The sequence below is a fragment of the Thermobia domestica genome, chromosome 1 (genome assembly GCF_964235325.1).
Source record: "Thermobia domestica chromosome 1, izTheDome1.hap1.1, whole genome shotgun sequence".
Lineage (NCBI taxonomy): Eukaryota > Metazoa > Arthropoda > Insecta > Zygentoma > Lepismatidae > Thermobia > Thermobia domestica.
The window spans coordinates 251,991,307-252,521,989 of NC_137454.1; the positions used below are offsets into that span (position 1 = coordinate 251,991,307).

The following is a 530,683-nucleotide window of genomic DNA, read 5'->3' on the forward strand; positions in this document are numbered from 1 at the left end:
GCGGAGGCTCAGTGGTAGAGCGTTCACCTCCGGTGCTTGTGGTCCCTGGTTCGATCCCAGCTCGCGCCGTGTGGACTTTGTGGTGGACAAACACCGTGCTCGTGGGTTTTCTCGGGGTTCTCCCGTTTCTTCCCACTTTCTTCATTCCACCATTTCACTCTTCTCTCATCATCACCGTCTCCTTTAGCCTAAGCGGCATAATCGTGGGACTTAAAACTTAAAGATTTCATTTCATTTTCATTTTATACTGTAGATTTTTGCAAAATGTAGTCTGCATAAACTTGACCAGCACTGTTATTTCTTACGGTAGGTAATTTTAAACTTAGCCTGCACAAAACGTATGGTGCAAATTTACAATAGATCGTCATTATATATTAATTTTACGGTTAAAATAAGTGAGAATCTATGAAAAAAGACTGTATCAGATATTGATTTCCACCGGCAGAGTATTTCTACACAATATAGAGAACTTATATGTCATGTTTACAAGTGTAGAGTTGCTATTGAGATAGGAATTGTACATCACAAGTTCTCGAATCACTGTTAAACTACCTTAATGTGCTTGTAAATACAACATGCAAGCATTATCTTACCCTACTATACTCTTCTTGGCATATTTTTGGGTATGGGGGATCAGAATTTATTTAGTTAAAATTTCTTACTTTCTTGGTATATTTTCTGTTGGTTCAGGTTAGGTTAGGTTAAGTTAGATTAGGATAAGTTAGGTTACTTTCGGTAGATTAGGTTAACTTCGTATTGGCCCCCCAGTTCCAAAACTATAACATAACTAATATCCTTCCATGTCGGATAGTCAATTTTACTCTTCAATGTTCTAATTTTGATACCTTAAACTTGACCTCCACAATTTTAAGAGCTCAAAACTCAACAAAATAATTCTGCTGATATAAGTTAATAGTTAATGACAACTCTTGAGCTTTATAAGGTGCATTAAATCAAATTAAAAGAGAAAATTATTACTTTTAAGATATGAGTAGTTTAAGCACACAGTTAATTTTAATTTACTTTTAAAGTTTTACTTTTATAAACTATCTAATTTATTATAATTGTCTTTACTTTTTCCGAGAAAGAATTGTTAGCTTTATAATGATATTTTTAAATTAATATTTGAATATTGAACTTAATTCTGCCTACTAAGCACTGGCAACAATTCTTACGTAATCTCTCAATATATTTTTCATTTGTAGAATCAGATTTAATAAGTATGAATGAAATGATTTATACCATAATTCGCCCAATTTTTTTTTCTGATATTCACGTTTAATTTATTTAAGTTTTGTTCCAATTTCAATGTCACCATATTACTTGGCAAGTGCGGATTTGGGCATGACTTACAATACAGAAACACATAGTTTTAAAAGTTACAGGACAATGTGGAGAGATCAATGTGCAAGTAATAGAAATATATATCGATCTTACCTGTGAGATGTGTAGTTACGGATGAATACAGGACAAGAAATAGAGTAATTGAAGCAGTCACTCCTCCATAAGTAATCCATTATGCAAGGTATGCAAAGGTGTAGTTTACGGGTAAAGTAATTTAGCGTAATCATTAAAGTGTCACTGAAGCAAGTACGTGTACACTGAAAGATTATTTATTATGTTGATGCGAATTGTTAGTAATGGCCAAATTTCAAATATTGTCTGCAAATGTAGTAAATCTGCAAAGTAATACAAGGTAGTAGTAGTTTTCTTCTTGTAATTTGTAAATGAAAGTGTAAATGAAAACACGTAGGGCATATGTTTTTAAGGCAAATGAAGTGTTTTTTCTACTATCATAATTTATTCATATACCAACTGTCGGTGATGCGACTGCTTTTTATGGTCATGCTACCACGTAGGCCCCTCGCTGCGCTTCTTGTCTGAGTCATTTTGATAGCATTTTTGCTGTTAGTAGCCACCAACAACTAGTAGGTTAGTATTTTTTCCGTTATCCTTGTTTATGCATATGTACCCCTTCGATGACGCGCCTGCTTTCTGCTTCTCGCACTTTCGGGCGGTCCACTACTGCTCTCCTGCCATGAGTGGTTTAGATAGCATCTTTGGTTTTAATGGCCACCTAATTCAAGTAGGTTAATGATTCTTTTCCATTATCCTTGTTAGTTAATGTTTTTTCCACTACAATTTTTTATGGCATAGTTCAAACGTTGTATTTATACCTACAATGCATAAATCCAAATAAAGTGAATGTGAACCGAGGAAAGCAACTCCACCCACAAGAAATGATTAAGGTATAGAGAGTAAATTTAATCAAAAGATGTAAATATGGAATGAATGCATATGATGGGTTCCTGTTGTAAATTTGCACCCAGATTTGTCCGTTTTTCTATTTGTGCCCAATGTCTATATTCTGCAATTAGTTATTTGTATCTCAATCGAAAATGTCTTTTCGGTACTTAACATTTCTGGATTGAAGTTCTTTTTCTTTAAAAGAATCTACTCTTATATTGGCAAAATGTATCCTCTTCTTGTCGCAACTGCTAAGTGTAATTTAATTTTGTTTTATTTATTTTTACTCTACTTTCTCGTAATTTTTGATATACCGGTAGAATATAATCGAACATGCTTTTAATACTCAAAGTGTTGAAAATTCATTTGATATGAATTCTCTCTAATACTGTTCACCATGTTCATGCTAATGGATTAGTTTAGGACGGTTTCATTAGTTTTTACTACTGAAAATTGCAGTTTGATTAATAAGATGCCATAAAAGACAAAATTATTATTATTATTATTATTATTATTATTATTATTATTATTATTATTATTATTATTATTATTATTATTATTATTATTATTATTTTTGATGCAGTCCTATTTTAAGATAAGGGTCTATCATACAACTATGAATTCTGTAGTTCTTTATTCAGGAAATGCACTCTTGTACCTTATGAATTGTTTCCTATGGGAGGGGTTCCATTCCTAGGTGCAGAGTCAGTTTAAGAGGGCTTAATCGTTATGTCTATAAATACGTAAAATACACAAATGGTGCAAAAACAACAACCAAACTGTACTAGGTGGCCACTAAAAAACACAAGTGTGCGTAAGGGGAGGGCGATGCTGGTGGGCCCGCATAATAGTGCAGAAGTGCGTTCGTATAGCAACGGTGGGTATGGTTCGAAGCGATGATAGTTTAAACACACTGTGTTCATCATGTTCTTTGATGCCTTAGCTGTCGGACAGCTTTATCGTTACGGATTATGAAAAGTTTTACATTTACATGCAACATTAACAGTAATTCAGTTCATTATAGCTTATTCATGGGCTATTACATGGTTAAGTGCATAACTTGAATTAGTTTTTTTTTTTTAAATACGATTAGTGGTATCACAAGTAAAATCCCCATATATGTTGATTAATTATAGATTATATTCCTCTTTTGAAATAACATTAGATATTTGTTCTCTAAATTGTACAAATTGTTGATGCTTTAAACAAGGATAGGACATTATTATTATTAATATGCAAGCACGATGGCTTAGTGGTAGAGTGCAAACTTCTGCTGCAAAGGATCCCTGGTTCAGTATCATCCCATCTGACGTCGTGATGGACAACATCACTCCCATGAGTTTTCTCGAGGTTTTTCCGTTTCACTAGTTACTAATTCTTTCAAAATCGCTCATTATTTATCTGTCTCTTCATTATGCTAAAGAGCATAAGCGTAGGAAGTTAAATTAAAAAGGAAACGGTGAAACTTATCATTTTTTAAAATCTAATTTCTATACTATTCAAATTCTGGTGGGATTCAGAATCAATTTTGTTTTGCATTAACTTGTGTTAAGCTGTATTTTAAAACAAATATTGCAAGGAAAGAGAAGTTATTGAAACTCAACGAAATATCTAACCTGATAACAGCTACTCAAATGTTTGTATATTTTTTCTTTCATGATTTATTTAAAATAAAGTTAGAAATAAACTGTATATAACAATTCAAACATACTATAGTTATCGTAAGCAATGTATATTGTATAAATGTAGTTATAAGAATCTAGTGGCACAAAAAGATAAAATTGGCTTGTGCAGTAATAAGATAAAATTAGACAGGAACAAATATTATGAAAGATAACCCCCTTTAATTCCGTTGTTTGTTCTTAAGAAAATATGCTAGTTGTTTCAATTGATAAAGATGTACGATTGAGTAAACACTTATAATGTGCCGGTGTCAGCTCGTGGTGAGTATATAAAGAAATTACCAGTAATTGTGTGCAGATTTCTAAGTATATCATAAATATGATAACGAAAGAAAGAGTGGGGCCGTGGTGGCTCAGTAGTAGAGCGCTCGGTTATAGTCCGTGGGATTTCCAGTTCAATCCTAGCTGGTGCCCAGTGGGCTTTGTAATGGACAAAAGCCGTATGCATGGGTTTTCTAAGTTCTTCTGTTTCCCCCCATTTTCTTCATCCCACTATTTTATAATTATTATCACCGTCTCCCTTAATCTCGGTGCATAATCATAACCTAAAAAGAAAAGGGTTTGAACTGGAATGCATTGACTATAGACATATCAAACACCAAGTTTAGTATCTAAAAAAAAAGAAAAAGAAAAAGAAAAGAAAGAAAAAGAAAGACTTTTATCTGAAGCAGAAACTCTCTTCGAGCTATAGAAGTTACATAGTGTCAAAGTATAAGTAGTCACATCACTTAGATTTGAGTGTATGAATTCGATGACCTAATTATTACTGACCATATAATAAAGAAGAAATAGTTCATCACAATTTTGAGATATTAGTTATTAGAAAATGAAAGTAACAATTTATATAACTTCTATATTTTCCATTCAAGACTGACATATACCTCTTGTTCGAGGTCAAAATTTAAAATAATGGATATGGGTCATTCTAGTCCCCCAGATTCTAAATTGAATCATGAACATGTCGTACAAAGATTGACAAATGAATAATTATTAAATATGAACAAAATAATTTTACTGAATTATTTGAAAAACTAGTTAAAAAGATTATGAAATAAATTAAAACAATGAAACTCACACTATGAACTATTCCTGTGTAGAATGTTAATGAAATGTTTAGAGCCATTTTCGAAAAAAATTATTACACTATATTTTAGAGTTAATAATAAATTATAATAATAAATTATAATAAATTATTATTATTATTATTATTATTATTATTATTATTATTATTATTATTATTATTATTATTATTATTATTATTATTATTGAAAATCATTGTTCAGAAATAATCACGCTCTAGGTTAAGGTACTCTTTCAGAATTATTTCGAAATAAATAAATTACGGCGATTAACAGCATGATTGAGAATATATATATATATTTTTAGAAAATGTACGAAAAGATAATCCATGGCGTTTCCAAGAAACTAATCTCTCTCAAAATACTTACATTATATGTAAAATACCCACTTCTGAGTTTTCCTAAGGGAAACGAATTATACATATTGAGTTACTCTAAATGGAATATGTTTATGAAATATGAATTCAATTGCGGGACCCGTTCGTGATCAAATCGCCTAAAGGAACTAATCTAACCCGCGAAATTCTCTTTGCGGATCTTTTTCTTATCCTCATTTCACATTGTAAGGTTGTTAATAAAATATTTGTAGAAAGTAGAATTATTTATGGAATTAAACTTACTATCATGACTATAATTGTACAGTCTGCAACAAAAGTCAATATTCTGTGCGCAGTTTCCTTTCAGAAAAGCTTTGGAATAAAATGATTAGTTCAAGTATCATATAATGTAACCTGATGATAATTTTATTTGTTATTATTAAATACATTCTAGAAACTGTGTTACTATGGTGACAAGAATACTCATATTATACTGAATTCTGTCCAGATCTTACTAAATTCTGTGATATTGTAAAAATAAACTATAGATTAACTTTGGCAAAATAACAGGTTTTAAAAGTATGACTCAAAAGAGTCAAATATTGTTATTACTGAATTGAGTGCTTTTATTACAATAAAGAATAAAAGTCTTAGGGTGTATAACAAAGTGCTCGTATAATAATTTCAAAGTTATTGTGAAAAAATATTAAGTTGGCAATTGGAAGGAGGAAATAAGCCAAACTCAAATCGAGTTTTACTCTGGATGTATTTCCTTTTACGCCTTAAAAAAACATATATATATATTTAACTGCGTTATTTAGAAATCTAGTCTTTATCGCACAATGTGGTTTCCAAATCTCAATTGTGTCACAAAGTTTCAGAAATGTTCATAAAGTGACAAAAGAAAAATGTTCAGAACAAAATTCGATTTTAAGTTCCACCTGTCGATTATATATTGTTTATAAATGTTTCTGATGACTACCATACATTACCTTGTAGTTATGTACTGTGATAATATTGAAAGAAATTTAAGAGTCGAATTTAATAATCAGTTTCTATGTCTTCTTTATAATTAATGCGTTGAGTTCAAACTTTCGTGGAGCATTTTCTTTATAGATATTGGAATAATACTGACATGTGAGCATGAACACACTTAAAATGTAATCTCTCTTGTATTGTCATCGTATGCTCAGACAACACACAAACGCACACACACTTTGACATAACATTTCACATGCAGGAGATAAATTGATTCTTGATGACCTTATTCTCAAAAAGAATAATAAAAAAAATCCTTAAATTAAAATATAAGAGTAGAATGAATTTTGAGATTCACAGTAGCGAAGTTGTGACCATTATTCAGATAGAAAGAAGACACTGAAATACAACATGTCACTAACTTAGTACTGTAGTAGTATCACGAGCCACAAATATATATTACTACAACGTAGTTTTCATGTTTGATCAATTCACTGTGAGCAGCACATGTACTTAACACATCCTATAGATAGAGCAATTGTAACATGCTTCACCGTGATTATTCGTGTAACTTAAATATTTCTTGGGTGCCAATAGAAACTACGGTAGACGTGTTTATCAAGTTAAATATGATAAATTGATTAATGAGATAAAAAAAGATATGCTTATCTTTTCAATAACAGTCTTGTATCTAACTGACTTAATTTCTTTTGCAGACGATACTTCATGTTTGCACACGGCTCGCAAGTAAACGTTTGCACTTTCAATTGAAGGCGGGAAGAACTGTTGTATATTCAGCCGTGAGAACGACAATTTTTAGTACAGAATTAGTGCTTCAGCAGAAGAGGCTTCGAATACAAGAAGTGAAGGTTAGGAAGCAATATCTACATCAAACCTACAGCAGTCATCATGGCGGTTAGTGAGAACTCTTCAGTTTCAGACGTCACTACTGCGAAAGTGGCGTCTATGTTCATACTTTGCGTTATTCCTTTCATTCTTGGAATTATTCCGATTAAGCTTGCATCATGGTTTGGGTGGAAGAAACACGAAATAAGAAGCAAACTTTCCAATCTTTTACTCTCGTTCCTTCTTTGCTTTGGTGGTGGCGTTTTATTGTGCACTAGTTTTATGCATTTACAACCTGAAGTAAGAGAAATGGTTGATAGTTTGGTAAATAGTGGTGCATTGCCTGAAACAAACGTACATCTGGCAGAACTTACGATTTGCTCCGGATTCTTTTTCGTTTATATTGCCGAAGAAGCTGTTCATCTTTTATTACATTTTCATAATCATAGTCATCATCATCATCATGGAGATCAGAGAGTCATTCATAGAACAATGAGCATCCGAAAGTGCTCACAATCCAAACAGGATGATTGCAAAAGAAACGAAAGTGATGTTCATGCCTCCACACCTCCAGAAGAAACGCCGCCCCCTTCAGAAGAATCTGGTTCAGATGTTCAATTACAAATGGGTCATAGTCATTTACCCCCTATGACAGGTGAAACCGTACTAATGTCAATACGTTCTTTGATCACTGTAATAGCGCTATCATTTCACGAACTTTTTGAAGGTCTTGCGGTTGGACTACAGAGCACAGCTGTAGATGTGTGGTTCTTGTGTGGAGCTGTAGCCGCTCATAAGTTTATTATATCGTTTTGTGTTGGTCTTGAACTGATTAGTACAAGGACAAAACACTTATTAATATTTCTCTACATGGCAACTTTTGCTTTAGTTACACCTCTTGGCATTGGTATTGGACTGGCTGTTACCTCTGATCCGCAAGAAGAGGCGAGTGCGGGTGTAGCTACAGCTGTTCTTCAAGGTATGGCAGCCGGTACTCTAGTTTATGTCGTCTGCTTCGAAATTTTACAAAGAGAGCGTACCAAGGAAGTGGGAATTCTGCAAGTGCTAGCGATAGTCGCTGGGTTTGGAGTGATGCTTGGTCTTCTCCAGAGCGGTAAGTACAATGATTTTATTGGAATTATATTGCTTTGATAATATAGAATTTAATTTTAAACTGATATAAAGTAAGTTATTTTTAATCCATTTTCTAAAAATGGAAGTTCTTAGTTTGACTTGTATGTGTGTACGTACGTATGTATGCTTGTAGGGATGGACGGGCTTTTATCGAGAACCGTTGGTCATATTTCGATGCAGTTTTTACTAATCGAATGAGTAATTCCCAAGGAAGGCTTATACCGTGTAAGTGTTTCAAAATAATAATGATTTAATTATTTTTTAAAATAATTAAATAGTTCGGCAACACCTGGGGAAAATATGCTGCAACCAGAAGCTCAACAAAGTATGACAGATTGTTTACAATCAAGGGCTAATAATCATTTTAGCCAGCTTTCCCCAAATGATTTAACACTGGTGATGGTGGATCTTTAAGTCATTAGCAATGTCCTTACTGTTTACTGGTCTTGCTCAACTTTTGCCAGAATATCATCCACTTTTTCTGTGATTAGTCGCCTGCTGCAAGGAGTATCTTGAACATACAAATTTCCGGAAAGATTTACTCATTTATTTTACTCATTTTTGTATCTCTGCCCCCTGTTTGAATTGCCTACATATCTGCAGCTTACTAACAACGAATCTATAGGGAGTCAGTATTGCCCATTGGTAGGGCGCTTATGTTTGGTTTCATGGGTCGAAAGTTTGATCTCAAACCACATGCATTGTGTCGGACGACTTAAAGGGAGAAGGGAGACAGATTCAAATATTAGGACAGAGAGGGATACATTCACATAGACAAAGTTTGAATTGAAGAAACAAATGATCGATCAGCATCCATATCAGAAAATTGTGATTTATGAATTATAAGAATGAAAGTTTCTCGGTCGAACCTGTGAACATCGACCTTGCACTTTCGAGTTAAGGTAGAGAAATTTTTTGAAGCATCATACGAATGCACAGAGAGAGAAAGATCTTAACATTTGGAGAATGGAAAATTAAAGAACTCGGAGAAAATGGAATAGGTGACTAGTTTTCGATACCTGAATAGTATTATTAATGATGATATGGAATGTTGGACGTGAAATAAAAGCAAGGATAGGAATGGTGAAACAAGCCTTTAGGAACAAGAGAAGTCTTTATAGTGGGACCTTCAATAAAGAGATGAAAGAGAATTATAAAATGTTTTGTGTGGGCTTTTGTTTTATATATATGGGAGAGAAACATCAATATTACGGACAAGTGATAAAATACAACTGGAAACTTTCGAAATATGGCTGTGGAGAAGAATGATTAGAATTATTTGGGTCAAGCGGAAAACGAATGAGAGAGTGTTAGAAGTGGTAAGGGAGAAAAAAATAATTTTTGATATTATTAAAATGAAGAAGAAGAACTGGTTGGGACATTGGCCAAGAAGGAACTATATCTTGAGGGCTGTATTAGAGGGTATGGTGGCAGGAAAGAGAGGGAGAGGGCGAAGGAAGGTACAATTGATAGACGGTATCAACACAGAAAAATTGTAGGTGAAGACAAAAAGGTAGCTGAAGTCCGTGGATAATGGGAGCTTCTCATTTGCGGCAAGTAATCTGCCGATAATGGCAGAATACCTATGATGAAGATAGTGCAACGAAAATTGGCTGCGTTAGAATCAGACCTTAATCTTTAGGTATTCCAGCAGCTGCAGGATCTTCAAATTGTGTGAGGTTTTGGGGCTTGTGGTGCAACCCACCAGAAAATTCCGATATATATATATATATATATATATATATATATATATATATATATATACAGGTTGTCTCAAAACAACATCGGCAACGTTTGGGAGGTGATTCCTGACACTAAGATAAGACAAAAAATATAGACCAACTTGGGTGCACAAATGCTTCGTTTCGGAGTTATAAGCTGCCGAAAACCTGAAAAAATGAATTTTAAAGATCCATAGCTCCAAAACTATGGGCCCTACCAAAACTATAGTCGGATCAAGAATGAGGTAGTTGGAGAGTACTTCAAATTATGTGCTCGTAGCCAAACTCCCTTTATAGATATTGGTTCATGAGTACCTTAGGATTCTGAAACATGCAATTTTGGATAGCGCACATAATTATTCCTGAGTGAAGTCTTGACCGAACTACAGTAGCTCCCATAGTTTTGGAGCTATGTACCTTTAAAGTCCATTTTTCAGTTTTTCGGTAGCGTATAACTCCGAAAGAAAGCATTTTGAAACACCCTATATATATAACGAATCTTGTTGACAAAATAGTGTTCGCAATTTTTTTAGTATTAAGATGATACATTGCATATGCATTTGTTTGATAGAGTACTTGTTTTCATTTATTGGACAGTGTACCCATCATCTTGATTCTAAATAACAGCCGTTTGAAAATAGAAAAGATTCGTAACTTCCTTAATATTAACACTAGAAAAATCAAAAACGTTTCTTAATTCTCGTAATTATCTCTACACGCAAAAAAAAGAAAGGTTACTAGTAAACAAGAAAAAGGTGGACAGTAACCAAGTTAGTTTGTCAATATATAGACAACAGAGACGTGTGTCCCAGCAGCCAAGCCAAAAAGGTTAACGAGAGAAGGTGATCGTAACCTTGCGTTACAGGTTAACATTGCTAGGTTACAGTGTAATAACTCACAGGGGTACGCTAACCGATCACGTAGTTAACACTATCAATCATAGCCTGTAACCGGTAACCTTGTTAGTATGTTCATGTTGGAATAACCGACTGCTCGGTTAACGAAACAGGGTGCGACAACTTTCTAACCGTGTATTTTGATTAGTATAACTTATTTAATAAATAACAGTAACAGATATTCACTCAGCCACGAGCACATCAAAAAATACAATACTAAAATAGATAATAACTACCTAAATTTATTTTCATTTCTAGTATCTATGTACTTTTTTTTTTTTTTTTTTTTTGTCGTCATCCCGTTTAAAGGGTAACACCCTACCCTTATAAGCCAGCAATATCACAAGTATTTAACAACTAACAGTGAGAATTTGTTTGGGTGATACTCTTCTCTATAAGCAAAGATGTAAAAGGATTTTGATATTTGTACCGTAAAGCAACGTAAAACGCATTATGTTTCCTGAACACATTACAAAATTATTGTTACGAGTGTGTGAATTATTTGACGACAATTACACAACTAGTAGTGCTACCATCTAGTGTGGATATTTGTACTAGAAACATGTCACATAACATTTTATTCATTTAAATCTCAGAATATGCATAAACCTCCGTAAATAAACTTCCTTCACATTTCTCTATTAATTTATGTACAATCCATATTTTAATAACTGTTTTCCTATTCCTTCGGAATTATTCATAATTCTTAAAACTTTTCGTTCTTAAAATTGCAAATGGCGACCTTGCTGCTTGTACTTCTAGTAATGCAGTGCTACCAGTAAACAAGTTTCGGAGGGTTAAATTTGCCTTGTGTGAAAATCGGTTGATAACAACACAGTGTTTTAAATTAAATTAACCTTCTTGAATTGGTTACCTTCTTCTAACCTATTTTATAGGTTAATAGCAACCAAACACTGGATTGTTTCTACACATTTTCTAGTAACCTTTCTTGATTGATTACCGGCGACCTCGTAAAATTAACCTTTTTTGTCTCAGAAGGGTTGTTACAAATTATTAACTGGTTCTAGCAGCTAAATTGTCCATTAACCCCCACTAGGTTACCACTTATTTTTCTCAGTGTACAACTTTTGTTTAGATACTTTTTTCGATACGCCACCTCGTTTCAAAATAGCAGCCGTTTTAAACTTTAAAACACCCATAAGTTCCTTACTATTAATCTAGAGAAAAATGAAAAAAAAAAAAAATATATTTCAACAAAAAGTAGAAATGGTGGCAAAACAAGAAAGAAAAGAGAACGCGGGGCTAGGCTGTAGGTGGAGCATCGCGGCAGCCTAGGATCGAGTTTTCTAGCTAGCTGAAGTTAATTTTGTATATGAAACTAAAATTTGTTTACACCGTATACAAATGAACACCATTAGCTTGGCATATCTATGTTTTCTAGTTAAATATATCGAAGAGACTGTAGGCTATTAAGATGTTTTATGGTATCCTAAGACAGTGGTTCCCAACTTATTTTGACTGACGACACACTTTATTAAACGCCAGCATATCACGACACACTTGTTTGATTTTTAATAATAATAATAATAATAATAATAATAATAATAATAATAATAATAATAATAATAATAATAATAATAGAATAGAATAAGTCTGTAAGTTTCTATAAAGTGACTTTATATAATACTGACCATTGTTGCTGCCACTGGAGGCATTGACTGGTAGTCTGCTTGAAAATTGATTTTACTAATTATTAAGTACTTCGTGATTTTGAAAATTCTAAAACTTCGTGACACACTCTATAGGACTGCTCGGCACACCTGTTGGACACCATTGTCCTAAGGAGTAGGATTGTAGAGAAAACAGGATTTTAAATTTTAAAAAATGGTTTATTTGGTTTAATTTTTTTAAAAAATAAGTTTTTTGGTTTATTTTAAAAACTAGCTTTGAAGTGTAGTATTTATATAAGGATCGAAAATAGAGTTCTTCTATATAAAGGAATAATAGGTAATGTAGTGGTACTTTCATACTATTCACCAAACTTCTTGTATTGTAAATTAAAAACTAAATCAATATGCTAATTAATGTCTGTAATTTTAATAACAGAAGAAAAAGCAATACTTCACATGCTCAGATTTCAACACAAACAAGTGTATTTGAAGGGTAAGGGGAAAAAAGAAGGAATGTCACAAAACTTCATTTTCGAGAAAACGACGTTTTTATATTTTAAACTGCGTAAAAAAGAATAGGGTAGTCAAACCTTTTGCCCCTTTTTACATGGATATTTCGACATCTACTTATTCATGGCATATACTGTCAAATAGTACCAAGAGTCACCAAAAGATAGCACAAAGCACCTGATAAATTACACATATGGACATTCCTTGTTTTTTCCCCTTACCATTCATTTGATGAAAGAATAAAAAAGAAACACGGATTTTCATTTCAAATTCTCTGCATAGATTAATAAATTCTATTATTGCTATCTTGAGAACTCTTCATAAATTGTTATGACACTCAGCATTAGAAACATATGTATATATCCCGGGGCGGATCCAGGATATGATCAAGGGAGGGGCTAAACCATATTTTGCCGTTTTATCCAGTGTAAAGCAGGATTGAAGTCCATTTTATCCCGTGTATACCCGAGCGTCAAGGGGGGGGGGCTATAGCCCATATAGCCCCACTTGGATCCGCCACTGTATATATATCTATAATTTACTTATTATTGTTATATCCTACACATGATCCATATTTGTAAACAAAACCATGTCTTTTTATCAACTACTATGAGCAAGCAGACCCTCATCATCATCAACAGGATACGTGACCGAAGAGGAATACTAGCACCACCATCGTCCATGAAGAGGGTATAAAACATGTCGTAGGACCTCCAACAGCATCAGTTTCGACTAGTCAATTTCCCTCTTTCAGCTTGTCTGGACCTCTGAGAGATTTACTTAACGCAACCATCTTAGCTTGCCTTGAATGCTGAGGTTCCTTGCCACTTAACTTGTCTGGAGCTCTGTGGGACCTAACTCTTCCCTTTGATTGCCTGAACACTGGGAGATCCTAACCGCATCATTTACCTTGCTTTGATATATGTGGTTTCCTAACTGCACTCCTTGGCTTACCTGGACCTTTGGAATATCCTTCCCTTGGCTGCCTGGGTCAAGGGACCATCCATTTACCAAATAAGAATCTACACAGAGAACACGGTGTTGGTCTTCGGACTTCAATGATGCTGATTTTTGTTATATTTGTATATAACAGGATTTTTGTAATAAAAGATTGTGGGAGAAAGTCCAAAATCCCAGGTAAATCCGCATCGTAAATGGGAAAAGAGGTTTTAATTTTTCACAAAAAAATAACGGCTTCACCGTCTAAAATATTTTTTAAATAGCATTTCATTCGAGCTGAGTGTTTTTCGTTTCGCTTCAATTCAAATTCGGATTGTAATTACATTCCAATATAGCTTCAAGTATTTTCCATAAACCTATTCCGCCTATGCAATGTCGGGTATTTCTGCTAGTACGATCAAATATCGATGGCTTCTTTATTATTATTATTATTATTATTATTATTATTATTATTATTATTATTATTATTATTATTATTATTATTATTATTATTATTATTATTATTATTATTAAGGATATTTTAATTGCAGGATAAGTAGATGCTTATACATAATATACGCATATGATCTTTATCGATCCTACAAATATATACTTTTGGTCTTTCGTTATACAGCACTTTCTGTTGGATACACCAATGACCATTGGTCGTATAATGCATGATTGATAGTTTAATGAGGTTCCATTCCTCCCACCAAGTAGATTTGTGGTGGACAAACATCGTGTGTGTGAGTTTTCTTGGGTTCTCCAATTTCCTACCACTTTCGTCATTCCACCGTTATCATTCATCTCTTCATCACCGTCCCACTTAGCCGCGGTGCATAATCGTGAGACATTAACAAAAAACAAAAGAAATGAAAGAAAGAAAAGAAACTCTCCCATGGCGTAGATGATGTAGGAAAGTGCGCAGATATACGACGTGTGTTCAAAAAGTATCGAACCTGATTTTTTCCCCAGCGTAAACCAATGAAGCGTGCGAGACTTTCTTCATTGTAGATGTACAGAAGACACTCATGCGCAGTCATGATTTTTTCCCGTCCACAGAAAGCGTCAGTTGCTTGCAGTCGACCAACGAGTGAAGACGCGTAGTGAACGGTCGTCGAATTTCAGTTTTTGGAAATATGACAGAAAAATTTGAGCAGCAATATTGCATCAAATGTTGCCAAAGCTTGACGATACCCAAGCGGAAACCATTCAATCGGATCGATACGTTCAACTTTGAACGAGAATTTGTGCATGAGAAGAGTATTCGTGAAGTTTCATTTAGGCTTTCATCACCAAACCAGGGTCGCCATTTCAGACTTCGCTTGAGGAAGGCAAGAGCACTACTGACGTAAGACTTTCACGTTTTGTACTAGTATATTACTAGACAATCGATTAAAGTATATGTATTCCTCAAACTCATGGAGGGGGCAATTGCCCCCTCCTGCCCTCCCTAAATGACGCTCCTGCACCAAACAATATTCTATGTGCCGCCAGGTTCCCTACTCACCCGACATAGCTCCATGTGACTTCTGGTTATTTCCCAAGCTGAAAATGTCACTAACAATAACCCTATTTGAGTCAAGACATCATGCAGAACGGGACGGCACGGTTGCTCACTATTCCAGAAACCGTGTTCCAGAAGTGTTTCTAACAATGGTGGAAGCGTTGGGAGAAATGTGTGTATTACCAAGGAGACTACTTTGAAGGGGATCACTGTTTCGGATTTCCAAATTAATAAATGTATTTTTGTCAACCAAAAGTTCAATACTTTTTAAATACACTTCATATTATTATGTTAATATTTTACTGTGATTATATTTCCTTGCGTTGAGCAAGGTTGAAAAGGTTAAAAACAAATATTTGGGAGTTCTTATATCGGAGAATACGAATACATTATTCCCCTGCACAAATTCAATATGGCTGACAGGGAAGAAGAGGAGATTTTTCGAGCAGTTCGATGTACAACATAGAATGCGAATAACCAGTGCTGGATTTACTACTAGGCTCGATCCTAGAATCGCAAGTTGGACGAAAACTTAATAAGTAAGACGGAAAATTTCAAATGTTGAATAATAGTTACAATAATATAATTAAATTAACTAAAAAATTTTCTTATTAAGTTTCATAATGTCCCTTTCTCTTGTTTCATTTATTTTTATGAATTCGTGAATAAAAAACGAAAATGGTTTTATTTCTTGCAATCACAATAATTATTTTGTATCACAATAGAAACGTAAATTTTCAAAAACCAAAACAATTATTCCTTTTAGTGATATTATTAGTGTTTGAATATTCACACTATTACAGTCGAAAATTTCAAACGAATTTATTTTTATTATTGCTTTAGTACATATTGTAATAATAAAACAAGTCATTCTCTGTAACTCTATTTTGGAAACGTAAATTGGCAACAATTCTCAGTATATTCAAAATGAAAATACAGTACATTAACATTTATAAGAAAACATTGAAATAAAGCTATGCATAATGTAAGTTTATTTTAAAGGAGTTTTGTTATTTACTCTCTCCATCCGTTCGTCTGGGAGACAGAAAGCTCTAGAACTATTTGATGGATCAGCACCAAACTTGGCGAGGATGTAGAATCGAGTGCGTTGTTAGATACGATATTTAAACCGGAAGTAGTAGAAGTTAACTATTTCCGTTTTTCACGTTGGTCACTATAGAACAAATACTTGCAGTAGTAAACTAAATATTAAATTCGGCCTTGAGAATACGTTGCTCATTTGCACGTATTTTTTAAGGTCCACTGTAAAGGGATTATGATACTCTATCCCAATGAGTGGGATGGGAAGGAAAATATTTAAACTCATTATATATTTATCCGAACCGCTGAACATACACTTAATTTGTTAGTGGGTGTTTTGATCCATAAAGTGCAAAATTTCATTCACTTTCAATAATATTCATATTGTAAGCCTGAAATTTTAACTATAATTAGACGTTCCTTTTGAAGCGTTCGATATTAAGATACAAAATTTAGTATAGAGCTTGTTATACACAAATAGGACTATTTGGACAGGTTAAAATGAGAGTGGTGTAAGTTACATTTTCTATGTTTTTCAGAAATTAACGCAAAAAATACTAGTGTGTGCATTTGAAACTATAGCGTGCACTGTCATCAGTTGGCAGTTGAATGAAGGTCGGATTTAGGTTTTCTGTTAACCAACTGACATATCTGGATCTGGTTTGTGACTCTTTATTTTTGTTAAAAGGAGCTTACACCTCTGTAACTTTAACCGATTCATTTCGTTAATTTGTACGAATTAAATAATGTCTTCAGCAAATCATGAGGCAGTATAGTTAAATTAATTTAAATCTATCAACTGTATGACTGATTATAATCAGTTCTGAATACCATTCTCTACTTCGTATATTTTTCATGTCTTTATATGCATGTAGTAAGTCATTTATGATTTTTAAATTATATACATGTTTCTATTCTATGCTTATTTCACGTTGAATTCGTATAATTTCATCTTCCGTGTATGATGATATACTACCTATAAACATTTGGCTTCGACTCAGCATATTTAGAAATAGTGGTTAAAAATGAAGAAATTTGTTTCAAATTTGACTGTTTTTTTTTCAATTGGAAACAAATTTATTGTTTTCTCACCATAAGCATGTCACTTATTAATCAAAACCAAACGAAGAGCTTTTCTCTCAATCTTTGAACCACGCACAAATTGCATTTATGTGTACAAACATTTTAGCATTAACCACATTAACTACAAAATGATGTATGAATATTTAATAGCTAGCAGAAAATTTTGTATGCCTCCTGCATTCTATGTGATAAGATTTTTTTACACTCATGAATAACTTCACTATCATAATAATTATGTTATTAAATACACTCAGTTTTGTAAATCGAGTTACCAGCACTCAGTCCCCTGCTAGACTTTTCGTCTTGACACAGAGTTGTCCCTTTTAATATTTTTACCACTTGCAGTCTTCTGTCTATTCCTCATTTTCCTTCACTCAGTTTCCGTTATAACTCCCAGAATAAATTTTCTTCTGAAGCGTTGACCTAACAAACTTTTTCTTCCTCTTTAATTATTTGAAGCATTGTTATTTTCTCCTTTACTTTTTCCAACATTTCTTCATTGACTTTTCGTTCTAACCCGCTAATTTTCATCCTGCAATTAATTTGTCTAAAAATCAATTAATCCTTTCACTCTCTTTGTATACATATACATTCATCCACACACACACACACACACTGCATAAAAAGTGTTCTATTTGGAAGTTATATTTTAATACCTGGGTTTGGAATATGTAATAACTTGATGTATTGCCATTTGAAACAATACAACTTTATAACGGGTTGGAAACACTGTTAATCTGGTTGTATTGTAGTGTGTGTAAAAAAAAACAATGTCACCTTATCGATATGTATATGCTACGAAGTTTCAGCGTTTGTATCTATTAGTTCAAAAATTATAAGGGGTATCGAAATAAATTATCCACAGGGTAAATCATATATTGAAAGCAGTTTTGTGTTTTTGCATAAACGAATGAAGATTGAGTGTGTTTGACATCGTATGTACACTTGGAAGTGACGTGGAAGTAGAATTGATCTATTCAATTGAGTAACCTGACTGATCTTTTCAATTGAGTACGTCAGCAAACAAAATTCTATGTATGGACATGCCACTCCATGAATGCACCAACAAGGAACTGCATGCCGCAGTGCGCTTTCTGTAGTCAGACGTTCACTATTAGCTGCTAGTGCAGTATGGAGCGAACACAAACCTCAACGAAAGATGCATGAGTTGGTGGACGTACAAGTGTAAGTCGAGGTAGCTGCTCAAAGACATTCGCACAGAACTAAATGTCCAACGGATTGATACCATTATCAGGAATGATCGGAGAATCACAATATCCTAAGCGGCGGAACTCTTGAAGATAAATTTCGGATCAGCATCATGATAAATTACGATACATAAGCTTTGTGCAAGTTGGGTATCCAAAGAACTCACAGCTGAGCACCAGCAGGAGGGCATCGTAAGGAGTTTGCGATTTCTCCAACACTATGAAGCCGATTCCAGTATCTTGGAAAGAATCGTAACAGCCGACTAATAGAATGAATGGAATGGAAACATTCGTCATCCCCTGTGCGTAGAAAATTCAAACACCAGTCATTCTGGAGGCAAGCGATAATAACGATGTTCTGGGATATGAAGGGAATATTTCTGACAGAGTTTTGTCTACATGGAGAAACCGTAAATGATACAACTTATTATACGGTTCTGCAAGACAAGCCGAAAACAGCAAATTCATTAAAAGTGACGAGAACTGCTGTACGTGTTATGACAGTATTAGGGTTCGAGTCCTGGTACGTTCCCGTGAGAGAAAACCATATATTACAGTCCTGGGTTCGATTCTCGTCTATCCCTGTCTGTTTTCCATATATAACAGTACTGGGTTCGATCCAGATACGTCTCACATAGGGATTAACCATACACTAGAGTATCGAGTTCAATTCTACTCACTCCCTTTCGGGATGAACCCTTTGTCACTGTACGTGGTTCGTGTCCTACGGTCCCAAAGTGGGCTTACGCTTTTACTATGGTCTGAGGTTCGATTCTTTACCGTTCGAATGTCATCTTTAGCATTTACTATCGGGTTGGATCGACCATTAAAACTGACCATATAGCCGTCGGACAACAGGTTCAGAGTTCGGTCAGAACGTTACGGGAAACCGGCACAAAGCTAACTCTAATTGCATTCTTTAGCGCTGATGCAATTTATTAATGTATGAATTACTAAGTTGCATGGGCGCTGTTCACTCGTGCTGTAAAGAAAAATAAATTAGGTTGTTCCTTAAAATTAACACATGTAAATTTAAATTATTATTATTTTGAAAGGATACTCAACTTTTGGATTTTTCTTTAATTAACACTTGAACTTCATGCATAAAAATTACATAAGCGGTAGCACTTCACTTTATATAACCAATATTTTAAGCCCATATAATACGTAAGACGCGGATGTCGCGGTTGACACGAATTATTCGTTACATTTCGTCACATGGTCGATTTTTATTATTCACAAGCACTCTTTACTCACTGTGACACCTGAAGAGAAATTGTTATTGGCGGCTCCAGAGGGTCTGTCCAGAAGGTTGTGGGTTGGTTTCTTCTCGTCTTCTTTAAGGCGAATTGAATTACATGCCGTTCTCCAATTCCGTACTGCCAAAATCACTTTATTTGTACTTGTTAACAATATTATTCAGCGTCGCTTGTTCTAGTTTCTAAGTAGAAGTTTACTAAATGTATGTAACAAATACTTCATTTTTGTTGTATGTTTGTACCAGCTAATTCGTTCGTGGTTGCTTCCCCGTGTACGTAAGTCAGACTAAAGCACCTTTTCTTTCCGTCTCGTCTGGTTGCTAGGCAAAAGAATCGGTTTGCTACGCAGTTTGGTGATGTCAAGAGCTAAAAATAGCTATGACAAGCCGTACATTGGAATTTTTAGAGACGACGTTTGTCCATTGTGCTGAATTCTAGTTCCTTATTTGGGAAGGAGAGGGGAATTCTGCGATTTCCGTCGCAGTCAAAACCCACATACATATATGCACATTCGTTTGCTGGCTGAGAGAAAAATTCTTGAGAGTGCTTTTATGCGAGGTTCATTTAAAAAGTTAAAATTTTCTTCGTAAAATTGACTGAGCTGAACCGTATGGTTATAGTGTATAGGGGTACTTGTACTCCACGATAATGCCAGACCTCATACAGAAGGGCTACAGTCGATACTATGCAACGGCTTGGCTTCGAGTTGCTTCCCCATCTTTCGTACAGTCCTAAACTAGCGACGGCAAATTACCTCATTTTCGGCCTTTTTGAAGAAGGCGCTGAATGGTCTTCGGCTCAGAACAGATGACGATGTCTAGTAAACGGTTCACATGTAGCTCCGTGAACAACCAAAAGTTTTCTAGAGTGGAATACAGAAACTGATTGCATGATACCAAAGATAAATTGTTGCGTTGGTGCATATGTGGAATAATGATATGTGCAGTTCTTCGTTTGTGGTAATAATGATGTTATTTAGCAATCGTCTTTACTTTCCGATTTTCCTCGTATAATTCACCCTATCTGTACCCATATTGGCATGAAGATAATTTTGATTTGGTTAGTATGCGTGTGAAACGTATTCTTGTATAGACTTAATTTCCGAGTTCTGATCCATTCAAGTTTTGGTTTAGGCTTAGTGAAATGTTTTCCAAAAAATTCACCAGTTGTTATTTTGTAGTTATAGTAAAGATTTCTTAAAATCAATGAAGGGCTTTTTTAAATAGAGAAACTTACTAATCGTCATTCTTTACCTATATTTCGAAGATTTCTATTACTAATTCGATAGGAAACATTTAAAACAGCAGACTTTACTGTACAGAGACTATGATCTCTAGATTTTTCCTTCGTAGATTGCAGTACATCATCAACAATTTTGCAGCAAAGATAAACTTTGATGTATCTAATTATGATAAGAATGATTTGAGTTCAAAAGATTTTCTTTTGCACGTGTGTTATTCTCCAACATTACGTACTTTGCTCCATTGTGATTGAACTTTGAAATTTACTTCTGTACTTGAAGACCTATAATAAAAAAGGAAAATTGTCTACCTTAAATTGATGCTTCTTATATATCTATACTCGGATCAAAATAAGAAACGAATTAACATTGGAGGAGAACGTGTTGCCCTATTGCCACATCGTGAGTATTCAGCTGATGCATCCATTGTGCTCCTTCTACCTCAGTTTACAAGCACTTCTGAACGTGTGTTATAAGGCGGGTGCACTGTTGTACCTCTCTACAGAAACCTTTCACTTGTAATTATCACCTCGACTTTTAAGATTGATCCCTCTTTCGGTGACCTTATTGACCCCGTGACGTAGCTTGTAGTCTCAACACAAATTTCCAGATACTTTTGAACTATCAATCGTTCCTAATTTTGTTTCATGTATCGGTATACAAACTATTTTATCTTTATAGAAGTTCTCGATATTTATGTGATTTTGCTTTAAGAAATGAACTTCAAAATTGATGAGTTAATTATTCTTCATCCTCATTCGTAGATAAGATTATTATTATTATTATCATACTCAATCGTTAGTACACTGAAATTGAATCAGTTATAATACATGATCTCGAGACTTTGAAACCTTATGAAGGAAATGTTCAACGAAAGCTCTTTCGTTTCAGAATTATTGTTTTTAGTTTAAATATATTAACTAACTAACCCTATGGCCTATGGAACTCGGAGGTTCAATGCCGCATTCTGTAAAGCTCTCCATTCATTTCTGTCCTTAGCCAACTGGAAATAGTTTCTACTTTGTATTCCTATTTCTGCGAGATCCATCTTAATACTGTCCCCCTATTTGTGCCTAGGCCTTTCTAATGGCCGTTTTTCGATTGGACTTCCAGTTAAAACTTTGAAAGCGTTCCTACTTTCTTCCATTCTGACTACATGACCTGTCTACCTGAGCCTTCTAAATTTGATGACCCAAATAATGTTTGGTAAACGGTATAAATTATGTAGTACCTCGTTATAAAGTTTCCTCCATTTCCTATTCCCGTTCCTCTTCTGTCGGAATATTCTTCTTAGGATCTTCTTATCAAATACTTTCAATTTACGTTCTTCCCTCAGAATAAGTGACCATGTTTCGCAACAAGTACGAATATGCTCGGCCATTGACATAAAACGATGTGACTAGAGCGGAACAGAACAGTAAACAGTAGTGCACAATAGATCAGTGATAGAACGAACACATGTAGCGATAGGGGTTTCTGGTTCGATCCCAAATCATGTGAGTTTGTAGCGAACAACCTCATATCCGTATGTTTTCTCGAAGTTCTCCCATTTTCTTGCACCTTTTCGTTAACCAATTCTCCCATTTCTTTCCATATTTTCATTCCACTTATTCTTTCACAATCATTCACTTCCATTAATCATTTGTACCTTTTAGCCTAAAGGGGCATAACAAGGGGACGTAAAACAAGAAATGTATCATATTAACGGTGAACACAAGCGAAATAACAGGAGAACACGTTAAAATGTTACTTCGTAAAACGCAATGCTTTTTGGTTACATAAAAGATTGAATCCAGAAAACTTATTTAAAGATACAGAAAAAATACCTCTTCATTATTTCTTCATCTGAAATAAGTTTTCGCGCTTATTAATATTGGCACTTTGTGCGTTGTTGTTACATAAATGCATGGCTTAATGAACCGTGTACTTGAATGATGCGTGTTTTCTCAATAATTTGATATTGCTGAGCTTCATACTCTTAGCATCATTAAGTGCTATGTTTAGAATCAAAAAGAAAAAAATAGTTGCCATGACTTTTACAATAACCCTCGTATATTATCGGAATTACCTTTATCTTTTTCTAAGCCAGGAAAAGAACATAAGCTGTTATCTTAATCTTATAGCATCCTTCATTCTGTCGCTTTTCTTTTACGCGTGTTGCTATATTTACAGAGTAATGATTGAGATTGTGAGGGTATAAATTCCTAAATGATATTTAAGATTTTAGGGAACGATAAAGGTTGGTATGTTTCGCAGATTAATAGTTTTATCAGTTTATAAAATAATTCTATTAAAGATAATCATAATCCTAGTGCAATCTTGCACTTTTTAAAATGTTTATTCTTGCATAAAAGTTCGTATTTTAATCCGTGGTAATCATAAAATATTTTTAACTGGAATTTTGTTTCGCGAACTAGTATCTAGTTACTCTTTAGCAATCACGTCTTTAAGTAGAGTTAGAGCTATTAATATGGAGCCAAAACCATAAGAAGTCGTTTTAAGTGTTCAATTTGCAAAATATATTTGCGGATAAAAAATTGATGAACATATATTGTGGAAAATTGTCTAAAATAAGGTGCAATTCGCAGCACTATTTTGTTTGTATTAGATGAACTACATGATCTTGCATTGGTGTAGGTGTATTTCGTTTGAAAGAAGTTTCCGCAATATGGAGCACATTTCCTATTAATTCCAGCCTGACATGAAATAATTGGTTCAAGAGTTTAACCAAATGAGTCGTTCTGTGCATCTATGAGTGAATATTGTGTTACATTCAACACAAAAGACTATAATTCTGATGCGGTAAATCATGTTGATTTAAAATTGTGTCACAATGTGAGAAAAATCATTTGCTTGTTGTTGCGCCAGTAGTGTTTCATCAAAAACATCAGATTGTAGAAAAATAATGACTATCAGTTTGAGTTCATTGTCTAGAAAATTGCCCACCTTATTTGGCATAAAATAACAAACACATCGAACAGATTTTATGCACCAAAATATATTTATTGAGATACTAGTTACATATAAATTCCTAATTTTGATGTAATTAATTAATGCGTTTGTTACACATTGAAAGGTAACACATGAAAGGTAAGCAAAGAAAAGATGAGGGTGTAGTTCTAAAGTCCACAGCCAAAAAAGGTGAGGGTGTTGTCTTCTCCACAGGAACCCTACCCCAAAAAAGTGACCAGGCTCAAGACAGACTAATGCCGGTAAATCCAGTGCTATACTTTTCATACAAAAATGGTTGTTTTCGATTACTTGTTGTGCTATTTCTCTTTGATCCACGTGATGGTATATTAACACTTGGTATGTCGTCTATTGTTGGTGATGATTATCACGTTGGGGATATTACAAAATTGATTAATAGAAGAATACTTTTAATAATAACAAACACAGCCACACACAAAAACATAAAAGTTCTGTGTGCCGAACCCCAGGGTATGGATTCTATGTAGTTTGTTACACAGAATTCAAATTTCAAAACTACAGGACAATTGACCACGTCAGTTTTTTTGTTATGGACACGTAACACAGCTATACAAAAAAAAGTTCTGTGCAGCGATCCGAATTAGTCCCAGAAGCGACAGTCCTATTAGCGACAGGAACTATTATCTGTCCTATGAGCGACCGATTCATTTACATTGAGATGATGGAAGATGATATGATTCCATCTCGTAAAATATGTTTGCCTCTGGCGTTATTAGCGCCCGAACAATCTTGATATTAAATATGTACGTGCCAATGATACTGTTCGTCAAATATATTTTTCCTCTACTGTGAGTGCAAATAAAACTTATTTTAATTTTGAGTTAGGTTTGACATAAAACATATCAAGTAACTTAACGAGACAACATTGATATTTCCATGAAAAGTATATTCCTATGTAATTATTGAAACTCCACTTGTAATATCCCCTTTCTTCAAAAGCTCTGTTTTCTGTACTTAATTTGATTCAAATCTAACTACTCACTAAGCCCAGTAATATATTTTATTTTGAAAAACTTAAACGTGTAACAGTTTCGCCGTGAATAAAATTAAAAAAAATGTCAATGACAAAAGACAGCTTTTAAGATCCCTTACATCTGATTGGCTATTCTTAACCAATCCCACCAATTACAATGTAGTTCACTCTAAACAATCCAAAAGGTAAACAAACTCTTTAAACTACCTTCTTCCCTATTCTAAGCTACTAAAACGTAAACTAATTGCTTAATTTGCCTTCCTCCCTTGTTTTAACTTATACATAAAAGCTTGTCGTGTAGCAATCTGAAATAGTACCTTATAACTAGACGAACTGTTAAGTCCTGCGAGAGATTTTGTAACTTGTGTAATAATTTCTTCGAATACACCGTGTGTTTAGATTTCTTTGATATCCTCAAGTGGTGAACACCCTCTTTCCATGGGCGCCCGATGGGAAGACAGGGGTTGCCCCCCTGGCTCACAAAAATTTATACGTAATATAGCAAACTACATTTATAAATATCAGATATATCAGACGTGATACAGCAACCATGGAGATGCCCTTCCCTAGAAAATTTTCTTCGGGCGCCCCTACCTCTTTCTGATTTCTTTCTTATGCCATAAACATATTCAATCTAAACTTATGCTCCGTATAATTTTAACATGAAATTTTTAATTATATTAGAATCATAGACAAAGGCGAAGCTACTCTAAGTATCTAGTTAGTTTTCTCCTTGATATAGTCAATGTATTCATGGAAATTAAATCAAAAATATAATATTAGGAAAAACGTATAAAAGATTGTTAATATAATGAGAACATTCTCACGTATTAAATTCCGGTAGAGCGAAATTTTTCATAGTACATTTTGTTAGGTTCTAAATCGCATTAGCATGAAACAAGTTAAAGAATAGAGAACCTTATCTTCTTCTATTATATTAGTATGAACGAATCGGTGACTCATAGGGCAGTTAACAGATCGAATCGGTCGCTCATAGGAGAGTTAACAGTTCCTGTCGCTAATAGGACTGTCGCAAATGGGAAGACACCCAGCGATCCTAGGATATGGATATGAAGTATTTTGTTACACAGAATCCAAATTTCAAAACCCCAGGACGGTTGACCGTGCTAATTTTTTATGGGCGGAAAACGTGAGTCCTTCCTATCCAAAATCGCTCGAACTTTTAGTCCATAAAAAAAATTGACACGGTCAATCGTCCTTGGGTGTTGAAATTTCTATTCTGTGTAACAAAATACATCGAATCTATACACTGGGGTCCAGTGCACAGAATTTTTATTTGTGTGTGTGTGTGTGTGTGTGTGTGTGTGTGTGTGTGTGTGTGTGTGTGGCTGTGTAATCGATGACCATCAAGAATAGAATATTTTATAGTAATACAAACGCATATTTGAATTTGTTCCTATGTATAATCTTTACCTTATTATATTGTATAATCTACTCTATATATCTATCTATATATATAAAAGAGAACGTACAAATCCTTTGTTCCCTCATCACGCTAATACGGCTGAACCAATTTCTTTCATTTTTGGGGGGTTATTAGGATTTGGACCCTAGATTGTTTTTATCATATCACTTTAATTTTTAATTACCAGTGTCTTGAGATAATTGACCATTCAAGTGTCCATAACGTACAAATCCTTTGTTAGTTCATCATAGGTAAAAATAAACGTATTTATATGCAACCCGCATGACCGTGTCACTCGGCGGGTTAACATAAATGACAGGCGATATAATGTTAACATTTACTGCAAGCATATTTCACGGGTATTAAACACATGAGATATGGAGTTGCGCATTTAAATTTTCATTTCAACCCAGCGAAGCGGGTAATATATGCTAGTAATTTATATATGTAGGAGATTCTCAACTATAGTTTGTAGTACGCAATTTATTTGATTATTTCCGTCTTTATTGAATTGATGCTACGTTTAAGAGGGTCATAAAGACTTACCTCCCATATCACAGTTTGAGAAACAATGTCCAAATAATATATGAACATTTTGGGAAACAAAACATGGGTCGCATGTACATTAGTATAATAATTGTAGCTAAAATTGCCCTCAAGTCAAAAAAGAGTTCTCAAAACTAAATACTGTGTGTTTGGTGAATAGAAGTGTACCATTTTTTAAAAAAGATGAGAAGGGAATTTTGCCATTTTTAAATTTATTTATTGCAGGTTAGCTGGTTTATTTATTGGCTGGAGTGTTTGAAAAAACAATTGGTTTAAACCAAAATAAATGAATAAACAAATTTAAGAGCAAAAATGCCACAAATCTTGTGGACTTTATGGTAAAAATTCTTCAAGGAAGATCATCTGTTCTTTTCTTACATTACAAACTCAGAAAACAAGAATGTAAATGCTCCATTAAATCCAAATTATTTTCTGCGTATGTATATGGGTAATTGATTGAGAGCCAGAGTGAACTTAAATTATTATCTTTATTCACTTCTTTTTTTTATTGATATACAATTTGGATTAAATCGCTTCATTTCTGACTGACTGAACTAACTCGGACTAAATTAGATCTTTTGTACTCTGTAGTCTTTTCAAGTTGTCCATTTTCTTTAACAACATGTATAATTCTGTGCAGTGGTTTTGCCTGTAAAGTTATGTATCTTTTTGTTCTTCGGAAGTTTCTCTTAAAGTATTCACAAATATGCAAGATCAGTTTAACATATTTCCATCAGATGTTTTCCGTAGATAGGTTGCTGGACTCGTCGCCTTTGTAATCATTGGACCCAACGTTCGAGTTCAGATGGAGGATCATTTCTCTCGGATGGTTCGGATCCCACTTTCAGCTCAGGAGTGTCAGATTTTTCCGGGAGTAAAAGGAAGATCTTGCGATTTTTAGTCTCACTTTTAAAAATATATTGAAAATATATTGGATCTTTTGACCCAAAAACGGAAGAAATCGTTTTAGGGAAATATAGAAACGTATAACGTGCCAGGAAAACGAAAAATTTACGGGAAAAGGTAAGATCTGACAGCAGTATTTAAGCTGTAGGTTCCGTTTTTCATAACCTCACTGCCGCGTAAGGACGTGAAGACCAAACAAACCTTTTCTATCTATAGCCTATGTAATTTAAATAAATAAGGCAAAGCCATATAAATAATAAAAAAACATAGTTTAAGAAAACAAACGGATTTAAACTTAAAAAAAAAATTTAACATGCTTTTCGCCAATCTTGATTTATTGAAAAAAATGTGACTCTGGGTAAAGAACCATACACGTTTCACAAACGTTAAGAAATTGGTGAAATAAAATTCAGTGGCATTTTCACCAATCATTTTAATATACATTTCTCTTGTTCACAAACGAGAAAAGAGAGAGCGAATAAACAAACTTTTAATGTTTGTACTGTAAACATTAATCTTTCTGTAAATTCGGAAGTAGCGTTGTTTTATAGCCATAATTATTAATTTATTATTCATAGCACACTCTGGCGTACCAGAAATCAAGGAGCCTCCTTGTACCTTTTCCTTCAGTGAATTAGCTATGGGAGTATCACTCTTTCTAATGGAGGTGTGTGAACCCTTATGATTAAAATATCAATAATAGCGAAGCTGAACAGACATCAAAACCCTTTTCTAGTGAAATATTTATTTATTTATAATTTTCAGTACCTCAAAACATCCTTTCACGCAAATTTATAAAAAGAAAAATTTCACATGTATTGTAACATTATACCTAATTTTCAAAATGTCCTCAACGGAATAACTGGAGCGTGCTAGAGTTTAGCGGTTGAGTAGTGGTTTTATATTTGTCATTACGTAATTTCTTCAAAACCATTTTCTTTCTTTCTTTTTCTCTTTGATATTGCATAATCGCTACACATACCTTAAAAAACTTAATTTAAATATAATACTTTTCCCGAAAGACAGTTTATCACGAATTAAGAAGTGGACAGTGTGCAGCAATAAACTGTTCATAAAGCTTTAGCTTTCCACATGAGTAACTAAGTGATTATTACGATGCTTCTGCTGCTGGTAGTCGCGTTCGAATCCCGGAAAATTTAAGACGTCAGTCCTATATATATAATATATATATATATACTATTACTATTATTATATATATACTATTACTTCCATATTTTAAATTATTTTCGATATAACATTTTGCATCTGGTACCAAATTCGAGGTAAGTGTAGATAATTCAGCACTGGCCCTGCTTTGTAAAGACAAATCCGAAGATACGAGATGATAAAAGAAAAAAATGGAAATGAAATATTTCAGTTTAACTTTCCACGAGTATGTCTTTTAGGCTAAGGAAGACGATGATTAAGGCAAGTGAATGATAATGGAAGAATTGGTGGAATAAGAAAGTGAAAGGAAACGGGAATATTACGAGAAAACCCAAGTAAGTATGTACCAAAATTCATTCAGTTTTGAGCTTTTCCCGTAATAAGATCACAAACAACAGACAACATCGCTTTCAATTCGAAAAAAGAAACAACAACATAATAATAGAAAATGTTTGTTTCCTCTTAAAATGGGGATTTTAAAAAATGCTGGGACACGTGTCAGCTTATTTGTAATGAGGAATTTACATGCAAAGTTTCATCTTTCTAACATCACGGATTTGTATGGTACTCTATTCTGGGCAAAATGGTTTAATCCCCTTTACTCCTCTTAGCAATATATTAAAAAATAATTATTCACTGCTCTTGTAACAATGGTAGTTTTCTATTCAAATCTCACGTTTCTAGATATATTAACATTGTATAAATTTTCATTCTTCCATATAATCATACATATTGCCTCTACCGCTTCCATGAGCGGAATTTTCGAAAACGCTGCAATATGTTTTTCTCCTTATTTTTGACTAGAATTTATATAACCAACTTCCTACTTCCAACTTAACCAAATCCTTACGTTAAGCATCTTTTGAATAAATAATGGGAAATCTTAATATTATAGAAATTGCCCTATTGCCCTCTTTAGAAGCGGAATTAGTGCAGACAATGAAATACGTATTACACTATTTTTATTTAAGAGTTTTTATACCGATCTTTATATCTCCAGCAAATTCTCATAATTAGCATTTTCTCAATAAAGAAAGAAAAAATTTGATATTATAGTAATGATTACCTTTCCTCTCCTACGAAGCGGAAATTTCCAAAATGCTGAAATACGTGTCTCATTATTTGTATTTAAGAGTTTATATTCCCAATTTCGGTCTCTAACTTTAAGAATTCGCCACAAATGGAACTCTGTGAAATAATAAAGGGAATTTGCAATATTGTTGAAATATTATTTCCCTCTTTCCCTCTTGGAAGCAAAATTTTCCAAACTGTTGAAACATGCATTCTCTTATTTTGTTAGAGAAACCGAATTTTATACCTACAGCTTAAGTGAATACTTATATTTGACATTTTTCGAAAGAAGAAAGTGAAATTTGGATGTTACAGAATCGACCTCAGTTTTCTCTCTTAGGAGCAGAATTTTCAAAAGCGCTGAAATATGTGCTCCTTTGTTTTTATATAAGGGTTTACGTACAGAATTTCTCAGAATCTCCAAATCAGGTGTCTTGGGAACAATTGAAGGACATTTCAATGTTAGCTATAGAAATTGGCCCTCTCCCCTCCCTTACGAGTAGTATTTCGAAAATACTGAAACAGTATTTCTTCATTCTAAATGGAAAGTTTATAAACCGAATTTCATATCTTAAACTTCAGCGAATCCCCACATTCGTCACCCTGTGAATAAATAAAGGGAATTTTCAATATTAAAGAAATTGCCCCACTTTACCTCCTTAGAAGTGGAATTTCGAAACGCTAAAGCATATATCCTCTTGCTTTATTATGTTTATATACCAAATTCCACATCGTCAATTTAAGCGAATCCTCTCATTCAGAACTTTCTGATTAAACAAAGGGAAATTTGTATATTTTATAAATGTCCCTCTTTCGCCCCTTTGGAGACGAATTTTTGATAACGCTAAAACACGTATTCTCTTATTTACAATGAAGAGTTCATATGCCGGATTCTTAAAATACAATGTTCTTAGGGGAAATTCGGAATATCCCTTTACCATCCTTAGAATGTGTATTTCAAAAATCTTTCCTCATACCTTACCTTCGTGACAAAACGAGCATTTTCTCCAAATTTACGTTAATGCCTGTAGTAGTATAGCCTGGGGGATGATCAGTCACTCCTTCTACTCTTTTATCTGCCAATTATGTGGATGTAAAAATTGATTACTGCGACACAGAGAATTAACAGAAACTGAAGGTTTCCCAAAACAAGTTTTAAGAAAGTTATTTAAAATATTTGACACAATAGAGAAGGGAAGACGGTTGAATTTAGAGTGGCAATTCAGTGCTTCATGATAGATATGCGAACGATAAAACCGAAGCGTCTAAGATGGTCGGAATACGTTGCTTACAAAGGAATATCTCGGCTACGTAGAATCCAAGTTAGGAAGCCTGGAGAAAGATCTTTGAAAACCCAAAAAGAAGATGAAAAAATAGTATAAGGCAAATGCTTCAAGGGATGATAATATTATAATAATACAAACTGGATAGAATCCAATTTGGAGGTATTGTGAAATGAAATTTTTCAGTTCAAGTCCCACGATTATGACCTTTAGGTTAAGGGAGACGATGATTGAGGCAAGTGAATTATAATGGAAGAATTGGTGGAATGAGAATGTAGGAGGAAACGGGAATAACCCTAGAAAACCCACGGTCACGGTATTGTCCACCACAAACTTACTTGGCCGGGAATCAAACCAAGGACTCCACGCTATCTGTAGTAAGAGGTTAAGTGTGCTACCACTCAGCCACCGTGACCCTCTGGGAGATGTTGTATCTCCGGTGTTGAACCGTAGATGTGGCATTAGTTACTTAGCTAGTGTAATGGAATAGAAGAATGTTTGCGTAGTTGATAGAAGAGATAGTGGGAATTCTTAAATAGTATGTTGTTGGCAATCGTTTAATTGTAACCCATAGATATTAGTTTTCAAAGATAATATCAAGATCTATAGTTATTTGAGCTTTGTTTTATTTATTTCATCAACTAAAATCGTCACAAATTTCATTCTATTTAAAACACGTAATTTTTCACTTCTCCATGGTAACTGTTTTATTTCTGTTGCATTACAGTGTGTAAATTTTGTTTATTGAAGTTTACCATTGTCTCCAATACCTTAATTCCAAATTATATCTTAAGATCATATGTAATCGCGGATACCTCAAACGTTCTTTGAGTGGTAATTTTTATAAGTGTGGGAAAATAAATGGATAAATCTGTAAACTGGAATCAGGAAGAAGCCTGATGGTGTGATGGCCTTAAGTGACGTAGTCGCTAACGATCTCGCCTTGGGTGCGAATGGTCTCGGGTTCTATTTTCGGTGGGGACACTCGGTTGGAAAGGTGTAAAAACCTTTTCAAGCCAACCATCCTAAGTTTTCCTCATTCACACAAAGCAAATGCTTGGATGATACCAAACATATAAGGTCACAGGCCGCTTCCTTCTTTCCCCATTCCTTTCTTTCTTCCCCATTTACTCGGGTAGTGTTATCGCCGAAGAACGTCATCCCTATACGTGACGGGCTAAAATGGCCACAGCTGCCAAAAGCCCAGAAATATAATTCCCAATCCTAATCCCAGACACTACTGGTTTTCTCAATACGAAAAAAAATGAATTTAAGAACTAACAGTTTGAATTTGAATTGTAAATTCCATTTATTATGTATGTTTTTATAAAATCCTGTTATAGTGAAATAACCTCTATTAATTGCAAATTACAATACCGTTCAGGTGCAATTTATGGGTACTTATGAAGTCACGTTTTAGTATCAAATATGGATTACAAAACAGAAAATTAGAGAAAGTAAGTTGTAAGTATATTTTGTATCTGGATAAATCAGTATGTACTAAGATATAAGTATTCATATACAACAGTCACTAGAAATATTGTGTGCCAACGACCTATTATAAGAACCGTTCTCGCTTTTGATCCTCGTATTATTACATTGACTGATGGATAGCGTGACCATTTACAGGGCAATAAGAACAATTGAAGTTCAAATGTTTTCTTCCTGTACCGGTATATAGTAATGGTTCACAGAGTTTTAGCTTGACGGTCAAATGTTTTGCATGTTATTTGCAAATTGACAAGACTCAAACTATACATAATACAGCTTCTCCCAGAACTGACATTAGAAAGATATTTACACAATTATACTAGCACATTTATTTACACAGAAACTCAAGAGCTGTGTATGAATGCATCGTATTTTTTAAAGATTGTGATTTCTAAACTGTAAAGAGAATCATGAATGACTAAAAACTGATTAAACTAATATTTTCGTTTAAATATAAAAGTAACGAAATATCACTTCTTATTTACACAGTAATTCTGAAAGGGCAATACTCAATGCTACATAAGTACGCTAAAACATTATATAAATATAACAAAGATTGAGTATCTTCACTTTGACAAGAGAGAGAGAGAAAAAATAATACACCGCCTACAGATAATGGCAGAAATCTCATGACATTTCCTGTGCAGTCTCAGTAAAGCCTCGTTCTCCTCCTTCTCGAAGGCAGGTTATAGCCCGCTTACCTAATAATATAATTAGGTAAGGTCAGTAGCCAGTTAAGCAGGAGTAGTTAAGGTAGTTTTCTTCCTCCTGTGGCTCAAAAAGGAATGCGGCAAACTGGTAATGGAAACTGTTAAGAATTATGATTAGATGCCAATCCATGATCTGGAATGACCTGGTGACCCGGTAGGACACGGAGATGAAACGTCGTTATAAGGTCATTGCGTCGAATATGCGCCCCCTAAGGACAAAATTAGCTTTTAGGCACAGATGAAAGAAAGGAATCCGAAAATCAGTATGTAGTTGGAAAGTTTAATACCTCCATAAATAAATCCACTAGCAAGCGTGAAGAAAAATGTTTACAGAAAGGCATCATACACCAAAATATGCCAAAGGGTGGTAAGGGCGCATATTTCCCGATGCTGGGGTAATATGCGCACCGTATGTAATCACGTTTTCAAACCAAAATATAAAACTACTGACGAGCATCTAATATCTGACACCTTAGTACAGAACCACATTATGAAATTATACAATGAAGCAATACTGCAAACTTACATGGTGAAAATATCAAGAAATTATGGGGAAACTTTCATGAAAAGAAACGTAAATTGATTTTTTTCTCTTTGTAACACAAAAACGAGCTTTTGTTACCATTCAAGTACTTTCCCTGTATTAATAAATCATAAACGTTCAAAACTCTTCTTTCAAGTATTATAACTTCTAACATAAGAGTGGAGCATCTGAACTGTCTACAAACTCTTGTGTTGGTATAACATGAATTGAACAGTTACAAACAAAACACTATCGCAAGAAATAAAATCTTATTTGTAGCACTAATCACAGACGAAGGAGATCATGTCTTGGGCAGATACGCACGAAACATGATACCACAGTGCGTATTTGATACACTGTGTTCACTCTTGTCCGTTTTCTTCAGTTACAAACACATTAGGTTCAGTTTGAGGCAATGGTGCATTCTCATTATCACATTTCGTACAAGCTGGCTCTCCTGATGGCATTGGTGACTGTCTTCTGTTGTAGATCGTAAATCAAATCCGCAGATCAACTGTAAAAATATGCAGGAACAGCATCTGTATTTAACGGAAAAGTACCGGTCGCACGAAAAGCGCCGAGTGTCTTACCAACAGTTGTAGATTCATCCCCGCGACTATACTCACAAGAAAGTAAACAAATCCCTTTCGGCCAAGCCTACAGGCTGAGGTATATTCCGGCATTTGTATACTGAAAATTATTTGAGTGCTACTCACGTTATGCAACCCATTTTGAGGTCTAGGAAGATCTAGGTACCACGGAACGAAAAGTTACGTAGGAATTTTCCGGAAGTCTTAACATAGTAACGACTGTATAAGGTAGCATTTCTTTTGAAACCTACCTTAAAAGACAATAGTGGATTTTTAAAGGTTAATTCCTCCCATCGATTTGCTTACAAATGTAGTCGTTTTGCAGTTCCATAGGAAATTGTACTCATCTTATTGTTCTGCAGGGTGCACATTTTCCCCCAAAGTAGCAGGGTGCATATTTAACCAAACTCCGTACACACAATTATATGTCGCCCTGCAGCGAGACTAGCATGCTACTTCGAAAATTACCAACTCTGAGTGTAAGCCATAAATTGCTTTCACGGTAGCTACCGCAGTCCGGAGTCGCAATCTTCTTTGCTTTGTTTTTCTTCTAAAGCATAATACACAAACACTTAATGTTAGATCTGGCACTTTTTTGATGCCACACATACACATTCATTAAATAAATTGTCAACAATATAGCTGTAGTTGGGAGCGAAATTGTTCTTTTTGTGCACCAACATATAGCAGCGGTATGAAAGTCCTCCTATCAGATAAGAACAAAAACTTAACACAGCAGCTTCTGCGACATCCTGTCCATTTTCTTACCAGGTGCGCATTTTCCCCCGGGGCGCATATTCGACGCAATGACCTCATACATAGTTACTACTTGTGAGGTTACTAATGTAGTTTTAACAAACATAATTCTTTCCTCTCTCATTGCCTTTTCACTAAATACAATTTTCTTTCTAGCTTGTTGTTTGTGTCTGTGCATGCCAGTCATTGTACTGAAAGATAAAATAACTACAAGATTCATCAGAGTTCAAACGCGTCAGAATTAGAAAAAGTAAGCTACATGTTTCTCTTATGAGGGATCGCGAAGGTTTAATTGATCTCTAAAACTTGTCGTTTAGAATATAGAAGATAATTCTGAACTCAAACAGTGTTTTGTTACTTGATTTTGTATAGGGTTTCCGTATCACCGGCTGAGATCGGGTCTGAGAAGCGAGACTCAGATTCGGATAACCCTTACAAAAGTCGTGATTAAAGTGATCCAAGTGACCATTCCGTCACTGGATGTAAGGGAGAAGATTTTACTGGATATATTGGAGGCGAATTTTGTCGCACGAATACTTAATGCAAACAGGTGGGTAGCCAGGATTCGGTAAAGAGTATACTATTAAAATCCGTGTGCCACTTGTCCAAAATAAATCAAGTGTCGTAAGTGCTGTTATATTGAGTATGAACTAGAACCTCAAGGATGTTATAGAACCTATAGCTTCCCTCTTGAATATTCATCTGAAAATGATTAAATCTTTACCTGTATAATGTAAAGTGTACTTTGGAGGAAAGAAGGGTGAACTGTACTATTATTACGTGTCTCTTCTAAACCGCTGAACATAAAGGTATGTTGCTGACCAGGGTCTTTGGTTCAGAGCAGCATTTCTCAAACTGTGGCCTTATAGCTGTGGACTTGTAGACTTCTTAGGTTGAACATTGGTCCAAAATAAATTGGAGATTAAATTAAAGTTGCGTATCTTACACTATAGTTCAGAATCTGAAATAAAGTTTCGAAATCACATAAGCAATCATCTTTCAATTTCTCAAGATTGACATTTTATGAAAATTTTAGTACTCAATCAATAAATAATATACATGAACTAACTCATTGACATTATATAACAGGTACTTCCGGTTGACATGGAAAGTTGAAATTTGGCATAATTTCGGGACTAACTCACAGGAAAATTGCCAAAAGTTTTTTTAAATTTTTTTTTAAATTTTTAGAGTGTCTAAAGGGAGGATGAATAAATTTCCCATGTTATTTAAATAGACCTTTTTTGGACTTATAATCTCATGTTTTAGGTACTAAACTTAAAATTCGATATACTTGTACTTTTTCGTTAGCATTATCCAAGTAAATCACCAAAAATAAAAGTTTACAATTTTTTGTCGTTTTATGAGGAACTGAAAAATCTTTCCCATGTTTTTTATATGGGACATCTTCTACACCCCAAAATGTTTAGGCACTTCCAGCAGGATTAGAATGATGAAATTTGGCATGATTGTAACCTTCCGGGACTAACCTACAGGAAAATTACCAAAAGCGAATACTTTTAGTTTTTAAGGAGTCTAAAGGGGGGGGGGATGAAGAAATTACCTTATTTAAAAGAAATTTTCTTCGGATACAAAATCTTATCTTTTAGATAGTTGAAATAGGAAAAGAAAATTGAAATTTGGTAAAATTGTGGGTTTGAGAGGTGCGAGGCCGTAGGCCAAGTAAACGTGGGGGGTTGGGGGCAGCAAACCAAAGGCTAGTCTACTCTATAAAATATTCTTAATAGCCTTGATTTAGTAAAAGGAAATGTTATATATATATATATATATATATTGGAAAATTTTGCAATTTTATATATTCTATAAATTACCAATAACAATTTTAGAAAATTTTAATTAATACTACTTGAGAAATATAAATATGTTGATATTAATGTACACTAAATAGAAATTTAAAATATAAATTTCTTTTCGAAAGGCACAAAATATTGTAATCTACAAAACATTTTAACTAATAAAGGTGGCCCTCATTTCAGAGAAGTTTAAGAAACGCTGGCTTAGAGAATACGCGTTTGTCACTTTATTGTTTGACTTCAATTTGGAGGGAGCGCAGGAGGAGTGGAAGAAAACATTTTCTGCAATAACTATTCATTTAAACCAAAGTTTGAATAAATTATGTTTATTCTTAAATAATAAATTAAGTTATAGCCATTTACATTACTAGGAATACAACATCCTATTCATTACCTGAAAAATACAATCCATTTTTTTCTCAAGAAAAAGGAGATAACATTCCAGTCAAAGAGAAAGGTTTCATCTGCACAAGTAAATAATAATTTTAAAAAGTACATGACGTTTATTTGACTCAAAAGTCACTGTATTTTTCCTTTTCATTCCTTTCAAATACCTTTTTAAGCACAGCATTTATAGACTTCCTTCGTCCCAGCATTTCCACGTTCTTATGAGGTTGAACGGAGCCTTCAACTTCTGTGACATTGTTCTTATTCTAAATAGGTTTATTGTCTCTTACCTTCTCATCGTTAATCCTTCCATTTAATTACTTCTCTGGGAAAATTTAATTTATAATTTAGAATGTTAAAAAACATATTTAAAAAACTCTCCTCCAGTCTGTTCTCTCTTAAATACTACTTACGAAAGAACAACTAATCCTGGTTAGTTCTATGACTTTGAATGAATAACACAAAAGCATTATTCACTTTGACAGATCTTCCACAGTTGATAAATTATAGAAATATTTGTTTATGTTTATTATATGCCTATGCAAAAGTCAATTGAACGGTGAAAGTGGCATCTGCTGCATCTTTTTGTTCGAAAGTGAAACGTCGTGTCAAAGGCTTATGAAGAACTTCTTTCTTTCTATGGCCTTATTAGGAAAGCACACGACAGCAGAAGAACAACTCGTCTATTAGCTTTTTTTTTTTTTTTTTTAATTGCATATGGAAAAATTCATATAGGAAAGGTTGTGCTGTATGCTGTATGTGAAAATTTGTACACTAAATATTCAGTCTAGTTGAAATCGGTAGAAATATTGAAATGAAGTACAAGATTTTAGTATGATTATTCACAGTGCCACCGGTTATATTGTAAAACTATCACCTGTATCCAAAATATCACCTGTATATAAAACTACGCTATGACTCAATGAGTAACCTGACTCCCTCGATTCGATTCCCGGATGAGTTCATGTGATTCAGATTCTACGTTCAGCTTTATGGCTACGTCTCATATGGCTACAATGCTGAAAAGAAATTTTAAAACAAACGAGCAAACCATCTGTAAAGTACGAAAATGAGATCAGAAGCCCCTTGCAATAAGAATAGTCCACCAGTATAAGTACTCAGGTGAGATCAAAACTAATGAAATAAGAATCATGCAAATAAAAGGAGAGAAAATGTATTGAAATAAGAGTCATGAAGAGAAGTTTTAAAATGAGATTGAAGTCATTATGATATTAAACACATATATTAAAAATATATAGATTATGTTAAAATGGGATTAAACACACGTGCTATAAAGAATCATACATTAAAGCATTAAATGTATCAAAGTGACATTAAATATTGCAAGATAAATCACTTGCAATAAGAAACATTCGAATAAGCCAAATTCAAATGCTATAAAGATCATTGACGATTAGGGCTATAAAGTGAACATGAGACATACGTAGAGAAAATACGAGAAGAAAAATCCGTGAGAGTATTAAAGTGAGATCAAAGTGGCATGAGATGAGAATCGTTTACAATGAGATATAATTACAAAATGGAATCAACAGGTTATCTGAACAAGAATTATATAAAAGATTGAAAATTAATTAGTCTTGCTTTACGTTCATATGGTCACTAAGGTTATGAAAAACAATACTTTGAAGAACGATATTCTATCTACCAATTTCAAGAGACAAGAACAAGATAACGAAAAATTGTAACAACTTCTTTGATCCATTAGCCATGAAATAAAATACTACATATTCGCATTTAATATAGCACAACATAAATCCTTCTGTGTTTTGGAACAAACATCCACAAAGTATCTTATGCTCACATGCACTGGCGTTTCTGTCATATACAATTTGGGAGGGGGGACACCAAAGAAAGTTATTTAAATGGTACTACCTAGCCCTACCTGTTTATTATCTTCAATTCCAGTCGTTACCTTTCTGCTTACCTTCACGGACCCCGTGAGGTATATCAAGAACTCTGTTATAATCGTTTCACAGCCTGAATATTATATGACAAATAAATTAAACTATTATTATTTATATGTTATTCTGTCGTTAGTAAATAAATTAAATTAGAATAAAATATTGAATATTTTGTAGAGAAAATATTGGGGGGACGCGCACCCCGCCAGAGACACCCGTGCTCACATGGATGCACTGTTACGTACGGTAAGGAAAAGTGTTCATGGCTTCCAGCACCCTATCCTTGCGTCCATTTGAGAACAAGTTGATGACGTGTTCAATTTGTTCATGTCCATGTGGAAACAATGGGCAAAGAATATGAAAGTAAAAAGATGTTCCAATATTCGTTTCTCGGAAACTATTCAAACAATTACCTAGGTATTTGTTATTTCAGTAAACTGTTTAAATAATTATAAGAATTATTGCTTTATTCGAGTACGCTAATAAGGAATTCTTGAGGAATATATGTTGCTCATATATTAGAATTATAGAATTTATATCATTAGTATTAGAATGAAAAGATCAGACGAGAATAATCAAATAAAACCAATGAGACAATAAGTTTCGATACTGAAAAAACAAAAGTACAATTTAGATACATGAAGAGTAACGATTTGAAAGAGTAAACATCGACTTTCTTAATTTAAATTGGAAGAAATTTAGAGAGAAAACAAAATCGAACTGATACAGGGGTATAAGGTTACCTCCTAAATTTTGATGAAGAGGTATTGTGCCCCTTTGAATCTGTCTATTATATTAATTTCTTCTTTTGGTACATTACATACTGTCAACTATAAAGAACAGTTAGGACTTGTTCATACGAAAAGGCTCTTAGTTCTAAGGCTGATATGATTAATACTTAATTAGAATTATTCATCTAACAACGTTTATATATTTTGTTTTATAGTACTCAATAAAAATTTGCACCATTGGTAGATCTTTCTCGCTCTACATTATCGAATGGTGTGTTTACCAAGCTGTAGAAAAGTCGGTTTGAAATGGGATCAAATAAGCACTTGAGTGTTGGCGAGATATAATCAAGTGTCAAGTGTTAATGTTAAACTTTGCAGTATTAATTACTGTTAAAAGTATTAACTTTAAATTTAACAAGATCTACATCTGAAAGACAGAACAGGCTGGAAAGACAGAACATGATGTGGAACTGGCTAGAGTCAGGTCCTTTATACTGTCAGGGAATATGCATTTCATTTTCTGTTATGTAGTTTCTTACAACTTGCTTTGCTTTGTACTTCAATTCCACCCTCTCTTTAATTAACAATGTTCATTTGTCCTTCAATTTAGATAGAAATTGTGAAACATGAATTTAAATCTAGACATGCAAACTGAAAGCAGAAGATTCGTTAAGCGCAATATTCGCTTCATAATTGACAAATCTCTAGTTTGATCCAGTGTTGAATTCCAATATACATAGTTAGGGAGATGTGAAGATTGCATAAAATGGTGTTTCATGTTTTATAAAATTATATAGTTAGGATCAGATAATGCGTTATCATGTTGTATCAAAATTATGTGCACTATTTGAACCTCATACTATATACTATCTTAAAGAGAATTTTAAATGCAGCGTTCCTTCAGTCAAAGATGCCTTATGTAAAACAGTAAAACCCCTCTAATCCGTCACCTTTGGGACTGGGGGTATGGTCGGAACGCGAAAAGGTCGGATTATCATAAAATACAGAAAAATACGGATTTATAGTAAAATAAACAATCCCCGAACTAAAAAATGACTCTATTGTTCTCTACAATTAAAACTAACGAACAGTAAGTACTAAAAACTGCACAATACAGTAAAGAAAACACGCACAACTAAAGAAACGATACAAGAGATGACGGAGCACTAAAGCAGATATACGATAACAACAAGTAAACAACAGTGCCGCGATGGCAGTAAAACGACAATGCGCCTCGTGAGTCACTGACGAGTCTGGACTAGTGCTGTTGAATTTTTGTGACATTTGCGGTTTTCGGTTTTTGAGAAAACCGATTTTATGAAAACCGAAAACCGCAAATGCGGTTTTCAAAACCGAAACCGCAAAACCGGTTTTGGAAACCGAAACCACAAAAGCGGTTTTGGAAACCGAAACCGCAAAAGCGGTTTTCAAAACCGAAACCGCAAAAGCGGTTTTCAAAACCGAAACCACAGATGCGGTTTTCAAAACCGAGACTAGTTCCTCACATGTCTGTTCGGCTCAATTGCTACCTGAAGATCCTCATTTTGTACATGTGTTGGTCTTCCGGCAAGTGTGGTGCGTCTTTCGTGAGTGTTTCGTCACCGTTCTTAAACTTGCTAAACCACCCTTGCACTGTCTGCGTAATCACGACACCCTCACCAAAGGCCTGAGGTATCTTCCGCCCCGCTACAGTGGCGTTTGATCCAAGTTGGAACTCGTACAGCATACACGCCCCCATGACGCTCTATGGAGGTTCCATATTCACTCCGTCCTTACATACGTTTACGTTGTAACTGAACTTCCACAACCAGGTAGAATGTCGGATATACCCACACCAACAACTGACCTTCGCCTTATCTCCATTCGCATTCAACTCACGGTATGAGGGTCAATTTTACACAGAACTCCACAAAAAGCGACAGAACTTTCTTGGTTACCTTTATATATCTCACAGGACATAATATGTTTCGTATAGAGAATATTGTGTTTTTTTCATATAGCGTCTATATTAAACTTTAAGTTTTAATATCTCGAGTTCCGGAGGTCGGAATGTCAAAACTCCTTCAGATTCGTGTTCCTCGTGATCTAGTTTACAAACTATATAAAAATCAGGGGAGGTCCAAGTTGCTTCCCTGCATCCTACTTTTCAAACGAAACAGTTTTCCAGAGTGTACATTTTGCTTCAAACTGAGTTCTGCCCTGGCTAAGAAACGTAAATTCGCTTCTATAAGAGTCTTTAAAGTTACACTTGAAATTGTCGTTCGGCATTCTTGTAGCTTGTGAAAGCATTAATAATTCAAGTATGTTTGTTACAACATCTACAAACGAATATTCATTCGTATAGAACCTCCAATACATTACATAGAAAACACATGAACTATACAAAGAAAATCATTGTGCATTAGAGCAGATCTCTTATTAGCAAATGATTCTGCACACGCGCACTGCTCAGACAGCCCAGAGCCTGAGCCTGAGCGTGAGTCCAAATTTAACTCAATCGCGATTGAGATTGTCAAAGGTGTACCGGTTTACGGGGAATATATCATACCAACACTTTATCAACTAAGTTTTCTTAGATTTTTCTCCAATCCCAAAAAGCGGGTGGTTTTTCGTGATTAAGATATGTTTAAGCGGGGGACGAATATATAACCTTAAAATCAGGTGGTACCCGCTAAAATAGGGTAATAAGCCAACACTCAATAGAAATAAGGTATATCCCTATTTAAGATCACTACATATGCAACTCATGAAATTCAATTTGAAATATCATCCACTTAGACTGACATCTTTTATATTATTATTACTCTTTCCCCATATTTTTAAAAATAGTACTGCCACTCTTTCTTTTGTTAACAAAAAGGCACCACCTCCCTTTCTTAATATAAAGAAAGAGAAAAGAAAGAAAGAAAATCTCTATCGCAATACACAATTTTATTGTTGAGTTGTTGCCACTCCGATAAATGTGAATGTTGTGGTTTTGCATGTGTCGACTGGCTTCTTATCGCAAGTCCCAGACACCTGCAATAGTTTATACTAGACGGAAACACCGATCATATTGTATTCTGTATCTTTTTACTTTCCAATAACGATAGCCGTGCCTCTTTGAGAAATTGCAACTTTTTTTTTTTTTTTTTTTTTATTCTGCCAATTGTAAAAGTATACAATTTCCCTACACTTTAGGACATTTTAAGAAAAAATACCTTCTTTTCCTTCTGCAAATTTTGATCATTTTTCCCTACGCCGCCGAGGGAAATTTCCCTCCATCTGGCAACTGTGAGCCGGTGTGGGGAAAGATTCTTTGCTGTTTTCTCGTCGTTACTTGATATTAGTGCTGTAGAATTTTTGTGACATTTTCGGTTTTTCAGAAAACCGATTTTCTGAAAACGGTTTTCAAAACCGAAACCGCAAATGCGGTTTTCAAAACCGAAACCGCAAATGCGGTTTTATGAAATTTCACTTTTTTTCAAAAACCGGTTTTCGGTTTTTTCAAAAACCGATTTCGACAGCACTAGTCTGGACAAGTTCTGCTAAAGCAGCGTTGGATAAACCGGAGTGGCGGACGAGAGGAGTTCTACTGTATTTGTTTTCACCTTCTTTCAGTCATTCTTGACTAATTTCAAGAGTTTGCTTCCAGGACATTCCGTCTTCATTCCTAATTCGTAATCTTATATACAATATCTAATACTTCACAAAAAAGTAAATACCTAATGACATATCTCAGTTAGAAATACTTCATGCATCCTGATATTTATTCTTCTCACAAACAGAAGCAAGTGGTTCTTCTTCTGAGAAACATTATTTAGTGTTAAGAGTACTATTATCTTCATGTAAGTTCCTTAGCAACTCAATATTTTATTGTACCTTCTGTGGAAATCAACCTTGCGATCTTTGATAGCTATGATAGCTGTATTGACATCATATTGAGATTCAAACAAAGGTTAAGTATGATTCGCATTTAGTTAAATTTAAACAGAAAAACACAGCACTTATAGATAAGATTACAAACCTACATATGTCTCAAATATTACATACGTTCAAGGATACTGTTAGATACACATGAGTTTCTAATGATCAAAGTTTTTACACTTTATCTAATTGTAATTCCAGAAATACAACATTTGTAGAACAATGTTATGTATCTTAAAACGTACTCGTAGCTTTTAAATCAATGCTTCTCAGCCGGTGTGCCGCTTTCAAGGCAATGTGACAGTGAAGGTGGTAAATTAATAAAAGTAATGTAATTCAATACACATTTGAAGGAAAGGAAAAAGAAAGATGCTCGAAATGTCTAAAAATATTTAATTTAGGGAGGGGATCAAGAATGAACACTAATTACAAGGCTTATCAGAAATGTAAAGATACAAACACATTTGCACGTTATAGGAAATATATGTACTAAAGTTGGCAACACTGATAGTTGCCTTACTCCATGTATTCCATACGACTTGAATTAACCCAGAAAAGATATGGTTCTATATCGGACTAATTAAGCTGAATTTCTGAGTATCGATATTTCAACTTAAGCCCTAAAACATACTAAAAGTTCCCATCGATCCCACGCCGGCTTCATTTTCAAAATGGCGCCTAGAGATAGCGGCACAAGAATTTGTTACTCATATTTGTTCCTATATCTTTAACAAATATTCATGGATTTTTATCTTCTAAACGTTTCTTTCACTTTCATTTTCGTTTCTTAATTTTAAAGTCTACACTCTAACTTTTTAAAAAAGTCTCACTTCAAGGAAAGAAGAGATTTCTTGATTTTTTCGATTAATGATAACACTGAAATATCTTTAATGTTTTCTTCTTATTCTTTCTTCTCGGGTACGTTGCAATAAGTAAAAAAAAAAAAAAAAAAAAAAAGTCAAATAAAAGGGAGTTAGGTATTGTTGCGTAAACTTTGTTTAAAAACTTAGCCCTTGCACCGCCATACCATCGTGCCAATTGTCTTAGTTTGCGTTCGTTCCGCGTGTAACTGAGACGTGTGCTGTTTAGTGATTTGAGCATGAAATTGAAGCACCATTAAATTCTGCATTATTGCTACAGCTGGAGGTGTTGACTGGTACAATTTGTCTGAAAATTGATTTTAACTAATCATTATATGCTTCATGATTTTTAAATTCTAAAATTGTATGAAACTGTGCGATACACCAGTGTCGCGACACACCGGTTGAGAACCAGTGATCTAGACAACTAATAGATATTTTGACTAGTCTTGGAATAAGTATCCCATATCAAGAGATAAATCGATACGAATATTCAAGAATAAATGCATAGGAGTCAGGAGAAAGTAACGTCAGTCCGCATAGTATGCAGATTTTAATTGGGAAGAATAAAAATATGCTCACCTCCAGAAATAGTTGAAAGAACTGAAATTTCCAGAGTTACTGAAGTTCCCAAATCTGGTCATGCTGTTAGTCTTTGCAAAGGAACTATCAAAATATACAAAAAATACCAACTGATGTGAGAATCATGAATTTGATAATGAAGAATGTATTTTCAGGGACATATGATAAACTTGATGTTAAAAAGCTAGAGTTTCTGGACAATAAATGATTAAGCTCTCATTTCTTAATTAAGTCTCCAACCCTTCTGTTGAGAAGTTTTATGCATATCTTGACAGCAAACTCTCCTCCTGGTGATAAAAGCCAAGTGAAAGCACTTCCTTTTATAAATTTTAATGCTTCAAGTGGAAATACAATATACACAGCTCTGCTCTTTGCTGTTGACGAGTGTGAGAGACATAGACAAAACTCGTACATTTTGACTTTTGATCAGCCTTTATACTATAAAGCAATGGATGTGGTAGTTTCGTCTGCTTGTAATGGTGATTTAGCTTCGGTAATAGTAAGATTAGGTGGTTTCCACTTACTGATGTTCTTGTATGGGAACGGTTGGCTATTATGTCGGGAAGTGGTATTGAGGAACTGTAGGCACAAGTGTATGCAAAAGCATTGACAGTTCATATGTTAAGTGGGCTCTTAGAGGTCATCTTTTGACATACTTACCACTGAATATAAATTTGTGGCATAAAAATGAAATGTGCATTCCGACTGAATTTGAAGGTGCTGTAGAGGAAAAACTACATCAGCTGTTGAAAGGAGAAGCTGAAGTTGATGAACTAAGAGACGTTCAAGATACCAAATGCTTTTATCTAAACATGAAGAGAACCTGCAATAGGCACTGAACCTGAATCGCACTGCTAGGTTATGAATACAGTATATACATCAAGTAAAACTAATGTTGATGTTCATACAAGCAGAAAGAACAGGGAACTGGCTTCTTCACTTGTATGCTGTCCAAAATATGTTTTCATACTTTCATGCCGCAGCTCATTCAAACTATACAAAATCAGCCCATATTTATCTTCAACAAATGCAGTCTCTGGAAGATACCATGGACCCTGAAGACTTTTCAAAATTTACGACAAATGGGTATTTTATAGTCCACAAAGTCGATAAATTTGAGAGTCGTATCTGGACTGACATTGTCATCAAGCAGAGGTTGATGCTTTTGATTAAGACATCTATAGGCTTAACACGAGGAAGAGGAATCTCAGAAAGTACACTAGCCCGTCGGATTCGGCTGCTCCTTTATGCATGGACGTAAAAGACATTTTTGAAAGATTCTGTGGATTGCATTTAGGTTCAAGTGAATATGTTGAATTACCAGATTGAAGACAAATTCGCAATGATAAAAACTTGAAGATGTTTTTGAATTGGCTAGATGCTCATTTTCCATTTAAGATACAACATACTTCTGATCTTCATATCATAGCTATGGATTTAATTGCTGAAAAAGTACAAATTGTGACCAAGCAGAAGAAACATTGAAATTGTATATAAAGAATATAATTGGGAATATAATAAATATTCTTTATAAATATATAAAGCATATAATATAATATAATATAGTTACCTTCACAGCTATTGCAACATGTGAAAACACGTTTTGCCAATTTTCGAACTGTCGGAGTTCCCTTTTCCTACTTCACGGCTTCGTAACATGATTTTACGTTTCAAGTATTTACTACAACTCTGTACAAGTATTTATCTAATTCTGATAAAGCACCACAATAGCATCGGTTATTACACCAATTTCAGCTTCTGCAAACAATCTCCGAACACAAATACAAACGAAGCAATACTCATTTTCTGTAATAAAGCTGCCCTTTGTGAGTATATGCATTTTGAAAAATATCCGCGAAACTACTACTCCAACTCTTTGACAAGTATTCATCAGACTACCTAACCTTCAGATTGGAAAGATTTGACAAATTTCTTGTGTGCCACCGGTGACACACGTCGGACCGCGCTTATGGTATAATAAATGCGGGCCGCCGTGAGCCACCGGTGGCCCACGAATTTAAATACGTGAAAGTTTCAGAAAAGTAGTATTTTATGTCTAAAGAGGCACCTAAGAATGTATTGCTTCATAGAAACCCCAAAATTCCCTAAAATTTAAATGTCTTTTTTTTTTTTTTTTTTTTTTTTTTTTTTTTTTTGAGGAGGTAACGCTTTTCCCACTGCGTTACTTGACTTATGTTACGCATATTTTATAGAATGTGTTATTATCACTGTATTGCTCTCCAAATCCTTTCTGTTATGCAACCACAAATGTTCGGAAGCTGTCTTGTACAGTATAATATCCAAGGATCTTCATGAATTACATTTCAGATTGTGAAATTACGATAGACGTCATTTACTGATTAAATGTGAAAACATCTTATCACAAAATGTGAAGAACAATAAGTGTAATAAATAATATAAATAGTGCTTTTATACAACGCACAAAATGGATATTCCTTTGTGGATAAAATGAAGAAATGGGTCTAAGACTATAAAAGCATTGGGCGTGTTTGGTTATAATGGATTATAGTGAATCCATTGTCCTAATGCTTTTTAGATTTTCAAAATATGCTATGCATAAATATCTGAAGTCTTATAGAATGTTTTGTCCGTCCGTCCGTTCTCTGTCGACAGGTATCAGAGCAAAAACGATAAGAGATATCGAGATGTGGTTTTTGCAATCGATTCAGCGCCCAAAGAATAGGCTTGGTTACCTTCGATAACTCTCTATTCAAACCGGAAGTGGTTCAAATTAATCTTCTCCGGTTTCAACGTTTATCGCCATAAAACGAAAATCTTAAAAAAGATAGCGAGAAGCTGTTTTATCTTCAAGCGATTTAGTCTCTCAAGGCAACGTACCATGACTATCCTGAACACTACAAAACCCGGAACTGGTTCAAATTTAATATTACTTCCGGCTTTAATACTGCTTTTTATAGGGCAAGAACGGTAAGAAATATCAATATCCGGTTTTCTATAATCGATTCAGCGCTCCCAGAAATAGGTTTATCTCCTTCATTAACCTTCTATTCAAACCGGAAGTGGACCAAAAGCTTGAACTCCCCAACAACAATTTCTGGGTGCGTGCCTGAATCACGGTGATATAAACACTGGTAAATCACGGTAAATACAACAAATAAATATATTAGAAAAAATTGAATAGTGGTATACTTAATATTTACCTTAATAAGAGACAAAATTGATCAAATTCTAACCAGATTGGATATGAGCTGGAAAACTTCTTTTGATGAGAGATCAGATGTTAATTTTATAGAACTCTACATTTGAAAAAATCAACAACAGTATTCTCTTATCTAAAATGTGAAAAACAACATAACAAATCCATACATGACATTATACCAGTTCATTATTAGGATATTTCGAAACGTTATTTTAAGAAAACTTTCATTTAATTTTTCTTGTTTCTTTTGTAATTATTATTGAGTGCATTTATTTGAGAAATTAAGTTTAGGAAATGTTCATTATCTTATTCAACTAGATCATTATGTTTAATTGATGGTATTATAAAACTACAGAGCTCTCTTGTGACTATATTCTTAGCGTATGCGTCTTCGGTGTGAGAGATCCGAGTTCGATTCCCGATGGGACTAATAGGGTTCGGATTCCCGTTAAGCACTAAGTCCATGTCATATATAACCTCGCTACTGAAAGGAATGCTAAACGCTAATCCAAGCAACCAATATATCATTGCAATAGAGATAGGGGGTCTATCTGAAAATAGTATTTAGAACTCCTCTCTGGTTAAATACTTAGCATGCTTGCCTTTGGTATAAGACATTTGCTTGATCTCTAATGTGGAAGATGTAGTTCGGATCTCGTTAAACTACAGATTCACTCTTACATACCTCTGTACAGAAAATGGAGGTTAAACTCTAAAATAAAATAATAAAATTAACTGGACCAACAACGTATTTAGTGCGTTATTGTATATCATTGAAGAAAAAAGTACAATATTGTACAGTATTTTAATTTAAGAATGTTTTAAATAAGGAAAGTTTTAAATAATTAAAGATCGCGAAAAGATATAGAAAGACTTCCGTAAATACGAGGAGGAAACTACTATTAACCTATCAAATGATTTCCTTACAATTTAGTGAAATGGAGTCTAATGGCTTCCTACTCCCTACAGCAAAATTCTTATATATTAATGTATATGTACGCACAAATTTATAATTAAATTATATTCTTAACGCATTCTCGTCCACGATTCTTGAAATTAATAATGCTGCAATAAATATTTGCATGTCGAGAAAAGGAAAGAGAAAGAGATAAATGATTGATAGCTGTCATAATATTATTCAGATCATATACTTTCGCTTCATCGGAAGTATTTTATTTTAGTAATGTACTAAAAGCATACATGAAGATATATTGGTAAATCTTTGGCAATTTAACGAAATATACCTAAGTAAATTATTTTTAAAAATCCTCAAGAATATTGATTTACTATAAGGAATTGTTTCTCGCACGTGAGGAACATTGTTTATGGAAAACCTTCCTTCGCACGTGAAGAATATTGTTTACGCAAAACCTTTGAAAGTAAAGAAATATCTCAAATATATAAAGATGTTCAATGTCTTTAGCAGCACCCATATTGAGTTTCGGGCCAGGTGACATGCCGGTTCTTCACACAGAAAGAATAACATTAATGCAAAAGAATTCAAAGATCTGAAAGTAGTAGCGTACGCAGGAATTTATTTCGGGGGCTCCAAACTCAATATGAGGTTATTTTATATTAAAATTCCTAAACTGCCCCCTAAAATTAGGCTAAATTTACACAAAAGTCGAAATTTCGGTGGGGGGTCCGGACTCCCAGGACACCCACTCCCTGCGTACGTCCCTGTCCGAAAGTATGCAACCTGGAACACACGAATAGCAAGTGGGTTGCCTGCCTTACTTACACTGTGGTTCACTGTACCTATACGAATTTTATTTTAAATTTTGTCTCCCCACCAATACCCCGTCGAGTTAAAAATAGAAAAAAGATGCCTTTGTATGGACTAGATAAGGAGAAGATCTATTGTGAACAAACTTTGGTGGCTCTAGGTGACTTTTGACTAAGGGGAAAATCTGATGTCACTAACAACACACAGACAAACATATTACTGTATATAAAATAAACATAAACATAATATATAAAATACTAATATAGATTATATTGTTGGATTTCTTTCTGAAATAGATCAAATTTGAGTAAGTTATGTGAAATTGATGTAGAAGTGGATGGTCGAATTGTAATGTTTTCCAAATTATGTGTCAAGTATCTTTTATCTACGCCTATATATTAAAATGCTATATTTATATGTTCGTGCCCAATTCCCTTCGACTATGAGATCTCGGAAATCACAAGCTCTAGAAACGTACCGTTTACCTGATTAATACCAATATTTGTGTAGATTTGCCAGTTCTCATTGAAATTTTCAAAACAGAAAAAAGTTATTTTTCTATTCAATCGTTTTAGGGGTCGTTTTCAACCCATATTATTAACATTCTCATTAGAGCATCGTTAAGGTTGAAATCCTTGGGTAAGCAGTCAATAAAAGAGCTACATATAGCAGGTTCATGGGTATTGCAGACGTTTTGATTTAATCTCAGAGGCAAAATACATTGCGTGTTGGCAACTTCAAAGACCTGTAGAGATTCAAGAAACCGTGCTCGGATCTGGATTTATAAGAAACATTGCCATTGGACTTCACGTATAACTTTTCCAAGTTTGCTGCAAATTCATCCCAACATGTATATATTAAATATTACGTTTATATTTTTGTCTATTCATTCCTTTTATAAATTCTCCCGTCCTTTACTTGTGTTTGTAAAGGAAGATGTATAGATATAGTGAGGAAGTAGGAAGGAGATTATTGGTCATATCAGAATGGTGCGTTGTGTAGACAGCGTAGGTTCTTCTAGTTTAAATAAATCTGCTTATTTATAACAAATTAATTTTATTAGTATTTATTTTTCTGAACATCTGCGCTGTGAGCTAATTTTAACGAAGTTAATCTGAATTATTGTATAATATGTTTTTGATTTTGAACAATTTGTTTTATTTTTAAAAAACATACTTTTACCGAGGAGTTTAGATTGAGATACTTAGATATGTATATTTAATACGTTAAAGTGAAAACTCGTAATTTTTACTTCCGAGAGATGATGGGAGAGAATAACGTACGGTAATCATGAAAAAAGAATGAAATTCGAATTTTTTAGCACATTAACACGTTTCGTAGCCCCTACATGACGAATAAGTTATTTTTGAATATCTTTCCGTGAATTCATCTAGATATATGTACACTTGTTTGGAAGCCACACCATTCAATGTACCTAAGCACTAAATTTTAAACGATATTTATAAGACTCTCCATTGTGATTTTTCGAATTTTCGTACTATTTTCCAAAACAAGAGTAGTTTACTGAAGGGTAAAAATTGAAAAAAAAATGCAGTTTTCCCGAGAAAGGTTCCAACGATTTTATTTATATTTCGTACATCACTATCTCATTAATAATCCTATACTCTGGCATAAGAACATAATTTCTCTGAGAAAAATCTAGAAGGGATAGTTTACTCTAGGAGATGGGTTCTTTTCGGACGACTTTCTGAAAAGCTACTCAGGAGCATTTTGTTCATATTTCATAAATTAACGTTTCGATAATAGCCCTACAATGTTGTGTAAATAACTTCTGAAAATATACACAAGAGGTAGTTTATTTTTGGGGTATTTTCTTCGGAAGAAGTTATCCAAAAACGTTTTGTAATTTCGTTTGGACTTCACAAATAAATATTGCAGTCATATCTGCAGTATAATATAAACTAATTTAAGGGATTGAAGGGAGGAAGTTGAGAATGATGGCCTGTACTTTTTCATACTTGACGTTATTTTATTAAGGCATGTGGGTATTCAATGTTTCAGTATAAACTAAAGATATAAATGAGATGATATCATTATTTTCTCGCCATTATCCTCTTTAAATTACCAGGTGCATATTACGCGAACGATTATGAAAGATTCGGAGGAATGACAATGTGAGAGAAAAAGAGACAATTCAGAGGAAATCCACGTCCCGAAACGGTACTAAAATTTAAAGAGAAACCGTTATAACGATGATGATGATGATAACTCCTCCCTAGAGCAGTGACAAAATATCACCCTAGAAATCAAACAACAGTATTATTCGGAGATTTAGCTTAAATTATTTTGAACTTTTGCGGAAATAAGATAAAAGCTATTTTTAAACTTTGATTTACCTTCAATATTAAATTAAATTTTATACTCATGTTATTATCAAATTTTATGCATTTACCTCAAAGTTTAAAGTAAACATGTAAGTAAGTAGACTTTCATTCATCCCTCTTCGGATTGGAAGTTCCAGAAAATTGAAATGGTAGAAAATCTTGCTTAATTGATGGCTTGATAGGAAATAATAATAATAATAATAATAATAATAATAATAATAATAATAATAATAATAATAATAATAATAATAATAATAATAGGTTCATATAGTAGTTTTTGCATGATGATGCATTTATATGCATACTATGCATACTTGTAATCCCTTCCCTCTCTTTGTATTATTCCTGTTGAATTCGTGTTGATGAATAAGATATAGCCTTAAATATTAAAAAGCTTTCCTGTACTAATTGTCATGCCTGTACGTCCAGTAACTAAAAAGATAAAAAAAAAGAATCTACATTCCCTCTGGATCAATAATATTACATTCGTGCTAGTTAATGACATGTTTTTATTCTGTAAACCAACCTCCGGCACTCCAGTAAATAATATATAAATAATATTTTCAAACTACTGGTAAATTATATCGAAAATCATAATATTGTTCGTGATATTTGCAATATTTTCTTTAAAAAAATAGAAAAGTGATATAAAATGTTTGGTCAAAGAACAACCTTAACTTTTATTTTTTTAGATTTTCAGACTATCTATGTTATGCAGAAATGAATCAGATAACGCAAAAAAAAGGGGGGGGGGCTTCAGTCAAATAAACTTAGTTTTGAGACAAAAAATGCAGTTTCAAAACTGTAAAATCAAAATGAACCATTTTTTCATATAGGTAAATACATGAATCGAACGCTGTATAGGAAAACCAGTTTTTTTAAATTATTATTTTGCTCATTGCTATGGTAACAAAAATGTTTTCCGCTGTAGGTTGAAGCCCTCCTTGCACGGAAATTGTAGACGAAGCCCTGTATGCATGTATTTTTTTACTATTCTGTTGCTCTTTTTTAAAAAAACTATGTTAAGACGTTTTTTGCTCAGTTAAAAATTATAGTACGTATAAAAAACGTAACTCCAAATGAAAAAATGATATGTTTATTGACTACATTAATTTGCCAAACACAATGTATTGAATATTGTGTTAAAGCTTGTTCTTCCCAAATAAAAGAAAACACTATCAATTGTTCTATCGTTTCCTCTATTGTAATACGTGGTTATGGAAGTACTGTTTCAAGTTTAAGTATTGAATTCTCAAAGTTTGGAAGTGTACTGTAGTTTCACACTGAAATGAAATTAACTTTTTTTTTATGTATAGGCCTAATCGTCTTCAATAAACATGATAACCTGTTACAAAATGTCTTTGAGCATCTTCAGTGTAATTACAAGAACTTACAGAGAACAGCATTTTACGCAAACCAGGAAAGAACTTCACTCGAATCTGTCATCTGATTACAAAGTTCCTAGCAAAATAAATTGTGTTAGGAAATTTCCAACTTTGCAGACTTCATTATAAATATACATAAGAAACTTCTGGACTAATACTTAAATTGTTTATAAATGCTGTACGATATAACATACACTGAAGAGTTAATAACCATTTTATTAATGTCGGAAAAGTATTTAAATCTTGTTATTTCAGCCTAAAAGACCAGAAAGTTAAACTCAAAATTGCCTCTAAAAGCACTAAATTCTTAATTATCATTCCTTTAAGTTTCCGTTCGCTTCAAAATACGAACACGTAAGTTTCTTCAAAAATCTATACACTTGGAATACTTTTTTAAACTATAACATTTCAAATGCTATTGAAATGATCGATTGATTTATTGGCTTTCTCGCCGCTCGTCTAGTGGTGAGCGCGTATGCATGTGGTCCCAGTTTCGATTGTCGTTGGGAGAACACAAACAAAATAATTTCATAGTCATCAACTTTTGTTAATCATCCATTTTCTTTTATCTTAAAGAGAATAAACGTAGAAAGTTAAATTAAAAAGTCATTTAATTTTTAATTCGATTAATTTGTTAATAAATTTGTAAATTTTCTTACCCAATTTTAGTGTATATTTTCTTAATTTTTAGCTACATTATTATTGGCTGAGTCAAATGTAAATGACAAACGAGTTATATTTTATTTAAGCAAATACTTTTTTGTATATTGAATGAAAAAAAAAACAAAGATTAATTAGATTTAATGTGTAAACTTACATCATCCAGCCCTTCACATGAGAAATGAAAATTGTAATGAAATTCGTGATTCGTGACTCGAAAGCAGTCAGTGATCCTATATTCGATTTCCGGCTGGCAACATTAACAATTATAAGGCATGCAGTGGTTCGGATTCCACCTTAAATGTAGGTCTACGTCTCATATAGCCTTGTTGCTGAAATGGGAGGCTAAACTTCAACAAACAAACAACCTAAATATCGAGGAAAATGTTGTAAGTATATTTACTTAAATTTAATTAAATCATTAATTCTTTAGGAGTTTGAATCAAAAGTCCTCATATCAAAAGAACAGCGCATGGAACATTTAATTATGGTCATTATTTTCTTTATTTGAAAACTCAGCTCAACAGCACACACAGCAATTAGATATTTTTACTAAACTGTTCAGTAGCATCTGTACTTATAGTTTGTAATTTTATTATTTGGTTTCCTGTATGAGCTCAGTTTAGCCATTAAGTTACCAAATAGTTGCGCAATTATCACATTTTGGAAAGTTGCTTGCTAGCCATTTCCTCTGATGTTCAACAAATCATCTCATTTTTAAAAAAAGTCTAATGTAAAATCTAAAAATTGGGCAGCTGCCAAAGCTAATTCGTATTGATTTTTGTGCTTGAATAATTTCATTCTGATTTTAGTTTCGTAGTTCAACTTTAAGATGACTCAACTGAGTCCTCTATACTGTAGTTCTTCCTTTGAATTTGATAAACTAAGTATGACCCCTAGTAGCAAGAAAGCTTTCGGCCAGTTGACGCGTGCTTGGCTTTTGGTTTTCTACACTTGCACTTGAAACGCATGCTTTGATACTACCTGCTTTTTGTTGTACTTGCAAGCGATGCTTTAGACCCTTCGCAGAGCGTCATAGCATCACTGGCAGTTCATTGGCTATTCACTTGACTTGACTTGTAAAACGCTTGCGTTGATATTCAATGAAACACTAAATGCAAGGTTGTCCCCATGTAATTTCGTTACTGGAATCCAGCTTGTGGCATGCTTGCACGTTTTCCAATCAAGCTGGATGCAAGCTTGGCCGACTTGCAATTCAAGCTTACAGCAAGCGGTTTGTAACTGTCTCTGCTACTAGGGACATATAGACCTCCAAAATTGAAATATTCTAGGAGAGAAATGTTGTAACGTATAGTAACCACTATCTAAAATGTAACTATTATAGCTTATTATTATTGTTATTTTACACGTTACATTCCAGCCCACAGTTCGTGTAAATTTTTAAATTATGTCAACACGATTGAATGATATAAAATCAGACACACCACATAGAATTACAATTACCTTTTATTCTCAAAACTCCATTAATTATACTTTTCCTTTTCGGTTGTCATAGCAACGTTTTACACAAACAATTATCTGCTGTTTTTGGTAACTAAGACTACCAATTATACATATAAAATCAACATATATTTTCAACTACTAAGATTAAATCTTATTTTTTATATTTTGAATGAAGAACATCTAAATGCTTTTTTCTTCTTCTTCTACACAACAGATTGTGTACTTTTAAGCACCATTGCCCAAAACCAAGATATAAAAATAGAAGAAATTTTAGAAAATAGATATACAGTATCGTTGTATATATGACTCCCGGACGATGACTTCTTGAATTGGTTACAATTTAAGAAAGAATCCTGGACTGTTACCTATTTTTACATATATACTTACATTACTTTTCGAATAGCCCTTTCATTTTATACCATTCTTATATTCATTTAACAATTAATTCCATTTTAATTCTATAAGCTTATCAACAAAGAGGACTTACTCAAAACGTGATTAACTTATTTAATTATTCAGGTCCTAAGGCATATTCTTTAGTTCAATATTATGGGAGCTCATTGACGAATCAACTCAGTATTAGTTGACATACTATATAACTTATTTCTTCCAGTTGGGCAAAAGTACAATACTGATAAACAATATTTTTATCAAGGCATAGATGTATATTGCTTAGAATTCAGAAGAAATACGAATTACAAAAAAATCATAACAATATTCAAAATGAAACAAAATAATCAATGTTATAACAAGGATTAATACAAGAAATTATTATATCAAGAACTAGCAAAGTTTATGTAGGTTAGAATACAATATAACATGTTTTATTTATTCGAACATATTTATCGTAACTTTGATAGGCAATATTCGTATTCATACTACAACGATTTTTTTTTATTTTTATAAATTAAAATTCTTGTTGATATGGATTAGTTAATTTCTGTGTAGAATTCAACAAATGAAATCATTACGGTATTTAAAGTGAAATAAAACAAAAATCAATTGAATATATTTTCTCGGACGCCACAAACAATAGTTCAAGTTATATTACCAAAGAATTCGGTTAAGTTACATTGCACGCCACAATCTTGTGTACAGTCCTGCCTATTATTTACTTCAACGGTACCTTGGTTTCTATTTTGAGAATTTCTGCCACATATAAATCTATTATGAAATCCACTTCGTGGAAAATTAAACTTATTGTTCGCTTGATTCCTAAATGTATTACGATTATTGTTCCTGTTTGTCCTAAAATTAGATTCAGTTCTATTACCGGTAAAATTAGGTTCAGTTCTATTCTCGTTACAATGGAATCTATTATTATTTCTAGCATTAAGATCACCTTCTTCCCTGACATTAATGTTGCGAACAAGTACATAACTAACTTGATTACGATTAGTATTGGCTTGATTATGATTATTATTAGCCTGTAACAGATTGACTTTCAAAATTTTGCACTATCATAATAAGGTAATTGAAATTAACGCATTGTGCAGAAATCAACATTTGTTGCAACTTAGAAGGTAACAAGATTCGGATTGATGCTATTACTCTTGATTTCTGTTGGTATGGATTAATTAATTTCAATTAATTATATACGGATATCACAAAATCAGTGAGACTCTTGTCCAGTTTTGGGTTATAATGTCTATTTCGAACTAAGGCGTCTCTATTGGCCAACATGAAATCGTTTTCAAAATTAGAAAGTAAGGCATTTTTAAAATCTAGATAATTACGTAAATTATTTCGGATTGCTTTGAACCATACGGGACATTTTGGTAATAAAATATGAAGTAGAATTTTCAAAAATTTAGTTTTGTCTACTCCAATCAAATCGCATTCTTCCTCGAACTTTTCTAGGAAAGTGCTAGCCGGGATATCATATCATCTTCCACTAAATTTTGTTAGGGATCTAATTTCACTAAACCGAAAATGATTACCTTTACTAGTATGCTTACGATGTTTGAAATTTACGTAGATGTTTTTCCGGCGGTGAGATGAGTGATTTCTTCTCCCGTTTCTCTCTATGCTAGCTTCACTATTGTCATTTTTAGAATATCCTTCAGATGAATTACTATCTTTCGCTACTAATCTGGATTCACATGGTATAGGTTCAACGTTGACATCCGGAACTCGATCACCATTTGCAGTACTAAATTTCTCTTTGATTGCATTCACTTCTTCCTGCAATTCCCGGATCTGACTAGTATGCTCATTAGTTAAAGTTTCTACCACCTCTACCGAATTTTGTACGTCATTACATCGATGTAAAATCTGTTCCATCTTATAATCAGTTTGTTCTAATTTTGAATGTATTTGTTGGTTTATTTGTTCAAACTTATCATCCATCTGTTGTGCTAGTCGTTGCGACATTTGCTCCAGCTTGGTATCCATTTTTTGTTATTGCTGCGTTATATGTGCACCTATTTTGATTATTTTTTTCTTTTCTATGAAAGAGTAGTCTTTTCTTGAGATTCCGTGTAAATTTCATACGAATCTAACCATAGTCTTCGAAGCTACACTATGAAACTTCTCAATGACTTCACAATTATTAATTATTTGTGTATGATCACTCATAAGTTCAACAAAGGCCCACCGATTTTAATTATATTTTCTGTTTTTAAAAGTTGATTCTTTTCTTGTGACCCACTCTTTCCTTCATAAGAATCTAACGATAGTCTTCGAAGCTAAACTATGAAGCTCCTGAATGGCTAAAGTTTTAATACCATAATTGTATGTATGATCACGCATAACTTCGACATAGATGCACCGATTTTGATTATTCTTTTTTGTTTGAAAGAATTCTATGGTCACGCATGTTTCTTGGCCTGACTCACTTTATAGGAAGTTAGTGCCTGACGTTTAGTTTAGGTAAATTAAATTACTGGCGCAACGAAAAAGTGGAAAACTTGATGTTAAATGAATTTAAAAGAAAAACGACCGATTTCGGAAGCGCACTAAAAACCAGAAAATAAAAAAAAACAATATTAACAGACTTAAGAAAAAACGCAGAAAAATAGGAAATAATAAAAGCTGTAAAAAGCAGGAAATAATTAATTATATTATCTATAAAAATATCTGTGCCAAGCCAAACAAATTAATAGGTAATATAAAATTAGTTTCGATGTTAAGTTTTTGAGCCATTAATTCGTTTGGCTTGGCACAGACTTCAAATTATATATATTTTCTAGTGCTTTTGTTGAAACCGGTTAGTATTATTTTTTAAAATTGATTTTATTATAATTCAACAAAATATTAACAACTATATTCCACCCAAGTTCAAGTTCCAAAGAAAGTGTAAATGACTGACAGTTTTCCATCAAATTTAGGCAGGAAACAACTAGCGGTTACACACTGACAGCTACTCCACGAAGGGAAAATTTAGATACGGATGACCTGTACTTCTTGTGAAGGAATTCCTGTATATGGGATAATTTGATTTGGAACGAAATTCATGCAACGATGTTTCATTAATAATGCGTTAAAAAAGTAATGTTTGAAATGACGGTTTAAAACTTAGTTTAGACCAAACTGATTTAAGCGAATCAATCCTGCAGGAAACTAGTAATCCAGAATAACTTGTATCAGGAAAAGAAAATATCAGGTAGAAATTAAAGTAACAACCGAATACTTCCACTCAACCAGCGAGATTGCCTTTTCGATATTCTTTGTTTCTTTTTGTGTATTTTATACTGTATGTATTTAAAGTTAAATGTAGCCTCTTTATATTGTATACGACTGGAGCAGATGCATCATTCCAAAAGCGAATACACCTTAACGGAGTGACATGATGGCTCAGTGGTAGAGCGCTCACTTCTGATGCAACCGTGAAAGGATCATTGGTTCAATCACAGGGCATGTGTGTTTGTGGCGGACATCATGTTCGTGGATTTTCACGAGATTTCACCACCATCTTCTTTAGACAACAAGACATAATCGTAGACCGTACAACTAAGATTTTGCTTTTGTTAACGATCCTTATCCTTTAGCCTACAGGACATAGTCCAGCAATTTCCAAATAGTGCGTCGCGTAGTCCATAGGATGGATCGCATTATTTTAAAATTAAAAAAAATATATATATGAATCTTTTAATAATCAGTTAAAATAGAGTTTTAGACAGGTAGTACCAGTCAACTTCTCCAGCTGTAGCAACAATGCTCAGTACTTCATAGAGTCACTACTTCATAGAAATTTATAGATTCACACTATTATAATTTTTATTATTAATAATAAATTAAACAAGGGTGTCACTACGCCGTGGGCATTCAGTAATGTGTGTCGTCAGTCAAGAAAAGATTGAGAACCACTTGCTTAACCGTGCAACGTAAAGATAAAGGTATTTTCTTTCTTGTTTATTTTTTATTTCATTTCTATTGACTTTTATGTCTGCATATAAAATGATAAAAAAAGATAGTAAACTTTAGTGCTGTCAAGCACCATTAATAGTTTTTTTTTTTTAAATACAAAAATAGATTCCTTAAAGTTGTCACATGGGAAAAAATAGTTACGGAGAGTTTCGAACTAAGGATGTCGTAAATGCGTGATCATGAACCTTTCAATGACTCCTTTGTAACTTAGGAGGATATAAGTAGGTTGCTAATTCGTAGAAGTTATTACAGCGTACTTCCCCTCCTCTTGTATTGCCGATTGTTTTGATTTACTTCTTAGTTCAAACATTCTTTGTAGTTGTCACTGGGGAACACCGTAATGTCGTCGGAGAAGATGAATCATATAGGATGGAAATATTAGTTAAGATGATTAGAAGTGTGTATGTTTCTGCTGTTACCTGAGCTAGCCAACCAGGTACGGCAACAGCGCATGACCGTGACGTCACACTTTCCAATTCAATATGTCAGAATCCTCCAAGACGAAGTGGATGGCGGCTTCGTTCGAAGGCTCAGTTGCGTTACGTACTCCGAATAGTACATATAGAGGCGGGAACTGCTTTTCGCCCTGCCGTAGCGCGTGTTCCCCCTCTTCTCTTTTATTTTTTTAACTATTCGTATTACGAAGCTTTTTTTTTTCTAGTCTCAACTCTTAGAACTAAGAGAATCCAATCCAAGAATGTCTCAATGATTCCATATCGTATATAGGACTGTTTTTGATAATTTGTTTTCTCTTTAATTTTTGTGAATATAATTCTGAAATTTCAAAAACAGAAATAAAAAATGACTCAGGAACATTCGGAAGATCACCAAATGCAGGACAACACCGCAGACTTAATTGCGGCTAAAGTAGTGTCAATGTTTGTGCTTGGTTTAGTGTCTTTTGTTTTGGGTATTTTACCTGTCAAATTAGCCACGTGGTTGAAGTGGAATCGTAGTGGTATTGAAAGCAAAAATACTCGTCTTGTGTTGTCGCTCTTATTGTGTTTTGGAGGTGGTGTTCTCTTGTATACTACTTTTTTGCATTTGCAACCAGAAGTGCGGGAAGCTATGTCCGCATTGGTGCGAAAAGGTGACATTGCTGATTCTAGTATACATCTCAGTGAATTAATTTTCTGTTGTGGATTTTTCTTTGTGTATCTCGTAGAGGAAATTGTGCATCTTTTCTTAGACTCAAGCCACGAAGAGGAAGAAGAAGCTGTGCTTCATAGAACAATGAGTATTAGGAAATGCACAAAACCACCCTCCGGCACTTTAATTCCCAGAGTAAGTCTTAGTTCCCGTGGGGAAATAAGTAGTGTCTCCACTCAAGGTTTGTTTAACTCAACATCAACCCTTGGAGGCAAAGCATCTCCCTTGGATATTGAACATGGATTATCTCCTGGGCCATTTTTTATGAATGGCCACCTTACCAATAACAGTGACAGTGGAAGAGATAGTGCAAGCAGTAGTTACAATGGGCCTTTACATAATGGACATTCTCATGCTGTTCCATACGGGAGCATGAAGAGTGACTCTTTAGCAGCTTCTTTGCGAGGTCTTCTTGCGGTGCTTGCCCTCTCATTCCACGCTGTCTTCGAAGGACTTGCTGTAGGTCTGGAAACCCAGGTTGCTAATGTGTGGTACTTGTTTGCGGCCATTGCCACCCATAAATTTGTTATTGCGTTTTGTGTGGGGATCGAATTAGTGACTTCAAGAACAAGAATGTGTTTACTTATGATTTATGTGGCCACATTTGCTGCTGTATCACCTCTTGGGATTGGAATTGGCATTGCTGTTACCAATAATTCTGATGCCGAAGGAGCATCTTCAATGCTTGTCACTGTAGTGCTGCAGGGGATGGCTGCTGGAACTCTTATTTATGTTGTTTTCTTCGAAGTTCTGCAAAGAGAAAGAGCGAAAACCCAATCTGGATTCTTCCAGCTCCTTGCTATTATGGTTGGATTTGGTATTATGTTTGGACTACAGTTTATCAGTAAGTACATAATACTATTTTTTTTCCATTTTTGTGGTTAGAAATACAATAGTGGCATGCACTGTATAATAGTCGTTTGATAAAAGTTCTTGACACCAACCGTAAAGTGTGTTGACAAAACTGAAAAATACAAGAAAGTTAAGATATTCTGAAAAGGAAGTTTCTATTTTTGTTTTTACTAAAAAATGGAAAATTCGGACTCAACTGAAGTTCACATGGGCGATATTTACAAAAAAATCGTGAAACAAAATTTTCATTTTCTTATTTATTGTTACTACCAATTTTCCATTCATTATATGAATCTGTACTGGAAGTCAAAAAGAATATCGTCTCTATTATGGTACTTTCTAAGTACTCGACGGCTATAAGCCTATACTTCGATACTGTACCATACGTCTCCATTGTCTAAAGAAAAAACTGCAAATCAACTAAGACTGACTTTTAAGATCAAGATAGAGATGAATAATTTGTATTTTGGTGATGTAAGAAAGTAAGGTCAGCACGTCTCAAATCTTTTACGTTATCATTATCATTTCTAGATTTTAGAGCCGCGTTTTCCTTCGTATTGGCACAATCAATCCCGCAATTAACTACTAAGTTCTAATCGAGTGTGCGAACCAGTTCGTTATAGTGAGTCGATTTCCGGTAAAGATTCAATGTCCATTGGTCTGTGAGAGTGCTCATGGCATGTAAGAAAGCAATTAAATATACAAGCAATTCCTCCACTGGAACTGAAACATTTATTCTTTAGTATGGACAGCAAATTCCTGTTGATACATTGAATGGGAAAGGGGGAGGTTATGATCAATATTTGTGCGTGTGTCACGCACATACGTTGCTCTTATATATTACCACAGATTGTGAATACCTGATATTATTACTATGCATTTGAAAATACATATATTGTTGGAACTTCTTCCTTTTTTCTATTATTCTATCAAATACTATTAATCGAAAATAGTATCGCAATTTTAGAGATAAATAGTGATCTATGCTTCTGAATTGTTCCATAACAGTTTTTTTTCTCTTATTGAAAGAAAGGTGAATGCACGATTTCAATTTCATATCGACAATACATAGTAAGTTATGGCTGCAATACACATTAACGTGAAACAGACGCCAATAGTGTTCTTCTCGGACCTGAACGCTTGTTTAGGTGCATTAACATTCAATACTAGAAGTATAAAACTTCAATTAGAAAAAGGATACCATCGTAGTACTAGAATCTTTCCTTCATAACCAAGCTGTTTTACAAGGACGTAAAATAACAACTACAGTTCTCACCACAAGGCTGAAATGGAAAGTAGTTTTACTCATGAGTATACACCGTACAATGTACTACTTTTAAATTGCCAGCAATATTGTATGCCACACTTAACGAATCTTTCAGAGATCTCAACTTTCAGCTAATACCCTTTAGAAATGAATAAACGCATGATTTTCAATAAATTGCAATGAATTATTAACAAACGTCCTACAATATCTTAGTTGTAAGTTACATTTAGACGTAACATGATTGAATTCGATTGATTTAAAGTACCGAGGTTATGTGAGAAAATGAAATCTTTCAGTTTAATGTCCCACAATTATGTTCGTTAGGCTAAGGGTCACGGATGATTAAGGGAAGTGAATAATGCTGGAAGCATTAGTGGAATGAGAATTTGAGAGAAAATGGGAGTACCCTAGGAAACCCACGGACAATATACTGTCCACTATAACCCAGGTTATATGATATGGAATCTATTGTTTAAAATATGATCCGAACTACTGGAAGAGCTCCCTTGTGCTAAGAGCTTAGCGTACGCACTTTTGGCGTAAGTGACCCGGGTTCGATTCCCGGTGGAAGCTCATGTGGTTCGAGTTCAACGTTAGGCTGTAAATCAACGTCTCATATAACCTCGCTGCTGAAAGGGACGCTAAATTAAAAATCGTTTCATCATCATTAAACTACTCGAGTTTGTATCCAAACCAAACACCCCCACCGGAAATCGAACTCATGACCATGCGCGTTAGCCATTCGGCCCCGAGAAGACGCACAAGTATAATACAAGAAGTATAGTTAATACTAAACAATGATTGATAGTTTTTGGATCAAAAGATTGATTTTGGATCTCAATCAAAAATTTTCTTGCGGACCTTATATCTGGAGAGCTACATATAATGTAGCCAAACCCAAACTACCACTTATCTCAGTAAGATGTGCTTATTCCGTTAAAAAAAAAAAAAAAAAAAAAAAACGAAAACTCGATTTAGGGGCCGTTCAGAAAGTAATGATTGGCCAAGATCGCAATGTTCTGATTCATTTTTTTGATCATTCCTAAAATTGTTGGCCAAGATCGCAATCTTTTAATCCATTTTTTAGATCATTTCTAAAATTCTTGTTATTGTGTATTACTTTTTATACTAAACTTCGAAGTGTAGAGTCTATCTAAGAAAAAAAAATCAGTATTAAAAATTTGTCTTCTGCGTAATGTACCGTTATTCTTACGGCCATGTAAATATTATGTCATGAAAATCATAGTAATTTCCTATACTATTTCATACATAGTAAGTTACATACAGATCAAATGTAGGTTTCGTTAAAAAAGTTTCGAAGCAATTCCTTCCAATAATACCGTGTTCTTCCACATATTCTACAAGAATACTAGTAAGCAGCCAAGTTCGAATAACCTCGAACGATGGAGGAGAAACAGAAATGACTTCGTCTAATCAATATCTTGAGGGGTCATTGAATTCATGGCAGTGGTCTCTAACAACAGCACATCTTCCTCTTTTACACAGAAGTCCATTTATTTCCCACAGTTATGAGTAATCTGAATATACATATACTGTAGCAATTGTGTAATAAGTTGGGTTACTGTAAGAATAGTGGATAAATCTGACTTAAGCTGTTCGGGAAAGAAAGATATATATTTCATTTCTGTGACAATTGCATAAAGAACGATTGGTAAAATTCAAATGCGAAATTAAAGAAATAAAAAATAATTTACGTGTTATGTACTCGTAATTAAAGAACATGCATAATATTACGGAGAACATATTTTTTAATATGATACTTTTATTAGCCATGTAGTTGTTAGTAATTTTCTCATTATTTTCAACTCTGAGGCTACATAAGACGTTGACCAATAGTTTACGACGAAATTCGTCCTCTTTAAACTTCCACCGAGAATCGAACCTGGGTTTCCCATTCAAAACAAAAGGACGGTCCATTCAGCAAGGAGAGGGCTATACCTGTTACTGTTGTAGCATCGATTTAGGTAACCATAGCTATGCTAGACTGAAAACTATTGAAAAATGTGAAACGAATCAATAAAGTGAAAAATATGTTTCAGGATGACAAAAGAAAATCAAATAAGAAACATGCCCTTCATTTGATTTTGATTTTACGCATAACTTAGGAACCAAAGGTATCTCACAAGCTTGTATAGTAGACCAAGGTTACAACCATGTCAAATTTGATTCAGATCGAATGAAAGATGAAAATGTTGAACAATATTTAATTTTTTAACCATTAGATATTCATATGCCATACATTATAACCAGATTACATTGATATATTGTAAGCGTGAATATATTGAATATATTTTAGATATGAATATATACTAAAACCAAATTAGGTGCATTGAGTCTGTTTGTTTCAATTAACCTTGAGATATATATATATATATGGAAGCTATTTAAGAACGTAGCTTCATAGGCTAGAAGATATTGAAACCACAATGACTTGTACCGGGAATCAAACTAAAACCTCTCACATTAAAGGAGAAAACGCTAATGATTTAGCCAAGAGTGAGCAAAATTTAGGATCAAGTAATACACATAGAAAAACCACAGGTAGTTAATTTTCTGAAATATTTACATGTAAATGCGGAAATCTCTGTCCAAGGTTGAGTTTGACAAGTGGATAACCACTGAAAAAGTAAAGTTCCTAGGTATTAGATTGGTTGTGGTTTTATGCTAGTAGAGAAAGTACACCAACAATACACTATTTTGAGATTACATTTGAACATTGTGATCAGCAAGATTAAAGCAGAAAATCATGAATTTTCAGGCCTTTCTGTTTATCGCAAGTTATATGAAACTAAGGAAAAGTAAGTTCTAATTCAACTTGATGCAGTAACTTCTGATTTTCTACTAATGAACAAGATTGCTGTTGATTTAATTTTGGTAATTGTAAATATACGTAAGTAACTTTTGGTAGTAATGAAATCCTGGAACGTTTGCGTAGGAACTTTAAATTTACTTCTTATAATTGTACGATCAATGACGATATTTTCTATAAAGAAATCATATAATCTTTTGATTCAAATATTATTTTGTGTATACAGTTCCTTTAATTCATATACGACAATTTGGATACAACAGGAAAGAGAAAAATCCACTGTAGTTTGACCCTAAATACAAACAATTGAATTTCTAAAATTTGTTAGCTGAACTGTTAAAATATCCTTTCTTTTGCCATTAACAACATCAAGAAAAAAACAATAGGATCAGATATATCCTTCGCTAGCCTCTCTCTCTCTCTGCCTTGAAAATTGAGATGTACTCTTCGTACAAGAATGAAATTTTATTTTACTGAAAAGCAAAATTTAAAAGCGTCAATGAATTCTTTCTTCTCCTCAAAATCCATGTTATGAACACCATAATAGAGGAAAATTCTTCAGAAAAGAGGTAAATAAACAGTGTTATTCCCTTATTGAAATATATCTACAGACACAATCAAGTCTAAATTTTTCTACGGTTCTACAAACCAACTTATTTGGTAATATAAAATCCAATAATTTGCAGCGAAAATTGCAAGAAACTAAGTTATGTAAATGGAAAGCTTTCGCGAATGTCAAAATATAAAAGAATATGTTTCAGTTATACGAAATCAATATAGCAAACGCATGTGAGAGGAAGATTTTAGTTCTCTTTTCTTTCTTTACTCGGCATGGGTGTCAGCAGAATTTTTCGCGAAAAGAAAAAAATGATTTAGGTTGTGGCAAATAAGGTTCAATTCAGTATAGGGGTAGGATAGAACGTGAAAGGAGTAACCCAAGGCCTGATTTCTATGGCACCATCCTCGTATTCACGGAATAGTTTCAGCAAAAATTCAAAAGGTTTTGAATTTTGTTGAAAGCCTAGAATAATATAACAAATATTTTTACAACAGAACTTGCAAATAAAAAGAAATGAAGAAAATGTTGGACAATTAAATTTAGAAAACATTTCTCGTACTGTAAACTTAATTCAATTTACTAATTCACTTATAATTCCATGAAGGGATCACAATCTCATCTTGCTCTCCCTTGCGAACGTCTGCGCTATTCGGCGAACGAGTGAGAAGGAGTGAGTGTCACCGTGGACTCTGGTGAAAGCAAAAGCTTTACAACTTTACCAGAGTTGTGCCACATGGTGTCGCTACTGTCAGTATTAAACTTACAGTTCTAGTTTAATTGCAATAGAGGTGATGTTATATACCCTAATAACAATAGATAAATTAGTTAGGAGTAGGTTGGAATTGAGACATTTGTTGAGGAATTATATCTTAAATATTACATTCATCATCAATAATTTTAGAATCGAGGAAGAGTTATATTTAACTCTTATTGGAGATAGACTCAAAATTTACTACATGAAATTCTATTTTTATATAGAAATATGAATTAATAATAAACTCCCTCGTGGCTATTTGGTTAGCATATGCGCCTTAATCACGATAGAACTGGGTTGATTCACATTGAGAACTCATGCAGTTCGAATCTTACTTTAAATTGTATGATGTACAAATGACTGGTGTAATCGAAAACGCTCCATCACTTTAGATTGAAAATAACATATTTCCAACAACTTTCCTCTCTTTTAATTTTTTTTTTCATGTCTTACAACAAAGATACCCTATGGGCCCCGACTTTTGTTACACCTAGTTTATAAAAATGAAATGTAAAGTGTTTGACGACTAACTCTTCGTAGATAGCTGAACTGATTTTGGTGATTTTTGGCATATGAGTGGAACATAGCGTGACTTAGATATTTATCATATCAGTTTTTCCGAAGGGCTTATTCTAAGACGGTAGGAGGCCAAAATGTATACCAAAAATACAATTTCTCATGTGTGTATAAACTCATTAAAATTAAGGTGTTTGAAAATTTCCATTTTAAGGGGGCGCTATCTATGTAAATAAAAATGATTGTAACATGTTTGACGGCCAACTCCTGCTAGACTACTGCGCCGAATTTGACTATTTTTGGTATATGAGTGAATCTTTGTAAAGCTTGTATTACATTATTGGTATGGGAAGGGGTGATTTGAAAATAATCGAAAACGACCGATATTGTTGTGCAACCCATAGTTTTCTGGGTCGCTAAGATATATAGTGACACTCCGATGCCGTTTAAGTCCAAATTCATCCCCATCGATATTGGTTGAGGAGTGGGATGAGATGTAAATAATGATAATGACCGATATTGGTATGCAATCCATAGTTTTCTAAGTAGCTGATATAAATAATGACACCCCCAATGCATTTAAGTTCAAATTCATCTCGCATCAGTATGTAGGTGGGAAAGGAATAACATTTAGAAATAATCAAAAACTACCTATATTGATGTCGAAAATCCATCTTTTCCGGGGTCGTTGAGATGAATAGTGACACTTCCAATGACGTTCACCCTACATCGATATGGGCGGTGAGAATGTTTGAGGAATGAGGTGGGAAAGGGTGACATTACGAATTTTTATTATTACAATTTCATTGAAACGTGTAGACTAAGGAGGATGGGCTTCAAATATTCTTCATAAACATATTCTCCGCTTGGGAAGAATGGGCGAGCCATTAAGTAATATTTCTCAGATATTGAGTTGAGTTGAGTTGATTTTGGGTTTAACGTCCCCTTCAGCAGCGAGGCTATATAAGACGTGGACCTACTGATTAACATGGAATCCGAACCACATGAGCTCCCGCCGGGAATCGAACCCGGGCCTCCCACGCCAAAGGCGCGTACGCTAACCACTTAGCCACGGAGGAGCTCTTTCTCAGATATTGACATTATCAATGTCAATAGAATTGTTCCCCTATAGAAATCATTTGAAGCCGAAATAATAATAATGATATGAAATATTTGCAGTTTAACGTCCGACGATTATGTCCATTAGGCTAAGGGAGACGGATGATTAAGACAAGGGAATGATGATGGAAGAATTGATGGAATGAAATGTGAATGGAAATGTGAGTACTCCGAGAAAACTCACAGTCACGATGTTCTCCACCACAAACTTACTTCGCCAAGGATCGAACCAGGGACCCTACACGCCAGAGGTAAGCACTCTAGCACTGAGCCACCGTGTCTCAAGCTGAAATAGAACTAGAGTGAAGGTTGGTGCTTAAAATAACTTTTTGACCGTATCTTATCCGAGCAAAGCTAGAGGGAAACAACGTATAAAAGCTAGAGTGTTTTGTATATAAATCAAACAATACACATTTTATATATATGTGTGTGTTAAACCTATTGACTACAGTATGTAGATAGAAAAGGGATAATTTGAAACGAGCATGTTTAAATTTGCCTCAAGTTCAATAGGAGTTAAAATTATACAGATTATGTGTGTATTATGTACATACGCATCATTCTTCCTTCAAGTCGTTTCAGAAGGACTTACTGTCAACTTGGATTAAACTGCCAATTTCTTCAAAGTTTGAACACTGGGATAATTACTGATTTTAAAGTTATCTGTAGCTTTTGAAGATTAATACTAAAACAAGCAATGTATGTAGCTGTTGCAAGAGCCAGTATAATACAAATGCTAATTATTAAAAGATCTCACCTCTCCTTGATTAAGTGCAATAAACTTAACGAGTTGTTGACAACGACATTTCAAGTACAATATAAAGGCGTGAAGCGATATGTTTGCATGTAGTTCAGAAGTACATTGATGTTTATGTTGCTTGTTCATATCTCAGTTATGCAAGGCAATACGACTCATGAAATTCATTAAATGCAAATGGAAAATTGTAAAATGCCGGTTGTAATATTGTTGTATCAACAAACAAAACAATTTAATTTTTATTACTTTTCCTTTCAGTCTGGTTTTAATTTAAGTCTCTCGTTGTAACTTGAAGAGGAAATATTTTACTATTCAATTCAAATGTTTTGTATCTTTGCTATAAATATACGTTGATTTTTTGTTTTTATTATTATATGGTGACAAAAAAGTTACTCCCCTTTACGCACAGTCATATTCACAGAACTATTAACTTGTCTTTGAAAAGCCCTCTATTCATATCTATCATCATCATCATAGGCATTCTACCATTATTGGGAGGTCACTTGCGGCAACTGAGAAGTTTCTGTGCTCCACGATCTTCCGCTAACCTTTTCGTCTTCACCCACGATTTTTCTATTTTGATATCGTCCATCAATTGCAACCTCCTTGGTCCGGTTCCTGTCTTTCCTGCCACCATACCCTCTAGCACGTCCTTCATGATACAGTTCCTTCTTAGCCAATGTCTCAACCAGTTTCTCTCCCTCTTATCAATAATATATAAAACAGTTCTTTTCTCTCCCACCGTTTCTAACACCCTCTCATTCGTTTTTCGCACAACTGAACGAATTCTCTGCATTCTTCTCCACACTCATATTTCGAAAACTTTCAGTCACTTTTTGTCTTTTGTGCGCAATGTCCTTGTTTCTGACCTATATAATACAATAAACCACACGAAGATTTTTGTTAGTCTTTTTCTCAACTCTTTATTCAAGATCCCACAAAACAGATTTTTCTTTTTGCTAAATCTTATGTAGCCATTCCTATCCTTGCTTTTATTCGACGTTTACACTTCATATCATCACTAATAATACTATCGCAGGTATCGAAAACTAGTCACCTGTTCTATTTTATCCCCTACTACTACTACATTTGACACCGACCGCTTCGTTCCAATCACCATGGCTTTAGTCTCTCTAACATTTATTTTCATCACATGTTCTTCGCAGCTCTTCCTCAAGTTTTCTAACATCTTATTGATTATCTTTTCCGATTCCGCAACAAGCGCCATATCATCTACAACCCGTGTACACCTAATAATTCTATCTCGTACCGAAATGCCGTCTTCCTTGTGTACGTTATTTTTCACTATCTCTTCTAGATAGATATTAAATAATGTTGGCGAGAAATAGCAACCCTATCAAACTTCCCTTCCAATTGTACTCCCCTCTGTCATTTTCTCGCGTATTCTAATACTTACTTGTTGGTTCATATATAAGTTTCTTATGATTTGTCCACTCCAATCCCAGCTTTCTCTAGAACTTCCAACACTGTCCTAATACTGTACTAGACGCGTGATAACTCAACATAGAAAATGCTTAAAATTATTTTTCACTAGGTTTTATTCCATGTAGTCTTGTTCAAAAAATCGTAGCTATCCACCTATCTTTGAAAACTTTGTACTCTAACCAACAGTTTGAATTAAATCAAACAAGTATTGTTTTTCTTATGCAAATTGAGATCTTTATCTATAACCAATGTACCGGGATTTCCTACATGCTATTGCTGGGTGGCGACGTTTTTTCGAACACTGTACACAATACACTGCAAAATTGAAAGGAGTTAAAATGACAACTGTATGGAATAACTTAGAGAAATAGTATCATAGGGAAGAAAGTAATCTATATGTACTGACAAGTCCGATCATAATTCACCAGTGCAATAAAAAACAATCACAAAACAAGTTGTATTTGCGTTTTTGCATTTGCATACTTGTAGGTATGCTGATTTCATCTTACATGTATTTTCTTTTGTACAATATGTTGATACCGCAAATAAGATACGCCACATGTTAAAGAAATGATATCAAGTGAAAACAGGTTGAGACTACAACACAATGATGTTAGACTTATTGTGTGTACGAGTTCTAAATTCTTGAGCTAGTTTTCTTTTCCGCAGCTTTGGGATATAAACAAAGCATGACAAATAGGAGTACTAATTAGCACGATCGCACGTGCTTTCAAAGATTACAAACATGTTGTTGGCGGTCAAAAAGATTGGAGCAACACTTACTATTCATCCGGTCGAGTCGAGTCTTGCTGAAATCGGGCAACGACATTGAGAGTTACCTGAGGGTTCATAGCCATGACTTGTCCAAGGTAATTCTTCGAGTCTGAGGCAAGACCGTAATCATGGATGAAATATCGTATTTAATATACAGTTTTGTTGTTGCTTCTTGATGAACCAGAAGTCAAGGTTGTGTGAGATGTGGAGCCACAATTCAATGTGGAATATGAACCAACGTAAATACACTTATTTCACCTCACCCTGGAATCGAACACGAGATCATGAACGTGTTAAACGAAGAGCTGAATAACATAATATGCAGTCTTATTCTGACTATTCAGACGCTTGTCATTATCTTCAGGAGATATTGTAACTTGCTACGGTTGCAGTTTCAACTCTTGCGTATCTGACGTTGTAAAATGAAATGAAATGAAATCTTTTACGTTAGCGTTCCACGAGTTTGTACGTTAGACTAAGGGATGTGGATAATTAAGGCTAGGAGTGAATGATAATGGAAGAGTTGGTGGAATAAGAATGTAGAAGGAAACGAGAGTATTCCAAGAAAACCCACGGACACGATGTTGTCCACCACAAAATTACTTGGCCATGAATCGAACCTAAAACCCCACGTACCAAAGGTAAGCGCTCTACCACTGAGTCATCGTGCCCTAACCTGACGATGTAGTTGGCAATACCTAACCCATTTATTTTTCTTCAAATATTACCATTTTCTTACATTTTCACGAATTTTTCTTTTTCATAATCATTCATTTGGAGTCATTACTCGTTTCTTTTAGCCTACAAAACATTATCATTTACGTTAAATTGAAGATTTCGATTATTTTATTTTGTTGAAACTATTTATTTAAAAAGATAAAAAACAATGTAGTTTCAAACAAATTTGAATCAAACATGAACATGAGCTAATGTAAACTTTGAATTATCCAAATATAAAAGTTTTTTTTTTTTAATTTGAAGAAAAAGTGTTAACCTCTGGCTCTTTTTCAAAAAGAAAACGTGCTGAACTTGTCCCTAATCAGCTTGAAGTCTAATTGAGAATATGCTCACATTTGAATAAACATTTCTAACAATGTTGAAAGCACTTAATTCTTCCCTTTCTTATTGAAAAAAACAAATCCTAAAATTCTACTCAAATTCGCATAATTGTGAGCATTCTAAAATAATTTCAATTTCCTAACTTACGAATACAGTGATTAAGAGTTCATAAGCTGCACCTCTTCGTTATCATACAACTTTCCTACAGTACAATATTTATAAAATAAAGATAGACATTGGTATTTCTTTGCGTAAGACTTTACCTTCACCTGCTATGGTATGTTTTCATAATGTAGAATCTAGTTCATTCATATGACTAATAACGTACTTTTCTGATGACATAAAAAGAAACGAATGACGCTTTAATACGAATTACAAACATTTATGTCTCTAAGTCATAACCATAAGTATCACATGGCTGTGAAAAATGCTATAGTCAGTAGCTTCGTCATACATTTCTAAAGCTTTTAATGTCCAAACAATAGGATGCATAAAGTACATTTTGAAAACATGTAATCAAGAATGGGAACGCGAGATTCCATTCAGTTTCTTACTATTCAAAATTTCCTGCTCGTTATCTATGTACTATATGGACATGCTCACAAGCCGAAGAAAGAAATGCTAACGAAGGAACAGGGATTGTTAATCCTGTTAATCCTCTTCCTGAATAATCAGAGTTTCCTATCAATCTTTGGTCCTAATTTTTAGTAGCAAACGAGATAAATATATTAACCTTTATGAAATTATAATGGTTTGTAATTGAGAATAAAATGTTACCTTTGTGCTCTTAAGTATTATGTTGGTACAAATGAAATGTAAGTCCAGGTGTGCCATTTCAAAAGGCAAATAAGATGAAGACTAGAATACCTTGGTTAATCAAAATAGTCGCCATTTGCAACAGGGTTGGCTGGTTTAAACCAAGGTTTAAACCAGCTGTTTAAAAAAAAAAAAAAAAAAAAAAAAAAACAACTGGTTTAAACTAAAAAACGAAAAATGTTCGTAAAAGTGTAAGTGTTTGTAAAATCTTGATGAACACACATTTGTGGGTTATCACGTTTCACTCCCGTATATTATTCGTATTATATTGAGACCTAAATTTCCCATTCATTACTCAAAAAGATTATACTACAAAAGCAACTTTTTTTTTAAGTTTATAAATGTTTGTTTCGTGATTTTTTTGTAGTTGTTATTATTGTTATGTAATTGCAATCAAAGAACAATTCTAAATATTGTTTCGTTTCAATGTTTACTATTGATAAATTACATCGAAATGCCGTACTTTGTGTGTGTGTGGGGGGGGTCATACAGACCCCACGAGAGGCATTTAGTGAAATGATAAGTAGTTTTGGTATCTATTTATGTATAGATAAGTCTGAGCCAAAGTGGACTCAAATAATTCGTATCTTTATTCACTTTTCTTACTGATATGCAAATTAAATCGTTGTATTTCTTTAATTTGGACTAATAAAGGTTGTAGTGAACTAACTTGGACTAAATTAGTCCTTCTGTACTCCGTAGTACTTTGAAATTGTTCATATGTAATTCTGTATAATAGTTTCACTTGTGCAACTGTTTATCTTTTTGTCCTGAAATTACTCTTGACAGTCATATTAAGAAGCATGTAAAGATCAGTACAACGTATTTTTATCAGGATTCCTTTGTGAGTGAGTCGGCAGACGTATCGCATTTGTGGCCAATTAGTCCTGGTTCCGAGTTCAAATGGAGGACAATTTCTCTCGGATGTAACTCGAGAAGCGGTTTTTATTCAGCTTTAAGCTTATATGACCCCTTCCAGCATAACCCGGTTGTTGCATAATAACATCAAGGCGAAACAAACTTATTTCTGTCCATATATGATATGAATATATAGAGCAAATTATTTAAACCAAACAAACCTGGTTTAAACAAAAAAAAAAAAACTTTATTTTTGGTTTTTTCAATAAAAACCATGGTTTTTGCCAACCCTGGTTTGCAACCACACACTTTTACCATCGCTCAGCCAACAATTGAAATCCGGGTGAAAGAAATCTTGAGTCTGCGATCCGAACCAGACCTCCACCGCACGTTACTCCGCCGAAACCCCATGAAAAATTTTGCCTTACATGAAGTGATTGAATCTATTGTAGGATGGAAAGACATCAGAAGAATACGGAGGGATGTGTGTGAAGAACGGTTTCATATTGCAAAATATGGGCTTAAATTGCTGTGCAACATGAGAACACGATGTCTGTCATACAAGAGCGCCGATCCTGGGGGGCAGGTGGGCCCAGGCCCCGCCAAAGCTGATTTGAATGCAATTTGTCTTAAAATCCTCATATATATACCTTCTGCATCTGAATGCCCCCTCCCCAAATTTACAGAGAAATCGGCGCCCTTGCTGTCATATTTGGAAAGAGGAAATAATTGGACGGAGACAGATCTGCTGAATGTGGTAGGTGGAATTGTCACACAAAAGTGAACGTTTCCACTGCTCGCTGTCGATGCATCTTCCGCAAGCAGCAACACATCTTTCGAGATGCCTCTTTCTTTGATAGCATTCCGTAACTTTTCAGAATGTTTCTGTAATGTGTTCCCGTGACTTTAGCCCCATTTTTATAAGTAAAAGGTCAAATTCACATTACCCGTAGCCACACGTACTTCATTCCACCATTTCATTAGAATTATCGTGATCTCCCTTATCCTCTGTGCCTAAACGTGGGACGTTAAACGAGAAATTTCATTTCGTTTCCAAATCTTAACTTCGATCTTTTACATCTGTTAGTATTGTTCTATAATATACTGTAAAAATCATTCTGTACTGCTTACTCGTCAAAATTTTAATTAACATCTTCAATTTTAAAATATATAATCGAATATTTGGTCAATATAAAGTCCTTAGAAACATAGGTAAGAGCAAGTATGTACGTTATCAACTTTGCCCACTACAGAAACTTAGAATATCAGAGCTTACTGTGTTCTCTCCAATCTCTTCCGAAATTTAGCATAAAATAATAATACTTGTACACTGTTCGATTCAATTATCAAGTCATTTAAATACGTACATTCATTCATAGCCAAATGCTTAGCGTACGTGCTGCTGAAGCATATACAGGGTGTTTCAAAACAACACCGACAACGTTTAGGAGATGATTCCTGACACCAAGATAAGATAAAAAGTATAGATCAACCTGGGTGCACAAATGCTTCCTTTCGGAGTTATAGGCTGCCGAAAACTTGAAAAAATGAACTTTAAAGGTCCGTAGCTCCAATACTATGGGACCTACCATAATCAGGTCAAGACTTCACATAGGAACTACAGTGAAACCTGTCTATGTTGGCCACCATCCGTTCCATTGAAAAGTGGCCAACTTACAGAAAATAAGTGTGATTGGTGTATTTTTAGAATAGAATTTCTAGTATTATTTGATTGTAAAATTTTAATAAGCAATACCACGACATCTACTTTTAAATAATGTATATTGAGTAATCATAACAATATACAGTACGAAAAAAAATACTACAGTATATTTAATATATGTACCTTTTTCTTCCTGAAAACTAGTCTGGTACACTGAATTATTCGGATGGAAAACACAATCACACAAACAACTATAAAATCGAAACATATTGATAGGTAGTTTATTGAATAGCACACTGAATTATTCAGATTGAAAACAAGAAAAGCAAAGTTATAAATTCAATGCAGTTTATATGTTGTTGTTTTTTCGGCAGTGACAAATATTTTCTGCAGATACCTTTCGAAAAGTAGCAGATCAGTTATTAATAACGAATTTATTCATTGTGGTTCATTCTAGACGTATGTCTTTTATTCTTTTTTGCACATATGAACATTATAATTTTGTAGTAACTATCTCTTCTTAATGAGCTACAAGTGTTTCTCTAGGAGCGAAAGACGTTTTGAGAAAGTCTTAAGGGAATTCATATCTCAAAACTTCCGCTACCTTTCGACAAGCAGTCACGTGCCAGTAAATGACAGTTGAGATGGTTAGCTTTAACCCTGAGAATTTTTCGGAATTACTAAAGCTCCCCACTGATGAAAGAAGCCGATATAGCTAATGGTTTTACCAAAACAGACAGGTTGAATAAATACGTACAACCATTTCCTGAATTCCTGTACGTGCTTTTTCTTATTCGCATCTTCCTTCAACACTCCTTTGTCAGGGTAGTATACGCTAGTGAAGAAAACGTCATTTCCGCTTCCTGTTCAGCTAGCTGGTTACAAACAAACCAGCTTTGAGCGGGTTTTATGAAGAAGTTTACATGGTACTCGCCTCTGAAAATTTGTTTCGTTTCCGGATATAACCATAACAGTTTTAGAGGTACATGAAATGCCCCCCCCCCCTAAGAATGAAATTAGAAATATTGTACTATATAATATATTAAAGAGAAACAATAACAAAGCCGCACGTACAACAAGGGATATAATGATTAATTATTTATTGGGCGAACAGATGTATCGCAATCTTTTTGAAGGATAATTTCTCTCCTCGCATATTCTGACAGAAAGAAATTAAAATACACATATTTTTTAGCAAAAGCTCCCTTGCTATTTTGTTTGTTTGTTTGTGACATTTTAAAGCTAATATATATTAATACTCAGAATACTGTAAAATCGTTTCTAAGTAAATTGATAATTGAATCACACATTTAAAGGTATACTATAATCTTCGAACAATGCCTGACCCAGCATGGAGTATGATTCTCGCCTACCTCCGCCCTTTCCGATCCTCATCAGCGTAAGTTTGATAACAATTTTACCCTTGTAGTTACATATACTATATCTCATATGTGTAAAAATTTGAAACTCTTGATACAATTGAGATTTGTAGGCAATGCATGATTTTAAAATGGGCAAATCGGCGTTACACATATATGTAGACAACCGCATTTAAGTAAACACAAGCTAACCCAATCTACCTTACCGCATATGAATGTTGATAAGAGTATAGTACAGGAAATATAGCAAAGTTTAAACCGGACTTGTTAATTTGTCTCATCTCGTTTGACAAACTATAATTTCTCCATCCTATCGATCTACGCTAAGTACGTATGAAAAATACGGGATATTTTTTTTTATATTTATGTCTAATCTACGAAAACAGTTCTGTACAAGAAAATTATTTATGTAGAGGGAGAACATAGAAACAGCGTTAAAAATGTGTCATGCTTACTAAGAAATTGAAATGCAAATCCATTTGTAGTGATCACTAGCCTAGGCTAGTGTACGCTTTTCGTGCCTGTCTTTCTTTCCACGCATACCCACCTTCACTGATCAGCCTGCTCCCTCCAGATAAATCCTTACATGCGCTCGAGTTTCAAGCTACCCTTAATCATCATAGATGTAGTGTTAACGTGAAGTGACCACCGAGCGTAAGTTTGTACGTGTTTTCCCTATGACTTTTAATACATGTATGTGCTCGCATGTTACAAATCTGTACGCCGTTTGTGGCAGACACAAAGAAAATAATTCAGATAACATTAGGATATTATATAGGATAGTTAGAGAGTTAAATCTTTTAAATAATTATTTCTGGTGACGCATTTCAACTTTACCAGTGCCAAGCAGGGAATGGACACCCGCTAACAAAAGAATGAAGAATAAATTAAGAAATTATTTCCACGAAGAGATGATAAGTTTTTAAGATCAAGTATTCGTAATTGTATGTTCTAAAATGCATTCATTATTTTAGCACTGTACTCCTTTGCTCGAAATATGTGATCACTAATTTTAAATAAAATCAAGTTTTTCTTCCATAATAAACAATTCCACTGAAGCTTAAAAAAAAAAAAGAATTTTTCAAAAGTATATAGCATAACTATTTTCAATAATTTTAATTAAACTCAATCTAAAATTATTACTAAGGGGTGCTCATATACGTGCTTTGGATTCTCACTCACTTGTGTCCAGCAAGTTATTAGCGGTCGCAGTAATTAAAATGTAATTTTATTTCATATTATGATAAATATAGGCCTCCTATACTCATAGAGTAAATATATTCACTGCTATTCGTGAAAAATGTCGCCTTTTTTTCATAATTTTAAGTTCGTCTTTCACAAGACTCACAAATGATACATACAACGCCATTGAAATTACCTTAGACACCACCCTAGCAACAGATTGTTTGTAACCAATATGGCTGCGCCCGGTAAAATTCACAGCAGACGACTTCACTAGCGTATTCTGGCCATTGACCTCCAAGAACAAATCGTGGGAATCTATGCTTCTCTGTCTCCAGTAACAAATACAGAACATTTGGCTCTCATACGGGAATACGAAAGAGTTTTTAAAAAAATAACAAAACGTATTCGCGTGGCCAAGATACGCAGGTAAATTTATCATTATCAACATAGGATAAATATTGCTTTAATGCGGCCAACTTCCAAGATAGACAGGTGGCCAACTTACAGAGTAACAAGCAACGAATGTCTTGCAGGGGAAAATGCAGGTTCAAGACGAACCAGGCCAATATAAGCAGGCCAGGCAACCTATAACTCCGAAAGCAAGCATTTGTGCACCCAGGTTGGTCTATATTTTTGTCTTATTTTGGTGTTAGGAATCACCTCACAAACGTTGTCAGTGTTGTTTCGAAACACCCTGTAGTTCCGGGTTTGATTCTCCACGGGGCACAAACATTTCGTGTTAATTCAGTGAAACAACTGGGGATCTACCTGAAGTAAGAGATGGCAGACAGTAGTCAAGAAACCAGAAATAGTATTCGATTAGGAAGTTAATTCTTTAACTACAGTATCCACCACGCAATTGAACATACATCATTTGACTATCATCACCAGAAACTTTATTATTATTATTATTATTATTATTATTATTATTATTATTATTATTATTATTATTATTTCATTTGCAATTCATTAGCGTTGCAAATATTCCTAACAAATTATTTCGCCAGAAGCATTAGCAATATTAAAACTATGAAAAACATAAATTATAATATACATTACTAGATAAGGAATGTTGTTTTAATATGCAACACACACTCATAATTAGGTCAAAATCATCCTCATCTATCTCAACCATGTCCTGAGGCTTCTTGCTTTCATATTTTGTTCATCTGTTTATCTGGGAAATTACTACAACGAACAGCGAAGAGAGAATACCGAGATTGTTATCGGACAGGTTCGAATGAAAAGATATTTTAAAAGAGATCTATCTGTCTGTTTTGCCATTTGCCGCGATGAACGTTTTAATTATGAGAGTTTGCATACATATTTTTTCTTCCTGCCTTCCATTGCCCAAGGACAATACAGGAGAAATGGTAAATGAAAAGTGAAAAAATTCTATGTAATTATCTGTAGTTCAGGTTCTCTGAGAGATTTTGATCTGCATTGTTCTTGAGTATTGAATTGAATGGGCCAAATAAAATTGCTGGATCTAGTATTTCACGTGCGAAGCTATAAATTTCACTTCGAATTTTAAATACAATATGCTTTTTCAAGGGTATTGAAAAAGCAGGAAGAACGCTGGCGGAATGAGTAGAAAAAACTGTGATATGAAATTACAGCCATGACTCGATATAGGCCTATATGGTTTCATATAACTGGGCTGAACAAAGTGCAATTCGGTTTGGTTTCTTGCATCTCCTTCAGTCTACTTAAGACTTCTTAACTGTTTTCCTTCATAAACTGCGGATGCAAGAAAGAATATTAGTAATACGAGGCATCTAGTGTTTGTTAAATGCTATTAAATTATAAAATAATATTCCTGCCCTTTTCTTGGGTATATCAGATATTTCTAGGAGCAGTTAGTTTTTGTCATCACAATTATTTTGGTCTTGTTTCTCACCATATGACACATTGAAAACAAATCTTGATTCGTTCAATAGCTTTCTATAAGCTATAAATTATTTATAAAGTGGACTGTGGACTTTGTGCTGAACAAACACTTGTGCGTTGGTTTTCTCGGGGTTCTCCCGTTTCCGCCCACTTTCTTCGTTCGACCATTTTGTTCATTATCACAATCACTATGTGCTCCCACGTAGCGTAGTCGCTAAGGCTCTCGCCTTTGATGAGAGCGTTCACGACTTCGATTCCCAGTGAGGACAGTTGGTCGACGATGCCTAACAGCTTTTTCAGGCTAGCCATCCTGAATGAAATTTTTCTAAGGGTTCCTCTTTCACACCAGACAAATGCCAAGATGGTACTAACATACAGGTCCTAGACCGCTTCCTTCCTTCCCCATTGCCCCTTCCCTGGATAGTGTGCTCTCCGAGGGATGTGATCTCCCATACGTAAAGGACTTAGGCCGTAGATGCTGAAAATGCCTAGAAATATGTATAAAATGAATAAATCATAATCACCGTCTCCCTTAGCTCAGAGTATAATCGTGGGACGATAATAATAATAAAAATGACTGATTTTCCAAAATTGCCATATTATTCATTGCCGTTGTTTTATTAATATATGTATATGTAATAGACTAGATATAAAGAGATGGTTATTATTAAGAATATTAGTTGATAATAGTTTTAATATTCACTGAAATATACCCACCAGATTTCTTGTATTTATGAAGAGCCAATGTAAAATGAAAAAAAGAAAGTTTTTCACATTTAAGACTTCAAATTCTTAATTTAGGTAGAAGAATAAGCCTTTTTTTTTCTTGTTGAATGTAGAAAAGTAGTTGCTGTGATAGTAATTTTCGTATTAGATTCAGAGGTGGAGAACATTATGGGCCTATTAGGCAAAGAGAAGGCAGATGCTCGAAGTCATTTTTTCTAAGAGATGATCATTTTAGAATTTGGACTAACTCAGCTCACGTGGGCTCAGGTTCATTATCCACAACGGTGATCGCGCCCGGTAATATCAATTAGGCTCACATTAACTCAGTCTCGCACTCGCTCGAGCTCGTTATCTTCAATGAGACTGGCGTAAGCTCGATCTTATGCTCATTAGCCTCATTGGGCTCTCGTTAGCTCAGGTCCGGACTTTAGGTCACTGTCCACTTACAAGACTCGGCCCCATGCAGGCTCGTGGTCATTTATTGAGCCTAAGAACCTGATTCCCGAGTTTGGACTGGTTCGTGATTTTATTCCTTAACGTGATTTGAAATACCTGTGACGATTTGAAGAGTTAGATGAATATTTCAAAGAAAAATACCAATGGTCCATGAATAACTATGTAGGTAGCACGAAACCAATAACGGTAAAATTTAGTGCAAATTCTGCGTCAAAGTATAAAATATATACAAGGTGTGATCAAAAAATACGGTGAATGATTTTTTCAAAAGCAGCAACTGCTGACGCTACAACCATTTAATGTAATTTGCCCGATAGCCTGATCCCTTGAGACAGGCAGCGTCAAGTTGGAACACGTTCTGACTTGTCAGTCAGCGCCCAGAGCCGCTAGAGTGAAGCTGTGTTTACCGTGTCTGTCGCGCATCATGGATTTCGAACAATCCGCGAACATTAAGTTCTGTTTCAATTGTAATAAAGCGCCAAAGAAACTCATGAAATGTTGAAATTGGTGTATGGTGATAAGCTGTGATAAGCTGTAACTCTGAAGGCTGTTTACAAGTAGTATGAGCGATTTAAAAGCGGAAATTACTCGGTAGAAGACGAGCAACATTCGAGATGTTCTTAACCTCAAAAACAGAAGAAAACGTACATAAAGTGGCAAAAATTGTTCGTTCAAATATTCGAATAACTATTTGAGAACTTTCCAAAGAACTAAACATCTCGAACGGGGCCTTACAAAGCATTATTTAAACCACCGATTTGGAAATGAGAAGAGTGAGTGCGAAATTCCTTCCCCGACTTTTGACTGACAAACAGGAGTTTTGGGACAAAAAAAAAAGTATATCTGTCTGTCCGCATCCACCGTTCTCTCCAGATATAATTGACGTGACTTCTGGCTCTTCCCCAAAATTAAAACTGTGCTTGAAGGAAAATGTTTGGATACCATTCCTGACATTGAGATGACCACGACAGAGCAGCTGAAGGCCCTTCCAAAAGAAGGCTTTCAGGAATGCTTCCAGTTATGGATTCAACTTTAGGATAAGTACACTGCTAGCCAAGGATAGTACTCTGAAGGAGATTAAATCAAATTCCATGTAAGCTTATTACTTTGTTCCTAATAAATTATTCACAGCATTTTTTGATGACACCTCTTATATTTTAAATTCAAGTTTTAAATCGGATCGTTACGACAATATGTGGAAAGACAAATCAATCCAGTTGATGGAAAGTACCCAGGTCACCATGATTTCAAAGATTAATACCCTAATGAAGGGCATAGCTATTCTGGGAGATTTGTGTTTCAACTACTTTGGTAGCAGTCACATAATTAGATATTTCTTTCCAAACATGAAATAGAACTTAAGCTTTTTAATTATGTTGCTTGAATGGGCTATTTTGTAAAATGTTGATTGAAACAAACAGGAATATGCAACTGCGCGAAGATTGCTTTCTTTATTTCTAAAGGCAAAAGATGAAACGATATTTTTGATTGAATCAAGGTTACGTCCTTGCCATAGCTTTCCCACAAGAGATTGTATACAGAAAAATAGGCACACACCACGCGCGCGAAAAGACGTATTTAATTAAAACAAGCGTAAGCAAGCATCTTCATTCGGTTCTATACACATTTCTCCATTTGTCTATTTTGCGACAACTTTTGTGTACTGAATTTGGCTTGTACTTTCCTTAAATTTCAGAAAATTGGCCGGTTACTTCGGTTGAAATCCATCAGGTAAGCTTAGCTCCCATTTGCAAGTTTGCGCATTCAGATTATATAATAAAAATCTTCAGGAAAATTTTGGTACGAATGATTCGGTTTTAATTTAAGTTTAACTTTAAGAGTTTTCAATCATTTTAATTTTTTGCAGTTAAACTTGGTCCAAAATAAAGAAGTTGAAAAAAAAAAGATTAAATTTAACCTGAACTTGAAAATTTCGATGACTAACCATTTTACATAATAACTTGTATTAAAATTATTTGATTTTGATGGATAAGGAAAATATCTTTTATTTAGGTTTCGAAGCTAAACACGTGGGATAAAGTTGGATTCACTACGTCAGATTAAAGTCTGTTATGAATAAGGGGCTAAAGGGATCCATAAGGTGTCTGGGCGACAACAACGGATTTTGATGAAACTTGGTAGACTAAAAGGACACCTTGCAAAACTAATGTAATTAGCAGGAATTTGTCGAAAAAGCTGTAGTTTATGAGATACAGTCGATTCATTGAAAATGACATTTGTCGTGATATCTCGAGAACGGATCCACCGAGATCAAGCAAACTTTGCAAGCCATAGTAGATACATAATAGCTTTAAAACGAAATTAAAACGAATTGTCTGCACCTGCGCAGAATGCGCAAATAAATTTGCGCATGCGCATATCTCGAAAACGTGAAGACTACGATATATTATTATCTTGCTTAGTTTGAACTACATGACGAGTATAACATAATGCGAGAAAAAAAACTACACTCAAAGGTAAGCGTTTTCAAGCAATTGAGGTGAGAAGATGTTGGGGTGGTACGCCCCCGGACACCCGCCTCTAGTTACGCACTCTGTCTGGCTTCCCAGTCATACATTTCCATTACACTTGTGTAGAAGTCACATAGTAAACGTTAATAGTCGCCATATTCGGGTCGTAGTGATATCAAGTACTGTAAGTCATCAATGTTGCACAACAGTAACACAGTATTAAGAGAGCGTAAGGATAAACTATCAGGCCTATTGTCGCAGTCTATTGGAACACGTCAGTGTGATGCAGGCATCTATGCCTCAAAGAAACTTGCAAAATTATAGGCCATAAGGTTAGCTATATATAGTAGTGTGGCCATGAGATGAGACCGTTGGGGTTGTCTGATCTCGTCGCGTGAAACTGTCTCGTCACAAAAAGTATAGCCTGGTTCCAATTAGAGATGGGCAAAACCTGTTTTTATAAAAACCGGAAACCGGTTCCTAGAAAAACCGAAATCCGAAAAACCGTAATTTCGGTTTTCTCCAAAAATCGGTCCAGTTTTCACCGAAACCGGTTTCATTTCCTCCAAAACCGGTTCGTTTCTCCACCGAAACCGGGTTCGTTTTCTCCAACACCAGTTCAGTTTTTTCACCGAAACCTGTTTCGGTTTTGTCCAAAAACTGGTTCGGTTTCTCACCAAAACTGATTTCAGTGAAAACTTTTAGAAAACATAAAACTATTTCTGTGGAAACGAAATCGATTTCCGGAGAACAACGGATACTATTCTGGTGAGAAATAGAATCAATTAAAAAAAAAAACGGAACCGGGTTTGAAGAAAACCGAAACCGGATCCGGTGAAAAACTGAACCTGCTTTGGAGAAAACGGATAACCGGTTTCGGTGAAAACCGAACCGATTTCGGTTTTCCTATAAACCGAAAACCGGAAAAACTGTTTTTGTGCCTACCACTAGTTTCAATAGATCGCGACTATAGGTCTGATAGTTTATCCTTACGCTCTCTTAATACTGTGTTACTGCTGTGCACATTGATGACTTACAGTACTTGATATCACTACGACCCGAATATGGCGACTATTAACGTTAACTATATGACTTCTACATAGGTGTAATGGAAATGTATGACTGAGAAGCCAGACAGAGTGCGTAACTAGAGGCGGGTGTCCGGGGGCAGATCATCCCAACATCTTCCCACCTCAATTGCTTGAAAACGCTTACCTTTGAGTGTAGTTTTTTTTTCTTGCATTATGTTATACTCGTCATGTAGTTCAAACTAAGCAAGATAATAATATATCGTAGTCTTCACGTTTTCGAGATATGCGCATGCGCAAATTTATTTACGCATTCTGCGCATTTCTGCGCAGGTTCAGACAATTCATTTTAATTTCGTTTTAAAGCTATCATGTATCTACTATGGCTTGCAAAGTTTACTTGATCTCGGTGGATCCGTTCTCGAGATATCACGACAAATGTCATCTTCAATGAATCAACTGTATCTCAGAAACTACAGCTTTTTCGACAAATTCCTGCTAATTACATTAGTTTTGCAAGTGTCCTATTAGTCTACCAAGTTTCATCATAATCCGTTGTTGTGGCCCAGACACCTTATGGATGTGTCACATGTCTTATCATGAAAAACATCTTGCATAAGTTTTATACAAATTTAAACATGTTTTCTCTGGGACAAGAATAATCGTTATTGTTTGCAGTTGAAATAAGTGACAAGCAAAGATGTGAATTCATCCATCTGAAAATAAATATGTTAAAAGGTAACTTATCCTAAACACCGAACTGTGACTGGCATTTTCAGCCTAACGCTCACACTATGCCAACCAGCATATGTTAATATGGCGTCTTCAAATGTGTCATGCTCAAACATTTCTACATTCTCATGAACTATGTCATCCTTCTTGTTTGAGGCTTAAATGATTGCACCTATTTCTTAGTTTGTGCGGAATTGTGGTCGGTCAAGGGCAAAGAGACATTTTTTTTTTTTTTAAAGAAAACATTCCTTTGTCACTTCTAGTGTGCACGTTACCCTAACTTAACAACAAGGACTACTTGCATTTGAAATCATCTCTAACCACAAAGAAAGAGGAATGACAATATGTTGGGAAGAGTTGAACTAGTAATGCAGAAGTAATATTTTTTAAATTTACGTGGTTAACTACATTTATTAAGATTATTGTATTTTAGATTTACCTTAGGGATTTCCTACTCAATAAATGGTTACCGTTCTCGCGTTCGACGAAATAACCGAGTTCGATTCACGATTAACTACTTATGTCTTGAATCCAGCGTTTAATTCTCTTCTCAGTTCCTCTGCTAAAAAAGTAAGCTAAACGCTTTGAAAAGAAACAACATGCAAAATTCAACAACAGAGATACGAGGGCCATTGCAAAAGTCATGGCAACTATTTTTTCTCGAATATGGTAACGAATTAAAACAAATTCTGAAATATGCAAATGGAAGGTTAGTTCATATGAAAACATTACATATAAGGAGATGGATGAACACACACATCACCATAAAGATATAGCACGAGGAAAAAAGACGAAAAAAATTTTGTCGTTCCAAAAGTGTTTATTTTAATTGCAACTGTATACAATAGCACATTACAAAACTACATGCATTCCATGGCATCAGGAGTCTCCCTAATAATCCACAAGATGGCAAGGACTCTAAGATATTAGAGGTACGTTTGCCTATCCTGTACTGTTGTGTACTGTTGCAATTGACAGTAAAACACTTTGAAACGATAAAATTTTTTCCGTCTTTTTTCTCATACTGTATCTTGAAGGTAGTGGGTATGTTCACCCATCTCCCTACATATAATGTTTATATATGAACTAACCTTCCATTTGCATATTTCAATTTTTTTTTTAATTCTTTACCATTTTCGAGAAAAAAATTAGTTATCATAACTTTTGCAATGGCCCTCGTATACAAATTCAATCATATATAGTTTAAAACTAAAATAACCTGACTGACAGCGTTTAATCATAGTTAAGGTTTAGAATCTTCTGATATCTTTTAAATACAAAGTTATTACTTGCTGTGCAAAACAATATATTTCTACATCAAAAACTAAATACTTGTGACAATTTCGGCAATGAACTCTGGCTTCATCAGATACTATGAGATGCAGGAATAATGTACAACCTCTTATACATACAACCGCTGAGACATTTTGCTTCTGATTGGTTTTTAACAGCAGCCAATCTCCTTGAAGTCTGATGAAGCCAGATTCAATTGGCGAAACTGTCACAAGTATTTAGTTTTTGATGTAAAAATACATTGTTTTGCTCAGCAAATAATAATTTTGTATTTAGTTATATACAAAGCAAAGCTTCTGTTTATGATTTCTTTTTTAAATGAAATATTCCTAAAAGTATTATTGAAATACCACCTTGGATGTAAGCAGTGTAAAAAAGCAAATTATATGTATAAAGTTCAAATTGAAACGAAACTTGCTGTTTGGCTCGATTCAGTTTTTTATTCATTTATATTGTACGAATAACCCTTGAGCCTCTCTTATTATTCTGTTTCGTTATTATTTTGTAGATATACCTCAGCCAGTAGCGTAGTCAGGATCTATGTTTGATGTGTAGGAGAGGAAGGAGGCTGACAATAGAACATACGTTACATCTTCAAGAAAGTTATTTTAATAATCAGGAATTGTACTACTACATCTTGCCCCTTCCCCCGATGATCTGCTGGTTAGCACGCGTCTTTAGTCACCGGGTCTGGGTTCGATTCCCGGTAGGAGGGTTAAAATATAAACGTATTATGGTGGTTCTGATTCCATCCTAAATTGTAAATTCATATCTCATACAGCCTCGATGCTAAAAAGATACTTAAACGAAAACCAAATACTATTACGTTGGGTTTAGGAAAGGGAACTGAGACTCCTGTTTACGCCACTGCTCTTAGATATATAGAATGAAATGGAGTTTTCGAAAATGCTTTAATGTACTCTTGGATTTATATTAACGCTTCGAAAGCTTTATGATATTGAATAATATCTGTACTCAAGCAGCTTCCATTCTAATTTTGAGAAGCTGTCTCTAACATTAAAAGAGTAACACAAATAGTTGTTTCTTGTCCCATCCCGCAAATGTTGGACAGTAATGGAGTTGTAAATGAATATTAACTTCAGCCCAAGCGGTGTGAGACTGATGCAAGCTATCAACCAAGGGGGACAGACTACAAAGAAACTAATTTGCTAAGAGATTAGTCACGGCGTATCGCTTTAGAATTGTATATAATAAAATATGTATTAAAACCGTGAAATAGCAACAATATAAATTACTTATTCTTCGTGCTAATTTGACCTATTTTAAATAAGGAGAAGTGTCATTCTACTGGGAAGTTGAATGAGAAATGTTTTACATTACAATTTTTAACTTTAAAAAATAGTTCTTCAGGGTCAACATGTAAATTGTCAGCAATGAATTACTAATTCTTAGTATCTCCACCCATCAGCGATTTTTCCCACACCATCTAGCATATTTACGTGACTCTTACACCGCTAAAACAAAACGTCTCAGTAGCACATGCTGATATTACAAATTTGTTTTCATTATGTTGCACGATTACTCATATCAGAAGATGCGCTAAAGACTGTGATTCATCGTAATAATAACCGCTATTTCCTCGTTTCGCATTTATTGGTGCAACTCCTGTGTAGTATAATTCTAAGACTTTTCTTCTTTTTTTTTAATTGCTTCTGATGATTCTGATAGACAAACTCCTAAGAAAGAAGAATTCTCTCACACCTTCAACGCAATACATCACAAGATGTCACTGAGGTTTTCTCTTGTGTGTTAATGCCTGTCTAAAGATTGCTCATCAATCATTTTCAATCTCCTTCCCTGGATCAGAAGTTAAAGTGCATTTCATAGGCTGGTAGACTTTTTTCATTTTATGCCTTTGTGGCAACTCCTATCTGCAAATATTATTACGAATATACATCCACATGCTATTCAAATTTTCGAATAAGTATTGGTCATACGAAAAAAATGGTCGAAAATAATTTGAATATTCTATTGTAATTTTTACCAATATGTCTCAATGAGATGAATTACGATTATAGCATCTAATGGACGAGTCTACCAGAAGTAGAGCTTTGAACTTTGTCTCATACATCAAACTACCATTATTATCATCATTAACAGCAGCAGCATAAGCATTCTGGTATTGATAGAGATCACTTTTCGCACAAATTGAGAAGCCTCCATGCATTTCGAGTTGCAGTCATTTCGAAAGTTGTTTCTTATCGCTTTCATTAGTCCATATTCTTGTTTCGTATCCTGTAAAATGCATACAAGAAACATCTCTGAATCTGTTGTTGAATTTGTTATTCAAAGATCCTCAAATAATTGCTTCCTTTTTCTTAAAGGCATCTTTCACCATTCTTATAACCCTATTTGGTTTTGTTTCCTTTCCGTACTTAATATATCTAGCTATATAATTTATCTTGCTTTTTGTAGGTCATTGAAAACTAGCCACGTACTCCATGTTTTGTTTTACCTCTATAGTTGATACAGATCGCTTCGCCTTAATCAATCTTATTTCCGTGAACATTTCTAATTTCATTTTAAATAAGTAAAAATATCCATAATAGAGTTCTGCGATCAAATATCTTAATTTGGTGTTTGATAAATGACAAGTGACTACCAGACTCTCTGATTTGGCCACTGGATTCAGACATGAAATTCTGTGTTGTGAATCATATACTCTCATTGGACAAAGGGAGAAAATTATACGTCGAGAAGCCAGGAAGCATGAGGGAAAAATACACATTTATTTTTCGCTGCTCTATTTTTTTTTTCAAAATTGTAATTTTTCATGATTTACAATTTTACTAACATCAAGAACGCTTAAACTCTTCTCTGTCTCTTTACTTTCTTATTCGCCTGCTCTACGTGCCTCTTGCTTCACTTTGCTGGCCTCAGAAAGCTTCATAACACACGACTCCTCGAATTGCTACCCATTCAGCATGATCAGAGATATTTTCCAAGAAACCACAGCTCGCATACTCACCTTTGTTCCTATACTGGTTGGCAGGTAATACTAAATCTTCTGCTTTCAATGGCTCCAACAGGTCATATTATGTCACTGTCTTGACGTACGGTACAGCATTCTGCCGTAATTTTTCATATAAACTTATGGACTGTGAGCTGTCCCTCCCTACTCCTTGCTCGGTTGTTACATGAATTGTTGCACCAATGATTTGTTTTTAGTCAAAACCTCCCTGCTCTGGAATCACAGAAGAAAGACCTCTTCTAGATCTTTACCAGTGGATAATGTTCCCATAATAGCCAACACGTTCCCACGTTGAATGGCCATGCTAATGCGTTGAATCAGGAAATATTTTGCTCGAGTATCTCCTGATTTAATGGATAGACGGTGGCCGATTTCATTTATAAATTTGAGGCCGCCTTCTTCCCAAGAACCGCTACACTCAATTGCCGTTGCAACAAAGCAATAGTTATCGAGTAGATTACTATATTTATTCTTTTTTCTTTTGCTCTTCGAACAGCTAAGAATCCAGCTTGTACTGAGGAATATTGAAGGTTGGAGGGGGCATAAGTATCTGAATATGTGAAATCCCAAATCAATTCATTTCCTTTCTTCCATGTACTAATGTCATACCATCAGGTCTTTCTCCGTCTGAACGGCTACATCCATTCGGTTCCCTCTAGAGCATAACATGACCTGTTGGAGCCAATGAAAGCATAAGATTTAGTAGTACCTGCCAAACAGTATGGGAACAAAGGTGTGTATGCGTGCTGTGGTTTCTTGGAAAATATCTCCGATCATGCTGAACGGGTAGCAATTCGAGGATTCATGTATGTTAGGAAGCTTTCTGAGGCCAGCAAAGCGAAACAAGAGGCGCGTAGAACAGTAAGAAAGGCGAATAAGAAAGTAAAGAGACAGAGAAGAGTTTAAGCGTTCTTGATGTTAGTAAAATTGTAAATCATGAAATATTACAATTTTGAAAAAAAAAAGAGAAGCGAAAAATAAATTATTTCTAGTTTAAAATTAACCTTGAAGATAATGTGTAAAGTGCATGTTAGTATTAAAATCGAATTAAAACAATCAAAGTAGATATGATTTAAGCTGTTGCTTATATGTTGCTATTACTCATGAACGAAAATCAGGGGACGTGGGAGGACGGCGTCCTCTTAGTAAAAGTTCAAGAAAGAAGAAAAGAAACTTATCAAGCCCGATCAAACTGTGGCTATTATTTACTGACTGTCCTCTTAGTTCTGGAATTCTATTTCTATCCCTGGTCATACTGGAGATTATAGAAACTAACATTTATTAACTGGTATCTCACACCGAAAATTGACACAAATATATTACTAATAGAAAGAAATCCTGTAAAATGAATTGTTTTATTATTATTTATAGTTAATATGGTTAATCTATAAAACAGGAGCGACACAGAGGTAGCCCATTGTGGAAGTCACGTCGCTAAAAATCAAAGTTTTATCGCCTCGAACTAAGGAAAGCAAAGTTATCTGGTGGACTAATAGTTTCATACAAGAGTTAGTGTGTTAGGTAAGTTCTCCGCCCCCCTACTTTCAAATAACAAAACTAATTTTTACCGATGTGACTTCTTTCACGAGCCACCTCTGGGTGGACCATTTTGACGCGCCGCTGCAACTTTTAAACAAAAAAGATTGAAATGTTGAGTTGATTTTGAGTTTAACGTCCCTTTTCAGCAGCGAGGCTATATGAGACGTGGACCTACTGATTAACGTGGAATCCGAACCACATGAGCTCCCGCCGGGAATCGAACCCGGGTCTCCCGCGCCAAAGGCGCGTACGCTAACCGCTTAGCCACGGAGGAGCTCAAGATTGAAATGTTGTACGATGCTATAAAGGAGACAGTGATGATGAGAAATGAATGAAATGGTGGAATGAAGAAAGTGGGAGGGAAACGGGAGAACCTCGAGAAAACCCACATGGTATTTTTCCACCACAAAGTTCACTTGGCGCGAGCTGGAATCGAACCAAAGATCCCATGCACAAGAGAGGAACGCTCTACCACTGAGCCATCGCGGCCCAGTTGTAATAATCTGATGTAGTGCCATTTGACAACTACTTTATGTTGGATTGGCAACACTATAAATCTGGATGATGTTACACAGAGTGTCAAACAATTACCGCTCTCGATATTTGCACAGTACAAAATTGGAGCGATTTTATTTATGAATTTAAAGGTTCAACGAATGTGTATATTGATACGTTAACATAGGTACAGTATGGTTAAAAGTGTTGTATGTGTGTGATGACTTTCACTTATCGCTGACTACTCCTCTGAAACTTTTAAGGCTGCTGCATTTTCATATGAACTCAACGATGCACTATTGTAACGAGCGCGTCAAAGGTGAATTATCTCGCGTTATGCAACAAGTATCGAATAAACATTTCAAGCAGAAACAAGACTTCTCCTTGTTCGTTTTGTTTGTTTATTGAAGTTTAGCGTTTTTTTTTTTTTTTTTTTTTTTTTTAGCACCGAGGCTACATGGCGGGTGGATATATAGTTTGGGGTGGAATCAGTAACGTGTTCAATGCTCTGCACCGGGAAACGAACCCGCGACCACATACACTAGCCACTTGACTAGCAGGGAGATCATTATTAGTAAAATTTCCCTCGTGAACTAACGTCAAATGAAGCAGTGTAGGGAAACAAAACGTTGTTCAACTATAGTTGAGTAAGTAACGAAGGTATGAAATTGTTGTGTGTAAAAAAATTTACACAGACAAAATCTTGCGTATAGAAACTTACTTTGGATTTTACTGTATGAAAACATTTTTTTTAAGTTATTTACATGTGATTAGAATTTTCCGAATGCAAAAAAGTTCTTTTCCTTTTATTTGGATTCAGTCTGAATGATATTATTGAAATCGACAAAGTAAGAATGGCTAGGGGTCTTCCAATTACGAAATGAACTTACCAATACTATTCAAATTTTTTTAGCAAAATATGATTAACTATATTATAACAATTAAAGAAACGAATATTAATTGATATTAAAACATTAATTGCTTTCTCACAGCATCTTTCAAACATTTAATAGCCAGTTTCCTGTAAATTATTGCTGAATGTATTTACCATTTAGAAAAAAGAGCCATATAATAGTACCAGAGCACTTAAATAAAGGCATAAAATTGACCTACTGCAGATATTATTGGCAGTTTGAATGATGTGAGAAGTCTTCCGCATTCTCAATATTCTTTCTAATGGTATATTTTTGTTTTGGGTTGGATAATATATTTCATACTTCAAATTGTTAGCAAATAAGAATTATATAGCATGAAGTTAACAGAGGCATTGTATCGAAACAGTGAAAGTTGTTTTTATGTATTCTTTGTACTCCAATTTAAGTTTTCATGTGTATGTGTTTTATAAGATGATTGACACAGAGACTTAAATTTGAGAGTTTCAAACAAAGCTAGTAGACTTACATCTCCAAATTTTCTTAAATTTAAAATCGTTTAGATACTGTTATTCATTTTCTTATTGAAACAACAGAAGGTAACAAGAAGCTTGTATGTAGTCAATCGAGTTTTCTAAGTTTTTTCTCTCTCTAACATCGAGATATCATTCAAGATGGCAAAATTAAAAAACAAAATATCAGAAGGCCCTCTGATCTTGCTTTATAGTTTCACAAACAACAGAGCGAAGACAATAATTTTTTTCGTAAATATGTTATTATTTATCGATTTCTACAGTATGATTGGGACGGGAAATTGTACAGAATATTATTAATGGTAATGTAACGCCTGTCAAGGAAGTTGATTGATTACAAGTTTTTCATATATTTTGTTGCTGTTGTATTCCAGAAACATGTTGATAAATATGACCAACGGACAAACATATTTAACTGTGAAGCGTGAACATTCTGCTTTGTTATCATTAACGGGAGATCCAGTTTTCTTTCTTCTTTTCTTGACATACTAGTCCATTGGTATAAAGAATGAAGGAGAGTTTAGCAGGGTTCGATATTACTTGACCTACTTACTCTATTCATATACTACAGTTTCTTTTATCAATTTTATTTCATACCATCAATAACAATTTAAAAGGGTCTAACACAACAATAACTTATTCGTAATTTTTGTTTAAAACTAAACAATAATCCCTTTATATGGAGTATGTATAATATGCAGAATGATCAGATGGAAATGTTGGTTCGAAAATGTTCTCAATTTTATTGACATGTTTTTACTTACAAAATACGGAGACTTCATGAAAAATAAATCTCCTCATAATGAATTATTTTATGTAATTCTATAAACATCACAGTTTGCCCTTCAACCTAAAGCACTCAGACTGTAAATTGAATTTGATTTATTTAATAATTATAATATATTCAAAAGATATCTGAATTGTTTTTTACGGGGAGGAGGATAAATCGTTCTTCTGGAGATTTTAAACCCTCTGTCAGCAGTATACCATTTTGGAGAGCATTTTATGATGGTAGGAATGAGCTGCAGCTGGGCCTTCACTTCTGGAAAACTCTTCTCGTAAGTAAAATAGGATCCCTTTAAACTTGGGAACAGCCAAAAATCAGAAGTCAGATTGGAAAACTGGGAACTTAGCGAATCAGAACAACGATGTGTGTGGCTAAGAATCTTGGATAAAACATTATGGTGTTTTGATGCAAGTACCAAGGTTCCACTGACCACAAATTCATTTGTTTGCATCATAGAGCACGAAAAAGACGATTTTTTGGTAAAGCTTTGGCCTTGTGATGAGAACTCGTATTGCATTATGCTCATACCCACGGAAGTTAAAGAAAATGGCCAACATGATTTTGTTGGGTATATATCGTGATTTTTTTCGTGATCGTCGCTGGAAAGAAGCTGAATGTTCAGAAATTTTGTGGAAAATGTGATTTGAGAAACGGTTTCTTACCTGTGCACCCTGACAATATTTTCTTAGAAATGAGATTTGGTAATTCCCATTCATAAGGAAAGTAACAGTATATTCTCTCGTTCCGCTTTATACACCCTCATCTACTTTTCTTCATTTCTCAATAATGAGAGTTTCAAACTCTAGTTTCTAAGAAAAGATATTCTTGGTGCACAGATAAGAAGTGGTTTCTCATATTTAAGAAAGTATTTTTAACAGTGTAATTTCGTGACAAATGAAAATCTGATGAGACCAGTTTGTAGCCAGAATACTAAGACAAGGGGAGAGAGAATTTTTGGGAAGCTAACTTGAGTCCACTTCACAGTCATGACTGCTTTTTAAAAAGATGTATTGATCTAAAAAGGAATTTAAAGTTTCTGGGGAGTTAGCCTCTCTCGCTGGCAAGCTAGTAGCTATGAGCCCTGGATAAAACAAACATATCCTATACACTTGATGTTAGTCTATTACAAAACTATCGTGGTGTGACTAAAATTGTAGTTCTGGTATATGCTCCAGAATGGAACTTCATACCAGCAAATCATCGCTAACGAACATGTATATTTCGTGATCAGACTAGACGTACGTAGTTTCTCAAAATAGTGTTAAGACTGTAATATTTCTTATTAGTAGGCTAAGTTATCGTTGACTTTTCATTTCCATTTCCGTAGATCTATGTACTTCACAGTATCAAAAAAATTCGATTCTGAGTTTAATTAATCAAATAAAACAAATCTAAAACCATATTAACGAGATTTAATAAAGAAACAAAAATAATTAGATTTATTTCTTAAATCAGGATATGTAACAAACTCGGGAATAAAGAAAGTGATTTGGTCACTTGATCATATATATTAACGTATACGCTTCCATTAGTCACATCGTATACATCAATTCTATTAGTTTAAATTCACAATACAACTTGGAATTTCATCCAATTTGAAAACTGACTACAATTGATTTCAAATCATGTACAACTGGCTTGCTACTAACACGAGACGGGAAAAAATGTTACTTTATGATTTTAAGTTAATCAAATTAAGGTCTGAGAATTGGGAAACCTATTGGATGTTGGAAATATTTTGCAGTTGTATTCCAAGCGATAATCAAATCCACATTTATCAAACCATCATTGCTAGCTACATTGGTATTGTGAGGCTAAAGCAGATTTGTTCATACATATGAGCTGCACAACCACTACGTATTTTGATTCCAAGTATATTTTTCATATTAATAATTAGAATTGCAATTTTTTCAAGATAATAGCCACACTCTCACTTTATGCTGACATTTAAATTAGCTTCGCACTTATTTAGTACTATCTGATATGTTGCATTGCACAGCTTTGATCCCAGAAGCTTTATAACGATTCGTAAACTGCGAACTGATTTTCCTATGCTCTTGAATTGGCACCAATATCTACAGTAACTACAATTTTCTTTTTAGTTAAATAGGAACAACTTGAGCTGCAGCTGCAGTAAGTCTGATTATATCCAAGATATATATAAATATTTCAATAGTGTTTTAGATAATTATGTAACACAAATTCGATTTCTCACTAACAGAGCATGGTGTCCCTAGTGCGTGGGGTATTTCTGGTATCGTTAGTGCGTGGAGTCCCTGGTTTCATACCAGCTCCCGCTAAATGGGTTTTGTGGTGGACAAATACCATATGTGTGAGTTTTCTAGGTCTTTCGATTTTCTCCCGCTTTTTAAATTCCACCATCTCGTTCATTATTGTCACCATCTTCCTTACGCTTGGAGAATCGTGTGGTGTTATGGAAAATAAATCTATTTTTTGAAACTAAAAGATATGAGATAAGGAGAAACTGAATTTATTATTTGTAATGTTGAATAATGTGATTGTATAGGGAAATAATAAGTTTGAATGAGGATTTCAAGTACTGACCATTGCCAGTATACATGTTTATCTGTATTGTAGATTCACAATTATTTTCTGCAATACAAAAAATATTTTGGCATTATCTACAGACTTTCCTTTATTATTAGCAAATACATCGTTACCATATTTACAATCGTACCGAAAGTTAAAATAAGAACTTTCGTGTGAAAACAACAACCACATTTCGTTTTCTGTTTGACAAGGGCTTGTCTCTTGAAAGGTTAATTGATAGCTTTTGGAGCTTAGCCTAATAAAGACTTTTTACTGGTCAACTGGCTCACGTTCAACTCGGTGACACATGGTCAGCGCATCAACTCGTAGTATCATCATTTCTAGCTTTCTAGACTGGATTATCTACATCTGTACTCAGGCAACTTTGCAATTGGTACACAATGCAAAGTCAACAGTGCCCCTTCGTGGCCCAATGGGTAATGCGCGTGGTTTCGGGTTAGATCCCCAGTGTGATACTTACTTCGGATAAATAATCCCAAGTAATAGTTCGGATTCCACTGTAAGTAGTAGTCCCCGTCTCTTATAGCTAAGGTACTGAAAAAAAGACGCTACTCTTCAGTCAACCAATCAAAAGACTAAAATCACTTAACCGAACATAGAATCCGAGAAGATAAACACGTAATGCGCACGTGCTAACGACTTGGCTAAAGAATGAAAAGGAACTCGTGAAAGACCGGTTGCTGCAAGAAAAGGCAAACTCCGTTGAGTGAAGGCTGATTTACGGTGTTCAGTAATTATAAAATGTTACACCTATCTTCTTATTTGTCTATGTGACTTGACGTGTTGATTCTTGAATTCTATAGAAAGTGATCCGTTCACTGAATATTTTGATTGGACATAGTGTTAAGTGCTTAAAATAGTGAACTATTAATAACTAACTCTATGGCCTATGGAACCCGGAGGTTCAGTGCCGCGTTCACAAAAGCTCTCCACTGACTTCTATCCTTAGATAATTGTATCCAGTTTCTACTTTGTATTCCTATCTCTGCGAGATCCATCTTAATATTGTCCTCCCATCTGCGCCTAGGTCTTCCTAATGGTCGTTTTCCTATGGGTCTACCAGCCAAGACTTTGAAAGCGTTTCTACTTTCTTCCATTCTAGCTACATGACCTGCCCACCTAAGCCTCCTAGACTTGACGACCCTAACAATGTTGGGTAAACCGTATAAACTATGTAGTTCCTCGTTATGAAGCTTCCGCCATTCCCCATTCTCGTTCCTCTTGGGTCCGAATATTCTTCTCAGGATCCTGTTCTCAAATACTTTCAGTCTATGTTCTTCCCTCAGAGTAAGCGACCATGTTTCACAACCATACAGAACAACAGGCATGATTATCGTTTTATATATTTTAAGCTTCAAATTCCTCGACAGAATTCGCGACGACAAGAGATTTTGAACCGAATAGTAACACGAATTCCCTGCTTTTAGTCGACATTTAATTTCTTCGTGAATATGATTTTCGTCTGTTAATATTGATCCTAAATATTTGAAAGTATCCACTTTATCAAAAGTATTATTTAATATTTTAACGGCTCCACAATTTGCCGTATTACGGTCCCGACGCACTTCCATGTATTTAGTTTTCTCTGCATTTACTTCTAAACCCATGTCCCTGCAAGCGTTTAATAAGATCTCTGCATTTATTTCTACTGTTCTTCTATCATAACCTATTAAATTTACATCATCAGCATATGCCATAACCTGGTGAATGCCGTTCAACTCTAGGCCCTGGTTGCTATCTTTGATTTTCCTTTTGGCGTATTCCAGCACAAAGTTGAATAATAATGGCGACAACGCATCTCCTTGTTTCAGGCCATTTTCGACGTGGAAGCTCGTGGACAAAAATTTTCCTACCCGGACTTTACTTTGGGATTCACTTAAACATATCTTAATTAATCTAATTAGCTTTCTCGGTATTCCAAGTTCTGTAAGAACGTTGTATAATGTTTCTCTCCTAACCGAGTCGTAAGCCTTTCTAAAATCAATAAATAGTTGATGTACCGGGGTATTGTATTCCCACTTCTTTTCGAGTATTTGGCGAATGGTAAATATTTGGTCGATAGTTGATCGATTTCGTCTAAATCCGCACTGATAATCTCCAATAATTTCATCTGCGTATGGGGTCAATCTTGCTAACAGAATATTTGAAAGGGTTTTATAGGATGTTGACAGAAGAGAAATGCCTCGATAATTATTACAGTCCGTTTTGTCGCCTTTCTTGTGAATTGGAACAATGATTGACTCTTTCCACTCTTGTGTCAATTCTTCCTTGTTCCAGATAAGGAGAATGAGTTTGTGTATCTTGTTCCACAATTTTTCGCCTCCAGCTAAAATTAACTCAGCCGGAATTTCATCTACACCCGGAGATTTGTGTTTCTTCAATTTCTTTATAGCGGCTTCCACTTCTATTCGATTGGGTTCTGGAATATACCGTTCTGCGGTGTGTATCTCCTTTTCTCCACGCACATTAGTTTTTGGCTGCGTGTTCAGCAAATCGTCAAAGAAATATTTCCATCTATTTAAGAGGCTATCCGTATCGGTGAGAACTGTTCCGTCAGATTTCTTTAATATATAAGCACGAGGTTGATAGCCTTTCTTAAATTCGCTGATCCCCTTATACATGTCCTGAATATTTTTATTTTTACTATTATCTTCAAGTTCCTTAATTTTAGCTTCCAAAAAATCCCGTTTCTTTGTTCTAAAAGTTTTGGAAGTTTCCCGCCTGATATCTGCGAAATTTTGTGTAGTTGTTTCATTCGGATTTTGTAGCCACCGTAATTTTGCCTGTTTTCTCTTCTCTGCTAGTTTAATGCATTCTTGGTCGAACCATGGTTTGTTCCTACGTATTTCCGCGTGTCCCAATTTTTCTATTGCTGAACTTTTAATGCTATCTCTAATTTCAATCCAAGTATCCTCAACACTAGTGCACTCCGAGTCTTCTAAAACCGCGAATCTATTCGAAACTTCAATCTGGTATTCCTCTCTTACCTGGCTCTCTTCTATTTTCTTTAGATTAAATCTCTCCGTTTTCGGACATTGAATATTACCTTTATTCAACGATAATCTCTCCCGTATTATCGCTACTACCAGGTAGTGATCAGTGTCACAATCAGCCCCTCTAAACGACCGGACGTCAATTATGCTAGATTTTCTTCTTCTATCTACTAAAACGTGATCAATTTGATTATGTGTTTTTCCGTCTGGTGATGTCCAAGTGTATTTATGAACGTCGCGATGTGGGAATTTTGTACTCTTCACGATTAGGTTTTTGGATGTTGCAATGTTCACGAGTCTAACACCGTTGTCATTACTTTCCTTATGCAAACTTTCGTTCCCTGTAATCGGTTTGAAAATATCCTCTCGTCCTACCTTCGCATTGAAATCCCCTAATAGAATCTTCATATGGTATCGCGGGAGTTGGTCAAATATCCGTTCCACTTCTTCGTAAAAACTATCTTTTATATCGTCACCCTTATCTTCAGTTGGAGCATGTACATTTAAAACAATAATATCACACCACCGTCCCTTAAGAGTAATAAAAGAAAGTCTGTCAGTAACAAATTCAACCCGTTTAATTGCTGGTAATATTCGTTTGTGAACGAAAAACCCTGTTCCTAACTGGTGATTTTTATTTCCTTCCCCGTAAAAGAACGTAAAATTTCCGGAATTCTCAGATCCATTTCCTTCCCACCTAACTTCCTGAACTCCTACTAAGTCCATCCTGTATTTCTCTAACTCACTCGTTACCGATTTTAACGCGCCTGCCCTATAAAGACTTCTAATATTCCATGTTCCAAATCTCATGTCCATTTTCTTTTGCTGATGTCGTGCCAAGTTATCAGTCCTTGTCCGAGGCTTTTGTGAATGTTTCTGAACAAGTACCTTTTTTTACAGGATGAGGGTGTTAGCCTTACCCAAACCCCCAAGCTGGAGGATCACTCCTAGTCGTCTGTCCGCGACTGCTTATTCAGTATATTCGCAGCTAACCTCTATATCTAGAGGCCTTCTCCTCGATCCGCAACCTGAGGACGCGCCATGCCGTGGTGACAGGAACCCACGTTCCACGGGAACTATTAATATACATTTATAAATATGTTTAGTGTATTTATAGTAACTTATTTTGAGATTTCAATTAAATCGTAAGTCTTTTGCTTGTGCTGTAAATTAAACACACTATCTACCTCTTACAAAAAATGTAAACGCCTATTCACAATATTCTTATCACAAGGAAATAAACTATAAGTATACAATCGTTGCCAAATCAAAATAAAATAAACTCTGGTAAGGCAATAAAGAGGACTAAGGTTAGAAGTGTCAAATTCGTCCGGAAAATGTCAATCACAGGAGGATGTTTGCTGCCATTTAACAACGTGACGTAAGAAATTCAATTCCATCCAGTACAGTCCACTGCTGTTTGCTGCTATTTAACAGCGCCATATGCGAAATTTCAATTTTGTCCAGTAAAGTCAACCATTGGAGGATGTTTGCTGCCATTTAATAGCGCGATGTAGAACTTCTAGCAATTTACAGTTATACACCTTGGTTTGAATGGTAAAAAACACTGATAAAGTAAGCGTTATCCGTGAAGACATTAATGGATTAACTCCCTTAACAAACTTGGCGATCGTGATAATCGCTGTAGCTATCCATTGCAAGAAACCGAACGTAAGAAAACGATTTCGTTCAAGAGATATCGTGTGGAGTAACGGGCGGACGGACGGACTACTAATACAATTTTATAAGGCCCAATAACGTGATGCTAATAAAGATGTCTCTCTGTAAAAACTTTAAAAATAAAAGGTACATATAACATAAAATACGAAAAAGTCGAAATAACAGATCATTAAAAAGAACGCTAAAATTTAATATTCTACAATAAAATCTTTAGTGTAATTAACACCAAAGATATTCAAATCTTCATCTAAACGTTGATGACGACTAGTGTTTTTCCTTTTAACTAAATTACAATTAGTTTTTTTTAATTGATTCAAACTCCATTATCACTTCTATATACAACATTACTGCTTTTGTTTATTCAAATTGCATTCCTAATTTTCATTAAAATCATAAGAGTAGTTTGAAAATAACAATGAATCTAATACTCAATCTTTCATTTCCATTTAAAATTTAAATAATATATGTATGTTCAACTGACTTCTAAAACATCTGTAACATATGTGGTCTCATGAAAAATGAGAAATTAATATTGAATCCGTGTTATATAAAGATATCAGTTACAGATACCTCCCAGATATTTTACTACAAAATACGGAATTATATATATATATATATATATATATATATATATATATATATATATATATATATATATATATATATATATATATATATATATATATATATATATATATATATATATATATATATATATTTAAAGTTGATCTACAGATATTTAGACTTTCAACGTGATAAGGACAATAGCAAATATTTATTGATGATGACAATCATAACGCATTTTTACTTACTACAATTAATGAATTGAAAACGTTTGATATTCACACTACTCACGTTTCACATAGTTCAAATTTAGGGAGTGTGGTACTAAGAGTATTGAAGATGAGAAGAAATTACACGTTAATATTTTCTGTAGAATCGCCATGGAGTTTTACATACGGTTACAGTTAAACTACAATGATCAAAGGTTATTCACTTGCTTTTGGAGAAGATTAATTGCAAGTTCAGTACCGCGTAGCATATGCTTTACGATAGGGCAACAACATGTATGTTAGTTTCCTCGTACATTTTCCATACGTTATACCAGTTATCTATCACCATTCATTCACATATTTCAATACCATTAGAAGGTCACTGACACCCTAACATTGTTTTGTTAGATAAATAAGCTTGTAAAACTTCTTTTAAAGTGCAGAAAATGGCTACACAACTATATCAATAACGATAATTGTTAAAAATAAATATTGAGGGGAAAATCCCAGTGTGATTTACGTTATCCTTATTGTCAAATGCAAACTTGCGAAATTAACCTTGAAACTTTTTCTAGTTCACTTCTTGTTTCATAATTGTCAGTTGGGCTTATATATACTGACTGAATCTTCTGAAGAAACCTAATATTCTCTCAATGACCAATTGATTGTGCAATGACATCTTGAGATACGATTATTTAGTTCAAAGTAATTCTTTTATTATTTATTTAGTAAAAATTTAGGCTTCCAAACTATATTATGCGTAAGCATGAGAAGTCTTGACCGATTATAACCGTCTGTCCGTTTGTCCGCCGATATCAAGAAACAGTTTTCTGATATGGATTTAATGTCCCAAGATTACATTCCATGTCCACATTTAAAATGGTGGAAATATATAGTATCCCGTTTCAATCTTGACTACAATAATGTGAAAACGGGAAGATTTTTTTAAAAATGTAATTCATCTAACCAAAAATAGATTCTCTCTCCGTTCTTATCACTCTTCTACTAACACTGGAAGTGTAGAAATCTACTCTTTCTTCAGTTTTCAATATTGATCTCCAAAAAGAAAAAAAGAAAAACTAATTCACCAATAAAAGCGCAACACCAAGAAAGAGATAAGATAACAACACCAAAGTTGGCAGGCTGATGATACAAGTAATAAATGATTGAACTTCACACTGTGTCCAATACATGACAACTTTGCAATAGCTTAGCAAAACTGGCGACTGGCAGTAACCTATGGGCTCACTATGTGTGAACAGAGCGGCTGCAACGCGGCGATGTATCGAGACGAGCTCTTGGATGTCCTTCTGCAGTACGACAAGCAATGAATCTTCAACACAATGCCACAGTTGGCTGAGTTCACAAAATGTTGTACAACCATCAATCAGATATATCCAATAGGGAAACACTTTGGCCAAGAAAGCAGACGAACATTGTGTCTGACTAGGAAATGTAGGACAGTACGTGTAACATGAGAGCGTGCGTTATTCTATCCAAGTGTAGTTCCCGTTAGGGCCTCCACTACAGAAAACATAACCGAGTCCAACACCTCGTCAACGTTCCGTTGGGTGGTCAAATGCGTAGGAGGACTTACGGACACAGAATCTAATGGCACTCCACACTATAACGCCCGGTGCCGGACTAAACATGACGATGCAAAATACAGGTATTGTCAAGTCTAATGCCACAATAGTACCAGATCGGATACCGCTATCATGATACTTCAAGCAGAAGCAGGATTAATCTGAAAACAGGTTGTTTTGTCATAGTCTCTCCATGCTCGATCTTTGTGATCTCAGTGTAGTCTCTCATTCGTATCCTGTGCAATCAGTGGAAGTCGCAGCAATGGGTGCCTGCAAACATGTGCCGCTCTGCCAGACGACGTAGAACTGTTCGTAGGAATACTGGGCACTGTCCAACAGGCTGCAGTGTTTGCACTTGTGTGAAAGATGAGGGCATCTCATCCCCCAGAACCATTCGCATAAACTGCCCGTCCTCGTGCCCCTTGATATGGTACGGCCCTTTGGATCCGGGTGCGTTGAACCGTCGAGACAGATTTCAATATTTTATCTCCGTAGAGCAAGAACGTCCAGAGACAACAAAAGATGCTTTGTGATCAGGATTCAACGCCCTAAGATTAATTTTCATCTTCCTCTTGAAACAGTTTCACTTCCAGTATAATATGGAACCCTATAGCTTGGGAGTCTACCGTAGTTCCACAAAGTGAAGCGAAATTAACTTGTTTTATTAATAACATTTTTCTCCTATCTCTTCCTTCTACTAATCTAGTTAAAATCAAATTAAGCTTCACGAGGCGGGTGCTGTAAACAACTCATGTGTGTAATTTCGAAATTAAGAGACAAGTCGATAAAAATTTATCCTGGAAGCGCTTTCTACGAATATATATACGGAGAGGAAATAAGGAAATAGTTGTTAGGTTGAGTTGCATTCTTACTTTTCAATTGTATACACTAATTTACATAGCAAGGACCCTCATGTTATACCATGTCTTTTCAATACGCTTCTGTTAGATGGCGTACTTGAAGCGGAATAGCATTCCGTAATGAAAGAATGAAAAGGTGAATTCTTGAAGAAGCAAATGAAATTCACTTTCACCTTTTATGCTTGAATCTTCTTTACTCTCGTCTTGTTTTTTATACTTTAGCTTTTGCATGTCTTTGTGGGTGTATGAATACGTTACAGAGGAGAAATAGGCAATAAAAAAGAAGTTTCTTTTTAAATGTAATCTATTCTAGCTTACGTAACATAATCTTAATTTTAAAATTTCTTAATAGCCTATATCCTCCTTAATCAGTCGGTAATATAAAACGGCTTGTTCTTTAGACACAATAAACTTCAAAATAAATTAAGAACACTAATTTCCGTTTCTCGGATATAAGTTTTGAACTAAATTTTATTCGAGTAACTTTTTATTTGGGAACACTTCTGCCCACAAGTTTGTGCGCATTTCTTACTGATTTTATACTATTTAAGAACTAGTATAAAGCCATCACTTATTGCAAGAACATGGACTTAGAATAACGAAATGCTTGGATATTTGCCTTTAATATATACAGAGTATTCGAAACAACTAACAACTTTGATAAATTAATCCTTACACGAACATATGAAAAAAAAATGCCAGATCAACATGGATGCACAATTGCATCACTTCGGAGCTAATGTAGTTAGTCGGAACGACAAAATAAAGGATCATAGCTCCAGAACAGAATGTTGGATCAAGATCGCTTAGAAGAACATAATTATAATTTTTAAGCTTAGATTCCATTAATGCACCAGTGTATGTAGAGCAAGGGCAACGATAGGGTTAGCCTCAAAGTATAGTAGGAAACACACATGGTCTTCTACAAAGGAAAAATGATACATTTGGAATTGCAAACTAACGCACTTTCCATATCCAATGGTATATTAATGAAATTTAGGCTGAAAATAATCATTATGTTCTTTTACCCGACCTCCATCCGACATTTCGCTCTTAAATGACTCGTATATAATTTATAATTTCTCTGAGTTGTAATTCCGATGTTACGAATTTATGATGCTCTGTTATATTTCACCTCTTCATTGTTTCACCTCATTCTTATTTCATATTGTTTTTTTTTTTTTTTAATCTTTAATGTAACCCTGAACTTAATTCAAAATGCAACTAAACTTAGTGATACTCTTGTGCAAGATGTTGCAAACTAGTGTGAGTTTTTGTAAGTTTCTGGCAAGCTACGTGATGTCTGTGGTCTTTCATTCCACCAACTATTCAATTGCCATCCAATTCCTTCAGTCTATAGGAAAGAAGGATAGTTAGTAAAAGTAAAGAATTATTTCATTTTATTTTAGTGATGATATTTATTTTAAAGAAATGTAACCCTTAGTTTATTAAAATTATTTTGCACATTCTGTTTTCTATGTTTAAATCATCTGTAAAAGCTTAAAAATGGCGGTAAAACAATATTGTCTCGATTCCTAGAGAGATTTTCGGCAAAAATCGAGTGACAATAATAGTGGGCTTAGTAATTAGTTTATTGGTGAGGCAAGACAGAATTTACTTATAAATAATGTTAATCACACCAAATAATAATAATAACTGCGATGGTACAATCGGTTTGAAAGGTAATTTTCTTGAGTTTCTGCACCTATACCTGTATGTAGCAATCTTCATTTTTCTTAGCTTTTCCCTCCCAGGTGGGGTCACTGTTTTTGTTAAGGATTCGTCATAGTGATCTATTTAAAGCCATTTCGACCGTCAGTCCTTTTTTCTCAGATCCTTCTATTCTTCAGTATATACTGCCATCTTCCTTCGGGTCTGTCTTCATTTCCATGACTTTTCTCCTGACGTTCTTCACCTTCTCTCAGTATATGTCCAAACCATCTAAACCTTGATTCCTGCACACCCATGTCCAGATTCACTGATCTCCTGATGTATTTACTCCTGATATGATCCTTCCTTGTTATCCCACACATCTAGCTGAGGATGTTCATTTCTTCCACCTCCATCTTAGCTATATTCTTCTTCTTGAACATCGCTTCTTCGAGTGAGTACCTCATAATCAGTCTCTCTACTGTCTTATATACTTCTCTCTTGATATGACAAATTGTACGACTACGTGTCCCTTACTAAGGCCAACTTCCACCATTTATTAGAATTGGGATCGGCACTGTTGTGACTGGATTGTTACCTCAACGGCTTGTTTTGTTACTCATATCAAACTATCCCTATATATCTTTATGTAAGATAAATAAAATGGTTCTAAGTCTCAACAGAAAATACAATGGTTAATCATACCAAATTCTGTAGGTAATAGTTTCTTTAATTTGGAAGAGTGGCAATGCTTCTTCAAAATGCTTATTCAAGACTATATCAAGTAATATGCGTAGGCTTGATGCAACCAATATGGATTCCATCAAACTCCTTGCATATTATAACTTTTTTAACCTTTTCTCGCGTAATTTCTAAGTGGACTTCATAGTTTAACATGCAATTACGAGAAAACCACTCGTAAACAAAAGCATTTTGACTTTTATGCTTGGCGCCTAAACGGAATCTTTTTCATTCAACTAAAAGTACGTATTCCAAGCACTTATTTCACTTAACGCCGAAGAGGTTAAATAAGTCTAATTTTGGGGTTTCAACGTTAAGTTTACTAAATTTGTCTCAACCATCGTTCACCCCACTATCATTAGGGAAATTAGTTACATATATTTTTAATGTTAAAACGTGTTTCTCTAAAGACGCTGACGAAATATCTAGTAAAATGATGATCGGAATTAAGATCATTTAATTGAACTCTAAAATATATTAATTATTTGAAATAGTTGGTAACAATCCAGCTTACAGTTAAAACAATATAAAATAGCCTGTTTAGAAAAAATGGTAAATAAGTTTAAACAAATTCATTTCACTCGAAACTTGAGAAAGAGTCAGGGTTAGACAAATGTAGAGACCCCCAAATTTTCAATATGGAGTCACAAAAGCTAATTTTATGTTTTGCGCTCCTTTTGATTAAGTCAATTCAGCCACTAGTGATTATATGAAGTTATTTTACTACACACAAATAACAGCAAAATTTATTTTAAAACAACTATAAACAGTATGTAGTATTTCAAACACTTAAAATAATTATTAACAATTGTAGACCATTCCAACAGAAGATAAATCACTTGCAAAAATAATATATCAAACATAATCTGTGCTATATAAACATTCACTTTGAATTTACAATATATTATTCATTATCTGTGATATTACGCATAGAATTAAAAATGTGAGTAGCATATATACATATAGCAAAGATAATAAGTACCATGTACTGTATTTTAAGGAAATGGTTGTAAACGATAGATGTTGAAAAAATGATAACGATTTAGCTTACATATTTGAAATACTGTTTTGTCTACAGTTTAATCGTAATCAATACAGATAAAAAGAACAGTTTAAACAACCAATGCTCTGAATAAACTTCTGTATTGGATGGTAAATGTGTGTGATATTTGACTATAAAAATCAAATAAAAGTAACCTTGGATACCATGTAAACAAAGCAAGGAGGTGGAGGGTGTTTAGCTAAAAACACATATAGAGGAAGAAAACTTTAATACGGTAATATGTACTCTTTCTTTACGCGGAATGTAATGAACAAGAAGGTTAATTAATACATATTCACAAGACATGTATGTGAAGCATAATATTTATAAACATACGTTAGAATGCATACGTGCATGTATGGTTTACTTAAGTACCTTCGACTTGTGAAACCAGGGTTCGATTTCTGGTGGAAACTCATGTGCTTCGAATACTATGTTAAGCTGTAGGTAAACGTGTTGTATAGTTTTGGTTGTAAATCAGTCAACCAACTTTAGAATCAGTAAATATAAACCAATGACAAGCTAAAAGTTATGTTTATGTGCAGGTTTACATCTATGTGAATGAATGAGTGTAGACTGTTTCTTGTGTAGGTTCAAATTGAATACTAAAGAAAACCTTATGAGGAACAATTTATAGAATAAGAAAAGATATGCCTTTTTAATCGTACATATTTATTATTTTAAAAATCTGGATAAATAAGTTGAATGGCAGGAGTGCTAATCCCATTTTTTTGAAATACATCGGCGTGCAAACTGAATTTCCGATTTTCAAGTTGACGAATTTATATAAATCGATTTAAAATCTTTCAATCGGGAAACCGTATCTTCCTTGCCAATCATTTAGTCTATAAAATTTAGCCATAAATATTGCTTTAGAAATGTTTGTGTTCTCTTAGGAAGATAAATGATAAACGAAGCTACGTTCCTCTTGTTATGTTATTTATTACAAGCCTAAGTTTTAAAACTTCGTTACACTTGCAAATACGTAAGTGGAAGTCAATAGACTTGGGTAGCTAGGGTTATTGGTACTTACTTAGAGACAATGTGTTATCTGATTATGTCTGGAATGCTGATTGAGCCTAAGTTAAGAAATCTTTATTTCTTCGGTAAATAAATCAAACTCCGTTTAATTGTTATGATGCAGTCCAAAATGGATAATACCAAAGAATTTTCTCTTCTCTTTGCGATACAAAAATTTGGATTATTGGTAAATAGTAAATTATAACTAAAAATGCTAAGTCTTGACTAACGGAAAGAGAGAATAAATGTTTTTTTTATTTCCTTATTTTAACAATTTACATTAAAATATTGAAACATCTTTCACTTTATTCTTAAGCGGAAATAATTTTCTGAAAACTCTATCGTGATTGAGACAAATATCCTGGCGCTGATGTTAGAATTATCGTATACCTTTACTTAATCTAAAAACTAAATTGTTTGTCTAATATGGTATTCAAAGCTGTATAAATTGGTATTCCGTGTATCAAGTCTTTTAAATCATATATCTATCATTTGCACACTCTTCTTCCCTCTCTTTAAATATTACATATAAATTTCCTTTTTCATTTCTCGTTTTGTGATCAAAGTTTTTACTTTAAATTAATATAGCTCCAAGAAACAATTACACATATTTACTTTGTGATCAAAGAAATATATTTGAATTTCTATGAATCTAAGTCTTCATAACTGATTAATAAAATCCAGTCTTGATATCTTTTTATGTTTCGGATTTTCAAACTTCTGGCACTGAACCAAAGAATTTTGGAGTGAGACACGTTTCATATTTACGCTCCAGATAATACTGAGTGTTTTTTAGTAAATTGAAATAAAAAGAGAATAGAAATGTTACTCTTCCTTGGAGACCAATATTTCTCTGGAAAAATAAAACATAATTTCTGTTTCTTTAATTAGTACTCGTATTGGATAAATGATACTTTATATATATATATATATATATATATATATATATATATATATATATATATATATATATATATATATATATATATATATTTATATATAACACTTGTAAATAGATGCACAGCAAACTATCTTTTAACGGTTTGTCTTCTACGAATATTTTTGTGTGTATGGTAGCTTAGTGGAAGAGTATTCACTTCTGGTGTCATACGGTCCTTACTTCGATTCCAGGCCATGCAGGTTTGTGGTGAGCAGCATCGTGATCTTGGGTTACTTAAGGGTTCTCCTACTTTCTTCCACATTCTCATTCCATGTATTCTTTCGTAATATTTCAGTTTCATTAATCATTCCTTTCCTGTAGATTAAAGGATATAACCATGGGATATTAAATTTTAAAAAAATCACCAGCAAAACTGCCTACTCACCTGATAATATACTCTGTTAATACTTTTAAAATAAATGAATTATAGTTTCGGTAAATTATACTAACTACTGTTGCTTATTGTAACTATAAAATGTGTGATATGTAATATATAAAAGTAGGTCTAATATGAAAATCTAGATCTTCTTTAAAATATTATTCCTATTAAGCTTAGAAACTTCTAGAAAATTGTTTTTAGATTTTATTTTATTTTTTGAATTTATCGTCCCTTTCAGCAGCGAGGCTATGTGACACGTGGACATACAGTGACCTACGTGGGATCCGAACCACACGAGCTCCCACTGGGAATCGAACTCGGCCCAAAGACGCTTGCACTAACCGCTTAGCCACGAAGGAGCTTCTAGGATAGAAACTGTAGAGTGAACGATTTTTTCTATCCAGTGTTCTTTTTTGTCCTTTCGTATCTAAGTAGCTAACATACGTATTTTCTGTGGACATAGTTTCGGGTTCGATGCCCGGTATAATTGCTTGCCTTGGGTAAAAACTGGAGTAGTAATTACGATTCCATCTTGAGCAATAGATTCCGTTTCATATAATTTCGATCTTGAAATGAGTTCAACTCCTACAAATAATCGAATTGAACATGGCTTTGTATTCAACCAAAACCATGTACACTGACAATAATAATGAAGAATTACCGGCAAAGAGGATTTTTTTTGGAAGAAAGTGCTCGAGGTTCCATAAAAACAATCCTTTCTTTCATTCGGTTGAAGTAGAAAATAAGGTAAACTGTTAAAATCAAATTAAACTTCCTTATCGCGTGACTCAAACACGGGATCTCTCGAATACAAAGCAAGAACTTTACCTACAAGTACTTGACATTTTTATGGCATTACTCTACTGGTATGAACAAGTAATTTTTACTTTTTACAACTATTTAACTCCGATCTCTGTTAAGTAACACTTGCTTCTATTATTTACCTTAACTTTGATTAAAATTCAATTTGCACTCTTGCTGATAAATGATTAGCATGCTCGCCTTCAGCCCGTAATCCTTGAGTTCGATTCCCGGAGAGAGATCGTGTTGTTCGATCTAACGTTAAACTATGATGAAATTATACATGCTTTTGTGTTCAAATGATATTATGTAACGTACCAGTTTCCAAAATTTTGTAGGGTTATGATCTGCAAATTTGTAATCCATACTATGAAAGTCTTGCAAACAAAAATATTGTTTTCACTAGTTATTTAAATGAATTAGTTGAGAACAGAATTTCTGTTTAATTCTTAATCTAGCCTATTAAATATGAAGCATGCGGAAGTACCTCGATATTGAAAGAAGAGTAACGTATTACATATTGCTACGACACCAGATTTTAATTCAAATTATTTAACAATACTACCTAGGTAGATTTTCTTGGTTTATATTGAGATATTAGTGGACAATTTTTCTATATGGATTTACGAGTACTAGTTATTGAATGCATTATATAGCGCTATTCATCTGTGTCTTATCAATAATATTCTTGGTATTATCCTGGCAACAAACATAACTTCGTTTATCTTATAGGTATAATATTGAGTTTACAACAATTTGTGGCGAAATTTACCAACGTTCTTAATTTTATATCCCATTTATTTGTAAAATGAACATGCTTCATAATGCTGAAAAAATCAATTATGCTATAGTTAATTGCTGTGGCTCAATTAATTTAAAAACCTGTCATCAAGGTGAAACATCATGAGGCTGTAGCATCATTATATCGTAGGTCGGTATCCGTATTTTTTGACGAAATTTCCCGTCACTTTGATTAGCTGAAATGTCCTAACTTGAACCCTTCGCTTTGTACTACTAAAGATACCAATGTTGAGATATCTTCATAGTTTAATCTCCAGCAGAAGTAGCAATCCACCTACAGGATTTCTTTCGTCAATAACTTTGAAACGAAAACAACTTTTTGAGTGTATACTATGTATAGCTATATACGTAAAATTTTACAATATGAATTGAGAAAAATATCTCTATTGCTTTAGAAAGCGGCTTACTTTTGATTTCATAACTTTCTTATTTAAACATAATGTGCAATTTTGTTGCAGGTTTTAATAGATGCTACTGTGCTAAAGAAGTTTCAATAATATTGAGTATCTAAATATTATTCGAAAAAGGGACAGTATTCTTAAAGTTTCAAGTATATACTGCAATATATTATACAAGAAACCAAATTTAGCCTTTCACTGTATGTTTGAACTAACGTCATACTTTCCATTTCTACAATGGAGTATGTGGGTCTTTCATTTTAAAGAGTCAAATTGCTGTCTATAGAACAATATGTAGCAACTGAGGGAAAGTATTTCAAGATTTTCTTCTCCCTTAGACCGTATGAACTACAACATTTTCACTTGTGTCAATACTGAAAGACCATTTTCCCAGCATGTGCTATATTGACAGTTGCATTCATGACTCTCCATTGCACTATTAAAACTTACTGTGTTAATACACGAGAAATCATGTTTTGCGCACTGAGCGTTTACGATTCTAGTACAGAAGTCTTTTATTTATAAATGGTGACAAAGCTTTTACAACACACTACAATAACTGAAGGTTTTTAAACTTGGAGCTATATTTATTACATCGGAGTTGAGTAAATCAATACGTTCTGCTGTTAATTCAATATTTCAGAAAGATTTATTTTTACCTTTTATGTGAGAGAATATAAAATCGTTAATCAACTTTGAAATTAAACGGTTGGAAGCGAAAAATTGACAAGTCACGATTTTGATCGATAGTTTAAAAGTGCTTGACTTGTTCCATAATTCATACTTGTGCCTGAATAGACTCTCAGTCTCAATGCCTAGCATCATAAGATCTTTTACTTCCTTTAATTTTCAAAAGTTATCTTATCGTGACAAGTAAGAGTTCAGAAGTCATCCAATAAATCAGAACCCCTCTCTCTTTGATTCTTTTGATATTCCCATGCGAATACATATATTATTCTCAATGAAAAGTAGACACGGCAGCTTAAAATAGTCTCAAAGACAATAATGGCCACACTAGTAAGAAACTTAAAAAAAAAAATTAGTGACACATCCATCCGAATATATTATTTAAGAAAAGGTGTACGAAACTGTATCAGAATAAAACAGTATTTATGGTCCATTTTGTCCTAGAAAAGAAACGATTTCTACCTACGTATTAATATTTATTTTTTAATGTATTAGAAGTACATAATTATCTTTATTATTGCTTTTTTAGGTTTCTTCTGAATAAGTCTCAATGTGTGTTTGTTTTCCGAATATTACAAGTAGCTCGTCGATGTTATTAATAGTAAAACAAGACATCACAATATATTACACAGAAAATGCATAGTAAGGCACATATTATTGTTTCAAATTTTGTTTGTTATAGTACGCTGTCTATCTTGCTTATTATATTGATACAAACCAGATAATTTGATTCTAAAAGTTGTGTCCAATCCTTTGATAATAATTCTTCTCTTTCTGTCTAACATAGGATCACTTTATAAGTTTTTTTTAATCGTTTTTCGTCTGATTTTATTTACTTTTTCTCTTTGGTAATCCCAGGTTCGATTCCCGGTGGATATTTGGATGAAAAACTTTAAAAGCTTTTCAAGGTAAGCCATCTGAGTTTGGGTTTCCTCATTCATAGCAGGCAATAGCCGAGATTGTCCCTAATGTACAGATCCCAACCAATGAGATAATCAAGTACTTGTAGTGATACTTGACATCCATTGCTATTTCATTAAAGATGGCATTGAGTATAAAAGTAAAATAGCTCTTCAGACTTTTTTCTCATAACATTAGAATTTCTATATCAAATGTCGGAATAGTTCTTTTGTTATTAATATCGATTAACGTCATAAATTAGCTGAACCGTATGAAATGCAACCCAGTGTCGATGCTATCAATGTTATATACTTACATGTGTTTCATTCCTTAGAATTTTGTATACATTAGTAAGAATTTACTTCTTGTTCATAAGCTTTTTAACGTTTTTCCTGTTATTCTATTCCTAAAACAAGTACGCATAGTAACTACTGTGTATTTCGACGACAATTAACTCGAATGTTCACCAACATAAAGTATCCGAATTAGTTTCCTAACATATATATATATATATATATATATATATATATATATATATATATATATATATATATATATATATATATATATATATATATATAGATAGATAGATAGATAGATAGATAGATAGATAGATAGATAGATAGATATACCTGTTAGAGTTACCTTCCTGCTCTTGCATTATGATAGGAAAATATTTTATAATTCACCGAATACATCACAAAAAACGAAATTATAACTTATCAATATTGTTCTTTGAATTTAAATCACTAGAATATATGAAGTCTTCTGAAAGCGCCAGATAAAAATATAGGCACGACTAAAAGAATCATTACAACCAAGGAATAAGTTAAATTAGTACTAGATGAAAAAATATCTACGTATCTGCATTTTAACGGTTGTGTTACATGTACTTCTGGTAAATTTTTACCACACATTATCCGATATCCATTAAATGGTCATTATGGACGTTCTCTATAACCTGATTCAATTATTATTAATGAATGAGTAATGTAATTTAAGACAGGAAAATAACTTTAGGCAGCTTCAGAAGTTCGGTAGATAATTTTCCGTCGCACACCCACACCCACTCACCCACCCATATTATATATATAAACAAAATTGATCACCGTCAGCTTGTTAGCGGGCTCATGGCATATATTGCTTGGTAGTTTGGACCTTAAATATTCTTTTTGTTATGCTTTCTTATTTTTTATTGAAATGACAACAAAAAAGTGTTCGGTTCAGAATATTTAAACAATGGATAAATAAACTGATCCAAGTAGCATTTGATGACAATTTGAATATTAGTATTTGGTGACAAATAAGAAATTGAGTTTTGTCCTAAAAATGAAGTCACTTCGTAGGCTGCGTAATGCCAATTAACTACTCTTGAGACGTTTCGATTCAACAATTAATAAAAGTCTCAATGTAGACACATTCAAATCTGCATACAATTTTGACAATTTGTAGAATGAAAAAATGTAATTTTAAGCAATATAAAAACAAAACATATATAGCCTATGTAAAATAATGAACATTAACCACTCTTTTACATCATAAAAAAACTGAAACAAAGATAGAGGAAAGATAATGTCAATTTATGTTTGTACTTTTTGTAATGTCTAGAAAGTTTATTTTTATTATTTCATATCCACAAAAAAATAATACAGTTTAAAATAAAATAATAATATTGTAATAGTTATTTTCTTTCGCTGCCGGAAATGCTATAGAAAACATAAATTGCTATTCAAATTAAATTCTCTTTAGCTGCTTGCAACACAAAAAGTAAAATTAAAAACTCTAAATGTTCAAACCTTCGTAACTCATATCAAAAACAAATCATAGATCGATCTTGTAGTTTATAAACAATGTCAAGGAAACACCTTCTGCTTCTATTTAAATAATAAGAGGGACAAAGGATAAAATGTGTATGCTTCCACTTGAGATGCATATAACTATCTTGAAATGATGAAAAGGTCAATAGCAAAGTACTGGACATAAATAAAGGACTAAAATTGTCGTTGTACCTTATTATTATATTTATGAATAATTATTGTCTACTGTACCATGATTTTACTTCCGCATTTGAAAGAACACACGCATATTTATATAACAATGCACATACAATATATTTATATTATTAAGCCGCCGCCTTTGTGTATAAGCACGACGGAGATAAAACAAAGAAAAAAAATGTCCACTGCGGTAACCTTTTCTGTTTGCTGATTTATCTTCAGATTGTCCCGTGCCATATTGACCAACTTCCTTAGACTCAGAGCGTATACGTGTGCGAGCTAATACACTATGATAATCATACCTGTGGGAAGCATTAGGTCGGAACCCAAAGGAAATATTGCCTTGGGATCCTCTGACGGCCTTGAGAGAAAGAAAGAAAAAGGAAAAAATATATATAATCCGAGGAAAGTGTTTCATACTTGAAACTTTGAGGATGAAAGCTTCTTCTTGAAACACTTTTCTAAATTGGAGAAAGTTTTTGTATTATTCTCCTGTGGACATGTAGGCAATCTTGTTACGTAGGAAGAAGGATTAAATTTTCATATCTCACATGGCAGTATATAAGAACTGCTTTCAATCCTTTTTCACCAAGTAAATATTCATAAAGTATTTGCTATAAACTTCGCAAGATAGAATCTTTGCACGTAGACAGCACATTAGTTCTGAGATTCAAAAGAGTAAAGTTTGTGAAGACTTTTGCTTGTTGTCAATAAGTTTTTGTAACATCTTTCCTTGGATTATATATATGTTACAATTTCCTCACGAATGCTATCGCCTAATGTTGAATTTCAAGATTATATACAATTTTAATACTGCAGTCTGAGCATTTTACTACACAGATAAATTATGATTTCAATTTAAGATTCGATTTCGAGTATAAGCATGCTTAAGGGAACTTATCTATCTTCTTCTTTTTCTAAGCAATCTAAGTACCATATTACTTTATTTACACTAGGATGAATTTTATGATGTAGACATACGTAACAGTAACCCAAAAGAAACAAAGAACAATGCCAATCGTTGCAAAACCTCGGTCATCTTATTGTTGGATTGGCGTTTAATGGAACTATGGTCTTCCCCTTAGCAGACGGAAAATCACTGAGCTTCAAGCGATAGGGATAATTGTTCGTGTTGGAAATATTCTTCAAGCAAGAACGAAATTGGGAAAAGAGGGTAAAGATTGGAAAATAGAATTTTGTTTGGCCAAGGTGCTGCTGCTTCCCTTTCACCTTAGATGTTCCTGACTTTTGTCCAGGGACATTTTTGTTACAGCCCAAATGCCATCTCAAAATTGCAAGTAGTTTGTACAACACTGTTAGGAGCTTATACATCACTGTTAGGACTATGTGTGTCACTGTGAGGAGTGTGTGTGTCACCATTAGAAGTGAAACCATTCACTACATATGATTTATTGCTTAACAATATGTTTTTTATGTGCAGAACACAAACCCTAAATAAATGAAAAATTCTATCAGGTAAAATAAGCTGATAATAAGTCTATCAGGAGAACAAAAACTATCAGGTATTATTGGCAACTAGCGACATATTTTTTAGCGCCATAAAAATTTGTTATTCTTCATTTTCTCGAAAACTATGCATGAAAATTCAACCTTAACCATCTAATTTTGTTTACCTGAATGCAATGTATCGATTAGTGTTTGAAGAATGTTATACCTAGGTAAATGACCAAACATTGAAATATCAGATTTAAAGTTAATTTTGGGTTATATCTTATTAACCATAATGGGTACTGCCGTCGTCAGTGTCATAATGAAAAGCCTGATAAAGGTATATTTCAATGTCAGTTTCATATTAGTAGGTGGCATGATTTTCGTACAACAATCAACTTTTAGGTTTAGAAAATAATAGTTTTTCACGATTTTCTCGAAAACTACGCATGAGGATTTACACTCACTCATATTTTGTTCAACTTAATGACATTTGTCGATTAATACATGTCTCATCTTTGGTCAATTTTTCCAATAAACTGTAATAATACAGTGCATTCCACGAATAACACTAAGGCCCATCTCTTGAAGAAACCAAGGCAGATAGAAACATGAAGTCTTTCGTTTCCTTGAAGGGACATAAAATACAACATTAAGCTGATATGGAGAACCTCCATGAGGTGCACTCAATGGGGTTACGGGGGGTAACTATACATTTTTAAATAGCAACCCTCATCGTGTGGTACCTCGTTTGAAAGCTAATGACGTATTGAGACCAGTTCTGAAAACTGCTTGTCGCTATCGTGTCTCTGTCTATCATGGCAGCCCTCCATAAGTACGATCGAAGTACTCGTAGTACCCCTCATAACCCTCTTAGGCTCCCTCATGGGGGATTTTCCTTATCAGCATAATGTTGTATTTTACGTCCTTAAATATTACTTTATTGTGAGTGTTAAAATAATTCCAAATTTTTTCCGCCCCCTAAATTCTGCCGCCCTGTGCTCGAGCACAAAATAGCACTTACCTAAATACGGGTCTGTATAGATGTAATCCATTATTCAGTGTAATTTGTACGTTATTTCATTATCACATAGTAATAGAGCGTTTTCCCAACATCATTCTCTACATTATTATTGTGTGAAAACGAAACAATTAAAAAAGAAGAGAGAAACTAAGAAACGTTACGTTTATGAGTGAAGGTGTAAGGGTTCTAAACTATAGGTAGGATGAATTGTACGATTGCTCAATACCCCACTCTTGAATAACATGACCCTCTCAACGTCATCTCATTTTGAGAACTTCTTTGTACATTAACAACTATGCTGCGTGTTTGACCTTCTTACTCATTAAGAAAATAAACTGAGAAAGAATGCTTGATACTAATATAATCAACATCTTAGGGTGTTCATATCAGGGTTTTGCTCGTGAGAAAAAAACTGAAAAAATAGATTTTTATTATCTTTACAGGAATAACATAATAGGGTATTAAGCATTAAATTCGTTGGACTCAAATTTCCATTACTGTAAACTACCTTTGCAACTCAGGTAGCATGTTAATAGTGAAAAGGTCACGTAAGAGAGATCGCGAAAGCAAAAATTATTATATGCATTGTCTTCATCATTTGATGTAGTTTACAGGTTCTTTATTACGATTGTTATTCAAAACGACATTAAAATGCATGGAAACTGTAATTTAATGTTTGTAAATTTGCCTATCATATGAAAGGAAATGGATAATGAATACAAATGAGTAATGAGCTTAGAATCGGTGGAATATAAGGTAAAGGAAAATGAAAGGTCTATGTGTATGCATATGTTGTATTATCAAGAAATTTACTCCAAAGCAGAAATTTATTTGTAGGTGGGACACCAGAGGATTTATCTTTCTAGACGTTTCCTTCTTTACTTTTACGTTTAGTACCTCCTTTTTACCGTGAGAAAATCTTTTTTGTGTCCTCAAATCAATTTTATGAATTCTCTTTCAATTTCCACCAATAAAACCAAAATTATTTTTGACGTTTACCTAAATTTTCGTACTAGTTCTGTTTCAGTATTTTTGTCCATTGTTTCCGCAAGTTACCAGATGTATAGGTAGTCAAATGACTCCGCCTTACGAGAGAAGAAAAGTCGTATACATCTAGGTATTCCAAAATAAGCAAATCATAAACCCTTATTTTTTGTGAAAGCGTGTAGCACAAACTGATAAAAGGAACGGAGTGAGAGAAAATTCTCTAGTATTTAAATGTCTCCTTCCAAATTATTAACTTTAAAAAATGTGATGAATTTAGAGTATACTTACTATTGAAAACCGAAAGAAAATTCCATTAGCTGAAATAGTTGGTTCTGTATTCGAATCTAATTTTGTTCTGTTTTCTTTGCAATGTTGAGTTTGCAAATGTGAGATCTACTAATCCAAGTGGTTCGCAGGCAACTAAAAATTGTTTAAAATATTTTCTCCATCATATTCTTTTGACAAACGGTTGCCATCACAATCTTATCCGAAAACTTTCATATTCAGGCTGCATTAAACCCATCAGGAGAAATATTCTAAATTTTCAATTTTGTCAGAGCCATGACACTTACTCCTGAAACATCCTTGCGTGTTCCTCCGTAAATAATAATAATAATAATAATAATAATAATAATAATAATAATAATAATAATAATAATAATAATAATAATAATAATAATAATAATAATAATGCATTCTTACTTGCATCTAATATTTCAACTGATTTCTTTTCGACCCTTCCTATAATTTTTAGTGATATGCTTTGCGTTACAAGACCTATTCTAATGTCAACACATTTATGTTAATGAATACCTTAGAAACTACAAATAATGCTTTTTTTTTTTTCATTTCCAATAGCTGGATTTTAGATTTGATTTGAGTTTAGCTACCCTTTCAGCAGCAAAGTTGTAACAAACAGAGTAGACGTAATGAAAAGGATACATTCAACGTGTGATCCGAATCACATTAACTCTTGGAAAAATCAATAGTCTGTAGGAGTAATCAATCTACAGTATACCACGTGTTACTTTGTACTTTCATTTAATTATCTTTCTCCGCTCCTTGACAATGTTGCGCCTGACTCTTGTGGAACACGTGCTTCAAGTCTCATTTACGCAACTATAAGATGTCTTTCATTATAAGAATTCGTCAGAATAGAATAGTAGTTGGATTACACTTTTAAATTTTACTTTGTTTAACGTAAAATATATGTCATAAACAGTACACAATAAAAATAAATTACGTACTGTATCGCAAAGATGTATCTTTTCCTTATACACAAAGGTATTAGTTGAATAGAAGTTATTAAATGTTATTAATGACTGTGTTTCAACAAGGTTTGATCCCGAATTATACACAATTAATCTTTCAGTGCAAAGCTTAATAATCACTCGCTACCCTAGATACCTCTTGAAAAGAATAGGCAATTTCACTGTGATTTACAAATAAAAATTCTTGCATCAAAATCATCTCTACCAAGTTTCTGGCATTTATTGCACAATACGATAATCTTGGTAGTTGTGCACATTTCTTTCGGCGCTGTAAATTCCCGAATGCCCATGAATGCGAATTTACGGATTTCTAAATGTCTAGCACATGCTTTTGTGATTTTTGCTTTACCATGTAAACAGCATGTCTCGCTGATTTCTTGAGTAAACCAAGGCGCCACCCCCCCCCAAAAAAAAATATATATATATATATATATATATATCAGTGGTACGACCCGGTATTTTTGTCACCAGAAGCATGGAAAATTTTAAGTAACAATTGAAAATGTTAACTTAAAAGACTTACTAATTAAATTGAAGTAATTAAAATGTCAGGAAATCGACAAAGTAGGCTCAGCCAATAGGTCTTAGAGCAAACTCCAACACTTCTTATAGGATTCCTAACACAGAATTCCTGATTTTGCTTTGGAAGTTAACGTCAAATTCAGGGAAAAAATATTTTATCACATTTGTTTGTTATGAAAAAGGGTTTACTGGTTTGAGTTTGCGGTATAATATACATGTGTTAAAGGTCTTTACTACAGCGAAATTAAACTATCGCTAATTTTAGAGTTTTTCTGTAACAACTTCAAAACAAATAAACATATTCGAAAAGCAGAAACCTAGTGAACCAGACAATACGATTTTGTATGTGATACCGTTATCACCACTCTTCTATCTGCTTTCGATTTGCAACTGTACATAGATTTAGCATTTTAATATTTTTTGCGGGTTCTGTAAATAGCTCCATACAGAAAGCAGATAGGTGAATTGTGATAAAGATATCACATGCAAAATCGTATTGTTTAGTACACTATGTTTCTCCTTTTCGAATATGTTTTATTCGTTTTGAAGATATTACAGAAAAACTCTAAAATTAGCGATAGTTTAACTTCGCGGTAGTAAGACCCTTAATGTAAGTAGTTTTTCTGGTAAAATGAATATTTCAGTTTTACGTCTTATGGTTATACCGTGTAGGCTAAGGAGACTAATGATTAATGAAAGTGCATAATTATAAAATAATTGGTAGAATGAGACTGTGGGAGAACGCCATTGTCAATTATAAACTCGCATGGTCTGGAATCGAACTAGAGATCTCTCATACAGGAGGTGAGCGTTCTACTAGTTTTTCAAACGTTTCCCCAGTTACTTATTTTCTTAATTACTTTAAAAAAAAACTTTTTTCACTTTGAACCATTAACCTCAAAGATAGGGATACGAACATAGAAATGTCGAGGACATTTAAAATTCCAAAGGCAATCAAACCCGTGACCACATACATCAAAGGCACATGCGCTAACAACAGAACCAACTGAGAGGGTACCAGTGAGCCACCATGCTCCCCTAAAGTATCTTGTGTCTTAATAAATCATTTTAACACTGAGGACAAAAAAGCGGAAGTTTTGCCTTAAAATTAATATAAAGTGGCAAATTTTAAAAGTTTTATATTTTGTATCTTTTTGCGCTTTAAATGTTTTTCTGGCTTTCATTTGTCTGATTGATTTTATATAAAACCAGTGCAGAAGAAACTTCACAGGGAGTGAAGAGTTGTTATTTTTACCTATAAAAGAATGGAAAACAGAATAAAGAAAGAAAGGGAGAACTACAATCACATTTTATTCTGGTAACAATGAGATCTTAAGGGCCACCCTGCAAAATATATAGCAAGGATTATATTATGTCTCAGTAAGTAATAAAGAGTGAAATATGAAGAATGAAAACTTGTAAAAGCTGACCGGGAAATTTAGTTTATGACTGCTGACTAAAGTGGAAGTGGACTCTGAAGGAATGTAAACGATTGATAGATATATTACACCTTTTCTTTTATGATAACTTCGCTGTTCTGAAGTGAGTTATATATTACAATACAGAGAGATATGTGTAAACGTTAGTGCTTTTCCTTGGTCCGATTGTCAGATTCAGATTAATAGCTTTGTTGTAAAATTCTCGTTCTTTAGTAAGCTATGAGATTTCTCCAAAATTTGGCATTTTTACTGTATTATTATTCTGAAATGTTAATTACTATTTTATTAGCACGAATCCCATAATGCTGACCTTCTGACTACTAATACCGTTTACAGTGATGACTGGCTCAATCATTTCCAAATATTAGGCATATTCTTCAATTTTCTGGCAACTATCGATTACTAAAGAACGTTAATTACAAACTTACAAAGAATAGTAAAGCTGAAATTACAAGTTAAAATTAATCAAGCTGTGTAGTTACCATTCAAACCATATTCTTTTCAATGATAATAGTAATACAATACATATTACAATACTTTTGGATCGTAAGAATCGCGGAATAGGATTATTCTCAATGGAATTCCTTCTATTTTCACCGTTTTTAAGGATCCTGTATTTTCTTGGAAAATCTGTAAAATGGTTGTTCTCAAGCAATTTGATTCACCCAGTATATGAAAGTTGATTTGGATAAGGGCTCATGTACAAATTTTGAATTTTGCAGAAGTGTTTTTCTTTTAAATTGCGAACAGGACGAACAAACATCACAAATAGCTTAGCCTATACTTCGTATAGCTTTTTGCTTATAAGAAGTATGAACTGTGTAAACCCGTCAAAATCTGGAATTTGATTTTATTTCCACGATGTCATACCTTCTTTTCTCTTTGATTGTTGCTCGAAAGTGAAAATGCTGCAAACTCCTTATCCAAATAAACCCTTTATATCTGCTGTCCGCCTCTGAAACCAGAAATGACATCTAATTCCACTATATCTGTTATACGTTTTCTTTCTTTATTCTTGTTCGTATTGCAAACACTCCAGTTGATATTCCTACCCTGACAGTTCAAGGATAGGTTTATGTGTATTTTTTCACAAGGCAAACAATAAGTCATAATTCTTGGTTTCTCAGAACTCATCATATATATATATATATATATATATATATATATATATATATATATATATATATATATATATATATATATATATATATATATATATGTATTTCTCCTTCTGACTGGCTGACGCCTCTCCCACATTAGGATTATTGGCACCTTCTTCCATATAAATCAAAAGAGAACTGTAAAAACAAGCAATAATTAATGTAGTAAGTGAAATTAGTGGTGGTAGGAAACAAAAACAGCTGGAAAACCTCCAAACTTGATTATGTTCACCACAAGTTCACACGAAATAAGTTCGATCCAGAAATCTGGACTAAGAGCTCTCTACCACTGAACTACTTTACCCATATTAATATAATTTCATTACATGTTAGAAATGTTGAAGGTAGACCCCATCAGATACATTTAAGAGTTGGGTTTGTCAATATCATTTCTGTCAATCGACACCTTGGATAATTATACAATATAATTTGATTTTCCTTCATATGAGCAGTTTTGGCTGCACTACTATATTTTGATAATAATGATCAAATAAATTGTAATTACTCTCGTACCTACTTGTAAGTGGAAGTCCTTTCTTTGTACTATTCTAAATCTCTGAAAAAAATCGTCCCGCACTTGATCTCCAATAGAACTTAATTTTCGGTGTTAACTCGAGACTGTAACATAACTGGAAAGCTACTTTAATTACGACGTAGTTATTAATAATACGTTCGTAGCCAATGAACTCATTACCACTCAGTTGGACATGTGTGCGTCAGCTGGATGGCCACAGCTTTTCGTAGAATTCAGTGACATTAAGTTTACTTTTTTCTTATGTTTTTCAAGTTCATTAAGAAAGCATACAAAGTGCACAGTATGCTACGAGTGTAACATGAATCAAGTGGTCTTCCGTTGTTTCTAAATTGTTAATCAATTCCTATAATCATCTAACTTTTTGTCTTATGAGAACTTGTGGAATAGAAGAAACAATCTTCTCTACTGAATCCTGTCTAAATTTTTACCTGCCATGTTCCTAAGATTAATGCTTTACTCGGGTATTCAGAGCACAAGGGAATCAAATCCAGTTACCGAAGTTATGAGAAAAATAGATACAAAGTTTGTATGGTACACTGTTTTTTCTAACATTATAAGAGTCATTTACAATATCTGAGGATGAAACTTTTGAGCTCTAAAAGGAGATTCAGCTACTGATTTTAAAGATGAAATATTTCAAAATGGCGAAATAGTAAACTTGGTTTCCTCGTGCATTGAGCGCGTCATATTAGCTTACCTCCTTCTAGTTCTTCAATATTCAAGATATACAAATAAAAAATTAAAATGAAAACCTACTGTGATCCACAGGAATTTCAAATGACTCTAACTCTCGTATATAGGGCGATTCAGATTTTCTATTACATATTTTGGGGGAGTGTGAAGAGGATCTGGTAGAGACAATTTTGATCAAGATCCCATGTTCAAAAACGTCCCATTTTTTGTACTACGCAGATGACAAAATCACATAATGTTACATCTTCCGCATCACGGTAGAAAAGCAACAGTGATAGAGGGCGACCTCATGTCATGAGTACTGCTGTGTGTGCAATCCAGTGTGCCTCAATCATCATGTAAGTTGCTCGGAGCCATGGCGGAAGTTTACAACAGTCTGAACAACTACGGTTGGGATGACAAAAATCCATGTACCATACAGTCTAATGTATTTCAACAGCACTTTTTCATTAATGTGTGTGTGCTACCGGTGTCATCAGTAGTCGTCTGGTTGGTCCGTACCTTCTTCCGAACCCTCTAACGGGTCTCAGATATTTGACCTTCCTGCAAGATATATTGACGCAATTCTTGGATCATGTGCCGTTGCACATTCTGCAGTACATATGCTTTCAACACGATGTTGCACCAGCATACTTTTTCAGGAACGTCCGAGAAAATCTCAATCACATATAAGGGGACAAATGAATCGCTGTGAAATAACACAACCAACTATGATTGCTGAATCTTAACCTCTCTTCACGTTTTCGTATGAGGCCCACGTGAAGTCTTGTTTATGAGACTATTGTCGTGTCGGAGCAAGAGCTGGTTGCACGAGTTCTGGTAGCAGCAGACACGATTCAGCACACATCATATGATTTTGAGCATATGTATGCAAATATTCTTCGAAGGTATACTGTCAGCTATGAACTTCAGGGGCCACACATCGAGCAGGTCTTGTAGTGACGCAAGTAAAGTGGGAGATATGTAATTCATAGCTCTGGTCATCTGTGTTGTACAAAAACGCAATAGCAAGAGATGTAACATTATGTGGACTTTTTACCTGTTTAGTACCAAAACAGTACGTTTCCGGACATAATGTTCTTATCAAAACTTGACCTACTATCTCCCCTTCACAACTTCTCGAACTGTGTAATAGGAATTTTTAATCATCCTGTATATGAAATACTCTTTCTGCAACACCTTCTTAGTATCTTATAATGGAAATAAATGTCGTGATGACATTGATGGATGAATATTAGATGTAATTTAAATCGTGTTTGAGTCTTGATTACAATGTAGTTGAAAAGACGTTAATTTAGTGAACAGACAAACTGGTTCGGTTGTGACTAGCAATAAAAGTTGCTGGACTCCGAAGTATCTCTTAGTGTGACAGACATGAATGGAAAGAGAACTTCTATGCAAAGTACGAGTTTGCTCTTTGAGTGAGACAGAACGTTGTAACGGAAATCTAAGATAAATATAGATTCAACTCACTCCCAAACTAGATAAATATCAGCATGGAGAATTCTGAAGATAGAATCCATTGAAATAGAAGGAGGAATTCTATGGATGAAATATAGAGGAAACTCAGGAAATTGATACAATGAACATGAAAAGAAGTAAAATGCAGACGGAATGAAAAAGAAGAGGGGAAGATGAAAGATCAGTTGAATTTGTGCATATTGAAAAAACAATTACAAGTGAACTTATACTTTAATGTGGGATCCGAATTACATGCTCCCACCAGAGATTGAATAACGACTACAAGCTCTTGATTAAAAATAATTAAGTCATGGTTAAAAGCATTTGTAAATATATCACTGTAAGTTACCGAAAATAGTCAATGTGACTTTCAATGCAATAGATCAACGTTAAGCCAAATTTGCTAATCTGGTAGACATTAGAGAAGAGAGAGGAAATATGGCGATACAGTTTGCCAACTACTTTGCCAACTACTCATAAATTTAAAGAATGTGTATGATTACAAGAAAGAGAAAGTCAACCAGGATAATTGATATTATTTCCTCTTTAAAAAAATACATAAAGTATAGAGGTTTAGCAATAGAGAGATCATTTCTGATGAGATGTTCTCATGTTCGATCCCAGGTGATGCAAGCTGAACAATATTATAGTCTCTGTCTTATCAAAATTCTCCGTTTCCTTTTGCTTTATATTCAATTAATTATTTTACTAACGTTCATATGCATTTGTTATATTTTATTTATTCTAATGGTATGCATATAATTATTGTACGTTGAACTATAGATACTCGTGTACCGTTATCTTATTTTCATGTAAGAAATGCGTGGAAAACAACGTTGAGCATTGGTATCAAGGAAGTCTTAGGAGACACCTAGTTAAAAGAATGTAAATTTATTACAAAAGAATCTCACACCTTTATGGCTAACACAATGACGAGGGGTGTATGTTGAAGACACGGGACATCACATGATTCGGGATCTTCTTTACAAAGCACCATATAATCTTCCTTCTAAAAATTTCCACTCCTAAAGTCTAAGATCTTCCTCTCACCTTATTCATATAACTTGTACAAGATACTCAACAGCTACATTGTGAATGTTTTTGCATAAATGACAGTGCACGTTCAAATGAAAGAGAAATGAAGAGCGGGAAAGGATACTAAAACACGGTGATGATTTCTTACTTAATCAAGGCATGACGTAATGTAAAGAAATGCTTTCCAGTCAAGTTGTTTAAGACAGAAATACCTCGACAAGCTTGCTGAATACACATTATGGCAAAACATGCAACAATGAACATATACTGTATCTATGCACCGCTATATTATTATGTGATTTCCTAACGGCATAATAACTACCGGTATCTGTACGGACATTTTATTAGAGATTTATATAGGGAAATGATTGATAAAAATATTGTGCATTTTTGTTATTTTGAAATATATGGATCTATATGTATTGAATGATGATATCTCAATAGAGAAAGCTGAAGTTAGGCGCTATCAATTTGGAAATTTATGTAATGTAAACAGTAAATTGCAAATTGTATTTAGCTATTCGAGAGTACTATTTTCAGCAAACATATAATTATCATGGAAATTATTAGCAAATACTAAAAAAGATTTTAAAAATATTTTCATTGAAATTACATGCTTCAGAAAATATTCAGGGATCAAATCAGAGATCCAATAGAAAGAAAGCACTTTGTCGCTTCATAATGTTGAATTTTGATGAATATTCAGGACAGGCCATATTTGAGGCGTTGGGTGGCAAAGTGGAGTCACTCAGTTTTGAGATATTGTGAGATATTGAGACTTTTATTAGAATAGATATGGAAAAAGCGAACAAAATCGGTTCTTTGTGCTGCCATCTTTTGGCCTATGGCGTGATCTTTTACCTCTGAGATACGCAACTGTGCCGTCCAACAGTTCATGGTTTCAAGTTCATGGAAATGACTTAATCTCATTTTTTAAAAAATAAGAATGAGTTACGCCACAGTCTCATTAAAAAAAAAAGAATTAGTTACGCCGCTTTGTCATCCAACGCCTCATTTCACATTAGGCATGCTAACAAAATATTCATTCTCATGCACTTCATTAGACCATGTCATTTATCAATGCATTTAGATGTTTGATTTTGAGACTTTCAAATCCTTTTCTTTTAGTCCAGAAGAATGTTTTCTATCATCAAAACTAAGAGACAACACTTCGTTTAGTACAACATTTACTCCATGGTAAACGCTTGTTTAATAACAGTTAATTGAAATGTATCTTAGCTAATATTGATTATAGGCCTATATTTGTGAAACTTGAACAACTTTATAACTTATACTTGTTAGACATATTGGTGTTGTGATTCTTTCATTGGTTTGTTAGGTTGAAGTTTAACGTTCTTTTCAACTCGAAGTTATATGAGAGGTGTGGATTCCACCTAAGTTTAATGTGGAATCCGAACCACATGAGCTCTAACAGGAAATTGTAATAGTGTCTCCCGTTCCAAAGGTTCGTATGATAATCATAAAGCTACGAAGAATTCGTTTTCCTTTCGTGTTTCTTGTTAATGGGATATGTATATGTAGACGTTAAAAATCGCTCAAGGAAGATTTAGGATTTAGGAATTAGATTTCTGGGCTTTCAGCATCTATAGCCATGTTAGCCCGTCACGTATGAGGGATGACATCCCTCGGCAATCTCACTATCCGAGGAAAGGGAAGGAAGAAATGATTGGGGAAGGAAGGAAGCGGACTGGGACCTATATGTTAGGTACCATCTCAGGCATTTGCCTGGTGTGAATGAAGAAAACACATGAAAACCTCACTTAGGATGGCTGGTCTGAAAAAGCTTGTACACTTTCTCGACCGAGTGTCTACACCAGGAATCGAACCCGGGACCTCTCGCACCAAAGACAAGAGCGTTTGCAACTACACTACGCAAGGCCAGAAGACACGAGGAAGAAATTATTCCTTTGTTAGACAGTGAATCAATAAACCATGAACATTTTTGTATGCATTAATATCAAGCATTGAGGAAATTGAAGTTTATTTTGTTGACCTTATACTTTATTGACCCCAACTTCTCAACGAGGCATTGAATTCTCTGTACAAGGCTTTAATTCCTTTAGAGTCGTCATACCAAATTTATTCCTTTGTTTAAGTGTCATTTAGTACGAAGACTGACACAGACATCAAAGAACAACATACTTTAAAAGACATAAACAAATCAACTTGAAAATATGCTTCTCAAGGACACCTTGCTGTGGTTGTTTGTGCATACATATTTTCTTTTCCATTATAGAAAGCATTTTTTTTCTTACGCTTAAATATTTAATAATGCTTTCTAGATATTTATATAAACTCCTGTTTAAAAATGAAACGATTCTTTTAAGAGACACCGTTGTGTATTTTATTTGTTCGTAGCGTTCAATTCACTGTTTTCTTTTCTCAGGGGTATCTTAACACATCAAGCTCTCAATCCTTACAAACTACAAGAAACACTGAGGTACTTTTGTATTAACATATTCTTAGTATGAGAATGTTAGCAATAAAACTAAAGAAGCGTTCATCGGGGTCAAATAACGATTAATAAGAAATATATTATGCAAAGACCCAAACAATTTTTCTTTTTTTTTTCTTTTGGATAATACCTAGATATATTAATGCAAGTAAGCCACAAATAATTGGCTGGCTCGGAGGAAGACATAGGTAAGCGCTACTTCGGTGAAATTGAGTTATTAGATGGAACGGGTTGGATCGGACCACAAAAAAGTATTAGGTTGTTTCAAAAACATATCTGCAAATAGCAGAAGAAGCTTGTTTGGTAATACATTTGTCATTACATTGCATTGCATGGAAATGTTTAACTTTCCTTTTCAGTCTATTCAGAAGTTAGAAAATATGACATACCATTCTTTCCCCGAGCCACTTAATTATAGAAATATTTGCGGATATTCATTTATTTTTGAAAATCATTAACTCTCAAGCATTTAGCTACTTCCTCAGTCACAATAGTTATTGTTCTATAACTTAAGCTGTGACTGAGGAAATCACTGAGACCTCGATTGCTAATGAGTTTTAAACACGGTTGAATTCCTCCGATTACTTCCATAACTTCATTCGCCAAGAAAACGCCAATTTCTTCATTAAACCTTATATAACTTTTCGTGAATGAAACGGTATGTATTGTCTAACACGCTCATTCTGCTTTATTAATATATTTTGAATTTGATCAAAAAATGGAGTTTTCGAAATATCAGAACTATGTTGCTTATAATATTATTGATGTTGTTACTAATAACATAAATATTATTATATTTTCGAAATCATATCTCGAGAATGACTAAATTGAGTTGCCGAGAAAATAAATGGTTCGGTTTCTTCAAATCGCGATAGTGGGTTCAATTTCAGTAACCTTCTTACTATACAGGTCATAAGGCCTAATCTAAGCAAACAACTGAACAAACAATGGTGAAATTGCTCGGAGCATAAATAAACTTATAAAAATAATTTGAAAAGCGGACAAAACTTCTGGACAGGGCCGCCCTTAGGCCGATTGGACCAATTGCTCTCAATCGGGCCCCGCGCCTAACGGTGCCCCGCGCTAGTGCTCTCTATTGTACTGTCCAGTCTAATCTACTCTCCAGTGCCATTTTAACAGCATATTAAGCCCCAGAGCAAGCTAGTGTGTTGTGGTTCCTATGGCTAAATTTTGCTCTTAATACATGTAATTAATACATGTTATTCTGCTCGCGCGACCCCGACCAAGTGCCTATGGTACCGATCGCTCCGCTACTCTCGGTTCTCAAGTACACACAACAGCCTATTGCAATATAGGTACATCCATGGACTCCACAAAGTTTCCGGGCATAAATAAATATTTTCTGAATTTAATGCTGCAATAGTTTATTTATTTTTTACGTTTACAACTTCTGTTTTAATAATATATATTATGTCCAGGGAGTATTCTCCACACCTCAACACCCCAATTACTCCCCCAAATATCCTTACCTATACCTCTGAGCGTAAAAATATGGTATTCTTTGAGTTTGTGTAAAAATGTATATCATTATTTTGGGTGCACTCCCTCTTTTATTTTGAACTCTCCACTAAGTGAAAGTTCCTGGCGTTCTTACTGATTATGTCTGTGATACTATCTTAAATACCCAGATGGTATCAAATTAATCGGCCTCAGTGCGACTTCTTTACATATCGTTTCTCTTATTATAACTACATTAAAAATACAAAAACAGTGGACAAACTATGCCCTCTCCTGTGAAAAATTCCGTGGACTTTTTTTTAAAATCAAGTCAGGAAAATGGAATGCATAGTAGTGCGTATTGAGTAGGTGACTACTTATGAAGATTTGTCTTCTGACACAGCTAATCAAATGGAAAATATGTCGTCCATCTTCCATCAGTTCCTTAAAGTTTGTGATCGTCTCATCATTATTTCATTTTGTCTGCAGTCGATAACGATTGCAAGCTGATTATGCCTTTCATGCTACCTACGATGTTCTCACTAGCGTACATTAGGTTTTCCTGACTTGAATTCTTTTCGAAAAGATACAGCTGTTTATAAATCTTTGAACCTACGAATTCATATCAATGAGCATTTCATTGTGTTACAAATATAAACTTATGGAAATAGACTTCACCATTGTATTTCTCGTAAAATTCTAGCCTAATTTGATATTTTACATGACCCTTTCCTATTTGAAAAAGTCAAGCGAGATACAAGATGGCCAACTTCAAGATGGTGGCCATGATAAGAATACCCTCAAATAGATGTCTACTTTCTCCCGGTGTCGGTTAGTGTGTTCTTGTTTTTCATCCCTTCACCCGTTTTACAAATAAAATGAAATTTTCAAATTTAAAACACATTGTTATGGCTTATTCTGATCAACCAGGATTTTGACCACTGCGGCCGCCTTTATGGAATGAAGCACTTTAAACTTTGCTTAGGTTTGTTTCTTGATATTCCACACTTCTCTGCCAAGTTTGGTCAAGAAATTAGATTTCGACATCAATATGTTTACTTGTAAGAGAAGAGAACTATGAAATACTGAAACAAAACCTTCTTGAAAGATTGCGAGGCGCATCATTCACTATCTACATTTCCATTTGAGTTATTTCTCTGAAAAATTAGCAGCTAAAAGCAATGAACAGGGTGAGCGTTTTACCAGAATATTCTGTAGATGGAAAAACGTTATAAAGAGAAACGGGTATGTCTACTAGACCAGTAGGGAGGGAGAGCGTAGAGTAATATATATTGATTCTTCAGACTTTGGTGAAAAAATAGTTGTAAACCTGGGCCCTGCAAAAGGCCCCAATCGGGCCCCGCACCGCCCAAGGCCGACCCTGCTTCTGGAAGAAATTTTTGTAATAGAAACTTTATGTCTTCGATACAAGATCTTGAATCTGATTTAAGTCTAATAATGATATCTTGCAGGCTGCATTTATTCCATCTTCAAAATATTTGTCAAATTTTATATCCATATTTAGAAATTAAATATCAGCTGAAAGCAGGAAATTATTGTTATTATTCAGTTCAAAATCTTTTGCCATCGCGAGGAATTTGAAGCTTAAAATATATAAAACGATAATCATGCCCTTCTGTGGTGCATGGTTGCGAAGCATGGTCACTTATTCTGATGAAAGATTGCAGACGGCAAATATTTCAGACTAAATTCCTGAGGCGAATATTCAGACCCAAGAGGACCGGGAATAGAGAATGGCGGGAACTTCATAACAAAGAACTGCTAAATTTGTACCGTTTACCAAACATTGTAAGGGTCATCAAGTATAGGACGCTCAAGTGAGTAAATCATGTAGCCAAATAGAAAAAATTAGGAACGCTTTCAAAGTTTTGACTGGAAATCCAATCGGAAAACGACCATTAGGAAGACCTAGGTGCAGATGGGAAGACAATACTAAGATGTGTCTCGCAGAACTAGAAATATAAAGTAGAAACTGAGTCCAGATGGATAAACACAGAAGTCAATGGAGAGCTTTTGTGAATGCGGCATTGAACATTCCATAGGCTACAAGTTAGTTACATCTATATTCATGGTAAATTATATACTGTACATACCTACATTACATTACATACTCACACTGTCGTAACCTGTACTCTTGAGTTAGTATTTCTTTGTTTTTTTTTTTAAGTTTTTAATATGATAATAAAAGCAAACTGATGACGAAGTCACTATTTACTTTGCGTCAGAGAAAACAGTGCGCAAATTGGGATTAGTTTTCAAAAGAACATTTTAAAAAATAGGTTGTAGTTTAATGTTTTACGATTGTGCAATTTAGCTGTAGGAGATGGATAATATAGAATGATTAAGGAAGTAATTGGTTATGGAATTATTTGTGAAATAATAATGTGGAAGGAAACGGATGACTTCGAAGACAACCTATGGACACGATGTTGAATTATGAGTATACGTATTAACTCATTCCGTAGAATGAAAAGGGGGATAGGGATGCGTTCGAGTCGAGTCGAGACAGAATTTTCCTGACAAAATTCGAGTCGAGACACAGCTCTTCCAATAGAAAAATATATATTTTTCGAGTCGAGACATCACTTTTACAGCACATTTTCGAGACGAGACAGTCTTAAATCTTGTCTCGTGCGCATCCCTAAAGGGGGACATTTTCTATATTGTTCATTATACTGTATTTCATTTATGCGTTTTTGTAAGTGGCTTAGGAAAGAACACTGTCAATACGGAACAACTCTCATCTAAAAAAAAAAAAATGTTATTTTCAATACATGTTTTTTTTTTAAATCCGTTTTTGTGTCAGTTCTAATTTCTCCTTTCTTCTTCTTCTTTGTAGTCGATTTCTTTCAGCACAGCTATAAATTTGTCCTAGATCTGTATATTGTGATGGTAGCTATTTATACTTTGATTAAACATTTTGGTGATGAATCACAAAAATGAGAAAATAGTTTGTAGCAGATTAATTCCTCTAATTGAATCTTCAACGGTCTAAGCGTAAGATATTATTAGAATCATGCAAGTCTGCCTTATAAGATTGTAGTATTAATACCTCCGTTACTCCACACGATAACTCTTGAACGAAAGCGAGTTTCTAAACTGAAATATTTCAGTTTAACGTCCCACAATTATGCTAAACGAGACGATGATGGAAGAATTGGTGGAATGAGAGTGTGGGAGGAAACAGGAGTACCCCGAGAAAACCCACAGTCACGTTGGTGTCCACAACAAACTTACTTGGCTAAGGGTCGGACCAGGGACTCCACGCATCAGAGGTAAGCGCTCTACTACTGACCTACCGTCCTTTGAAAGTGTGTTTTTAAATTCTGATTCTTGCAATATAGAGCCAGAGCGATTATCTCGGTCCTGTTCATTAATAGACATGTTCAATCCGTTAACATATTCACCGGTAACGGTGGCTATCCATTGAGGTTAAAAATTTAGAGGTTAACAGATCTTTTTGGTTAATCCTCAAGAAACATTGACGAGATTAAAACCTGATATACTTGGTGTATGAGAGGGTATATTAAGCCTAGATTATTATTGTAGTTTAAATTGCTGCTAAACAGGTGCATTTCTCAAAAATGAAAAGATTTTGGGTGGAGTTAACTTAACCTCAAAAATATTGGTGAAGTTAAAATCTCACGTATTTGGAGTATGTAGTCCTACGTACTTGCAGTGTACGAAGGTATATAAAGCCTAGAATATTATTGTTTGGCTTGTATATATATAGTTCATACGGACCTGTGCTCAAAAGTGGATAGTTTCGGAGTTATAGTGTGCCGAAAACGTGAAACAAGTGAACTTTAAAATTTCATAGCTCTACTTGTATGAAACCTATCGTAATCAAGACAGCACCGAGGAACTGGTTTGTGAGCTATCCAAATATCCATGTTTAAGAATACTCCAGTACCCAATTTTACACCAATTTTTAGAGAGGTAGGCGGAGAGTGATCAAGTACTCCGAAATAATTTCTCTAAAAATGATTGTGCAAGTAGGGAAAGCTCTGAAAGATGGATATTTAGATGAATATATATATATATATATATATATATGTGTGTGTGTGTGTGTGTGTGTGTGTGTGTGTGGGTGTGTGTATTAATTAAACCTTAGAATATATTGGTGATATTAAAATGTTGAGTTGAACTTAGTTTAGCGTCCCTTTTAGCAGCGAGGCTATATGAGACGTGGACCTACTGATTAACGTGGAATCCGAACCACATGAGCTCCCGCCGGGAATCGAACCCGGGTCTCCCACGTGAAAGGCGCGTACGCTAACCGCTTAGCCACGGAGGAGCTCTGATATTAAAATGTCATACTTGGGGACGAGAGGATGTGTAGAGCCAAGAGGAGTGAGTATTAGCCACAAGTGATCTTCCATCTACTGGCATATATTCATTCTAAATGTAAGCTTCACGTAATCCTCTTTACTGTCTTTTCCAAAATTGATTTTCGTATTATGTTTCTCTCAACTTGTAAAGAATTGGAACATTTTTATAAGAATTTTTATTATCTTCTTTTTTACAGTGAGACACACATCAGGTTCTTGACATTTTCTTAGGTCAAGTATATTTCATTTCTCTTCGCAGTTCTTCTGTTCTGCCTTCTTTCCTCTCGCTGCTTCTTTGCTCAATCAAGAGTTGAGCCAGTAACCTTCCATAACAGAAATTGATCTTTCAGTTCCACTCGGCGACGTCGTAGCAGATTGCTGTCCGTTCCACAAAATCGTAACTCACTCCCCACAATGCTTCAAACACAAAACCAACATAAAAAAAAGGAGTAGCAGCAGTTTTTGCCTACAAAGTACACAGCACGCTACCATTACCTTTATAGCACAGTGACCTTGTCTCTTGCCAAAAAGTATTTACGTCATTAAATGCCACATGGGAAGGTCACGGGCGAATAAAGATAGTCGTGATTTACATTTTGACAATTTTTATGTCTTTATTCTTGTGATTTTTTATAACTAAAAGCTTGAAGTTTGCGAATTATCTGCGATGTGAATCTTTTTGAAAGAATGCGGCGGAAATGTTTAACTAAGGCATATAGTTGCTTCTGCACGCAGGCAAGTAATGTATTGATCTGCCAGGTAGAAACAATAGGTTTCTCACATTATGCAGAGTATTGACACGGGTTTCAAAGAAAAAGAGGGAATATTAATTTAAAGCAAGTTTTTAAAAATGAACTCTTTGGTATTGTATACATTACTTTTATGTCAAAATTCACTTTATAGTCACATAACAAAACGTGTTATTGTCTTTCTTTGCTAAAATTGAAAGAAAATTAAACTATAATTTAATTCTCCACTCCTCCCTGCTATACACAAAAAGAACTGAGGAATCTCAATCATTCCAATCTGCAGTTCCGACAGTTTTTGTTTTTCTTAGCACACGTTCTACTAGGCAATACTGTATTGATTTGGATCAAATTTAATGTCCCTTACAGATCCAGGCTATATGGGACGTGGACAAACTTAACGTGAGATCCAATCCACATGTACCCCGCTGGGAATCGAACTCGGGTCTCCCACGTCAAAGGCGCGTGCGCTATCCACACAGCCTCAGGGGAGCTCTCTACTATGTAATATAATGTGACTTCAGGTATGATTTACTGTATACATAGATTGTTTGTCGACGAATGCTTTAGCTGCATAAATAAACAAGAAGCGAATCAATGAAGAATATTATGTAAAGCAGAACTTCAGAATATGTATACTCGTCACCGATCATATGTGAATAACAAGATCGACGTAGGCCTATCTTAACTTTGGGAAAGAGCTTGTTGAATAGATTGGACTAATAAGATATTGAGAAGATAATGCTAAGCAGGATTTTAGAGAGGTGGGTAAGAGGAATTAGACTGGATTGGCTTCGCACAATATAGTGCTTAATAAGAAGCAGTGTTTACAGAGATTATGTGAATGTGTTCTTGAATATCTTGACTATTACTACACTACCATTACAAGATTTAGTGTATGGAATATTTAAAGTGTCACTCAGAAAGTTACTGACACACAATTGGAGAATAACTGAAAGAAACTCGACTACTTCAGATTGTCGTTAACAAGTACATGTATTATGTTTGACAATTAGATCGCGTCGAATAAATCTTTCAGAGTTAATGTGACGACATTAGCGTATATAGTCACTAGTAAAAGTGCATTTCCGCTTACTATGTGTTCTTTTGAAATAGCTTTGAAATAACAAGATATGAATAGATATGATATGATGTTCGGAAGATATGAATAGAAAGTTCATAATTCTTTGCACGTCACCAAACGCAATATTCAAATTACGAATAGTTGTTTCATTCCGAAGTTATTAGGAAAATAAATTTAGAAGAAGGAGAGCACTTTTACTGGTGCGTGCGTGTGAAGACAGTTAAGCCTATAATTTACTCCACGTTTATTTTCAAATTCTCAATAGGAAAATAAAGAAGTATTATTTTTGCTTTGCAGTTATCTAATTCTTATAGTGTCTTTCTGTTGTTGAAGAAGTCGTAACCTACGAACTAGTCCGGGAGAGAGTAAGAAGCATTTTACTTGTTTATGTTTTAACAAACTAGCACATTTAGTTTTATTGAATTACATGCTATATGATAAGAAACAAATTAATATACACTTCACTAAATGAACATAACTTGCACCGTTTCAAAGACAGAACTAAACGTTAATGTCTGCAAATGTGCTTTTTAAACCTAGTGTCCTTCTAAAAATGAGACCTAAACAACAATCATGCAACCATTAAAGATTTTTTCTCATTGTATCTAATCACTTCGACCAGCTTCCTGACAATTGGCACATGTTTAGTTTCTAATTAATAGAGTTAGATATGTTTTATGTATTATATATCAGAAATCATAAATGAAAATGCATATATTATTGATAATGACTTGGATGGCGAAACCTGAAATATGAGAAGGTAAAGGATTTGAAAACGAAAACTAAACTATAAACTAAATTCTATTCTACTAAGGTATGTTGAAGGTAGTTAGGGAGAATATGTACTTTTACGTTCCACACCACAATATATTCTTATCTTCTTTCCAGTTCATCCATTTAACTGATTAGCTATAGGAGAAAATGTGTGCGTTTCTGACTTTCCAATGAACAGTGTTGATGCAATAGCTATTTCACTGCGAGTCTACGGTTTTCTTCATACTAATAGGGCTAATGGGCCCCAGGGACTTTCTCCGTTGTCCATGGCACCTAATTTTTTGAGCATGACCATATCTTTGTTATGTTTATCGAATGGACTAGGTTTGATTCGGAAGTCCTGATGATACGTTCATGTTAAAAGTGAATGTAATGTATTAGCTTGAAAAATTAAAATACTTATCCCAAATATGACTCAATGAAACTTTCCGTTACTGAAAATTTATTCGAATAGTAAATGTGGTAAATGAATTGTACTTGTTTCTTTGTAATGAGCTTGTTTAAGAAAAAATAAGGAAATAATTGGCCTTGATAGTACGGGAATCTTACGGTGAATGCAACTGTCACGCAACCTTGTTAGTTTCCTTAGTTATTTGCAGAACTTTTGCTTTCCACGGAGTTGGTGATTCTCTTGTTATGTTTATATTCACGCAATAATAGCTACAGTATTTACGGATATTGATCATATACTGTGTCCGGATCTATAGTCAAATTATATAAGAGTTTGTGAAGCTTTTCTGACTAAATGGATCAATCAATGTACTATTTCCCAGTCATTAACAAAAGATTGGAATAAAGATTGCGTGACAAATGGTAATAGGTTTGATGGAGCTCAGAAAAGTAAGTGTTCTTTTATAACACGTACACAAGTTTCATAAAATATACATGTGTTGCTATTTTTGTTCCTATCATCATTGACTAAGGAGGTCATTGTCCACGCAACTGTTCTTTTCCCAGATGACATGAATAAGTAAAACATTCACTTAGACGGTATTCGTGAATCAAATGCATTTAAAAAACGAAGCAGAAATTTGTAAATTTAATTTTACTTATCATATATCACCTGTTCATAGAAGCAAACAAATTTGTAAAATCAATCTTATTAGATACGTATCATTTATTTAAACAAACAATATATTCGATGTTTCAACTGAAAATTATCAATCTTGATCATGTAGTGAAATGAGGTTTCTGAAGATCGAGGGGAGAACAACAGGGTTGCTGTTTTACTGTTTGCAACCGTAGAATATACCTAGGTATAACAAAGAAATGGAAGAATAAAGTTTTTTTCTATTCGCATTCAATTCATAAATAAAGTAGCTTATGATAGTATGAAGTGTTCCCTGTTGAATTTCTCAGTCTATGTTAGATTGTGGCAAACATTGCATAAGTAGGTTGATTACATTGAATAAATGTACAGCTTTTTTCTATTCCAAGCTTTCATTGAGTAACCTGTTAAATTACCCTATTTATATAGAGCTCCCTGATACTAATATGCTTATCGTACACACCTTTGGTATTAGAGGTCCAGGTTCGATTTCCGGTGGAGCTAATATGGTTTAAGGTGTCACGTTAAGCTGGAGATTCACGTCTCATATAACCTCATTGTTAAAATGGATGCTAAACTCCGATCCATCCAACCAACCAAGCTTGTTTATAGATGCAAGTAGAACATTTCTAAAACAAAGTGCTAAGCCATATTGAAATCCAATAAATACGCAAGAAATATAAAATGTTATTTATAATTATGCAATTCAAACTTCAGCAAATGTACAGTCGTGTTTAAGATATGAGCACCTACTCCTCTTTCGTATGCTACATATGACCTTATTTCTACATAGAATTTTGTGGCAAATACTGTATACACTGGGTGTATATTTTTTGTCTGTTTGCAGTCCGCGTTTGCTCAAAACGATGTAGCAAAATATGCACCAACGGTGCGAGTACAAATATCTATGCAGATAAATATTCAAAAACGGTGCAGATCAGTGGCGGCGATTGGACGTTAAAAGTGGGGGGAGGGGCAAGATATGATCTGAATATTTGTATATCAATGTTAGTTTTCCTGGTTGTTTCTAACACGTTGTTCGACGAAAGGTTGTATAACTAATAGGACTATCTTTTTCAGTTAAAATACCGTATATCGTGTTTCATATTTAATTAAGTAAATTGACAAGAGCAACGCACATTAGGTACTTACCCTTGATTCCTTGCTCGTGAACATCTTAAAATTCTGTCTGGAAAATTGTGTGATCAGATTATTTAATAACATATTTGCAAAACAAATAAATAGAAAGGATATTATTAATCATACTAATGAATAATGAGGCTCGTTTTGTAGAAGTTATATTGAAACTGGGGGTTAATAAACAACTTACATTTCTAATTCCACACTTGCCATTAAATGTATGTTATTACTCTTAGAAAATGAAAGACAGTAAATAATACAAACATATGCTACGACGCAATTGTAATATTAATTCCTTTGAATTGCAATTCCTGTAGCTGTCTTAACTCCATGAGAAGACAAATAACCAATACCCACTTACGCAACGACAAATATTATATGCTAACATTTTTTTCTATGAATCAGTAATATATGTAAAAACTTTACATTTCCAAATGAAACTATATACATTAACCATTTTAAATTATGTCTTTTTAAAGATAAATTATTGAATTTCAGTCAATCAACTGCATCATCATCCTTATTTATCCTAGGATCATGGTGAGTACCTCATTCTCTTCAGAATAGAACAAACTTTCAAACGGTTCCATTTACGTTGTCTTATCATGTCCCTAAGGTGGGAAATTTTGAGGGAAATCTGGATTATTTTCTGATTTTTTCAAACGTTGATCCCCTCTGGGCTCCCTATGTTAACGCACAGATCTCAAAATCAACTGAAAAATATGAAGGGGTGTACTAAATGTGTATAAAAAAATTCAAGCTTCTATCCTGAAAACTAAGTGCGAGAAAATGTTTACGAATGAGCTAAGAACATTCTCACAATGCCCCAGATGCCCCAGATGCTCCAACTGCCCCCTCTTGCCCCCCTAATCGCCGCCCATGGTGCAGATAATATATATGGAATAATTTTCGATGCAAAATATTCAGAATGCTATTATCACATTCTATTACCATCAGTACTGTCACAAAATAATCAATAAACGAGCACAATGTGGTGAGAGATATTGTAATATCTGAATAACATGTCATATTGTAATACAATGCGAACAGGAAACCCCAATTATTGCTCAAAATTGCCACCTTTTGCACACACGGAAATTTTAAGTTTTTGTTACCACGCAGCAATTGCATTGCACATTGTTTCTAAAGGAAAATCCGCTAATGGCTGTATAAGAGTGCTCTTCAAACTGTGAATGTCCTTGTGTCGCTTCTTTTAGACCATCTCCTGCAGTACAGCACATTTGGTAAATCAGAGAACTGAGATCTAGATTACCATAAGGCCAATAAGGAAGGTGACACACCCCTAGTATCTTAGAGGGTGGTATACAAAAATAATCGAAAATAGCCTATATTGGTGTCAAATCCATAATTCCCAGGATCTCTGAGATAAACCGTAACACTCTCGACACTATTTAAGTCTCAGTTCAGCACCCATCGGCAAGGAAGGAGTAGTGAGAGTGGGTGAAAAATAAAATGTTCAAAATGTTCGAGTTAGTGCCGAATTCGGAGCTTTTGAGGTTGCTAAACTTATTCGAGACGGTCTCTATGGCATTTAAGCACATGTTTAGTTAAAAATAGATATAACAGCTGGCCTGGAAATTGACAGACCAACGCCAAAGACGTTGCTTTTCATTATTTATTAGGCAAATTTAGGCTAGAAGAGGCATATCAGTTGTTCCTAGGAGTTGCTCTTCATTATTTATTTAACTCATTTCTTTGTATTCAAATTGCATAAATCTTATTCTTTCCGTACATGTCATCTAGCCTGAGAATGGAAGTGGATGGCAATGCCGAAGACATTTCCTTTCGTTATTTACATTTACACCCAAGTTTAGGCGAGGAGATTCATATCAGTATGTTGCATATATATTATTTTCCCCGTGCGAAGAACGGACATTTCAGCTAGTGAGAATACAGAAGCTTGTCTATAGATAAAAGTGTGTCCAAGCAATTAGGTAATTAGGTTCTTTGGTGGAAATTAGAATATATTTTTTAAAAATTGTTAACTCGTACAAAAGAAAGTCTTTTTAAAAGAAAGACGGAGTTTCGAAAATTATTGCTATTTCTGGTTACTTATTATCTTTTCTTGGAGGTAATTAAGAGCCTCTTTTATCTTCCAACAACCTAAATAATAATAAAAAAAAACTACCATGAATTTTATCCAGATATAAACAAAATAATTATTTGATGTTTTTATAGATAAAATTTTAAAAATAAGCTTTTAGTTTTGGAAACACAGGAAACAAGACACATTGGAATACGTCAGATATAGTCAAATCTAATTATATTTAATCACAATTACTCACAATCCTGATAGCTGTACGCAAAATCATTAAAATCGTGAAATAACACAATGCACTGTACCTACCGTGCGGTGCCATTTGTTTCGTTCATAATATACAATATATCTTAGACTATTTTATTTGCATTATAAACGAAAGAGCAACCCACGCTTAAATTCTGATTTTAGGGCAGGACTTGTAGTATCGATTGCTGTTTTTCCTTTACGTGGTATGTACGTAAATCAATTGCGTGCTACCGACGCCTCGCGTCTAGCGCTGAAATCCTCTTATATCGTTTTTCCAGCTAGTAAATTTACGTGTGTGCTACTTTACAATAAAGTGACGTAAACTACCTACCTGCAGTATTAATTAGGAAAAAAAATCTTTCAGTTTTGTAATCAAGCAAACATTACTAGTACAAAACATTTTACTCACTATATTCTTCCGCAAGTATTAATGATTAGTATTAACTATGAAACTACTTACAGTATTTGATAAAATGAAAGGGAATCGAACTTTCAGTTCTACCTCTCACTGTTATGCCTTTTAGGCTGAAGAAGTCGGGTGATTAATGAAAATAAATTATGAAAGAATTGGTAAAATGAGAATATGAGAGGAAAGGGAGAACCTCAAGAAAATTCACGAACACAATATTATTCACAACAAACTCATATGCCCTGAGATCGAACCAGGGTTCCCTCGCACCAGAGGGGAGATCTATACCACTGAATCACCGTGCTTCCTAAATTTTAAGTGTGATAATCAAAATTGGCGAGTAAAATAAAATATCATGTTAATGTTAGTTTTCAAACTTTACATCTTTAAGACTTCATTGGCTCCTTTTGGGTATATTATCATATTTCACTAATAGTTATTCATATTGATAATGAAAATGAGCTCTGTCCTTTAATCAAACATAGGTGACAAAGAACGACATACAAATTATGTTGAAGTACTTTCACGGGAAAATATAGGAAAGGAAATCCAAAGACAAATTAACATAGTTGTTACAAGTGTCGTTGAAGGGGAGGGGGATAAATCGTCAGAATTGGAAAATATTTTAATATTTTGGTCTAAATCACATTCAGCAGAAGTCTAGTTTAAAAGATTAAAAAGTTTTATATGCCATTTCGAAAATTAATAGGAGGGTAAAACTTTCTCTTGTTATTCTTCTAAATGCTCTTAAATCTTGGTCCCTACGACCTTTGCATGGCGCAAATTTACATCTAATTCTTGGTTCTAGTTTGAAGAGGATTGATGAACTATATGTAAACAGTCATGCTTTCTATTGTTATACTTTTTTTTTTTTACACATCTTAAGGCCAACAATTTTCTATAATTAATTATGGTAGAAACATAAATCTACCACATAGCCTTAATTGAAGAATATATAAGATTTTAATTTGAGCATATACGTAACTGCATATTTGTATAATACGCAAATCAACTGAGACAATTTATAATATTCTGTTCTTAAGTCACTGGGATTAATATTGTTCTTTTAAATTCAATCACGGACGCTTGGATATAATTATTCCCTAGGGCAGCTAAATTGTGTTTGTATTTTCCATCTCTTTCATAAGTACATATATTTTAATAGAATGTGCTCTTTATTATTGCTTTGGAGGTTTACATCTCAGACATCTTCGGAACAAGGTACACAGAATATGGCTTTCCATCAGGGATGTCCATCCCCTTATGGTCCATGGTGCATCTTCAAAATTACTCTGGCATTTTCCCCTCGAAAGTAATATCTGCTTTAGTTCTGACGCCTAATATCTTCCCCATTGTATATGGCAAGAAAAGATAATTAGCTGGTGCCATACTGAAAGATGTCAAATTCATAACGATATTAAATTAGTGAATATATGAATTCAGTGAATACTGAATTATATATGATAATTGCCCAATAAATGTGTAGAAATATAGATTGTCGTTGTTGGTGAACAGTAGTACTTGTGACGTGACTTTAAGGTCGTATTTACGAAGAATAAGTAGATTTCAAGCTAGAGGACAGTTTAGCACAAGTAATGTTTGGTAAACTATATCATGAACTTCAAGGTTAGTTATTCTTGTATAAATTACAATAGAATTTTTAAAATAGAAAATTCGTGCGTGGTTTTAAAACAGAATTTTAGTTATTAATTAGTTGAAATGTTGTAACTATTTCTTTCTCGGTGTCCTGCTGTCTTAATCAGTTTCTTTGCGTCAAAGAGCCATTCTTTGGACAACCCTACTTTCCATTACGTCTTTAAAATTTTTACATTTACTTGCTCTATCATTGCATTTTCTTCTTGTTTCACAAATGGAATATCTTAGTTTTTTCATTAGGTTTCTTGTCACATCATAGTAACTAACCTGATGTATAATTAAGCACTGTAATTTTTACTTCAATTGCTGAAAAAGGATTCATATTTATTATATCAAATTAAGACTAATTCAATTTGTCATTTATCGATATTGATTAAATAATGGTAAGTTTCAGTTTATTTTTTAATTCTTCATTGGTGCGAAAAGATGCATGATAATTACACATATTATGAGTAATATATTAGTAATTTTAGTTGACAGTTACCAACGATAAACAACGACGTAAGTACCAGCTCATTAAAACTGAATCAATTTCAGTTATAAAACAGATAACTAAACTGCCTAATCTACTAACATTCTACACCGAAAGACTTTTTTTGTTTATGCGCGTGTGTGTTTATCCGTATGTCTGTATGTGCGAGTGTCTGTGAGTATGATAACGACTTGTAATTTTCATGCAGCCAGCTTAGTCAGAAAGCATGCGGACGAATTCAAATATTTATATTACATTCTAGTCTTGTTCGAAAACAGAAGTGTAGGGGCACTTTGGGGGAGGGGAAACATATCGAGTAGTTGACAATGGGAACAGAGCCAAACAAGAGGATTGCATATATCCGTTTAGAGAATGATATAGATTTATAGATTGTATAAACATGGTACGGAATACAAAATCAAATCCACCAATTAATATCAAGAGTTAAATGTTAAAGAGCTTTCCATCAAAACTAATACAAGTAATTACAGTATGAATTCCATAGACGATTTTAGATAATTTCTGAAGGTCACATTTATTGTTAACTTGAGAGACAAAAGCCTTGGCGAGACCAAATTGAAATTCTGAATCTTTCAAGTGCTGACTGGAAAATAACTGGAAAATATACTCGTCTGTGGCGCGTGGTCCCGCGTTTAATACTCGGTGGAGGTCATAGTCTACAAAAGTTTACGGGGCATATGCATATGAGCTCCAATACTTAGCTGCAAAAAGAAAAAAGAAAAGATATTCTCAACTAACGGATTTTTTCATCATATTTACTGGCTTTTTGACCTTTGCGTCCTTATGCAATGCCGAGCTCATGAAGAACGGAATATGCTATTAACGTGGGCCCCAAACCATGATCGGGACTTGAATCCCGCGCAGTTGGTGGGAGCACAGACCATCACGCAAGAACAACTCTCATAGTATAGACCATATCTCTCTATATTTTCTCACATCCAAGAAAACTCAATACAGAATCACACCACTGGTCACGGTTTCAAATTTACTAAGCGTCTTAGCCATTTACAGCATCCAATCTTCACTATTAGAACTTTAAATGAATTTATCTATGCTCTATAATTATACATAAATAATCTTTTCGCATAGAAAGAAGTCACCTAGAGCCACCAAATTTTGCACACAGGTAGATCTTTACCACGCACATGAAGCTATTTTTTTTTTTACTCGAGAGGGCCTTCAGGGGTCAAAATCAACTGCAAACGAAAAGTGAGAATCGAATAACTTATCCTACAATAGGTGGCAACCAAAATATCAACAAAGTAAGATGGGTTGACTATAACTAAGGGATTAAGAACATTTTGTCCATGTAATGGGGCGTTTACACTTGGTCGATTTAGTCGCACGACTAAATCGACTCGCTGCATTTGCCACTAAATCGAAGCAACTAGGCCGAATCAGATCGATGGATGTGTTCAATTATTTCAACCACAGAAAATAGAACGTCTTTCAATTCAGTTGCCAGTCGATTAGTCGCCTTCGATCAACAAGCGATTAAGTTGAAGTCCCGTTTACACGGTCGATTAAGTTGAAAGTGACGTCAATTCAACTGAATCGAACGCAAATCGACTAAGTGTAAACGCCCCATAAAGTAGAAAGATGAAACTCACGTATACCAGAGTTTAAAAAAATATATATGTTAAAGGAGTAAAGGGGTGGGAGGGTAGGAGTGTGTAATATGCAAAAATTATCGATAATGACAGATATTAGTGTTAAATCCATAGATTTCGGAGTCACTGGGTCGCTGAAATGAGTATTGACACTCCCAATGACACTTAAGCTGAAGTTGAGACAAGAACAGGCAGCTGAACCGAGAATAAATAGTCAACGCCGAAGGCGTTGATCGTTGTTACTTATTTACTTATTTATATCACTTATATGGATAAGAGCTATGCCGAAAGCGTTGCTCTTCGATGTCTATTTTCTTCATTAATACTGATAAGTAGAAACCGGATGTTTAGGACCGGATGTGGAAACCTATGCACATATTTTTATGTTATGTAGACCTGTATTCTCACTGAAGTCTTATTTTGAAGAAAATGCATAGAATATGCAACATTAGGAACTGAAGCATTTATTTAGGCAATAAGGAGCGAAATAGGCGAAATAAAATTAGCTTAAATTGATACTTGATTCAGATATTCCCCATAAACCTTATTCTCCCCCCGTGCGTTGAACGGACATTTCACTTAGTTCAAAATAAAATTTATATAAGTTAATGTTACTTCGCGCTAAATACGTTGTTTATGAATGATCAACATTGATACCTTAGGTAAACAAGTGCTTTTGTATTTTTAGTATTCTTCAATGCATTCACAACGTTTTCCTATTATACCTCTCTCGCAGCAGAGATATTACCTGAAACCAATTCCACAGTAGTCAGTTTGTTCACTGCAACAAATGTTTTCGTAAGCCAAAAATGCGAATTAAAATTTCATATAAAAGTATCCTGTGACCAACGTATGCATATGGAGGAAAATGCCGTAAGATTTTTCCCCGTAATATTCAGTACACTTTTTCGTACGAGTAGCTATTCGTTACAAATGTGTTTCCAAGACCAGTCGTACATCCAAATAGAATGACCTCTCATCACATGTTGTGAACGATATCTCAATATAAAGAAATTGTGTAGCATGTCATTGAGTGAAATTGATACTGTGAATTATTTGCTGGTTTCAGAAGAGTTATTGCAACGTTTGCATTACTTCGTGATTGACAATGCACGATTTAATCTGAGTGGGCATCGGATAAACAGTCATAACAGTCAGCGGATAAACAGTCATATACATCAGAGATTTCCGAAGAAATCCTCATGTGATTATCAAAGGATGGCTGTATTATCTAAAGTTATAGTTAGACTCACGGATTGTGCACCCAATATTTTTTGATACATCCGTTACATCTTCAGCGTCTCTGGACACTATTATTGAACAGATTTGTGCAGTACTCACACGTGAAGACCAAGAGTTAATATTCTTTTAAGATGGAATTATATGCTATACATCGAGGACGTCTCTCACCAGGATTTAAGATGTAATCGAGGTAGCTACGCGTTCTTCGACCTTAAGTGATTGTGATTTTTATCTCTGGCTCATTTTAAGAAAGATGTACGCCAGCAATCTGCATCAATAAGTACATATATTTGAATTTCCCTTGCATTATTCCACATTTCTAGTCCATATGACACGAAACGATGGGAACGGGTGTTCTATTGTTTATTTGCTCACGTTTAGCGCCCCTTTTCAATAGCAAGTCTCTGTATGTAACGTAAACCTATTGTTTTTGATGAATCCGAACCACTATATTGTGTTCATTTTTTAAAATGTTCTCTCCCCAAGAATCGAATTCGGGACTACGTGTACCGAGGTCGTGCGCAGTAGCCATTATACCAGCAATGAAATATAGATCTATCTGGCAGGACATTTCTACGAGAACAATTTTAATTATTGGTAACAAAATTTATCTAAATAATCTCACTTTGTTTATTTGTGCAAAGCTCTTGTTTGAATATAATTGCATGTAAACACGGAAATTGCCTGTTAGTATATTGTATCCCTATATTTTTTTAAAAAAAAAAAAAAACTACTTATATAGTTATAGTGTGAGTTTGGATCACATTATTGTGATGTTTACAAATAGTTGCGTCATTTCAGATTTTGTGAGGGATGTGTACAAGATCCTCCACCAACGCAAGAATTTCACGTTTTTATTACAATATTAGTGTACATACAATCGATTAAAAAGTACAGACTTCTCAAACTCAGGGAGAGGCAATTGCCCTCCACACGCCCTTCCCAATGTATACCCTTCCCAAATCATAGTAATCGTCATAATTGCTCAGTATTTCACAGATTTAGAGCAATAACGAAAGAAAATGGTTTCTTTGCACTCACATGCAAGGATCTTTTCCATGACAAATGATGAAGTGCTTTAATGTGGGACGATCCGGTTGGATTCTCACTTGGGACTCGTGAAGTTCGAATCTCCCGTTAAGCTGTAGATTCACGTCTTATATAGCAACTGTACTGAAAGAGTTCGTTAAACTACAAATATAGCAAACTAAAACACACTCGTATTATAACATATTCTGTGGTTTATCTTCAACAACTTGCAATCGCTGTTTTGATAATGTTCTTGTTCTCTCACCACAGCCTCTTTGTTCTTTCAGACTTGTTCATATACATCTATATAATTAAAGTTTTGTTTATGATACATTAAACTGGTCTTTTTCTGCTGAGTTTTTATTTACTATTTCGTTATTTGCATGATGGTTACTGTATTAACTTACTGTTTTTCGGATGACTTATCGGATTGCTCGTAGTAATAAATTTAATTACACACAAAAAAAATTGAATGACAAATTTGGACTTCACTAGAAAACATACGAGTATAGGGCAATGAATGTTTGTCTTTCACTTTGCTTTTATTTTATTTTTTTATTAACAGTGCTTTATAAATATATTTAGCTATCCCTTACGGACCGGTATGCCGCCCTCAATATTTTCCTGAAATAATCTTCCAAAAGCTAAGCTCTATCTAATCTAAACCTAATAAGTAATTCTGACAGCCAAAGTTACTCCTCCCACTGCGTACGAGAAGTGTTGTATTGTATAAAGTATACAATTGTATACAAATATTTGGTTGATAAATTGTTTAAACATTTTAATTAATTTGTTCTCGACTCCTTGCCCCCAAATTTTAATGATTTCGCAGTTGTATAGTATATAAAATCCAAATCAGGATAAAATGACTGTATTTTGTTAAGATCCTGTTCTATATTCTTCAGTTTGTTTCTAAAGTGTTTCAAGTCTTAGCTGTTTACGTTTTAGGTGGATGTCTTGTTCTTTCTGTTTCTGTTTTAATGCACATTCAGTTTTTTCGTTGTAAACATTGACGTTGGTATTATGATGTAAATTCCCAAGTACGTACTGCTGTGTTTGAATAACAGATGATTCTGCGAGTTGTCTGCGTTTTGCGCTGACGCAAGAGAACATGACAAGGTATATTTTGACACTTGCTTATTATTATTCTACATTTTGTGATGACAAGACTGCAAGTAATGAATATCTAATTTAGCATTAACATAAAATATTTTCATAGTTTAAACTTATGTAGCTTGTTTAATTAGGATTTATCTTGAATGCATGTGTGTGTGATAAAATAATACAAATTTCTATAATATTGCAACGTATTTTTGCACAAGGTAGTATGGAAAAACAATTGAAGAGAAACAGTTTGAATTTAGGAGATGAGAACAGAAGTTCAAAGTGCAAAGCAAGCTGCTGTTTATAAATCTGAAAGCGGTTTAAAAGTTTTTTTTTTTTCCATGACAAATTTGGTATGGATGGTGTAGGAAAGTAGAAGTAAATTGGAGAATTGGAGCCCATCAGAAACATGTCTAAATTAACTAGTAAAGAGTTTTAATAGAAGAAGTAGTGAGTGACAAAGGAAATTGTAATTGAAAAATTGTGATGTTGCATCTCACTACCATTATTTACTTTCTCTTTATGAGACATAGTAAAAGGCCTATATAATAAGACGATATTTAATAGAAGATATAATTAAAAATATACCATTTCCAGTTAAATTGCTCTTAGTGTTGAATCTGAATCAAAAATTAACATTGTACTACAAAGCTTAACAAAGAACTCTGAAAAATGGTGAAGAAAAGAAATGTTAAAAGCCAAAAGCAGCGTGATTGAAACAAAGCGATCCATCAACTACAGAAGTTTGAGGGAAAATGTAGAACAGGCGGCTAACTTCCAGCTGCTAAGTAGTATTCCTACTGAAAACATGGTGTATGAAGTGAAATAAAACCAAAGATAGGATCCGTGAATAGGGAAGAAGAAAAGCATATATTATGAAATTTCGAATAAACAACCCCTTCCCGCTGGTCTGGAGGCTAGCGTGCCCCTTTGGTGCATATGGTCTCGGGTTCTGTTCCTTGTGGGAGAGAGAGCATTGAAATTTGAACGCGTAGCACGATGAACGTCTCATATAACCTCCGTGTTGGAAAGGGATGCTAAATTTCAATAAACTAACTCGAAGGTTCTATGCCGCATTCACAGAAGCCACTGACTTCTGTCCTTTGCCAACTGGATCCAGCTTCTACTTTGTATTCCTTTTTCTGCAAGATTCATCTTCATTTTGTACTTCCATCTGCACCTAGGTCCTCCCAATCGCCTTTTTCCTATTGGCTATTCAGCTAAAAGTTTTGTAAGCTTTCTTACTTTCTATGTAACCTGCCCACCTGAGCTTCCTAGACTTAATGACCCTGACAATATTAAGTAAACACTATAAATTATGTAGTTTCTCGTTACGAACTTTCCGCCATTCCGCATTCCCGTTCCTTTTGGATCCGCATATTCCCCTCATGATTTTATTTCAAATACTTCCAGTATGCGTTCTTCCCTCAAAGTAAGAGACCATGTTTCGCAACCATACAGCACAACAGGCATAAATATCTCTCTAACCTCAGTAAAAGAAAAAGTACTGAGTGACTGACTTATCAACGCCCAAGTTAAACTGCTTAAGCTAGAAAGTTGAAATTTTGGCAGTACATATGTAGTTCAAGTAATATAGAGTATGGGGTGCTACTAAGGAAGGATTCAGGAAAATTTGACCGGTTCCAGTTGTTATAATAAAATGCCTATATATCTGAATTCTTAATGTTAAAGACATGAAATTTGATATTTTGACTTTTCATTTAATACAATTAAAAATGTGTTTCAAAGTTGTTGTTTTTTTTTTTATTTTACGTAGAAGGGAAGAAAAGGGATGTAGGTTGCAATTGTTAAAATTAGATAGCTATATCTCGAAATTCCTTAAGGATAGAGACACAAAATTTGGTACTCAGATTTTAATTTTTTAAAAAAAGTATTTCAACATTACTAAAAATTCCGCTCCCAAAGTGAGAAAGGGAGCGTTTTCAATAAAATTGAAATATCCCTGTATTTATTTACAAAGTGCTGAATATGAGGATTAGTTTAAGTTGAAGATGTGAAATTCGATTTATAAAGTCGTAAGTAAAAATTACAGAATACATATTTCAGCGTTATCGAAAATACCGCTCCTGATGGTATAAAGGGGGGGGGTCATTTCTTTAATATTCAAATTTCCCTTTCCTTAGTGAGGAATAACTCAATGTGAGAATTAGCTTAAGGAGGTGGGAGGTCTTGAATGTTCTAAATTTTTTTTATTCGAATTATAGAATATGTTTTCAGTGAAATTGGGTATTATTTTAATTATAGTCATACAAATTTTTACTCGTTTAGGAGAACGCCACTTGGTGCTGGTTTGAAGATCTGAAATTCAGAATAGAAACTTTTAAATAAAAATAACAGAATACGTATTTCAGCTTTTCCACTTACCCGTTTGAAATGAATTTTAGAATATAGTTAGTACCTAGCTCAAGGGCTTTTTATCATGTCACATGGACTAACGAGCATATCATAAGGAGTAGGAGTTCAAAATTTGGGAGAAAAGAGAATAGCATATTTTTTATATAATTCAGCTTCATTAAAATGTGTATCCAAACGGGAGAAGTAGATTTAAATATTTTCCATAAATTTGTTCTCCCCGTGCGAAGAACGGATATTGCAGCTAGTCGTTTTATATATTTCAACTTTAAATTCTTCTAGCGAATTCGTTAAGACAAAAGAATTTGTACTTAACAATAGCACGTCAGTCCAGATAAACTTTATAAACAAATAACAAAACTAATCCGAACACATCTAAGGAAAAGAATCAAGTAATTCGTACGGAGCAAAAGCAAGAACATTAAACTACTGTGACGATAGATGAGTATCTTTTGAAATATGAATGTGGAGAAGACTATATATACGATTAATCAAATTGGGCAAAAACTAATAAGATGGAAACTAACAATGTTTGATCTAATAAAAAGAAGAAGAAGAAGAATATAATTTTGTCAGTAAAATTGTATTCTGAAATTTATGTTAGAAAACATGACAGAAGGAACAAGGAAGAGTAGTAGAAAATAGCTACAATTAATGGACGATATTTTAACAGTTAATGGTACACGAGGGCGAAGACATTCGTACAAGTAGAAGGAATCATAATGCTTGGAAATTACTCAATTTGCAAAAAGTGATAAATGTGATAACGGAATGTTTATGATGATGATGATGATGATGGTGATGATGATGTGTGGAGATAAAATTTATCATTCACAAAATGAAAGTATTGAAATTTACAAAATAAATGCGAGAATAAAATAAAATAGATATTATTTTATGAAAAAGGTCGATCTTAAAGTCATAACGAGGGATTCATATATTACGTTAAGGTTGTGTTTTATTTATGGAGTAAAACTATTGCTCAACTATCTTTGAAACCTTAAAGTTAGTAATACAGAATACATTCTCAAATATAGAGTAGTTTGTTTATCTGTAGTTCTACATAGGGCAAGGTTGTTAACATTATGGAAGTCAGAATGACTTATATCAGAAACAATAATAATTATTAATTGAGCTGTGCAAGTGGTGGCTATGTAATGAACTCCATAATATTACTCTATTCAGTTCTTGTATACGATAGCCCTCAACGCTGATCTATTGGCTACCGCGTGTGCCTTTACATGTACTTGACCCCAAGTGCAATTCCCGGTAAGAGAGCACAAACACTTTAATTTATTATCATTTATTTTCACTAATCGTCCGTCTTCTTTAGCCTAAAGAGCATAACCATGGAATTTTAAACTAAAAAAAATAAAAATAAAAATCATTTAACTTTTGTTCTTGTATACGTTATATTCGTAAGCGTATCTTTCAATTTATTCTTTCACTCCAGCTCCCTAATTCCAGTTGTTCTTAAGCCGTTATGTGGCGTCAGTAAAAGAAACTAGTCATGCTGCCCCTGCATAGTGGCCTCGTCTCACCTATTAGGTAAATGAGCTAGAACTATTTTGCGGGCAGAATGCTCAGACAAACCAGGTAGCTTATTAGGCGTCTCGTGTAGTCGAGTAGTTGACGCCCTTGTCCTTAGAGCTTACGATGTTAGGTTTGATCCCCGGTTGGTCCAGCACCGTTGCGTTTTTGATCTACTGTCTAGAAAGCCAGAAAAAATGGCAATGTGCTAACCCTTTTAAAGGGTTTACTGAGAAGAACGTCAAAATAAAAATGTGATAGAATGAAAGCTAGAAGCGATAGTTATGTTCTTTATTTGTATTACTTTTTACATATAGGATATTGTCGTTCAAATCTCTTGTCTTGCTTCAGTGGGGGGAATGAATTCTGAAGTCCAATTTTGCATCAATTTTGCAGATATATTGCACAGGAAATTCGGAATGGAACATTCAATGTTTCCTTTCATTTCATGAATAGACATGAGACTCGAAATAACCCCATAGAAAATAATTAAGGGGGAGATATCATTTGATGTGGGCGGCCAGTTCACATTACTATTTCTCGATAAAAAAGCATCCTAGGAACTTCTCGTGCAATAAGTCCAGACTAACATATTCTACTCATCGAAGTTGAGAATATTTGAACATTATTTTCAAAACACATTATTATTGATTTCTTTTAATAATAATAATAATAATAATAATAATAATAATAATAATAATAATAATAATAATAATAATAATAATAATAATAATAATAATAATAATAATAATAATAATAATAATAGTTCATTATCACTTGTAGCTTTCCTTCTTTCTCATTTTAAAGTACTGACGTTCTTATTGGCAAACGTTTTAGACAGCTCCTGACCGACCATATCCCTTAATGATCTATAACGTTAAGGAGTTTAGTTCACAATTTTGTGTTGCTTATTACAGTGCAAGAAGAAACTAAATTGTCTTTCAGTTGATATGTTGTATTGTCAAGCTGTAAGTTCATGTGCTTACCATGAATTTGATATTGTTGTTAAAAACTGTGCATAATGATCCGTGTAACATTTGGCAATGTAATTGCTTATCATACTCAGCTGTGTATGTATCAATGTAATTTCCGTCATCTATAAATATGAATGAGAGTGGAGCATGTAGATTTACGGAACGAACGAAATAAATGGACTTCACTTAATATCAGAGAAACGTGTAGTGTACTTTATATACAGCGATTTCTCAAACACATAATGAACTGGCAGGTTCTTTTTCTAGAGTAAATGACCCGCTATTCATGGTGGGTCGATTTCTCTTACTGGCTTTCTTTGCAACCCTTACTCAGACCACAATGCCTTGCTCTTCACGCTATTCACAAGAGAGATACAACTGTCAACGGAATTGATGAAGTAGTTACAGACTAAAGACGTAGCAAATGTCATTGAAATTACTGCGAAATAAGTGAGAAAAATGTAACATTGATTTATCATTATAGACTTTCATACAAGGCCAGGGATTCGCTTTTCAGACAGTTCGCAAGGTAATAAAGAAGTTGGTATCTGATGGCTATTACCAAGAGGAATTTCATGACAATAAAAAAACTGTTAATCTTCATATTTCAATTTTCAGAGGACTTAATTTTTAAAAACTTTTCAAATGAGAGAAAAGTAAATTAAAAGGATCTGAAAAGAAAAAAATCACTTGTTTTTCGAAGTTGATATCTTACAAGTGAGTTAAACTAATTCCATTTCAACTTTTATCCGTACTTTAAAATACAAGTATATCTTAAAAATTATTATTATTATTATTGTTGTTGTTGTTGTTGTTGTTGTTGTTGTTAATAATAATAATAATAATAATAATAATAATAATAATAATAATAATAATAATAATAATAATAATAATAATAATAATAATAATAATAATAGATTGTTCAAAAAATTTTCACAGAGAAATCAGATTTAATTTTCTTTTCCAATTTAGTTGGTTTGGACTTCAATTTAGTTTCCTATTAGTTTTATTCGCAAACTTAAAAAAAAAAAGTCATCACATGAAATTGCTTTCAGTTATTGCAATCATATTAGAGGTTTATACCGTAGCTTGAATTACTGCAAAGACTATGGTTTATGGAATGTATAACATCATTATCCTTAGCAATTTGTTTGGAAATCTATGACATCGTGATAGATATCAATTTAACATCTTAAGCAAAGCAGTCACTCTCACTGAGTTTTTGTGCAGTCTTTCCACGTACTGATACACTGGAATGGGGTCTTGAACAGGTGCAAATGTATATTTTTGAAGATTGTGTCTCACAAATGTTTCCTTATGGATTTAGTCCTGAGGTAGATTACAACTTGAATTCTGATCAAGTAAAGATTCACTCTTGCTTATTAACCCAATGTCAAACAATAACATTCTATGAGCAGGGTTGTTACCCCGTCTAATTGCCTCCAATGAGCAGTGTTGACTCTACTATACAATATGTTGAAAGTAGTAAGAATGTAAAAGAACACATGCATAAAGGTACTGAACTACTCAGGCAAACCATCAGAAGAAACATGTCATTGTCCATTTATCTTCAATGGGTCCAAGAACACCTTTTTCTACGATTCAGAGATAAAAAACATAACGAGAGACAAATGTGGCTACCGCACGATTATATAGTAACATAACGAGATGTTCATTCTCGGTTAATTAGACGTTGTCCACCATTCATATGATATCCTGCTGTTCGCAGCTTTTAGAAAGGAGAACCTCGAGGAATCCACGAGCACAATGTTGTTCATCACAAACACGTGGAACCAAAATTTTATGCAATTATGAATGACCGGTAGAAGTAAATGAGTGTGCGCGATCACAAGGAAATCCATAAATCGGAAATCATTATTGAGTGATATGTAATTAAGACTAGCAATTTAATGACCTAGGGTCTACTCTGATCTTCACTTCAAAGGCCTTACATAATTATTTCTTATCTTTTCCAGCGGAGCTCGGATTTTCTGCTTTCCTGGTTATCGGACAAATAAATCAGGTGTTCTGTATGACTGCTTTCATACTGTTGGTCTGTCTGATCTGCAAACCCACCTGCGGAACGTTCATGGAAGCAGCTAAGGTGGAAGTTTCAGTTATCAAGATAGTATGTTTATGGGATCTGACAGTAGTCTTGGATCAGTCTTTGGCTATAACACAATTACTACATATATCCGCGTTAAGTAATATCGTTTTCAACGCACAAAATTGCTAAGTCATTCAAATTGTCTTCTCTTAATGCCCATCTTAAATACTTTTTCACTTTTTCTACGGTAAAACTGAGATAGATCGTTTACCAAACGTGTTTGAAGCAGCCGTGCACAGGAACATTCGAAGGGCGATGTCAACATTTCGATAGATGAATTCAAATTCTTTCTCTTTCATCATTTTTGATAGTTCAAAGTCGTTTCTAATTTTGATTGGTTAACAAACCTCCATCTTCACTTGCTTATCCAGATGAATGGTGTTTTCTTATTAGGTTTCTCTATTTTATCTTCCCCCTGGAGACTGTGCTTATATTTTCAGCCTGATTTACATTTAGAGATCTCAGATGAGCTTAGATATGGACACATTCGTTCATAAGAGATTCTTTCAAGTCTTTTGGGTAGTATTTTAAGAGCATATGTAACTGAAGTCTTACTACAGCTTTATCCAACTCAAGAATATTCTAACAAACCTACAAATTTTACAAACTTTACAAACAGTACAAACTTTATCTTAAACATTACAAACTTTTCAAAATAATTTTTATAAACTGTACAGCGCCAGACTCTCCAACTTTCTAACGATGACAAGAAACTAGAAACAGCTCATGACTGTTTGTTCTTCTCAGGCCCGTATCCAGGGGGGTTTAGGGAGCCGGGGCCCCTAAATTTTTACTGCCCCTCCTAAAATTTTCACAGTAGGCTTGCAAATTAACTATAATATGGTGATGAATTATCTGGTTGGATTGAGCCCCCTAACTTCTGCGGGCCCCCCTTACATATTTGGGGTGGCTACTAACCTGGTTCTTCTTCCTTCTATTCTTCTTTGCTATCATCAAGGAAGAGTTTAAATTTTTACATGAGAGATTTCCATTGCTTTTGCTTTAAATGTATCAAAATCAGATTCAGTGGTGTTAACTAACTCAATGAGAGATTCATATGAGCTCTAGATGTCTATACCAACTGACTGAAGTTTTACTTACAGCATTTAATTTTTACAATATAAAGACCCAAACTACTGCCACAAACGCTGGTTCCAACTTTTCAGGTTCTTTCAACAAAACCTTGTATAAAACCAATTTTCTTTCATAAGAGTTTTGTGAAACTGAAACGAAAGATTTCTGGATTGTTTCAAGATACAGGCAGATACAAGCATTAGCTCTCGCTGACCATCTCATTTCCGAGAACCAACACAGCTTTCGTGTTTGTATTCTTTTTTCAGAAAACAAAGTGCTGGTAGTTTACCTGATACGCGTGCAAATTCACGTGAACAAAAATACAACCAATAAAACGTTAAGATAAATTGAATCAATTATAACAAGTTTTAATTATCTATTTATTACTTTTTTTTTTTTTTTTTTTACCGGCTGCTCGACTCATCCTAGAACCTTGCTTCCTAGACGTGCTCCTACAGTCACCTTTTTGCAGAAACGCCTCTGAGAACATCGCTTCTGGAGGACTATATCTATCAATGTACGGTGAACTGTGTGCTCAAACGCACGGTACTTTGTTCAATTTTAAGGTCTACTGTGTTACAGTTTGCGTCCTATCCTGTTGTTTCAAACTCGACAGTCAACGACATCCGACATTTTTGATGAAGTGTGCCCGCCCCATTTCTTGTAGTTTGATGCCAGTGTCCCTTTGGAAGACGCTAACCACGACAGCTCAAGAAAACCCTACAAGTCGCTCTGTTTCTGAGATACTCATTCCCAACTCTCTGATCATCACAATCTAGTCCATATCTAACTTTGATATATCGCTGAGCTTCCTTATTCTACGCGCAAACACCACACTGACTGATTGAGTGAGATTCCTGTCACCTTCTGGCAAACGGATCTATTATGCCCCGTGATTTTACGTTACTTCAACGACTTCGTTTATAAAATAGTGGTTGGTCATAATGTTTCGGTTGGTCAGTGTTTCTCTTTTCTTTTCTTTCTTTTTCTTTTTCTTTTTTTCTTTTCTTTTCTTTTCTTTTCTTTTCTTTTCTTTTCTTTTCTTTTCTTTCTTTCTTTCTTTTTTTGTATAATCACCGAAATCAAGAATTCTGCAAAATGGCTGAGTTATTCAAGTTCCTTCTCGCCATCGACATAATGTGCATAATGTGCATTGTACGAGTACATCTCTTAATTGTAAGTATAAGTTACCGCTACCGAAACTGCCTATTTTGGGACACTACTGGCTAAAGTATTTCTGTGTGAATAATGTGAAAGCGATGCATGAAGAAAAAATTGACTGAGACTAACTATCTTTATCCACATGTGGAGTTACCTTTTTTTCCCTGAAAGGAACACAAATAATAATTGTTTGAAAGTGATTATCACGGGAGTATTTCCTATCATTATGAAATAAGAACTATAGTAATTACAACACAATTATGAAAAAGAAGTAAAGACAAGAATCTTTAAAACTCATAATTATCATATTAAGAGTTCTAATTTAGTCATTTGTCTTCACTCTTTTTTTTTCTACTTATGCTGTTTTCTAGCACATTTAATATATAGCAGATGCCAAGGATAACCAGTTACGAGAACTTGGCTGTCTATACACATGAACTAAATAAAAAAAATCAATACCGGTTTTCAGCATTAGTTAAACTAAAATTGAAAATTACTTTTTTTTAAATTCTCTGTTTAAACGTAATGGATATTGATTTATTTGTTCCGTCACCTGTATAAAATAATTCATGTTATTTCTCTTATGTTTCTAAAAAAGAAAATTTTTGCTTTGATTATTCGTCCCTTGCTTACAAGATACCGTTCATAATTCTATTGAAAATTAGTTGAAACACGGATGGAATATCAAGTCTTATTTAGTCTTATTTATTTAGATATGGGAGGATGTATTTATTTATTATAAATAAGTCTAATTTATTATTTATTTATTTATTTATTTATTTATTTATTGAATTACAAACATCTTCATGAAAATGATGTGGAATATATAAACAAATAAATTATTTGTAAGTATTTTATAGTGCATGTACTATTCTTTACTTTTGAAACATTGTATTCATTATTATTATTTGAATTAAAGCTTCTTGAAATTAAAATTTTATTGAAAAAGTTATAATTTGAGGCAGACTGTCGCGTCATCTGCTACATAGTCGCGATATCTTGCGATGACGATCAAAGTGCTAGTATCATGAAATTTATTTTCCATTTAAGTTTTACTTCCACGTTAGTACCCTGTAAGTTAAACAGAACATGATGCATAGATTCATGGTGAGAACGCTCATTTCCGGTGCTTGTTTGCAAGATCATATCATTCTAGTAATTCAACCACAGTCAGGAGGTGCGGGAATACTAGCCGATAGACAGACTTTGGGTATTTGATTATGATGATCATGTTGTTTTTATAAACAGTAAATACAAAACACCGTTCTTTAAAAGTCTCTGTTCTCTGTTGTATCAGTATAAATTATGAAAGAATATGTTCTTTATTTCTTTCATACCAGAACTATTTATATTGAACTCGTAAATTTAATTGGGGAAAATGATAATATACTAAAGTATTTGTAATAGTGATTCCTGTTTTTGTAGTGACATTTATAATTTACTTGATTGTATTCCGCAAATATTATTATTAAAAAATATATAAACAGCGTTTTATACAAGTTGTAATATGAACAAAATTACTGATGTAACCAATAATTCAAATTTATGGAGAGTATAGCTAATGAGAAAACGAGATAATAATTATAAACGGTTTCATGGATATCTGATTTTGGTAATAACCGCATGACAAATGTACTACTAGATCTTGTTCTCAAAAGCTAAGAAGTTTACTAGTGAGAGCAAAAGTTTGAAGTACAAATCTAAGATGGCTGAAATAAATTTTAGACCAATCGGCAAAATGACATTCGGCCAAACGGAAAAACACCATAATGAAGACGTAATAGAATGCGTATAGTAAACTGGACATTGGGAGATACAATTATTCAATATACTGTGAATAGGATTAGGGACACCGGGTATACAATAAATTAGCAATTATTAGGATTTTTTACACGGTATTCTCTTGCATACATTAAATAATATTTCTTCAATCTAAGATACTCAACCTTATTTTAGTATCAAAAGTCTGTTTTTATTCTATATACTCCTATTATCATATATGTAGTCTTTTTAGGCATCTAATCCGTGGTGTTACTGTGTTTATTATATGGCCTTTTCCTACACGAGAAAAAAATATTAAATTACACTAACTAGAAATGGTCCTCGAATGAAAATTGGCAGTCTTCTGTATAGGTTCTTTCAATTAACATAGAAATAACAAAATACCAGTAACGATGATGTTCAAAGCCATGGTTAGCTCCAGTGAAAAAAGGAAAGAAAACCCATTTTGTGTGCTTACTTTATGGTCTAGGAATAATGACGGTTGGGACTGCAGTTTCAGCTTCTCTTTCCATCAAAACCTCTAATTACCTCGCGAACACATTTTACAATAACACGAACTTGCCATAGGCTGTGTTATGTCCGAGTTGTTGTTATGTCGATGTGTACTAAAAATGTTGGTTTCTCTCAGTCAGAGTGAATTACTTTCTATTGATGCTAATTTTAACAATCCAATCTAGAATTTCCAACTTTTGCAACTTACAATGAGGAAAACTGGCACTTTTGCAAATTACAATGAGAAAAACTGGTTTTGTTAAGACAATTATGGGAAAATGGGAATACTTAAAAAATTGGCAAAATAATACAGAAAGTATTATTACCTTTGTAGATGGAAAAAATTGTATGTTGAAAACTTGTGTCCTGTTTCTTTACATTTTAAATTTAATTTTCATAATTGGGGGTAAAACAACTTCGTTATATATATCAAATTATAAAAGGTAAAAGTAATTTAACACTGAAAGTGAAATTAAGACAAATATTTAGTTTAGTTCATAACCGCGAATGCGATAAAGACTAGAGATAGTAAATTGAAGAAAATGAATAGAACCTAAGAAGCTCAGATTAATTACGGAACCCGTGACGTTAAGTTGGAGATACCAGTTTGCGCTTTACATATTTGTTTATTTTGATTGTTTATAATATTAAATATTTGTATTATTTTTGTATTTTTAGTGTATTAATGTCTTAAATAGGTCAGTTGTTTTGCCCGTTTGCATCTTAACCAGAAGATAATGGATCCGATAGCACTAAGTTATTTATTGTATTTTTGAGGTTGCAGACATTTGGAATGAACATGAAAATAGACCTAGTGCTTTCAACAATTCCAGCGATTAATTCATCTTGTATTAAGGCCTGTATTCTTCCTATTTCCCGTAGAGACAGTTGTTTACGATTAACCTATACCAATGATAGAATAGGATTATTAACTTCTGCTTTTCAATTACTAATTTGTTTCATTTTGTTTTGCTTTCTTTTTCTTTTTTTAAATAGTGGTTGAATACCACTCAGCTAGAACATGTGGACAGTCAAGAGGCATTTTGATAGCCAATACTTCTGTATTAAATCGAGAGACACAAACAACTCGATCAATACTACAACAAATTGCTTTCCCATAAACCTTATATATATATATATATATAATTTTCAACGTCTGAGAAAAATAAGAGTAGTAGATTGTCTGATAACATCCTTCGTCACTGTATTTTATATTACTTTAGGACATCGATAAGAATAGTGATTGAATTATTGGGAAGCAGCAGGAATTTTGTACGATCTTCTGTTAAATAAATAAATAAAAATGAGGAGAAGAAATATTCTTTACTAATACATTTTTATTTTGTTTGAAATACGAATTAATTTTTGTTTTAACGAAACTGAAGGTTTCGAGATCAGAGTAGATTATCTTAGTTTCACAAGAGAGGGGAATTTCGAGATCATAAATCATGCAGGCTGCTTTCCTATAGTGCAGGGTTTCTCAACCTGGGGGTCTCAGGAGAGTTTCATAGGGGTCGCGAAGATAAGCGGAAGAGATAAATATAATTAAAATCTAATACCGGAAAATATTTTTAAATATTGTTTTGAATTTTTTATACATGTTGTTAAGAACGAAAAATTGCCTACTAAACATTTCCAACAGATGCAGAGCTGTTTAAAAATCAATTTAAATGAAAGAAGTACGATATAAACTAACGAGAACTGCATATTGAAATACCAGAAAAATACAAATGCAACAAAACTTGCATATTGAATTACAATTAAGATTGAAAGCTGATGAGATACCTGAGCATGGTGTGGTTTCACTAGTACGACATTGTCCGGTTCAATCATCGTGACGTACATTATCAAGTCATTTTCAACTGATAAACAATTTCTTGAATTTGTTTTAATGTTTATCATGGAAGGAAAAAAAAAACACTTTCGCACAGATACGATGTAACAAATAGAATTATTACTTTTAAAGCAGCAGATACCAGACCAGGATATTTTTCTCTCCTCTTCAGCCAGAACTTGTCCAAGTCTTTGTTATAGAAAACCAGTTGCAAGCACTTGTTGCACGATAATTCTATTAGTTGGTAAGTTCTGGGCTTAGATCAGCTACTTTGATGGCGTCTTCAATGAAAGGGTTTAATATCCATTATGAACCAGTACTTTCGTCGTACGGAATATATTACTGTTATTGTATCCACTATATACAAGAAATGGATTCTACTATTATAGAAATAGATGGATATCGTGAGATCTCGGCAATAGGTATGTTAAATATCCCACACACGCTTATTACAAACCAAAAAATATAAGGGGGCTAGTGTCAAGAGGATGTGGTAAAATGGGGTCGTGATAGGAATTAGACTGAGAACCACTGCTGTAGTGGATACTCAAATAACGAAATGAGGGTTGGCCAACGGTTGATTTTTGGTAGTGATCACCATTTTTCAACGGTGTTAATACGTTGATGATGTCTGCTTTACACGAATACTTTTCAAATAACTAGTTTTCAATGGAAAACAACCAAATTGACAATTAGTTTTCAACATAAGCACCAAAAATTAACATTGATCATACAGTGAATATTGGTTGGTTGAATTCAACGATATTAGAAACCACAAATTGTAGTTGAATTGAAAGTGAAAATTCGTGATCCAGTGTAGCGTAGTCGCTAATGCTTTTGTCCAAAAGATGTTTTACGCATGGGAAATCGACTCAACCTCATAGCGACGTAGGACCCACCATTTGGGTTACTTGGGTAGATGATACTTGAAATTTCATCTTCAGAGATCTCTCCGGATTCGTCCTTTTCTTGTCAGTTCTTAAAATAACGAAAAAGCAAAGAACAGTATTAAAATTAAAATTGGAAATCGAATTAGTAAAGTGCTATAGAATAAAATGATTTGTAATTATAAGATATTATTTATTGCCATAATGTTTAAGAGTATACAACAGAGAAACTGGATTTCGGAACTAAAAAAGATCGAAACTTCTTTAATGTGTTACAAACATTGAACTTTTGTAAACCATCACATTTTACAATACAAATAGTCACAGTAGTCACAATTTATTTTGTTCTTCATACAACTTTACTTGTAGAGTCATACACTAAACAGCTCTCTAAGGATAGTTAATTTGTATTTCTCGATACAAATTTAATGACAAGAAAAGCAATTTAATACACTCCTCTCACTATATGAAGAAAGAAAATTTATGTAGAACTACGGTATTCTGAGATATGTTGTTAAATTCACTGACTATTGACACAAGAAATTCTACTGTATTGGGAACAATCAGGTATATGAAACACTAGAGGTACCCAAACCCAGAATTACGAAATAAAGAATCTCGTAATTAGTAGAAGAGTAAATACTGTTGCATGTTATGAAAATGAAATTAAATCTTTAAGTTTTCCGTCCCACTCCACAAACGACACACTTACATATATATAAGTTTATATATTTGCCTCCCCCCCCCCGGGTCGTTTTCGACGCAGTGTCTAATTAGCCGATGCGAAATCAGCAAAAACAAATGACACTAAATTCACCAAGAATAGGTCAAAAACTATCTTCCTCCAAACTAAATCAAAATACAAAACAAAAAATATGGCATATGTGGGCTAAAGGAGACGGTGATGATGAAAAATGAATGAAATGGTGGAATAAAGAAAGTAAAAGGAAACGGGAGAACTCCGAGAAAAGCACACGCACATGATGTTTGTCCACCACAAAGTTCACTCGACGTGAGCTGGGCTCAAACGAAGGACCGGTTACAACTAGAGGTGAACACTCTACCACTGAGACACCACGGCCCCACCTATGCGTGTTGTAGAAGATAGAAGTTTAAGAGAATATCAAAAGCTTCTCCGAATTACTGTAATTGTTATACTTGCCTGGTCATTGATTTTACTTGATTGATTTTCTTTTTTATTTCCTATTTGTAATCTGGGATTATATTTATGGAGTACAAACCAACAGTTCACAACGTTTGTTCTACAGTTCATAATTTTATAATGGGATTTGTGACCTTTGATATAATCTCCGTCTGTTGCTGTCATTTTACAATGTACACAATGTTACAATGCTATCATTTTGCTGAACTTTCAAAGATGCTGGAGAAATCGTTTTCGGAGTGGTGGATGTTTAGACATTGTAACATTGCAATTCTCAGCGTACCTCAGGACGAACATTATCTGCCTAGTATTGTATTCTGAAGTTCTGAAGACAACCAGAAATCATTGCAAACAAGATCGTTGAATAAAGTTGATGCGGGAGTATTTCAACCCGTTTATCCTCTAAAACTATCAGAATGTTGGATCTACGAGGCGGTGAATTATTCCAAAGAACAACAAATCCTAAATGGGAGAGTTTCAATCGATATTGCTACACCGTAAGAAGCAATTGCTTGTACAAATATTGAAGAACATACCACCCAGTGATATCTCTACTTTTGGTATAGATTGGACCAGAATTATTTGATCCCAGAAAATGGTAGGAAGAACTATCTCATTCGAGAGATCCTGTCAAAACCATTCAGTGGAAGGAAGGAAGAGTGTTTAGACTACGTGTATTTTTGATCATATTTTTGTTCCTGGATTGAAGTGGAAAACAAATGAAGTGGCTTTATCCACTTCTAAACAAATTCTTATGACATCTGTATTATAAGAAGTACAAAAAATCCTCGAACAAAGAAAATATTTCATATAAAAATCTGATTAATGAATTTAAATGTGACAACTTAATTGCTAGGAGGCAAGTTGAAGAGCAGATATTGTTTGTTCAAGATGATAAATGGAATATTTGATAATGAAGAATGTTTACGATAATTGAAATTTAGTACTAGGAAAACTAATATACGAATTCGACAAATGTTCTAACCTGAAATATCAAATTCAATTATACATCAAAATTCATCGCTAGTGAGAATTACAAGATACCACAATATCTTAATTAGAGGTTCTAAAAATATAGATTTCTCGATGCCACATAGTATGTTTATACCTCAATTACAAATATATTTAGATAAATAGTTCAACAGAATTAAAATCTTATAGATTATGTATCTTGTTTCTAGTCTATTCTTATATGTATCGATTTTGTATTTTACAGGGTGGCACATATGTCATGCATGGGTTGAAACAGTGTATAACATTTGTGTTTGTAAATGCAAGTAATTATTCTTGTCACAGGAAAGAAGTACATGTTTGGGAGATTTGAAAACACTATGTGTGAAAAATTATGTCCTTCAAATGTCCGCCATTTGCAGCCTCACAAAGGTTGGCTCTTTTCAGTACATTGTCCATAACTTTACGAAGAGTTGCTGGCTGTAACGCACGGATCTCTGCCCTTATGTTGTTTTTGAGTTGCTCGATGGTTGTTAGTTTGTTTGACATATACACGTTCTTTGAGATATCCCCAAAGGAAAGAGTCTGGAGTAGTAAATCAGGGGAACGTGATGGCCAGTTGAAGTCGGCAAACCAGTTGAAGGCATGATTGATCTTTGATTTTCAAAATACAATTCAATCAGTTTCGTGCGTTGTTCAGGACTCAATCTCTCCATGATGAATCTCCCAGGATTCCTTTACAATCCTGAAAAAGGAAAACTTCCATTAATAACTTACCAAGCAAAATATGAGGCATTAAAACCCATGCGTGATATATGTGCCACCCTGTATATATAGGGCTATACTTCAGTTCCATATATATGTATATGTACTGTGTATGAATGCATAATAGGCTATGTATGTATATACGTATCTGTATGTCTATGTATGTATGTACGTGTGTAAGGACATGTGAATGTGTGTATGTAAACATATAAGTTTTGCTGCATTTCTTTTTATTGTTTGATTGTATTTTAATTTTTTCCTTATTTCAATTATTGTAATGCCTATTGTAATAGGAGCAGTAACTCTGCTATAGGTGAATGATAAAATAAATAAATAAAATTCCTACAAGCTCACTCCATGTAGTGATGCAGGTTCTTTCATTCAATTATCAGGGTACCTAACGTAAACTAACATTGGATAGTTTCAAATATTCCGTGAAAATATTCAAATTTTCTTTCAATAGTACATGAAAACATTCAGCAAGAATACAGATAACGGCAATACCTTCTGCCCTTCTGATCAGAGGCTTAAGACGTGTGATGTTTTGGCAGGTGTCAAAAATGGTGATTGCAGATCTTGGCTCTTCAGTTGACTATTGTCCTTCAGTAAATTCTGTATCTAGTTAGAACCGTACTATCAATAATATCATTGCCTCCAATCAATTGATGATAAATATTTACTGCTTTTTCACTGCGTGTATTAAAGGTTTCAACGTTATAACCTTCTCTGTAATATAAATCCAACGCTTCAGAGCAGTGTCAGAAACAGCTTTGCTCCACAGATAAATCTTGAAAGAATTGTTAAACACTTGATGTCATAATGTTATATTTTAAGAAGGCTGAAGTTAGTTCTCACAAAAGAATATATATCTAGTTCACTAGCTTTTTAATGAGAACGAAATTTTACGGACTTTTGGATTGCAACTTCTTCAATTAAGTTAGTTTAATATATTCTAATTTATATTGAGAAATTTTGTTAAATTATGTTTTTCTTTTCTTTACAGGTAAGTGTTTGCTAAATATTCTATTTGGTAGATTTCCATTTCTGTGGTAAGTACATGAACGAAGGGGCATGAAAAATATAATAGGGCCTAATATTGGTTAATATGATCGGTCATATCAGTGTCCTAGAATCTAAACGCGCCTTCATATAATTCCCTCTCAAGCTATTTGAAGTTTTGCTCATGCTTCAATAAGAATTACTATCGATCTAATCTGATTATGTTTTATAATTTATTATGCTACCATATAGTGTGTTGTATACACTGGCCAGTCAAAACATTATGGTGACCCTCTACTTGAACGAAGTCGTTGGGCTAACGTAAGAGGCACGGTGTACAGCAGAACTGTTTGCCGGACGGTCACAGGGATCTCACTCAATAAGTCAGTGTGGTAATTGTGCGTAGAATGGAGAAAGCTGGCGATATATCAAGTTTTATAAGAATCTGATTGTGGTGGCCAGACGACTGGAAACGAGCATCTCGGAAACAGCGCAGCTTGTCGGATGTTCGTGACTTGCCGTAGTTAGTGTCTTCCAAAGATGGGATAAGGACGGTAAAACCAACACCTAACTATAAGGAATGGGGCTGCAGCACCTCATTAAAGACATCGGCCGTCGTAGACTGTCGAAGTTGATACAATAGAATAGGGAGCACATCGTGGCACAATTAACACCAGTCTTTAACAGACTTTAATGGTGGACGAAGCACGAGTACGTCTAAGCACATATTTCACCCACAGTGTTAAATATGGACTCCCGCAGCTGATATCTCACATGTTTACCAATGTTAACCTCACAGCATAGTCGATAGTGACTGGAATGGACAAATTAATGCCCATTGCCATTGGACCGTAGAGTAATGACACCGCATTTTTAGTCTGATGAATCACGATACTACCTTTATCATATCATTGACTGGGCCAGCCTGTCATCTTGCAGAGAAACAGTTGTTCGAAACGTGCACAGTAAGATGATGACAGGGAAATAGATCCATTATAGGAACCCTTCACATGATTATCTATAGGTTATGTACACTAATTTATGTGGATCATATTTCCATCTTGGAATGGCGTCTTTCAGCAGGGTAACACTCTTTGTTACAAGGCCAACGTTGTGCTGCAGTAGTGCAAAGAGCACTGTGGTGAAATAAATTGCTTTAGTGGCCGTCAAACTCATCAAATTTAACCCAGTTGAACACTTTTTGGATGTCACTGAATGTCAGATCCGAGCTCGTCGATCCCCTCTGCGAAATTTACAGTAATCAAGTAACTTGGGTGAGCATATGTGGTGCACCAAACTTTCAGCCAGCTAGAAAGATCTCATTGTTTCCATGCCAAATCGCATTTTTTTCCTGTCGTGTGAGCCAAAGTGGACCTAACATATATTAGGTAGATGGTCATAATGTTCTGGCTGCCTAGTGTACATCAAACATTCCGAATAACTTTAGTAGTAAATTTCTTTATTTACCGAAAATACGTAAATTTGAAGTTGAAGTTTATATTGTTAAACAAACTACTAAATAGTTTCAGAGCCTACAGCTCAGAAATATGACGCACAGATTTATGATGTTATACAACTTGGTGCCTTCAGTGCAAAAGGTAATCAAAAATACTTTTAACCATTTTGGACACATTTCATCTTTAAGATCTCTATCTGAAGCTCCCTTCAGAGTTAAAAAATTCAAATCCAGATATTGTAAATTACTCTTCTTATTTAAAAAAAAAAAATCAGTGGTAACTTTTCTGTATACTTAAGCGTACCGTACAGGGCTTATCGTCTCCTTTCTCACAACTTCGGTAATTGAACTTGATTTCCTTGTGTTTGAATGTCCCAATTGTTGGATTCTAAAACGGTAATAAGCTGTTCAATTATCGCTTGAAAATTCGAATACTTTTTACCATTTTGGTATCCGACAATTATTAAATCACAAATTTGTGTTTCACACTTCTGGGTCATAAGCTCTGAAACTATCTGGTAGTTTGTTTAATAACACTAAACTTCTGGTATTATCCATTATATACTAAATTTAAAGAAAAAAAGCAGTACATCGTAATGAAAGGATATTAAAATTTTGGAAGTTATTTCATATTCATTCATTCATGATATGATATTTAGCGTGTTGAATATATTAAGGGTATTAGAAGAAAACAATTTAATAACAAATTAGAAGCAAAGAATTACTTATTGTGAGGGAACTAAAGAAATGCACTAATAAAATTATTTGAAATGTTTGATGTATATATAACATATGATTTAATAACGTGAAAAAAGTATAACACATAATCAAATTAGATAAAACAAATGGGAAAAATGAAAACTTTCACTGTTTTTTCAAGGGTATCCTGTTAAATAGTTTCAAGAAGGTTTAAGAAGATTCCACTAATTGATGTTTTATTATGAACGTCATTGTGCTTCTCGTCACGTTACATTGATAATAGTAATGATAAGACCCATAGTCATTGTTAAAGCTATCTATTAACAACTATCTAGTTCTGATTATACATAATTGTATCCTGTTATTTTTCGATGCATACATATATCAATTACTGCCTATCTATAAGGAAAATGCAGATCCAGCTCTTGCATTTATTTCTGTAGTTTAATATCATACGATTATGCATCCAGACTAGAAAAGACGAGTATGATGAACTAGACGTTAATTAAGAAATAACAAAAAATGTGAGGAAATGAGAAAACTTTGCATATTGTGTTTGTCCACCATAAAGCGTACTTGGCGGGAGCTGAGATCGAACAAGGGATCCTACGCGCCAAATATGAGCGCTGTACTACTGAGCCATCGCGGTCACACTTTTGTTTATTTGCTATTCACTTCAACTAGGGTAAAGGTATAGAAACGACGTAACAATTATTTGGCACACATTAAAGTAGTTCCAGAAAAAAACATATCTGCCTTTGGATCAAAATAATTTGAATTCCGAAATGATATAAAAGGGTTGAGATTAAGAATGTCCTTATCAGAAGAATACAAATATATTATTATTATTATTATTATTATTATTATTATTATTATTATTATTATTATTATTATTATTATTATTATTATTATTATTATTATTATTATTATTATTATTATTATATATTTCATCGTGATCTGAGAAGTGATGGATCTTGAAAATGGTAGTAAGGTTATTTATGTAGCGCAAAATATTTTCCCCTAAAAGTATTAAAGTTATGCGAACAGAACTGCAGAAAAGCTCGTTGAAGATGAATACACAGCACGCATGCTTTCTGTATTTGAGCACTATATCATATTTCATTGTGCAGTTGGCTAGCGCTTTTGAAATTATTTATATAATTATTTGAATACCCGTTAAGCGAATATTTATTCAAGTAGTTTTATCACATAATTTCAATACTTGTTATTCGGACAACTCGAATTTGTTTTGTTCGAATAACTACTAGAATAACTGCTCGTTATTTAAATAACTGTTCGTTTGATGCAATAATTTTGGGACCAACCAATCATTACTTAAATACTGCTAAGTTTATTCCACTATAAACTGTTCGAGCAATTATTCAATTAATTATTCCTCGAATATTCGAATATACGAGTAGTAAGTTTGGGTGATTCCGAACAGTCGCTGAATCTGGACATCCTAAGCTTACGGTAATACTGTTCTTCGCATGTGTAATGTGGAGGCTTGTTGTTAAGCTCATTTGAAGCATCGTACCTTCCTACAGTTCAGTGTTGAGTAGGAAGTGCAAAGAGTGTCATGCATAGTTTCGACGGTGGGGGAAAGAAGAAGAAACAGGAAAGTTCCTGCACGTTTTTTGACCTGATGTAACTTTTTAGTGGAATATGTTAAGGTTTTACACAGAAGTGGTTGTCAGCAAATGGTTAAGTAAGAATATATATCGAAACGAAGACCCTACTTTACTAGATGCATATATATCGAACCGAAGACCCTAGATGCATACAGGGATTTTTTACACGCTCCCAACACCCCCCTTACACCCTCCCTGTGATAGACGATATCCCACCTGGCAAAACAGTTCGATACTCCCAAAGGGGGTATAATTTTTTATGTCATTACTATCTTCGGTACCATAAGTGTAAAAAACAGCCCAATAAATAATGTCCTGGTAATACTTTTCTAGTAGCTAACGCGAAATTCAACAATCTAAATATTAGCTTCAATAGCTTTAATCTAAATATTAGCTTTTATTTTATATTTTCATTTCTTTTCTCACGAAATTGTGTGAAGTATTGCGCTCAAAGAACTGCTTGAGAATCATATAAACAATCCATGTTAGAAGTGAAATCTGATACCAGAACAATGCAAAATCTGGCTCACTATAGTAAGTAAAATAAAGGTGATTATTATTAGGTAACTACAAAAGAGCAGTCGGAAACTGAAAATATATCCGTGATAAGCTGGTGCCCTGGTGGTAATGACACACGCAGGCTATTCCGTCAAGAGCAGCATTGTAAACTACTCTTGTTTCATTCACTCCATAACAGATCTTGAAAAAGTAACATTGGTGTGAGAGCGTCAGTCTGTCAGATGAATGGGCGGAATAATTTGTAAAAAGCACACCACTTTTGTTAGCCTCTATGTCTTAATATTCATCTAGGGAACTTTCAAAAAAGGCAAGAATACATGACAAAAGTAAAGACCATATATGTGTGGTACAGGCCTCATTGCAAAGTGGCAGTGTTGCTACTCAAAGTTCATCATCTATTTAACATTCAGAGTGAAGGTATATCGGTGGTAAAGACTTGTTCAAAATCGCATATTTCCTATTTTCCGAAGAAATACCACATGCATCCAAAATGAACTACAGTGACATATTCATTTTTTGCGATTACAGCGCCATCTAGAAAGATAACGAAAAAGTACTTCCAGAAAAAGTTGCTTATTTTGGTCGCAGAATCCGAATCTGCAATAAAAATAGGGGGTTTCCATTTGAAATATTCTAGTTGGCCCCTAGGTCCCTATGATGGGACCCCTGGGGGCACTTGTTCACAGAATTTTTTAGGCCCCTGACATTGGTACGTTCTTGCGTAACCAGATTGGTGACATTTTTTGTCACTTCGGAAATATTTCAGATCGCAAAGTGAGAGGACGTAGGTACGATGATATTCATTTTTTGCGATTATAGCACCATCTAGAAAGATAACGAAAAAGTACTTCCAGCAAAAGTTGTTTATTTTTGGTCACAGAATCCGAATCTGCAATAAAAATAGGGGGTTTCTATTTGAAATTTTCAAGTTGCCCACTCCCCCGTTAGGGAGGGGAACTTCATTTTATGTTAGTTAAATATATCTTTTTAAAATATTGGATACGTGTTTCGCGATTTTTGAATCTCAAGTGTATTTCTCGAGATATTTCACTGTCCCGACCTTTTGTTACACACTGTATATCCTGCTTCAAAGTTTAGTGTCGGAAATCACCAACGTACTGACCGGATTCACCATTCCAAATTTGCAAATCAAACATTTTGTCAACTTTCAGATTTTTTTTTTTAAGTTCTTAACATGCCATTCCAGGAAAACTATTTCAGTTGTACATGCATACCAACATATCATTAAATAATATAACGAAGTATTGGATGTTTTCGTTTAACGGGGTAGCAGTAAAAGAAAGAAACATCAGAACTGTCCGGATTCACCCAAACTTACCCTATGTAATTACTCGATTTTTTTTATAGAAGTAATCTCAACAGCTTAGGCCTTAACATGATGCCACAATATGGATTGCAATAATTCATTATATTTTTTACTAAAATTCCGAATGTTTAAATTTATTTGAATTTTATTTTGAATGTTGAAAAGTACGAATCGATTTTTTTTTAATAATATATTGCATACTGGAAAATTCAAGATGGTTGTTGGATTTTATAACATCTAAAGTAAAAGTTAAAATGACTATTTCCTATGGAATATAACAGTACTCTTCGATAATTAGTCCAGGAGTTATTTCAGACCTAAATTTTATTTTTCTTTTCATTTATTACAGTATTACGGTACTCTTGAGATAGCATAATCTCATTTATTATTGAAAATTTTTAGAAAATATTTCACACATTGTATTATACACTAATTAAACTTTCGAATGAGCCAGTCTACTCCTCTTTCTATTTAAATATTTTAACGTTACTCTCGTTCTCAAGAAGAAGAGGCAAACATTGCAATGGTATCTACGAAACGTTCTCCACATTGTTTTGTAAGATACCTTTTTTTTCTATGTACAGTCAATTGGACCATATGCGTACTTCAGATATTATTTGGTTCGACTTTTGTAATCCTTGCTATGACCTGTAACGCGTTTTAAGATATTCATGAATTGAGCGTAGAAAAAAAATGAAATGAAATTTTTGAGTTTTATGTCTCACGGTTATGCCGGTTAGGCTAAAGGAGACGGTGATGATGAGAGATGAATGAAATGGTGGAATGAAGAAAGTGGGAGGAAACTGGAGAACCCCGAGAAAACCCACGCACACGGTGTTTGTCCACCATAAAGTCCACTTGGCGGGAGCAGGGTTTGAACCCGGAACCCCAAACACCAGAGGTGAACTCTCCACCACTGAGCCACCGCGGCCCCTTTGAGCGTAGAAGTAACATTATTTGAAGGTAATTAAGAAAGAGGAATAAGTAGGCATCTACTTTTCTTTGGTACAAACATTTTCGACTCTTAGCTGTAAACTAGCGTCAATTACCTGCTTCGTTGGGTTAAAATAAGAAAAAATAGTAATATATTTCGTTAGTTCATCTCAGAGACAGCGAAAACTATGCATTCGACACTAATATTGGTAATTTTCGATCATTGTGATATATATATATATATATATATATATATATATATATATATATATATATATATATATATATATATCCCTCTCCCCCAAGTTGCGGGGCTGAATTTGGATTTAAACGGCATGGAAAGTGTCACTGTTCATCTCAGCGACTCTGAAAACTATGGATTCGACACTAATATCGGTCATTTTAGATCATTTTTATATATCTCCCCCTCCCCTAAGTTGCACCATCAAAGTGAAAAATAAAAACCATCCCAGGTTCGAACCTCATCTATGTTGAAAAATTGATCGAGATCGGTCGGATGATTCAAGAGTTATTAAGTCAAAAATATGTTTACTTTCATTTTTGTTTATATAGATGGATAGATATACAATAAATTTGAAAGAAGTAAAGAAGATAAGCCGTGGTTTGATACAACCCAACTTATAAATGGGAATTAGAGGCTTTTTAGAGTAGATTGACATGCTGATCAATGTTAGAAAGAAAATTATCTTTATAGCTAATGTTAACTCTTACGAATATATTTATAATTAATTTCTTTTTTATTTTTTTATCAGGATTTTATTTAACATTCCTTACTATTTAATCACTATATTTTTGCATTACACATTCTTAGGTTTACTATGCTAACGTGATCAAATGGTCAGTATTTCTTGATATAGATTACGAACTTGAGGAGAGTAAACACACATTCATCCTAATTTTGCAAACAACGAATGGACTTAGTAAGACCGTGGAAACAAAACCCTCCAAAAACCAATGAGGATGTACTCTATCTTTACCCAAGCATCTACTATGTAATACGAAGACCTAGCGGTAATACTTTCATGTCTAATTACAGTTGGGGCTTCTCGCTTCATTCTTTTCTGCGGTTGTTTTCTAATCGGTTGCTATAGTAACCGGTTTTGCTCTACCCGAGGAGAGCAGCTTGGAAGTGACGTAAATTGGAAATGCATTCAAGATAGTACTATATGTACGTGTAGTGCGTATGGGTTATGTTGTGCCAGAGATGAGGGAAACTGCTAACACAACTTTGCGCATACTCACATATCACACTCACGAAAAGTAGGGGGAAAGGCATTCAAATGTCAATCGATTTCATGTAGATATTTAAGCCCCTTTGTAATCAAATATCACATATCGAGGACAAATGTATACATTTTCCTGTTGTCGGTTTCTGTGATATGACTACAGATCGAAAAATATAAATGGAAAACAAATCAACATTTTGATTTTAGAAATATTGTATTATTAACAATTATTTATCTACAATTATATATGTAGGATACAATTTTGAAAAACTTTCTCCCACATTAGTAAAATATCATCCTTGGCTGTGGCGTTACAATGAAACTTATGTATTTTTGTGGAAAGAAGATAGGAATTTCAGCTTTCGTTAAATATTGATACTCGCAAACCAGTTTTAAACTTACTTTTGTCTTCACTTTACTACAAATTGGAATATCCCATATGTGATAATTCCATGACTAATGGATCCTCATAATGTAGGAGAACTATTTATAAACACAATCTTTCTTCAACACTGAAAAACTTTATTAACTTTCTTTAGTTATTCCTCATTTAGAAGCTTTCCTTGATTATTTCTGAACTACTCCAAGTGGATATCAGAAATAGTATTTTAGAAAGTACTAATACTAATTTCTTTCCCATCTTTTTGATGTATGCAATTGTTCCAAATCGAGATAAGACACACTGATGCCAGCTAACTCACATACACACAAATAAATAAATAATCACAAAAAACTATTATTAATATTAGACAGTTTTGTGGTATGTTCGTATAGTAGCTGGAAATTTAAATAATGCGTAAAACAAAATTGGAATCAAATATATTTTTATTTTGTAATTTTGTTTCATATAATCTACGCAACAAAATAAAATTGTTCTTTAAGAAATGACAGAGAAAAACTAATAGTCCCTGGATTGCTTAGTTCCAGCAGAAAATATCTTCAGTTGATATCTATGTTATTCAGTATCACTTTTTCCAGATAAACATAATTTCTTATCCATAATATAGACTAAAATTTTAGAGAAAGTTATTCTGGACATGCAATTTTTGAACATTCCCTTAACTTTCTAAAGTAATTTAATAAACTTAAATAAGACTTGAGGGGCAAGCATATATTTGTAGATAATCCTATCTGAATGAATAAGTTATATTGAAATATTACGATGAAATTTATTGGACCAATTATTCTTATAACATTTAAATAATTATTTATCTGAATAATTTTAATGCGCTAGTTAACTGACTATACAATGAAAAGTACAAGAGAGAGTGTGCTATATACTCATATTCAGGTAAAGCTGTATTTTCAGGCTTTATTTCATATAGCAAATCCTTAGTACAATTATTTGTTAGATCTTTATTAGAAGCTAACGAAGTGACTATAGATCTAATAAAGATTTATATATTCACTAGAAAAACCCGTAACGGTGAAATAACCGGGATTTCTAATTCAGAAAATGATGTTAATATTGATTTCTTGAATAGTTCTCAACTGTAGAAATATGTACCTTTGTTGCAATATCATGATTTTTATGGGAACACGATGGACGAGATGTTGATGAGAATGATAATGGCTTATTTTCGAATTATTATTCGAGTTATATTCCCACATTTTTTAAAAGTAAAGTAAAGATAACTGTAATTCTAATTGAAGAGAATACTTAAGGAGTATCCCATACGGAGAAAGTAGAATAATTAATTAAGAAATCAGGACATCTCTCTCATCTTCTTCTAAGAATCCTTTTGTCCGCAAGTTTCTCTAAAAATTTCTCATATCTCTGCATCTTCAGAAACAAAAATCTCAAGAATATTTGACAATTATCACTGAAAAATGTCATGATATTTTGTTTTTGATCAATGGAAAGTTCATTCCGTTGATTTTAAAAGTGGAGCAGGGTGGTTTTCTGGTGGAACAAACGAGCGCAGTTAACAGAAGGATAAACTGCAACTAAGGGTGATCTTTGAAATCCAATGTCATCATTACGAGGAAATAAAACGTATGTGCTAAGAAATTTCGTAAGCCTTAAAATTAGAAGATGTAACTTTTATACTCAATGCTAAAAGTGGTCCCGTGTAGAGTACTGGCTAACACTTTCGCCTTTGGTGTTTACAAAGACGAGGGCGGTCCCGAGTTCGATTCCCGATGGCTCTTGGTCGAAAAGATGTAAAAGTCTTTTCAGAGCAGCCATCCTGATTTAGGTTTTTCCTACAATTTCCTCATCCACACCAGGCAGATGTCGTAGTGGTACCTAGTATAACATGTCCTAGGCCGCTTCCTTCCTTCACCTCTTCCTTGGGTAGTGTAATCGCCGTGGGACCTCTTCATACATGACGGGCATAAATGGTCATAGATTCCGGAAACCCAGAAATATAGTTCCTAATCCCTCATCCTCAATGCAAAAATGATGAAGAAAAGGTAGTAAAAATACTGTTCATAAGTAATGTAATTGTTTCAATGATACTTGACAAAAGCACTTTGTAGGAAAAATGGATCATGTACTGTATGTAGTTAACTGGTAACTTTTCAGTGAGTATATAGCTGGAGCTGTGTTAAGAACTTTCAGTTGTGCGTGGGAAAAATAAGGTGAAACCAAGGAAGTATTAAAATAAAAATTGTCTCGTTTAGAGGATAAATAGTGACATTAGCTTACATAGTCCCTTCTTAGATAACACATCAATGAACTGGTTAGGAGAATACCACGTTGCGTTATTAAAATAAAGACGAAACTATGTGTTTCACGACGAAATATTTTAGAAATGTGAAAGTTTGTTAAAAAAAAGGAAGGTTTCTCTCTTCAATATAAACAAAGAATATGGTTCGCACAAAGTTTATCCTTAAAATACAGAGGTAAAGCTCTAAACTCAACCCTCATGCAAGTTCGTGTTTCATTTGCTGTTTAAAAAGTGAAAGCGTTCATTAAAAAAAATGAATTTTCTTAAGTCTTATTTTGTTGATATGCGTCTGTGGGAGATTCTCAACATGTAATTCCACAAATGCACGAACCAATTTCGTGACATCACTCTTTCAGTTATCTGGCTAGGCGAAAGTGCAATCTCTGAAATTGATGTACCATATGTCGATGAGGATGTAGGAAGTAAGCGTGAAAACCATGAACTATAATAAAAAGTTGTGTTACGACTATAATCCATTAAATCCTTTCATGTATACATGTACACCTACTATAATTGCCGCTTCCTGTACCAAAGCCAGTTATCGTCGTCACTAATCCAAGATCAACGTTCTTTCAGAACTTTCTTTCTTATCCTAGTTTCAGATTTCAAGCATGAAAAGAGGTACGCTGCACTATATCTAAAAGTACTACCATATATCAATAAGGGCTCCTTAGTAACTATATGATTAGGGGATGCCTATCGTAGGGAGATCCGAGTTTAGTTTCCGATGGAAGCTCATATAATGGTACGGACTCCACGTTAAGCTGTACGACCATGTCTTATACAGCCTCGGCGCTCCAAACTATTAACCTCGCCGTAATAAAGCTCTATTGGTTTCATAGCTCTCTGGATTTGGATGAATTAGCTATAACCCAGGACAATTCCGCATAGCAGATTCAACATGAAACAAACCACCATGTTTGTAGAGTTTAGGCTGAAACAACTTGTTACCAGTGAGCTGCTTGTATTTATTTGCCTGATGTCATTTGTTTGAACCTAGTTCTCCTTATTATAGTAGGAATTACCTGCCAATTTGAAATTGCATTAATTGAAATATAATGTAAACAAAGAAGCTCGTGGTGTATCATTATTTTCTAGTTGTGTTTCTCAACTCTCCAAAGGAGAAACATACAGCAGGAACGTGTCCAATTATATCATTCTAATATTCGCACATTAGAACACACACACACACACACACACACACACACACACATATATATATATATATATATATATATATATATATATATATATGGTGCTGGCTATCAAACTAAATTTTCTCATTCAAATTTTTTAAACTGAATTATTAGTCATGCTAAAATGTATAGTTACTATAAAGGATTTACCTATGAAATATGAACAACTTCAATGTAGACGTTCTCAAGAATATTCAAAAAAAAGAAAAAAAAACCACGCACACTAATATAATTTCTGGATTACGAGACAAGGTAGAATACCTCCCCAAATCCTGGTAAGTTACTGTTAGACTTCTTTGTCACTAAGGAATAGTTGAGTTGAGTTGATTTTGAGTTTTACGTCCCGTTCAGCAGCGAGGCTATATAAGATGTGGACCTACTGATTAACATGGAATCCGGAACTATATGAGCTCCAGCCGGGAATCAAACCCGGGTTTCCCACGCCAAAGGCGCGTACGCTAACCGCTTAGCCACGAAGGAGCTCCACTAAGGAATAGTAACAGTTCAGAAATTTATTATTATTATATCTTATTTTACTCTTTTCCACAAAATGTTCTGGCTACGCCGTTGAATCTTATTGAATTATTTCAGTGCCTTTCCAAGTCATTAAAATTCCGAAGTTGTGGTTTAAAAATATGCACTTGCTATTGACTTTTCGCAACATGATAGAAATTTTTTTACCGTAAAGTTGATTATGATAGATCAAGATAATGTGTGTTAAACGCAAGTGGTTTGTCTCCTGCGAAAGTACTTGGCCTCAATTAAGTTGCTGGCTCCTTGGATGAAGTTGACAGCTCAGATACAATAGATCGTGTACCTTTCACGCTTGTGTAGCGCTTCCGAAACAAACAAAAAGAAAGAAAGAAAGAAAGAAAACTCATGTATCCACAAGGTCGCAATCCAATCGCGTGACTACTCTCAACATTGTTTTTTCTACTGTTTTGTCTGTAATACCTTTCACACGTTCCAACATTAAAATTTGGTCAAAACATTTTTTCCAAGTGGCAGCACAGTCTTAAAAAAAATTAAAAAGTACTACATGACACGAAGGTTTTTGAGGTGAAGATCGTTTAGGAAAATAATGAAAAAAAATTGTCCTTTACATCTTCGATGACAATATAAGGAGTTTCCACTCTCAAGGAAACTCCATCTCAACACTGAGGATGTCTTCCTACATCCAGAAATGTACAATGCACGTTAGCCTTGACAAATATATACCGTCAAAGAGGCTTCCTTATTATACTTGCTGGATAATACCGCTATTCTGATTGTTTGTGTACGTTGAGTATATTAACATAGCAAGAAATGTCTCTGATAACATAAAAATACTCATTCAACATTTACTTCCTTATTAAATAATCTTTTTTCCACTTAAGTTTACAAGTATGAACTTTGTATGTAGTTTGTACTCACCTTTTCTTTCAAAATCAGATTTTAAGGAAACTTATTTTCTTTACACAAAATTAGTGGCGGATCTAGGGCCGGGGCCGGGGGGCTAAGTCCCCCCAGTTTTTGAATGACAAAAATAATTGAATTTATTATTGTATAGTTTTGAAAGTTTATAGTAAACTCATAATATACCTATCAAATCCAAGGCTGACTGACCCCTCCAGTTTTTACCTCCTACATCCGTCTCTGCACAAAATATTCTTGTATAGTAAATACATGCAAGAATGTTATTTGCTGATTGAAATACAACATTGTAATAGAAAGCAAGTAGGAAAATTATTATTTGTATTTCGGTATTAAGATTTCGGATATATCATGTCACATTTGACGAATTGCCTCATCCCACATAAAAGAATAAATCATAGGTGAGTCTCAATATACGTTTCTTAATGAAAAAAAAAAGTTGCATTTTTAAGTCATCAGAGATTAGTATAAATTGAAAGATTTTCATAACAGAGTTATTAAAGAAAGAGTAGACTATCACGATACAACTTTTATCTCTCTGCAGAATATCAATTGCAAAGGCAACCATCAACCTTAACCAATGGTTTATTAATAGTTTCATAAGCATTCTTCAAGATTAATGGAGTGATTTGGTAACGTTTCTTTTCAGTACTGGGTTTATGAGAGACAGAACATTCTGTTTAAAGTCATATCCAAACCACTAATCGGTTTGTGTTCAAAGCAAACACTTCCACTGGGAGTCTAACCCTGGGAGAAAACACTTGCATTACCTACCCTACTACAAAGGGCACTCACCATTTAAAGGATTAATAAGTAAATATATTAATATATTATTTAGTTGGTTTTAACTCTGCTACTTAGTACAAATGATGCAACATTGAATTCTAGATAGGAAACTCGAAATACAATATCATAAGAGTGCATTAAAAACAGAAATGGGAATTTCCGAAAAAATCAGTGCAATTGTTAACCCTTTAACCGCCATGAAACATCAACGCTATGCCTCAGTGTTTCTATAAATTTGTGCCGCATGGCACTTATGGATGCCTCACACTTTTTTGTTTTCGAAGATTATACACATGCAGTACGCAGAATCGGTCCAAATAAAATGAGAAAAATCAAAATTACGTTTTGGACCCAGTTATAGTTTTTCCTTATACATTGTGGCAGTTAAAGGGTTAATATAGCATAATAACAATTTGAACATACTGCCTTTAATTTAATATATTAAGATGATTTGACGGTTATGCTTAATGTTTTTTATTATTCATTTTTTTTTAACTTACGAATTAGCTAACATTTGGTGTAGTATCTAGATGCAGTAGCAAGACTACTTTCAGCCTTATAGGAAGTTCACACGGGTTGGCAAACAATTCTGCTATTCGGTACTTGCTTATTTTGTTTGCAAGTTTACACTGTTTACCTTATATTTATTCAATTGTTTCTAACACGATTTTATCTAAATGCTACCTTCTTCTCAAATGTGCTCATGCTCCGTACAATCACACCATAAATTTTTGTACTTTCTTGGAGAGCCTTGAATTTTTTTTTCTTTGATGTCTTCGAGTTACTAGCCTACTACATGGTTGTTATTGACCCATGATACACAAATTGAAAAAGACAAAATTATGCGAATTCATGGGTCAGGTCACGCTTTTGTACACGTGAACAGGATAAATCTGGATAAATTTGTTTAATAGTTTTTCCAATGGAATATTACAACGGGGCTTAGAAGGCCACAAATAAACGTTTTATGGATACATCACTAACATGACAAATAAAAGTTTCCTTGTTGTCTTAATATTCATTTGTAAGATGAGCAACTTGGAATTTCCTTCCGAAAACTAATTTTCAGTAAAGCTTTCTTCTAAGCTAAATCAGCAACTAAATAACAGGATATTAGATACAAATATATCATGTTTACGTTTCAGTTCTCTAGGGAGAAGCAGCTCTAAACGCTACAAGTTGTTTCTTAATGTTTCCAGGAAAAGTGGGAACGAAATGTCATAAAAATTAAGATAAGAAAAAAATACGGAAACCAAGACACGAATTAATATTCAACACGAACACATTATACAAATTGCTTAAATTCTGAGTTGCGCCATTGAAACATCCGGAAAGAAATATTTGATCCACAATTTGTGTTGCATCTTATCCACCTTGATACTTAGGTTTATAGCTAGGTCCGTATCCACGGAGGGGCTAGAGGGCCTCCTCCCATTATTTTTCTGCCCCGCTAAAATTTTCACGGTAGGCTTGCAAATGAACTACAATGTGGTTGGATCGGGTTCCCCCTAACTTCTACCGGGCTCTCCTTCATTTTTGGGCTGGTTACGGGCCTGTTTATAGCTCCTCCAGACTTATAACCGAATATTAAAGACTGAAATTTATATAAAGAATATAAAAATGGTTAATAGTCGTTATATTTGACAAAATAAATATAACGGAAACTAATACATGTTCGGCTGACACGGTAGGAGTTTAATACTCTTTTTCATTATCAGAATTATGTAAGAGTGTTCTTACTGTTATGTATTAGATCTGTACCATACGTATATTCTTTCAGAGAAATTGAATCGCGTTTGAATGAATTGCAATGGATATCTTGAATGCTATTTGTGTTGTAGGCACTAATTCATCATGCATTCGGAATAGATAATGCAATCATCAAATAGCTCACTAAGTTTGTTTTATACAAGTTAACTTAGGTACATTACTACTATGATAATGGATAAATCTCAGAGTGTGTTTTTGTCTCTTTTCTCTTCGACAATATGTGAGATTAGTTTGCAGGTATTTCACTTTAATATACAGGTTTATTTTAGTTACTTGATTCCTCTTTCCCAGAATAATTAAGAAGAGAGAGACTATTTACCTGTGTAACAGTAGATTGAACAAATGTATTGTGAAATTCAATCTGTATAGAGATTAAAGTTTTATCCTTTTTAGTAAATGGTGAATGAAAAGTAATTCGTTTTTTTGGCTGAACTTTTTCAGGTAAGTATCCTTTAAGATATTAAAACATTCTATGCCGAGGAATCTGTTTAAATTCGTTTAAGGAGACTAATCGGGAATCAAACTGTACAGGTCTTTATGAATATAAACTTCTGTTAATAATTATTTGTCTTAACTACCGAATCCCTTGAAAATTTTCACCAAAAGTAGTCTCTCTGCTATGAGCAGTACTAAATTTTCTTCCTCACTATGGATTACTGTGACGATAAGAAAATGCTGTAAACTTTTATCACTGCTAGAAACAAAGTTCTATAGCTCGTGCGTCAATAGCTAACTACTCGACTTCGCAACAGTTTTTTTTCCCCTCTGACTGCGTATAATCTCCGTATAATCAAAGAATAATGCACCAAAAATGGTTCATATGACACAAAAAATATTTAATACAAACGTGTTACAGCTGACAATATTTTACGTTCTCCTGTGTCTTTCGTGTAGAGTTCATATGAACTCAAAATCTCACACTAAATTCAAACACTTGGTTTGGGCATTCCAGATCAAATATTAAAAAATGGCTCAAACACGTGTTTAATTGCTTTAAATGACTACTGTAACACATATTTAATTACTTTAAATGACTGCTTTAACACATGCTTAATCATTTTAAACGAAATTTCAAAATGCCAAATTTCATCTCTCTAAACCTAAAATACTAGATTGGCGCCTGTGGTACACCCTTATCTTCCTCATGTAGACGAAGGCCGAAGGGAATAACTAATTTTGTTAAATTAATCCTGTTCTACTTTTTGAATTTCTTTCCATTTGAACAAAATTTCTTTGCATTCAGGACTATATCAAGATTGCAAGTTCGGAACTATGATGGTGTGGCCCTCGGAAGGAAGTGGATAATCGGACGTAGTCTGTAAATCAGATGTTTACTATAAAAGTAGATAAGTTGTACTAAAAACAAATAAAAGAACAACTTAAATCTCCAGGTGTAGATACAGCTTCATTACCCATTTATCTTAAGCAAGTTATATATACATAGCAGTCTTAAAATATTCAGTGAGACCTGGAAATTGATGCAATTATTGATGCATCACAAATACATATATATTATTTCTAGAATGGTCCAGAAGACAGTTATTTTACAGATGCGTTATCTTGATAGATTTCTTAAACAAAAATTAAACAAAATTAATTTCAAAGTAATTTGTCGTTACCCTTTTTAACGATGACACAATGTATATCACTCTACATTTTGTTTCAATCTTGGTTACAAAACTTTCAAAGATTATTTAAATCTATCAGAAAATCAATTTACAGCATTCTAGGCGCGTATCATAGCCTATTACTTGAAATATTAATGAAAATTGGAATATGAACTGCATTGCACATAAGATAATTAACAAACAATACATGAAAATAAACAAGTACAGATTAACATAATGCCGGCAAATAACAAATAATAAAATAAACATAAATCAGTCGACATTTGAAAGTTGAATTAAAAGTGAACATTACAAAATTATTCTGACATATTATTCTGTAAACAGATCTCCTGAAACTGTCCGTTACACACCACCACTCATCCCTTTTCTTCCCTAACTAACTAACTCTATAGCCTATATAACCTGGAGGTTCAATGGCACGTTCACAGAAACTCTCCATTGACTTTTGCCCTTAACCAATTGGATCCAGTTTCCACTTTGTATTCCTATTTCTGCGATGTCCATCTAATATTGTCCTCCTATCTGCGCCTAGGTCTTCCTAATTGTCGTTTTCCAATTGGACTTCCAGTTAGAACTTTGAAATCGTTCCTATTTTCTTCCATTCTGGCTACATGGCCTGCCACCTGAGCCTCCTAGATTTGATGACCCTAACAATGTTCAGTGAACGGTATAAATTATGTACTTCTTCGTTATGAAACTTCCACCATTCCCCTTTTCTTCCCTTCTAGGATAAATGTTTTCAAAAACACGTAAAATCATGTTTAATTATTTTAAATGAAAAAAATAAATATCAAAATTCATTTCTTAAAACCAAGGAATTCCGAGATATAAGCATCGTAATGGACAGCCCTATCCGTTTTCCTTCGCTTCAGGTCAGATACTTATATATATATATATATAAAAAAAACACTGAAGCACATGTTTAATTATTTTACATGAGAATCCAAATATCAAATTTAATTTCTCTGACCTTAAAGGATTTCGAGATATGGACATCTTATTATAATAATCACAACCCTCATTTCACCTTCTTCCACATCGAATTTCCAAAAATATTTTCTTTGTGGTGCCTTTCGTCAGAATTCTTATGTACTGATCAAATTTCTAATTTCTAGGTTAAGAAATTTGGGCTAGGTGTTTAGCACCAATCAGGGTGGTGGTGCCAATGTACAGCGATGAAAATAGCTGAACTATTGGAAAAAAATATATAAAATGACATTACTTGGTTCAGGTGTATCCCCATACGGAAATCATAGTGCAATACATACAGTAGAATATTACAGTTTTATAGTGTACTAATTTATGTATGATAAATGTTTATATTATTACGTTGTCGATTTTCACGTTTCGCTTGAATACCTTTCAAAAGCGTTTTTCTTTCTCAATTTTATTTCGGTTCCTTATTCTCGTTAGAATATTTATTTAATTTGCTTTGAGAGAATCATGTTATTATGTATTTAACAAGTTGACTGCTGATTTGAGGGTACTGTCCCATGAGGCCAATACAATTTCTTCTTGACTTTGGCTCGATTATGGATAGTTATATCACATTTTTGTCGCGATATTTTGTTTCTCCCGAAAATGTACCAATGGGAGCCGAGGACCATATGTGATGCTCATGGGCTTTCACAGTAATTTGTGACAATGAGCATCATATATGATGCTCAAGAATCTGATAGGTTAGTAATTTGTGATATCAAACATGAGCATCATCTATGGTGCTCATGGCCCCACAGAGAAATAAGGTGAGCACATGGCAGTCCACCTGTTAAAAATAAGTCCTGCTTAAACGACTGGAAATGAATCAGTTAAAAATAAGTCAGAATACCCCATTGGATCACATCAAGAGTCAGTTGCTTAAGTTCCTCAATATTATTTTGTAAATACTGTTAAGTGAGGAAGTGAGTTCAAATTGTAATGTATTTGGATGCGCAGGATGAAAAATAAATGGGAAAATTAATTCTGCTCTTTAAAATATAACAGCTAATCTGCAAGATTATAAGGCAAATTTTGTGCACTTATTTGATGCCAATTTATAGTCTTCATTATCATTTCCAATGTAGATCATGATGACTTGTATTGTTAGTTTTGTCTCGATGACCAGACTATGAAAAAGAAACATTTAAGATATGTTTCAATGAAGCAAATCTCCTTTATTGATAATGTTTTTCATGTAAATCCTTTTAGGAGAAGTACAAATCACTGCTATGGTTCATCGGGAAAACAATCTCTCGTATCTGATTGGTGTTAATAATTTTGAACCTATTAACCTCAGTAAGAGACAACTTTTACCTTCTTTATGGTTAAGAATGCACCTGAATAAAAGTTCGTTCTGCTCAGTTTGTTAATCTACAGATAAGATTGAGAACAGTGAAAACGTGAATGCAAATCTTCCGCATTTACCAACTTTGTATCTACAGATCGTGCGAGAAAATATTGTTCTATAAGCACGAAATCGTTAAACTACCTCCAAGTTGTTTTCTTCTTTGAGTAAATTACTTCCCGTCATTAACTGAACAAAAAGTTGTTTTGAATTTTCGTTGGAAATCCGAACGGATTTCGTTCAAGTTATTGATGAATTTCTAGATTCAAGATGAAAGTTCTGATTGTAAGATTCTATTTAGTATATTTGGTATAAAATATTTCGATTTCACTTTTCTTTTATTTTTTTAAAAAAACATAAGATAGAAATAATATTTTCCAAAATCATTTCAATTTTTTAAGTAAACTAACTTATAATTTCAGCGTGATAACCTTACACATGTCTACTGCTGTCAGATGCGACACTTCCAACTGCATGTTACTCGCTCAATACATTGATTTCCTGTCACCTGGATTCCTAGGTCGAAATTCAAACGCTTTTAATTCAGCTAGCTCTCCAATTCCTTAAGATGCTGGATCAACATGAACACATTATGCCCCATCAAAGGTTAAACTCGGAACCATGCAGGAAAGGCTAACAATTCAATAACCCACTCTGTAGCTGAAGACTATCTAATTTTCATTATATGCTCGCTTATTCGTCTCTTTCGGCTCAAGAAAATTTTATTCTGGACTTTGTTTTGGAATATCATTACTATATCATAACCAATACTTGTATTTGTGCTCGCAGCACAAATACTATTACAGAAATTAACTTTCAGTTTTAACTTTCTCGATATCAGTAACGACGATTAAAGTTTTAGGTACCTCTGTGGTTCAGTGGTAGAGCGGTCACCTTTGTTAAGAGAGATTTCTGGTTCAGTCTCAGGTAAAATGAATTTGTGATGGACAACATCGTGTCTGTGGGTTTTCTCGGTGTTCCATCGTTTCCTTCCACTTTCTCACTTTATCAATTCTTTCACAATCATTCATGGTCATTAATCGTCTATCTTCTTTAGCTTGCATGGCATATCCATCGGACATACATTGTATATCTGAAATACTCCATTTCAGTTTTACGAGTAAGAGAGTTTTATTCTAGTACCAGTCTCTATGCATTTCTCGCAAAACAATTGAGTTCTAATTCCTTCGTTAGCTTTATTCTTATTTGTTACAACTCGATTATTGCGGTGTCCACTTGTCACCGTTTACTTTGTCTATTCTATGTTTACTTCGGGGCGATATTAAGAGAATATTTATACTTTATTCCGCCGATTTACATAATCTATCAAGCCTAAGTCGTGCCCATGTATATATACACTAATTAAGACAATTCAAAATATAAAAATGAAATCTTTGAGTTTTACGTCCCACGGTTATGCCGGTTAGGCTAAAGGAGACGGTGATGATGAGTAATGAATGAAATGGTGGAATAAAGAAAGTGGGAGGAAATGGGAGAACCCCGAGAAAACCCACGCACACTGTGTTTGTCCACCACAAAGTTCACTTGGCGGGGGCTGGGATAGAACCCGGGACCCCAAGCACCAGAGGTGAACGCTCTACCACTGAGTTAAGACAATTCAGTGTTAGTCCTTGTTTCTATCTTCGATTTTCTTGATCACTTATAAAGACATCCTATTTGTCCAGAGGTTATTAACCACGAAAAAAGCCTAAGAAATTGCTTCCTATTCGTAGTTACCATTAGTTTAATTAATGTTTTTCTTTGTTTTTACACTAACACGTAAGACAAGGATTTCGGTAAATTTACAGTCTTCTTGAACATTTAAAACTCCTCCAAGATGTTTAACTGAGTCAACTTTTCTTAAAGTCTATGAATAATTTGTGAACTATATAGTTAAATTTTCATGATTTGCTAAGATCTTGTAGCAAGTTGAGAATAATCAAATTCCACGATAATTACTGTAATATTTAATTGTACTATATCTTAAATATCGGCACATTCCATTCCTTAGCAATGTTTTCTTTCTGCAAGATTAGTCTGTTTGATTAGATGATTAGGTAGATTATGAGGATCTCCCAATTTGAGTAGTTCAACTGGTGATGCCTCAACTCAGGATTCTGCAGCTTCTACTCCATTGTAGTTTTTATCTTTTACTTTCCTTTTGTTCTATCTAGGCGTTCACTGAAATACATTTTTCATCTGTACAGAACGTTCCCAGGATTTTCTGGAATGTTTCAACATTCATTCTGCATTACGTTTAATCTAGATTGATCCTGCTTACTTCTTTATCTTGATCTGTTTCTCCTTTGTATAATTCGTTCAAGTTATTTTGCGGTTTCCTCTTTTTCCATAGTTCTCCTTCGTGTACTATTTATTTTTATGTCTAAAATTATAAGTAGCTTCGCGTTTAAAATTTTCGTATTATGCAATATTTAAAATGGTCAGGTATAACCTAGTCCAGTTCCTCTATTCTGTTTGCACCTTAACACTTTTAATCGAACTAAGGTTTCTTTATCTTCCCTCATATATGTTCCATACTTCCTTCAGTTGCTTTCTTCATGGTATCCCGATGTTTCGCCTGCATCATCTTTGCCTCATTAACACTTTTGCATTCTTTACTCAAAATTTGGAGGATTTCTAATCTGTTACGAATTCCAATCAGATATTTGTGTTGATGTTTGAACTCTTGAGTCTTTCAAAACCAAATCTTAAGCTTGAACAAACCAATGTTTCAAATTTCGGTGGTCTTACTTGAAATCAACGCGGCTATGGTGTTGCTGTGATACGCAAGAGCATTATTACTTTTCATTTTTTTATTATTCATTCAAATAATTTAACAGCAAGTTCTTTGACTAGTAATTAACAACCGGTTTTATGATCAGTATAGTTATTTGACTTTTTTCTAAATATTAATATTATTACTATTATTATTATATTATTATTGTATGATTATACAGGGTGGCCCAAAAGTAGGTATACACCCCTGCATTGATCAAGTATAACATTCTGGCTTATAGGATTATTTGCTGCGGCTGTTCCGAGCGTAACATATAAGTAAAAAGACAAGAACAAACAATAAAGAAACCAAGTCTACCTGGTGGATAACAATAAGGAATGATATAAAATGCAATGAGCTGATCAGTACTGTACTACATACCTACTTTCGGACCACCCTGTATTATTATTTATTCCAGAGATACTAATAATAGTGACTAGGATTAAGTCAAATAGTATCTTTATTTGATATTATGTATATTAGCTTTCAAAAATAGTATTAGATTTTTTTTCGTAAGTGTTGAATCTAAAGGTGAAGAGACACTTTTAACCGATCGTGGGAACCTGAAAACTGTTAACAACAGGTTTGGGTAAACCGTCTGAATTTCGCCATTTATTATAAATATTTGTCTTCTGCCTTTGTAAAGAATCAAGGCGGCTTATTGTGTCTAATTAAGTTTAATCAGGTAACTTTAATCTGTAAAGATAATTTGTTATTTAATCTACTTTAACAGCAAAAGAGCATATGAAAAAATGGTAGTTTTCTACATGAAAACTTACATTCAGCAACAGAACATGATTTCTCTTGTTCGGATAAAGCTTTTATGAGTTCTCTTAAATTCAAACTACTGATCAAATACAAAAAAATTTGTGAATTAATCATGTACGTATATATTCTCCGTCTTCAAAAATTGCGTATGATTTACAATTTTACTTTATTGTGTACACGTAATGCAAAACTGGTTGTGAAAAAGTATGAATTACAGATTAGTAGAATTAATACCATCCTACTTTATTAACCCATTATTAAAGTAGGGTTAATATTTAGGTATTTAATTGAGACGTTGTACTTATTCTAGAGTTTGGGTTTACGTTGAGCGAGCAGAATTGCAAACACTTTATCCGCGAGACTAGGAAGAATCCTCAAAAACCTTTCGTTATGTAAAATAAAACAATACTTGCGTACAACATATTCAATAATGTTAGGACTGAATAGCATATAAAAAATAATGAAATCGCTTTTTAATAATACTGTTATACATCAATGAAATGTGTTGACCTTGAACATCCATGTGTGTCAATAGTAACAACTTTTTTATTGCTCTTATGTTGAAGTAGTTTATGACTAACATCTAAACCATTAAGGTTCTTAACTTATGAAGGAATTACAGAATTGCAGCACAGACAGATACAAGCGCATTTTATGAAAAAAAAATATATATCTATGTGTGTGTAATTACTTTTAGTATTGTAAAAGAATTATGTTCATGGTTATAACACATCAAGCTAATGGTGTTATATTGGTAAGAGAGAATTGTTAAAGACACTTTTATAGCTTTGTTAGAGTAATTGCATTGTCTGTTTCAAGTACCGACTCAAGACATACATTAAATAGTAATTTACATAATACTTTTGCGGGTATGTTTCAATATGCCATTTTTAACGCCACTTATAGGAGCATTTACCTTGATGTAATAACATCAAAAGGAATATTAACTAATACTTCCCTCTCTGATTTTGCATCTATTTCTAATCCGAAATAAAGACATCGTTTCATAGTAAAGTGATCTTAAGGTTAAGCTTAATTGTTTAGATCGTTAATATTTATTAATACAAATAGTAATTCAATATATATATATATATATATATATATATATATATATATATATATATATATATATATATATATATATATATATGGAATTTTACTATTTTTTAAAGTTATTACCATTTTACTATTTTAAATCACAAATGAAAATGTACCATTTTTTTCGGATGTATTATTAGCTTCCCCCGACTTTAATTTTTAAACACCATAAAAATTCGAATGTATATTTTCATTGTAGTACACGTTAAGAACTGAATGTACGAATATATAGATGTCATGTAAACTAAGTTATTAGTTTTCTTTGTTGTTCTTCTTTCATCTGGTGGAAAAGAGCGGAATTTAGATTTCATTAGTGGTGATAAGTTCATATTTTGCATAATTAGTGGTGTCCATTTTCTAAAGTCACTGTTTGCCAGAACTAGATAACATCATTGAAAAGATTTTTCAAAATCCACTGCTGTTTAAAGATAATCACCTTAACTCGTTTAATACTAGCCGAAATGCCTGTTGTTCGCACAGGAGAAATATATTGGGGAGATAGTTTTTGAAAAATATCTTTGACTCCTTTTTCCGCTTATGATGCTTATTTCAATGAAACTTTAGCAATGAAACCCATAAGACATTTCTATTTGTGTCAAAACTTTTGAATCTCTCTATCCCTTAGGATAAGCACTTTTATCAAAATGACACAATAAAAAAAAGCCTTGCTCAAAGTAGGTAGTAAGTATGTTCCAGAATTCCTTTTAAACGGGTCAATCATTTTCACGTTATGTGATCACAAATACAGTATATAACAAATATCATTTTCAACAATCAGTTTAGCAACCCCAAAAAGTATGGATGTGAAAGAAATATCAATCAGTTTGGACATTTCAGTTTCACCTCTTCTCACTCCTCATGGCATGAGGACTGAACTTTGACTTAAACGGCATCAGAAGTATCACTATTCATCTAATCGATCCCACAAACTATGGATTCGACGCTATTGTCGGTCGATTTCTATTACTTTTTCATTTCACCTCTTCTCATTTCCACTCTCAGAAGTGTCTTGCCCTCACATTTTTTTTCCAGATTAGAAGTCATACGTGATCTAAATTTGGTTGACATTGCACCTGGCTTTCGAGAGTTATACAGGAATATACGTGAATTCTTTATACGTCATAATATAGATGCAATTATCTTAGCCCCTGCCAAAAATTTATAGTACCATTCAGTATTTCAAAATATCGGACACTCAGATTTATGTAATATTTAAATCTCTAGCATTGTACCATTCTTTCGGAATGGTACGTAACTGTTCGAACAGAAGGAAGGTGTGGTGTCTGAAAATGTGATTGTCCCTGAAAACGTGCTTCTGAAGAATTATCTTTCCTTTGGCAGAAAATGTGTGAAAGTAGATTTTAATGAATTGATATAAAAAGAAATAAAGAAAGAAGCTACTTAAAATGTGGGAGATATGACCAAATATATTTGTTTAATGTTGTCTTCCTACCGATATTCAGCCATTTATACTAGCAACAAATAATGCACGAGAAATTTAAATTGAACGAAACAGTATAATATTTTTTATACCTGTTTTTATGTGACAACATGCCGACCTTGAACCATTCCTTAGAAAACGGTGAAGCAGAGCAGACCATGACGAGGCCAATGATTGGGCAAAGTCAACCACAAGGAATTTTCCCTTGGGTAAGAATAGTGTTTTTTTTTTCTTTTAATATATTTTCACTCCCCAAATTCTTTTTCACAGTCTCGTTTCTGGGAATATTCTCAAATTACGTGTGCTGCCTTTTCATGGCAGCTTCTACTAATCCTTTTTACATTATTTAATCCAGTTTGCTAATTAACAACGATCATAAAAGAAATTAAAAATTTAACGTACATGAAACAATCTTTATGCGTGGTATATGAAACGTCACGCCTGTAATGACCTCAGTACGTAGGTGGATACAGCAAGTGGGCGTATTCCTTTCCGCATAACAGATGTAACGCGTCTCGACCTTCTTTTTCATGCATGTGCTATGTTTCTGTAGCATTATTTAAGTCAAAGCCTTGCTTAACTTTTTCTCGTAAGTAGTATCTCAATTATTAATTACAAGATAAAAAATGTGTGAGAATGAGGTGCAAACTACTTACAGAACCTACTTTAACAAAAGAAAAAATACCATTTAATATTGTAAGTCAGCAAAAATACATACCCTCCCTACGTGTTAAGTGGTCAATAATTTTATAATGAGTGTACTGAATTAATTGCAGCTTCCTGTAGTATAGAAAGAGCATTAAATTGTGTATAAGTTGCTAAAATTGAAATTAAATTGCTCTGTTTTTTTTTTCGGAAATAATCGGCGAAACATGTTGATGAGGCTATAAAATTTTACTAGTAAGTACCAAAAGCACTAAGAACATGAAAGTTAGTTGTTGATACGAAGAGTAGGTAGGGGGAAATCGGGTCGGTAAAAAAATCCTACATACATGAGAATTGAAGTAATTGTATTACCGCTGTGTGCAATGTGGTATCATACCTTAGAAAAAACTGTCACTGCCAGAAGTCGCTGTTTGCTTGACGTCAGAACAATTTAAAAAAAAACAGAAAATGTAAGTTATTTGTAAAAAGTTGTAAAAGAAAAGCTTTTCCTAATGCATTTTTTATATGCTTGGAGTTCCATTGAATTATACAAACACCATAAACTGTATTATGATTTTAGCATTAAGTATATTAAATACGTACTACACAATTAAAGGTTATTTACAAAGAGCATTTCGGGGATAAATCAGATCATTGTATTTATTATAATTTCAATGCATGCGATTTATCATAAATGTCTGACATTTTCCAAGTAAATTGTGAAAACCTAGGGAATACTTATCCCTGTACACGTCAATAATCAATAGTTTCAAATTGCTAATATGTAAATGTTCAACAGATTCATTAATGATTTCGGATCTGAACCCAGCGAAAACACATTGATCACTGCATAGTCATCATAATGTTCCGAAAGATTAGCTGCATCTTTATAAAGCATAAGTGTTAGCACCAATAGTAGTAGGAGATGAGTAAAAGGATTACAGGTGTCTGTCCACCCACCCACTACCCATTCAATCCACTGATTATACTAGATGTCAAGTTTGTAAGTGAAATAAGAAACAACTCGGGACTTCCCTCGCTCTAACTTGACACCTTTCTCCAAACAAGCCTAACAGCTCTTCAACTAATATCTTGAATAAAAACGAAAGCGTGACTCCTACTCTCGAGAAAAAGATGCTAAAACATTTCTAAAGCTGTGGCGGATCTAGCCCGGAGCCAAAGTGCCTGAGCCCTCCAGTTTTTGGAGTGGCAAAAAATATTTAAGCTATTATTTATCCATTTTTGAAAGTTTGTAATAAACTCATGATATACCTATGGGTTTAAGGGTTCTGACTGCCCCTCGCCAGTTTTTACCTTCTAGATCTACCACTGCCCTAAAGAGGAAATAGGAAACAGAGAGGCATGTGAGCGTCTTTGATATATATATATATATATATATATATATATATATATATATATATATATATATATATATATATATGAAAGTCGCTGTGTTTGTGACTAACTCTTGAACCACGAGACCGATCTAGATCAAATTTTCAACTAGATGAGGTTAGGGCCTGGGAGTGATGTTATCATTTCACTTTGACAGTGCAACTTCGGGAAGAGGACGAGTATATACAGGGTAACAAATAATAAATTATATGAAATAAAACGGATATTAGTGACAAACTACGTAGTACAGAAACTGTATTGCAAATGTAAACGGCATTACAAACATTCAGATGTAGGTTATGACATGTTCGATATGTCTGCCATCTATGGCGATGCTGTTGCGCAGAGCAGAGACTAACAGCAAAATTCTGCATGACCCGGTTCCATTAAAGTCAAATCTATCGCGTACAATTTTTACTGTACTATAGTCATGGCTGTATATAGTAGAGTCTCTGTATTCAACAGAAATCTATCACCAAGATAAGAACATCATGGAAAGTGAAAAGACAAATCACTCAATAAGAAATGTAAACAAATGATGACGAACCATGGGCGGCGATTAGGGGGGGCAAGGGGGGGCAGTTGCCCCCCCACTTTTCTGAAATGCCCTATTAATATATATAGCTTCAACCAGGGAAATTTGTATATTAACATTGATATACAAATATTCAGATCATGTCTTGCCCCCCCACTTTTAACGTCCAATCGCCGCCACTGTGACGAACTATTGGTGAATGATAGAGATGGAGAATATTCGAAGAAACATACGTACATGAGGTTATTTCACTACATAACTAATACGTATATCTCTGTCTGATTCGAATATATTAACCTGCATTCAAAGATGCACTCTACCCGTCATCTCCTCTGTATTTAAAAGCTTCTTTCTACAATACATTTTTGTGCATGTGGTTCTATATTCAAGTCTTGTCGGGAGTCCTCTGTGGACACATATACAGAGTGGCCCAGAAGTAGGTATACAGTATCATACTGCATTTTATATAATTTCTTATTGTTATCCATCAGGTTGACTTAGTTTCTTTATTGTTCGTTCTTAATATGTTTTTACTTACATCTTAAGCTCGGAAGAGCCGAAGCAAATAAACTCATAAACTAGAATGTTATACTTGTTGAATGCAGGGGTGTGTACCTACTTTTGGGCCACCCTGTAGTTTATATTCAAGGTTAAACTATAGGTTGATGTCTCATAATACTCAAAAAGGATGCTAAGCTCAAAAAAAAAATAAATTAAAAAAAAGAATGTTTGCGAGGCCAACACCTGTTTTAGTATGGGATTAAAAAGTAACGCTGAACATTATTCGAAACAACGGAAGACAGAATATTGTTATCTGAATTATTTTTAAAAGAAATTGCTTTTAACAATCGTCATTGTTGGATGTAGTGTGTGTGGAAAACTCTGATGTAAAGACTGCCAAGGTTCGTAAGTTTTAAAAATGAAATGAAATATTTCAGTTCGACGTCCCACGATTATATCCTTGAGGAAGGGAGACAATGATTAAGGCAAGTGAATGAAGATGAAAGAATTTAGTGGAATGAGAAAATGGGAAGAAACGGGAGCACTCCGAGAAAACCCACGGACACGACATTGTCCACCGGGGATCGAACCAGGGACCCCAAGTATTAGGGGTAAGCGCTCTGTCACGGAACCACCGTGCCCCCTCGTAAGTTTTCAGCACGTTATATCGTCCAATGATAAATTAGATTAGAGGAATAAATATTCTTATCACACATAATATATCATCTGCCTGCCTAAAATCTTCGTTTGTTAGGAGGTAGTAGTTACATCACCCACAAAACAGAAAGTTAAACAAAAGCAAACTGAAAAACCGAAATGGATCGGGGTTGATCCCAGCGAGAGCAAACGTAGATCGTTTCTAATATCAAACAGTGAAAGTTCCGTCTTTTAAAGAAATATTCTTACCACTACTCACTCAAACTAGTAGATACTAGTACTATATTAAATAAATATAGTTGTGGTAATATTTAACAAATTTAACATGTTTCTGTTTATCCTGTCTCTATGTTTTTGTGAAGAGAGGTGCTGAACAACAAGCATATACTTTCTTAGTTATGGTTTATTTTTAAAGTTTCTGAAACTGATATTCGCTGTTTATACAAAGCTGCTTCTTACAACATTAAAGTAGGAAAACAAAAGTGCAATGTAATTTTGCAACACCTTGCTTAATAACACACAACTTTGAGTTGTTGAACCAAGAAGAAAGCATATATTCCCTACCTTTCTTGTCAACAGAATAAAACAGGGTTGCCATACTATTGCATTCCGTGTATTCTTATTTATGTAGATTATCTATTCGGAATGAGAAAAACTGGGTACTACATATTTCGGAGAAAGGTGTCGGGAAGAACTGAAACTACCTAGGTATTATCGACAAACTCCTATGCAGGTAAATGTTTTTGTTGCTTCTAGACCTGGATTGGATTCCTTCTGAAGGGAGATGATTGACTCTTTCAATGCACAGGAGAATCAAATCCACTTTTGGTCACTTTTGAGATATCTCTTCTTTAAGATCTCTATCTGAAACTCCTTAAAAGCTATAAATATTCATGTCCAGATACTGTAAATACCTCGTATAATGTAACAAAAAAAAAAAAATAGTTAACTCTTCCACGTACTTAAGTATACCATATAAACTTTCTCTTTTTTTTTCTAATAACTTTGGTGATTGAACTTCATTTCCTTTGCTCTGAACTCCTCAATTGTAAATTTATTTAACATTATGAGGCTTTTGATGTGCTGACTAAATTAACCTAACGAAGTATAGAAAACTAAATACCTTCTCTTTTATTGGCTCATCCCGAAACACTTTTTCATCATTTAAGTGACCTAGTGGTTAACGCGCGTACTTTCTATGTTCGTGATCTCGGGTTCGATTCCTGATAAGAGTGTTTCTCTTGGGCACAAAGTTCTAGTCCGGATCCTACTTCATAAGGTCGTAACACATAGCTGAATCAATCAAATCAATTACTAATACATAAGTAAAACATCACATTTTCTTCGATTCGTAATTCCTCATTACTTTTCCATCTAACGCCACAAATTCCAGTCAAATCTAGATAATTGTGTTCCGTCTCCTCTGAGATTTTATAATACTCTTCCCTGTAACATGTCATATCAGTTTCATAGTCAAAATCAAAAGGATTCGGCTTATATGATATTCAACTTTATATTACATGTTCATCTTTAAATATTTATTTATATGTGGTTGCAAATCCCTTAGGATAATTAATTGTAAATTCATTTTTTAATTATTATTCAGATAGAGATCTTAAAGAAGAGATATCTCAAAAGTGACAGAACCATCGCAAAAAAATAATCTTGTGACATTGTTTAGTAAGCAATAAAAGTTTGTTTTAAACTCATGCATCGTAGCAGAAATACTCCAAGGGCTCTGCATGAGACCCTACTACTATGTAGCAATGGATATGATAAATCGTGCTGAGAACCTGTTAATGAACTCAGAGACAGCAACGAGGAGAAAGAGAAACTTGCATCTTGAGCTGCTCCAGACGAGAGTTGTATTTGCATCGATAGAAAATGGTATTAGGAGATGACACGATAATAATGACCGAAGGAAAGATGGAAAAGTTTTGATTCAAGAAAGAACTAGAAAATAGCAATCTATGTAGTGTAACAAGCATCTTATCGGACTTCTAATTTAACTGATTTAAATATTTAACTCAATTATTTACTGTAGACTCTCAGCTAGTAATTGCCCTGCATCAATGAGTTTTCTTCATCGCATCGGTTTATCAGTTTCAGTATTCCATATTTATAAAGAAATGAGATACTATATACTTCCAAATGCCTTATGCATATTTTCAACATCTTAAAATGAAGTTAATAAACAAAATAACAACAATAAAATGTCAAAAGTATATACAGTATGGCCCAAAGTATAACAAATTATTGGGACTTTATGAGAAACAAAATATATCAAAATCTGTAAATATAAATGCTACATTATCACCCACAGAGGTATTAAAAGCGACTTTTCGTTATAGTCAGTGGAATTAAACATTAAAATTATGTAGTAATCTTAATTTTAACTAATGTCCAAATACTTTTTTCTAGATTTAATTTTATACCAAATTGTTTTATTTCATATTCTTTCAGTTTCTTTGCTGCAAATAACCAAATAGCTCCCTAAATATTTGAATTTTTGATCAAGAAAAAAAGACGAATAGTTTTCCGTATTAATATCGTAACGAGGTTGTTGATTATTTTATTTTTCTTTTCCCATTTTTTTAACATTTAAATTCCGTAAATTTCGTTGACTTCTTGGAATCTAGAAGAGATTTTTCGAACCTGCTATGTACTTCTGGACTCTGACCGCCAACTACAGGAATGACTTATAATGGGACAAGAAGGCAAATGTCGATTTTTTAAAATTAAAAGTTTACAAACACAAAGACCAGAAAATATATTATAATATGATTAATTTTCCCAAATAAAAGCCTTAAATTTAGATTTTATAATTTGTTTAGGATTAGTTAGTTTGAATTGTCAATGAAAAACTTTGAATAATTTTCCTCTTTTTAGTCTTAACATACTTTAGATGCAATGTATTCTTCATATTTTTAATTGAGAATACAAGAATACAGTAGACTTTTTTCTTCACAGAGTAGAAAGAAAATAACCTAGTCGTGATGATAGATTTATAGCTCCTGCGAGAAATGTAATTGATTCCCCAACGATAATGTGCTGACGCCAACTGAAGTGGTTGTTTCGAACTGTTTTTCCCACAGTCTCTGTTCGTCTTCAGTCTTGGAGGCAGAAGCAAGATCCCATCATTTTTTATTGTTCAGGAGGAGGTTCGACCCTGACCCAATGCAAAGGGAAAGTGAAAAAAGCACGGTAGATGCTCCTGGCTATCAGATGTGAGATAGAGAAAAACAATCAGGACCCAGTAGGATGAGTGAGATTCTGCTGATGACCCACAATCCTCTCTTCCTGAACGTTAGGTAACAAGTAGTTAGGAGTATAGAAGTTGAAACGGACACTAATGCGTTCTATTTCTCACTTTGAGAGAGATGAATGCGTTGCAAACGTATCACGGGTAATTCTTATCAATTAAGATTTTGATAGAAAGGTAGTACTTTCCATCACTTGACGAGAAAATGATCACTTCATCTCAACAATATACTAATCACCTACCTACCTTTTTTAAAAAAAAATCTCTAGAACAGATTGTTTTAACAAGTACCAAAGAAAATATTCTTGAATTAATAGGTTACAAACGAAACTATTAATGGTTGATTTACAATGAATCCCAAAATAATCCAATTTGATATTTTTCTAAAATCAAAGAAATATATAGAAGTTCATTCATCGAAATTTGAGCAACAAAGCATTTTTGAACAAATTGAGCAAATTTGAGCAATTTGAGCAAATTTGATCAATCATTTTGTAAGCGCCATTTTTGTTTCCCAACAAGAACAAGAAAGTTGTTTTTCTTCAAAACTACAAGAGAAATTCACTATAGCTTACTGATTGTGAGATCTAAATTGTAGCGTGTCGAATGAGTCAAAACTTCAATATTAAATTATATATGGAAAAAAAGAGTAACAGTTTCCCTACCTTTTATTGTCCTTTTTTTTTTTCAAAGTTTACTCGAAATGGAAATATTTATTTTCGATACACAGCTCCCCTCGCTTAGACATTTAGACTTCACAGATGTCAGAACATACTGCACAATTCTTATCCAAGTTTTGGAATATCTGTTGATTAACTGCTGTAATATATTCAGTCGTATGAATTTCATTTCTCATCAACAAATCACATGATATGAGATCGCATGACGTTGTTGGCCATTCTGCTGTCATCAACCAATCCATTCATAGAAATGTTCATTTAAGAAGTTTCTCACTTCTAAATCATGATAAGGTAGTGTTCCATTCTCTTACCATGTAAACTGCATCTTGGTAAAATGAGTAATTATAGAGTAGCACTCCTATCATTTTATTCACCTTCCTATTTTCCCTTTCCACACTTAGATTTGTAAATGCATCAGTCTGTGAATTACCAGAAATACCGCATTCCACTCACTTAAAATATAGAGCTTTATATTAACATAATATACCACCCCCATGTTACTTTTTTTCTGCACTGCTATTTCATATGTCTTGTTGTTTTTGAGGGATGCAGTCTATTCAAATTTTGCGCATCCTCAAGCTAGGTGCGTGGTATACAATGTTCCACTTTAGCTATGCATCTCTCTATATTGGACCTAGATTTTTCTTTAAAGGTTACGTAGCACAGGTGGCATTGTTCAGCTTAGTGATTGATATTTCTTGGAGCTGGAATCGGTCATGAACAATAGAGTGATTTTCACGATTACTTGCGAGACAATTTTTTTTATATTCATTAATCATGGACCTTTTAGCTTTTTCTTAATGCCATTCATTCTATCTCTGGAACTGATTGCCTTAAATAAAAGTAAAATCTGAACAAAGCAAATCACTATTTCATGAATAATAATGCTAGAATTTCGACAATGTTTCCATTGCTTTATTTCGCCACATTATACCAGACGCATTATATCATTAGTCATTTACTTTGGTCATGTTTCACTTTTAGTTTAAACCTTATTCTTATTTTAGACTTGTTAGAAATTGTTAGAGTTAAAATAGGTCAAGGTTAACGAAATGATCACTTTGCTACCACTTACAACTTTAAACAATGTTTCGTAAGAATTTAAGTAAAAGTATTGTGATTTTCATGTGACAAATAGTGTTTCTTTCTGGCTTACGGATCATTCTTATTACTCACAGTTGACATTTTCAAATTGAGAGAAGAAAAAGAAAGAAAAATGATTGAATGATTTTTATAGGATGTATTCCAAATAGGCTGAAAAATTATTTCTTGGGGTTGAAAACGGAGGGAGATTTCTCTTCCTCATTTTTTTCTTAAATCTACCGCTCACTTTTACTAATAGTATAATATTACTATATTTTATAGTTAGATATGTAAAAGTGCACCATTTTTGGATAGGTTTTTTTTTTTTTTTTGTAAAGGAATTGTACTTTACATGTTCTTTCGACGTGGGTCTTAAATAGGGATGGCCAAAATATCCGGATAACGGATATCCGGATAAGAAATTATCCGGTATCCGTTTTTGAGGAAACGGATAATCCGGATAACGGATAATATCCGGATGACGGATAACGGATAATATCCGGATAACGGATAATATCCGGATAACGGATAATATCCGGATGACGGATAATATCCGGATGACGGATAACGGATAATATCCGGATGACGGATAATATCCGGATAACGGATAATATCCGGATGACGGATAATATCCGGATAACGGATAATATCCGGATGACGGATAACGGATAATATCCGGATGACGGATAATATCCGGATGACGGATAACGGATAATATCCGGATGACGGATAATATCCGGATAACGGATAATATCCGGATGACGGATAACGGATAATATCCGGATAACGGATAATATCCGGATGACGGATAATATCCGGATAACGGATAATATCCGGATGATGGATAACGGATAATATCCGAATGACGGATAATATCCGGATGAAGGATAACGGATAATATCCGAATTACGGATAATATTCGGATGACAGATAATATTCGGATAATGGATAAAGAATAATATCCGGATAAAGGATAATGTCCAGATGATATATAATATTCGGATAACGGATAATATTCGGATGTCAAATAACGAATTATGTACCGATAATGAATGATATCTAACTTACTGATAACAGAGAATATTTGCGTGAAGAATAAGAAGACAATTATTGAATATCTGGAAATTAATTATTGCTGACTATAAAATAATTGTGAGATTGCCTTGTTCGGGTTTTTACAATTGGTTAATAAATTCAATTTTTTATTACAAAAAATATAGGATAATAAGTTTCAGAATATTATATATATATATATATATATATATATATATATATATATATATATATATATATATATATATATATATATATATATATATATATATTGTGCCTGTTTGCATTTTAAACGCTTAAAATAGGGATGGGCACGAGTCGAGCCAAAGGTAACTTTCTCTAGTCGAGTTCCCAGCCGAGTCGCTGTTTTGAGATAGAATTTCGAGTCGAGTCTGATAAATGGCTCGCTCGTTCAGTTCGTTTTAGCTCGTTTAGAAATCATTACCTCATTAGACTATAAAGCAAAGCCATGAGATTTGTAAGCAGTAATGTGGAATATTTTTAGTGCTGCTCACGAGATGGGACACTGCTCGTATCTCGTTTCGTCTCGATAACGAGACGACAATAGATTTTTATAACGAGACAGCTTCAAATACGGTAAGCATCAATATAAGTATATACTGTAGTTCTTACCATCAAGGCTCAGACCTGCACGGTCTAAGTTTTAAGACCAAGCAGAAGCCCACTCCGGGAAGTGATGTTAACCGGCTCAACTCGGTTCAACTGAGTGAACAGCTTGAGCCGGCTCGGTTGGGATAAGACAACGGCTCGGCTTAACTTAAACGGACGGCTTGAGCCGGTTCGTTGCGATGAGCCATCGACTTGACTCAAGTAAGCAGGTAGCTGAAGCCGGCTCGGTTGAGATGAGCCATTGACTCTGTTTGACTCTGCTCAGGTGACCCTTCAGTTCGTTGGGTTCGGTTGAAATGAGTCCATCGGCTCGGGTCGACTCGGTTGAACTGAGCCAATGGCTCCAGTGTGCTCGGTTAGGGTAAGCCATCAACTCGGTTCGGTTCCGCTCAGGTGAGCCACCGGGTCAAGCCGACTCGATTGGGATGAGCCATCGGATCGAGCCGGCTTAATTGGGATGAGCTGTTGTCTCGGCTCACTTGTCTGTAGGGATGCGCACGAGACGAGTCGAGATTTAAAACTGTTTCGACTCGTCTCGAAAAAACGCTGTTCAAGGTTTTATATTATATTATATTATAAATATATTTAAAACCTTTACATGCCGTACATATAAGCTTTTTTTTAAATAATTTACATATTACGTAGCAAATTGCGATACAAATTATATATTGGAGCTCCCTCGTGGCTAAGCAGTTAGCATACGCGCCTTTGGCGTGGGAGACCCGGGTTCGATTCCCGGCGGGAGCTCATGTGGTTCGGAATCCACGTTAATCAGTAGGACCACGTCTCATATAGCCTCGCTGCTGAAAGGGACGCTAAAACTAAAATCAACTCAACAAATTATATATTCATACGGGAAGTCCAATAAATACGCAAGTACTTGACAATTGCATTCATTATGAAGGAAATTATGAATTACTTTCGTATTTATTGGATTTCTTCTATGAATTTATTATTATTATTATTATTATTATTATTATTATTATTATTATTATTATTATTATTATTATTATTATTATTATTATTATTATTATTATTATTATTATTTTCTCGACTACAAAGATACAAAGAATAATAATTCAGTCACTAGTAACCTAGAAGCGAAAGTGACTTCTAATTGGAAATAATAGTCTAGATCTATGTATTTAATTTCGGGTAGATGCTACAGGGTTCCTTAGAATTTACTGCTTTTATTATATTTATATTTTATTATATTATATTATTGGTCAAGTTTAGCGAAATAAGAGTTTTACTACAGAGACAAATTGAACAATTAGGGTCAGAAAAACAACGCATTGGCTGTTCTTTCTTCAAACATACACACACAAAGAGAGAGCCCATTTGGTCAGGATGTTTTTTCAGTTAGCCTTGTGGCGTCTCGCAAGGAGAAATCTTGCAAGTATAGTATTCATGTACAAAGGTAATATGACGCTGTGTCATAAAGATAATAAATTAATAAATAGCACCATATATATAACGAACTCAGGAATTATTCCCTGGAGCATTCCTTTCTCACAAAACCTGCCTTATTAGCAGCTTAAATTAACAATTTATTAAAAAAAATATCCTGTTTAGTATTCACAGAGAATATTTTTGTTTCAAAATTAAAATTTGATGGGTGCAACAGTAGACTTTTAATACATTCACAATATATCCACTGAATTGCGAAATAGTCTACCTCCAGACGCACTTAATTTCTTAACCATCCCCAAGTTAATCGAACAGTTTGATACATTTGAATGTGACTTAAATTTATATTCGTAACTATTCTTATTAACAGTGGCGTAACTAAAGGCTTGAGGGCCTCCCCGCAAACAGCGAGGAGTGGGGCCCCTTCTCTACGTCCAACTTCATGATTTGGGGCCCCTGATAGCTTGAGCCCCCCCGCAATGTGGGGTCTGCGGGGCCCTTATTTACGTCCCTGCTTATTAAACACGGAGATTATGAAGGAACGGATGTACTGTACAAAATAGTATAAAAGTATCTAATTCGGATTTATATAATCCCACAGTCCAACCCAAGAGTGAACCACAAGAGATTGACTTTCTGATTTTAAACAAGATAATGTGCCTAGCTGAGACTTTACATTGTGAAGATTATATTAGTGAAAATTATGCAAATGCAATTTTACAATTTAATAGATATTACTAAATATTGAGCCTCTCCGTAGCTATGTGGTTAGCGTACGCTTCTTCGGCGTGGGAGTCCGCGGTTTGATTCACGGTAGGAGCTCATGTGGTTCAAATTTCACGTAGCTGTAGGTTCACATCTCATACAGCTTTGCTCCTGAAAGGGACACTAAACTATAATCTAATTTAATATTACTATTTTTTTAATGGCTTACCAAGATGACGTGAATTTGACTGCCATCAAATCCGTTTTATATTTTTACCTAATACAATGGATATTAATATAACAATTATAAGACACGAATGTATATAAATATTCAGAAACAAGTGTATACACACACACACACACACGCATACCAAATATCAACACTTCAAGACTATTTTGCAAGTGGTAGACTGCGCTGCATCAAGCAGTGTTATCTTCAAACAAAACTTCTTCGTTTTCCCATTAACGTCTCATATAGTCTCGCTGCTGAACGGGACGTTAAACTCAAAATCAACTCAACTTATTTTCCCATTTTCTGAGCTGAGCTGATTTTGAGTTTAATATTCCGTTCAGCAGCGAGATTATATGAGACATGAACCTACTTATTAACTTGAAATCCGAACCATATGATCTCCCGCCGGGAATCGAATCCGGGTCTCCTACACCAAGGGCACGTACGCTAACCGCTTAACCACGAAGGAGCTCAATCATCTTCCCATTTGTCTGCATTATTTGATTCACCCACAGATTTGTCATACATATTTGCACTTGTCATTGGTTTTAGCATTTTCGTGGAGGGTTCAAACTTGTCACAATCTGTAAGCTGAACATACTCAGAAACTAAAAGAATTACGTTCATTGTGTACGATAAAGAACTTCGTGCTTGAAACGAGTGTTTCATTTTTCTCTGAATATCTTTCTTCAGGAAAGAGTCGGTTCTCTGTATTGGAAAGAGTGAAGGGCGAATTTATATTTTATGAATGGATAACATTTTAAGAAGTATATACAAAACATGCCGCTTCCGACATAGCCCTGAAGCATTTCTTTTAGCGGTGTCTCCTAACTGGCTGTCCCCTGATGTCCATACCCCCTACCTTCTCAAGTTGTAAATTGAAAAGGGACAGAAACATTCCAGATAACCACATACTCAGTTTTCAGTTGACAGTAACAAAACTATGGGTAGGTAGTAAACAGTCTTTTGTAGAATCACGTTTTGCTTATTTTTGAATATTTCTGTGAATTCGACAATACAACAGCGTAAATACTGACTGGTTTTATTACTCCTACTATCGATTCAACTAAAAAGAACAATTCTCGACGGTCGAACTATTTTTTTTTTTTCTGTTCTCTAGAAGTGAGAATCAAGATGCTAGATGAATGTAAATTATGCAGGGTGGAAAAAAACATTTTGTTATTTTTTTTATTTAAATCGTTTTTTCATTTAAACCAAATCTTTCTCCTCTTATACTACAAATCGCGAACTGAAGAAAAAACATTAGGAATTAGTATTAAATATTAATTATACAATTTAAGTGAAAGTACCGGGGTTGAATTTTCAATTAATCCCCAATCGTTAACCTATTTCAACCCCAAACAAAGTTTCTTAAGCATTACGGAAAAAGTACAACAACTGCATTTTATCAACATTGCATTTTTTCCCAAACGTTACTAATATTTGGTAGGGCATATTTTTAAAAAAATCAGAACTAGCTTGCGGCACGAAATACATATAAAATCTATAAATTTCGCCTAAAGTTATAATATATATATATATATATATATATATATATATATATATATATATATATATATATATATATATATATATATATAGGCCTATATATATATATGGGAACAAACAGACATGCACATAAAAGAATTTTCTTCTTAAATTCGAATGGTGATTTCCTCGTTGGAATAGTTTGATTTACAAACCCTATGTTACGAAGAAAAGAAAGCAGGATTGCCTTGTTACCCGTTCAAAATGGAATTTTCCCTAATCATTCTCTGCATAACACTCATATTCGTACTGTGCTGTACATACATTTGAGTCTCATCGTATTATGATTATTATCCTCCATAATTGAAATAACAGAACAGAAAAGGGGTTTTACTTATTTTCACTTCAAATTAATTTATTTCGGAATTTGATTTTAATAATCACTTGATTGTTTAGAAAATCAAATGTTTTAAATCTTGATTTAAATCATAATGATTTATCAGAATTAATCCAATGCTCCAGATTAAATCAGAATTAATCCAGTCCTCCAGATATAGCATTTTTACTAAATGCTTACTAAATCCAATAAATTATTATAGACTGCCAATTGCTCATTTAGACAATTTACGAAGTTCACTTTAGCGCAACAGTTTTATACACATTAGATATCTGGATAGTTACTTAAGTGTTGTTAGCATATTTAAAGTCTATCAGATATCATGACATATAATTATTAGTTTTAATTAACTGAAATGAGAAGAAAATTAAAGCCCGCTGGCGAAAGGTTAACTATTAACTTTAAAAATACCTGTCCCTTTTTGAAGTAATAAATGCTGGTATGGTATTGGTTTCAAGGAAAATACGTTTCTGTGTGATTAGTTACTTCGAAATAATTTTAAAAATAAGCAAAGATTTTCGAGACATTCGAGTCGAATCAAGATTTTTACGAGTAGTCTCGACTCGACTCGTGTCTCGACTGAGAAATTCGAGTAGAGACAGAAGTTTGTCTCGACTCGAAACAGAGTCGAAATTCGAGACGTGTCTCGACTCGTGCGCATACCTACTTCTCGATTCGGCTCCATAGCGAATGAGCTATGAGCCTAGCCGCTCGAGCCGTTGAAAAACCTGAGCAGAGTAGTTTTGAACATGTTTGGCCGGCGCCCTATAACTTTTAACAAATTTTGGCTCGAGCCCGAATACTTGCTCCCCCGGGATTCAAATTCCAACCTCATGAACAACGTTCTTGCCTCCTAGATTTCACGACTACCTAGGTCGCAGTCAACTAGTTCTTCGTATTCAGATACAAACTGCCTATCTTTCATGTTTATACATGGTGTTAAATAATAATAATAATAATAATAATAATAATAATAATAATAATAATAATAATAATAATAATAATAATTGTAGTAGAAGTAGTAACATTGATAATAATTATATAATAATTATATTGTCTATGTGGAATAATTCAAGAGAGTACTTGAAACTACATACAGGATTTGGCTCGTTTTGGCTCGACTCGACCCGAAACTCGAGCAAAATTCGAGTCGAGTTGAAGGAAATTTTTCGAGCCGAGTTCTCGAGTCGAGCTAAAAGATGTCTGTTTCGAGTCGAGTCGAGTTTCAAAGAAAACTCGCTCGAACTCGCTCGTGCCCATCCCTAGCTTAAAAGTTGTAGGGAAAAAGGAAACAAAACATGTATTTAATCAATTGTAAGTGAAAAATGAAGTATATCTGTTTACAGCTCACTGTTATGTCGTGTAGCCTGTACCGTAAAACATTATTAATGAAAGTGAATGATTATGAAGTGACTTAGTGGAATAGATTTTCAAATTTGAGACGAGTCATAAATTTTCTGTAGTTTCGTGGGCTATAATAGTTCGTCCAAGTTTTAGGTCTCAAACAATGTTTATTGTTACATGATTCGTAATATAGAAACTGTAAGTTTATGAGGTGATTATACGAACAAAATGAAGAGCATTAATAAATGTTTGAAGATATGCAAGTCAGTATACAATATACTGTAATAATAAACATATTTAAATGTTGTTACATTTTACTCTTGAGGAGTTCTTGCGCAGCGAAAGGCTATTGATCAATTCTTTATTAAATTAAGAAACCAACAGAGCATACATTTTCTACATAAATTACAAAACGAGACAAGAAAAATCGACACCAGACGAGAAAAAATTCCGAAAATCAAGACTAGACAACAGTTCTATAATGGGTCTCGAGACGAGAAGAGAAGACGAGAAAATATTATTTTCTGTCTCGTCTCATTTATGAGCAACATCAATTGACAAACATATTGTCTATTCGTAAATATGTCATCTAATAATACAAATAGCGTTGATACCAAGCGCACGTGACCTCAACCTCACGAACTGATCGTGAGTTTATTGAGCGTGATGTCAAGATCATGATGTAAGTATAAAGTCGTCTGAGTAATGTCGAAAGGATGTTCTAAGTGTGAGGTCGAATGTGATAGATGTTAATGTTGTGAGTATGAAGTTAAGTGATCGTGTGGTCGAAAAGGTGTTGTAAGCGTGATGTCGATTGTCGAAGTGATGTGAGTGTAAGGATGAATGAGTGTAAAGTCGCTCGAAAGGGTGTTCTGAGTGTGATTTTCTAGTTATATTGTAATCATGATGCTGAGTAAGCGTAATGTCGAAATGATATTATGACAATGCGTGTGAGGTCGACTAAGTGTAATGGCGGATTAATTAGGTAAGTATAAAATTAGTAGTATTGGCACGATTTTCTCGTCTTGTCTGGTGAAAGTGTCGTATTGTCTCGACTCTCAAAGATTTTTTCTCGTCTAGTCTCGATTCTAGATAAACTTTTCTCGTTCTCGTAAACTTATACATAAACTTTATCAAGCTCATTCGTGACTAACGATTAGCGTACGCGTCTTTGGCGTGAGAAATCAGGGTTAGATACCCAGCGGGAGTTCATGTGGTTCGGATTCCACGTTAATCAGTAGGTTCCATCTCGTATACCCTCGCTGGTGAAAGCGAAGTTAAACTCAAACTCAACTAAATTCTATGGCCTGATTTTGTTTCTTAATTTCATCTAGAAGTTAGCAGAATTTTTCCGTGTCAGAGAGGTTCACGTTCAGGAAGAGTACATGTATCTAGGTAACAACATTTAAGCCATATTTATTATTAAAGCATATTATATGACTTATGAATCTTTATGTACAGCAAATTATGAATACGTTAAAATATTAAATAATACTTTTTGATAAAGTGGATACTTTCAAATATCTAGGATCAATATTAACAGACAAAAATGATATTCACGAAGAAATTAAATGTCGACTAAAAGCATCAGGGAATTCGTGTTACTATTCAGTTCAAAATCTCTTGTCGTCGCGAATTCTGTCGAGGAATTTGAAGGTTAAAATATATAAAACGAAAATCATGCCCGTTGTTCTGTATGGTTGCGAAACATGGTCGCTTACTCTGAGGGAAGAACATAAACTGAAAGTATTTGAGAACAAGATCCTGAGACGAATATTCGGACCCAAGAGGAACGGGAATGGCGAAAACTTCAGATCGAGGAACTACATAATTTATACGGTTTACCCAGCATTGTTAGGGTCGTCAAGTCTAGGAGGCTTAGGTGGGCGGGACATGTAGCTAGGATGGAAGAAAGAAGAAACGCTTTCAAAGTCTTGTCTGAAAGACCAATCGAAAAACGACCATTAGGAATACCTAGGCGCAGATGGGAGGACAATATTAAGATGGATTTCGCAGAGACAGGAATACAAAGTAGAAATTGGATCCAATTGGCTAAGGATAAAAGTCAATGGAGAGCTTTTGTGAACGCGGCATTGAACCTCCGGGTTCCATAGGCCATAGGTTATCACTACTGTTCTATGGCCTACATCTGGCCCACCCAGAGAAACAGTAGAGCGCTGTCCCTGATTGCAGACATGTGTCCCACTTCATCTAACCTGAAATAATCTCAATACTCTCCTGTTCTTATAGTTAGTTAGTTATGTAAGACTTGTGCATATTTAAACATTGATAAATGATCTTCATGGTGTTCGTGCAATCACTTTACCAATTTTTAGTTTTATGCTATGAATCATGTAACAATAAAGTAGTGTTTGAGATGTAGGACGTGGGTGAATTCGAGTTCCCCTCGAGATTAATTATGTCTCTCATCTCGTCTCGAACTTAAAAAATAGGTATTAACCTTCTCGAGACGAGAATCGAAACAAAACATTTCTCGCACTTTGTTGTAAATTGTGAGCGTGATGTAAGCATTGAACGTGATGGCAAATATTTAATATCCATCTGAACAGAACAACCTGTAGAGTTTGACTTTTATGTGTATTTAGGCTATAGAGGGTGTTTTATCCTATTGGGTTGGATATTCAGAGCAAATTTTTAAACACATTTTTTTTAGTAAAGATAGATAATATTTCCTGTCTGAGTATGTTGCTCCAGTGGCGGATCTATCCCGGGGCCGGGGGCCTAGTCTCAGTTTGTAAAAAAAATAATCAAGCAAAAATTATCAAGCTATTGTTTATTGTTTATATATTTTTGAAAGTTTATAATAAGGTCATGATATACATGTCATAAGCTGCGTTCTCGCTGCCTCCCCTCCCCAGTTTTTGCCTTTTAGATCCACCTCTAGGTTGCTCTAAGGTGGGCTCTCTTAAAGTCGTTTGGTGGAGTCACTATCACCGTAGATGAGAGATAGTTGCTAGTTGAACTTTAGCGTCTCTTTTCAGTATCGTGTACAGAGATTATACAGTATTACATTTGGACCTAAAATTTCAGATACGGTATGAACCACCGTAATTTGCGTTCCAGTTATTTTTTCACAGGAAATTTTATTCTTCACACGAGGCGCACTTTCTAACGACTAGGAAAGAGGGAAGGGCCACAGAGCGTTGATATATTGGTCAGTTCTTTTCCCACATGTATCTAAAAACTAAAACTTAAAAAAAAAAAAAAAAAAAAAAAAACCTGAAGTACAAATATTCACTTCGAGTTTAACGTTCCACCTTCATGCTCCTATGCAAAGGAAAGGCAGATGGGAATGATAACAAAAGAAATACTGGAATGCAGGAAGTAGAAGCAAACATAATTCCTAGACAGTCCACGCACATAGTGCTTGTCGAACACAAAGCTCACTTGATGAGATCTGGGATCGAGTCAGAGACCAAACGCAACAAAGGTGAGCTTTCTACCACTGAGCCAACGCGGTCTCCAATAGGTGTTGGATAGATTAGGAATTCGAATTAGGAATACAGGTATATAGTAAAACCAAATTATTATTATTATTATTATTATTATTATTATTATTATTATTATTATTATTATTATTATTTAGTAGTAGTAGTAGTAGTAGACCCTATTAGTTTATTACGTGCATTCCGAATTACATGAGTCCCTACCGGGAATTGAACTGAGCTCTGTTGCGACGAACCGTGTTCGTTCTCCATACATCCGCTGTTGCTACATCCGAAGAAACATTTGAAACCTGTTTGACCTTATGAATAATTTCCAGCTCTATGAGGGGTTGTAAAACTACAAATGCAGAACAAGAGTTTATGTGACTGATCATACCGCACGGTCCCTTCAACCACTATAGCGAGAGCGAGGGGAGAGCGAGTAATTCCAGCGGGTGGTGGATTTGTGTCATCTTATCGCCAAACAAAATCTTCGCAAATGAAAGAAATGTTATGGGTGGTGCTTAGTTCACAGCTTTTGTATTGAATTGGGACACTTTGATGTCATCTGGTAGTTGGATGGAAGTTGCAGATTTTATCTGGAATAAATTCCTTTCGTTCGTAAACTTTCTTTTCATAAGTGAGCATATTTATGACTATGGAACACTTTTGTGGAGAAAATGAAACCCCGAGTTGATAGTCTAGTGCGTGATGGTTCACATAGTCTTGGGTTCGATTCCAGATGGGAAAGCATATGTAAAATTTTAACTGTCTTCGACATTCGTGTATTCGTGTCCCTGTCGCGTGAAATTAGGTACAATAGAGGTAATTACAGAAATAAAGTTACTTAGGAATGTTCGATTAATCAGTTAACTTTTAGAAAGTGATAAAATCCTGATCTTTGGTTCAGTGATCCGAGGTTCGATTCCAGTGGGGACACTCGATCGAAAAGACGTAACAACTTTTCCGAGCCAGCCATCCTGAGTGGGGTTTTCCTATTCACCCCAGGCAAATGCCGGGATGATACCTAACGTACAGGTCCCAGGTCGCTTCCCTCCTTTCCCGGATACTATGCTCGCCGAAAGATGTGATCTCTAATATGTTATGTGCTTACAGCCATAGATACGAGTAATGCCCAGAAATTTGTATAGATAGAATAAAATAAAATCTTTGGTGCATGAGGACTCTGGTTTGATCCCATCTCGCGCCAAATAGGCTTTATGGTGGACAAACATCGTGTTTTTGAGTGTTCCCTGGGTTGCCCGTTCCCTCCCACTTTCTTCATTCCACCATTGTATTCATTCTCATCATATATACACGGTATATGAATGGGACGTAAAACTGAAAAGATTTCAGTTTCTTGAGGTAGAAATGACCTAATTAAAGTCGGAACAAAGTTATTTAGTTTTGTATCCGCCTTTTACAAAAAATCCTATCCTAATTCTAACTATAAACAAAACTAATGAACTGACATAAAATAGAGGGGTACTTCCAGTTGACGTGGAAAGTTGAAATTTTTCATGATTGTAGCTTTTCGGGACTAACTCACAGGAAAATTGCCAAAAACGAATATTTTTAAATTTTAGGGGATCTAAAAGGGAATGAAGAAATCTCCCATGTTATGTAAATGAGCCCTTTTTGGGACCTATAATCTCATGTTTTAGGTACTTGGAATAAATACTTGAAAATTGATATGCTTGTACATTTTCCTTAGCGTTAACTAAGTAAAGCGTCAAAAATACAAATTTCCAACTGTAGAGTTGTTTTATGGGGAACTAAAAAATATTCTCAATGTTATTTCTATGGGACATCTTCTACACCCCCAAAATATTTAGACACTTCCAGCAGGATTACAATGATGAAATTTGGCATGATTGTAGCCTTCCGAGAATAACCCACAGGAAAATGCCAAAATTGAATATTTTTAGTTTGTAAGGGGACTAAATAGGGACGAAGAAATTCCCATATTATTTAAATGGACATTTTCTTGGGATACAAAATCTTAACTTTTAGATAGTTAAAATATGAAAAGAAACTTGAATTTGATAGAATTATGGGTTTAACAGGTGCGAGGCTGTAGGCCGAGTCAGTGGGCGAAGTCCTCAGGTGGATCAAATTCAGGAAATGTAATTAAAGAGCAAATACACGAAATTCACTCTTGATGCAAAGGTTGATACACAAGAAATTCGAGGCCATAGACCGAGCAAACGCGGGGTCTGGGCTCTGGGGGCGGAGCCGCCAGCTAACCAAAGGCTAGTATGAATCTAAAGCTACAGACATCAGAATCCATCTAGACTTTTGTTCTCTGTTTACTCATACAGCTAAAGTTCAGTGAGAACGAATGATATGTGCTGTATAATGATTCCAGTGAGTGACGTTCTCAGGGTTTGATCAAGGAGAGGCGTTAATGCACTCAATCTCATTTCCTTTCAGGTCAAGCGAGATTTTTGTTCATTTATCTCAATGTAGTCAATGTTTAAAAGTTGTATGTGCCAGAGTTTCTTCCAGAAAAATCTTTCTGGGGGTATTTCGGATCCGTAAGGGAAATGATGGGAATTACTATAAGAGACGTATTTACAGAGGCCCGTATGGCTTAAGACCACCCACATCCCTCCAGGAAATTTAACCCAAACATTTTTTTCATTCGATATGTAATACTATTGTTGTCATAAAATCACATTTATTGCTAATTTGGTTTTAGCTCCCGGTTTCCGAAAAAAATATTGAACGCTAGCGTTACTATTTCAAAATAACGAAATTCACAAGAGTTTTATTGTGTGGTTACTTTATAAAATAATACAAGATTATTTTTTAACACTTTTTACTGTTTTTGTTTCTCCTTACTTTTAAAAAGAACGAAGAAAGTTGCATTAGAACATTGCATTAAAATGAAGAGTCTTATCATAATGCAAACATATCTAAGCCACGTCTATATTTTCAATGATATTATAACTTATTTTATTATTATTATTATTATTATTATTATTATTTCCTCGATTTTTTTTAAATGAATAGCAAAGATAAAAGAAATTTTAGTTTGTACTAAGCCTAATACCTAAAGCTTTACAAGACCTAAAGCTTATTTACATTAATTCGAATTAGAGTACAGTGGTAGAGCATTCACCTCTGGTGCTAGGGGTCTCGGGTTCGATCCCAGTCCCCGCCAAGTGAACTTCGTGGTGGACAAACACCGTGTATGTGCGTTTTCTCGGGGTCCTCCCGTTTCCTCCCACTTTCTTCATTCCATTTATTACTCATCATCACCGTCTCATTTTGCCTAACCGGCATAACTGTGAGACGTAAAACTCAAAGATTTCATTTCATTTTTTCGAATTAGAGTAATGAGTCATGAAACTATTTAAAACTTATTATATCTAGAAGTTATATGATTATCTACATTTTATTGCAAATGCCTGATCATATTAGATTTAATACCAGACGATTTTCGTCTGTACCAGATTATTAAATGTAGCACCGTTTTGCTTATAAAAAAATTATACAATAATTGTAGCAAAGGCTGTCCTTATTTTAACCTTACTGATCCGTCTCTACCTTTTAGGTGCATATTGTTCAAGAAACTAAATTTAAAAATCCTTTACTTACAATCATTTTCTCCTTCAACACAAATCCTCATGCATTGTAGTCCGATGATGAGACTCCAAGTCGTTTTCTGAGTGGTGTTGTTCGGCTGTAAGATCTCTCAGTGGTAGCCGAGCCGTTGATATAGGTACAGTTAATATTTTCACACATACGCTTTCAAATACATCGTAACCTAGAGCTGAACTTCTTAATAGATTACTGTTTTTATACAACATGCATTTGTAGGTTTACAAATAAATTAGTTTTCTCGGCTTTATCGGAAACTACGCATGAGGATTTACACTCACCCATATCATTTTGTTTCGTTTAATGAGATCTGTCGATTAGTAGACTTCTCATCTTTCGACATTTTTTTTTCGTTAAACGCTAATAACGTAAATTCCTCCATTACATCTTACTCAAGAGGAATTAAACCTCGAACCTTCCTTGCGTGCGCCATTGATTCCAGCTAAATCTTTATTATGGGATCCGATTCGAAGTACTCGATAGATTGGAGTTTGGATCTTGTTCTAATGAGAGTCTAATCTTAGACTATATTGCAAAAATAAATGTTGTAGCTATTAGTCTATAGAAATCGTAAACTTGCGAGAAGCCCGTGTTATAAAGTTTTAATTAAGTTAGTATTCTTTCTCTCAATCTTTTCGACGTTTCTCTAAAGTTTTCTCTATAAAGTCTGTCCCGGAATCCTCCCACCAGAAGTAATTCTTAATCATGTCCATTCATTTCATTCTTAGTGTCTCTTTAGCTCTCTTTCCATCCATTTCCATTGCCATAGTAGTAGGCCCCACCCGTATATTGCGTCGAGTCAGCAAAAATTTTTGTGACGTCATAGGTCAAAAGTCAATGACCTTGGCCCGGGGTCAATGACCTAGGGGTACCTAGGACCACCCCCTCTAAATTTTGGCAGGGGTACCATGGCCCACCCCCTAAATTTTGGCAGGGGTACATAGGACCACCCCCTTAAATTTTGGAAATTGCCAAATCTAAAAATTTGGTATGGTAGTCTAGGACCACAGTATGTACCTCTATCAGTATTGGGTGTCTATGTCGTTCCCTTTCATGGGTAAAAAATTGCCAAAAAGTCAAATTTCGGGGGTTTTTGACCTAATTTATCCCCTTTGATGAGGTATTATTACCCTATATAGTTATATGGGTGTATACAAGGGTCCATTACCTTTCATAAGACATGGGTATATTAATGCACCCCTTGAAAAATTTGGGAGGGGTACCTTGGCCCACCCCTTAAATTTTGGAAATTGCCCAATTTCAACATTTGGTATTATAGTACAGGACCCTAATATGTATTATGATAAATTTGGGTGGTCCACCTCATTTCCTTCTAGGGGTACAAAATTGCCAAAAAATATAAACGTAAGCAATACGTTATACCACGTGTTTGGTTTTTGGCTCAATTTATCCCCTTTGATGAGGTGTTATTACCCTATATGGTTATATGGGCGTATACAGGGGTTCATTACCTTTCATAAGACATGGGTATATTAATGCACCCCTTGAAAAATTTGGGAGGGGGTACGTTGGCCCACCCCTTAAATTTTGCAAATTGCCCAATTTAAACATTTGGTATTATAGTACCGGACCCTAATATGTATCATGATAAATTTGGGTGGTTTACCTCGTTCCCTTCTAGGGGTACACAATTGCCAAAATATAAACGTAAGCAATACGTTGTACCACGTGTTTGGTTTCGACCTAAGATATCCCTTTGATGAGGTGTTATTACCCTATATGGTTATATGGGCGTATACAGGGGTCCATTACCTTTCATAAGACATGGGTATATTAATGCACCCCTTGAAAAATTTGGGAGGGGTACCTTGGCCCACCCCTTAAATTTTGGAAATTGCCCAATTTCAACATGCGGTATCATAGTACAGGACCCTAATATGTATCATGATAAATTTGGGTGGTCCACCTCGTTCCCTTCTAGGGGTACAAAATTGCCAAATTTTAGTACAACCACGTGTTTGGTTTTCAACCTAATTTATCTCCTTGGATGAGGTCCTATTACCTTATATGATTATATGGTCATGTATAGGGGTCCATTACCTATCATAAGACATAGGTACATTTGTGCACCCCTTTAAAATTTTGGGAGGGGTACCTTGGCCCACCCTTTAATTTTGGAAATTGCCCAATTTAAACATTTGGTATTATAGTATAGAACACTAATATATATTAATGTAATTTCGTTCCCTTTTAGGGGTACAAAATTGCCAAAATTTTAGTACAACCACGTGTTTGGTATTTGGTACATTTTATCCCCCTTTGATGAGGTTCTATTACCTTATATGATTATATGGTCATGTATAGGGGTTCATTATCTATCATAAGGCATAGGTACATTGGTGCACCCCGGGAGGGGTACCTTGGCCCACCCCTTAAATTTTGGAAATTGCCCCTTTTATATGTTTGGTATTATAGTATAGGACCCTAATATAAATTACTATAAATTTGGGTGGTCCACCTCGTTCCCTTTCATGGGTACACAATTGCCAAATTTTAGTACAACCACGTGTTTGGTTTTGGCTCAATTTATCCCCTTGGATGAGGTCCTATTACCTTATATGGTTATATGGTCATGTATATATTGGTCCATTTCCTATTATAAGACATGGGTACATTGATGCACCCTTTAAATTTTTGGAAAGGGGTACCATGGCCAACCCCCTTAAATTTTGGAAATTTTCCAATTTGAACATTCGGTATCATAGTACATGCCTCAATATGTATCATGATAAATTTGGGTGGTCCACATTGTTCTCTTTTAGGGGTACAAAATTGCTAAAATATAAACATAAACAATATGTTGTACCATGTGTTTGGTTTTTGGCCCAATTTCTCCCCTTTGATGAGGTTTTATTACCTTATATGGTTATATGGTCATGTATATAGGTTCATTTCCTATCATAAGATATGGGTACATTGACGCACCCTTTAAAAATTTGGGTGGGGTATCTTGGCTCATCCACTCGGTTTTAGAAATTGTTTAATATAAGCATTTGGTATCATAGTACAGGTCTCCAATATGTACCACTATAAATTTGGATGGTCCACATTGTTCCCTTTTCATAGGTAAAGAACTACCAAAAATCAAATTTCGGAGGTTATTGACCCCTATTTAATACGTTATATGGTTTATTACCTTTATATGTTTATGTTCCCTTTTAAATTTGGGAATTATCAAATAACAAAATTTGGTAAACGTTTTCTAGGACCCATTGGTGTTCCTCTTATGGCCAAATATTCAAAATTTAAAGGTTATTGACCTGCTTTATTATTGAATAAGTACAGGATTTATTACTTTTTTTTCATAAGACACAGGTGTATTTGTGTACCAATCTTAAAATTTGGAAGGGGTACATTTCTTATTGTCGTATCAATAATTGGTAATTGGATAGTATCTCATTCATTGGGTAAATCATTATGATCACGTGATCGGTTATTGACCTATGATTGGGATTAGGAGTCCAGGACATTGGTACATTGAAACTTTGTAGGATAATTTGATAATGCGTCATTGGTTTTGATTATTCCCGCCAAATATAAACGTAAGCAAGACGTTGTACCACGTGATTGACCTTGATGAGGTAGTGTACAGGGATTCATTTCCTTTGTTGTGGTACTTCTTAAGTTTGAGTACACACACACTTCTAGAAAACAGTTGGTTCTACTCAGGTAAACAATTGACGGACATTATTGACCTTATTGAACATATAATGATATGATTAACTCTAAGACTTAGGTATATCAAGAGAAGTATTCTTTAAATTTGGGAATGGTGATAAACAGAATTTTAACATAAGGTGCGAAATTTGAAACAATACATTGAACTTTAGTCACAGCTCATAGTCTAAGATCATTGGTGGTGATTGATTTGAAATCTGATAGCTAACCTTATGGAATCTTATGACTCATAGTCTTAAGGGAATACATGCTACAACACTGGCAAAGTTATTGTTGATGCAATTTGATTGGATGATCACTATCTTTCCTGCAATCTGATTGGTTGATCACTATCTTTCGTGCAATCTGATTGGTTGATGAGTTTTAAATCTTTGCTGTATTCAGTTTTTAAGTTTTGTTTTACATTTAAAAATCTTGTTTTCGTTCAACATTTTGCACTCAATGATAAATATGATCAAAACCGTTTATTTGTTAATCGAATAGTTAAAAACCGGATAAAGTTTGACGGTTAACCGTGAAACGTAAAAATTTTTTAGTTTGAAATTTTTTTTTGCTTGAAACATTTTGTTTGAAAATTCTTGCTTTCAAATTTTTTGTTTGAATTTTTTGTTTGAGAATTTTGTTTGAAATTTTTTTTGACAACTTTTGTTTCAAAATTTTTTGTTTAAAATTTTTTTGTTTGAAATTTTTTTCGTTTCAAAATTTTGTTTGAGATTTTTTCGTTTGAAATTTTTGTTTGAATTTTTTTTCGTTTGAAATTTTTTGTTTGCAAATTTTTGTTCGAAAATTTTGTTTAAAATTTTTTGTTTAAAATTTTTCGTTTCCAAATTTTTTGTTTGAAATTTTTTGTTTCAAAATTTTGTTTGAAATTTTTTTCGCTTCAAAATTTTGTTTGAATTTTTTTTGGTTTGAAATTTTTTGTTTGAATTTTTTTTCGTTTCAAAATTTGTTTCAAAGATTTTTGTTTGAAATTTTTGTTTCAAAGTTTGAGTTGACATTTTTAAAAGTTTGTGCACTTATTAGTAAAGAACTGGAACTGTTTAGAACAAAAACCTTTGACAACATTGTGGTGCAATAGTACACGTCAGAACCTGTGGTGCACGTCAGAACATGATAATGCAACGTCATCAGTTTTGCATCATCGTTGGAGTTAGTATACATGATAACGTCATCATGGCTACTTGTCTGCAGTTTCTAAACACACGTGATGTGATGAAATCATTTACCAAGATTACTGATTTACAACAGAATGTACCTTATAGAATCTTAGCTAGCCAAATGATCCCTACAAAGTTTGGATTAAGAATCGTAGTGAAGCTTGAAAATGATAAGAATATAATTTTACCAGCAAGATATTTACCCATGGAGGCATCAAAACAAGAAGAACTGCTGCGTTTCTTAAATACTGGATCTGTATCTTTATGTTACAAAGGATTCTTGGGTCGAAGTCATCAATTTGAATTTAGTACACAGCCGGATTCGTCAGCCATTGTGATGAAATCATGAATCAGCACATTTCTTTCCAATGACGTCAGCTGTAGTTGTATGAATTTGGTTGGTCAGCATGACGTCAGCAACTGTGATGAAACCATGAATTTAAACGTCAGCACATTCCTTACCAATGACGTCAGCCGTAGTTCTATAAATCAACCAATACCGTGAAATCATTTGAGCAAGTGCTTTTCAGGAGGAAAGATGTGTACTTCTAACGATAAAGAGTTCATCTTCGCAAGCTATTATCCAATAAATATATTTCAAACAAAACATGTGATGATTGGTATCAGTGCTAGAACATTTGAACCTGTGATTCGATTGGGCAAAGCAGAACAATTTGGTGTACAACTGACCTGTGAAGAATGGCAAATATTATGTTCACGAATCGACCAAATGAACGATTATTTTCATGATGAGCTAAATGTGACCATAGTCAAATCATTAGGCTCAAATCATGAAGTGGTGCTGCGTACAGTCCTCGAAGAGAAGATGGTGCTGTTACGTAAAAAGAGTACATTCCATGTCCCTCGCAATATGGTGTATCTAACACAAACTGAATGGAACAAATTCATCAGCGTATTTCAGTGTGCGAAACATGCAGTGGAAGTGTGCAACAAAACTAGTATATTCCTGAAAAAGTACTATTTTGAAAAATGTGTTATGCATATTGTACAACATGTATCTAGATATTGTGATGGTTGTCAACAGCGTTCGTGGGTGCATAACTGTATTGATAAACAGTTTATTTGTGATCAAATGGACATTGAGTTTCCACCAATTGATATTGCATTAGATCTTAAAAGACTTCAATTGGAATTAAAATTATATGCTAAAGACAAACTAGTGCAAGAAGTTCAAAATACATTGTATCGACAATATCCAGAACCACTATCTGGTATGGATGTATGTGGAGTGTAATAAAATGATCCATTTCAATGAATTGTGTTTTTTCATTTCAAGTACAACCCCAGGTTCTGACGTGTACTATTGCACCACAATGTTGTCAAAGGTTTTTGTTCTAAACAGTTCCAGTTCTTTACTAATAAGTGCACAAACTTTTAAAAATGTCAACTCAAACTTTGAAACAAAAATTTCAAACAAAAATCTTTGAAACAAATTTTGAAACGAAAAAAAATTCAAACAAAAAATTTCAAACCAAAAAAATTCAAACAAAATTTTGAAGCGAAAAAAATTTCAAACAAAATTTTGAAACAAAAAATTTCAAACAAAAAATTTGGAAACGAAAAATTTTAAACAAAAAATTTTAAACAAAATTTTCGAACAAAAATTTGCAAACAAAAAATTTCAAACGAAAAAAATTTCAAACAAAAATTTCAAACGAAAAAATCTCAAACAAAATTTTGAAACGAAAAAAATTTCAAACAAAAAATTTTAAACAAAAAATTTTGAAACAAAAGTTGTCAAAAAAAATTTCAAACAAAATTCTCAAACAAAAAATTCAAACAAAAAATTTGAAAGCAAGAATTTTCAAACAAAATGTTTCAAGCAAAAAAAAATTTCAAACTAAAAAATTTTTACGTTTCACGGTTAACCGTCAAACTTTATCCGGTTTTTAACTATTCGATTAACAAATAAACGGTTTTGATCATATTTATCATTGAGTGCAAAATGTTGAACGAAAACAAGATTTTTAAATGTAAAACAAAACTTAAAAACTGAATACAGCAAAGATTTAAAACTCATCAACCAATCAGATTGCACGAAAGATAGTGATCAACCAATCAGATTGCAGGAAAGATAGTGATCATCCAATCAAATTGCATCAACAATAACTTTGCCAGTGTTGTAGCATGTATTCCCTTAAGACTATGAGTCATAAGATTCCATAAGGTTAGCTATCAGATTTCAAATCAATCACCACCAATGATCTTAGACTATGAGCTGTGACTAAAGTTCAATGTATTGTTTCAAATTTCGCACCTTATGTTAAAATTCTGTTTATCACCATTCCCAAATTTAAAGAATACTTCTCTTGATATACCTAAGTCTTAGAGTTAATCATATCATTATATGTTCAATAAGGTCAATAATGTCCGTCAATTGTTTACCTGAGTAGAACCAACTGTTTTCTAGAAGTGTGTGTGTACTCAAACTTAAGAAGTACCACAACAAAGGAAATGAATCCCTGTACACTACCTCATCAAGGTCAATCACGTGGTACAACGTCTTGCTTACGTTTATATTTGGCGGGAATAATCAAAACCAATGACGCATTATCAAATTATCCTACAAAGTTTCAATGTACCAATGTCCTGGACTCCTAATCCCAATCATAGGTCAATAACCGATCACGTGATCATAATGATTTATCCAATGAATGAGATACTATCCAATTACCAATTATTGATACGACAATAAGAAATGTACCCCTTCCAAATTTTAAGATTGGTACACAAATACACCTGTGTCTTATGAAAAAAAAGTAATAAATCCTGTACTTATTCAATAATAAAGCAGGTCAATAACCTTTAAATTTTGAATATTTGGCCATAAGAGGAACACCAATGGGTCCTAGAAAACGTTTACCAAATTTTGTTATTTGATAATTCCCAAATTTAAAAGGGAACATAAACATATAAAGGTAATAAACCATATAACGTATTAAATAGGGGTCAATAACCTCCGAAATTTGATTTTTGGTAGTTCTTTACCTATGAAAAGGGAACAATGTGGACCATCCAAATTTATAGTGGTACATATTGGAGACCTGTACTATGATACCAAATGCTTATATTAAACAATTTCTAAAACCGAGTGGATGAGCCAAGATACCCCACCCAAATTTTTAAAGGGTGCGTCAATGTACCCATATCTTATGATAGGAAATGAACCTATATACATGACCATATAACCATATAAGGTAATAAAACCTCATCAAAGGGGAGAAATTGGGCCAAAAACCAAACACATGGTACAACATATTGTTTATGTTTATATTTTAGCAATTTTGTACCCCTAAAAGAGAACAATGTGGACCACCCAAATTTATCATGATACATATTGAGGCATGTACTATGATACCGAATGTTCAAATTGGAAAATTTCCAAAATTTAAGGGGGTTGGCCATGGTACCCCTTTCCAAAAATTTAAAGGGTGCATCAATGTACCCATGTCTTATAATAGGAAATGGACCAATATATACATGACCATATAACCATATAAGGTAATAGGACCTCATCCAAGGGGATAAATTGAGCCAAAACCAAACACGTGGTTGTACTAAAATTTGGCAATTGTGTACCCATGAAAGGGAACGAGGTGGACCACCCAAATTTATAGTAATTTATATTAGGGTCCTATACTATAATACCAAACATATAAAAGGGGCAATTTCCAAAATTTAAGGGGTGGGCCAAGGTACCCCTCCCGGGGTGCACCAATGTACCTATGCCTTATGATAGATAATGAACCCCTATACATGACCATATAATCATATAAGGTAATAGAACCTCATCAAAGGGGGATAAAATGTACCAAATACCAAACACGTGGTTGTACTAAAATTTTGGCAATTTTGTACCCCTAAAAGGGAACGAAATTACATTAATATATATTAGTGTTCTATACTATAATACCAAATGTTTAAATTGGGCAATTTCCAAAATTAAAGGGTGGGCCAAGGTACCCCTCCCAAAATTTTAAAGGGGTGCACAAATGTACCTATGTCTTATGATAGGTAATGGACCCCTATACATGACCATATAATCATATAAGGTAATAGGACCTCATCCAAGGAGATAAATTAGGTTGAAAACCAAACACGTGGTTGTACTAAAATTTGGCAATTTTGTACCCCTAGAAGGGAACGAGGTGGACCACCCAAATTTATCATGATACATATTAGGGTCCTGTACTATGATACCGCATGTTGAAATTGGGCAATTTCCAAAATTTAAGGGGTGGGCCAAGGTACCCCTCCCAAATTTTTCAAGGGGTGCATTAATATACCCATGTCTTATGAAAGGTAATGGACCCCTGTATACGCCCATATAACCATATAGGGTAATAACACCTCATCAAAGGGATATCTTAGGTCGAAACCAAACACGTGGTACAACGTATTGCTTACGTTTATATTTTGGCAATTGTGTACCCCTAGAAGGGAACGAGGTAAACCACCCAAATTTATCATGATACATATTAGGGTCCGGTACTATAATACCAAATGTTTAAATTGGGCAATTTGCAAAATTTAAGGGGTGGGCCAACGTACCCCCTCCCAAATTTTTCAAGGGGTGCATTAATATACCCATGTCTTATGAAAGGTAATGAACCCCTGTATACGCCCATATAACCATATAGGGTAATAACACCTCATCAAAGGGGATAAATTGAGCCAAAAACCAAACACGTGGTATAACGTATTGCTTACGTTTATATTTTTTGGCAATTTTGTACCCCTAGAAGGAAATGAGGTGGACCACCCAAATTTATCATAATACATATTAGGGTCCTGTACTATAATACCAAATGTTGAAATTGGGCAATTTCCAAAATTTAAGGGGTGGGCCAAGGTACCCCTCCCAAATTTTTCAAGGGGTGCATTAATATACCCATGTCTTATGAAAGGTAATGGACCCTTGTATACACCCATATAACTATATAGGGTAATAATACCTCATCAAAGGGGATAAATTAGGTCAAAAACCCCCGAAATTTGACTTTTTGGCAATTTTTTACCCATGAAAGGGAACGACATAGACACCCAATACTGATAGAGGTACATACTGTGGTCCTAGACTACCATACCAAATTTTTAGATTTGGCAATTTCCAAAATTTAAGGGGGTGGTCCTATGTACCCCTGCCAAAATTTAGGGGGTGGGCCATGGTACCCCTGCCAAAATTTAGAGGGGGTGGTCCTAGGTACCCCTAGGTCATTGACCCCGGGCCAAGGTCATTGACCTTTGACCTATGACGTCACAAAAATTTTTGCTGACTCGACGCAATATACGGGGGGGCCTACTACTGCCATCGCTCCTCTAACTACATAGTCGTTTGTTCTTTTCATTAGTTATCCATTCTAATGCAATCTGTTTTCCTGTATCTTCTTAGATATGTATATAAATTTGGTTGCTCCTCTTACTCTATCATTCATCAGTCTGTCTCTTCTTATTCCATCACATGTTCACCGCAACATTTTTATTTCGGTAACATTCTATTTGTTTTCCTGTGCCTTCTTTATTAATCAAGTTTTTGCTCCGTATATCATTGCTGGCATAACCACTGTTTTATAAACCATTACTTTGTTCTTTAATGTGATTCTGCAGTAACACGAAACGACTTATACTTTCTTCCTATTTCGACATCCCTTTGCATTCTGTGCGTTATTGCCAAGTCTCAATCAAAATTCTTGGAAACAGTTGAACCTATTTTTTTTAAAAAAAACTTCATTAAATTGTTCTTCTGGTAACCTTTACTTCCAAATTTCCTTCTCCTTTAACGAGAATTCTGTTTTCTTTCTACTAATTTTTAGCCTTCTATCTTCAAAAAGACTTCTTCCTATTCACTTCCCTTTTAACAGTAAGACTTGCAAATCTAAAATTGAGACAAGTTTGTTTATGGTTGGTTGAATTTGAGTTTAAAGCTCGTTTCAGCATCAAGGCTATATGAAATGAAATGAAATCTTTGTTTTACGTTCCACGGTTATGCCGGTGAGGTTAAAGGAGACAGCGATGATGAAAATGAAGTAAATAGTGGAATAAAGAAAGTGGGAGGAAACAGGAGAACCCCGAGAAAACCCACGCACACGGTGTTTGTCCACCACAAAGTTCACTTGGCGCGAAGGGGAATTGAACCAAGGAGCCCATGCACCAAAGGTGAATACCACTGAGCCACCGCGGACTTGGGCTATGTGAGACATGGACTTACATTTTAAGGTTGAATCCGAACCGTCATAATGCTTCCAATTTCAACACTTTCCACCTGATATTGAACCCCAGATTCCGTGTATCAAAAGTGCGCTATCTCAAACTCACATGCCGTGAAACCACGCAGCTTTCTAGCAGGTGTGAAACCCTATCAGTATATTATAATCCTAATGAGGGGATCTTCTCAAAAATTAAATGTAATGGTGTTTTCTGACCAAAATCGGTAGTATGCAGGAAAATTAGCATAATGTATGCAAAACACATTAAAGTGGTGAGAACAAAATCTTACAGTTATAAAAATTGTCATAAAGATAATTGGTTATTTCTACAGATCCATAATAGACACATAAGTGTAGCTCCCGGCAAAGAGGATCAAATATACAGTTGCCCCTTCCCCCCGGGAATTTCGAAGGGTATTAGTTCTTGTAAATACATGTCAAATAATACTAATCTTTTCTCGCATACTATATAATATTTAATATATTTTATATTTAATACTACTGTATTATAGTTTGTTTACTGTAGTTAATGAGGATAATGCTTAATAAATGTTATGTTGTATAATGTATTATGTGAACGCATATATCAAAGTATGTGTGTGCATTCGTGACTGTGCTTGGGTGTCAGTCTTTGCCCCTTCACTTGGAATCGATCCTTTGCGACCCCTTGGAAAAAAGCCCTGCAGGCGTTCCTGCGTATAAAAGTAGAAATTTTAAGATTTAGAAATTAAAATTAAGAATGAAAGTATGAAACAAATAAGTTCTATAAAGGATGGCATACACAAGATGTGTAGTTGAACAGGCAAGCGAATTTCAACCTTATGCATTAAATTTAAAATACTTTCAGTACACCAGTGAAAACGAAAAATAAGTCTATCTACACAGCTAAATAAGCATTTTTTTTTTAAAAAATAACGGTAAGACTTTATAAACTTTTTCCACCACATAGACCTTCATATTACCAACCACCGGAGCGAGAAGCAGAAAATGGACAAAACGTGGCTTATTATATTCTGCCATCTTCATATCTTATGTCTATATACAAAGCTGAATATTTGTTTGTTTATTTATATATTTTTCCGGTATAGAAATTCATATCAGTGGCTGAGAATAATCCTAGGCAGTGCTTTTATTGACGCAATGAAAGGTGCCGGTAATCATCATAAAAATGTAGTTCTCATTCTGATTGGTTGCGAGGATAAAATTTAAACAAGTGGGAGGAATTAAGGATACTGTCATTTACTGATCGTATTACGTATTTCAATGTTTATAATATATTCTTGTTTCCATCTTCAAATCAATTCAATTTTTTTTAAAAAAATATATAGGTTTGGTAAATACAAAATAAAGAAGGTACAAGCGAGCGGATTTTTGACATTTTCATTGTCTTACCTTTCATCAATTGCGTATTGCATTATTTAGCTTAATCTTTTTCCCCACTCAATATCTCATCCAGTCATGACACATAAATGATAAGATTTGTGTCCGCCATTTTAGGGTAAATAGGGATCCCTCTTTTCCCTAATTCTCGTTACACTTAAAACGGCGGACAATAAATGCACGCGGAAATGCGAAAGCAGAGAGAAAGAAATCCCTGCTATATAAAGAAAATATAATTTTTATATTATTGATATTGGTATCACATTGTCCTCCCTAGTGAATATATTTTACTTTGATTATTTTAATTTTATGGAAAATTTAACCTTTATCACGTAAATTTAAAAAAGTGATGAACCAGATAGGATTTTTTAAAACGTTAGCTGGTTTGTTGATTGAAGTTACCATCCTACTTTTGCACCGATTCTATATGAGACGGAAATGCAAGATCTACCAGCTGCGAATCCAACAAATACCAGTAATTCTTTACCTTCCAAATAATAATAATAATAATAATAATAATAATAATAATAATAATAATAATAATAATAATAATAATAATAATAATAATAATAATAATAATAATATATTTATTATTATTATTATTTGTAGTATTGATGTGAATTACTATGAATTTATTGTTGGAGTGACTTTGTACCCTTTCCCTTGAGTGATATCAACCATGAGCAGAAAATCTCATTGAGAAGCGTAAAGGAAATCATATGCGATATTTTCTGAAAACCGGGTATTTTTTAAGAAACGTTCTCGTTAAAATGCTTTCATAAAACTGGATGAATTGATTCTCTTCTCTGGGCTGCGGGATTCAGTATTAGAGCTTGGTCCTGTAATGCGTAGAGTCCAGTTAAAAAAAAAAAAAAAAAAAAAAAAAAAAAAAAAAAAAAAGTTAACGAAGCCTAAAGGGCATAATTGTGGGACGTTAAACTGAAATATTTCATTCCATTTTTTCTTTTTATATTACTTAAATAAAGAAAAACGAAATTGGGGAAATTAACTCTCTTTCTACTCGTTAATCCTTCTCTTATTTCAATCGCAACCTAATAATTATATGAGTACTAGGTTAAGTATAAGTATCCTTGAAATGAAGTCAGCGTGATGTCGGATTTTTATGAAGTGAAGATGAGCAAATATGATGTCAGACTGAGATATCAATTGTCGACTTAAAGGCGAGTGAGCATTATGTGATTTTCGAAGTGATGCTGTGAATGTGAGGTCCAGTAAGCATGCGAACAGATTGGCATGTAAACGTGAGGTTGAGTGAGGGTGATGCCGAAAGGAAGATGTGAGAGTGAAGTTGAGTCAGTGTGAATCCGATTGATGGCATGAGTTTAAGGATGAATGAAGTTAAGTCAAAGTGGGAACATTTGAAATGAAAATGAAATCTGTAAGTTGTACGTCCCACGGTTATGCCGGTTAGGCTAAAGGAGACGGTGATAATGAGAGATGAGTGAAATGGTGGAATGAAGAAAGTAGGAGGAAACGGGAGTACCCCGAGAAAACCCACGAGCACGGTGTTTGTCCACCACAAAGTTCACTTGGCGGGGGCGGGGACCGAACCCGGGACCCCAAGCACCAGAGGTGAACGCTCTACCACTGAGCCACCGTGCCCCCCTAGGAACATTTGACCATAGCTACTGAATTTAAAGAGGCTTGGGTGTTGGGTGAACTTCAGAGCCGCATTTTGATGAGGTTAGACTAAATCCTTTTATAATGTACCATTTATGTTAATAAGCATTAAATCATTAAGCTGCCTCTTTCCATTTATGGCCTCAAACTGTTCTTTGTTATTACCCCGTAAAAAATTTTAAAAAAAAACTACTGGGAGGTAAAATTAGAAATAGAAATGTTAAATAGAAGATATCCACTATACTCGCATTTCTACTTAGCCTGCTGTTCGGGAAGTTTCGAGCCCTGAATAGAGAAGTTAGAAACTTCTACTATTTTATATAATAATACATAGGTATAGATCGCGGGAAGAAGAAGTACTCTATTATTCTTCACTGATTTTTATAAAAACATTCATTCAGGATGAATTTAAAGCCCCAGAAACATAATCTGTAGTCCATCAAAATCTATATCCTGTTATTCGTTATTAACTTTGCCTTCATGCAATGGAAATCATTAAACAACCTTAAAGGAAATAGTAGCGCCTATATGTGCCATATTTCTTCAAAGTGAAATTGTATTTTTTTTTAAATGAAAATTATCGTGAAACATATTTTAATTTAATTTGGGAGTTTACTCTTATATTTTTGAGAGACTTTAACCTCAAATAGTGGGATAATTGATAAGCATTAAAGAAAATATGCGGCATGCTGCATCAGAACAGAATCCTTTGTCATAATTAGAAGAATTTGGTGAGAATTATTAGAAATTTTTATCATATAATTTAAATGAGGAAGCTTCCAAATTTGAGGGGATATTACCTACTTTGGATTTTATCCACTTGTCTTTGCAATAAACTGATCGGAATTATGTTGACGCCCTAAAATACGTGATACAATCTTTGATCAAAATCGAATAATTTTTACATATTTTATTCTGGAGTGGAATTGACTTTACTGATTTTAAAATTCTTATGACTGGGGAGACCCTAAAATGGGGTTGTTACGGAAAGTTGAAAAAAGATACGAAATTTCGTAACACTTGGATAAGGTTTACGGGGTTAAACGGCCACACAAATGTTGATTGAGTTGGAACTTTTAAAAGTTTACTTAAAATAAAACTATATATAGTCTACTCGTGCGGAACATACCAGATGCGGGATACTTTCCCATCTTCTTTGTCAAAATCTCAGAACAACATAAGAAAAAAATAAATAAAATCTTTGAGTTTAACGTCGCACAAATATGCTCGTTAGGCTAAGGGAGGAGATGATTAGAGCAAGTGAATGATAATAGAAGAACTCGTGGAATGAAAAGTGGGACAAAACGGGAATACCCTGAGAAAACCCACGGACACGATCTTATCCACCACAAACTTACTTGGCCGGGGATCGAAACAATGAGGACCCCACGCACCAGAGGAAGCGCTCTGCCACTGAGCCACCGTGCCACACAACAACAACATAACAAAATTAGAAGTTACTAGGAAACATTTTTAGAAGCAATGCCTTTCAAAAGTAAAAATCACTGTCCGATGATCATCTTTTAATACCTCCATTAGCAGAATAGACTGATATGTCTTTCTCCTATATCATCTTTTTAAAACCATATACGTTATCCGGATATTATCCTTTATCCTTCATCCGTATATTATCCGCTATCCGAATGTTCTACTACCCGGATATTATCCGTTATCTGAATTTTATCCATCATCCGGATAAATTCATTATCCGGTTATTATCCGCCATCCGGATATATCGATATCCGGATATTATCCGTCATCCGGATATATCCGTTACTCGGATATTATCCGTCATCCGGATATATCCGTTATCCGGATATTATCCGTCATCCGTTATCCGGATATTATCCGTTATCCGGATATTATCCGTCATCCGGATATTATCCGTCATCCGTTATCCGGATATTATCCGTCATCCGTTATCCGGATATTATCCGTTATCCGGATATTATCCGTCATCCGTTATCCGGATATTATCCGTCATCCGTTATCCGGATATTATCCGTTATCCGGATATTATCCGTCATCCGTTATCCGGATATTATCCGTTATCCGGATATTATCCGTCATCCGTTATCCGGATATTATCCGTCATCCGGATCTTATCCGTTATCCGGATATTATCCGTCATCCGGATATTATCCGTTATTCGGATATTATCCGGTATCCGCTATCCGGATATTATCCGTTATCCGTCATCCGTTTTGTTATCCGTCATCCGGATATTGCAAATCCGGATAAGTTTCTATCCGATATCCGAATAAAAAATTATCCGGATATGGCCATCCCTAGTCTTAAATGAAAGTTTCGAGTAAGATGAACATTGGTGCTCATTATAAATATAGACTATATAAAAGAGTTTTTCAAGAATACATATTTTTTTAAAAAATTGCATTGAAACTTAGAATTAAGTTATGTATCAAACATGCCTTAAAGTTATGATTACATTCTAGAGATATGATACTTCAATTACTTTTTGTTTCGTTATACTTCAATTTGATTGGTACGTATAAATATCGATATATTTTTTTTCCTGTCATAAAGATACTGTTCATATAGAAAGACGAATACTGTTGAACAAAACAGTCCATTTATTTTTCTCCATGATAGTGGAAATACCTTGTGTTAGTGCTAATATTGACCAAGACATGTTAAAAACAAGCAGGTCAAAAGTAAAGTTAAAAATATATACCTAGATATTTGTCCATTAAGAAATCAATAATAAATGTACGTAGACACAACAACATTCACTAACGAAAACGCCTACTATGTTTGTCGGTGAATCAGTATAAATACTACATTATAATGGAACTATCAATCTACTTTATCAATGTTTCATTTGGCAGACAATTATTGAAGTACGATTCGCTTTTGTATTATTCGAGTTTGTCTTCTATTTTTCTACAACCTGCTTTTCTTCCATCTGAAAAAAACTTCAAAAGTGTTTTTTTTCTTCCTTTTCGTGACGTCCAAAAGCAAAGCAACTAAGACGAGGACAGTGTCGTATTGGAAATTTCCAACCATCTGAAAGTTCTAGTTAGATATGAATGACATTTTTAGCGTCATGAATTAGTCTGTCAATCAAAGTGACATTACATTAAGCAGGTCGGGGATATTAAATAACTTTGATTTATTTCATTCTAATGAGCCTATTCAAACTGCGTATTGTATTAGAATGAACTCATTTTTAGCATATTACTAGTTAGGGATGCACGCGAGACGAGACACGAGACGAGACTGAAAATTTTATGCTAGACGCGAGACGAGACTAAACCATGCGAAACGAGACTCAGTTAAGTCTCGCACGAGAAGTCTCGCGAGACTTCTCGCAGTCTCGCAGCATTTATGAATTACATGTAATTATATATTTAGTGATTTTACATTTATTGAATGTTCTAAGTTGAGCGTTAATGCCTCCAGGAACAAAAAAGTGATTGGGGCAATAGATATTTTATGAGATTTATTATTATTCAAGGTTGATTTCCAGAATTAAAGCCTTCTTTAGTTTCTAAACATCATTAAAAAAGAAAAGCTTGTAAATTGGAAATTTATTACAACATCGATTTAGGACTTTATTTTGCGACACAAACACATACACCCGGGCGCGCACGAATACATGAACTTCTGTTTTTTTGGTCTGAAAAGCGAATAAGACTCCCTATTGCTGCAAAATGTGATATTTCTGTTGTTTCTGTCTTTTTCACATTACTACTAGCGATTTATGTTGGGGGATGGCGGGGAAATCCCCTCTCGTCAAAGTTTATCCCGGGTCCGGCTCGCAGAAATAACATGATATTTTTACATGGAATAAGTATTTGCTTTCTATATATTTATCAAAAACATCCCCCTCTAGTTCGGAAGTTTAATTCAAACACTGGTTTGGTAGGATGGCCCTATAGGTTTGATGCGAGATGGTAGGAATGGCCCTATATCTGTCAGTAATTTTATTTTCTAGGTCTGGCAACACTATATAAGTTGAAAGCGAAAGTTGATAAAATGCGATAATGCAACATTGCTACAAGCGCGAATGAACCAAAAGAATTGGGTCGTATTGTGTTGTGAGGAGTTCTTTTGTTGTCTACAAGCGCTTTTGGTGGTATAAAAACATCTTTATAATGGAAAGTCACCCTTCAAGGAAACGACCGAAACGTGTAAATGTTGATAGTGGCCACGATATTTTAGAAGAGCCAAATATTGCTGGAGACCTCTAAGCTGGAAAACAATGTTGGATCCAGCAACAATTTATGCTGGTTTTGCTGTAAATTATGCTATTAATTTGACGAAAATTAATGGTCTAGGAATCAAATTCCAGCACAACTTTTCTTTTAATTTGGAGCGGAGAGGACACAAGTTCGGATACCATGTTGAACTCTAGGTTCCGTCTCCTTAGGATGTTATGAACATTCATCCCATGGAAAGCAATGGCAAACCACCAAGGATTCAGCTTGCCAAGGGACTTTTAGGTCAAATACCTGCCTTCGGACAGAATATCACATCATCATTCATTAACAGACATAGAATAACACATTGCAAAATTTTGACCAGAATATATGCGAGACTGCGAGACTGCGAGACCATGCGAGAAAGTCTCGCGCGAGACGCGAGACGAGACTCAAAATTTTATGCGAGACGCGAGACGAGACTTCACATTTGCGAGACGAGACGCGACGCGAGACGAGACCATCATTTGAGGCTGCGAGACGAGACGAGACTTTTCATTTCTCGTCTCGTCTCGTCTCGTCTCGCGTGCATCCCTATTACTAGTAGTATTGCGTAAAGAGTATATGTGTCACTGTTAGAGAAAGACAATCTGCTAGTTAATAGTGTATTTTGCTACACATACACCACATAAATAAATAAAAATGCCATCTAGCAAAATAAAAACTATCAGATATTATTGGCAATAAATGACTTACTTGTCGGCCCCACATTTATTTTCAGTTTTTTCGGAAACTACATATGAGAATTTGCCTCAAGTATGTTACTTTGATCCTACTTGAATAATATTTTAGGTAAACAGAAATTACCATTTTAGACTTAATAACAAATTTAAGCTACATTTCATTAGCCACACTGAGAAAAAAGTTGTAGGTGGCGTACTTACAAAGGTAGGTTACATGCGTAATTCCTGTAGTTTTTGGACTTAATGTACAGCAGACGTAAACTGAAAACGCATGTTTTATAATTCTTTCTGTATAAGTGTTCCATCTATACGCACTTTCCGTATGAAACAATATAGGCGGTCAGGATCTCACATACAATGGACGTATATACAGCGGCGCAAATCTATCTTCAACATGGGGATGGGGGGGGGTTAATATCGTTCCCATAATCTTTTTTTTTAAGTAATGTTCGAAATATTTATGAAGTTGGAAAACAATGCTGTGGCGGATCAGGGGAGCAGAGTTGTCTTCAAATTGGGAGGCTGGCAGATTTGAATCTTATTCTTGGCGGGACATCAATTTCATCTCACTTTCCTTTTTGACAATCAGACACAAGTAATCACATTTCTCTCCACAAAACATATTTGAAATCGGATTATTGGAGGGACATGTACCCCTCATCCCCCAGGATTTGCGCCAGTGCGTATATAACATGTAACTGAGGAATGTAATATAAGTATATGCACGTGATATATGGAAAACTGTTAGTTGTCAGACATCCTGCAACGGCATGATGTAACATCTAAGGGCAGTGCGTATGTAGTATATGGATAACGTATGCTCCATACTGATTTCTGTAGTAAGCAAGCGGATTCCATATATTTGTACAATATATCGCTGTCCGGAGAACGGAATTTTCTCAGTGCATATGTACTGCTAGTATCATAATGAAGAGTTAAATAAAGGTATATTTCAGTACTACTTTCACCTCAAGAAGTGGCATTGTTCTCGAGCAGCATTAATTTTTAGGTTTACAAATTAATTGATTTTTCTTCGTTTTCTTGACAACTACGCATGAGCTTTTACACTCACATATATCATTTTGTTGAGCTCAATAAGATATATCGATTGCTATATGTTTCAACTTTGGACAAATTTCTTTCCGCTTAACGCTAATAGAATTTATTAACAGTAAGTCTTTGTTTACATTCAAATCCATTTGCGTTAAAACAGATAAGGAAAGCACCTTTAATAACCATTATTATTATTGTCATAGAACTTCACACTCATTAATACCTTCATTGTATAAAATGATGTATGAGTCGAGGATTTTCCAAAAAGCTGCAATTTGCAAATAACGAAAATGTATAGAGAATATACAAAATCTTCTGTAGAATTCCATATAGTATCTCTTATGACTCTATAGGACTTACGCTCCAATGTCAGTTAACTGGTTTTGAACCTTAACTGAATATTATCTCTTATCGTTGGCATGTACACTCATGTCCAAAATGATTGTTGCATATCTATAACTGTCTTTCTGTAAGAATATAATTTGATAATGATTTTGCAGGGCACTTTTAATACTGATATTATCTCTATAACCGGAAAATGTATATTTGTGGTAAATTTCGTAGGAAAAGAATTATAAATACGAAAATTAGAATGAGTAAAACGAAATGTTGCTAAATGCACAAGTGACCTTGATTCTCAGAAAGCATTTATCGTCTCGTCTCTTTTTGTAAATTTATATACAAAATTTAGCCCCTGATTTTTTCTCTTTTATTTTGAAGTGATCAGGATCCTTTCGCGTCATGAGAAGTCTAGAAAGAATGTAATATAACTAGATTTAAATCATATTTAGTATTAAAGTATATTGTGTGAAAACTTTCACGTCTTTCAACATTGATAAATGCTTTGCGTTATGTTCATATAATTACTTTATCAATTTACAATTCGTATACTATGAATCAAATAATACTAAAAACAGTGTTGGAGATCTCGAACTTGCGTAAACTAATGTTGCCCATAAGATTCGAGAGATTTCTCTCCTCGTCTGAGAAGACAAGACGACAAATATAACAATGATTGATACAGCACAATTTTAAGATATTAAGCTGGTTCTTTCCCACGGTCAGTTCAGGTAAAACATTTCCAGAAGATATCTGATAAAAGAAAAGAGATGTTTGACTTATGGCCATACCTGTTAGCTGTGATACACACAAATTAAATCCTGTATTAGGGAATCCTAAATTTTAAATGTTGATCTTTGGCGTGATGACTATTTTACTTTCAATATAAAGAGTACTTTTATGTTAATATATATATATATATATGCTCTTGGAAAAATTAGGGAGAGAAGATTATCTAACTTCCCATCTTACCATGAAGAGAAATCCAGAGGAAAACGTCAATTTCTGTTGATTTCTTTTCGTATTTAGTTATTATAAAGAATATTAAAAATCTATCTTGATAGTGAAAATTATTTTCCATTTAAACCTATATGAAAGCTTACAAATGGAAGGTAAAAAGTGATACCTTAAGATGAATATACTTGTCTTCTTGAAATGTTAGTATCATACGAATACATAGACTGTTGGAAATTGAAAGTGATACATCCATACTACGTATGTATGAAAGAAACACAAGCGTTTCTATATGAAAAATATTCCTCAATGAAAAATAATGGACAACATGTAAGAATGGAAATTAGGGTGGCTCTTTGTTACGCAAATCTACGTACTATTGAGTTCAAAATATGTGAATTGGACCATGTAAGAGGAACCATGTTTTTGATATGCTATTCATGACAAGCTATTCGAAGAGATAAAGGCAGAGATAGGGCTCTATACATTCAACTGTTTGACTTTGAAAGAGTTTGTATAATTGGCGTGTTTCGAAGAAGGCGTAAACCATTAAATCGTCCGTAACGATTGATTGAAGTACAAAACTTGTATATAGTGTTGTTGTTATATAATAAATGCTGAAAGGCTCCTGTACTCGCAGACCGGCATATGCTCACGGTGAAGAATAAGACTGCGTGAAGACCTTCGAATTGTCTGAGTAGTGGTTATTGACAGGCGCGTGACTGTAGCAACATTAAAGCATTGATTTGATTCAGGGTTAATCCACGGACAACAGTAAACAGGGTGTTTTAAGCTGGCATGTACCCTCGGTACCCCATACATAGTCCTGTTAAGATTAATTCAGTTATTTTTCTGCCTACAACGGGGAGCATGGATTTAGTCATTTGAACGTCAGATGAATGCGTTTAGTAAAGTGTTTAGATTCTGCCTGATCGGTATTGGTACCATGTTCGACAGTATGTTGGAGAAAGAGTCCATCCTAATGTATTTCAAAGCTCTATGCAGAGCCCATTCTAATGCATCCCCCTTGTGACATGGTGTGGAGTTTATCAGTTCACTACCAAGTCACTTGTGTTGATAATTGTTGAGGATGCATTAACTGTGGTGCAGCAGAGATGACCACTTAGACACTATGGTAACTATAGACTAGAAATCTGCAGATGTACTTTTCATATAATATTTTGCATCGAAATTCAAGTTTTATGGACTTCACAAGTAACAGCCAATCAAATTCTGGCAATACCAATTAAGAGTTGCACTGTTGCCATAGATTAATTATCTACATTTTAGATTAATTACCTCAAATATTCTCTTGTAGGAGAGTTATAGAGCGTAACAGGAAATAGTAATGCATTTGTTTCTTGTCCCATTCCAAACACGTGAAAATAACAAATTAACCATAGCAGATACGAGGGCCATTCAGCCGGGACCAGTTGTATGGTCATGTAATCCAACTACGTGTGCTGAAAAATGGCCTATGCTGTAAAGGTTGATCTTGCATGTATAATAGAGATGCCATGCAAACGAAAATTTGGAAAATTAAATACCAATATCATTAAACTAAAGTTTCGCTAATACTACATTTGATTTGCTTGTACCACAGCTAACAGAAACGGTCGTTATTCAAAGATTCCTTCTTAGTATAGGAAAATTAAGCGTTAAAATGTTTCGAGACGGATTTTTTATTACTTTTTTTTTTAAAAAAAGCTAATTTTTATTTTAATATACTCTTTGTAACTGCATTCATCGATGTTTCGGCCACGCGACCACGTTCATTTACGCTTATGCGATAATATCTCATCATAGAACTGAGATACAAACTTTATTCTGATGCCAAATTAAGTTAATGCATAGTTCAATTGATTTAATTAATTCAGTTCTTTTATACTTGGAGCCATATTTAAATATGTAGCGACTATTGTCTTAAAACTAAGCTTTCTTAGTTTCATTTATTTAGTAGCAGATTACTATGAAAATAGCAGATATACGGAAAAACATCCTCAAGTAAACGTTAAAGTATAGCGTTTCACCTTTCTAAGGATACTAATATTATTTCTGTAACTTATAAGCTGAGGGAACGAGTCCATTTTGTATACCACAAGATGCTGAATTTCGAAAACTCATATTGCACTGGACAAAATTACATGCAAGGATAGTTTTACAACTAAAGACGGAAAAAGTTTTGAAAGCTAACATGTATTTTAATACATTCTCTTGGGACCCCAGCACCTCTTGAAAAACATGCCTAAAATAGAATTTGGGCAATGACCTAAAATGATGTCATGAATATGGCGGCCAAGCAACAACACCCATTTATGGAAATATGGTAATGTTTCCTCACAGAGCTGAGATAAGTTTTTTTTTTCTAGTGTTAAATTAATGATATATATGAATGATACAACTGATTTCAGTTTGGTATCATTCATATATATTGACAAAAGATTTTCATATAATTCTTTTCGTTTCAATATATTCGGTTAATGGCAAAAAGCTTCGAAACTACCGAAGATACGGAACAACATTGAATGAAACGTTATAGAGCAGGGATTCTCAACCTATGATATTCGTACACTGGTAGTACGCGAGATGCTGTTGGTGGTACATAGAGTTATGATAGTATAATTAATAATATGCTTTGGTTGTACGCGGTGGAAAAGGTTGAGAAACCCTGTTATAGAGCAAAGCATCAGTTTTCTAACAATACCGTAAATTTTAGAAAGTTATTATTTGTTTTAATGTATTTTTGTAACATTTTTCAAAGTTTAATTTAGAAAAAATGCCAACCCGTTATACGAAATTATAGAAAAGAGAATGTCTTTAGAGGATATAATAACAATACCCCTATGTGTCATAAAGTAATCTTGTTATCGCCAATTTATTTTAGATATATTGTATATTCCTAGGTAAGAAAATACAGAAATGTTAAGTATCTATGTTTTCGCAAATTTTAATAGAGAAGCTTCAAAAATGTTTTAAAGAAGTCTCCACTTTGTAATGGCACAAAAGTGTGCAAATTGTTCCTTAAAAAAAGAAAATTACTTTTATGAATAAACAAAATTGTTCTTTAAAAGAAAAAAACGTTTCATAGTTAAAAAATAAGAGTTTTAAAATAGTGAACACACTTAACAAAACTTTACAAAGCATGAACTGGATTACAAATTACAGTAATTAGGTTCCAACAATTTTCTTTTAACTGCTATACTACTTTACCGCTAATATGTGAGGACTTTAGAAATCACAATTCTTGCTTATTACATACATTTTTGTTGTGGGGAGATCTCTAAATGGGCTTCACTTGCTGCACACTTAGAGATACAATCGCCCCAATTTACTTTTCAGAAAATTAATCAACCAAAACATAGGGCTTAGTTGTGTCTCCTTTCTGCCCCTCTTTCTTTTTATAGTTGTTTCAAGCTCTAATCAGAAGTTACTAAATGGCAAATCTAGTTGTTTCGTAACACTAGCCTAGAAATATGTTTTCGTTCATTGAAATGGTTAAAGGAAAGTAGTGTTCTGATAAGGGGAAAATAGTCTCTCCTCATATCATTTGGCTACAATATGAGTTAGAAAATGAACATCTGTATGAAATTACGTTATTGTATTTCTGTCGTAAAAATGACGGTTCACTTCGTGGAATACGTACGTTCAATTCTTCGGTTCTTGCTGGCATGGATTGAGTTACGTATGGACAGATTCAAAATCTACCATTTTAGTCAATTTGTACAATGAAAAGTTAATACTTTTACTTTTTAAAAAACGATTATCATTATTTCTCCTCTACATTGCTGTTCATTATCGTACTTGTAATTTAGGTGCAAAAATATTTATTTATATTATGTCACGTCTACATGCTTAATAATAATAATAATAATAATAATAATAATAATAATAATAATAATAATAATAATAATACATTATTGTTCGTTACTGAAAATACTATACAAAACTCATAGATTGCTCTGGAAATTTAATTTGTCTGGCAGTTTGCTATGCAAAAAACAAAATCTATAATAACGCTGATGTACAGACAATAACATAGACCTACGTACGTACATATATTCATTCATATATACACACACATCTGTTTTCTGTGAATAGAGGTGATTTACGCCAATTCCTAGTCTTTCTGCGCTGTTAGCTTTCATCTCCAGATATATGTTAACTTAAGATTCCACTGGCATACTTTACGAATACAAATGGAAAGGAAAACCCCTTTAGAATGGCATAACTTCTTTTGCCATTCTCTCATGTACACTTAGCGAAAGAAAGCAGAGAAAACAACAATATTTAAGAATCTTGACCTTGCATTGCTCAATACGTTGAAGGTCATGTAAACAAGTAGGAACAAAATAAATGTGCTTCTTGTTTATGTTAATTCTCTGAACTTTGGTATTAAATAATGCTATGGCTTTCATGAGGCCATAAGTTTCAGTTTCTATCTTTTATCTCAATTCTTTTAATGAATAACATTATGTCCATTCAAAAGAGGATTGTTATAAGTATTTACAACATAAAGGAAATATGAACAAACTATCAAAAAAAAAATTAGATTAAAATTAAAGCGCTTTCCTACCCTGATATCTTTTATGTGAAGTTATGCACTAGAGAAATATCATCATTTTGGAGACAACTATATAAATCCAGTCTCATTTTTAGACTTCCAAACAATGCTGTGCATAAATGTTAGAAGTTTTATAGAACGGTTTTGTCTTTCCGGCCATCAAAAGAGAACAAAAACGGTCAGATATATCGTGATGCGATTTTCTGCAATTGATTTAGCGTCCCAAAAAGAGATATCGTCTCCTCCGTTAGCTCTCTATTCAAGTGGTTCATATTATACATTTCTGGTTTCAACATTCAACACCATAGAACGAAAACGGTAACAGATAGCGAGAAGCGGTTTCTTGTAAACGGTTCAGAGACAACGTATTATGACTATCCTGAATACTCTACCAAAACTGGAAGTGGTTCAAATTTAATATTACTTTCGGTTTCAGTACTGATTCCCAAACAGCAAAAAATCAGTAAGAGATACAGATATAAAATTTCCTACAATCGATTTATCGTGCCAAGCAGTGTGCGAATTGAAAAATTTTCCCAGGGGGGAATGAATTTCACCCATATGCGCACCCAGTCCTCCCCCCCATATATATATATACACTAACAAGTACAAAACAGTTAAGATGTGAGATCTTTCATAAATTTTCACTCAAGTAATATACGCAAAGTAAGAATTGTTCCCTTTTTCTATCTTATCTATGTCCATTTAAAAATACTCCAGAGGGGGGAAAGTTATCCCTGCCAGGGATAAAATTTTTCTTCTCCAGGGTGGGAAAGATTTTTGTCAGGGGGGGAAATCCCTGGCATCCCCCCGCCAATTCGCACCCTGGTGCCAAGAATAGGTTCAATCTTTTCTACTAACCCTCTATTCAAACCAGAAGTGGTTCAAATTAACTATTTCCGGTAACAACACATATAATAGAACTAAAACGGTAACAGACAGCGAGAAGCGGATTTTTTTAAACAATTCAACGCCTCAAGGCAACGTCCGATGACCATTCCGGGCACTCTTTCAAACCTAAAATGATTGAAATTTACTAGTATTTCCGATTTCAATACTGATTTTAGTAAAACAGAAACGGTAAGAGATATCGAGATGCAGTTTTTTGCAATTCATTTACCGCCCCAAGAGGAGGTTCTATATCTTCCCTTAACCCTCTATTGAATTCGTAAGTGATTCAAACTAACCATTTTCGGTTTTAATATTTATCACTATAGGACAAAATGGTAATATATACGTATAGCGACAAGCTGTTTTCAGCGATCGATTTAAGGTATCAAGACAGCACACCATCACAGCCCACAACATTCTACCGAAACCTCAAGTGGTTGTAATTTACTACTACTTCCGGTTTGAATACTGATTTTCGTAGAGCAAAACGATAATAGATGCAGTTTTTTTTTCAGTCGACTCAGCTTCCCGAGAGTAAGTTTTATGTCCTCTCTTAATCGTCTATTCAACCCGGCATTAGTTCACATTAACGATTTCCAGTTTAAAACTTTAGGTCATAGTACAAAAACAGGAGGATACTGCGAGTAAGGCTTTCTGATATGGATTGAGCATCTGAGAAATAGGTTCTATCTTTGATGTTATTGATCTCTTGCAACCAGTAGTTATAGATATGCTACTTGAAGTTTGAGTATATTGAGTTCCCGTTCCCGTTGTTCACAATGTGAAACGAAATTCACCTGTTCAATATTAAATATCATAAAATGTAAGGATTTCCTCCGCAGTTTGTACAGACTACAAAAATGTTAATTAAAATAGTATTTTCTAAGTTACATGTTCTTAAGGTATTTATTATCGAAGTATACAAAGTATTGATTTACTGCAAGATCAACGTCTAAACAGTAAGCAATAGAAATGTCTAAATATCATTAGAGAAGTTCTGTGCATAGTAAGTTATCAATACTTTAAAGCTTTGTTTTTAATTTTTTCATTCAAATCTATAAAGGTGTTCAGTATCACTTTTGTCTGTCAAATGGTATATTGAAATTAAAATAAATTAAATTTTTACGTCCCAATGTTATACCATTTCGGCTAAAGAAGACGGATAATTATTGAAAGTGAATAATTATGGAAGAATCGTTGGATTAAGAATGTGGGAGGGAACCTGAGAAATCACACAAAAATGATTTTGTCCATCACAAACAGCCTGAGATCGAACCAGAGACTCCTTGCACTAGAGGCGAGTCACCGTGTCCCCATCAAATGGTATTGGATGTATGGATATTGCAGTAGTTTGAAGAGTATAGATATATCTAGCTTGCGAATGCGAAGTAACCAAATTGAACGTTCTGCAATAGAAACAAAGTTGTTTAGCACTTAATCAGCAGTGAATTCTAATGCAAATTTAGAATCATTGATTGGCTTATCTAAATAAGACCAAATCTTATTATTCAATTAATTGCAGTATTATTTACATTGTAAGGCTTAATTAAGTTATAAGAATCTTCTGTTTCCGCCTAGCAGTGTTAGTGGTATTGCCGGAAATTACAGAATAATTGTATATACGACAAAATAAATAACATCACTCAGAATATAAAATATGTATCTTTTTCTGATTTCTATTCTCGTAATAAAAAGATACAAACTACAAAGAATATAATAAAATGCTTAAATGGTTCACGCACACATAAGATACATTCATATAGAAAATTTGAAGTCACTGTTCTCTTAGAAAATCTATAGATTAGGTACAAACTAATCTATAGAGTTTGACCTGAGTCTGAATAGAAATCGGAAAAAAGCACGAGTAAATATATTCTTCGTCTTTCTTTCAAGTATAAAAATATTTTACTCTCTGATTAAAGCAGAGAACTTTTTAAAGCACGATGAATGTTCATTTTTTAAAATATAATTTACACACTTTAACAAGCATATACACATTCACATATACAGAAAATATCAAGAAGAAAGATACTATGGAATAGGATTAGCCCTATGAAGCTCGTGAAACATATTATTGCATGTTACCTAAGTATATTACAATATTGGTCATATTGCAAAGTCTTTCTGCTTCTCTGTAATATTTATGTCTCCTGATGTTCATAAACTATATAAGCCTTCTTGAAACAGATTAATTATCAATTCATCGTAACACTTTCCGTAACATAGATGCAGCAATATTTCCTAGTAAAAGGATTATTCCATTTCTTTAAGAGAAATTGTTGAATATGTAATATGATATTCATCTTCACAGAAACAGGTAATAAAACGCAGAGTTTTCCATTGTCGAAAGATTCTGATTGTTGTGTAGTATTATGTAGTATAAAAACGAAAAACAATACTTTCTCACCATTTTGTATGTAACGATGTTAATTTTAAAAAAGAAGACACGCCCACCTACGAAGTGTGTACGCACATATTATAAAATTCAACCTACTTTTAGCATGTGCCCACCGAGGGATTTTGTGATATATCATAGATAAGCATCCTTTCGTGAGAGGTTGAGATAATCTGACATATTTCTGTTACACGCGATGCGAGTAACATTAGTGAACGCGGCTAGCTATTTATGGAAATAAGGAAATGAGAAACTCGTAAGGAAAGTCACTCTTGTGTAACGCTTCGCGTGTGCCATCAACACTGATCCAGACAGACGATTAGGAAGCCGCTCGCTAGCATTAGTTACTTCCAATGGGATCGATCTTTTACATCAAAGGGAAGAAGTAATATTTTCTTTAAAACAGAAAGAGAAAGAAAAATTTTGTCTTTAATTTCATTGAACATCGATCTTAAGACTTAATCTCTTGATAGCAACAGTTTTTCTCGATGTTTTCTGCAACGCGATGCTAGGAAATAGATGAAAAAATCTGTATATAGGGTGTTTCAAAACAACACCGACAACGTTAGGGAGGTCATTCCTAACACCAAGATAAGACAAAAAGTATAGACCAACCTGGGAGCACAAATACTTCCTTTCGGAGTTATAGGCTGCCAAAAACATGAAAAATGAAACTTAAAGGTCCATAGCTCCAAAACTATGGGGCCTACCGTAGTTGGGTCAAGACTTCACTTAGGAACTAGTATGTACCCTATCCAAATATCCATGTTTCAGAATCCTGTGGTACTTCCGCAACAATTTTTGTAGAGGGTGTTTGGCTACGCGCATTTAATTTGAAGTACTTACCAACTACCTTTATAAAAATTGTTGCAGAAGTATCGCAGAATTCTGAAACATGGATATTTGGGTAGGGAACATACTAGTTCCTAAGTGAAGTTTTGAACCGACTACGGTAGGTCCCATAGTTTTGAAGCTATGGGCCTTTAAATTTCATTTTTTCATGTTTTCGGCAGCCTATAACTCCGAAAGGAAGTATTTGTGCACCCAGGTTGGTCTATACTTTTTGTCTTATCTTGGTGTCAGGAAACACCTCCCAAACGTTGTCGGTGTTGTTTTGAAACACCCTGTATACATAAAGAGAAATTGTAAAATAACCAATTCTTTAGCACTATCGTTCACGAAAGTCTTCACTGGTTTTAACTTATTAGCTGGGTGATGTGTGATCGTCTCCTTTAGGCACAGTGGCTCAGTGGTAGAGCATTTACCTTTTGTGCCTGGGGTTGCTGGTTCGATCCCCGGCCAAGTAAGTTTATGATGGTCAACATCGTGTCCGTGAGTTTTCTCGGGGTACTCCCATTTCCTCCCACATTATCATTCCGCCAATTATTCCATCATCATTCACTTGCCTTAATCATCCATCTCTCTTAGCACAATGATCATAAACGTTGGACGTTAAACTGACAAATGTCATTCCATTTCATCATCTCCTTTATCCGTTATTTTAACATTCTTGACTGGAGTTTGCTACTATGAAGTTCAAGTAGCTTTCGTATTGTCTCACGAAAATAAAGAATATTAAGAATTAGGTTTCATAATCCATCTTGGAGTTACAAGTACCATAAGGACCTAATAGCTAAAATATCAATTTGGAATAATTCTACCTAATGGCGTAATGTCCACTACATTGTCTGCAAGTACAGCCGTGTATAGTTTCGAGTAAGTTTGGAATCTAGCTCAATCCGAAAATCGTATAGATGTATTGTACATGAACAGCCACTTTCACAGTCAAAATCTGGCATTACATGGACGTAGCAATGGCTATAATCCTATCAAAGATACGAACAAACTGCTATTTTTATAGAACAATGGTTCCCAACCCGGTGGCGCGCCCCCTGGGGGTGCAAGCTCTAATAGAAATAAATTGCGAAATTATAAGTAAAACACAACTTGTAATAAGCATTTACATCGTAGCATTAGTAAACTTCAGCAGAACGCCACATGTTTGACATTTTGCATTTCCTGTTCCTATTCAAGATTTCTATTTTATTCAAAACTAAATAATTATGCAAATTATCTTTTTTCACAAAATTGTTAAAAATAAGTACAAAATGTACAAAAATATGTACAAAAACTTATCAAGTAAGGGCAGAGGAAAAACTTAATGTAATAGCTGACATTGCTTTCCCTTCACAAGTTCTTAATACCAGGCGATAAGTTCGACAAAGATAAGTATATTCGTGTTTCTACCTTGGAGTTTGAGACTGAGATTGAGATTTATAAAAGTCAGCAAGATATAGAAAAGAAAATAGAAATAGTCATCAGTGAAGGAAGTATAAGATTTCTTTCCTTATACTTAGGAGAAATATTTCTACATCTGACTTAAGCTCGTATTGCCTACTTAACATATTATCTTTGGACAGCAAACGAACTTCGGTATGGAAAAGTAAAGTTTTGTGTTCAGCACTGACGTGGTCACACAAAGTCTCAAATAGACAAATATTCAGAGGACTTGACTTTACAAAATTAACAACTTTAACAGTTAATGATAACGTCTGCTTCAGGTTTTCTGGTAGTTTTACAACTAAGGCTTGCCTGTGAATTGAGCAGTGCGAAGCCTGTCCTTTGTCAGCTTTATAAATCCAGACTGCAAACCTAACATTGCTGGAGCTCTGTGAGTACATGTTCATACAACTCTGTCCCAAGACAAATCATTTTCAACAAAAAGATTACTGATAGCAGAAAAAAACACCAAAACCTTTGGATGATGTTTTTAAAGTTTTTGAAAAGAATATTTCTTTCACTAACATCTTTTCATTTATGAACCGACAGTACATTATTAAATGACAACACTGAGGTATGTCTGTGAAATCATCAAAATAAGGAGATTGTTTCACTTTTCAACTACATAATCTTTTAATCCAAGGCCATTTCTTAATTCTATGTTTCACACTATTGTTTGAAAGCGATATTTTGTAAATTTTTTCTAGCTTTCTTCCAGTCCGAGCAATGCGTTCTGCGTTACCTCAGTCAATATGAGTAAAATAAAGAACAAACAGCAACGCCTCTGATGAGCGAAATAAATAATAAAAAAAAAAAAACGAAGAGCAACGACTTCGGAGTTGCTTCTATTAAAACCCGAGACAGCTGACATGTTCCTTCTTGCCTAAATTTGGGTTTAAATGTCATCGGAACTGTAACCAAATTGCTTAGCGATCCCGAAAATTATGGATTCGACACTAATATGGTCATTTGGGCATGCTATTTTTAACACCACTCCTCCACGACCATGGGGGCTAAACTTGGACTTGAGCAGCATTGAGAATATCACTATCCATCTCAGCTACCTTGAAAACTATGGATTTGACACAAATACTCGTGTAGCGTACACGCCTTTGGCACAGGAGACCCGGGTTCGATTCCCATGGACAGCTCGTGTGGTTAGGATCTTCTGTTAAGCTTTGTGTCCTCGTTTCGTGTAGCTTTGCTGCTAAAATGGAAGCTAAGCTCCGATCTACCACCACTAATATCAGTCGTCCCGGATATTTATCCTATCCTTTTAAGCATATAATTTGACTCCTTTCTAATATCTTCACCACCACCCCGAAGCCGAAATCGAAAAAAGAAGTGCTTTGTACGCGATTAGTTCTGTCGAAGATCCATCTGTGTACCAAGTTTCGTGAATGTAGTCCATTCCTTTCTATGCGAAAATCTGATGAAAAACACACTGACATACGCATTATTTTAACTTTGGAAATAAATGTTTAATTTTTGAAATTACGAAATTAGGTTTTATTATATTTTCCGTTATGTAGAAAAGTAATCACGAATTTGTTATAACGTCTACATTAAAAGTAGTCTGTTATAATAGGGAATGTCAGGATTAAAGGAATTAGAATTTTAAAAAATTGATTCACAATCTGATTTTTCCATTATGTAATTTTATCTAGTTGCAATTTATTTTACAATAAAAATTACGAAACTAAAAAAGAACATCTCTGTTACGAATAATTATGGTCAACCAGATGCCGCATGTTAAACTGAGTTAAGAGCACGCTTACCACATCAATTTCCAGTTTCATTATGTCTGACTTTCTAGACCAGAACAGTTACCTTTCAATCTAGGTAGAGGGTTCCTCGAATTCACGATGCTGAGTCGACTCCAAGGAATCTATTCCACAAAGAAATGAACCAAGTTCACGTAACTAAAAGTACATGTGCTAAGCATTCATGTATAGTGAATTCAAATATTTATTTCATCTACAGCAGTATATAATAGCTAACTTCCAATTACTCTTTACTTTCGGTCAGCGAAAGACAACACTATTTTATACGACTCTTCATTAAGCACTAAGGTTAATAGAATCATTATTTCTCTTAGGGGTAAGAAAAATATACTTGAAAACAAAATATACTCTATATATGGCTAGCGAAGGAAGTATAGAGATAAAAAAAAATGTTTATCATGGAGAATATTGGAGTTTCTATAGTAACAGTTTCCTCTGTAAAATCAGAGAGAATGAGAGAGATGAAATGAAAAAAGTGGGGACGAACCAATCTAAAACAGGGGATAGAGTAAGAAATGATCAACAGTTACTTTCACGAACAACTAACTCACTTTACTATAGTAAACGTACTATAATTCCAGAAAACAGAGACATAGGTACTACCAATGCAGAAAAGTTCTTGTTCTTTTAAAGAAAAGCAACTACCAGGCTTGCCATCTCTGACCAGAAAAAAAAATGTTGATTACTTTGTGTTACAAATAGCATATGGCCGAATAGATAGTACTTCATCAATAAGGCTATGCATTCGTCCTAAAGATAATTCAGTCCAAACTTACTAGTGTCATTAGCAGAAATATAGTCCATATCTTGCACTTGCTCAATTACTTTTTTCCAGAATAGCTGTTTATGATTTTCGTCATCCCTGAGACATACTAAAGATATAAGCTCACTTAAAATTCAAAGAACTATTCCCATTCCCATACCATTATTTATTGCTATTATTGATGCTTTAGTTAATATGTATACATTTGATTAGAAATCTCTCTATATGTCGTTCATGCATATCTAATGTCTATTTTCCAAAATACGATACAGAAAAACGATGAAACGAAGATCATGTTATCAGACTTTAATACTTATGGATGAATGTATCATTTCGTTTAATATGTCCATCCCCACCACATTTTCATTTTAATGCAAAGTCGAAACGTACGCGAAGAAGCGCGCATCCCCTGTGAAAAGATCAATTGTCTGATTGTCTTAATATCATCGATACCATTGTACACGTCGAGTATGCAATCCAGAGGTTTTTCTTTCTCCTTAACAATTTAGTTTGGTGGATATATGAATCGAAATGACTGATTCAATTGAAATTAAAGTTTCACTTCTCTTAAACCATTTCGCGAAACAATACATGTTTTTTTATTAATATCATTTACTCTTGATTTCATACTCTTAATTTGAAACAGAACTCACTGTGAATTATATTGTCAAATAAATGATCTGCAGTGCTTTATAATGCAAAGAAGTGTTTACCTTCCAAGGTTACTCGAATTTTTGTTTTATTTGAAACAAAATTTCATAGATTTTTCTTGTACGGTTCTTAACTACCACAAGTGTAAATAACAAGAATCCTAGCATGTTTTTCCAACAAAAGAACCCTCTCATAGCCACAAGTCCTCATCATCACCATTTACACATACGGATTAGGGGGTACATGGGTGAAGTTAGTGTCAAATTTCACTAATTACTGAACGCAAGTATGAGTAAATCACACATTACAGTAAGGTGAGTGTTTTAACTTGTCATTATCATTGTACAAATGTTCAATTACGTCTATAGACAAAATTTCACATCAGGAAACCTTTAAAAAAATTCTAGTATTTCGCTGTCAAAATTCACTTTGTTCACTGTTAAACATTGTAATCAAGTGAATCTAAAATAAATAAGGTGTTTCTTAAGTTCACATTACTGTATTTACAGTGCATATTTTCTGTTTTTTTAGTGTATACTTATATTTTCAGTTTCTTAGTTTGCATAAAGCCGGATTCTAAACACTAACGTTAATATACGAATATTAACGGGCATGTATCTTCACTATTCGACTGAATGCTGAAAATTAGTTTGTTGGCAATCCTGCTTACACTAACGAAAAAACACCTAACCAGACCGTATTTTTATATCTTGTTCTACCACACAAAATGTTATACATTTTATGAGATTCACTTCATGGAGAATATACACGATACTTTCTTTAATGCTGTTCCTGTTCCAGATGAAGGTTCTTTCGCCAAATATTTTTGACGAAATGCTTTCATCACTCATCTTTTAGTGAAGAATGTTTTCTGGAAAGGAGATAGACTCATAAACTGTCGTGAGAACCGTAAAAGAAAACGAGACCGCATTTCACATCAGTAGAACTTTTTTCTTGTCCTGCCAACTTTTATGTTGATGCTATCGTGCGCTAACATTCAGCTCTTTAATCACAGCTTTTATTACATAATAGCAGAGCGACATTAGAGATAATGATGGTAATGTAAAACAATGTGTTAATGTACGAACAACAATATCAAAACAAATTGAACTCTTAGAAGATTTGTTCTCTTCAAGTTTTAAGAGGTAGGATGAAAGCTTAAAAGAATTATATAAACGAATATTTTGATTTACGGTAAATGTTGAACATAAAACTTTTGCTTAAAAAGTGATATTGAAACTTTTAACTGTAGAATAAGAGTAAATACACATAAATTACATTTCTAACGTTTTCAATGCAAGTGAAAAATAAAAACAAAATCTTTCTGTTTAACTTCCTTCGATTATGCCGTTTAGGCTAAGGGAGACGATTATTAATGAAAGTGAATGGTGATGGAAAAATTGATGGTATGAGAATGGGGGAGGAAACGAGAGTACCTCTAGAAAACTCACAAAGGAAAAGGGTGTGATTCTTGTGGAACGTTTGGAACCAGGACGAACAAATACAGCAGATGCACATTGCCAAACCTTGAATAATCTACGACGTACTATCCAAAATCGGAGAAGAGGAACGCTTCGCTGTGGAATTCGCCTGATCCGTGACAATGGCTACCCACACCCAGCTGCTCGTACTGTTGAGACAATTCAAAGATTTCGATGGGAACTATTCAATCGTCCCCCTTACAGCCTCGACCTTGATTGTTTTTCACCTAAAAAAAAATGTGGCTTGCATCGAAGCGTTTCAATGATAGTGAAGTGCTCAAGACTTCAGTTCTGGAATGGCTGCACTCTCAGGCAACAAATTGTTACACAGAAAGTATACAGAAGCTTGTGCCACATTACCAGAAATGTCTGTATTTTCGTGGTGACTACGTCGAAAAATAGCCAATATATGTACTTGTTTATCAATCACGATAAATTTCTTCTCCTGTATCATTTTCTTTCTTTTATTTTAACAGGTTTCATGCGCCTCGTATTTGTTTCACTCATTTCAAGTATAACAATGCCGATGTATTAGTGTGAGAGGGAGAAAAAGTGAGAAAATGTTAGCTTTAAAATGTTAGAATGAGGGACGTTGTCGAAGTCTTTATACAGTGTTTTTTTAATTATCAGTAGAATGAATACTGATGGTTATGACCAAGTCCAAATATAACTACAATTTTTGCAAACTAAAATCTTTCAGATTTGATACAAACTGAAAATTTGCTTAACCAAGAAAAAACAATTTGTAACGTATGTTGTTTAATAAATGTGAGCTCGGGCGTCTCTGGTGGGGGTACAGAGGGACGCGTCCCCCTGAAAGTTGTGTAAAAAAGGGAATAGAAGAAGACTGGAGTACTTATATCGAAGAAGTAAAGAAAGGAGGAATACTTAAATATTATATTTGTTCTTAAGTAGTAGTATTATACTGTGCATATATGTGTACGAAATTTTTCTTCTGAGAAGGAATTGTCTTCTGAAAATACCGTGGTATGATTGGAGCAAAACAAGAGAAGAAGAGATAGACTACAATAATTAATAAATAGCACTAAAGTATATAACTGCTATATCAAGACAAAGATGATGAACATAATGGTTAAAAAAATGCAAAAATTGTCAGAACACAATCCTGAGATGATTGAGGTAGAATCCCACTAAAAAAAAAAGATATCTATAAAGAAAACCAGGAAACAAGTTAGATATTGAACAGTTTAAAGATGGGGAAGAAAAGACAGATTTGTTTGAAATATCGAAGAAAAATATATCAGTTGAGATAAAGTAGATACAGAAGCAAATTAGTTGTGGGAATAGTTTGAACCTTGCGAATAGGGGTACGGTATCATGAAGATAGCACAGAAAAGAAACATAAGTAGTAGAAGAAGCTTTACAAAACTAGGGAAGGAAAGCATGGAAACAAAGTTGCACTGAAAAATGTAAAATAATGTGTATAAAGTTGAACTGGGAATTGAGAAGTGAAATTCAACCAAGACAGGAACTATGCAATGGACGTAAAGGGATTCCCAATGTTCCCTGTATAGAAACTTATGTAGCAAATGACTGACCAGTAATGAAAGAATATGATTAATTATACTGGTAGAGAGAGAACTAACCCGCTAACTCAAGTAGCTTCCTATTTTGCTCACGATTTTGACGGAAATCTAGTTGGGGTATGCAAGCATTCTTTGTTCTAGTCGTCGTCCTCAATTTTTACCTGCCAGAGACGCCTATGGATGGAAGCTCACTAACGATCAAACAGTTTGATCAGTCAAGCATTACTTGTCATCATATCCTATTCAGTGCAACAAAACAATCAAGCAATTATTTATTTATTATTTTTAGTGAAATCGTTCTCACGAAGACCCAAATTGAGCAGTGATACCATGAAAGACTTATAAAACCATATGGACGTCGGACTATTATTGTTCTACAGTTCCTTTTGTTAACTAGTTATTTTATTGATTTCCTTATTTTTAGGAGCCAATATGTCAAAATATTATCTGTGAAGGATCACGTACAGCTGGCAAGTGTTACTTAGAACTAACCTACAATATTATTTACTAAATCTTAAATTATAATAGTCTCATAATGGAAATTATGTAAGCTAATAGAAATCTTCATTGTGCACCACTAGTTCTTATAAAAATTAGAAAATACATTTTATAAAGAACTCAGTAATAGAAAGGAATATATATATATATATATATATATATATATATATATATATATATATATATATATATATATATATATATATATATATAGGAAGTGGGACATTAAATTCATGCAAACTTTTTAAATTTGCTAATCAAGATTTTCATATAGTACAGAAATTTGAATGCCCAACAACTTTGACGTGATAAACTGGGTACACTATAAGTAAAGATATTGATACAAGTATTAGATTGTCTATTAGAATTTTGTAAATCTCTTCCTAAAATTTTAATATTCTTTATTATCTTTAGGTTATTCATTAAAATTCGAAAATGTTATTGAGCATACACTATTTTCTACGAAAAACGTTAAAGAATTGATCCTTGATCAAAAATCCTAGATGATGATATAAAAAAATAGTAGATCCCTATATCTTTCATACTCAACATAACGATTCTATTTCGAAGTTAAAGTTCAGTGTTAAATTCCTTCAAAAATCCGACGTTTCCCTTTAGGCGAATTTTAGGTTTTCAACAACATATCCGATCCATTACGCACTACACATCACATTAGTGGAGACTGGCTGTAGAATTGATGACAAAGAGACTGTGTGCACTTCGACATTTTGTAGCATCTAAAAATAATGCAAATCAATGGGCTTTGGAAATACAAGATCCTCATACTGTTAGGAATCTAAATCAGAAGCAAACCAGTGACGGAATGATTTACGGACACCGGCACGTGGTACACTACTTGTGCCTGGTCATTTGGTTCTCGGTCTCACTTCTCAGACTCATCTGACCAAGTGACCAAGACAGGTCTGATGACCCAGAGAGACCCATTGATCCGGTAGATCGGATAATGGAGACAGACCTGTGGAATCAAACAGACTCGATGACCCAGAAAAGTCCGACAAATTAGCTCTACAGCATTACTGTAGAATTTTATAAGGGACTAATGATGTTCATTACTCGAGCTCCAATATTCACGTATTGAATTTTCGGTGTGACATTTCTTAATTAACATACCATGTTTTAATGATTTCAGTTTTCTCATGCTAAAAATATTGCAATGGTTTTGGACGCAGAGTCTACGAAAAGATTTAACAAAACACTGTTTGAACTCAGTGGTACCTCTCATATCTACACGACAAATTTTACAGGCTCGTTCGATTACATTTTGACATCTTTCATGACAAAAACATGCAGCTTCACTTTTCTGTGATTTTCATGTGTTTATACTCTGATAGATAATTTTCAGTACAATGCTTTGACACACACACAAGACAGAAAGAAAATTATAGATTCAGTGAGGAAAATAAAATAAAAAGATAATCAGATTTGTTAGAAATGCATTAGCAGCTTTATACATACTCTCTATGTGTATGACGATGTTACGTTGTCTTCGGGTCACATGGGACCTGTCCAGGTCATACCGAGTCATATATCAGTTCGGGTCTTTCTGGGTTACGCTGCTGTCTAGGCCATGGATCTGTCTGAGTCAGACCAGGTTACTCTGGATGACGGGTTTGTTTGTTTTCGGGTCACCGTTCCATCTCTGATAGCAAACATATTGGACTGTTATTTACTACCAGCCCTAAAGAGTGTGAAAAATACTCATGAACGACTTAATCCACAAATTTCGGAAATCAAACTCGAGCCCGGGGCGATTTAGAAGGCATGCGCAGTATACTGCTACGCATTATTAGAATATCTATCTTAACACCGAACTAAAAGTAATTAACATCTTTAATATCAGCTAAATCAGATGTTGTAGTGATAAGATGAATTTTATAATCGTTCTGTACTTCTGTTCATGTTTCAATAGACAATGTCAATAACTTTTTTTTACTCTAAACAAGAAAATCTGCAATATGTGAAGTAAGTTTCTTACAATTCGTAAATTGTAATGAAGGAAAGTTGGACAAGAATAACACACACTATACAAAGAGATACGTACTTTTTTAGACGAGGTTATTTTTTCCTTGCAATTTAATTTTAACTGCTTGAATGTGAGGTTATTTCTCCCTTGAAATTTGAATTTTATCTGCTTGAATACTTTCGTTTTCGTTTACATGTTTGAAACTCATATAGTAGTTTTCCTCCGTAATCTCATTACTTTGATTCTTCATACATCATCACTCTTTTATGACGATTTGCTATTTGCACTAGCAAACCACAGAAAACTGATTCACACATTACATTCTGTAATAGAGGAATTACTGAATTCTTTAGAAAATGAATAACTCTGTCTTCTTTTAAAAATATATCTTAATAGTTATAAGGATTTATAATATGTTATCTGTGGAACAAGGAAGCTTAATATGTCTCTCAGAGTCAACCGTACAAACCACTTGGTATTTTTCTAAAAATTATATCACATATAGGCTCATAAATGGAAATTATGTAAGTTAATATGCTCTAATCAAAAAGTTCCACACATACAAACACAAATACAGGCTGTTATAAAAGTCAATATTCATCCTTTTATCTCAAAAACAGTTGACATTTGTAAAAAAATACCGAAATACGTTTTGGTTAATTCGGCTCGTAACATTTTCGGCTAACAATTTGTCCAGAAGCCTGAGTTTCCTCTTAGTTATATAGTTAATGTACGTGTCTTTTGCACACGAGATTCAGATTCGATTCCCAGTAGGAGCTCATGTATTTCAAATCTTACGTTAAATTGTATGTCCCCGTCTCGTATAGACTCACTACCGAAAGAGAGACTGAACTCCAGTTGACCAGAGATCTCACCAGGGTTACATAGGTAGCAACTCAAAAATTCAGAATAGCAAATTGAGTCGAGTAATATATCGTTTGAAAGATATTCGCATGACCACGATGTTTCTATATAGGCCTAATTCCTTTCCAGCCAAGCAAATTTAAGAAAATTGGCATATGTATATATTAATAATAAATTAAATTTATTAATTTTCTAAATTATTAAATAGTACAAAATTCCTAAACATTCATTAAATGCGCTGATATGTATTTTGATCTAATAATGTTCATCAGAGGGTACACAGTGGGCAATTCAAAATTTTTAAATAGCGAAGAAGTTCAGTGGCAGTAGAATATTTTTGGAAAGATATTTACAAGGAAAACATGTTGGTAGAACTACGACTTCTCTATAATCAAGTGACCAACAATATCATGGAGGAAGTGTAAGTTTGATCTATTTTCGTAAAAAATAATAATCACTCCGAGTGGAGTGTTTAAATTTGGTACATTGAACATAAAATCAATGAAATCGCGGTATTGTCGTTAACGATTATTTTCTTTCAAATAAATTGTTTGTTTGAAATACAATGCTTAACAGAAAAACTGTCAGAGGCTACTATTTGCTATTGGGCCTATACGTTTACTTTCTGATTCATCATTGTTGACAATGCAGTTAATGCCTTAAATATCGTGAAATAGGAAGTCACTGACAAACAGAGCAGAGAAGAACGAACAGGGAAAATATTCTTCTTGATAGGTGAGTAAGTGTACGCACACGCATGTACACCCACACAAGCACTTTCATTTGATCATTAAACGAAGACTTACTGGTAACAACTTACATCCACACATCCTTATTATGATGCAAAGAAAAGAAAGTCGTATATATTGAAATGCGCTTACTTTCTCTGCTAAGATAAAAAGCGCCTTCTTTGGTCGTATATACAAGAATGAATCTCCAAGTGCTTGGTCGTTGATGCGGGAAACAGGGTGGAGTGGACCAAAGGGAATTACACGTTACTCGGGCGTAGTTATCTCAAACAAGCCAGAACAGAGGAGTGAGAGACCTCTTGCAAAGGAGTCTTTTGTGTTGTAGGTCAAGATCAGAGGAAGATGCAAGGGCACTCACCCGATCCAGTTTCTCCATGGACGAGGTCGAACCGGTTAGTGCAGATACAACTTCACCCACCGAAGGAATAGTCACGTGATCCGGTGAAAATGCAAGCAAAAAATGAAAGTGAATTTACAGATGCTAAATCTCTAGATGCTTCCTATTTTCTATATTCTATTACGCGGCATATACAACTAACTATACCTAGGTACTTTCATTAAATTCGAAAAGTAATTTTAAATCATTCAACTGCAATCCTTTACCTCGTGATTTACTATCAGTTCATTCTTCCCACTAATTTACAAAAGTGAGGTCCAATGACCTGGAACCATTCATACACATTCACCTACAGGCGAGATAAATATATATAATGAACAGGAGCAACATTTATGCTGTCTGAAATGTCATTGAGCATATCACGCTTGTTATTAGCATTGAGAAAAAGGTTAAGTTTAATTTACGGTGTGCCTATTGCTTTCTATGGATTAGATCAGAACTTTTGTCTTCTTTTATTCAACTTTCAACATATCTTGACATCATCTAGGAATTTGTAGTCAAAATCATGTTGTTTGAGTTCTGAAAGAAGATTCAAACATTTGTTTCAACTATTCCATATCCTATCCTAGAATCTCGACACTGTTCTAAGCACAAATTGGCTGCTAGTGCAATCTTATCTGTGCTTTTTTGATACCATACATCAATACCATAACATACAAAATTGTCACTTTTCATCATATAAGCCATTTAGTAGAGCAATGAACATTTTTAAATATAGATAAACTGAAATGCCGGGGGGAAGTTAGAACAGGATCCACTTATGTATTTAAAATAATCAAAATCGTTGCAGCACTCTAGGAACAGTTCGCGGACAAACCTCGTGACATTCATTTTCTTACAGATGCAATATCCTCCCTTGTTGCCTTAAAACGGAAATTTTCAAGAACACTAAGACACAGTTTTCTTATTTTGAATGAATAATTTACGTACAAAATTTCATCATCTTAAGTTGAGAGGATCGTGAAATACTCCATTTCTTGTATAAATGTTGACTCCTGCCCCCGCTCTCCCTTTAGTATGTGCATTTTAACCAAAGTAATGCAATAAACATTTAGATTATGCCATGGTCCGACTATGTACCAAAAATAATCAATATCGGTGCAGCAGTCTAGGAGGACATCGCGGACAAACATCGTTGCATTAACTTTATATATATAGAAGCTGGCCCTTGCTCTATATTATAATGGGAATTTTCACAAGGATGCGGCACGGGTCCTACTGTTTTAATGAAGAGTTTATATATTTTCTAAGTTGAAAGAATTGAGAAATACTCAATTTTCCACATAAATTTTAATCCTCCCGTTTCCGCTTTGGATACACATGCAACTAGTGATGTAACCAATGTAACACGACAAAAGCCGAAGTTAGACTATGGACCAGTCGTGTAGCAAAAGCTATCGTAGAAGACGGCTCCTCGGTCCCCGTTAAAATGGGAATTTTCAGAAAACGTTGGAACACGGGTCTTATTATTTTAAATGATGAGTTTAGGTACGAAGTTTCATCTTCCTAAGTAGACAGGATAGTGAGATACTCAATTTTTCACTTAACTTTTGAACTTACCACCCCCTTAGGATATTCATTTTTACCAGTGTAACACTACACAAGCCCAAGTTAGGTTATGTCCAGTCACATAGCAAGAATCATCGAAATCGGTCTAGCGGTCTGAGAGGAATTCGCGGACAAACATCATTAAATTAATTTTTATATATTTGGAATTTGGCCCCTCGGCCGCCTTAAAACATGAATTTTCAGAAACGCTGGGGCAAGAGTCTTATTATTTTAATGAAGAGTTTATATACCAAGTTTTATTTTTCGAAATTGAGAGGATCATGAGATACTCAATTTTTTGCATCAATTCTAAACCTACTACTCCCCCATTAGGATACGCATCTTAATCAAACTAGCATAATAGAAGCACAAGCTAGGCAATGATCTAGTGATGTACGAAGAATAATGGAAATCGGTCCAGCGGTCAAGGTGGAGTTGAGGGACAAAGATTGTTACATTAATTTATTTTAAATATATAAATGACCACCTCGCCCTCCCCTTTAAGCGTAGATTTACAGAAACGTTGGATCACAGGTCTTCCTAAATTGAGAGGGTCGTGACATTCTCAATTTTTGCATCCTTCTTCCCATTCCGTCCATAGCATACGTATTTAAACCACAGTAATAAGATAAAAATCTAGGTTATGCAATACTCCTGTCATGCACCAAAAATAATAACATCGGTCCAGTGGTCTATGAGAAGTTCGCGGATAAACATACTTTCATTTATGTTATATATATATATATATATATATATATATATATATATATATATATATATATATATGGAAGATAAAAGATGGACCCCTTTCCCCCCTTAAGACAAGGATTTTTGAAACCCGTGGGGCACGCGTCTGCTTATTTTAAATGAAGGACTGATATACCAAGTTTCATCTGTCTAAGTTGAGATGATTGTGAGATATTCAATTTTTCATAAAATTTTTAAAACCCCACTTTTCCCATTAGGATACGCATTTCAATTAAAATAACATGATAAAAACCTAAGATATGTGTCAAAAATAATCTAAATTGGTCCAGTAATCTAGGAGAAGTTGAGGAACAAGCATCGTTACTCTCACTTTTATATATATATATATATATATATATATATATATATATATATCTTTTTAAAATTCTCTGCAATCACATATTTACACTTATTCAAAAACGATTATCTTGATTCGTAATAATTAGTCCGTAGATATAAACAATAAAATTACATACATGCACCAAATGAAATCTGAAGTTTCAAAATCAATATATGGTCCTGTTTTTCGTAAATTAATGCACGAACCATAAAGGACGGTTTCAATGGACATTTTGTTTGTTTTACATAGGTTTCTGTATCACTGTGAAAAAGTTTCTTTACTAGGCTTTTGTCTAAAATATAGACATGAGATCTAATTTTTCCATTCCATGACATCTGTAAGAACAGTGACTAAATCTGAAAGTCAGTCCACATGCTTAATTAACAACAATGATAGAATACTCAAGCAGATGCGGTCCTCTATTTAAATTCGAAGTTAAGTGTGGAGCTAACAAGCCTATCTCCTATCCGTAAAACATCAAGATCACACAAGAGTTTGCAGAGGTTTACGAATCCTACTGTAGGCTTAACATAACATCTTTGAGTAGGCTTATGGTAACATTATTTCCAATGGCAAAATTTATCATTGTGTGTTGAATTATTATCAATTAATATGCAAAACAAAGTCTGTTTACTTTCAAGTTACAAAACGAACTTTCTTTGCATGCAGGGATGTCGAGGCCCATTGTGTGTACAGGAGTGATTATCTTTAACGTCTACATCAATTTAATGTGTCAATTTCACTCTTACCGGACGAGCTGAAGGTAATTACTTTTCTCTGTCGGTCAAGTAGAACTTCGGCACACGTGCTAAGCAGGAAAAGATTTCCAACATAGAAAGGAATTGCTTCTTTCTTTTATCAATATATACCTAGGGTAATCAACCGTATAGAGAGTGTGATCATGCAATAAATACTAGAAAAAGGCGTAACTTTCCTTTCTAAAATATTATTTAGCAAATGTTGAAAGAAGAGACCTCTATTTTTTAGTCGAATTCGTGAAAGTTTGACTATAAACACTTACTATTTAAATGTTTATCATGGTTATATTTTATTTGCTTAGTTGCAGGTTCGATTACTGTGGGGACTCTGTCTCCAATTTACACTTCAATTATAAGTAAAATTGAAAATAAATACTTATCTGTTATCAAGATCCTGACATATCCCACTGAGAAGTATGATTCATATTTTACATACGACCTGGCAAGCCTAGAATTCATCCATTGAAAACTTAGCCCATTTCCTTTCTGAGATTTCTGGTATTATTTTATTGACATCTTCCACACTAACATTTACTACATTCATGTTACAGCTAAATTTCATGTGAAAATATTAGTACTCAAATTAAATTTGTCTAATAATTATTGTTATGTTTTGAAATTTCTTTACTTTGAACTATTTTCTAAGGTGGGAGATAATTCCCGATTTTGAACCGACATGTAAATTACAATCGTTTGAAGCATAAAATTTCAACAGTTTAGTGCTAATGAATGTTCTTTTCTTAATCTTTACCTATTGTTCTTTAAATGTGAAAGTTAATTATAAACTTCACGAAGAAATGCTCTCATTACCATTGGTGGTACAGTAGGGTGATAATCCGAACGTCAAAAATCCGAACGTGGTCCCTAGAAGCTAGTGATAGGACACTAATTCAATTTTCTTTCTGTTAAGTGCTTTTACAAAAGCTCATTCATATGTAATTGTTTGTCGTACATATTATTACTTTTATTTTCCCTTAGGCCTATACAAGTTAAGGTTTAAGTGTGAGTTACATGAACAGTGGAATTTAGTGTACGAGCAGGTTCTTCAGAAACATTAAATGTAAGTAACCGTAAATGTACGGTATTGTAATTACTGTATGTACTGTATTACCATTGATAGCGTACGCGCCTTTGGCGTGGGAGACCCGGGTTCGATTCCCGGCAGGAGCTCATGTGGTTCGGATTAGTGATGAGCAAATGCAAGACCAAGACAAGACCCGGGTGGTCTTGGTCTTGGTCTTGGTCTTGCACTGGAATCCTCGGTCTTGGTCTTGGTCTTGGTCTTGCACACCCAGTCTTGGTCTTGGTCTTGGTCTTGCACACCCAGTCTTGGTCTTGCTTGCAAGAGTCTTGCAAGTTTTGCTTTTAAGAAATTTATGCGTTTCATAAGTAAATTTTACTCTGGGTATAAGGGATAATAAATTCTACATTGCGTCAATAGTCAGGGAAATACAATGTATGTTTCTAAATGTAATATATTTTACCTTCGTGTAAATGTGATGATACTGTACAAATAGGCGATGACCTTTACTTTTTTTTTTCAATGGGTGATCACGCTTCACTACTTATATGGTAAATAACAACATTTCGTAATATTTTTATTTGTTTTAACAGATCCAATACTCCACTGGTTCCCAAACTGAAGAGGCTACCCCTGACAGTGAGACGCATAAAAGAAAACCAAGACGGCACAGATTACTGAAATACCATAAATTGCAAAATTATTTTCACACTCTAAAGGCGTCAGAGTTTCTCCTTTCCAACTACGATAGCTCATCTTTGTATTGAACAAATTCCCAATTAAATACTGAAATTTTGTTTTACTGATTCTATCTGTATGGGGCAAAAACAAGGACATTACGCAAAAACGATGAAACAATTAGACTTTCGAAATGTGGGCATGGACAAAAAGGAGAGAATCAGCTGGGTTGAACGGAAAACGAATGTGAAGGTTTTAGAAATAGTAGCAGTAGGGGAGAAAAGAAGAATTTTAGATATAATTAAGAAGATGACATTGGCTGAGGAGGAACTGTATTATGAGGGACGTGCTAGAGGGAGGGGGCAAAGGAGACTGTAGTTGAAGAAAGATATTAAAACAGAAAATTACTACGTTAAGACGAAGAGACTAGTTGAGTACCACAGTTATCGAAGCTTCTCAGCTGCAGCAAGTGACCTGCCAATAATGGCAGAATAGCTATTATTATGACGATGATGATATGTTTTGCAATATTGACCAAAAAAGAGATAAAATTAAAATAATAATAATAATAATTAAACCTCTTAATATTTTAGAATATGAAAGGAAATTAAATTTGTGAGTTTTACGTCCCATGCTTATGCTGGCTAGTCTAAAGGAGACTGTGATGATGAAAAATGAATGAAAATGATGGAAAGGAGAAAGTGGGAGGAAACGGGGGAACCCCGAGGAAACCCACGCACACGGTGTTTGTCCACCACAAAGTTCATTTGGCGGGGGCTGGGATCGAACGCTGGACCCCAAGCACTAGAGGTGAACGTTCTACCACTAAGCCACCGCGGCCCCAATATTTTAGAATAATTTGAATGAAAACTGAAAACGACTCAACTGTTTATGTCTTTTGTGTAAACTCAATTTATATAAATAGTTTTGACCTACATTAGAAATACATAATAACAGAATCAAATTTCAAGTTATTTGAAATAAGTACGAAATCACTCTCAGTTGTGAATATAGATTATTGTTGTATAATGTTATATCGTTGAATCCTAGATATGCCGTATATCTAAAGAGGCTATAAGTTATATTGATAAACAATTATTCAACGTATAAGCATCCACCTATGAAATCAAACTTGCGGTCACATGCACTAAATTCTTGTCAATGTCATGAAAATGTTATTTCAATATTACTTTTATGAGCATATATTAAAAATTTCCAACGGATGCTTGAGCCTCAGATCCAAGGCCATACCCATGTAGTCGGCACCTATGGTGTACGGAATTGCCGATGTTCAATACTACATTTCTTTAGTTTTGGAAGAAGAACACCACTAATATGTTGAACCGTTGAAATGAACTTTAACGTCCCACGATTATTACACTGAGGCTAAGGGAAACAGTGATGATGAGAAATGGTGGAATGAAGAAAGTACGAGGAAACAGGAAAACCCACGCACAGGGTGTTTGTTCACCAAAAAAGCTCACATAGCGCAAGCTGCGATTGAACCAGGGACTCCATGTACCAGAGGTGAACGCTCTGCCACTGAGCTACCGTGGCCATAACATGCTCTAGTTTATTTTTGCTTACCCACTTCTTATGGTTACAATTATTCTTCGTATGATTTCTCAAAATCCAATCATGGGCCGTCGTGAATGATCAAATGATGACCAAAGTAAATCAGACACTGAAGTTATTATATCTTGTAACAATTCATAGAATTATGCTGTCGGTCGTCTCGTGAACAACCGATTCAAAAAAACGACATACTGTAGCTATATGTTACAGGAGCAGATCGACTCACATGGATTGCATAAACTACTGCTAACATATTCACTCCGGCGGTGTTTTTACTGGAGCCAAGAAGTTCACGTGAAAGATGTAATGCTTTTTCCCCTTCCTTTTTACATTCTATAAAAATTCAAGTAGTGCCGTACTTGTACAAGACTCTTGCGCAAGAGTCTTGGTCTTGGTCTTGGTCTTGCAGGTATGGTCTTGGTCTTGGTCTTGCATCGGGATTCCTGGTCTTGGTCTTGGTCTTGCATGCAAGACTCTTGCAAAAACTGCAAGACCAAGACTCTTGCGCTCATCACTAGTTCGGATTCCACGTTAATCAGTAGATCCACGTCTCACATAGCCTCGGTGCTGAACGGGACGTTAAATTCAAAACATATATATGTATTACCATTGTATCGATAAAAGAGCATTCATAAGCCTAAATAGTATTTTCTTAGTCATTTTCGAAAATCCGAACAATCTGAAAATCCAAACTACCTGTGGTTCCAGTTAGTTCAGAGTTTCGACTTCCTACTGTGTTTAGTATGAGTGATTCCTGATTCGATTTCAGGCTATGTGAGGGGTGGTGAGTGTGTCTGTAGATTTACTCGGGGATGTCCCATTTCTTCCACAATTTCACTCCTGAAAGTGTTTTAAACTAAAGATTTTATTTCGTTTTCAAATCATAATTGGTTTATAGTTCGTATTAAGTTCGTGCAGTAATTTATTGAAAACTGTTATATGAGGTGTCACGATGGCTCAGTAGCGAAGCGCTAACCTCTGGTGTATGGAGTCCGTGGTTCAATCCTCGGCCAAACATGTTTGTGATAGACAGCACCCGGGGTACCCTGTGGGTTTTCTGAGGGTAATCCCGTTTTCGTCCATATTTTCATTCAACTGATTCTTCCATCATCATTCACTAACCTTAATCATCCGTTTTCCTTAGCTTAAAGGGCATAATCGTGAGACAGTCAACGAAAGGTTTTATTTCATTTCCAAAGCTGTTATGCGTCTTACTTCCAATGGTTGTTTTCACTACTTAAAACATTTCTTAACTACACGATCATACCGGGTCATCCCATAAGTAGTGTATTTTTGCACCGTGTAGTAAAGAACAATAATTTACCTGGAACACTACCGTTAGTAAAAAAAAAAATAGTCTGCATCAGACTCCATAACACTGCCATCTGTCAACCTACTTGAGTAACGTAGTGTTTTCAAAATTAAAATATATAATGGAAAAGTATCACATAAAGTCTCAAATAATATGTTTCAGAAGTATGGGCATCCTAGTTCACTTCTGTTATATATAATATTTCAGTGTTTTCGAATATAGTACAATTTAATAACTGATTAGTTTGTCCATCACAAATCCTATTTTACCTTTTCAATTATCACGAATAAAATATAAGAAAAGTTTTAATTGAGGGTACCTTTCAGATACTTGATTGATAGAATTGAGGTAAACTCGTATTATGTACTCGTACATGTTTTTTGTCGTTTCGGTTTTGAACCCGGCAGCATTGTTAGTCTAGATAAAGCAAAAACTAATGCGTCAAAATACGTATATATCTCAAAAGAAAATGTATTAATGAATGAAAATAAAATAGTTATATTACATAAAATGTAACTAACAAAAACTGCAGCAAAGAGTTATCATTATATAGTTTATTGATTTTAAGCATACGAATATTATCAAAGTATCAGAAATCAAAGATGTCTTGTTATTTGTGAAGTAGTTAGTCTCAATTATGACATTTACTTTTTTCTCGACATTTCTAGCATCTTGTTGACTGTCGATGAGGCATATATAAGTCCAAAGAATCGAAATGAACATTTCTAATTAATTGGTTATTTTCATCATAATAAACCATTTTTGGTTATCTAGATCTGAAGTAATTTTCGATTGTTTTAATTTTTATGTGAAAATATTAGTACTCAAATTAAACTTGTCTAATAATTATCGTTATGGTGTGAAATTTCTTTACTTTGAACTATTATCTAACAAGTAAGGGACCATATGGTTGTCGCGCAAATCAGATGCAGACATACACCATCTGATTGAGCATGAAAACATATGGAGAATACAGAAATTTAAGGTGCTAAGGGCCATAGGGAGCGGAGCGAGGAAAGAGGAAACATTGAATGTCGGCAAAATTGAAGAAAGTCAGGAATGACGAGAAAAGTTAATTTCTTGCAAACATGGAAAGAAAATCAACCAAAGAACGAAACTAAACATAACAAGGGCATCAAGGACGAAGAAAGATCATAATCAGGGTTGCCATCCGGGCCACAGTGTTGCCAGCGCTGCACAACATTGATATGGAAGATATAGCACAATATAGCAATTCATGCACAAGGAAAAATATTAGTAACACAAAAGACAATTAAAAAGACTGTACACGTGCGTAAAAAGGTTTAGCGATAGTCGTGAGTGAATAATGTACATGAGGGAGGACAAACATAGACAGGATAGTGAAGGGGGTACACATGATAACACAGAAGCGAAAGTGTTTGGAAGCATCGTTCCATGATGATGATGATGATCGGTGTTCTGCCCGAAGGCAGGTTTTGACCTGAAGGTCCCTGGGCTGGATGAACCCATGGTGGTTTGCTATTGCCTTCCATGGGATGATACGAGATGACGTATAAAGGACGGGAGCTACAGTTTTGCTTTTGGATCGGTAAGGTTCGTGTTTTGCTTTTGGTTGACTCCTGGACTCCAAACAAGGATGACACTCTTTACAACATGACAGTTTCTGACGGTGTTCAGTTCTACAAAAAGCTGATTCCTCCGAAATGTACAGGACTTATACAACCTGCTGATGTGTTTTCCTTTCGTCCATTCAAAAACATGGTGAAATTCATCACAGATACGTTAGTGTTCTCCAGTATTAAGGTGTGGCAACGTGAGAGCTTTCTCCGCCTTCAGTCATTTGTTCATTATCAGTTTTCCTCTAGGTGATTCCAAAAGATGATACGCTTTGCGTTCTTCAAATGTGGCTACTCCAATGAACATCCTGGACAGTTTGAAACATCTTCCGCATATTGCTTTGAAAAAGGACTCACAGAGGATTGCTGCAGAGATGCGTGTGACCAGCTTGCTTTCATCCGCTGTGCTCACTGCGAGAAATGTTTATGTGTTGACCACGCATTCATTCGTGATCCTCACGTCAACTGCAATTAAACTACAAATGGTGCATACTGTTCTCTATTTTCCTCCATTTGTATTCACGCGATGTAATATTCACTCACGACTACGTTAAACCTTATTACGCATGTGTACAGAGTCTTTTCAATTGTCATTTGTGTTACTAATATTTTTCCTTGTGCATGAATTGCTATACTGTGCTATATCTTCCATATCAATGTTATGCAGCGCTGGCAACACTGCGGTCCGGATGGCAACCCTGATTATGATCTTTCTTCGTCCTTGATGCCCTTGTTATGTTTAGTGTCTTTCTTTTGGTAGACTTTCTTTCCCTGTTTGCACGAAATTAACATTTCCCGTCATTCCTGACTTTCTTCAATTTTGCCGACATTCAATATTTCCTCTTTCCTCGCTCCGCTCCCTATGGCCCTTAGCACCTTAAATTTCTGTGTTCTCCATATCTTTTCATGCTCAATCAGATGGCGTATGTCTGCATCTGATTTGCGCGACAACCATATGGTCCCTTACTTGTAAGGTAGGAGATAATTCCCGATTTTGAACCGACATGTAAATTGAACCCGATGCATATGAGTCAAACCATTTTGAACAATACTTATATTAGGACTCAATGTAGTAGTCATACAGTTCGAAATGCGTGCTTCTTTTAATTTGAATGTGTCAAAGTAAAATTTTGTAACAATCTTCTCACTCTACATTCAGACATGACAAATTTGATACAATGTCATGTAAAGTACAGGATATTCTAAAAGTAAGGGGCAAATGTGTATGCTCTATCTATCTATCTATCTACTTTTATAGAATTTTAAAAATAGAAATTGTGATACATACTAGTTTATAGCAAGTATTGAAATATCGCAAATAAAAATGTGATCAAATTAGCAACACATTCGCAGCACGAGGAGAAAGAGTAAGAATTTTACTTTTCAATGGAATATTTCTGGTATCATTCCAATTGAACTAACATGACATACATAGAAATCGCCTAGATGCATTTAAATATATTACTTATAATAACGTGTTCGCTTAAGAGAACTTTCTTGTGCCTATGTAGTTAACATACACTTCTTCGGCGCGAGGGATCCGGATGGGAGCTCATGTGGTTCAGATCCCAGTTAAGCTGAAGATCCACGTCACATATGGACCGTTTGGATGCCAAGTAGCCTGTCTTAAAAAATGGAGAAATGCAGTAACATCATCATCCACTTCTATACATGGGTACCTTTTTAAAGATTTTTGTGAACAGTAAATTATTAGAGCATAAAATAAATAATTATGGTTTTGGTTGCCAACATAACGGAGATATTAGTTTCTATGAAGTGTTGAACTTTAAATTGCTCTCCTGGAAAATTTCAATTTTGTATTTAGGCTACTTAGCATCTTAGTATTATATATAGCCTCGCTGCTGAGAGAGATGGTAAGCTTCAATTCAACCATAACCTCCAGACACCCCGCGTAGAGCCGGCTCTACAAAACATAACGACATTTGCCCGTTCGTATCTGCGGATATCTCGAGCTTTGCTGAGTTGAAACCTCTCGTAGGGTAATTTCTACACTTCAAATTTTGCTTCGGCAGACAAACGATAGCAGAAGCTCCTTATGTTGTACAATTGGACAGTAGTTAAGATTCCTATTGCTTCATGTACTCGATGTCCTCTGGGCGCCAGAAGGATAAACATTGTAGGCCTTATGCAGAGTCGTTTTGACTTATGATTAGCGTCATACTAAAGAGTTATACTAACATATATTTCTTGCAGTAGTCAGGCCTTTAGTATGATGCTAAGTATACGTCAAAACGACTCTGCATAAGGCGGTGTATGTTTAGAATCTTAAATCTCAACTAGTATCCCGTTTAATGGTGATACTGGTATCATTCATCCACAAGGAAGTCACGTTTACGATAATATCATTATTTAATATATATATATATATAAAATCCATATCGCGATTTTCTATCTGTCTATTTACAAAATATCTTAAAGTTAGAAAAAAAGTTTACCAATTACTAATTGCAGAATGTAAGTGAAATGCTCTTAATAAGACAGCGCATAGAAACTACGATAGTAAGGCAATATAATATGAAAAGGTTTACTAATTAACGTTATACTAGAACCACTATGTTCTAATACTTTAAAAATAAAATTATTTTCTTAAAGGGTTTCTTATTAATTAGCATGTCTACTTTGTGTGCTTGTAGTCAAGGTTTCTTTTCCAGCGAGTCTACATGTAAGTCGAACTCCACGTTAATCTATAAATCCGGTCCCAAATAGCCTGAATGATGAAAGAATTCACTTCTAACTTTACATTCCCCACAAATATAAAAACTTCCTTCAACAAATTGGTGGAGTACATTGAGCAACTTTTAAGTTTTAAATCTTTTAAGATAAAAAAAAATCTAAATTTTTGACCTAGTAACACAAAATCAATCACAAAAGCAGGAGAAAACTTTCTCCTGGTTATTAGTGTTCATTTGATTGCTATGTATTAAGCACAATTCATATTTTAACAACTGAATCTGAGGAAATTTTATCTAACTGAAATATGTTCTGCCTTTATCATTTTGGTAGAAGAAAATTCGTTTTAAGAAGAGATTTTGGGTAAAATTACTTTTCCCTACAAAAAAAAAAGAAAAAGAAAAAGAAAAGAAAGAAAGAAAAGAAAAAAAGAAAAAAGAAACTGAAGAAAAGGACCATGCGTCGCCAAGAATTGAACCTTGAATGTCTCGGCTTAATTTAATAATACTTTGTAAATGGTAAATCGTATCATCAGTGAAACCATTCTTGAATTTAGAGCAAATACAACTTTTGAGTTAAATAAAGGAATTATATTGAATGCTAATCTATATCATTAAAAGGTACTAAGGTAATATTAACTTTGGTTATTGTACGTTCTGAACCCTTCACAAACTAATAACAAGACTCATATGTAAGTCAATCTTCTTGCATTATAGATATCAGTCTTAATGCTAAATAAAATCAGTAGCATCATTTCAGTTTTTTTTTTTGGGGGGGAATCTCCACATGCATAGAGTTTCACGTTAAATGTATATACATCTCAAACTCAGGGGGGGAATTGCTCCATGTCCTCTCCAAATGGCGGCCTTGACTAAATCATTTTCAGTTGACCTGCTAGATTATTTAACTACTGAAAGATACACATTCTCATATACTCTGTAGGAATTTAAGCAATACATAAGTGCGCTTCTTGTTACTTTACTACTGACAGTTGTTTTGCAAATCCGATAGTAGTTAAAATATTTAGTCAACACTTAAAAAGAAAACTTCATCTTATTACAATTTCTTTCTAATAGGATCGGTGGTTCGGTAGTAGAGCGTTCACCTCTGGTGCATGAGGTCCTTGGCTCGATCACAGCTCTTGGTTCTCCCGTTTTCTCCCATTTTCTTCATTCCACAATTTCATTCATTTATCATCATCATCGTCTTCTTTAGCCTAGCCGGCATAACCATGGGACGTAAAACTTATAAAGATTGCATTTCTTTCTTTTTTTAATTATTAACTTTTATATTCAATTGTTTTCCTAATTTGTATCATAGAATTTTAATAAGGTTTGAAATTTGTTAGTATAAATATTCGAGCCTTTAGTGTTAGACAATTGTTCCACTTTCATTATTGCTTTTGGCTTTTACTGCTTTACTCCTCTTAGTCCGTAATGTTACCCCACGTGTCTTCCATGAGCAAATTGGATTGATGTTTCACTTTAGAAAATGAATTTTTCTTCTTGTATTAATTCTGGCTAATTTTTGTCCTTTATTATTCTCAATTTAGATCATTCTAGAACTAAAATAAATCCAATTAACTTTGACCGAATTTTCAATACAGGTTTGTGGTTGATCAAAAAAGAACGACGAACATTACTTGTAATATTTAACCCCTTTCTCTTTTCCGCCCCAGAACACATCTCGTTGTGAAGAAGAACCAATATTTCACTCCATTTGCGTAACAGACGGGCTTGGAAACAACAAGCAGCTATCAGCTACACTTTCAATTCTTCCTTTTTTTAAACTTCGCCTCCGCCTTCTTTTTTGATTGTTTCGCTCTATTTCTTTCCCTCTTGTCACCTCTTTCATTTTCTCTTTCTTTTTCAATTGTTTCTTTCTCCTCACTTGATATGCCGCTTGCCAGCGGTTTTCGAAAAAAGTGTCATCGTCTTTCTCAATAATTATATTTTTTTTCTACTCATAGTGAATACCGTTCCGTATCGTATGTACTGTTTCTTTTTCTTTTCTTTTTTTCTTTTAATCGACCTCAATGCCACCCAAGAAATTATCATAAACTCTTATTTACAAGGCAATGAACTGATGTTATGTAATATACGTATTGGCTACCTACTCTATTTATGAGTGTGTATTTGTAATACTATATTTTCACTTTCTATTTGCCTTCATGGTATATTAAAGTTATTCCATAAGTGAAAGGATCATTTGTTTAAATGGCTCTTGTGTTTATTATTTGTTTTTCTGTGTTTGTATTAATGACACTCTCCGTCAATGAAAGTGAAGGTGGTTTCCCACAAATGCTGGAACTGTGTTTATTCTTGTGGTTTCTGGGTATGTGCATTTATGAATCGAATATTGCATTAGAGTGATTACTATCAAGTATTGAGGTAACATATTAAGTCACAACAGTAAACACATTCTCATTATTTTTCTGTTTTGGGTGATGATAAATTCCGTTTTAAATAGCATACTGTATTTTTCATATGCCTCCACCTATATCTCTAGTAGGATAAGAGATACTGAAGCTTTGTACAATGTTCCCCAACACTTAAAGCTATAGAAAGTTCCTTGACTAGTAACAAATATATTCTAGTGCAAGATGTGACAATTTTAGACTTCCTGTACCTATCTGAATATTCTCTCCGAAGACAGGTTCTATCCTACTTATCCTAATAGTTGTTTTTACATTCTCTGTTGATGAAAGTAAAAGTGATTTTCCACAGCTGATGCAACTGTATCTAATCTCAGTGATTTCTGAATATGTTGTTATGAAATCAAGGTTAGAATTGTCCGTTTCTTTCTCTGTTGTTCAGAAAGGTATGCTGAAAACTGTTAAGTTAGGATGGGATGATAGGATAACTAACGGCCTAACCCACTGGAATACCGCTTCTCGTAAGATCAGCGAAGTCAAGCGTGTTGCGTCTGGTTAGAACGAAGATGAGTGCCAGAAGGTGTTGGCATTGCGGTGTCTATCCAGTGTCGTGAGAACAATTGTGGAGCTTCTTGAGAAAAAGAAGTAGCGAACTCCTGTCTAAGAATTGAGGGGAGGCATCGTGCTGACCACACAGCCTCCCCAGATGTGAGTGTACAAACCGGCTGGTAGGTCCTGGCTTCCTAAGACCTGTCGCGCTAGAATTTAGTTTTGCTTATTTTTTCTAAGAATGGTGAAGGTAAGTGGAGAACAAATATTAGAAAAGCCACGTATACAAGAACGGAGTCTTCGTTACACAAACTTCCATGCTTACATCAGAAGTTAATACACCGATAATAATAATAATAATAATAATAATAATAATAATAATAATAATAATAATAATAATAATAATAATAATAATAATAATAATAATAATAATAATAATAATAATAATGAAGCACTCTGATTTTTCTGTAGTGAAAAAGGAAAAGTAATGAATTAAATAATTCCAAAACAACAAATACGTAATATCTAAAGTCATGTGAAATATTAATTTACTAATTCGAAACCCAAAGTGTGTTCTTTCACACAATATACAGGTAAAACCAATACAATATGTGTGTAAAGGGAGTTCACAAATAGCAAAACATTGTAAAATAAGGAGACATAGTAAAGGTAGAGGTAGAGGGCTCACCTTTGGTGCGAGAGATACCTCGTTCAATCCTAAACCATGAAGTTTGTGGTGGATTACATTGTTGGTTTCTCGGAGTTTTCTCCTTTAGTCTGACATTCTCATTCCATAAATTCTTTCATAATCATTCACTTGGATTATAATCATTCATTTCCTTTAGCCTAAAGGGCATAGAAGTGGAGCATATGTTAAAGATGAAATTTATTTTTTTTCATTGTGGAATGACAGTTGATCCATTGCAGACGCATTCACTAACTTATGTACACGGAATATCCTGCACAACGTGTACATTTGACCTGTATCCATTTTTGACAGGCAGAGTCTAAGACCTATTGTTAAGTGCAATTCCATTCCATAAGTACCATATCTTCGTTGTTTCATATCTGGCACTTTGTCATATTTTCAGTTTTGCAACGCCTGTTGTTCTGTGTTACTCTTCAACGATTAAAAAAAATTCTAATTACTGAAACCTTAAAAGGGAGACATTTCACTGAAATACAGTATTAGAACAATGCACTGGCTAACATAATGCAACTGAAAGCAATCTGGCATAGTAACATTGAGAAATCTAGTTCTACGTATTGATCATACAAAAAAAAATGCCACAAAGATAGGAGAAATTTATTTCTTCTTTAATGGTAACATTTTGACCTTTGTTATGTTTTAATTTAACTTCAAAGTTAATCAAACTAAGGCACGGTGTCTATCGGTCACGAAAGTCATGAAGAAGTTACGAAATCAGAAAATGGTCATGAAAGTCAAGAAATTTAGGTTTTAGCTCACGATTTCTTTTTATGGAGAAATATGGTATAGAGTGGAAAATTTTGTTCTATAAAACGTCAAAATTCACCACCAAAAGTGTCTATTTTCAGCTTTAGACCCTACCAAATCGCAAGCAAAGCACGTTTCTGTCGCATGCATGAAAATTTGGCCCAATTCACACCCAAATTCACTCTTCAGAATGTTACAAAATTTTATGGTTTGGGGAGGAAAATGTCACGAAAAAGTCACGAAATTTCATTTTGGAATTCGATTAGACACCCTGTAAAGAGATTTGATTCGTCGTCGTCTTCTTCTTCTTCAATTATTTCCATCTTTCGAACATAAGTTGAAGACAATTTCAAGAATTATCAATGACGAAGTAGCTCTGTCACAAAGTATCACTATGACCTGTCACGTTCATCAATGAACGAACTGAACACTAAATGGTGAGATGAAATTTTTACCACTTTCTCCAAGCATCATTCATCGAATTCTATTGTCTTGTGAAAGTGACGTGACCTATCCCAGTAGAACATGGCCAAAGAAACTACATATATGCATGAAACAAAAAAGAGAAGTAGGTAAGATCTTTCTTTTTTTCTAATAACTATCTTAAATGGACTTATAAAAGATGAGTAGATGACAATAACTTCGGAACAATATATAAATATTAAATGATAGACACTGCGAAAGTAGAACCCATGGGTGGATTTAAAAAGTACAACACATGAGTATTTGAGACTACATATGATAGGAGAATGTGAGAAACAATTCATGTATGTTGCGACTCCTCGCTTGATTTCTTTTTGGATAAATTTTACATGGCAGAAACAACCTTCTTATTGACAATCTATGACATTTATTCTGTAATATACCTATCAAGCTTTACAGATGAGTAAGGCATAAATTGAACTTGCATTACAGAAATGCTAAGTTACGATCACGGGGACTCCACTAGTAAGCTTGCAAGGAGTTTTTTGTATGAGTATCACTGTATATGCATTGCTTATTAAAATAGTGTCCAGAAGAGGGTTTGGGTGAACCAACTCAAGCATACTCCTACACTCTTTACGTCAAAACACATTTAGGCCTATATGTTCCATGCTATACTTGTTGATACATCTTTAATTTACATTTTTCTTTTTCATCTTGAACATCATATGTCCTATTCTTTTCAAAACATTTTATTTCCAGCCATCTACAATCTTCGACCATTCAATCTTCTTTTCATCTTTGACTCATTACAATGTTGATTCTTACTTAAGTTTTGTATTCGACGGCAACTTGTTTTAAGAATTAAAATTTTATTAAGTTATATTAATTTTGACGTATTTAACCTTCATTAGCTATTATTTCCAAAGATAGTACTACTTATTTACAGTTCAGTAGTGACGCAATTGAAGCATAATTTTGAACAGTCAAATTCTTTCCGATACTAAGGACCATACTCTTCAATAATAAAACTAACGGTAGAACTCTTATGAGTCTAGCCCTTTCTTGACTGACGACATACTTTACTGAATGTCCAGCACACACTTGTTTTATATTTTTATTATAAATAATAATAATAATAACAATAATATTTATTATAATAGTGAAACTTATTAGTTTTTATAATGACTCTATGTAGCACTGAGCATTATTACTGCTGCTGGAGGTGTTGTCTGGTACAATCTGACTCGATTTTAACTAATTATTATTAAATTCTTCGTGATTTATAAATTCTAAAATTTCGCGACACACCAGTGTGTCGTGGTGTATCGGTTGAGAACCACTGGCCTAGCCTATGCCAGTTCCTTACTTCGGTATATGTTAAAATAACAAGAAGAAAAAATCCTAGAAACAATGCTTTTATAAAAGAGATAAAAGCATTGCTTAATAAGATAAAATCAAGAAGTGAGACTAAGAGTTGTTTAAGTGGTTCGCTGTGGCATTTTATGAAAGCATTGTTTTTAAAAGTTTTTTATGTGATTATTATTTTTTATTTTTTGGTATAAGATGTAATACTCAGTTAATTTTGAAGTCTATCGTTGTTTCACAATGTGAAACAAAATACAGAACATTTGGTTGCATATTACAATAGGACATATAGTTAGCAGAAAACTGTAAATAACTCAATTAATTTTGCAGTAAACGATAAGCTACAGCGAAAATTATTTGAAAATATTGCATTTTGTTTATCTGTATAAGCTTTCAGAGCTCTGCTTAGTATGGAGTTATTTGAAATTGAAGTTCAAAGATTTGAATCTAACGAAAAAGCGAACAGAACATAGTGACTTAATAAAAAGCATTGTAAAGCGAGAGAGATTGAGAGAGAGAGAGAAAGGAAGAAGAAAGAAAGAACAATCTAAATCAGTATTGGTTTTCCTGAAGAAATTTTATCAAGAATTTCTCATGATTACTTTCTTCTCTTCCTTTCGTGCTTTAATCCCCTCGTTGAGGAGAACATTGTAGCTCAGTAGTAAAGCACGCATTGTTCGTGCTAAGCATCTCTTGTTTGATTCGTAGTGAAAATCATTGTGTCCGTGGTTGTTCTAGGATTTTTTTTATTTTTCATCTTTTTTGCCTTTACAGTTCTGTATTCCATATAATTCCTTTAATATTATCCATGTCCTTTAACCTAAAAGGCATCGTCGCTGGAAGTTAAATTAATAATTTAGTTTTATTGATTTTGAATCTGTTTGGTTAATTAATAAGTACCCACACTTTTTCTGCAAGGATCCGATATTCAGGACATATATTAACGTCACTTTCCAGGTAAAGAGCGAAATTGTCCACTACCCTTTATTGTCAGGTTTGCCTTATGGAGGGAATTACAAGCGGTAAAATTTTGGTAAACAATAATACAAAATGTGCTCGATGATCATTTTAAATCATTTGTATAATTTCCCAACAAAAAGAGCAATGATTTAAGATGATTAATTGTACAAAAAATTACGTTCCTGTACTCCATCAACCATCACATTGGATTAAGGACCAGTTTTATGATCTTATGATAAATTTTCAACTTGTTAACTGACAGACAAAACTATCAAAAGTTAAATCTCACACTAGTATGGCATAACACTTAACCACTACTTGTCTTTCGTTAGATTTACCAGGACTGTGACGTGTTGGCGCGTGTAGTAGCGGGAGCGCCATAGATTACCAAGGATCCTGGCAGGAAGAATGTTACAATTAGTCTTGTGAATTCTAGATTATTACTTCTCTTCTGTTTTCTTTTCTTTTTTCCTTTCTTCCTTTATTTATCTTGTTCCAAATATAGTATGGTTTCCATTGTACAATGAAACATGTAACAACAGTAAATGGTAAAATATACACTGGAGTGCAAAACTTAAGGACGGGGGTAAATAAAGTAACATAAACTGGAAACGAATGAAATCTCTGCAGCATGTTGCTAAAAGTCACCTACACGTGCACAAGGAACAAATCGTTATAGCGTGATGTCAGCGTGACCGTAGTGCCTAATGGATCTGCTTTGCCAACACGAGGAAGTTGAATCAAATGGATGAAACAGTATGTATCAGTCAGAGATGTTAGAGTGCATTGTAGAGTATTACTCACAACAACAGACAACATTTGGATAATTTCGCACAGGGAAGAATCGGGAAGAATCATTGGGAGACTGGAAGAACGAAATGTGACGAGTGTGGCCCAGGAGCTTGGTATTGACCTCAGCATTGTTTCACGTGCATCAGGAGTATTCCAAATTAAAGCAATGCTGTGGAAGGGAGACATAGTGGCCGATCACTGTCAACTACAGCAGAAGACGGCCGTTACTTTGTGAAACAGACAAAAAGGAACCGACATCGAACAGTGTGTGCAATTGCAAACACATCTCAGAGGACTGCAGGTTGCCCAATCTCACGCTCCACAGTGGCACGTCGACTACATGGAGGTGGTCTCTTTTCCCAATGGCATTTACTTTGTATTCCATTAGCCCTCAGATATCGGCGGCACATTTTGCGATAGAGCCAAGAACATCAAGACTGGACCAAGAAGGAGGGGGTTGCGTTCTCTTCTCCGATGAGAACAGATTTAGTCTAAAAAGTGATTTTGAACGTATACTTATCTGGCGAAAGTCAGCAGGCAATGAACCCAAGAAAATTATTGAACACGATCATTTTTAGTGGTTCATTGCTCTTGTGTAAGGAGGCATAATATTGCATGAGCATACTGACCTTTCAATGTTTGAACGCGGTACACTCACCGCTAAAAGTTGTTGTGACTTATTCTCCACGTGCGTCTTTTCAGATGTGTAATCGGCCTCGAATTCTTCTTTATGGACGATGATGTGCGACCGCATTGAACAGCGCAGTTGACGGAGCTCTTGCATCGATAGAATATTTAGTAAATGGACTAAGCTTTCTGTTGTCCCTACTTGAATCCCATCGAGCTATTTCGGATAGTTTTGGAAGAGGTCTTGCTGGAGTTCAGATCCACCAAGGACCATCCAGCAATTGTCAGGAGCGCTGGTTGAGTACTTTAACTCCATACAAGAACTCACTATGAACTTTGTGAGCAACATGGGAGCACGTTGAAAAACATGCATCTGTCCGTGGTGATCACACCCCTTTAGGATTATTTCACTACTTCTATGATGCCAGGGGGCATCATGTGTCGCAGTGGTTTCAGTGTAAGCAACCGCCTTTGTATTTTTGTTCTTATAATTATGTGTTTCTTTCTGTTGTTTCCTCTATCATACTGTAGCAGTGCTTTCTATGTATGGATAAAGTTTCACCAATCTATGTATGCCACTTGGAAGTGGCACAGCATCCATAACTTACTTTAGTCCTCAAGTTTTGCACGCCAATGTAAAATAACAAAATATTAACAAAAGCAAATTAACAAAAACTACATAACAGTTTCTACAACTTAATTTTGCACAATGTGGATCGGAAAATTCTTTTAGGTTGAAAGCTATATATCTATAGTAGGTGGAAGTCAGTTGAATTCAATGGTTTAAAATCGATTACTGCTCAGACACCAGGGCTTTCCAAGTTTGACCAATATTACTATTGTTAAGCAAAAGAATACTTAAGTCGTCTAGAAAAACGTTTAGAATAACTTTCTTCATACTTTCAGTATTCAGTTTGCGTTAAAAAAATAATAAAATAAAATAATAGTATTAAACTTAGGACATGGGAAGATGAATTTCGTTTGGGAATCCAGAAACAAAGACGGAAATATTCGACGCGCAAACAATACATAATAATGGATGGTTATATTCGACATGCTTCCCCTTCAGTTCCATGTATTCCTTGGTTTGGTCCTGTGTTTGTTTAATACATCCATTTCTTTTGGTCGGGTGTCAAACCATGCATTTGCAGCTGCAATCGGTTCAAAAATGTTACTGAATTTTTGTTTCTTCAGATGTTTTATGTTTTTTATTTGATCATAGGTGGTATCAGATGAACAGAATAGGTTGTTCAAATTTTCAAACCCTATGTTTCACAAGAACAATGAATTTGTCCATTGCTTTTGTGAGGGGGTGCATTGTTATGAAGGTAGGCAACTTTTCGGGTGAACTTTCCATTGTGTTTTTTCTTCAGCTCTAAGTGAAGCACGTCTGCATATCTAGTAATGATGCATAGCTAGCTCGGTTGTGGTATAACCTTATTGGAGATAATCAATAAAGATTATCCCATCTTGATCTCAGAAAACACTAGCAAGAACCTTTGAACTGGACTTTTGAGCCCGAAACCGCTTTGATCTAGGGGAACCAATGATGCACCATTCTTTTGATTGTTCTTTTGTCTCTGAATTATACAAATAGATCAATGCTTCATCCTCCGCGACCAAAAACGTGCAAGAAAAGTAGTTGAACCTTGCTCAAAACACAATTCAAAACGTTACTGGAAGCAAGCATCCTTCCATGCTTCTGGTCTGCATGCTAACATTTGAGCACCCTTTTGGTGGAAAGTTTTCTCATGTCAAGATCATCACAAATAATGACACTAACGTGTTCATGAAAGATGCCTACATTATCTGCTATCCTTTTAGTAGTAATGAGTCAGTCTGATAGAACCATTTCATGCTCTATTTTAATTGTTTCGGACACAATCACTATGGAGAATCTCCTAGTGTGGAGATCATCTTCAGTGCCAAGATGTCCTGTTCTAAATTTGACAATCCAGTTCTTAACAGTAGCATAAATTGAGGTGTGGACTGTCATTGTTTGTAACATCTTACCATGGACCGTCTTTGCAGATTTCCTTTGGAGGAAGAAGAAATTGACTGCTCTAGGTTCAACGTCATTGGGCACCATTTGTTGACCCGCCATTTTGGCTTCTCACCTGCAAGAAAAATGAGTCTATTAGTTTCAGTGCTTTGATTTTGGATCAAAAATACAAGTATATAGAAACATGTAGCCATCATACATAATAACATTCATTGAAATCAAACAACGCAATTGAAAGGGGGAAAGCTAAAAGCTTCCTGGAAATCCCCTCGTAAAGTTATCAGACTGGTCGGAATTCTGGAGAGTCTTACTTTGCTGGAACGTATAATTTTGGTTAGAATCTGTTTATGATGGTAATGGTTAGAACACTCTAATTAATACTATATTTTTATACTACACTAAATATATATCTTATTTTTTTTACTTTGAAAACAAATTAAGAAAAATTATGTTCAAGGCCAAATTCTTGCGCGAATAACAGCAAATTGTTTTCTGATAATTATTTTCATTGGAAAATCTCTCTCCGGCTCTCACTCATCTTTTACCACGGGAAAACTTTGTTTACTATCATTTTTACTTCGCACTGAAGACATTTGTATTCTTCTCAAAATAAGAAATCATTTTCCCTTTTCCTTCGTAGCAAAGTTCAATTGGTACAAAAATATAAGATAAAAGTAAAGAAATTACTGTCCATATTTTTCGCTTTAAAAGTGCCGAATCGTGTTAAAAAGTAATATTTTTCGTTTACATTGTCTCCCGTTTCCTTGACCCAGAGGTCAGAGTTGGAGAAAAGAAAATTCATGATTTTCATCACTACATAATCTTATTGAAGTGAGTACGTGCCTTGACAAGCTTTTTCATGAGCTAAATAATATATTACCTCGTTGAAGAGAGAAAGGAAACGTGACGATGATGCTGTTTGTGTCTCAAGGAAGTTTCGTCTTCTGTATCATCCTTCCTTACGTTTCCACTAACAGTCGGTTTCAGATATTGTTATAATGGCATCTACTACTGGAAGAAACTGCTATTTCTTCTATATTTTTTCTATTCAATCAAGCAGTCACTGTTTCAATCATTCTTGTCTTCTCAATGATTTTGTGCTGTTTGATAGAGTTTATAGTCATCGATAATGATACTTTCCGTTGACGTGAATAATATTTTGTTTGGAGAAAGCATTTGAGTGCATGAAGGTAAATCAGGATAAGAGGATTCTGTTTAAGAAAAGAAAGTACTTTTTTCTGTAATTCTTATTCTCTGAAAATAACCAAAACTCAATGCAGTTTTAGGTCAATAATTTCGAATTAGATAAGTGATATTTATTAGATCTTTTGGTCACTGGATAGAGAGTGTGATTTTCTCTCATATGCGTCAATCAATACTTGAATTACTCAAATCTGACCACCCACTCTGAAGTCTTTTAGGAAGAAATTGTGTAGGGTTCTTAACTTTTGTTTGCCACTTTACTTCTTTACCTTATTAGACTCGAGTTCGATTTCCGATTGGAACTTACGTGGTTCGGATCCCACTTTAAGCTGTAGGTCTATGTCTCATTTAGCTTCGTCTGAACGAGACACTAAACTCAAAATCAACCAACCAACAAATCTTTGCTTTCATAATTATATACTAAATTGATGAGGTATTGTATTTGAAATATCGAGAACGTTACTTTCGATAATTAGGAATATTATATATAAATTTACATATTAATTATCATAATCGAAATAATTTGTGTTCTATTTTTTGAAGCCATCTTGATTGTCTTTATGTAGATTAAGTGGGCCATATTATGTGAAAGCTTGGATAAATATTTTAATTAATATGTGTTGCTTTGTAATTCCACTTCATATTGAACAATCAGAAATTCCTTAAATCCTATGTTATAATCATCATTATTAGCCTTACCCCATCATCCTAAGTTGAGAGAAGGAAAAGAAAATGTCACGGCAAACGTAGTGAATCATCAAATTTCACACATAAACTGAACATGTCCGAAGGAAATTTAACTTTAAAAAAAAGTCTTTAAAAAAAGACCTCCCCCATTAGTGCGATCTTTTGAGACGATCCAGCGTTCAATGGTAATTCTTTACAGAAAGAATTATATTAATGAGTAAAATATACAGGTTCTAAAAGTTCATCAACAGTTGTGCTGGAGATGTGTTGATCAGAAGTAGGTAAAATATAACATTGTAGGTGTATGTTATGGCAAGGGGGAATATTACTGGTGTCGTTGAACTTAGCGATTACCGTCTTGAATTCTGGTTAATTAAAAAAAATAGAGAGGAGGCATATGACATAATTCTGGGCTAGATTTTTATGAGACACACAATGCTGAAATCACTTTCCGCATAGATTTATTTTGTGAAAAGTTATTGATTCGATGTTGATAATTTTACGATTGATTATAATTTACCTAGGTATATTTGTTCATAAATGATAATAACTGGTATCATATCTCTTTTGTTGGAGATGTTATCCAATGACGACCGAATTCAGATCACCTGATGTTGGACGAGTGAAGTTTACGGGACACTGCCAATAACTTCAACAAAAGGAATTCTCATAGACGACCAATGTCTCATGTGACCTTGTGAATGTGGTTAATGGTTCAAAGAAACGGGTTCAGCACAGGATAGACATTACACTGTAAGATCTAAATCAGCTACGAATGAAGGAACAAAGACAGTAGTATTGGCATCATTCGTCAAATCCTCCAAGAAATGTATTCTACAACTGTCCTTGCAATGTGATGTTAACATGAGTTCGATAAGCAGGATAGTGTGAAAAAAGAAGTGGTATCCACATAAGGTGCAAATGCAGTAACATCTCAACAAAGATGATCGGGATCAGAGGATGTAGTTCTGTGAGTGGTGTGTCAATCAACTGGAACGTGACCTTGACTTTGGATGAAACTCTGCATAGTGACGAGGTATTTTCTTACGTGAACGGAGAGTTAAACAGATAGAGCATGCATTACCTGATAATCCATATTGGGTAAATCCGGTAAATGTGTCTGGAGCATGGAAAGTGATGGTGTATTGTGTCATATGGGATACATATATCATTGGTCCAATTTTCATTAAGAAAACAATGAATGTCGACGACTGCCTGCAATTGTTTAGAGCTATTACCTTTAGCATGTATGCTGGACTGCTCCTTTCAAAAATTTTTCCAAGGTAATGGTGCAGTATCTCATTGAGATAATGCTGTTAGATGTTTCATTGATGTCTAATTTTCTGCTATGAGGATTGGCAGACGAGGACTGATTGAGCAGCTAGTTATGTCTCCAGTCCTTACGCCACATAGCTTCCCACCTTTCCAGAACGAAATGTAGGGACACTTCATGAAGCTAATGGTGAAAGAAATGTACCAACAGTAATAATATAATATATAGTTTCCTAGTAAGAGCAACTCTTTATTTAATTGATAGAAGAAAAGTGAGACAATTTAAACCATAAATGTTTTATATCACATAATATATATAATACAAATATGACCAACTTAAATTCTATATAGCTTACATATACCTATGTGCTACGTACTTCATGTCTCCCTACCACTGTTACTAGGTGTCCTCTTATTTTAAAGATTCTGCGTAGTCATATGGAAAGTAAATCTCAATGAAAATAATAAAAGTCATCAATATCATCATTAAACATAAAAGTTGAGATACTATAAAGTCTCGACTGCCACGTGCCATTGATCACATTGTCACTGCCACGTGCCATTGTCACCGAATAAAAGTATGTGGAAATTGGTTTTACCATTATTTTTTGTAAAATTCTAGACCAAAATGGTATGTCACATTCCCTCCTTACCATTTTCTTTTAAATAGGATGTAAATTCAAGAGGAAAGTCGCCAAGTTAGCCTACACCAGAAAATGTTCCCCCTTAAAATAACATGTTCCTGCAATGTTATATTATGGCTATCTCTGACACTGCAAACCTCTAACACTGTTGTTAAGGGACTTTTCCGACATTTAGTAAAATGTGTGCTTAACTGATTTCATGATAGTTTGTTTACTTTTTCATCGTAGGAAGATTTCTGGTTAATGCAGGCTATATTAGATAAAAATATCTTGGCGTTAAGTATTACCTACAAAGTATGAAGTCAAATTATTATTACTAGCTGAATCTGTGCTCTCTACACAGCGCATCATTCATATATAAGCACGAATCTTCTTGTCATTCCTCACAACATCTGTACATGTTCCTTTACAGACAAAAGTGAAGGACATCTTGATAAAAAATATGCAAGGGGTATCATAAAGGGGAGAGTTTTTGATTATTTTTTCAATATCTTGCATCGTTTGCAAAATTTGAGCCTACTTCCGGTTGGAGTTTCTAATTCATGTATGGTCAGTGTTTTCTTTCTTCTTGCATGCAGTATGTAATAAGGAAATACATTACACACACAATTACATTGGGCAAAACACTCCAAACAATAAAGATTCATCTTAGACTGGAGAAATGGTTATCCTTTGTTTTTCATTATCATTTACCCATGAAACAAACGCCGGGGAGATTATACTAACCCCGTGGTATACAAATGTGTGGTGTTGAATTATGATGTTTTTTCTACTAGTATAACTCGTAGGATATGATGTTTTTTTAAAAAATTTCAATACTTCCAGTGTACTCCTAAAAAATGTAATAAAGAAATAACGGCCATTTTTTTAATACAGTAAAACCTGTCTTCAACGGACCCTTTATTAAACGGAAAACTGTCTTAAACGGAAATATTTCACGGTCCCATGAATTTTGGAGAACAAAACGTTGAAAAAGTCCCTTCATTAAGCGGAAACTGTGTTACGCGGACAACGGAAAGAAAAATAAACATTTAACGGAAAATTCTGAGTTCCGGACTACAGCGTTTAGAAGATGTTTAGACATTTTGTGAGACATATACATTACACTGTCTGCGATAAAATGTTAGTTCTTTTGTTAAATATTTCTGGATGGTGTTTACCTTCCCCAACCACTACTCATATTCACCCACACAAATTGTCCTTAATCCCCGCAACTTAATCAAAAATCATACGGAATGTCGGAAAGAAGAAAACAAGATAGAGGAAGAAGAGGAATACGATACCGAGATCGAAGAAGAGTGTAGAATAAATACATATCAAGATGCTCTCAGAAGTTTAAAGGAACTGAAAAATTTGTCTTACGGAAAAATGATTCTGATTCACTTAGTATAATTTCTCAGGCTAAAGTGTATGCGGAAAGTCAAGCAGCTAAGCAGCAATGTACACAGAAAACCCTGCTTGGCTATTAGAAAAATAAAGAAAAAATGTGCATAGTATATTTTGTATTCATTTATTTTTATTGTGTGTGTATTTATTCGTAGAAGAAAGAAGTACTGTAGTCGAACAATGTACGTACAGCAATATATTTTCTCAGTATGCCCCTTTATAAGCATGTATTTTTCTTTTAAGCGGAAACCTGACTTTAACGGAAATTTTTGCAAGTCCCGCTCGATTCCGCTAAAGACAGGTTTCACTGTATTAAATTAGAACTGAACAATTTACATAAAATTTGCAATCGATAAGTGAAAACGGCATCTTTCTAGAACTTGTGGTTTCCCAGATATAATTGTCAAAAGAATTGGCCACAATCATATAAACGTCCACAAACATCTAAACTTTTACTGAGCACAGACACATAAACATAGCATTTTAATATATAAATTATTACCAGGTTTCAGAACATTAACTTCGCGATAAACATTAAAAGGAAATATTACAGAACAAACTAACAGGTGAGGTAGAATTCGTAGGGAATAAGAGAACGAAACCAGTAAGTAAAAATGATCCATTTAATTTATTTTCAGGGTGTATCGAACGTCCAGAGTCAGAGGAAACTTCTTTCTCAGTGTGATACAGAAAATGGAAAGAAAGGAAAGTTGATAGAGATGGGTGGTTTACAATCGAAACTGATGTATTTTGTCTTCATACTTGTGAGGCGTTCTATACTGAACGAAAAACTAGGTTACCAGTTCAACAAGCTGTTCCCTTAGATACTTGTCATACCAACAATACAGCGTTGTTGGAAAATAATTTGAGATGTTCTAGGCAATATGCACGTTCGATGTCCTTTTTGCATGCCTGTACGTTCTGTTCATACAGTCTAGTGAATTGGTAATGTTGCTGTAACATAAAACAGCTTGTGCGATTGGAAAAAAATCATAATTTTAAATTAAAAGCCACATATGTTCAACAACCTACCTCTCTTTTCGGTTTTTCGTACTTTTACATGTAACGGAATTTGCCTATGGTCCAGAATTTTTGATACACCCGGGTCATATAGCTAAATAAATATCGGGTCTATATTGCTTAATTCCCTTATTTGAAACCCGGAAACAGAGTAAAAAAGGGTTGAAGAGAGAAGATTAAGTGAAAATGTGTCCATTTTCTTATGAATTAGAACAAGTGTTCCCAGTTCTTTAAATAAATATTAAATTCCAATTTTACGAGTAAACAACCCATTCTCCCGCAAGCCGCAATGTTGACGCTTAGTACATAAATTCTTATTTTATTGTGCGATTTATATGTGGAAGAAGGGTCTATTATGGCATTGACTTCCATGTTATCTATTACCTGAGTTTTTCGGAGACCACCGGAATTCCTGTTTCTGAATACTAATGCAAGCAACTTTGACGTGAGATGAATATACCATTTGACGAAATAAGCATTCCTCAACGAGCAATGTAATAAACTCACGCAATTGTAAAGCTAAAAGAAAAACACACTCAAAGTTGGAATAATTCCATCACGTTACTTTTATATTCAGTAGCTATAAATGTTGCTGCCAAGAGAATAGAAAATACAGTATGCTGAAAAAATTCTGCGCGAAGGCAAGACTTATCAGATGAGAACAAAATGTTAAAAACACAAAAGAAAAGTAGAAAATTTAAAATTTTATTTATCTTGAAAGTTTAAAGTTAAGGTATGGTAGCTTGTGTTTTCATGACAGTACAGCTTTGCATTGTCTAACTGACATAATGCGACCTTGCTTTTGTTGAATCGCTTTGTTTCTTTCTTTTCCTTTTTCCACAAATTTTAAAATAACATATAAACAGTTTATTAATTATTATTTCGAAAATAAATCATTGTGTCTAATACTTGTGCTGTAAATCAAATAGCTCAATGTCTTCGGGGTCATAGGTGCCGAAATCTGAGGGTTCGGACCTCTTCAGATTCCCTCCTTCTAATATTGTTCAAATAATCATTCCTATCTCTAACAGTTCATGAATTTGATATAAATGGATCCCGTTCTAATGTTCACCTTCGTAGCTAAATAATTATTAGTCATACATTTATCTTTGATCACTAGCGGATCAACTTCTTGCCACTATGCTTGGGTCTGTAGCTGTTGAGGGACAACCTTCTCGTGGGTCATCCTCTAGACTTGTGCGACTACATTTAAATTTCTTCTTCCAGGATTTTACTGCCATAAGATGGACATTCCTTATCATTTACAATTGCAGTCTCTTCATATATCATTTGTTCCCATTTTCCTTGAAGATGGAGGAACCAAATCACAGCCCGATGTTCTATTTTGTCGAACATACTACCCTCACCGCCTAGTTTTCTGTCTGTGCCATCAATTCAACTGGATCTGAAAAGACACAAATTAGCACACACATTAATGAGATGCTATCTTATCATTGCACCTGTAGTAAAATGTACTGGGCGATGATAATCAGTTACATCTACTCTTTTCTAATATATATATATATATATACATATATATATATATATATATATATATATATATATATATATATATATATATATATATATATATATATATATATATATTGCTGCAAAAGGTTAAAGCCTGGAAACTAAATAGTTTATACTTAACGAGAGGTTGCATAATTCAAGATTGCATTTTCTACCAGCTACCCGCTGGTATCGTACCTTTTTGTAAAGGTAAATGAAACACTAATCGAGTCTCTGTACAATACTTAGATTTAATGTCTTTAAGTAAAATGTTGCGTGTAATAGTGTATCTGTTAAGCGAATGTAATAACAGAAAAATCTCTCTCTAACTAATCTTTCTATTGATGAATGATGAGTTCCTTCTATTGGATCCTAGACATGGCTCATCCATGCATTTAGATAAATTTATATATATGTGTGTGTTTTGTTCATTGATTGATTGATTGATTAGTGGTTAATGGGGAGATCAGCAATGAGTTTTGTTCAGTACTTGGTGTTCAGCACTCACTCAATAGTATCTTTGTAAATACCATTTCGTGTTTTGGATTTCCATTAAAGGAACATGTGAGTTTAGTGGCTCTTTAGGGACTTTCAAAAGAAGATTCAACAAAGATTCACTATTAGGAAGGTAAATAGGTCAATCCGTGAATGGTTAATACTGCTCAGATTTTTCGTTGCTCCATGGAAACGTAAAGGTTTTGAGAATTGGTGAAATAACTAGTTCAAGTTAGGAATCCCAAATACCAGTGCACCTTTATCAAACCGAACATCTACTCTAAATCAAGTTTTTAACCTTAAGGATGGATTGGTAATTTACTACGAGCGTCCTTAGCATCCTTACGTTATTAATTATAGAAGGAAGCACTAACTCAATTGATTCTCTTTACCATGCCCGAGACCGTAGCACAAACCGTTCTTAACTATTCATAGTTTCTTTAAACAACACAGTTTAACTTATTCATTATAATCACTAAAATTCTAATGCTGTGTTGAAGACATAATTTACTCCTTATTCTTCGTGCTCTGAACTTAAACAATAATCTTCTCAGTTAATAGTAATATTCATCTTCCAAAATATCCACGATAAAAGACTAAAAACTTCAACATGAACAAATAGCTATTCAGTCTATCCACTAACTGTAACCATCACAAGCTCTATCGTTAGCTACAATCATTAACTACTTAATCTTTTGACAATGTTAGGCTCGACTACGGATGAAGCTTTACCTCTAACAATTCTCTTTAACGTCCCATAAACAAACAAACAAAAATTCTTCTTCTACAGCTTCAACTTTGTCTTTAATCTTTTTTAACTTTCTTCCAACCTCTCATCTGTCACTCTTGCTTTCTACCTCTTCTTGTAATTTCTGAATTTTTGCTTTCTATTTTCTATAGTTTTATCTATGGTTGGTTCCTTCCCGAAATAATTTACTCATCACAAAATAACCCTTGTCATTGAAAAATAGTTAAATATGACTTTCTTTTTAATACCATTGTTGTCAAACATCCGAATACGCCAGTTTTAAACATCTGACCAGTATAGAACTATTCAAATATCTGCCACAAACATTTTGAACACACTCAAAAATTGACTCTATAGACCTATACCGTATAGTCGTCACCAATGTACAGTAATTTCATGTAAGAACTATTATAGGATGTACTTGCTAAAATGTAAGTGTTACAAACAGACAAGGCCACTGTAGATTAGGAAAAGCAGGCGTTTTAACTACGAATTTCAAAACTACACAATGCTTAAGATAATTTCTTAATTACAATCAGTGATGTAGCCAGAAAGTTGTTCTAGGGAAGCTGGGCTTTTTACATACTGAAAGCAAACAAAAAGTCTTTCACTAAGTATTAATAACTCATTGAGCATACATACATACACATTATTATTATATTTGCAGTATGTTATCTTTCAGAAACATAAGCTTTCACAATGTGAGAAGTTAGTATCACAGTTTGTAGGAAATGTATGAATGAGATGTTCATAAGGAAATAATAACTATTTATGGCAGTTCAGTTGTTTGACTACGTTTTTATTGGTATACATTGTTTAAAAAAAACATTAAAGAAAGATAAGACCAAGCTGATACTGTTACGCAATAAGATAGTAATAAATTTCCAACTGTATCCATCCAATTAGGCAAATAAAAGTACAAAGTGGATGATTAATTTCAGTTGCATTAATTATTTTTACGTGTTGAAACGAATTAAAATGTATTCTTTTAAATATATTTCTTTCATGTTCTTAATATGCTGTAAGTATTAAACACTTTTAGTAAACATATAACAGACGCACCTCATTTTGAGGGGCTACACCCCTAACTGTAAACCACGATATGTATGCAGTTAAATTGTTTGAAGTGGTAAACTCTGTTACACCAGTGCATTATCCAGTCTCCTCGATTTCGGGGAAGAATCTAAAGCTCGAGTTAAGATACCATATTCATAACCTACATGCTACAGTTAATCTTCAAAAATTTGAAGAAGGGGGATTCTTGAACGTTGGAGGGACAATCCCCACCTAACATTTCTGGATAAGCACTGGTTTCAGACAAGTTCGAAGCTAAGATATTTTTAAAAAAATGTTGTTCAAGAAAGTGTCCTCCTATAACTAAGAACATTTATGTGAGACATTAGTGTTTGCATATGTTCTTGCATTTTATCCAAATAATTCATCCGGTTTAATTGATACTTAAGTACAAAATATCATTGTCAGTAGCGATGTCTTAAATTCCATTTTTTAGAAGTTGTTCTGATTGAACTGGACTAATAGTTGATGAAATCTTTATTTGATGTACCTTTTGTAACAATATATGTATTGCTTTATTCCTTCTCTGTTAAGCAAAAAATGAATGAAGAAATGCCATTAAGTGATTTCAGGGTTATTTTCGTCCGTGTTTTGCATGTGTTGGTAGATACGACAAAGTTACGAGAATGGGAAGAGATATCTCAAAAATGCGAATCGAAATTAAATTTGATTGAAGTTATTTTAGCTGTTCTAGAGGATATAATGAAATTATTCCAGAGAAAGGTCAGTTTTCTACATTACCAAGAGGGAAAATGATTTGAAAGTTGAAGAAGATAATTCCAGTACTCAATAGCGGATATCCTGGCTTAATTAGAACTCTTCATTGAGGTGTTAAGGACAGCTAAAGACTTGTAAGAACGTCACACGTTGCTTTGGATCTTATTGTCATTCAGAACATATATGACTATTTACATTATTGAAATATGATAATGAGTTTTCTGATCTTTTATGGGTACATACATACCTCCACGAATCCGCCCATACATCTAGTGTACGTATGATACCTGCATTCACATATGGTACTCCAACAAGAGACAAGAAAACGCCGGCAAGTCTTCGTCCTTGGCCTATACCAAGTATTTTATTGAGTTGTATTCATTTTTCTTTCTTTCCACTTTTTAACTCGGACAAATCGATTTGAGCATAAAACATAAAAGTAGGTTCATCGTCAATCGATCCTTTGACCTTTTGTGCATAAACTCCCCAAACCGTACACTATAATGTTTTATACAAACGTATACATTAATCTTTGTCTATGATATTTTATATTATGAGATAAGCTGGATCTTCCTTACAACCTATGATGTGAGATTCTAATCAAGGATTTACTTACTACGCAACTGCATCTGCTAACACCGGTTTCATTAGACCTAACTTGAGACTGTGGGTATAATTGATTCTAGGTGATTGTTTTTAATTTTCGGCAGAGCTCCCTCATGGCTAAGCGATGGCAGACCCGGGTTCGATTCCCGGCTGGAACTTATGTAGTTCGGATTCCACGTTAAACTGTACAAGGTAGGTCTTCGTCTTCGTCTCATATAGCCTGGCTGCTGAACGGGACGCTAAACTCACAAATCAAATCAATTAATTTTCAGCAAATGTTTTCATATTTTTAGCAATTGATATCGCACTAAAATTTTAATATAATAATTTGAGTGTTAATTTTTTGTATTATGGAACATCTTTCGTCCTGGTTTACTTCTTCTAAATTTTATTTTAAAGTATTTTGGCTCTGCTAAATTTTGGAGGCGAGGTTTCGGCCGCTATATTTTGTTCATAAATTGTACAGAGAGGTTAATTGAAGCTTTTATATTCTATAAGCATTAATAATTACATTAATTATGTAATGACGAAAAGTTACCATAATTTTCTTCTCTCTATCTTGATTCTTAAATATCGTTCTTACCGATTTATAGACGTCATAGGGGTGTCATTTGGAATTTCAATTGCTTCCCCCTGAGTTTGAGAAATACGTATATACATTTTATTCAAAGATAATAATAAATAAACATAAAAATCTACTCGTATCCAATTTTGGAGGCAAGGATGAGGAGGAATGGCGAGGATTTTAGAGGAGGAATATTTCATGTCATGTTTCGGGTTTGCCCCCCTCCTACCAGAGCAAAACGTGAAATACACTACTGAATTATCATGTTGGCCTGGGAGGCCCGGGTTCGATTCCCGGCGGGAGCTCATGTGGTTCGGATTCCACGTTAATCAGTAGGTCCACGTCTCATATAGCCTCGCTGCTGAACGGGACGTAAAACTCAAAATCAACTCAACTCAACTGAATTATCATGTGACAAAATCGATTCCACGTTAATCAGTAGGTCCACGTCTCATATAGCCTCGCTGCTGAACGGGACGTAAAACTCAAAATCAACTCAACTCAACTGAATTATCATGTGACAAAATCTTTTTCGGTTTGCGTTCTTCAGTAGTATTCTAAACATTTTAATATAGAGTTAAATTTATTTCAGGGGAACAATATGATGGAATTTACACTTTTCTAATTTTATATCATAAAATTTTGATACTTCACGCGAGTAGTCATCCGCACGTGACAGAATTAAACACGTTCGAAGGTCATGAAAATTCGTATGGTCTGCCCAATAAAAAGTATTTTAACACAGAACTAAATCTTTTTCCTAGAAACCAAAATGACAGAATGTGCACTAATGTGATATCCATTCTTTACATTTTATACATTTTATACAAGAGGCTGCTTTACTTTGCCAACATTGTAGAGACAGGAAGGGGCCTCTCCGTTTATATGTAAATACTATGGATTCACTTTGATAACATTACCTCTTTAATTGTTTATTCATAAAATTAACTTACCTTAAATAGGTAATCTTTTTTGTTTGTTTGTGTGGCAAAGGCTCATCAAATGGTTCCAGTTCGCTGCTTCACAACTTAAATGAAACCGCAATTGCATCACTGAAATTGAGGAGATGAGTCGCTCGTAATTGTACGTAACGGTAAATTTAAGCATAATATGATGTCACATGCAGACACTTAGCAAAATAAAATTGCATGCTTTACCTTTGATCTTTAGACGCTAGTGTACTTATGTCAAAACACATCAAACCATCTCCCGTAAGACAAATAAATGACACTGTTCTTTCCTGAAATATCATTTAGATAAGAGAATTTCAGATATTAGGATAACATAAACCAGTATGTCGAAGAGATATGCAATATATACCGGTAGGCATTTGCCATTATTAAATGCGACTATCAAAAATAACAAATCGAACAGTACTACTATTTCTTTTTAGACTTCTAAACTATGTCATAAATAAGTATAGGAAGTCTCAAAGAATGACTCTGCCTGTCTGTCTGTTGATAGGTATTACAACAGAAATTGTAGAAAATAGTAAGAAATGTTTTGATATGGATTTAGTGTCTCAAGAATAGGTTTTGTCTCCTGCTTTATCCCTCTGTTGGAATAAGAAATGTTAAAAGTCTACCATTCCGTTGTCAATATTGATCCTCATAGACTGAAGACGTAAAATATAGCAAGAAATGTTATATATAAATTCAACGTCTAAATAATAGGTTCAATTTCCACTTTATTCCTCAATTGAAATTGGAAGTTGTAAATCTATCAGTTCCAGTTTTAACATTGGATCTCTGAGGTTTGGAATTTTACCGTAATTTCACCAAAAAGAGTCGAATGAAACTCGTGTGTTTAATTGTGCAATTCATATCCTAAGAGATTAGCAGAAATTCAAGAATGTAGGGAAATATTCTGAAGAGAAGAAAGTCAGAGTTCAAAACTTCTAGAAACATCCAATATTAGTATATGCTACTTTTAAAGTATTTACATTTTCACTCTTTCCTACTGAGAACTGTTTCCTTTTTCCCCTAGTTTTAACTCCCGGCTTAAGCACACAGAAGCTTATACGATCGTTTCATTCCAAGTACGTATATAAACGGTGTGTATGTGGTTCTTTATTTCTTGGAACTACGGGCCGAATTTGTTTGAAAATTGCTGAACAAGTAGCCCATCTTGTAAAGAAAAAGAATCGCTATATTTTGTGGCCAAGCTCGGCCAGGGGCATGTTCGGTTCTGCTTGGCTTATCTTGTATGTGGTACCTTATTAGTGGTAACGGATCTGAAAGAAATTTGGTATGCAGCAGAGGCTGTATTCCACAGTATTGCACACCAGGAGCTTCTGCGTTCAGTTCACTGTATTTCGCTTGTTCTTTCGTTCTTTTTCAAATATGGTCACTCTGTTCCACAACACAATTAACATAATGAAACTAGAGAATGGTACATTATAATTTTGTACATTATAAAATGGTACATTATAAAATTGTCTTTGTCTCTTCTCAGTATTATTTATCAAAATTGAATCGTGATTTGGAATAATCAACTGCCTGTAAGCTGTCCATTTCAAGATAATAAGTTTAGAATAAAAAGTCTATGTTAAATTTTGACTTATATAAAGGGTGTTGGAAAACAACTTGAACACCTTTTGAGCGGTGATTTCTGACACCGAAATAATACAAAAAGTATAGACTAACCTAGGTGCAAAAGTGCTTTCCTTTAGCTCTATATCCAATCGAAAATTACTCGGAAAAATGCAAAACGGAACGGAATGCTATACCCGACCTCGACACTTTGTTCCTGAGTAAATGTCCTTTGCAGCATCGATCAAATTTTCGGCGGTCAATAGCTACGAATTGACGCAATTTGTGCACCCATTGTGGTCTATAATTTTCTTCATGTCTTCTTGAAAGGAATCATTTCCTAAAATTCTGTGCTTTTATCTACGAACACTCTCTGCTATATGTGTTGACGTCTTTTAAGTGTGAAGACTCATCTGAATTCAAAATTTGGAATCCATGTGGTTTCTCATGGGTAAGAGTACGCTTTCAGCCTTTAATAAATACTTTCTGTCCTTACGTTTCATAGAATACCGAAGAAATTTCCTGATTTCTTTGAGGGCTATCCTTGTGCCATCCTTGCATCACACCCAAATTGTGCATTAATCACATCTACGATTAAAAGCAATGAATCTTCCTTTTTATCCGAGTTCGGTCGGATTGATCTGATAATAATATCAGCAAAATATTACCTGTGATACCGATATGATACCGGTATGATATGATATCTGCGTGGTAATTTATAAAGAACTAACTATGGCTTATTTTGTTCTTATCTGTTATTTTATTGAAGTTGGAAAGCATGGGGATGTGTAACAAAGAATAAACTATGGCACTCTGAACAGAAAATAATAACTAACTTGTTGCTCATTTTAGATAACTATAACTGAAAGTTTGTTTTATTTAATCATAAAAATAATATGCATCAAACCTAGAATACATCTGAGAATATCGTATTTCCACGTTATTTAAAGCGTTACAACAAACACGGATAGAAAATATGGAATAAATGGGACTATTAAAACAACAGCTGCATAAAGTCATACTAACAGAAAATGTCTTCCATTATCTAGTTAACGTTCCAACCTACAGCCTGCATATGAAAGTAATCCGAGGAGCATAGACTATCAATGTCAATTCCAATTCTATTCTATCTACTACAGCTACTTGTCAAGAAATGCTCTGCTACATTCAATAGAATCAAGCTATTAAAATGGAACCTTATCTCTGTAGAGTGAAACACTCAATTATTTGAAGTGTCTTACTGAGAGACATTGTATATACCTTTAAGTTCTTCCGATCAACACCTCAATTACGATTATACATTTAAAGAAAGATACAAAGATACAGATAGTAGATATTATTTTTTCTTCATAAAATGAACTATAGTTTCTTCTTGTCCAAGCTACTGTCAACCTTACACATCTAATTGAAGATTTTATAAGGTATTTTTACTTTCCGAAACTCATCCAGAATTTAATCTCTGTAATTGTACTTTTTAAAAGAAAACAACTCTTTAAAAATAAATTATAATTTATTTAAATTTTCAAAGCATTGACATATTTTTATAGAAGTTGTATTTTCCATGTAGGCTAAACAAAATAGATGACAAATGTAAGTGAATGATGATGGCAATGGAATGGAGAGAGAAATTTATGAGAAGCTCGAATAAAGCTATGTCAAGTTATATTCATCGCACATGACCGAGGGTGGAACTAGAGATCTTTCACACCAGAGCTAAGCTCTGTACTCCTGAGCCACTGTATCCTATCACAAATATTGATCGTACTTAAATATGAATCCTATTTCTTCCTTTTCCTCTTTTTTTCTTCAAGAACTATTAACGCTGAGAGACACTATTTCATATATTTGGATACTAGTACCGTACTTCGTAATAGTGTGAACTAACTCAGAGGAGGTACTTGTTATTTTATCGAATGAAAATTTAACACATGATGCTTTTAGAATATCAGGAATTCCTAGCTATAGGAATATCTAAAAATATGAATAGTTTATGTTATACAGCTTTATTAATAAATTAAATATCATATAGTGAAAAGAATAAACTTCAGACTTCTTAATATTCATTCCTTGTAGGTTAAATATTTAAAATCTGTAGAAGAAAGTGAAAGTCAAATATCACTTGCTTCCTTTAAACCTTTTGTATTTTTTTCAAATAAAAGAAATACAATGCTATCTTTATTTTCTTAGAATATATAATTAAGAAGAAGAAATCGTAAATGTTTCAAACAAGGGAAGGATGAGTACAAACAGAAAAACCTGTTTTCTCATACAATTTGCATCCAACAACTAGTTATATGTAAACGGCCATGAACTAAAAACACTTACTTTGTGTTTATATATTTTTGTTGCTTTTTTTACTTTCTTTATTAGCTATTAATAATATTACTTTCAAACTTGTAGATGTGGTTTTATTATTATATCAAATAACTTTTTCCTGTCTTCAGAAGGGAAAATTAATTATTCCTTTGTCTTAAGGAGGTGAATCTAGGATGAATCCGCAAAAAATAGTAAATTAAAATTGCATATTCTATTTGATGAAACAATAATGGATCAAAGGTGGGCAGTGCGAAATTAAAAAGATGAAAAAGCAGAACAAATATAGGGGTTGATACACATGAAACAAACGTGAGAAAAAAGCCAGATTGGAAAGGTCAAAATATTAAACACCGTAACTACATATTACTAAAATGCTAATTTTGATTCTAATTAAAGTCGTAAATTATTGTTTTCTTTGATGAAAGTATCATTAACCCAGTGCCTTGTGGAAAATGAGCGCCCGGGGCGAGAGTATACGACGGCGACCCTATACATATAAGTAAGGTGCAGAGACTAGCCGCGAAGTGCCACCATGGTTGGCGCGAAGCTGAAGAAAATTTTCAAAAATAAACCCTGCTTTTCCCTGATTTTAAGCACCTTTTATTACTTTTTTCCTGCCAGTTTATATAATTGCACATGTATTTTTGTAACATAAGTAACATTATAGCATCACTTCCTAAAGCAGGAAGAGAATTTAAGTACATACTATTTTGTGCTGATATGTTGACAAAACTAGTTAAATTAATACCTTTATGTGAGATCACAAGTAAGTCCATTGCTAATGCATTTGTCAAAAAATTACATACCTATAAACTGATCCTTTCTTCGATGCGAAGTCATTGATTAACTAGTCAAAGTTCAGTAACAACACTCTTTGCATTTTGATGGAGAGTATGGCTAAATTTGACAATCGTTTCTGTGGCATGCAGGATCTTAAATAATTTTTGATCAATTTTAACTTGCTGAAAGTTCTTTCTCAGGGAGCAACAGAAGACAATGTTAGGAAAATCTATATATATAAATTTTGTTGGTGGGTCAGCGCAGGTGATGCCTTTCCCAGTCTTGTTTTTATTGAAAATTAATACTCATACACAGTGATATAATTCATGGAACAAATTACAAATGACGGGTTTAATTTATTAATTAAAAGTTATCAAGATTTGTATATGTACCGACAAAATAATCTGCAATAAATCCCAAAACTTCATACGGCAAATTATTATTAGTAAATGCCTCTGCTGTGATAGAAGTGATTAAATTGCGAGCATCAAAATCTTCCTCAAGAATAGCAATGAGATAAGTTTCCCCCTCGCCAATGATTCTTGTGTACATAGATGGGTGGGGCGCTTTTAGCATGCGTCTAGGGACGCAAAAAGTATAAATCTGACCCTGGTCAAATTAAATATTAGATTGAAAAATACTGTTGTTGATCTTAAATATTCCAAGTAATTTTTCTCTTTTTCTTTCCTTCTTTTCTTTTTCCTCCTGAATTTTGCCTTCCTTACTTCGGCGCCCGGAGTCATCACCCCACTTGTCCCCCTTCCCCCATGATATGACACTGCATTAATCATTTCTTCATCCGTTGTGCAATTTCAAATATTTGCATTGGCAATTTTAATAACAGACACGCATTACAGGGTCCTTAACTCAATCCATAAAAAAGGCAATACTATGCTCAGAAACTTTCTTTAAGAATAGTTCCTGTATTTCAAATAAGGATCTTCGTTGGGTTGCCTGAGCATGCAATAGTTAGCGGGACATACTTGACTTCTACCATCTTCCCCGTTAATTGGATACAATATGTCATGAGTAACTATAACTTTCTTTCGTGAACGTTATTCATCTTCTAACGTTGATTTGCATAGTTAAATCATGCGTTGTCAACAACAAGGAGATGCGTTGTCGCCATTATTATTTAACTTTGTTCTGGAATACGCTATAAGGAAAATCAAAGATAGCAACCAGGACCTCGAGTTGAACGGTATTCACCAGGTTACGGCATATGCTGATGATGTAAATTTAATAGGGGATGATAGGAGAACAATACAGATAAATGCAGAGATCTTATTAAACGCTTGCAGGGACATGGCTTTAGAAGTAAATGCACAGAAAACTAAATACATGGAAGTGCATCGGGACCGTAATACGGCAAATTATAGATGCGTTAAAATATTAAATAATACTTTTGATAAAGTGGATAGTTTCAAATATCTAGTATCAATATTAACAGATGAAAATCATATTCACGAAGAAACTAAATGTCGACTAAAAGCAGGGGATTCGTGTTACTACTCGGTTCAAAATCTCTTGTCGTCGCGAATTCTGTCGAGAAATTTGAAACAAAATATACAAAACGATAATCATGCCTGTTGTTCTGTATGGTTGCGAAACATGGTCACTTACTCTGAGGGAAGAACATAGACTAAAAGTATTTGAGAACAAGATCCTTAGACGAATATTCGGACCCAAGAGGAACGGGAACGGGGAATGACGGAAACTTCATAACGAGGAACTACATAAGTTATACGGTTTACCCAACATTGTTAGCAGGGGTGGACTGGCTATGTAAAAAGGGCGCGGTCACATACTCTGGAAGGGCGCCGTCCATCCGAGGCTTTCGCTTGTATGGAATACCCCCTCCTAATAAAAGAAAGTGCCGGGGGGCTTCCCCCGGAAAATTAGTACACAAAAAACAACAAAAGATTAAGTAGATATTGCAGTTAATCACGATAGAATTATACAAATTCAATAGTTTCATAAACAAACAAAGAGACTTTGAGTACTAAATACGAGGCGTGTTTTTAAAGTAAGGTCCGTTTTGTTGTAGACACTTGTAGTTCGCGCGCATACCGCAACTAGCGCGTGCGTCGTGTACCGGCATGCCTCGGGAACAACTGTGCTCTGTTTCAGCTCTGTAGCTGACCTGTACGGTTGTGTTCTGTGCTTTCACAATGTTTAAGACTATCAAGTCGCCCGCCGCGTATGAGATTCGCTCAGTGATACGGTTTTAGTCAGCAAGTAACCTGTCTGCTGCAGAAATTCATCGACAGATTTGCGAAGTGTACGGTGATACTGTTATGAGTGCAAGCAAAGTGCGTAAGTGGGTACGAGAATTCAAAAATGGCCGTGACAATGTCCATGATGAGGATCGCTCCGGTCGCCCTTCTTCGATTACAGACGATTTAGTGATTTCAGTTGAAGCGAGGGTTCGTGAGAACAGGCACTTCACAATAACAGGTCTCTCAAACGAATTTCCTAACGTGTCGAGATCAGTGGTTTACAAAATTGTTTCTGAACACCTAAAGTTTAGGAAACTGTGCTTCCGTTAGGTCCCGAAACTCCTAAAGAGGACCACAAAAACCAAAGATTTGAGTGTGCTATGAAGTTCTTGACTCGTTATCACGAAGAAGGTGACGGCTTCTTGAGTCAGATTGTAACTGGAGACAAAACATCCGAATCGAAGCAACAGAGCATGGAATGGAGACACACACACTCGCCTGTAAAGGTGAAGGCCAAACAGACTCTGTCCCAGTGCAAAATCATGGCGTCGGTGTTTTGGGATAGGCATGGTGTTTTGTTAGTCGACTTCATGCAACGAGGAACCACTATCAACGCAGAAGCATACTGCCAAACTCTGTGAAAGCTACGCAGAGCGATTCAAAACAAACGACGCGGCATGCTGACAAAGGGCATTGTTCTTCTCCATGACAATGCAAGACCTCACACTGCAGGTCATACCCGCGATTTGTTGGACAGTTTTGGCTGGGAAGTTTTAGACCACCCACCCTACAGTCCTGATCTTGCGCCGAGCGATTACCATCTGTTCCTCCACCTCAGTGGCAACCGTTACAATGATGACGACGATGTGAAAACGGCAGTGAATTCTTGGTTATCGGAGCAGGCGGCAAGTTTTTATGAAGAGTGTATTTTGAAATTGGTTGAGAGGTATGATAAGTGTTTGAACAAACTTGGCAACTATGTCGAAAAATGGAGTAAAGTATGTATTTTCTGAAAATACATTTACTTTTTTGAAATAACCTTTCGTTGTGTACTTATGTTCAAACGGCCTTACTTAAAAAACACGCCTCGTATATTAGGCCTATATAAATCTGCACACTTTAACTGAGACTACAAAAATCACACCAGTTGTTTAAATTCTTCGGCTACATTTGTTAACAGCCTAATTATAACTGGAGATTTGAGTTAAGTTTGGGGCTTATGCTATTTTTCATACTTCTGTCCTTTTAAAGCTATGTTCATCATAACATTAACTTATTTTTTTTTATCTATTTTTAAAACCGTTGATAAAAAGTATACATGAAACATTTACTACAAATTAACAAAAGTAAATTTAGAATTATATACCTACCTAGCGAAAAAAGAAATTCAAAAACAAAACTGGAAAAAAAAAAGTAAAATCACTGCTTTATGCTTGAAGAAGCCTTCGCATCTCCTTGCTTTTCTCACACATTTTGTCAATAATAAGATTATTGTCTATTTTGGTCAGAATGTCTCTTTCTGGGTTCATCAAGAACAATGATTCCAGATGTTCGTCTGTAAGTCTTGAACGGAGTCTTGTTTTTATGTAACGCCACTAGCGCCTCTAATGGCGGGAGTGGGGGGAGAGACGTAAAAATGATCCAAAATGACCGAGATTAGAGTCAAATCAATATATTTCGAAGTCGCTGAGATCAATAATGGTACCACCAAAGCCTAAAACAGAAAGGGCAAGGCCGTAGGCCGAGTAAAGACGGGATCTGGGGGCGGAGCAGTGGGAGTGGGAGGGTTGATATATAAAAAAATCATCCAAAGTGACCGATATTAGAGTCAAATCTATAAATTTCAGGGTCCCTAAGATCATTATAATGACATTCCCAAAGCCAAAAACAGAAAGAGCGAGGCCGCAGGCCGAGCAAATACTTTGGGGCTGAGCGTGGGGTTGGTACTGGTGATATGTAAAAATCGTCCAAAATGACCGATATTAGAGTCAAATCTATATATTTAGGGGTAAATCTAATATCATTAATATCATTCCCACGCCGAAAACAGAAAGAGCGAGGCCGCAGGCCGAGCAAATACCGTGGTCTTGGGGTTGAGCCCTAGCTGGCCAAAAGCTAGCGAATTTATAAAATAATTATGTAGCTTTGTTTTTTTTTTAAATTGTGTTCAGAGAGGAAACTGTGCGACTTCCCGAGGCTAAGACGGGTCTTAGCCCCTCCCGGGGAGGGCGCAAAGGCACTGATGTGAGGAGGGCGCAGCGGCCATCGGGCCGGTACTTGATTATGGCCAGTCCACCCCTGATTGTTAGGGTCGTCAAGGCTAGGAGGCTTAGGTGGGCGGGTCATGTAGCTAGAATGGAAGAAAGTAGAAACGCTTTCAAAGTCTTGACTGGAAGATCCATCGGAAAACGACCATTAGGAAGACCTAGGCGCAGATGGGAGGACAATATTAAGATGGATCTCGCAGAGATTGGAATACAAAGTAGAAACTGGATGCAGTTAGCTGAGGATAGAAGTCAGTGGAGAGTTTTCGTGAACGCGGCATTGAACCTCCGGGTCCCATAGGCCATAGAGTTAGTTTAGTTAGTTAGTTAGTTAAATCATGCTACCATATTGCGTTCATTTTCTGTACTTCCGCACGTGGTTTTCATGTTTTGCATCACAGTTCGGTAGACCAGCAAGTTCTTCACATGAATATTTAGAATATTTCAAAAGTTGAATTTGTTCTAACACTAACATAGAAAACATCTTTAATTCAAAAGTTTCAAGCAAGAAGTACTTAAGTTTTGTTTATCGTAAATTTGACGTGTATTCTATTTAATTAGATAATATAGTTCAGTTGTACGTTCCACGTTTATTCCATGTAAGTTAAAGAAGACGCTGATAATGAAAGTTAATACGAACATGGCGGAATGAAGAAAGTTGAAGGAAACAGAAGAACCCGAAAAGACCTACGCACACATTGATTGCCGACTACAAAATCCACTAGGCCTAAGCTGGGATCAAACCAGAGAGCCCACGCATCAGAGGTGAACGCTCTAGTACTGAGTCGTCGTTCGCCTTTAACATAATAATAAAAACACAATTTGTTGACCAGATATTTTCTCATATGTATAAGCAAAAGTTTTCTGACATGCACACGAAAACAAGATTCTCGAAAGTATTAAAGTTAATTTTAGACAAAATGTTGCAGGATCGTTGTGTATGATGCAACCATAAAATATATAACAGTAAACAGGCTCGGAGGCATACTTGGGAAAGTGTTCAAGAATTCATAATTATACGATGTTCAATTGTTTGTTCATGTCTTGGAAAATAATCATACAAATAATTCACTTTTTATTATCTACATCGTGTGTATGATGATAAAAGATTAGGGGAAGATTACTGTTTATCTAAGATAATCTAGGCGTACAATATTTAGGCACATAGAAGAGATTATATTGACACCATGCTACGTGACCTGTACCTCTCATATTTCCCCTTTAGCATTGTTATCAACAGACACCAGTAGCCTGTTCCTTTAATAATATTATAATAATTTGGGTCATGGTAGTCAAAACGTTTATTGATCCGCCAAATCTCCAGATTGAAACTTTATTTAAAATCTAGGGAATCTCTTAGAAGAAATTGCAAAATGCCATTTACAAGTTCTGGGTAAACTGCGAGATTTCCTCATAGACGAATTGGTGAATATTAGTGTTGACTATATAAGATATAGTTACTGTTTTGTGGTGATTTTTCTTTCTCACGGAGATATCACCCTTAATTAGATATTTCAGCTAGAGAAATTTAACAATTTGTCCGGTGAGGATATAGTTTCTCAGTAAATAACTAATAACGAACTTTTGTTGTTCATAAAGGGTGTCCCATAAAGAACGTAACTTTTGAAATACTGCAATTTCAGTTCTTGTAAGTTGGCAGCACTGAACGTTACATAATTTTCGTCTACTCTTCTTTCAGAATTCGTTGTGTGCTTGTTCCGGGAATATCTAATTGTTGTGAACGTCGGGGAATAGATTTCACCGGACTTACAGCAACATTATCACTCACGATGGCAATATTTTCTGCAGAACGACTAACACGAGAACTTCCCAAGGGTTTAATGTCCATGACCGAGCTGGTTTACTCATATTTAGCAATCAGTCTCATCACAGCCGACTTATTCGGTTCATTACGTTGACCAAACATTTCACGGAGTTCGCAAACAGTCTCTGCTAGTGTTGTAAAGGCCTGGAAAAAAACCGGAAATTTTGGGTAAAAAAACAGTTTTTTACCGTTTTTTTCCCGAGCTTGAAAAAAAACGGAAAAATGGGGAAAAATTGAAATTTTCGAATATTTTACTACGCTATGCTTTTAAAATGAAAAGTATTTCATATGTACTAGTTTACAGTTAGGATCAGTGAGTAGTTATATTTCTTGTATTAGAATAGGGAAATTTTTGGGCAACAAATATATTTGCACCACTCCTTTAAATAGCACCGTGATAGAATGGAGTTATGGCCACAAAAGATACTAAAATATAATCCTAGTTAAATTAATTAATATAGACGTATTTAAATTATCTTAAGTAATATTATAAAGTTACCGTTTTACGGCAGGGAAGTGTTAAAATAACAGGGCCAGAATCATTTCAGTTATAACCAGTGTGTTAAAATAAAATATATATTTTATGGAAATACGTATCTTCCTTGTGCTGTGTAAAATTTCCGGAAATTTTGAACCCATTACAAAAAAATCTTTTATTCGGAAATATTGGCAAAACCTGGAAAATATTCCTGATGCTAATCTTATTTGCTGTAACGTGTCTGCAGAATGTATACAATGTATTTCGCTAGCAGGAAAAATATTTAAAGCAACAGTTTTTAATTTTACTTTTTAGTTTTCTGATTTCCGATAAAAAAAATCCCTGTTTATTATTTGTATATTTTTCGAACAACTCAAAAAGAGAGATTATCTTATTTACATATACTCACATACGCAGTACAAGTGCGTAAATTTGAGTAGCGACAAATATATTAATAAAGTTAACATGTGTAACTTCCGTTCATTATCATTCAAGACTAGCATAATACCCGTTCTTCACAAGGGGAGAATACGTTTCATTTTGGGTATAAGGGGCACCAAAACTGTCACCAATGAACTTAGGGACATCAAAAACTATGAATTCGACACTAGTATCAGTCATTTTTAATTACTTTTACATGCCACCCTCCCCCTTTACTAGTACTAATGGGGCTGAATCTGGATTTAAACATCTTCGGAAGTGTTAATGTTCATCTCAGAACCCCTAAAACCATGGATTCGACACTAATATCGGGCACCTCTCCCCGCCCCAAGTTACGAGGATGAATTTGGATTTAAACGGCATCTGAAGTGTTACTGTTCATTTCAGCGACCCTAAAAACTATGGATTCGACACTAATATCAGTCATTTTCGATCATATTTATATATCTCTTCTCCCCCTAGTTACGGGGATGAATTTGGATTTAAACGGCATTGGAAATGTCACTGATCATCTCAGCGACCCCGAAAATTATAGATTTGACACTAATATCGGCCACTTTCAGTTATTTTTATATATCTCTTCCTACCCAAGTTGCGGGCCTGAATTTGGATTTAAATGGCATAGGAAGTGTTACTGTTCATCAAAGCAACCCCAAAAACTATGGATTCGACAGCAATATCGGTCATTTTCGATCATTTGTATATATAACTCCCTTCTCCCCAACCCCCAGGTCACAGCGCTGAAATTGGATTTAAACGGCATTAGAAGTGTTACTGCTCATCTCAGAGACCCCGAAAACTATGGATTCGACACTAGTATCAGTCGTTTTCGATCGTTTTATATATATATATATATATATATATATATATATATATATATATATATATATATATATATCATCCCCTTCCCCCCTCTAAAGTTTTGGCGTTGAATTTGAATTTAAATTGCATCGGAAACCTCAGCGTCCCCGAAAACTATGGATTCGATACTGATATCGGCTATTTTCCATCTTTTTTATATATCTCCTCTTCCCCTTCCCCCAAGTTGCAGAGCTGAATTTGAATTTAAGCTTCATCGGAAATGTCACTGTTCATCTTAGCAACTCTAAAAACTATGTGTTCGACACCAAGATCGGTAATTTTCAATATATATTCGCACTTCTTTCCTCCAAGTTGCACCTTCAAAGTGAAATGCTAAAAATCCATCCCAGGTCCTAATTTTATCCATGTTGAAAATTTTTATTGAGATCAATCTCGTGGTATAAGAGGTTTTAAATTACAAATATATTCAGTTTCATTTTTATATATAGATAGATAATTTGTCGCAGTAGAAAACAGGTATTTGTTTACTTACAAAATTTTGTACATAAAGTTTATAGTAAATTCTGTGTTTGAATATTAAATGATAGTAATTATATATCTAAGTGCATGAGTAATAGAGAAATTTGCCTACTGCTCTTTCTTTTAAGAAATAATTTGGTTAAAATTAACAAAATTTCACCAGATCAAAGAGCACATTAAGGACTCAGTTTCATTCAAGAGCCCTATTGCAAAACAGAAGTTGCAAAACAGAAACGCTTCATGATGGTAGATGTGTATGTAATTGTAAAAGTTCTGTAATTAGTGCACATCCTGGTGTAAACGACTTAAAGGCATATAAAGAAAACGAGTACAGACTATTAATTTTTAAGAATAATTACAATAATTTTATTTTCGATTTTTTTTTTTTTTTTTAATATTCGCTATATTGAAATTTCTCAACTTACACTTTTCACGCGCTCGAAAAAAAAGGTACCATTACTAGTAAAACTAACCTAATACAAAGATTTTTGTTATTTTCCCAATTTTTCCGGAAAGAAACCGGACAAAAACGGTTTTTTACCGCAGGTTCAAAATTTCCGGAAATTTTACAACACTAGTCTCTGCACAACATTCACCACATTTATAATAACTTTTCGCTATAACAACTTATACAGAAAACAGACAACGATCATGTGCTATTCGGCGCTCCACGACTACTAACCACAAAGACAATAGATGAAAATTGTGTAATGTTCAGTGCTACCAACTTACTAGAACTGAAATAGCGGGCATTTCAAAAGTTGCTTTCTTTATGGGACACACTTTAGAAACATACCGCCTTATGCAAAGTCGTTTTTATGTTATGATTAGCGTCATACTAAAAACCTGATTACTGCAGGGAACATATGTTAGTCGAACTCTTTAGTATGCCACTAATCACGCTTCAAAACGACTCTGCATAAGGCCTATAGTGTCTACTGATCCTAATTAACGAACTATACTGACAAAATAGAGAGCTTTTTAGGGAAAATTTTGAGTTAGTTTTAAAAAGTACATAAATTTGAACTATATAAGTTATTATGGGAAAAAGCAATGCATGTGACTTAGAACCTTTTTAATTAATTGATTGAATTAGTTATATTCACAACATATTGTGTGCTGAATAGGCAAATAAAGTTTTCTGTGGTACGTTTTGACATAATTATTAGGTAGCAATGCTCTTGACAACAAAAGATTTTAATTTTTTCCTTGTCTGACTTCACGTGTTCTTTTCTCCTTGGATACTAGGCACGTGCATTAATCCAATCGTATACCTGCCAACAATTTCAAGGATGGTCAGTTCTCACTTTCAATCTTCTTGGATCTCCCATCATTTTATGAAGTTGTTTCGTTACCAAGTCTAAGGAAGAATTTTCTACATTTATCGACTTATCTCAAAATATCTTTTCCATTTTCTAAAGACAAAGATTGTCTGCAAAAATCGGGGGAAATGTATTTAGCAAACCAACTACAATTCAATATAATTAAAATATGGAATATTTCCAAGTATTTATAGTCTTACTGCATTTTATTCCTTAACTTTGCATTATTAAAATTTATTGAATATGCATAAAAGATGTTGCATGATAATTAATGTTAGGTCCCTTGTAATTAAACTATTGGAAATTATCGTTGTAATTCATTTTCTTGGAAATAGAAGTATCACAAGTAAATAAAATATTAACAATATTTTTCTATCTGTAGTGTTCACATCCTTGTGCTTATTTTCTAATATATAGCATATATAAACATGTTTGTTTAAGTTAAAAATACTAAATGAAAGTTATAAGCTAAGGAAAACTAATATAGTCGCTTCCTCATAAATATTTTTAAACATCCCTATCCGCCTTTATTTCTTTCTTTCAAAAAATGTTATTCACGTACAACTGCACCATTTTCATTTCATTCCTAAAGGTTTTAACATCGGGTATTTAAAATAGTTGACATATTAATACCTTCTTATGGAATAGTGATAAATGTTCTGGATGTAAATTACGTAAATTATGAATATACGTATCAGTATCAAGTAAATATTCTAATATCATTTCAATATCATTTCACAACTACGGTCTTTGAAGCACTCTTTTGATGGCGCAATGGTTCATTAAATTTAAACTTAGCATCTCTTTCAGAAGCGAAGCTATATGAGACGTAGATCTACAGCTTAACATGGAATCCGAACCACACGATCTCCTGTCGATAATCGAACACGGATCTCTCACTTCAAAGGCGCGTACGCCCAATGGTTTGATCTTTAACTTCGTAGTAAAATTAACAAATTTTCAACTCACTCCATGAATTTTTTACAACGTATCCTTCTATAGTCTACATATTTTCAGTTTATATGTCCGTTCTCTTTTATACAGTTTTAACAGTACTGCGACTTTGGACATCCCGAAGAGGGTTTTTCTTGCAGCACGAGATAAAAGTGCCAAAATTGGGATAGTCTCAAGTAAACTGGAGCTGTTAGTCCCCTTATTAATACTATTTTTTAATTTATCAGTTAAGTTTTAACACTAATAAAGGGTACATTAAATAATTTTTATAATGGGCATACCTTTAAATGGAAACGAAAATACAGTTCTTAGTACAAAACAACATTTGTGGTTGGTCTCTTACATGGCTAAGTCACTAATTACGTGTTCTATCAATAGCTTCAATTCTCATGTGGATGGATTATGGCAATTAAAACAAATATTTAACATGACTTATTTCCTTAAGTATTTATCGGCCTTGTACTCACAATTACAACCCTATTACGCATCACAATGTAAATCACACCAGTTTAGACACCTGCAATATCTTTATCTAGAAGAAATTCTAAATATCCTAAATAAGTGAGTATTTTAAATTCTAAGTAAACTAAGACACAAAATTAAAAATTGGATGCAAACGAAATAGTATACATGGTAAGGAGACAAACCTTTCATATCTCATTTAAATAGAATATTTCTGTCTAACAGTGTTATTTTATGGGAGGAAGGGAAGGAGAAATTGAATCAAATTTAGTTTAACGTCCTAGTATTATACTCTTTAGGATCAGAGAAATAGACGATTAATGAAAATGAATGATACAATAATTATTGGAATGATAATGCGGAAGGAAACGGGAGAATGCAGGGAAACTCCACAAACACAACATTATTCCTTACAAACTCATGGCATGAGATTGAATCAGGGACCTCTAACACAGGTAAGTGCTACATTACTAAGCCATCTTGCCTCTCCCCTCTTCTGTGGAAGCGAGAAAGTACAATTTTTAACGAAGTGTGGCAATAATTTGTGAGTATGCTGAGTTGGGCATGTACAATACGAAGCAAAAAACCTGCAACATGAAAGTTTAAGTTCATTGTGAAACTACGCCAACAACATAGGCAACCAACCTAACGTCTTTGTGGCACTGATCACGCCAGGATAACCTTCGGCTTCGTCCCCCTGCACACTTCGTTTGGAGCAAGAAATGCATAGACCACGTGACTACAAATCACAAATTTCTCACAAGATGGAGTAATAGATTGAGGTTCTTCTCATTTCTCTTCTCATTTTACATCCTCAGTTTTAAAGAGAGAGAAAGAGAAAAAGGTCAACTTGATAAAAACTAAATAAAGAGGAATATGCGAAATATAAAGGAAAAGAAAACGTGCGCATATATTGACAAATGACACATGCACTTCAAAGGAGACCACCTCAAATTTGGTTATGAACCATATATAATAACTGTGAGAATCAGCAAACCACATATACATAATTACACACAGTTAGTGTTATATAACACATATTTATTTAAATAAATAAAAATGCTCGCAGAGAGCTGAAAATGTCTTTAAAATCTCAACCATAACTGAAACAAGAGATTACTTCTCTATTGTTTTTCTTCGTAGCATCCATCTACATGGAGAAATGAGAAGAAGAGAACATCTTAAGAGATTCGCACGTATACAATATCGGAAACTGCTAAATGGAAAAAATTACAGTCTTTGGATGGGATTCGAACCCAGAACGATAGTATTAGAAATCCCACACTCTACCGATGTAGCTAGTCTGACAGTAATACCCTGTTCCTCCATCATTACCTATGAAAGATGGAATGGAGTCTGCAGAAAACTACGTCTAACATGTCCACGACAGACCGCCTATAACCTATGTCTAATTGGTACTTAAAAAAGCTAGTTCTACACGTGCATAGAAAAGTAAAATCAAATGAGTAGTTAGTACACATCACTTTGTCTGTCTCACTCTATCTCTGACTGTAGAAATCGAGGAAGAAGAAAAAAGTATAGAGGTGAGAACATAGGAAGAACAAGCAAAAATATAAGTTGCATGAAACTGAATATCAAGGAGAGAGAGAGAGAGACATAGAGACAGAGAGAAAAATAGAGGAACGGAGCAAATGATTTAATATACATCGGAAAAGAAGGTTCACAACTGTGCTATACATTTAATGTATTGAATACTCTGCAGGCCCGTATCCACGGGGGGCTAGGGGGGCCGGGACCCCCCTAAACTTTGGCTGGCCCCAATAAAGGTTTCACGATAGGCTTGCAAATGAACTATAATATGGTGATGAAGTATAATATGATTGGGTCGGGCTCCCCCTAACTTCGGCCGCCCCCCCCTATATTTTTGGGCTGGCTACGGGCCTGATACTCTGTTTCTTCTAAATTGCTTGCTAGATGATAAATATTAATTTGTAAAAACGTAGCAAATGCCCGCGTTGTCTTGTTTTGTTACTGTTTCAGTAATAGTGGAAAACGTGGTTTATGCAACATAATAAATTACTAATTTTCCCACAACAATCATGTAGATGTTGTTGATGATTTTGAGTTTAACGTCCGTTCAGCAGCGAGACTATATGAGACGTGGACCTACTTATTAACGTGGAATCCGAACCATATGAGCTGCTGCCGGGAATCGAAGCAATCATGTACTGTTGGTAAGAAATTTGTAAGCAAAAGAAAAAACTGATCAGCAAAATACATAAAATGATAGTCCTGCAAACTATTACTTAAAGAGAATTTATTGTAAAGTCAATACATCCATGTGGCGGTATATAGTCGTAAAGTGATTAGAAAACTTAATATTAAACTGTCGATCACATTGTTTTACTTATTTGAATTCAATGTCGTATAGATTCGGTTTTAGCTCTAGATTTCAGCGTTCTCACTTCGATTCTTAACTTGTTGGAAATATGCATTAATCGAAATTATAAAAGTATACGAAATTTAACTAGCTAAAAGAAGAGAATAACATAAAAATCCGGATTAGAGTATTACAATAAACATGTGTATTTTGTTTAGTGTTTGCAAGTCATAGCTTATAGGAATTATAGAAAAAACGTTCGTTGTGAAAGCACAAGAAAGAAAGCAGAGAATAGACACAAACCTCAGGTGGGTTTGAACACGAGAAGGCGGAGGTAGTAGACTACTCTACTAAACCGCTCGGCTATATCTTAATTCTCTAGTACGTTTTGAAAAATATTGTCTAGAGTATTTGCACTTTACTTGTTTCTGTTTTGTTGTTTGTCATATAATGTATACGAGTGGCGAATAATAGAATAGAACTGTTTTAGACGAGTATGAACAAATTTCCCAGACAAGTTGTAATCTTATATGTATCTAAATTGCACAAATAAATCAGATTAAATCTGTAAAGTGCTTCGGGGGTTTTGATGGAAGTTAACTGTTGCATAGTTACGAGCTTTTGTTTATACCCACCACTCGATGGAAGTTATGTTCTTGAAAGATAGTAACTGCTACTATATTCTAATGTATTGGATTTTTAAAAAAAATGGAAAATATTTTGTTACTAACAGTGAGTGAGTATTTTTGCGTGCAACAACAGTTGATTACAGGCACATCTACTTCTTCTGCGCATGTTTTTCATAATACGACGTCATGTATAGCAATATTGTGCATTATCGTATATTCAAAGACGTTTTTAGCACTTTTACTTTTGTGTAAGAATGGCGCAATATGATCATTCTGTACGTGAGAGTGTTATCACTCTTATTGAACATGCGGGATTGAGTGTTCCTGAAGCAGGCGCTCGATTAGGCGTGCATCGTGCAACAGCGTTCAGATGGTGGAAAAAAATATGAGGAAACTGGAAGTCTAACTCGAAAATCTGGAAGTGGTCGGCCACGAGTGTCCTCACCGACACAAGACCAACGATTAGTTGGTCAATGCTGTCGACAGCCTTTCATGTGTGCCCGACAACTGCAGCAGTCTACCGCCTTTCCAGGTGATGTAACTACAGTCCGACGGCGACTTCGAGCCGCAGGCTTAAGGTCCTTCCGGGCTGCTGTTAAGGAGAGATTGACAGAAGATCACAAAGTCGATAGACTGGCGTTTGCAGAGCTAAATATTACTTGTCACTGGGGCATTGTTGTCTTTACAGATGAGAAAATATTTTCCACTGGAAACTTTGGGCCAACACGTGTGTATCGCCCATCTGGAAGACGGTTTGATCCACAATATATGGCCCGTTCAGCGCGAATGGGTCATGTGACGATTCACTGTTGGGGATGGATATGCGAGACTGCAGGTTGAGGTGGTATCCATCGAATTATAGGCCGACTTAATGGTAAAGAAAATGTTGATCTTCTCGACTTTATGCTCCCTGAAATAAAAGCACATGTTGGCGACGACGTACTCTAATCCGGATTTTTATGTTATTCTCTTCTTTTAGCTAGTTAAATTTCGTATACTTTTATAATTTCGATTAATGCATATTTCCAACAAGTTAAGAATCGAAGTGAGAACGCTGAAATCTAGAGCTAAAACCGAATCTATACGACATTGAATTCAAATAAGTAAAACAATGTGATCGACAGTTTAATATTAAGTTTTCTAATCACTTTACGACTATATACCGCCACATGGATGTATTGACTTTACAATAAATTCTCTTTAAGTAATAGTTTGCAGGACTATCGTTTTATGTATTTTGCTGATCAGTTTTTTCTTTTGCTTACAAATTTCTTACCAACAGTACATGGTTGCTTCGATTCCCGGCAGCAGCTCATATGGTTCGGATTCCACGTTAATAAGTAGGTCCACGTCTCATATAGTCTCGCTGCTGAACGGACGTTAAACTCAAAATCATCAACAACATCTACATGATTGTTGTGGGAAAATTAGTAATTTATTATGTTGCATAAACCACGTTTTCCACTATTACTGAAACAGTAACAAAACAAGACAACGCGGGCATTTGCTACGTTTTTACAAATTAATATTTATCATCTAGCAAGCAATTTAGAAGAAACAGAGTATCAGGCCCGTAGCCAGCCCAAAAATATAGGGGGGGGCGGCCGAAGTTAGGGGGAGCCCGACCCAATCATATTATACTTCATCACCATATTATAGTTCATTTGCAAGCCTATCGTGAAACCTTTATTGGGGCCAGCCAAAGTTTAGGGGGGTCCCGGCCCCCCTAGCCCCCCGTGGATACGGGCCTGCAGAGTATTCAATACATTAAATGTATAGCACAGTTGTGAACCTTCTTTTCCGATGTATATTAAATCATTTGCTCCGTTCCTCTATTTTTCTCTCTGTCTCTATGTCTCTCTCTCTCTCTCCTTGATATTCAGTTTCATGCAACTTATATTTTTGCTTGTTCTTCCTATGTTCTCACCTCTATACTTTTTTCTTCTTCCTCGATTTCTACAGTCAGAGATAGAGTGAGACAGACAAAGTGATGTGTACTAACTACTCATTTGATTTTACTTTTCTATGCACGTGTAGAACTAGCTTTTTTAAGTACCAATTAGACATAGGTTATAGGCGGTCTGTCGTGGACATGTTAGACGTAGTTTTCTGCAGACTCCATTCCATCTTTCATAGGTAATGATGGAGGAACAGGGTATTACTGTCAGACTAGCTACATCGGTAGAGTGTGGGATTTCTAATACTATCGTTCTGGGTTCGAATCCCATCCAAAGACTGTAATTTTTTCCATTTAGCAGTTTCCGATATTGTATACGTGCGAATCTCTTAAGATGTTCTCTTCTTCTCATTTCTCCATGTAGATGGATGCTACGAAGAAAAACAATAGAGAAGTAATCTCTTGTTTCAGTTATGGTTGAGATTTTAAAGACATTTTCAGCTCTCTGCGAGCATTTTTATTTATTTAAATAAATATGTGTTATATAACACTAACTGTGTGTAATTATGTATATGTGGTTTGCTGATTCTCACAGTTATTATATATGGTTCATAACCAAATTTGAGGTGGTCTCCTTTGAAGTGCATGTGTCATTTGTCAATATATGCGCACGTTTTCTTTTCCTTTATATTTCGCATATTCCTCTTTATTTAGTTTTTATCAAGTTGACCTTTTTCTCTTTCTCTCTCTTTAAAACTGAGGATGTAAAATGAGAAGAGAAATGAGAAGAACCTCAATCTATTACTCCATCTTGTGAGAAATTTGTGATTTGTAGTCACGTGGTCTATGCATTTCTTGCTCCAAACGAAGTGTGCAGGGAGACGAAGCCGAAGGTTATCCTGGCGTGATCAGTGCCACAAAGACGTTAGGTTGGTTGCCTATGTTGTTGGCGTAGTTTCACAATGAACTTAAACTTTCATGTTGCAGGTTTTTTGCTTCGTATTGTACATGAATATCTTAAATTGATATTTTAATTACTTGATAATAATAATAAATAGTGATTACACAACTCTACTTAAGGTATACAATAGAGATGAACGAAATGCTTTATAGAGGAACGCAAAATCTCTGCCGTGTCATTGAAACCGTATTTTGTCTCGTCATACTCCTTCTATAAAAAATATAACTCTTTACGCTTTTTCTTGATAGATCATCAGTGGAATGTGTGTTTGTATACATCACGTAAAACTTTGTCATAGAAATTCTTACATCATAAGTCAAATTGATTACCATCTAGCTTAGTGAATGAAGGTGAGAGTTAATAACTACTGAGAGTTCTCCAGTTTGAAGTCCTTGAACTTCTCAGCCACTTGGGCACCTGAGAAATCGTACAAGGTAATAAATTTTTCTTCCTGAATAAAGCAAGCACCAAGATTTATAGGTAAAAGTTTCTCCGGTTATTACTATCATTATAATGCAAATATGCATTTATTATAAAATATATGTATATTTCTCTAATTATTATTCAATAGAGCTTAGCGAATTTTCGAGACGTTGCAAATTTTGGACAACTTAAAAACTTGTCCTAGTCGACGGAATCACGATTCCGGCTGGGCAGTCACTTCTTAAGACCTGATGCGCAAGGCTTTTTGACTTTTTTATTGGCAAAGCGTGAGTAAGATAATGTGGATCTTAGGCTGCGATATGCGATTCTTTTCTTTCTTTTCTCTAGTTGGCATGCACGTTGTACCCTGTAAGCACAATGACCTATCTACAAGAAGTTAAACATTATGACCTTACTCGTTTTTCATGAAGAGAAAAATAATTTTTGCTTTATGATAATGTGCTTTTACCGTTAGTGAGTCTGTTAGTAGTAGCACTATAAGCATACGCATTTATTGAAGTATGCTTAATTCAATGTTCAATTAATCTAGCTTATTGATAATTGGTTAGGACTTAACATCCCTTTTCAATACTGAAGCTATACGAGATAATGATTTACAGATGAATGTAGGACCGGAACCATATGGACCGCTTAAATGCTAAGGGTCGTAACTCCATAAAATGAAAAGTGGATAATGCTTTCATTCACATCTGTAGATGTGTAACTTTCTTAAGAGATTTTTGTAAACAGTAAAATACAGGATAAAACCATAAATTACATAGTTATTGTTTTAGTTAACAAAAGAAATGTGAATTGTTTATGAGACGTTGAACTTTGAATTTCACTCCAGAAAAATTTCAATTGTGAAGTTAAGCCACTTGGCATCCAAGCAGTCCATATGTACTCCCATCATAAATGTACCCTACTAATGGAGATGAGTAATCTTGTATATACGAAACAAAAATCATTTGGTTTGAAAAGTAATAAACAAAACTGAGTCTGTTAGCTATACAATTACCATTCCGAATACTATAGTTGTATGAAGATGACTTGATTTTGCACATTACTTTCAGTATGCTTACAGTATAAATATACCGTTATTAGAGTGTAAATGATGTGTAAGACCTTTATGGTTGTTAAGCTTACTAACTTAATCCCCCACTGAATGAAGTCATCCACTTTGGAGGCAAAGAACTGGATAACTGTTCGCCGTATCGTCATCTTACAATGTTTTCCCGAAAAGGTGGTTTTGCATGCTGCGAATAAGACAGTAGTCTTCTGATGCAAGATCTAGTGAAAGAGCCGGGTGAAGGATTTTCTTCTAATCGTATTCCTTGATTTTAAACAAATCTTTCTTGTAATGTGTGTGACACGCGTTATCGCTGCGAATTAGCACCATTAAGATGAAATGAAGCAGGCCGTTATTCTAAAAATGCAGTACGTAGGCGTTCAATTTGCTGACATCGAACATCTGCATTGGTTGTCTCATTACTTGGAAAGAATTCAAAATAGATTATCCCACGGATGTTCCACCACTCAACTTCACTTTGCATGAATGAAGGTCCTGTTTATGCACAGTTCTTGGGACCGCTCTCCCTTTAGTACCTACTGGCATTTTCGCGTAGTGTTATTATAGAGGACTCACTTTTCACCCTTGTCAGCATTCTGTCCAGGGATGGTGAACGTCTGTGACAGATGAGCGGAGAACTGCATATGTTCACTCACTGCTGCTTTTCGTGGAGACGTTAACGCATGGGGTATCCATTTACCGAGCTTCCAAGAGCCTACAGATGACGACGGACGGTTGAATGGATAGCATGGAGTTTGCTGGCCAGTTCTTAAACAGTTTGCATTAAACTTGCCTCCATCGTTGTCCAGCTGCATAGAACTTCCTTCTTATTGGTGAAACTTGTGTTCACAAGCCGAAACCTTCAGAACCATCTCTGCCACTTCTGCACATCTACAGCACCTTGACCGTATGCGTCGATTGATGTTTCTGCCGCTCCTCTGGCTGAGTCTCCCTGTGAAATTCATACAGGATGATACGTTGTATGTGACTTCCGACATTGCCATGATCAAACACAAGCCATAATTCCAAAACGTGGAGTTGATCATTCTCCTTTTACACACTGCTGTACAATGAGTTGTCCTACGTGACAGTGCTATGGTAAGTGCCGTCTACTTCACTATTCGGTTGCCGGATTGCGTTATTGCAGCTACCATAAAAATGACATTATCTATGGAATCAGCTGATATATTTCTGTTTGCAGGCATTTCAAGAGGGAAACTTCTCTAATATAAGAGTTGCACCCACAAGTCTTCTTCTTTGCATATTGCCATTAATTAAATGTCATAACCGGAACCTATTGTGATTGTATTAAAGAACATAGAGAATCCAATCTTTCTTAGTGAGGATAAAGTATATTCTTTCAAGAGTGATATATTAACAGGATTTCAGCGAGTTTCATTTCAAAACGTTTTAAAAAATGTTGGGTAACATACTTTCAAGTGTTAGTTTTCCACGAAGATGCATTTTTATTATTGTGCCTTTGTTTTCTAAATTATTCTTATCAACATGTCCTAGAACTAATATTTAATTGTTTTGTTTCTTTTTATACATTTTACTTACACATCTTGGTTCTCTTTTCGCCAGTTCTTGCTTTTTCTATTTGTCACGTCTCAATTTATTTCATTCGCCCATGCTATTAAGGTTCTAATAATCATACATGAATTCTTCTTAACAGATTCACTAAGAGTATTAAGATATTTTAGTATATTCCTAGGGTGTTTTATGAAAACGAGTATGATGGACTCTCCTACATTCCATGAATATCCTTTTAAAATGTTACCTGAATTCATAAATTCATGAATATTCCATGGATCTAAGGCTTATTTAAACATAAGCTCTAGCGTATAGCTCTTATGTGTTAGTAATATTCTAAAATTATAATCAAATATTCACACAAAACATTATCAAAGTTTAACGTCTTTCTCAACACCGGACATTGTTACATGAAATTTATCTTGTAAAGTGCAAACGACTCGATACATGAGTTTTTATTTAAGGTACTTCGATCAGAAACCAAGTTCGAAATCAAATCCACAGACAGTGTGTTAACCATTTGGCCACAAATAGGATAAATACATAAAATACTTGGAGAATATCCTCTTACAATGCTACGTACTTCTACTTTTTCTAGTAAATATGACATACTCAATAAACAATACTACATTCATTATGATATATAATCTGAGCGGTTCGGGCGAACACAGTATGTCAAATTTTCTAACTTTTGAGTGAACTGGAAAAGAATGTTGGCGATTCCCATGCAATTTAATGTAATGACATATAACAAACTCCCCTTGCCATATGCAGGTACATTTCCGAAATTAAACTACCTACATGCTCTTCTGTGGCTCGATCACAACCTATTCTGCCTAAAAACTCAATTTCATTACCATTATGTTCGCCTTACCATTAAGTGCGCTTACCATTATGTTCGCCTTAGCAGCTTATACACACACAGGGCTAAGGACTAAAGGACTAAAATTTTCCTTCTGAAATATTTTCTGAACGTCTAATACTCTTTCCCAATATTCCTAGTAGCAGCAATGTCCAAACAATATTTTGAAAAAGTGGGGTGTTTTCTTCATATATGTGCATTCTGTATGAGAATAGTACAGGAATATACTAAAGCATAACAGGATTACCTGCCCGGATAATCATTACTAGAAGATTCACTGGTTAATATTTTTACTGTAGCAATTCTCAATTGTATATGACATGAATAATTTTAAAAGACCAGCAGATCATTTCTTCTATTTTTACTCATCTAAACGAATTGTTTTATAATTTATTATCTAAGCATATACAATTTTCCTTTTGACTCTCTTTACGGAAATGGAACAATAGCTCGTAACTTAGATTTTATTTTTACATGTGATTATCCAAGGTTCTGCGGGCTGAGGTCTTTCTTAATTCAAATCCATTTACAGCACACACACACACACACACACACACACACAAATATAGTGCTCATCCTTTGCTATATATAAAGAAGGTTATTTCCAGCTTCCGTGCTAGAAAGTTTTAACGACTGCAGTATTAGCACTTGCATCGGAAGTATGCCTCGACAATCTCTGCACTTTGGAGATCATAGAACATTTTATTGTAGTTTCAAGGTTTTTTACACGCCACAGTATGAAGCATCATTTGTAAATATAAGAATAATAAAATAAAATAAAAAGTAAATCAATTACCTCGGTCTTTACTATCAACGCGACTGTAACGCTCTAGAGATTTCTACCGGTAAGGGTGTCTGGTAATGTAAAATAATAGTAATAAAAAAGGAACAAATTTCATGCTCAAGAACTATGAGTTGTGTTCGAGTGTGCACGCAACCGATTGTACTCTGTAGTGCTAAACAACAAAACACTGACATCCAAGTAATTTCCTCATCTCAATTACTGAATTTCACTCCTTCTTCTCTTTGTTCGTTCAATGGTCGCAAGTCACGCATTAGAAATAAATCATCTAAGAACTTCTATGTCTTGTTTCTATATTTATAACCTTTGGTATAAGGTTTAGGATTTATAAATTGACTCTTAGAAAACTGCGTTCAGAGTTCATAACCATAGATCGTATTATTTAACTTCTTTACAGTAATATTGAATAATGTACTTACTTGCAAGCAGTTTGTATAATCGAAATGTGTTATTATCCTTCACATTCCATTTATTTCAAACAGAATTTAATGTAGAATTTCTGAATAATAGAGGAGTATTGCAATATTTTGAACGTGAGTTTATTAGAAAGGAAATTTAAAACTTGGGGAACATCAAATGTAATTCTGTGGCTTGGATCTAAAAGGGCCAATGTTACTATTCTTGGCAAAAATGAGATGTTCGTCAATTTTAGCGCCCATAAATGGATATTTTCTTGTGCGAGAAAAGCTTCTTGCACAAGAAATCATCCATTTATAGACGTTAAAATTGAAGAATATCTCCTTTTTTCCAAAAAGTGACATTGGCTCTTTTAGATTCAAACCACAGAATTTAAATAACTGTTCGACAGATCAAAGATAATACAAAGTAATTTCAGTTTCAAAAATAAAATTACCTCTTTTGATTGTTGATATTCTAATAAACAAGAAAACTTAAGGGATAATAACTGGAGAAACCAAAAATGGAAGTATTGTGGAACCGTGAAAAGAGAAAAATGAGCAATATTGAAAACAATTAAGAAGCAAAAAAAATGGTTAGACCATTGTTTGGAAAGAAATATATTATGAAACATCATGAAAGTATGTTGGACGAAAAAAGAAAGGAAGAAAAATGTAATTTTATGTATTTATTAAAGAGAAAATGTTTACATAAAAGCAAAAAGTTTAGCGGAATTCGGTCTTATGAAAATAAATGAGTATCAAGCAATCTTCCAGTAATTCGATATCATAGTAAACTTAAATAATGATTATTGTGATGTTATAAAATCAACACAGTAAATATAATAATCTTTTTTTCTCTCTCTTTTCAGGTGGGCATCACCATCATCATGGCGAACATGATCACGACGAAAACCATTCCCACTCTGGTCACTTCCACGACGATCATGATCACGATCATGATCATGTGACGAAAATGATTCAAAATGTGACGGAGAAAGTCATCACAGGAGTGACTAACAGCTTGACCAACACCTTGACCCCGGCGATTTCGGGTATCTCGGAACCAGACCATCATCATGATCACTCTCATGACGACCATGATCACCGTTAAGAAAAGAAGTGACAAAAAATGTGAGAAATATATTATTTTTGTTTAATCGGTCAACGTGAAATAATGTGTTCCTAAAAATGCAAAATAAAAAAAGTATAGTGCTTGGAGTAGATGTGTTAAATGAATGTGTGACTTCGTACGATGTATACATTCGCCGCGCAAGTGTGTTCCAGAATATTTGTTTGCTTAGGAATAGATAATCTATCAAATACTGTTATTGTTGTTATAAAAATAATAGACAGAAGATAATATAATTTAATATTTTTACGCAAGGAAAGAATAGACGAAATGACGAAAACTTAACACAATCAACATGAATTGTGTTATTATTAGTTTCATTTAAAAATAGTTAATTATATATAAAATAGTTTTGATCATTTTCATATTGCGATGTAATTCATTATATTTAATGTATGTGCTATAGTGATTTGGAACATGTTTGCATTTACGTACTGAGCGAAATACATTAGATATAAAACATACACACACATATATATGATTTAATTGTGACTAGTAGATATATATATGGTAATTTACAATTACAAACTTGATTGATATATTCTCTTTCTCAATTATGCAGAATAGATGGCAGGCCCATCTGAATACTTAACTAATAAAATACATACCTTAAGTATATAGTAAATACTTAGGAATATAGTAAAAAGAAAATACACAATTTCAATTTACGAATATTTTTAGTAAATTAATTATATAAAGAAATTGTTTATGTCGTTCCATTGTTATTAAGTCGAATGCGTATGCGTATTTACAAGTGCTTCTTGTTAGTATACATATATGCAGAGTAATAGCTGTATGATCATACTTAATATCTTCACATCAAATTCAACCTTAAAGGATTCGTTCTCATTAACTGAGAAATGGCTGCCCAGTGCGTGATTTTCAATGAGATATAGTGAAGTATTTTTTTAAAAAAATAATCCGAAAACTTTAAAACTTAAACCCACCTATCTATCAAAATAGAAGCATATGATAGTGTCTGTGTATGTACACGGTTCTAAAAAAAATCTGTGGTTCTATTTCAAAGCACTAAACTATGAAACTTGTATGATTTTTAACAACAAAAAGTAACAAACGTTTTCTGTCTATACTTTGACTTCAAAGTAATTGCAGGAAATTTTGGAACTTTTAGCAATGAATTTCTAATCAAATGTGGTTTCAGAATTTTTGGTATTCTCTGTATCTGAATATTTTTATTGATCAAGCTTCATTACCAGGTTGCATCGAAACTTATGAACTTATCATTAATCATTATAGTTATCTGTAGCATTTTGCTCATCTTTTACAAATTAAATGAAAGTTTTAATCAGTAAAATAATTATCAGTTCAAAGTGTAAACCTAATCAGCAAACAACTCTGTTCATAAATAAAAGTTAAATTCTGTACATCCTTTGGATATATTTTACGTTATCAAAATACAATATACCATTCATAGTACAACATACTGATTTAATAGTTTCATTTGATTTAAATCTCACTAGATAGGTTATCATTACTAGTCAATGTTTCAATTTAAACAAAAAATGCATGCTATTACACTGCAAAAGCTTAATGTAACATTTGATCTATGAGTCTTCCAAAAAAAAAAAAAGTTTCATAGCATCTATGTCACTTTTACATACCAATGTAGGAGGTGCTTATTTTATCGTAAGACTGAAGTAAGTATCCTTTATTGCTTAGTTACTGTACATTATCTAATACAAATTCTTGATAGAAGTTACAACTTATTTTTCATGTGTACTGTATTGTTAAAAGTTGTTGTAATATGAAAGTGTGTATTTTTTCAGATGTTGTTAGCGGTTCATGGAAGTCAACAGTAGATTATACAATACAATATATAAGTGTGATAAAAGTTGTTTGTGTCAACGCGATGCACGAAGTAGGCAAATCTTAACTTCATTAATTATGAACATATATGTAGGTTTAAATGTATTGTGCTCTATTTTGCAGTACTTGCACTTTAAATGTTAAACTAAAAACATTCTGTAAATCCACTAAATATTCTCTTAACTTTGAGAATCTTTTATACATGTGTGTGATAGTGTCATAAAACATCAATTGCTATTTTTTAACAAATAGAACAGCGTATTAATTAATGTTTCAGCATATGTTGCTCTTACCTGCTGTTCCTGCGAATGATATTAAATGTTAAATTAATTTCACTGTAACCTTACAAAAATATAAAGATAGTCAAAAAATTTAAAATCCATATAAAATCAAATTGTTAATTATAAAGGAAAATTTTCATGTGGTTCATTAATGACGAACTGAAGTATCAGTATGATATAGTATGATATCAGTTTTTTCTTTTAATTCAAACTTCTGCATAGTATTATTATTTCTGTTGTGAATGTCAAATTATGATGTTATTTATGACAGAAAGATACAAGAGCGCGTTATAGAAAATAAAATAAAGTAATACAGTTTTAAATGTTGGAACGAGCGAGAAAGAATCATAAAGAATAAGAATTATATAGAGGGGCCTAAAACTCGCACCTGTACTCAGTGGGGTGATGCTAGATATAAAAAAGACGAAATCATAATATGCTATTTAATTTTTGGAGCCTTTATTCGCCTGTAGGGCCTGGTAAAGATATGATCTTCTGGCTAAGAGGTTAGTGTATACGCCTTGGCACGGGAAATCTCTTTTTGATTTCTGGTGGGAGTTCAGGTGGTTCAGATCCCACATTAAGCTGTAGATCCATATCTCATATAGCCTCGGTGCTGAATGGAATACTAAACTCAAAATCATCCAACTAATCCAGTGTGCGTAAGCCTGGTTCGAGTGCCGGGGTTCGGACGTTCATACATTTATATACCAGATCGTCATATTTTTGCCTGGCCTAACCTCTGAAACAAGACCCCAGAGTTTAAAGGTCATAATATGTTTTCGTATTCTTTCTACATCTAGGATCAACAGCCCTCGCAGAGCAGGACGCGAGTTTTACACCAGTCGATATATCAATTGATTTTTCTCTTTCTTACGCCAAAATGTCAATATAAAAAGTCAGAGATAATTTCGAATGAATTGGATTTATTTGCAGAGAATCTATTCTTTAATTATATCTATGCTTGTTTTTCAAAAATGTTACCTTAATTCTCTGGTCAATAGCCATTAAATGTTGGTGTAGTAATCTGATCTCAAATTACAAACATACACTTATATTACTGAATATAGTAATTGGTTTGTGTATGTATGTATGTGTGTGTGTGTGTGTGTATGTATGTTCATATATACCAAGTGGATTATTTAAATATATGTGATTTTGTGCCAAACTGCTCTCATCACACATAACTCAAATGGATGTGTGATGACTTACAGTTACCGAAATCCATAAAATCCTAATACTATGTTTGAAATGTACTGAAATATTATCGTCAATGTTTTAGAAAAAGTACGGTAGTCATGGATTTTCAAATATGCCTTCCAGCGTTTTGTAAGATGTTCTCACGACTTTCACCTGGGTGAGGTGTTGAAATTTCTCTGAAATTGGGATGTGCAATGGAAAGCTGAAGTTATTGGGTATTATTGGCATATGGGTACAATTTCTTTCCAGGTTATTATATTTTTCAGGGCTATCTTTCATGTGGTGTTTTAAAAATAGTTTGTGCTGATAAATCTTATTAATGTGTCTTCAATACTAACAATGATCTGTCAGGAAAATAATAATAATAATAATAATAATAATAATAATAATAATAATAATAATAATAATAATAATAATAATAATACTAACATCAACGAAGTCAATGAATAGTAAGTATTCAATATTAGGCTAAATAACAAAGTAGATTAAGTCAAATTTTAAAAATTAATCAACATGTTAGGGATATTTACGTCGCCTAAATTTTACTAATTATATTTGCTGACAACAACTTCTATTGTATCTCGCATTACAAGAAGTATTGATGTGTTATATTCCTGATAACCACAGAAAAACCATAGTCGAGAAAGAATTACGTCATGTACTCGAAATAAGTTAAAATATTTTTAAACACGAAATCAATTAATTATGATAATGTCAAGAAATTTTCAAATCAAATCAATATTTGAAATGAGAAATCATCGTTAATATCTTTTTAAATAGATTTGAAACCTATATGGCAGTTCTATTTGTTGTATGTGATAGTCAAAGACGTTTCAAATGTAGTTTTTCCTTCAATTATAGAAAATCTATAATAATGTATTAATAAAAAATATCTTAACTAACAATAACATATTTCACATCATTTCTGTGATAAATTTTTAAACTATTCTATCATATATAGCTCTACTACAATGATGCATTTACAATGGGGTTTGTATTTACAATAAGTGATTGAGAAAAAATAATTTTTATCTCTTACGTTTTACCTTTGACCATGTAACCGTTTGATGAGGCGTTTCTAGTTATAGTTTCTTAATCTACCGGCGATAAAGTCTTTACCATCGGGTTGTATAGAGTTAAGATGTCTCGAGTATAGCAGTTTCCTTGAGAAATGGATGGGCATTAAATTGATAGTAATATGTCTCACTAAAAGAATATATAAAACTGTGGTGCCAAACTACTCTTAGGGAAGAAAAGACAGAAAATGATCGTAGAAAAGAATTTTTAAGCATGCAGTCACTTTGGTGGCAGATATTTGATAAGAATTCGTTAAGTAATTAATATTTTGCCAGTAACTACTGAATATATGAATGTCAATATTAATTACATGTTAATTATCTGTGAATAATTGATCTCTAGAACTGTAAGAGAAGTGAACACTATTATAGTGTCTGAACATTATTGATTTTTAAAAAGTGTAGTAATAATTTAAATATGCGTTAAAAGTAAGTTTAAGTATTTTCAAGTGTCTTTCATTACATAACGTGTCTAACGTGTTACATTGTCAAAAGTGTTATACAAATATTATTAATATATATTTGGTACTTTGGTCAGTTTTGATTTAGTAATATTGTAGAATATTTCCAAAGCTATAATGAACAAGATACTAGTTTTTCCGTTCAAATACTTACAAAAATAGAGTAAATATGTTATAATAAACACTAAACAAAATGCAAATGTTAACGTTTGTAATCTAGGTATGTGTTATAATGACAATAAGTTTTTGTGTAGCTCTCAAGGATATTTTTGACATGTACGCATTGTTTCCATTGCATTTTCTTTTCACATGTAATATTAGTTCTTCGTTGTAATATAAGAAAGAAGCACCTCCGAAGCTTCTTCCCTCTGTTACTATATGTAGAGATAGAATCCAAACATTATTAACTTTTGATTTGGAACTGAACTATACGATTTCTTACCTTCGTATAATTCGTTTCCGAAGTTTTTACACGAAATGATACAAATAACTTCACGTCAGTCATAATTTAAGTCTGAACCCCAATTGCAAACAAATCTCAATTTTTTCAGCATTATAGTTTTTTTCGCAAGTGCTTTTCCGACTTATTTACCAATACACGCTAGTAGCATATTATTTTACAAGCCTGCCTTACCTACCAAGAATACTTACGTGATATGTGTGTATTGATCCTCACCATACAAGAAACTAGTGTCTTCAAAGTTTCATTTTGAAAGTTCTATTGATCTTTTTTTAAGATAATAGACATATTTTCTGTTCGGTGTACAAAATGAATGTAAAGTATATTTTAATCTTACTTGATGAAAATCCATGACACCTACCTTTTCACCATGTATCAACATTGATGTATACCCAAAATATAGCAGATTTTCATTGTGATAGATAGATAGTTGAAGGTTCTGATAGATTGTGTACTGTGGACTTCTTTATTTTCATATTAATGTGTTAACTACTATAAGAAGATTATAGTGTATGTTATAGAAAAGTAAATGCTGCACTTATTAATTTTGTGCAGATTTATCTAGTCCTTTCAAAAAATGTAATAAAGGGAAAAATTAATTTGAAAAATATACAAAAATAAAAAATACATTGTTTTGTTATTCTTTCCTTACTTGTGACACCATTTCTTATTTTTATATTATTTTACATGACCAGTTTTAGCCTTGAATCCTATATTCATAATGAGAAAAAAGGTTTCTTTTTTTAATTTAATGTCCCACGACCATCCCCTTTAAGTTAAAGGAGACGGATGATCAATGAAAATAAATTATTATGAAATTAATTTTGTGTTCTCCCACTGGAAATCGAAATCGGGACCACATGCATCAAAGAGGCACGTAGTATCCACTAGACGAGCGGAGAAGGCTGTGTATTCGTAATACATAGAAGATGCCATGATTATATATATATATATATATATATATATATATATATATATATATATATATATAATTAATTTTATGAATAGTTTCTTTCTTAGAAATTGTTGTTCTAGGTTACTAGATGGTTTTATTTACTACGTATATGAAATTGTGGCATTATTTTTCCCATGCCTTAAGTGTCGGTGGACCACCAATGAGTAACCAGCGATATTTCGCTAGAAATTGGCGGCCTGGAGTGACGATCCGCAGTGGCCCCATTTCCGTTTTGAAAATTATACCACCAGCGGCATAGACGCGAAGAAACGCCAATGAACTACAAAATTACTCTCCCAAAATATGTTAAATCGCTTATATGAGTGATTTGTTTGCATTGAGGTGTCTGGAAAAACACTAAAAAAAAAAAAAATACGTCGGGGTGGGCGCAAACCACCAACCTTATGGTGCTCTTCCGACTTCGCCACGGAGGCGATAAAGAAAACATCGCTTGTAGAGGAATCAATCTTTGAGGGTTTTTTTCCTTTTTTTATTTGGCTAATCAGAGTGTTACTTTAATCATGTATATTCTACGATAACCGTTGGGTTCAGATAAAATGCGTTCGTCATGTAATTTTATTACAAAATGATGCACATTTATTTACTTTATATCATAGTTCTTCCATATTCACTTTCTAATGATCGGGACAGTTGCCACCTAAATTCATACAATTATATGATGGGGTGAGCGCAACAGTGGTCTAACCCACATTTTTAAAAATGGAGAAAAATCAAGCTAAACACATGTGGTTTTTTGTACAATATATATATGTACAATGTATGACACATTCAACCACTTGTGGTTGCTTTTGGTATTTTTCACTTCATGATGTAGAGGCAGGGATGCGGCAATTCTTCGACGCGTCCCTATATCGACGATCAACATTTACCAGCAAGTGAGCCACTAGGTGTTGGCTACGTTTACTGCATGGGATGTTAGTATTATTTGCATTATTTTATTAGTCACATCGTAATTCGGATTCTACAAAACGGATTTCAAAATACTCGTGCTTTCTTACCAAATACAAAACGTTCTAAAAGTAAATTTTTCAGTGATATTCATGTCTTTCATTTTCCATTTCTCGACTAAGAACAAAGAAAAGTGAGGATGCGGAATAACTAACACTTTAGATGCAAAAATATGTTTTCAAATTATTTTCAATTTTTATTCATGATACTGTATTCTGCCATTGGTTTTGTATCCATAGTAAATGTACATATGAGAACGAACATTTCTTAAATCCCAAAACACTTTTTTCTTCACCTTTTGTTTTCGGAGTGTTTACTGCAATAGTAAACTAAAAAATACATTCCTGGCTCTATGTAAAACGTAAACAATGTAGTAGTTCAACATAATTTATTCTTATCTATTGTAGATGTCATTCTTACAATTTTCTGAATTACCTTCGGACCAATGTTTCTGCTTATATCTAGCACGAAAAATTATTCCTCTTTAGAAATACAGCGATATTAAAGGAATAACATATGAGTCTGAATGTGCAAACTCTGGTGAGTGTGAATGATAGAGTAGTTCCTTACACTTATATATTTGTTTCTTTGTATTGTAAAATTTGAGTTAGCTATAGACAAAATGGGCAGAAATAGAACATATTTACGTAATATATGACGTTTCAATAACAATTAGACACTAACTGTCACAACAAGTATGCCAACTTGTAACACTTCTAAGAATAAGTAACTCAGTATGCAAATTTGCAGAAAGTGCAAACTTCGTTTTCACCAGACTTGCTGGGTTTCTAATGTTTTGGAAGTATTCTGCAAATTTACAGCAAGTGCACATCTGCAAGACATTCAATATCTTCACGCTTATATTGTAAGCAACATGCGCGATGGCTCAGTGGTAGAAAATTCACTCCTGGTTCGATCCCAGCTCGCGCCAAGTGGACTTTGTGGTGGACAAACACCGTATACGTTGATTTTCTCGGGGTTCTCCCTTTCCTCCACTGTATTCCACTATTCATTTCTCATCATCACCGTCTTCTTTAGCCTAGCCAGCATAAGCGTGGGACGTGAAATTGAAAGACTTCGTTTCATTTCATTTAACTAGCATACATTAAAAGTCTTGAATTACTTTGCGAATACTAGTTGGAGCCACATTCGTTTCTTCTTGCTACTGGACCAACCCCGGTGGGGCTGGTATTGGATTCTCACAATATGTACCTTATCGTAAACATACAACGCCATTCCAGAATCTACCGAAATATCTAGTCATCACTCTTCACTACAAATCTGTTTATATCACAAACCACTGTCTACGTCTGACCAGAACATCTAATCCCTCCAGCATTTTTTTTTTTTTATCAAATTCCTTTTAACATTTTATAAATTTATTATGCAAGTTTTCATAGCCGTTCCGACGTAATCGAACACTTTTTGAATGTAATTATAATTGCAAAGACAGGTACCTACTATCAACTTCCAAAACCATGAGACTAGAATTAACTACCACTTTTGCAACTTTCTTAATGCAGTGCTCCACAATATGTACTCTCGATCCTTTTGTAGTGACCTATGTCAATTAAGGTAAGAATCCAATACATATCTCGACATCTAGACGCTTATTTACTTTGCATGAATCTATTGTCACGAAGCAGACTGGGAGAGATGCTGATCTAAAAGTTCTTGATACAAGCATGCAAGTTAACATAACGTAGTAGGTATGAATCTCTATGGTAAATTGAGTTGGGAGTTACCGTGACTGTAAAAGTTTGGTCACCAGACTGCAGATTCATTCTTAATTTTTTTGAGAATCGCTTTAAACTTTAAAATTGAATACCTCCGTAATTATGAAGAATTGTGAAAATATTGTTATAACAAAAATTGTAGATCTTATTATATTCTATTAAACGGGAGCAATATATTTAAACATTTAACGCAAAAGAGTTACGTGATTTTATAGAGGACGCCGTGTGGTGAGTACGCAGCTGTAATTCATAGGTACGTTATTCTTGCATCGTTAAGTGAAAGTTATCGTGAGCGTTACAGTTTCTCCACCACAGCAGATTGTCTTTAGGTCATGTAAGTTAATTACTTATATAGGATGAGATAAATAATATTGTAATAGATAGGGATATTGTAATAGATGACGTCATCAATATGGCCGTCCGTAAATATTATAATAAAAAATTTAAACTTGTGGAACTTCCTACAGACAAGAGATAGAATCGCAATCTTTGCACCAAAACGTAAAGAGTTATTCACTAATTATACAAAATGAATTTGTAACAGTCCAGAATCTAGTTATATACTGGTGTCTATAAATTTTGGATATTCTTTTAGGAGTTTAAAAAGTTAAATGAGAAAAGCGAATACTGACAAATTTGTATTTTTAGAGAACGAAATTTCAAAGTAATTTAGATAATAACACTATTTTGATTTGTAATCATTTGTACGTACGTCGTATAATCTCTTACATATTTATTTTTATCATTTTGAAGGGACTAATGAACAGAATACCCTCTCTTTGTCTTTACTTATCACCTACAATACACAGGCGCGCCAAATACAAGGAACTCCTTTGTCTTCCCATTCACTCAAATTTAAAATTCATGGTGCACAAACCTTCGATGTCGAGAAACACAATGAGCATCATTTTTGTATTGGACTTCACGTATTGTGACTTCTTTGCTAGGGGAGAGAATGTTGTTGCCATTCTGTTCGTTTTCAGGTCATAAGCGATCACCCAGAACTCGTCACCAGCAACGAGTTTCTTAAGAAACGTCGAATTCTTCGTGCTTTCCTCGAAATATTCGAAAGCCATCAATTCCAACATTCCATTTGATCTGGGTTCAGCTGCTGTGGTACAGACTTTGCACTGACACGTTTCATCTTAAAATCTTCAGACAGAATGGCGTGAATGGATCCATGAGAAATACCCACTTCTTGTACCAACTCGTCGATTGTCATTCATTGGTCTCATCTGATAAACTGTTTCACTTTTCAACACTTTCTTCGTTTCTGGAGGTTGATGGTATAGGGATATAAGGACGGTAACCTATGCAATGCGTCTTCCAACGATTCCTGTCCACTCTTAAATCTTGAAAGCAACTAGTAAACGGTTGTTTTCCTTAAAACATTGTCACCATAAACTGATTTTAAGGCTATCAAAGTCTCTGAAGCAGATTTTCTCAATTTGAACATGTACTTGCACGTTGCTCGAACTGCAACATTGCGCCAACTGATCTTTACAAACTCATCCATTTAGCTACACACTCGTACACTGCTTGTTATGACCCATTCTCTCTTGTCAAATACGTAATTAGGGATCCTAAGGATTGTATTGTAGAAGATTCAATGTGATTGCGTTAAAATGCAAAAACTGTAACAACATTCCGGAAACTTTTTACTGCCCGTCGTATAACTCTTACATAATAATTATGGAATACTTCTTTTTTTACTATTTTTGAAGAACTAATGAACAGAATACCCTCTCTTTATTTCAGCTCACCATGTACAATACACAGGTGCGCCGAGCACAAGAAACTCCTGTACATCTCGGCTTTCTCATTCGCTCAAGTTTAAAAGTCGTTATCTTGTAATTAATTTCATTGCCTGCGCCTTGCAGTAAACTAAATATACAATACAGTAAAGTATCTGAAACGAAAAATAGGTGATTGTGAGCTACAATAATTCAACACTGAGGGTGTGGTGTTCCTCACATGGAAATGCGTTATAGTCTTTACTGTCCCAGCTGCCGATAATATCTAACACAATCTATCCTCCAGAATTTCGAAATATTCTTTTCATGGAAGTGCAATATCACTACTTAAAGCAAGGTATATACATGAATACGTACACACACACAGAGATGATAAATTCTCTCTCTTTTTCTTTAATTTTATTGGTCTACTTTCCTCTCTTTATAATATATTCGTAATCTTCGTGATGAGAGCATTAATTTGATACCATATGGGGAAATAAAAAAAATTCAGCTTAGGTAAAATGGCGGCTGACGTCCACAATATTGACTTTCTTGTGACATCACTTATTCTATGTTGTCAGGAGCAGGACTGACACCACAACTCCAGCGATACCTTATTTATATAAATCAGTTGAAGCCTTTGAGCTTCACAGTGGAACTAATCGACATGAATACATACACACATACGGACATGTCAAACATACGACGGTCTCCTTTTGACTTCGCCGTAGTTGATAAAAATGGGAAATACTTACTTTTATGAACTAAATAATACAGAAAATATTTCTAAATGTTTTAATTAAAAAGAACATTTCTTCAATTGCGAATCAAGAACTAAATCTTTCAATTTTATGTCTTATGGTTATATCCTGTAGGCTTAAAAGGACGGACGATTCATGCAAATGAATGATTCTGAAAGGAACTGAAGGAATGAGGATGTGGGAGGAAAAGGAGAAAAGAAAAAACCCTAGAAAACCCATGTACATTATGTAAACCACAAACTCACATATCTGGGATCGAACCGTGTACTTCTCGCACCAGAGGAAAACAAGTCTCTCCTCAATGAAATATTGTTATCTCATGTCATATCACAATCCAATACTCAACTTGCCTTACACAGTATATTTCCATCTTGCACATCATACCTGCAATTTATTGCTTATACTCGTATTTCGTATTTTTTTAAATTGATTTTGCAGACGTATTGCCAATTCGTAAATACGTGTAATAATAGTAACTACATTGGAGCAAAACAAATATTGTTCAAAATTGCATTACACAAGAAGGCTTGTGTTTCCCAAAGTTTGTGTGTTTATTGAATTCAGGTTATATTTGAACCACATGACAATGAGAATGTTATTACAATAGTAACATTATCAAATAAAGCATCCGTTTATACCTCTAACATGTTGTGTTTTACGTATAAGTTGCAACTACCATCACTATTACAGCAAAATACAAGCCAGTAATTTTTGGAGAGAACAGATTGGTCAAACATCATGTATTTCCGGTGGGCTGCAAAAAAAAAAAAAAAAAAAAAAAAAGTCTTACACATGGAACTTACAAAGCTTCTGTTTTGCTTTGATCTTTAAACATTACAATGGAAGAGGAAGGTCCAACTTGTTTCTAAACTTTCGAAACAGTATACTGAATATGCATTGAATTAATGCGTGGTGGCGTAGATGGGCGCCCGAAGAAAATCTCCCTGGTTGCTATATTACGTTTGGGATTTTTTTTATTTGTATTAAGAAAATCTTAAGAATGTAATACATTTTCGCGAGCCAGGAAGTGACCCGGCCCCCCTGACCCCTTCGGGCGCCCAGTGTGGCGTATCAAAGGTAAGGGCGATAAGGAAATGTATGAACACATAAGAATCATATACCGACCTTGGTTTCTTTACCTAGCAACTATATTGTATGGAACTGAAAATGCAACTGTCGGAACCTTGCACCTTCATTGACACCCGAAGTGACAAAAATAGTTTACTCATCCATAGCAACAGACAAATATATTTTTTAATATGAAGTATTTTTATTGATAACAATAACATAAAGAACATTCTCAACAAAATATTGCTATAGAAATACATATTTAATATATATCAGATAATCACATATCACAATATCAGATAATGACGTGAAAAGTTGTTTGGTTTATATCGAGCAGAATTTGAAGGATAATCACAAGACACCTCGCCGCTGCCACCGACCCTAATCTATTGGATTCCCAGTACTGTGGACCATCGTATGACATCGACATGTCAATTGGAGCAAACTCTAGTGATGCACGTGCACGGAAATTTGTTCCTACTTCGCCTTGCAAGCTTTTCAGAAACCAGCGAAGGTGCGCGGACGACGAAGTTGGAGACGTTTCTTCAATAGGCCATAGTCACAGAAATCAACATCCATTTCACGAAATATCTTGAAATGGAATGACACAAATTTCTAATTCCCATTCCATTTCCTGATAAATGTCGAATGTAAACATCGGTAGTGAGATGGATTTGTATATCTTCCATTGCGACAACTCTGCCATTTGGAGGCCTCAAACAGTTTCCTGCGGTTCATTTTTCAATCTGGAATATTACACGCGAGAGGTTGGCCTTACGGATGTGCCTCAGTAGAAGCTGCTCATAAATGGTTGTGTTCACACTTGAAAGTGCCAAATTGAATCACTCGCCGATTGCACGTTGAATCGGTTGATTTTCCTGGCACGCCAGTTAATAGATACATGCATCACGATGGGAGTCACTTTCCCTGGAGCCCTCTACCTTGTACTTCTCATGTGCGACTCTTTCGTCACGAACTCCTGGTTTTTGTAACGGGGCTCAATGCTTTCGCAGTAGTCACTCAGAGAGCAAACCCATTTTTTCAGCATTGTTTCATTATGTGTATGTAGCAAAGTCTCTTGAATAAATTATTGCAACATTTTAAGAACATTTCTTTAAAAATTTGAAAGTAATGTAAAATAGTGGGCTAAATAAAAAAATAGTTCGACTGACTGTTGAAAATTGCATTGCAGTCAGTCTTCTCCGAATTTGAAAATTTGAACTGAAACCCTTCTGTTCCAATTCTCTCCAAAGAACAATGAAAAATGGTTTAAAATGTATTGTAAATGGTTTTGTTACTCTTATACAGAAGTCCTCATTTGTCAGCAGTACGGCGTGACTAGTTGTTGCTTCCGGGGCTTCAGCCCGCCCTACACTATAAAATAAAATCATGCTTAATTAATAACTCTAATTCTTTAACTTTTGTTATTAGTTTGTCCACTAACTATTTAGCGGTTACAGAATATCAGTGCTCACATCTAAGTACGGAAGATTCTTGACTTAATAATAATAATAATAATAATAATAATAATAATAATAATAATAATAATAATAATAATAATAATAAAAACAAATCATCTTCATATTCAGCACCATCACTATCCGTTTTCAAATAATTAAATTGAAACATTATGGGGTAGTGTAAGTTACATTTAAACACACACAATAGTTTCAAATCGGCAAACTGCCTACACGCTAGCAACATATATTGGCATCTGGCAGGCAGGCAACAACACCTATCAGCGTGGCTGTTTACTATTATATTAGGAATTAACGTGCATATTGACATGTTTGTTTTTATAATAGGACTAAATTACGGTAATTTTGATTTTCAAATAATAACTAAGAATATAACATTTATTAATGTGAATGTGATGGAACTGGCTACCTCACTAAATGTTCTGAGTAAAAACTCCGCCGCTTGGAAACAACAGAAGTTACGTTTGTACTACCTAGAAAAATTTGTAGCTAAATCCAACTATAAAAATAATTCTTTCAGACATTACAAATTGTACATGAGGATTTAAAGCCAAACGTATCACCTCCAGTCGAGGCTAAAATACAAAAATAAAATGCATTTTATGTTTTAGCTACCTATAGTGCTCTTTAATCTGAAAACGAATGATTAATAAGGGTGAACGATTATGAAAAATTAGTGGAATGAAAACGTGAGAGAAAACTGAAGAACCTCGAGAAAATTCACAAATATGATGATGCTCGCTACAAACTAGTGTGTCTAAGGATCACACCAGGGGCCAAAATGGAGAAAATGCAATTTTCATGCTGTTCTGACAATTATCATCTGTAAAAGCTCCCATATCTCAGGAACATACAGTGTATCTCTACTATTTCATACTGTGTATCTCATACACAGTATGAAACTTCTCATAAGGGAGGGTCACGAACTGGTTCCCTTGAGATCCGAACAAGATCATTGTGTTTGCATTTGATATGTTATAACTACACGAATCCCAAAGTTATACGTGCCACCGTGCGAGATACCGTGAATTAGAACAACATATTTTATGATGTAAAAGGTATTAGCTGGTAGAATAGTTTAAACAGGGTCATTTGTTTGGAAACGGTTTGGTAGATGGAAAATTCGACGAACATGTATCCCATCATTTTCAAGGGCATACTTTTTGGGGTAAAAATGTGTACCCAAGGGGGCAACAGGGATCCAACTCAAAAGATTAAAATGGCAAGGGAGATTAAGTAACACATCGTTTGAAAGCTATTGCGAAATGAAAGAAGATGGAACAAGTCTCGACTCTCTACGACAACCCTATGCAAAATGGCGGCGGATCAAATTGTAAACAAAAACTTAATTGAAAAGTCCATGGCCACCCCTATAAACCGGAAATGGTGAGACAAATGTGAAAACAGGGAATCCGTGTAGCATTATTTTCAAAATGCAACGATTTAAAGTAAAAACGTCTTATCCCAGAGCCCCCGCATGGTCACAGGTGGGGTCCAACTCAAAGTATTCAAATGACAAGGAAAACTTAATTGAAAAGTCTATGGCCACCTTGAATCCTAGATGAATGCTTAAAACTTATCTCGAAAATATAGGCACTCCAAACTGCTGAAGTTCAAAAAACTAAATTTGGCATGAATGTTGATCAGTAAGGATAGGGGACGAAAATATACGAAATGTTCAAAAACGCAAGATCTTGAGTTCAAAATGCCTCACTATTTATCACACGCATGTCCAGCTCAAACCACTGGAGCTGGAAAAGTGAAATGTGATATTTACGGTTATTGTCAGTAAATAGATATCAACAAAAAGTCAAAGAAGTATCATCTGTAATCCAATATGGCTGCTATTGTGTAAAATGATTTTGTATATAAATGCTGACAATTATGTTGCACCTGACAATCACAGCTGACAATTATGTTGCATCTTCATTCATTCGACCCTTTGAAATAAAGAGATATACAAGTGACCCGACCGAAATACAGAAATGGTTGCCACCAGGAGGCAGCTCCAACCGCCGCAGCAGACGATTGGAAATATTATAGAATGGAGACTACTATTGTTTTTTTCTTTTTATTTATTTATTTAATTTTTCGATTATTTCTTATGTCTTTGTTATTATCACTTTCATTTTCTATCATGTTTGTAACATACATAAATTGAAGACTTTGGGGCAAAAGCCCGTCAAGTCAAAAAAGTGAAAATGTAGAGGAAATAGCTTCACAAGAGTTTCTCTTCATCCGATTTTCTTCAAACTTGGCGCATACTGTATATACTAGACCGAAAATAAATCGACATGTTTTTTTTGTTGTTGTTGTTGTTTCTTTCGGAAAATAGGATAAGGGGACAAAGGCCCCTTTTCAAAAAAGGGTCCCCTTGATTAAAAGGGCCACTTTAAAGAAACGAAACTCTGTCGATGCAAAGATGACTTCAAAGTAGGAAATAGAGTTTTTGTCGTTTTTGCGAGAAAAGGGTTATGGGGCAATGCCCTCCTTCGAAATGACAAAGGACTTCGCACAATCCTTATGGAAATTGGATTTCGGTGGAATTGCTTGAAACCGTGATATTTTGGAGATATTGTGTTCTTAAGAAAAGTTTCAATGGGCACAACCACAAATCACTGACCGTTTGGCCACCACAGGTCCACTTTTTTGGAAACAGCCGAATATAACGAGAGTCTGGATTTCGGTAAAAATGACTAAAACCATGAAATGTAGGTATTGTAATCCTGAGAAAAAGTTTTAATGGGAATAACCACAAATCTCTGACCGTTTAGCCACTACAAGAGCGCTTTTTTGGAAACAGAAGGTAACGGTATTCTGGATTTCAATGAAATTGCTTGAAACCGTGATATGTTGCAGATATTGTGACCCTGAGGAAAAGTCTTAATGGGCACAACTAGCACTCACTGACCGTTTGGCCACTACGAGGCTATTTTTTTTAAAAGTAACCGAAGATAGTGATGTTCTGGATTTTGGTGAAAATGACGGAAGCTAAGATATGTTGTAGATATTGCGATTATGAGAAAAGGTCTTAATGGGCACAACCACTAATCACTGACCGTGTGGCCACTACGAGGCCTACTTTTTTGAATCTGGATTTCGGTGAAAATGACCAAAACCGTGATATGCTGTAGATATTGTCATTCTGGAAAAATGACAAAATGAACACAGCCATAAATCACCAATCGTTTGGTCACTACAGGGCTACTTTCTTGAAAACATCCGAATATAACAATGTTCTGGATTTCGGTAAGATTGAGTAAAACTAAGATGTGTTGAAGATCTCATCATGAGAAAAAGTAATGGACACAACCATCGAATTATCGAATTATGACCATTTGGCCACTACAGGTCCAGATTTTTTAAAACACACGAATATAACGATATTTTTTATGTCGGTGTAAATGGATGAAACTGTGATGTCGTAATCTTGAGAAAAATTGTCTAGGGCTTTCCAGGGTTTTCCTTTGTCCCGCAAGATGAACTTCTGAATGTTGTCTATGCTTATATGATGTTGGCCTCTGCTCTCCCCATCCCTTTTTCCGGGTTGTGGGATCGGACTTTTCAGGGTTTCATACAATTTTACCAAAATTCCAGAGTATCTTTATTTTCTGCTGTTTTAAAAAATGCGGCCTCATTGTTGCCAAATGGTCACTGATTGGTGGTTGCGTCCATTGAGACTTTTTCTCAGGATTACAATATCTAGAACATATCACAGTTTCAAGCAATTACACCGAAATCCAGAATAACGTTACCTCCTGCTTGTTTTAAAAAAGCGGTTCTATGGTAGCCAAACGGTCAGTGATGGATGGTTGTGCCTCTTCAGACTTTTTCTCAGGATCACAATATCTACAACATATAATGGTTTCAAGTAATTCCACCGAAATCCAGAATACCGTTACCTTCTTCTGTTTTCAAAAATGTGGCCCTGTAGAGGTCAAACGGTCAGTGATTGGTGGTTGTGCCTGTTGAAACTTTTCTCAGGATCACAACATTTGCAACATATCACAGTTTCAGTCATTTTGATCGAAATCTAGAATATCTCTATCTTTGGTTGCTTCCAAAAAAGTTTCCTCATAGCGACCAAAAGATCAGTGATTGGTGGTTATTCCCATTAAGACTTTTTCTCAGATCACAATATCTACAACATATCACGCTTTCAGTTATACTTACCGAAATCCAGAATGTCGTTATTTTTGGCTGTTTTCAAAAAAGGGGCCCTGTAGTGGCCAAAAGGTCAGTGATTTGTGGTTGTTCCCATTAAGACTTTTTCTCAGGAACACTACATTTACTACATATCACGGTTTTAAGCAATTCTACCGAACACCAATTTACATAAGGATTGTGCGGGGTTCTTTGTCATTTCGAAGGGGGCATTGCCCCTGTAACCCCTTTCTCGCAAAAACGACAAAACCCGTATTTCCTACTTTGAAGTCATCTTTGTATCGGCAGAGTTTCGTTTCTTTAAAGTGGCCCCTTTAATCAAGAGGGCCCTTTGTCCCCCTTAACCTATTTTTCGAAAGAAACAAAAAAAATACGTGAAGGCTTATTTTCGGTCTAGTATATAGGTGCCAAGTTTGAAGAAAATCGGATGAAGAAAACCCTTGTGAAGCTATCTCCTCTACACTTTCACTTTTTGGACTTGACGGGTTTTTGCCCCAAAGTCTTCAATTAGTCCGTCATTGTGAACTCATCTTTTCTCATTTCACAACAGCTTTCAAACGATGCGCTACTTAACACCCCTTGCCTTCGAAACTTTTGAGTTGGACCCCACCTGGGACTCTGTGGGGGCACCTAAGAGAAGACGTTTTTACTTAAAATCGTTGTACTTTGAAAATAGTGCCACACGTGATTTCCTTTTTTCTCATTTGCGTCACCATTTCCGATCTATAGGATGACCATGGACTTTTCAATTAAGTTTTCTTTACATTTTGACCCGCCGCCATTTTGCATAGGGTTGTCGTAGAGAGTCGAGACTTGCTACATCTTCTTTCATTTCGCAATAGCTTTCAAATGATGTGTGCTACTTAAACCCCCTTGCCATTTAAATCTTTTTAGTTGGACCCTGTCTGAGACAGGGATGAATTCAGGGGGTAGCCCGGGGGGAATCTCCCCCCCGAAGAAAATTCATTCCCCCCGGAGAAACTCCCAAAGTTTCAGTCAAAAAATGTAGAAATTACTTCACCCAATTATTTGCTTTTCTTTCCGTGCACGTGCAGACGAAATCCGATCTCTCAATACACATATAAATGACGCAGACCAATTCTATATAAATACTAAACATGTAACATCTAAGATAGGATACCAAATAGTGAATAAAACTTGTATTTCTTAACGCTATGACCGAATTTGGCAGAACATGAAATTGTTAACTGTTGAAGAAAGGTTTGTATTTTAGTAGGTACTATACTCTCGCCCTATATTATATATTAGTAGGTAGCACCAGTGCAGATTGAGATAGGAAAGGAAAGATAGAGAAGATCTTTCGATCATTCTATATGATCTCTGATGTGAGCAGACTTCAGTTCTTGAAAATGTACAGTTCTCGCATTATCTAAAATAGAGAGCCTAAATCCCATTTCTCGCATCGGAAGTAACAGACGTAATGTGTTTTACGATTGTTAAAGTAAACAAACTTTTCTTTAATTAAAAATAAGTCAGTTAAAGGATGAGTTTCAGAGGGCGTCATTTAGAGGGTTCAGGGAGGAACAGTTATCCTTCCTGGGTTAGAGATTTATATAGAATTTATCAATATAATAGTAGTAGATAAGTGAAAGATTGCTATTGAAGGTGATGAAGATCCTGCTCAATGCCCTGCCATGTGGGAGAGGCAAACGGGGCGACGGCCCCGAGCGCCGAAGTAAGTACGATGTGGGCATGTGCACATATATAAAATGAAAGGAAAAAAGTAATGAAAAGTGCTCAAAATCAAGAAAAAGCAGGGTTTACTTTTTAAAATTTTCTTACCTTTCGTGGCTGGTCCGTCGACCTCACTCATATATACGGGGGTGTCTTCGTATACACTCGCGCCAAGCGCTGATTTTCCACGACACGGCACTTATAATACTGAAGATTTCGTAAACTAAACTATTGATGTGTATGCAGTGAAGAAACCAAGGCTAATATGCTTGATTTAGAATCAGAAGTATGAGAAAGAATGATAACTTTTTGTTAAGATATTCCTATGTATGTTTGTTTAGGACAAAAAATATTTGAGTTAATTTAAATATTTTTAAAAACTTCTACATTAGTAACAAACAGTAACTACTGAATATAAGAAATAATAACAAAAATAGCTACTGTAAATAGCAGTTAAAGTTTAGTCTATAATATTTTTACCAGTCTTTATTTAATGTTTTAGATAAAATTAAAGGATTGTCTTTTTCAATTGTAATCTCACATAGAAAATTTATCAGCAATTAGTCTCACAAGGTACATTCGCGAAGTGTCCCCTCGGGATTCATGCAAATGGTACAATCTACCGTAAATCTCACTACACCAATGAATTTCCGAGAAAATTTTGTATGAATTTGATGTATCACATGCACCTATTCCTATTTGAAAAACCGAAAGTTGAATCCAATATGGCGGATCCAAGATGGCGGCCGGTGTGGATAAAACCTGTCAGAGAAGCAATACTTGATCCACTTTGTTTTGTATATGCCCACATTCATATTCAGTTACATCTAAAGAAACTAAAAGCAATCTTGTGACCAAGCGTTATAGTAGTGTGTGAATTCCGGATATTTGAAGGCCCATAAATATACAAATTACCCGTATGGGCCGCTAAAATTAGTACAATACACTTTGGGCCGCGGAAAACTTTGCATTTAAATTAATTTTAGACGAATCCCGAGGGGACACTTCGCGAATGTACCTTGTCAATATTAGGTAAGATGTGCATGTGAATGGAATTGTTAAATATGCTGCTTTCTTGCAAAAATACAGAAAAACAACCCTCCCCCCGAGGAGTTGACATTCCCCCCGGGTGAAAATGTCTGAATTCAACACTGGTCTGAGACGCTGCATGGAATCTTGGGGCAAACTTTTTTACCCCAAAAAGTGTGCCCTTTAAAATGATGGGATACGTGTTTTTCGAATTTTCCATTGACCAAACCGTTTCCAAACAAATGACCTGGTTCAAACTATTCTGTCAGGTAATACATTACATTACAAACTATGTTCTAACTCACGATATTCCGACCGTGCACGTATAACTTTGGGATTCGTGTAGTTATAACATACCAAATGCAAACACAATGATCTTGTTCGGATCTCAAGGGAGCCAGTTCGTGACCTTTCTGTGTAAGCTTATACATACTCACTTATGCTTATTAAGGCAAAGCTATCCTCGATTTATGTGTTCTTTATAAAGATGAAGATATGAGAGTTTTACAATCTGGACCTTAAGTTTTCGAATAGGAACTTATAAACATAGAAAGAGATTTTACACACAAAGGATGTTTTCAATTTTTACACATACTTATAAGCTTCGATATTTTGCAAATATTCATACAGTTTCAACTAATAAGCTCGTTTGATCGTTACTGAATTATACGTCCATTGATGGTTTTAGGCAAGTACTCTATTATTCCTTAAATGTTTTCTTGTTAGCCATCCCATATATTATTCAACTATTATTTGCACACGTTCCTTGGGCCTACTGTTCATTATAGACAAGTCTGCGCGGATATAAAATCTTGCATCCATATCCGTACCGCATCAGCAACACCTCTATCATCATCCATGGGTCTCTAACTATAGGTCAAAATCGTGCTTAATTAAAAGTACTAATTGTTTACATTTATTATTATTATTATTATTATTATTATTATTATTATTATTATTATTATTATTATTATTATTATTATTATATTATTATTGACTTTCTGCACCAACCACTCTAAACTCAATATCACGGACATCTTATGTACAACATTGTGTTAGTGCTCCCTCATGGCTAAGCGGTTAGCGTATGTGCTTTTTGCGGGCGAGGCCCGGGTTCGATTCCCGGAGGGAGTTCATATGGTTCGGATCCCACTTTAAACTGTTGGTCTACGTCTCATAATAGCCTCACTCTTGAACGGACGCTAAATCAAAATAAAATAAAATAAAACAACATTTAAATTATTGAAGAAGCAAAAGGTAACACGCAGTCGTCATAGACAGACAAGTGACAGCGCAAGTAGTGACATCTAGTAGCGTAACAAGCAGAATAAAGGACTGAGACACTTGCTGTTTACATAAATATTATTAGAGTTTTGATAATTAATATAAATATTTAATTAATATCGGAATCCTGCTTAACTTGCTTGGCAGCAAACACACACCTTATAATCAAGTCAGTAATGGACTTCTATTCTTTATCCAACATCATCCAATATTAACAAGAAAACGTGTCTATGCAATGGGTGAAGAAAGAAATTATCCCGTCCATAGCTTACGTAATGGTTTCTCTCTCACGGCATAGCATAATTACAATTTGCAATTTTTTTCAAGGTTGGAGATCTTCCTTTGTTGATACGTATGATAATTATGATGTCTGCCAAATTCATATGAGATGAAGTAATGGAAAATCCTTGACCACACGCAAAAATAATTACTGGAAGAAAAATCGAACCCAACTTCACAATTTGATAGGAGGAGTCTCATTACTGCAAGATGTTATTTACGCATTTTTGAATATGCGTAATTCCTGTTTCCTCTATATTTTTGTATTCAATTTTCTTAAATTATAAAATACTACGAAGTGTGTTTCTCTCAGTCCTTTGTAGTAAATACTATTTATGAAAGTAAGATTAGTGGCTTATAAATGGACCAGAACAACAGAACATGAGTCACGTGTGTGAAGAATATGTGAGTCAATATTTTTGTTAGTGAGGAAACAAATTAAATTTATTTATTTTTATTACTTTACTTTTTATCCTTCATGATTATTTCTTACACCTTCGAACTATGGCTAACTTATCTGAAGTTCTAATGTTCCATGAAAATAAAAGTTGGTTTTGATATAAGGTACCATTCCCACTTTTACCTCCTAGGGAAAACAGTAAAATTTCTAATAACAACCGACTCTGGATATTGTATGCAAGGTCAGAGTACGAAGACAATAGATAATATTATGATTTCAGCTTACAAATGTCCTTTGCTAATACTCCTGTTATGTCGTTTTTCGATTAAAATATCAAAATAAATTAAGTCAGAACAAAATAGCTTACTTGCAAGTATTTATATGAGAAGTGGAAATTGGTTTGTATCGCTTCGAAATAATTATACGTTAAATATTTGTCACAATACCACCATGATGATAAAATATAAAAATAATATTTGATGCCTTTTTACAATCATAGGCACTATTAAATTTTTGAATTATGTAGACATATCATAGCCATACCCACAAGCAATTTTAAATAATAAAGAAGTATTTTTATATAGTTTGATTTAGAAGTATTTGGAAATGTCTTTGAGATAGCGTGGAAAAATTACATGAGTATAAAATCTATAAATAATACAAAATTGGATCTTAGAAGTATAATACTTATTAGTAAATTGTTCTGACATATGACAGAACTCTCACAATTTATTTTTCCAGAGATTAATATGTAGACTAGGTTCCTTAAGTTATGGAATGAATTACTTATGTACATTAACCTTTATTTTACGGCTGTCACTACACTGCCAAAATAGTAAATCCGTTCTTTCCCGCGTGTCACTGTACTGACACAGGCGAAAGATTTACTTTGACCCGCGAGAGAGGCATTTTTAAAATGATGTGCCTTATTGTATGAAGAGATAGTCCATAGTGAAATGAACCAAAAACGTTGGTTCTCAACCGGTGTGTTCGCGGGTCAAAGTAGACCTTTCGCCTGTGTCACTACAGTGACACGCGGAAAGAACGGTTTTACTATTCTGGCAGTGTACTGACAAACGGTAAAATAAAGGTTAAACTTCTTATCTCTGACCAAAAGCTTTAATTTAATGTTTCCATTCTAATCTTAAACATAAAATATACACCGAATATGATGTTTTTAATGATGGAGACATAACGCTGAAATTATTGACAGAAATTGGTACTTATATTACAAACAAAAAATTATTTGTGATTGATTTGATAGCTCAGGTCAGGTTTACATCAATCTACTTCCATAAAAATGGAAATAGATATGGCCTACACATATGCCCTACAGCACGAGTGAGTGGCGATTCACAGTGTATAAGAAAATGAATGGACAGCAGAACCGTTAAAGCACTTACAAACGTGGAGATAGTTGCGATATATTAGTCTAGATTGGAAAGAAAGGGAGTTATGTAAACACGAGATAGCAAAATAATATGTTCCATAATAATTAGAATGAACTGAAGTCATGTAATTAAATATGAAGTTTGGGTCTTGTAGTTTTAAAAGGTGTAGGTCAAGACTAAAATTAACAAGTTCATTGGTTCTGATTGTGTTGCGCTTCTAATAAAGGTAGTATGGAAGAGTTGAACGAACTAGAATTCAACTATAATAACCAATGCCATCACAACAAGCGCAAGAAGTTTAAACGGAATCTGAAAACATAAACTAAGCAAATTCACAAGTGAATGCTTACCACCGGTAGCAAATTTAGTTCGAAAAAGTCGAAAGTTTACATGCAAATGTATAATATTGCTTTTAGTAGACTAATGCAGGGTTGACAATAATAATGTATTTTGCGTTCGTAGAAAATACATCAGGTGAGTTTAAAATTGAGTAATACTTTTGTGGAGGACACTCCTGCAGAGTTACGGGAAAATATCATGGACCATACGATTGTACGTCCTATATAAGTCTCTGAAGGATTGGCTTGGTTTCAGTTTAAAGTCCGTTTTTAGCGCTGAGGTTAGATGAGATGTGGATTTACAGTTTAAGGTGGAATCCAAACCACTGTAATTTGTTCAAATTTTAAAACTTCCACAGGACATTAAACCTGGGACTCTTTACACCACATGCCCGCCTGGTAGCAACTAGTCCAGCGTAGAGTAGAACTTTCAAGTATGTGGAAAGAATTACATAAAAGTAGGATACAGTAATATATTAAACATTAAAACATTTTTATACAAACAGGACAAAATCCTAATATAGGACATAGTTCTAAGAGAAAAGTACTTTTCTTCACGCATGAGATCGCGTTCTTTAACAATGACTTATACATTAAAACTTCTGAAAATTCCTACCAACAAAAAATAATTCTTTAATTTTTTTTCTCATTAGATCATACACTAATAGCCAGTGTAACAATCTAAACAACCAGTGTAATAGCCAGTCTAAACAACAAAAATCTCAATGTTTGATCATGTTTATAATGCTAATTATGCTGTACCATCAATACATCACATCAAATTTTACAAATTATTGTAAAATTAGTTTAATTCAATTTCATGCGTAAAGAATCACGATGTTTATGTGAAAAATTTCTCATATCCAGTGTGGAAACAAAGCTCGATTTTTCTCTCATCATGTGGACTTGGTACAGGACAAACATCATGTGTCTTGGCTTTTCTCGGAAGTTTCCCTTTCTAGTCTTTGCTTTAATCTGTGGTAATGGTTATATTACATGCCTCTACGAATTGAAAAATACCATGATTAAGTTTGAGAACATCACGTTTAATGATTACAGCTCACTAGAAAATCGAGAATCACTCTTTTACTCAATAATTTGTCTGAAACGATTTACAATGACATGCGTTGCATTTGGCATGGTTAAAAGATGCCACTAATCATCCAAAAACTGCAGTTATGTAAGAACACTGTAAAAATGTAGATTCGTTGTTTTCACATAGCGAGGATGATATTCAACACTTAAATTACTACGTATAATTTAAACATAATACATATTTAAATTATAATACCAATTAGTCGGAACACAAAATTTATCTAACCTTTTTACACTTAAAATATATAATACACATAATAGTTTCGAAACGGCACATGATGAAACAATAAAATGTGTTGGAGCCAGGTGCATCTGTTTACGCTGTATTAACCGTTGTCTTGTGTCACACTGTACACATCCTTCATATGATATGATGGTACGTATACTAACAACTTCCTCAATCTTAGAAATAATTATCCAGGGATTATTACAGTTACGCAAAGTCAACCAACCGATAACAAACCTTACATAATTTTAATATTGCCTTTGTTCCTCTCAGCTGTGAAGAAACAAGAAGGTATCCTTTCATCAGTATGTTTCTTTTTTCTTTTGATATTTCTTTGTGCTTCTTTAAAACAAAGTTGTATTTCATTTTCTCTCTTGTTGTGAGCTTGTTTCGTTAAGGTACGATTCCGACTTCCTGCTCTTAACATCCCAAACAATGTTACCAAATACTCAACTCTAAACGAGGTAAGACGTAAGTCACATCGGTAATGGCGGCGAATTCCGATTTGCACTCTTCTCCCATAAAATCAACCTTCGGCTTCGAGGTCTGCAGTGACATTTTAGTTTGAAGGCATTCTTTAAATTGTGATTTGACGTACAAGTATTATAGAAATAATAACAACGAATTTCACATATTCATACATGCAGACTTACTTCACTTAACTTTAAATATTTTGTTCAGCACGAAGGATTTAAGCTATTCAAGTACTGGAAAAATAATTGAAGTTGCCAAAACTGTTCAAACTATTTCTTCAACTTGAATTTTCCAATCATTTCTGTAAAAATAATTTGGTGACATACACATTAACATGTATTCAAGTGTTCACTCGAATTCAAACTTTTGTAAAGCGTTGCTATTTCATTCGACCATCCATTTTCAGCACCAAGACAGTCTCATTGTTTAACGTAGAACCAGAATCACACGTGCTCCTACCGGGAATAGGATCCTGGTATGCCATGCGGAAGACAGTTTTGCTAACTATATATCCACGAGGTAGCTCCAAAAAATGCATGAAATTCCGCAAGTCTGGCGGAACCAAAATTACTAAATACTCGCAGGTATTCTCTGCATGACCTATTTTACATTACGTAACGATTGACTTGGGCGGGCAAGGTAGCTCAGTGGTAGAGCGTTCACCTCTGGTACATGGGATCCCTGGTTCGATCCCAGCTTATATCAAGTGGGCTTTGTGGTAGACAAACATCGTGTTCGTGGGTTTTCTTGGGGTTGTCCCGTTTCCTTCTACTTTATTCATTCCACGATTACATTCATTTCTCATCAACACCGTCTCCTTTAGCCTAGCCGGTATAATCGTTGGACGTAAAGCTCAAAGATTACATTTTTGACAATTGATTACTCTCTACTTATTGTATAACATAATTTTATTTACTTAAATTACAAGTCTATAATTAACACTTATAGTTGACTGTAGATTTGCATGCTTACTTTCACAGTAACATTTCAGAGATAAATCAATTGAAAACATCACTTAAGTAAATTAATTAGTTCCCTAGATGCTTGCAAAAATAGGATACACTGACATACATCACGTGTTACAAGTAGTACGCGCATCACTGTTAGGAGAAATCAAACAACAATATATACAATCTATTACGCCACACTTCGTATGTTCCTTGCACAGAACATACATTAATAATAATAAAAAGCTATTCCAGCAGAATAAGATCTCTCTACTACATCACATTGGCATCAAGTGAACGCTTTAACCCCATAAAAGTTAGCATCACTCAATGTTCTCAAAAGCTATCAAGAAATGAAATGAAAAATGAAATTTTTCAGTTTAGCATCCCACGTTTTTGACATTTAGTCTAACGAAAATTAAAGATTTATGGAAGTGAATGATTGGGAAATTATATTATTATTATTATTATTATTATTATTATTATTATTATTATTATTATTATTATTATTATTATTATTATTATTATTATTATTATTATTATTATTATTATTATTATTATTATTTTGTGCTCTACCACCGCCAATCATACTCAAGTTCACGTGCACTAAAGCCACCAGCACTAGACACCAGACCAGCGAAGCTGGCTTAAAAGAACAATGTATCGCACCTTTTCGAGAAAAGTGACACAAGTGAAAAAAAAAACTAAAGGTCCAGGTTCGTATCCCTCGCGAGAAAAGTGATATAACATGAAGTTTGTCATTTTTGTTCTAATACACTCTGATTTTGGGATAATTTTAAAGCCATATTTACAACACTTTTACACATAAAAGAAAAAAAACATTGTGATTATAAAATAACTTTAAAACAAGTTACGAGTTATGTCACTTTTCTCACGAGGGATATGAACTTGGACTTTCAGGTTTTTTGACTTGTGTCACTTTTCTCGAGAAGGTGCGGTGTGATGATTCAAATTTAAACATCTCAATCTATTCATATTGGTGTGACCTATCGATTGACACATATCTTATCTTTAGATAATACTAATTATATGGAAAATAATTAAACAACAATTAAAGTTTTAGAGTTAGTCATAATTTTTGGCTATATCGTTAAACGCTAATGATCTAGCCTTCTAGTATAAAAAATTGAAAGCGGCTATGTTTGTGACTTCATAGCTCTTGAACTACCCGATTCATCTCGATCAAATTTTCAATATAGATGAGATTCGGGCCTAGAATGTTTATATATATATATATATATATATATATATATATATATATATATATATATATATATATATATATATATATATATAGAGAGAGAGAGAGAGAGAGAGAGAGAGAGAGAGAGAGGGAGAGAGAGCACGCTCTAATTATTGTCTTTTTTTTTTTTACATAACACTACACAAATATAGTTATACATAACCTGCAAGAGCAGAACCATTAGTTATTTTTTTTTATTTTCACTTTTTAGAGCCACAAAAGTTCATTTTTGTTGATTTTCTCGGAAACTACGCATCAATATTAGCCCTTAGATATGTCATTTTGTTAAGGCCTATGTAATCTATCAACTGATATATGTCTTATCTTTGGGCAATATTTTAGTGAAATAGAAATTAAAGTTTAAGAGTAAATCATAATTTTGAGCTGCGTACTTTCGTTTTGCTAGTGTAATAATGTAGAGCTTCTTAAGGATAAGGAGTGTCAGCCTCGCCTTGATAAGTGGTGTGGTTTTCGTTTAGCTTCAATTTTTAGATTTTCTAAATAATTTGTTTTCATCAAATTTCTCGAAAACTACGCATGTGCTTTTACACTGACAAATATCATTTTGTTCTTATTTATTGGTATGTGTCTGAACTTGGGATAAATTCGTATTTCGTTAAATGCTAATAATGCTCCAGAATACAATTCTGAAATAGTACTTGTAAAGTACTAACTAACTCTATGGTCTATGGAACCCAGAGCTTCAATGCCGTGTTCACAAATGCTCTGCATTGACTTCTATTCTTGTTCAACTGTTTGTTCTGAAAGTTGAAATAAACAAAGGTATTTTAACAAATAAATTATAAATTTACTTTTCTCTGTATTGACTTCTATTCTTGTTCAACTGTTTGTTCTGAAAGTTCAAATAAATACAAATATTTTGTCAAATAAATTATAAATTTACTTTTATTACTATTATATACTTTTTAAGTGATATTTTGTTTGATATATCTGATAATTTATGTGTGTGTGTAAACAATAGTTTGTTTTATTCTGTTGATAATATCAGTATTTTTAGTAAGTTGAATTTTTTGTTATTATTATTATTTTATTGATTCTAGTTTGACGTTATCGACTCATATAGTCTCTGTTCTGAAAGGAACATTCCACTCAAAATCAACTCAATTCTAGTTTGACGTTCCTTTCCAGCACAAGGACATTCATTTTAATCAAAACATGCACATTCTAGGGATAGAATTCCGAATTACAAATGAACGTGACCTTTCACTTAGTTATGTACACAGAGAAAAATCCGTTCTCCGGACAGCGGTATATTGTACAAATATACGGTATCCTCTTGTTTACTATAGAAATCAGTATGGAGCATACGTTATTCGTATGCTACATAGGCACTGCCCTCAGATGTTACATCATGCCGTTGTAGGATGTCTGATATCTAACAGTCTTCCTTATATTACATGCATATATGTATGTTACCTTCGTCAGTATGTTATATACGTCCATTTGTATGTGAGATCCTGACCGCCTATATTGTTTCATACGGAAAGTACATATAGATGGAACACTTATACAGAAAGTGTTATAAAACATGCGTTTTCAGCTATACGTCTGTTGTACGTTAAGTCCAAAAACTACAGGAATTACACATGTAACTTATCTTTTTAAGTACGCCACCTACAACTTTTTTCTCAGTGTAGTTAATGATCCGCCTTTGGGGCAAAAGACCTTATACAATTTCGTTCTATCATGTGGTTCGGATCCCACGCTCCACGTCTCAGATGGTCTCAATGTGAAAAGGAAGTTAAAACTCCAAACTGCCCAACTACAAATACGAACACTTGGAGCAAAAGAAGTAGCCTATGGATTTATAAAGGCAACCAAGAAAGTTCGTCGCTTTTTGTGAAGGTCTGTGTTCCATTGGCCCTCACACTGTGAGTTGAATGCGAATGGAGATAAGCCGAAGACCGGTTGTTGGTGTGGGTATATCCAACATACTTCCTGGTTATGGCAGTTCAGTTACACCGTGAATTTGCATAAGGACAGCGTGAACATGGAACCTCCACAGAGCGTCATAAGAGCTTACGAGTTCAAACTGAGGTCAAACTCCGTTGTAGTGATGAAGCACTTGATCTTGCAGTTTCTGCAAGAGTCTTGCATACAAGACCAAGACCATACCTGCAAGACCAAGACCAAGACCAAGACTCTTGCGCAAGAGTCTTGCACAAGTACCGCTACTACTTGAATATTTTTATAGAATGTAAAAAAAGAAGGAGAAAAAACATTAATCTTTTACTTAAATTTCTTTACTTCAGTAAAGCCGCTGGAGTGAATGTGTTCCCAGTAGTTATGCAACTCGTGTGAGTCGATCTGCTCCTGTAGCATATAGCTACAGTATGTCGTTTTCTGAACTGGTTATTCGCGTTTTCTGTAGATATTGCTCGTTTTCAAGCCACACAGGTGTCATCTAGCACCATGTTAGCTTTTTTGGTGGACAAACACCGTGTGGGGGGGTTTTCTCGGCATTTTTTCGTTTCCTCCTACTTTCTTCATTCCACCATTTCAGTCAATTATCATCATCACTATCTCCCTTAGCCTCGGTGCATAATCGTGGCAAGTTAAACTAGATACTTCATTACATTTCAAAGCATATTAGTGGTGTTCTTCTTCCAAAACTAAAGAGAAATGTAGTATTGAACATCGGCAATTCCGTACACCATAGGTGCCGACTACTTGGGTATGGCTTTGATTCCGAGACTCAAGCATCCGTTGGAAATTTGTAATGTGTGCTCATAAAATTAATATCGAAATAACATTTTCATGACATTGACAAAAACTTAGTGCATGTGACTGCAAGTTTGATTTCATGGGCGGATGCTTATACGTTGAATAATTGTTTATCAATATAACTTTTAGCCTTCTTAGGTATATGGCACATCGAGGATAGATCGAAAAGTGATTATTTTTGTGATTTCTAATCTCTTGAACCATCAGAATGATCTTGATCAAATTTTCAACATAGATGAGGTTTGGGCTTGGGAGTGTTTTCATCATTTCACTTTGACGATAGAATTTAGGGGAGGAGGAGGAGTTATAAAATAATAAATAAAACTTAATGATTCTTGAACCAAACGACCAATCTCGATCAGATTTTAAACATAGATGAGGTTCACACCTGGAATGTTGTCAGTTCACTTTGATGGTAAAACCTAGAGTAGGAGGAGGGAAGGGATATATATATATATATATATATATATATATATATATATATATATATATATATATATATATATATATATATATATATATATATATATATGAAACTTAATAACTCTTGAAACACCCGACCGATCTCCATCAAATTTTCAGCATAGATGAAGTTCAGGCCCTGGAAACGATTTTTATCATTTTACTGTGACAGTGTAACGTAGGGGGGAGGAGGAGGAGGGAGATATATGTAAAAAAAAATATTATAAAAGTGGCTGTATTTGTGACTTCATCACTCTTGAACTAGCCGATCGATCTCAATCAAATTATCAACATAGATGAGGTTCGGTGGTTTTCATCATCACTTTGACGGTAGAACTTAGGGCAGGGGAAAATGTAAAAAAAAATAAATAAAACTTAGTAACTTTTGAGCCACTCGAATGATCTCGATCACATTTTCAACATAGGTCTAGATGAGGTTTGGACCTGATATGGTTTCTGTCACATCACTTTGACGGTGGAGCTTATAGAAAAAGGAGGGGAGAGATATTTAAAAATGATCGAAAATGACCGATATCAGAAAGCACTTTAGTAATAGTAAAAAGTGACTGACTAACGAAACATATTATTATCATTAATTTTAAATTTAATCCAAGGAAGTGGGTAATTGATGCTAGTAATTCATATTCAAAAGCGGGACTTATTTTGTACGGTTATTTCAAATAACTTGGAGTTTTATGCCTTTATTTTGTATTTCTAATAGAGGTCAAAAGTATTTATATAAATTGAGTTTACATAAAAGACATAGACAGTTGAGTCGTTTTCAGTTTTCACTAAAATTATTCTAAAATATTACGAGATTTTATTATGATAATTTATTATTTTAATTTTTTCTCTCTTTTTTGGTCAATATTGATAAACATATCATCATAACCATCATTTTGCTATTCTGCAATCATTGGCAGGTTAACTGCTGTAACTGAGAAGCTTCGATGTACGGTAGTTTTCAGATAGTCTCTTCGTCTTGACGTAGCAATTTTCTGTTTTAATACCTTCCTTCAACTTTAGTCTCCTTCGCTCCCTCTCTCTCTTTCCTTCGCCCATACCCTCTAGCACGTTCCTCATAATACAGTTCGTCCTCAGACAATATCCCAACCAGTTCCTCTTCCTCCTCTTAACAATATCTAATTTTTTTTTTTTTTTTTTTTTGTTAAATAAAGATAATAGCCTATGTTGTACCAAATTTCACAAAATTAAATCCCCACGTTAAGCGGGTTTGCATATCCAGGCTCCTAACTATGAAAACATTTACGCTCAGTCCAACCTCAATCATTTCACGAATTCAACCTGTTTTACGTATGTTATTAGGACATAATATCGATTGTGATTTATTCTAAAAACACTTTTATACATTGCAAGAGCTGTAACGTCCAAATATTTACTGAGAACTCATAGTCGTATCGGAATAAACAAAAGCGAGTATGGAACAGTAAACTGCTTTCACAAAAGGAAAAAGAAGAGGTGCAAAAGGCCTGCAAAACGGTCGAGTGGTTTGGATCAATACACTATCAATCACATGTTTGTGAGTTCAAACCCTGTAGCAAGTTGCTTCTTTTTTATGTGTCTTCCTATTTTCATCCGGAGGCTGAAAATATTTCTTTGAGTAACTCATTGAAAACTTCTTTTGTTTCAAATTCGATTAGAACGGAACGTTATATGAATTGCGAATCTTAAATCCATAGATAAAAAAAAATGAAATATACTCACTACTCCATTATCCTCTGATTTGTAACGAAAAACTATTTATAAACAGTGGTGACTACAGAAAATTATTCTCGGGGGGAATTTCAATATGCGGGTGGAGGGCAAACATTGGTAGTCCACATTGAGCGCGATCGAATATATGGTCCTGAAAGCGGAAATTTCTTAGCTCGAGAGGTGTCTCAAAATCTCCCTCAGATCACGTCCTGAAAGCATCATTGCTTAAAAGCTTTTCGTAACAAATATAATATTACACTTGTTTCTCGTTCTACATTTAGAATTGGTAAAATCATAACTTATAGAGGATTATAATAAGAGCATAAAAATTACAATACCGATCATGTATAAATTATCCTGTAAGTTACCAACATTGGGTCAGATTAAAACTCAAATATTTGTTTTCGGATTGCACTTAGAAGTAAGTCCTCTCTATATAATCCTGATTGGAAAGCCATGTTTAACACTAATTAATTAACCAATATTTATACGAATATTTTTTTTTATTTTACTATTTTTACTATTCAATATTATATACACTTTATTTCCAAAATCAAAATCTCGAAAATGTATATTGTACGAATGCAGACTCGCAAATAAATGATTATTTATCATATATATTGGTCTCTATTAGAAATTCTATTTAATCGAATCCGACAAGAACACAGACAGAAACATCGAGAACAGGTGAAAAAAAAGAGAGAAAAAGACGTTGTACCCGGCGGAGACTCGAAGTAAGTTCGAATGGTGCTTTACAAGCCGAACGCCTTAGACCACTCGGCTATGGTAACAACTAGTGATTGTAGCAAAGGCTTCGAGTAGTAGTTCTTATTACAGAATAACATTTTCTATTGCCTAAAATTTAAACCTAATTTACTTTGATATAATATATCTATTAATTTGTTTCATGAACGTTTTCGTTACTTAGATGAATGATGTATGTTGTTGATATAGATTCTATTACACATTCTTTCGTAAATATTATAGAAAGTATCAGGGTTATTTATGATCTTTCATGGAAATTGACTGGCGCATGCGCAGTACACAGACAGTTCAATTGGAAGGCGAGGAAGGAAACGCTAACAGACTGTTAAAATGTTTCATCGCTATGAAGTATAAAGAATAGCTAAAATGTATTTTACGCTTGTCATTGCGTAAAGAATCACCAGGTTAATGTTTGTCCAAGTTCTCACTAATCAATTGGACTCATGAAAAATAATTAATATTGTCATTACTGCACAATATGAAGAATAAAGAATGTATATTACACCAAATTGTTCTCGAATTCGAACTTAGCTAAGGCAGGGACAATAAACAAAATGTGATTTATTCATTAGAATTGAGATAATTAAATGAAACTAGAAATTACACAATCAAAAGGAAAAATATCGTTAAAAAGACAATAATACTTTTATCCGAGATGTGAAATAAAGTTATTAATTATCTGAAGTGAAAGTAATATTGGGCATGATATAGAGTAAGGAAAAAAGTAAATGTATTCTTAGAAACGTTCAAAGTAAATTCACAAATACTTTTTGAAGATATACTACTCTTCCTTTACGTTTTAACGAACTAATAAGTAAACAAGCAAAGGAAAAGAATGAAGAACGAAAGTATTGCTCTTGAAAAAAATATAATAAATAAATGAAACTTAAATAAATGTTTACACAAAAAATAACACACTAGTACTTCGTGTAGTCACCTCCAGAGTCAGTAACTTCGTATAGTCACCTCCAGAGTCAGTAACTTCTTGAAGTCTGGAGGGGATACTAGATACAAGTCTCGAACAATACGACGGTGTGTCATGAAAATGTTGCCTCAGTTCCATAACATGAATTTGAAGAAACGTTTGGTCTCTGTCTTCGTCTCTCTTCCCATTCTTGCACCATGTAGGCCCACAGATGTTCATTTGGGTTCAAATCTGGGGATAGAGGGGGCCACTCAATACAAATTATCACTGGATGTTCATTTAGCCACTCTCGTGTTTGCCGGGAAGTGTGAACAGCACTGTTGTCATGCATAAACATATATTCTTCCTGTTCGGGGAAGTTTCTTTCTAAGGATGGTAACAACGTATTTTCGAGGATATTAATGTAAACACTGCTGTTCATTCTCTCAGGCACCGCAACTAAATCTCCAGGACCAGCAGCCGTGATGTATCCCCAAAAGTGTGCTGATATTCGTCCTGAACAAGAAGTTCTGATAATATTTTGTTCAGCATACCTGGTTCAGCATACCTATACAATATAACTCTGAATTGTTGGTTAGACTTGAAAACCTTCTCGTTGGTCCAGATGACTAAGTCCCAATATGACTGAGGTTGAGTTATGTTATTCTGTGCCTATCCATTCGTCTGGCCTTGTGAGTTTCAGTCAGGAGAGTCTTCCTAGCGGGTCTTGAACAGTGTAGACCAGCCCCCAATAATCTTCTTCTTATTGTTTCGTGAGAACAATTATATTCTCTGGCTTTGTCCAAGAGGATTGACGTGTGGCATAGAGGTCTGTTGATTACTTCTGTAACTAAAGCTTGATCTTGAGCTGAAGTTGTCACTTTTGGCCTTCCACTTCTTGACCGAGACCTGAACCATTCACCACCTTCTTCATGTCGCTGAACCCATTTCTTGACCGTTTTCTTGTCACATCCCAGATCTCTAGCAATCTGAGGCACAGTTTGTCCCATTTTTGCTCGGCCTATGATTTCTCCTCTCAGAGCAACAGACAGTTCTCCACAGCCTTTAGAGCGAGGCATTTTGAGAACCTGTTGGAAATTTGCGTTCTGGCGTGTATGACAAATGTCGGTAAAGTGCATCTTTCTGTTTCTACTGCGCATGCACCAGTCAATTTTCATGAAAGATCATAAATAATCCTGACAATTGCTGTTATATTTATGAACGAATACGTAATAGAACCTATATTAACAACATCATTCGTCAAAGTAAAGAATACCGTAAACATAAAACAATTTCAACAGACTATTAATCAGGCCAAAATAGGCTTAAACTTCAGAGAATACAAAATAAATTTCATACGGTAACAAAAGATTGAACATGAAACACGCTTACTACATTTTCAACTTGTCACATGAGCCGAGTGGACTAAGGCATTCGGTTAGAGATTCTGAGGCACCATTCAAGAGTAGTTCGAATCCCACCACAGTACAATTTGATTTTACCTCTTCTTGACGTTTCTGTTTGTGATCCTACCGAATTCCATTAAATATAATTTTGTAATACGCTAAAATATACGTAATATTTGAAGTTCTTAAACTCCCATTTTTCAAGCTCAGTTGAGAAGAAAGAGGGAAAATGAAAGTACAAAGATTTACAATAATTATTTAGCATTTACTGTCATTGTAATTGTGGATATTTTATTTATGAAAATGTATAATTAACTAAAAATATATTTAGTAGGTCACATGTCTCCATTTTTCGATTCTAACTTGAAAGTTACAGTTTAGGCGGTGACATATCAAAGACCCAGGGGGTTGAGGGGGTTGTAGCCCCTCCCATTGAAACTTTTCTATTCTATTGAAATAAAAAGTGTTTCAGTTTATAATCTTGGAAAAGCAACAACCACTGTATGTGGAGGACGGTTAATTTATACTACGATTTATCCCTTCCAAATGTGTAGAAGACGTGACTGGATATTGTGTATAATCATTCAAGAAATATAAGACAACGAAGGGACTTCGTAAATCCTTCACGCCACCCCAGGAGAAGGAAGTGCGTCCCGCCGTCCCTCGGTTGGGAACTACTGCTTGCAAGGGAAACATTGTAACAGTGTGTAAGCGTTTCATTCCTCGCCTTCCAATTGAACTGTCTGTGTACTGCGCATGCGCCAGTCAATTTCCATGAAAGATCATAAATAACCCTGATACTTTCTATAATATTTACGAAAGAATGTGTAATAGAATCTATATCAACAACATACATCATTCATCTAAGTAACGAAAACGTTCATGAAACAAATTAATAGATATATTATATCAAAGTAAATTAGGTTTAAATTTTAGGCAATAGAAAATGTTATTCTGTAATAAGAACTACTACTCGAAGCCTTTGCTACAATCACTAGTTGTTACCATAGGCGAGTGGTCTAAGGCGTTCGCTTAAAAAGAACCATTCGAACTTACTTCGAGTCCCCGCCGGGTACAACGTTTTTCTCTCTCTTTTTTGTCACCTGTTCTCGATATTTCTATCTGTGTTCCTGTCGGATTCGATTAAATAGAATTCGAATAGAGACCAATATATATGATAAATAATCATTTATTTGCGAGTCTGCATTCGTACAATATACATTTTCGAGATTTTGATTTTGGAAATAAAGTGTATATAATATTGAATAGTAAAAATAGTAAAATAAAAAAAAATATTCGTATAAATATTGATTAATTAATTAGTATTAAACATGGCTTTCCAATCAGGATTATATAGAGAGGACTTACTTCTAAGTGCAATCCGAAAACAAATATTTGAGTTTTAATCTGACCCAATGTTGGTAACTTACAGGATAATTTATACATGATCGGTATTGTAATTTTTATGCTTTTATTATAATCTATTATATAAAAGAGAACGCACAAATCCTTTGTTAGCTCATCACGCTAATACGGCTGAACCAATTTCTTTAATTTTTGGGGGGTTATTAGGATTTGGACCCTAGATGGTTTTTATCATATCACTTTAATTTTTAATTACCAGTGTCTTGAGATAATTGACCATTCAAGTGTCCATAACGTACAAATCCTTTGTTAGTTCATCATAGGTATAAAAATAAACGTATTTATATGCAACCCGCATGACCGTGTCACTCGGCGGGTTAACATAAATGACAGGCGCTATAATGTTAACATTTACTGCAATTTGAAAGCGAAAAAGTAAAAATTATCTAAGTAACAAAGTTTATTGCGTTCCGGGGTGACCGCAGCGAAGCGGGGTGAACGCTGCTAGTCCTCTATAAGTTATGATTTTACCAATTCTAAATGTAGAACGAGAAACAAGTGTAATATTATATTTGTTACGAAAAGCTTTTAAGCAATGATGCTTTCAGGACGTGATCTGAGGGAGATTTTGAGACACCTCTCGAGCTAAGAAATTTCCGCTTTCAGGACCATATGTTCGATCGCGCTCAATGTGGACTACCAATGTTTGCCCTCCACCCGCATATTGAAATTCCCCCCGAGAATAATTTTCTATAGTCACCACTGTTTATAAATAGTTTTTCGTTACAAATCAGAGGATAATGGAGTAGTGAGTATACTTCATTTTTTATCTATGGATTTAAGATTCGCAATTCATATAACGTTCCGTTCTAATCGAATTTGAAACAAAAGAAGTTTTCAATGAGTTACTCAAAGAAATATTTTCAGCCTCCGGATGAAAATAGGAAGACACTTAAAAAAGAAACAACTTGTTACAGGGTTTGAACTCACAATCATGTGATTGGTAGTATATCGATCCAAACCACTCGACCGTTTTGCAGGCCTTTTGCATCTATTCTTTTTCCTTTTGTGAAAGCAGTTTACTGTTCCATACTCGCTTTTGTTTATTCCGATACGACTATGAGTTCTCAGTAAATATTTGGACGTTACAGCTCTTGCAATGTATAAAAGTGTTTTTAGAATAAATCACAATCGATATTATGTCCTAATAACATATGTAAAACAGGTTGAATTCGTGAAATGATTGAGGTTGGACTGAGCGTAAATGTTTTCATAGTTAGGAGCCTGGATATGCAAACCCGCTTAACGTGGGGATTTAATTTTGTGAAATTTGGTACATTATTATCATACTTACACGAGTTAAAATATCTTACATTTAGAAATATATATTGTTTTTCCGTTACTATTGGCGCATTGTAGAATTTGTTATCCCTTATATCCAAAGAAAGATTTAGCTATGAAAAGCATAAGATTTCTTAAAAGCAAGACTTGCAAGACTATTGCAAGCAAGACCAAGACCAAGACCAATCTGGGTGTGCAAGACCAAGACCAATCTGGGTGTGCAAGACCAAGACCAAGGGTTTCAGCGCAAGACCAAGACCAAGACTGGATGTGCAAGACCAAGACCACCCCGGTCTTGGTCTTGGTCTTGCATTTGCTCATCATACTCCGCTGAAGCCGGGCGGAAGATATGCCAGGCCTTTGGTTAGGGTGTCGTGACTACGCGGACAGAGAAGCGGTGGTTTAACAAGTTTAACGACGGTGAAGAAACAGTCGAAGACCCACCACGTGCCAGAAGACCAACACATGTACAAAATGAAGATCAACAGGCAGCAATTGAGGCGAACAGTGGCCAGACATGTGAGGAACTGGGGCTACAATTCAGTATGAGTGGAGAAACCATTCGGTAGCATCTGCATCAACTTAGGAAGCATACAAGTTGGGCAACGCGAGCAGACACCTATCATTCTTTGCTGTCTCGTCTGAGGAAGAAGCCATTTTTGGACAGGGTGTTGACATGTGCTGAGAAGTGGGTCTTGTACGAAACTCCACGACGTCGTCATCATTAGTTAGCATCCCATGAACCGGTTTCAAAACAGCCGAAACCAGCACTGCACCAGAAGAAGATCCTCCTATATGTTCAGTGGACTGCTCGCTGCATCGTGCATTAGGAACGCCTATCAGCTGATCAGAGCATCAATGCAACTGTATACTGTCAGCAGTTGAGCATTGTTTAAGAAAAACTCAAAACTCTGCAGCCAGCACTTCTGAATCGCAAAGGGGTCCTCCTGTTACTGGATAACGCTAAGCCCTACGTGGCTAGGATAAATCGGGACAATATTCTACGCCTTGGATGGAAAACACTTTTGCATCCGCCATACTCCCCGTACATTGCACCGTCCGATTATCACCTGTTCCATTCCTTGGACAATCACATAGAGAACGCCAGTTCAAATCCCTAGTAGAGGTGTAAAATGAACATGATACCTTTTTCGCTTGACGCGCACCAAGTTCTACCGCGATGGAATCTATGGCCTTCTAGAAAGTCGTCGATGCTGATGGGGACTACTTTTTATCTTCGAAGTATGTCTTACGTAACATATCGATGTTCAAAAGTGATGGGTGAAAAAGCGACCGAACTTTCTTCGTTACATTATAGTTAAATACCAGAATTAAACTAATAAAGTATTTTGTCTTTGGAAAAAACTTTTGTTTTGGATATTCGATTGGAACGATTATAAAGGCTTGCTATTCTTCAAATACATATTTTTCGTGTTTTAGAAATCATATTACGTTTATATTATATAAGCAGCATTTTAAACATCCTATATTTATTTTAATAAATTATTGTCTTTCTATTTTAATAAAAAGATTAGCGCAATCAGTATCTTTGGTGTGCATGATCGCGGCTTCTACACTCGGCAGAGATGCTGAACTTTTAATGTTGAGCAACATTGTGAAGTAATTTTGGGGGAGCTACTTAGATTAAGAAGTATCGAATTTCAGTCTAGAAAGCAAGATACATTGATTTTGGAAACCGATATAGTGATCACTCATCACTCAGATGAAGGTGCACCAGCTACGTACGTACGTTACCTTCTACTAAGTGCAAAGAAAATTGCAGTGGAAAAACTATGAGAATACTGTAAGATCAATTTAGATTCAAACTACTGATAAAGAAAGTTTAGTTACTGTATTTGTCAATAAAAAAATTCTCACAATGTAACAGGAAGTTTTCTCCAACAGAGATAATAAAAACTCTTAATAGAAACTCTTCACTAATGTTATCAGCGCTTCATTTCTTCGTTATATATTTTTCTTATTTGTTTTCAATAGAATCCGGAAATTATCCAGATCATCTTGTATGTTATCTTCTCACAGGAGGACTAGCAATCATTAATCTTCTTCTCATAACAATGCAAACAAAAGTGGAGAAAGTGAAGAAAGGAGATGATGACTTTTCTTTGCACGCGACGTCTGCCGACGACTAATGTGTCTTTTTCTTTTTTTCTCTCATAGCCAGAGAAATTCCCTCTCGCTTTCATTCTGACCAGTTAAGTTATACAGTTAAGTAAATAGATGAATGTCCACACGACTTCCATTGACCGACCACCAGCCAGACTTTTTTTTTTTTTAAGAGATTGGATGAATACTAGTGAGTGAATGACCTAAGAGCTAGTTACTGACCGACCAACGAATGAAAGCACATACACATGTATCTATATGCATATATAGAGTTTGCTGGAGATGATAAACAACTAACTAAATGATGCTTGGTATGAAAAGTGTCTCTTCAATGACAAGGCCGCGATGAAGAAACAGTCATCGGTGCTCGGTGAAAGCTTCAATTGATCTATGATGTAGCTTCTCTCTTTCTCTCTCTATTAAATTCTGTCTTTGCGTGAGTGTGTGTGTGTGTGTATGTATGTGTCTTAAATTAATCTGCGTGAAAATTAGAAGATAATGAAAAGGATATGTAATAAAGAACAAGAGCTGCTTGCTTTAAAAAATAAAAAAGTATTGCTTAATGAAATTAAAATCGTTTTCAGTTTCGTATTAAAAATGATACATCTTGGCGTTAAGTACCAGGAAAGGATATGAACGTTCAGATACCCTCAGTTAGACTGTGTGTAGCCAGAAGTGTTGACCACCAGAGGAAACGAGAAGAGAAATAAATTTTTTTCGTCTCATTCTGCGAATTTATGTACAAACTTATGCCCTACTTTTTCTCTTTATTTCAGCTCGAAGTTATCCGCGTCACGAGAGATTCAAAAAGGGTGTGATATTACAACATACAAACTATATTTATTATTAGAGTATATTGTGTAATGACTTGTGTGTCTTTGAACGTTGATATATGCTATTTATTATGTTCGTAAAAATCACTTTATCAATTTATAGTATTATTTCCAACTACAGTATTTATAGTATTTTTCTAACATGATAACAGTGTTTAAAGGAGCAGTTCGACTTAGAAATGCATTTTTTACAATTTATTTCCATTTGTAGAGTTGAAAATTCTAAAAGGAATGGTGTTTGTTTGATCGTGATACGTTCAGTCGTTAGCGAGTAACAGAGGAAGAAAGATTTTGTGATGACGTCATAGGTGGGCAAAGAGCGAGAGCACGCTTACAATACATACTACACAGTGCCAAGCATTTCGATTGTGAGAGATGCGGTGGCACGTTCTAAGTGCGGTTTCCTTTCCCAGAACTGATTGCAAAGACTTACAAATATCATCTGCATGTAGAAAATGATATCTGATGGTGGGCTGTACAAATGTTTTTATAATATTATAAAACGTATCCTATAAAGCATGAGTTCAGCGTTTCAAAAAAAAAAAAAAAAAATCGAAACCATGTAAATAGATGTATAATATGTAAATAATATGTAAATACATGTCGGACGAGATTGCTGCAACACCTAAGTACCTTTTCTTTAATCATTCTTCCGATTCCCAAACATAAGTATGTTCATTTTCACGTTTTGTTGCAATTTTTAACGCTGACCCTATAATTTTGTGCTTCAAGGTATGTACAGGAGCGCAACATATGAGGCAAAAATGAAATAACATCTGTAAAGTTTGCCAGAATACGAAAAACACTTCACCGGTTAAATTTCTTTTATTCTCATAGCTGTTCGCGGAACAACTCTCATCACCCGTTTCATCATCATTATCACATGATACAGAGAAATTAAACGATGAATCAATGTCTTGAGGAACAGTCATCGTCACTGATTCCTTCTACAAGCCGATATATTTCACTCCCTAATTCACATTGTATAGCTTATTTCTAAAGTAGTATCTTCAGAATCATGAGTGACATTGTCTCTATTACCCTCTAATGCCTCGTCTTGACTACAACCCTCAATTGCGTCTTGTACGATATTTGTACGTTGGTAACTGGACATAGATCGGTGCTTGTTCAATGGCTCGGATTTTAAACCTTTCAATAATATACTTGGAACAGCATTCTTTCTCAGTTTGCGTATAAATAATTCTCCTGGCATTAGCCAGAAGTGGATCTAGACGGTAAAAACTAAGGGGGGAGGGGAGTCAGAACCCAGACTATGTATATCATGTTTACTAAAAACTTTCAAAAATATCTAAATAATAGCTTAAATCAATTTTGTCACTCAAAAACTGGGGGCCTAGGCCCCCGGCTCATCTTAGTTCCGCCACTTACATTAACTTTTCTTTCAGTAAACTTGACTTCTCGGAGGCAGGCTCTTCAAGATGTTTGGAACACGAGTGATTTTATTTGGTACATTTTTTCCCATTGATTTTCTTTGGCCATAATTTATATCGATCTGGTGATTTCTCACGACTTAGAAACGTAAGAAAAGATACTTTACGTCCTCAGCTTCAATTGCAGAAGAATTACAACCGAAAACACAGCAGGTGTTAGGCATTTCTACTTCACTTCACAGACACAGCACGCGCTGTACTAACACGTGTTTTCTACTTCACACTAGTGTTTCTTTCAGAAAAAAATCCGGGGGGGGGACACTTAGCATTCGGAGAGGCACACTATTTTTACACAGTACTATTATATTTATTATATTATAGACGTATTTTGGTCTCCTCCGGGAGACAGTGCCACCATAAAATCATGTCTGGAAGAAACACTGTTTCGCACAACAAACGTAATTACTGCTCTCTCTCTCTCTCTCTATCCTCTTTTTTATACTAATGCTATAGGAAAAACAACTAACAAAAACTTCCCTCAAGAATTCAACACAGAGCAACTAACAAATCCAAAACACAATCTATTAAATCCAATGCACTATTAAAGGTTTATCAGCTGCGTACAAGGGAGTGGTTGCTGACTCACATTGAGTTTCTCGCGTATCCCACCAATGACGTAAGCAGTTACGATTCATCAAAAACAAATGTCTGTAGAAGCTGAACGAAACGGCCTATCAAGATATAAAAAAATACGGGTCTCTTATTTTTTGTTACTCTTTCTATTACACCAAACTTGTTTTTAACTCGAACTGCTCCTTTAAGATCTAAGACTTGGGTGACTTGGTGTTGTCCACAAGACACGGAAAATTTATCGTCTCGAAAACAAGACGAGAATTACCCTAAATCTCATCTCGTCTCACATTACAAAATGCATTTCTCGTCTAGACTCTGGTGTCGTAGACAATTCTAATACGTGCAAAAATCATGAGCTGCATGCAATGGCATTCAACGCATGAAAAAAATTTTGTAATGAAATTTAAATCGTTTTTCAGTTTCCTATAAAGGAAAAAATTACTCCTTGTCATAAAAGTCTAGGAAGGGCTATAGCCGGTCAAGCTCTAAGTTAGAGTATGTGAAGCAGCGGCGGTTTCTCCGTAGAACAGACGAAACAGCATATTCCCTCCCAATTGTGTTTTTCTTTGTAAGACTTAAATTATTATAAAACCAGCATTTTCTAGAGGGGGGGGAGTCTATTCGCTGCATTACTGCAAGCAAGATCTATGTCGTTTGCTCTGCTGCTTTCGGTGGTGAGAAGATTATTTACTTTCGAATGAAACCGAGTAGACACGAACATAGCAAAGAAGCAGAGGAAGCTGTGCGTTTGTTCTGTTCCTATCAGAGCATTGGGCATACTGGAATTTAGCGCGTCATACAGTTCAATTTGTTTATGTAATTTTAATCTGTTAAGATGTAAAGGAATTAGCTCTTCCTTTTGTATAATATTGTTTGTGATACTGTATCACTTTTTAAAATAAAAATCGGGAAGGCTTAGATTTCCGCACTACTAGTTAAACTTGTGCAAATGAGACGAAATTGGGAAAACTTAGTGATGCGTAACAAGTTCACGAATTCGGAAAATTCGTTTTGCCTAGAAATGAACCAATCAGTGTATGATAGATCAAATGAAATAGAATCCTTTTGGTTCACCGAATTTTGTAATAATGCACGGTAGTTTCAAATGGTTGGCCTACTCCTCACCTTGCAGAATTTAAAACGAAAAAAAATCTTGCTCTAGGCATATTCTAAGTAGTCACCGTAATTCTACGAAACGGTTAACTGGGTGTTCATCAAGTGACAAATTGTCATATTAGCAGGCCCGTATCCAGGGGGGAGGTCTAGGGGGCCGGGCTTCCCTAAATTTTTGCTGCCCCCTAAAAATTTTCACGGTAGGCTTGCAAATGGACTATAATATGGTTGGATCGGGCCCCCCTAACTTCAGCCGCCCCCCCCCCCCCCACATTTTTGGGCTGGCTACCGGCCTGCATATTAGTCATATTCATTTTGTTACTGAAAAGGCGTTTGGAATGTTTCTCAATTCAGTGATCATTTTTATGTAAATAGCGGGTGTCGTGAGTAGGTAGTCCTAAAACTATCTCCATCCAAGTACTGCATAAAGTCATTCGATTATACAAGAATTGACGGTCAAGTAGATCAACATCGCTATTACATAGTTAAATATAATGAAAATGTCAAAACAAACAGAAAAAGAGAATGTCCGATTAGGCCAGATATTTTCTTTGACAAAGCAGGGATTGAAGCATACAAGATGTGGAGACGATAGCAAGTCAATGAGCAAGAGCAACTAAATTGAACTGCTGAATTTTGATTGCAAGATATGATTTTAAAAATTGCAAACCATTTGTTGAACGCAACTACGTATGCTAGAACTTCGAATAGAATTCAAAATAACCTAAACTACTCTGTACGAGTGGAAATGCTTAATGGAATAAGGCATGAAATTTTCAGTTTTCCCCTTGTTGCAATATTACTTCACAAAGTAACAGACGAAGCATCTTTGAGCACTGTCACAGGTAGAAATATGATTTCCATAATTCACAGATGTTACTGAAAATCGATCAGCCGCAGAATTGGCCGAGCATGTACAAAAATGAAATGAAGTCTTTAACGTCCCAGGATTATGTCATTTAGGTTAAAGAATACGGATGATTATGAAGGAATTCGTGGACTGATAATGTAGGAGTAAACGTAAGAGCCATGAACATGATATTTTCCATGTTATGTGCATGTCAATATTATATTGTATTTGAGAATATCGATGGATGTCTTACCATTCACGACATGTTCCTCTATCGCCAACAGCACTACATGCCACTAATGTGAAGCCAGAACATAGACATATCTGGTTTTCCTAAATTGAGTTTCTTATCTCTTCATTCAAGTAGTTTTCAAATTATATTGCGATGATGAGTCAATAACTAAAATTCTGCCCCTACCAGAAGTTGAACCTGAGACTAATTCACAATTGGCAGAAACAATATCCATTTGGATTAAACGAGCACATCAAAAACCCTTATTTTACACTTGAAAAACAAAAGAGCACTGGCGTCTCTGGCATGTAAAATTTGGGGGGAGACATCGAAGAAAGTGATTGAAATGGTGCTACCTAGCCCAACCTATTTATTATCTTCGATTCCATTTGTTACCTTTCTGTTTACCTTCACGGATCCCCTAAGGTATATCAAGAACTCTGATATTTCTATAATCGTTCCACAGCCTGAATAATATATTCCAAATAAATATTATTATTATTATTATTATTATTATTATTATTATTATTATTATTATTATTATTATTATTATTATTATTATTATTATTATTAAGTTATTTATTTATTTGTTATTTTGTCGTTAGTAAATAAATTAAATTAGAATGAAATATTGAATATTTTGTACTTCAAAATATTGGGGGGACGCAACCTCCTCGTCCCCCCGCCAGAGACGCCTATGCAAAAGAGTAATAAATAATCCATTTGTATTAAACGAGCACAACAAAAACCCATATTCTATACTTGAAAAACAAAAGAGTAATAAATATAACATCAAATATATTAATGTCTGTACAAAAAAAAAGTTTCTCAGATTTTAGAAAAAACAAAATCGGTTATTGACAATTTTTAAAAACCAGATGCGTTTTCTTTCAGAACCGACTTCATATTTAAAAACCGGTTCGATTGTCCATCAAAGCCTCTATTCGGTTCTGAAACCGATTTGTTCTTCTATTCAAGATCAGGTTCCGGTTTTATATCAAAAAACAGTAACGGTATTAATAGCGGGTTCGGGATAAAACCAAAGCATCGGTTTCGGTTTCTCTATAAACCAGTTTCTGGTTTTTATAAGAACCTGTTTTTTCATCCTACTTACTATCACATAAGTCTTAACAGCTGCCCAAGTATTTCAACTTTATAGTTGATAATAATAATAATAATAATAATAATAATAATAATAATAATAATAATAATAATAATAATAGCCTAATAATAAGATAGTACATAATAATTATTTCAATTTTCAGGGTATTTATGAACTCAGTGCCATAAATTCGGAAGGTGTTTCTTTAAACCAAGATACGAAAACATGTTCATATAAACATACGAGGTGTGAAACTGCATATGAGAAGCTGCTGAAATTGAAGGAAAAAAGTCTTTAGAGCGGTGTTTCTTTGACTAGCCATCAATGTACACCTGGAGGTCTAGGATTTCGACACAGAAAGTAACCCTGTACTGTCCAAAACAGTACTGTAGATGGAAAACTTGCGCAATGATAGGAAAATGGATTCCCCACAGGACGTGAGGGATTCCCTAAAAGTCTCTGATGTAAAGATTGATCGATATAAACATGAACGAAAGGTCTCAATCGGAAACAGGATTCGTTTCCGGCAAGTCGATATTGCAATCAGATTCGACATGGCGGAAAAGTTTTCAATGTTATGCATGGTTGCATAACAAGAGGAGAATTCACTATTTTAAACATGCAATGAGTCTCGCGAATAGAGATCATTTAGGCTGCACGGTACAATTTCATGGATTGTTAGGTATTTGTAGTGTTAGACATCATCAGGCGGAGGTATACCGTCCCTAGTCGAACAATCATCTGGGCGAAAGAGTAATGAATGAGCACCAAAGATTGTGAGATTGTACTCTCGCTCTGCAGGTACCTAGCAGACTATATAAACTGGGAAACCAACAAGGGATTTGAACCCACATAACCTGGATGGGAAGTTAGCACTCTAACAACTGAGCTGCCATCTTTTAATGAGTCAATGATTTAAACAAACTTTAAAATGTTAAATGTACAATAAGTACTGCAATTGATTTTGCCCTGATGCTAAACCTGGATTTCAGGAGGGGAGGACGACCCCGTGGTAGGGCGCTCATCTTTTGTGCGAGTGATCCCAGGGAATGTGAGTTTGTAGTGGACAACATCGTATACCCTGGGGTTATTTCCCTGGGGTTATCTCGTTTCCTCCCACATTTAAATTCCATTAATTCTTTCATTTCATTCACTTTCAAAAAACATCCGTCTCCTTTAAAGGCCGGGGCCGCTGTTGCTCAGTGGTAGAGCGTTCACCTCTGGTGCGTTGGGTCCCTGGTTCGATTCCCGCTCAAAACAAGTGAACTTTGTGGTTGACAAACACCGTGTGCGTGGGTTTTCTCGGGGTTCTCCCGTTTTCTCCCACTTTCTTTATTCCACCATTTCACTCATTTCTCATCATTACCGTCTCCTTTAGCCTAGTTGGCATAATCGTGGGACGTAAAACTTAAGATTTCATTTCATTTTTCCTTTAAAGGTCATAACTATGGGACGTGGAACTAGACATTTCTTTTTCTTAAAACCCTAAGGTTAGAATGCAGACGAAAAAATGGAGTTCGCTTTTTATTTAATCTGGTATATGGCTAACTAGCAGCCATAAACTCATTGGAGAAAAAAGGTAACAACCAGAGCCATACCATTCTGAAATTCATCTAGTGGTACCTAGGCATCTTAGAACGACAGATGGCTAAAGTGCTACGACATATGAGAACTCTGGTTCTTTGGAGACAGTTTTTGAGTAAGGGGAGAGGTCAGCATGGAAGAAATGGCAGTGAATTGATGATTGATACAGCACCTCACAGATAGTTTACCTCTGGCTGTGCAGTGTAATCTTTGTTGCAGTGGCTTTGTGCAATTAGCTACATTCATTCAAGTAGGGTACAAAGAAGTGGGTCCAGTTGGACAATATGGAAAGTGCGTACTTATTCGCTGAACAGGCTGATATACACTTATGTTATGGGAAAGTACAAGGGAATACGGTTGCAACACGACAATTGTACGGAGAAAAGTACAAAAGCAAGAGACTGCCTGACTGGCGCACATTTATCGTCGTTGATCATCGTTTACGAGAAACTGGAATAGTGACGGTGGGTAGGTAGGAGACAGGTACAACAAACATCAGGTGGGCTCCAAAATTTGAAGAAGCTCTCGAACATTTCACCAACAATTCTTAAACAAATATACGGGTCATTACGTAAGATTTGAATGTGACTTACGTGAGTGTGCTCGTCTCCATCCTATTCATGCGCACGAGTCCAATCTGTGAACGAAATTGATTTTACACCACGACAAAAGTTTATCCGGTGGTTTCTTCACCATTGTGTGACCCGCTCAACTTTTCCCAAGCATGTACTAATTTCAATAAGCCACAATTCACACGCAAGGATATATTTAACTCTTGCAATAGCTATGTGGAGGCAGTGGATAATCACATGCATCAGACAGCAAAGATACCAAAAGCAAATCTCTGTAAATATTTGGGCAATATTTTCGGTCCTCACATCTTACCGCAACGTGAGTGATGCAACATATCTACAGTTTTCGGAGAATGTTATATCACAACTTCTTGAGGATATTTCTCTGCAAGTGCGAGCTAATATGTAATTCCAATAGGGCGATGCTCCTCCGCTCCCACTTCGATCACCAAACTCGCGTGTATCACCTGACATTCTTTTGACTTCAAGTGATTGAAAATAGGTACTCTATTCATTGGTCTCCGCGCTCTCCAGACTTCTCATCCCTAGATTTTTCCTTGGGGGTAAATGAAGTGTCTTGTATACAAAACACCGGTGAATACTTTCGAGGAGATCACTAAGCGCATCTCAAGAGCTGAGGTAAGGGTGTACTCTTTAATAGCGTACGACAAAACATAGTACACCCTGTTTCAAAAAGAATATACGTATTTCGAATGCATATATTAGTTAAACTTTAAGACATACGAATATGAAATTTTACACATATATTTACGAACCTCTCAAATTCAAATTACAGTTTAAAGTTCAAATTACAGATGTTCAATATGTCCTCCATCAGCGACACGAACAATATCACATTGATACTTAAATTTCTCCCATACTCGGACAAGCATGTCCTGCGTCACTGATGTTATGGCCGTACGGATCCGGTTCTTCAACTCTTCCAGATTCTGTGGGAGTGGTGGTACATAAACGTTGTCTTTAACGAAACCCCACAGGAAGAAGTCACAGGGTTTCAATCCGGTGACCGTGGAGGCCAGCTGAGACTTGACGACCAATCCAACGGTTCGGTAGAGTTTCATTCAGATATTCACGCACTTGGCGACTCCAGTGAGGGGATGCCCCGTCTTGTTGAAAAATGAAGTTGTCTTCGTGCAGCCTCGGAAACAACCAGTTTTGTAACATAGCGAGATACTGCTGACTGTTAACCGTGTTTCCATTAAAGAAGAATTGGCCGTAAACAGATGATCGAGATATCGCACAAAACACATTGACTTTGAGCGAATCTCGTACATGTTCAATGACTGTATGTGGGTTCTGTAGGCCCCAAATTCGAACATTTTGTTTGTTTACCTGACCACTAACACGGAAAGTCACTTCATCACTGAACACGATGCGTTGTGCAAAAGTGTTATCATTGTCAATACCATCCAGAATCTCGTTACAAAATGCCACATGTTTGCGTTTGTCATTAAGACGCAGAGCTTGTAACAGCTGTAACTTGTACGGCTTCATAACCAACCAACGTCTCAAAACACGCCAAATTGTTGCTGTCGGCACTTTTAACTCCTGACTGACACGACGAGTTGATTTTGAAGGACTACTTTGGAAAGCAGTTTGAATTTGTGCAACATTTTCTTCAGGAACACGAGGGCGGCCAAGACTCTTTCCTTTACATACACATCCTGTATCTACAAACTGTCGATACCATCTTCGAATGTTCCACCCATTCGGAAGATCAATTTGGTACCTCAACCTGAAACCTCTTTGCACTGCAATCACGGAATTGCACTTCGCAAACTCGAGAATACAAAATGATTTCTGCTGCGGAGTAGCCATTTTAAACATATGACGGTTACCAAGCAAAACAGAAGACAACTGACATCTAGCGGCTATTAATATAAACTAGACTATGTATTCGTTTCTACAATAGCCGAGCCGAGGCGCAACGATCGATAGTTTGGACAAAATAATTCTTCGTAATACGTATATTCTTTTTGAAACAGGGTGTATTAATAAAAACGAACTAGATTAAAACAAACGTATCTCATTTCAAGTTAAGGAAGTTAGTATAGTCGCTTATTTTCTTTACATTTTGTGCATTAGAACAAAAAGGATCTGTCGTGAGTAGCTAGGATTCAATCGTATTCACTTTTCTATTTTATTATTTACTAGCATCAGTTACCCGCTTCGCTGGGTTAAATTAAGATAAAATAGTAATATGTTCCGTTAGTCAGCCACTTTTTACTATTACTAAAGCGCTCTCTGATATCGGTCATTTTTTTAATCATTTTTATATTTCTTCCCTCTCTTCCTACCCATGTTGCGTAGCTGAATTTTGATTTAAAAGACATCGGAAGTATCACTGTTCATCTCAGTGACTACTATGAATTCGACACTGATATTGGTCATTTATTTACATATATATCCTGCACCCTTTCCCCAAGTTGCGGGGCTGAATTTAGATTTAAACAGCATTGCGAAGTGTCACTGTTCATCTCAGCGATCCAGAAAACTATAGATTCGACACTAATGTCGGTCATTTTCGATCATTTTTTAATGTCTCTCCTTCTCCCCTCTCTTAACTTGCATCGTCAAAGTGATATGATAAAAGCCATCCCAGGTCCGAACCTCATCTATGTTGAGAATTTGATCGAGATCGGTTGGGTGGATCAAGAGTGATGAAGTCACAAAGACAATCACTTTGAGATTTATTTTTTCATATATCTCTTCCTCCTCCCCCCCCCCCTCTACGTTACAACGTCGTGTAAAATGACAAAAACATCGCAGGCTTGAACCTAATCTATGTTGAAAATTTGATCGATATTGATCGTTTGGTTCAAGACTTATTAAGTTTTATTTAATTTTTTTATCCCCTTCCCAAAGTTATACCGTTAAAGTGAATAGATAAAAACTATCCCAGTCCCAAACATGATCCATGTTGAAAATTTGATCGAAATCGGTTGGGTGGTTCAAGAGATTAAGAGCCACAAACATAGTCACTTTCAATTTTATAATATAGATATTAATCATATCAGCTATGCGAAATACAGAAGTAATTCAAAATTTTTGAACATTATATGATTATTTTTATAAAGAAATTGACTGTAGAATGTGAGGATTTGCATTATGACTCCTGAATAATAGACCTATGGTTTTGAAAGCTTATTATTCTTTTGCGTATTAAAATGTCGCTGAAGTGAAAAACACAATCTTCTTTTTCTCGGGAAACTAATGATTTGCATTAACCGTTTCCTCATTCAAATACATAGTACCTAGTTATAAGGTAAGGAAGTAAATAAGGCGTAGGTAGTGGAGCCTGAAACCCCTCTGAAATTTCAATTTTTCTGTAAATTTAGTCTAATTTAAGTGGACACATTTAATTTGCAAATTTTCACAAATTTAATTTTCTATAAATTTATTTTATTTATTTATTTATTTATTTATTATTATTATTATTATTATTATTTTTTACAAATTTTAATATAAGTTTTCCTCATATTGAATTTAGATAGCCTCGAAAAGCTTAGGACCTACCCATCTGAAATAAATACCTGCTTATGTACCTGGTAGAGGTAATATAACACTTGTTAGCTCTATGACTACTGTTACAAACTACTATTGTTAATGTACTTCTGTGCAACAAGTACTATAATAACAATCTGAATCCTTGTTTGCTTCTTCACACTCCAGAAGGAAAAGTTCACGGTCGTCATTAAAAGACTTTCCGGAAATCACGCTTGTGCACACGAAAAATGACTTTTCTTTTCATCATCTGGAAGGTCAATGTTCAACAGAAGTGATGTTATGAGTGAGTGTGCACAGATGGCTACACACACTAAAAGGAGAGATGAAGTTGATCTTTGGTTGTAAAGAACTCTTGAAATCACAAAAGAAACAAAAGTGGAAGAAAATGGGAATTACTTTCACTAGAGTAAGAAAGAAGTAAAAGGGAAACTTCCGCGTTTAGAGTTGTTTTAGAGGGAATCTCAATGTCTTATGTATAATGCCGCACAAGATGCTATTGTCCTCATGAACAGTTAAGGAAACAAGAAAAGAAATATCTTTAGGAGAGTCAAATCAACATGAAATAGATTATTACATGTCCCTTAAAAACACACAAATTTTAACAACGTGAAGGTCTTCCACACCCAACCTCCAACTATGCTTCACTGCTATCCGAACATTCTTGCAGCCATTTTCATAAACCGCAAACCTGCAAGGATGTTAATGCAACTCTCCTTTAGGATTTCATTATGCTTTCAAATCCAGTGAGACTTTATGCGCAACCAGCTGTATTCAAAATGACGCATTTGTTTCAGTAAATGTTGAAGTAAAGAAATTACAAATTGAGCTCCAAGGACAGTTTTGACTCCAGCAACAGATTTCGTTTTATTTCATTTGTTACGTTCCCTGTTGCGTGCCTGCTGTGCATTAATCTCGTAGTTTCTAAATATAAGTTTAGAAAAATGTCCATTTTTTTTTTCAAGTAAGCCATTGCTACTTCAAATATAAAATGCTATAACGTTGTAGATTGTAATTAACAAATAAACATGTTTTGTGTGAATGTAGACTTTCCCGTTGCCCTAGTGGTTAACACCAGGGTTTTGGTGCATGTGGCCCCGGATTCGATTCCAGTTGGAAAGCTTAAAAATTTGAAAGCATTACGGTGATTCGGATTACATCTTAAAATGAATATCCATGTCTCATACAGTCTCGGTGCTGAAAAGAGACGCAAAACTTCAACGAATAAACAAACATATTATATAACAAATTTGTTTAAATATAGCTACTGGTCCTGTTTATCCAAAAACTCATTCATTCTGAAAAGTTCAACTCGTGCTTGAACACAGAGACTTTGCTAACTGGCTATATTTCTGATGATATATTGTTAGATAACTTCATATCCACATTATCAGGATTTTTTTTCTGATATAATCTGTTAAGTGTAGATACTTTAATTATTTTTACATGATTCGCATTTTGTGAATTCTATTACTTTTAAAAGAGAGATTATAAAAACTTGTTTACTTTTTTCTTATTTACACTCAAAGTTGTAGCCCCGAGCGGCAGAGTAAGGGAACGCAAAATTCGGGAGAAAAAAGGAAAAATTACTTGGAATATATGTATAAGGGCGCCGTCATATACTCTCGCCCCGGGCGCTGATTTTCCACTTCATGGCACTGAACGTGATTCAATAGAGCTTAAATTTATAACTTTTACTGATTCTAAATCTAATGGTAGTACTTCTCTAAGGTCCGAACAAAATAGTAAAAGAAGTGGTTAGCAAAAATCCCATTGAATAGCTTCCATGGAAAATGTGGATGTAATACTTCCCCTGAATAAACATAATTATACATTAAAAATAATCTATTAAAATAAATAATGTAATAATAATTTAAGAATAATGAATTAAATATTCGGAATAATGCATTAAACTAACAGGTTCCCTCTAGAAAAGGGTTCACTGCAAAAATAGGCTACAACGCAGTTTCGAATGTACAATGTAAATGTAATTTCATAGAATAATTAAGTAATAGGATTCCCGTCAAAGATGACATTGTGTTAAACTGTGTACTGTACTTAACAGTTATATATTTATTAATTATTTGTTTTGCAGTTTGGCTGCTACTCTTAAATAATAAAACTGTTTTGGTTTGACACCTAATTAACGATCAATTTATTTCATGAAAGATTTTAATACGAGTGCGGACTATGGAAAGTCACGTTTTCTGATTTTGAATTTTTGCCTAAGTACTAGGCTAGTCGACAAAGCGTTACCCCCCACAGTGAACGCGGCCTAAGTGGCTACACGGTAATTTTAGTTTCACCAAAGTTGTAAATCATAGTATGAGCCAGTCAGGGTTTCCAGGTCTTTTCTTTTCATTTCCCGCGCCAGAAGTGGTAGACCTGGATTCGATTCTAGGCAGGAGCTTATGTGGTTAGGGTCCCACGTTGAGCTGTAGTTCACGTCTGATGTAGTCTCGCTGATATAGTCGAAAGAGACGGAGCAAGAGGCATTTGTTTTTAAAGATATCCTCTGTATCGAAAACAAATATTAGACCCCAATCAATAAATTCCAACATTTACACTACTTTATACTTTACTAGCTATGCACGTGCCTTTGGAGAATGGGGTTCCGGATTCGAATCCTGTGGGAGATCATTGAAAAGTTTCAGCGCATAAAGGTAGTTTAGATTCCACCTTAAACTGTAGGTTCACATCTTGTATAGCTTCGGTGCTGAAAGTGCCGCTAAATTCCAAGCCACCAACTATAAAATTTACATCATGATATTTTTAACCAATTCTCTGGTTTAATCTTTTAATTTTTTTCCTCTCATGATTTTGGCTTCTTCTGAAATTCCTACTCTCTACCAATTTTAGCACCTTATTTTCAGTTTCAGAACAAAGTTGATAAAACACGAGCAGTTACAGTTAAAATAAATAAATAAAATAAAATAAACATATCTTTCCCAGGAATATTTCTAAGCTGCATGGAAAGAAATGTCTGGAAACTGAAACATTATGTGTTTGTTTTACAAAACTAAGTTTCGAAATAATTAGGCAACGTAGTTTTTCGGTCATTTCAAAGACTGGAAAGAGAATAAGATGTATTGAATCCCAATTTAAAATTATGGTCTTTGCTGTTTAAAACATTTTCGATATACCTAAGTACCAAACTATTAGAGGTGGCATTTTCCGCCTTTCTACTGTGCACACATCTATGGCTTAGACCATCTAAGGGCAATTGTTCCATCATCTAACATATCCACCCCATAAAATGACGCATAGCCGACCCTGGCCCTTTCGAGCTGTTGCGCCTTAAGGTTTGGTATATATTAGGTATATTGGAAGTTGGCACAACTTTAACAAAGTATTTATTAATTATTATTATTATTATTATTATTATTATTATTATTATTATTATTATTATTATTATTATTATTATTATTATTATTCATAGTGAACATACAATTTGGCTCGATGTAGCTCTACTTAACAGTATTAAATGAAATCATAAAATAAGAATATTCTTACTTTCTTCATTCTGAGAATTCCGTTCCATTCCCTCCCAGTCTGGAACAAATATCTCAGCCACTTCTCTCCACATTTTTATTTTTAAGTCACGATTCATGTAGTTCGGATCTCTTAAATCATATAGGCATGGCCTATTTTGTATTTCGATTATAAACGCCTCTGTGTTAAACACACTAACCATGACTGGATATGTACACAGGACACGTTTTCAAACACAACTGAAAATTTCTCTTTGTGATTACACTTGTGGTTGTCTGTTTGGGGGTGGAGTTCGAGCTTCGGAGATAGGGGCTCAAATTCAAGTTATTTCGTTGTGTCATCTTTTGCCTAAAGCCAAATATTTTGCTTATAGATTACCATGGCACCAGCTAAGTGTCAATCAAGTGTATCACGAGAAATCACTCTATTGTGTTACATAGATTTTTCTGTGATTAGCTAATTTTCGGAATTTCCTTCTATTTTTGTGAATTTTCTTTTGTTATACACACACATACTTTATAACAGCAGAGTTCCAATCTCTGCACAAAGCGTCTTCCAAGCAGCTGTTTCTTGCTACAATCCCCCTTGCCTGGCAACACGTCTTTCCATTCTGTCCTTCCTTTTGAAATCTTTTAAACAGCAGGCGGTCTATTGTTCCGACCCGCACCAAATACGCTGGAGCCGGCGTTTTCTCAGCAATTTTATTGCTTTCGCGTTCATGTTTAGCCGCTCAGATTTAAATACATGGTCAGCGTATTTCAAGCTTACGCATGAGCAATAAATGCGCTTTGCGATCGCTACAAATAGCCAGGGTCTAATGCTTATTGCAGGAAGACCAAACAGGTTTCCTTATTTGTTTTTTTGTAATAAGAACACAGACACTAAGCAAAGGACTGAGAAAACCAGAAGTTTTCTAAATGTTAAGTATAAACAAAAATTAAGAAAATTATCTTGGTAAGACGGAAAACCAATGAGGAAATGTTAGAGGAAAAGGGAGAACAGAAATATATCTGAAATAATAGTAAGGTACATTTTATATAATTGGAAATGTACATATTTGATTGGACGGTATTTCTCCCTGGTAAATCATAATATTTAGTGCTATATTAAATACACGAATGATTTTACAAAGTAGCCTATGGAGATGGTTTTACAAAAAATTCAATATTTACATAAATTCAGAATATTAGGTTGAATTTTGAATTAAATTTCTGGGCTTTCAGCATGTATGGCCATGTTGGCCGTCACGTATGAGGGACGACGTCACTCGATGAACACCGTAGAGAGTAAGATGGAAGGAAAGCGAGGAGTTGGAATAACATACCTTAACGATGATTTCAAAATTAGAATATTGAGAGTTAAAGGATTGAAAAACGTTCAAAAAACATTTCCAGACTCTACTTATAAAAGGCATCTCTTATTAACCCCAGGATCTGTCAACAGGTAGAATATAATAATAATAATAATAATAATAATAATAATAATAATAATAATAATAATAATAATAATAATAATAATAATAATAATAATAATAATAATAATAATAATAATAATAATAATAATAATAATAATAATAATAATAATAATAATAATAATAATAATAATAGAACATAAACGTTAAGATATAGCGAGAAGTTCTTTTTTATTCGATTTAGCGTTCTAAGAATATATATCACCTTCTATCTTAATAGTACTGCGGATTAGCTAACCTATTGTGCACTTTTTGATAAAAGCACCAAATTTGGCACAGAGGTAGACAAATATAATATGAACAAATTTGGATGTGGAGCCATCGGCCAACTGACCCCTGGCGGCCGTGGTAGCCATTTTCCAAAATGGCCGCCAGTAGACACCCGAAAGACAGAAATCAGATAAAGTTTGTTGCTGAATGTTTTAGTGAATGCTTATTGAATGTTTTGAATAAAAAGATGCCGTCTTGTGATATATATAGGCGCAACATCTACAACAGTAATACTTAACCCTTTCATTAACATTGCATAACTACAGATACAACCACAATTTCGGAAAAAATATAATAAACTTTCCCGGAGTGTCACTTGACATACGATATTACTGGAGTGTAAATTTTGGTGCTTTTATCAGAAAGTGCATAATATGTTGAAATATCCAGCTAAACTGCAGGACTATTATAAACAATCACTAATTTGAGCTAGTTTTGAAATTTCGAAAGATGCTACTTTTTAATACTAATTTACATATCTACTCATTCTTCCTTCTCTGTTTCGAAAACAATGTCGAAGGTCTTCAAACTCGTGAAGATTTGTACTGAAGAAGCAGAAACAGTACAGTCTACCTCCGGCCGAATAGCAAGAACAGAGACAGACTGATAATTATGCTTCATATGTCAAGAAGTGACGCGAGAATCGCTAACATGTCCATCCAGGAATACACGTAAAGACAAGGGGAGCAGCTATCTGAAAAGGTTCAATGACCTTGACCTTCTCCCCAAATCATTTCTTTTTAGCCGACTAGATGAAGGAAGTGGCGTTGATGCAGCATTGTTTACAAACAATGCACGATACCATAAAACCTGCATGCTGAGGTATAACAAAACGAAGTTACAGAGAGTAGAAAAGATGCAGCTAAAAATAGGCGAAGATGACGAAGTACAGAAAGCTGCTGACCACAAGTGAAAATGCAGTCTGTCACGACAATCACGTGCTGAACCTAAACAACGAGAAGTGAAATATTTCTTTTGCGGAGAAACTGCTGGTCGTGCCCCTCTTCATGAAACTGCGACACTCCAACTGGACTCGCGTGTCAGGTCGTGTGCAATGATTCTGGGCGATATGGACCTACAGACGAAATTCAACGCTGGGGACATGATTCCACAGGATGCGAAGTACCACTGCAATTGTCTCGTGAATTTGTATAGCCGCGTTCGGAAGATTAAGGAAATGTCTCGTAAAAGTTCAAATGGTGAACAAACAATAGAAGGGCTTGTATTTGCACAACTGATCGTGTTTATTAAAGAAGTTTTAGTGGAAGGCGAGACGGCTCCGGTTTTCAAACTTCCAGACCTGTCCCAGTTATATGTTTCGCGGATGGAACAAATGTTGGGAATCAAGTATGAAGACAAAGTGCACACGACCCGTCTTAAACGAGACTGCTTGCTTACTTTCCTAACATGTGTATACAGCATCAGGGGCGCGATGTCCTGCTTGCATTTAATGAAACCTCGACGATGCCTTGGCAAAGGCTTGTGAACTGGATACAGATACTGATGCTATCCATCTGGCGCGCAACCCAAATTGTGCGACGCCACATCTTCGGAGATGACAATGTGTTCAACGAATTTCCTCCGGAATGTCAACAGGATTCCGTGCCATCCGTGTTGCTTGCCCTAGTCACTATGATCTTGGAAGGATCAAGTAACAAAGACCTTAGAGAAAGCACTACACAAGCGGCACTGTCTATCAGCCAACTCCTCAAATTCAATTGTGTGAAGCACCGAAGAGCCGACATAGGCAGTACATCTCGACCAGTCCGGTACGCCACCACGCAAGAGACGCCACTTTCCATTTATATCGGACTCATGCTACATGCACACATTCGTAAAAGGAAGCTAGTCGACAAGCTGTCACACATGGGAATTTCTAATTCCTACGACCGAGTCCTTTCCCTCTCCGCACAGTTGGGAAACAGGGCCTGCCGCCTCTACCGTCAGAAGCAAGTAGTCTGCCCTCGCAAGATGAGAGGCAAAGTCTTCATCACAGCCGCAGTAGACAACATCGACCATAATCCAAGTTCTATGACCTCAAAACAGTCATTTCATAGAACCGCTATTTCGCTGATGCAACATCCTGCGTTCCATGGAGCCGGTGTTCACCGCTGCATCAGTATCCTCGGAGGGTCGAACGAAAGAGGCCTCAAATCAGTTGACCATTTGCCACAATACTATACAGATGTTCCATCCGTCAACAGCAGCATCAAGTACACGCAGGTACCGGTTACCAACGTGACATCCCTGAGAGGCAGCAGCAACATATTGAAACAGAGTATCTTTGGCTACAACACATCCAATTAGCCGTAAAAGAAAGTTTTCTATTAGAAAACACTTCATGGGCTGCATACCAGGCAAGTCGACAGTCCAGTAACACAAGTCGGGCTATCTGCCACACCTCACTACTCCCACTCTTCCTGGAGAGTGCCCATACCGTGATCAAGCACTCCATGGATGTCGTCAGGAACGCAGTAATCCTGGCCAGATTCTAGTGCTCACATTCGACCAACCGCTTTTTGCACTGGCAAAGCAAATCCAAATCAAATGGAAGTGGCCACAGGTGTACGGTGAAGAGAAGTTCGTCATCCTCTTCGGAGATCTTCATATCGAGATGGCAGCGCTGAAGACCATTGGTGACTTGTTGCGAGGGAGCGGATGGGTGCAAGAACTGATTGAGGCAGAGATCACCAGTGCTGGGGCTGCGGATTCCTTCCTACGGGCATCACATGTCACTCGAACCAGGAGAGCGCATCAAGTAACAGCTGCAGCCCTCTTCACCCTGCAGCAGAACGCATACAACCACTACATTGACCAATTGCGTGACGCCAGCACCAAGCAGCTTGAGTTCGCAGAGTGGTACCAGCAAAAGGCTGAGACTTGCCCCCAGCTCCACTACTGGGCAACTGTACTTTAATTGGAACTGACGATCTTAGTGTACTTGCGCTCTCTGCGCCAAGCATCGTTTGCTATGTATGTCGATGCGCTCAATGAACTAGCAGTGTGGTTCCATGCCTTGGATCACACGAACTACGCGCGCTGGATACCTGTGCATCTGCGAGACATGGTGGAACTGCCGACTAAATACCCTGAAATCGCCAATGATTTCTTCGTTGGGAATTTCACAGTCCACAAAACGACTAGGCCGTTCTCCGCCATCTCTATCGATCAGGCCCACGAACAGAACATTGCAGCCATAAAAGTAGACGGAGGTGCAGTAGGTCTGACTGACAATCCCAGCGCAGTGCGACGGTGGATGGTGGTAGGACCAGAGGTTGCCAGGCTCATCGAAGAGTTCCAGGACTCTAACCAAGAACGATCAAAAGACACAAAGCATCATGACCAGACATCGAGTGTGCAAAGTGCTTTCCAAAACGATGTACAGTCAATGATCAAAGTGATTGAAGACTTTGGGAATCCTTCCTTTGAAGAGGATAGTCAAGATCTGTTGGTACTAGACACCAAGGAGATGGCGCCATGTTGAGCTGTAGACGACCTCCGTCGAAAGTGGGACAGGTGCAGTTTGACAAATTTGTCAGAGAACGCCTGGTGGAGAGAACGAAACCCATACATGATCCTAACAAAAGAAACAATATCAAAATATTTGACCAGCCTACAACAAAACCTCAAGCAAAGGGCAAGCAGCAAATTAAATCCCTCAGAAATGACGTGAACCTCTTCTCTCGTCTGTATATCGCATGCCGGAACCGGGATGGAAATCTAGACGAATTCTTCAAACATAAAAACCAAGCTTTCCCTCCTACACTATCGGACGGCGGAGGCATCCGGTTTGGTGCAAAAAGTGATCTTCTCAGTTGTCTAGAAGACTTCAGTCAGCCTAGGTCTGAGGTTCCTCCAACAAGCTGCATTGTCCTAGATGGAGCAGTCATCATCCAGTTGCTGAGGCGTGCTATGGCAAAAACCTTCAAAGAATATGTTCAACAAGTTTTTGTGCCTCACATACTCTCAAAATTTCATCAAGCCACGCGACTGGACCTGGTGTGGGACCTCTACATAAGAAACTCGTTAAAAGATGCAGGAAGGGCCAAGCGGGAAAAGGGGTGAGAAAACGAGTGATGGGTAATTCAACTATACCCGGGAACTGGGTTAGCTTCTTCAGAGTCGACGAAAACAAGACAGAGCTGTTCATCTGCCTCTCTGAAATCCTGTACGACTCATTCCAGCTTGACGATAAGGAGCTGCTCATCACTAAAGGAAAGCCAGCGCTTTTGGATACTTCAGCTCTGGTACCTTGCAACCACGAGGAGGCCGATACCCGTATTATGTTGCATGCCGCCCACGCTGCTCACAATGGTCGCAAGAAGATCCTCATCTGTACAGTAGACACTGATATTGTTGTCCTGGCGGTGGCTCTGGCACGCACTTTGAAGGAGGAAACTGAAGTGTGTGTATCCTTCGGCTCGCAGAAGACGTTTCGCTGTTTGGCAGCCCATGAATTTGCTCGGGCTCTGGGTCCTGAAAAAGCTCAGGCACTACCGATGTTTCATGCTTTGACGGGCTGCGACACGCTTCGCCGGACGTGGAAAGAGGACAGCATGGGCAGTATGGACAGTGCTACCTGAGCTCACGCATACGCTCACTCTTCTCTCCAGTGCACCAGATCGTATTAATGAAGACGCCATGCATATAATTGAAAGGTTGATCATACTGCTTTCTGACAGAAAAAGCACAGAAACGGACATTGACAAGGCACGTCGCAAACTGTTTGCAAAGAAAAACAAAGCACAGCTGATCCCACCGACAAGAGCAGCCCTGGAGCAGCACGTCCGAAGAGCAGTATATCAGGGCGATCATGTCTGGGGTCACGCCATGGTTCCTGCACCAACACTGCCAACGCCAACCGACTGGGGTTGGATCAAGACCAGCGGCGTGTATGAACCTCTATGGACAACGTTACCCGAAGCATCCAAGATCTGCTGTGAGCTCGTCTCTTACAAATGCAAAGACTGCATGAAAAAGTGCAAGTGCAGGAAGGCTAGTCTGGAATGCACACCACTATGTGCTTGCGACGTTTAATGCTCTGAAATGTAAAATTATGAACTAAATATATATAACTTACAAATATCTGGCATACTTTTTTTCAAAGCACCTATTAAAACCTTCAGCAATAAACTTTATCTAACTTCTGTTGTCTTTCGGATATCCAACGGCAGCCATTTTGGAAAATGGCCACCACGGCCGCCAGGGGTCAGTTGGCCGATGGCTCCACATCCAAATTTGTTCATCTTACATCTGTATAGCTCTGTGCCAAATTTGGTGCTTTTATCAAAAAGTGCACAATATGTTGAAATATCCTAGCTAAACTGCCGCACTATAACCCTCTATTCAAACTGAAAGTGGTAGAATTCAAGGACTTCCAATGTTACCGTTAATCCCTATAGAATAAAAACGGCAATAGAAAGCGAGAAGATTTTTGAGCAATCAAGTAAGTGTACAAATAATATATTTCGGCCTCCACTATAATCTCCCAACTAAAACCGGAAGTGGTAGAAATCTACCATTTCAATATTAATTGTAAAAATATCACGCCATACAAACCAAACTCCTTCAAGTGGTGTACACGTAACACTGCCGGTGAATATATTTTCTTAAACCGTTTGGTTACCAAACCCATTTGGCCGTTGTGCCGGGTTAATTCTCAGTAAAAATGCAGATTTCGTATAGTTACTTTGAAATGTTTGTGGCTCAAATTCCTATAGACATAAACACATGAAACAAGAAGAAGGACTACCAAAATAAGACAGAGATTTAGAAACGTTTAGCATATGACATACTCAGATTCAGAGAGCCGGCATCTCAGACAAGAAAGGAAAATTTCACGCAAGTAGGGTTTTTCTTCTTTTCCGCAGTGCGTTATAAATAGATCACAATTGGTTTAAACTATTTACTTATCCAGGAGAAAATAAATCTTTTCCTTGAAGTATTCCAGCTAAAACACCAGGTGAAACAATAACAGCAAAAAGATGCCCATAAAAGAAGTAAACTGAAGAGTATGAAGACCACTACGAACAAGATTATTTGACAACTATTTTGGCACGAACTCAGAAATCAATGTTACTACTGCCTTGATTTTTATTATTAGTAGTATGTTTTATGGAGGAAACTTTACAAAAATGTTACACGTGACATTTAAGTGGTACTTTAAAACATTACGCGTGATTCATCAAGCTCTTAAATTAAACCAAAACAGCAAGGAAAGAAAGGAAGTTGCAATGCAACGAAATTATTCTTCTTATTCTTATTTTACAACATCCGTGATCGGTAGGAGCACTCACGATGCCAATTATCTCAAATTAAAGAGGAAAAATTAATATTCATTATCTTAAACTTCTTAAAATGAAGCAGAACAAATATGTTATAAAACGAAATCATTTTCACGATTCTTTCGTAAGCTAAGTTCAAAGAATTCCAAATAGGTCGTCATTAGTTAACCAATAGAATTTAGGAGAATAGTCTCGTAACAAGTATTACAATTAATGCAGGGCAATTTTCCTTTATTTCTATTTAAGAAGCATATTATCCACTCCAAGGTCAAGCAAGACAAACATATTTGGAATAGGGAAAGTTCTCTGTCTTGTGTACAATAATTATGAAAGTAATCAGCAAAAATGGGCCAGCCATACACAAACTATTTTTTTTTTTTTTCAATAACTAAGAACTGACAAACTGCATTAAAGTTCACAATGTTGTAAAAAGAACTGTGTTATCTCCATGTCCAAGAAAGCTAAATTAGAATTGATCAATTAATCCCTAAGTTATTAGTAGAAGAACATGAGGAGCGCATGGCTAAGTAATACGTAACAGCATTCATGCGTACTCAATGCCCAATGCAGAAGCTCTAATCCTCCTCGACAAGATATTATGGAAAAATTTACATTTACCAAATTAAGTACAAGAATCGCGTCTCATCAAACCATAACAGATTGGTTGCTTGAGCCCCTTCCTTTGATGAAACTCTGTTTGCGGCCCTGTTCACAATCATACCCAGAACAATTAGTCGCTTTTAATTACATTTGCGCACAAGTGACCAGTTATAGAAGAAAGCTTTTAGTTATAAAATATGTAATATTGAATGTGATATGGAATCACCACTAAAATTAAAACCAAATGGATGGTCGCATGCCAAAATGAACTAACTACATTTTTTAATGAAATTTAAATAGAGTGATATTTGTGTTAAGAACTGAAAAGTTCATCACTCGCCATAGAATCCGCTCATCACAACAACTTACTCCGTCCCTTGGCAAACTAAAGAAGCTACTAGCTTGGTTCGTCCTGGCATGATAAAGCTCTCAATTCACTTGATCTCAATTTCATCACAAAAGTAGTTAGTCAGTTTTGGCATTGGACCACCCATAATCTTGTGTTGCGTTCACACTGACCGGCACGGAATGAAACTAATAGTGAGAAATGTCGATATGTTAGTCCTGCAAACCCAAAGAATTATCATCAACGTACTTGTTGAAAGCTGCAGAGGTACTCAGAAATACAACGCACGTGGGATATATAATTTCTAGAATTTTCTCACGACTATAGGCTAACAGTGGTTCATTTGCTTCCGTACAAAGGCTCGGAACAGAACTGGTACGAAAAGAACCAGTGGATAGTCGAATGCCTAGGTGATGAACAGTGTCAAGTTGTTTCTGCAGGAACAAAGTAGGCATTACAACCGTAGTCTAGATCGAATTAGGGCACAACTATCGTAACAGAACAAAACGATTAACACCTCGAGTATAGTGGGAAAGTACATGAAGCAAATTCGGAACTCGGAAACACTTAATGTTATAAGTAAGTGGTGCCACGTTAAGCGACAATCACAAGTCAATCTCAAAACCCAACAAGTTGGCTGTAAAGTCCCGAACACCAAAGCACGTTGGCTGGGCTCGAAAATGGACATATTGCTTTTTGGCGAGAAAAACCGGAAACCAGTCTCGTTCCACCAGCGATCAAGATGATTTATGTTAGTTGAAGTCATTGAGTAATTCCGTGAAGATATTTAGAATGACAGTAAATAACAAGATCGTTAACGTAAAATAAATTACACACATGAATCCGGGTCTGTGGCAGAGCATTGTTGACGGCGACAACAAACACTGTAACACTGAGAACACTGCTTTAAGGAACATCATTTTACTGCAGAAATCATCCTGAGAGACTGGTGCCCATACACACCTTAAAATAACGTTCATCCAGTAAGTTCATTATGAATTTCGCCATGTAGCCATGGAAACCTTAGTCATAAGACTGTTTTAAAATTCCGTGTTGTCAAGTAGTGTCATAAGATTTTTGTAAACCAATATCTACATTTCAACAAGGCACTGACGATAGGAGAATGCTTCTTGAATCTGGTTTCCGAGATTAGCAAAACTATCTGTAGTGAGTTCGAAAAACCGAAAGCCATATTGAATCTTGTTTAACAGAGAGTTTGATTTCAAATAACACACAACCGCTTGTTAACCATGCGCTTAACAAGACGCAACTCGTGAGAGCAATTGGTCTGCAGCTCCTGGCTGCTGTTGTGAATTTCTCTGGTTTCAAAATTGGAAATACTAGAGTCTTTCCCCATCATGCTGGAAACTTTTTCTTCCGATCAGATGCGATTAAATACTTGCAATAACGCAAGCTGTGATTCGGGGGAGATGTTGCACAACATACTGAAAGATGTACGATTAATCCTTGGAGCAGTGTTTGACGACTCACGTAAGGCATAGTCAAATATGAGAGCCCTGAAGGGTATGTTATAATCCTCTGCATTGGTGCATTGGACGTTTGAACACTTTCTCTCAATATGAGTACAAAAGCGATTAAACTCGACCGAATAGTGTGCAGAGTCAGAGATAGACGAAAACTCTCGGTCTAATATCTTAACTATCTCTGTGAGTTTAGTCTCCAGAACCCCATTTGCTAATAGAGCAGGCACACTAGTACTGGGGCAGTGGCCATTTAAGGCTATAATCCAACGCTAGATAGTAGCTATAGAAATTCCACTATTGAGAGACGTAACGAACTCTTTTCTAGTTTGGTGCTTCGAGGGTTTTGAATATCTAGCACATACACGAGGAACGTAAAATGCAAAGATACCGATTAAAGGACGCAATTGGATACCGATTAAAGGACGCAATTGGATACCGATTAAAGGACGCAAGAATGCTGGAAAGATTAGTAGCAGCTGAATACCGATTAAAGGATGCAAGAGCATGCCGATGGGCCAGGAATGCTTCACGGATTTCCGCATACTACCATGAAACTCGCTGTTCTGTATCATCGCCTCTGCATTGTGAAATGAAACTATAGACAGCGTCGATAACAATCTGCCGAAATAAATCTATAGCAGCACATACAGGAAAATCATCGGGAAGATTATATTCACTGAACTCCCGGAATGTTGGCCAATCAGCACACTTCAAGTTGAAGTGTGGAAGATGACATGAATTATTAATAGGTAGACTTACATTGATCATTAGAAAATGATCATTGTCACAGAGAACTAGATGCACACTCCATGTAAAATAATCTGCCAGAGGAACACTAGATATAAGAAAGAAGTCAATACATGAGTAGATACCAGATCCAGTAAAAAAAAAAAAAGTGCGTAGGGTTACCATCATTAAGAGCGAGTATCCCAATACCATAAAAGAATTCTGTTACTTGACACCTACGATCGTGCGTGCGGATGGAGCTCCATAGACGATGGTATGCATTCAATTCTCCGACAATTAACACAAGTGGTTCAAGTTAATTCTAAAGCTGAATAAAATCGGTTACCGAAAGGCCTCATTACAAGAAATATACAAGTTGGGTTTTTCTGAGCGAAAAAAGTTCACAACGCAACTGCTTGCAACCACGAGTTTATGATAATTCAACGAGAATAAAAGTCACAGGGTACACAAAGGCTGCCCGTCAGCAACGTGACCATTAGTACTTATAACAAGTGTAAATTGTTGTGTAACGAGATAAAACAGATGACTATGTGGGATGAAAATGTGTTTCCTTTAAATACATTATAGCTCATGAGTGATCAGATATCAGTTGCTTCATTTTCTTAAGATTTCACTGTAGAAGCGCCGTAGTTGGAAAGATTAACATTTAAGACGAACTCTTCCTGGTGAGCCAATTATCGTCCACTTACTATCCACCAGTTCATCCACAAATTAAAATCAGGAAATCGAAAGTGGCTTGCGAACTGCTAGAGATTTGGTTTCCTCTGTGAGAGGATTGGTAATTAAGACGACACAGATGCCAAATATGCTGGCTTAAATTGATACTAGCAATATATGACAAGTGACAATGTGGTGGTGGTGGCATTAGCTTAATATCACCGTTATGAACATGAGGTATTTTGGAATGATGTTTTGCACTTCTTTCCGGGAAGCCCTTCGCATTGTCTAGTATCAAGTGCGTGTGTCTTTGAAGCACGTCCCGGCTTCAATTCCCTCTGAGGTAGCAAAAAACAATTTCATAACTATTCGCTTTCATTAATCAGGTTTCCTTAAACCTAAAGAGTATAACCGTGGGACTTTAAACTAAAAACATTTCGTTTCATTTCTTTCGGATAAAGATCAGCCCTGGAGGCCTTAAAGATGATTTACCAATTAATATAATTTTAATAAATTAAAAGATCGTGCTATCGCAACAGCACCACTCCGGAGCGTTCGTAGACCCTCACCGAAGGATCAAAGTGGTCAAGAAGAATGATAGGAGCATAAAATCTCCATTCTCGCAGATACAAACACATGGCTCCCGAATAGAAGGAAAACGTTCACTGATCATGCTCTCGTAAGACTGCCAACAACAACAAAAAAGTACAGGCAACTGATCATCCCCTCCTGTAGAGGCATTCGCAACTGAGAAGCAAAGAACATTCAAATGAACGTGTGGTAAATAAATGAAGCCGCCCTCTTAACAAAGTAATTTTCAATTCACTAACTATACTACATAAATTGGCAATGTTGGCATTACAACGGCTACGCTACGAAGATGCAGTGTCTTGTAGCCAAAAAGGGAACACGCCCTTACATTTTTCTTATAACCAGGTTTTAAAACTGAAATAAAATAGGTGTAGAAATTATGTATATATCATAGATATAATTTCAGTCGTAAGGGATGAACATGCTCGGGTGCTTATTTTTAAAACGGCCAATTAAAAACTATAGAGTCCAACAATGAACGTTGCAATACTAACAACTCAGTCATGAAGGAGCTTAGTGTGCTCAATAAACGCTGAGGGCATGTTTGGTCAAATGCTGAGGTACAGTATAATAATTTGCTACTAACGTCCTCTATCACAAAATATGAAAATTGTAAGAAAATTAAATGAAAATTACAACTGTCTCGTGGAGGTGGGAAATATTTTAATGATCTTTCATTTCCACTGTACATTTCCTACCACTTATAATGTTCTGGACAATGAAAGTAGACATTTATGATCTAAAATTCTCGAAAACGGTTCTATTAGCTCCGTTCATTATTCATAAATTGAATATGTACGTAATTGAATACAATACTAACATCTACAACTATTTCTCTAGGAAAAATCAGATATAAAAAATACTGAAAGAAATAGAAAGCTTTCTGAAACATCTTTACAATTGTGGCTTGAAAATAGATATCCTGGCTCATTTCATACTAATACAAAAGTTTGCAGACTACCTAAGATACATTGAGAAAAAACACTCTGTAAACATACACTATCTAAATGAATGTAGACATCTCCTTCCTTAGAAGCATTCTTTACTTGTTATCTGCTTGTATAGTACATAAAATGTTCAAACACTTGAATTGTTTCCATTGAAATTCGAACCCTGTTGATCAAAGATGGATTAATCATCCTTCAAATCAAATAATGCATTAGCCACTAATTGAAACAATATGAACACGTTTGCTTAAGAATATAAAGCTTGTCTTAAAACATACAATGTGATTAACCACACTTAATAGATAATTGTAAGCAAACTGAAATTTTAACTACATTCAAATGACAGCATATATATACAGATTTGAATCACTGTATGTACTGACCTGTAATCACTAGAAATTCACGTTCCATAAACAACAATCGATCTGGATAAGTTAATTGGTACGGCATTTATCACGTGATACAGAGTTAATCAATTTATTTTCTTTTAATCATGAAAGGATAGTACATTTGATTATGACATGAGTTGCTTTCTTTTATTTGAGCAATTTGCCACGTTTCTCCACAAATGCAAGAGTATGCATATTTTCTAAAAATCCATTGATAAAACTATTTAATTCAGCACTCATGTATCTAGTTCTACCACACTGCCTTTGAATTATTGACACAGTTTTAAAAAAATATTATCCTTGTTATATGACCTGAAACGCAATACATAGGAATAATATTTTATGTTTGCCATTGCTCTTCACACATGTCTTAAGCCTCTGAGGCCAGTCGTTATCAAATCCATTACGCACTATTGTCACTGAAAAATCTGCTTCCCTTGCATCAAGGAATATACTGCAGCGTTCCTTCTGTTTTCAATTATGAGCCATAATTTATGGATCAATGGGTTAAATAAAACTGAGAAAGGTTAGTCTGCTGAAATCAACCGAAACTATTCCTTAGGAGACCTAACCTTACGAGCTGGTGCAAAATTCTTGGAAGATTTACTTTTGGTTTTCAACAAGGTCACAGTTTCGGCTATGCAACATAGCCTTCCTCAGAAGATGAGAATAATGTGTTTGAGGAAGGCTATGTTGCATAGCCGAAACTGTAACACAAATATATAATCTTAAAATATACATACTGCTTTGGTCAGTTGGAGTTTTATTAGCAATCTTGAATTTTCCAAAGCTGCAATGAATAATTTATAATACCTGTCATTTTTTGATTTTAAAAAATGTTCAGTGATATTTCTAATCAGTGACCAGGAATTTCCTTAGTTATTATCCACATAATACTGAAGCATATGTTTTGTTTTTACTTTTCTCTGCTGTTTAAGCTAAGTTGTTAAAAAAAATTGCCTATGCTCCGTCAGTAGAGCATTGTAAACACGCGAAACATCAACATCTTTCAAATGTTCGTCTCTACTTGTTACTTTGCCTTAAACAAAGAATCCATTTTTATTATACATGCGTTCTTAAATTTGTTTGGGACGTCATCAAGAGTTCCAGTTTACTTGTTCACGGTCCGGTAGACTACAATTCCCGCAAATTCAGCTAAAGTATCAGGGAAATCTCAAAAACTGAATTTCCTGCTTTACATGGTATATTTGAAGTATCACGATACGTATGACCTCCCCCATGACTCTCCAACTGCTTCATCAAACACGTTTGTCCATAAGTACGACATACATGGTTACTGGTATGTCATGGTGGACATACATGACACGCTGCTGTTACTGTGTAGTTGTGCCAGAACTATAAAACTGGTATCATTATTAGTGTGCCGTTGTGTCATCTCGGTGTTAATGAAATGCCGCATTAAGTGAACTGTTATTGGAAAGGGTACATTATGGATTTTTCGAAGCTCAATTTTAGTGAAACTTAATAGTGAAACATTATCGGGAAAATAATTTAATCATCGGAATAATCACAGCTAAAGATATCATGACCAGACACACACAAATGGGGCCCATTCAGAAACATTCGCTAACAAATTGTACTCGTTTGATGCTACCAGGAAAAGTTGCCTGAGATGCTTCGTGGAATTCGTCGACTGGCAGGCCAGCAGAATCTACCACCCCAACGTGATTTGGTCCAGAAATCAAATCGAGCGCAGTCCGCTGTCAGTCACAACGTATGAGGGCCCAAGTGACACATTGTTAAAGATAAGACAAATTGTCGCAAACTTTAGGGAAAATATTTATTTATTTATACATATTCTTGGGCATCAGCGGCATCTATGGCATTAAGCTGGTCATGTATGAGGGATGACGTCCTTTGGCGAGCACGCTATCCTAGGAAAGAGAAGGAACAAAGGAATAAGAAAGGAAGGAAGCGTCCTGGGATCTGTAACTTAGGTACCTTTCGGGTATTTGTCTTTCGAATGAGGGCACCCAGGAAAAGCCGCTCAGAATAGTTGGCCTGAAAAGCTGTTACACCCTTTGGACCGAGTGTCAACACCGGGAATCGAAAGGAAAGACATTTAAAGGAAGGTGATCTAAAATAAAAGACTGTTCTCACATTGGATCACCCCTACATTTATCTCAATTGCAAAATTCGGGCAATTACGTACCGAGGTTTACTGCCAGTACAAAGTAAGTTACTGGCGAGGAACCATTTTTCGACGAGTATAGTAACGAGGAAAAATTGAAGGTACATGAGTTAGACAAAACGTAAATGTGAGTGCTGTCTACTTCTAGGGATCCACCACGACCCCAAAGACATATCGAAAAGATATGAACAAAAAAATGGATACACATGAACCAACCGTCCAGCTATGTCGTCAGATCACTCTTTTACTTTTATGATGGCACGGAGCAGGAAACCAGAACGCATGATATTCCGTTTCATGATACTCCTGTCAAAAGCCCTTACACAAACTCAATAGACTGCTTCACAGTGCACTGTTTAAATGACGTCTACATTATCACTACTCCCGTACTGTTACTGGTCTATGGAAGACATACAGGGAGGAATATGATGGAATTCCTATGTCTGTGCTCCAACGTAGTATGTTACAGTGGGAACTGCTATGTCCAGCGATATATTTCATAATGCTGGTTGTCCGATAGCACGTAATCGGTGGTAGCGGCACGACCTTTCATAGGGTAAGTATACTTTGAAAATTGATCAGATATAACCTGATCAGGCTTCTGTAATGTGGAAAAAGCCAGGACTCACTTTTCCTATAACTTCTAGCATAGCTCACTCTTCAGGAAATAGCATCATAAGTGCGTCTATGTAAATTTAATTGCTAATTTTAGTTAGGGTTACCAGACTGAACTGAAGCCAAGCCCGGAGACCAGCAGTAGTTGTGTAATTGAGGACAAGTTTCAAACTAAGAATTTCTGCATGTCACACTACTGCTGTTGTTTCTAACACTTCTAACCATTATTACTAACATTATCATCACTACTAAGCAATGTATACTGTACTAATGTCAAAGACAAACAAAATATTAGTGAATATACACGCATACCTATTTCTGAAGCTCCTCACCGCGTCAAGAAGAATCTTATTTTCCATTACCGTTTTGTGGAAATTTTAACAGGAAGTTTTCAAGTTCATCTCAACACAAATTTCGGTAATCGCAAGTGCTGTTGACATCTATGTCTCGCCATGAATTTTAATTACACAACACTTGTTCGACATGAGTATTACTGACTTGTATAGTGAGAATATACCTGTATTAATTATTTTGAACAGGTTTGGCGCGTCTGGTTTCTCGAAAAATGCACTGGACGATCTACAACAATATCCTGTCTATCAAGGGTTGATATTATATACTTTAAAACAGAAAACACATTTTAAAAAAAGTTCATCTCCATTGAAACTAATTTTAACTTGTGCCGCGCGACAATACAGGTGCAACAATAAAAACATTCAAAACTAGACTTTTGTTACAGTAAAGATATAATCCTAAATAACAACTAAGTATAGTATACATATAAGTTGTTTCGTTTTAAACATGTTTATTTAGCATTAAAATGTTATATTACACAATTAATGCATAGTTAATTGAACATGGACAATGAGTTTAACCTAGAATGTATTCAATATATCCACCATTTTGTTTCACAATCTCTTGCAAGTGAATCTTTGCATTTATCACAACTCTTCGGGACATGTCTTTCGAAAATAAACAACAAGAGAAGAGTCCTGAATGTAGCGTCATTTCAGATTTGGCTTGGGGGGCAAGACCCCTTGATATAAGTAAAATTTCGCGTTTTTCACTGACTTGCTACTATTCTATTGATAAAACCTATATAAATCTCAAACCCGGAGGGGCAAATGCTCCTCCCTGCCTCCCCTAAATGAGGCCCCTTCCTGAATTCCGTAAGTTTGCAGACTTCCTTGCGCATATCTTACTTTCAAAGCCTCCCGTAACAAGAAAGCAAATGGATTAATATCCGGGTTACGCTTGGGGCCACTCTTTCTAACCTCCTTGACGTTCAGGAAATCGTGTTTTCCCGCTTCTTCCGATTTTGAAACAATATGCATCAGTATCATTTTCGAAGGAAGTAGAACAATTCATTCCGGCGCGCCTTCCTCTCAGCGCACGTGTCAGCACAAAGTTTACAGGCTCCAGCCTATTTCCTCAACTTCTGCCGGGCGCAGGGAAGTAGAAAATGGATTTCTTTTCAGTCATGGTTAGTGTTTCATTACTTTGTAAGGGCAGGAGTAAAAGTGGATCTGAAAAGGTGGGGGTAAGCATGATGTCACGCCGTCTCCTGTGCCTACCTTAGCCTATTGTAATTTTTAGGAAGTGCTGGGACGCCATACATATTTTTTAGGAGTGGAAAACGTCATCCCCAGTGTTCCTCTTACTTTTACCCCTCTGTAAGGGTATATAAATTCATAGAACTGCACTGCGACATCAGGCATCCTTAAAAAAAGGCAAGTCGCAAGACTTGAACAAAGGGTAACATTAAGCATCTGACTGAAAAATGTGTCATTAATATCAATCAGAGTTACAGACTCCATATTCATCGTACTTTCTAACTTTACAAGTACGTAGTTCGACACAAAACATATTAACAAGAAATTTCTTAGCAACTTCAAATACAGTGATGATGTTATTCACATCATTTGGGACGTTATGCAAATTCTAAAGAATCTTGCGACCTAATAATAATAATAATAATAATAATAATAATAATAATAATAATAATAATAATAATAATAATAATAATAATAATAATAATAATAAGACGAGTATTATTTTTATTTATTTCGAGAGAGAGACAGGAATTTATTCCGAGAGAGATTCAAATTTTTGGGATTCAAATTCAATATATAGAAAAATTACATTAAAATTTTTAAAATCACCTCTATATTATTATTATTATTATTATTATTATTATTATTATTATTATTATTATTATTATTATTATTATTAATATTATTATTCAAAGAAGTCTAAGAGTTAGACAATTTCTGAACTGTGTAATTGCTTTCGTCCAATAATAAACATTTCTAATAAGTCACGAAATTTCAAACGCCACCTAATAATCTACCGTCCCCAATCATCCATTGTTGTACCTGTCCCCCCTTTGGAAACGAGAAACTCACCTAGGGTTGTTAACGCCTAGGTTAAGAACTACTGGTCTAAGTGACATGAAGTGAAGTAATATTCTATTAGTTTAACATATAGAGAAGAAAAGCAAGACAGTTAATAGACAAGTCATAAGGGTTAGAGGAACTTTTTCTGTACATCCTTCGATGCTCCAAGGCTAAGGAAGACGATGAATTAGTGAACGGAAGTTGATGAAATGTCATATTTTTTCTGGTATCGCGAACAATGTCCATCAAATACATATAAGATTATACTTCGTTCTGAAACTAAAGATTGTAATTTTATTTATTTATTTATTTATTTAAAAATATTTTTGCATTTTGCCAATTTTCAGCTTTTAGGTCATTTTTTCGATTTTAGATCCTTTTTGACATTTTTCCTAAACTTCGGTGATTTTTTCGTCATTTTCGGTATGTTTTGGTATTTTTATTTTATTATTTTTTTTTTCATTCTTTTGATTTTAGCAATGCTTGAGACCGCACCGTGGTCAACACACTTTCTCATAAGATGACAATTTAGAAGCAAAAGAAAGAGGATCTGACATTAGCCTTTTTGTTCTTATGTTATCAAGACAATGGTGGTGTACTGCAACCATATAAAAAAATGCCAGGTAAGAGGAAAGACTTGGAGTTTTCATCTTCATTAAATATTTCTAAAAATAAATTGTGTGTATGTAATATTTTAAAGATCATTTCTCACTTTTAAATTTCTTCCTTTATCGACGGTCTGTATATTGATGGAAAGAAGCAGCGTGTTTATGAAGTCTCTTTCTCTCTCGAACGTTTTTTGACATTCACTTTCCGATTTTTCACATACAATTTGCCAATTCTAAACAATAATTACACGATTTACCTAGAGACATTATTTCTTTATCTTTGGGGTAACGCGCAGAACATGGAAACAGTATACTTCATAGTAGGCCGAGATGCAGGAAATAATTGCATTTTACTCTGAATAATTTGCTATATTTATTTTTATCATTATATTATTTTATATTTCATTTTATATTTAGATATTTTCATTTAAAATCAAACTTACATACTTCAACTGAAGAAGTCCTCATTTTTCTAGTATCACGGACAAGTTCCCTATCATTAGGTATGTCTGATGTATTCTTTTAAACTTACAGTTAGAAATGTAATAGTCATTTTCATAACTTTTAAGTCATTTTTCCATTTTTAGGTCATTTTATAGATCCTACATCGATATTTTTAAGGTCATGAACTCCCCCTCCCGCTAGTGGTAATGAACGAAATGTGGGATGAAGAAAATATGAAAGAACTGGAGAATTCCGAGAAACCCACGAGCACAGTGTTTATCCACCACAGAACCTACTTGGTGTATGCGGGAATCGAACTAGGGAGTTTACGCACCAGAGGTGAGCATTCTATCACTTTTGTTTAACCAGACTTTTATTAGCGTTCAACCGCCGCAGCCCCAGTGGTTCCATTATTACTATAAGGTTTAATATAGTTAACAATGTATTGGAATGATTCTGGCTAGTGCGAAGAAAGACAGAAGGTAGTAAAGTTGAATGACTAGACTCAATGAATGTACAAATAGATACAGAAAACGAAACAATATGTATTAGAGGGTACTAGCTAGTTTATTTATGGCAATTGTTTGTACTTTAGTTTTAAGTAATTTTATTTTATTGATTTTCTTAATTTTTTTTTCATTTAATTGATTTGTTAATTTTTTCTATTTTAAAAATTGAAATGAAAAAGTTGGTAAAAAAAATTAGTGAGAAAAAGCATTATGGCTCATACTCGAAACTGGTGAAAGATAGTGGATATGTTCTATTAACTATCTAGGTATTACTTGTGCATTGATTGATAAATTTATGATGAAAATTGGTCAGGGTGAGAAATATAGTGGCTAAATATAAGGAATGTAATGTAAGTATGCTGTAGTTATACATAGTGGTAGATTGGTAGTCTTTCATTGGCTTCATTCAATATGCAATTGTGTTCAGCAATGTAGGATACTGTGCAAGGCCAAAAAATGTCAGTTAGCGTACTTTTTGTCCAAATCTGTTTCAGACCATATAGATCCAGGGCCGTAACTTGTGGTGGGCAGGGGGCAACTGCCCCCAGGTAAGCTCCCCGCCGTTCGAGGGAGGACCACTTTAAGGCAAAATTTTCTTACTCCACACACGACACAAATATGAAATTAATAATGAAGCATCAAACAGGTTCACTACATTACATAAACAAAACAGCACACAAAAGGTAAATAAAACAAAAATGAGTCTTGGGCCCTTTTCAGTAAAAGAAAATATTTACTATTAGGGGCCTTAGAAATAATATTTATTCTTATGGCTTTGAGATTTGTCGATATTGTCCCCTTAATTAATTTGTCATGTATAGAATAGGCCCAGGGGCGTAACCAACTGGCCCCGCAGACCTTGCCGTGCAGAAGAGCCCATAGGCGCCGGGGAGTTATTATTATTATTATTATTATTGTATTATTATATTATTATTATTGTTATATATACTTATATACATCTGGAATATTTAATGTACTTTTGTAATTTGTACTATCTTTATGGTAATTTTTCTTTTTCTTTCAATAAACGTTCAATTAAATATAACTTCTTAGCCACATGAGTCCCTACTGGAGCACGCATACGCTAATCACATAGCCACGAGAGATTTTTCATATGAGAAAATTGGACGTATGTACGTAAAATGGAGGCACTTAAAAAAAAGCAAATGTATACCGTGTTTAACTCTTTGATTGATTGAATGAACCTGAAGATTCAATGTGAGATATGTGTCAAAAGTAATTCCAACTGATTTATCAAATCATAAATAGTTTATTTCCTAATGAAGATTCAGTCAAAAGGGATTGCGATGTATTACTTTTGCTCCTAATGAAGGACCCTTAGTACTTTATCTGCTTTTATTTATAGTAAGGCTCCAAATGTGTTAATAGACATGTAGGAAAATACAGATGTCTACCTAGGATGAATACTTATGTGATGTACTAAGTTGGTTGAAATTGGTCAGACCGTTTCTGAGAAATTGACTGTCTCAAAATTTATGAAAAATATAAACTTCAGTAGACTTGGCGTTAAATTATGACAATACTTCTGAAATAAATTTTAATTACTCATATGTTAGGAAAGGAATTAGCGAAAAAATAGGGGATGAACGGATTACTCATCATTGGTCATGCCCAAATGAAACTTAAAGAAAAAAAGACATGGACGATCCTCGTCAGCGCATGTTGATGAAAGCCAGTGTAGAATGTCTATTTGATTTTAAAATTTTAGCTTATGATTGTGAAAATTGTAGTTGTTTTAATCAGAATGAATTTATAATCAAATTAAAAGTAGGAACAAAAACAGTCTACACTTTTACATTCTATTCTTTTAGCTATTATTTGTTAACTGAAACTTTCTTTAAAGAATTTGTACACTATATGCTGGTCCAACCACAGTTTGTTTTCTTTTTTCATGTCACTGGAATTCAACACCAGAGGAAGTTAGCTGCAATTGTGAGAATCGTACACCGATCCATTTCGTTCATCCAAAGATGACTTAATGCTACACAAGCCTTTTTATCACACGGGTATAAGGAAGAATATTATGAACATATTCTCTTTTACCGCCGCAGCCTGTACCTACGTTGTATTGAGGCAAGAAATGTTCTTATTTTTATCCATTGTAGAGAAAGTACTTTTACTTGCTGTCATGAACCTCAACTATCTCACCTTTTTTCGTGTTTTTGTACTTCAGGGCTACTTCCGCGTTTCTTTGAGTGTTGTGTGGGAAAAAGTAGATCGTAAACAAAAACACTCGTCGATCAACACGTATAATCATGAACAATGCCAGATCTTTTACTATGCGAACTGAAATGACTTTTTTTCTCCGCGAAGTGCAGCACTTAAGATCCTGCACGAAGAATCACGGATCACTATTTGCATTTTATGCACTGGGTATGAAGTTCGATCACAAGCTTCGAGAGGATCGTAGCAGAAATATTATTGTGCCTATAATATATTTCATATCCATGAATATTCCCACAGTGCTCCTGCATGGATTTTGAAGTAGTTAATGATATAGGGTATAATGTATGACTGACTACTTTCCCTTTTGTTTTAATTAGAAAAATTTAAAATGAACAAAGATCCATCTCACATTTAAGTGAAACGTGAAAGGCTTTTCGCTTTAATCCAGATTCTTCCTGTTGAACTGCTTTGAAGGTTCGTCGTTTCGTAAGTTGTAAAAATTGTATTTTGAAATGAAATAAGAAATGAAAAGCACGGTAGCAATTCAACATCTTCTATGTACGAAGGTTTAAAATGAAAAGAAAGAAAATAAAAGAAAAGAAGAAAAGAAAAGAAAAGAAAAGAAAAGAGAAAGAAATCTGCTGTAGTTGTAACCATATACGTATATGATTCCATTATCAATAAAATAGCAACTCCCAGACCATCCACAAATCCGTTTCTCACCTTTTGTTACGCCCTTCCTTCCTGAGTGACGGTGTATCCCTCTATGATGTTCCTAGCTTTCGAGGCAGATTAAATATACCGTGTACAGGGTGTTTCAAAACAACACCGACAACGTTTGGGAGGTGATTCCTGACATTAAGATAAGACAAAAAGTATAGACTAGGGATGCACGCGAGACACGAGACGAGAGTGAAAATTTTATGCGAGACGCGAGACGAGACTAAACCATGCGAGGCGAGACGCTAGACGAGACTCGGTTAAGTCTCGCACGAGAAGTCTCGAGAGACTTATCGCAGTCTCGCAAGATTTATGAATTAATTTAATTGTATATTAAGTGATTTTACATTTATTGAGTTTTCTAAGTTGAGCGTTAATGTCTCCAGGAACAAAACAGTGATTGGGGCAATAGACATTTTATGAGATTTATTATTATTCAAGGTTGATTTTCAGAATTAAAGCCTTTTTTAGTTTCTAAACATCATTAAAAAAGAAACGCTTTGTAAATTGGAAATTTATTACAGCATTGATTTAGGACTTTATTTTGCGGCATAAACACATACACGCGGTCGCGCACGAATACATGAACTTCTGTTTTTAGTCTGAAAAGCGAATAAGACTCCCTATTGCTGCGAAATATGATATTTCTGTTGTTTCTGTCTTTTTCACATTACCGCTAGCGATTAATGTTGGGGGATAGCGGGGAAATCTCCTCTCGTTAAAGTTTATCCCCGGTCCGGCTCGCAGAAATAACCTGATATTTTTACATGGAATAAGTATTTGCTTTCTATATATTTATCAAAAACATCCCCCTTTAGTTCGGAAGTTTAATTCAAACACTGGTTTGGTAGGATGGCCCTATAAGTTTGGTGGGAGATGGTAGGAATGGCCCTATATCTGTCAGTAATTTTATTTTCTAGATTTGGCAACACTATATAAGTTGAAAGCGAAAGTTGATAAAATGCGATAATGCAACATTGCTACAAGCGCGAACGAACCAAAAGAATTGGGTCGTATTGTGTTGTAAGGAGTTCTTTTGTTATCTACAAGCGCTTTTGGTGGTATAAAAACACCTTTGTAATGGAAAATCACCCTTCAAGGAAACGACCAAAACGTGTAAATGTTGATAGTGGCGACGATATTTTAGAAGAGCCAAATGGGGACCCAGTTGAAAGTGAAACGGATTCAGGTACTGTTTCTGCAAGTTCGAGTCTTGATCCACCCAAAACAGCAGCGCGTAAAAGTAAATTCCAGGATTACTTTGAAATTGCGACAAATGCTGAATTGGCTATTTGTAAATTATGTAAGCCTAAGAAGATAGAATTGAAAATGCATTCTCGCAATATAACGGGGTGAAGAAACACTTGCAAAATATTCACAAGAAAGAGTACGCGATTCTCTACCCCGACAGCGACAAAGATCAGAAGAGTAGCTGCAGGAAGGAGGATATAACAATATATTTCCCTCAGAAGAAGGAAACTAAGGTAAGTGCACAACATACTTGACAGTGTCTAAAGTGTTGAAAATTAATTATCACTATTCCCCGCGGCACTCCGGTTGCGAGCCATTGATATAATTGTTACAAGTATATAACATAATTATGTTGTATATCAGTTATTTGGATTAGTATATTAGTATATGTTATCCACAAGTCCGTTGACACAAGTAATGTTATTCCTTGGTGGCTGGTGTAAAGGGAGATAGGCGACAATAGATGGCAGCACTGTTCTCCTACACAAGTAACGTATTTTTATATTTTCTCTGCTGCTTCCACAAATTTAATGCTAGAGAGTATACATTTTCTGAAAAGAAAGTTCAAACCTATTCTAAGGGAACGATCCGTGTCAATTTTGGATATTGTGACGTTAGAGCATTCCTCGGACTAGAAGCAGGCAAAGACAAGTTTGAAATCCGGTTAAATAAAGACGAAGAAATTTACATATAGATATAGTAAAAGGATCCGGGTTTGATTCAATGAGTTCAGAAAAACATATACTTTATATCCTAATTACATTGGTGACTTTTTTTTCGGGGCAAAAATGTGCCCGCATGGCATACTGGAAAATATTGCTGGAGACCTCTAAGCTGGAAAACAATGTTGGATCCAGCAACAATTTATGCTGGTTTTGCTGTAAATTATGCTATTAATTTGACGAAAATTACTGGTCCAGCAATCAAATTCCAGCACAACTTTTCTTTTAATTTGGAGCGGAGGGGACACAAGTTCGGATACCATGTTGAACTCTAGGTTCCGTCTCCTTAGGATGTTATGAACATTCATCACATGGAAATCAATGGCAAACCACCATGGGTTCACCTTGCCAAGGGACTTTTAGGTCAAATACCTGCCTTCGGACAGAATATCACACCATCATTCATTAACAGCCATAGAATAACACATTGCAAAATTTTAACCCAGAATATATGCGAGACTCTAAATTTTATGCGAGACGTGAGACGAGACTTCACATTTGCGAGACGAGACCAACATTTGAGGCTGCGAGACGAGACGAGACTTTCCATTTCTCGTCTCGTCTCGTCTCGCATGCATCCCTAGTATGGACCAACCTGGGTGCACAAATGCTTCCCTTCGGAGTTATATGCTGCTGAAAACATTTAAAAGGAGCTTTAAAGCTCCATAGCTCCAAAACTATGGGACCTACCGTATTCGGGTCAAGACTTCACATAGGAACTAATATGTGTGTGTTATCCAAAAATACAGTTTCAGAATCCTAAGGTACTCACACAACAATTTTTATACAGGGAGTTTGGCTACGGGCATATAATTTGAAGTAAGGTAAACCGGCCAAATATCAGATACTTGACTAATATCGGATACCCATGCTTCTCGTCAAGTAGGTGCTGCCATCGGTAGACATGCACAGTAACTGCATGAGGTATGCGCCGTGTTGTCTTTGTGCATTCGGACGCTGTAGAACAAGTTGTTGCAGAAGTGTGGGAGAAAAGCGAATTTTCGACGCTTCGAGTTTTTGAAAGGACTGTTGCATCTCGTGAGAGAACACAGAAGGTAAGAAAATATAACACTGTACTTACTTTGCTCGGAAAGACAACATTGTGTAGTAGTCACCTGTAAGTATGTCAAACAGGTACGGCCACGTGCTACTGTTCGGGTTAGTGATAAAAGTTGTCACGAGGGAGCGTTCGTCCCAATATCGGATAGGAAGGGGTGCCGAATATCAGATATCCGATATTAGACAGCATGTACAATAGGGTGCATCAAACCCCTCACAATTTTGAAAATTTAACCGGGGATTCGTGACCCTAGGTCAGTTTTGTTCCATTTCATGAGTTAATACTTCGTGCAAAATCTATGAACGTTTAGGGGGCCACCAGCAGCTCAAACATATAATAGAAGTGTCAAACATATAATAGAAGTATTGAAATAATTGAAATGTGAGTTTGGTAAGTAAAAACTTTTTTTGCAAGTTCACACAAATTCTCTCATTTCTAAGAACATATTAAAATAAAGTAGTTAAAATATAATTACAAGCGTCAAAGACTCAAAGTGTGTTAAAAAATTGAAATGCAAGTTTGACAAGTAAAAGCATTTATTGAAAGTATTACACAAATTTTCTCATTTTAACAATATATTTTTAAAATTATATCTCATTTTTCGTAACGTAATCTAAACTGTCTCACGAAGATATTTCACAACTAACACGTAACATCTAGTCTTTTCGTGGTCGCAGGGGCGGATCCAGGACCGACTTCTGGGGGGGGGGCGGTAGGTTGTCATACTGCTACTTAGAGCTACTTTTAAGAGATTCAAACTCTGGGATGGATTTTATTTATATATATAAAATAAGAAAGTTTCCTCTTCTGGGGGTGTGATCACACCGTTCCCCCCCCCCCCTTCCTCCTTGGATCCGCTCCTGCGTGGTCGTTTGCGCAAACTTGGACTGTCTTTCCTATTCTGTTCAACCACTTGCAGAATGTTTCGGAAATGTTCCTCTTGTTTGGCTGAAGAAAGAAAATCCGCAGTCAGCTTGATTCCACGTTCTGCACAGTCGTTGATAACATTCACAGCATTGATATTGAGAAGTGAGTTTTGAAATAAGGGATTTTCTGGCCAGCCTGCAACTTCATCACCGTGGAAGTCATCTTCGAGTTTCAGGGTGTGCAATGTAAACCAGGAGTCTTGTCCAACTAAATCGGTTAGATGTGTAATATTGGTAATTCGTTCAGGAAACCGAGGTTTTCCAAATCCTGTGGTGCAGAGTTTAATGAACTCGAGGTAGTCATTTCTCAGAACCGTGTCTTGCACTGAACTATTTTCTTTTTGTTTTAAATTATATTGGGAAATTAAAAAAAAATGGAACATTTTAAGTACACTTTGTTCACTTTTGTAAAACGGAGTTGATTCAAATCGTAAGTGTGTGTGTTCACTGAGGTAATTCGTCATAGTGCTCACGAAATTTTGTGAAAAGGTAAATATCAGGTGACTTAGTGATTTCAATATTCAAGTCCTTAAACACTTGTCCAACTATAATTTCACCTATATGATGGCGATAAGGTGACCACAGAAGAGCTCGATTCAGTAACATCGCGCAAGGAGCACTAACATGGCCGGTGTTTAATGCCGTAGTGTCAAATGTCATGTTTACTATGTTGTTTTCACAGTGCCATGGTCCACTGTAAGTTCGGCAATAATGATCCTAGTATTCATACCAACCACAGGTTTGTAAATAGGTGTGCCCAGTAGCTTTAGTTCATTCTTGTTCCCCACGAAGACTGTAAGACGTTCTTTTTTCACGTACTTATTGGGCAAAGATGACATTAACTTTGAGTCCTAGTGTACGGCGGCAAGCTCTGGAGGAGTCCAGTTTTCCATTACAGATCCTGATATCTGTTGACTAACCTTTCATCGGTTCCTATCTGCACTGGAGTATGACGTAGTGACTTTCGATGTATCTCCACCAGCTTCCTGAATTTCATCTTCCTAAGTTGAGACGATAGTGGGATACTCAATTTTGTCCTCCCAACTTCCCTTTAGAATACACACCTTAATCAAAGAAGTATGATAAACGCACATATTAGGCTAAATTTCCAGTCATGTACCAAAAATTATCAAAATCGATCCAGCAGTCTAGAAGTTGAGGGACAAATATTGCTATGTTAATTTACATGTACATGGTGGTTCATGATTATGTATATGTAGAGACGAAACTTTTTCGCTAATGCGATATGTGCGAAACATTTTAAAAAATGCGTATATGTTTCAAGAAACCTCAAACATTTCGTTTCAGAGCCAGAAATCACGTTTATATTATCGCGAATTTTTGCGAAATTCGGCATTACTTGCGATAAATGCGAATAAAAACGAAGAAGTGGAATTCATGTTAATTATTGCTAATTATTTGATCTAGAAACTGTTTTACTTCATAAAGATGTAGACATCAACAAAACTGAACTTTTGTTTCAATCCTTGACTCTGTTTTGTGGTGAAAATGTTCATGATTTGTTGGTTGATTACCGTGAATTTAAAAGTAAGGTTATTAAGTTCTCAACAGGGAGGATAAGGAAGTTGACATTGTATCATTGTTAAACAGTTTAAAAGTTAACCACAGGTGTTTTGCTGTCAGCTCGTTACGTTCAATATGGTTGCCAGTCTCGAGTGTTGATGCCGAGAGATTCTTTTCCAAGTATAATATGATTGTTACTGACAGAAGAACAAACTTGAAAGAAGAATTGGTAATGTCTTGCCGCATGTTATCCTTTAAGTAAGGATGAGGTTAGAGGAAGTGTTTAAATTTTTGGATTAATTTCTACATTTCAGTGAATACAATTGTTAGAATGTGCACTATTATATCCTCATTTTTGTATTAGATATACACCTTACTATCAAAAATATATTCTTTACAAGTTCCATATTTAAAACAAAAACCTTGTGCTACATTGAGAAAAATAAATGCGACATAAATGCGAAAATTGTAATAATTAATGCTACAAAATATAAAAATTGTTGCGAAAAAGTTTCGCCTCTATATATGATGTTTGATTGACTGTAGTATTTGTAATTTTGGACAAAAAGTTTCGATACGGCAACACTGTGTAGCCTGAGAGTGGAATAGCTGTCACTGGACTTAGAACTGCTTGTGTATGCCAGACAGGATAGGACGGTGGGGCTGAACGAAACATTTCCGATCCGCTGGATCGGTCGATGTGGGTCTGTGGACTGGCCAGCTCGATCTCTCGGTTTGATACCACCGGACTTTTCTTATGAAGTGTTTGAAAAGAACAAAGTGTATGAACATCACGTACGCAATTTGGCCGAACTATTAGGGATGCGCACGAGACGAATCGAGACAGGATTTTCCGAACAAAATTCAAGTTGAGACACGGCTCTTCCAATAGTAAAATATACATTTTTCGAGTCGATACATCACTTTTACATCTCATTTTCGAGACGAGACAGCCACAAATCTTGTCTCGCGCGCATCCCTATGAACTATGGGAAGCTATCACAGAAGAGTTTCACAAGATACAAGTACGGGATCTGTCAAGCTAGGAAGCTACTTGTGACAACGTTGCTCTTCGTCTCAAGGCATGTATCGATTTGAATGATTTGGATGGACCATGCCATGCAGAACAAAGATTAAAATTCTTGTAAGGAAAAGTATGAGAGTAATGTGTTTATGTTCAAGTTATGTTGCTGCTTTCTTTACCCCAGTCTTTGAAACATCACATACATAATTATGGGCTATCCTAGAAGATGCGCCCCTTAAAACGGGAGTTTTCAGAAATGCTGGAGCACGGATTCTATTATTTTGATGAAGAATTTATGTACAAAGTTTCATCTTTCGAAACTAAAAGGATCGCGAGATACTCAATTTTTCTCATAAATTTTGAACAATTCGCTCCGTCCCCTTAGAATACGAATTTTAACAAAAATAATATGATAAGTGAATATCGTACAGTGTGAAACTACAGTAGACTTTCAGACTATGAGAATTCAATATTCAAACTTGAAGATGTACATCTATCTAAGATAGAACCTGTTCCTCAGACGTTAAATACCTATTCGAAAGCTATTACTCGCTATATATTATCATTTTTCTTCTATGGCGATAAATGTTGAAACCGGAAATGGTTAGTTTTAACAACTTCCGTTTTTAATAGGAGTTAATGGAGAAGGCGGAACATATTCTTGACAAGCTGAATCAATTGCAAAAAAAAAAAAAAAAAACGCATCTCGATATTTCTTATCGTTCTTGCTCTATGGAAATTAGTATTGAAACCGGAAGTAGTAGTAAATTACAATCACTTCCGGTTTTGGTAGAGTGTTGTAAGTTGTAATAATATGTTCTCTTGATACCTTGAATCGATTGCAGAAAACAGCTTATCGCTATATTTTACTATTTTTTCCTACGTATTGCGATACATTTTGAAATCAAAAATGGTTAATTTTAACCACTTCCGGATTCAATAAATGATTAAGGAAAGAGATAGAACTTGGGAAGCTGAATCGATTGCAAGAAACTACGTCTTGATGTCTCATGCCGTTTTTTTTCTGTGTGGAAATCAGTATTGAAATCGAAAGTACTAGTAAATTTCAACAACTTCCGGTTTCGATAGAGTGTCCAGGATAGCCATGATAACGTGTTTGAGACGTTGAATTGTTTGCAAACGAACAGCTTCTCGATATCTGTTACTATTTTCATTTTATGGCGATAAACGTTTAAGCCAGTAATGACTAATTTGAACCACTTCCGGTTGGAATAGAGAGTTAACGAAGGAGATATAACTACCCTTAGTTTCTCGATATCTCTTACTATTTTTGTTCTGATACCTGCCGACAGAAGGATGGACGGACAGACAGACAAAGCTAGTCTATAAGGCTTCCAACGTTTATGGATAACATAGTTTGGAAGTCTAAACCTAAGGTAGAAAAGGGTCAAGTCTGGTGCCAAAAGTCGTCAAAATCGGTCAAGCAGTCTAGGAGGAATGAAAGGACAAACATCGTTGCACTCATTTTAGACTTCCAAACTATTTTACGTATAAGTGTCGGAAGACTTATAGGATGGCTTTGTCCGTTTGTCTCTCTACAGGTGTCAGAACAAAAACGGTAAGAGATATCGAGATGCGGTTTTTTGCAATCGATTTAGTCCCCCAAGGATAAGTTCCATTTCCTCCGTTAACTCTATTCAAACTAGAAGTAGTTCAAATTAATCTTTTAGGGTCTCATCATTTATCGTGATAGAACTAAAACGGTAACCGATAGCGAGAAGATGATATTTGCAAACGGTTCAGCGTCTCAAGACAATGTACCATGACTATACTGAAAACTTCATTTTAAAAAAATATATAAAAAAACAACGAAAGTGGTTCAAATTTATTATTACTTTCTGCTTCAAACCTGATTTCCACAGAACAAAAACGGTAAGAGATATTGAGATGTGGTGTCGATTCATTGTCCCAAGAATACTTCCCATCTCTTTCACTAACCCTCTATTCAAACCAGCGACATGCGTTTTTCTGCAATCGATTCAGTGTCTCAAAAGAGCATATCGTCATAACCTCAACACTGCCCAAACCGGAAGTGGTTCGCATTCACTACTGCTTCTGGTTTCAATACTGATTTCTGTACAGCAAAACTTGTAAGAATTATCGAGTTCCGGCATTTTGCAATTGATTCAGCGTCCTAAAAATAGGTTCCATCTCCTCCGTTGATCTACTATTCAAAACAGAAGTGGTTCCAATTAACTATTTCCGGTTTCAACATTTCCCAATAGAACAAAATATCTTTCCTTTTACTCGTAATAGAGTATCACATAGAACTTATCAATGTCTATGACTTCATCCTCTCATTATGTGAATATTTATGTACACCAATATGGTGTGTATAAATATATAGGCTATATTATTATTATTATTATTATTATTATTATTATTATTATTATTATTATTATTATTATTATTATATAGTTAGTACAAAATATGTGTTTAGTGTAATACAAAGTACGTAACCAGTTTACGGTTCCGTGGAGTTAGTGTGTGGAGTAGTGATGTGAGGTGGAAAATCTTCCGCTATATTTTTCCGGAAAATTTTCCGTTCTAAAAAAAAATATCAGTAATCAAGTAACAATTCCTCAGGAATCATGAAATTGATTGAATTCATGTATAGAAATATTAAAAAGTTAAAGATCGTTTAAAGGATCTGAAAATTTTCATGGCTCAGACAATTTTCAGTACTATGTAGGAACAAGTTAAACAATTTTTCATGAATCGAAATATTTTCTGCCTTATATGGAAAAATTGAAGAACTTTTTATGATTCGGAAAATTGTCATCATTTTGAAGCAAGAGGTAAAAAACTTTTTTGTGAATCGGAATGTTTTATTGCTCTGTAGAAACAAGTGAGAGGAATTTTCATAGATCGGAAAATTTTCATCACTATGTAGAAACAAGTGGAAAACACTTTTCATAGGCCTGACAATTTTGGACATTATGTATAGTGATGTTAGGTGGAAAATTATCCACTATATTTAACTGCACATAGAGCTACAAAATTGAACTTCAGTAGAGGAAAGTTAGTCAGCAACAAATTATAATTTTCCAATTACCTTTCGGGAACCGGAAAATTTTCTATTTCAAGTTGGGAAATAAAATTTTACAGTGTTTCTCTCTCTCTCTCTCTTGCTCTGCGAGCTCCTTCGTTGCTAAGCAGTTAGCATACGCGCCTTTGGCATGGAAAACCTGGCTTCGATTCCCAGCGGGAGCTCATGTTGTTTGGATTCCACGTTAATCAGTTGGTACCGTTTTATATAGTCTCGCTATTGAAAGGGGCGTTAAACTCAAAATCAACTCAATTCAACTTCTCTCTCTCTCTCCCTCTCTCTCTCTCTCTCTCTCTCTCTCTCTGTGTGTGTGTGTGTGTGTGTGTGTGTGTGTGTGTGTGTGTGTGTGTGTGTGTGTGTGTGTATGCAAAGTGCAGAGAACATATCTCGAGTTCGTAGAGTACAAATATCCCATTCTATTATTTAAAATTTTAATTTATTAAAAGTCAAAAATATTTTCCGATTCATAAAAGCATACTCCACTTATTCATGCGATTCATGAAAAATTGTTCCACTTGTTCCTACATAGTACTGAAAATTGTCTAAGCCATGAAAATTTTCAGATTCTTTCAACGATTATTCACTTTTTAACATTTCTATATATGAATTCAATCAATTTTATGAATACTGACGAATTGTCACTTGATCACTGATATTTGTTAAGAACGGAAAATTTTCCGGAAAAATATAGAAGAAAATTTTCCACCTCACATCACGGCTAAACAACGATGTAGGAATAAGTGGAGTATGTTTATACGAATCGGAAAATTTTCCGTTTCAAAATTTTCCGGAAACTTCATCACTGTACAGGACAGACAATTTTTCGATTCATGAAAAATTGTTCCACTTGTTCCTACATAGTACTGAAAATTATTTAATCCATGAAGATTTTCAGATTCTTTAAACGATCTTTCACTTTTTAACATTTCTATATATGAATTCAATCGATTTTATGAATACTGACGAATTGTTACTTGATCATTGATGTTAAGAACGGAAAATTTTCCGGAAAATATACAAGAAAAATTTCCACCTCACATCACCGCTAAACAACGATGTAGGAATAAGTGGAGTGTGTTTTTATGAATCGGAAAATTTTCCGGAAAAAATTTTCATCACTGTACGGGACAGACAATTTTTCGATACATGAAAAATTGATCCACTTGTTCCTACATAGTACTGAAAATTGTCTAAGCCATGAAAATTTTCAGATTCTTTAAATGATCATTCACTTTTTAACATTTCTATATATGAATTCAATCAAATTTATGAATACTGACGAATTGTTACTTAATCACTCATATTTGTTAAGAACAGAAAATTTTCCAGAAAAATATAGAAGAAAATTTTCCACCTCACATCTCGACTAAACAACGATGTAGGAATATGTGGAGTATGTTTTTATGAATCGGAAAATTTTCAGTTTCAAAATTTTCCGGAAAATTTTCATCACTGGTGTGGAGTCTAGTGTCCTTATGCAGAGTCGTTTTGACGTATGATTAACGTCATACTAAAGACCTGACTACTACATTAGTCGAACTCTTTAGTATGGCACTAATCACGCGTCAGAACGACTCTGCATAAGGCCTACGAAGTTTAACTTAAATTAATCACAAATTTCTACTAATAAAACTAAGTACTATGCCGTTCCGTTCAAGACTTAGTTCACTCTATACATTTAAAAAAAATATATTTTAGCACTTGTCGAGAGCATTTTAAAAAAAGCACTTTGCCATTCCATGTATAGACTTCCCTGCCATCTATTCGCGAAATGTGAAACTGCCTGAAACATCAACGAATACAGTTATATTCATTCACTTTCCTCCGCCCACTCGTTTACTTGTTTGGCAGACTGTTTACACATTAGCAATGCAGGGAAGAATTCCCTACTTCCGTTGTCTGGTGTCTGTCTGCTGTGTAGAATTTTCATAAACCGGAGACAAGGTACAGTACATCCTGATAAGCGTTATTGAGTGAGCGTCAGGTGGCTCCGTACCGAACATGGAAACTAAAGATAGTACCGCAGGTTTATTATGCAACTACTGTACTGAATTATAATTAAGCGAATTATAATTACATGTTGACCACTACTTTAACATGTCTTTATGAAACGCAGAACGCGACAACATAAGCTCGCGAGCTAATTTACACTAGTGATGTGGCTAAATCTTTCATTGCGGGGGAGGGGGACAAAATGTGTAAATTCAGGTATGACCTATTTATTTGGATAAATGGTTTGAAAATCAGATCTGATGCTTCTTTTAAGTACTACGCTGAATTTATTACCCCCTCTTTTTGTTTTTCACATTATATATATTGCATTTGATCGGTTCAATATAGTTTGTCCATACTATTTTGCACACCTTACAAGCGATTAATTTCAACCAAGGGTACACACACACACATACATACTGTGTACACAAGAACTCACAAATCTTATTTCACAATGAAATAGAAATGCTTTACTTCAAAACAGAATAATATTTTCCTGATAATTTATGAGACGATAACTGTTCACAACTATTTATATCCTTCCTTTCTAAAGAAATAGAGCTCCCTCATGTCTAAGCTGTTAGAGCACACGCCGTTGGCGTGGGAGACCCGGATTCGATTCCAGGTGGAAGCTCATGTGGTTCGGATCCCATGTTAAGCTGTAGATCGACGTCTCATATAGTCTCGTTGCTGAAAGGGACGCTAAACTAAAAATCAAATCTAAAGAAATAAAATAACAATAGAATCTATTATCTTGTTTACATTCAGATTTGGTGCACTTCGATTTAGTCCTGTTTATTAACCCAGGGCCGGCGCTAGCAGTTTTGCTGCCCTGGGCCGTACTTTCACATGCCGCTCTTTAATCCGCAAACCTTATTTTGACAAAAGACGCTCACTTCTCACGAAAAAGTAAGATGCCCCATTTAAAAACATGTATGAAATGAAAAAGTAATCACAAAATTGAACTACCCCTCTTGAATGCTTAATATTTAAACACTAATATTTACTGAATGACTAATATTTAAACCAACATCACACAGTATTTAGTATTTCGCTGTATATCTGTGATATACATCAGCGCATACAGAAAATAAAATTTTAAAAATGCTTTAGTAACAACTAAGAATTTTAATTTTTAACATTATTTTATATCAAAAAGTGTTTCTAATATGGAGCATGAAGATAATATAGTGAATCAGATATTACGGCAAAACTAAATGGTTAGCATAAACCTTATAACGTACTAAAACACAACAGGGATACATAAATAAACATATCTTAATTGAAAGAAACTTTTCTTGCTTCGATATTAGCAAATTCCTTTATCACATTCGAGTAGTCCAATATTCCAGTCAATGTGTGTTCTATTGATATTATTGTTAGACAACTCAAACGTGTTCCAGACATGGAAGAACGTAAATAGTTTTTAATAAGCTTACTCCACTTGCCATGCAACACTGACATTGGGAGCAAAATCATGTTCCTTACTTAATTTAGAAGTCTCTTTTCGTGAACTTTAGGCTTAATTATAGCGGATATCACTTTCAGTTCGTTTTTCAAATCGCTAGGGTTAATATCTTTTGATTCTTCGTGTTAAAATGCTGACAAGTTTAGTACACTTTTCAGATAAGTTCAGGTGGCATATCTTTAAGTCTACTTACATCATAAACAGGGAGCGGATCCAGGACGTTCTTCTGGGGGGGCGGTGGGTTGTAATACTGCTACTTAGAGCTACTTCTAAGAGCTCCAAACTCTGTTTTATTTATATATAAAATAAGAAGGTTTCCTTTTCTGGGGGGCGATCGGGGCGATCGCCCCCTGGATCCGCCACTGATCGTAAAGAAAATCGAAATAATCGCTGTGATGTTTAAGTTGCTCACACATTTCTCTTAAAGCTAACACAGTAGATCTTCAATAGCTTCATCTTATGCCTCGTACCGGTACTGAAACTGTCTCCTCTTCTTTCGACTTCGAGCTTTCAATGTATTACCTATTCGTGGGTCATCCATATCTAATGCTGATGCCAACTACGAAACTTTGCATAATCTGCTCCTCTCAAAGTACTCAGATATATTTTCAAGAAACCCTACTGCATCCAACACATGAGAATCAATGCTTTGGAGGCTGTTGCTTACTATGTTTATGTGGAGTAAAAAATCATACCAGATAACGAGTGAGCAAAGGAAAATAAAGTCACGCAGCTGGTAAAGTCACAGAGCATCGTGGGTTACCATTCTATATGTTCTATTGTAGTTATTTATTTGAAGTAAAGCATCACAAACCTCTCCTATTTGATATCTACGTGAAGTCAGAGCATCAATTCGGCTTTCCAACCTGTGGTTTTAAAGTGAAACTGGTAATATGTTTCTTTAGTATCTCCCAATTGAACTGACGCAGAAAAAAGTCATAAACTTTTCTAACTATACAAAAAAAAAAAGAAAAAGAAAGAAAAGAAAGAAAGAAAGAAAAAGAAACGGCGTACTGAGATACTGTGGCTGCATCGTTATATTTGATCATCTATATTTCCTCCGTATTTATTCGGTGTAAGGACCAGGGTTGCCAACTTCTCTTAAGAAAAATCGGGTCGGAACACTCAGTGTTGGAACCCGCTCCCCCCTCCCTGAGAAAACTACACATACGGCAAGTCGTTGAAAACAATGTAAATAATCAGCTGAATAACACGAACTTGAATGGATGCGGCACCTTATTATTATTATTATTATTATTATTATTATTTTTTAATTTCCCTCCAGCTGCTCATCACTAACTATAAGCAATATATGCAACAAATTCAAACCAAAACAACTGCAATTTATTTCATATATATAAAGTTTCGAGAGAAAACTCTATAGATTTTTTTTTATCACAAATGAGTGCATAACGTTGTTAAGGAATTACTGACAAAAAGTATTACGGGAATCAAGTCTTATTCTTTGGCTATTATCATGCAAAACATTCAAATCAAAGTAATTGTAATTTATTTAACATAAACAACATTTAAAAGAGGTTGCAAAAACAATATTTTTAATGCTGCATGAAATATACTATCATCATAATCGGCTGGATTATCAACTCAAAACAATTAGAGGATGACTGTAAATTAAAGACGAGCTGCTATTTCTTGTATATGAGTCAAATTAAAACACACATTTGTTACAAGTGATTCTGTTCATAAAAGTGCATGTAAAAGAATGTTATTTCTTTGTAAAAAAAAAAAATGGCCCAGTAAAATATTAATTAACTTTGAAAACCGATAAAACAGGATAATATGCATCCCGACGAATGTCAGGTCGGGACGCGGGACAAATAAGTCAGAAATCGGTACAGTCCTGACAGAATCGGGACGGTTGGTAACCCTGGTAAGCACGTCAAACTTGTTCTGTTGGACTTTGCTTATCTAAAGGTTTCTAAAACTGCCTTACTGTCCCCAAAATCTGAGATTCAGGGTGGGGCTGGGGGCGGCTGCCTCCTGCCTCACTGTGCCCCTGTCTAGCGGCTGTCATATGAAACTATCCTACACCATTTTACGTGGTTTTAGTTACATTTATTTCGGACTTTTGACTGCGAAGATATTACGTTTTGAAATAGAATTCATTTCCTGAGTAAAACTGAACCTTATTCAAAATGGACTTGGATCCATTGTTTTCTGAACGCCTTTTCTTCAATAAATTATTGGCTTGAAAAAAAAGGAACCAATTACATAGGCTTGCAGAAAATATTCTAAAGTTAACACAACGCAAAGTGTACTCCAAATGTTACTTTTCGAAAATTTATTATTTTAAAATAATTTTATTAGCATCAGTATTCTGAAATAGTAATCAAATTTTGCAACTAAAATCTCACCCGCCTCACGATACGTGAGTTTAAAATCTCATCCGCCTCACAATACATGAGTTGAGCTCCTAAGGACATAACTAGGAAACTTTCAGAAACAGTAACTTTGAAATGACATGTCTTGGGGCTAAAATAACCATACAAGCGTATTTCTGGTAAAATTCTAACCTTAAAACATGTTAAATGACTCTCTTTGTATTTGGAAATTCGAATTGCAATCAAACATGGCCACCATGATGCTTGATAGCACCATCTGATGTGTCAGACCACTTTCAAGTTTCATCATTCTCCCTCAACCCGTTATCAACACACAAGGGTGGTGAGGACTTATTTCACCATGTATATTGATAGATGGTGTGAAATCTCCATAGTAGGTAGATTTTTAAATCTACATAAAAAGCTTATTACAATAAAGAAAGTACTTATGAGAGTTACTGGCAAGAGGGTGTAATACAAGGGGATCGTGATATGAAAAAAGTTGAGAATTACTAATGTATACTGAAATATTCTGTACCCAACACATTGTAGTCTTAACAGGAATAAAATAAATGAAAACGTCGGTTACAAGCAGTGGTGCTATTCAGCCGGTTCCGATCGATTCGCTAGAACCGGTTGTTAAATATTCCGAGTTCGCAGAACCGTTTGTTATAACCAGACATAACAGTAAATTTTACCCAATTATGCTCAGGACAGTAAATTTTAGTTTAACTATCTTTGTTTTTAGAAATTCTCTCAGCTTAAGGGTTAAACATATGATTCCGAGAAACGAAGTATAAGCGATTTATTTCTTAATCTCAAATGCTCAGATATCAAGAATAAAAACTGGGATCATATGGGTGTAGTGATGAGGGTTATTTAGGTCTACGTATATTTAAAACGCATACATATTATCAACACTTGCAGATCCATTGCTGGATTAAGGTCTTTCCAATGTTTTTTGACAACCATCTATGTTGGGTAATTTGTTTCCTAGATATTTGCAGTAGTACCTTATTTCGTCACACCATCTTGTATTAGAATGCCGTGTAGGTCGCTTCTTGCCACCTGTGGTATGCAGTAAAAAACTGTTTTTGTCTACCTTGTACGGTGTATATATATATATATATATATATATATATATATATATATATATATATATATATATATATATATATATATATATTGTTACACAGTTGTGCCTCGAAGTCCTAAGCCGGACCCAAATTATGGGGCGAGACGCCCGCGCTTTTCATATTGTGTGTGTAGTAAGGAAAAGAGAGATAGAGATAGGGAGAACGGAGTCAGTCGAGGGTCAGATTGAATTAGTGACCTGATGCCTCATTGACACCAATCCACACGCATGTATTAGTGGTGGGACCCTAGCTATGATTTACTCAGATCACAGAGCTGGGTCCTAGATGCAATATTTAGGGAATACCACGAAAGCAATAAATACATGAAATCTATTATGTAGTTAGAGTTAGGTGTAAAATAAAAACTGTAAAAACAAATGTAAAATAGGAATTTCAATCCCGGCGTGATAGAGAAAAAATCATAGAAAACACTAGAAGTCTTAACCACTATTGAGCATGCGCGTGAAGAAGTCTCTCCCAAGCTCGATGAGGCTCGTGACGTAGCGTTCGAGCTACGTCAGAAACTGGCAGAAATGCGTGGGACGTAACGCCTATATAAACGAGGCTTGTTCGCCACTCCGGTTGATTCTATAGTGGAACGTCGACTAGTGTGTGTGCTCCTTAACTACGGCCGCTCGATTTAACACCAGGTATGTGATTATTTTTCTAAGTTCCCCCTCTAACTTGGGAAGAGCACTTTGAGATTTGTAGTCGCACTTTGAAAATGTTTAGTGACGAAAATGAAGTTCTTATAGCTCGAGAGCAAATTCCCTATTCGAGAACTAACACTTCTTCCTTTGGGCCAATGCAAGTTGCGGTGTACGAAGTTCACACTTTACTATTTTCAATAACTTTCTGTATAACAATATATATATATATACAGAACTGGTTGTTAAAAAAATAGAATAACATTACTGATTGCTAGTAAAGAGCGAGAAATCTTAACAAATAAGTTATTACCCGATTTTGAAATATATGTTTAAAATCATGTTTTAAACTGTTCCAAAATGTTTAAAACATGTTTTTTACGTGTGTTTTAAAACATTTTAAACACCTTTTTCATGTTTTAAACATGTTTTGTTCTTTTTTTTAAAAAAAAAACTGTATTTTTTCAACCCTGTCAGAGTGTGATGCCAATTGTTATAGCCATCAATTGTGAAAGATATTTTATTTGTGGAGAATAATTTGCAACAAAAACTACATTCTTAATTTCTGGATAAACTAACCATTTTCTGAACACAATTTCACCATTACATAATGTGTACTTGTAAAAGTTACCTGTGAGCCGACAGTTGAAATTATCTCCGGGACAGTTGTCAAACTTGGTTAATTGCTCTGGAGGACCCCTTTTGACTAGAGTGGTTCTAATAAAATCATTTATACTTCGAGGCCAATTCGCTGGAACTTGGTCTATAACGACATCACCAGACCCCTATGTGCGATATTTGTGTTCGCTTTTGTGGTGAGATCGTCATTCGTTGTATCTATAGAAAAATGTAATTTTCTTTTTAAAATTCTGCCGCCCTGGGCGGTGGCACGGCTCGACCCCCTCTCGCGCCAGCCCCGTATTAATTTCTGAATATAAAAGAAAAAGTCGTGATGAGTGTCTGGCTGACTGACTGATCAACATCCAGGACAAACCGCTTAAACTAGAAACTTGAAGTTTCGACAACGCATAGGATGTGTGACGTAAGGTACTACTAAGGAAATATTTCTTTTGGAATTTCCACGGGGTTAGGGTAGGGGCGGATCCAGGACGGACTTCTGGGGGAAGACGGTAGGTTGTAATACTGCTACTTAGAGCTACTTTTAAGAACTCCGAACTCTGGGATGGGTTTTATTTATATACAAAATAAGAAAGTTTCCTCTTCTGAGGGGGGCGATTGCCCCCCTGGATCCGCCCCTGAGTTAGGGGAGGAAAGGGGTGGCAGTTGTTATAGTAAAATATACGTATCTCCAAATCTCTGAAGGGTAGAAAAGTAGAGACATGAAATTTGATGTATGGACTTTACATTTAAAATAATATTTAGACATATGTTTAACCGCTTTTTGATATTTCCCTTACACGAGAAGAAAAAGACGAGAAGAAAGGGCGGAGTTGCAATTGTTATAATAAGATGGCCAAATTTTGAAATTCCTTAATATTAGAGACAGACATTTCGTACTGAAGACTTTTCACTTAAAATAATTAAAGAATGTTTCAGCATTTTCAGACATTTTCCCTACAAGGGAAGAAAAAAGGTGAAAAAGAAAAAACGAGTATGGTTCACACTTGTTAAAATAAGATAGCCGTATCTTGAAATCTCTTTAAGGTTAGAGACATGAAATTTGGTATTTAGAATTTTCATACAAAATAATTAAAGATGTGTTTCAGCGTTTCCTGATGTTTCTCTTTTAGAAAGGAATTTTAAAAAAATAGTCATATCTCGAGTTCACTTAAGATTAGAGACATGTTACGGATATGAAACTTGGTATATAAACTCCTTATTCCAAACAAATGGAAATATATCACAACCCTTCCGGAAACCCGCTCAACGAGAGAAGGGGGGAAATTTTCTGTTTCATTCCTCTGATAATAAGAATGACTTCGAGGTTATCAATCTTATCATCGGGGAAAATGGATGGACCATTCTAAATGAATTTTTCAACACAGTTAGCACTTCGGCCGAAATAGTTCTTTTTTATCATTTCGCTTTGATCGAAATGCGTATTTTAAGGAGGAAAGTAATTTCAATTTTTCGCAAAGAATAAAGTCATAAACGTATTCTAGCCGTGCGAGACATAGAAGCAAACACTGAGACATGAGGTGCGAGACTGTAGGTCGAGCAGATACGGGGGTCTGGGAGGAAAACCCAAGATAGCTGAAGGCTAGTTGTTATAATAAGATGGACATATTTCAAAATCCCTTAAGATTAGAGACACGTTAGGGATATGAAACTTTGCGTATAAACTCTTTATTCGAAACAAGTGGGGATCGAAAAATCTATTTTTAAGGAGAGAAGATGGCAGTGAGGCGGGAACAATTTCTATTTTTTTCTCAATATATATGACTTCGAGATTGTCAGTCTCATCATTAGGAGAAAACGGGTGAACCATTTTAAATGAATTTTTGAACAGAGTTATTACTTAGTCCAAGATTTTTAAAAAAATGATTGGTATATGTATTCTCAGAGGGATAGATAAGTTTAAATTTTTCGCAAAGAATAAAACCATAAACTTATTCTCGCTGTGTGAAGCACGGAAACAAACGCTGAAACATGAGGTTTGAGGCCATAGACCGAGTAAATAGGAGGGTGTAGGAGCCAAGTCCCCAGCTAGCCGAAGGCTAGTTAAAGCAGGGTGCGAATTGGCGGGGCGGATGCCAGGGATTTCCCCCCTGACAAAAATCTTTCCCACCCTGGAGAAGGAAAATTTTATCCCTGGCAGGGATAACTTTTTCCCCCTCTGGAATATTTTTAAGTGGACATAAAGATAAGTAGGTCTACTTTGCGTAGCTAACCTAAATATTACTTGAGTGAAAATTTATGAAAGATCTCACATCTCAACTGTTTTGTACTTGTTAGTATATATATATATATATATATATATATATATATATATATATATATATATGGGGGGAGGACTGGGTGCGCATATGGGTGAAATTCATTCCCCCCCCCCTGGGAAAATTTTTCAATTCGCACACTGAGTTAAAGTATATTTATAAGTAATGACATATGCCTGCTAGTGCCTTAAACTTTTATAGTAGGTGCTACAGATAGTGTTACTAATCAAGTTCTCGATAATCCTTCTTTCTGAGGAGCAACACAAACTTTATCCTGCCCGAAAGTAGTTTCCACCTTATACATGCGTCCTACAATAACGTTTACACTATCACAAACCTAAGAGACACAATATTTAGTACGTGCTCCTGAATTAGATAAAGTATTTATAATCACTTTCAACATGTCAGGAACATTCCTAATTTCTGAAGGGGTTTCAATTTTACATAATACTGGTTTAAATTGTTTTACATACCTCATATACAAATATACACACTAAATTATTTAGTGATGCTTGCCCATAGCACCACGTGTTTCGTCAGCGGTAACAATCAATTTCACAGTTGCATTCAATTCTGAAATTTCACACCGCGATATAACTTCACACAGCACCAAAGATACTGTTTATATGTATTACTAAGAGCTTCTTCAAATGGTTTGTTTCTCAAAAAAAAAAAAAAAAAAAAATGTTGTCTTCTTGTTTTCGTTGCAAATCCATCCCAGTGATTGTTATACTGCTTAAAATAACGTATTTGTGTTAAATTTTTATAATGATTGTTGCTTTAGTTTGCTTCTATAACATTACAACAATAGTTTTTGGTTGTTTTAATTACAAGTCGCAGTTCCATTATTTTAAGTAGTGTTGCCAACTTAAATACATTGCTAAATAATATTCTAAATATAGTGTAAATAACATAGTTAAACTGAAAAATATTTTTAAATTACTCGTAATTTGTTTTATGGTGCAAGAATGTTTTCAAAAGACGATTCTTTTCGTAGTCTTTATAATGTTAATGTTAATGTAAAAGTTTTGGTTCCAGCAATACATGTAAATGCAAATTGTAACTAAAATTAAATGTAACTGATAACTTTTCAGTAACCCTAGATGTTCCCTTAAGCCTTAATCCTGATGTACAGAAAACCATGTTTAATTAAAAGTTCTAATTACACCCTAGTTACATTTCACTTGTTTTAGTTTGACACCAACCACCTCAAACGCGATCCATAGCTATATGCAATTATTCAAGGACTTACAGTTAGTAATAAACATTGTGTTGATTTTTGGTTTGGTTTGTTTTAGTTTAATATCCCACGATTATGCTAGGGTGTCTACAGGAGACGTGGAGCTAATGATTATAATGGAATCCGAACCACTTCGGTCGTTCAACTGTACCCCCACCGGAAATCGAATTCGGGACCACGCGAACCGAAGTCAAGCGTGCTAGCACTAGGCCAAATGGAGGTCCTCACATTGTGTTGATTTAAATCATTGAGTCAGTGTTGTCAGATTCGAAGATCAAAAACTAGCGTGTCTGTGCTCCAAAAGTAGCGGATTTGAACTATTTGTAGGCCAAATATATACAGTATAAATGAATTATTTGGCAACTAATGACTGGTACTAATGAAATGATCTTTAACATGGACTGGGAAATGTATTGGACATATTGCAAGAAATTATGATCGATGAACAAAAACAATTCTAGACAGGATACCAGGAGATAAAAACAGCCTAGAAAACATCCTTGTACAAGAATGTTTGACGAAATCAAGGGCAACTGGGGAGTAACCTGAAAAAGAATTGCTCCAGATAGATAGTTGTAGTGAAGACTTGGAAGGATCTTCATCCAGCAGTGGGTTGATAATGGTTGATCATGATTATGGTCATGATTTTATTATATCTGGACCTCAGAGATAAACTAAACCAAGTCATAATTTCGTAATTTCACAGGAGAAGCGAAGAACCGGTTCCTTAAGTAAGACCTATAGTACTGTTTTTCAAACTATACTACAATACTTTTTTAATATACTATGTTTTTCCTAGTGGTGTAATAATATAAGTCTAAAAGCATTTTATTACTTTGTAACTACTTACTAGGGATGATTCTATACCGGGACCAAGTACCTGGGAAAAACCCATATATCGTCTGAAAGCTCCCGCCGTGAGAAGTACGAAACCGTTTTAAAATCACGGGCAATCCCGCAAACTGACCCTATATGGAGCCAGTTTGTTGGTGTTTGTGACCTTACGTATGGTATATTCGACAGAAATAAAAATGAATCTTACGATGCATCACACGTAAGCCCCTGAGCCCATCATGTTCCTGTTTGGCTCACTACTAGAACGTGACTCGAGTAAGGGTTTGATAACATCACTTTTCACCCAAACATATTCATTTCGTCAGTGTTGCCAACGAATTGTAAATACAACGTAGCAGATGGTTTCTGTACCACTCGATGTATTCTATATCCATGAAAACGCGGCATAAACATCATTCGTCACTAGAAAAAAAATACTTCGGACATATTCCTCTTCCAAGGACCCCAGTTTATCAGTGTTGCCAACCAAGTATACAAATAAGAAATTGTAAAACACTTTCCGTACGATGAGACGTTTATACACCAAGCTTTGCAGAAACATCATACGAACTATAGCAAAAAGATGTTGAGTGTGGCCGTTTCCCAACCATGCTAGATTGTCAGTGTTGCCAACAAGTGTAAACATCACAATGTTGAAGATGGCGTTAATGTCATTGAACGAACATATGACAAAAGTGAATGGAAAATATAGTATGAGTATCCCCATCTCCCAAGCACCTCAGTGTGGCAGATATAATTAGACTGTGGCCCATACTAGATTTGTAGTATGTTAGTGAACCCACAAGCACCCATGTTGTCATGTTTGAAAATGCAGTAGACTTCATGCGAAAATCTTGAATGTTCGCAGATTGGCAACACTGCCACACTGGGATGCTTGGGAGACGGGGGCGTACACTGTTTTCCATTGTCCAATGCTGCTTCTGTCACATTTGTCATATATTCTTTCAATGGCAGTCACGCCATTTTCAACATTGTTATGTTTACACTTGTTCGCAACACTGACAACCTAACTAAAATGATTGGGAGACGGCCACACTCAACATCTTTTTGCTATAGTTCGTGTGATGTTTCTGCAAAGCTTGGTGTATAAACGTCTATTCATACGGAAAGTATTTTACATTTTTTAAAATTTTTATACTTGGTTGACAACATTGATAAACTGGGGTCCTTGGAAGAGGAATATGTCCGAAGTAAATTTTCTCTAGTGACGAATGATGATTATGTCGCGTTTTCATGGATATGCATCGCGTGGTACATAAACCATCTGCCACGTTGTATTTACAATTCGTTGGCAACACTAACGAAATGGGTACGTTCGGGTGCAAAGTGATATTATAAACCCTGGGCTTACGTGTGATGCATTGCAATATTCATTTTTATTTCTGTCGAATATACCATACATAGGGTCACAAACACCAACAAACTGCCCCCATATAGGGTCAGTTTGCGGGTTTACCCGTGATTTGAAAATTGTTTCGTACTTCTCATGGCAAGAGCTTTCAGACGATATGTAGGTTTTCTCCAGGTACTTGGTCCCCTTAGGTATCATCCCTAGTAAGTAGTTACAAAGTAATAGGATGCTTTTAGACTTACATTATTACACCACTAGAAATAACATAGTCTATTAAAAAAGTATTGTTAACTCAATTTCGACCAAAAAGTGACTTAGCATAGTCTATCTCTAAAGTTCATACACACACACACACATACATACATACATACATATACATATATAGCGAAAAAAATATTTTTGATTCTTCATATTGCAGCAAAACTACGAAAATTAATAGAAAACTAGAAAGTTAAGAATCACTTGTTTTGCCGGGACTAAGAAAATAGATACATATAGCTCGAATTACCTATATACTTATATAATATGTGTGTCCATGTTTCGCAAGTAATTTTCAATCAATGTAAAATTTCAACATAATGAACGCACGATTAGTTTTTTCGAATAAAGACGTCATGCACCGCTGAGAGCTCAGGAATAAGCTTAATCCATGTTACAGCACTGGATATATGCTTATGCAATACATTACTACTTTATGAACTTCTATAAGGAACAGAATGTATTTACAGTGAGACGCGAACTATACGAAACATCGGACTTTGAATCTAACTTGATTGGTGATCCAACCCGAGACCACAGATAGTAAAGATGAGTGCTGTAGCTCCCACCACAAGGTTAAAGAAGTTCCTGTTTTAAAGTGTCAATTAAACACTGATATGTGAAACGGTAATAAAGCATTTGGTCAATTTGAAACAAAATATAATGTAGTAATAATTTACTCTATTTGTTAAGATGATGAACGTTATATTCTGTTTCTAAAATGACAGTCAAAGCAGAATGTATTGGATAATAACTCAGAAATTATAAATTTCAATTTCGGCGCGATTAAATACATTCGTGCTCCTATGTGTTGCGTTATCCGTTAGGAGGTATTGAACAATTTTGATTCAAAGGAAGGAAATAAACTACTGTATAGTACTGGAGTTAATTTAATGGATTTTAATTGTATAGGCAGTACTGAGGCTATATGAGACAAAGTCTATTACTGAAAGTGAAATATGGGTTACTATTAGAGTTTTATCCAAGGTATGTTATACCCACTGATGATTGAAGCTGGAACACACACATGGAAAGCATTAGCGCTAGCAAATTAGCTACGAAGAGGTACATCATACCATAATTCTAAGTCAAGAACGAGGGAAAAAATAAGAAGCGGAAACGGCAGACTGTATGATAATAATACTTTCACAATTTTAATTTCACACTATTTATTTCGAGACTTTCGAGACGAGACCGAGACTTGGCCTTCGAGACCGAGACCGAGATCGAGACAAGCATCTGTTGACCGAGACGAGACCGAGACGGCGATTTTTGACTCGAGACGAGATCGAGACCGAGACCGCAATTTATCAACCGAGACGAGACCGAGTCTGTATAAAATCTCGTCTCGTCTCGTCTCGATACCATCCGTATTTCAGAGAATGGAACTTTACATACAGTGTATTGGGGAATACTTCGAGAAGATATGAAAGTTTGGACAATGTACCTCATTTCTTTAACTTTCATTCTCAAAACTTTCCGAGTGATCCTTATCGGTTTATTGAATTTTGGAACACGTGACGATAAATTTCACCGCTCGTAACTCGGGAATCAAAAGCCTGCACTACATATCTCAGACACCTGTATAGCAGGTCAAGGTCTAAAACAATGCCAAATTTGATTTCGATAGGATAGTTTATATATAGATAGACAGATAGATAGGGTGTCTCAAAAGTCCCCTGATATAGGACAACTCTGTTATTATCAGAGTTACAACAAAATGTAAGAAGGAAAACCGTCTCCAAATATGATGTTTTCAATCTAAAGTGAAGGATTTTTTTTTAATCGGACGAGCAGTTTGGGCTGGATGCGGGACAGTTGTCCTAGACCCAATGACCTTGGATGAATCACAATTTGCCATGTGGCATTTGCCTGGAAAGAGACTTTCAGCCGACAAATGTCGTTTCCAGGAAACACCACACGGAGGTAGTCTCTCTTCGTCCCAAGTATATTTTGTTTTTCACTTTCCAAATCTCGTATTTTTTTTTTAATTTAAATTTTTTAAAATCTTTTTTCAGCTTGTTTTTATTCCAATAGAGACTCGTCCATTTTTATGTGCATTATATACAAATTTACATTACTCTAATTTCTGAATGTAAGCAATTGTTTTCAGAAATTTCTTTAGATATCCATCTTTTTCAAGTTTACACAAAGCCTCACTAATAATCTTAACAGTCATACTTGCAGTCTTTTTTCTTCTCTTGACGTCAAGATTGAGAGCTACCCTGTCGTAAGCGTGGCCATGGTATTCAGAGTCTTCTCGGAATATATACACTAATGAGTATACATTCGGAGGAGCTCTTGAAAACAAACTGTTCAACCTCCTGTTCCAGCCTTCCGAGACGTTGTTTGTTCGGTGGCATCGTAAACTTTCATTTTCTGGTGTTTCTCCTTGGATACATAACCAGCCATCGTCAATCGGGTGTAGTAGTACATAGTGCTCTCAACGGGTCGGGTTAAAGACCGACCCGACCCGACCCGTGATTCGACCTGATTGACCTGACCCGAATACCCGACCCGAGTTGACCTGACCCGCTTGAAAGCACTATGGTCACGACACTGGGTGAACGCCAAATTGCACTCCCATTGGGAATTATACCAGGGCCACGTGTGCCGAAGTCTTATACGTTAACCACTAGCTAGATCAAGGGGGGGATTTGTATATGCATCTTAATGAATATTTGGCACTTTTGAGGTTTGGTTATTTCTTTTTATAACTGATACCAATGTACGACGTGGGAGAAGTTCTTTTTTCTTGCTTTAGTTCTATGTAACGAAATTTTTCTTCAAGGTCAGTGTTCTCACCTGCTCAGGCGGCAGGGGATCTTCTCGGAAGGCAGTAGCAAGAGTCTCTTGGCGGAGACAAAAGGAAATCGTTTAACTACAATGATAAGGGTTGAGGAAACAGGGGAACACCTGTAATTTTTTCCAACCCTTCAGTTTTCATTCCAAAATAGGTTCTTATGATTCCGGGACCCGTGCCACTTTGATTTTTCTTTCTCGGTAATTAAAACGTATTTTACAGTATATATAGTTGCAAGTAAGAAGATACATAATATGAATTTTGTAATTTAAAATTTAAAAATACAGTATGATAATTAATTATAAAGTACTAATTTTATTTCATCACTTTCAGCCCAATAAATGAAATTCAACCAATTCGCACCCTGGGTCTTGGTCATCAATACTGCGTCTTATTCTTTGTCTTGCAGTCAAGTCTTGGTCCTGCATTTCGTAGTCTTGATGGTCTTTCATGCTATACAAGAGCCAAGAATGCTCGCCTCATCGGTACAAATGAAGACCAAGTGGGATTTTGATTATGGTCTTTCATACTATACGGAAAGCAAGAAAATACGCTCATCGCTACTTGGTGATCATCAAAACAAGGCCAAGAGCAAGAGTACTATGCACTTCGTCTTGCATATCCAATCCTTATCTTGTTCTTGTATCGATGTCCTTGGGCTTGGTGAAATAAAATGAAATATTCAGTTTAAGGTCCCTCGATTCTGCAACGAGGCTAAGGGATATGGTGACCATGAGAAATGAATGAAATGGTGGAATGAAGAAAGTGGGAGGAAACAGGAGAACCCCGAGAAAACCCACTACACGGCGTTTCTCCACCACAAAGCCCACTTAGCACAAGCTGGAATCGAAACATGGACACCATGCACCAGAGATGAATTCTCTACCACTGAGCCAACGCGGCCCTGCTTGGGCTTGGTCGTCCATATCCAATCTTTCTTTTGGCCTTGCTTAAACAACTTCTAGTTTTGTTCTAAATTCAGACTCCATATTGGCGTAAATATTAATATTACAGTCGATTGGTAAAATCAATCTTCCACATTTAAAAATTAAAGTATACACAAGTACAAAAATAAGCTTCCCCTCCTCCCCTTCCCTAAGTTCTACTGTCAAAGTGAATAGCTAAAATCACTCCGAGGCCAGAACTGCATCTACGAAATTTTATCGAGAGCGGTCAGGTGGTTCAAGAGACTAAGAATCACAAACATAGTCACTTTTAATTCGGATCTGAAGTTTTTTGTTCACAGACACCGCTATTAATATATAGATTTTTCCACAGTGCTGCCTCACCAATGCCTTTAAGACATTCAAATATCACTTGATCTAAAACCTCCTAGTATACTGACGAGGAAGGTCCATAAACCGTGAGAGTTGAATTTTGATGAAAATTTGTGACAAAATTCAGTTCAAGTTGCTAAGTAACGTAGTAATAGTCACTCGATGCGCAAATGCTTCGTTGAGCTGCTACACCGACGCCATCTTGAAATCCAGTAGGCAATGTCCAAGAATATCCTTTTGGCACAAAAATGAAAAAGCTTTTGATAGATCTGACTTCAGTATTGTAAACTAAGGTAGACCATCTATATGTGGGAGTACTTCCAGTGCATGATCGCCATTTTGAAAGGCGCCATATTGAATCGCCGTCAAATATGATAAATAGCAATGGGGTCATGTGGGGTAGAAAATAGCACTAGAATTTTCTCTTGAATCCATTTCCGTAACCAAAGTTTACATATCTGTTTTCACTTCAGAGTTAAGAGGTCTCTTACCCACAGGAATATATAAAAGCTGTGCGAGTTAGACTTGTGTTATGAAACACGGTCGTGCGAGCACTTGCAGGATTTTAACTAATGCAGTAGTTAATGCAGTATAATAGCTACCATAGCAATCAAATCTTGAGACTAGTAAGAGGAATCGTTAATTAAATTGAAATGCCTGTAGTGAAAAATGAAATAGCAGCATGCTACAAGTTATACCTATTTCAAAGTGCGCTATATATGTGAGTGTGTTGCGATTATGCATAGCATTTAAATGCTGTAATATAAGTTAGTTCCAACGGCACATATGACTTTACAAGAATATGTCTTGAAGTTATTAGAAAATTAATAGAAAAATAATAGAAATTAATTATTAAATGGTTATAAAGCAAATATTAACGTACTAACCTTTTGCTCTTCAGCTTAAGAGCAAATGTGATGATGGAGATCCAAAACGAAGTGATTAGCACACAGCATCGTGGAACAGTGCAAACACTTAACAAATGCACTTTCGTCATAATCTTCATGACCACAGACACTATTTTCTACTAGTCTCCAGAACATTTGTAAATGAACCAACTATTGCTCCTGCCCGCATTTCTGCACCCACATTTCTGCCATGCATATGCAAGCACGTCCTTTAGGACTGGCGCACAAAATTTACGATACACTACAGAATGCATTTTCTTTATGGACATTCTGCCATATAACTTGTACACCGAACAAGTGAATACCTGCTACAATTAGTTATTTATCACAGTTTTGATATGAAAACTAGTCTTGCCCTTATTATAAGCAAGCGTTTTATCGTTAAAGGTGGAAAGATGCAGATATTTAATTATTTAATATTGTAGGAAAAAGCAAGAAAGAGGCTTGTTTTATGGATTGCAACTTGGTATTGAATCTTGTAATATTTATTGCCATCTATTTTTAGCAGGTATGTATGTATTCTCTTATCACTAATAGCAGAACAGACACAAGAAAAGTGAATTCTAAGTTTCCAGCTGTATCTTCTTCTAAGAATTGGCTGTGAACTGATAATTTAAATCCACTTCATTGTTCAATGCGGCAGCAATATATCGATTGTATTTAGACAAACTGGCAATAAATACATTAAAGCAGGGTGCGAATTACCGGGGGGGATGAGGGGGATTTTCCCCCTCAATCACATTTTGTTCCCCCCCAAAGAAGTCAGCTGAAGTATCCCCACCGGGGATGCTCGCTTTCCCCCTCAAACTATGCTTAGTATAACTTAAAATTTCACTGATTTTTGTTATTTCTTGTAAATTTAATCTTCTAGCTGTATTTCGAAATGATCGATGTAAACTGTTCAGTTTTGGTCATTTCTACTTACCACCTAATTACCCACTATTTTCAACGTTGTTTAGTAGAACTATATTATTATGACTACGGTTGTTACTTGCAACTGTACCTTCGTACCCTTCAGTTCGTCATCGTTTGTGAATTTGAATGTACTAATTGCGTATAACAAAGCCACATATAGATTTATAAATGTTCTTAGCGGTTGGCCAAGAAGAAGTAAACAAATAGCTTCTTCTACCATACTTGGCAAAGTTCGGATATGTCTTTCTTAGCACATGGTCTTCATTCCCTAGTAAGTTGTGTGTATGCAACTCAAAAGTTGCATTTAATTTGTGATAATTAGCATAGTAATCACTGCTTTTACAATTTACGGAAATGAACTTTTGAAACTGTACTCAAAATCTGAGATATAGGTATTCTCTCGTAAGTATATGTTAACACACACGCTGGGGGATACGCTCCTAGTGAGCAGACATGTTAATGAAGGTGATTTTTAGGTGAATAAGCGAATAATTCAAGATTTGTTTCAGCATTTGTTAATACGACTGGTTCTCCGTGTCATTGTCCGTGTCTGTATAAGCATTTCAACTGGAGCGGGTTTTTTAAAAGTTAACCCTTTATTTTTCCATCTTTTGGCTGTACAGTTTGCTGTCCACGTAATTAATGTTGTCTGAAAAACTTCAGTGTAATGTTTTACTTTATTTGAATAACGTAGCCCATAGTGAATCAACTCATCTTCAACCTAACAGTAAAGTAATTTTTAAGTGTTGACTTTCCGTGCCCATCATGGAATCGATATTTGGAGAAAAAAGTCGTGGTGAGCACAGCTTTAGCGGGAAGTAGAAGCACAAGCTCGAAATTTGAATTGAGAGATTTTAAATATTTGGCCTTCGATTTGACCTTGATGTGAGAAATCGGGGCCAGCAACAATCCATTTCTTATTTGATAGACTAATATCTAGATTTTCTTAAAAAAAAAAAAAAAAAAAAAAAAAAAGTCCGGTTTAACTGATAATTTTAGTGGTTTTCACAAAACTGAAGTAGGTTTCTTTTCGCAACCTGTATGTATTAATGCAAAGTGGAAGCTTTCAATATGAGTGGAAAAGTTAACATATGCTTGTGATCATGGCTATCGCTCGAGCCGAATTATTAACTAAATAAACCTTAGAGAGCTACGGGGACAAGAGTGAGTACAACATTAAAACACGTTCAGAAAGGTTTAGTGGGGTGTGTGTATGTCACACAATATATATGTGCATAGTTATTGTCGGTAGATTTGTTAAATTAATAAATCTCTTATTTATTACACATGCCACACACACACACACACACACACATATATATATATATATATATATATATATATATATATAGGGCTATATATGGGGGTAAGGCATTTATTGTCTCATTTTGAAATTTGAACCTTCAGACTATGTCCTTTGGCCTAATTTTATCCCCCCAATATAGGTTATCTAATTCGCACACTGCATTAAAGTATTTTAACTTCGTAATATACACGGTAAATTATAGGTTGTCAAGTATGAGTATTGGAAAAGAATGCAATATTCTGCAACAATTATGGTCTTTCCATAAGATGTCAAGATTGGAGAAGAAAACTTAACACACTATAATGGACCATGTAAAATTGCCTAAAATAGATTTTTGGTTTGATACAGTTCAACGTCCCACACTTATGCCTGTTACGCTAAAGGAGACGTGGACCTACTGATTATAGTGGAATCCGAACCATTTTGGTCGTTCAAATAATATGCACCAGTTCATATCATTTTTCTAATATATATCCGAACAATCCCTTTGGTATTCTCTGCTCGTCAGCACTATTAGGCATGTGTTTCATCGACCAGCAGTCTATTTCATCGCACTTTGAAATAGGTATAACTTGTAGCATGCTGCTATTTCATTTTTCATACAGACATTTCAATTTAATTAACGATTCCTCTTACTAGTCTCAAGATTTGATTGCTATGGTAGCTATTATACTGCATTAACTACTGCATTAGTTAAAATCCTGCAAGTGCTCGCACGACCGTGTTTCATAACACAAGTCTAACTCGCACAGTTTTTATATATTCCTGTGGGTAAGAGACCTCTTAACTCTGAAGTGAAAACAGATATGTAAACTTTGGTTACGGAAATGGATTCAAGAGAAAATTCCAGTGCTATTTAATACCCCACATGACCCCATTGCCATTTATCATATTTGACGGCGATTCAATATGGCGCCTTTCAAAATGGCGATCATGCACTGGAAGTACTCCCACATATAGATGGTCTACCTTAGTTTACAATACTGAAGTCAGATCTATCAAAAGCTTTTTCATTTTTGTGCCAAAAGGATATTCTTGGACATTGCCAAGTGAAAAACAAAATATACTTGGGACGAAGAGAGACTACCTCCGTGTGGTGTTTCCTGGAAACGACATTTGTCGGCTGAAAGTCTCTTTCCAGGCAAATGCCACATGGCAAATTGTGATTCATCCAAGGTCATTGGGTCTAGGACAACTGTCCCGCATCCAGCCCAAACTGCTCGTCCGATTAAAAAAAATCCTTCACTTTAGATTGAAAACATCATATTTGGAGACGGTTTTCCTTCTTACATTTTGTTGTAACTCTGATAATAACAGAGTTGTCCTATATCAGGGGACTTTTGAGACACCCTATCTATCTGTCTATCTATATATAAACTATCCTATCGAAATCAAATTTGGCATTGTTTTAGACCTTGACCTGCTATACAGGTGTCTGAGATATGTAGTGCAGGCTTTTGATTCCCGAGTTACGAGCGGTGAAATTTATCGTCACGTGTTCCAAAATTCAATAAACCGATAAGGATCACTCGGAAAGTTTTGAGAATGAAAGTTAAAGAAATGAGGTACATTGTCCAAACTTTCATATCTTCTCGAAGTATTCCCCAATACACTGTATGTAAAGTTCCATTCTCTGAAATACGGATGGTATCGAGACGAGACGAGACGAGATTTTATACAGACTCGGTCTCGTCTCGGTTGATAAATTGCGGTCTCGGTCTCGATCTCGTCTCGAGTCAAAAATCGCCGTCTCGGTCTCGTCTCGGTCAACAGATGCTTGTCTCGATCTCGGTCTCGGTCTCGAAGGCCAAGTCTCGGTCTCGTCTCGAAAGTCTCGAAATAAATAGTGTGAAATTAAAATTGTGAAAGTATTATTATCATACAGTCTGCCGTTTCCGCTTCTTATTTTTTCCCTCGTTCTTGACTTAGAATTATGGTATGATGTACCTCTTCGTAGCTAATTTGCTAGCGCTAATGCTTTCCATGTGTGTGTTCCAGCTTCAATCATCAGTGGGTATAACATACCTTGGATAAAACTCTAATAGTAACCCATATTTCACTTTCAGTAATAGACTTTGTCTCATATAGCCTCAGTACTGCCTATACAATTAAAATCCATTAAATTAACTCCAGTACTATACAGTAGTTTATTTCCTTCCTTTGAATCAAAATTGTTCAATACCTCCTAACGGATAACGCAACACATAGGAGCACGAATGTATTTAATCGCGCCGAAATTGAAATTTATAATTTCTGAGTTATTATCCAATACATTCTGCTTTGACTGTCATTTTAGAAACAGAATATAACGTTCATCATCTTAACAAATAGAGTAAATTATTACTACATTATATTTTGTTTCAAATTGACCAAATGCTTTATTACCGTTTCACATATCAGTGTTTAATTGACACTTTAAAACAGGAACTTCTTTAACCTTGTGGTGGGAGCTACAGCACTCATCTTTACTATCTGTGGTCTCGGGTTGGATCACCAATCAAGTTAGATTCAAAGTCCGATGTTTCGTATAGTTCGCGTCTCACTGTAAATACATTCTGTTCCTTATAGAAGTTCATAAAGTAGTAATGTATTGCATAAGCATATATCCAGTGCTGTAACATGGATTAAGCTTATTCCTGAGCTCTCAGCGGTGCATGACGTCTTTATTCGAAAAAACTAATCGTGCGTTCATTATGTTGAAATTTTACATTGATTGAAAATTACTTGCGAAACATGGACACACATATTATATAAGTATATAGGTAATTCGAGCTATATGTATCTATTTTCTTAGTCCCGGCAAAACAAGTGATTCTTAACTTTCTAGTTTTCTATTAATTTTCGTAGTTTTGCTGCAATATGAAGAATCAAAAATATTTTTTTCGCTATATATGTATATGTATGTATGTATGTATGTGTGTGTGTGTGTATGAACTTTAGAGATAGACTATGCTAAGTCACTTTTTGGTCGAAATTGAGTTAACAATACTTTTTTAATAGACTATGTTATTTCTAGTGGTGTAATAATGTAAGTCTAAAAGCATCCTATTACTTTGTAACTACTTACTAGGGATGATACCTAAGGGGACCAAGTACCTGGAGAAAACCTACATATCGTCTGAAAGCTCTTGCCATGAGAAGTACGAAACAATTTTCAAATCACGGGTAAACCCGCAAACTGACCCTATATGGGGGCAGTTTGTTGGTGTTTGTGACCCTATGTATGGTATATTCGACAGAAATAAAAATGAATATTGCAATGCATCACACGTAAGCCCAGGGTTTATAATATCACTTTGCACCCGAACGTACCCATTTCGTTAGTGTTGCCAACGAATTGTAAATACAACGTGGCAGATGGTTTATGTACCACGCGATGCATATCCATGAAAACGCGACATAATCATCATTCGTCACTAGAGAAAATTTACTTCGGACATATTCCTCTTCCAAGGACCCCAGTTTATCAATGTTGTCAACCAAGTATAAAAATTTTAAAAAATGTAAAATACTTTCCGTATGAATAGACGTTTATACACCAAGCTTTGCAGAAACATCACACGAACTATAGCAAAAAGATGTTGAGTGTGGCCGTCTCCCAATCATTTTAGTTAGGTTGTCAGTGTTGCGAACAAGTGTAAACATAACAATGTTGAAAATGGCGTGACTGCCATTGAAAGAATATATGACAAATGTGACAGAAGCAGCATTGGACAATGGAAAACAGTGTACGCCCCCGTCTCCCAAGCATCCCAGTGTGGCAGTGTTGCCAATCTGCGAACATTCAAGATTTTCGCATGAAGTCTACTGCATTTTCAAACATGACAACATGGGTGCTTGTGGGTTCACTAACATACTACAAATCTAGTATGGGCCACAGTCTAATTATATCTGCCACACTGAGGTGCTTGGGAGATGGGGATACTCATACTATATTTTCCATTCACTTTTGTCATATGTTCGTTCAATGACATTAACGCCATCTTCAACATTGTGATGTTTACACTTGTTGGCAACACTGACAATCTAGCATGGTTGGGAAACGGCCACACTCAACATCTTTTTGCTATAGTTCGTATGATGTTTCTGCAAAGCTTGGTGTATAAACGTCTCATCGTACGGAAAGTGTTTTACAATTTCTTATTTGTATACTTGGTTGGCAACACTGATAAACTGGGGTCCTTGGAAGAGGAATATGTCCGAAGTATTTTTTTTCTAGTGACGAATGATGTTTATGCCGCGTTTTCATGGATATAGAATACATCGAGTGGTACAGAAACCATCTGCTACGTTGTATTTACAATTCGTTGGCAACACTGACGAAATGAATATGTTTGGGTGAAAAGTGATGTTATCAAACCCTTACTCGAGTCACGTTCTAGTAGTGAGCCAAACAGGAACATGATGGGCTCAGGGGCTTACGTGTGATGCATCGTAAGATTCATTTTTATTTCTGTCGAATATACCATACGTAAGGTCACAAACACCAACAAACTGGCTCCATATAGGGTCAGTTTGCGGGATTGCCCGTGATTTTAAAACGGTTTCGTACTTCTCACGGCGGGAGCTTTCAGACGATATATGGGTTTTTCCCAGGTACTTGGTCCCGGTATAGAATCATCCCTAGTAAGTAGTTACAAAGTAATAAAATGCTTTTAGACTTATATTATTACACCACTAGGAAAAACATAGTATATTAAAAAAGTATTGTAGTATAGTTTGAAAAACAGTACTATAGGTCTTACTTAAGGAACCGGTTCTTCGCTTCTCCTGTGAAATTACGAAATTATGACTTGGTTTAGTTTATCTCTGAGGTCCAGATATAATAAAATCATGACCATAATCATGATCAACCATTATCAACCCACTGCTGGATGAAGATCCTTCCAAGTCTTCACTACAACTATCTATCTGGAGCAATTCTTTTTCAGGTTACTCCCCAGTTGCCCTTGATTTCGTCAAACATTCTTGTACAAGGATGTTTTCTAGGCTGTTTTTATCTCCTGGTATCCTGTCTAGAATTGTTTTTGTTCATCGATCATAATTTCTTGCAATATGTCCAATACATTTCCCAGTCCATGTTAAAGATCATTTCATTAGTACCAGTCATTAGTTGCCAAATAATTCATTTATACTGTATATATTTGGCCTACAAATAGTTCAAATCCGCTACTTTTGGAGCACAGACACGCTAGTTTTTGATCTTCGAATCTGACAACACTGACTCAATGATTTAAATCAACACAATGTGAGGACCTCCATTTGGCCTAGTGCTAGCACGCTTGACTTCGGTTCGCGTGGTCCCGAATTCGATTTCCGGTGGGGGTACAGTTGAACGACCGAAGTGGTTCGGATTCCATTATAATCATTAGCTCCACGTCTCCTGTAGACACCCTAGCATAATCGTGGGATATTAAACTAAAACAAACCAAACCAAAAATCAACACAATGTTTATTACTAACTGTAAGTCCTTGAATAATTGCATATAGCTATGGATCGCGTTTGAGGTGGTTGGTGTCAAACTAAAACAAGTGAAATGTAACTAGGGTGTAATTAGAACTTTTAATTAAACATGGTTTTCTGTACATCAGGATTAAGGCTTAAGGGAACATCTAGGGTTACTGAAAAGTTATCAGTTACATTTAATTTTAGTTACAATTTGCATTTACATGTATTGCTGGAACCAAAACTTTTACATTAACATTAACATTATAAAGACTACGAAAAGAATCGTCTTTTGAAAACATTCTTGCACCATAAAACAAATTACGAGTAATTTAAAAATATTTTTCAGTTTAACTATGTTATTTACACTATATTTAGAATATTATTTAGCAATGTATTTAAGTTGGCAACACTACTTAAAATAATGGAACTGCGACTTGTAATTAAAACAACCAAAAACTATTGTTGTAATGTTATAGAAGCAAACTAAAGCAACAATCATTATAAAAATTTAACACAAATACGTTATTTTAAGCAGTATAACAATCACTACTCATTTATTTGGTATCTCTGAAACGGTTTGAAATAATTGTTGTAAATGACATTATGATCACTTAAGTCTTTTCGAAGCATCTACAAGATGAGACATGATATGTCAGAGCGTTTTCGAAGTAAAGTCTTTAGAAAAAGTTAAATTTTCCATTTCTGGTAACTTTGTTCCTTCCTTCATTCGAAATACATTATACCACGATCATAGTATTTGACGCTAAGATACAAATGATGCGCATTGCACCGTCTATGCCATTTGAGTTATTAGAGATCTCTAAAATGTTGATGTTGGTGATACTGTATTGTCCTTTGTTACACAGAATAATATATGTGGTATTGTGGTTTTATTTAATATCTAAATTAGAAATAGGTAATACCTTACATAGTGCAATTTGAAAAAATAAACTTTATTTTGTGTTGGCAACACTGCTTGTTTATCTAGTGGTATTGCAGAGTATCTGGAAGAATTTTCCCTTCAATATTTCACATATATATATACAACAGCAGTGGATTTTGTTTCGGGAGAGGCTTGAGGAACGGGTAAGAAACATTTATGTTGTACGTGCAATGCGAAAAAATGATCAGAAATTTATTTCGGGAGGGGCTTGAGCCCGACACCTACCCAATAAATACGCCACTATACATCAGTCAACCATTTCCATATTATCTCACACAGCAACGAAACAAATTTTGAGTAAAGGCAAAATAGCTGTCAATATTCGAGACGAGACCGAGACTTTCGAGACTGACCAAGGTCTCGTCTCGGTCTCGTCTCGATTTATAGAGGTCTGTCTCGGTATGTAAAAGCCCGTCTCGGTCTCGGTCTCGTCTCGGTATATAAAAGTCCGTCTCGGTCTCGGTACCATCCCTACTCTGAAACCATTTTTGAAACGTCGAATGCCATATTTCTTTAGAGATGGTTGTCAGGTGTTCCTCATAAGCAGCTACAGCACATTCTAGTGACCCAAATCAATGGCTACGACTTTTTTCTTTCACTGTGAAAAAAAAAGCCACATAAGACTAAATCAGGGCTGTGGGAGTGAGACAAAGTTTTCACTCTTGACTCAGTCGGAAACGCCGTTGTTTGTCCAGTGGTGTGTGGAGAACCATTGTCATTGTAGTAATGGCAGCACTTTAGGACACTTTTTGGCCCCTGGGTCCCTGCCTCAGGACCCATGGTCCCTGGCCGGGGTCAATGACCTAGGGGTACATAGGACCACCCCCTCTAAGTTTTGGCAGGGGTACCATGGCCCACCCCCTAAATTTTGGCAGGGGTACATAGGACCACCCCCCTTAAATTTTGGAAATTGCCAAATCTAAAAATTTGGTATGGTAGGGTAGGACCATAGTATGTACCTCTATCAGTATTGGGGGTCTATGTCGTTCCCTTTCATGGGTAAAAAATTGCCAAAAAGTCAAATTTCGGGGGTTTTTGACCTAATTTATCCCCTTGGATGAGGTGTTATTACCCTATATGGTTATATGGGCGTATACAGGGGTCCATTCCCTTTCATAAGACATGGGTATATTAATGCACCCCTTGAAAAATTTGGGAGGGGTACCTTGGCTCACCCCTTAAATTTTGGAAATTGCCAAATCTAAAAATTTGGTATGGTAGCCTAGGACCACAGTATGTACCTCTATCAGTATTGGGGGTCAATGTCGTTCCCTTTCATGGGTAAAAAATTGCCAAAAATTCACATTTCGGAGGTTTTTGACCTAATTTATCCCCTTGGATGAGGTGTTATTACCCTATATAGTTATATGGGCGTATACAGGGGTCCATTACCTTTCATAAGACATGGGTATATTAATGCACCCATTGAAAAATTTGGGAGGGGTACCTTGGCCCACCCCTTAAATTTTGGAAATTGCCCAATTTAAACATTTGGTATTATAGTATAGGAACCTAATATGTATTATGATAAATTTGGATGGTCCACCTCGTTCCCTTTTAGGGGTACCAAATTGCCAAAATATAAACGTAAGCAATACGTAGTACCACGTGTTTGGTTTTGACCTAATTTATCCCCTTGGATGAGGTCCTATTACCTTATATGTTTATATGAGCGTATACAGGAGTCTATTACCTTTCATAAGACATGGATATATTGGTGCACCCCCGGGAGGGGTACCTTGGCCCACCCCTTCAATTTTAGAAATTGCCCAATTTAAACATTTGGTATAATAGTATAGAGCCCTAGTATGTATCACTATAAATTTGGGTGGTCCACCTTGTTCCCTTTCATGGGTACACAATTGCCAAATTTTAGTACAACCACGTGTTTGGTCTTTTGACCTAATTTATCACCTTTGATGAGGTGTTATTATCCTATATCGTTATATGGGCGTATACAGGGGTTCATTACCTTTCATAAGATATGGGTATATTAATGCACCCCCAGGAGGGGTACCTTGGACCACCCTTTAATTTTGGAAATTGCCCAATTTAAACATTCGGTATAATAGTATAGGACCCTAATATATATTAATGTAATTTCGTTCCCTTTTAGGGGTACAAAATTGCCAAAATATAAATGTAAGCAATACGTTGTACCACGTGTTTTGTTTTTTTACCTAATCTATTCCATTGGACGAGGTCCTATTACCTTATACGTTATATGGTCACGTATGGGGATTCATTTCCTATCATAAGACATAGGTACATTTGTGCACCCGGGAGGGGTACTTTGACCCACCCCTTTAATTTTGGAAATTGTCCCTTTTATATGTTTGGTATTATAGTATAGGACCCTAATATAAATTACTATAAATTTTGGTGGTCCACCTCGTTCCCTTTCATGGGTACACAATTGCCAAATTTTAGTACAACCACGTGTTTGGTTTTGGCTCAATTTATCCCCTTGGATGAGGTCCTATTACCTTATATGGTTATATGGTCATGTATATATTGGTCCATTTCCTATTATAAGACATGGGTACATTGATGCACCCTTTAAATTTTTGGAAGGGTACCATGGCCAACCCCTTAAATTTTGGAAATTTTCCAATTTGAGCATTCGGTATCATAGTACATGCCTCAACATGTATCATGATAAATTTGGGTGGTCCACCTCGTTCCCTTTTAGGGGTACAAAATTGCCAAAATATAAACGTAAGCAATACGTTGTACCACGTGTTTGGTTTTTGGCCCAATTTCTCCCCTTTGATGAGGTTCTATTACCTTATATGGTTATATGGTCATGTATATGGGTTCATTTCCTATCATAAGACATGGGTACATTGACGCACCCTTTAAAAATTTGGGAGGGGTATCTTGGCTCATCCACTCGGTTTTAGAATTTTTTTAATATAAGCATTTGGTATCATAGTACAGGACTTCAATATGTACCACTATAAATTTGGATGGTCCACATCGTTCCCTTTCATGGGTAAAGAACTACCAAAAAATCAAATTTCGGAGGTTATTGACACCTATTTAGCACGTTATATGGGTATGTACAGAGGTTTATTACCTTTATATGTTTATGTTCCCTTTTAAATTTGGGAATTATCAAATAACAAAATTCGGTAAACGTTTTCTAGGACCCATTGGTGTTCCTCTTATGACCAAATATTCAAAATTTAAAGGTTATTGACCGGCTTTATTATTGAATAAGTACAGGATTTATTACTTTTTCATAAGACCCAGGTGTATTTGTGTACCAATCTTAAATTTTGGGGGGAGGTACATTTCTTATTGTCATATCAATAATTGGTAATTGGATAGTATCTCATTCATTGGGTAAATCATTGTCAAATATGAGTATGATCACGTGATCAGTTATTAACCTATGATGGGATTAGGAGTCCAGAACATTGGTACATTGAAACTTTGTAGGATAATTTGAGAATGCGTCATTGGTTTTGATTATTCCCGCCAAATATAAACGTAAGCAAGACGTTGTACCACGTGATTGTCCTTGATGAGGTAGTGTACAGGGATTCATTTCCTTTGTTGTGGTACTTCTTAAGTTTGAGTACACACACACTTCTAGAAAACAGTTGGTTCTACTCAGGTAAACAATTGACAGACATTATTGACCTTATTGAACATATAATGATATGATTAACTCTAAGACTTAGGTATATCAAGAGAAGTATTCTTTAAATTTGGGAATGGTGATAAACAGAATTTTAACATAAGGTGCGAAATTTGAAACAATACATTGAACTTTAGTCACAGCTCATAGTCTAAGATCATTGGTGGTGATTGATTTGAAATCTGATAGCTAACCTTATTGAATCTTATGACTCATAGACGAAAGGCAATACATGCTACAACAGTTTGAAATTTAATCATAAGGTGATGTAATCTGACACTAGCAAAGTTATTGTTAATGCAATTTGATTGGATGATCACTATCTTTCCTGCAATCTGATTGGTTGATCACTATCTTTCGTGCAATCTGATAGGTTGATGAGTTTTAAATCTTTTTCTGCATTCAGTTTTGTTTTAACATTTAAAAAGTTTTTGAATTTTTTTTGTTTGAAACTTTGGTTTGAAATTTTTCGTTTTAAAAATTTTTTGTTTGAAAATTTTCAAAATTTTGTTTGGGATTTTTTCGTTTGAAATTTTTGTTTGAAAATTTTTTTCGTTTGAAATTTTTTGTTTGAAAATTTTTGTTCGAAAATTTTGTTTAAAATTTTTTTGTTTGAAATTTTTCGTTTCCAAATTTTTTGTTTGAAATTTTTTGTTTCAAAATTTTGTTTGAAAAATTTTTCGCTTCAAAATTTTGTTTGAATTTTTTTCGTTTGAAATTTTTTGTTTGAATTTTTTTTTCGTTTCAAAATTTTGTTTCAAAGATTTTTTGTTCTAAATTTTTGTTTCAAAGTTTGGTTTGACATTTTTAAAAGTTTGTGCACTCATTAGTAAAGAACCGGAACTGTTTAGAGCAAAAACCTCTGGCAACATTGTGGTGCAATAGTACACGTCAGAACATGATAATGCAACGTCATCAGTTTTTCATCATATATAAGTATCGTTCGAGTTAGTATTCATGATAACATCATCATGGCTACTTGTCTGCAGTTTCTAAACACGCGTGATGTGATGAAATCATTTACCAAGATTACTGATTTACAACAGAATGTACCTTATAGAATCTTAGCTAGCCAAATGATCCCTACAAAGTTTGGATTAAGAATCGTAGTGAAGCTTGAAAATGATAAGAATATAATTTTACCAGCAAGATATTTACCCATGGAAGCATCAAAACAAGAAGAACTGCTGCGTTTCTTAAATTCTGGATCTGTATCTTTATGTTACAAAGGATTCTTGGGTCGAAGTCATCAACTTGAATTTAGTACACAGCCAGATTCGTCAGCAATTGTGATGAAATCATGAATTCAAACGTCAGCACATTTCTTTCCAATGACGTCAGCCGTAGTTGTATGAATTTGGTTGGTCGGCATGACGTCAGCAACTGTGATGAAATCATGAATTCAAACGTCAGCACATTCCTTACCAATGACGTCAGCAATAACTATAAACCAGCAAATACAGTGTCATCCCACGAAATCATTTGAGCAAGTGCTTTTCAGGAGGAAAGATGTGTACTTCTAAGGATAAAGAGTTCATCTTCGCAAGCTATTATCCAATAAATATATTTCAAACAAAACATGTGATGATTGGTATCAGTGCTAGAACATTTAAACCTGTGATTCGATTGGGCAAAGCAGAACAATTTGGTGTACAACTGACCTGTGAAGAATGGCAAATATTATGTTCACGAATCGACCAAATGAACGATTATTTTCATGATGAGCTAAATGTGACCATAGTCAAATCATTAGGCTCAAATCATGAAGTGGTGCTGCGTACAGTCCTCGAAGAGAAGATGGTGCTGTTACGTAAAAAGAGTACATTTCATGTCCCTCGCAATATGGTGTATCTAACAAAAACGGAATGGAACAAATTCATCAGCGTATTTCAGTGTGTGAAACATGCAGTGGAAGTGTGCAACAAAACTAGTATATTCCTGAAAAAGTACTATTTTGAAAAATGTGTTATGCATATTGTACAACATGTATCTAGATATTGTGATGGTTGTCAACATCGTTCGTGGGTGCATACCTGTATTGATAAACAGTTTATTTGTGATCAAATGGACATTGAGTTTCCACCAATTGATATTGCAATAGACCTTAAAAGACTTCAACTGGAATTAAAATTATATGCTAAAGACAAACTAGTGCAAGAAGTTCAAAATACATTGTATCGACAATATCCAGAACCACTATCTGGTATGGATGTATGTGGAGTGTAATAAAATGATCCATTTCAATGAATTGTGTTTTTTCATTTCAAGTACAACCCCAGGTTCTGACGTGTACTATTGCACCACAATGTTGTCAAAGGTTTTTGCTCTAAACAGTTCCGGTTCTTTACTAATGGGTGCACAAACTTTTAAAAATGTCAAACCAAACTTTGAAACAAAAATTTAGAACAAAAATCTTTGAAACAAAATTTTGAAACGAAAAAAAATTCAAACAAAAAATTTCAAACGAAAAAAATTCAAACAAAATTTTGAAGCGAAAAATTTTTCAAACAAAATTTTGAAACAAAAAATTTCAAACAAAAAATTTGGAAACGAAAAATTTCAAACAAAAAAATTTTAAACAAAATTTTCGAACAAAAATTTTCAAACAAAAAATTTCAAACGAAAAAAATTTTCAAACAAAAATTTCAAACGAAAAAATCCCAAACAAAATTTTGAAAATTTTCAAACAAAAAATTTTTAAAACGAAAAATTTCAAACCAAAGTTTCAAACAAAAAAAATTCAAAAACTTTTTAAATGTTAAAACAAAACTGAATGCAGAAAAAGATTTAAAACTCATCAACCTATCAGATTGCACGAAAGATAGTGATCAACCAATCAGATTGCAGGAAAGATAGTGATCATCCAATCAAATTGCATTAACAATAACTTTGCTAGTGTCAGATTACATCACCTTATGATTAAATTTCAAACTGTTGTAGCATGTATTGCCTTTCGTCTATGAGTCATAAGATTCAATAAGGTTAGCTATCAGATTTCAAATCAATCACCACCAATGATCTTAGACTATGAGCTGTGACTAAAGTTCAATGTATTGTTTCAAATTTCGCACCTTATGTTAAAATTCTGTTTATCACCATTCCCAAATTTAAAGAATACTTCTCTTGATATACCTAAGTCTTAGAGTTAATCATATCATTATATGTTCAATAAGGTCAATAATGTCCGTCAATTGTTTATCTGAGTAGAACCAACTGTTTTCTAGAAGTGTGTGTGTACTCAAACTTAAGAAGTACCACAACAAAGGAAATGAATCCCTGTACACTACCTCATCAAGGACAATCACGTGGTACAACGTCTTGCTTACGTTTATATTTGGCGGGAATAATCAAAACCAATGACGCATTCTCAAATTATCCTACAAAGTTTCAATGTACCAATGTTCTGGACTCCTAATCCCATCATAGGTTAATAACTGATCACGTGATCATACTCATATTTGACAATGATTTACCCAATGAATGAGATACTATCCAATTACCAATTATTGATATGACAATAAGAAATGTACCTCCTCCCAAAATTTAAGATTGGTACACAAATACACCTGGGTCTTATGAAAAAGTAATAAATCCTGTACTTATTCAATAATAAAGCCGGTCAATAACCTTTAAATTTTGAATATTTGGTCATAAGAGGAACACCAATGGGTCCTAGAAAACGTTTACCGAATTTTGTTATTTGATAATTCCCAAATTTAAAAGGGAACATAAACATATAAAGGTAATAAACCTCTGTACATACCCATATAACGTGCTAAATAGGTGTCAATAACCTCCGAAATTTGATTTTTTGGTAGTTCTTTACCCATGAAAGGGAACGATGTGGACCATCCAAATTTATAGTGGTACATATTGAAGTCCTGTACTATGATACCAAATGCTTATATTAAAAAAATTCTAAAACCGAGTGGATGAGCCAAGATACCCCTCCCAAATTTTTAAAGGGTGCGTCAATGTACCCATGTCTTATGATAGGAAATGAACCCATATACATGACCATATAACCATATAAGGTAATAGAACCTCATCAAAGGGGAGAAATTGGGCCAAAAACCAAACACGTGGTACAACGTATTGCTTACGTTTATATTTTGGCAATTTTGTACCCCTAAAAGGGAACGAGGTGGACCACCCAAATTTATCATGATACATGTTGAGGCATGTACTATGATACCGAATGCTCAAATTGGAAAATTTCCAAAATTTAAGGGGTTGGCCATGGTACCCTTCCAAAAATTTAAAGGGTGCATCAATGTACCCATGTCTTATAATAGGAAATGGACCAATATATACATGACCATATAACCATATAAGGTAATAGGACCTCATCCAAGGGGATAAATTGAGCCAAAACCAAACACGTGGTTGTACTAAAATTTGGCAATTGTGTACCCATGAAAGGGAACGAGGTGGACCACCAAAATTTATAGTAATTTATATTAGGGTCCTATACTATAATACCAAACATATAAAAGGGACAATTTCCAAAATTAAAGGGGTGGGTCAAAGTACCCCTCCCGGGTGCACAAATGTACCTATGTCTTATGATAGGAAATGAATCCCCATACGTGACCATATAACGTATAAGGTAATAGGACCTCGTCCAATGGAATAGATTAGGTAAAAAAACAAAACACGTGGTACAACGTATTGCTTACATTTATATTTTGGCAATTTTGTACCCCTAAAAGGGAACGAAATTACATTAATATATATTAGGGTCCTATACTATTATACCGAATGTTTAAATTGGGCAATTTCCAAAATTAAAGGGTGGTCCAAGGTACCCCTCCTGGGGGTGCATTAATATACCCATATCTTATGAAAGGTAATGAACCCCTGTATACGCCCATATAACGATATAGGATAATAACACCTCATCAAAGGTGATAAATTAGGTCAAAAGACCAAACACGTGGTTGTACTAAAATTTGGCAATTGTGTACCCATGAAAGGGAACAAGGTGGACCACCCAAATTTATAGTGATACATACTAGGGCTCTATACTATTATACCAAATGTTTAAATTGGGCAATTTCTAAAATTGAAGGGGTGGGCCAAGGTACCCCTCCCGGGGGTGCACCAATATATCCATGTCTTATGAAAGGTAATAGACTCCTGTATACGCTCATATAAACATATAAGGTAATAGGACCTCATCCAAGGGGATAAATTAGGTCAAAACCAAACACGTGGTACTACGTATTGCTTACGTTTATATTTTGGCAATTTGGTACCCCTAAAAGGGAACGAGGTGGACCATCCAAATTTATCATAATACATATTAGGTTCCTATACTATAATACCAAATGTTTAAATTGGGCAATTTCCAAAATTTAAGGGGTGGGCCAAGGTACCCCTCCCAAATTTTTCAATGGGTGCATTAATATACCCATGTCTTATGAAAGGTAATGGACCCCTGTATACGCCCATATAACTATATAGGGTAATAACACCTCATCCAAGGGGATAAATTAGGTCAAAAACCTCCGAAATGTGAATTTTTGGCAATTTTTTACCCATGAAAGGGAACGACATTGACCCCCAATACTGATAGAGGTACATACTGTGGTCCTAGGCTACCATACCAAATTTTTAGATTTGGCAATTTCCAAAATTTAAGGGGTGAGCCAAGGTACCCCTCCCAAATTTTTCAAGGGGTGCATTAATATACCCATGTCTTATGAAAGGGAATGGACCCCTGTATACGCCCATATAACCATATAGGGTAATAACACCTCATCCAAGGGGATAAATTAGGTCAAAAACCCCCGAAATTTGACTTTTTGGCAATTTTTTACCCATGAAAGGGAACGACATAGACCCCCAATACTGATAGAGATACATACTATGGTCCTACCCTACCATACCAAATTTTTAGATTTGGCAATTTCCAAAATTTAAGGGGGGTGGTCCTATGTACCCCTGCCAAAATTTAGGGGGTGGGCCATGGTACCCCTGCCAAAATTTAGAGGGGGTGGTCCTATGTACCCCTAGGTCATTGACCCCGGCCAGGGACCATGGGTCCTGAGGCAGGGACCCAGGGGCCAAAAAGTGTCCTAAAGTGCTGCCATTACTACTGTCATGGTGCAAGAGGAGAGCGCGCGCACCATACTTTGGACGCTTCATCTTTACTACTTCAAACAATTTAGGAAGGCATTTAATCACGTACCATCAGGCCGTCGCTATTTTTTGTTCTTCCAACAAAATTGTCACAATAGGGCCACTAGGTGAGAACAAAGAGCAAATCATTTTCTTTCCTTGTTTCGAGATTTCTTGAGAATCTAAACCTGATGACTACCACTTCATTTCTGGATCGTACTAGTATATCCAGCTTTCGTCACCCATGATGATGTTAAACACGTTTTTTGATCGCTTTCCATCGAATCTACCCAATCAATCCATTCGCGTTCTTTTCTGTTTATCAGTGAGTTGGCGTTGCACTTTCAGCATTGCTGTAGTTGCAGTTGTGGGCCGACCAGAAGGATCATCTAAGAAGACACTCGTCCTTCTGAACTCAGCAAACCAGCGATAGACAGTGGCATGTGAAGGACAACTATTCCCAAATACACGCTTCAGTCTTTCATGGGATGCATTCTTGTCTAAGCCTACTTTATAATCATAGGAAATCAATCACAAAAAATGTATTCTTTTCACGTCCATTTTTGTTGAACGCGCAACAACTGCTTCCATTATACAGTGTCCTGGCTCAGCTGTTTCTTGATTTTTTTTTTTTTTAATTTAAGTAAACACTAAACCTACTCAAAGATCAAAATTTCAACGAACTGCGAAAACTCATTGTTTCCCATTCTCAAAACCTCATGCACCAAACTCATCCGATCGGGATCAAACTTGGCACGATGATAAACCTCGGTCTTTTTCTTACCGTGTAAAATATTATGTTATGCAAACATGGGGTTCCGAAGTTATGCACAATCGATTTGCTCAATTAGTTGACAAACTAAAACATAATAAATACCGTTTAAATATCAATTAAGGGACAGTCTTTGGGAAATGAAGGACGATTTTTTTTTACAACTATGAATATTTTACTTGTTTCAATTGCCATAAATTCTAAAATTTTCATATCTGTAATTCTTCAATTTATTGAAATAATGTTTTATTTTTAATACGCTAAAAACTCAACACAAGCACTTGAGAATATGCCTATCCATATGAAAAGCCCTGGCTATGCATATAGTTGCGAACATTAATAAACTGTAAAAAATGAGATGAAATCTTTGTTTTACGTCCCACGGTTATGCCGGTTAAGCTAAAGGAGACGGTGATTATGAGAAATGAATGAAATGGTGGAATGAAGAAAGTGGGAGGAAACAGGAGAACCCCGAGAAAACCCACGCACACCGTGTTTGTCCACCACAAAGTTCACTTGGCGGGAGTAATATACTGTAGAACATATCTTTAGCTAAGCGGTGGTCAGGGGGCTTAGCGCCCCTTGCGGCAACCTTCAATCCGGCTGAAACTTTCCTTTTTTTTTTTTTTTTTTTTTCTTTCTTTGATGATAAATATACATTCAGAAAGTAAGCAGTCAAGCAGTCGAAAATGTAAAATGAAAAGGATCTACAGCTCTGTCATAGATTCCATACGTAATGAATAAATAATTTTGTGGTGCTTCTTTATTTCTGCTAGTGCCTTGTCAGTGTTATTTTCTGCCCCCTCTAAGAAATCGGGCCTGCTTCCTTTACTTCTCGCTACAACCTATCAAAATCACAATCTCCCAGCTGTAAAACTGAAAAAACGAACATCAACCACCGTACAGTCCTGACATCTTTCGGGAATAAGCGTAAGGAAGCCGAGATACCAACGCCGGTGGAATCGTTGTTTACAAGACTTGGGGCGTGTTTTAAAAAATTAGAATTATATTCGCCCTGTTTCGCTGATAAAACGATTTACAATGTCTGCGAGAGGAGGTAAAAAGCGTCAGAAAGCAGTATCCAAGTCACAAAGAGCAAATGTTGCATTTCCTGTTGCCCGAATGCACCGGTATCTCAAGATGGGAATGCATCACTTACGTATAGGTGTTGGGGCTCCAGTGTATATGGCTGCAGTGATTGAATATCTTACAGGTATGATATTTATTAATATATTATTCTGGCATAAGAAGTGTACATAAACGCAAATGTAATATTACTATATTTACGTGTATTAACAAAAGAAGACACTACAAATTTGAAGAGAAAGGCATTTTATTTTCTAATAACGGTTTTGATTTTAAATTAACCGGTATTTTTTCGTAATCACTTTATCACAGCCCTTATTCTTCTTTCAGAATTTGATCCAATTTCACAAGTAGAATGTTGAATCATTGCTACATTAAGTCGATAAAAATATTACTGCAAGCAAGCGTATTAACTGGCGAGCAGATTCACTTTAGCAACAATTTAGATTAGAATCAATCCAATCTCCTCTCATTGTAATATAATAAGACAACTAAGCCTAAGTATAATAAATCTATTCACTGGACGGTATGCCTACGCTATAATCTTGAACTTTTTTTTTTTTAGGTAACTAATAATAGGGGTCCAACACTAACGAAGACAGAAAACAACGTGCTGCGGGGCTCTAACCCGCCTTCACTCACTTACGCTCGTTCGGCAATACTGTCTGAATTAAATGTTATTAACCGAAAGTGAATAGAATATCGCTAAAAAGTTAAAAACCTGGCTCCCCAAAGTTATACAATAGCCTTGTATTTTTCGTTATATTTTTCGCCTATGCATTTGGGTAATACTCGGTGGTATAGAACTTGTTACAAAGTTATCCTAGCAATGAAAGGATCACTTAAAGTTAAAATGTAACCCACTGACAATTGTAAACACTTCGCCTATGAATGTTCAAATGCGTTTATGCCACTGGCAGAAGAGGTTTTGTCAAAACCGCCCAAATCGAGAGGATTCATCGTCATCTGTGTTAAGATGAGTACCTTCCAAAATCTTGTGGTTTGAGCACATGTTTGAAGGTGCCGAATCAAGCGACCAAGGTGGGTAGGGACCAGTTCAAAGTCTCAATCATGAATTGCCATGGCAACAACCAACTTGTGGCTGGGGGCATTGTCCTAATCGAAAAGTCCTGGGTTTGTCAGTTTTCTGGGCATTTATTCCGAAATTGGCCGTTCGCCTGGTTTTCGGCAAAAAGCGTAATAAAAGCAAAAAATTTTCAACTTCTTTCCATTGATTTTCGTTTGATTACATAATATAACGTTATATTAGGTTAGGTTAGTTTTGGACCCCCTTAACGGAACATGGACCAAATTTTTTAAAGAACATCAATTTTTACTTTAAGTTCATTGTTTTCTGTTTCGTTCCGTTACCTCGCAGGGGGAGGGGTTAGGTTAGGTAAAGTATTGTTTCACAAACTATTACTGTTAACACATCCAGAGCAACGTCTCTGTACACGTACAGAATTCAAATTTCATTACTTTTCCACAATCCAACCATACCTTTGCGCGAAGGAGTCCCTTCCGCTTACCAAATAGTTTCATATGCTAGAGTGCACTTTATACCGAACAAATGATTTTGTCGCTGGATGTGGCATTGGAGAAATGGAATCACTATCACTGGAACAGGTACGGAATAGGTGTTTTTGTTCCTGCTGTTGAGAATATTGTTTTGGTGTTTTAGCGCTTGGTTTCACTGATTTTGTCTCCTGTGCTGTGGTTGGTTGGTTGTGTTCATGTCGCTGATTGGTTGTTACGTATTCTTGACAGATCATGCTGTATGTTTGAATGTTTTACGTTGAATGTGTGTGAAATGTGGTCAAGTGTGTTAAGTGAAGTCAGTTCCGATGTTGTTTCGTTCTTTTGATATTATCCAGGATTTAAATAGAATATTTTCGAGTTTCGTTGTTCAGATATTAATTAATTATCTTATTTATTTATTTATTGTTCAAACGTGTTTGTGATACTGAGGTGAGTTCCGCAGGCGTAAATTCAATGTCGGTCGAATGTGCCGTAGTCAGAAGTGGATAGTAAGTGGTATTTGCTGTGAAACTAGCAGAATATTTTGGAGTGAGTGTAGCGAGAACTCTCGCAGTGCTGATTCCCTTTTAGAAATTATTTCTAAGCATGTACAATCCGCGGCTAAAAACCTGAAACATGAGCATATAAGTTTATTGTGAAATGACGAAGTCTTTTGCTACAAAATAAGTGTGCACGGGAGGAGGCCGAGGTTTATTCTGGCGTGATTCGTTCCACTTAGACGTTATGTTCATTCCCTGTGCTGTTAGGCGTAGTTTCACAATAAACTTACATCCTCATGTTGCAGGTTTTTGCCGCGGATTGTACATCCTGACTCCGTTATTATCACTGATTATTGGAAGGGGCACATGAGTTTGGATAAGGAACAGTGTACTCATATGACTGTGAATCATTCGCATAACTTTGTTGATCCCGAGAGTGGTGCACATACACTGTCTATCGAGAATGCGTGGTTGCATTAAGGACGAATTTAAATTTAACTTATCGTTCTGATAATTTAATGCTTCATTTTGCTTATTACTTATGGAAGAGAAGGATTGCTGCTGGTTGTTCCATTGATGAAATGTATTTCATTTTTCTTCGTCATGCTGGATTGATTTATAATTAGTGGTGAGTGTTGCTTTATTTATTTATTTATTTATTTATTTTTTGCAATTTTTTTTTTCATATTACGTTTGATTTATAGTAGCGGTTTTATTATTTATTGTTGTTTTGAATGTTTTCTTTACTGGTTATTGAGCAGGGGGGGTTTGAGGGGCGGCAGTCTCCCATTTAGATCTCAAAATTGATTGTTACCTTTCACTTGAATTGATTTCTCGGAATAGTTTTGCGTCAGTTCTCAAGGATGTTTCCATTATTCGTTGTAATTGGAGTAAATTTTTGGTAAGTGTGGTAGATCATTTGGTTGGCAATCGTAATCTATTGTCGCTGTTGTGATACACCTTAGTTTGCTGGTGCGAAGTTAGGTTACGATTGCTTATTAGGTGGTCTCCAGAACTTGCCCAGAATTTACTTTTCGATTGCTTCGATTCATGGGATTATTTTTGGGAACTGATCTCGGAACTGTTCCGAGGAATCGGTTCCAATGAATGTTCGGCATAAAGTGCACTCTTACCGTTCCATATTTATAACCGCTTATATATATGTTGTCTGTCTTTTATGTCCCATGAAGGTTACAAAAGTTTTCATTACCGGTATGAGATAACAGGCATCAACTATGCGTTGGCGCAACTCCGCAATGCTGTTGGACTTTGTGCGGAACACCATAGTCTTCGAATAGTCCCAGAGAAAAATCGAATGGAGCAGTGCTGGCAAACGTGTTCGCCATTCAATGTTGCCGCGACGACCAATCTATCGTCGCAGAAACACACCGTCTAAATAGTCACTTACAAGGCGGTGAAAATGGCCAGGACAGCCGTCATCCTGGGAAACAGGCGGAATCTCTCCAAATTCTTTCAGATTCTCTTCCACTACCTCTACAATCAACGGTACAATCAAATCTTGCATCATCGCCAGGTACTTCTCACCTGTTAATATTCCATCGATGAAGCGGGGCCCGATTATGTGATTACCGACGATACCCGCCCAGACATTTAGCGATTGTGGGTTTTGCGTGTTGCCTTCACGAAATACATGTGGATTTGTGTCACACCAGTACCGGCAGTTAGTCTGTTGACATTGCCATTCAAGTAAAACGTATTCTCATTGCTGAAACACACGTTTGTCAGCACAATGGTCCTACGTGCCAATACCTCACGTATCTGCTCACAAAACTCGATACTCGTATCGGGATCATGTTCACTTAACTCCTGGACCATACGTAGTTTGTCTGGATGTAAGGTATATTTTCGTTAAGATTCTGTGTGTTGTGCGTGACACACCGCACATATGAGCCACCGTTGTTATGGACTGTTGATGATGCACAGTGAACTCCGCTAACGTTTGTATATGTGTCTCCGTAGCAACACTAGGGTTAGAGGCTTTGGGGTATTGGTCACACTGTCTGTCGTAAAGAATTTCAATAATAAATGGCGTGCAGAAGAAACACTAAACGGGTTGCACATGTTTTGTTCATTGAACAACCATGCTGTTGCACTGTACGAACGATACGTAGCACCAAAAAGAGTAACACAATTTCAATTCTCAGTTCAAGAGATCACGTTGTATTGCAATGTAGGAGGGTCAAAAGCACCAGCACAAATACACGTGTACAGCCTTCAGACCTACTGCTCCGGGTTGTAGTATAGCGCAATGTTGGTCGGAAAACCACATCTGATAGTGGTGTACAAGTAGAGTGACTTTGCTCAAGAAAATGTGTCCAACATCAAAGCGTCACCACGGTAACTTGTCTTCATGAACTACGTCTCCTCGCCCGAAAGAGTAACAATTTGACAGCAGCGCAGTGATAACCCGTGCGGCGGGGTTTCGAGCCTTGCATGTTTTATATGTGCAATATTGTTCCAGTGCTACGTGTATTGTATGTTCGTTCCAAACTAGGCCTAAGTTAGACTTGATTGTGAACACGATCTGGTCTCTATACTTGATTACCTTTCAAACTAGGTACCACACGATAGGGGTTGCTATTTAAAATTTTGGAGTTATCACCCGTAACCCCCTTGATTCCCCGTCATGGGGTATTCTCCTTGACCCATAATGTTGTTTATTATGTCCCATGAAGGTTACAAAGGGTTTCATGTTTCTATCTGCCTTGGTTTCTTCAGGAGACGGGCTTTAGTGTTCTGCGCGGAACACACTTCGACTGTACTTTACGGATGGCCGCCATGTTGGCTAGGAACACGCTAGCGACACGCAGGTTCCAAAACTGGTCTCTACACGTGATTACCTTTCAAACGAGGTACCACACAATGGAAGTTGCTATTTAAAATTTTGGAGTTACCCACCATGACCCTCTTAGGTACCCGGATTCTCCTTTATAGCGTAATATTGTCTTTTACGTTCTTTAAAGGTTACAAAAGGTTTCATGTTTATATCTGCCTTGGTTTCTTCAGAAGACGGGCCTTAGTTTATTCGTGGAACGCACTGTGTATATATATATAAACGCAATTACCGCTCTCCTTACATATTATCAAACAGACAAATGAGCAAATTATCATTTCTTCCAGGTAAATTTTCAAACTTTTGCTAGGAGCAGACCATCAACTTAGGAATTCAACCCGTTTTTCGAATTGCTGTTAAAATTCGAATAATAGATTCTTCATTTCTTGGGAGCACAGTGGCTCAGTGGTAGAGCGTTCACCTCCGGTGCTTGGGGTCCCTGGTTCGATCCCAGCTCGCGCCGTGTGGACTTTGTGGTGGACAAACACTGTGCTCGTGGGTTTTCTCGTGGTTCTCCCGTTTCCTCCCACTTTCTTAATTCCACCATTTCATTCATTTCTCATAATCACCGTCTCCTTTAGCCTAACCGGCATAACCGTGGGACGTAAAACTCAAAGATTTCATTTCATTTTTTCTTCATTTCTTGGTTATTTGAATAATTTTGACTATAGGTACATATCTTGCTGAAACTTTTATTACCAGATACTGGGCAATAATTTTTTGAATGTCCGCAGTTGACAAGCTCACTCGCTCATCAATCTGTCTCATGGTCAGTCAGTGCTCGTTTGATGCTTTCATGAACTTCGCGAGTTAGTGCTTCAAACATGTCTTTCTGGTTTAGGGTCATCTAACTACAATACTGATTTCTCCTTCCAAATTCAGCTGCCCGTTTCTTCGCTGTGGCATTAGAAAGGGTACCGTACTATCGCTCGTGGATACCCTACGGTGTTAAACCCTTCTTGCAGCGGACAGCATCATGCCCTTGGGCTTTCTCGGGGTTCTCCCACATTTTCATTCTTATATTTATTTCATAGTCACCAACTCTCACCCATTTCATTTAGGCAGACACACATACACATATATATAAAGACCTGAAGTAAATTAAGATCTAAGTGCCATTTGAACAGTTTTGAGATAATATTTTTCTCGAGAATTTGTGCCGTGCACATACACCTCACTCATTCTATTGGCAATGATCTGGACTACTACCCATAGGTTTGGTGCTTAGATCCGAATATACTTAAACTGGCTTGGCCCGTAGACCAGTATTTCGGTTATAACTTGAAAATTCAGAAGATGGTACTAAGATCGAAATTTACTTCAGGTCTTCATATATATATATATATATGGCGCACAGAGACGTAAATAGTAGTTCCAGGCTCTGAGAAAGAGCCCTTGTCTTCCAAGTGGTTTGGTGTTATATTAATGTGCAGTAATGTAATTGAACGAAAATAATGAAACAAAAGCCGCATCCACCCTGAGCATGTGGTAGATGCCTGAAAACTATGACATGGGCAGTAAATGTTGTCTTGTATGTCATCGTGACACGAATGAAAACATACAGAAGAGAGAGAGCTAACGTAACGGACACAAGAGGTGAAACATAGATGGCTTTGTAAGAACACTCTAGCGACGAGGGTAAATTTTGATACGTAAAACAAGAAATTAATCTCGTTAAACTTTCTTGTGGATAGCTATATTAATTATCAGCTCTTGCCTTCAATTTCTCTATTTGGTCAAAAGTTGCTGAGTCTGCTGTCTTTCTTTACTTGCAAAACTACAGAGTAGATACTGACACCAAATGTGGCATCATAACATCGTGTATTTATTTATAGGCATTACCGGCATCTATGGCCTTGACCCCTCACGAATGAGGGAGGACGTCCTTCGGTGAGCACACTATGCGGGGGAAGCAAGGAAGTGGCCTGGAGCCTCTATGTTAGGTACCATCCGAACATTTGCCTAGTATGAATAGAAAATACTTAGGAAAAACCTTGCTCAGGATGGCTGGAATGGAAAAATTATTACACTTTTCCGATCGAGTGTTCGCATTGAGATCGCTCGCACGAGAAGTTTTACATGACAGGTTGCAGTATTATTATTATTATTTTAGTTAGGCTTAGAACTTTTGGAACAACTCTGATTTTGTTAGTAGTGTAATAGGTTTTGTATTTCCTGGCGATCGGAAATTGGTCGATAGTTGGTTGAGTTAAAGTTTAGTGTAGGACCAAAATCACATGTGCTACCACCGGAAATCGAATCTGGGTCTTCCGAGCCGAAGAGGCGTATCGAAAATTGTTCGAAATCTTCGAACCTAATATTAACTACCAACAGTCTGACTGCGTGTGAAAAGCACATCATTTGTAGTAATGAGTTGGATTTTAGTTTTTCATGTGAAAAAAATGCTTCTTATACTGTAGGCTGTTTTAGCTGTTATAATTTTTTACATTCCTCACACTTAATATAACCACAGTAAAATCCAGGACATCTACGGTACATCCGGAAACTAATTAACTTGCGCATATATCCAAAAACGTTTTGACTTACATGAAAATTGCTTAAGTTGCAGAGAGGATCGCCAATAAATCACATGAAAATTACTAAACTAAGATGACAAATCTTTTACGTCTGTGGATTATTATTATGTTGTTGTTGTTGTAAAGGAATCTGAACGAAGATCATTTGTCTTGAGTAATCTTCACAGCTGATGGTACTTTGATTTTAGAGAAGTTGTGCAATGTAGAAGATGGCCAGTATCCAAAGTTTGCCAAAGGGGTCTTAGATCCACCTAGGTTTTGAGTTTTTTTTATTAGTATCTTATTGGTATAGCCAAGCTGTATCACATTATAAGTTTTTTAATATATATATATATATATATATATATATATATATATATATATTTGGTCTAGGAATTAATTCGTGCGGTTGGTACGCACACATTGAAGCTGTAGTACAAACACAAAATACATAAATACCTTAAGAAAAATATTGTCCATCGCTAGCCACCACTTTCGCCCATCTGTCAGGCAATGTACGGATTCCGTGGCGAAAGAAGTCCTCATCCTTGGAAGCGATCCAGTCAGAGACCCATGTTTCGATATCTTCTGAAGAAGTAAACCGCTGTCCAATCAAATCGTTGTTCATGCAATCGAACAAGTAGTAGTCCGAAGGAGCAACGTCTGGTGAATACGGCGGGTGGGGTAAAACTTCCCATCCGACATTTTCTAAATAGGTTTTGACCGGTTTTGCGACATGTGGGCGAGCGTTATCATGTTGAACAATAAGTTTATCATGTCTGTTCTCCCATTCTGGTCGTGTTCTGGCCAGAGCTTGCTTCAAACGCATTAATTGTCGTCGATAACGTTCTCCATTCATAGTTTCACCCGGTTGCAGCAGCTCATAGTACACCACACCTTTCATATCCCACCATATGCACAGCATAACCTTTGCACAGTGAATATCTCGTTTTGGTTGTGGTGGACCTGGTTCACCTGGTTTCACCCAGGCCTTTTTTCGTTTAGGGTTCTCGTAATGGATCCACTTCTCATCACCCGTAATAATTCGATGCAGAAACCCCTTTCTGCTCTGTCGTTGAAGCAGCAATTCGCAAATGGTTTTTCGTCTTTCAACGTCTCTGTCTTTCAATTCATGTGGAACCCAATGTGACATCTTTTGAATCATTCCCATGGCTTTCAAGCGTTTGGAGACTGTTGTTTGATCAACGCCTAATGCTGCCTGCAAGTTGTTCCTGCGTTTGACACGAATCCTGCTCGAGCAATGCTGTCAATTCTTCGTCTTGAAATTTTTTTGGCTGCCCAGCTCGCTCTTGGTCTGCCAAGCCGAAATTACCACTTCTAAACCGTGCAAACCACTTCTGACACGTTCGCTCAGCTAGAGCATGGTCACCATACACTTCCACCAAAATACGATGACTTTCAGTCGCACTTTTCTGCATGTTAAAGTAATGCAGCAGGACACCCCGCAAAAACACTTTATCAGGCACAAATTGCGCCATGTTCACTTAACTACAAACTGGTGTTGTTGACGCTTTAATCCACTGCCCTATACTACGAACGATACGCGATGACAGGGGTTTGCAACGCATGTGTGGATACACGGAACTGTGGGACGCTCCGTTCGTTGCGCCATCTCTTGTCCATCCGCACGAATTAATTCCTAGACCACACCGCAGAACCGTATATTCCAGAACCCAATCGAATAGAAGTGGAAGCCGCTATAAAGAAATTAAAGAAACACAAATCTCCGGGTGTAGATGAAATTCCGGCTGAGTTAATTTTAGCTGGAGGCGAAAAATTGTGGAACAAGATACACAAACTCATTCTCCTTATCTGGAACAAGGAAGAATTGCCACAAGAGTGGAAAGAGTCAATCATTGTTCCAATTCACAAGAAAGGCGACAAAACTGACTGTAATAATTATCGAGGCATTTCTCTTCTGTCAACATCCTATAAAATCCTTTCAAATATTCTGTTAGCAAGATTGACCCCATACGCGGATGAAATTATTGGAGATTATCAGTGCGGATTTAGACTAAATCGATCAACTATCGACCAAATATTTACCATTCGCCAAATACTCGAAAAGAAGTGGGAATACAATACCCCGGTACATCAACTATTTATTGATTTTAGAAAGGCTTACGACTCGGTTAGGAGAGAAACATTATACAACGTTCTTACAGAACTTGGAATACTGAGAAAGCTAATTAGATTAATTAAGATATGTTTAAGTGAATCCCAAAGTAAAGTCCGGGTAGGAAAATTTTTGTCCACGAGCTTCCACGTCGAAAATGGCCTAAAACAAGGAGATGCGTTGTCGCCATTATTATTTAACTTTGTGCTGGAATACGCCATAAGGAAAATCAAAGATAGCAACCAGGGCTTAGAGTTGAACGGCATTCACCAGGTTATGGCGTATGCTGATGATGTAAATTTAATAGAGGAGGATAGGAGAACAGTAGAAATAAATGCAGAGATCTTATTAAACGCTTGCAGGGACATGGGTTTAGAAGTAAATGCAGAGAAAACTAAATGCATGGAAGTACGTCGGGACCGTAATACGGCAAATTGTGGAGGCATTAAAATATTAAATAATGCTTTTGATAAAGTGGATACTTTCAAATATTTAAGATCAATGTTAACAGACGAAAATCATGTTCACGAAGAAATTAAATGTCGACTAAAAGCAGGGAATTCGTGTTACTACTCGGTTCAAAATCTCTTGTCGTCGCGAATTCTGTCGAGGAATTTGAAGCTTAAAATATATAAAACGATAATCATGCCTGTTGTTCTGTATGGTTGCGAAACATGGTCGCTTACTCTGAGGGAAGAACATAGACTGAAAGTATTTGAGAACAGGATCCTGAGAAGAATATTCGGACCCAAGAGGAACGAGAATGGGGAATGGCGGAAGCTCCATAACGAGGAACTACATAGTTTATACGGTTTACCCAACATTGTTAGGGTCGTCAAGTCTAGGAGGCTTAGGTGGGCAGGTCATGTAGCTAGAATGGAAGAAAGTAGAAACGCTTTCAAAGTCTTGACTGGTAGACCCATAGGAAAACGACCATTAGGAAGACCTAGGCGCAGATGGGAGGATAATATTAAGATGGATCTCGCAGAGATAGGAATACAAAGTAGAAACTGGATGCAATTAGCTAAGGATAGAAGTCAGTGGAGAGCTTTTGTGAACGCGGCACTGAACCTCCGGGTTCCATAGGCCATAGAGTTAGTTAGTTAGTTAATATATATATATATATATTGGGCGAATTAGACATTCCTTGGCTGTGTAAATCTCAGTATCAGTTTATACCTTTTTCTCTGTATAAGTTAGTACGTGAAACAAATTAACAAAATAAGTTCAATGGTAATATAATATTTACTTCAGGTGTTGTGTAGAATCTATTTTTATTGTAACGTTGTTGATTTAATAGTATGCCAGTTTAATTTTTGGTCGATGTAAGAGGAAATATTTGGTATTCTTAATTATATTAATTAAGAGCAGGGTAATTAGTCTCTTTAATTCTTGTGTACATTATACATAATTGAACCACTTCATCTGAAGTCAAACAGTATGGAAGTAAAATGGAAGAAAGAAAGAGTTTAAGTTTTTGTTTTCGCTAAAAGGTACCTACTTACTAGTGACCTGCTCAAAAATATTATCACTTTTTCGTTTCTTCACTTTGGCAGGCGACAGCAAGTTTTTAATTAGACAGAAAATAGGCTGCTGCATGGTAACTATGAAGGATAGAAAGTTATGATTTTTACTTCCGAAGATCAGGGATCGTGGCTTTTTAGATAAGGTATATGCGTAATATCTTGGGAAATGGAATTTTAAAGACGTCAAATGTACCCATCGAAATTTGTCAATTTTAAATGGCTAAAATCAAATGGTTGTGGTTTGTTGCTCAAGAACTGTGGATAGAAGGGTTTGGAAATTATTAATATAGTTGTGGTTGGAAACCTTTCATAGCATTTTTTTTTCTCTGAAAATTCAAAAATTTGAGATGAGATTTTCTTAAAAGGGAAACAAGCAAGAAAATGTGAAAAGAGCTAGATACTTCTACTAGTGCTGAATAGAAACTATATTTCATTTTGTAATTCACATTAAAATACGATATACAAGCTCTCAGATAGCTTGAAAATTGAACTATTGTAAAAATTATGTAATTTACACATAAAACTTTTTTATGTTTCACTTCTTAATCATTGACTCTGTCAGATTATTAAATTGTCATTTATTTCAGCTGAAGTTCTGGAACTGGCTGGGAATGCTGCAAGAGACAACAGGAAAGGACGCATTACTCCAAGACATATTCTTCTCGCAGTGGCCAATGATGAAGAATTGCATTTGGTATTAATATGATTCATTTACTTTATTCAAGACTTCTATCTTTCAAAGCTTTTTCTGATACATATGTAATATTTTGAAGATGTCCCTAAAGAATACCATTTAAAGTGAAATGTTCCATAAATCCCGAGAAGAAAAGTCAGATCTTTAGTTTTACGTCTTATGTTTATACCTTTAGGGTAAAGGGGACGGATGATGAGTGAAAGTAAGCGATTATAGAAGAATTGGTGGAATAATAATGTGGGAAAACTTCGAAATGAAATGAAATATGTTTTTTGAAGTTTAACGCCTCACAATTATGCTCTTTAGGCTAAGGGAAATTGATAATTAAGGCAAGTGAATGATGACGGAAGAATCAGTGGAATGATAATGTGGGAGAAAACGGGAGCATCTCGAGAAAACCCACGGACACCATGTTGTTTACCACAAACTTACTTTTCCGGGGATTGAACTAGGGGCCCCAGACACCAGAGGTAAGCGTTGTACCACTGAGCTACCGCGCCACCCACGGGAGAACCTCGAGAAACAAGGACATGATGCATTCCACCACAGTTTCCATAGCCTGGGATCGAACCTGGAGCTTCTCATATAAGATATAAGCGCTCTGCTACTGAGCAACCACACCCGATAAATCTCGAGGTCGATCTAGAACCAGTGATACTGTCTGAAAATTATTTATTGATAATACATATCTTTGGCACGTGTGCCAATTTTCATTATTGTTTGCAATATATATATATATATAAACTGTGTGTATCTTTCTTTTGAACTTAATACAGTTTCAGCAACTCTCCATATCTTCCTCGGCTGCTGTGGAATTCCTACTGTAAACTTACATCGCATCCTATGATATAACAATTTCGTTTTGTACTATTTACCGATATTACTCAGCTAAAGAATGGTGGTGAAGTTTATCCTTCCTGACATTTTATATGTACGCTTAGCTTTTTGTAATTAATTTAAAACAAATTTTTCAGGTCCTTAAAATCTGAACTTCGGGGAGAAGTTACTCGCCGTATGTTTTAAAATGTGTTGTAGTTGAAGAACATCACTTTTAACAATTTGAATACCTCACGAGAAATTAATCTAATAAAAATGATAGTTCTCTGATGAGGTAAGAATGACGAGTAAGAAAATTTCGAAGCCGCCGAGAAGATTAAAGGATTTGTAGAAACTATATGAAGATTTCAAAAGTAAAACGCATTCAGAGGCAAGTTTTTTCTAAATATCAATTAAGCCTCAGTTTCTGTGAGTGATTAGGTGTTTTTATAATTTGCTTTTTGCGATCCAAACATTTACAAAGAAAAAGAAAATTACAACCCAATGCCTCCGTGAGAGCTTGTAAGAAAACATTAAGGAAGGATATTCTTTTCTAGATGAATATGTGAATTCTGATGAGAAGACTGGCAATTGATAACTCTCTCTTAAGCAAATTGATGGAAATGTTGACAGAAGATGATGTGTACCAAGGGCACAGGATAAGTATGGCAGGCAGATGTGTGGTGTAGATACACTGGTGAGAAATTACATATGTCGAAATCAAGAGTTGAACGAAATATCCATAATCGTTAGCAAATGAAGGTTTCTTCACATTGGGTGCCTAAACCCTGGCAAAGGACCGAAAGCTGAACAGGCATAAGATGGAACGAGGTTGGTTAGTCGAGGCTATCTGGATGAATTTGTGGAGCAATTCGTGACCGTCGATTAAAACCAGGCCCATTACTACGTGGAAATATACATGGAACGTTAGTTATAGTTGTTTTACATATGCATTAATACATATTTCTATAGGTTATGAGGAAAATGTATTTTTAACTTCTAATATTTGCTGTGTTACAGGAAACTGAACAAAAGTGTGAAAATTGTTCCAATTGAATCCCGAGTGGTGATCAAGTTTCTGTACTTGAAAGGTATCATTGAGCCTTTGCACATGCATAACGTATCTGCCTGATGAGTTCTTCGGCTACTGGCACCTTCCCAAAAAGCAGGAATGAGTCACTTGCTCCCAGAAATATTTCTGGCCCTGTACCAGAGATTTTTTAAATACAGACTAATAACTCAGGATGAACCATGGGTCTATCACTATGACCCACAGACTAAGGTCGAGTCAAAGCAATGGAAGCGTAGTTACCAACTCCAAAGAAAACCCAGGTTCAACTGTCAATTGGCAAGGTCATGACGATTTTGTGGGATCAGCATGGGGTAATGATTATGTATTTCCTTGCGAGATGTACCACAATTACAGTTACATATTATGCTTCACTGCTGCAGAAATTCCATCGAAGCAGAAAGGTGTGGAATGCTGACCATAGATGTCGGTGTCCTTCAAGACAATACTTCAGTTCACAACTCGCATGTTGCCAGACGGGAGTCAGTCGTTTTGTACTCGAAGTTAGGATAATCCTCTTTGAAACTATTTTCGTCAGAAATGATTTTTTCTCGAGTATTTTACAATCTATGGATCAAGACTGTAGCAGTCAATCTTCTCGAATTAATCTTAAAGTTTACAACACTGCTATGTATTGGATATATATTTTTATTTACCGTTATCCAGTCATCCTTTGTACGTAATAACTTGATGTGCTATTTAAAAATAAAGCGGTTTATACCGAGTTGTCAGTACTACGTAAATGATATAATTTTTAGATAGCCTGTACAGCATGTATATTGTTACCAAAATTTCTTAAAGATTGCGTAAGTACATTTGAAGCTACTTGAATTTATCTTAAGATCTTACCGTTGCCTTGGTTCACGTTCCTCAATTCTTTATTGTGCCATAACTTTATTATTTATGCCCATTAGAAGCTACAACTTTGTAATATGTTACACCTTCGGATAAACTGTCTAAATCTGTTTCCAGAATGTTCAGAATCCATTTTACGGTTGGTAAGCATTCGTGGTTAGACAATAAAGCCAGGTAAAAGTTCCAGAAGTGTTGCCAGTATTTTTAAATCAATCTCTTGTAATTTAATAAAATTGCTCCTCTCTTCATCTGAAGGATGTTCAAAAGGGAGGCTGAAACCTTATAGATAGAAATGTTTATAATGTAACACCTCTAGAATATAAAATTTTATAGTCTTAAGTGAAAATAAATACAAAGTTGTAATAAGGATCAATATCTTTCACAGTTTACATTTGATTTTAGTTTTGTCGAACATATTCGTGAAATGCTGCTAAAGTTGTGATACCAGCAATTTTACGTTAGCTACTCACAATCTTGGAGTAAAGTATTTGTGCTATTGATGATGTAATCTTTTATTTTGCGATTTCTAGCTTAAAACAATGAATGAAGAAAGAAAAAAAATTAAAGCATCAAATCAAACATAACACTAAGCTGGTGAGGGTAACTGAATTCCCAAAGCTTTGTAATTGTAGAATTCAAGTTTATCGTCAAAAGTCTACCGTGAAATTACAGCAAAGCAAAACATTGAACGCAGAATCACTCTTACTTGCTATAGCAAAAAATAAATTATATTGTACACTTTAACTTTGATTAGTTGCAAACTTTACTTTTATAGAAATATCCTTAAGCCAAATCGTTATCTTCATTTTTGATTTGATGAAGATCTTTATACCCATATGTACCATCCATAGGCAGTGTTTCCTTTTCATTAAGTTTTAATATCTTCTGTAACGAAGCATGAACTTTCGTATAAGACGTATTTTCTCCATAATATTTCAGTTACTAAAAAACGTGACGATAGCGTCAGGTGGCGTACTTCCAAAAATTCATCCAGAGCTTTTGGCGAAGAAGAAGGGAGGAAAATTTGTCATGGGTAATAACATTCCACTTAATGTTCCCTACAAAAAGCCAATTGCCACAAAACCCTTGCTACACAAGAAGACAGCTCCAGCGTCAAGTGGCATTCGGTCGAAAAAGCCAGGAAGTCCAGGAGGAGGTTGGTACTTTTAATATTATTTTATGTATCGTAATAAAGGTTCTTGTTACATAAATGCATACCAGTAATGTGCACTCGTGTATATATATATAATAAAGAAGGAGAATTCGTTTAAGAATGTGCATGTGTTAAATTTGAGTTACATCTCTTTGAAGTTGTGTTTCAGTAGTTTTCGTACATGATTCTCAACATTTATATTGCACTGGGTTATCGTTTTCAATAGCAGAATTATGTCCTTAAAGTTCTGAAATTTCTCCAATATCGTCTTAGGTTTTTTGTAATTGAATCAACATTGCTTTAGTGTATACTATCTCAAATGTAAAAGGCTTTAAAGAAGTAGATGTAAACATTTTGTTAGAGGTCAATGAATTTATTTGTTGGATTTATTTTACATACTGCTTCATTAGTCTCTAGAAAAAAAGAAAAAAAAAACTTATTTTGCTCCGCTCATTGATCTTTATTTCTCTTTCATCGATTATCTCAACTTTGTTTAACTCTCGCAAGTAGATATTTCTCTACCCACTAAAACAAGGATGTATCTGGCCCTATTTTCCAAATATAAAACGCGTAACAAATACTTTCTAACTCAAAACTATTCAAGTGCTAAACCTTTCTCAGAGAATCAACTATGTCTGTAGCGACTCTGGTTAGTACTAATTCTTAAAGCATATAATACCTGACTATATTATTTCTGTTCTAATTTATCTCCAACAGAAAGTAATAATTTGCATATGTATTTTTAACACTTAATAGACATGTAATACGAGACGATTATAGAGAATAAATTACTATATGCAATCACTAATGAACTTCGTGTGTTAATAGAATAAATAGTTCCAAAAAATAGACTAACTCTTCCATATCTAAGTAATGATACGCTGTACATCTCGTTTGTACAGAATTATTTTGGAACGTTTTTCAAAAAAAATTTAAAAGGTTTCATGGTATAAGCACGAAATTTCTCTTAACTCAAATATGTTCGAGGAAATTAGCAAAAGGGTTAATGAAATGCGTAATTAATAACTATTAAAAACAAATAATTAAATCTAGACCAAAGTAAGATAAGTTATTTATCGTTTAATTAATGGTATGTTTTCACTATGTTAAAATTCTTTGGTAGGTTTCTTTCATTTTTCCTTGCTACTAATGCGATGCATATACAGCGTGCCTATAAATTAATTAGGCAGAAGTAAGCATTGATTGTGAAGAAACTGTATTTGTGTAACGTTATGTACTATCGTTACATACCCTGATTCAAATATACTTTGAATATGTATAAAGTCCACGAGATTGCAATAAATTACACTACAGTTATGCACTTTAGGATATGTATATTTTTCAGCATATACCGTATTTGCCACATTAAAATAATATACATTCAATTCTAACAGTATAGTTCTTTGTTCTATATATTTCTACATTACCATATCAGCCAGATAAACAAGTTGTCATAGCAACGAAAACAAGAAAAATCTCGATATTATTCAAAATCTTTAAAGTATTTCTTTATATACTTTTTCTTGTTGTTCTTAATAGCTTGTGCCTTTTAAGTAGCACTTTTGCCCGTAAATAGAAACGATACTTAGAAGTACATACAAAATGTACATTGTCGTTGTATAATGGCTCCCGAACTACAGGACTTCTTTAAATTGATTACAATTGAAGAAAGAATCCTGATCGTTAAACATTTCATATACTTGGTTACCTTACTTTTTGAATAACCTTTATATATATGTATATATATATATATAAATTCATAAAATAATATATTATTTTCATCTTATCTCAATATCATTCTTATATTTGTCCAACAATCAATTTTATTTTAATTTTATAAAATTACCGATGAGAAAGACATTAAAAGTATGATAAGTTGGTTGATTATTTTCCTAAATAAATTCTTTAATTCAATACCATTTATACTTGTTAACAATGAAGTTGGTGTAAGTTAAAATACAACATAACATGTTTTATTTATTCGGGCATAATTAGCATAAATTTGATAGATATTTTGTATTGATGCATAGATGTGATTGCGTAGAATGTGAACGAAGTAAAAATTACAATTAAATCATAATAATATTCAAAGTGAAACAAAACAAAAACTAATTGATATCATACAAAATAATCACACAATAAAGAAATTAATACATTAAGACTTAATCTGAAAACTCGACATTAACATAATTGTCCTGCAAACGAAAAAGGTGATTATTATCATTTAAAGGACTTGAAGCATTATTATATAAGTTTAGATCATTGTTCTTATATTGCGAATAAATTGCTAACGTGGCTTTAACCCATTCCACGTCAACCACATTTAAGTTAAGTGACATTACCAAACGATTCGATTAAGTTGCATTGAATGGCACAATCTTGAGTACAGTCCTGTATGCTACTGACTTCACCAGTCCTTTGATTCTTATTCTGAAAATTTTTGCCACATATGTACGAAATCGGGGAGTTCGTGAGAAATTAGCTCGATTATTTATATTATTTCTAAAAGCGGTACGATTATTATTTCTTTTTCTTCTAAAATTAGGTTCGGTGGCATTGCCATTATGAGAAAATCCAACATTACTCCTCGTATTATGATTACAATCTTCTCTAATATTGATATTTCGAACAGGAATATGGTTAGCTTGATTTCTGTTATTATTACCTTGTAACCTAGACTGACTCTCATAATTTTGAACTATCATTATTAAGTGATTAAAATGAAAACACTGCGAAGAGATCAATTCTTGCTGTAGCCTAAACGATAATAATATTTTTATTGATGCAATAATGCGTGATTCCTGCTGATTTGGATGGATCTGTTTCAAGTCATTATATGCGAAAATTACAAAATCTGTAAGACTTTTGTCCATTTTGGATCAAAATGTCGGTTTCTAATTAGAGCATCCCGGTCTGCTAACAGCGCATTTTTAAAATCAATAATTACTCAGACTACCGCTGATCGCTTTATACCATCCGAACAAGGTGGTAACAAAATATGTGGCAATATTTTGAGGAAATTAGCCTTATCTATACCAATTAGTTAACATTCTTCAAATTTTTCTAAAAAGATACTCGCTGGGATGTCCTCAGTTCTACAGCTGAATTTAGTTAAGGATCTGATTTCACTAAATTTCACGCGATTACATTTAGTACTAAAATACCTTAGATGTCTAGATTTTACGTGTGTATGGTTCCTTCGACGTGGTCTTATTTTTTCGTCCTCGATATTAGAGATGATGTCCTCCCTTTCAGAATAACTTTCTGATGGGTTGCTGTCTTCTTCACAGGGTCTTGATTCAGTTCTATGTTCCTCATACACTACGTTGAGGGCAGGATCAGGATTACACTTTGCAGTACTGATTTTCTCTTTGATGGTCTGTACCTCTTATTGCAGCCTCGAATTTGATTTGTATGTTTATTGACTTGTATGTTTCTACTTGTATTTGATTTGTATGTTTCTACTACATCAACGGTATTTCTTACCATTGCAAAGCTATGGATAATTTGCTCTATCCTATTGTCGGTTATTTCCAGTTTGATATTTATCTGCTGCGTTACTTGCTCCAATTTAGAATCCATCTGCTGTCCTATTTGTAGTTTCATTTGTTCCAATCTAGAATCCATCTGTTGTCCTATTTGTTGGGTTACTTGATCCAGTCTGGAATCCAAATTTTGTGATACTTGTTCCAATCTGGAATCCAAATTTTGTGTTATTTGTTCCAATCTGGTATCCAATTTGGGATCCATCTGCTGTGTCATGGAATTCATCTGCTGTCCTAGCTGTCGTAAAAGATCAGTCACATCCGTTAAAGTCTCAATTGCTGGGATTTTGACACCTTCAACTCCTGTACTGGTATTCATTTTAGTTCTTCGATGTATTTTTATTTTATTACGTAGTAAAATGTAATCCGTGATGTTGAGATAGTTTACTAAAACTTCGGACTAATCTCAAGGTTTCTACGGTTTCGGCACCATATAAATATGTAACGTTATTTACTTTCGTTACATTCCCTGATTCAAATATACTTTGAATATTTATAAAGTCCACGAGATTACAATGAATTACACCACAGTTATGCACTTTTGGATATGTATATTTTTCAACATATACCGTATTTGCCACATTAAAATAATATACATTCAATTCTAACGATATGGTTCTTTGTTCTAACATTTCTACATTATCATAACCAGATAAACAAGTTGTCATAGCAACGAAAACAAGAAAAATCTCGATATAATAAAAATTTAAAGTATCTCTTTATATACTTCTTCTTCTTCTTCTTAATAGCTTGTGCCTTTTAGATAGCACTTTTGCCCGTAAATAGAAACGATACTTAGAAGTACATACGAAATATACATTATCGTTGTATTTGTAACAGTAATGTTTTATACCTCCATGAATACAATATATCTTTTAAGTTTTACTTCAAGTGTTCAATATGTGTTCACACGGCAACTGTCCCAACGGTACTCGATTTCCTGCCAAATTGTTTTAAGCATTTCGGCATTGATTGTCGCAGCTGCCTGCGTTATCTGGATCCGCAGCTGCTTAGAAGAGGGGGAACAAATACACGTTCTTTAATGTAACTCCTGGTAGAAATCCATGGCGCAAATCAGGCGAACGAAGATGCCACGGAAACGTTGCACTGTAACCGCTTTCCATAGTCGGTCCTCTGTTGTCCTGCCAATGAGTATTTTCTGGAGACTTGGACTTACCTGGGTAAGACGTTGAAGGACATCTCCAAAGAGGGATTACTAAATCGTTTCCGAATTGCCCGCCGGTCTCAATAATAAGATGAGCATTAGGCGCCGAGAGGTTCGGATGTTGCGTCTCGGAAACCTCACGGACGATTAGATGGTCATTCAAGACCACAACGCACACAAATACTATTCATACATACAACAAGAACACACTGAATTTCACGTCGCCGACAAAACAGAAAACAAAGACAGTCAACAAAGTTCTATTGAGAAAGTTATGGCATTGTCTTCTGGAATGTAGAGAGATGCGTTCCATTTGAATTTCTTAAACCCGGATAAACCATAATGTTTGCAGTTATGTGCAAATACTGCAGAAGCTCGTCCTGCGATAAACGACTTGAAAAGAAAATTTTAATTGAGCACGACACGCGCTTACTTTGCTTAATTCACAAGGGAGGACATTGGGAAAATGGGGTGTGGAATTCTGGCTTATCTTTCGACTACCTACTGTTTGGTTTTGTGAATGACCAGTTAAGTAGTCAGCGCTACCAACAACGGAGGACTTAAAAAACAGTGCATCCGATTCTGCAATCAACTGAAACATGGTATTTTAAGCTGTTACAAAGTAGAGAAATGGAGAATTGAAAAAAAATAAAGAAAAGTCTGTAGATTAAGATTGTTTTTTTTTCTTTAGTAAAACGAAAACTTGTTTCTGGAGAAATGTAGCTCATTATTTTCAGTGTAACCATCATAGTTCTTTTAAAATAATGGTATTGTGATACTTTTTTAGAATTACTTTGTTTGCTAATATATTACCAATGTTCAAAGGCACACGCATTTATACTTGGGTTGTTTTTATCATCAGCTAAGAGTGGTAAAGGAAAAGGGAAAGCGAAAGATACCACAGTCAACAATGCAGCTGCAGGCTCTGGAATAACAGTTTTGTCAGAGAAGAAACTTTTCCTGGGACAAAAGGTTAGCAGTCACTATTTTCATTACAATAGCAAAATATACTTGCGTACTTAAAATGGAACATTATGCATGTTAGTTTTTGATATATATTTGTCATAATTACTGGGCACTAAGGTTATTACAGTATATGAAGGATCTTGAAACAAACATGTTACGTATTTAATAGCAGTAACTACGTGTTAAATGACATACTTTCCAGAATTAAATTATTAATTTCTTTCGAATCACAAAGGTAAAAAGAGTGTTAAGGATTGTAGTGAAGATTCTTAACCAAAATATGTTTAAACGACCAAAATATGTTTAAGATACTAATAACTAGAGACCGGATGTTAGGCAAAATGCCTATTTTTTAATATTAAAGATATGATCAAAAATAACCTTTTAGAGTTTATATGGGGGGTCATAGTTTCGATTTAAGCCAATTTTATTTTGCCTATTTTGCCTATTTCGACCTTTACTGCCTAAATAATTGCTTTAGTGCCTAATATTGCCTATTCTGTACATTTTCTTCAAAATAAGCCTTCATTGGGAAAATATATAACATATAATATAAAAATACACACATATATACGTATATTAGGAGTTTGTAAACACAAGCACGTGGTACGTTACAATATATATATATATATATATATATATATATATATATATATATATATACAGGGTGAACTTCAAAAATGTGCACATACTTCGGGAAGTGATAAGTGATATGAAAAGAAGACAAAAAGTCCTCTTGAATGTCACGAATCACTTCCCGAAGTATGTGCACATCTTTCAGGTTCCAGTATATATGGAATGCATAACAAGCTTCGTTTTTATATATACAATAAAAGAAGATATTAACAAATAAGTATGTTTCTATATTCTTTGAACATTATAACTTGAATCTATTTTTAATGGTATTGAGTGTTTATCTTCAGTACTTCGAGTTACATTTTAGTGCCTATTTTACTGCCTATTTTTAAAATTTTTAGTGCCTATTTGCCTGCCTATTTTCCAGGTTTTTAGTGCCTGAACATCCGGTCTCTACTAATAACCTATTGATTAAAAGTAAAAATGTTTAATTCATGAATCATGTTGAATACATTATAAGGAAATTTATAACTAGAAATTATAAAGTGTTTGCTTTCTTTCTTTCTGTGTTCCACAGATAATCGCATGCTTTTTGTTTTAGTTAACTGTGGTTCAAGGTGATATCACAAACATCACAGCTGATGCGATAGTACATCCCACAAATGGCAATTTTGCCTTCATGGGTGAAGTAGGTCAGGCGTTGGAAAAAAGAGGAGGAAAGGAATTTCAACAGGTAAGAAGACTTCTGTTGTGTGTATTGTGAATATACAATTCTTTTAAGCGTAATTACAAAAGTTCTGTTGAGATGTGAATGTCATGATGCTTCGATGATAATGCTTAGAGTGCCCTTATAAGGCTAAACATGGGGATGGTTGCTTTTGGGATCTTCGTCTATAGAAAAAACAATAGTTTTGCAACTGAACGTACGCCAGGCTAGTGTTCGTTTCCTGGTGGGAGCTCTTAAGGTTCTGATCTCACTTAAGCTCTAGGTCCACATTTCTCTACTGATGATCTCTGTGCTAAAAGGGACACAAAATCCAATCCAACCTAATTACTCCACTGTGCTTAGAAAAATCTTTTCAAAGGACAAATACGTAACATACCTGTTCAGTACCTCTTCAAATCGAACACAATATGTGAAACTTTCACGTCATTCTAAAAACTACAGAATATAGGGGCAATTAAATAGTGTAATAATAAAAAGAAATAAAAGTGGCTAAAATGTGCACAGTAAGAGCGATACCAAATAGGTTCTATTTATTTTGTTTTGCATTCTGTGAAATCAAAGGTGAAAGTGTATCTCTTTTACTGAATCAGCTACGGGTAAGATTGACCTATCTAGTAGATACTAAAGAGGTGATATGATATGTATGAAGGTAAACTAGTTCACTTTTCTTTGTGAACAGTTCAGAAATCAGACTTGAAAATTCATCTAGCATTCTTCCCCGTTACATAAACTTTAAAATATAAGGTCAATATATTTCTTTTTAATAAGTGACTCGTCTTTCATGTTGTTTTTAGCCAGTTCAGTTTGAATCTTAGTTTTCTTTGATTTTTTTTTAACAGTGTAGTCAATGTAGCACCTCGTTCGACATCTAAAGTGAAAATATCAGGTCCTCAGTTGATAAGAACATCTCAAAGTAGTGACTTCCCTGACAAAGCACACCGGTGAAACTAGTGAAGATTTCTTTTTACTCCAACTTTTCCACCAGGATCAACTTATTACATTCCTTTCTCAGCGCTACCACTGCAGACTCAATCTCGCCAACTTGGAGTAGCTGCGATGTCTTCCCTACATCGTCTTGATTACATTTGATACACACCAATTCGTTCCTTTTGTCCAGGCATCTCTCTCCATTAGTATGATCTGTTTTCCCTAACAAACTTATTTCCAACCGTGGTTTGTAAAACTTCCTGTCGGTTGTAACTTCCTGTTTGAAACATTGTACAGAAGGTCGGTCCACATTTATGGAAACGAAGTGGAACGTCCGCCAGGGGCGCTAAAATCGCACAGACAGTAAGCACAGCAGAGCAATCAGAAACCAGTTGTGTAGAGAATTCAGTAACAGGAAGTGAAGTGCTCCGAGTGTAAAATGCCTCCAAAAGTGACCCCCATTCTGGGAGGAGTACATCACCACTCTTTCCGACATCGGGTACAGCTACAGTGCAATTGTGAAACAGTGTTCATCTAAGGTTTTCACCATTTCCAAGAAAGATATTACCAGTGTACTCAAACGTAACAAAAATGCACAGCCAGAGAAAGCGAGTGTGCGTACAGTGGCACGAAAACAACACCTCCGCCCAAACGTACAATGGATGTGGTTCGACAAGTGCAGAAGTTGGTGACCCAGGAGAATCCGCCACCACAAAGACATTGCCAGGAGTGTTAGAAGATCCAAATCAACTGTGTATAGGATAATCAGCAAGGATTTACGCCTGCAAGTGAACATAAACCACGTGTTCACACACTCACAGCCAAACACATCGGAACGCAGGATCCATTGCAAACGGCTCTATGAACGGTATTTAGCGGGTGACAAATATAAATATATGGTCACGTTAGACGACGCCTGGATCTATTTGTCAAATTCTAAGCGGGTTCTCGGCCATTTACTATCATCCAAAGGATTCCATTGATCATGCCAATTGGGTCCGCACATGCCGCGAAAGTTTTCCCCGTGGCTTCATGATGGTTGGAAGTTTTTGCCATAAAAAAAAACTTCCCCTGCATAGAGTTGCACGAAATATGAAAATTAAGGTAGCATACTACCAACAACACGTTCTGGAGCCATTATATCGGCAGCATATTCCGTCGTTGTATGGTACTTAGGTGTTGAAAGTCTTCATTCATCAAGACAAAGCAGCCAGCCACACGGCTCGAACAACTGTGACATACATGACCCGCAAAGCGCGTGAAACTGGAATCCATGCTATCCCATATTCAGACATCCCGACGCTGCACCAATGGACTTTCGTGCTTCCGGGTGTTTGAAGAGAGCGATTCCCTTACGTTGCCCACGCACATTGACTGGCTTGTGAAAAGTTTGCAAGTAGAAGTGGTCCAAACTTGATCAGATTTCTCTGAACAGGAGCCTACTCCAATGGAAATTTCGGTGTCGGGCTATAGTTTATGTTCAGGGTCGTCATAACGAGTACAACCGCTGGTGGAAACACGGCTTTACACCCTAGCGTAGGGGACACAAAATCGTTTCCATAAATGTAGACCAACCTTCTGTATTTGACAGGCTTCTTTGTGGTATGTTCGTTAGTTCGAGAAGTTCATTGTGCTTTTGCCTAAATAGATTCAAGATAAACAGGAGCAGGGTTTGCCCAAGTGAGCCCAGCCCGAAAACCCACCTGAATAAAAACACTAAAACCCACCTGGGTTTTTGAGCTTTTTGTTAGTATATTATCGGTACAACTAAGGTGATCACATTGAAAGTGACTTTTATCAGATTTTGAACTTACCTTGGGCGAATTAGATGCTTTCATGTTAGAGTATACAACAATATTCAATGTTAGACCTATATAAAGTTCTGAATGCACTGAATGAATAAAAACGCTTACCTTGGCTTGAGATAATTATAGAACAAATTAATGTATGGATTGTGTTTATAGCCTATTTGAAGTAAAATATGCAATTTTATATTTTAGAAAATACTTTCCGTGAGTAGTGTGCTCGGCAAGGCCGTGGGACGTTATCTTTCATACATTTGACGAGTTTAAGGCCATAGGTTCCTGTATCACCAGTAAATATGTAAATACATTAGTAAAGTTAATAGTATTATTTCATGCCTTAGATGATAACACAAGTATTCTTCAGTAAAATTTAGTTTTCCAACAACAACGGTTTAGTTCAGTCATTAGTTGCTACTCTTCAAATAAGCATTCTGGAGCATCAACACCAGCAATAGCGTAAAAATTCTTGTCAAGTTTAAGAAGCTTAACGCTTGGAGTTCCGAAGACTATGTAACCCTACCATTTCAGGTGCTGAATTTAAACTTCCATACGAGTGGAAGTGTCGATGTACAGTAAAGAAAGTTGCATTTTCGCTGAAAACTCGTCATGAAAAAAGTGCTCGGGAAATTCCCGCAATTGAACGCACAAAGTTGGAAGTGAATACTTCAACAATAAAATTATTTATTTTAAGCTGGAAGATATTTAATTTCATTTAAGACATTTACCTTATAAAATAGGAATTATCTATTTCTAAATTGTTTTAAATTCATTTTCGAGTGAGAACCGTCTTGCTAGTGCTGGGGAAATCCCCGTAATTGAACGCATGATTCGATCTACATGTGTTCGTTTGTCTGCCTGTACCACACATATTACAGGGTACAACTTTCGGTCTTCTAAGTTTAAATTTTCAGAGTACAAGCACGGGACACACTAAATTTCCTGTATAGATTTTGGTGTCATACCAACGTAAAATTTCAAAAGGCGATTTTTTTTTTTTATTTTTTTTGCTTTCTTTCAAAATAGCGGGTATCCACGCTACAAAGTGAAATTTTCGGTCTTTTAAAAACAAATTTTCAGAGTAGAAGCACGAGACACACTAAATTAGCTGTGTATATATATTTTGGCAGCGATCCAACGTAAAATTTCAAAATTGCGGCTATTTTTCAAGTAGCGTGTATCCACGCTACAGGGTGTAGTTTTCGGACTTTAAAGTTGAAATTTTGAGGGTAGAAGCAAGAGACAATCTAAATTTGCTGTATAGATTTTCTCGGCGATTGAATATAAAATTTCAAAATGGCGGCTATTTTTTTAAAACAGTAGTGAACAGAAAATTGCTGCAAGTTGCGACAATGACAATCTTGAAATATAAATCACATTTTAACACTTTTACCCCAAAGACATTGAAATATTTCGAAAAACCCAATTAAACCCGAAAAAAACAATAAAACTCGAAAATACCCGAAAAAACCCATATGGGCCCAGGTGGGTTGGGTTTTTTCAAAAATACTCTGGGTTTTTTCAAACTCTGACTGCTTGAAACTTGATTTCTTGGTATTAGCTATTCTTGATCCATAGCTCGGTCTGTTAATGTTATTTCTTAACTTAGGATCACGGGTTATCTAGAGAAATGCGGTGTATTCACAGACTTAGATAGTAGTGATAACAAATAAGAATTACGTAGTACTCTAACACGTTATTAATAACTTCATTCTTGGGTCCTTAATTACTCTTTATTCATCTGTAATTTCGGTTTGATTGCAACTCGACGGCTTCGTAGGTGACAAGTAACCAATATATGTATATATTGGAAACTAGGGCTTAATCGCAACCCAATAATCATATTTTTTTCAGACTTTACTTTAAACTGTTTACACTGGTGCTTCCCTATCTTATTTACCTGGCACCCACCTTTATAAACCCTGCATAGTCATTCCCCACCTCCCAACAGGTCGTTGGTTATGCGTTTGTTATCTGAACCCTTCTGTGATTTGAGATGCAGCATTGAGTTGTAAAATCTTCATTAATAATAATAATAATAATAATAATAATAATACAGTGACTGACAGAAAGAAATTAATCACCTGGAAGAAATGGTCCGATGTCAACGTAATTTGTACATGTGGATACCATCGATGGGTATGTAAATGATCTGTGACGGCTAGAACGGCCACCAGAAGGCGATTAGTGTGAGCATTCAGGTGTAACAGTGTGCTCATGTTGAAATAAAAGAGAAGATAAGGGAAACCAGTAGCGTCATCAAGGTTTCGGTTGACCAAGTGTGATCCACCGACGAGAGATCAGTATATTTGTGTCCCAAGCACATCGTAGCCCCTTCACAACCGCGCTTACAACTAAGGCACTCAGTGCAACACCTCATGTCATTCCGCACCATTGGTCGGAGATTAGCAGCAGCCAGACTATTGAATCACCGTCCCAGGCGTAAGCTGGTGTTAACACAACACATACGTCTGCGTTTGGACTGGTGCCGTACCCGGAAACCATGGATTGCTGACCAATGGTGTCGCACTATTTTCAGCGATGAATCTCGGTTCGACACCATCTCGGATGACCATCGTTTGCGAGTATGATGGCGCCGATGGGAGAGGACACATTCTGACGATGTTTGTTTTGAAGACAAACATCGGTGTTACTCCTGGCATTATAATGTGAGAAACTGTCGGATATGACTAGGTCACCTCTGGTAGTGACTCAGGAACTCTGACGGAACATTCAGCACCCTATGTGATGCCTCTCATGAGATAGTATCCTGGTACCATCTTTTAATGCGACAATACTCGTCCATACACTGCATGTGTCTTTATGAACTACCTACATGACGTTCAAGTACTCCCTTGGCCAGTAAGATCCCTGATCTGTCCCCAATAGAACATACGTGGGACCAGCTCGAACGCCAAATATGTCTTAATGCCAATATCCAGGAAATCGAAGGCCAGTTATAACAGTCGTGGGCCAGCTTGTCTCGCGTGAGGACAGAGAGCTATATTACACCCTTCCCAACCGAACGGGTAAATATATCCATGCCGGCGAGGATGCTGAATAACGTGGTGACAAATTTAATGGATTCGAATGGTCGCTCTAGCTGTCACAGACCAGTGCAACTCTAATCATTATATACCTGCAGATAGTGTGCACGTTACATTGGCATTGGGCATTTCTTCCAGGTGTCTAACTTATTCTGTAAGTCAATGTAATAATATTTTCTCACAATTTATGTTTATTTCCAACAAGACTTGTGCATACTATCGTAGTGCAGTATTATTTTTTACCAGCTTTGTTCTTCATGAAACAGCAGTTCTTACTGAATAGTTTCTTTTGTGTTTGAACAGTATTTCATTTAATGCGTCTTTGTTTTCAAGATTTTGTAATACATTATTTGAAAGTTAAATAACTGTAAGAAACAGCGTAATTAAGTATACATTCTTGGTTCGTTGTAAATCAGTTATAAATTATTTAAGTGTAGGTTTTATATTTTTTAATACTTCCAACATCGGATTCTCTTCCAACACTAAAAATAAAGTCAGCGTTTTTTTTTTTTTTTTTTTTTTTTTTTTTTAAGTCACAAAACGAAGAACTACGGGCAATGTAGAAGGAGAGTAGTATTTAGTAACCAAACACGAAACTTGTGTAAGGTTTGCTAAAGTTAAATTATAAATGGTCATTACAAATGGTGATTTATTCATAATTTATTTATATCAGTAGCTTGCGTCCTTCTTGCTCGCTCTTCATACCCTCCCAGGGGACGCCCCCCTTCCCCCGCCCACACACCCACACACTTTGGAAACCACTGGTCTGTACATAATATATCTCTTGTGCAATCGAGCATATGCGGAAGTCCACAAGCACATAAAACTGGAAGCCACATGAAGGTGAATTCCTTATTATTATTATTATTATTATTATTATTATTATTATTATTATTATTATTATTATTATTATTATTATTATTATTATTATTATTGTAGTTCCTTAATGAACGTGGAGAGATATAGTTATTCAGTCGTAGAAGAAATATAATCAGTATCTGAAAGATGTATTCGTAATTAGAGTGAAAATACCAATAGACAATGTTCTTGGCATAAACCCTATGGTTAAGTAAAGTGACTATATTCGAGAGAGATTAGTGTAGCTCAGGGTCAATGTGGAGGTAAAACAAAAGAGGAGGAGGTGATTTAGCCACCAGTTTTCACTAGTTGATAGAGGAAGGCTGAACCCGTAAACCACATTTGCCGAGAGTTGAAAGGATAATAAATCCCGTCTGCCCAGGAAGCGAATACTGGCCATCTTTTTGGTAAGTAGAGCTTTGTCGATTATGCCACCGCGGTTCTCCAGTGTTAGGAAAAACATATTTATGTGTGCAACTACATGATCGCTTATTGCAAAAAGGCAAGGGAAAGTTTTTTGATTTTTATTTATTTATTTATTTATTCATTTTAAGGTTGAGTTGTAAAAACTGGTAACCATAAAAATTGCTGATAGATCCTATAGAACACAGTAATGACTCAAATATGAAGACTTGCATCACGAAGCAGTTGAACTCACAGTTTCAGTGTACGCTGATACCTTTGTCGATCTTTTCTAAAGATTTTTAACGTGGATACATGTGGGAAGGTGTCTGCGTACTTGCGGAGCCTTTCTGAAAAAAAAAAAGTAAACAACCTCACTTCTCAAAACTGTGACGAATTAGATTTTTTGGGAAAAGGTACGAAGTACAGTTTATAAGCTTATTACTGTTTTAATTTGCTGTTCTTCCCGTGAATTGAAAAATAAGTTTCATGTCAACGTTTACTTGTCACAGATTTTTGTGTTGATTCTACAATTAGCATAAGGGAGTTACAGTTGTTATGAAATTGATTCCAATTTTTATTCACAGAAAGAATAACAAATTTAAAAAGTGATAAGCCTATAAACTGTGCATCATACTTTTTCCCAAGCTAAGCCTAGTTCGTTACAGTTGTCAGAAGTAAGGTTCTTTATTTTTCTCTAACAGAGGTTTCACAGATAGCTAGGAACCTTCCCAGATGTATTCTATTTAGTAACATTTTAAAGAAAATGACAATCACGTCAAGTCACACTGAAATTGTTTGGAATTCATCTACTTCGTGATACAAATGTGAATCTTCATATTTATAAATAAAGAACAGTTTCCGATTAATTGTTCTGTAGCGTGTTGAATGGATGGCTTACGAAAAGTGTTTTGCTTCGGTTCTCAAGCACATTTTTATATGGGGAGTAAATTTGTATTGTGAAATTGAGAGAATTAATCAGCAACAATTAACAACTCAGCCATTAAAAATACTTCGTAGATGTGATTGACAAGGCGTTCTGTGTGCGATATGCGTGAAGCACACTAAACGGGTCCACAGGAGTTTAATATTCCTAATTCAGGGGTACACAGTGCGTGAATTCAGTCTTTTTCGGGAACATATCCTCAAATTTGTATCCGAATAACTGCAAACATAATCGATAACAGGAGAAAATTACAGATAGACGTAGGCAAAGGTGGTAGCATAAAAACAAATTACAAAATTATACACAAAAGGATACCATACCCATTCCTCGAACACATTGTAATGTTCATTTGTTTTGAATGTCTTGCCCCTTGCTTTATGGAAGTAATTGTTATGTATTGGCTACGGAAATTAGATAAAACTGATTGATTGATTATCCAAGGTTTCAGTCATTGACAATGTCAGCCGTTTGTCACACAAAGAACTTTAAAATAGATAATCATATTTAAAGAAGACATGCTCAACTGCTTTTATATAAAAGTTCTGATTTTCATATTTTATTTTGAACTTTTGTTTCAGGAAATTCATGACTTGCGCTCAAACCATGGAACATTAGATGCAGCAAGTGGTAAGTACTCAAAGAAATTACCACTTATTTTATTGATTTAAAGAATAATAGGTATGAGGCAGTTTTCTTTATTGTTGATATAAATTTCGTATGCGTTAGCAAGGTGCACTTGTGGCAATAGTGTTACTGAAATTAAATATAAATATAAATGTCTTGACTTTTTTCTTACTTTTTTTAATAAGTATTTTGTGCATGTAGGTATGCTATTTTAGCAGTGATATGGACCAGTGAGTATTTGTGTGTGCTTTGCTACCCTAAAGATCAAGATTCAATAACATGTATTCATTGAGTTCTGCATTACAGAGGAATAAAAAAAGGCCTATTACTAAGTTTTGAGAACACATATGGTGACTGCTGTGTCATATCGAAGTATCAACCAAATCAGATGAGTGCAACTATTATAGCATAAACGTCAGAAAACTCAGAAGAAACATAGATTATAGTGAAGAGCACTCTTGAAACGAATACGTAGCAGTCGAAATCCCATGTTGTAGCCAGTGGCGCTCCAAACCATCTCTTGGTGTTTGTCCGCTGTGCCACTCAATAATGCAGGCTGGCAAATTGTGCTCACCACGATAGCGTCTAACACGCATGTGGACATCATCTTAGGATAGATTAAAGCGGAACTCTTCCAAAAACACTACATTTTGCCACTCAGCACATCAGCGATGGCGTTCACGTGCATGTTGTAATCTGGGTCGTTGGTGCTTGCTGGTTAGTGGCAGCCGACGCAATGGCATACGTGTGACCAGTCCAGCCCGCAGCAGACCGCGTCGAAATGTGGACGCACACAAGTCCACACCCGTGCTTCAGCGTCGAGCCAATGCTGTGGATGAAGCCGTACGATCTATCACGACCATGCGTACAAGATGATTGTCATTCCATACTGTGGTCCAATATCCGCTCGTCGTTGCCTACGACCCTCTTCTTTCCACTGTTTCCACACATGCATCACTGCTGGAGCAACATGCCTTGTATGAGCTGAAGTGTAACGGCATGACATACCCGTTTCATGAAGACGTATCATTCTATCCCGTTCGAACTTAGTTACGTAGTGATATTGCGCCCTTTACGTCGTTGACAAAGCGTACTGATATTAGCTTTCATGTTTCCACTTTGACAACTCGTCACTGACTGGACGTGGTGTAACACTACCACAAAGGAGGGCGCAACGCTAACACAAAAGAGAGCACTGCTTCCGCCATCTCTTGGCAAACTTAATCACTTGTTGCTGGTAAACTTTTCTACTCATTCTCCTAGTTGGATGTCATTTGGGTTATTTCTCCTGCGTGTTGCAATTTTCTTAAATGGTAGTATAATTTATAAAACTTAAATAAATGAAGTTAATTTGTTAGCTTCCTTTTTCACTGTGCTCGTGTTAACATCTTGCATTATGTCTTGTATTATTGTTTATTTCTATATGTTTGTGCTATATATTCTATTGTTTATTGTTCTTTCGAAATTTGCACTTGTGTTATTAACTTAACGGTTGAGTGGAAGAAAAAATGCCCTAACTCCCATTTAAAAGTAATAGTTTCGGATCATTTTCTGTAACTTTTACTGTTAACATTTCGTTTATAAGTTTTTATTCTTTTGTGATTACGTTTTAATTGTCGTTCTTCATAACAAAGAGTAAATATCTAGTTTCTTCGTTTCAGGTTTTGTGCTCTAGTTTCTTTCTTTTTTTTTCATTATAGAAAAGCTAATATTTGCAAATTAAAGTGATTAGTAACGATTTATTTTTTCTTCAGCTGCTATGTGCGCAGGTCACAATTTTCCTGCAAAGTGGGTGATCCATGTGAATGGACCCACATGGACTGAAGTGGATGCCTCCGACAAGTTGGAAAGTACAGTCAAGAACTGTTTGACTTTAGCAGATCAGAAAAATCTCAAATCTTTAGCCATACCATCGATAGGAAGCGGAAGGTAAGAACTTCCTGTGTTAATCCTAAGAGTAATATAGAACAGAGATTTATAGTTTGAAAGTAACCTTCTTTCCAAAAGCTTTCGGTGAAAAGAAGAAATATCTAATCGTAAATGTTTACAGGATCCTAAAACCTAAAATATTCAAATTAGGAAGTGACAGTTATGTAATATTGCACTAATATTCACAGCAGTTTTAGTTTATAAGTAACAAAATGTTTCTTGTACTAATAACTTGAATTTAGGACTGATATCTTTCTGTTTTACCATAAGTGTGAAGGAAAACTGGAAGCTGAACAGATTTAGTTTCCACTTAGGTACCCACAAGTAGAAGGCAAAGAAAACAGCGTGTTACAATAAGTACTTGAAAAGATTAATATCTTAAGTACTAAAAGTATTTAACATTTGCTATCCGGTCTGTGAGCGATAAAGAAGAAAAAGTATAAAATAAAATAAGAAAGAGAGAGAAACAAATTTAATTTATTCAGAATGTTCGTCATATCTTGTTATACTATATCAAAGGAACATGAAGGTCGAAGTTAACATTCTTCCTAAAGTCCATCGAAAGACCCCTTTGGTTTAGATTCATTACTTGATGGAGCGTCAAATACCATGTGCGTGGGTTTTCTCGGGGTTCTCCCGTTTCCTCCCACTTTCTTCATTCCACCATTTCATTCATTATTCATCATCACCATCTCCTTTAGCCTAACCGGCATAACCGTGGGACATAAAAGTCAGATTTCATTTTCATTTTTGATGGAGCGTCACGTTCCTCTCTCTCTCTCTCTCTCTCTCTCTCTCTCTCTCTCTCTCTCTCTCTCTCTCTCTCTCTCTCTCTCTCTCTCTCTCTCTCTCTCTCTCTCTCTCTCTCTCTCTCTCTCTCTCTCTCTCTCCTTCCTTCCTTCCTTCCTTTCTTTCTTTCTTTTGTTGCGTCTGGATGATTAACTATTTGAGTTGTTAAGCAGAATATGTAATTGGGGCAGAATTTAAAAACTAAACAAAAAAAAAGTATATTTTATCTAGAGGAAAAGAAACCTTGAAATAAAATGAAAATAAATAATTCTAAACCAGTGGTTCTCAACCTAATTCCTATCAAGACCTTTATTTTATCGCATCCTCTTGCCAGTGACCCCCTTATAATGTCTGGTTTGTAATAAACTTGTGTGGGATTTTTAATATACGTATTGCGGAGATCTCACGATATCCATATATTTCTATAATACTAGAATCCATTTCTTGTATACAGTGGATACAGTAACTTCCGTAAAAGTGAATGGATTAAAAATAAATTTGGTCAGTTCATTCATCTTCCGCTTATCTTCGCGATCCCCATGAAACCCTCTCGCAACTCTCAGGTTGAGAAACCCTGTTCTAAACGATAGTAATAATTCATTGTGTCGTACCTATATGTAATGTTATGTACATATTGTTGCAAAATTTCATTTACAACGCTTGAAAGGTGAATCTATGTATGAAAAAAAGCCAGAAGTCCATGTACAAAAGTGCTGTAGAGTCTGTCCTTTCCGAGTTGTTATAAACCACCGAAATTTTGGAAAAATGAACTTTGGGTCGCCGTAGAGGAAATAATAACAACGCCAAAGAATGCAGTGCCATGAATTTTGTTTACGTTTACTTTTCAAAACTGACAAAACAAAGATGAGTGGGAATGTGTGTTCGATTTACGGTTATTTCGACCGACTTTTAATTTAGAATATCCGGGAATCCACTCCTTCCTTTGAGGAATCTTTGCGCAAGTAGGTAAAGAAAATGGTACGGATACCAGTTTCTTTTTCCACGTGTTGAAGGAAGAAGACTGTCGAATAAGAGGTATAATAGAATGAGTTGTCTTGCAATTATACCTGGTTTGTCACCATTCCATACAGAAAGTAATGTCATGGCAGTAAATTGAGTCAGGATAACTGGAACTGACTTTGTAATTTGTAGCTTTAACTTCTCATTGTATCAGTGTAATTTGTATCTTCAGCTTCTCATATCAGAAAGCAGCAATGATCATGAATCCCTTGCCAAAAGTTTCCCTACATTCAAGTACTATTTTTGGAAGTCTTTATTAGCATTCTCTCTTAAAAAATCCACACGATCTATTCGAGCTATTAAAGTATCTCGTCCAGTGTGACAACGTATTTCAGTATGTCGCTCGCTAGAGACTGCTTGTAGATCCATCGAAAGCATGCGTTATAAAGCCTTGTAGAGTCGTAGGATGCGACGTTCCCCAATATATTTTTGTAAACAAGTCAGTTACGACTCGTCTCCAACTCCAGATCATGATGAATTATGGTGTTAATTCTCTTGGGATAGCCCATCACAATTTACAGAACCTTTCTGTGAATCTAGGTTCTTCCTTGTAATGTAGAAGTACGATTTCCGGATAGTAGGAGCTGGTGTACGACTCGTAGCAGAACAGGGTTGGCTTGTTGCCCTACTCCTCGCATTTCCTGTCCGTTGTAACATATGTTCTAAGCCATTCTTCAACACGGTGAATCAACGTTCACGGCGAATCTCGATTATGGCATTGTACTGATTTTGCATTGTGAAGCACTGTTATGTAGCTTTCCCAGTAGGGGACGATCTTCGTTGGGTTCCCTTCATTATGAACGTTCAACATACCTCTACGAAGGTAGGCTGATAAGTTCTCGGCCCGACCCAGAAGGACTTGAGCTGCAGGCATGAAAGTGTAAGGCTATTCAACATAGTCCCCTCGAAGGTCAACACACTTGGCACTTCGATGCTGCAACTTCTCCAACCCCTTTAAAAAAAAAAAAAAAAAAAAAAAAAAAAAAAAAAAAAAAAAAAAAAAAAAAACCTCAAGGTCTGCAAAAAACTGTTCCGCAGTTGTTATCACCTCTTCATCACTATGAAATTTCTGTCCTTTCAGTGCTGTTTTGAGTTTTGGAAACAGATAACAATCGAAGGGGCAAGATCTGGGGAGTAAGGTGGGTGGTCAATGCACTGAAACCCTAGGTCTCACAGAAAATCCATTGTTCTGCCAGCCTTGTGGATGGGAGCATTGTCCTGCAAGAACAAGACACCTCGTGTCAACTTTCCACGGCGCTTTTCTTTAATAGCGTCCTTTACCTTAGCCAGCAGACTGCAGTAATACCATGCAGTTTTGGTTTGGCCCTTTGGAAGGTAGTCTGAGAGAAAAACACCATCCTTATCCCAGAATATTGAGGCAAACACTTTCCCTGCGGACTTTGTGCTTTGAATTTTTTGGGCCTTGGAGATCCTGATTGGCGCCACTCGCATGGCTCCTGTTTGGTTTCCGGATCAAAGTAATGCACCCACGTTTCATCCTGGGTAACAAGCCGATTCAAAAAATCGTCCTTGGAGTTCGCAAAATGCCGTAAAATCACCTGCGTTGATCTCACACGTTCGCGTTTCTGATCCGCGTTCAAACATTTCGGAATCCATTTCGCAGAAAGCTTGCGCATGTCCAACTGATCATGGATTATTGACCCAACACGTTCTTTGGATATGTGCACTTTGTCAGCTATCTCCTGAAGCGAAATCCGTCTGTTGCTCAAAATCAGGTCATGAATCTGGTCCACTTTTTCCGGAGTTGACACTGACACTGGCCTGCCACATCTGTCACCATCTTCTGTTGAAGATTCACCAGGCTTGAAGTTCGCACACCATTTCTTCACAATGAAGTATGAAGGGCCTTGTCCACCCAATGTGTCTAGCATGCAACCATGGATTTCCTTGGGCGACTTCTGTTGCAGGAAGAAGAACTTCATTACACCTCGCAACTCCTCTTTGGTGAATTTGACATCTGGCTTCGCCACAGTTCATTCAGTTACCTGTAAAATAAAAACCGTTCATGGTAGAATCGTGAAATTTGCTACTTAAACATATAAAAGGACAACATTTCACATGACATCAATTACATCAGGGTAGTATATTCGGAAGGGGGTCGGGCCGAGAACTTATCAGCCCACCCTCGTATCTATACGACCAGCGCTGTCATTCAGTTTGTGCAAGGTGGCACTATGAAGATCGTCACTATAGATATGAAGCAGTTTCTGTATAACTGTGTCTTTGACTAACACTGTAGTGAAGCAGTAGACCTATATTTTATGAATTTGTCAGTTAAATCCTAGTCTTTGCCTTTCAGGGCTGGTTTTCCTAAGCAGCAGGCTGCTCAAACTATCTTAAAGGCTATCAGTAACTACTTTGTGAATGTGATGTCATCATCATTAAAGCAGATTTATTTTGTGTTATACGACATGGAGAGTATCGGAATCTACACAGCGGAATTGGCCAAACTAGACTCATAGGATAATATGAAAGGTAGGTGAAGATATTGTATAAAGAGACATTTTGACTGAATTTGGATTCAGCATTTCTTTTCTATATTTATTATCGTTCTTTTTGTGCTATATCTGATTTTTGTCTTTGGTAGCTATTTTAGGAATTATATATATATATTGGATAAGAACCTACTGGTTTCGGGTGCGAGGTTGGAAAATTACGTAAAATTAACAAAGTTTGATGAACTCGTTTATGTGAAAGCGATACCTAATGAAAATCCAAGATTATACGTATAGTCCATATTAATTCAGGCAGGAGGTTTACCTTGATAGTTTAATATACTATTGAATTTAACAGATGTTAAAATTCAGAACAAAGTAAGAAAGCTTTTTTTTTATTTTTATTTATTTATTTTTTGTTATATCCAAAAAGAATTCATGGCCCGAAATACAGACCACCAATCAACATTTGTCACGTGCGGTTTTCGATAAAATATTAAAATACTCTGTCTTTAAAACGGTTTAAGATATTTTGTTGCTTTTTGTTTTATTTGAAAGATAATTTACTGCTTCAAATTATACCATCCAGATAATTCTGTATGTTTAGCCTAATATATAAAGGGAAGGCATGAATTTACGGTTCAGTTGTCGCCAGGAAAAAAAAAATAACCAAATTTGTGGAGCTTTTGAATGATCCTGCTAATTGATTGAGTTGTAGGGTGTTTTGTGGAAAGGATTGAGTTTAAAATATCTTCTGACTGGAACCACAGGAGAGTGAACTGTGCTAACTATTTGCATATTCATAAAAGAGTGATATATAAAACTAACAAAAAAAAAAAAAAAAAAAGTATTTTCAAGTTGAGAAAAAGAGTGCTCATTTCAAGACTTTTTCAAAGTTAGTATGTTTCCAATGATGACTTTCTGTGTTCTAAATATTTTGACAAAATATTAACAATGATTTATTGAACAAGAAGAAGCCTCTGATGGTGTAGATGATTTTGTATCTATAGAAAAAGAATTACATTCCCTGAGTCAGTTAGCTATAGAGGTTAGTGTTAATCCTGTTAAGAAACCAGGTCAGTGAACTCAAATCGTAAACTGTATACATCAAGAAAGCAGAGCAAAATTACCGCAGCTATGGGTGAGTACATTAAATCAAAATTGACCAAACTCTTCAAAGTAGAAATTCCATTTTCAGAAGAAAATGAACTGAAAGAAGTTTATGCAAGTTGCTGGGAATTTATATCAAACATCAGTTCTGCTGTTAAATCACTAGGGTTAAGATTAGGGGTTAGATTTCTGGGCTTTCAGCATCTATGGTCATGTTAGCCTGTCACGTATGAGGGATGACGTTTCTCGGTGATCACACTGCCTGAGGAATTGCGGATATAAACCAATGGGAAAGGAAAGAAGCGGCCTGGGCCCATTATTGAGCTGAGCGAAGCGAAGCTCTTATACTCGGGTTAGCCGTTTGGTTGTCCGCGAACTCCTCCTAGACCGTTTGGCCGATCTCAACCAAACTTAGCACGCTGATAGAGTATGTCGTGCTGAGTGACAACATAGGTCGAAATCAAAAATCCGATGTACCATCGAGGAATAATCACCGAAAAACGCTTCCTCCTAGACCGTTTGGCCGATCTCAACCAAACTTAGCACGCTGATAGAGTATGTCGTGCTGAGTGACAACATAGGTCGAAATCAAAAATCCGATGTACCATCGAGGAATAATCACCGAAAAACGCTTCCTCCTAGACCGTTTTTCCGATCTCAACCAAACTTAGCACGCTGATAGAGTATGTCGTGCTGAGTGACAACATAGGTCGAAATCAAAAATCCGATGTACCATCGAGGAATAATCACCGAAAAACGCTTACTCCTAGACCGTTTGGCCGATCTCAACCAAACTTAGCACGCTGATAGAGTATGTCGTGCTGAGTGACAACATAGGTCGAAATCAAAAATCCGATGTACCATCGAGGAATAATCACCAAAAAACGCTTCCTGATTACGTAGTTTAAGCTCGCTCAGCTCATTTCATTGCAATCGGGTATATCCATTGCATTTCTAGTTTTAGGTACCATCGCGGTATTTGCCTGGTGTGAATGAGTAAAGCCACAAAAAACCTCACTCAGGATGGCTGGCCTGAAAAGCTGTTACACATGTCAAACCCGATATCGTTCGCGTCAAGGCCGAGAATATTAGCGACTACGCTACACGAGGCCACACAGCGTTCTGTCGTGTATATGCTACAATGAAAAGATGGAAGTTCGAACAATTACCCAAGTGTTCTTTTAAAAGGTACTAATTTTGCATCACATTCCAACAGCTGCCATCTTCTGTTCTTACGTGCTAAGACATAATAAATAAGGAAAACAGATGGCAGCACTGTTATTCATGTAATTGTTGTCAAACAATTTACAGAGTTACAAAACTATTATTGTGACTGATTACAGAAAACATAGAACGTTATTAGTTACTTGGTATAAAGCCAAATATACTGTGTAAAGCTTTGCTCATACCAAACAATAAAAACCAATACAAATACTCACAGCCAGTAACTAGTTATTTCTGATATGTTCGGAAGGCGATACCCTTGGTGTTGAATTAACACACAAGTAACACGCTAAAGTGGTAGTCATTTTGTGTTTCAACACCTCATTTTTTGCTGTGTAGTCTGCACAATAGTATTCTTTTCCTCCCATTGTTTGTCACAGCCACCCATCCATTGCCAGCATTGTTTACTATCACCTTCCTGTACCACTTTAACACGTCTCTGATTTGTCTGTCATCAAGAGGGTATTATGTATCTGAACAGATCTTTGAGTAAAGCAATTGTAGTGTTGATCAATCCGGAAGCTTATATATTCTAAAACAGACCTATAAAGTTCTGAAAAGTTCTAGGAAGGTCTAGAAGGTTCCTGAAAGTCATAGTGTTAGTACTAATTGCATAATGTATTGAATATACTACAAATGCGTATATACGATTTTAAGACATTGTGTAGAAGGTGACGTTTCTTAAAAGTAAACAGAATTGAACACTTGTTCGCTATTTTTCAGCAAAAATTCGTCGACTTATGATAGAGGAAATAAATAATTTTACAAAATGTCTTAATCGTAGTGAGCATGGTATGATCATGTTAATAGTTCAGTGGAATAATTTTATGTTAGGGACACAATCAAATTTTAATTTTGTCTAGATGGACTGTTACTTATCCGTACGCACCCAGATGATGACTCTTTAATTTTTGAATTTTGTCAAGAAGTAGAAAAGTCGTGACATCTAATTTCGGCGTAACTGATCATGTTAAATTATTATCTTTCTTTCAGTGGTATTTGGAAAACGATTTGGAGATATTTCGTACAAAGTTTGCATTGCCATTTATCCAGCGTAATTCGTGTTTATTTCTAACATCTTATATACTGTATAACAATTTCTGCTTTTATAATAGCTAGTTTAATTTCTTCTAGTTGCAGCCCGTGCTCTTGTACCTGTACTGGAAGCAGAAAAAAAGTGATTGTTGGCTGGGAATTAGTTATTGCATGTTTATGAGTTTCAGTAACAACAAAACTGTGAGAAGTTAAAAAAAAAAAATCACAATCAGAAGTTGTTAATCAAGATAACGTTACAAAGTGGACTGAAAGACTAAGAAAGGAAAACGACTGGAATCACAGGAAGCTGTTCACTGAATTAGGGCAAGGGAATTTTATTTTGTAAAAGCAATGAAATTAAGCAGATATTGAAGAATAGAGTAACATGTTTCGGTGTGAATAAACAGCACTTATACACGTAAAACTCAGTTTTGTACGGAGGTAATTTTGAAGTACGGGAATGAATTAAAATATGGTAGAGGATTCTTGAATGGTGATCAAATGCATTGTAGCGAGGAAAGTGATAAAAACAATGTACATATTCTGGCATAGTGTGAAGGTAGTTGATAACTAGTTGTTTTTATTTTCACTTTGAATGTTACAATCAGATAAGAGTTGACCAGTATATTGTAGTGTGTTTTTATACATGAAGAACAGAGAGGCACCCATATTTTTTTTAAAGCTGTTCATGGGCATAGAGTAACAGAAAAGAAAAGTAATTGTATCTTTTTTAATGCGTATATGGCCTGTTAAACAATTCGTTTTGAAACACATGAAATGAACTGTGGAGTTAACTGTTTGAAAGCCTCGCTTTTAAAAGAATCATGTACATTATTATTACCAACTAGTCAAAAGGTTCATTGATAAAGAAGAAAAAAGACTTCTTGTCATCCTTCTTAGTATGGTTTAAGTTCTCTGTCGTATTACATTTTCAGATTTTGTCTGCATTGATGGATTAACATGTAACCATTGTCGCTGTCTTTCGTGTGTAATTCGTCATACACACTTGTGCATTAATGTGATAAGTCGCAATTCTTGGATTCGTGCATCAATCTCGTAATTTATATAAATTATTGATAAGATCTACTGTAGACTTGCCAGCATTATTAATTTAAAAACCAAAAATTTGAAAATGTTTCACATAGATTCATTGAAAAGAATAATCACAATATTTTGCATGATGATCCAATTGGCCTTTAGATAAACTTACGCCATCTGACGAATTCTAAAGGTTGAATTCTACATTGGACCATCAGTGATAATTAACTTTGTCTTCAAATAATTCAATCCAAAAGAACCAGCGACTATTACCAGTTGCTTTCTAGAGCTCAGTTTTAATTGGATTAGGCAAAGTGTTACAATTGCTTTTTTTTACTGGCGTATCCAGGTAGTCCTTTTTGCATTTTAAAAGTATTTTCAAGTCTGTGAAACTCATAAGAGAGTATGATATTGTTCTTCGGTTTTTTGTACAAATTTGATTTTTTTTTGTGGTGCAGCTATTAACTGTACAATTTGAAACAAGCATTGTATATACATTACGAAGGTGATGCATTGAACCATTACGTTGTTTGTTGCTAAAGCTTGATTGTCTTTTGTTTCCTAAACATAGTGAATGTATGTGTGAAATGTTTCATATTTTAAGTAAAATATTTACTTAACCGATTAATCACAGCACAGCTTTAAGTTGGAAACGTAACGTTTGTCATTGAAGAAGTTTTATAAGAATACATGTTAGTGTGTTATTTTCTAGACATATTGTATATTTTTTTCTTGTTATTCACTTTATTAAAAAAGAAATCAGAAGTATTACTGAAAAGTGTGCCAATGAATTGTTTCATTTCTTCCGTCATATTTATCGATTCTTAATGATTGGAAGTATCAAAGAAAAATCTGTGCTGTGTTTTTGTGTGTATGGTTCGATTTGATTATAATGTTAAAACCTAATGTATTTGTAAGAGGGAAAATGTGCATTGCATTATTATTTGATTTTGAAAGCGATTTTGTACATATTGTGTGGGTGAATAAGACGTATATGTATTTAATGAAACAAATCAAATGAGAGAATTCTTTGAGCCATTTTATACATATTGTGTAAGGTATGTAGAGTTAAAGCGTGTATTTACATTTCGTTTTAATCCAAGATCGGTATACCATGTGTAGAGCGTTATCTATAAATATTTTATATAAATATATATATATATATATATAATTATAGTATATATTATTTTCTCATTAATAAATTACTGTGAATATAAGTTTTCATACACTGCCACTTTATTCATTTGAATATATGTGTTGGAGGTAGTTTACGTAAATGAAGGTTATATTTGAGGGATTATGGTGTTCAGTTTTTCTGTAGAATGCTTGGTGTTTCGTGTATACTGGATTGTGGTAGATTGCAGTAGCAGTTATTTCTAAAGAGAAATCATGTGTTTCAAATAATAGTAGAAACAAGTATGAAATAATAGTAGAGTTATAACAGGCCATGTCGTACTTAGTATTTTGTTTCGTAGTGAACTCATGGATTGGAAAAGAAAAAAACAAGAACTTCCTGCTTGTGTAGTTCATTTATGTTGTGAGGGATTAAGTTTATTTGACAGATCAAGTAAATGGTTAATTTTTAAGATGTCTATTGTAATTTTCGATGCTGTAACACACTTGAGAATTGTTTCACTTTCTTTCTTTATTTTTTAAAATTTTTTTTTAGTGAACATCCCAATTTGATTCTTCATAAATCGCAGTGTGACATATACATAAACTATAATTCTTATGCAAAAATTTCCTTTGGAAGATTCAGTTATATAATTAATTGTGTTGTTATAATGCATGTTTTTTTAAATATTTTTCCGTTGCATTTGTTTTAGATATATCATAAAATTACTTTTGAATGTTATCTATTATTAGTGAGTAGATATTTCAATATTAAGATTTCTTTAGGTGATAATTTCGTTATAATATTGGGAAGGCTTATCTTCTGTTTATGTAGAGGAAAATGTTTTTAACAAATTATTTCAGTCAAAATTAGTAAGGAAAAAAAAGAAAAGAAAAATTGGAAGCGATTGCTGAATGTGTTAAGTCAGCAAATAAAACTAGCAATTATATTTGTAATACAAAAATAACATTGAAGAATAATGTAGACTTGGAAAATGAACGTCACAATTCAAAAGATAAAAACTTAAAAAAGAAAGAAGAAAAAAAAAAGGAAAGGAAAAGAAAAAAGTTGAAAGGATTATGTATGATTAGCGTACACTGCTAGTAATTACATCAGTTACAACCAATATAGTTAATGCAAACAATCACAAGTATGTTTGCGATATATCAAATTCCTGTGTTAGGAGTTCGAAAATTAAATTTAAGTTTCCGATATTTATATGTACATTTTCAATGTGTAAGTACACACACGTACGAATAGTGACGGCTCTTGAGGAAAATTACATAGATAAAAATTACTATTTTGTTGCAATAAGTTAAGGGAATAAAACTTAACGTTCTAACATTAGGAAGCTTTCTTTCCTTAGCTTGTAGCGATATATTTTTTGTGCGTGTGCCTTCCCTCAAGAGCCGCATTGCGTACAGACATTACAATTACGGTGATACATATTGTGCCGAATCAAGAATTGATGCTATCATGAAATTTTCACTGTAATTTTGTAGTAGAATTATCTGAATTTATTTTGATTCTACTGATCGAAAACACAAATTTTTGTATTTATGTAGAGGTAATATGCACTATTTAAACAGAAAGGTATAAAGTGCACACAGAATATTTTCACATTTTTCCTAAATATGAAGATTAGTGAAAAATATTGAAGTTTACACACTTTATATATATATATATATATATATATATATATATATATATTAAAATGAAGAAAGTTTAATGTCTCCCAGGCTTTCCTATTAGGTTAAAGGATATGAGTGATAAATTTGAGTGAATAATGAAATAATTCATGAAATGGAAGGAAACGAAACAACCTTGAAGGAACGTAGGCTGCAATGTCCACCATCAACACACACAGCCTAGAACCGAAGAAGGGAACCTCCCCACCATAGAAAAGCACTCTGTCAGTGAGACACTATTCTTATTTTTTAAAAGATACTACAAAATATTATATTTAAAACGGTAAACTTTTTAAGATTTTCCCATAGAGTAGTACGTCATTTTGACTTACTGGGTGAGCATCCCGGATTTGGTAGAGGTATGAGATGAGCCTGATGTCTTTACTTCATTCCAGATGTTGTTATACTGATAGAAAAATTATACTTTGTAGAAACTTCAGAAGAATGGTTAATCTTATTGATCTTTGTTGACTGGAAAACATCTCACAAACTTTGTTTGAAACTAGTAAACTGAAAACTGTCCTTATTGGTCCTCGATAGAAGAAAAGACAAAGATACCCAATACTGGCGGTCCAATCTATCGGTTTGGAAACTTTGTGTACAAGAATCGATGAACGGCTAAATCCCAATATGAGTTTCCATTATCTCGTTGAAAATGTTCGTACCGTTGAAACTCTAATGCTGGATTCACCTTAAAAGAAAGATCGAATAACTCGTGATTTACTTTCGAGGTACCACAAAACTCATCTTTCTCCTTCTTCAATGCCATCTTGAAATAGGCTGTCACATCTCCACCTTTAATAGCAACAATTAAAAAAAAAAGAAAGATAAAAAAGAAAAGAAATAATAATAATTGTCTACGTAAAGCCACAAGTTACATGGTTGTGTTTCTGAGTTTATATATATATATATATATATATATATGATTTCTGTATCAGAGAGATTTTGTGCTCATGTTGTATCACATGAGCATGACATGAAAACATTATTCTAGAAGTTTCTCAAGAACTAAAACTTGGTGTAATGTAATGTTAAAAAAAGTAATATTTTGAAAAATGTGAAAATATGCTGTTTATTCTACCTAAAGAAATAGATGTCAGAATACCAAGTTTCTTGTGGTAGTTGAATTTTTCTCTCGTCTTGCTTTTCTTTACGTTATTCGTAGTCTTTTCGAAAATATAACGAAATTCTTCTTCAGCAGTTTAATTCCATCAATATGGAACCATCAACTTTTTATATGCTTTTGTTCGGCCTTCTGTATGGTTCTAGTAATTCGCGTTCTGATGTGTATATGTGGATAAGATTGCAACAGCTTTAATTATCATTTCTATTTATAGTTTAAAAAAAAAAAAAAAAACTTTTAAAACGTGATCAATCTACAGTGCATTTAACCTTAATATTCCTATTGTGAAACGCAAAGGAAACATAACCGTAATTAATTGTCATATATGCATACACGAAAATATGTTCAAGTTTTCATTTTCGATTTTATTTTTGAACTACTATAAAATGTTCTAAAATATAGGTCATTTTAGTAAGTAATGTAATGATCATAAATCAAATGCATATCATATCTTTTTTTGGATGTAGGATCAAGTCTTCACAACCAATTTCGTATATCATACAGCGAGTCTTAATATTTTGTTTACACATCTTAATTGTAGAACCTGTCGTCGGTAATTATTGAAATAGTGATTGCTCTTTGTATAATATTCTTAGTGATCACAATCTTAGTTCTTACATTTTTTAGCTATAATTTTTGATAATACCGGTAAAATACTTAGTCATGACGAGATTGATATTACTAAGACCCAGTGAAACCTCTCTATCTTGGACTTTGGAAACATATTACCAAGATTTTAAAATAATAATAATAATAATAACAGTACTTTATGAGGAGAAATAACTCGTTAAGTTTCTAAAGTGTAAGCTAAACATTAATTCTGACAACTCACTGAAGATGAGTCAACGTTTAAAAAGGGAATGGAAAATGTATAGTAATAGATCGCATCCTAGTAAAGTCGCATTACTTTTGTTGCTGAGAATGCCTCTTGATTTCATGCATTGTAAGGTTGAGTAAAGTAAAAATTAATGAATTCTCACTAGATCAAAAAAAGGCAATAAGCGAATAACTTATTAAGAGTGAATATTGCAATTTTTTAAATAAAAACGAGGTATGATGGACAATATATGTGACGATGCGGTTTTCATATGATGTAATGTTATATATAAAGGCCAGGCAAAATCATGATTGGCCTCATTGTGTGGCCTTGGAAGCTAACTTATTAGTCGTCTTCGTCCACTGCAGGTACTGAAATTGATATTTTCTTCGAAATACTGTGTTGACAGCAGATTCAAACTGGGTGTCAATTTTCGTTCGGGGTGGGGGAGTAGGCTCTCCGCTATTCTATGTCACTTGAGGGCCGCAGTGGCTCAGTGGTAGAGCGTTCACCTCTGGTGCGTGGGGTCCCTGGTTCGATTCCCGCTCAATCCAAGTTAACTTTGTGGTGGACAAACACTGTGTGTGTGTGGGGGGGGTTCTCGGGGTTCTCCCGTTTCCTCCGTCTTTCTTCCTACCACGATTTTCAGTCGTTTTTCATCATCATCATCTTTAGCCTAGCCGGCATAACATGGGACGTAAAACTGAAAAATTTTCTACGTCACTTGAGAATGTCGTAATATGTTGGCGAAGAAAATAAGAATATGCCCTGGAAACTCCAAAGGTACATAAAGATTTTCTGGTCAGCTGAGGAGAAAGGAAAAGTGGCCTCTAAAACTTAACATATGTAAGTCTTTCATCACAGTTCAAAGAGGGACAAAAGTATGGCAATGTCACTCGACTACACACTGTAAGCAAGTGTGTGGAATAGCCATCAAGAAAGTGCCAGAACTGTATGAAATTAAGAAACCGGAAAGTGCAACGCTGCAGAAACAAAATGTTTGCCGTTGGATCTTATGTTGTGGAAAGTCTTCCCAGTCAGGGTTGTTACTCTAAGTTCCTGGTCTGTTATCTTTCCAACAGCTTGATCTATACAGAGCTTTCGAACTAGTATCCTATACAACGCGCGCATATACCTTATACGAGCAATGTATCTCGGCCATCTTGCGTTTCGAACGTATTATTCGTATGATATTCGATGACCAGTGCATAACTTACATTTGGTCTTCTATTTTCGCTTCAAATATTTTGCTTAAAGCGTTGTTTTTAAAAATCGTCAGCTGCAAGTTGACCTACGTATAGAAATAATTACGTAATCTACAATAGTACAATGTGTCTAACATTGTTGCGAAGATATCCTTATGTATATTGGACATGGGGAGAGCCACTAGTGTCCAGCGTAGAGGAGTTTCACTGCTTTTATTAACACATGGATAAAATTATCACATTCGTATTTTTTTTTGAGTATGTATATGCAATATTATTTGTATCGCCATAATTTATAAGTTCCAAAAATTGAATTAGTTTCGACTCTTCTAATTTTTTTGAAACATTTTCGTTCATTCGGCGACACTGCGATTTTTCGAAATTTTTGTATATTTTATATCCCTAGTTCAAAGAAATTTGAATGTCCCATACACATGCACTTCTATATAGTTTGAACTAGAGCTTGTAACTTGATTAGGTTAGGATTTGTTCAAAATGGTAGGGCAACGTGCAAACAGAAATTGTATAGTATGGGACCAGAATCGTTGTGTCTTACAGCTTTATAGTTGGTGCATAGAAAGAGAGAAATTCTAGTCATTGTAACTACATTTGGCATTATTGTTGATTTTTTCTTGTGTCCTCTATAATAATAATAACGATCAACTAAAAACTATAAATATATATATATTAGAAATAAAAGTAACTGCGTATGAAAAACAAAATTTTATATTAATTGATTTGTTGTTACTGTCAAAATAATATAGATATTTTATTTTACTTTCAAGCTGCACAGTGTGCAGTTTATCTATTGTTAATAAAATTTAAGATTTTTTAGTTATTATTTTTCATAATTATTTACAAAGAAACAAGCAATAGACGTTTTAATTTAAATCTGTTTTCAAGCAATTAATTCTTTCTTACATTATTTTTATAATGAAAGAATATTCCAGGAGTGAAAAAAGATTAAATAATGTGTAAAACTCTACATTTGATATACACTCGTTTTTCTTGAAACGTACTGTACATCTCTGTAATGCTTTTTGTGCTAGTGTAAGTAAGAATGGAGTTGTGGTGATTGCAGCAAATAATGCTAGTGAAGGTGTTGTGTTGTCTTGTAAAATAATAAAAATAATAAGTGATGTGAATCAGCATCACCTTAATTTTTATATCTGTAAGTGTCAAAACGTCATTCCAGTGAACTGAGGAAGACAAAAGTATTCAAAAAAGATTTCCAAACTATTCTGTATTTTGTTTTATATAATTGAATTATTAAAAAAAGGTGCGTATCAGTACTGTGAAAATTAAAACTATTTCTTTTTTTTTTCTTCCTATTCTCCATGCCTATCAAATTTGTTACACTCAACTTACATACAGGGTGTTCCGGGAATAAATGTGCGACTTTGGTCGGAAATATCTAATAACAGATATGGGACCAATTTTAAGGTGATTAGTGGCATTGGTCGAAGAGTGGTTACACTGAATAAACCAACCGACAGACTTCGCACATGTTATTCGCGACTGGTCGGAAACGCCAAATTAGAAAGCGGGGTCAGTTTAAGGTAACTGCACTGATAAGTGCACTGATTATATCTTAAATAGGCCCGTAATTAGGAGTCTCGAACCAAAGTTGCAAATAAACACCTTTCTTGTATTAAAGTCCTGAGCACGTAAGCAAAGTTTGTTGGCTGTTTTGATCAGTGTGGCTACCTACAACTACTTCCGCTAATACCTTAAGTTAGTTCTATCGTCGTTAATTAGTCGTTTCTTACCGAAGTAGCAGATAATTTTTTTTTTCTTGTATCTAGGTCCTGTACACACATGCAAAGTTTGTTGGTTGGTTCCCGAATATATACACTGCGTATCCTGCTTAGGATTATAATAGAAGAAAAATCATAATGTAACAAATAATTAGAACGACAGAAAGTTTGTATCACTTTGAAGAGTAACTCAAAGTTTTGTTAAGAATGCATCGATTGCCAGTTGCGCTTGTGTGGTATCTACTGTTGGAAAATTTCATGAAAAGTTCGCGCGAAAGTTCGGCTCATTTTTTTAAATTGTCCATTAAAAAAATCTGCGTAAAATTACAAACATTTTGGAACATAACATGGCTATATTAAAAATCGAAGTGAATTTATTTTAGTTTTTTTCTCTTTCTAATAGTACACAATTTTCACATTTTTTCAAAAGACGTTACGGAGCGTTACAAGCATGTATTTCAAATTCCAAGCCTATATCATAAAACAGTATGTTTTCGGCAGAAACCTTCAATTTTACATGATGCTGACAACCGAAAACTTAAATTTGACTTGCACAAACAAGTTTATATCATAAAAGATAAAGCAGAAACGTTACAGGAAAAACTTAGCAATTTAGTGTTTTATGAAGTAAACTGCTAAGTTTGCATCAGAAAAGTTGAATTTTACATAATAAAACACAAAACTTGACATTTCAATGATAAAATACATAGTTTACAAGATAAACCTTGAATTTTACATCGAGCTCCTCCGTGGCTAAGCGGTTAGCGTACGCGCCTTTGGCGTGGGAGACCCGGGTTCGATTCCCAGCGGGAGCTCATGTGGTTCGGATTCCACGTTAATCGGTAGGTCCACGTCTCATATAGCCTTGCTGCTGAAAGGGACGCTAAACTAAAATCAACTCAACAATTGAATTTTACATCATGAAACCCAAAGTTGACATGCACAAAACAAAGTTTGCATAATAAAATATAAAACACAAACTTCACAGCAAAACCTTTAAGTTTAAATCATAAAACACAAACTTCACAGCAGACAATTTGAGCACAAAAAGCTTGAAGTTTACATCACGAAACAATGTTTTCACCAGAGATCTTGAATTTTATATCATAAAACACAAAGTTGCAGCAGAAAGCTTGAATTTTACAAAACGCTAAGTTTGCAGCAGAAAACATCTAGTTTGCATCATAAACCACTAAGTTTGTAGCATAAACCTTGACTTATACATCATAAAGTTCAGATACACAAAACAAAATTTGCATCATAAAACAGTTTGCAGCACACTTGAATTTCATATCGTAATATATTAAGTTTGCTTCATATAACACAAAGTTAACAACATAAAATTTGAATATAATCATTAAACAGCCTTTTATCCATAATTTATATATTTTAATTTACTCCCAAGGCTTCATTAGCTACAACCAAATTAAAATAAGTTGCGTTACGTTTCAGAAGCTTATCGCTTCATCAAACAATCTTATACAAAATGTAAAATGTTTAAAAACTTTTCTCTTTGTACAAAAGCAACAGTAAAAATTAAAAGGTTAACGTTTTCAAAACAATAATGCATGACAATTTGACCGAAAAATCAGATAAATAATTATAACAATTACTTTCATTGTACTTTTTTTTCTTCTTGTTCTTTCTTCTCTTCCTAGTGTTCTTTCCCATTCCACATTTATTATCAATCCACAGTTCCAATTCATCATTCTATCACCTTCTTTAATCCTTCTTGCTTCTTTCCATTTGCTTATAAGCTCTCTACTTTCTTGTTCAAGAATAATAGCTCCTTCCCAATCAATTTCATGTCCTGTTTCACATATTTCAAGTGAAGGAGTACAAAGATAATGTAAGATTAAAAAGAGGCAAGAATGCAATTTTTAAACGTGTGTTAGAAACAGGGCATGAAATTGATTGGGAAGGAGCTATTATTCTTGAATAAGAAAGTAGAGAGCTTATAAGGAAATGGAAAGAAGCAAGAAGGATTAAAGAAGAAGGTGATAGAGTGATGAACTGGAACAGTGGATTGACAATAAATGTGGAATGGGAAAGAATATTAGAAAGAGAAGAAAGAACAAGAAGAAAAATGTACAATAAAAGTAATTGTTATAATTATTTATTTAATTTTTCGGGTAAATTAATTGTCAAGATATTGTTTTGAAACCGTTAGCTTTTAATTTTTATTGTTGCTTTTGGACAGAGAAGAGAATTTTTTTTTAAACATTCTACATTTTGTATAAGATTGTCTCATCAAGGAAGCGATAAGCTTCTGAAACATAGCGCTACTTATTTTTATTATGTTGGTTGTAGCTAATGAAACTTTGGCAGTAAATTAAAATATATAAAATTTTAAGTTAACAGCACAAACAAAGTTTACATCTTAAAGCAATAAGTTTGCAACAGTAAACTTGAGGTTTGCATCACAAAACAAAGTTCACAGCAGAAATCTTGAGTTTTACATCATTATACATAAAATTAACAAACGGAAAGCTTTAAGTTGACATCCACAAAACAAATTTACCATCATAAAAGATAAACATAAACTTTACTGCAAAACAACTTGAATTTTACATTTAAAAAACGAAGTTTGCAGCAGAAAACTAACTTCATATCATAAAGCACTAACTAGTAAGTTCGCTGCAGAAAACTTGAATTTTACATCATAAAACATTAAGTTTGTGTCAAAAATACAAAATCTGTATAGGAACAAATACTTGCACAAGATATTATGCAATTTCGCAAGCAATGAAAATTTTAATCATAGACGCATGAATAGCAAGCATTTAAATCTTAACAGCTTGTGTATATGAAAATTCCAACTCAACTGAACAACTGGAGTCACTCACTGAAAAAAAAAAGTATACGTACAAAGTTACTTCGTGCTGAAATTGTAGTAATTGTAATATAGAAATGAAACAGTTTATTCAGATTCATGCTCTGAGGATATCTCATGAGCACTTGAACCTGTGCTTTCAGCATACACAATATCTTCAGGGTCATTCGAGTCAAAAGTGGATGCACTAGTAAGTATCTGCTTCTTCCCTTGAATGCACTGAAATATCTTATATAGCATCAGGGTTGTCTTTATCCTTTCTGCCTTGTCCTTGAACAGTGCTAGGTACGGCAGGTGGAAGATCTGCAGTTACCGGAACAGACTTTACATACTTTACGCTCGTTGTCCTCATTTTTTTTGCCTATTCGAAGATTTTCCCCGACTAACACTAACTTCGCAGTCCTTTTCATGGTAAGCCGGTTTGTTTGTTAGTTTTTTTTTGTTTGTTTGTTTGTTTGTTTTTGTTTTCGTGAGTGAAAATCTTTTCCAATTCCTCTCACAAGCAGCTGTTGTGGCAGGAATACTCAGAATTTTTGTAGCCACTTTTGATAAAGGACGTGTACCACAGAGGCCTTTCCACCAGGTGATCGAGTTCATTGTTTCTGCAGCAGACCACAGAAGTTCTCGGCTCCACAGTTCATTCTTTGCCAAATATGATTTCAGATCTGCAATCACTTGGTTCCTGTCAATGCCAAATGCCTTGCAGATTGAAACAATCTGGTCCATAGCTCTCATTCGCTGTTCTTCAGTTAAGTCGCTACCATGGAACTTAAGGTCCAAAACATGAGCAGCATACTGGATATTGTGTGAGCAGAAATCAGTTCTCTTTTGAACGCTTTTGTGTAGTTCATCTTGTTCAGTTTCTGAGAATGGAGATTTTACAGTTGCATCTTCAATTTTTTGAAGAGTGTTGGAACTTCAGAAAGTCTTTGTGTATCACTTTCCAATCTTTCAATGGTTGTAGCGATTGGTTTTATTAGTTCTTGAAACTTCTGCACTTTAACCCACAAAACTTCATCATCCAAGAGGTTTTTCCTGACGTCATGCTGAACCACTCGGTCATCAACAATGGCAGCTTGCAGACAGGATTTAAGATGTAATAAACTTTCAAGACACCTAACAGTAGACAACCAGCGACTTTCCACAGGCATTTGCAGACTATGATTTATCTTCTTTGTATCTTGTATTTCTTTCAGGGTCTGAAGAGGTATTTTATGGTTCTTGAAATATTTTACTATAGTCTTACATTCTACCACAGTTCTTGAAAGAGTGTCTAGTTTTTGGATGTCTTTTGTTAGTAGATTAAGCCCATGTCCAAGGCAGCCAAAAGTTATAATGCTTGGATATCTTGATTGCAGAAATTTCCAGGCAGCTTGCATATTTGCAGCATTGTCAGTAATGACTACAATCACTTTTTGCGATCCTCCAATGGCTTCAATTTCGTTTATAAACACTTCGCCAATATACTCAGCTGTGTGGCTTTCAGCTTTCGAATGTTATTACTAGGCAAATAACGCCGTATTTAACGTTTCAAATGCTCCTGCCAACTTGACAGAATATAAGATTATAAAATTGAACAATATGACTATACGCGTCGTTCCTGCTGAAAACTGCTCGCATCTGAACATTACTAATAGGTAAATAACGCCGTTATTAACGTTTCAAATGTCCCGTCTAGTTTGACTTCAAGTTGGCGGAGACAATCTTAAATTTTAAAATTAAATAATTTGACTATGGCAATTGTTTTCACTACATTCCTGCTAAAAACTGCTCAAATTTAAACATTACTGCTAGGGAAATAACGCCGTTATTAAAAATTCAAATGTCCCGGCCAACTTGACGGGACATAATGTCAGAAAATTAAACCATACCACTGTGCCAGTCGTTGCTGCTAAGTTTTTGCTGAAAACTGAACGTTATTGCTACGAAAATAACGCCGTTATTCATATTTTTACTATCACGAATTAACGTTAAGTTAGTCGCGACATAGGAGCAAAGTTACTAAATTTGACACACTGACTTTGCGAATCGTTTCTGCTGGGTTCCTGATTGAAACCTCTTAAATATATAGATTATTGCTAGATTAGCAACGCCGTTGTTGGAATTTCTATCACATATTAATTTTAAGTAAGCCGAAACATAAGGGAAAAATTATTAATTTTTACAATTTGGCTACGCAAATCATTCTTGCTACATTCTTGTTAAAAAGTGGCAAATTGAACGTTACTGCTAGATACTTATCACGATTTCATCTTTAGTGTACTGGGCGAAACAATTAGTGAACACGAGAAAATATTTACAACATTAGTGTAACAAGTGTTATGAAAGAAAAAAGGATAATAAATAAACTGTGTAGTGTAATACATGCATAATAATTGCAAATTATTCTTTTGTGTCTATAGAAACTACACAAGGAGTGTGTTCCTTTTTCATTTTTTTATTGATTTTCCTGAAAAATCAAAACAGTTTGTTTCGTACCAATTTACCCCAACACATCCGAGTCCTCCTTGTTGGTCTAGTGGCTAGTACAGTCACTTTTCGTGCTCGGGGTCCTGGAATCGCCTTTCAGTGCGAAAGCTTTACAAAGTTTGATTGGATTCCACCTTAAATTGTATGTCCACGTCTCATATAATCCTGCTGCTGAAAAGAGATGCTAAGCTTAAATAACCACACAAGCAACCTAACAAATCCGAACTGGGTCAAAGTTGGCTTGGTGGTAGATCTCGACAAGATTAGGATACATATGAAAAATTTTATGGTATGATCAATCGAACTCATTCTGTGTGAATCGAACTTAGTATGGTGGTACATCTCCATCTGCTACACTTGCTTCTGAAATATGATTGCATGGAGGTTTTTCGTTCCCGGGTTATGGGCAATGAAAATTGGAGTTTGGACTTAACGGCAATATGCATTAACGTTAGTGCATAGTAGATCATAGTTCAGAAACTATTCAAAAGGTTTAGTGCATGAGCGAACTTCAGAAATACCAAATGCTGCACTAATTATTGTAGAAATATGGGAGAAATGACAATAGAGATATGAAGCTGGTCCCCCCACTTATACCAAATTATTCGGATATCAAAACTATCATACCGTTAGTGCCTAGTGCATTTTGATGCACTAACGATGCATTAACAATTGACACTTCCCATAATTCTACGACAATTAGAATAAAATTTCGTATTTCTGAAGTTTTCCCACAGCAAAAATTTTGAATAGTTCCTAAAGTATGATAGCACTAGCATTAGTGTTAAGTGCATTTTGATGCACTAACGCAGGGATGCAAATAAGCAACGAAATTTTACTAGCTCAAGAGATAAATCTACTATTGTGATTTTTGTAGTCTTTACTGTTTGAAATGAGCTCCTCCGTGGCTAAGCGTTAGCGTACGCGCCTTTGGCGTGGGAGACCCGGGTTCGATTCCCGGCAGGAGCTCATGTGGCTCGGATTCCACGTTAATCAGCAGGTCCGCGTCTCATATATAGCCTCGCTGCTGAACGGAGCATTAAACTCAACAACAACAACCTTTACTGTTTGAAAAAAATAATAGTGATATTAAAAACTCGCCCGCACCGATGAACCACTCACCCCGGGCGAGTGGTTATTTGCATCCCTGCGCTAACGATTGACAAATGACCCATGTTTCTACGACAATTGGTATAAAATTTGGTATTTCTCAACTTGCCCCTCTCTAAAATTTTTTAATATATCCTAAACTATGATATCACTAACGTCGATATTCAGTGCATCTTCATACACAAACGATGCACTAACGATTCGCACTTGTCCTAAGTTTCTACGACAATTAGTATAAAATTTAGTATTTCTGAAGGTAGTCCCCACCAAAAATTTTGAATAGTTTCTAAACTATAAGCACACTATCGTTAGTGTTTAATGCATTTTGATGCACTAACGTTTGACACTTGTTCCATGTTTCTACGACAATAAGTATAACATCTGGTATTTCTGAACTTGCCCATTCTACCAAAAGTTTTGAATACCTTCAAAACTTTGATAGCACAAACGATAGTGCTTAGTGCATTTTGTTGCACTAACGATTGACACTAATATATGGTTGTTAGATTTTGTAAATGAAAAACCGGGACACCAACCTCTGACTATATATAAGGTCAGGGTTCCTATTCATTTGGTCAGAACTAATTAGTATACCTGTCTTTTCCAGGTTACTACTCACAATTTTCTTGTTCATTCTACACACAGTTAACACAAATGAAGCCCCACATGGAATTATAAAGAATGTCAAAGTAACATAAGGATAGCTGCCTGGCCCTTATTCCAAATTTCAATTGGTTGTGTTTAACAGATCCTAAATATTGCCCCAATTACGACACACCCGCCTCACATTTATGATTGACGAGGTACTTTTTTCTTCGTTGCGTCATCACCTGAGTCAGAAACACTGTGAAGAAACACAAACTTAGCATTTAGCAAGAAAAAATACATTTACGCCAAATTCAGAACGACAAACAAAAAATAAATCTCTTTAAAGACTTACGTAGGCTCTCCAAAAGTTTGACAGAAAAAAAATCTGGTATCAAAGTTAAACAACACATACCTTTATGCGTTTAACTGTCATTTCTTGTACTAGAGTAAGTTGTTACGGAATTTTAACCTGAGATTTACTGCAAATTTTATCGGATAAAGGAAAAAATATAAATCCAAAATTATTGACTGGGTGCATAGCATCTTTAGAAATATTTATCCACACATGGGAAAGTATATTAGACAACTCAGATCTGTAATCGCTGAGGTAGGATCTCAAATGAAATCCGAAAACCTTCCGTTTTTATGTGGGACATACTAGTTCTTGCCAGTTGAATTTTTTCAATCTGAAGAATGAAAACCGGGACAAACAGGCGTTCCGAAAGCCTTTTTCGGGACAGTTAATTCTTTCATTGAAAACTGGGACGTCTGGCAACTTACACTAATACAAAGTTTCATCTACAACTAGTATAAAATTAGGTTTTTTCTGAACTTGGGCCCCGCCAAAATTTTGAATAACTCATAAACTAATAGAACTAACGTTAGTGATTCGCGCATTTTGATGCACTAACAATATGCTAATTGATAGTAATTATGATAAGATGAATCATATGAAGCTGGCCCCTCAATAGAAATCTTGACTAACTTCTGGACTAAGCACTAATGTTGGTTTTCAGTGAACTAACGATTGACACGTGTCCCACGTTTCTACAATTAGTATGAATTGGAATTTCTAAAGTTGTCCTCACCAAAAATTTTGAATAGTTCCTAAATTATGATAGCATTAACGTTATAGTGCTTAGTGCATTTTGATGCACTAACGATTGGCACGTATGTCAAGTTTCTTCAACAATTAGTATAAAATTTTGTATTTCTGAAGTTGGCCCCCTCCAAAAATTCTGAATAGCTCCTAAACTATGGTAGCAATAATGTTATTGCTTAGTGCATTTTGGTGCAGTAACGATGCACAAACGATGTGCTAAGTTGAATGATAATCCGAATAATTTGGGATATGTTGGGGCTAAAAAAACTTGAATAACTTGTGAACTATGATAGCATAAATGTTGCTTTTCTTTGCACTAACATACACTAACAGTGCATTAAACATATGTAACGTTTTATTAAATTTAGCGGTGGTAGTGGGGCTAACTTCAGGAACGTTGAGCTAGTCGATAGTTCGGAGCAAAATCACAGCGGGATCATTCGTAATGGAAGAGGGGACTCCTTCCTTGCGTCAAGGTGGATTTCATGCAGACACGCATAGTTTCACATAGCTGCATTTGCATTGTCAGCCATGGCGCAAAGCCACTTGTTATGCCACCATTCTTGGATCTTTGGATTTTCCTTTTATTATCAAGATTCCAGGTGAACTATATCAGGTGTTTCTTTCTTTATTCTCTCGCCGCCCTCTTGTAAGGTACCACTCTTGTGTTCGGAAAGAGCAAGTGGATTCAGCCGATAACACTTGCTTTCATTATCTGAAGGCTTATTCCTTTCAAACATACGTTCTTCCTTTCTGAGAAATTAGCCTCACAAAATATGTCATATTGCTTATCATTCACTACATCAACCATCAAAATTTTACACCTAGTTGTTTCGTTGTGAACATCCTGGCGGTCAGTTACATTTGCAGACTTTTTTTCTTCAAAGAAAAGGGGTGCAAAAGACTGACATACAAGGAAAGTCGTGAACACAAACCTTTTGAAGTGCACAATAATGCAGGTGAAACAATTATTTGCGTTCATTGCATTTATATTAACTGTAGTGTTTGAATAAGCAAATCTAATATGTTTTGACATGTATTTTGAAGAATCGACCACTTTCGAAAATCCAGTAGGGGAAACTGCCCCTTGCCTCCGCTGCGGGTGTCATTGCTGGTTGTGGATTGTTGGTTACTCTCAGGAGCTGTGTGAATGATTCCCTACTAATGATGACAATTTTATATAAATTTCAGCACCAAATATGAGTAACTAAAAATTATGCTACATGTTTATTTTTAAGTGGCTATTTATCTTTCAAGCTTCGTAAGAATCGTTAAATTTAGAGGTAGTTCGGGGGAGTGTCATGAGAAACCAAGTTTCATTCCGAGTGGAGAGCAGGGGCGGATCCAGGACCGACTTCTGGGGGGGCGGTGGGTTGTCATACCGCTACTTTTAAGGGAATGGGATGGGTTTTATTTACATATATAAAATAAGAAAGTAGCCTCTTCTGAAGGGAAGGCGATCGCCACGATCGCTCCCCTGGATCCGCCCCTGATGAAGAGTATACCTAATTTGTGTGAATCTCTTCATTGTGTGAAGCATTCAAACAAAGCAGTCAACAGAAAACGAATAAAATCAGAAAGAATGTAGTAGGAACTATTTGCATAGTCAGATTAATTGTTCCTCATGTTGGGACCAACTTCATGTAAAGTCAATATAATTAAAAATGAATAAAGTCGGAATGAACATAAACGATCTGACATATTCATATACGTCACGGCCAACTTGACGTAAAGTTGGCCAGAACATTTGGAATGTTAATAACAGCATTATTTACCTAGCAGTAACGTTCACATTCGAGCAGTTATCTCCAGGAGCGAAACTGCAAAGATTGACTTGGTCAGATTGCCAAAATTAGTAATTTTTCCCTATTTCTTGGTTCACTTAACGTTCATACGTGATAGATAGGGATACGCACGAGTTGAGTCGAGTCGAGATTTAAGCCTGTCTCAACTCGACAGTTTCTGTCTCGACTCGACCCGAATTCGAGTCGAGACAAAATATAAGAGTTAAAATATATGCACACGTCAGCCAAAACATTATGACTACTTACGTAATTGTCAGTATGTCTACCTTTGGCACGGATAACAACGGCGACGCGTCTTGGCATGGACGCAATGATCCTTGGTAGGTCGCTGGATAGAGTTGACACCACATGTGCACACACAGGTTACCTAATTCCCGTAAATTCCGGGGATGGGCCATGCGCTCTGACGTCACGTTCAATCACATCCCAGATGTATTCGACTGTGTTCAGATCCGATGAGTTGGGGGGCCAGCACATCATTTGGAACTCGCCTCTGTGTTCCCCGAACCACTACATCACACTCCTGGCCTTGTGACATGGTGCATTATCTTATTGAAAAATGCCACTACCGTTGAGAAACATCGTCGTCAGAAGAGGTGTACGTAGTCTGCAAGCAGTATGCGATACGCTTCGGCTGTCATTGTGCTATGCTCGAGCTCCACTAGACACATGGATGCTTACATGAATGTTCCCCAGAGCATAATTAGGCCACCGCTAGCTTCTCTCAGTCCCGCAATACAGGTGTCAAAGAGCTGTTCTCGTGGAACACGATGGATTCGCACCCTCCCATCGTCATGATGAAGAAGGTATCGGAATTCATCAGACAATGCAACGCTCTGCCACTGCGCCAGGTCAAGTGGCGATAGTCACGTTTTTTTTCAGTCGTAGTTGCCAATGTCGTGGTTCAAAATAATATTAAAAATTATAGAAAGATTTTCGAGACATTCGAGTCAAGTTGAGATTTTTACGAGCAGTCTCGACTCGACTTGAAAATTCGAGTCGAGAAATACATTGATCTCGACTCGTCTCGAATTTTAGAAAGTGTGTATTGATTTGAATTCGAGTCGAGTCGAGTCGAGATTCGAGACATGTCTCGACTCGTGTACATCTCTAATAATAAAAATACGAATAATTACGTTATTAACCTAGCAATAGTGTTAAATGCGTTGTTGCCAAACCTACAATTTTAAGAGACTTAGAAAAAATCTGACGTGCAATTATATTTTGGAGAAGTGTACATCGGAGTATCGTGCCTCCACCCCCTTCCAAAGCAAAATATGAAATGACTGCTGCGGGCAAGGAGAATCATTGTGTAAGAAATTAAATGGTCACTAAGTTATATCAATACTAACAAAAGTGTCTATTTTGAGTACAGGAAGATACAAATATTAAACCGGAAATTTGAATATTGTAGAAATTGTCCTTTTTCCCTTTCAAATATGGATTTTTTTAAAATGCTGAATCACGTATTTTTAATGAATAGATTTTTTACCGCAGAACACACTTCCAATTTCAGCAAATCCTAATATTCAACATTTTCGGAATAAAGAAAGAGAATTTGAATATTTTATAAATTTTCCTCTTTTGTACCTTAGAGAGGAATTTTTGGAAGCATTTTCTTACTTTTAATTAACAGTTTATATATACTGAATACACCTCGAACTTGAGAGTATGCTTAGATTGGTAATTTTCTGAATAAAGAAAAGACAATTTGGATATCATCGAAATGAATTACCTTCCATTCTTAGAACACTGAAACACATATTTTCTTATTTTTAATTAAAAAAATATTTACCACATTTCACACTTCAATGTTAAACAAACTCTTACATTCGGCACTTCCAAAATAAAGAAAAGAAAGGGAAATTTGGATATAGAAATGACCCCCTGAGGGGTGATTTTTTTTTTTTTTTTTGAAATGCTGAAACATTTCATTATTTTTAATTGAAAACCCATACGGTAAATTCCATACCTCCAATTTAAGCATTTATTCAGCATTTTCTGAACAAAGAAAGAGAAATTTGATTATTAGAGAAACGATACCGATTTTCTCCTTAGGAGCAAAGTTTCGGAAACGCTGGAAAGCGTATTTCCTTGTTTTTAATGATGATTCTGTCGCTTAGGAGACGTTGATGGCATTCACGTCCCCTTTATTTATCACCATGCTTTATTTTTCGTATGAGCTAGATCATTTACAATTCTGTGTAAATGTGGGTTCTTCGCTAAAATGGCTCATACTTTAAAACAATGTATCTGTAGCCTTGTTACAGATACATTTAATTTTACTAACATGCTCAGTAGTATCAATGGATAAATCTGTGTATTGCTGTAAACGTTGAAGTTTCATGTCACCGTTATGCCACAAAGGAAGTAAATTGTTTTTAGATGCTTTTATAGGTCCTATTTTAATACTGCAACGTTGACTTTCATTATTTGCTTTTATAATCAGTGACTTCCTTGGCATAGCGATACGTTCGATATTTGTAAAATATTTCCGCATGTGATATTTCAAGGTCTGATAAAATCATTCTGCAATACTCTCCTTGACATCTGGATCTTTTATCGTTATATATTGATTTGATTTGTCGTTGATTTTTCTCGAGATACTTCTGCACCAGGGTGCGAAATCACGGGGGGAATTTCCCCCCACCAAAAATTTTATGCTTGCATTTTCCTCCCACCAAATTCTGTAGGTGGGGAAGGACAGATGGAAAACAAATGCCATAAATTAATAAAATGAAAAAACTTCATAGTCACACCTTCTAAATAGTGCTAAATAAATCAGTAACATGTCTATAACTTCCTTATAGGCTATAAGGGGTTTCTATAAGGGGAAAATATTTAGTGCACTGCAGACAAGCGTCTGATACAGGGAGTAATGATAGGGAGTTTGATCAAATAAAGGGCCAGGTAATCCAGGGTTTAGTAGACGAAGTGGAAAGAAGGTTTCGTTCAAATATGTTCTAAAATGCTTTTCAGTGTTTGAAAATAAAGATCATAATAGCATGAGTGGTTTATACGGTAACGTAGATGTAGGGTCTATATAATGCAGTTAAATTGTTGGGATTGAATTATGATACTGCAGTGTCAGAATAGAGACAGTACAAGTCAAGTTCTAAGTTGGTAAATGATTTTGGACCTAGGGGCGGATCCAGGACGGTTTTCTGGGGGGGGGGGGGTTGTAATACTGCTACTTAGAGCTACTTTTAAGAGCACCAAATTCCGGGATGGGTTTTATTTATATATAAAATAAGAGAGTTTTCTCTTCTGAGGGGGGAGGGGCTGTTGCCCCCTGGATCCGCCCCTGAATGGGTCTCTTTTAAAATTATGGGATGCTGTTACTGTTGCTGATACGTGGGTTTCGTCTGACCATCACACGTCCAACTCTCGTTACACACGGAAAGAAAGTGAAGAGGAGAAGTTTTTTTCTAAGATAATACATTATTGCAAACTATATATTAGGCCTATAAATCATTCAATACTCGTACTATTGTGGCTCTTCCCACTAGTCTTGGTGTACGGAGTCCCGGGCTCGATTCCTGGTGGGAGAGCGTCACAAAAATTTGAACGATAACGGTGGTTCGGATTCTACCTTAAACTGTAAGTCCACATCTCATAGCCTCGCTGCTGGAAAAGGAATGCTAAGTTTAAATCACCAAATTAAACGTATTGTGCTTGTGCTTTCATTTTTTAAAGTTTAGCGTCCTACGAATATCCACCAAGGCTAAGGAAGGCGGTCATGATGAGATAGATGATAATGGTGAATTAAGAAAGTGGAACGAAACGGTAGGACTCCGAGAAAACCCCCATACACAGTGTTTATATAGCACAAGTAGAATTTGCCGCAAATTAGAATGCCATGTAGGGCTGTTCCTAATTCCGGAATTCCGGAATTTTTCGGAACGGAAATTCCAATTCCGGAATCGGAACACAGTTTCAAGACGTTCTGGAATTCCGGAATTTTGGAACATTCCGGAATTTCGAAACATTCCGGAATTTCGAAACGTTCCGGAATTTCGAAACATTCCGGAATTTCGAAACATTCCGGAATTTCGGAACATTCCGGAATTTCGAAACATTCCGGAACTTCTTATTGAAAAAATAATTTTTGCTGTTACTCCGAACTGAGAGGTGTGCGCAAAGCTTAGCTTTGAAACTGGATATTGATTCCGCTGTGCTGAAGGAAGGAGTTTTGGTCCACGGCAACTGGTTTGTTTCATTCTCTAGATCCGTTCACTCTGAATGATTGCGCATAAGATTTGGAACTTTGTCTGGTTATCCATAAAGTCTCAATCATAGAAGGGATTCAGTGTAAATTCCGTGATTTTGTTGCAGAAATCGGAACATAGAAATTCGAGCTAGTTCTTCCCTTTAGTTTGGTTTATCTTCCAAGAAACACCTTTTTTATAAACCACTTTGCATATTCTTTTTTAAATGAATACCGACTGTACCTTTTCCATTTATACGAGGCAACCCTAACAAGAAATTGAACTGCATATCTTTTGATGTGTGGCCATTGTTAAGTATAAGTACCTGAAGGAAGGGCAGAGAATCATTTAAAAGAAAATACGATTTTCAGTAATTAAAGGGATAGGATAGTCTGAAATATTTGAAAAAAAATTTGACCAGTATTTCCGGTGGCCCCTGCTTACTGGGAGAGAAGTAGAAATTATTTGTCAATAATCTAAAGAGAAACATGATTCCCAACCCACCGACGTCCGTGCTTTGTTGCTAGATTTTTTTCCTTGATAGTTGGTTGATGGCTTGGCATTTTAATTTGTGATAATCTGCAAAAGTGCACAGAATATTATTTTCTAAGTCAGGTGTTTCCGTTTTGTGAACAAATAGATCATTTAGTTGACTAAAGCATGCTCTTATAATATTTTATCCACATCATTGTTCTCTAACAGTATTATTTTGTAGCACAGAAATTTTGCTTTTTCTTTCAATAGTTATTTACATTTACATTTTTGTAGCATTATTTGATGACGTCTCAGGTAGCATCAGTTATACCATTTCAGGGTTTCAGTTGTCAAAATTTTCACAATTATGTATTACTCATGTGTACTCCTTGTACTTTAGATTAAAAGTTCATTAATATAATTCCAAATGACATGACTACAAATGTTTCGTGTGCTCTTGTATTGTTTGCTTAATAGTAAAACAAATATTTTGGAATTAAAATGCCAAACATGTAAATTGTTTCCTTGTTGGTACTTCAAAATACAAAATGGATGATTTAAAAAAAATGTAAAAGATAAGATAAAATACTGTACTTTATTCCAATAATTGTAAATACGAGAATGCATAACTGTTTAAGACATGTTGCTACTATATTCCATAGATACCAAAGTGAAAACGAGAAAGTATTTGCGAGTAAATTTGTGGGATTAAAGCCTTGTAACAATATTTGAGAACCATTGCCTCAGGACTGTTTCGAACTTTTATATTCAAACTTCGAACTAATATTAATATTACGATTCCAGAATCAACAGTGAGCTTCAAAATTTCAGTCTTGAAAACAGTTCCGAAATTCATACTTTTGAACATTCCACAATTCCAAACTTTTGGAATGTTACGGAATTTGCGGAACATTCCGGAATTTCGGAACATTCCGGGATTTCGGAACGTTCCGGAATTTCGAAACATTCCGGAATTTCGAAACGTTCCGGAATTTCGAAACATTCCGGAATTTCGAAACGTTCCGGAATTTCGAAATTCCGGAACATTCCGGAATTAGATGAATTCCGAATTCCGGAATACGAAATCGAATTCCGAACACCCCTAATGCCATGTACCTGACGTGTACGCTATACCACTGAGATAACGCGGTTTTTCGTTGTGCCTTCAAGTATTTGTGTTGAAATCACATACCGTATGTTATTTATAATAATACATTCTTCCTAATAATACGATATAGATACATAGTATTATTTAGACATATATATGTGGCCGGATATCTGAGCGACCAAATTGAAACACTAAATACAGTGAAGAAACGTGAATTTCACAAATAATAATAAAAACTATACTCTGACTCTACAGTTCATGGGACTATGGCTGGTCAGGTGGAGCGCTTCAACTTCGTATGTCTAATGTTTGGTTAGCACATCGGTTCTCACGCGCTATTATTTCTGACTTCTAGATCTCACACCACTATTTTCGTGAATGTAGTTCTCCTTATGATGATAAACACAAGGGGACTGTGCTCCCACGGGAGTCTAACTCTGGCTCATACGCACCGAATTGTATATTAAATGCAGTAGATAAGTGTAGTAATTTAGGTTAAATGAATAAATACCCTTATTAAAGTATTTTAAATAACAACGACGACTAGTTTGAACATTTATTATTATTATTATTATTATTATTATTATTATTATTATTATTATTATTATTAATACATGAATATTTCAACTTTTTTGAGCCCCCACATCATGTGTGAAGCACAGTGAGGCATAAATATGGACCGCTGAACTTATTCCCCCCCCCCCACCATTTTCAAATGATTTCCACCCTGTTCTACACTGTCTTATTGGTGCATTTACTTCCTTTATTATTACGTGAATCAATTGGTTTTCTCCCCTGGAAAATTATTTCAAAGGCAATCAGCACTTTTATTTTTTTACTTTAGTGGTACAGTCCAATCATACCGACAAAATGCAACAATCACTAAGTACATAGCGATAAATTTCCCTTATATTTTTGAAGCAGTTGTAGATCAATTAAGTTTCATTCCCACTGATCATGAATATTGTTCATAAAATAAAAATATAGTAAAACGACAATATACTGGTCGATGTCGTATGCCTAGGTAGTTCAACCAGATTGATTTCTCCTAACAGTACAGATTTGTTAGTTGTCAACCATATTTTTCTCGAAGTTAGCTGGATGTTTTGGATTATAGTAAATGTTTTTGAGCTTTTCGTTCATGGCTTGTATACGTTCACTATTGAGGAATGACATGTTCTCTTTTCTGTCGCACCTCTAAAACTTCTTGATTTTCGTCTCCTAAAGGAAAATGTTCTAGGGGTGAAAGTGCTACAACTTCAGATGTAAACGTATTACGTTTTAAAATAACGTACATCTTCGTGAATTAGCAATTAATTCTTGAGGTATTTGATGAATTCTTCCACAAATTAAATCTACAATGTTGGATCCTTGCAGTTTGTGGTCATTCATATACACTGCCCCTTTACTATCCCATGTGACTACACCGTCGAGTTAATCGTTACAATAGTAGTTCTGCTTTTTTTTTTTTTTTTTTTTTTTTTTGTACAATATGTGGTATGACTGCTAATATTTCTTGTTTTACACGATCATAATTCAAAACATCTTGATAACGTCTCATGGAAATAATTGAAATGGGTAATGATGTTCTTGTTTACGTACATCATAAATATATTTCTGTTATATTGCACTAGTTTCTTTTGTTTAAAGCTTGCCTTGTATTTAATATAGACTGCATTTCTTGATCGACGTTGGATTCACTTGCCACATAAGTTGATGCTTGTATTGGTTGAAGAACTTCCGGAGGCACTAAAACCATTTTCTTGCTAAGTTTCATGATGATTATTGCTTGAATAGTAGAGTGGATAATATTACTCCTACAATAGATGTAAGGAATACCGATAAGAATCCTTGTTGTACGGCTAAATGCTTGTTGTCCAATGACTGTTCTGTTCTCAAGGTAGTGAAGCGTGTTCTTGTGACGCTTGAAACTTGGTTTCTGCGCATTTGTTAACGAAACATTCTTTTTACAGTTATAACATCATTTACAAATACTTTGTATTAGTGAAAAATCTGCATTGGTAATTATAGCTTCACGTAAACATAGTTTAGCTTTGTATAGTCCACATAGATAAGCGTGTTTCTCAATAGGAGACACTGTGCAACTAAATCATAATTTGAAATTGCACGCTAATTTAAGGATATTTTGTTGGTATATAGAATTAAGTCGTAGGGAAATACTCGTAAAAAATCGTATTTCTTCGGGTATATCTTGTTTGAGATCTATTAACAAATAGGCATGTGGATTTCTCCTTCCGCCATTGTAACGTTCTTGCAAAAATAGTGGATATTCAGGAATGACTTTGTTCACACAGAGATCACTGATATTCTTAATTTGATTTATAACATACATTTTTAAACGCCAAATACGAACAATTTATGCTCCCACGATCTTGTTTACTTTGATGAAACACATTTTGTATTATGAAAATCAAACTGTTTCGATGATGCGAATTTTTGGTGACCGTCAATAATACTCAGATGTGGTCCATCTCCAGATTGGAAATCTTTTATGTATGTTATTCTTTGTAAAGTTGCACTGGAACAAGACATGGTTGTATATTTTGCAATTCTGCACAATACCAGAATATGCTACGAAATTTCGTATTCATCATGCTAGACAGATTGGAAAGCATTAGGTTCACAAAATAAGTTTTGCTATAACCACTAGGTCCAGATAAAATACAGGTAAATGGGTATTTCTACTGTGTATCCATGATAAATGCTAACGCCTTATTTGTGTTACGTGTAAACTAGTACTTTAATAGTTTCACACTGAACGTTACAAGTACCGTTTGATAACGAAATTAAAGTTTTATGTTTTCGGAAAAGTGAAACGGTTAACGTAAAACTTATTCGGTTTGATAAGCTAAAAAAAGATCATAAATTTTTCGTTTAAGAATTTTAGAAATGCTAGTATTACTCTAAATTTTTTGTTACATTTTCTTAAAAAGTTTTCTTGCAACATGTTGTTTGACAAAACTTTTAATTTGAAGTTTAGGTAAGCAATTTAGCTTGTTTTTTTTTTTTTTAAACTAAAATATTTTCGTTTCCTAAAAGATGTTTGTTTGTAAAAAGAATTGTTTTAAATATTTCCTGAGCTATTTATTTTGTTTGAAAACGGGCTCACTAAATTTTTACTTTAAAACATTTGCTATATTTGCAACATGTTTTACTTGTAAGACGATATTTTATTAAGCTTCTATTATGATTTGCTTACCTATTGAAAACGTAATATGACAGACATGTCTGTGTAGAGAAAATATTATATTGGATGTACCTCTCGTAACGTACTCGGGCATAGGACAACATACCAGTATCTCGTGATAAGGAGGGAAGATATGTGATGAAAAGTAGCTAATGAGAAGTGATGTCACGTGGTAAAGTATCATATGTGTGTAAGAAGTGTGTTCAGTTGCTGTCAACGCTGCTCCTGAAATCAATGACTAATGCATTAAGGAGGATTGAAACTCAAAGCTATGTACCGTGATCTTAACTACAGTTGGACCTCCAGTCATAAATAAACACCTATACACAAAAAAGAATAAACCATTCATCCGCAGAACCATGTCTCATCTCCAAATTCAAAAAGAGTTCTAGGTACATATTTATGGAACTATATGCCATGATGGAGCGTCATCTCCATCCGAATAAGACCATTTTCTTTCACCTGACATTATTATTCTTCTCTAAATTTTTATTGAAAACTGCCTTTGGAACATTTCTGAGTTCATTGTACGTCACGAGCATGGGCGGCAGTTGCCCCCCACTTTTTAGAGTTACCAATTAATGTATATAGTTTCATTTGGAAATGTAAAGTTTACTGGTTCATAGAAAAAATGGTGCTATATAATATTTGCGTTGCGTGAGTACGTTTTGTTTGTCTTCCCGTGGAGTTAAGAAAGCTACAAGAATTGCGTTTTAATTGCCACGCAAAATTGCCCCAAAATTAACCGATTGGGGTGCAACAATTCCAGCGTACTTTAATTTCTTCTTACAAGGGCTCGATATATAAGTCAACGGCTTTGAAACTAATTGAGAGAATATTAAAAAAAAAAAAAAAAAAAGTCTTTCACAATTTAATCTTTAATTGCACAAAAATCGACAGTTGATAGTGTATTTTCTTCTTGGATTAAAAAGAGAGTAAGAAACAACTTCTACCTTTTCCATTGTTTTGCACTATAATATACGAGTCAAGTAGTTGTGTCAGGAGCAGTGGCGGCGGTTGGACGTTAAAAGTGGGGGGGGGGGGGGCAAGACATAATCTGAACAATTGTATATCACTGTTAGATTTTCTGGTTGTTTCTAACACTGTTTGATGAAAGGTTGTATACTAATAGGATACTATCTTTTTTCACTTAAAATACCGCATATCACATTTCTATTTTATTAAGTAAATTCATAAGAGCGATACAGGTAGGTATTAGTCCTTTATACTCTCAAACAACGAAAGTGTAAGAAGAGATTTGAGTTCTTGCTCATGAACATCTTAAAATTCTGTCTGGAAAATTGTGTGATCAGATTATTTAATAAATTTGCGAAACAAATAAATAGAAGGGATAATATTAATCATAGTAATGAATAATGACGCTTGTTTTGCAGAAGTTATATTGAAACTGAGAATTAATGAACAACTTATACTTTTAATTCCACACATGCCATTAAATGAATGTTTTTTCTCTTAGAAAATGAAATACAGTAAGTACTGCAAGCATATGCTATGACATTTAAAGAAATATGCAATCTCAATATTAATTGCTTTGAACTGCAATTAAAACGCAATTCCTGTAGCTTTCTTAACTCCAGGGAAAATAAATAACCAATACATACTCACGCAACGGTAAATATCATATGGCACCATTTTTTTCTATGAAACAGTAATACATACAAAATCTTTGTCAGGCTGTCCACATTCTGGAAAATAAGTTAAAGTCAGGGAAAGGTCAGGGAAGTAAAAATTTATCAGGTGAAGTCAGGGAAATTGCAGATTGGTCAGGGAAAGTCAGGAAAAATCGATTTAGGTCCATTGTTCAATTACTGAATTTATGAAATAGGGTTGATTTCTTTACTGTTACTGGATGCAAAATGTGGTGTTCTCAATGATGATATTGAGGGAGTCAGTGTTCTCTGATATAGTTGTTGAAACTAATTTTCTGCGAGAAACACATCTAACTGCATCCTGGCATATTTTCTCAAAAGGGTAGACGCTGTTCTAAAAGAATTGCATGATGCCAAGAGGATATCTGGACAAGTGGCTGAGAACGCAAAGAAATAGTATCTACAGCTCATAGTGAAAGCTCAGACTGAAGAATTTAAGGAACACTAGAATGAATTCATAGACAATGACAGAGATGGTATTGGACTTGATGAATTTTTTACTTAGTCTTAGGAAATGGGAAGAACTTCGTTGACTTATTCAGTTATGAAATTGTGTTTTATCTTCTTTCACAGAAACGCATTTTTTGAAAGTGGTCTCACAAATAAAATTCTCATTGTTGAGAACTTACAAGAATAATCTCTGGTGGCTCAACGAATCATATGTGATTCTGTGATGAGAATAGGTGGATCACCAGGATTAATAGTTACAAGAGGTATGATAAATTCAGTGAGAAGTTCAATGAAACAATATCAGGTGTATTTGGAGAAGAAAAGAGAAATAAATGCTGGAGACGAGAAGAGGAGAGAGAAACGGAAGATTCAGTAATAACTAAAGGAGCTGGAGGAAGAAGAGAAGAAAATTGAACTGCAGAGACAACAAGAAGGATATTCAGATCAATGAGAAGAAAACTATGCGAGAAAGGGTGAAAAACATTTCTAAATGGGTTGCATTTAACAACTGTAAAAGCAAAAGTAATGTGTGTGTGAGTTTTTTTTTAATAATCAGTAAAATCATGTATGAACTGTTTATTTATAGGCAATATTATAATGCTGTGTAATTGGTATTACAATGTGTAAACATATAATGTATATTTTTTCATATCTTAAGTACTCTGTATACTGGACACTTTCGTTTGTAACTTTACATTTTGTGTAATATGTAGGCCTAATCACTATCGGAGTAATGCACATGTTTGTAAGTTTACATTCCTTTCGAAAGAAAATTGAAAAAAGAAAAAAACAGAAGCGGAAGAGAACAAGGCCAACTATGGGGAGTGTAAAGGCTGGGGTTTCTTTTTTTCTTCTATATTTTTAAGTTATTCAGGGGTAAGGGAAATCTGGAACTTTCGTCATGGAAAGTCAGGGAAAAGTCAGAGATCTATTCTCCAAATTGTGTGAACACCCTGTTTACATTTCCAAATGAAACTATATAAGTTGGTCGTCACTTCAAAAAAGTGGGGGGACAACTGCCCCCTCTTGCCCCCCCTAATCGCCGCCCATGGTCAGGAGTGTACGAGTATATATACAATTGAATTTAGTGAATTCAACATTATTCTAGGTTTTAGGATTATTTTGTATAACTGAAGTGTCGAGTGATTCTAAATATTGTGTTTCATGTGTTCCAAGAAAGTGAAAACTGCACCTAATGGCAATGAACATGGTTCGAGAAGTAGCAAAAGTAAATATTTCATGAAGTGTCGTAGCATATGTATTATTTATAGTATTGTAGTATTTACTGTCCTTCTAGGAGTAATAACACATATTTAATGGCATGTGTTGAATTAAAAAATATAAGTTGTTCGTTAATCCCGTTTCAATATAACTTTTGCAAAACAAACCTCATTATTCATTACTATGATTAATATTATCCTTTCTATTTATTTGTTTTACAAATTTGTTATTAAATAATCTGATCACACAATTTTCCAGACAGAATTTTAAGATGTTCATGAGCAAGGAATCAAATCTCTTCTTACACTTTCGTTGTTTAAGAGTGCCTTGCTCTTGACAATTTACTTAATAAAAAATGAAATACGATATACGGTATTTTAACTGAAAATGATAGTACCCTATTAATTATACAACCTTTCGTCAAAGTGTTAGATACAACCAGGGAAAATAACCTTCAAATACTCAGGTCAATATACAAATATTCAGATCATGTCTTGCCTCCCACTTTTAACGTCCAATCGCCGCCACTGGTCACGGGATTAGTGGAATTGCACACTTATGTGTACACTCATTTAAGACAATCGTTCTTTCTTCAATCTTAAAACTGTAAGCTAATGAGTTGTTCGTATAGTAGTTCGTTCGTAGCTCTTTTAAATATAACATAATTGGGTTAACCCGATGCTCGAGTCAGTTGAGGAGCAATAACAAAAAAAATTATGTGTGACTTCATTTTCTTGGTTATATTTTTGTTTCCCTCCAAAGCTTTCATGCTTTTTTAAACTCCAAAGCAAAAAATTGTATATGAGTGATACATTAACTGCCCAATTTCCTTTCAGGAATTAAATTCATATATTTGGATGCTTCAATTTTACTTCCTCCATTTCGGTCAAGTATAGTAAATGTTATAAAAAGTTTAAGTCCAAATTACTAATGGAGTCGAACTCTTGCCCCGTGTGCTCATGTACTCAGGAACACACGTCTCGATCGACTAATTTTCCTGGTATTCAATCCAACTTCTCCACCTCCTCCTCTTTTTGTATAAAGCAGTCTGTGTGAGGTGATATACTCTTGCCATTCAGACGGGAAAAACAGTAACCATTTTTAAAAGCTTTGTACCTCTAAAACAGTCTCTTTCATTCGTGTTCTGAAATGCCTTTTTAGAGCCTGAATAAAAAAATTGTCCCGCTTATGTTCCCATAGATTCATAAACGCCTTTATTTGCATTCCTTCATTTCTTCAAAGGCTACATATCACATCAAGCTAGGAAGATGCTCCTTGTGAAATCTATGAAAATTGTTAATCACGGCAGTAGGTTTTGTTTGTTAAGACAACAAAAGTTTGTTACTACTGTGTTAATTGAGTTACATTTGATAGAATCGTCTTATAAAGTAGTGTCAAATAATCGGATAAATCACCTTTTGCGAAGCTCTAATGGAACATGAAACAAATCGTCGTAAATATATCAACTTTTGAAAAGAACAAGTTAAAAAAAAAGCAATGGAAATGTGCATAAGTGTGTCACTTGAATTCGAATCTGTGCTTTTAAAAAACAGAGCGTTTACGTCATTGTGTTGGACGAATGGTTAGTGTAAGACTCCTACGTGGATGGTCGTAGGTTTCAATCCCGACAGTTCTTTTTTTAGCTACGCTCATACTGTGCATTCCAGAAGTTCAATTTTGAAATAAATGTAGTCGCAGCTAGCTTAAACCAAAGTTATTTTCAAATATGAGATGCATTACATGCTTTTCTTCAAATTGTGATGTTTCAACTTTGATATTACATCTTACAACCTTAATTTAACTCATTTCCCTACGTCATCATGGTGATGTTTTACTCAGAGTTTCGCCTCATGTGGAAGTATAATGCATAATGTTCATCGTGCATTGAGTAACAACCAAGACGGATGATTTGGAATGTAGGTTTTTCTTTTACGCACGTATGTGTGTGTTGATGTATGAATATGTGACATTCGCAATTCATATACCAATACCTCTTTTATATCAGATGTTTTGGTTATTATTTATTAATTTAATTTTATTGTACTTGCTTTAATTCTGTAAATAACCTACAAATTCTGAATGAATTGATAGGCCTACCATGACTTCTGTAAATAACTTACAAAAAAAAAAAAAAAAAAAAAAGCCCAGCTTTCAACTGAGGAAATGTTGCAATTAAGGCTTAGAAAAAACAAGCAAAGGGCAATTAGGTGAGAGTTCGAAAAAATCCAATTTAAATTTACAGGACATCTTATGGCAGTAATATTGTTTGCACTAGATACATTTCCACAATTGATTTTAAATTTTCCTAAATAAACTGTGAATAAAGTGTGTTCAATGTGCATTTTTTTATAACACTAATCTCTGCTACGAACACACTTCAGTCTACGCTGAAGAGGAATTCGGATCACTGTCAGGGACTGTTTCCTAGAATAAATTGTTCGCAATAATCTAAAAAAAATATTTAGTGAATCTACAAAGCTTCTGAAATTAATATTAACTGTACCCATGGCGTCAGCGAAAGAAGAAGTTTTTTCCACATAAAAAAAAAAAAAAAAAGACACTTTCAAGGAATTGAATGTCTCAAGAAAGGTCATCACCATAGGTTATGCTTTCCATCGAATAAGACTTGACAATAAGAATACTAGAGTTCAACCAGCATGCATTAGGCAGAATTAAAGAATCTCTCGCCATACAACAATAACCCAGCAATATCAACAGGGATACAGGATTTCAACTCAGCCAGACATGGATACCAGTCATAAAGAAAGCATATATGAATGCGACCAAGCAGCGTCAAGCTATAGAGCATCCAATCAGAGATACGGAGTCTTACACACACACACCCCTCCTCTGACTTTCCTCTCCTATATATACTACACACGAACTGGTCTCACGAGGGAACCTATCCAAGTGTAACTCTGACTTTGAGTCAAGACTATGGCCGTTGGATACCTTGTCCCAAAAGAACATAGCACGAAAAGGGATACATCCTCGATCGCAACCGTTGCGGAGATATAAGCGTGAAAAGTTAGAAATTGAGCTCCATACTATACATTGCGAAGTCAGATTTTTCGGAAACGGTCGGGTAAGGAAACTCAGCGAATACATATCAAATTTGTGTGGGAAGCCCAGCACCTTTTGAATGAAAAATTTGTGTCTCTGGGGCACTCGCAGGGTCCCAGGCGAGGTCTAACTCAAAATTTGCAAATGGAACCGGGGGTCAAGTAAAGCAAATTGCTGCAGTCTCTCACAGAGTCGCAGAACGGACCTTATCCAAGTATAAGTGTGACTTCGAATGACCAATGGACCATAGAATAATCATGACCATTGGATTTCGTGTCCTAGAAGAGAAAGGATACATTGTCAATCGCAACCGTCTTTTAGGGTGAGAAGGTCAAAAGGCAACGGTATGTGTTTCGCGCATCTGGACCCCAAATTCACAGATTGCACTGTGAAATTTTTATCGGGAGATTTGCTGAACGAGAAACATGATGGTAAAGACGAAAAGGAGTGACCTTAAAACTGTGAGGCAACTTGGAGAGTGCGGTTGGAGAAAACAGGATTAATGGTGCAGAAATAAAATATATCGGAGGGTGCTTTTGAGAGAGAAACTGCAGCAATTTGCTTTACTTCGATACCGTGCAATTTTAAACGTGCTTTTCTGTTTTGTTATTGTCGCAATTTAACGGATTTAGAAGCATGGCCATAGATTTTCTGATTGACATCTTGGGGGCCGCGGTAGCTCGGTGGTAGATCGTTCACCTCTGGTGCTTGGGGTCCTGGGTTCGATTCCAGCCGCCGCCAAGTGAACTTTGTGGTGGACAAACACCATGTGCGTGGGTTTCCTCGGGGTTCTCCCGTTTCCCCTCACTTCCTTCATTCCACCATTTCATTCATTACTCATCATCACAGTTTCCTTTAGCCTAACCGGCATAATCGTGGGACGTAAAACTCAAATATTTCATTTTTTGTATTGACGTTTTGACCAGTTGCCCGTTTGCACAGGGTTATCGTAGAGAGTTGAGATTTGTTCTATCTTCTTTTATTTAACAATAGCTTTCATACAATATGCTACTTGACCCCCGGTTCCATTTGCAAATTTTGAGTTAGACCTCGCCTGGGACCCTGCGAGTGCCCCAGACACAGAAATTTTTTATTCAAAAGGTGCTGGGTTCCCCACACAAATTTGATATGTATTCGCTGAGTTTCCTTACCCGTCCGTTTCCGAAAAAATCTGACTTTGTAATGTTTAGTATGGAGCTCAATTTCTAACTTTTCACGCTTATATCTTCGCAACGGTTGCGATCGAGGATGTATCCCTTTTCGTGTTATGTTCTTTTGGTGACAAGGTATCCAATGGCCATAGTCTCGACTCGAAGTCAGAGTTACACTTGGATAGGTTCCCTCGTCAGTATAATCGCCCTCAAGACGAGAACGATGTCAATTCTTGAAACGTCGGCTCTATCGTCGGACTTCACCTGGCTGATATCCCGAGAACATCTCTATACTATTTTCGTTGTTATAAAAATGCTGTGAGAGTTTGTAATTACCGCTTCCTATTCATTACTTAACCACCCCATGTCCAAATTCAATTTTTCATTTTCTTATTACTTTAAATGAACAAATAATTTTTGAAATACGTGTCGTCCTACTTAATTTCAGAACCAAATCTTCTGCCTTGTGTTGTGTTTCTTTTACATGTTTCGACAGACCTGATACCGGGCTTTCTGCTTTTGAATCCCTAATATGCTCTTTGATACGGACCTTTAGATTTCTTTTGGTT

The 530,683-nt window shown here is 35.0% G+C and overlaps 3 protein-coding genes across 3 annotated transcripts; all 3 read left to right on the forward strand.

The window, feature by feature from the left end:
- The first annotated feature begins 1,110 nt into the window (after positions 1–1,110).
- Positions 1,111–27,786, forward strand: LOC145695122 (zinc transporter ZIP1-like). The gene is made up of 3 exons (XM_081772048.1): positions 1,111–1,525; positions 7,020–8,263; positions 27,480–27,786. The coding sequence occupies exons 2-3, from the start codon at positions 7,213–7,215 to the stop codon at positions 27,482–27,484; spliced, it is 1,056 nt and encodes a 351-aa protein (XP_081628174.1). The 5' UTR covers positions 1,111–1,525; positions 7,020–7,212; the 3' UTR covers positions 27,485–27,786.
- A 33,837-nt stretch (positions 27,787–61,623) lies between these two features.
- Positions 61,624–330,901, forward strand: LOC145695116 (zinc transporter ZIP1-like). The gene is made up of 2 exons (XM_081772035.1): positions 61,624–63,075; positions 324,710–330,901. Exons 1-2 carry the CDS (start codon positions 61,884–61,886, stop codon positions 324,949–324,951), a joined length of 1,434 nt encoding a protein of 477 aa, XP_081628161.1. The 5' UTR covers positions 61,624–61,883; the 3' UTR covers positions 324,952–330,901.
- A 123,033-nt stretch (positions 330,902–453,934) lies between these two features.
- LOC145695130 (core histone macro-H2A.1-like) lies at positions 453,935–503,207 on the forward strand. The gene is made up of 9 exons (XM_081772060.1): positions 453,935–454,253; positions 465,765–465,871; positions 469,551–469,767; positions 475,337–475,446; positions 476,618–476,749; positions 485,304–485,352; positions 487,104–487,278; positions 491,408–491,583; positions 495,012–503,207. Exons 1-8 carry the CDS (start codon positions 454,082–454,084, stop codon positions 491,568–491,570), a joined length of 1,125 nt encoding a protein of 374 aa, XP_081628186.1. The 5' UTR covers positions 453,935–454,081; the 3' UTR covers positions 491,571–491,583; positions 495,012–503,207.
- Positions 503,208–530,683: the final 27,476 nt, after the last annotated feature.

Bases quoted from the DNA above. Each gene is read 5' to 3' on its own strand.
- LOC145695122 (XM_081772048.1), top strand. From the start codon at position 7,213: ATGGCGGTTAGTGAGAACTCTTCAGTTTCAGACGTCACTACTGCGAAA.
- LOC145695130 (XM_081772060.1), top strand. From the start codon at position 454,082: ATGTCTGCGAGAGGAGGTAAAAAGCGTCAGAAAGCAGTATCCAAGTCA. The intron at 469,768-475,336 runs GTTGGTACTTTT...TTTTATCATCAG, and splicing joins GCCAGGAAGTCCAGGAGGAG to CTAAGAGTGGTAAAGGAAAA. The intron at 475,447-476,617 runs GTTAGCAGTCAC...TTTTTGTTTTAG, and splicing joins AACTTTTCCTGGGACAAAAG to TTAACTGTGGTTCAAGGTGA.
- LOC145695116 (XM_081772035.1), top strand. From the start codon at position 61,884: ATGACTCAGGAACATTCGGAAGATCACCAAATGCAGGACAACACCGCA. The intron at 63,076-324,709 runs GTAAGTACATAA...CTCTCTTTTCAG, and splicing joins GTTTGGACTACAGTTTATCA to GTGGGCATCACCATCATCAT.